This window comes from Lingula anatina, chromosome 3 (genome assembly GCF_051362555.1).
Source record: "Lingula anatina isolate TDL-2025a chromosome 3, LinAna3.0, whole genome shotgun sequence".
NCBI lineage: Eukaryota > Metazoa > Brachiopoda > Lingulata > Lingulida > Lingulidae > Lingula > Lingula anatina.
This window is the reverse complement of record NC_141769.1, coordinates 6,305,654-6,836,208: the sequence shown is the minus strand read 5'-3', so window position 1 is coordinate 6,836,208 and position 530,555 is coordinate 6,305,654. Positions and strand designations below refer to the sequence as shown.

Below are 530,555 nucleotides of genomic sequence, written 5' to 3'. Positions count from 1 at the left end.
CCTTGACACAAAATAAATCAGCAGAAGCCAGTAAAATATAAATTTGCAACAGTATTATAACAACTAGTTATTTATTTATTTTATCTATTTATTTATATTTTTATTATTTTTTGTGAGGCTTGCTATAACGGTTATGGTTTTAATTCTGAACCCGCCGTCGGATGAGAATGCTTTATGAAAAATACACGAAACACGGTCAGATTTCACAAAAGAAGTTGTGGTTTATATCTAAGCATACCGGTAGGCGTTAATCTTCATGAATCGCATGTTAATGAAACTCAGGGATAAAACGATATTGCTGTGGAAAATTGACAACAATACAACACTATCAGCTGATATCCTTCCATTTTGTACATGCACCAAGTCACCACAGTAGGGGTCTTCAAGTTGCACTGTAACAAGATCAGTTGATAATGAAATCGGTTCCTCTATTGCATTGACTGCACGCAACAAGACTAAGTTGTTATGTTATTTAAGTAAATGTTGCAATATTAGTTGACGTCTTTTTGAATTAGCCGCTTACTACTTTTTTTGAAACATTTGTATTTGATTTTCAGTGAAAAGGTATCAGAAGCTGCAACGGTATATGTGCATGTGTACAGTTTACATAACAGTTTACATAAATGCCCGACGTGAAGGAAAACAGACCTCAAGAAGATGAAGCGTTTTGATGGCTACCACGCAGCCGTCCGATGGCGTGCGTCACAAGATAAAACATAACCATACCGACTGCCTGTGGAACAAATTTCCCTGAAAAAAAAAAGATGTGAGATCAAATATGATATGCACTGTCACGAACCTGTGTGAGTTCAAAATGTCGCCCCAATTAATGATGCGTGCATTAAAGAAAATGGCTTTCTAACCTTCTTTCTTCACGCAAGGTTCTGAGAGCAAGGCCGTTTTTGCAGGCAGTCGCTTTGTTCTAAAATCAAGAGACCAAGGGATATAAGTAACGTATTTGAAATATTAAAAATCTCTGGACGAGTTGTAGATGCCGCATTAGTATTAGTACGGCACAAGATAATAATATACGTAAACAGTACATTGAAGTACATTGTGTTTGTTTTCTATGTACATTGTACTTACCGCGTGTGTCTCTCTGTGTGTGTGTGTGTGTGCGTGTATCTGTGTGTGTGTGTGTGCGTGCGTGTGTGTTATTCAACACAATTATTACATAGCGTTGTGTCTGTTTATATGTTATTTGAGTCATTTATATACTTCATGCATGACTTCACACCTTAAAAAATTATAATGCGTCACAATCTCCTTAAATTTTGTAAGGGTAGGTTTAAATGCAGTGCGTTAGGTCAAGGAAGAATTGAAATTCTTTCCAAATTAACGTTAGCCTAATATGCAAGAGATACAAAAGGCATATACTAGGTAAGTGCACTTAATGTCTTCTCGGCTGTACTTGTTTACACGCTGCACACCACAGCACATCATCTCTGTGCACAATACATATTCGATCTACAGAGCAAATTAATTGGACTAAAACAGACAATTTAGATTGTAAATCGTCCCTTACACACCTTCATGCCTCAAATTGTTCAAGTGTATCATATGTTGTGTGGGCACTAAGTGCACCGAAAGACAATCAGCACATGAACAGAGACTGGTTTCAAAGATATGAGTCAGCGTTGTTAAAAAGCTTAGATAAACGATCTATATAACAAATAGTTCCACGCATTAGCTCAATGCAATGCAACACGTTTCCGTTATTTCTTAATTCATTACATTTATGATAAATTGATTCAGATGCGCATGGCCGTGTCTCTTATATGGGTAATTAGTGCACACGTGTCTGTTTTTTACTTAGAAATATTACATGGCACAAACACATATAGCATAGATTGAAAGATCATTGATCATGGTTATACATGTATATTAAGTGTCACATTTGACTTAACCCATGCGCTGTTTGGTTTGTCGTAGCCGTCCGATATTTCACACCCTTCGTTCGTAATAAAATCCCTTGCTGCTTTGTCATGCAAATAAACAATACGTGTAAGCGCTTTTAGGTTTATTAAAATGCATAAAGAACACTGATTAGATCAGGGTTTCACATGAATAGATAATCCACCATATCCGTAGATTTGACATTTGTAGCACCAATACGGTGGCTAGGACAGTGCTACTGTACAAGTAGAAGAAGCTTCAGTGAACATTATAAGCAATGGTTGAAATGACATGAATTTATGGACATATGCAATCTGATTGTTTACCTAATGCCGTCCTCTCCCAACTCCAAATACAACAACATTAAAGCAATGTTTAAAACCCTGACTGCATTAGGTAAGGAATATTTCGGCTCCAAAACGCGCTTATTCTTCCAGACGCAACTGGATTTCTCCGTAATTGATTCTTCTTGATAACTTGTTTTAGGTTCAGTTTCGGTCTAAAGTGGACCTGATGGGAACACACCGAACGCGTTTTAATGTATGTGCATGTTAACTGAATTAAGTACATATTTACATAAACGTGATCTTATGATGACACAATGCACCTTTTCCTCTGTGTTTTACCTTAAGTCAAATACACAAATAGGGTTTCTATTAATCCGTCGTTTGCCGATTAAGTCTGATAACGCCACAAGGATTCACCTCGTTCCTTCTTAGCCGGATACGTGATTGAAAGACAGTTTTAAAAAATCCTCAAAGAGCTTACGATAAATACATCACACTAACATCTGACGTAAAAAGCTTATATATTTGCAGTATACGCATAACAAGACATTCCACTTGTTTTATCTTTTGACATTTACACACCGAGCAAAGTATCATGACTTCTATTGATGCAGATTTGATAAACCTAGAATGCTAATTTTACACACTGTTTTGGTTCCATGGCAACAGTTGTCTAAGAACACTTTGGACTATGCAACAAAATATTTTAAAAAGTAGAAAAAATTCAAAATATGTTAATTTCACCATAATTTCCCCAAATTGTGTATGTATTTTGCTTACAAGATGGGCTCCAATAACTTCTCCCATATATTACTGATATAAGAAGTGGCCAGACTTCATATGCTTAAATTCCACCAATATTTCACAAGTGATTTTGATGTGTTTTGCTTTACAAGGTGTATTTATTGTGATCTGTGTTTGTTTCAGCGCCATCTGACATAAGAACATGCACACTTTTTCTCGTGACAATCTTTTCCAATCTGTAAAGACACCTTTTATAAATATTAGTAACAAGACCGTTTTGATTTCCGTGCCAGAATCCCTGCAGATGAAACCCTTCAGATAAAAAGCTACTACCATTTGACTGGATACGTGCGTGAACTGTCCTCCCAACTGCAGCTTTCCTCGTTATCTTGTCATATGTCAGCATTATGAACGTCCTTTGTGGTTTTCTTAATTTGTACGGCTTTGTTCCAGAGTGATTCGTTGCCAGGAGCCGTTTGTATTAGAGGCAGAATATTTACAGGAGTTAATCGCAGGCCGATTTATATTTGATATTTTATTTTATAATTTCTTGTTTGTATTTGGCTGTTTTTTTCTAATGAATCACACTTTGAACCATATTTAAGAGAAGCAATAAAGTCTCCAGTATTTGGACAGGTTTTGAAAAGGTTTGAAAAAATCTCAGTCAGTAAAAATGCAAAAGTACGCTCAACTTCAAAGGTAAAAAATAGCACATTGCTTAGAACGTACTCGTTCCGATGAAATTTTTGCTTTGAAGAGCTAAACATGAATGAGTGTCACCAATGATATATCTCACAGTATTGCAAACCGTGACTTCGAATATGCCGCGGCAGTTATGTTATTTCTATTTTCAATCCACAAGGACATCTGCTCCGTGGAAACCAGCGGAAACAATTAGTCAAGTTGGAAAGACGGCAGTGTCACCGCCAACCAGCAAAGGTCGGGACTGATTCGATTTTCTGACATGGATTAAAAAGCTTCTGATTCTATTAATCGCCTGTCGTATTTATTTGAGTAAAAAGCATCCTACGTCAACGGGTGAATAAGTATGAGTAAGAGCGCAGCCCCCAAGGAATAGCCTCATTTAGATTTCGCGACCCGTTAGCACCGCGCTGTATCCGAGGTTCTTACGGGGGCACACCGAGTCACTAATATCTAGCTATTTGAGGGAGTTTGGTTATTCTTAATAATAGGGTTATTTATTTAAAAGTGGACATTTGACGAACACATTTTGTTTAATTTTTACACAACTGTTTTATATAACTTTTTCAATTGCTGTTGGTCTCTTGTCACATGGGAGCGTACTATGGTATAAAACTGCAAAAATGGCTAAAATGTTCACTTTTTTGTGGAATGAAACAATTTACAGTTCTTTAAAGTCACACTCCACATTCGTCATATTCCTGTAGATATAAAGATATGGGGTTAAAGCTAAGAATTCTAAAATATACCATCTTGGCCTGTAAATGTGCGATTTCTCTTTATCCTTATTTCTCCCTATGCCGTTACATATGCAGTTTAGATTCTCATCATTCCTTAACATCACTATATTCATATGTATATTTCAGTTGTTTTGTGTAATTACATATTATTACATACAAAACCAGTTATGGTGAAATTGGTTTTTCGTTGTCTCTTGTGTAATGTTGATAATAATGTATAAACCGAGTCTGATAAAACTCAACGCCTCGTATTGTCAGGATAAAAGCCCTTTTAGTAAACGCAATGTCTTACAGATAGTGAAACAAGTTTAGTTTCCCTAGAAACCACCAACTTTTTATTAGATATAGTTACATGTATGCAAACTACATGTACCTGTAATCGTATACTCAAATACATGATCTGTCTTCTGATAAACAACTTCCAATAGTTTCGATAGATACTGGTGAGTGCTTCTTCTTACAAATACAGATTTACAAATACACATTAGGTGAAGACAGCTAATGCTGTATCGCCATTTTATCTAAATGCTGTTTAAAAAAAAAACTTGACTTACCCTTGTATAATCACGGCTCCCCAGAACAATGGAACCAACCCGATATTACATTGGATTATTCAAGCTACATTCCGCCAGGTAAATGTCAAGTGAGAATTTTATTAACGATCTATATTTAATCACAATCTTGATAATTTATGGTGCTCTTTCTGGCAATTGCTTTATGCAGGGCGTCACTTTGCTCTTCAAGCATATCCTACAGTATAATGCTACGGAAATGACCGAAGACTTTGACATGTGCTTATGCTTAAGCTTTATAAAAGTGAGTGAAGCCTTCAGATATATGACTACATTGTTCGTGTCATAACAAAAGTACACTGGTAAAATGCAACCTTCATCTCTTTTAAACGAAAGGTAGAAGATTACTTTGATATTTGCATAGACATGTGTACCCATGCTTTTATCTGATTCATGGAATTAGAAAATGGAAAAGTACAACTCAGTGGAATTCCTTGTGGTATTCAACTACCAATATCCAAATCTAACCGCCATATTGACAGCAACCGAGAAATACTATAGTGCAAAGTACACTACATCTTTTTTCTCATTTAGAAGTCACGCGACATTTAATTGCTTCAGGAGGTTATACGAGATAGTTGTAGTTCCTTTATTCATATTCGGTAAATATGATATTCTACCATGAGGACCAATCCCCATACTATCCAAGAAGTAACAAATCATTTGGAGACGAGTAAAGTTAAATAAATTTGCAATTTACAGACAAGTTAAGTTTAATAAATTTGCAAACAGAAAGGTAAACTTAATAAAAATTACCACTTATTGCCTCTTTAACCAACGCTGGCTCAGATCCTGGAGGGGCCTCTGGCTTGGCGTTCTGCACTGCCACTCGCCTGAGTGCAGCATCCAGATTAATGTCAGTTAATTGTCATATAGCAGGCGCAATGAATTTCTTGGTTTGACAACTTGTGGGCAATGGCGGCGAGTATTTGAGTATTGCATGTGTATTTCATGCACTGCCTCAAAGGCTTCAAGACAGGAGAGCAATTAGGAACGAGTAATAGCGCCATGACAGGCAATACTGAAATAAGGCAAAGTGGAGTCATGCGGGTCTGCTTCTGTTTTGCAATCAAAATTTATCTGCAATTGTTTGGTGCTGTGTTAAAAGCCAAGAAATGGAGTTTCGCGGTTTGGTATCCATATGGCAATCAAAAACAAAGTGATTGCTTTTGTATCTTTTGTATTTGAAAATGCCATGTAGTTCTGTTTGTAAGTGTCAGACAATGCATACTGCTAAGGGGTTTGACCTGTACTAAAGCACATTTCAATTCCTGTCTATTTTGCCATTTCTCTAGAAGCTCAGTAGGCGAAACAGGACATTATAGTCTGACCTTCAGAATTGAGTTATTAATCAAGGGTATGCACAAAACCGATCCTAATTTGAAATGAATAATGAGCGGGCGTTGCGAAACACACATCATTTTAGGAATTGTCTAAAAAAATTGTGAAAATAAGGGTGAAAAGTGCAAACAATCACTTTCTATCATATCTGTAACAATCACTTTCTATCATATGTGTAAAGTGTTCCATGATTGCCAATTACAGAAACAACGCCTTATTTCAACTTAACATGAAACGAGTAGGCCTACATTGTTTCAGCTGTGGTTATTCCGTTCTTGCTTCTTCGCTTACAAGCCCTGCTTCGATGATGTGGTCAAGGTACTGGTGTTGTGAAAACGGTTTGATAAAGCACAAAAAACTACCGTGTGCTTGTTTAAGAGGTTAACCTTTTCGTTAAGGGTTTGTACATGAGGCTCGAAAAAATGAGAAGGAAACCTCAAGAGAGTATTAAAGGTTATACGATTTTCTACGCTTTGCTCTCTTTGAGTGATCAAATTTTGTTCTAAAAAAGGTCTTATTCATATTCCCTGGATACAAAAGACTAATCAGGGTATACATTTGCGCTGGAAAAGTACTAGTCTGATGAAAAATGGGTTATTTCGCCAAGCTTTGTATTTTCGTGCGTTCATACACACACACACACACGCACACACACACACACACACACACAGTCTTAACAACTTCGGGTTATAACCTATTGTTGATGTTACTTAACGCTGACTATATGGCTCATATCTTCGAATCAGAAGAATTCAAAATGGCACAGTTTGAAGCTGATATCCCAAGTCGTCCTAACATAAAAGAGACCGGAGATATTGGGTGGTTCACTTGACAATACTTGTCTATTGAGTTTAAACTTGACTAATTACCGGGAGAAGCTAGTAAGGCCAAATCTCCCTCGTGCATGCGACTTCATGGGATGAAACATGTTCGATAGAAGTGTTTTGTATCATTTTGGGTTTGTAAGCGAAATTCAACGTCTTTGTTGCAACATAATCGCAAAAAACACCCGGCTACCGGCTTTTAGAGTCATGTCCTGAAAAAATGTGAGATATTAAATGCATACATGCCATGATGAGAGTATTCCATGGTGGCCCAAAATGACCATTGAAATTTTTAGAAAAATCTCTCTTTAGATCATTTACCGTTTAATTGAAGTGTGGTCACGTATTAAAATGGTTTTGAAAGTTCTTTATGAACCACTGTTCCACTGGGTCATAGTGCCTAGGTGAAATATTATATTCAAGGAAATTTTTTTGAAAGTGTATAGCCATATTCAATAAAAAAACTGACAGATATTTAACCTTAGGATAGTAAGGGAGTCACATACTTATGCCCGTCAAAAGGCGTGAGAAATGCCCAAATTTCTTCACTTTTGTCTTCCTCAGAATAGTATGTAGTTGACGGTACGCAATAATACACGAACCAAAATCCCCCCTCCTGTAAGTTTTTTGTTAGAACGCCAATTCCCAATCGAACATCAATAAAAAACAACCCAATTTGATACTAGGAATATAATGACTGCACTGCGTTTTTTGATAGACCCAAATTCTCGAGGGTTGCTCATATTTTCATTCATTATCCTGACTCCATACGCTTTCATCCTATCTGTTTTCAGAGACTAAAAATCTAACCTGGAGTTTAACATTCAGTGTAATCGAGTAGCCAGGTCTGATATTTACCTTGCAAATTAGTATTAGAAAGACGAGTATCGAGCGGACACATGACTTATTCATAACAGTGGCTTTTAACATGGTAAAGAGCGTTTCGACTTACGTTCATCGCTTAACGGGTGACAGGCATTTAACTCTAAAGTCATAATATGCGCGTTAGACCTTTAGGCACCAAAACATGCATTTTCCTTGAAACTTCAGAAGTTTACCCTTTGTCGCAGGCTACACCATATCCAAAATCGTTAAGAAAATAAATAAATAAGAGATTTTTACTGAGGTTAGCAAGCACTGATTCCAGAATTTTTGCGAGAAAATGGAATTTATTTTGTTTCTGTGAGTTGTAAAAATGTATTTATTGTGGATTTTTGAATCTCATATGAAGAGTTCTTATCCCTTTAATAAAATCAATCAATATACCTTCAAGTATATAAGTGTGGCTTCCAAACCAGCTTCTGAGATCATTTCATCACGATGGGTAATGAAGTACAGTTTAGGTCGAAAGTATTTCTCTAACACACACATGATGCCGATGCGTTCTTAACAAACGCAATTGTAATGTTATTCATGTGATCAGTAGCGGGTTATTCTGAGGTGTTTTTAGTATCGAAACTTTAGATAGACGTTTAACAAGCAGCATTGGGAAGCAGGGTTGATTTCCCAGACGGTCAGTAATCTATGACATAAAAAGATTGGTTTACATTCAGGTATCCTGCCAAGAAGAGAAGGAACAAAGGCGTCGGCTCTTATCTGCCCAATGCAATGCGATGCGCCCGGCTATATTGTTAAGCTAATTTCACGGCGAAATTACTGACGCCGGTTCTTTCTTAAGATCTGCATCAGGATAACAGAATTTCTTGGCAGTCTGAAATCACACTCGATAAAGAAAACTCAAACTCATAAAGGCGGTTTTTTATATTATAACCGCGCCATACATTCTTAAACCTGTTTAAGGACCTGTTATTATAATCAGTGTTACCTTGAAGCTTTGTCATATCTTATAGGTCAATTATTTTACTTAAAAAACTGAAACGTAAAAAGACTAAAAGAAGACGCCAATCATCGAACCGTCTTCAGACGGGGGATTTCACCACTGTTTGTTCCATTCAACTGTCTTTGATGCGATTTTGCCGCAGAAATAAACGGGCTATCGATCCGGCTGAACGCATCTCTTGCAGACCTGAATCTCGATACCAACCCGTTATCAACCCTTATTGACCGATTGGTAAAATGTCAAAAACACGTTAAGCATAGGTTTTATTTCATCTTTTCTTCGTATTGATTCCGAATTAGCTAGTACAGACGGTGTCGGATTGACAAGAAGTGTCGGCCGGTGAATACACTTGACAGCATATATTTGAACAAAACGTTGAACGTACGATTCAATTGGGTTGCTTCAACGCTGACTCAACTGTGGAATGAAGGAATTTTGCCAAAAGTGAATCCTTCCGTCCATAACGGTCATCTTATTTCGGAATCGTTGAGAATTCACTGTAATACCTATACCTACGCCTTAACGCATGTGCTCCCACGACCTTTCCTTCTTGCTGAAGATGACCTTATATAAAGGTATTATGAATGGCAGTGCTAAGTACTTTATACTTTGTTCATAAACAGGTTTTGTCATTTTGTGGTCTCAACATTTAAAACACCCAGAATGTTTAATACATCATACAAACGCAAATATAAATGTATGTGTGCACTCAATATGTTTTGGATATAGTGCAAATAGTGCAACCAACCCTTTATATTCGTGCACTTGTAGCACCGCATAATTTCATAAGATTGATGGCCTATTGTTTAACGGACTTATTCTAGCCCATGTTCCACTGATAACTAAAAACGCGAAAAACAATAAACTGAAATCACCATGCAATGTCATGAAATGTATGCCATTCTGTATAACGTTCGTATGATGGAGCAATTTGATTAGACTGACATCAAAAATGATAAAAGTAAAAAGGAAGAGATTTTTATAAGAAGCAGCATTCAGACTTAATATGTAAAAAAACTGCAACTGCTGATTACGCAATGATCTGGTTTCATTAGAGCTCATGACAGTTTCAAAGATTTCCCCTTCCTCGCGTCTCAGAGGAAGGTTTTTACCGTAAACTTTGCCTCTTCGATGCCAGACAATTACATACAAAAATGATCCACACTAATAAGGTCAACATGGTGTTTGATGAGAAATCTCTGTGCAATTTGCCATCTTTATAATGGATGCTAACCCTGTCACTTGAGAACGGTATGGAACAGGAACCGCAGAAATACAGAGCGTGACTAAGCATTTGCGTTGTCACACTTGAGAATAAGGAATCATACTAAAACATAATATATTAAATTCTTTGCAGCATATTGCTCTTTCGCGAAAATATTCTCAACCAAACCAAATAAAACAAACGAGAATACCCATGGCCAGTGAATGACAATGCTAATTGACGGGTTAAAAAATTAAAGCAGATGGAAATCATCCCATGACAGTTTAATCTGGAAATTTAATAATGACACCATTACTTCCACCTGAACTTCAAATGTGATCAAGTCAGCAGTGAAGCTGGATAGACGTAACAATCATCTAGTAAAGGTTCCATGGATCCATTCAAAATAAACATCCCTTCGGTATTACTACAAGAAATCCAATGACGTTAGTTGGATTTCTAGGGTCTAAAACCAAATGATACAACCAAATGGTGATGTGAACAACAGCATTTTCGTCCAGCCAGAAAAAATAAAAGATAAACGGATAACTATAAATATAAGTAGTCAGGTGTATGAAACATGGCTTCCCTTTTAGACAACCTTTCAAAACTCGAAACCAACTTAAGCCAATGTAAGGTCAATTGACCATCTGGTCTCTGAGGCATCAAAACATCATACTGGCCGGACTCAAGAGGACATTGTACTTCCATGGGATTAAGACACTTGACTTGCAATCACGACAAAGTACCACATAGTTCGCCCGGGGTCATCGCCCACGGATCGATTAAGTAAACTGCATATACAGGGAAATCACAGCGCGCTGCTTGTATTATGCGACCTTTTATTTGACGTGATTGTCATTGCGTAAAGATTCAGTGAGAGAATCATTGAAATCAGTTTTCTTTTCTCTCACCTGGATTAAACATGCGTTTGAGGACAGAACAAAGTATCCCCGTTGTTCAAAGACGGCAAGACAACGAGATGAAGTTCCTCTTGTAGGGCTTTTCCGCAGTTGATTTTTAAGCAAACGGCAGCCCAGTACATTCTGTGTATTGGCGCAAAAAACATGCGGTGTTGCGAGAGATCTTTTTATGTCATTGTATGCTTGCAGTTATGTTTTAGAAAATGAATTATTTGAAGTTGTACGCCTCCAGCATAGCTACATCAATGGTATGAAATACCTCCAACTAGATCGTACATATAAAGGTTTCGAACACTTTAGAACTTGTAATTTCAATTGTCATGTTTACCATGTTTACGTGCCTTTGACAAACATGTTTTCTTGTTTGCATGGCTATGTACAAAGCGTTTCCATGGGTGTGTCAATAGCAGCTTTGTAAATCACTCAACAAACCACCTATAACAGACCCGCTCTTGTGTTAAGAATGCTGCTTAAGTGTTTAAAACATGTCTACATGTATAACCATACACTGCACAGGTGCACATAAGGTTATGACACGGTTCTAATAGAGTAGGACCGTTTGTTGCTGATCAAGTACGCCTACACACAAACTTTGTTACACTTGTGCTATCGAACATTTTAGTACCAGTTTTAAAAACCTTTTGAACTGTACAACAACAATTACCAGCTGGCACTTGTGTTTTCAAATGACTTAGCCATCCAGATCATGGATGTACATGCAGAACATACAATCCCTTAGGTTACGTCCAAGGATACAACACTTGTACTGAAGAACAGTGACGTTGTTGTTCACTTTTACAAGAAATAGACACCAAAAACTGGTAACACTTCAATGCCACTGACCAACGGTCTCTAATACTAAGGACTAACTAAATAGAGTGAAGCCGTTTACAAGGAAATTCAGTACGAAAATGTCTTTAAACATTTGGACCAAATATCACTGCATTGTCAATTCTTGATAGCCCACTTTTAAATATAGAAGGTATTGGTCTGAAGCATTAGCCGCGTCCTTTTTGTTATAAAACAAACGTTTTTTCAAATGATTTGACTAATACCGATACATCTCGGGAAAAGTAGATTTTGGGCCAAAAGTTTAGACCAATTTTCAGATTAAGACATTTTTGTAAAACCAGCACCTGCAAGCAAGCCATACACATACCACTTTCTTCATCAACTTAATGCCCGCTTTGCTTTTGGGTGCTTCTTTCGGTGGTCTGTTACGTAGATAGTGTAAACTTTAGTCTGAGTTCGACGGAAAAACAATTCTATGGTTCCAGAATGACAAATTATTGTATGTGGAGTTAGATAGCCTAAGCAACCTTATCTTTGTTCATAGCGATATAAATAAAAGTACTGGTATGCCTAGAGTCCAGTAGTTTTTTTTATTATTTTTGACAAACTTTTCAAGTAACATTTATCATTGCTCGTATGGGTCCAAATCATTTATCATTTCAAAGTTCGTAAATGGTAACTTTTCAAAATAAGACAATAGAATATGTGTAGGTTACATGTACTTTGCCGCTAAATTCTAGGATTTCTTGTTCTTTCTATTATAGCTTCATCTCGGGAAGAGAGAGAAGCGAGATCAATAAAAGTTTTCAATTTCATGCAGATAAACGAATAAAAAGCAATAACATTTTCATTATTCTGAGCTTGTTGGAAACAACTGACAGATGGGAGGATGGAATTGCATAGAAATAAGAAACAGACGCTCTAGGGAAAACATTTAAACAAATTTATCTCGCTTGCCTTAAGATAACTTACAAAGACTATCAAAGTTGTAGATGATTGAAACGACGTGTGCCTCGTAAAAAGGGGGATCGGAAGAAATGTGAAGTTTGATCCTATTATTACGACTTTCCAATACAAAAGATACGAATACATGTGTAAATGGTGAAAAAAAGCACCTACCTGTTTGAACACCATATACAAATTGACGTTTTGTAGTTGAATTGCTTTGAAGTCAAAGTGTTCGTGGCGCTAGCTTCATTCTGTGCTGGGCATCGAATGATTGCAAATTCTCACGCGTTTAGAAATCTTTGCCTTATCCAATGTTTCCGTGTCACCAAGGTAAACCCAGTAAATGCACTTGTCACAACCTCTGTTCAGTGCACCGCTGAAGGTTTCTCTGCCTCACTATCTGTGTTCAGAAAAAATCTGGATTGAGTCATCGCCACCGCCTTTCATACAAGTGGTCCGTTGATTGGGTCGTCTTGATATTGATGTCCTGCCGTTTACCTTTATTGGTTGCTAGTCCAAGGATCGTAAATTAATCTTAAAAGACATTTTTCTCACAAATTTACGAAGTAATTTCTTTGGCTGTTTCTATTAATTGTGTGAGTCATCGTGCCGTGTTTTATTCATTTTGCCGTTCTAAGAATGCAGTTAGAGAGTGCATCCGCAGTGGCTGGAACTTATGAAAAGCGTATTCCCTCTTGCGGGAAATGATCTTTATTTTCTTCCAACGACTGGGTTTTGCAGCTGTATTTTAGGCAAATTTCCCGCGTCTCTCGATCTCTTCATATTTCATTGTCGCATGATTTGTTTTATATTTACGTTTTTTTATCAAAACTTTAGTCCTTTTACATGATTGCAATAATACTGTCAATAACTTAAGTCATATTTATTGGAATTTTTTCTGCAATGCAATATTGTCCCTAAGGCGTGAGTATCTATCAAATGGTTTATCTAATATCAAGACCCTCTTTCTCAGTTTATTATATAAATACAACCGACTAACTCCTCGGAAAAGGCACGGTTGACTGGCTTTTATGCAAAATACACGAACTAACAGGACAGTGGTCGACCAACACGCGGTCTGTCAGTGATTTTTAAACTGAACTTATGTAACATCCAGAATTTGCAGGGCAAATATGACAATCATTATCATCATCATCCTTCGTTCTTGGGCGAAATGGGAACATCAGCACCAATATAACAAAACATACCACCGCGCCGCAGTATTATTTGGATATGAATATATGTATATATATTTACTCCTACATTTGTACTACTTTCTCACCTATAATCTAATGTGTATTCTATACGTTTACAGGCATGTTTTAAAAAGAACCTTTGCTTTCCCCGTACATGTATTAATTAGTATATGAGAACATGTATGTGTAATTTGGTCCGTCAGCGGTGTGACCATTCTGTTTACTTTGGTTCTATTGCATGTACATTACTTTTGATTATTACTAGAGAAAACCTTAAATCTATTCAGCGTAAAAGCGTTTCCCTGTTTTCAAGTTTCTTAATCTCTATCATGTTCTACGGAGCATCACTTAGAGAAATACCTACATGTATACATTTTTTCACTTTTGCATATAAAATACGTGAATTGGAATTGCGATAGAAGAGAAAAGGGTCTATTTTTTTTAATATTTCAGTTCGGTTAAAGTAAATACAGGTAGTTTGTTTTAACATGTAGGCCTAGTTTGTTTGTCTTAAAACAACGTTTTGGGTTTGAGTGTTCGGGCTTTGCATGTGCACCTGAGAAGAATAACAGATTAAATTCAATATTTCGAAAATTTAAGAAATGTCGAATATGTAACTGGTCCATCTGACTTAAATTTGCAAACGTTAAATGCCTTTGGGAGAAGAATTCTTAATGCCAAGCGAATTTCGTGCTTTTTTAGGCAAAGAAAAGGTGATTCTTACAGCCCCACCTCATACCTCATATAAATACACACCTATTTTAAAACGTACAGAAGTTGGTAAATATGTTATTATCAATACGATTTCCAAATAAAATGTACGAGAAGAATTCAATTCAAAAAGCAGCGCCTATAGTACAGAAATGCATTACCAATATGTCACACGGTAGAATATTTATAGCTTCCAGTTAAGAAAACCGCAGTGGTAGTTAATAGGGGGAAATGAACCCATATCCCTTCTGATGCAAACAACATGCAATTTCCAAGAATATGAACGATATGGCCAGAATACTGACTCACAGAGCAATAAAATTGTTAAACGTCATCAAGCAAAACGACACTGCCATTACGACTAACGCAGATACGACGTTCAGTTAGTTGTTAATGGTTGGATTAATGCCCCGCGTTATTAGTATGATAGGCTCGGGTAATGGTATTTAAATCGTGCTGGCGCCTCCGACCACTGATACAGAAGACATTGTCCACCCATGCACATGGGGTCAAATCACTCGGAATATGCGACAATTTATAACACCATCAAGTGAGTCGCTATATTTGATCTCCATCGTTCATAACATGTACCGGATGCGAAACGGACGAGGAGTAGGGGCCGTCTCGCAGTCAATTCTCATTTATATTGGTTATGTTGGTGTGGAACGACTTCACTTTAAAATCAGGTTAACAATATGATGTGTTTCGTTTTAACAACGATGCTTTTTGTTGCAACAAGCATCGAGGCTCGAAAGTAGCATATGCACATGTATATTATGTATATGTATATTCTGACAAGAAAAACCAGCGTCAAATATACCAATGTAGCAAATAAAGAGAGTTAAAAGAACTTTCAGCTTAGAACGTGTAGATACTTCTGGTGATATCATAAAATGACTAAGAAGATCCAATTTACGGCTGATTTTCTATGAATCGGTTGGGTCCTGTGAGAATCTTCACCAATTGGGTTATCTGAAACATAGTCCTTGCTTGCCAGAAAGAATCAGTTGGACGCAGTTGCATATTAGTATCATTCTCTATACAACTAAAATTATACAATTGTTCAGAGAAGCCCAAGCACGTGGACGTTCATGATATCGCACAGCAACAGCGATCAACGTTAATCTGTTGCGATCAACGTAAAAAAAATCCTGGTCACCAAATATATTGATTGATCAATAAACCTATTCTTCCTTTTTACTGCAACTTAATCGAAAGAATTGCCAATGGTCTTGTATATACATAAACGTGCTGACCAAACTATCGACCGATGACTGATCTGTTTCAAAACGGATCAAATTGCTAATCATTTAATGACAAAGCCGGTTGGTTTTGTATTTCATCTTGTACGTTTGTAGTCCAAAACTTAGTCTACATCTTGAAAGATATCTCAGTTGGAATAAAAATCACCTTCGATAAGTCCACAGATTACATTGTATGTTTAGATTTCCAGTGTGGAACTGCGTTTATTTTCCGTCGAATTGTTGGAACACTTGTAAACATGAAAAAAAAATATACAAGATATAACCGACGTTTCCTTTTTCTGCTACGAAATTGGAATTATACATGATAGTATAAACTTTTGATATGATGTTCAAATACTAAATCGCACCTACAGAGACTTTTAAGTTAAAACGTGTTTTTGTCTATGGTCTAGTCATAACGTCCAGATCCTTCCTCAATTTTAAAAACTATTTACTTTTATACCATTACATTATTATTAAAAAGGACATAATAAAAAACATCCCACCGGCTTCAGATGCGCTGTGAAGATTTGTCTTGAAACAGCAATGGTTCGTTGACCTATTTTGTATACAGCGGTCAAATGTAAAGTAAATCTGTCTCGAAGCTTCTAACCGTCTATCAACTTAACTGTATCAATCTAATCTAAAGACCCGTGCATTTCCATGCATATCAAATTAAGAGTATCCCCGTTTCGCATAAATGGTGTGTATTCTGTATCTAGTACTGATACGATCAGCTATTTCTGCGTGTGTATAAAAATAATGTAGTTAAGATACGGGTAGTAATCGTACAGAAAATCTCAAAAAGGGTAAGAAGACTCAATACCATAATCCCAGAGATTACCCGTGAATGCATTAGGTGTTCTTTTTAGTGCTGTTCCTTCTCTACACTAAAGGGTAACTTTGATGTAGTGGCTATAATTAGTTACCTCTCCGAAATCTGCATTAATGAGTTACATGAATTAGCAATCTACCTCCTGCTTTATAAAGGAAAAAAGCAAACATACATGTATGTGTGTGCACTTGTGTGGGTGCGTGCGAGCGCTCCAATTTTTTAAACACCGCTTCGTGTAGGTACACCATGCATTTGGTATTCAAATAAGGTTCTTCGGGGTGTGTTCCTCTAGAAATTTGGCACATTTTGAAATATTTGGCACACATTTTCCTTTGTTCCTCAGTGATCTCTAACTCATTAATTGCCTTCATACAGAACCGTAGATATCTTACCGCTTTATGTTGATAAGTAGAAATGGATGCGATCCCGAAATAAGAAATTATTTTAAGTGGTACGAATAGTGACACAAAGAAGAGTAATGCACCTATTTCACATCGACTACGAATTCCACGAACCGCCGAAATTTTAGAAATAAATTTTAAAAATTTTTGCACATTTCTAGTTGATATCTTAACCCTGTGGAATTCAGTTTCAAATTAGTTAAGATGGACAAAAGAATATTCGTGGGATTATGCTTGAATAACACGAATGTTGTCAAGCAACAGTTACGATTTGCAAGAATGACTTAGGAATGCTTTACGAATATTGGGATTCGGTTTATAGAAAGCTAAGCATCTACCGAATGCACTAACGATTCTGGCACGATTATAAATGTAATCTCGACTGTTCTTGGAATTTTGAGGAATGTTCCCCCAAGACGGTTATAAAAAGCCCATCACTCTGCTTTACAGAATCGTAGTCTAATCGTGGTCAAACAAATGTTTCACTATTCCAAGATTAAGGTAAGAAGACATAGGAATGACTACAAAATTACTAGGAATCAGTAACGATGTCTAAGAATGTAGGCCTGCTTCGGATTTGTTAAGAATTAACCAAGGATTTTTGCATTCGGGAGTTCGGAACCAAAAGTAAAGAGTTGCAGGAACTGACTGAGAATAAATAAGAATCAGTTAAAATCTTTAAAAGATTATCACGATTAAGTAAGAACCCTGGAATTTATCAATTCCTGGCGGAATTCGTAGTCTGTGTGGAATAGGGGTATAAGCAACATGTTGGCCATCAGATGTCAGTCTGATCACCAATGGAATTTGCGGAGGGAGAATTGATTTGCGTCCCCGCCCGTCATTTCTTGAATCCGCCACCGATTTATATCCTTGATTTAGACATGTATCCCACAAAATCTGTGGCGTTAACATGGAAAAGGGGACAGTTGGCAGCAAGTGTATATCTACACGTGTATTGTTACACCAAGTTCATCGCTTAGTCATGTCCTGATTGGGCTTTTACAGTAGGCACTTATCAACCAATTAGAGATTTTGACATTCTTCATGTCACTTTGAAAATTGCCTACAAAGGAGATCACTGTTCAGCTCTGAAAATATTGGCTATGTTCGACAATTTATGACATGAAATTTAATACAATCATAGAAATGTGATTACGTTGACATTTGGTCACAATTGGTTTCGGAGCGATACCTTTGGTCGTTGCCTGCGTAAATGTCGACTATTCACATTCCGCAACTTGTTTACATGCAAGACTATGCAATTCTAAAAAAAAAAAAAAAGAAAAAGAAAACGAGCCATCCACTAGGACAAAAAACACTGCACGCACTAAAAAGACACGCCATCTTGAGGAAGGCCTATTACTGCACTGGCGTGTTAACGTTCTGCACATGCTTTTTAACGTGCGCGTGCTTCAGTGTAAGTGCGCACTGTCTAGAAACTTTTTTTGTATTTTGCAAACGATATGCATATATTTGACTATACGCAAGTGAAGAAGATCGTCGCCTTTAAACGATTTATTATTGAAAAGCCCATGGAGATTGCGATAGACTCTGGCAGACACATTTCACATTAGGCTAACACATTTCCTCTAAATTATTTCATCTGTATCATAAATAAGATGTCTTACAGAAAATTAAGCACATTTCTATGTTCTAGCCTGAAGTCCTGGATTTGGATCATTACTTGTTATTTCCGATCCCGTCCAAATTGTGGGTTTTTCAAATACTATTTCGTTATCTCGGAGAAACAGCGCTAGTAATGGCATCATTATTCTTATTGGCAGACACTGCTGTGAATATAATGTCCTCGGTAACGTGGGGTTTTAATGATGACCGGAATCATGTTGCATCAATAAAATGACTTTTGTCGAACTTGTAGAGTCATTTTATTGATATTTTCATTCAGCGTACGTAACGTCATCATCGCGCCTTTACTTTACCACGATTTTGAGGATCTAAATAGTCCCCTTAGCATCTACCAGTAAAACAAGTCTTCATGCATGCATTTGTCCTCTACGCGACATTGGTTTACTTTTAGGCGGAAATCGGAAGGTTGGTAGAAAATAATCCTTGAAAACGGATTCTGACTCTATTTTCTGTTTTCTATCTTTTTGCCTTAAAATCCACGTCAATTATGGTTCTTTCTTTGTATAACTTCAAAAAGTTTTCAGCATCAAGTATTAGTCATAACAGACGTATCAATGACAAGTTTTGGTGGTACTTCTACATAAAATAAATTCTTCCACTTCAATTTCATTCATCTTCATTTACAAAAGATAAATATCTGAAAAAAAACTAGTTTTGGTATACAAATGACCATGGTCTGTCTCTTCAATTCCAAAAATAAAACTAGCCCTAGTCTAGGAGTCTGAAACCAAGAAAAAAATAGATAAATGGAGAGAAATGTCGATCATTTATTCAAAGACGCCTTTAGGAAAGCAGATATTCTTGGCAAATGTAATATATGGCCGCTAGTACGTCAAGCAAAAACATCGGCCCTTGTGAATACCAAAGATAAGGCATAATTAGATTGTGAAAATGATACCATTTGTAAAATAAAGTTACACATTAAACGGGAGTTCTTTATCTGCGAAATATCAACTGTCGAATTAGTCAGGCATGGGATATGATAGAAAGTGATCTGGTTTATCGGAATTTGTCCAGGATAAAAATTGAGGTAATGTGACGTATAATATTGGAGTCTCTCTCTCTCTCTCTCTCTCTCTCTCTCTCATTTTGATGAAACACTGATAATATAGGGGTGACGAGCAGTGAATTGAAAAACCTGAGGACATTCACCCCGCATCTCTCATTCTCTCTTTCTGCTGTCTTACAAAGACTAGTTTAAAGAGTTAGTCACTACAATCAATGTTCACTTTACATCCTCTCCATGGTGATAAAACGGCGTAAATGCTCATCCCACCCATCATGGTTCATTTGTCAAAGACAATGTGGAGACACTGATAGTGCAGTGAAGCTGAAACGCTTCGTAATTTCCTGATAGACGGCATCCAGTCAATATATGGGTGTATCTCTAAAAAGAAGTGACAAGAAATGGTTCACATTTCATGGCGAACGGTTACACATTCTCCTAGTTTTAGCAAAGTGTTGGGAAATATAGCGAGAATCAGAGGCATGAAAGTTTTCGTAGCTTTGAAGAAACTTTCTTTTCATGTCCGCAAAACCCCACCATAATCGGACAATATAGGACACAGCTTTGCAGGTTAATGGTGTGTATATTTCCTGTTTCTTAGAGGGACAAGTAACAGATAGACACATAAAGCTTTATTTGGATAAATGAAGAGGCAGTTAGAATGTAGCAAAACAAAAATAATGAAAACAAATTAGTCTTGTAGGCTTAATTTATACATGCACGTCATAAATCTACGAAAAAAATGAAGGTCACGACAAAAAAAAATCTATGCCGTAATTTCCTGTGAATATCTACATTAAATTTGTAATTAAAATGTACAGCATGTTTATAGAAAAACACAGCACTACATTTTTAAAATTATGGTATAAATAAATAATTCTAATTTCCTATCACTAATAGTGAACAAGAGGGAAGGAGGGGAAAAATTTGAAAGCACGGGATCCCAAATAATGCTCCGGTTTATTGCTCCACGCACGTTATATTTCTTCAACAACACAGCGGTATAATTTTCGACCAAAATACCTTTTTTCATGATAAAAGAAATTTTATATTGCGATTGCGTGTTATAGTAACAATACAATTACCTATCTTATCGAGGCAGGCGGAAATTGTGGCTCTGACTCACGGAATATCCTGTGTCTTTCTTATCAAGGGACTCCGGTTACCGGGATGCAGGTAATTTCCTTGCAATTTCTTCAGAGCCATTGTGGAATATTGGGTTGCAGACAAAACGGAGATCTGCAGAACACGCTTGGTTTCGGAAGTGTCCGTTCAATGATTGCGTTTGTTGAGACCAAGTGAATGCGTTGTTCATGCCGAGACGGGAGTCCCTGCAACCGCAACTTTACCTTCTCTCCGGATGAGGGATTCACTTGTGGTATGTGGCGCAAAAACTGGCTTCAATTTTTAGTCGAAGAGAGTGGTCAATATAAATGTTTAAGGTAAAATTTCAAAGAAATGCACTAACGTATTGGGCTTAAACATTGGCCACCAATCGTGTTACAATAAATTTGGTTTTATTCACTTGGGACAATTGATTAATATCGGGTCAAAGTCTAAAAGTTTGGACCAATTTTCGAGCTCATTTTTTCTTGTAAAACAGACCCCATGCAGAATTTGTCCTTGCACAGTTAGGCCCTTAATTTTATCATCATTGCTGTTGTGAAAAGCGCATGAAAAACGCACAATATTTTAATTCTATTAAACAATTTTTTTTTTACATTTTTTAAAGATATGTATTTGAATTCTCTCACACTTCCATATAACAGTTCATTTTATGTCAGCATTATACATATTATGCCTTAATTATAAGTATAATCATTTTAGTAGTTCAAATTTAATACTAAATATTATACTCTGGTAATGAATATAATTCATGTAAACATTACATCTTAATAAAACAGATAACACATGTTCTTTCTGATGCACCACTAATGTTAATTTTAATTTGATTAAAATCACAATGTGTACTCATTCAGACTTCTTCTGATTAATTGCACTGAACATTTCTAAATGCATTTTCTCATGAATTCCTCCTACAATAAATAAAATATAAACAAAAAAAGCATGACTAAAAATAAATAAATAAACATTTACTAAAAATACAATGATCACTGCTGTCTCATTATAAAAAATAGCATGCCAAAATATGACCATCTACCTTCAGCTTTTGTACTACACAATTTGTCCAAATACTGCTCTTGACCTTTGTGACCACTGTCTGAATTGCACATAGATGAAATGTAAGTATTGCCAATTCAGAGAATAAGATGTGTTCACAAAGACTAGAGATTGGTCCAATTTTTAACAAGTATAGATAACACAGATCCCTCTGTATTCACAACAGGGTTGAGATGATGCCTTCTAAGTTCTGCTGTGAAAGTGCCTTCCATCTATCTGCATATGTACATACTCACCAATTACCATAGCATGTGGGTATGTAATTTGCTTCATTATAATGTTACAAAATAAATAAATAAATAAATAATTAAAGATTCTGAAGACTTGCTAAAGAGTCAACAATGATGATATATCAACATATCTTCAATCCAATAAAAAACATCTTTCAACAACTTACTCAACGTGGTGTGGATTTTAAGTAGAGTAAACCATAAACCATTACACAGACCAGACATTTTATGACAACTTGATTGCAAGTTAAAGTTGTTGGAATTGCTACCAGTAGCTTTAAGTCATATAATGCAATCCATGTACGACTTTCTGATAACCCTGAATGACTAATGCTGTTGAAAGACAAGATCGGATCAAGAAGCCATGTTTGACACTGACCATCTGATGCGATTTTTGGCGATATTTTTTTAAAACTGACTTACGTATTGATCTTCATTACAGCAGGTGTCTTTCACCTTTTGTACAGAATATCATAATACAACTTATGACTTGTGAACTGCTTCTTCATAGTTCATCTTTGTTCTTTTGTTTTTCATCTTCTGTTTCTGTGCTCTCTAACAGCTCACTATTTAACTGCATTCTTTCATATTCCTCACCTTCTTCAGGATCTCTAATTGTTTCCACTTTTGGAATATAAGTCCTTGACTGTATTATCTTTCTCTTGTCTACATTTCTATTGTCTGAACTAGAGATATGGGTTTCATCATTTATGTCTTCATCTTTTTCTTTAGTCCTGTCAGAATTTTCAGTTTTTGTAGCATACTGATCTTCCTCCATTGCACTGGGATGTGGCTCATCTTGAAGGCTGGGCTCAGTGCTGCCCTCTTCTGACTGTTCAGATATTGCCTCCATTTCCTTATCGGCATTCCTCCTCCATTCATCTATCCCATCCAGCAACTGGTCATTTGGCACAAGTTTCTGAAGCACTTTATTAAAGTCATTCTCTGTGTTGATGTTTAAGGTCACTTTGCTAACATCATCCTGAGAAGAGTGAAGAGGTGGGAGTTTTGCTTTGCCTTCATCGGAGGAGTCTATTTTTATAAATATTGTTCCGGCATCGTTAACGTAAACCCCTTCTTCCACCTTCCTAAAACCAGCTGGTATACCCATGTGGGCATTGTCTGCTGGACTGTTTTTGTTTTCCTCGAAATCTTGAACTCCAGCATAATGTTCTTTACCACTGACTGAAGGGTCAATTTTTTGTGGGTCTGAAAGCACTTGGATTTCCTGGGCGAGATCTCCTATATCCTTCTCTGTGGCTTCATCCAACTGTTTTTCTCCTGATACAAAAACGCATTCTAAAAGCTTTGTTAATGCTTGTCTGTAATTTGCCTGCTTTTTCAACTGAGCAAAATTTGTGTGCGACTTCAAATTTTCAAAAAATGCTATATATGCTGTTCCTAGGTCCTCCTTGGCTAATTTTTCCTCCAAGGCGAGGCCATCAAAACGGAAAGATAGTGTACGAACGTTATTTGGATCATCCATAATTTCCATGAAAGGTTCAGTCTGGGTCTTATCTTGTGGAGTTTCTACGTATTCAATCTGGATGGCAACATTTTCTGTTTTTAGCTTCATGTAATATATTTCTCCAGGACTTAACGGTTTATTCACTTCTTCATAAAATGTATCTTTGTACTTGAAAGTGTTGACTTTACCTAAAAAAAATTTAAGACATGAAAAAAACATACATATGGCAAGTAAACTGCTGAGTAAAGTCAGGGAAATTCAACAGCAAAATAAGCAAAGTTAATTATAATATACTGTCTTTTCCTACCTAAGATGATTAATAGTTGTGACCATGGTCAGACTTACAGTAATGCACTTTTAAATTTAGAGGTTCAACAAATATATTGGATTCTGGTTATCCTTTATATCTGTGTTGAAATCCTTAAAAACTACTGCCCCTTCAGGCCACTGGGGTGTAAGAATCGACTAGTTAAAAGCAGAACTCCTGGCTATTAATTAAAGGGATAACAACTGTTCATTTTGGCAAAAAAATGAATTTTCCTGGGGTAAACAACAATTTTTCCCATACTTACGAATGGTTAGTGAATCCATTTCTACATTCAAATTTAGTCCCTGTTTTTTTTTTTCTAGAAAGTTTTGTTTTTTTGTAATAATATCTTACGAGATTATTACAGTGTATAGCCATCTATGGAGGTCAAGTGGTCGGATGACAAGCACAGAATTCGGAATAATTGCTTTAACTGCCATTTTTTAGGTGAAATAGAATATATTATACTTCCAAGGGTTGTTTACAATGCTTTTATTGTGAGATATATATCTCACACGAAGAGTTGTTAAACCTTTAACTGGACATTTATTAAATTTTTCAAGTTCCAAGTTTCTCATCTTTGAGCCTCTCTCCTTATGGAGATAAAGACTGGTGAATTTCACTTGGGATGGTAAAAGACAAATCAAAGAGCTGGATAATGGGTGTACAGATCAAAGATTTTTCAACAGTTTTAAAATTTACAGTTTATCTTGATCACGAGGGGAAATTGCTGAAATATCAAAATTTTCTTTCTGTTACATACGGGTCTTATACACTTTGTACACCTTTTATATTCTCTATGTCTTATATACTGACTCATGTCCTTAGCCTTGTGGCCAATGATGACATCCAGATCTTGGTGTTCAGCCAGGGCAGAAAGCAGATCTTGTCCTTCCTTCTGGAACAAGAACACCATGGGAATGTTCACATCCTGTTTCCCATCCCCTGACATGGCAAACAATGGAGCAGACTTGGCTGTGGAACCGGGGTTATGATCTAAAGGATGAAAAAAATGAGGTATATTAAATGCTGTTGTACGTTTTTTTTTAAACTTAAATTTTCTAAATCCTTTTTATCACCAGACACTGTTCATAATCTCTTTATAAATACATAAAGGAAAAATGATATCAAAATTTTTGTTCATTTTGTTTCAAGTTACATGGGACAAATGATATTTGTTAATTTTGTTCCTATTAAAATAGGAGAAATAATATTAGTTAATTATGTTCCAATTTAACATGGGAGAAATAACATTTGAAATTTTGGTCCTGAGCAATACCCATACCTATGACTATTCCCCCAGAAGCCCCCACAGCCTGCAGCAGCCTGGCCTTGTCAATGAACATACAATCTCCCCTTTCCATTATCACAATCTTCCCCTTCAACTGGGCTGCGTTGGTAGGTGATGTACATGCTTTAAAGGGGTCTGCCACTGCTACCTGGGCACGGAGCTAAAACAAAAGATGGATAGAAGCTTTGTCAAATCATGGTATTTCACAGCGTGGTATTTCACAGCAATTTGAAGGTGTAGCTAGAAATATGTTTTAAAGTTTGATGTCAACATTAACAGATGCATGAAGGTTTGTTTGATATTTTTACAACAAAGAGTACTTTTTTTAATCTAGAAGCTTTGTAAAGCCTCTTTTACAGGAAATGGGAGAAAATCCTCTTAGGAGAAAATTTTACATCCCTGTACCCTAAAACCTAACTCTTCCAAGCCCCCCCCCCCCCCCACCCCCCCACCCCCCAAGACACACACTTACCCCAGGTAAATTGGTAAGTTTCTTTCCAAACTGTGCTGGCCCTGCTGACAATACCACTTTGCCATTGTATGGTGGAGACATCAGCTGTACAACACGGGGCTCCTGTTGGACTGAAATAGAAAACAAATACATGGGTCTCTTCATTGTCTATAACTCAAGCTGCACAGTACAATATCAATGCAATACAACATAACTGTTACACCACATTATCATGAAAACAATCACAACTTACTGTCTGTCTGCTGAGCTTTTGAAAGTTCTATCATCTCCTGCATGAACAACATTCCTTCCTCGGCTTCCTCTGATGATGCAGCCTGAAAAAGAAATAAAAAATTCAATTGAAATTTCTGTAAATATTTCGGTGAGATTTACGTAACAAACATCTTAATTAAATTACTCAGTTGCCCAACAAATGAAATCTACTTATCAACCAAGAAGTGTGAGGATAACAAGTCGCATGGTTTTCCACTTATTAAGGGTAAAAAGTGCATAATGATAAAGACAGAGTGTGTCTGTCCATATAAAATCACAGTACCCAAGACACAGTATGCAACTTGATATAATAATCACCATCATTTTTATAATTAAAAAATCCTGGTACCTCAGAGGCAGTATGTAGCAGTTGTACTCTGCCATCTGACATGGTGGCCAGTCGTATTCCCATCCTCTTCAGAAGGTCCAGCTGGTCAGCGTTGCCTGCTATGAAGTCCGCTGCCCGCAATCGTGGAACTCTCCTGTTTTCAAGAGAGAAAAAGTGAAATATACTATTCATTGATCATTTTTTCAAAACTGAATTGCTATTGTATAATAACAGTATTTCTAATCTTCATTCATCTTCCTTCTAATACATCTGTTCAACAACCAAATTGATATCGCCAGTTACAATTAAGAATTGAAATCTTTTATGTGACTTCACTTAGTGAAAATAATTTATCAGTGACAACATTACTTCAAATATTTAATTGGACATACCCTATGGCTTGTAATATTATATTTCACAACATCAAAAAAAAAAAAAAAAAATTCTTTTTATCACTTTAATTAATATACTACCTTTAATCACCTTTTCCATGCTATTTTCATTTTGTAACAACGACCACATCTGAATTTAAGTATATTGGCAATAGTTTGATATATACTTTCATTACCTTTCTTTGGGCTTAGGGCAGGCACTGTTCACGACATCTCTTAGTGACTTGCGGAGGTCATGTGCAAAAGAACCACGATTACTTGTTGGATTTGGACATGAGCGCTCAAACCGTTCATCTTCAAAATCTGGAGCTCTAGCATCCTGAAGTGAAAACAATTTATTGTTAAAATAAAATAAAAATTTTAAAAATAAATCATTGAAAGAAAAAAAAGTTACCCCAATGAAAATCTACAGAACTAAGTTAAAAGACATGGAATAGTGATCTGGGACCAGTTCCAAAAATGAACTAACTTTAGACTAGCAGTTCACTCAGATAAAGTAAGAACTGGTTCCAAATATTCCACAATTTTTGGGCTTTATTTTACTACCATGGTTTCAATTTACCAGTTTTTGGAGTGAAGCAATGGTCAATTTTCTCTCTCTCTCTCTCTCTCTCTCTCACTCACTCACTCACTCACTCACTCACTCACTGACACACACACACACACACACACACACACACACACACACACACACACATACACACACACACAATTAACCAGATAACTCTGTATCCACTTACAGTGGTTGCCAATGGTATTTTCCCAGCCACAGGTTTAGTCCAGCTATAGTTCCCCACAGCCAGACTTAGTGGTAAGAGATGGGCCTCTGTAGTAAACACATACTCATCCACATCCAACACAAGATCTTCCTTCTCAGCAAATAATAGGTATAAATACTTAAATGTCTCGCTTAGCACATAGGAATCCAGTCTGGAAAGAAAAAACAAAATGTTAACATCAAATGTGGGTAAAAAGGAGACAACTTAAGTAGACTGATAAAACAGAGTTATTCTCGACTTGGATAAATGTACCAGAAAGTGAGAGTCATACTCAATCCCACGATCCACCACCTACAGAACACTATCACGTGAATGGTGTTTCTGTGCTTGTATGCAAATTATCTAGTAGTTGACTCTTGGCTGTTGACAATAATAAATCTGTCTCGCCATCTTATCATAGACCAATATATCATAAACATGTATGACACTCATTTTTTTTTTAATCTGAAGGTTAAGGTCAATTCCTCATACAGGTACAGTACAACATTTTGTAATGGTCAGTATACATTTTTACTGCACAGTGTTCCCTTAGTGGACTTCATGGGGCCCAGACGATGTCTCTGACAGCAGCAGATTTAGAATCACAATTAATCCATTATACCAAGTGGACATTGGTCAACCTGACTGAACACTGTCCATTACTGTGACAGACACTCTAAACTTACTGGTCTTCATGGACCCCAGACAGGAAGGGAATCTCTGATAGCCCGCAAAGCCACAATTACTTCATAATTTACTACAGTGGACAACCTGACTGAACTTTGTCCATAAGAGTGATGAAACTTACTGGTCTTCATGGACTCCAGATGTGACATCTCTAATGGCAGCAAAGCCACATGGCACCCTGGCGTACTTCTCCAAGTTATTCAACACTGTCTTCCCAACTTCCAGGTAGTATGGGTCATTTGTTGCCTGAAATGGTGTCCTTAAAACTGTCTCAAGTGTGTCAATTTCTAATGTTTCTAATTTCTATTTTTAAGACTGTAATATTAAACGCACAGCTTTGTTCAGAAAACAATAATATGGAATTGTATGTTTGAAAGCAGTAACTCTTGTCAATTATTTCACCTTATTACGAAAGTGAACATTGTTTACATATTTCACCTTTCAAGGAAAGCTCATATTAGTTATTTTACCTTATAATGAAAGCTTATGGCATTTTAATTTATTTTACCTTATGAAGAAAGTAAGTTGATTCCACAAACTCTGGTCGAAGAGGATGTTGGCCCCAGTGCACACGAAAGTCTGTAGTGAAAGCCTGAAATACGTATAGATAAATACTTGTGAGGTTAACATTAGAGGCCAGCTGAGACATCATCAACACAAATTTTTACATAATTTTTTTTGGTCATGAAAGCAAATGATCCTCAAATGCCTAATGTATATAAAGGGTTTTCTCTATAGTTCTAGATATATCCAAAGATTACAGGTATCCTATCTGAGATTTTCTCATAAAACCTATTTTTCCTTGGAAAAAAAAATTAATTAATTAATTGCTTCTAATCTTGATCCATTGCTTGACACTTCCCTCAACTTGAATTGGACGTTTTGTACCTCTTTTTAATAAATTAATTTTTCTTGACTCATTTAGACTGCCATGATTTTTTAAAGTTATTTTTACTTTTCAGAAAGAAATATTAGTATCAGGTGCTTTTACCTGGGGAATTTTGTCATTTGAAAGAACTAAATTGGGAAAAATATGCAGCTCTACAGGATACATAGAGATAAAAATCTGACTTTGTTCCTTGGGACTTTTTCAAATGAGTAAGGGATACCATTAAATAAGAGTCAAATACTATCATATATTTATAAGGTATTTCAGTAACATAACATACAACTTTGATGGACTTGCAAGGAATCACTATTACAGTTTTTGTTTATGTAGAAGTATTTGTTACTCTCTCTCTCTCTAATGTACATGTAACTCCATTATGACTCAATTAACAATAATAATAATTAATAATAAAGTATACTATCCACAGTCAGCCATGACCAGTAGAAGGCTTTCAATCACTGCTTACCTCTGGTAGGAAGTTATGTCTCTGTGTTATCTGATACAGAAGCTCATGGATTTCTATTGCTGGTTTGATGTCTCCTTTAAGTACCTAAAACACACAAAAATAGCACTGTGAACTAAACAACAAAAACAAACCTCTCTGATATGTACTACATAACCTTGACCTTGCCTGAAATAACTTTCACAGAAGCCTTGTTTTCAATTTTTATACCTTAGGAACAGATTTTAAGTGAAAAACAAGGCTACATTTTGCATGTTGCTGTGTCTTTGGAATGTTTTTACAGACTTGAAGTCACATTTTTTTAAAATGGCCTATTTTCTAATTCATTGATCTACTAAAGCCCATACAGCACAATGTTCAGTTAACTTACCTGCAACCCAGGCCAGAATGCAGTGAGAGCATCCATGAAATGGCGTGTATTACTGGTAGGTTTATGCATGTGCACGTCTAACATGAGAGGTCCCTGGTTCACGTACCTCATTATAGCATCATAATGCTGCAATGACAATGGAAAATCTATTACAACTGCAGCTCAGGATAATGGATTATTTCTGCTCAAATCACGTGTGAACACAGTCATTGGGGCAAAAAATATACACCTGGTATTGCTTATTCATGAAATGTGTTGTTTCTTCGTGATGGTACTTGTGATAAATAAGAGTGAATTTTAAATGTTCTGCAAAAATTATCATTCAGCAACAGGAGGGGGGGAGGGGTTATTCAAGAATTTAGCTGTGAGTGTTGGGTGTGGAAGAAAAGTTTGCTTAGCAAAGTGAGGCAAATATAAAACTGTAGATAAAGTTTTTATCATAATGTGCAGAGTGCAAGGCAGGAAAGTTATGTTATGTGCCCACCCCTAGATCTGCCACTGTTGTGACTAATAATGAAATCTGTACTAGTCTGGTATGTGCAAAAATGTTCACACAGGCAAACACACATCACTCTGAAAATATTAACTCATTCTATTGAATAACAGTGCAATTTGACAAAATATGCCTGATGCAATTACTCATAAATTGACTATGCTGGTTAATTAAGGAAGTTACAGCATTTGTAACAGATCCTGGTTTTGTAATTGTCTATAGGTCTCCCACCTGCATGTGGTTGCCACTGTATGTTAGTAGTGCCAAGCCACTGAGGCATATAGCTTACTTATAGTGGCTATAATAGTATGCTGGTTACAGTTCAGTTTTTAACTTGCTCATACACAGGCCGTCTTTACACTTTTTGGTTAAAATACCACATTGGCTGCAGTGCAGGTTTAACGTTTAATAAAATGCATTACTAGGCCAGAGTTACAAGTACTTATTCTACCGAATATAGTGTGTCTGTTGCAGTTCATGTTAAACTTTAAACATACATTTCTGGGCCAGTATTAAATACAGTGTAAATATTATTAAACATATCACAGCAGGTATAGGATTTTGCCATATATGTAAGTCTTTCCTCCTAAACAAAGAAACAGCAGTGTAAATAGTGAGCACTGATCTCTACAAATCATCATTAACAGACATGGCCTGGGGGAGGTTTTGAAAAAGAGAGATTACTGGTCAGATATCAGAATGTCCAGTACTTACCGTATTAAATCTGTTGAGGTAGGTTTCATCTCCAAGAAGAATGTAGCCTTTTAATAAATACTCGTAATAAGAGTCTATCCCTGCACCTATTCCACTATCTGCAAAACAAGGCACAATAAATAAATAAATAAATAATTAAATAAATACATTAATTAATTTTTAAAAGTCTAAACTTTTGAGATTTTTCTGATGCCAAATTTTTAAAATATGAAAGATAAGATACATACTGAAAACTGAAGATTTAGATTATTTTACATAATTTTTTCTGGGTGAATTCTTACTCACCTCTCCTCACCCAATCCCCATTATGTATATTTATCACAGTTCCAACAAGGTCACTTGAGCGATGTCTCTGCTTCCACAAGAACTCCATGGCCTTGTGCGCTTTTTCCTAACAAAGTTTAGAAGGTGACAGTTGGAAATATTTTCAGGTCATAGTTTAAAAAAAAAGAGTTCATAAAAGGTACTAATATCACATCAACAGGTTTAGATATCACTTTTGAATAGGAATTGTTTCACTAACATATTCAAATTTCAACGAAATATCTAAAATTTTAGACCTAATATGATATGATGTATAATGGTAACTCACTGTTAATCTGTCTAAAACCTACCTTAAAAAAAGACTGACAAAGACACAATAAAATTGTACCTACTTCAAATATTGGGTCCCCTGTAAGTCGACTGAGAGCAGCAAATTCTAGAATCATGGTTCCTGCACAGGCTGTGCAAGTGTCTTTCTCTACTCCTGTTCTAGAGTTCACTTTACATAAACCATACTTTAAATTGACCTGAATGAAAAAATTTAAAAAAATATTACTACTTATAAAAATAAATAACAAAATAAATATATATAGAAATGAGAAATAAAAATCTGCTCAGGTGTTATATCTCTTTTCCATTTTCTCATTAAAAAATACAATTTATTTCGGAACTTTCATTTTTTTATGATGAAATTTTTTTTAATTTGGACTTGTGAAGTCTTACCCTTGGGTATGGTATTCCTGTTGTGGTGTTAAATGCTGGAAGTAGTCGTTCTCCTATGTCTTTAGCTTTTACTAATAGTTCATTATTATACCATAACATCCCTTTCTTCACCCTCTTCAGATATGCTGCTACAACATGGCCTCCTAATAAACCCCTGAAATGATTCCAGTGAAATTATATCAATTTCACAGTCCCAGCATTTGGCCTTGTACCATCCCTCTCATAAAGAATCTTGTTTAAATGGATATATGCCTATACATTACATGCCCCTTATATGTTATGTATCTTAGGGAAAAATGAATTCATTTCGATTTATTTTGATGGCTAGACTTGAAATACATGTAAGTTGCATCTCCAGTGCTTTGCAAAATGATAAAATTATGATTTTGTGTAAAATAACCTGTTCATAGTGCTCATTATAATTTTGTTCACCAGCTAGGAAGGCAATTCTAATGCATAACTTCAATTAAGTCAGTAGCCTGGCTGAAAAACCTTTTGCTCTTCCCCTTTTATTACAGAATCATACAAGATATGGAAACGTAAGTAATCATAGGCAGTTTTTACCTTAACATATTAAAACACACACTCATGGTGCGACAAGTCCTAGGCTAAGAGATAGATAGGCAGTTAAAACATTTTAGAAACTCATTATTCCTGTATCTCTTTTGCCTGTTACTCTCTGAATAATTAGTATTTTTGTATCAGTACAGGTTTAATAAAGCATGGACTATTTTTTACTTACCCAAGTACCCTAATATTAGTTTCAAATACTGACACTACCACATCTGTGTCAAAGGTCACTTCCTGTATCACCAATTTCACCGCATCTTCAAAGTCATCAATTTGTCCCAAGACCTGAACCAAACAAACACAAGGCATTATTTCTAGAAAGTAAACAGAGCAGGGAAGGGGGCTTGTAATTTATACTTTTTATCAGACACACATTTTGTAATAGTGTGATAACAGGTGTTTTTTTTTTTAATTTTTATATCAGCTACAGATTTTTGAGGAAATAAAATTTTCAAAACATAAATTTCTGTAAGATATAATCTTGACATGTTTAAACACTCCCCTTTTTCCATAATCTGATATTTTAATCTCTTTTTTTCCTTCCAAAATAGTCTATCCTGAAATAAGCAATATCCAAAAAGCACCCCCTACATTCTCAATGGTTTATCTTTCCAAAAATAGTCAATCCTTGGGAAAAAGGTCTTACACTCCTATCATAATTATAAACATGGTTTAGGAACACAAAGATATCAGCACTTACCACTAAGGTGTCAAGGGTATCAATTAAAGTCAGAGAAAAGCTGGAAAAGGTTGGAAAAAAACACAATTACAATAATAACACACTGTGCATAGAGAGATGCCGGAGCCACCTATATGTAATACAAAAAACTGAACAAAACTAGGGTCACATTAAAATAGACAACATCAAAAAAGTTTGTATTTCATTTCTGTGAATAATATTATTATAAAATTGTGTAATGAATTGCCCAACATTCATTAATTAAATAATTTTGATATACAAAATGATAAACAAGCAAAAATTGTTAGTAATATCTAGATAAAATCTTATTAACAAGGAGCATACAAAGGAAAGGGAGTAAGGAAGCCAAAGTGAGTCTTCTGATATGTTTTCTTGATAAAAATGTGGCAGTCCAATACTTAATTATATTCTGAGAGTGCCTTAGAAGGAAAATATTTCTACAAGTACCAAAAACCCATTTTTGAACACAATATATAAAATTTCAGCAATTTCCTCAATATTCCCTCTCTAAGATTCACTTTATGAAGATAACCACCATTTCCATGATACATTCCTTACAATAAACCTTCTTTACAGACAAAATAATAATAACAAATAAATAAATAAATAAATAAATAAATAAATAAATAAATAAATAAATAAATAAAAATAATAAAATTTTTGCTAATTTGAAATTGATATGTCATGATCATTTCACTCACTTTCCCAGGGAATCATCCACATCTCCTCTGCTCTGCTCACTTCCTCTGTATCTGCCTTTACAACTGAGTGGCATTAGCTCATCAGCTGGGAAAGCATGGTCCTTAAATAAGAACGCAGAATGATTTTTGTATTTTCAGTTCCATAATCATATGGAAAATTAATTTTTCAAACTTTCAGATGGCTTAGGTTTTACCTGTGTTTAATTCTTAATTTTGTTGTGTTAGAACAGTAACTTTTGATCTCCCTCCCCTTTTTAAAAATATTTTGATATCTAATAGCATCTGTCTATATAAGTGCTACAAAATGACAGCATTTGTCTTTATCTAAACAATTCAGGGAACCCAGCCAGCAGTGGGAAAATGCTACATCAACTTGAGTGCACGAGTGATAATGCAAATATTGAGGAAATAAATTATATGCTAAGCAAGTAAACCTACCATATAAGAGCCATATGCATGGTTGAACATCTCCAGTACCTTTTCCCTAAAACAAGACACAATATTCTTATTCATTTTTGGTATTTAAGCATCCTTTCCCTCCCCAACGAAGAAATATTTACATCTTCGATTAGCAATGTTTTCCTTCTAAGTCTAGTGATTTGGTGACTTTGAACAATGTCTTTGCAAGTCATAGCTATTGAAATAATATGATACTTAGTAAACGATAGCTGACAAAATTTTACAAAATGCCTTTGTCGTTTGGTTAACACATTTTTTTACAAATTACTGTAACTCTCATCTTAATCCTTGCCACGCCTGGATCAGTCAATCCTCGATATCAAAACAAACTTAAAGTTGTTCAAAATGTTGACGCTAGAGAAACAGGAAAATAATACAATATTCCAAAGCAAAAACGAACACTGGAGATATAACTTGAAGTGTCTTATGAAATCAAGGCAGTAACTGACTATGAGTGAGCAATGTGTTCTACTGGTAATTTAGTAATAATCTACAAAATACAAATCACAATGTCAAACAACTTTGCAAGTTGAATGAGACGATAACATACTTGAGTTCTCTTTTCTCCGACGGTTGAATTCCACAAGAAATTGCATGGATAAGTAAAAGAATGAAAATTGTTTGCAGCATCCGTCTTGCTGCAACATCACTATCCATGATGAAAATGAAAAAGCTCCGAGAAAACTCGGATAGTTACTTTAGAGCTGTCAACGTCACCTCTTACCAGCCATCATTAGTGTGTCAGTCTCGCGAGATTGACCTTGACCTAAGTTTGACAGAACGCCGCACATGCGTACTTTGAATATCCGGTCAGAGCAGAAAAAATACAGAAGACTGAGCTTGGGTTGGGATGTTTTAAGTTGAAAAACCATGTCGTCAGGCTTTCGGCGCGTGTTGACAGTTCTTCGAAGTCCAAGATCATTAGTTATTTTACCCATGTCTTCACTAGTAAGTATGAATTTTTGAATATTTTTGTTGCTTTGCAATACTCCAATTTTTATCTGTAAATTTTAGAATTTCACTTTGAAAATTTGAATGTTTTCAATGTCATTGTTGACCTTTCGAGATTTGACCAAAAGCAGGAGGTCAAGGATTATTTGTATTTGAGGTTTGTAATCGCCTTAAAAGTTACGACCTTCAAAATGGGTTGAAATACAATATATATACTAGTCTAGTATGTTGCACCTTGGATGAATCGGCCTTCTGTACAGTACATATACCTGTACTAGTACTGTAGTAGTTGTACCACTGAGGTAGTATATTTTTGTAGCCTGTATGATAATATATATGTTTTGCAACACCCCAGCATGACGTTTGTAGTGTAACATGTATCACTCATACTGGGGTATTGAATTACGGTCTCTGATAGGTGTTATTTGTGCAAATGCAAGAAAGATGGAGGTGCATGTAACCACTAAACGACAGCCATGTACATGTAGTGCGTCCACTAGGCTGTATTCATTGGCTCTCTAATCTGTAGCTTATATTTACCTCTCACTTTCTTAATTTGCACACTCCTGAAAAGCCAGCCAGTTTGGCCTTGACAGTACTGTGATTATGAATAGGGTAAGATTCATATGCTCATGTACCAGTTTGGCTGCCAGGAAATTATACACCCATTGACAGTTCGCCCATCGATGGACAAATGAATGTGCAAGTATGTAGGCAATATTAATGTCCCATACACAGCATTGGTTCCTGCCAGGAAATAAGCTAATAATATTAATACACAGAGATCTTGTACATGTGCAATGACCCTTTTAATCATACGAGAGTTTGTTTCCAGGCAGTAAATCTTCAATTGGCATATAATTTCAAGCAGATTATACTGACATTCTAATCAGCTAATATACTGACTAATTCATTTTTAAAATATACTATCGACTATATATCCCATCTTATGTTAATTATTCCAGATATTTATGCACAGCAGACAAGTGGGTAGATGTAAGGGCCGTGCTCTAATCACTTACACCAACAAGAAGCAGGAGGAGTTGAATTTGGCACCCTACGTCAAGGAGTCACCCAAGGCTGTGCTCTGCATCAACTGCCAAGAGAGATTAAAGGGACAACTGCTTGTTGAAAACCGCCAGAGTTTAAAAGATGGCTCCAGGGAGATGTTAGATAAGGTCAGAAGTGACCTTGGGTCATTGTTGGACAAGGGCCGTGGACTGGACGCTGGAGGGTTAGAGGTGCTGCTGGCCTGTCTGGTTAGAATGAAGAAACAAGGTGGGGATATTTCAAGTGCAACATGGGCACTGTCTGGGTCTTCCCCAATCAATGGGCTTTCTCAGTCCTCCTTACTGGATGCTAGACATATTGGAACAGCTTGGGGTAAAAAGAAAAACGGTATACAACAGAGTTTAGATGGAAAGACGTCGAAATATTTGTCTCAAAATTTGAAAACTTTTGGTATAAAACATGGTGCTGTTCCTGCTGACCCAGGAGGGTGCTCACTATCTCTGTCCGGGAAGAGAAACGGTTGCGTCGTGCACACATTACTCAACTCTGTTCAGCTGGATGTTCACCAGCTAGGCTTGAATACACCACTCAGGTGTGATGGAAAAGAAGACTCTACATCTCCTGAAGAAGACCCAGACAAGACACCAGCTGATGTTTTATTTAAAGCACAGGAATATATCAATGAGAAGGTATTATTGCCAAATAGATTAAAAATTAAAAATACCAATAATTAACAGATGTTTTGAATTTATCAGTCAAGGGCCTTAGTTACAGACTTATAATTATACTGGTATACTCTCAACTACAGGTTCAGTGTCTGCCAGCTGCTAAAACTTTGTTTACAAAACTTCATATTTGCAGGTTATTCAGACTCATCGTCAGAGGCAAGTTAGTAAAATTTGAAGTTTATATTGCCAAGCACAGCCAGTTTTTGTCATCCCTTAAAGGCACATATTACATATTGGTAGTTAAAGGTACTCAATATATGTTTGAAAATGTCCTGACCAAGTCATATTTTTATTGTACATGAATGTCCAAGTATCTTGCTCTATTTCTCATCTTTTTCAATTCAGACTTTAAAACAATAAAAACCCTTTAAAAATTTATCTAAAGTGTATACGTACCTGATGTGGATACTATCTTGAAGTTATTAACCATAGAATTTGTTGGTGATACAGAACAGAATCATGATACAGAATCATGATCCATGTAGAACTAAGCTTTTTAATTAGAAATGTTAATAATGGAACAAAACGTTGAGCTCTTGTGCTGGGATGAAGCAAGTAATTACCAATTAAATTGTTGGGTCTGGTTAACCTAAACTTTGTCAGTCTGAATGAGAACTTCACTGTGCATCCAAAGTTTTCTCCAGGTCTATATATTTTCACCCCTGTTTGTTTGTCTGTCTGTCATCAACATAACTCAAAAAGTTATGGATCAATTTTGATGAAATTTTCAGGAACTGTCAGAAGTGGGCCAAGGAACAGATGATTAGTTTTTGGTGGTGATTCGGATCAATAATCATTCAATAATCAATAATAATAAAAAGTTGCTGCCTTGGCGGAGGTCTGCACTCTCGGAGTGCTTTTCTAGTTTTGAATGTTTTGTTAATATGGTGTGGGAAAAGTATTGAAAATATAAACAGCTGTCTTTGGTTATAGTTAAAACCAGTAAAAATGTTTCAGAATTGTTTGCACTTTTCTTGTTCCAGTTCTTATTGAGTTTTATTTTGAAATGATATTTTAATTAAGATAAAATATCAGGTTACTATTTTATTGAAAATGTTTCTTTATTGATTTATGCATTTTTCTTTTTCCAGATGCCAACAATTTTTTATCAAGAGATACAGTGGGATTTTTTTCGTGATGATATGGTTTTTGTGAACGCATATGATGAACCACACACCACCACATGGTAAGTTAAAGGCATGCAATGCACTTTAAACCTTTACAGCATGTATCAAAAAGTTAGTTTTCCAGGAAATTCAACAATTCTCCCTCAATCACAAAGATCTAAAAGCACTGAGAAAAAAATATTTATTACAAAAATTTAACATGTTCCTTTGATTAATTTTTTTCTAACTTTAATTTAAAAAGGAATCATAGATTTTTCCGGTTAGTTTAAATTAATATTTAAATTGTAGAAATTGGTTTTTTTTATGGCAATCTATTGAGCTACATAAAAAAGAAATATTATTTATTTAATATAGACTAATTTTGCCCTTTCTAGTGGTGTGTATGCTTTTAAAAAGTGGCTCAGGGCAAAGAAGTTAAAAGTAAAAGTTCTGCTGCACACACGCATTGAACTTTTGAGCTCAGTGGTGGACCCAGACTCGGGAAGCATAACTGTTCGCTGGAGGCTGGCGGGGGTCCCCTTCTGGAGATCCTGGACCAGTAGAAAGAGAAAAGAAGATTTGGAAAAGTAAGATTGTGAAAAGAGAGAGAGAGGGAGAGAGAGAGAGGGAGGGGGTCGATTCAAGGGGAGGGAGGGGTTATTTCACAAAGATAGGATTCAATAATGGGGTTATTTATAAATTACCCAGTACTTTAAATTACAAGTATGTTTATGTGAGGAACTAATGGCAGGCCTTGTTTTTCAGCAGAAAGAACGGTGTAAAGCTTTTATGATGGAGGTGTATTGGAGGGTATGTTACAGTTTACTTTTACTGGTACATAACTTTTTCCTTGTTTTTAGTTGGTACGATGGTGTTGCAATCTTCTATGTGGACAAAAATGGTTACATTTGGAGACTTAGGATAGACAAAGTAAGTTCTTTTTAAACTGATTAATCCTTTCTTCAGTTGAAACAAGAAAGAAATTGTACATTATGTCTAAGCTTGTAAATAACTGCCATTGACCATCTACATTTATTTTTACAGACCAAAAGAAACATAAAAATGAAAACCTTTAAAGTGTAGCTAGAGTCTGATCATGCAGTATTTCTGAATATTTTCATTTAACTCCCGATATGATAACCATATTAATTCTTCAAGATATTGTATGTACTGAACATTTTGATTAAGTTTTTGAGTTATTCATAACACAGCATCTTGTTTTATCCACCAATTTTTCTGTGGTTTTGCCATTTTATGTTTATTATTATTATTATTATTATTATTAATATTATCAGTAAAACTTTTATTATTATTATTATTATTATTATTATTATTATTACAGAGGGAGACTATGAGGAGAAGCACAAACGTGTTCAAATTCACCTTAGCCCGTCTTCGTCCAAAGCCTGCTTTTAGTCCAACATGATCTATAGAAAGTGTCTTTCTCAGTTCTGTAAAACACTATGGTCACTATAAATGTGTGCTGAAATCATGTCAATATAGCTGAAGACAGAGTGCTTTTCCATGTATAAGATAATGTTACAAATAATTTAAATTACATGACATGCAGTTATTTACACCTCTTCCTTTTTTTTTTTTGTTGTTATTCTAACTCAAGAATAGCAAAATGTTCAAAGTCAATTACCATAAATTAATAAATGTTTGTCTAAGAATTGCACCTAAGGTCAACAGACCTCATGCACTGTTCACAGCATGCGGTAATGCAGTCTACTTTAGACCAGTCATACAATTCATATTGAATTGTGTTTAAATTTAACCTTAAAATGTCTGCTAGCTGTGTTTATATAGCAATTACTTGTATTTATATGAAATACGGGACTATCGATATACAAACCAGTGTTGTTTAATATTTGTGAATGACTTACCAAAAGGAGTTACTTTTCAGTGGTGGATCCAAGTGCCCCCCCCCTTCCCACCAAATCACGCGCGCGCGCACACACACACACACACACACACATGCACAGATATTTGCTAACCAAAATACTGGATCCACCAGTGCAAAAATCCTTATGGAGACCCATCTAAACTAGTGTATGTTTCAAGCCAATTTATTAGTACACTAGTACGTGTATGTACCGGTAGCAGGGGCAGATTTACATGGACGGGTATCTAATTTTTTCTGCTGGAAGACGGTCAAAATTGGAGGATGAATCAACAAAGATAATTTGGAAGACTGCTGGTAAATAGCTCTGGATCCGCCCCTGGGTAGAACATATTTGTGTGGCTTAGAGGTACGAGCACAAGGTACACACCACCCCCCTTCCTTCCCACTTTTTCCACTTTTTTTGTTAAGATACAGTCATGACAAGGGAAGTTCAGCAAAATTTTGGATCAGCCAAAAGAGAGAGTTTTTTTTCTACAAGTTTTCAAAGTGTGATGTGTGCCTTGATCCTTATGGGCAAGAACTTGAAGCTGTGATATGGACTTTACAGAGGGAACTAAATGCTGGAAGAAAATTTTAGCACTCTGTATCAGATGACACCCCTCAGTGTAGCTATTGAACATTTAATTAAAGGTACTATATTTGTGATGCATGTATTAAATTTTTTTTCCGTATGTTGTTTATAGATTGGAAATTTTCTTTGACTTAAACAAAGTAATGAATAATTTACTCCAGATGACCAAGTTTCTTGGGATTTAATCATGTTGTGTATTATACTAACTTTGCCTAAAAGTTTATCTTTGTGATGGCCATAGAGTTGACAAGAGTGGATTACAAATTTTACCAGTGTACTTATGACCTGTGTTAAGGACGTGCTGCAATCATGATATGATTGAGGTGATTGCATCTTGTCAGTAGCATTTGAACCGCTTTTGAAAATTGGTTAATTTTATAACTTTTTGTGTACATTTTATGTTTCAAGGTCATAATTATTTGCATAATTCCCATAGTTTATTTTGGACTGATACATCACATATCTGCACTGTTGTAGTCAAGTTTTTAAAACGGAGTGAAATATGTCTGTGAAATTACAGTATATATCTGAAATAAATGTCCTGTGATTGCTTAAATATCAACCATTTGTTGTTTCTCTGTGATCGTTTGCTCTGAAAGGATAGTTATGGATACTCCGAGTTTCCATAGTTTCCATGTTTAATTCCCATAGTTTATTTTGGACTGATACATCACATATCTGCACTGTTGTAGTCAAGTTTTTAAAACGGAGTGAAATATGTCTGTGAAATTACAGTATATATCTGAAATAAATGTCCTGTGATTGCTTAAATATCAACCATTTGTTGTTTCTCTGTGATCGTTTGCTCTGAAAGGATAGTTATGGATACTCCGAGTTTCAAAAGATGAAAGTCTTCCAAATTTATCTTGATATTTTGGTGATGTATTCATGCCTTCCCTGGATCAATATTCAGATGTGCCTTTACAATACTTACAGCAGAGAGTTTTCACCTGTTTTGAAACTCGGGGGAGGGGGGGGGGGTATCTGTAGATGGAATGCTGAAAATTATTAAACCTACATGTATTAATAGCTCCTTTACACTGGAAGGCATCCTTTCTGCCTCCCACAGTACAGCAACTTTATGTGCCAACAACTGGGATCATTGAGCATTCATTTTGCAACCAAAGTGATGCTTGTGCTGCCTTTCTACAACCACAGTTTCTTGGTCGCACTGTCCATTGTAAAGGGGGCTTAAAGGATTTGCTTCATACCGTCAGAATGGCTTCAACGGAACATATTCTTCAGAAAACATGCCCAACTAACGATATCTTTATCCAAATACACAAATTAAAAGCTCATTTTGTAAATTTTTGGCTTTAAAAAAACGACCTATTTGCTCAGCCTGGGAGTTAATGAGCTACGTGGTCACGTGGTCCGATGACGACAATCGAGCCACTGGAGAACAGAGCGTGCTTAGCTGTCAAACTGAGCTGCATTGTCTACCTGTAAGATGACTTCTCTGGTTTCTGATAAAAGTTTATACTCATTCAAATCTCTTACCCGAGGGATCTAAATCCTCGTGAAGCTGTGTAAAACCATTTCCCGTCTAGTCATTTCTTTAACAAGCATTTCATTATGGTTATCCCAAGTTGTATAAAACACTGCATTTGAATGAGTTAAGGGAAATGTTGATTATTGCATATGAGGTCCATGTTATTTGTGAAATTCAATTTATTTTATTAAACCGCTGACACTCCGTCTTGCATACTTTTATTAAACTGATCGAGGTAAACAATGCCCGTTACCTTTACAAGTCCTATCTTAATCATCCATCTAACTGGAACTTCCTTTACCTCTTAATTAGAGGGTTAAATGGCATTCAATTTGTCTTGCTTGTATCGAACGCACTCTCTATCTAAGCTTTACTCCAGTTATCTCAGGTAAAAATCTACCTGTGCGTTAGTTACAAAGCGCAGCTCCCGTAGACCTGGGGGTACTAGATAAAATCTGAACACCAGGTTTATCGAGGAGCTAGAGAAAGAAAGGAAGAATTTTTCCTGCACAACTTCATAGGAATTTTAACACGGACTTGATCCAGCTTAGACCTCCAAACTAACAGGGTGACATGGGCAATTTTTACAAACAAATCATAAAACTATATTTCAGTTAACCGCCTTTAAAATAAATATACCGTTCTGGGTAAATTAAAATAGTTATTAAATCGCGAGAATATTTTTGACTTAAATGATGATTTTATTATTAATGGAAATTAAGCTACTACATGTATATGAGGTACATTTGCTGTGATTACGCTGTCCTTCATGTTTTGCGTAAGTCTACATTTTGCTGTATGTGCTTGTAATTTTTTTAAATATGTGCGTACAATTTTTGCAGGTCTGGTTACCCCCCTGTTATGTGATGAGAGTATAAATTTGGCAATTAGTTCCTTAGCTTATTTGAATAGAATTGCAGTGTAAAATTTTCAACAAGATGTTGGCGAAATAGCCCATTACTCTTTGTAGGTATTTCCCCCGTCCAAGTTTGTCTAAAATTATCTTTCAATCTTTACTCTTTCAAAGACAGTATAAAGTTACCTGACATATTTTCGTGTAAACTTAATGACAAGCCAAGTGTCTCCAGTTCATTCCGTACTCAATTTTACCCAAGCAAATTTTTTTCTTGAGAAGATCTTTATAGCACGGTGTTATAAGTCAACAAAAATGAAAAAAATAGTTAAGAATTAAGACCCAATTGTTGCATTTAACCAGGACGTCTGCTGTATTTAATATTTATTTATTTTTATTTGTCGCTTCGAAGTACGCGTCCCGCGTCAGATACTTCGAAGCGCATACTGATACACACATTGAAAACCGGTAACGTGATCCGATCTACATTGAATTCTGGATCCTTCCGTGACGCGTCTGGTAGTTGGGTAGGCCTGGCCCCTGTTTCAGAAAAAAACTAAAGTCGGTTTCCCTGACTAAGAGCTTGGTTACCAACGTAATTAAGTCGTTACGTCACTAAGAATTATGAAATCCCAAGAGGACCAAATGCTTATTGCATTAGCTCAGTCTCTCACCTTTGCTTAGTTTCTCCAAGGAGTTATAACAGAAGGAGATTACACGCAAGCCTCTCTATTGTCCGATGTCTGTTACGGTGGGCGGAGCTAGCTACGGGGGGGCTCCTGTCTCAAGGTTTCGTCTGGGTCGCTCTCCTCCGCTTGGAGATTGATTTTATATGCGTTAATTCGCGTTAGAATTCGAGATTAGTAGTGTCAAAGCGGCGCTGTATGCTGACGATTTTTTTCACAGGTAGTTATTTGGACGATGTGCTGGGAGGGAACGATATCATAGAAAGCGATTATAAGGTGGTGACTGAGGATGGTCGCCATGAGTTTTTTCGAGTCGGTGATAGATGGCTTTTCTTTTGCACAACACAGTGAAAAATCACCAAGGATAAGTCAAAAGAAAACGTCCCAACTGTGGTTTGTGAAAAGGACATTCAAGTGAACGTCTGTCCTCACTGCCAAAGGGCATAATGTTAATACATAAACGTTTGGACCCCCCTGCCCTTTGGTCCTATAAACATATACATTGAGACAGTGCCTAAGCTTTGTGACTGGTTTTTAATTTCTTTAAGTATTTTTTTCTCTCACTCGGTATAATTTTAATATCATAATGCATTAAAGTGAAATTTTAATCAAAGGTTGAGGCAATTCCACGACATGTCAGTTTACTAAATACTCGTTATAAATTTCTTTATCTTGGAAATCTCCCTTTTTATTTTCAGGATTATTTTGACACATACTAACACTTCTTATTTGTCGGTAAACAAGTGCACAGTGCTTAACATTAAGTATAATTTTTATTCATTCATAAATATATTTATATTCAAAATATATCAGAAATTTTAGTATTAACTGAGCTCTTTAAAGTGAAACAAATAAAGATGAGAATTTTGAATTTCAAACTATTATTTACTATATTAACTTAAAATATCTTTTAAGTCAACTCTATACTCAAGCATCATGATAGTAGCATCTGTGAGTAAAACCATTTTATTATATCAATAGAAGAACAAAAACAAAATTTTACACATAAGCAGTAATTAATGAAGTCATAAGAATGATTAAGTTGCTATAGTTTTCCAGTTTTATGCAGTCCGTGTTGGAATTTTTTTCAACCGTGCAAATAGAAATAATTATATTCTTTTTTATCTGACTTGCTGATACCAGTCTGTGCCAGATACTATTCCACTCACAGGCCAGCAAGGTCTGAGAATCTAATGGGCTAAATGAAAAAAAAAAAACCTAGAAGATAAAGTGGCTAATTCTTACAAATAGGATAAAAAACATAGGATTTTCAAAAGGTTATTATAAATCAAGAGAACACTAAGTAATTACATTTATAAAATGAACTGGAGTACATGTTACAGCTGAAAAAATTAACTGGGCCAGTAAGTGACTGCTTTAAAGAAATTTCACTGAAACAGTCCAAATTCTTTTTCGTAAGAAGAATTTCGTTGGTCTTAACTGAGATCCGGTTGCGCGCGCAGGGCACTTTAGGTTGCACGCTAGTTGAAGCAAGGAGTCTTGGTGCAATACTCCTTGGTTGAAGGGCGAATTTGTCTAGTGGCGCTGATCTTTTTCACCGAAACGTGGTTTTGGGTGATTTTTATTGTGCACGTGGTGCATGCTATATCGTTATAGACAGTGGTCTTGCCGTTTGCAACGGTACTTGGCGCAATTTCAGTCAGGTTTCGTCGTCTGCTTCTGGACACGTGGTGTCATGGCGGACGAAACTACATGTAGTACCATTACTAAAAATGGACCTGAACACGTGAGTGATGGCAGGAAGGGTAAAGGGAAGTCGGCTTCCAAAAACCCTAAGTCTGTGGAGAAATCCTCGTCAGAGGATAATATTATGTCATTACTGGTATCTTTAAAAGCCTCTGTGGACGCTCAGGACGGCAGGTTAGAGAACATCGTCAGCCGTATTGATAATATGGAGGCGCAATATTCTCAGTATGACGACGAAGTTTACGTCGATAATGAATGTGTTGAGCCGGAGGAGGCAGGCACATCGGGTGAAAAAAGGAAGTTGGACTCGTATCTTCCCGACACGGAAGACAACCTGTTTAAGCACATGGCCAAGAAGTTTAACATGTCGGAGGAAATGGCCGACAACGTGGATGATGTGCTGGCCAAAACTGTGAACGATCTTTTTATGAATGGCCTGGACGAACAACATTTAAACGAGTTGATAAAACAGAACCACAGGCCAGGTAACCGTGATTACCTGCAAGTCGTGAAAACCAACCAGTTGATATGGGACCAGGTCCCAGGTTGGACCAAAGCAAACGATAGGAAAATGCAAAACATAGCACATACTTTGGTTAAAGGTGCAAACATTTTAGTTAAAACTGTAAACCAGATGGCCTTATACGAAAGGAATCCAGAAAAGGACACGAGTGATCATATTGGCAGCATGATCGAAAACTGCAATGATGTCCTAGCACTCATGGGACATATGAACAGGCAGATAAATATGACAAGGAAAGATTTTTTGAAACCGCAATTGAGCGGAGAATATGCTCACCTCTGCAGTCATGAGCTGGCTTACAGCCAAAAATTTTTATTTGGAGACGATCTTCCCAAAATGGCAAGGGATATAGAGGATTGCTCAAAAATCAAACATAACTTGTTTGACAGATCTCTCAGAGGACGTAGAGGACGTGGTGCCAGAGGCCGTGGATCTGTGTACAGAGGTGTTAATCGACCTACTGGAGGGGGAAGACCCAGAGTGTGGCAGGATGATCCTGGAGCAGGGCCTTCTTTTGCAAAAAAGTATGTACGCAGGGGACAGAGGAATCTGCCCAAGCAATAAATGAGGTAAATAATTATTTTGAAGCAGGTAGATTGGCTGACTTTATTGATCAATGGAAACTGATTACAAGTGACCTATTTATTCTTGACATTGTAAAGCATTGTCATATTAATCTAGATTTCAACGGTGGGATTCCCGCCATTGTGAAATCAAATTGCAAGTTTAATAGGTTAGAAATGTCCATTATTGACATAGAAATTAAAAAATTATTGGACATGAAAGTGATTATTCCTGTGAATAGTGAAGCAGGCCAAATTTTATCACCGATTTTTTTGAGACAAAAAGAAAATGGTGAATACAGATTAATTCTGAATCTAAAGAAATTAAATCGGTTCATTCCATATCAGCATTTTAAGATGGAAACCTTTGAGAAAACCCTACCATTGATAACCAAAAATGTAAAAATGGGGTCTGTCGATATCCGTCATGCTTATTATTCAATTAAACTTGCAGATGAACAGCAAAAATTTTTTAGATTCCAGTGGAGAGATAAAATCTACCAATTGTAGGGGTCCATGTTCCACCCTACCCAGGTTCTTCTAATATTTTACTTGTCACTGATGCATGGGAGAGGGAATATAACTACAAACTCACATCTTCAGTTCTAAGTCTAAAAGTCCTTTATTAAGTCCAAGCATTCAGCCTTTATACACACTATCTCCAGAGAATCTATCTGCATGCCACAGTGGCAGCAACTCATTTAAATACTAATTGCAATGCAATAGATAACAATTGAGGGCTTCTACTTTAAAGTTATATCAGTTCTACATATCAGGTATACCTATACAGAGGATGATAAATATTCATTCAAGACTGAAGTAAGGTGAATGATAATATGCTGACTGATTACAAGTATAAACATAATATGTAAATGAGTGATTTCATCACATGCATTTAGTGGACCTTAACATATTCCTTCTTTTCCCACAAAAAAAAAATTATGGTTACATAATTTTTTGAAATAAAGATTCCACAGAATGCTCAAAGATAAAATTTAAACAGCGAAACACTTATTCAAAATATCTATGTCATGATTCAATTACAAAAAAATCCATATATTATTCTGTCAAATATCATTTCTTTAACTAACAATTGTAATTAATTCAGTTCATTGTCTATTCCATTGCTGTACAAAGACGTCATTATTCTAATGGAATTAAATTTGAATTTTTGTGCTGCCAAGATTTTTTTTTTTTTTTTTTTTTTTTTTTTTTTTCAGTTCCAAGTCTAAAAGTCCTTTATTAAGTCCAAGCATTCAGCCTTTATACACACTATCTCCAGAGAATCTATCTGCATGCCACAGTGGCAGCAACTCATTTAAATACTAATTGCAATGCAATAGATAACAATTGAGGGCTTCTACTTTAAAGTTATATCAGTTCTACATATCAGGTATACCTATACAGAGGATGATAAATATTCATTCAAGACTGAAGTAAGGTGAATGATAATATGCTGACTGATTACAAGTATAAACATAATATGTAAATGAGTGATTTCATCACATGCATTTAGTGGACCTTAACACAATATACCTGCTTACCCAATGGGGTCAGTGAAGGCCCGCGATTGTTTACAAAACTTCTTAAACCAGTTTTTGGGAAACTGAGAAGTTTAGGTTATGTTAGTTCAGGGTACATTGATGACAGTTTAATAATTGGCTGTGATGATTTAGAATGTACGGAGAACTTAAATGCAACAGTTACACTTCCGTCCAAATTGGGTTTCATCATAAATGAAGACAAATCAGTTTTGAGACCAACAAGCAAGTTAAAATTTTTGGGAAATGTTATTGATTCTGACAAAATGATAGTAACACTGCCACTTGACAGGCAGGAGAAAATAATTTCTGCATGCGAAGAGTTGTATTATGTTTCAAAGGCACCTATTAGACAAGTGGCGAGAGTCATTGGGTTGTTAGTAGCAAGTTTTTCAGCTGTGGATTATGGCAAACTGTACTATAGGAAGTTAGAAAGAGCAAAGATTAAGGCTTTACAAGAATCGAAGGGTAACTATGATGCACCCATGATAATATCAAACAGTATGAGGTCAGATTTAATTTGGTGGATTGTCAACTTGAAATCCCAGCATAGGGTTATTGCTAGACCAAACCCCTCAGAGACTTTACATACAGACGCATCCACTTTAGGTTGGGGTGCAAGTTATAAAAACAATAATATTGGAGGTAGATGGACGGATGTAGAGGGTAAATTGCCTATTAATGTATTAGAATTAATGGCCATTTTGAATGCACTCAAGTCCCTCAAACGTGATCTTAAGTCAAAGCATATTAAGGTGATGTCAGATAACACTACGGCAGTGTCATACATTAACAACATGGGAGGCACAGTTTCTGAAAACTGTAATAAAGTAGCATGTGACATATGGATTTGGTGTATATCACATGATGTCTGGTTAACATGTACACATATAGCTGGCAAAAATAATGAGGCAGCAGATAAGGCTTCCAGAGAATTCAAGGATGATCTTGAATGGAAATTAGACAGCAAGATTTTTCATAAGATATGTAATTTTTGGGGAATCCCAGATATAGACTGCTTTGCATCTAGAATAAATGCTCAAGTAGAAACATATTGTTCATGGAAGCCTGATCCAAACTGCTCTTTTGTTGATGCTTTTACCATTGACTGGGGAACTTTTAACTCAGTTTATTTGTTTCCACCTTTTAGCTTACTGGGAAACTGTGTGCAGAAAGTCAGACAGGACAGAGCCAAGGGAATCATTGTAGCACCAATGTGGCCCACACAAGCATGGTTTCCGAGACTGATGGAATTGTTGGTGGAGAAACCAGTCATAATACAGAAAAAGAAGAATCTTTTAAGACTTCCTCACCTGCAGTTGAAACACCCTTTGGAAGGGAAATTAAGACTGATTGCTTGCAAAGTGTCAGGAATAGTTTCAGAGAACGAGGATTTTCAGAGGACTCTACCAAAATACTTATGTTGTCTTGGAAAACAGGGACACAAAAACAATATAACACACACATTAACAGGTGGTTTCAGTACTGTAGTAAAAGGACGATTACTCCACTTTCGCCAACTTTGGAAGCAGTAATCGAGTTTTTAACTGAACAATTTAATAAAGGTTTGGGTTATGAGAGTTTGAACACTGCACGTGGAGCTCTCTCAGCTTTAGGAATAAACTTTGATGGATTCAGAATTGGAAATCACCCATTAATTATCAGATACATGAAGGGTGTGTTTGCAGCCAGACCATCACAACCCAGATACACAGAGGTGTGGGATGTTGAAAGAGTATTGACATATTTGAGGAAACTTTCTCCTGTTAAGCATATAACTCTCAAAGATTTGACATTAAAGCTAGTGATGCTAATGGCTCTGACTCAAGCTGCACGTACACAAACTTTGCAGTTGTTAAGTTTTCAAGGTTATAAAAAATTGAGAACTGAGTTTTTGTTCAAGTTAGATGGTTCTTTAAAACAAAATAGGCCAGGTTATAATGTTGTTTCAGTATCTTTTAAGGCCTACCCTCCAGACAGGAGGCTTTGTGTGTATACTGTATTGAAGGAATATTTGTTTCGCACGAAAGTCATGAGAAATGACAAGAACTGTGCACGTTTGTTAATAAGTTACATGAAACCACATCATAATGTCGCAAGAGACACAGTAGCAAGATGGATAAAAACTGTTATGAGTAGAGCTGGTATAGACACTTATACATTTAGCTCTCACAGTGTTAGAGCTGCAGCTACCTCTAAGGCAAAAGCCTCTGCAGTACCTATATCAGTCATTATTGACAAAGCTGGTTGGTCTAAGAAAAGTACTTTTGCGAAGTTCTATGACAAGCGCATTGTAAGTAATCAAGACAGATTCCAGGATGGAGTTCTGGGTAAATAAAGAATCTTTTGAAATGAATGAAATGTTTGTCACATTAAGCTTTAAAGTCTCAGTTAAGACCAACGAAATTCTTCTTACGAAAAAGAATTTAAAAAATTAAACGAGACTTACCTTGGTTAAGTCGAAGTTTGATTTCAATTCTTTGAGTAAAGAATTGAGGGAGGGATTAACTGCCACCCTCCCACCCAACTTTGGGTTACAGCTCATTGCTTGTATTATAGAGGAAGAGAGCTGTGGGGAATTAATGTAATTAATTCCATGTGGTTAATGTGACAAACACTTTGAAAAGTGCCCTGCGCGCGCAACCGGATCTCAGTTAAGCCCTCCCTCAATTCTTTACTCAAAGAATTGAAATCAAACTTCGACTTAACCAAGGTAAGTCTCGTTTAATTTTTTAAATTTTACTGGCAATCATGTAGACTGTTATACCATGGCACTCAACAAATTATATATAGGTTTTGATTTTTTTCCACGTGACAGTAACATAAAATTTATGTCAACTTTTGAAATGTATAGAGTCAGTTAGGTGACTGAAAATATTTTAAAATGTCATGAAGGAGCACTATTTATTTAATGCAATCTCTGTTGGCCAGTCTTATCCAGTTTCTTCTCCAAAAAGGAAAAACCAAGTGAGAATTTCTTCAGGGCCTTTTCTTCTACCTGCCAATGCCATGCCACTCAGAAAAGAGAGAAACCTGTAGGTTAGAAAAAAAAAACATAATAATAGCATTATGAACTACTAGTATCCATGTAGACATTATGGAATTACGCAGTGAAGTTTAATGTGTCTTGTTATGACTTGACTGAAATAATGTTCACCACATAAATGAACAATTTACAACTAAATTTATGTAGAATATCAAGATTCATGATCACAAGCTAATAACCCCAAGAAATTGAAAGAAATTGTACTGGTTGTGCTCATAATTCGCGCGACAATCCGTATGCGTATACTCCATGTACGTATTAACTCTGTACTCACGCCCCCTGAGAGACAATGGGTTGTTTTGATAAACTACAAAAGCCTGTGCGGGTAGCAAACAATAGCGACGTGGACTCATACAGGGCCTAAGCGCACAGGGGGAGGAGCACATATGTAAATTATTGTACGGGCGACCCTTGGAGACGGGAGTTCGTCCTCGACAAGCGCGATGGGAAGTAAATTGATGCGCGCTATAATCCGACTTAATTAACAGCTTTCAACTTGGCAGTATTGCACCTTGCTCTAGGCTGAATGTCGACCTGCCGTCTCGTTGTTTTGTTTGCTTCTTACAATCAGGGGGATGGGCCTCTGCTATTTAATACATTTGAAGGATTTTTTTTGTAGATTTGGTGAATTTCTCGAGCGATCAGTCTGTGGCCCATACCAATTAACTCTTCCGATCTTGGCAGAAGTCTCCCTAATTTTGGACGTATCTACCGATCTCCCTTTTGTCTCGATACATCACACTTTTCTCTTTGTCCTTACGTTTGGAAACTTCTCAGGTTAAGTGATAGGGGTATAGATAGCACTAAACAATAAAAAGAAAATACCAACGACAAAGCCGTGCCAGGTCTTCGTGTGAGTAACATCCAAAACACTGTACATGTATGTTGTTTTCGTGGAGACGAAGCTGGTTTCGAAAGGAACCTAAATAGCGATAATTAAAACCACAGCTGGGTAAGCTACCTGGACATTGTAATAAGTGATAGATACAATACAAGTCGCCGAGCCGAACTTGAAATATAACGAGCGTATTGTCGAGCCACAGGTTGAGTAATTTTCGGGTACAGCTCGGTGGCGAGTGTTGCATCTAGCTTAAACCACAGCCTCTCATCGGTTAGTGCAATGTCCTCGCGATATATTACTGAATGCCAGCTGAGCGGTGGAAAATTAATTCCATGCAAAAATTCTTGTTGGGCATTAGAAAAAATTATCAAAAATGACTTAGTGTGTCAATTTGCCTAACGGCAAGGGCTTAAGTGTTTGTGCAAGATCGGTCACATAACTGCATTCGTTTACTGCAACTCCTTGAATTATGAAATAGATTAATTAAAAGAAGATCTTTAACTGATACGTGTGCAAATGCTGTGGAGGAGAGTTCGCCCAAACAAATCATTAAGGGTTAATGGCATTTGATTAGCCTTTGTCGTGAACACAATAACATCATGTATGAAGTAAGTCCAAATTAACATAGTTTTAATTTTTTTCAATTTACTTCGTGCATTATAACAAGAATAGTTATCAATGTTGTTTTCATGTGTACATGTACGTCCTAGGGATCGATGGTGGAAGTAAAAGGACTGTCATACTTTTTTTGATAACCCGCTTGTCGGCGGTGGAAATTACAATACAACGCTTTGTTTGCTGGTTAATGATCGCATTAAGGGGTGGCCGATTTCGCACCTTTTACATTTCATTCAATGGCAGTTACAACTGCTAGTCGCCCCTTTGTTTCGTTGTCCAGTGTTACCTAATGACTGGGTTGTAAGTCAGGGGCAGATCCAGAGATATTTTCTGACAGTCTTCCAAATAATCTTTGTTGATCCACCCTCCATTTTTGACCGTCTTCCGACAGAAAAAATTAGATACCCGTCAATGTTAACTTAAAAATCTGACCGACTGCCAGAAGACCCAGAAGACGGCCTAAATCCGCCCCTGTAAGTGACCTTGATATTAAAAACTATTCCATTCTTTGACTAGGTCTACTAGTATACATCCCAAGAGCGTTCTCAGGCAGCAATTGTTAATCATTAAACAATAGCGATAAAGCATCGGTTTCGTCAAATTTCAATCTTTTGGGCCATCAACAGTGCCTAAATATTCAAGAGACACCAGTAAACTAAAGTACTTTTTCGTTGGCAGTGTCAGGGTGAACAAGAAGTTATAACTTCTTGGGGTGAATCAAAATTTTCTCAATAAGGTGCTGGTAGGCTAATAAAAGACTAGGAAATTATCGTTAATTGCATCGAGAATTTAATCCTGTGCAACCTTCTACAAAATGAATATTTTACACTACTGCATGGGTCGTTATTCACAAAGGATGTTTTAACATTTTATAAGGTTTTTGACAGATAAATAATTTCACCAAAGAATCTGCTCTCCGTTATTTGTTTTATTTAGATTTGATTAATTTTATTTAAGAGAAGTCAACAGATAAAAGTGCAGCGAAAAGAAATAGAGGAAAGAGGAAACTATCAAGAAAAAGTGATGGGAATCCTTAATATTAAAAACATTTACGGGAAATAAGATTGATGTCCTTATCTCCCCTCTTTTTCTACCAAGCCCGCTTGCTCAAACGATTCATTCTTACTTCGGGGAAAACAAATGATAAAATGCAGTAAATGTAGAAAAGAAGGACACGAACAAGGGAAGAGGGACGGGAGTCTTTAATATCAAAATATTTACGGGAAAAAAAGTATGTGAGAGTGATCTTTATCTTCCGTCTTTCTCTGCCAGGTCGTCTTCTCCAATGCAGGTGCTCTCCGCTAGTTTAAAAATATCTTTCTGCATAGACAGCTTGACGATTGGTGATCGAATAATTTCCAGTTTAAATATTTAAATACTGTGGCAAGAAAAGGAGACCCCCCCCCCCCCCCCCCCCCCCCGACACCAAAACGCATATATTTACAGACCTAGGTAACTTTCTACGCGCCCTTCATATCCGTGTAGCACACCAATTAGACTAAATCATCATCTGTGATAATTTATCAAATCGCATGATTAATAAAGATTTTCGTGCGCTAGATAAGACCCTACAAAGGAGGCAGCCTTTTGTAGACCTTAGTTGTATTTTCCATGTGGCCTTCTGGTTTCGGACCTTAAGTCCTCTCTGTGTCTGTCTGTAAGACAAGAAAAGTTAATGCGCACATTTCTAAAGAATCACATTTGAAAGAAAATGCTGTCAAACGCATATTATTTACACTCGTAAATACTGTACAGAATCATCTCTCAAAAATACGCTTACGGAAGGGCATTTTAAATTTTTATTCTCAATAAATTTACGTTTTTTTAATAAGTATTATTTTATCTAATTAATACTGTCCATATATTTAAATTCAAAACTAATGAAAGTGAATTATATTGTGTAGAATATTTACAAATTCCATCCATGTGTTCAAAGTCTAAAACAAAAAGGTTAAGCAAACAAAACATGATCGATGCAAACTTTTTGAAATATATATTTCGCATGCTGAAATAGGATTTTAATAGTATAACACTGGAACTATAATTGGCTTTTCATGCATGTTAGATTTTCAATGTCAAACTTGTTATTTGTATTTTATTAAAGAAAATTTAAAAAGTAGTTGTTGATCAATTTAAATAGACAGAACTACATTACCAGCCAATAGGCACAATCTAAGGATCGACCTGAAAAAAAAAAAATTAACACAGACCCATTTATAGATAACGAGCTGCTTCCTCTCAACTTAATAACATTATTTATTCATTTCATTATTCATTTGAAAAGAGCATCTTGCTTGTACAAAGAAGCAATGAATTAGAATGTTGTTATTACTGCAATTACAAAATTAGCCTATATTTCTACGATGAACCACTCCAGTACATAAACAGATCCCACTTATAAATAACTCAGTGCACAGCAGCTTGAGCGCTTTGTGGGGTATCAGCCTCCGACAAGCAAAGTTTAAATTTTTATGAATGTATTTTTTAATGATATCGTTTTTCAAAAAGGTATCACTTTCACTTCTCCGCGTGCACAGAGTCCTTTTTCGCATGGCTGTCGACCTGCCTCCCTCTACTTATAAAATTCAAGATGGCGCACGTGCAGTGACAGGCCCGTATGGCTTGACAGAATAAGTTGACCGAATAATACGCGAAAAACTTTCAAATGAGATCAGCATATAATTTCACGGTAAAAGACGTTAAAGAAGCGAATATACAGATAATCTTCACAACGTCTGAAGTAGTTTATTTTATTTTTGCTCATTACCTCAGACGGCACGCTCCGTGGTTTGTGACCGATACTGCATTACGTCATTTTCAAATTAACGTTGGCCCTTATGTGGGAAAATTGTGGATAGCAGGACAAAAACTTACAAGTAAAATAAATATTAAATCTTTCAAACAAAACTTTGCAAAGTGAAGAAAAACCCGTTAGCAAGGCAGGAGATAGGCCCTGTGTCAGCCTAGAAAAAGGAACAGTACCGGCAGATAAGCAACTATGTAATTACGTCGGCTTACAGCAAGCGGCAATTAACTCCCCGTCGAGCATAAACAGGGTGACAAGCCGCCACCGATGGTCAAGCGGGGTTGATTTGCATATTAGCGAACATAGGGCGGGCTTGACGTCTTCTCATTTTCATTGCCATTGTGTTTTGCCCTATAATTATCTCGTCACCATGTACGCATACAGACGTCAGAAAATGATCAATTAGTTGTCGCGGGAATTATAGGCATGACAGTACTTATTACAAGAAATTATTTAAATCCGCCCTGGTTCCTACTCTTCTGACAGGACAAAAAGGGGATTTCAGAGAGGCTGGTTGCTAAAAAGAAAATGCCCAAGGTTGTTGTATTTTGAAAAAAATTAAAAAGTGTACTGTTGTTAGTGAATGTTTAATGCATCTTAGGCATCATGACAAAAGTAACTTACCCCAGACATGCTGACCTCCTTTTTTCATTGACATTTTTAAATTTTTTCCAGCCTGACCATAATTCATATATTCAATGCAGCTTTCTCCCATATCTATAATAGAAGAAAAAAAACTTGAGTAGTGTTAAGATATGCATGTAAAATTCATTATCAATTTTGAGAGAATTTCTGTTTCAACACTGCAAGATGAAATATTTACTTTCAAGAAATGAATAAACCTTGAACAGAGTTCTATTCTTTTGTAACCACCAAGGCAAAGCTTCTTTCTTAAAATGAACTGAAACATCCAAGCTTGCCACCTAACATGCCAAAGTAGTGAAGTATAATTAAAGTAGAGAAGCAAGTACCCCTTAATTATAGAGGTGTCTTACACATTAAGGTGTGTCTTACACACCTTAACTCAAAGGGAGATGTGTAGTGAGATAACAGGTAAAGTAATTGGTGGAGCCTAGGTGAACTTAAGACTTTAAATTGAAAGCACCAGGATTCATGTGTGTTCTTTTTTCAAAGGTTTAATATGAATTAAAACATATATATGTAAAAAGAAGACTAAATAAGTTAAAAATAACAATGCCATGAAGTCAAACTTCCTGTTAGACCGCCATGATGGAAAATGCTGGGTGGAGGCAAAATTTTCCAGTCAAAAAAACTGAGCACTTTACTTTAACAACAAAGTTACCACTCCAAAGCCACCCACCATGGTGAGAAGAAAAATGATGACCAACTGTCATGATAAGTCTTTTTAGATTTAAACATGAAAAATGTAAAGGCCAAAATGGTACATTTACCCATAACACTTGAGTAAAAAATTGGTATTCTGAACAAATCAGGTTATTTTTTTCAAGAAATATTGGAGCAGTATCCATGCAATATATACCACGCCACGACCAAGATGTTCAAGAATCTAAACACACCAAATTTTTTTATAATCTTGCATTTGAAAAGTACAAAAAGCGGTAAGGCTTTTGGCCGTAACAAGCGTAACACTTTTTGATCGGAACTCATGAAAATTGTCAATTGTCGTATCCAAGCTAGGCCACATGTAAAATAGCAAAAAAAAAACAATACTGCTCAAGCAAGTGTGTTGCACACATAACAATTAGTTAAATTTTATGACTGTCATGTGACACAAGTTTCAAAAAGTAGGAGGAAAATGTCTTTTGGAGTAATTTTTTTTCGAAATATTAACAAGATGGCGGCTTAAGCATCTGCTTGTTATTCGGCTACTGAAAGTGCACCTAAGTTTTATTCTTTGCTATTGCCACAAATTACTAAACAATTGCAACTGTATAAAGACCAAACTTTCTTCATCTGATACTATATTTATAAGCACTTGTTATGAGTGGGAAATATTTTTCGTGCAATATTTATGCTCCACACACCACCTCGCGAGATCGACGTGGAGCTGGACACTTACACAGTGAGACCCCACGGCATAAAAGTTGCAATTTATCTTCATATTTCGAGTAGTTATGCATTTAAAAGCACTTACCTGTTTTTTGAAAACCTTGTCCAACGTAATATCATATAAATTCTGTATTTCTCTCATTTTTTAGAAACTTGGGACTCCGTTTCTGTTTCTGTCCTCAAAAATCAACAGACGAAGGCACAGATACTAACAAACGAGATTTAAACGAGAGTAACAATAAAGCGAAACAGAGATAGGCATCCATTGTTCTCTGGGTTCTATTCATTCCGACCAATGAGAGACCGTAATACGGGCTCCGCCCCCACGCGTGTAATCTCCTTCTGTTATAACTCCTTGGTTTCTCACTTAGGAAGACACTTGGGAGGGATCTTGAGGGCAGTGCTGCACCTTTCGGCGAGTAGTAATAAAAGTAACTTGGCTTAAACAATTATCTTTAGTAAGTTAGGAGTTGTCATAGACCCCCATTTCCATAGATTTTAGATCGATCTATCCCTGTGGGGAGTCTCACTAGATTACTGTCAGCTTAGCCGGCTTAAGCGTCTGTCCCGCCTACTGAAAGCTGTAAGGGGGTAATTAACTATGGTGCGCGCTCGGCTGACTGCAATTTAGCGTGAACCCCCAGGGAGTTAGGTCGATCTAAATCTTAATCCCTGGATCGATCTAAATCTCTGGGAATACACCCATACACGCTGTAATTATACCTCCGCCAAGGAGGTTATGTTTTCACCCCTGTTTGTTTGTCTGTCATGAACATAACTCAAAAAGTTATGGACCGATTTTGATGAAATTTTCAGGAGCTGTCAGAAGTGGGCCAAGGAAAAGATGATTTGTTTTTGGTGGTGATCTGGATCAATAAGCAATCAATAATAAAAAATATCGAAAATTTAGGGGTGAAACGGCACTGGGTGGAGACTTTGCTGCCTTGGCGGAGGTCTGCGCTCTGTGATTGGTTAATAGCATACTCGTTTAAAATTACATTTATGTGTTGTCATTTTCATCCACCCATATGGATGCATAAGCTACAATGAATTAACTATGCCCATATAAAAGGGTGTTCCGATAATTGGCTGGTTTTATTTCATCATAAAATATAACGACATATGCAGTGTTGAGTGTGTAGTTATGTAATGCCCCTATCACGCAATATTACCTCATAGGCAATTCCGCCGCATAGACATAAATTTGCTTGTTGATAAAAACGGGTTGGAAGACAGATGATGTTGATAATCTACGGTCAGCACTAGATCATAGACGGCAGAGGGACGGAAGTGAGAAATCCAACATGGCGGCCCCTTGCGACGAGATGCTAAGGCTGATAGTCGAATGTTGTAGTGCCGATCAAAACACAGTTCAATTGTTTTTTTTTTTTTTATCGTATAATAACTAGGAATATAGCATATAATTTTTATTCACTTTTTTATGTTTCTTTTTATTTTTTAATCGTATTATATATACCTAGGATTTTGTAAACTTTGCGATTTGAATAAAGTACATGTAGATGAGTTCCACCTCCTGCTAGAGTGCAAATTCAATACGTGATCCCTTCAGAGGGCAGCTGTCAGAGTTCCTACCCCTAGGCGACTTCAGCTTTAATGAACTGTTTAATTTTCTTATGGGTGCTCAAGATTTAAATATTCTTAGAATGGTTATGCGTTTTGTAAATAGGCCTAGATGCTTCCAACAAAGGGAACAAACCCTCTCTTAATACATTGTACTCTTTTCAGTGTATGTATTTAAATTCATCGCCTGTAGATTATCATTACACATTTTATATATATCACTTTATAAACTCATTTATTAGTATTATTATACATTTATCTAATTGGGTCTAAATGCGTTTCCATGTCCTGCAAATTTACGTATCTGTAGCTGGAGTTGTCTGTTTTACCTCTATGATTGTACATGTACTTCGGCCCTTTTTTAAACACGTATTCATCTATATCGCATCAAAATCATGTATATTTATTCATTAACTTGTTTGTACTCTGCTATATTTAGGTGTACTGTCTTTGATTGTACCTTATTTGTGAAGGTGTATCAATAAAGAATCCCTAGGGATATAGCATACATGTATATTTTCCTAGATACTTTGCTGTAAAACTACATCCTATAAATGTCTCGGCGGCGCCACTCGGAACTACTCGGATGTCTCCGCACTCGACAATAAGTATGGTTAGTATGGAGCTTGCGGAATGAGCCGAGGATTGCCGATTGCAGCGGCGCTGGGGTCCGCCATGTTGGATTACTCACTTCCGTCCCGCTGCCGTCTATGATCTAGTGCTATCTATTAACCTTTTTCATCTTTTGCGGAAATACGAAGTGCGCATGATAGGAACCGCGCGCCACAGGGGTCACGGTGGTCCTCTGCTGTTTCCAGCATGGCAATGCTAGGTGTAGATGATGTACAAGGTCCTCTGCTGTTTCCAGCATTGCAATGCTAGGTGTAGATGATGTACAAGGTGCGCATATAAAAAGGTCGTATGAAGCGTGCATTGCTTTCTGTCAAACTAAAAAGGTGGCTGAAGCACAAAAATGCGTAAACTTTAGGCAAGAAACAGCTATTTGGACGGAGAATCAAGCAATTAAATGTTTTCTTTCTCAGTTTAAATACGATGCGCTGTACAAGTAGACTTCACCTAAGCGTCCGAGCCTTGGCTGCACTTTCAAAAGTGATGACGAACTAAAGCTTCAGAGTTCTTTTAAATGCTTTCGATAATAAAGATATGCGAAAGAGACTCGTTATTTTTTATATATATAATCAAAATAGCCAGTAGACACGTACACAGCTTTCAAGAGTGTGGACAGGTGCGTAGGCCTACGTACGTCTTCACAATATTACATGTATATATGCAAGCTGTGGCGATATCACCTCATTTACCGGCAGTGTCAATTCTTTACGATTTTTATGTCGTGTTTGAAGGATGTCTTAAGAGATTTTTGAAGTGATAAAATGAAAAGATTCCCTGCATTGTTTGATTCGTACCTACTGTGTATACAGGTAAAACTGACACGCAGATCGTTCGTCGGTGAACTGATTAAATCGTTTGGTAGGCCTACCTGATAAGGCATTAGGTGTTACTTGTTCAATTGTTCGGTAAGGGGGGCGGCCATAACTACGACCTTTCCTCTGTAATTAAAACCTAATTTTAAGTGTTTAAGTGTTGAAGTGTTTAGGTGAGAAATTCTCGAGTCTTTCCCAGAAGATAATTAAAGTTTACCGTGTCTTACTCTAGTATATGTACAAAATTTACGACAGGTAAAAATGTCAGACTTTCGGTCTGACAAGTATGAAAATTTTGTCAAACTGAAACAAAACCGTCAGGCAAAAACAAAATTATAGCAAGAGGCCAATTATTTGATTTTTAAATGTTTTCATGCGTATTTTCATCGTTTTCAATCAAAGACAATAAAATCATTCAAATAAAGTGTTTTCCACACATTTCATACTTTTCAACTAACAGTTAAATATACGTAGGCCTACTTTAATACTAAGCACATTTGTATTACTTTACATGTACGTACATTTTTAGATTATTTTTATTATCCATTTTGTCTTTACCATACATGTATTATGTACGTGTAGCCTACAGAAAGGCTTTTTCTGCATTTTTTTGTAAATATTTGCCCATTGAATTTTCCAATTCTCTTGTCATTGAGTTCAGAAATAAATAACTTTTTATTTTGCCGATAACGCGTTCAACAAGAGCCGATGTACTTTCTTCTTCGTATGTCTCTGTTGATCTTGATGATATGAGTCCCGTTTGTACAAATCAGTAATACGTATACGGGACTGAATACATAATAATAAAAATTTTATTAACGTCTCACGTTAAAAAAAAATAGAACCCACCCTACTAAGGGTTATGAGAGACCAAAACCTGTGATAGGCCTACAACAATGATCACTTATCAATAAAACACACACAAAAAGGATACTACATACAAAACTTTTCAAACTTCTTTGTTGTTACACAAGAAGTCGTGAAAGTTCTTGATTTTTTTCTTGATCTTCATAACAGAGGAGACGAGCAGCAGAGTTCTGAATTAACCTTTTTCATCTTTTCCGGAAATGGAATTTGCATTGTGGGTAGGGGAGCCCTGCTACGCCGAAACACTTACAGCGGTGCTAAAAACCATGGCTGGGTTTACGTGCTTTTTGTCCCGCTGCTACAATAACAGTAAGCGAGATCGACACATTAGGTTTAATAAGTTCCCAACAAACCCGTTAGAATGAAAAATATGGTAGAAGGAAAGGAAAATAGGCCTATAGCAGGTTTGGATCAAAAGCAGGGCTCCGCGTTTGCGCTGAACATTTCGAAGGCGGGAAGAAAAACTATAATATTAGGAGATCAACGGTGCTTTAATAAAAAAACAGAAATGCTTAGTTAATCAACGGATATAATGAACTATCGGCAAATAGAACTCGGGTGTAAACAATGCGAGAAAAAAAAACATTATAAAAATCTGAAGAAAAAAATTGAAGAATAGGTCGGGGCCTAAAAAGAAAGAAAAGACTTCAAGCATGAGATTATGGGAAAAGAAAGTAAAAGATGTGAAGTTTTACACGGAGATTCTACTTACAAAAAATTCAAGAACTTTCACGACTTTTTGTGTAACAACAAAGAGAAGGTTTGAAAAGTTTTGTATGTAATATCCTTTTTGTGTGTGTTTTATTGGTAAGTGATCATTTCAAATGTAGTAGGCCTATCACAGGATATTGCCAGTAACAAAAGACGTACTAAACTAGCAACTAAACGCGCATGAACGCTGCCTTTTCCTCTAAACAGAGAATGGATATCCATTATAGTCTGACGAATTTTAAGGAGTCTGTAATCAGGAATGCATATAGTGCCTTTCGCTAAATTCAAATTATACCCTAAAAATAAAATCTCAGTACTAGGAAACCACGTTGATTTTTCAACTTTAGGAACAAACCCGCTGTTGATAAGATCTTGCCTAATTTCTAGAGCAATATTCTTACATTCGCTGTGCTGCGAATGACAACCAAAACCATCATCTAAATACATAACCACTTTATTGCCCTCTCCTCGCCACTTTTTAACCAGCAGCCTAGTCACTTTAGTAAAAATGTAGCATGTCGAACTGAGACCAAATGGCAAAAACTTTAAATCTAAAAAAGTTGGAAGTATTTCCAAATTTCCAAGAAAACCCTAAAAAATAAGTGTGAGACTCAAAAATATCAATGTGATGATATGCAGAATGTAAATCAAATTTGAAACAAACCTCTCCCTGTTTTAATAAAACATTACGAATATCTTCATATTTTACTGAAAATTTCCAAAGATGTTTATTAACATGCCTCAGATCTAAATTAACCGCTTTTTACCGCTATTGCTAATGGCCACTGTAAGCAAGTTAACTTCAACAGGTATATCTGAGCACTCACTAATAAGGCCTCTGACCAATAAATCTTGTACTGCCTGCTCAACAAATGCACTATGCAAAATAGCATATCTACAGGTATTGTTATCCAAATGAACTGGTGCGGGTACAGAGAAAAAAAGGAAGATTGTATCCATTTTCTAAAACATCAAGAATAAACTCATATGTGCCAATACTTTTCCAAAATGCTAATTTTACTTCTTAGCCTGCCTTTAACACAGATATCTACATTGCCTTGCTCGTGCTCAAAATAATCAATAGTAAAAATTGATTTATCATATTTCACATCAAAACAATACTCATCTTTAACAAAATCATGGACGATTGGTTTTTGAGAATCCTGGTGCACTTCCTGGTGCTTTAGTGTAGGGACAATCTCTCCTCCAATGGCCAAAGGACCCACACGACCCGCTCCTTCTTTGTCCGTAGGGGCTGACAGCAGAAGAAGTGGCTGGTGGCATGAAAGAACCTGGACTGACTGCTCCTGATGCAACACGGGGAAAACGCCCATAGTTGTCCACGAAAAAGAGGCTGGGCATAGTAAACAGGATAAGTACTACTAACGTTAGATTTCAGGGCCTTACCTGAGCAAAATGCCAGGGGGGGGGGGCAGTAAGCGGACACGAGGGGGCGAAGCCCCCGAGGGGGGAGTGGGTGGGAGGGGGTGTCCCCCTCCCACGGTGTGAAAAATTTTTAAAAACTCTATGTATAAAACTGCATTCTGGTGCATTTTAACTGTTATTTATTAATTGCTCAATCACAAGTCAGAAATTGTGGGTTCATTTTGCCATAAGTACAGTCATTTTTAACACAACATGCAAATTGGCCTGGGGGATAGCTCCCTAAGGGAGGATGAGCTTTTTGGCATGAACTGAGTTGGCTAAAAACTACACATTTGTAAACAGATTGTTGAATGATTGTCTTGTGGCCATGAGTGCATTTTCTCACAGAATTGATACCAACTTTGCAATTATTTTTTTTTTACCTTTGCGATTATTTTTTTTGCACCTCAAATCCCAGGGGGGGGGGGGGGCACCTGCCCCCCCCTGCCCCCCCCCCCCCCTTGAGTCATTAAAAAAGTATGCCACTGAGTAATAAAAACATCCAGTCTTCTGTTGTGAGATATTTTGGTCAATGATATCAAATCTGACAAAAGATGCCATTCAAAAGAAAGGAACACCCCCAGAAAACCATATCAACAGTTTAATGTCAGTATTAACTTTAAGCTAAGATATTTAAGTAAATGATAGCCTCCGGACAGTGATATGTTACACAGTCAAAGAACTCACTACAGTACATCATGAAAAGCCGGTAATTGCGGGTATGACCTCCAGCAGCCGCTTGCAGCGCCCTCATCCTACATGACATACCCTGTAACACGTTTTTTAGAGTTTGGATGGGGATATCATTCCACGCAGTGATTTTTGCCTGTCGCAGTTCATCACTATTTACCGGCCGATGACCATAGTTATTAATTCTGTGAGTTACTTTTGCCCAAAGATTTTCAATTGGGTTCATATCTGGAGAGTTTGCAGGCCAGGGCAGTTGCTGAACCCATTGGTTTTGAAGAAAAACAGTGATTCTGCGGCCTCGATGTGGGGGTGCGCAGTCGTCTTGGTACACAAAGTTGTTCCTGAAGATGGCTCTTACCAATCGAAGCATCGTTTGCTGTAGAATGTCTCGGTAGGAATCCTGGCTGAGGTTGCCTCTTAGAAAAACCAACTGGTTCTGGGCACCAACATGAAATTCTCCTCAAACAGAGACGTTACAACCCCCTGCTTGCACCCTAGGTAGTACACAATCATCGTTTTATGTCCCTCGTACACGTCGGTGGACACGGATTCGACCATCAACCCTAAAAGATCCATATGTGGCCTCATTACTGAAAACGACGTGATTCACGTGGTCCCCAGCCCATTGCAGACGTCGCTGTATATATTATACAATGTATATGACCTGCTGTTAACAGTGGTTTCCCTACTGGCCTTCGTGCAAAATAACCGGCTTGCAGTAATCTCTTGTTCACGATTGACCTTGAAACGGGCGTTTGAATGGCATTCTGCCTCTCTTTTCTGAGGACCCTGGTTGCCTTTGTACGACCAGCACGGCGTCCTCTAAGGAGCAGGCGATCCTGTCTTCTTGGTGTGATACGCGGACACCCTGATCGAGGTATTGGAGTAGGTGCCCTTGTTGCAGCATTTCTTTGGAGGACTTTACAAACGGTATAAATGTTGAATTACCTGGCAATGGCTGTCCGTTTCTGGACATTTTCTCTGAGAGCAAGAGTCCCAAAATGAGCTGCGTTGCTTAGCTGTCGAACCATATCTTCAATAAGGTACCTGTCAAGTTTCAGTGCGATCCCATTGTTGCTTCTCTAAACACATCAAAGATTGACCAAACCCATGCGTTTTTATACAAGGGCAGAAATTGCCGAAAAGACCACCCCTCACATTTCTGACCACAGAACATGCAACTGCATGCATCAATTGTTTCAAGAGTTGTGTGGTAATTAGGTAACACACCTGGCTACTCAGGGAGTGACACCTCAGATTTGGATGTAAAGTAGTTAGAGAGAAAATAAATATTTTGTAGAAAATTTACTCGCCAAAAAATAACATTCCATATTAAGTGGTAACCCTGTAGGTACGAGTCAAACAATGCAGGGAATCTTTTCATTTTATCACTTCAAAAATCTCTTAAGACATCCTTCAAACAAGACTTAAAAATCGTAAAGAATTGACACTGCCGGTAAAGAGGTGATATCGCCACAGCTTGCATATATACATGTAATATTGTGAAGACGTAGGCTTACGAACCTGTCCACACTCTTGAAAACTGTGTACGAGTCTACTGGCTATTTTGATTTTATATATAAGAAAATAACGAGTCCCTTTCGCATATCTTTATTATCGGAAGCATTTAAAAGAACTCTGAAGCTTTAGTTCGTCATCACTTCTGAAAGTGCAGCCAAGGCTCAGGCCCCGTATGCACAAAACATCTTAAGTGTATTTTTTAAAGAATTTCTGTAAGAATTTCCTTAAGTGATCATCCTTAACATAAGTGGTATGCATAAAGCATCTTAAGATGAGAATTTCCCCAAATATCTCCTTAACTTTAAGGTACCTCATTGGGTCTCTTAAGTGGAAATTTTGTCCTTAGATTCAGTGACTGTACAACACAGTGGCATTCATTTGTGATAGTCAAAGCTGTGCAGCAACATTATTTCTCTATGGCTCTTATTCCCAGCGGGCAAAATATGTTGTTTTAACATTAAAACAACGTTGAACCATAATGTCGATAAGACGTTGGATAAACATTGGATTTGAAAGTTGACTCAACCTCAGATAACAACGTTGTATCAACGTCAGATAACAACATTGTATCAACCCCAGTTATTAGACAACACTCTTGCATGAAAAGACATTGAAATGACCTGAGGGTAGGGTATAAAAGTATATGGCCTTTAAGTTAAAATTTCCAAGGCTTAGATTAATATATATATATATATATATATATATATATATATATATATATTTATATATATATATGTATAACAGGTTACCAAGAACTGTTAACATTATTAATTCACTCCATCGCATTTACAGCAACTTTTTTTTTTTTTTTTTTTATTGACACAATACTTCACAAATACAGCATATATGTAGTACAAAAAAGAAAACTACAGTCACTCCCACTCTCACACTTAAGAGAAAATATACTATGTTATATTAATTAAATTTTTTATGGTACGTTAAACATTCAGGTTGATAAGGAATTGATAACATTTGAAGTGTACCAGAGTGACTTATCTATTTTTATCACAATTTTTTAATTTTTATTTAAATAAAGGCTCCTGCACACACTCACACATACCCAACCTCACACACACTAGCACGCACACCCTATTTATATACAAACAAATATATACAGATTTATATACATGTATAATTAGAAGTAAACTAATAAGTAATAAAAAGTAAAAAAGACAAACTGAAACAATAACTATATGTTTTGATTTGCTATACTCATTAAAGTAGATTTAAGTTCCGGTTTAAGTAGCAATCTAGAATTTAATTTTGTACTTTTGAAAATAAAAAATTTAGAATGAAGAATTACAAGGTTTTTAACTTTATCGCTACTTCCAAAAATGAGATCAGATGGCAGTATTTTGAAGACATTTCCTGTAATTTGACTTAACCATAGTTCAACCTCTGTCCAGAAAAGCTTCACTAATTCACAGTCCATAAATAGATGCTTTATCGTTTCAGCCTGTTTGTTGGACAAACTACAAAGAGGATTCTCGATCATATGGTATTTAAACAGCAACTCTTTGGTACCCAAAATTCTGTGGATTATTCTGAAATTAAACCATTTCAATCTTATTTCTTTAACTTTAACCAGGGCATTGGTATACGTTAGTTGCCAGTCTATTTTGATACCTAACTCTTGTTCCCATTTTTCTTCACATTTTGGTCTCTGACTGAGACTTTTTATGCAAATGTCATATATGCTTCTACATCCTTTTTTATCGTTACATAATGTTTTAACTGGGTTAGAGATCTGCGGTAATGGCAACATAACGTTAGCATTCAGAAGTCTAAGCACAGGGTAGGCACCAAAGGTTGCTTGCCTTAATCCATAATACAGAGTAAAAGGAATCTGAATTTCAAACTCTTCTACAAAATAGTCAAATGATAGGAATTTCCCTTCGCTGTTAAATAAATCTTGGATAATATGGAAACCTTTGTCATACAAATTCTTATAAAAAATTCTTCTGCCATCTGATAATACAGCAGGATTATACCAGATTGGAGTTCTGAGAATGACATCGAGACTATTACTTGCCATTTTTTCTGAATATTCTGAAAAGTATATTAAGATTTCTCTCCAAAAAGAATTGCGAATTTTAGATATTTCCTTTGCATAAGTTGGTCCAAACTGAGTCAATCTCTGAACATCCGATCCAGTGGCTTCAGCAAAAAGTTTATTTGTTATTTTATCAGAGGTTATCAATCTGCGAATCCAGGAAATTTTTAGCGCCCTCACAAAGGATTCTAAATGTATCATACGGCAACCTCCCTGTTTATAGTCCTGAATAAGTGTTTTACGGGCAACTTTTTCTGTTTTACCGTGCCAAATAAATTTGAAAAGCATATTTTGTAAATTTTGCAGCCACTCTTTGGTAGGGCTCGGAAGAGAGAGCAGTAGGTGTGTTATTTTTGAAATAATTAAAGACTTCACTACAGTAATCTTACCTAAAGTAGGCCCTAGTAATATTTCTTTTTCCCCCACCGATACATTTCTAATTCTATTTGCTGAAGCTTGCTGGTATAATTCAACTCATTCATTTGTTCTAAATCAGCTGTGAAAACTATACCTAATATATTAAAAGGGTTGTTAGTCCATTTAAGATTGTTATCTTTACAGATAATTTCTCTACTGTTGGCCTTTGAACCAATCCATATGGCTTTAGTCTTACTAATATTGGGCTTAAGCCCCGAGTACTTGGAAAACTGAAACAGTAAGTCGAGTGCACTCTTTAAACTTTTCTCCGAGCCATCTAAAAAAAGCACTGTGTCATCTGCGTACTGAGATAGTTTTACTTCCACCCTCCCCAAGTTTATTCCTGTTATGTTATTGTTTTGTCTTATAAGAATAGCTAGGATCTCAACACATAAATTAAAAATGTAGGGTGATACAGGGTCTCCCTGTCTGCAGCCTCTGCCAATTTTAAAGAAATTAGAGAAAATACCATTTTGTATTACACATAATTCAGGATCATTATATAGAACATTTATCCATTTTTTAAAGTCATCACCAAAATTAAAAAACGAGAGAGTTTTTTTCATAAAATCCCAAGATATGCTATCAAATGCTTTAAGGAAATCTACTGAGAGTATCATTCCTGGGATTTTTTTATCTTTTGTAATTTGCAAAACATCATAAACAATTCTAGTATTCTCACCAATGAACCGTCCTTTCAAAAATCCCGTTTGATTTTCATGTATAAGCAAATGTAAAACTTTTTTTAATCTATTTGAAATACAAGCAGAGAGGATTTTATATGAGATGTTTAAGAGAGATATCGGCCTCCAATTTTCTAAAAATTCCCGTGGTTTATCCCCTTTGGGTAAAATTGAAATAACCCCTTGTTTCTGGGTAATGGACAAGTGACCTTTAGCAAACCCCTTATTATATGATCTCACAAGAAACGTTCCTATATCATTCCAGAAAAATTTAAAAAATTCGACAGAAAAACCGTCGGGGCCAGGTGATTTGTTGTTCTTCATACTTTTTAAGGCTATTAGAGCTTCCTGATAAGTAATTGTTCCCTCTAATTGCCTAGCCGTATTGTCATCTAATATGTTTATTTTGTCTTTATCGATTATATTATTCCAATCAAAAATTTCAGAGTAGTTATCTTGTTTCGAGTAAAGATGGTTATAGAAATCTCTTATTTCTTTCAAAATTTCTGCTTGATCGGTAATAATACGGCCTGTCTCCCTTATAATTTTCTTTACAGTTTTATTTACAAAATTTCTTTTTTCCAGGGATAAAAAATATTTAGTTGGTTTTTCCCCTTCCTCTGACCATTTTACTTTGGTTCTTATATAGACCCCTCTAATATGTTCATGTCTCATTTCTTCTTCCTCTAGTTTCAGAGTCTGGAGCTGGTTTTCTAAATTCGATGTGGGGTTATCTGTATACATGGAATATAATTTCTTAATTTTTTCAGCCAGGGTCTTCATTCTTATATTTTTCTCCTTTTTCTTTGCTGAACTATAGGCAATGGTATAGCCTCTAACCTGTAATAATATCTGTTCAAAAAATGCTTGCTCATCCACAAGAAAGTCCAGATCATTGTCACTAATTTTACATAACTCTGCTTTGTTATATGGACTGGCACAATATTGATATTTTAGATCCTCTATTATTTTCTTTACTCCTCTTATATACTCAAAATCTTTTAGAAGGCTGTTATTCATTTTCCAGAAACCTTTCCCTTTTTTCTGCTCAGAGAGATTAAGTTTCAGGTGTATCATTGCGTGGTCTGCTCGGTATCCATAAGTTATCTCAGTTTGATCAACAAGATTCATGAGTTCGTTAGAAATAAGGAAAAAGTCAAGCCTAGCTCTTTTTACAGGGTTATTAGAGGACCAAGTGAATTGTTTCCTCTGTTCATGTTGAGCTCTCCATGGGTCTATCAAATTGAATTTAGTTTTCAGCCGTAAGAGAGCATCTCTTGCTTGGGGATTATTAACACGTCTGTAATTATAATAATCTAAATCACTATCTTGAACTAGGTTATTGAACTAGGTTAAAGTCCCCCATCATTATCACAAAGTGACCCTCAAAATCTTCTATGATATTTCCGAGGTGAACAAAAAATTCCGGGTCATCTTTGTTTGGTCCATATAAATTAATAAGTAAAACAGAGTAATTATTTTCAACTTCAATTTCGATAATCAAATAATTTCCATCTTTTCCGAACAACGTTCTCATTATTTTAAATTCAAAGTTATTGTTGAAAAGGATTGCCGTACCTCTTGAATTTGATTTGCCAGGGCTCAGAAGGGTTTTATATCCCCACAAGGAATGTACTTTTGATTTGTCCCTCTCTGTAAAGTGGGTATCTTGGATACAATATATTGAGTATTTCTGTTGTTTCAAATAGTTCAGGACGTCTCTTCTCTTTTGAGTACCTCCAAGACCCCTACAATTCAAACTAACGATATGCAAACTCATAGATTAAATAACATTTTTGTGAATTATAATACTTTCAAGTAATCCAGTACGCAGATGACATCCATAGATTGTGTATATCTATGGAATATATGGCTCATTATATCGGTGTAAAATATTTTGTAGAGTAAGCAAGTCCACATCACAGTTATACATGCAGATATCATGATAATATATTCATTCATATCTGGTGTAGTGCTCCAATTATGCATCACTTCACAAACATACAACCCCATACATACATTAACCCACATGTCATTTGACCCTAAACATTGCTTGATCAGGATGCTCTCACCTATGAGGTTTGCATACATCACACATTCATACACATGACACACACTCACATAGACAAAAATTTTGTTCGTAAAACAAAAAACAAAGTAAGATAACATAAATACAATCATCCCACACATTTCAAGTATCAGTACTTGCAGCATGTTCTGAAAATTGAGGTACCTAATGATCCCACAGAATATCAAATTGTAACATTGATAATATTTTGCATAATGTTAAGGATGAGCACCAATTCAAAAAATATTTTTACAACATTAATATTTGAATGTTAGGGATCAGCACTCACCTTATCTTTATTGGTCTATGTAAAGGATATTCTGTACATACCAGTGAAAGCATTATGTGGGTTATTCTCCTTCCCAAAAACAAGGTTTATTGGAAGATAAGAAGAACCTTATGATTATTTCTCTATTAATCGTAAAGCATGAGAAGTAGTAACAATTGGGATCTACATGTGTACCTAGAAAATATGGAAGAAGAAAGTTTATAAACATAAAGTGATAAAGATAACCAAGCAATTACATTGCATTATATCTAGGCACTCTAGGCTTTACATGTTAGAAAACAAAACATTAGTCATTTTTTCTCCTAATTGGACCTTTTCTTTTGTTTCAGTTTCTCCTCCAAATTATCACATATGTCTACCTTTATTCTGTTTCCATTTTTTAACTGGCAGTATACATTGCAGTTAAAGAACCATGCACTTTCAACGTGCTCATGTTGTTTTAGTTTGTTCAAGAGAGTTAAGTTTTTTAATGTTATGTCATCATACAGACGTGCACCAGATTTCAGTTCTCTCTTTTTCCGCATGATTGTTCTCTTGATATCTGTGTTTCTAAGTTTTATGATCACTGGTCTTGGGGATCCTTGTTTACCGGGTATGCGATGTATTGCCTGGATATCAGTAGGCTCAATATTCAGTTTGGCTTCTTTTTGCAGCATATCAATAAAGATTTCTCTCAGGTTTTCCTCCTTTTTTTCTATTATGTTCAAGGCCCTTATATTAGTTTTCCTTGAGTACTGTTCATTATGATTGCAAGAGCGCATGGTTTCTTTACTGTAGTAATCATTTTGTTTTAGCAGTTCATTCATTTTTTTCATTTCTTGGTCTTTCTTTCTCATGACTTCTTTCAACTGCTCATTTTCCATCTGAAGACTATCCACCTGATCTTGCAGTTTTGCAGCATGGGTCTCAGATTCCATTTTTAGACAGTCGAATTTCTGCATAAATTTTGCATCCATTTCTGATACCATGTTATTAAGAAGTCTTTCAACCACCCTTGTTACTGTAATTTCCAAATCCTCTTTTCTAATAGTTTCTTTAATCTCATTTTTTATTTCAGACAGCTCATGCATGAGCATTTGTAATTCTTCTGCACTGGAGTTTGCCACCTCCGAATGAGGTCTTTTAGGTGCTGAAGTTATTGTTTGTGTTTTGCTCTTTGTATTGTTGCTTGTGAGAAACCTGGACATGGTCCTGTCATCAGCCTTGGTAGGTTTCTGGGCCATGATAGCTTTGTAATCAGTAGGAGCTAGTGAGATGTCACAATAGTGCACAGTGTATAGAAAGGCCCATTACCTATATGACTGTTACAGCTTCAGGGGGCCAATTATGTCTTTGACAATGACTATTGCTGAGTAGCACTCTTTTATATAGCTACACTAGAGAACTGCTCAACCACCTATTTTCATGCATATACTTGCGTAAGTCCAAGCCTCCAGATTTAAAGTTCTTAGAAAATGTCACTTGCCTTTCATGATCTATACCAGTGATGCCTACCACTACACATTCATGAACATGTCTGCAAGACCTTAAATCTCAGGCATCTACATTTCTCACAATATTAGACACCAATGTGAGAGACTCTTTTCTTTTGCATGTCAGGTGTTACCTCGACCTTGACCTTCCTCAGCAACTTATTTTATTCATCCTAGTGTTAGCTGACCTTGCAAGGAATTCTGAATAACAAGTTAAGAAAATTCACTAGTTCACTAAAGACGCAAAACAACTGTCACTTTTACTTTTAACACTTTTTTGATTATTTTGATAAAGTTAGTTACAGTATTGATAAACAAAGTATCACGTTTTCAACAATTAATATTTTAAAATATAATCCATGTCTGCAAGGTTGTGTCAATGACCAAAATACAACGTTGAGTCAACGTCACATTATGACGGTGTTTTGACGTGGCTGGATCAACGTTGATTTTACGTTGAATTTAGGTAGATCAACGGCAATTCAATGTATCAACCTGTTTTCAACGTTGATCCAATGCAACTATGCCTGCTGGGTTATTGCTGTTTATCGTGAAGGAGTGGATGAACTGGAAAGGGCAGTCACAAGACCAAGAATATTTCGGGACCGCGAAAATCCTTTGGATTTTTACCCAGATCATGAGATTTACCAGCGATTTCGTTTTGATAGAGCGGGGATACTTTTCATTACGGATCTTCTGGCAGTTACATTTGTAATTTGTCGTTCTGTTAAGGGATATCTAAAGTAAAAATTTTTGAGTGGGCACTTTTTATGACATGTTGCTTATGAAATCCCCGAAAACCACCTGATAACATGGAATCTCATGTATCAATGCTTATACAATTAATATAGGTATTTAATATGTGCATACGTGGGGTCAATAGTGAAATTAATGATTAAAATTAATATTAATATTATGAATTACATGTCACAATTTTTCATCACAGATAACACTTAAAATATGTAAGTCGATGACATGTAAATGGCCATAGTCATGAAATAAGTACATACTGGGCTTATTTCTTTTTTAGGGCCCATGAAAAAATGTTATTTTATCATCCCCGGCCGCATTACTTTTTCTGCTCATATAAAAAATTATAATGTAAATTTTCCCCATCAAATGTGCACCTCATGCACAAAAACAGACTCCCTCTGTACTAGGAGTGCCTCTCACTGCAATTTTATGTTACTACTAGCTTTGCTCATGGCACGTTCCATGTTAGGCTAATGACGGTCCGGAGGGCATCGTTGGTTAAGTTCAATGTGTTTTTGTATGAGCAAAAAATACGCCCTACTGAATCACTTCTTGTAGGTGACAATGATGGTAAACTAATATTTTTTATGGGGCCTTTTTACAGAATTGTCGCCGATAGGGGAGATGGGTGCACATGTATCAGCCAAGAGAGATAAAACCTTTTGATTAAAATGTAATTATGTCACTGGATTATTGTTATTAGTGTTGGGTCTGGGGATTGGATGACATGCCTCTTTTTCTGTCAGAGTATGAAGAATACTAGGCCTACACAAGAAGTAACAACTTCTTGGCCTACACGATTGATATCTCAACTCTTCTAATAATAACTGATAGGCCTATCTTATCCAAGTAAAGGATTCCTTCAAACATGGATTCCCCAGTGTGAGCTATTGTAACAGGTAATTCTATTGGTCAATGCACAGGCTAAACATAGCTCAACACATAAGAGAAATCCTAAAGAGTTGAGTAAATTCCTATTATTTGAGAAAATTCTTGGCTTAGGGAATTCTTAAGGTACTTTGTGCATACTACGTAAGGGGTTTCCTCAGCTAAGAATTTTCTTATGAAGTTAAGGAGAATTTTTCACTTAAGATAAGGATTTTTTGTGCATACGGGGCCAGACGCTTAGGTGAAGTCTAGTTGTTAAGGTTTGGCCCGTCTTAGCTGTTATGCAACATCGGCGGAGATAGCGTTTTACTTTTTTGACTAGAGAACACGTGTCACGGGTCTATCCTTGGATTCTCAAATATCATTGGACGACCGCATGAAGTGATGACGTCATGACACAATTACACTAAAACACCGGCACATCTAAAGCAATGCTGAAGGTACACGTACGTAATGTCAGTGTACAATTGTATCAATTATTTAGTATATAATTTTTTTTATTATTTCTTAAATATAAAAAATGAAAGTATTTTTAAACGTGCATATAAAAAAGTTTATTGCCGTTGTTATTTATTTATGTAATGAATTAAACATTAATGTAACATACTAAACACTGTGTTGTCAAAGAAAATGAAGCGTCTGATACAAAGTATCAAACGCGGCATTCACGTGCTTGCTTGCGGTGCGTTCAGTACACTTTGTTTACACTGACATGTTGAGGTCAGAAACGCACAATTTTTTCTGTATAATATTACGCAGTTTTAATTTTGATTATACAAAAGGAATCAACAAATGATGGCATAAAAACACCTGTGCTTTATTCTTATATTACACGGATTGCAATTGGATTTTATATGGGAGTGATATCAACCCACAATGTGAGCATCGTGATGAATAATATAGGCCTACAGACTAGGAATCAGTTATCCTAGCTTTTACACAAGATTTTTTTATATAGACAGAGAAAGGTTTTAATTCTAGGATTCACATTTTGCTTGGGTTACTTGAAAATGCTTATAAATCAAAGGTGTCTGTTGCAAATATGGAACATAAATACTGTAGGCCCTACAGATGGAAGGGCACTGCTCATATTCCTTTGTACTTCATTCTCACAGCGCATTCTTAATTTTAATTTTATCCAGAAATGTGCAAAAAATACATATAACTAATGCTATGACAAACAAAATGTGGAAGGCTTTAGATCATTGATTTCGGAAAAGCTCTGAAAGCAATTTTCAGACAAATTTCAATTGAATTTGCATGGTAATTATGTGGAGGGAGTAAATCATGTAAGTAAAACTCATTTCATAAGAAATGTAAACACCTTGCACACAAATGTATGTTACAATATATAAGCTTTCAAAGTTCAAATTAAAGTCTTACACAAGAGAAACACAGGAATATTTTTATAATCGAATAAGAGGGAACTATTGATCTTAAGATTTACAGTAGATTAGAAAATTAAGCTTGTAGCATTGTAGAACCTAAAAACCATACTGTAGGCCTACAATTATTTATTAAATTAATTAAAAAAACTGATTCCCTTGAACAAACAATGTTTAATTTCTGCTCATCGTTTTCTTAGCCAATATTGTGTTTATTTTCTAACACTTTCTTTCTTTTATTTGAAGTATTGTAGCACTGTTTTGCCAATTTAATATTTGAGCTTTAAGGTTAACCTGTAAGCGCGTTCAAAATTGTTCTAATCTATTACGTATTTCTTGATAATGTTTAGGGATATTTTTTTACAACAAATACGTCCATTTTGAACGTTGTTTGCCGCACTTTAGTCACGTGTAACAACATATGCATCAAAGGCAATTTTTCATCTAAGTGTTTTAAAATAATAAAAATTCAACATATAACATAATATGTTATATATATATTATATATATATAAAGAAAGCTTATTATAAGAATGGTCTTTTTTGGAAAATTAAAGTGCGTGCCCCGAAGAGCCTTATGAAAAATATTTATTTCGCTTGGGATAACAATTACGGAAAAAGCCGATCGAGATGGTAACTTTCTCAATTTCACTTCAGCATTGCTTTAGATGTGCCGGTGTTTTTGCGTAATTGTGTGATGACGTCATCACTTCATGCGGTCGTCCAATGATATTTGAGAATCCAAGGATAGACCCGTGACACACGCGCAATGAGGTAAGACTTTATGAATCATTTAGCAATTTAAACAGTTAATAAGAACTTTATAAGTTGTAATTGTAACATAATTTAAGGTTCTATTTCGTTTCTATACAAATGAGGTCATACGAGATTCCCGTTTTATGCGAGAGCATATGCACACTTGCGCACATCTTCAATTCCGGTTTTTTTTCGAGCGAGCACGGCACGTGTGGCAAAATAGTGGCACAAAAATTTCAAAAATATTATAATATTATGGCTGAAAAGGTCGAAAGTAGACCCAAAGTTAAGAAAAGTACGCACGGCCACAAGAAATCTTCCGACGGGAAGTCAAAAGAAAGTGGTGACTCACCACAATTTCTAACAGAGATTCAAACTCTGACGCAGAGTAGCGTTCATGTGGAAAATGAAAATGGCGCGTCCACTAGTGCCGATAATGCCACGACTGTGGATCATAAAATTAGTGCAGCACTTGACATTATAGCTGGCACAATGAAGAATATGCAAGATAATCTTCAAAAGCAAATGGAGGATTTTAAAAACGAAATAAGGTATGAATATCCTCAAGAGTATTATGAAGAGCCAGTTTATGACGACACGTCAGTTCTTAGTGAGGCTCGGGATTCAGACCAAGTGTTCGAAATGGCAGACACTGCCCATAATGAAAATCCCAGTACAAGTAAAAGACACATAGAGGAAGAACTTCTTCCGGAAAAGAAAATGAAAGTTTTGAAGAAAATGACTGAAACAGCTAAAAAATCTGAGCCCAAAGGGCCTGAAATTAACACAACCTTAGCTGACAACATTACAGCTTTCATGAGGTCTAAACCAATGGAAGAAGAGACCAAAGCTCTTTTTGAGAAAATTTTAGCTCCTTCCAACTGTGAAGGTTTGCAACCAATTATAATTAACGAGGAAATATGGCCTAGCATTAGTCATGATGCTAAAACACAAGATTTAAATCTTCAGAGAGTGCAAATTGCTTGATAAAGGGCATTTCCTCAATGGCAGTTGCAATGAACAACTCATTAGTAAATGGGATTCAGATACTAAAAATTTGGAAGAAGAAGATTTTGAAGAAATAATCAATGATGCTACGAATGCACTTCGAGCATTTGGTTGCACAAACTTTGAACTTTGCACAAGAAGGAAAGAGGCTTTAAGACCTCACATTGATAAGCAATATTCACATTTGTGTGCGAGTTCCATCCCATATACAAATAGGCTTTTTGGGGATGAAATAGTAAAAAGAATCCGTGACATGTCTGATGTCAACAAAATGAGTCACCAAGTGTTTAAAAACACTGGTCCATCATATTCTGGGACTCCCAGAGAAAGAGGAAGAAGAACCAACATGCGAGCTAGGGGAAGAAGTTTTCCTCCTAAGAGCATTAGAGGTGCAAGAAGTGGCACCAGTAGAGGTCATATTAGGACCTATCACAGGCAGCAAGATTTAAAAAACTGCCTTGCAACTCTGCATCATTAGATGTGGAAAAGTTGAAGAAAATTTTTGAGGTAAGTCCTCAACATAACATTGCTGGTAGAATATCAAAGTTTATTTCCCAATGGGAATTGCTGACATCTGATGCTTGGGTGTTACAGACTGTTAGAGGTTTAAGATTGGAAATTGTGGATAATAATTATCCTAAACAGACGACACCATTAAGAGAAATAAGATTCACAGAATCTGAAGAAAAATTGATTGATATTGAAGTTTCAAGATTATTATGTAAAGGTGTCATTGTTGAAACACAAAATGAAGAAGGACAATTTGTCAATACAATATTTACTAGGCCTTAAAAAGATGGCACAAGAAGAATGATATTAAATCTTAAACCTTTCAACAAATTTATGAAGTACCATAAGTTTAAAATGGATACTTTAAAGACAGTCTTGAATTTATTGTGTCATAAAGCATACATGGCACGCATAGATTTACGAGATGCATATTATATGGTTAGAATTTACAAAGAGCATCAGAAGTTTCTCAAATTTCAATGGAGAAATAAATAATATATGTATACTGCCCTTCCAAATGGCTATTCAGATGCTCCAAGAGCATTCACAAAATTATTAAAACCATTATGTGCATCCTTAAGAAGGAAAGGGATTATTATGATATCTTACATAGATGACATTTATATACAAGCTAGTTCAGAAAATGAATGTCAATGGGCAGTACAAGAAACGGTTAAGTTATTCAAAACTTGTGGATTTTTGATCCATGACGAAAAGTCAGCATTAATCCCAACTCAAGAAATTGTATTTTTGGGATTTAAAATAAACTCTAGAAATATGACTGTGCAACTGACCAATGAAAAGAAACGAGCTTATAAAGAAATGATTGATGATTCAATCAGAAGAGATGATGCATCTATTAGAGAAATTGCAAAAATATTAGGAATATTAATATCATGTTTGACTGGAGTCCAATACGGGTCATTGCATTATAGAAAACTAGAGAGAGCAAAAATTAATGCATTGAAACAAAATAAAGATGATTATGAAGCTGCAATGGATACTACAGATGACATGAAAGTAGATTTAGACTGGTGGTCTAGTAATATATTGTTTGCAACAAATAAAATTTATCATGGCAATGCACAGATTGAAATTCAATCAGATGCTACTCCTTTAGCATGGGGAGCTATATGTAGAGATACAAGAATTGGTGGATTCTTTACTGAAGAAAAAATTTTATTCTGTCATGATAATATCAATGCATTTGAATTGCTTGCTATAAAAATGGCTTTACATACCTTTATTCAAGAAATCAAAGGAAAGGTAGTTTTATTGAGATCTGATAATACTACAGCAGTTGCATACATTACACATATGGGAGGTTTGAAATCCCCAGTTTGTGATGAAATAGTATCAGACATATGGAATAAATGCATTGAAAATGACATATGGCTTACTGCTGAATATTTGCCTGGAATATTAAATGTAGAGGCAGATTGGGAATCAAGAAAGGTGAATATTAGAACTGAATGGTCACTAGATATTGATGTATTTAAAAAAGTGACAGATATATTTGGTATGCCATGTATAGATCTATTTGCATCAAGATTGAATAGCAAATTAGAAGTATTTGCTTCTTGGAAACCAGAACCTGGTGCTAAATACATTAATGCCTTTTCAATATCTTGGGAGAATATGTATTCATACATTTTTCCTCCTTTCAGCCTGATTCCCAGGATAATCAAGAAGATTCGGGAAGATCAGGCAGATGCTTTAGTTGTGATACCTTTTTGGTTGACACAAGCATGGTTCACTCCATTAATGGAAATGTTAGTAGACATCCCTATTCTGTTACCGCCAACAACAACAGTATTATCACTTCCACACCAGAAAGGGGTGACACACCCAATGGGAAATCACTTGAAACTGTTGGCATGCAAAGTATCCGGAAAACTCTCAAATCAGATAGAATTTCAGAGAGAGCTATCGAAATCATATTTCAATCATGGAGAAAATCCACTCAGAACCAATATTCAGTCTATATTAAAAAGTGGAGAATGTTTTCAAATCAAAGGAAGGTCAATTTTTATAGACCAACTGTAGCGAATGTGCTAGATTTTTTAGTACATCTCTATGAAGATGGCTCAAGTTACAGTGCTATAAACACTGCAAGATGTGCATTATCAACATTTATTACCATTGGTGCTTCAACAGTGGGGAGTCATCCTTTGATTGTAAGGTTTTTGAAAGGAGTTTTTAACACTCGACCTACTGCATCCAGATATCAACAAGTGTGGGATGTATCAATTGTTTTAAATTACATGAGGAAACTGTCACCAGCAAGGCAGTTATCACTGAAAGATCTAACAATGAAGTTGATCATGCTTATGTCTCTTACATCTGCACAGAGAGCACAAACGTTGCATTTACTGAAGTTCCAAGAGTTAGAACTTCACAAAAACTATGTTTTATTTAAAATAAAAGAAACTTTGAAACAAACACGACCAGGAATTGGTACAATATCTATACAATTTAAATCGTACCCTCCAGATAGGAGATTGTGTACATTGACATATGTTAAGGAATATTTAAAAAGGACAAAGCCATTGAGAAATGGACAAGAAAATTTTTTTATTAGTTATAGAAAACCTTTCTCATCCGTTTCAAAAGATACAATATCCAGATGGATTCGGATATTGATGCACCAAGCAGGTGTAGAGGAATCATTTAAGGCTCATTTAACCCGAGCTGCAGCAGTGTCGGCAGCAGAAAGAGCAAAAGTTCCCGTAGATGATATTTTGAAAGTAGCTGGATGGTCTTCAAGCAAGACTTTTGCAAAGTACTATAATAAACCAATTAAAGGGAAAGAGTTTGCTGACGCAGTTTTAAATAATTAGAAAAGGTATGTAGTACTATGTTCAGAGCCAAGTTGCTCTCGTGACCAGCAAGCTTCGAACTGTGAAGATGTGCGCAAGTGCGCATATGCTCTCGCATAAAACGGGAATCTCGTAAGACCTCATTTGTATAGAATCGAAATAGAATTCAAAAATTAAATGAGATTTATTGAAATTTAATTGAAATTCTATGAAGTTTCTAATAGTTAAATACAAATGAGAGGTCATACGCCCACCCACCTCCCCTATTCCACAGCAAAAAGGGGGGGGCAGTGCCTGGTTTACATAGAAACATGTAAAACCATATTTTGGGTTGGTATTTATAATGCACCTAAGATAATTATTTATATTATCTTCATTTAGTTAGCTGGATGAGAAGGATATACTTTATCTGAGAAGGATTTTACATGTATATTCCTTTTATTGTATAGTGGTATTACAATTGCATCAATTTTCTGGTATGCAGTGCTGGTCACTCGAGATAGTGACTTTCGTGCGCAAGTGCTCTCGCAAAAACGGAAATCTCGTATGACCTCTCATTTGTATTAGAAACTTCATAGAATTTCAATTAAATTTCAATAAATCTCATTTAATTTTTGAAATAATTTCTTAATTTGATGTATTTTGTTCATTTCAGTTTCTACGTGACAATTTCAATGACAAGCAAATGAAATAGATGTGAAAAAGACTAAAGAAGTTTGCTTATTCGTAACACTAGTTGTACAGCGCATCGTATTTAAACTGAGAAAGAAAACATTTAATTGCTTGATTCTCCGTCCAAATAGCTGTTTCTTGCCTACAGTTTACGTATTTTTGTGCTTCAGCCACCTTTTTAGTTTGACAGAAAGCAGTGCACGCTTCAAACGACCTTTTTATATGCGCACCTTGTACATCTATTATACACCTAGCATTGCCATGCTGGAAACAGCAGAGGACTACCATGACCACTGTGGCGCGCGGTTCCTGTCATGCGCACTTCGTATTTCCGCAAAAGATCAAAAAGGTTAATTCACTGAGACTACACGAACCTGCACAAACAGATAATAGAAATACTGATCAATTTATACACAGAGGCAGCACATAGAGAGGAGTGACTACACATGTCAACCGTACCATCAAGTTGACTATACAACCAGCAACGGCAAGGTAAATAGCAAACTTTTGCGACAGTAACGCAAGCGCAGACGTCCCTAGGTGGCGTTAGTTGTTCTATTTCGCGAAGCGCCATTAAACTGTCCCCAAGAGTATCAGATTTCAACCCGCTCTTACAATGCACGGCGTGTTTCAACTACTGCATCGGGAACAGCCCTACATTGACACGTGATAGAGAACAGCTGTTACTTCCTTTAGGGTAATGTTTTCGCGATGTACGAGAGGTCAGAAGTGGAAAATTTTAAGGGCAAACTTTTAAACTGATTTATTTTTTGAAGTCGGCAAAGGGCGGCAAGACAAAATATATGCCATGTAGAAGAACAGGACTAAGGTTTCTAACCAACATTTCAGATTTTTGGGCAAATTTGAGCAAATATTGTTTTTGTAATTTATTTCAACGTCCCCCCCCCCCCTTCGCACACGCTTGTTGTCCCCGCTGCCTGTCGAGGTCAATTTTTACTGCGTACGCTTAACAAAAATGTTACATCGTTTGCATATATCAGTTAGAAGTGATAATAACAGAGGAAATCCTGATTGTGATGAGTTTGTTGGGAATCATGGTGAAATGCACTAAAAAGTTAAACCCTGAGTGGACTTTGACATAATTATTTAACTCTGAGCAGGTGTTTTCATCCGTTTTGCGGTATATAATGTGATAAGGCCACCAATAAATTGAATAATCCTGACTCTTCTTCTTTTTTTTTATTCACGAAAATTAATACAGGACATTTACAACACAATAAGAGACAAATACACCTTCCACACACCATTCACACACTACAAACAAAAGTTCTTACAAATGATGATTAAAAATACATGTAGAATTTTTTTTAAATAAAAGAATCTTAGTAGGCCTAGGCTACGACAAATGTTCTTTTCTATTCATATCAATATTTTTATGTACAGACACAGATGTGTCTGTACATATTGCCATCACCTGCGTCTGTCGTCGCCGATGGCGATGCCGATGCCGGCGCCGTGCACTTTCCTTGTAAACACGATAAGTGGAGGGCAGTTTTACTTTTTGGCTTTATATTTACAGAGCTGATGAATATTCATAAAACGCAGGTCAAGTTCGAAAATCAGCATGATCGGGCCATTATTGTAGAAGTTATGCTGTTTTTTTCACTTTTCAGCATATTTTTCACATTTCCTCAGATTCAATTCTTAGGCATGTTAACAGTCTCATTATTAAACTAATAAGATACGTAAAAGTGTTTGTTTGACATTTCCTGCATCTTTACAACATTGTTAGTTGATTTTGTAAAAATGATGGTAAACTTGTTATCGTGCATTGTGTAATAAAGTTTCAAAAATGGAAATAAACTCATATCATTGCAGTTTGTCAGATTGAATCATACTATGTTCAGAATTTCAGAATGGAGGAAATTGGACATTTAACACTATTCTATTGATATTTTTCCCATCTCATCAATTTTCTTAGTTGATCATATAACAATGGCAGTAAACTGTTGATTTTGTTTTATGTTAAAAATTGTTAAAAATGGGAAAACACCCATTTCAGAACAGTGCTGTCTTGTTTACATTTTGGCATTTTCAAGGTGTGACTTTGAAGTTCCATGGGCCTGAATACCTTTGCTAGTCACCTTTTCTGAATATCCATGATACTAATACTTTATTATTAAGATTGATGGTCATTATGCTGTTAAACATTATGTAATATTGCATCAAAATTTGAAGAAACTCCTATTTTGGGCACTGCTTCCATGATGACCATTTAAGGAAAACCATGTCACTTACTGTTCTCAAACTTACAGGAAAGAAACACAGGACTAAAATACAGCTTCAGTAAGCAATGCAGTCTTTTTGGTAAATTTTTCTGGCAATTAAACAGTTTTTTTGTGAAAATTTAACTTTTCACATATTGGCATTTTCAAGGTGTGACTTAGAACCTCCACGGGCTTGAAGACCCATGCTAGTCATATTTTGTGAAAATCCATTATACACTTATTTTACTATTAAAAGTTGATGGTCATTATGCTGTTAAGCATTATGTAATATTGCATTAAAATAGAAGAAAACACAATTTTGGGTGCTGCTGCCATGATGACCATTATGGGAAAACCATGTTACTTATGGTTGTCAAACTTTCAAAAAAGAAACACAGGACTAAAATGCAGCCTGAGTTGGAAAAGCAGTCTAATTGGCTTCTTTTTCTGGAAGTTATAAATTTTAGTGAAATATTCATTTTTATCGTGTGGCATATTCATTGTGGGACTCAGAGCTCCCATGGACATGAAGCTGAATGGTATGGAAATTTTGTACATGTCCTTGCTATTTATAGTCAATAATCAAAAATTGGTGATAATTATTCTGTAATGTATTACGTAATGTTACATCAAAATGGACAGAAATCTTTTTGCACTGCTACTACAAACATTATGAAAAGAAAACTGTGTTACTTATTATTTTTAACTTACAAGTATGATTTTTAAGATTGGCATGCAGTTCAAATTAGAAAGCCAGCTCAATTGGGTTATCATTTATTATTGAATTTATGCAATTTTGTGTGAAATTTATATTTTTCTCATTCTGGCATTTTCAAAGTGTGAACTTGAACTCCCATGGGCCTGAAGCCTTATGCTTGTCACACATTTTACTTACATTGGTATTACCTGTTTAGCATAATTAAAATTTGATGTTGAATTTGTAGTTAAGCATAATGTATTTTTACATCAGAATTGACAGTAGCCTATTTTTTGCATTGTTATTTCCTGCTTTTTGTCTGTACATTTGACAGCTTTGCTGCCTTGTTTCTATACCGGCCCAATTTTTTTCTTAAATTATCTGCCTTTTGAGGACCCAGTAGGTATAAAGATTGAAAATCTATCTCCTTTTGCTTTTCCAAATACTTTTTGCAGGCATACCAAAGAGGTGTAATTTTATTCTGTCTACATAGAGTGAAATATATCTTTATATAGAGAAGTAGTAGATTAATACCTAAGAGAGGGCTGTCGTCCAGGGTTCCAAATATAAACAGGCATGGTTGTTGTTGTTATTCAACAGAGTACTGTGTACGTATGTTCTGAATGAGACAAGTCCAAATAGCTTGAACATATGTACAGTCCCAGAAAATATGCAATAAAGTTTCTTTTGGGTCATTACAGAAAGTGCATCGCTCATGTTCTAACATATTATATTTAAAAAGCATCGAATTCGTAAAATAAATTCTATGTAAAATTCTAAATTGCAATGTGAGAAGTTTATGATCATTTGTTTCTCGAAAGGGCAATGCATGAACTAGCTTCCACTTTTCACTTGGAAAATCAATGTTCAGCTTTTCCCTCTACTTATCATGGATGTTAAAAGGTATTGCTTCCTTATCTGAAATAAATTTCGGGTAAAAAAGTTTCGTTAATTTGTTTTTCGATTTAATAATACGAGATTTTTATTTGTTATTGCTGCAAGGTTCTTTTGATACCCTCTTATAACAGTTTTCCAGGCAGAAGGTAAAGCGCTGATGACGCCTTGATAGTCAAGGAAATTACTATCTATATTATATTCATCACAAAAAACGTCTAGACTTTTTACTGAACCAGTATTATCAATCAGGTCATTAACGTAAAGCACTCCTTTTCGAAACCAAGGTTTATAGAAGATTATCTTTTTATTGATCTTAATATGATCATTTCCCCATAAAGGTTGTGCTAGGATATCATCCGGAGAAGTAGTAGAAAATTGTTGCACAGAAGCCCATATTCCCAAAATCTCTTTGCATAAAGTAGGCCTATTTAGTATATTAATATTGCGTATAGACTGTAGGCCCTGCAATGGAAGTAGCAATACGTCAATTCCCCCGATTTCCGCAATCTCATCCATCAAAAGAGTTTTCCACGAAGAACAATTATGTGGATATACCAATTTCTTTAGCCATATCAATTTAAGAGCTTTACAGAAGGATTTCACCTCGGGGACCTTTAATCCACCGTTTTCATAAGAATTAATCATAACATTTCTCTTAACTTTATCTTTTTTACTGTTCCAGATAAAGCGATAAAAAACACGCTCCAATTCTTTAAAGAAATGATCAGCAGGCATAGGAAGGACAGTTAATATTTGGATGATGGTAGGGAGTGCCAAGGATTTTAAAACAGTTACTTTACCTAGGAGTGAAATATGACGGAACGACCAATCATTTAACAACGATTTGATGGAATGTAATTTTTCTCTAAATTTTCTTCTTAAATGTCATCCTTTGCTAGGTTATACCAAATACCCAGTGGTTTAAATTTTCCACTAAGATTCCAAAATATACTTTTAGAGGTTTGATGCTCCTCACCACAGCAGCGCTTTGCTCCAATCCAAACAGCCTGGCTTTTTTCAAAATTTATTTTCAATCCTCAAAATTGAGAGAACAATTCTAGCATATCCAGAGCTGCATTCAATGACCCTCTATCATCTGCTAGATGGAGCGTAGAGTCATCTGCGTATTGTGTAATGACGTATTCTGAGTTATTCAGTAAGATCCCTTTTATGTTTGGATCAAATTTGACCGCCGCGCTGAGCAATTCTATGCAGATAATAAATATGTAAGGGGACAGAGGATCACCCTGTCTAACACCCCGAGTGACATTAAAGAATTCTGTTAGATGTCCATTATTTTCCACTGCAGTGGAAACATTAGAGTAAAGGGTTTTGAACCAGATTTGAATATCTTCACTAAAATTAAAGAATTTAAGACACTGTAAAATATATGCCCACTCTACAATATCAAAAGCTAGATTTCGAAATCTAGCATTAATAAAATTCCTAAAATGTCATCTTTTTCTGTTTTATGGATGATATCTTGAATAGTTCTGGAACATTCGCCTATATAGCGACCTTTAACAAATCCAGCCTGTGTAAAAGAGATGATATCGTCAATGTGTAATTGGATTCTGGCTGCTATATATGCAAGCAGAAGCAAGTTTGTAATCAACATTCAGCAAAGTAATTGGACGCCAATTCTTAAGGAATACTTTCTCCTACCCCTCCTTTGGTATACACTTGATTATACCTTGGCGTTGAGATGTAGACATTGACTGTACAATGTACTTCAAAGGATTTATTCAGTGACCTAAGCAGAGGCTCTTTGAGATCAGTCCAAAAGAATTTATAAAATTCTACCGTATAGCCATCTAAACCAGGAGATTTTCCATTCTTCATTTTCTTAAGTACTTTGAGACATTCTGTTTGGGACAGAGAGCCATTCATAGTAATCTTTTTTCTACTGGAAATTTTAATAAATGGATTTTCGTCATTGAAAAAGGTATAACTATGGACGTTATCCATTAGAGTGTCTTTTGATTGGTATAAATCGCTATAGTAGCTTTTTTGTTCTTTTAAGATATCGTGGATATTTGTTATTTCTTTTCCGTTCTTCCTCCTCAATTTAGGTATCGATTTCTCACAATAATTCCTTTTTTCTAAATTAAGAAAATATTTTGAACTTTTTTCTCCTTCTACTTTCCATTTTGCTTTTGCCCTTAAAATAATCCCCTCAATTTTTTTGTCACGTATACTTTTTAATTCATCTTCTTTTCCCTGAATTGCCAACCGAATAGTCTCATCATCCCTGTTGTTTAGAGAGTCATATAATTTGTTCAATTCTTCACTTATTATTTTTTCTTCTTTTTCTGCTTCTCTCTTTTTAAAGGATGCGTACTTAATCGTTTCACCTCTAATACTAAATTTTAAGGTTTCCCATAGCAAACAATCGTCAATATTAAATTCTGCCATTTCCACGTTTTCATTATCGTCTGTCCTGTACTGCTTTATCACTTCTTTTATGTTTTTTTTTAATTAAGTCTACATAATTCCAATCACCTAACAGACTGTTGTTGAATTTCCACGTCCCCCTTCCTCTCTCAATTTGAATAAAATTAATCTCCATGTTTACTGGAGAGTGGTCTGATTTATAAGTAAAATCCATGCCAGCAGCAACAGCTATGTCTTGTAAATCAGAAGAAATAAAAAAAATAGTCAAGTCTGCTTTCTTTCTTATTTGGTCCAATCCACGTAAGTTTTCTACATTCCGCATTCATTTCTCGCAAGATATCAATTAAATCCAAACTATCCATTATGCGGACAATTTCTCGATTTGCCTTTGTGTTGTTGTTGTGTAGATAGTTATCGGTGTCAGTTATGTAATCAAGTGGGACGTTCCAGTCACCCCCAAGTATTATCGAGGTAGTTCCAATTACTTCAATTTTATTTTGGATCTCCTTAAAGAAAGACGGATCGTCATTGTTTGGTCCATAAATAGCGCCTAGCGTGAGTCTCGTACCCTGAATTTCAATGTCTAGTAATAGGTAACTACCTCTAGGATCTTTTAATCTCTTTGTGGATTTTAAAGTCAAAGGAAGATTTGAATAAGATGCCAACACCTCTTTTGTAACTAGTTAGTGAACAAAAAACCGCGTCCCCACCCCATTCATTTTTCCACAAGCTTTCGTTTGTCTTCTCACTGTGAGTATCAATCAATATAGCGATGCCATATTTGGACCTGCATTTATGAAAAAAATATCTCTCCTTTTCACAATATTGCTACTGAGTCCTCGACAATTCAGACTTACTATTTTAACCATTACTTAGAATCTAATAACAAACATTTAACCAAAAAAAAAGGACGATACTTCCGCAAGTAGTCTAGGCATTATCAACACGTAATTATAAACACATACATTCACCCATTCACACAAATCGACACCACAGACAAACATTAACGGTACAACACTGAGTGGTAAACACATATATCAGGAGGCCTCCTCTTCAGACAGCTGTTGTCTATCCTGCGAATTATAGCATGACTATATACAGTACAAACAGGAAAACCCCTCTGTCTCTGCAAAAAACAATGTTCATGTAATTATCCAATATTCACATAATCTCATTTCCGTATATGTAGATTAATTTCTTAAAAAATTGGCATAATGAGTTCAGGCTGCGGTAAAGCCATCCGTTACTCTTTTACATACATCCACTAAGTCTCATATATATCAGGTCTTTCAGAGAGGTATACGTAAAACACATATTTGTATAGAGGGAGAATGGAATGTTACTCATCATATATTCGTTTTAATCAAAATATGTTTGGTTTAATGTTTTATTTTCTTATTTTAACTTTCTTGTCAATGTCATCGTCAATAGAAAATCTCATTCTCTGGCCAGTGTGTTTCACTTTACCGTAGTAGTAGTAGTAGTAGTTTATTATCATCACTGTATGCGTATGATTACATAATAAATATCTAGCGAGCAGAACATTACATACAGGGATAAATGATCAATAAAGGCATTACAAGTATAATATGTAGCGCAATACAATACCATGACAAAAACTTATAGTTCGGTACACCGTTTTTAAAAGCTACGTTTCTGATATTTTCAAGACCTTGCATACATATGAAACGACTAAGTGCAAATTGTTCTTTGAAAATAGATCCCCTAAGGACGTATATACCAGTTCAGGGTAGGCTGAACGCATCGCTGATGTGAGCTCGCATTTGCTTATAACATGTAGCTCTGTTTGCATTTCACCACACTTGCAGACACGTTCGTTCCTCTCTTTACGACACCAACGACCCGTTTCGATTGCCAATCTATGAGAACTTAGCCTAAACCTAGTAGTAGCTATACGTAGATATTCCGGGATATCGAAGCGGTTTGCGTACATATCCCACACTTCCAGATTGGGGTTCATTTCTAAATAAGTCGTTGCTTTTGTTTGATTCGAATTTTTAAGTTGATCTTTTAGGTTTTCAATGTCCAAGTAAATATGATCGGATGTTGCTAACACTTTCTGATAGTACGTTGACGCTTTTGTCTTAGCATCTGCACAAGTTTTCCACATGAATATGAAAGGGTCGTCCTCCATGTCTTTGCGTTCTTGCAACAATTTCTCCAGAAAATTACGTTGAGCGTCCATTACGCGTGCCTTTAGTGTGGGCAAGCCCAATTCGAGGAGACAGGTGTCGTTTCTCGTTGATGCCCGTACACCTAATAACGCTTTTACACTGTTTATGTACATGGGGTTTGCCGTATCTATACTGTTTCCTATCCATGACTCGCATGCGTAAAGAATGGATGCAAACAATGCGGCGTCGAGCACCTTCCTCTTTATGCTGAAGGGGAAATCAACGTTCTTTGTAACAAATGCTGTATATTTCATAACATGACACTGCTTCATGTCCATTTGTTCCCTTACTGCTGTATCACTTTTTCCATCTTGAGTGAACATTGCTCCGAGATAACAATACTTGTCACAGGTCTTAATTGTTAGACCTTCCACCTCGAGGTCCTCCTTATCTTCAACGGTACCGTTTATAACCATTATATTGGTTTTGCTCTGATTCATCTCCATCCCTGACTGGGCACAGAATTTTTTTAGTATTTTTACTTTTTCTATGCATGCTTTTCGGGACGTTGCTAAGATAACAGTGTCATCCATTAACAATAAACAGTGCAACCACATAAGAAAACCGTCATCTTGGCACTTTCTTAACTCCCTCACTAGGTCATTGATATACAGAGTGAATAAAAAGCAGCTGGTTGGAGATCCTTGCCGCACACCTAACGAAGCTGATATATTGGCTGCACCCAGGGCCATGCTAGTGTTACTATAGATTGCGGCTAATATTTTTACCATAGAGTATCCACAACCGTAGCGGATCAAATTGCGGATGAGCGCCCCACGTGGGACTTTGTCGTATGCTTTAACAAAATCCACATAAACTATATACAGTTTTTCTTTTTTGGACATAGCATAATCAATAGCCAAGCGTAGAGATATATATGCTCTAGGCACCCTCTTCCCTTCTGAGAGCCCGCCTGCTCTCTTTCGGGTTTAAACCATCTTTCTAAACGTTTGCATAGTATAACATCAAACAGTTTAGAAAATGTGTCCATAACTGCAATGCCCCTGTAATTTCCAGTGTCCGTTCTAGGTCCTTTCTTATATAGTATAACTAAGCGGGACAACGCCCATTTCGCTGGGATCAATGTGGTGCTCAAAATCATAGAAAATGTAAGTACTAGAAAAGTTATCCACCGCTGTGGCAAGGTCTTAAGTATTCCGGGGGGGATGCCGGAGGGTCCTCCACTTTTATTCGGTTGAACTGCTTTAATGGCGTCCCGTACCTCATTCTCAGTAATTTGGTCATCAGTCATTGGTATATAAGGGCATTCCCCTGGGAGCGGCGTGAAAACGGGGTCAGCGTCGTTAGGTGAAAGCAGCTTTTCAAAATGCTCCTTGAAATCCTCGTCCGTCGGTCGCTTTTTTGCTGCGTCGTTTAATTCTAGCGTCCCACTCCAACCGATCGCCTGCCATATCTTGCGATGATCATTCATGCTGTGAAGCGCTTCCCAGCGGTTTGTTATTGGTCGTTGTTGCTCAATTTGGTTTGATTGGTGAATCTTTGCACGATCTAGACTTGATCTCATAATGCAGTCAGTTTCGTAGAAAACCTGGTCCAAGTTATCATATGAACGTAGGTTCGGCGGTTCGGCGTTTCCCAGAATCTCCTTAAATAAGGTAGAATCAATATCAGTCCATTTAACTTGCCGATTACTACATGATGATGGGTGTGTGTCCCTTGTCGGTGTATGATCATCTAGCTGTGATACGCGGTACAGTAGAGAGTTCAGGATGTCTGCGGTTGATGAGAGCTTTTCCTTAAAAAAAGTAATGCCTACTGGGGCGTGGTTCGATGGTAAATCCACGCTGTCATGAATTATCATGTTAGATGTTGCGGCTACGAGGCTCGGGGAGACAAAGCAATGGTCCAATTCTGAGACCCATCGATCCCTTTGTCTAAATGTTAGTTTTAGTGGTAATTGCACGTTGTTAAAACATAAACCGTTTAGTAATACTAACGGTTTTAGAATCCCGTTAACAAGTCGTGCATTTTCGTTAGGAATCCTTAATTTATCAGGCGATTCACTATACCGAACATCAGGAAACATTCCCTTTATGGAGTCTACAAATCTTTCTCTCAAATAAGAAAATCGACAGTTTGTGTCTCCCACTATTATAAAAGTATGGTTAGGTCTATTCATGAGGAGTGCACTCAAATCAGCTAACACCTCCATTGAAAAGTATGGTGAACTCTTTGGTGCAACATAAATAGCCACAAATATTACTTGTGGGTGTTCCTTAAGTCTGAAATAAATATAGTCGTCTTTACCACACACAAGTTCAATTATAGATCTGTTTAACCCATCTTTTATGAGAACACCGCAACCTCCTCGGTTTGCGTTTTCATTTTTACTCATATAAGTATGGTATCCTGGTAAGGAGAACTCAACATTTGACTTAATTTCATTTAAACAAATTATATCATATAAACTTAAAAGTTCTTGCACCTTTTTGTTTTCTAGTTTATTTTTTACAGAATTTATATTCCATGTAACTATAGTCAACTTTCTGTTCTGCTCGCTTATACAAAATTTGCACTCCAACGGTCGATTACCTCACCATCTTTGGTAATTACTCTTTTCTTTTTATCGAAAAAGATCTCATGGCCCATATTTTCTGGCTTTTGCTTTTCTGTGTCCAGTGCCCTGAACATGCGTCCCCACTCAGCTCTTATTGCTGGGTGTTGGTCACGTTTTATCCTCAGTGTGTCGTTAACATGCGGGATCTGAAGCTCTCCCTGCCCGCCGTTCCTTTGTGCCAATTTTTGGAGGATGTCCCTCCTCAGGGATTCGCTGCCGAGCGTTACGAGAATCGGGCGGGGTGTGCCATCCTGCCTTGGCTGACCCAAGCGTTTGCAAACAGGTTTATTTGCAAGTTGAGTGGCGGTGATCGCTTCTAAAACATATTTAACTTTTTCCGCATCCCCAACTACATCTCCATAATTCTCATTTTCCGACATACCGATCACAATGAGATTCTTTTCTCTTTGCTTTGAGTCAAGTTTTTCTAAATATAGTTGCTGGCCACTAATTATGTCGGTGACTTTATCAAGTGTGTTGTTTATTTTGATCACCTCTGCTTTCATCCTATTTTGCTCTTCTTTTTGCACGTTTATTTCCGTTAGGATTTCTGCAAATTGCATTTTCATTCCTTTCATTTCTTCTTCTAAGTGGTTTAGTTTTAAGTCAAATGATTTTCTCATCTGATCTTGGTTGTCCTTTAAATCTGTTACAGCTTTTAATAAAGTGTCCATTTTTTTAAACAGCGCTTGGTTAGGGGTTTCGGATACGCTAAAAACTGGAGGGTTATCGTGGATTTTTGAATCGTGTAGGACACTGTTTGCTTCCTGGAGTATCTCACTAGTCGCCTTCATATTTTCCTTTGGGCTTTCGACCTGGCACTCTTTCTTTGCGTTGTTTTCATTTACACTTTCCGTGCTTCCTCTGCTTCTCTTTTTCCTATTTGTTTTGGGCATTTGCAAATAATAAACCACCAGAAGTTAGTAGCTTATAATGTTATGCGGTAAATACATACAATGTCTTGAACACTTTTTTGGTTGATATTGTTCCCGTTTTGGTTGACGACGATGATTACTACAACACCCGCTCTCTGTGCTACCTGGCGTTTGCCCCTCATTATTTCCGTAATTGCTATGGGTTATATGCAACAATTGCTGTCACCAAAATGCATGGTAAAAGTGAGTAGATGTTGACCTATATCTGCCGTTATCTTACCAAGTCCGAATATATATATACGAATTTGTTTTTCAAATATCTCGTCGGCAATACTTCGAATAGTCACGCCGAAAACTGTGAACCGACCCCGACCAACTTACGAAGGTGTCTCCCACAAATCAATAGCCTGCATTGTCTTGAAGTTGCCAAAATAGCATCAAATTCCGAGAGCAACATACCCACGTCTCCTCCTCACATAGCATAACTAAGGTTACACGCTCCCATTATAAAACCACGACTGTTCAATTTGCTCGTTTTCCTTTAGGCGCTGCAGTAATTGAGCGTTTAGTTTGGTAATATCGTCAGCCAGCCGAACACCTTTGTCATGCCTTTTCAAGGTAGATCTACTCCGCATTATACGTACCTTGATTTCCGTGTTTTTAACATGCATGAGAATTGGCCGGGGAGACCCTTGCCGACCGGGAATTCTGTGCACCGCCATGATGTCATCAGCTGTACTTCTCCCTGTTCCTTAAGCACCTTGCACACAACATCCCGAGTGTTTTCATGTTCCTTCTCTATCACCCCGTAGATTTTTGTTATTTTTCCGGGAATATTTATTATAGTTCGCCATTTTGATAGCATTGTTTGACGCATAGTTTGCTTGCTCCACTGTTTCCGTGAGCTTTCTGAGAGACTTTTCTTTTCCCGCTAGCTGTTCTCGGAGAGCGTCATTTTTCTAATTCCAGTGAATCGATTCTTTCCCTTAGCTGTCCAATATCCAATTTATGCTTGTCTTCTAATTTTTCTAGATTTGTCCCGATTTCGTCTTTGAAATTAAGTAAAAGTTTAGTGACAGTTTCCGCGACCATTTCTTGCACAATGTCTTTTAGATCATTTGTTTTTACAGTATTTTTGATTTCAGATTCTATTTTGTCTAGCTTTATCAAGATTAAAGATGTTTCTTCTATGCTTGTGTTGGAAACTTCACTGTGGGATCTTTTTGCTGGCTGACTGGTGGATTTCTTGTCAGCTGTGGTTTTCATTCTGTCTGTCATAGAGCTCTTTGACTCTTTGTTCATGACAAAGTATTTTGATTTATTATTTGAGCTCATTGTGATATATATATATATATATATATATATATATATATATATATATATATATATAGAGAGAGAGAGAGAGAGAGAGAGAGAGAGATGTATTTTCGAGGCAATAAGGCTGACTTGAATCTATTGTTATCCGGTGAGCAGTACTCACCTATGCACCTGTACTGAAGCGCACTTGTCACGATCTATTGTCAGTTGTATAGTTATGGTATACGTTATGATGAATGTCAAATAAAGCTTGATGACAAAAACCAAGTCAGATAAGCAGCTTTCATTCGCAGGAGACAGTTAGTATTCACACATTTATTATCCATAGCTTTAATATTTCTACCGATTTTTTGAATTTGGAAGAAATTCTAGGAGCGCAACGGTCGTTGTCTCCTCCTTGGCCTCGTTCTCGTTGACCATCCTGACTCTTCTTCTTGGTTGTCTGGTTTAGCAAGGAGTTGTAACTCCTTGGGTTTAGCGTCTCAGACTGATTATAAAGGTCTTAATGGAGCTTTGACAGATTAATTATTTATTTATCAATTAATTAATTTATTTATTTATCTATTTATTTATTTATTTATTTTTTGGTGTGTGTGTGTGTGTGTGTGTGATTTATGTATTCTGTTTACACATCTTTGCCAAAGACTTCAAATGACCTTGAAGGTGTGAATATTGTCAAGTCCCTTTTGGAAATTTCTATGTATAGGTATTTGTGTGAAGAACTTTAGATGAAAGTATATGTATATAATTATATTTATATCTAGAACTTTAGGAGATGGACGTACATTGAAATAAAATTAAAAAAAAAAAACTTTTTGAGGAAGCCAACAAGAGAGAATAAGTTATCCATTTTTTTTCTTTGTGATTTAATGTTGTTTTTATATATCTTCGTGCCAAAGACTTCAAATAGCTAAAACTTACTGTCATTTGTATTGATATATTTACTTTTTATATATGCAGGTGGTGCAAGAATTCCCTATAACAATGGTTAAATCAGATTTGTGTATTCTTTACTTTAATTGGTAGACAAATGGGAAGCACAAATATTGTAGCAGATAATTCTTATACTTTTTCAATATAATCCTGGATCAGAAAACTCTGCTTAGTCACATGAATTATATAAATTAAGTCTATCATTCATACGTGGCGAGTTAATTTTCAATGATATTTAAGCTTTGGAACATTTATGCATTACTAGTAGGTTTAAATAGTAGTATCACAGGTGCTACATGTATATAGCTGGATTTATTTTCTTTCAAGCTCACCAGATATTGTTTTCTGACATGAAATATATAATTAAATTTTGATTTATACTAATATCAAGACAACTGCTGGAGAGAGAGAATTTTATTACAAACTGCCTTATCAGCATTTGTAAACAGCTAGCTAGCTGTTTACAAATGCTGATAAGGCAGTTTGTAATAAAATTCTCTCTCTCCAGCAGTTGTCACCCCTAGGGGTGATGGAAATATGCATGGGGGTAACATCCTCAGAAGTTGGGGCATTTTTATTTTTTGCGGGAAGTTTATCATAAAAGAAAATTGTGTGCCATGTACATACTATACATATGTGTTCGATACTAAGGAGTAAGAGTACATATGCAAGAATAACCCTATGATCCCCAGGGTGTGGGTTGTTCCTGAGTTTGAATGATTCTATTTTTTTCACAATGACAATTTGCCACTTATACTATTAATTTTGTACTAATACTCATATGTAAGACAACTATTCTACCAAGAGTTAGTCTTGTTGATGAATAAAACCTAAGAAATGTGTATTTTCTAGCATTTACCGTCAAAAAATTCCTTTATTTTGCTTAATTCACATGCACATAACTCTGCTTAGGAAAATTCTAGAACCAAAATTTAAACTATGGGTTAATGCCCAACCTCTATACTTAATGTGTGCTAAATTTTTGAAAATGGCGCCTGAAAAAAAGAACAAACATGGTGTTACTAAAACTTGAATAACTTTTGATCTAAATATGATAGATTAAAAATTTTAATTTATTATTCATACTCAAATGTATGGCTGTCTGTGTACCATATTTCAAGTCTCTAGCTCACTTAGAAAAATATCATGTGTGCACGCAAATATTATTTGCGTACCGTTGAATATCTATAATCATTTACGACTGAACTGGCATTCTACGTATTAATATAAAACGGTTTCCAATTAATTGCTTATACTACTGGTTTACAATTTTCTGCATTGAGCTCAAAACTTCACACCAAACGAGATAAATGTTACATATTGTTGATAAATCAAAGCAGAATTGATCATCTATTGGGTACACGCACATGTGTAAAAAAGAAAACGATAATGACCCACAATAACTGAATTGGGGACAAGCCTCAAAGCTACTATCTCAATATCCAATAACTTAAAATACTTTTCAAAACAAATTTGCGTGTTTTTCCTTTCGCAAGTGATTTTTTTGCTTTGTTTGATCTAAATATTTAGCAGTACTTTGCCTTACAGCTGAAAGAAAATCGACCAACAAACTACCTGCATGCAGATTAAATACAGGATGCAGCTACTCAGTCTTAAAGTTGTACTCCTTTGTGGTTTTGTGCAAGAGGTATATCTAGGTAATAGAATTCTATCCATCTATCTATCTGTCTATAAATCTATCTATGTGTGCGATTATTGCAGTTCTTTGGATTTTTCCATACGCGTTTGCATGTTTGATAAATAAGTTTTTTCATTGAATGGTTGATAAAAAAAGTCCTGCTACAGGCACCACTGGGTATCTGTGTCCTTCAAAGAGGACATTGGTGCCGCCTGACATTACGTTCATTTACCCCGCATACGCCATACCCTCTGACATCAGCGGCTGATTTCATAAAGGAAGTTTAAAGTTAAACCTGGTCTAAAGTGAGTTTACACCAGTTTTAGGGATTGCCTGCATTTCATAAAGGAGGTTTTAGTATTGGACCAGTGGTCTAGTAAAACCTGGCTTAACATCATTCTAAACCTGGTCTAGACAGGATTGTGTTTCATAATTGAGGTCTAAGTTTTTGATACCCGGATTATGGACTCATACCAAGTCTAAAAATAAACCTGGTCATATCCAGGTTTACCTCTGTAGCTTGGAAAAAAGATCTATCACTGCTTGATTTTCTTGACTTAATTCAACCTCTTTTGCCCCCCCTCCAGTCTTTTTTGCAGTTTTTTTAACATTTGCAAATTCTTTCTTAGCTTTCATTTTCGCTCGTTTCCAGAAGTCTTTCACCTGCCTTTCAGTTCTTTTCCCGGCTTGTGGAAAATGTGCTGACAATCTTGTTAGAATTTCTTTCCACGCCTCATTTTTTCTTTGACTTGATGTGACATCATTTTTTTATTCAGTGATGTTGGACTTCTCCTTTATTAGTTCTGAGATGTACCCCTTCTCTTCAGCAGAAAAATTCTCCGCTTTCTTTCGGCTCATTTTCACGTGCTCGTTACTTCCAAAGTTTTTTCTCATATGAGCTAAACAGCTTATCTGCTTCAACACTAGTGTGTTTCATCTATTCATTTACGCCTACCTGATTGACACAGTTCAGTGATTTCTTCGTCTATGTAATCCTGTTACATTCAACAGGAGGTCAAGGACAAGTTAAAACTGGTTTAGCTAAACCTGGTTTTCTGGCTTTCCTACACTGTTAGTGAAATGCAATTTAGGTCTTGAGTTAGACCAGGTTTTGCTAGCCTAGGTTTTAGCCTTAAACTAGGTTTAGTTAAACCTCCTTTATGAAATCGGCCGCAGAGGTCCATCAAAATACTGTGCAATATAATACTCTGGGACCCTGTGGGAAGAGTGCAATCCAACCGTCCGGGATAAGAGAGCTCCTCAAACTGTGGCTCAGCAGTAGATGAGACTTAGACTGGGTTCCCATACCTAGATCGACCTCACAGGATCGATCCTTCTCCAAGGAGTTTCTCGCTAAATTGCTTTCAACTTAAGCGGCTTAGATGTCTGGCACGCCTACTGAAGCTGTTAAACAATAATTAATTACCCCATAGCAGCTTCAGTAGGCGTGACAGATATTTACGCCGTTTAAGTTGATAGCAATTTAGAAGATAGATCGATCCAAAGTTAGTACGATAGGGTCTGGGAATGGTCCTTAAGACTGGGTTCCCTTGCCCAGATCGATCTAACAGGATCGATCAATCTCCATAATAACAAATTTTTTGTTTTGTGTCTAATACAATGTTTTTTATAACTCAGTGGTTTTGCCTCCTCCCGCTGGGTTTTGGCCACTCACCAAACAATATGAAGCCATGGACATCAGTGGGAACGGTAACAATGGCATAGCGCAAGAAGTTGATTTTAATGCAGGTATGTCCTTGTAGTCAACACTTATTGCCCAGTGACACTAATTAGTACCACCAGCGTATACGCTGGCGGTACTCATGGTTTTAGTCCCAACCCGTCTCGTACAGCTCCGCCGGCTCCGCAGTTGGGCGCCGGAAACAAGTCACCGTTACCGCTTCTCCTCCTAGACCGCCAGGACCTGTGTCCCCATCTCTTGGATTAAGGTCACATATAATCTCAACTTGAACACCCTGGTTTTTTTTGTTTTTGTCGGTGCATTGGCCTGGGCGTGACACTTGTTGAAACCCACCCTTGTCAAAATTTTTGAAAATTCAAGGCTAAATATCTCCCAAACCAAAGGAATTATGGGAAAAATTACTACAGAAGTCTGACCGAAAGTCATATGTGGAGATTCCAAATATGCCCTTGGATTTGACTTTTGACCTTTTTTTCAAGATCAAACAAGCCAAAATTTTCTAAAAATGGGAATTTTCTGCAAAAAAATATTCGTTTGTGCTATTTTTTGGAAACTACACAGATCTAAGCTCTCCTGTTGTAGTGAGGGGTTACAATTGGGGACTCCTTTCATCTTTGGGAGTTTGGGGTCAATTGGTGCATTTTCACGGGAGAAGCAGCCATTAGATACCGAAACTGAAAACTTGCTTTTATTCTGGAATGGTAAACGCCAGAGACCTTTTGTTCATCGCATTTTGTAGAACTTGACAAGTGCAATACTGGAGGTGGTGTCCAATTTTTTGTTTTCCATATTAGTCCGGTGGCTTAAGGAAAAAATCGTGACACGGCGGATAAAAGCACCAAATTTGGCATGTAGTTACCTTTTGACATTCTAAATCAAATTAGAGCCGTAGCCCTCTCAAACAGTTTACCGTTTGGTCAAAAAATCCAAAATGGCCGCCAATTTATGGAATTCTATAGAAATATGTATATACCTATGTTGATTTTTATCAAATAAATTATTTTCTCAGAGTTTTCCACACCCTTATTACCCATTTTATTCATGAATGTCAGATAGCAAACAAGTTCCCTTGGATTTTTTTAAAAAATCCAAGATGGCTGTCATATGCCATAGAAACAGCCATAGGAATACTAGTGCACAACTAATACCAGCTAGAAAGATACGTTGTCCACTATCAAATTAAGTCTGTTTCTCAGATTTTTGTTACTCACATAATATGTTTGAGGTAAGTAACTACGAAGTGTTCTTGGGCATTTTGGAAAATCCAAGATGGCTGCCACAAGAATTCTAGTATATGGGGGATTCAACTAATGGCAACTGAAAAGATAATTTTCCACTATCAAATTAAGTTTGTTTCTGAGTGTTTTCCACATCCTTTCCGCCCACACAATATGTATGTGGTGAGTAACTAACATGTATTCTTGGGCATTTTGAGAAAAATCCAAGATGGCGCCATATGTCATTGGAATACTTCTAGTATTATAAGGGTTGGAACTAATGCCAGCTAGGAAAAACATAATTCACTATCAAATTCAGTATATTTTTTCAGTGTTTTACACATTATAATTACACTGTGATACATATCTAGCAGGTAATAAATGCGCATATTTGATCATTTTGAGAAAATCCAAGATGGCCGTCATTGGCCATGCATAGGAATACTACTGGAATTACAACTGCACATCCATGGCTTTTCATCTACTACCAGGGTGAAATTGTGTTTGCTCATCATGTTTTGTCCATCCTTATTAGTCCTATGATATATATATATATATATATATATATATATATATATATATATATATATATATATATATATATGGTAGGTAAATAGTGTGCATCCTTGGATATTTTGAGAAAATCCAAGATGAGTTCAATTTGACATAGGAATACTAATGGGTGGGTTTCAATTGCTGCTAGAGAGGCATATGGTTCACAATACAATTACATTACCATGGGTTTGTTTTAAAAATAATATATTTTTTTCATTCCATTTATTATTACCCCTATGATGTATACCTGGTCTGTAGCATGTGTGTATCTTTGGGTATTCTGAAAAAATTTCAAGATGTCTGCCTTTTGTCATTAGAATATTCGTACACATAATCAAATAATGCCAGAGATACACTGAGTACAATTTAAATGTAGTTAACTTTAGATCGTTTTAAATGTTTTTCATATCCTGTTTATCCTTATGAAAGACTCTGTGTGTGTAGGAAGTGTATGTATCCTTGAGTACTATTCGAAGAAAACCCAAGATAGCTGCCAGTTGTCATAGGAATATATCATTCAAATGCACATACAGTAGGTGTCAATTATTGGAACAGTTCAGACAATGATTCCAACATGAAATAAAGCCGTTTGATGTTCAAACATGTTGACATCCTTATTAACCTTACTCTATATAAATCTGGTGTGAAGCAAGTGTGCATCTTGCGTATTTGAGAAAATTCAAGATTGCTGCAATTCACAATAGGATTAGTACAGTCAACTACTTTGGGTTCAATATAAAATGAATATTGTTTCTCGGTATTTCCCACATTCTTTTTGGACTTTGAGATATCTATCTGGTGGGTAACAAGTGTGTACCCTTTAGTATTTTGGCAAAATATCATGATTACCCTCATTTGCCTAAGAAGTGCCTGTAAAATCCAATGCACCAGTTTTCCTACGGGGAAAAGAAGGCCATCTTGGATTTACCCAAAATGATGAAATATGGACATTAATTACCTAACAAATATGTATCATGGGATAATAATAATAATAATAATAATAATAATAATATAATAATAATAATAATAATAAAAGACAGAATAACAACTGAATTCAGCTTCATTTTATATGGAAGCCTATCTCTCGCAGGTATTAACTGAACCCCTCCTTCTATGGCTAATGGCAGCCATTTTGCTTTGTTTTGTTTTCAAAAAGGATACATATAACATTCTCATCACCTATATTATGTGGATTAAAAAGATGTGGAAAATACTCAGAAACAAACCTACTTTATCAATTAATATTATATCTCCATGGCAGAAGAAGCCCTATGTGTATACTAGTATTGATATGGCGGCCATCTTGGATTTTCTCGAAATGCCTCAGAATAAACGTTAGTTACTCACCACAAATATATTATTTGTGTAATAAGGCACTCAGAAACAAAATAAATTAGATAGTGGGCAATGTATCTTGGAACCTATAGTTGGCATTAGTTGAAAACCCTTGTTCTAGTATTCCTATGCCATACGGCGGCCATCTTGGATTTTTCAAAAAGTCCAAGGACAGTCGTTTGTTATCTGACATGTATGCATAATATGGGTAATAAGGGTGTGGAAAACTCTGAGAAAATAATTTATTTGATAAAAATCAACATAGGTATGTTTATATTTCTATAGAATTTCACAAATTGGCGGCCATTTTGGATTTTTTGGCCAAACGGTAACTTTTTTCCGTGGGCTACGGCTCTAATTTGATTTAGTATGTCAAAAGGTACCCACATGCAAAATTTGGTGCTTTTATCCGCCGTGTAACGATTTGGCCATTTTTTTACCCTAAGCCACTGGACTATATGGTTTAGGCATTGCGCTATATCAAAAATTACAACATTGCAATATTCAGTGGGGAAAATATTAAATATTCCAAAATTAGCAGAGATATGCCCATAGTTACTATTGAACTTGAATAGGAAGTCATATACTGGTAATCTAACTGTGACCTTGAAATTGACCTTTGACCTACTTTTCATGATGAACTGCACTTTGAAGTTTTCTGATCTTTATATCTCCAAAACTGGCAAAGATACGCCCATAGTTACTATTGAACTTGAATAGGAAGTTATATACAAGTAATCTAACTGTGACCTTTAAATTGACCTTTGACCTACTTTTCACCATGAACTGAACTTTGCAAATTTTCTAGCCCTTATATCTCCAAAACTGGCAGAGATACACCCATAGTTACTATTGAACTTTAATAGGAAATTATATACTGGTAATCTAACTGTGACCTTTAAATTGACCTTTGACCTACTTTTCACCATGAACTGAACTTTGCAAATTTTCCAGCCCTTATATCTCCAAAACTGGCAGAGATACACCCATAGGTACTGTTAAACTTGAATAGGAAGTTATATACTGGCATTCTTATTGTGACCTTGAAATTGACCTTTGACCTACTTTTCACCATGAACTGAACTTTGCAAATTTTCCAGCCCTTTTATCTCCAAAACTGGCAGAGATACACCCATAGATACTGTTCAACTTGAATAGGAAGTCATATACTGGCAATCTTACTGTGACCTTGAAATTGACCTTTGACCTACTATTTATGATGAATTGCACTTTGCATGTTTCCTGGCCTTCATATCTCCAACATTGGCAAAGAAATGCCCATAGCTACTATTGAACTTATATAGCAAGTCATATACTGTGACCTTGAAATTGACCTTTGACCTACTTTTTAACCACAAACTGAACTCTGCATATTTTCTTGCCCTTCATATCTTCAAAACTAGCAGAGATCTGCCCAGTGTTGTCGCTAGGTTTTCTCTTTTGTCAGCATACCGGTATATGCAATACTGATAATGCATTTCAAGGAAAACCAATAGGCCTATTGTCCAGAAAATCACAGGAGTGATCAGTGTTAGGAAAATACAGGTCAATTTGAACATCTCCTTGATTGGACCATTTTAACTATTATGTTTTTTCAATTTTTTTTTTTCATATTTTGAGAACTCTTTTATTGCATTTATAGAACTTGTCAAGCACAAGACTGGTGGTGGTGTCCAATTTTTTTTTTTTTTTTTTTTGGGGGGGGGGGGGGTCCATACGAATGCGCTTACTCCAGCTGGTGGTACAATATCCAGAGGCGGTATCGCCTCTCTGATCCTCTAGTGAAAATTGGAGTTTTTTTTTTAAAAGTGTTCTACACGTATGTGTTATCCCATCTTGATTTATATTAAGCCCCCGTCACACTTATTCGGAATCAGCAGGAATCAAGCAGAACCAGCCGGAATGACTAAATTTAAAAATTCGTACTACATTCGGGAAGAAAACTCAAATTGACCTTGGAATACTCAGAATGCGCTTGAATCCGCCTGGAATGATTCCTGCACATTTAGTCTGTATTAGCTCTCAAATGCAGCTCGAATGTAGTTGGAAAACTAGGAATATCAATAATGCTGTCAGAATGCAGTCAGAATATTTAGAATACACTTCGAATGCCGCACGAGTGTAGTTCGATTGCTGGCTGAAATAGGATCGAGATGCATTCGAGTTGCATTCCGGCTCATTCTAGCAGGATTTGAAGTGTCTTGCCATTTCGGTTCTCCCTCGAATGTTTCGAATGCTGTCGGAATGCCGTGAGAATATTTAGAATGCAGTCATAGTGCAGTTAGAATACAATTCAAATGCCATTCGATAATTTTCCACTTGGAATGCACTTCGAAAGTTTTTAACATGAGCAAAACATTTGGGCCGGCCACAAGAATGGGTAAAAATATTTGGAATGCACTCGGAATTTTTAGAATGCTCTTCGAATATACAGGAACGCACAAAGAACTGTCTTTCCAACGGCATTCTTGCTCATTCCGCCTCTAGTGTGACGGGGGTATTAACCTTTGTTCGTTTACTTTCAAACCATGCATACTGGTATAACACATGAAGTAAGTTTACACATAGAAGTAGGTACTTATATGGTTTACATAATAAGGTAAGCTGACGAGAACTGATGCGTTCCCGATGCATATGTCAAGCGACAGATCGCTCGAGCTGATGCCATCAATGTGCATGTAGTACTGGTCAGACTAGTTAACCTTCAAATAAGCTCACGAACACTATTTTTGTAACTGTGAGTGTTTTTTTTTTTTTTAATTCATCTTGTGATTGCCCCCATTGTTAAAATTACAGCCATTACGAGCAACAATTATCCAGTTTATTTTCCGTGTTGATGAGATAATCTGTACTAACCCAATCGTATTCATTTTCTCTTCTTCCGTGGTGCATATAAAGTCAAATATCTAATTTGTTCTTCATGTTTTACAGTATCTGTTGCGTACCTGTTGCCATCACTTAACTGTAACAGGGACCATTCAGATTGAGAAGAGCCAAGCGCTAGTAAGGCCGCGATCTAAATATGGCGGAACTACATGAAAGGAAGACCGTTTCATCCTGTAAAGGTCTCTCCGCCTCTCACACGCCTCCCCACGCGTCTTAATCAGTTCGTGATTGATCAAGAATTGCAAGAACTGACTACGAATATATATTCGAATCTGTTAATAACTTCACGAACTGATTACGATTCAACCACGAATCCTGAAATTTGTCAATTCCTGGCGATTCGTGGGATTCGTGGTCTGTGTGAAATAGGGGCATTAGTAACTCAAATACAAAGACAGGAAACCTATGATATACCTTTCATATTTTTACATGTTTTTAAACTAGGCATTTACGGTATCGGCGAAGGCTCAGCTAAATTTGAAGGCTCAGTTACTTCCTTCATCGAAATTCCAAACAATGGAGCATTAAAGGCTGACTCTTTTACATGGCTGGCTGAGGTGCGCCTACAAGACTTGGCGAACCAGGGCCCACTTTTTCACTTTCGCCGGAGCGTGGACGATTATGATTACGGTACTCACATATGGTCTACAGGAAATGGGCAGTTATTTCTTCGTCTTGTACAAAAGGATCCGTACAGTTTTTCTTCAGCCCACTCTCTACCTGTACTTAGTGATACTGAATGGACGTATGTCGGCTTTACGTACGATTTCCAGACTGGGGTGGTTAGGTTGTGGAAGGACGGAATCGAGGTGGGTCAGTTTCAAGACACCCCTCAACTGAACCATATCACCGACACAGATGTCCGTATGGGAGCCAGGCGCAGCTCCACGGGAGATACGAGGTATTTCCCTGGTGCCATGAGATGTGTCCAATGGTACGTGACTGTTTTATCTGCAGAACAGATCCAACAGGCCGAAGAAATGTGTAGAGAGCCTGGTATGTGAACTGCATGGTTTAAATAGCACGTGCTGTGCTTCCATCTGCTTTTGACTTCGTTTTGAACATAATTACCTGCTCCACGTTCGGTTTTAATAAGAAAGCGCTATCCAGGTATGTCAGGTATCTGTGCACCCAAGCCCGAGCTCGGTGATCCGCTGAAATAGGCCTTTTGCAGCTAGATGACTAGATGTTGAATTATTTTGTTTACTAAAGAGTTTGCTCATTAACAGTGGGAGTCATCAACCAGTACTGATAGTCATTATAAGTAGCGGGGACAGGGCAATCCCTTTAAGTGACTTGAAAATTAAAACCAAAGCCGCAACGTGTAATCATTATTATTTATCCATTATCTTCGTTTTATTATTATTATCGATATAGCATTCTCTGCAATATTACCGAAATAAAAAAAATGAAGAAGCATGTTTTTTTTAAATCTCCCTCCAAGTTTCTTGGATATTTGAAAGAAAGATGCTGAAGTTAATTTTTTCATTTTTTTTTTCAACAGGAACAGGAGGCCCACCAGGTACAACAGGACCAGAAGGAACAGGAGGATCACCAGGCTCAGCAGGACCGATAGGAACAGGAGGACCACCCAGAACAGGAGGGCCACCAGGTATCGGAGGGCCACAAGGAAAAACTGGACCATTGGGTACAGTGGGATACCCTGGGACAAATGGTCCACCGGGAATAGGAGGCCCACCAGGGAGATTAGGGCCAAACGGGATAGGAGGCCCACCAGGAACAGCAGGGCCACCCGGAACAGTAGGGTCTCCTGGAAGAATAGGGTCTCCTGGAACAGTAGGGCCACCTGGAACAGGAGGGCCACCCGGAGCTGAAGGACTGCCAGGTACAGGAGAGCCACCAGGAACAAGTGGACCAATGGGTACAGCGGGGCCGCCTGGGAAAAGTGGTCCTCAAGGGACAGAAGGTCCACCAGGAACAACAGGGACAACCGGAACAGGTGGCCCCCCAGGAACAGTAGGGACACCCGCAACAGGAGGGCCACATGGAACAGGAGGGCCAACAGGTACAGGAGGGCCGCCAGGAATGGCAGGATCTCCGGGAACAGCAGGGCCACCGGGAACAGCAGGGCCATCTGGAATTGGAGGGCCAGCGGGTATAGGAGGGCCACAAGGAACAAGTGGACCAATGGGTACAGAGGGGCCGCCTGGGAGAAGTGGTCCTCCAGGAACAGGAGGCCAACCAGGAACAGGAGGCCCTCCGGGAACTGAAGGGTCACCTGGAACAGGAGGACCCCCAGGAACAGGAGGGCATCCTGGCACAGGAGGACCGCCTGGAACAGGAGGGCCATCAGGTGCAAGGGGGCCTTCTGGAACAGGAGGGCCACCAGGAAGAGGAGGTCCAAAAGGAATAAGCACTGGTGGGCCACCAGGGACAGCAGGACCCAAAGGTAAGAGAAACCCCATCTCCAATACTGTTATTTAGCTAGTTACCCGGTATATCTGAAATTTAAGATGCCCTATTTTCTTCAAAGAAGCAGAAAAACGTGCTCCTTTTTATATTTCTCGGGAAAAATATTCTTATGATCAAATATTGTTTAACCCTGTATCCTACGACGTCTCTTTCGTAACTGCTTTGATTGCATGGCATTATTTGATATATTGTATACACCCCTGTCAAAAAGGTGCCACTCCTACCGCAACTACCCCGGTATGTACATTTTTGTACAGTTATTACTACTAGGGTACCATAGGTTTAATTTTACTATTATATAACAAAGAGGCAAGTGGTTATCGTGTAAATTGGGGATGTGAGAAGTAGAAAATTGACGTACCTAGCGTAACCATTAAAATACACCAATACCAATTATTTTTAATATGCGACTCTTCAGTGAGAGGAATGCATTTTTTTAACCAAGCGGTCGACACCAGAGGTAATTTTGACCTGCCGATTGATACGCCTTCCTCGTAGAAAACGTTTCATGACATTTTGGAACTTGACTTCAACATTTCACAAAAGCAGAACACAAAGACGTGTGCACAATCGTCGTTATTTTGGTAGGGTTTCTGTGAGGAAACCAATGATCACTGCCAGAAACCGCCTAAGTTGAGTCAGATTGCATACTGGAACTCTGGAATGGACACCAGCCCAAAACTGGGCATTCATACTGTTCCCAGATGAAAGCAGGTGAAACATTGTCAGAAGGAGAGCAGGTGGTAAGACGTATGTTCCGAATTTTCTGCCTCTGGTTCTCCGCTAACCAAAACGATCTCATACTACTGTATTTTTGCACCGTAATGTGGAACGCCTAAACTGTGCAAACTTTTGACTCCACTCACAGACACAATAGGTGCGTCCTCCAATCCAGAAGATGCTACTGGTATACTAAGCACTAAAATGTCGCTTTGATTTTTTTCTGTGGAAATTTGAAAGAAGAACATTGGTTCGCGACATGATTTTTCTGTATCACTTTACGAATTGCCTTAGAGGTGACACTTTTTTGCTTGGGGAGTATGGTTAAACAATGTACAAATTAGGGTTTAAATTACAATTTGCACTTGTATGTGCAAGTCAGGAATAAAATTAATACATTTCAAACATTTCTTAAAATCTTCGTCATAACTATACTATTTATAAACTAGTTAAAGCCTAACAGAATGGAGAAAAAGATTAAAATCTTAAATTACATATCATAAAGATTCCTAGTGCTATTATTGTACCAGTATGTGCGGGACCTCGACTACGAAAAGAATGTGTTACCAATATAAGTAAAACTTAATTTACAGGGTTGGAAGGCGCAGTCGGTCAGCCTGGGGACGTCAAAGGCCAAAAAGGCCAGAAGGGCATGACGGGAAACGTGGGAAATTCTGGTGCGACAGGAGAAATGGGCTTGAAGGGGATGAAGGGCATTAAAGGGATGAAGGGGATGAGTGTGACTGGACAGAAAGGGCAGAAAGGTGACACCATGGCAATGGTGCAAGTGCGTCCTGGAAGACAGCCAAGTCCAACTAGTACCCAATCATTGGTTACAAAGGCCCCCTTTACTGATAGGATACAACACGTTACCATCGATTGGTTTTACCAGTTTAATGGGGAACAAATGGATGCAGAAAGTATAAATTCAGGTTTGTTTTGCTGCAAAGCATTTGTCAACCCCTCCCTTCTCTTTCTCTGTCTATCTCTTGGCAAAAAAAAAAAATCCATGCTTTTGCATTCCTGTAAACGGTTTCTGTTATGTACGGTTGTGCTAACAGTATGCATAGCCGGGGCCGTATATAAGAATTAATGTTAGTGCATGAATTTTCGTGCTGTTTCTTTCTACCATGGACAAAATGCAATTAATTAGGTTCATATTAATGATATACTTTGGGTTTGACATAACATTTGCATTACATATTACATTAGGTTTAACATGTATCTTTTAATTGAGGAACTATTTGAAGACAAACTTGAGTTCTTAGTTGATAAAGATATTTTATATTTCCTTATCTGTTCTGGTTTACACCCATGTCTTTCTATATTCTTCTTTTTTTCCCATCCACAGACCTGATGGCAAAATTAAATGCGGCTATAATACACCAAATCATTCTTGGGTGCATAATTGGAACGGTGCTCGTGGGAACAGTTGCCATATACGTCGTCTACTTCCGGGCTCGTCGCAGAGAAAAAGCTGCCATCACATTAATGCGACAGAAACTTTTACATTAAAGTTCACCAACCATTCACTGCAATGAAATGATTATCATTTTCTTATAAGAGGTTGTAACTGGGCTTTAAAAACAGACTTGCCAAAGAAAGAAGACGAGATACTGCGTTAAGATTGACATGATTTTAACATGTATATGTCAGAACAAGGCCGACATCCCGGTCCTACCGTATATACATACATTAATTATAATTATACATATATGTTTTACATTTATGTAGAAAAGTTTAGAATATTTAAAGAGCCACATTTTCTCAATCCAGCTTTCATAGCTTTCAAGAAAAAAGCTTTTTCTATATGTTGTTACATACATGTAATTTGATAACCAAAAAACATGAACTATTAAGGGGTATCGGTATCAAGGCCTATATTGGGGAAAATAGCTAATTTCCCGTTTTCTTTTACGTGAGATATGTATCGAGATATTGTGGCAATTAAATAAGAATTTTAATACATGAAACTTATTTTTTATTTATTTATTTATTTAATTTTTTTGTTCCTTTTCTCAGCACCTCACTCGATTCTGCGCATAGGGTGGTCACGCGTTAATAGCCAATTCCGCTTTGTAAATTGGTTTGAGATACTGATCGGTTTCCGATATAACTCTGTATCTTAGTAATTTATTATCATGAAAACTGGCACGTTAGACGACCAGGAACTTAACGACAATCTGGTTTCAGCGTTTAGCTATATCCCCGTACTAGTTTAGCAACGCAGATATCAGTATTAGTCCGAGAACTTTCATCTTTGCATTCTGAATGTTTCTGTACCTATAACCTCGCGATAAAACATGAACCAATGAAAATACTTCGTTAGCATGAATATTTTTGGTTTTGACATAACGATCGACATGCTATGCGGACGGATGGTTGAGGGTGGGGGTGGGTGGGGGTCAGTGGCGGATTTAGTGGGGGGTCAGGGGGGTCCTGACTCCCACTTCGGTTTCTGAAAAAAATCACACTGATTCCCCTCTAGAAATAAGAATTTTTACTAGATGATTTATAGTTCTTCACCGTTCCAAATGGCACCGCTTGACTTTCAAAACACCAAAATATACTGGGGCCCTTAAGCAGGCCCCGAACCCTACCACAAGGGGGACGAGGGTCGGCTTCGAATCCGAGGCCTGTCATTCGTAAAAAACAAACCCCCCTTCAAATCCTGTATCCGCCCCTGTCTTACCACCTGTATATCGCGATCTGCAGACGAGAACGGTATCTTCTCTACAAAATTATTTAACAAATGTGTTTTTCTTAAAATTCGTATCGTTGCAATTGCTTGTACACGTTTGAACGTTTTGAAATGATTCCTTCTTCTTATAGGGGCTTGCTTAAAGGGATAATAACTCTTCGTTTTGGCCAAAAAATGAATTTTCCTGGAGTAAACTAATTTTCCCATACTTACCAATGGTTAATGAGTCCATTTTTACATTCAAAGTTAGTCCCTGGAATTTTTTTCTAAAAAGTTTTTTATGGCCATCAATGGAGGTCACGTGGTCTAAAGACAACTTTAGATATCAGAATAATAGCTATAACTGCCGTTTTGTGGTAAAACAGAATATATTATATTTCTATGAGTTGTTCACAATATTTTTATTATGATATATAGATCTCATACGAAGAGTTATTATCCCTTTAAGCCAAAACCGGGCCGACTTTGATCCCATTGTGCTCTTTAACGTCTTAGGTGAACCCAAACTAAATCTCAGCACAAAACATAGTCACAGAAAAAAACGCTCCGTGTCGGTTTCTCAAACAAGGCCCTGTGAACATTGTGAACTTCGACGGTGATGATAAGACCATGTTCGGGGACTGGCGTATCACAAGATGAAATACATCTGTACGGCACCCGGGCTATCGATTGTAAATGCAGATGTAAACGTGTACAACCAAACTGGCCTTCTGCGTGACAAGGTAGGTTTCCATTTGGTCTAAGATCTACCATCGAAGCCTCTGCGACTTCTTGATAATTCCGCTGTTTTAAACACAGCTATACCCTTGTCCTCATGTTCGAATGCTAGAGTGTGTAATGCAGTAATTTTGCTCTATATGATTTCTGAAAATTGAATATATAACTATAAGAAGTATAACGTATATACGGTGGGCAGGTGGGTCAGGCACAGCGCTGTCGTTGGCGTGCGCAGCTGCGCTCAATTGCCCGGTTTCCAGAGCCGTTTTCGCCATGTTCATAAAGAAAGATATATAAAAGGGTTTTATCTCTGGTTTTCCTCCTGGACTAGCTTTAAAAATGTGCAATTTTAATAACGTACTTTACTCTTAATTTAGACTGAATGTCCCCAACGTGATTAAAGGAAAAACTTTTTTTGGGGTGGGTGGGGGTGGGGGGGGGGGGGGGGTAAAAAGGAAGGTGTGTTCAGTTCACAAAAATAACCCCCAGACTCGTATATTAACTTAATACAGTCGCTTGCTTGTGCATGCGACTCGTTTTATGGCCGTACATGTAATTATATAACGCAAATGAACGTGTTCAATTTGAACTTATGATTTGTATGCCCTACGCAGTAGTGCAGCATTGGATCCATTATATACTCACTAAAGTTTGTATGTTTGGTATCTTCACAAATTTTGTTAAAATTTCTCGATGATAATTATTAATTTACAGCTCAGGAAAAAACTTGTGTGACAGTAGATTATAAAGTTGAGTAAAGAAATATAGGTCTTCTCAAGCAACAGCAAATGTACATGTTAACATGAATGTTTTGAATTCCTAAATGAAGCCATCATGGTTGAATCAAAAGTGAAAGTAGAAAATGGTGAATGGCATAGAGAACTGTAAAATTAATGCACTTAATCACTGCTTCAGTGGATTATTTGTCTTTAATAATACATCTAATTCTTCTGTATTTTTACTCAGACTGTTTATTTAAATAAAAAATTAAAATCTTTATTCAAAATGCAGCGCAGTCTGTATCAAATTTTCATTCAGTGCCCAGTGGAATACAGGGCTTAAGTTAATGTTGTTTGATTAGCAGTAGTTCTACACTGAGGGGGCACTGTGACTGGTAGACTTCTAGGACTTGATTTGTCCACTTTCTGTATCTGAACATGGAAAGCAGGTGTGATCCAAGCTCCACATGGGCATCTCTCCCCTAAAATGTAAACAGGACATCAATTTGAGAATTCATGTTACAATGCAACCAGTAGTGTGATATCACATAAGAGGAAAAAAATAAGTGCTCTCTATACACAGAATTCTTAATATTACAAACCCTTATTTTACTCATCACCTTATACCCCTCATTGTATATCACATGCAAACCTTGTGGATTTTTTTCCTTTGCTATTTGCTGAGAGTGATTTTTAAAACATTGTCGAAGGAGAATCATTACATAGAATTTTGCAGAATACTGACCATTTGTAAGTACAGTGTACCTACCTGCCCAATTAAAAGACCCTAGTTTGGCATTGCACTTCGGACAAGAAAGCTGGAAGGGAAATATAACTGATCAATCTACAACATTTGTATTATGTATCATTCTGTGAGTCTGCATAGCAAATGGCTTATTATTATATGAAAGAAAAAACTAAGAAAGAAACATTTTATAAATTTTATAATTCGTCTGTGTGCCCCTTCCCCCCAATCTGCCAGTGAAGTATACTCACTTTCCCCTCTAGACTACTGATACAGTCAGACATCCATTGCACTGGTTCTATGAAGTAAGACTGTGAGCACATGGTCTCTTTTTCATCACTACTGCTATGGCTGCCATCATGTTTTATACTGTCTCGCCTCCAGTCAAATGCAGCTTCGCCTATACCCTCAGAATGAGACAAAAAGCTGGTCTGTTTGAAAAGAATGCGTCTGAAATGCAACAACATAATTTTAGCAGTGACAAAGAGAATTGTTTTTATAAGTTGATTGGACATTATTTTTTTTTCATATGTGGCATGACGTTTCAACCTTAACCAAAATTCCTGTATCTTAATATAAAATGTCTCAAATTGTCTCAAATCTCAGTTGTTAATCATTTTTCTTGGTTGGATAGTTATAAATTTCTCAAATAAGTCTTTTGATAATGTTAAACACAATAATCTTGGAATATCAACCACAGGACCATGGTCTAAACATTCATGCAGGCTGTAATGCTAATTCACATACAGTTAGCAGAAAAAGGTGAAAAATATGAAAAAGTTTGCCTTAAATGATGCTACAAGTGAGTTACCTTTTTCTACACCCATATGTGAACTACTTGCCTGCACTTTTTACATCTATACACTGTTTCGCCACCAGTTCCTCCCACAGAGGGATCAGGTTCTAATGTATCTGCATTAATGTCTTCTAAGGAACGTGCTGTGCCAAAAATGATTAGAAAAGCAAATCATTAAAAAATATACTGAATATTTTCATCGTTTTTCTCCATCGAGTCTTCATGAATGCCATGTAATCAAAGATGAGACTGCCTTTCAGTGAAGTCTAAAAATATGCAGTGGGATCTGACCTACTCTTACTATACTCTTAAAATACTAAGTTTTTAATTAAAAGAAAAGCAAAACAATAGCTTTTTGGTTTCATTTGCTTGGATATGATGTAAGAAAATTAAAAAAAAAAAGCAACTAAGAGGAAGCGTGTTTAGGAATCCACCTAGTTACCTGTTTGTACCCTGGCAGACAATTTATTCCAGAAATAAATTTTATACTTTGGATGTTTCTGGTCAAGTCTACTACCCATTTCTTCGAATAAGTGTAATTGTTGCATAAATCCTGGGTTTGGCCTAAAATAAATCAGATATTTACTAGTAAACTAACTAACAGTTCTGCCTTCCATATCCTGTTATGAATAAAATGTTGCACAATCTATATGATAAAAATATTTTTAAAAATTATTTGTTAATGATATTTTGTAAGAATCAAAACAGTACCCAACATGTCTCTTCTCTTCAATTTTGCCAAGAGCTTCCTCAACGCCTATATTGTGCTTTCTCATGAGATAAGCTGCTGTTATGGTGGCACTCCTAGACACCCCTGCTGCACTGAAGTGAAAATAAAAATTAATAAATAGTCTGAGTAATAATACAGAAGAATTAAATGTATTATTGAAGACAAATAATCCACTGAAGCAGTGATTAAATACATTAATTTTACAGTTCTGCCATTCACCTTATACTATTTCACTTTTAATTCAGCTATGATGGCTTCATTGAGGAATTCAAAACATTCATGTTAACATGTACATTTGCTGTTTCTTGGAAAGACCTATATTTCTTTACTCAACTTCATAATCTATGCAGTTACACGATAGGTTTTTTTCTGAGCTGTAAACAAATACTAATTATGCAATTATTATCCATTGTTATTTTAATTTGTGAAGATACCAAACATACCAATGCACCAGCACTCCTCCCATCTTCACTCCATCCTCAATAAACTGAATGCACTCTTCAAAATAACTCAGAAGGTCAGTCTCTGGGTCATCCAGAGCATGGATGAATTTACACTGAAATGTCATTTGTTGTGTAGTAGGCAGTGGCTTCACATCAATGGTCAGAATGTGTGTCACTGCTTTCTGTTGTAATGTCTCTGTGTCACTGGCATCGTCCCTGCTCCCTATGTACAGGTTGATGTCTACTCTAGCCAAGTCACCCATGATCTTGATTTCTGAAATTTGTCACTGTTCACATATGATAATTATAAAACACAAGCTGAAATATTTTAGTACTGTTAGCGTCCAGCCAAACTGGGTGTAGGTCTTCATCAGACCGATGTGAGTAGATGTTGTTACTCACTGACTGCTAGGTGGTATAGCTACTGCCTACTGGGTATAGCTACCAAGGCCCTCTTGTAGATGTCAGGTAGATCATCACTGTACATGTGTAACTGTTTAGTCTAAATTATCAGACTTCAATTAGGACTTCTCCTGCATAATTTTAATATTTGTTTAATTTTTATTTGTACTGGTACCTGCATGCTAAAATATGGAATGTATTAGATATATAAAACTTAAACTAAGTGTGCTAGACACAGGAAACTTTGACTACTGTATATATAAACATCATAAATAAAGTGGCAATTCATATAAAATGGAAATGATTGTGTCTGACTATAATATAATGGTAAGTATTGCACATTTCCTTACACACTGCATACATCACAAAAACATTACCCCCCCCCCCCCCCCCCACCACCACCACCACCACCACCATATGACATGGTAAATCTGTGATCAGCTATTCTGTATCAGTTTTCATTATATAAATATTACCTTGGCATATACCCAGTAGAGCCGACTGATATAAGGTTTACTAAATTAATGTACATACATTGTAATAGTACTGCAACTGGGGGGGGGGGGAGGTGGGAGGAGAGGTAATCACTAATGCATAAATCATCAATGATATCTCACCAAATGTACCAGTAGCCGTAGGGATTCCTCTCCCACTTCCAATCCAGCTAGCTTTAACTGTGGGTAAAAATAGACATTTGTACCCCCTACACACACACACACACACACACACACGGTTCTCATTACCATCATTACCATTACTAATATTGTAGTAATACATTGATGTAAACTTTGACTAGAGACTGAGTTGAGGCACACAGTCTTGAGTACGTACAGTAGGCCCTGTACATGTACTGTACTGGTAGCTCGAGTACATGTACAAGAACGTGTATCCAAACCGATCCTCTGCAAATCATTTCACTGATTTATCATATAAAAATTGAACATCATGCAATATATAATAAAACGCCTATAAGACATGCGTGAGAAGCTCAAGTGCATGCCTAAGTTTTTACCTTTTCACAAACATGCATGGAGTCGTAGCAGCGGTTGCACCATCAAGGAAGGTGATTTCCCATGACGTCATCACTGTGAATGTTTAAACCGAGGCTGGATTCTCCGCTGAAAATAGATCTAAGCACCTCATGAGAAGAGTACGGAGAAGTAGGCTAAGCGCAGATATAGATCGATGCCTGTTTAGACTAATTTAAATGCTGCTTCTTTGATTAACTTGTGTTTTTAGTTAATTATTTTTATATTAGTTTTTAATTTTTCTGTGTTGTTTAGGTTTTTATATAGGCCAGCACTGCTCAGACGCGCGGTTAAAAGAAATGAATTATTTTTTATTAATGTTGCTGCTATTCAAATAAATTACTTTGCAAATTTACTTACTTATTTTTAAATCTTTTTTAAAATAAACTTTCGAAAATTTTTTTACCAATGAGGTTACAGCAAATTTTCATCCCAGCGATAACCTCGGATCTTGTAATATTTGGAAGGCATAAAGTCTTTAGAGTTTCGTGTAAAAAACATCTTAAAATCAGTAAATGAATTACCAAACTAATTTCTTTGACTAGCGGAGACATTGTACAAAGTCACTGCACAAATTTATTAAAATAAGACATTGAAATATATCATGATCACGGAGTTATATGGGGTGGGAACTGCAAAAGTGCCTGCAAGTGAACCATAACACACACACACACACACACACACACACACATCCGCGGATGCAAAATCGTGAATTTAAGATAATGACCAGTTGTTGTCAAATCGATCAGTTATTCTAAACCATCCCCGCCTAAGCATCATTTTGAAGACAAAGTAGAGAAAAGAAATATAATTGAGAATGCAGACTTTATGTTAATGACGAGCAATAAATTGTTGTCAAAATTGATCACTAATTCTAAACTATACCGGATTATTATGCAAAAAGTAATTTTTCCGGACACACGAACGCCTGCATACGAGGCAAGCTCGTTCTTGTTGTGGTGAACTGACATCTGCGTCATCTAGGATTTGAACTCATGAGTTGGCGATAGGCCTACCATCTTTTTCTGTTGAATGCGGTTTACGGGTGATGTGATGTGGTTCTACTGTATACAGGGAAAGTTACTGAATCATATCAATTTCGGTCGCTTTCATTGATAAGCCTGCCTGTCATGTTCCTAGCTATATGATTTCAAGTGATTTTATTTTCATTTTGTGTTACACTGAGGTTACGTTCGACTTCGCCTGTGGCGTTATAGAGCACGTTGAGATCCAAAGCGGTTTACACCTTGACGATTTTAGTTTGGAGTAGTCTTTGCCATTTGAAATGCAGACTGTGGCATTTCCCCAGGGACTGTGTGACCATACGAACAGTCTTGATAGGCAAAGGACAAGGAAAAAAATGTATGAATGGGTAAAGCAATAGCGGCAACGCTATTTTTGAAAAAAATTGAGAACTTTTCTTGCAGATTATCCCAACGAGAAAATAGCACTTTTCGATGAAATGGCAGTCTTACATGCGTGGCGCCGTATCGGGTCAGCAATTGACTCGATTCAAGTTTGACATGTGACGTACCTGGAAAAAGATAGAGTTCAATGAGCTTACCCTCGTCAACACCATTTTGAGGTCTTTTAAGTGAAGAGAAAGGAAGTGTTATTGACGATGCAGTCTTGATGAGAATGACCAGCAAAAAGTCTATGTCAAGTCGATCACTTATTGTAAACTATGCCGTTTTTTATGCAAAAGGTTCATATCAAATCACCGTATTTATCTTTAAGTAATAAATCTACTAAAAAAGATGTAAGATCTTCATAGATGCACCACTGTGACAACAACTTTTTTTATTAATGGTGCAAATGGTAATTTGCGAGGACCCACGAGAGGCCGCATTCGTTCCTGTGGCTTCCCGCTCCCAGCGCCAGTTCGATGACGTTGTTGTGGTGAACTGACGTGCGTCTTCTGGGATTCGAACCCGTGACTCGACGTTTTTGCATTTGTTTTTTTGCAGCCGTGCACGCTACCGACTGCGCCGTGACAGACCCGCCCACCCTCCGTACTTACGAGTTTCCTTTTATAGTAATCGAACTCAATTTTTTGCAAATTATTTCTGGAATAAAAATATTTCGTCGCATCCTCGGATTCGAACCCGCGTACGTGGGTCTGCCTGTCTTCCAGTCGGCAAAGTTACCACGGAGCCAGACAAACTTGGTTAGATGACAGAAGATCAAATGGAAACTTTTTACCTTCTCACGGAGAGGGCCAGTTTGGATATACACGTATATATATCTCCAGTTACCATCGATAGCCAGGGTGCTGCGTTTCTTTCCCGAGCCACGCCAGGCCACGAACATGGTCTTCTCATGAACGTTGAAGTTTGTCACGTCCACTAGACCTTGTTTGACAACCTGAAACGGAGCCTTCCTACATATATGACTTTCTTTTACTTTCAGTCATTGAGAAAGTGTTTGCTTCAACTATGACGGTAAAAAGACGAAATGGTATCAAAGGCCGTTCACACCGGGACGGTTTTAGTTTAAGCAAGCCCCTATGAAAAGGGAATCGTTAAAAAAATTCAAATGTGTAAGTCTGGTGCGCTTTCCATTCTAGCAATTGGGAGGATACAAAATTTGAGAAAAGAAAACATATTTGGCATATAACTCCACCCACAAGATACCATCTTTTTCTGTTGAATGCGGTTTACGAGTGATGTGACGTCATTCTACTGTATACAGGGAAAGTTACTGAATCATATCAATTTCGGTCGCTTTTATTGATAAGCCTGCCTGTCAGGTTCCTAGCTATATGATTTCAAGTGATTTTATTTTCATTTTGTGTTACACTGAGGTTACGTTCGACTTCGCCTGTGGTGTTATAGAGCACGTTGAGATCCAAAGCGGTTTACACCTTGACGATTTTAGTTTGGAGTAGTCTTTGCCATTTGAAATGCAGACTGTGGAATTGCCCCGGGGACTGTGTGACCATACGAATAGTCTTGATAGGCAAAGGACATGAGAAAAAAATGTATGAATGGGCAAACCAATAGCGGCAACGCTACTTTCGAAAAAAAAAAAAATTGAGAACTTTTCTTGCAGATTATCCCACCGAGAAAAAAAGGACTTTTCGATGAAATGGCAGTCTTACATGCATGGCGCCGTATCGGGTCAGCAATTGACTCGATTCAAGTTTGACATGTGACGTACCTGGAAAAAGATAGAGTTCAATGAGCTTACCCTCGTCAACACCATTTTGAGGTCTTTTAAGTGAAGAGAAAGGAAGTGTTATTGACGATGCAGTCTTGATGAGAATGACCAGCAAAAAGTCTATGTCAAGTCGATCACTTATTGTAAACTATGCCGTTTTTTTATGCAAAAGGTTCATATCAAATCACCGTATTTATCTTTAAGTAATAAATCTACTAAAAAAGATGTAAGATCTTCATAGATGCACCACTGTGACAACAACTTTTTTTATTAATGGTGCAAAAGGTAATTTGCGAGGACCCACGAGAGGCCGCATTCGTTCCTGTGGCTTCCCGCTCCCAGCGCCAGTTCGATGACGTTGTTGTGGTGAACTGACGTGCGTCTTCTGGGATTCGAACCCGTGACTCGACGTTTTTGCATTTGTTTTTTTGCAGCCGTGCACGCTACCGACTGCGCCGTGACAGACCCGCCCACCCTCCGTACTTACGAGTTTCCTTTTATAGTAATCGAACTCAATTTTTTGCAAATTATTTCTGGAATAAAAATATTTCGTCGCATCCTCGGATTCGAACCCGCGTACGTGGGTCTGCCTGTCTTCCAGTCGGCAAAGTTACCGCGGAGCCAGACAAACTTGGTTAGATGACAGAAGATCAAATGGAAACTTTTTACCTTCTCACGGAGAGGGCCAGTTTGGATATACACGTATATATATCTCCAGTTACCATCGATAGCCAGGGTGCTGCGTTTCTTTCCCGAGCCACGCCAGGCCACGAACATGGTCTTCTCATGAACGTTGAAGTTTGTCACGTCCACTAGACCTTGTTTGACAACCTGGAACGGAGCCTTCCTACATATATGACTTTCTTTTACTTTCAGTCATTGAGAAAGTGTTTGCTTCAACTATGACGGTAAAAAGACGAAATGGTATCAAAGGCCGTTCACACCGGGACGGTTTTAGTTTAAGCAAGCCCCTATGAAAAGGGAATCGTTAAAAAAATTCAAATGTGTAAGTCTGGTGCGCTTTCCATTCTAGCAATTGGGAGGATACAAAATTTGAGAAAAGAAAACATATTTGGCATATAACTCCACCCACAAGATACCATCTTTTTCTGTTGAATGCGGTTTACGAGTGATGTGACGTCATTCTACTGTATACAGGGAAAGTTACTGAATCATATCAATTTCGGTCGCTTTTATTGATAAGCCTGCCTGTCAGGTTCCTAGCTATATGATTTCAAGTGATTTTATTTTCATTTTGTGTTACACTGAGGTTACGTTCGACTTCGCCTGTGGTGTTATAGAGCACGTTGAGATCCAAAGCGGTTTACACCTTGACGATTTTAGTTTGGAGTAGTCTTTGCCATTTGAAATGCAGACTGTGGAATTGCCCCGGGGACTGTGTGACCATACGAATAGTCTTGATAGGCAAAGGACATGAGAAAAAAATGTATGAATGGGCAAACCAATAGCGGCAACGCTACTTTCGAAAAAAAAAAAAATTGAGAACTTTTCTTGCAGATTATCCCACCGAGAAAAAAAGGACTTTTCGATGAAATGGCAGTCTTACATGCATGGCGCCGTATCGGGTCAGCAATTGACTCGATTCAAGTTTGACATGTGACGTACCTGGAAAAAGATAGAGTTCAATGAGCTTACCCTCGTCAACACCATTTTGAGGTCTTTTAAGTGAAGAGAAAGGAAGTGTTATTGACGATGCAGTCTTGATGAGAATGACCAGCAAAAAGTCTATGTCAAGTCGATCACTTATTGTAAACTATGCCGTTTTTTATGCAAAAGGTTCATATCAAATCACCGTATTTATCTTTAAGTAATAAATCTACTAAAAAAGATGTAAGATCTTCATAGATGCACCACTGTGACAACAACTTTTTTTATTAATGGTGCAAAAGGTAATTTGCGAGGACCCACGAGAGGCCGCATTCGTTCCTGTGGCTTCCCGCTCCCAGCGCCAGTTCGATGACGTTGTTGTGGTGAACTGACGTGCGTCTTCTGGGATTCGAACCCGTGACTCGACGTTTTTGCATTTGTTTTTTTGCAGCCGTGCACGCTACCGACTGCGCCGTGACAGACCCGCCCACCCTCCGTCCTTACGAGTTTCCTTTTATAGTAATCGAACTCAATTTTTTGCAAATTATTTCTGGAATAAAAATATTTCGTCGCATCCTCGGATTCGAACCCGCGTACGTGGGTCTGCCTGTCTTCCAGTCGGCAAAGTTACCACGGAGCCAGACAAACTTGGTTAGATGACAGAAGATCAAATGGAAACTTTTTACCTTCTCACGGAGAGGGCCAGTTTGGATATACACGTATATATATCTCCAGTTACCATCGATAGCCAGGGTGCTGCGTTTCTTTCCCGAGCCACGCCAGGCCACGAACATGGTCTTCTCATGAACGTTGAAGTTTGTCACGTCCACTAGACCTTGTTTGACAACCTGGAACGGAGCCTTCCTACATATATGACTTTCTTTTACTTTCAGTCATTGAGAAAGTGTTTGCTTCAACTATGACGGTAAAAAGACGAAATGGTATCAAAGGCCGTTCACACCGGGACGGTTTTAGTTTAAGCAAGCCCCTATGAAAAGGGAATCGTTAAAAAAATTCAAATGTGTAAGTCTGGTGCGCTTTCCATTCTAGCAATTGGGAGGATACAAAATTTGAGAAAAGAAAACATATTTGGCATATAACTCCACCCACAAGATACCATCTTTTTCTGTTGAATGCGGTTTACGAGTGATGTGACGTCATTCTACTGTATACAGGGAAAGTTACTGAATCATATCAATTTCGGTCGCTTTTATTGATAAGCCTGCCTGTCAGGTTCCTAGCTATATGATTTCAAGTGATTTTATTTTCATTTTGTGTTACACTGAGGTTACGTTCGACTTCGCCTGTGGTGTTATAGAGCACGTTGAGATCCAAAGCGGTTTACACCTTGACGATTTTAGTTTGGAGTAGTCTTTGCCATTTGAAATGCAGACTGTGGAATTGCCCCGGGGACTGTGTGACCATACGAATAGTCTTGATAGGCAAAGGACATGAGAAAAAAATGTATGAATGGGCAAACCAATAGCGGCAACGCTACTTTCGAAAAAAAAAAAAAAATTGAGAACTTTTCTTGCAGATTATCCCACCGAGAAAAAAAGGACTTTTCGATGAAATGGCAGTCTTACATGCATGGCGCCGTATCGGGTCAGCAATTGACTCGATTCAAGTTTGACATGTGACGTACCTGGAAAAAGATAGAGTTCAATGAGCTTACCCTCGTCAACACCATTTTGAGGTCTTTTAAGTGAAGAGAAAGGAAGTGTTATTGACGATGCAGTCTTGATGAGAATGACCAGCAAAAAGTCTATGTCAAGTCGATCACTTATTGTAAACTATGCCGTTTTTTTATGCAAAAGGTTCATATCAAATCACCGTATTTATCTTTAAGTAATAAATCTACTAAAAAAGATGTAAGATCTTCATAGATGCACCACTGTGACAACAACTTTTTTTATTAATGGTGCAAAAGGTAATTTGCGAGGACCCACGAGAGGCCGCATTCGTTCCTGTGGCTTCCCGCTCCCAGCGCCAGTTCGATGACGTTGTTGTGGTGAACTGACGTGCGTCTTCTGGGATTCGAACCCGTGACTCGACGTTTTTGCATTTGTTTTTTTGCAGCCGTGCACGCTACCGACTGCGCCGTGACAGACCCGCCCACCCTCCGTCCTTACGAGTTTCCTTTTATAGTAATCGAACTCAATTTTTTGCAAATTATTTCTGGAATAAAAATATTTCGTCGCATCCTCGGATTCGAACCCGCGTACGTGGGTCTGCCTGTCTTCCAGTCGGCAAAGTTACCGCGGAGCCAGACAAACTTGGTTAGATGACAGAAGATCAAATGGAAACTTTTTACCTTCTCACGGAGAGGGCCAGTTTGGATATACACGTATATATATCTCCAGTTACCATCGATAGCCAGGGTGCTGCGTTTCTTTCCCGAGCCACGCCAGGCCACGAACATGGTCTTCTCATGAACGTTGAAGTTTGTCACGTCCACTAGACCTTGTTTGACAACCTGGAACGGAGCCTTCCTACATATATGACTTTCTTTTACTTTCAGTCATTGAGAAAGTGTTTGCTTCAACTATGACGGTAAAAAGACGAAATGGTATCAAAGGCCGTTCACACCGGGACGGTTTTAGTTTAAGCAAGCCCCTATGAAAAGGGAATCGTTAAAAAAATTCAAATGTGTAAGTCTGGTGCGCTTTCCATTCTAGCAATTGGGAGGATACAAAATTTGAGAAAAGAAAACATATTTGGCATATAACTCCACCCACAAGATACCATCTTTTTCTGTTGAATGCGGTTTACGAGTGATGTGACGTCATTCTACTGTATACAGGGAAAGTTACTGAATCATATCAATTTCGGTCGCTTTTATTGATAAGCCTGCCTGTCAGGTTCCTAGCTATATGATTTCAAGTGATTTTATTTTCATTTTGTGTTACACTGAGGTTACGTTCGACTTCGCCTGTGGTGTTATAGAGCACGTTGAGATCCAAAGCGGTTTACACCTTGACGATTTTAGTTTGGAGTAGTCTTTGCCATTTGAAATGCAGACTGTGGAATTGCCCCGGGGACTGTGTGACCATACGAATAGTCTTGATAGGCAAAGGACATGAGAAAAAAATGTATGAATGGGCAAACCAATAGCGGCAACGCTACTTTCGAAAAAAAAAAAAATTGAGAACTTTTCTTGCAGATTATCCCACCGAGAAAAAAAGGACTTTTCGATGAAATGGCAGTCTTACATGCATGGCGCCGTATCGGGTCAGCAATTGACTCGATTCAAGTTTGACATGTGACGTACCTGGAAAAAGATAGAGTTCAATGAGCTTACCCTCGTCAACACCATTTTGAGGTCTTTTAAGTGAAGAGAAAGGAAGTGTTATTGACGATGCAGTCTTGATGAGAATGACCAGCAAAAAGTCTATGTCAAGTCGATCACTTATTGTAAACTATGCCGTTTTTTTATGCAAAAGGTTCATATCAAATCACCGTATTTATCTTTAAGTAATAAATCTACTAAAAAAGATGTAAGATCTTCATAGATGCACCACTGTGACAACAACTTTTTTTATTAATGGTGCAAAAGGTAATTTGCGAGGACCCACGAGAGGCCGCATTCGTTCCTGTGGCTTCCCGCTCCCAGCGCCAGTTCGATGACGTTGTTGTGGTGAACTGACGTGCGTCTTCTGGGATTCGAACCCGTGACTCGACGTTTTTGCATTTGTTTTTTTGCAGCCGTGCACGCTACCGACTGCGCCGTGACAGACCCGCCCACCCTCCGTCCTTACGAGTTTCCTTTTATAGTAATCGAACTCAATTTTTTGCAAATTATTTCTGGAATAAAAATATTTCGTCGCATCCTCGGATTCGAACCCGCGTACGTGGGTCTGCCTGTCTTCCAGTCGGCAAAGTTACCGCGGAGCCAGACAAACTTGGTTAGATGACAGAAGATCAAATGGAAACTTTTTACCTTCTCACGGAGAGGGCCAGTTTGGATATACACGTATATATATCTCCAGTTACCATCGATAGCCAGGGTGCTGCGTTTCTTTCCCGAGCCACGCCAGGCCACGAACATGGTCTTCTCATGAACGTTGAAGTTTGTCACGTCCACTAGACCTTGTTTGACAACCTGGAACGGAGCCTTCCTACATATATGACTTTCTTTTACTTTCAGTCATTGAGAAAGTGTTTGCTTCAACTATGACGGTAAAAAGACGAAATGGTATCAAAGGCCGTTCACACCGGGACGGTTTTAGTTTAAGCAAGCCCCTATGAAAAGGGAATCGTTAAAAAAATTCAAATGTGTAAGTCTGGTGCGCTTTCCATTCTAGCAATTGGGAGGATACAAAATTTGAGAAAAGAAAACATATTTGGCATATAACTCCACCCACAAGATACCATCTTTTTCTGTTGAATGCGGTTTACGAGTGATGTGACGTCATTCTACTGTATACAGGGAAAGTTACTGAATCATATCAATTTCGGTCGCTTTTATTGATAAGCCTGCCTGTCAGGTTCCTAGCTATATGATTTCAAGTGATTTTATTTTCATTTTGTGTTACACTGAGGTTACGTTCGACTTCGCCTGTGGTGTTATAGAGCACGTTGAGATCCAAAGCGGTTTACACCTTGACGATTTTAGTTTGGAGTAGTCTTTGCCATTTGAAATGCAGACTGTGGAATTGCCCGGGGACTGTGTGACCATACGAATAGTCTTGATAGGCAAAGGACATGAGAAAAAAATGTATGAATGGGCAAACCAATAGCGGCAACGCTACTTTCGAAAAAAAAAAAAATTGAGAACTTTTCTTGCAGATTATCCCACCGAGAAAAAAAGGACTTTTCGATGAAATGGCAGTCTTACATGCATGGCGCCGTATCGGGTCAGCAATTGACTCGATTCAAGTTTGACATGTGACGTACCTGGAAAAAGATAGAGTTCAATGAGCTTACCCTCGTCAACACCATTTTGAGGTCTTTTAAGTGAAGAGAAAGGAAGTGTTATTGACGATGCAGTCTTGATGAGAATGACCAGCAAAAAGTCTATGTCAAGTCGATCACTTATTGTAAACTATGCCGTTTTTTATGCAAAAGGTTCATATCAAATCACCGTATTTATCTTTAAGTAATAAATCTACTAAAAAAGATGTAAGATCTTCATAGATGCACCACTGTGACAACAACTTTTTTTATTAATGGTGCAAAAGGTAATTTGCGAGGACCCACGAGAGGCCGCATTCGTTCCTGTGGCTTCCCGCTCCCAGCGCCAGTTCGATGACGTTGTTGTGGTGAACTGACGTGCGTCTTCTGGGATTCGAACCCGTGACTCGACGTTTTTGCATTTGTTTTTTTGCAGCCGTGCACGCTACCGACTGCGCCGTGACAGACCCGCCCACCCTCCGTACTTACGAGTTTCCTTTTATAGTAATCGAACTCAATTTTTTGCAAATTATTTCTGGAATAAAAATATTTCGTCGCATCCTCGGATTCGAACCCGCGTACGTGGGTCTGCCTGTCTTCCAGTCGGCAAAGTTACCACGGAGCCAGACAAACTTGGTTAGATGACAGAAGATCAAATGGAAACTTTTTACCTTCTCACGGAGAGGGCCAGTTTGGATATACACGTATATATATCTCCAGTTACCATCGATAGCCAGGGTGCTGCGTTTCTTTCCCGAGCCACGCCAGGCCACGAACATGGTCTTCTCATGAACGTTGAAGTTTGTCACGTCCACTAGACCTTGTTTGACAACCTGGAACGGAGCCTTCCTACATATATGACTTTCTTTTACTTTCAGTCATTGAGAAAGTGTTTGCTTCAACTATGACGGTAAAAAGACGAAATGGTATCAAAGGCCGTTCACACCGGGACGGTTTTAGTTTAAGCAAGCCCCTATGAAAAGGGAATCGTTAAAAAAATTCAAATGTGTAAGTCTGGTGCGCTTTCCATTCTAGCAATTGGGAGGATACAAAATTTGAGAAAAGAAAACATATTTGGCATATAACTCCACCCACAAGATACCATCTTTTTCTGTTGAATGCGGTTTACGAGTGATGTGACGTCATTCTACTGTATACAGGGAAAGTTACTGAATCATATCAATTTCGGTCGCTTTTATTGATAAGCCTGCCTGTCAGGTTCCTAGCTATATGATTTCAAGTGATTTTATTTTCATTTTGTGTTACACTGAGGTTACGTTCGACTTCGCCTGTGGTGTTATAGAGCACGTTGAGATCCAAAGCGGTTTACACCTTGACGATTTTAGTTTGGAGTAGTCTTTGCCATTTGAAATGCAGACTGTGGAATTGCCCCGGGGACTGTGTGACCATACGAATAGTCTTGATAGGCAAAGGACATGAGAAAAAAATGTATGAATGGGCAAACCAATAGCGGCAACGCTACTTTCGAAAAAAAAAAAAAAAATTGAGAACTTTTCTTGCAGATTATCCCACCGAGAAAAAAAGGACTTTTCGATGAAATGGCAGTCTTACATGCATGGCGCCGTATCGGGTCAGCAATTGACTCGATTCAAGTTTGACATGTGACGTACCTGGAAAAAGATAGAGTTCAATGAGCTTACCCTCGTCAACACCATTTTGAGGTCTTTTAAGTGAAGAGAAAGGAAGTGTTATTGACGATGCAGTCTTGATGAGAATGACCAGCAAAAAGTCTATGTCAAGTCGATCACTTATTGTAAACTATGCCGTTTTTTTATGCAAAAGGTTCATATCAAATCACCGTATTTATCTTTAAGTAATAAATCTACTAAAAAAGATGTAAGATCTTCATAGATGCACCACTGTGACAACAACTTTTTTTATTAATGGTGCAAAAGGTAATTTGCGAGGACCCACGAGAGGCCGCATTCGTTCCTGTGGCTTCCCGCTCCCAGCGCCAGTTCGATGACGTTGTTGTGGTGAACTGACGTGCGTCTTCTGGGATTCGAACCCGTGACTCGACGTTTTTGCATTTGTTTTTTTGCAGCCGTGCACGCTACCGACTGCGCCGTGACAGACCCGCCCACCCTCCGTCCTTACGAGTTTCCTTTTATAGTAATCGAACTCAATTTTTTGCAAATTATTTCTGGAATAAAAATATTTCGTCGCATCCTCGGATTCGAACCCGCGTACGTGGGTCTGCCTGTCTTCCAGTCGGCAAAGTTACCGCGGAGCCAGACAAACTTGGTTAGATGACAGAAGATCAAATGGAAACTTTTTACCTTCTCACGGAGAGGGCCAGTTTGGATATACACGTATATATATCTCCAGTTACCATCGATAGCCAGGGTGCTGCGTTTCTTTCCCGAGCCACGCCAGGCCACGAACATGGTCTTCTCATGAACGTTGAAGTTTGTCACGTCCACTAGACCTTGTTTGACAACCTGGAACGGAGCCTTCCTACATATATGACTTTCTTTTACTTTCAGTCATTGAGAAAGTGTTTGCTTCAACTATGACGGTAAAAAGACGAAATGGTATCAAAGGCCGTTCACACCGGGACGGTTTTAGTTTAAGCAAGCCCCTATGAAAAGGGAATCGTTAAAAAAATTCAAATGTGTAAGTCTGGTGCGCTTTCCATTCTAGCAATTGGGAGGATACAAAATTTGAGAAAAGAAAACATATTTGGCATATAACTCCACCCACAAGATACCATCTTTTTCTGTTGAATGCGGTTTACGAGTGATGTGACGTCATTCTACTGTATACAGGGAAAGTTACTGAATCATATCAATTTCGGTCGCTTTTATTGATAAGCCTGCCTGTCAGGTTCCTAGCTATATGATTTCAAGTGATTTTATTTTCATTTTGTGTTACACTGAGGTTACGTTCGACTTCGCCTGTGGTGTTATAGAGCACGTTGAGATCCAAAGCGGTTTACACCTTGACGATTTTAGTTTGGAGTAGTCTTTGCCATTTGAAATGCAGACTGTGGAATTGCCCCGGGGACTGTGTGACCATACGAATAGTCTTGATAGGCAAAGGACATGAGAAAAAAATGTATGAATGGGCAAACCAATAGCGGCAACGCTACTTTCGAAAAAAAAAAAAATTGAGAACTTTTCTTGCAGATTATCCCACCGAGAAAAAAAGGACTTTTCGATGAAATGGCAGTCTTACATGCATGGCGCCGTATCGGGTCAGCAATTGACTCGATTCAAGTTTGACATGTGACGTACCTGGAAAAAGATAGAGTTCAATGAGCTTACCCTCGTCAACACCATTTTGAGGTCTTTTAAGTGAAGAGAAAGGAAGTGTTATTGACGATGCAGTCTTGATGAGAATGACCAGCAAAAAGTCTATGTCAAGTCGATCACTTATTGTAAACTATGCCGTTTTTTTATGCAAAAGGTTCATATCAAATCACCGTATTTATCTTTAAGTAATAAATCTACTAAAAAAGATGTAAGATCTTCATAGATGCACCACTGTGACAACAACTTTTTTTATTAATGGTGCAAAAGGTAATTTGCGAGGACCCACGAGAGGCCGCATTCGTTCCTGTGGCTTCCCGCTCCCAGCGCCAGTTCGATGACGTTGTTGTGGTGAACTGACGTGCGTCTTCTGGGATTCGAACCCGTGACTCGACGTTTTTGCATTTGTTTTTTTGCAGCCGTGCACGCTACCGACTGCGCCGTGACAGACCCGCCCACCCTCCGTCCTTACGAGTTTCCTTTTATAGTAATCGAACTCAATTTTTTGCAAATTATTTCTGGAATAAAAATATTTCGTCGCATCCTCGGATTCGAACCCGCGTACGTGGGTCTGCCTGTCTTCCAGTCGGCAAAGTTACCGCGGAGCCAGACAAACTTGGTTAGATGACAGAAGATCAAATGGAAACTTTTTACCTTCTCACGGAGAGGGCCAGTTTGGATATACACGTATATATATCTCCAGTTACCATCGATAGCCAGGGTGCTGCGTTTCTTTCCCGAGCCACGCCAGGCCACGAACATGGTCTTCTCATGAACGTTGAAGTTTGTCACGTCCACTAGACCTTGTTTGACAACCTGGAACGGAGCCTTCCTACATATATGACTTTCTTTTACTTTCAGTCATTGAGAAAGTGTTTGCTTCAACTATGACGGTAAAAAGACGAAATGGTATCAAAGGCCGTTCACACCGGGACGGTTTTAGTTTAAGCAAGCCCCTATGAAAAGGGAATCGTTAAAAAAATTCAAATGTGTAAGTCTGGTGCGCTTTCCATTCTAGCAATTGGGAGGATACAAAATTTGAGAAAAGAAAACATATTTGGCATATAACTCCACCCACAAGATACCATCTTTTTCTGTTGAATGCGGTTTACGAGTGATGTGACGTCATTCTACTGTATACAGGGAAAGTTACTGAATCATATCAATTTCGGTCGCTTTTATTGATAAGCCTGCCTGTCAGGTTCCTAGCTATATGATTTCAAGTGATTTTATTTTCATTTTGTGTTACACTGAGGTTACGTTCGACTTCGCCTGTGGTGTTATAGAGCACGTTGAGATCCAAAGCGGTTTACACCTTGACGATTTTAGTTTGGAGTAGTCTTTGCCATTTGAAATGCAGACTGTGGAATTGCCCGGGGACTGTGTGACCATACGAATAGTCTTGATAGGCAAAGGACATGAGAAAAAAATGTATGAATGGGCAAACCAATAGCGGCAACGCTACTTTCGAAAAAAAAAAATTGAGAACTTTTCTTGCAGATTATCCCACCGAGAAAAAAAGGACTTTTCGATGAAATGGCAGTCTTACATGCATGGCGCCGTATCGGGTCAGCAATTGACTCGATTCAAGTTTGACATGTGACGTACCTGGAAAAAGATAGAGTTCAATGAGCTTACCCTCGTCAACACCATTTTGAGGTCTTTTAAGTGAAGAGAAAGGAAGTGTTATTGACGATGCAGTCTTGATGAGAATGACCAGCAAAAAGTCTATGTCAAGTCGATCACTTATTGTAAACTATGCCGTTTTTTATGCAAAAGGTTCATATCAAATCACCGTATTTATCTTTAAGTAATAAATCTACTAAAAAAGATGTAAGATCTTCATAGATGCACCACTGTGACAACAACTTTTTTTATTAATGGTGCAAAAGGTAATTTGCGAGGACCCACGAGAGGCCGCATTCGTTCCTGTGGCTTCCCGCTCCCAGCGCCAGTTCGATGACGTTGTTGTGGTGAACTGACGTGCGTCTTCTGGGATTCGAACCCGTGACTCGACGTTTTTGCATTTGTTTTTTTGCAGCCGTGCACGCTACCGACTGCGCCGTGACAGACCCGCCCACCCTCCGTACTTACGAGTTTCCTTTTATAGTAATCGAACTCAATTTTTTGCAAATTATTTCTGGAATAAAAATATTTCGTCGCATCCTCGGATTCGAACCCGCGTACGTGGGTCTGCCTGTCTTCCAGTCGGCAAAGTTACCACGGAGCCAGACAAACTTGGTTAGATGACAGAAGATCAAATGGAAACTTTTTACCTTCTCACGGAGAGGGCCAGTTTGGATATACACGTATATATATCTCCAGTTACCATCGATAGCCAGGGTGCTGCGTTTCTTTCCCGAGCCACGCCAGGCCACGAACATGGTCTTCTCATGAACGTTGAAGTTTGTCACGTCCACTAGACCTTGTTTGACAACCTGGAACGGAGCCTTCCTACATATATGACTTTCTTTTACTTTCAGTCATTGAGAAAGTGTTTGCTTCAACTATGACGGTAAAAAGACGAAATGGTATCAAAGGCCGTTCACACCGGGACGGTTTTAGTTTAAGCAAGCCCCTATGAAAAGGGAATCGTTAAAAAAATTCAAATGTGTAAGTCTGGTGCGCTTTCCATTCTAGCAATTGGGAGGATACAAAATTTGAGAAAAGAAAACATATTTGGCATATAACTCCACCCACAAGATACCATCTTTTTCTGTTGAATGCGGTTTACGAGTGATGTGACGTCATTCTACTGTATACAGGGAAAGTTACTGAATCATATCAATTTCGGTCGCTTTTATTGATAAGCCTGCCTGTCAGGTTCCTAGCTATATGATTTCAAGTGATTTTATTTTCATTTTGTGTTACACTGAGGTTACGTTCGACTTCGCCTGTGGTGTTATAGAGCACGTTGAGATCCAAAGCGGTTTACACCTTGACGATTTTAGTTTGGAGTAGTCTTTGCCATTTGAAATGCAGACTGTGGAATTGCCCCGGGGACTGTGTGACCATACGAATAGTCTTGATAGGCAAAGGACATGAGAAAAAAATGTATGAATGGGCAAACCAATAGCGGCAACGCTACTTTCGAAAAAAAAAAAAATTGAGAACTTTTCTTGCAGATTATCCCACCGAGAAAAAAAGGACTTTTCGATGAAATGGCAGTCTTACATGCATGGCGCCGTATCGGGTCAGCAATTGACTCGATTCAAGTTTGACATGTGACGTACCTGGAAAAAGATAGAGTTCAATGAGCTTACCCTCGTCAACACCATTTTGAGGTCTTTTAAGTGATGAGAAAGGAAGTGTTATTGACGATGCAGTCTTGATGAGAATGACCAGCAAAAAGTCTATGTCAAGTCGATCACTTATTGTAAACTATGCCGTTTTTTTATGCAAAAGGTTCATATCAAATCACCGTATTTATCTTTAAGTAATAAATCTACTAAAAAAGATGTAAGATCTTCATAGATGCACCACTGTGACAACAACTTTTTTTATTAATGGTGCAAAAGGTAATTTGCGAGGACCCACGAGAGGCCGCATTCGTTCCTGTGGCTTCCCGCTCCCAGCGCCAGTTCGATGACGTTGTTGTGGTGAACTGACGTGCGTCTTCTGGGATTCGAACCCGTGACTCGACGTTTTTGCATTTGTTTTTTTGCAGCCGTGCACGCTACCGACTGCGCCGTGACAGACCCGCCCACCCTCCGTACTTACGAGTTTCCTTTTATAGTAATCGAACTCAATTTTTTGCAAATTATTTCTGGAATAAAAATATTTCGTCGCATCCTCGGATTCGAACCCGCGTACGTGGGTCTGCCTGTCTTCCAGTCGGCAAAGTTACCACGGAGCCAGACAAACTTGGTTAGATGACGGAAGATCAAATGGAAACTTTTTACCTTCTCACGGAGAGGGCCAGTTTGGATATACACGTATATATATCTCCAGTTACCATCGATAGCCAGGGTGCTGCGTTTCTTTCCCGAGCCACGCCAGGCCACGAACATGGTCTTCTCATGAACGTTGAAGTTTGTCACGTCCACTAGACCTTGTTTGACAACCTGGAACGGAACCTTCCTACATATATGACTTTCTTTTACTTTCAGTCATTGAGAAAGTGTTTGCTTCAACTATGACGGTAAAAAGACGAAATGGTATCAAAGGCCGTTCACACCGGGACGGTTTTAGTTTAAGCAAGCCCCTATGAAAAGGGAATCGTTAAAAAAATTCAAATGTGTAAGTCTGGTGCGCTTTCCATTCTAGCAATTGGGAGGATACAAAATTTGAGAAAAGAAAACATATTTGGCATATAACTCCACCCACAAGGTACCATCTTTTTCTGTTGAATGCGGTTTACGAGTGATGTGACGTCATTCTACTGTATACAGGGAAAGTTACTGAATCATATCAATTTCGGTCGCTTTTATTGATAAGCCTGCCTGTCAGGTTCCTAGCTATATGATTTCAAGTGATTTTATTTTCATTTTGTGTTACACTGAGGTTACGTTCGACTTCGCCTGTGGCGTTACAGAGCACGTTGAGATCCAAAGCGGTTTACACCTTGACGATTTTAGTTTGGAGTAGTCTTTGCCATTTGAAATGCAGACTGTGGAATTGCCCCGGGGACTGTGTGACCATACGAATAGTCTTGATAGGCAAAGGACATGAGAAAAAAATGTATGAATGGGCAAACCAATAGCGGCAACGCTACTTTCGAAAAAAAAAAATTGAGAACTTTTCTTGCAGATTATCCCACCGAGAAAAAAAGGACTTTTCGATGAAATGGCAGTCTTACATGCATGGCGCCGTATCGGGTCAGCAATTGACTCGATTCAAGTTTGACATGTGACGTACCTGGAAAAAGATAGAGTTCAATGAGCTTACCCTCGTCAACACCATTTTGAGGTCTTTTAAGTGAAGAGAAAGGAAGTGTTATTGACGATGCAGTCTTGATGAGAATGACCAGCAAAAAGTCTATGTCAAGTCGATCACTTATTGTAAACTATGCCGTTTTTTTATGCGAAAGGTTCATATCAAATCACCGTATTTATCTTTAAGTAATAAATCTACTAAAAAAAGATGTAAGATCTTCATAGATGCACCACTGTGACAACAACTTTTTTTATTAATGGTGCAAAAGATAATTTGCGAGGACCCACAAGAGGCTGCGCATTCGTTCCTGTGGCTTCCCGCTCCCAGCGCCAGTTCGATGACGTTGTTGTGGTGAACTGACGTGCGTCTTCTGGGATTCGAACCCGTGACTCGACGTTTTTGCATTTGTTTTTTTGCAGCCGTGCACGCTACCGACTGCGCCGTGACAGACCCGCCCACCATCCTTACTTACGAGTTTCCTTTTATAGTAATCGAACTCAATTTTTGCAAATTATTTCTGGAATACAAAAAATTTCGTCGCATCCTGGGATTCGAACCCGCGTACGTGGATCTGTCTGTTTTCCAGTCGGCAAAGTTACCACGGAGCCAGACAAGATTGGTTAGTTGACGGGAGATCAAATGGAAACCTTTTACCTTCTCACGGAGAGGACCAGTTTGGATATACACGTATATATATCTCCAGTTACGATCGATAGCCAGGGTGATGCATTTCTTTCCGGAGCCACGCCAGGCCACGAACATGGTCTTCTCATGAACGTTGAAGTTTGTCACGTCCACTATACCTTGTTTGACAACCTGGAACGGAGCCTTCCTACATAGATGACTTTCTTTTACTTTCAGTCATTGAGAAACTGTTTGCTTCAACTATGACGGTAAAAAGACGCAATGGTATCAAAGGCCGTTTACACCGGGACGGTTTTAGTTTAAGCAAGCCCCTATGAAAAGGGAATCTTTAAAAAAGTTCAAATGTTCAAAGACTGGTGCGCTTTCCATTCTAGCAATTGCGATGATGCAAAATTTGAGGAAAAAACATATTCGACAAATAACTGCACCTACTAGGTAGGCCTACTCATGGTTTGCTTATGGCTTGCTGTTTTTTTTGGAAGCAAACACGCTAGCGACTCCGCTGTGTCAGACCGCCCAACCACCATACGTACAAGTTTCCTCTTATAGTAATCTAACGCAAATTTTTGAAATTATTTCGAGCAAACACTGCAAAAAAGCCACACTGAAATTCTCAGGATTCTTTTGAACCCGCGTATAAATGTCTAGCTGTGTCCAGGACGGCGGAGTTACCACGGAGCCAAGGAAGCTTCGTCGGTGGAGTTTGGATCAAATGTGAAACTTTCAACTTTCTCACAGAGAAGGGCCAGTTTGGCTGTACATGTATATATCTGCCATAACAATCAGCAGGCCGTGAGCTGTACATATGTATTTCATCCTGCACATCGCGGGTCTTCGAACAGGGAATTATCATCAACGTTGTTATTAAAGTTCATCATGTACACGAGCACTTATTTGAGAAGTCGACACGGAGCGTTCCTAGATAGATTACCTTTTTTTTACCATGACTTTGTTGTATGCTGAACTTTAGGTTGGCTTCACCAGTGACGCTGAAGAGCACAATGGGACGGTTTAAGTTTTAGCAACCCCACTAGAAGAGGGAACCGTTAAAAAACTTCAAATATATGTATAAGCTGATGCGCTTTCCATTCAAGCAATTGCGATGAAGGCAATTTTGAAAATATATATATTTGGCAAATAATTTCGGCGGGAAGATCCCAATTTTTTCTGCTGGCCGCAGAAAGCTACTGAATCAATTCAAGTGACGTAGCTTTTTTATAAGCCTGCCAGGAACGTTCCTATTTAGATTACTTCAGATGCTGTTATTTTCATTTTGAATGCGGTTTACGGGTGAAGTGACGTGATTCTACTGTATACAGGGAAAGTTACTGAAACATTTCAATTTCGGCCCCTTTTATTGCTTAGCCTGCCTGCCTTGTTCCTAGCTATATGACTTCAAGTGCTTTTAATTTCATTTTGTGTTACACTGAGTTTACGTTTGACTTCACCTGTGACGTAATATTTAGAGCACGATGAGAGCCAAAGGCGGTTCAGAAATTGGCGGTTTTAGTTGTGAGTAGTCTTTGCCATTTCAAACGTCTACTGGGGAGTTGCCCGGGTGCTGTATGAATATATGTATAGTTTTGATAAGCAAGACCAAATGGGGAGGGGGGGGAGAGGATGAAAAAACAAATGTATGATTAGGTAAAGCAAAGCAAAGAGAAAAGAAATGTAACTGACGTCGCAGACTTTATGATAATGACGAGCAATAATTTGTTGTCAAAATCGATCATTAATTTTAAACTAAAACGCATTTTTATGCAAAAGGTAATTTGCTGGGACACATGAGAGGTTGCATTTGTTTTCGATTGCAGGGCCAGGTCGTTGTTATGGTGAACATGCGTCACCTGGGATTTGAACTCGTGACTTGCTGTTACCATGCTTTTCTGATGGCTAAGTATTTTTTGCAACCAAGCACGAAACCGACTGCGCCGTGAGTGAACCGCCCACCGTCCGCACGTACGAGTTTCCTCTTATAGTAATCTAACGCAAATTTTTGAAATCATTTCGAGCAAAAAAGTCACACTGAAAATCTTAGGATTCGAACCCGCGTATAAATGTCTAGCTGTGTCCAGGACGGCGGGGTTACCACGGAGACAAGGCAGCTTTGTTAGTTGTATTCGGATCAAATAGTAATTTGTGATTTTTTCAGAAACCGAAGGGGGGGGGGGGGGGGCAGGACCATTAAGTCCGCTACTGGGGTGGACAGGTAGTTTACCCAAGTCTGCAACAACAACGTTATTATTATTATTATTATTATTATTATTATTATTATTATTATTATTATTCAGATAGAAATGGGCATAAAACAGTTTTGTGTATAAATTCAATTGCAAACAGCTTTTACGTACCTTATTTAAATTACACTACATTTTCTGCTTTGTTTTAAAAATGTTACAAAAATATGCACCACAAAGAATGACACTAAAACCTGCATAAGCTCGTTTCTTAGTTGCATCAAAATATCTTGCAAAAAAAAAAAAAAAAAAAAAAAAAAAATAGACCTGCAAATCTAAAGGTAACCCGAACCTTCATAACTACATGTACATGTAAAATAATCGCCAAACACCAGTACCCTTGGTCGCTTCATAATGAACTGACCACGCTACAAAACAGTTATTTATATATATGTACTACAGTCAACTCGGTAGCCCAGACTGCTCTGACAGTTCAATCCCCATACCCCTGTACGTGTGCGTGTGTAAAGACAGATAAACGAAGATTAAAACATGATACGGTACACCGAAACCATATTGGACTGAACAGGCTCAATGAAAACTAAACCCATTACTGTACATGTCTTTAAAATATCAACTATAATATTTAAGGGTTGATTAAAATTTGCTTACAAAAGAGTAGCAAGAAAAATTTACACACAAATCTACTGGTAATTTCAGTAAGTGAAACACCAAGCCCTGAGTGCGTGTCATCGCTTTGTTCAACCAACTGCGAGTTTCGTTCTATCGTTTTACACTGAAGCGAACAGTAAATTTCGTTGCGGCGCAAATTAATTTCCTAGATGGCTTTAGAGTTTGTCTTATCTTGTAGCATGATTTCATCCTTAAGATCTCCTGGTGGCTGTTCTGTCATGAGGGATATGCCGTGTGCTGGATCTGGTAAACTGGACCCGCTGCTGAAAAAATTTGAAAATTCTGACATTATGACATAACAGCAACTATCCTTAATAAGTTATGATATACGTAAAATACAGTTTGTTCATTTAGCATGGGCAGCTTTGTCACGAGAGAGAGAGAGAGAGAGAGAGAGAAAGAAGGAGAAAGAGAAGAGAAATGCTTTGAAATCCTTACGTTGGTTTCACACCAACATCATTAGCATCCATCAATGTTTCTGGGAGTTGCTTGTTACGAGTCTCTGGCAGAAAAAGGGAGCTTATTCCGGCAAGCAACGCCATCACGCCAAATATTATCCATGGTATTGTGTTCCCAAGTTGGGCGTTTTTTTCAAATGCTTCCTGAAAAAAGAGAGTTGTTAATTTATTCGTCTCTGTTGAACGGTTTAATGGTTAAAATACTGCATACAGATTTAAATAAAAATATACAAAATACCATAAAAAAATTATCAAAGTACATGTGTAGTGACATACTTTTATGTTTCAGATATAGCAAAAAATCGTCAGAAAATTTTCAAATTTTTTTGCTGGATCTAAAGCGCATTGTACATTTACAAATTACTTTGTACTACTTCAACCTTTATTTGTTGTGGTTTTAATTAAATCATAATTATCATAGTGTTATGAATTACCATGAAAATTAAAAAAAGTGAAAAAAAAAACGTACCACTATCAGCGGTGCAAACACGGCGCCCACCCTACCACTCACGTTGCACATGCCTACCACGAAATTTCTCAGGGGCGTCGGGGAAAATTCCCCACTCCACATAAAGAAAATGGCGAAGGCTGTGGTGATTCCAGTTTTGCCAAGCATAAAGAGAGAGGTTTGAGCAACGTCCGTTGACAGTATCCCTGATATATGAAGCATGGAGAGAATATGTAAATCATAATTTGGTACCAGGTAACGTTTTCATTGCCCTCAAAACAATGTGAAAGAGGAAGAGCATTTTCTGTAACTATTACGAAATTGTATATTTATCAAAAATTTGCACGTTCAAGTTTACATATATTTCAAATTACTATTCTTTTCTATGAGATTGCCCAAGAATACTTATCCAATTACTGACAATTTGTTTATAGAAACAAAGGTCTCAATATTATGCTAATAAATGATGTTCTTTTTCCATTATATATCTGATACAGCTTTCGTATACTTGTAGACGCTGCGCATATCAAAAACATTTACTGGTATTACCTTTCTGAGCATAGAGCTCGACAAATATAGTGGAGATCATAGCAACTCCGGCGACCATCATGCTAATAGCATGTGGCCATCTTCTTCCCAATTTATTGATGACGAAACAAATGCAGTAAGCCGGGTATTCAGTTATGGCCATAAGGAAATAATTCACGAAGAGATCACCGGCAAGAGTGCCCGGGTTTAGGGCGAGACCATACCATACCAAAGCTATGACAAAACTGAAAAATACATGTAAGAATGGCATCCTCATAGTTCAATAAATAAATTAATAAATCACACCAGCAGCCGACAGGGAGAGAGAGTGTCCGAATTGAAGCCCCTAGGCATTTTCAAAAAGAAGATAACGAATAGGGGCCTACATAGATTCCCGATTTCTTCTATCCATTTTGCCTTAAACTCCGATTGTTCATGACTGTTATTTATTTAGAGAATGAAGCCCACGGCACAAACAATCACATTACTTAAGTAATGCATGTGGGGGATTAAAACGCTGCCAACCCTGTTACTGATCACGGAGGTAAATGTATGTTACAATGCATGCACCTTTCATGTTTCATGTTTTCTCTATGCTAAACCTACAAGACAAACATCCCAATCAAGGTTCGTAGAAGGAGCCTTGGAGTCTTGCGCATCTCCAGCGGGCTCACATATTCCGTTTTCTCGAGTGTTTTCTCGTCAAAGATATTGGCAGGAAGGGTTTTCTTGTTGACCTTGGCGGCCCAGCGTAGGATTTTCTCTGCCCTCTCTGTGTGACCCCTTGTAAGTAACCAACGAGGGGATTCTGGTATGAGCCTAGACGAAATGAATCTGAAAAGGCCTTAAGGTCGTAAAACAAGACGACTAACTAAAGCAATATATTCCGATTCAGTATTTAGTGTTCACAACACCAGAGAGTACAATTGCAAGTAAATTGGTAAGAAGTGCACAAGGCAAATATGGCTTCTATTGAAGTAATCCTATATACCGGGTAATATACTTCATATAATTTTACCTTAAGTTTTCCAATGACTTCCGGGCGCGTTTTGTCCTTCCTGTAACTGGTCAAATTAAGATGATTATTTTACGAGATCATACTCACCACCATAAAGAAATATACAGGAAAGAAGGGACAGATACAGCGAGCTGAAGATATCGCCAGTCCCTTATGAGATATGCAAGAGGTGTCAGAAGAACCAAGCCTGTACACCAAGCAAATTCCGGAGCTAAACCTGCCACCATACGTCTGCTGGGACCCACAAGTTCCAAGGCTGAAAAAATAACTAAATTTATCAATTTATTAATTTTCAAAGACCTCCAGGCCGAAGAGCTAGCTCTAGGATTGGAATTTTAACTTCATTAATTGATACTCTTTAAAATGGTATTGGAAATGTTAAAACAATATACAATATACACAGTGTCCTTTTTACGAAGGATGATCACAGTTAAAGCATCGATTAATATAAGACAAAATACTCTTCATTTAAAAGATAAAAAACATATTATTTATTTTATTTACCGAGCACCATGGCCGACGCGAATATGTTCGGACTGGCCAATCCAACCAAAAACCTAAAGATTGCAAAGGCAGTGTAATTGGGAGAGAAAGCAGCAGCCACTCCGGCACTTCCATGGAGAAGACAGGCTACAATAAATACAGGCTTACGACCACAGCTGAAATGAATGAAGATTATAATGCATCAGAGTATGAAGGTAATAACAATATTCAGTATATGTAAACAATTTTTGTCGCCTCACACATTTTATGTTTTGAATATGGTGTGGTGATTCTTAATGCAACGATTTGCCCCATCGATTTTATATAATTAGTCAATTATTTAAATGTCAAACATTAAGTACTGGAACATGTCATTGCACTAAGGTGGGAACTCAAAATTAAATAGATAAGAGTGATAGATCAGCTTACTAGTCAGCTAGAATTCCTCCAATGATGGATCCTACGAGTACGGCACTCAAAAAGATGACTTGGATACTTCGGACCTTGGATGAGTCTTTGCAAACTAACTGAAACTATAAAGGTAACCATTGGAACACGAGTAAAGAAGAGGGGTAAAGATGGACAAAGAGCTGGGAGAGACAGAATAATAAAATTGGCACAGCAGAGATTGAGTAACGAACTACCTACATGTATAGTTGGACAAAACCGCAGATCAGTCTTAAATAATCTTCCTCGGGTGTCATATTTTTGTCTAAATGTTGTACATGTACATTTTTCCTAATGTATTAAACTCTTAAAATGTTATACTCCAAAAAAAAAAAAAAATGATTCGTGGGTAGCGTGGGTAGCTTTTTTTTCAAGGAAAATTCAATTGGGAGGGAAATATGGATAGGGCACGTGAATTACAGAACAATTTGGTGTATTCTGAGCACATACTCACGTCCATTGGGAAAGTCTTCGAGAAAACTGAAGTGTCATACACCCAGGTATCGCATTCAGCTTCAGTTTTATTTCCGTAGTCGGTTTGCCGGTAGTAGCTACATTTGTCGTAGCCGCCATCTTTGTCATTGACTGGGATAGTTAGGTTCACCAGAGCCTCGTGCCAAGAATTTTGAAATAAGAAAGTATCATTCACCAAAGCTGGAAGACTGCATCTAAAAGAGAATATGTCTGTGGTATATAATTTGATTGAAATTGCACTTTTTATTCGTCTATACTCTTGATCAAAACAGTTGTCCCGCCTTTACACCTATGTGATTTTGTTTAAAAATGATCACATGTCGGTTCTCTTCTGTGGATTGATTTGTTGCAAAAACGGAATATTCTGAGGAAGAAACGACCGTTTTGAGCTCGAATATTAATCCTAATGAGTACTAGTACCTGCACGATGCAGAGAAGAATCAACCACAGGTAACTAAAAAACACTCTGTCAAGCTATTCAGGAAGGATCGGATAATATCCTATAAAAACAGACATGTAACCGTTGTTGGAGGAATACCGTGTCGCCTGTATATATTTATAGGAGATAATTAAAATACACCGTACATAGTGTCACGCCCTTATAGAGGGCATTCAGGACAAGTTAATCCTCGGACTAAATATGGCCGACTAATACACTCATGGCCTTCCCGCCTCCACCCTCGCCGTCGCTGCGGGGGCCTTGCAATTAAACCTCAGAGCCGAGATTTAATCCGTTTAATGGATATCTTCACCGGTATTTTGGACTTTCTTAACCCCAAGCCACGTTAAAAATGATATTATGAATTAAAAAAAAAACAATTCAGAATGGATAACGACTGTCATGTCTTCAATTGTATTAAAAGCACACAGGAATGAAGGTGATACAACCTACATGTATTTGACCAAGAGTGTATAGGCCTATGCTAATTTCAACAAAAGTCATAACTGACCATCACCGCTGAAAACATTTCATTGTATCTACGTACACTCTAATTTCAGGGGCATCCTAACATAATAGTATAGGCGATACAATAATGTACTAGCGCACTCTGTGGTCAGAGTTTACATTTAGCATCTGAGCTGCTTTCTTTAACGATGCAGTAGAGAAGATTTAAGCATTTAAAAATGTCGCATGAGATAAAGAGCGACCGATACTCCTGATCTGCTAGATCTATAATTCTATGTAGCTAAAGAGCAAATGTATTTGACTCTGGCCATTTTTAATTAAAAGATTGAAGTAAAATACTACTGTATCTTGTTATACTCCCCCCATCGTTATAAATTACACGTGCAATTACAATAGATGTTCTCAATACAGTTCTCAAAAGCTTAACGTGACGAGTGTATATCGGTAGCCTTCGTACCTACACGGCTAGACTTATATTTTGCTGAATTACACATCTACATATAACTGGCCATTTTTATGATATATATGCTGAAAAGAACGCATTACAGGCGGTGATGGATTCCTGATGTCTACAGATGTGGTGGCAGGGTAAATAAATAGTCTTATTCTAGTACACCACCTGTTCAAGCTTATACGGCTTATACAAGTCTGCGGTATCAGAATAATTAATCACCTTGTTAACCTGTTTTGCACAAAATTAAATAACTCTCTCTCCCCAGAGGACAAGTCCGTTTTACTCATTTATTTATTCATTTATTATAAATTTTTTTATCTTTTTTTTAATAATCATAGTCAGCGGCAAAAATTATGCATTTATTATGTTATATGCTGTAATTGTACTGTTAATATACTAGCAAGAACTTGTACATGCACTTCACGGAAATGTGTCATAAACCTGAATTTAACTTTAAGCACATTATTTTGGGGTTTCAATTAAAATTCTGTTGGTCTTTGGCCGCGATGAAGGTTCTTTTTGTCCGGTTACTGCTGTTGATGGTTTAACCACCTCGGGACTGCTAAGAAATTAGAAACCTCTGATTGGACCAAATCAAAAGATATCTTTAGGATTATTTAAAAAATTGGGCATGTGTATGTTTAACAGTGCATGTAGATGGCCCTTTTTGATATAACATCGTGTTCGTCTGTTTAAATATGTGCCATAGAGGCCAGCACTAAAGACCTTATTCTTTATTTTCAGACAAATACGTATTTTTATGACTTGGTAATAACGATTGACATGTATGCAAAGACAAACAACGCGAGCCTTGTTTGGTGTTTATGCAGTACATGTGTGAAAAGGCGACATGTAAGCATTGCCGAGGAATGCATAGTTTTCTGTTCTGTGTCCCAATAGCCTAAACTAACGTACACCTCTCTCTCTCTCTCCCTCTCTCTCTCTCTCTCTCTTAATGTTTCAGAAAACACGCCTTTTAAGACCATCACACACCTTAGCGTCGTAGCAACCTGGCTGTCACGCGGTTCCAAAATTTACCGAGACTTAAGTGTCTGTGCACCATGTAGCTGCCAGAGCCAGTGTGCTTCAGCACGAGTGTATTTATACACTAATTTCATTTAATTATCTCACCTGTGGTCTGGGGTCTCCTGCAGAAACACCACCACTACGATCTGCCAGGCACAACTTATTTGTGGGATACAAAGCAGGCACAAAATCCAAGCCTGACTTCTGCCAAATTCTCCAATGTGCTCCAGTATCTCGTCGAACTTCATTTTTTGTTTTCCTCGACTGTTAGTTTCTTCTCCTTATACCAGAGCGATGATACGGACCATTGGTTTAATGTTGTGCGTTATATGTACCAGGTAGGTACTAGAAGTATGTAATAAATAATGCACTGCCCACAAGACAGATATACACGATAGCATGCCGAACTATACCCTGTCAACCCCCACAGCCAGGGAAAATCACATTACACCAGTTTAAAAACACAAAGACTGACTCTCTGTTACAGCACAGTTATCTTACGACGTGCAAAACATCGTTTGGTGTTTTTTTGAAGTCAGATTTTTGTTTAACGACAGGGGCAATATTTTGTAGATTGGTAAGTGGTCTAGGTTGAAGCCTATTGATTTTCATAAGGATCAAGTTTATTTTCTACATGTAAAAAATCAAAGTTTTAGAATAAACCTGGTAAAGCCCACTGACAGTTTTTGAAAAATTCTTCATTTTTCAATTTTTGATGTAATCACATCAAATTGCCGGAACTCACCGTCTACATTCCGTTCATAAAGAAAAAAAAACAGTTTCCATAAAATCGTGTTGTTTCTAAGTGAGTGTGCACAATAAAGTCATCCTATCAGCAGGATCGATCTATCTCTGACGGATTAAAGTGCAGTCAGTGTAATCAGCTTAATTGCCTGACACGCGCCCTCGAGAAGCTAATGGGTAATTAACGTTCGTGCGTGAAGATAGAGCGACCACACATCCTCTATTCCAAAAATGTAATTATAGCGTCTATTTCTTTAGCTGTACGTCGTTTCGCTCAACTGTTACAATGAAGGGCGTCGTCGCAACCGAAGCATCTGTACTCAGGCGTGTACTCGTACCTGCTTGTGCGGACAAAGGTATCCATGGCAAGTCACTGGCCTGCCCGAACCCCTTTCTGCTTAACATGTCGATTGCTATGTCAAGGTCAAAAATATACGCTTATGGAGATTTTCATTGGCTTATGTTCTATTGCGAGGTTAAGTAGGGAAACGTTCGGTATTCAAAGTTGGAAGTCCCTGCGTTTACACTGGTCCGAAGTGCCCAAGCCATAGTACGGTGATATAGCAATACAAATCAATGACAACATCAATGTGAGGGAGGGCTTGCTGACAGTGTTTTACACAGTTTTACAGGGAGACACAAATGATTTTTATCCCACCCCGAACTACTAATCTTGGGCAATTTTTACAGTGCAGTGGCGGATTTAGAGAGGGGTGGGTGGGTCAGGGGGGGGTCCTGGCCCCCCTTTCGGTTTCCGAAAAATTTATCACAGCAATATACCCCTCTTGAAATTAGAATTTTGACTAGCTAAATCATAGTTCTAAACCGTACCAAAGGGCACTGTTTGCTCTCCAAAACCCCACAAAATTTTCGGGGCCCTTGAGCAGGCCCTGAACGCCACACCAAGGGGGCGACGGTTGGCTTCGATCCCGAGGCCTGTAGTTCCAAACCCTCCTTCAAATAACCCTGGATCCGCCCCTGCGGTATCCCCCAACCTGTAACTCTCTATTTTAAAAAGCAGAATTTCGCTCTTAAACAATAAACCTTACGTCCGATATGATTTTACATGAGGAGGCAATTGGCATATTCACCACTATATTGTATTGAACAGGTACACATGAGAGAGAGAGAGAGAGAGAGAGAGAGAGAGAGAGGCCAAAGTTAAGACTTGAGAACAATATATACACGCCTGATTCCTGACTACTTAAGCACTACTTTTTGCCTGTCGAAAAGATGTGCGTAACATGTATTGTTAATGAAGGGCATAAATATGATCAGATATTAAATATCAAATAAATCACAAAACTGAAAGAGGTTACATTTAACCTAAAACAATTTGACATGTATCAGTATCAACACCTGCACAGCAGATCTTAGCACATTGCACTTTTGATTAAAAATCGATGCCACACCTCTAATTTCAGGTGTTTTTGTTACCACATGACAGCTCCAAGGAGTGTTAAATGATACTTTTTATTCCAGATAATATCTCTTACATGATTTATGGTACAGAAAAATAAAATAATGGTGTAGATATCCATTTTTCAATCATTTGCTCAAATTTAGAGCAAGAACACCCGCAAACCTGTTGTTCTTCATTGATTCTATAGAGAAAAATATGTCCATGAAATTGGTATGACAGCAAATGTCACCAAATATATAAACAATTCAGCTTCAGGATGTGTTACTTAAGTGTCACTTGCTGAATAGCGTGTATATATATATATATATATATATATATATATATATATATATATATCAGGTGTTTTTACCCCATTCATCCCGGAGAGCTTGAAAGAGTTAGTCCACGTTATTAGAGGGTTGATACTCTATCAGGGCTCAAAGATGGTAGCTACTGCAAAAAAATCTTCATCTGAAGAGAATTGTAAGAAAATGCATTGTCATTAGGATCCTGCAGTTACCTCTGAAGCCACCTCTTGTAAGTGGAATGAGATACCACTTGATATTGTCACCAGCGTGATATAGACGCGCTGATAAAACACGTGCTGCAAGATAAAATGCTTATTGACATGGAGGGATTCTGCCTGTTTTTCTTGGTTACAGGAATCGTCCTGGGGGCTCAGCAGTATCGACGGATCTTGACAATTAAATAAAGAGACCATAGAGACATCGTTTTCAATGAGATATATAAAGAAAAATGCATATAACAGGGTTTGACATCATGCGATTTATTTAACAGCGACTACAAGATGACTGAGACAGAGTAATGGCGGAGTCTGAGATCAATACGTCAAAGTCAAATTGTTTAATTGGATTGTCAAGATGATGGGACTAATTATTCTTGTCATTAGAGGGAGTTGAACGAGAGTCATCAATTTTAACAAAAATAACAAAACTCGGTTTCAGTGAAAACGGCCAATCGGCAAACTGCCTGTTTTCATTATGTGGAACGGTTCAACTTAGATGTAAAATGACCTTCATCACATAGCAATTGTTTCCATTTATATCTTAACCTTTACGTGGAATTTTTCATAATACGAACCTCTGTTCTTACGTCAATTTGACCAAATGACTAGAAACTAAATAGTTTTCTAACCAGTTTACATATAAATAGATATATGATTCGATAAATGGATAAATCACGCTATAATACTTATATATTTTTCTAAGATATAGATATTTTCTTTTCCCGCGATCAATATATCTACATGGTGAGGGTCATGTCACGACCACTAGAAAGTTCAAAGCTTTTTGAAGGATAAAAGCTTTTTTGAAGATAGCAACATTAATGCCCCATAGGTAATTTAAATCAACAGTCTCCGTATAAAGCTTACGTCGGCTCCTGCTAATGGAATCGATCAGACACAAGTATTTGTGACAATTAGATCGCATGGGAATCAATATCCGCATTAAAACTCTGTCTTTTATTTCAGAAACCGTGGAGAAATAAAGGTTGTATAATTATTCTTTAAAAAAAAGGGGGGGGGGGTGCTCTTTAAAGTATCGACGAATTTTTGACGAATTTAGTGATACGATGTGCTCAAGCTCGCATGGTACTGAATAGGTTCCCCTTCTTTTCATCTTTTATTTTTCTTAAATTATTTTGTCTTCATGCATTTCCAATTTATATTTTAGGGGGCTCTGTCCTGATAAATATCTTGGGAAATATTGATTATACATTTCCACGGGCTAAATTGAAATACATTGTACATTGCCTTGATTGTATGATCTCTGTACCATCAAGTGTATTGCATTTCTCTGTTGTCAGAAATATGAGATGTATTTCTTTCTTGAATCATATGGTCATATCACGGAATACGATAAATGCGATAAATGAGATAAGCTATACTGAAACACCGAGAACTGTGGCTATTTCCAGAAAGAAATGTCAGTTTATACTCAGAATGATGTTGGAGTTGTTTCTGAGCATAAGGCAGTTTTTTTTTTAATAACCTGTTTCTCAAGCTCCGCCGACATCAAAATGGCCAAAATAGAAAAAAAATAAAATTGAAATCAAAAATATTTTTATTTTTTCCCCGACTTCCGACTGATCGTACTGTTCGATCGTAAACATGAAACTTAACAAGTTTCACTGGACTCCCGCGTCACATGACTGCCTACAAGTTCAAAACGAAGGGTATTTAAGCCAAAGTAAACGATTGGTTCATTTCCCCCAGCTTCCGGTTTTTAAGCCAATCAATGCTTCGCTGATATTTTACACTGCATTTGTCAAATTAATGCAACATGGCGGGAGACGCATACTGGAGTAGCTTTCTCTACTTAAGCAGGAAATTGACCACTGTTGTGTGGCTCAGTGTTATAGTGAAGGAAGGACCAAAGATATTATGCAAAAAGGTCTGTCCGGCCAGTGTTACAGACGTTTTAGGCCATTTTATTGACTGCTTTCTGTCAGAAATGAAAATATCAACTGCAACACTTGTCACGTGTGGAAGGTTTCAACAGGGAGCAAAAATAGGTTCTGAACTGAATGTAAGAATGCCGGTCACTACGGTGGTAGATATTGACATTAAGTGCATTCAGAAAACAGTTGGCAGTGAACATCAAAAGATGCAGGCTCAACTAAACTCTCCGAGAACATCAGATACAGAGCGCATTGGATTTTTAATGCAGCACTCGTGTAGGCCTACCGGTACTTCTGAAAGTCTCCAGAAATGATGTGAGTATTTTTTTTTCGTTTTATCAGTCTAGAGTGTCATAGTTTTTTAAGGTGAATGTATTTTAGGCATTGATATGTTGGTAAATAAATGTCCTTTTTTGCACTTTCACAAAAACGTATGTTAAATGCTAATTGCTCGCTCACAACAGCAGATGTTTCTATACTGAAGCAACGTGTCTTCAATTTTGATCCAGAGCAGACCTTTTCCTGATAAAAAGGGTGGATCATTCAATAAAATTGAATAAGTTAAGTTGTTGCTGCCATTTAGATTTAATAAAAATTAAGACCAAAGTTCCATAACAGGCCATATTACCCTTGCTGGTTTTTGTATTTTCAACAATCTGGCTAAGCAATTGTTTGCTGTCTTTTGAATTATACAATTCCTATGCAGCTAAGAGAAGGCACACATCCAACTCAGTTAACTTATCTGAAATATTTTTTTTAGTGAATCCCCAAGTAATGCAAGGCAGGCAATGTATAATTCCACCTCGCAAGTAGTGGAAGACTTCAATCTTTGTCTTCGGGCTGGACAGGCCAAAAATCTTGGAAAAAGCATAGCAGAGACACTGACAGAGGAGCTATGGTATAGAAGCCCATATGCAGAGTGAGACTGGCTAGTTTAGTGCAGCTGCCATAGTGACCATTTAAGGAAGGCCATTTAATAAGATGATTCTCAAACTTATTGAAAGATTCAAAGGTCTGAAATATAGCCTGATTGGATTCTTTTTATGGAAGTTATGCTGTTTTTATGAAATGGTCATTTTTCATATACATGTATTGGTATTTTCAGTGTGGGACTTATGTGGGCATGAAGCCATATTGTTTCTGGATGACCATGTTACATGAAGTAGATAATTTAAATTTGATGATTTTCCACTTAATCATTAAATCATACATAATATTGCATCAAGATTGACAAAAAACTGTTTTGTGCACTGCCATCGTGAATGCATAGAAAGGCAAACTGTGTTTTTTTTGTAATTTACAAGAATGATTTGTTGAATTGACATTCATTTAGTTAAATAAAACATTGAAAAGGAATTGCTGTTTTTATCCAAAAATTGCTATACTGTGTTAAAACCAGTATTTACCATTGTCTAATGTAGTTTTGAAAATGAGTGACCAAAAAGTCATTATTTTGAAAAATATTTTTTATTTTTTTCCCCCCTCCGACCTCTGACAAAAATAAAAATCGTTCGAGAAACAGGTAATTAAAAAAAAACTGCCTAACAGTTAACTATGGCTGCTTGTTCAGTAACTGTCCATTTTATACGGTAAAATTGCACCAAGATGACTCTGTTCTCTAACTGCGATATACCAAGTATTTGTTGTCTTAAGGGCAGTTGGCAGGGGTAATGAGATCGATTTTTAAAAAAATGTAATTTGCATATTTAAAATTATTAAATGCATTTGAGGCTACCAACATGCACTATCAATTTTCGAAATCTAAATTAAGTTAGACATTGAGCCGTCCAGCATGTGCTGTCTACCCTAAGTCAGTTAGGCACTTGCGCCATGTTGCGTCTTTAAGCGGAACTACCTAAAACAAGGGGACAGGAATGGCAGGATTGACAATACTCTAGGAATCATAGTCCGTTTTTATCCCTTAGTACTGGTGACATTCGTCATATATACCGGTACATGTACTAAACTCAATACATGTACTTCAGCTTACCCTGAGCTTAATACGATGTGGTATCCAGGAATTGCATTCCTAGGACTACAATTCCTGTCACACTGGCTTGGTGTAATAAGTAGAACGTTCAATAATCTGTAAGTTCTTCTTGTAGCCCTACAACGACGAACCCGGTAATGAGTTACAAAACGCTGCCAGTAATTACAATATCATTTCTCATCATACACGTCAATTCCATCGGTCATAGTCGCTGGCATTTGTAGATCAAACCAATGGCGTTAGATCACAATCACGTCATCTTCACCCGATGTGTTTCCTGTCATTATCAATTCATTAAGGAATAAGACAGCAACACAACGACTTGCGTACACAACATTGAAGTCGTCCCGCATGCGCAACTGTTCGTGTTTTGCACTGACACAACGATTCTACGGGTGCAAGTACAATTACAGTATACAGTCGGACTTCCATTCTAGCTGTGGTCAATAATTATAGAAGGGTTTTAACACTAAGAGTAGTTGCAGGTATACTGCTGATATCGGCGACTGACGTCCATGATTTTGCTTTGTGGGCTCTCGTGAAGACAGACGGAGCGATTGTCGTTTCGTTTGCTGGACGCATTAACAAGCTCAGTCTAAAAAGGAGAGAGGAAAAGAGTCGACAGGCAGTTGCTTTCTTTCTTATTGAAAATTAACCAGTTTACGGCTGTGGTGGAAGGTTTAAAATCACATTCAATCAAAAATTCCCAGCACAGTCAATGTGACAGGGGTTGTTCATTAAAAAGACGTGAATACGATTTAATAGCATTTACGCACAGGCGTTACGCCTCACGTCTTTTGCAACTTTACATAAACACATATAAAGCGCGCTTAACAGAGAGATTACAAAAATGGCAAAACGCAACGCGATCCGGTCAACCTATGGATCCTACCTTACTCCGTGTATCCCACGAGCCGGATCGTTCGGCGATTACCGGACCCTCCACACCATCTTCAGGGAGTCCAGGTACCTGGCATGGCCGCTGTCCATGAGTTTGTCCGATGACAGTTGGGGCCGGGACACCATAAGGCCGGAGAGGGACAGGTACCCGTCCAGCGAGACTTTAACACCATCGGGTGCCAAGAGTGGACGCCGGTAAGTCTTTACGTTGATGTGATACAAATGTATATTTTAACATCTTGAGATGATTTTGTCATTGTATTGATGACATGATAGCAAAAATGCCGGAGATGACAAGTATTCTCGGCTCCAGCTAAGGTTTGGAAGTGACTGTGCTCTGGCAGAAACGGAGATCAGAATCTTTAAGATGTTCCACCCTAGCGTTCCGGGAAAAGAAAGATGGTATTATTAAATTCGCCAAAATGTGTTTAAATCAAGATAGACTAGGTACTAGTACTTGAATTCATCGATTTCATAAGTCACTTTATTTATTCCAACTTCAATCTCAATTGCGAGCTTATATAGTATAAACGATAAATTCCCATGATGCATGGATATCATTCGTGTTGCTTAGCTATATCTTATATCGCTATAAGGTCAAAGCAAGGAAAATGAATGGAAATAGATATCGTCTCTAGGCACACGGATTGCATGTCGCTTCATTATGCAAGGAGCGGGTATTGAAAACAAACTTACAAAACAATAAATTCGGCTCTGGGTATCCCTGGTAAAGTGAGTGGCTAGAGATTTGACAGCCAGCTGATGCAGTGTCACTTTATGCGTTCCGAACAACGTGTATTTCATATACGATAGACCGGTGCTTAAAGACATTATTGATTGGTGTTTCTAATTACGTGGGTCAGGTCGTCTTACTGGTCTATCTGTACAATCAGAGAGGGGGTAATTTCACAAAAAAATGTCATGTAAATTACGAACACATATAGTTTTGTAATTGCTGATGGTTTCTTTACATATTGAAAACAATAGGACAAGACAGAACTGAGAGAGAGAGAGAGAGCGAGAGAGAGACTTTAATTTATAAATATGTTTTCATGACTAAGATATAGTATGCGTACAATCACTCAAGTAAGGAACAGAATATGCCCACCTCTTTCATTTATTTTACTTCATGTATTGCACTGCAATGATTTATGTTCATAACTAACACATCATTGTATCATTGTTACTGCATTTGGCTATATTCATGGTCATGATGAAAGGATTAATTTCCATTAATTATCAAGGACATACTAGTAGCAGACCATCCTATAAGATACGTCGTAAGATACATTAACGTTTTGGGCAACACGTCTCCTCGTACATGCAGCTCAGCCTCCAAGCTTATTATATTAACTATCGCAGTTAGGTTGCCACTGCTCTGGTTTCTATATTATACGTGGTTAGAGCTGTCTATCCCCCCCCCCTTCACCCCCTTTTTTCTATGAATGTGCAGGATAATCATTCACAATTCGACTATATTTTGTCAAGTAGCACAACAGTCATTAATTCTCCCGGGGAAGCAAATAAACCCATACATCACCATTACTGGCGGTAATGTTAGCAATAAGAAAAGCAAGCAAGTATATGCATGTGTATATGACATTCATTTATGTCACGGATAAGTCGAAATAACGCCATTTTTGTCATTAGTACAAAAATAAAATTTTCTTAAAAAGCAAAGAAATAGTAGAATTCATCAAATTTAGTTTTGTAGAAAATTGCATTGCGACTTTGCGTGTGTAACATAAAAAAATGGATTTCTTTGCAGAAGTTTATGATTGTTTTTATAACAGCAATGATCACTAATAAAAATGGCAAGCGGGTCGATATCGGCAAATAACGCCGATGATCTAAAGTACTGCAATATCGTAGTGGTGTCACGGTGTATTTATTTATTTATTTACTTTTATTTATTTATTTGTTTATTTATTTATTTATTTTCATCACGGTTATGTGTTGATCACATTACGCGCCTTCCCAGCGACCACCACGTGTTTTAGGAAAATGCCAGGGATTGACTGGCTGTCACAACCAGGTTGCCTGCAGAGTCCATGTCCGATAACACATTTACAAACCACTACATGTCTGTACCCGAACTGTCGAACTGTGTAACTGTATCATTTAATACTACGATGCAAGACAACGTCTTTTTTTCCAGTCACAAAATATAAATAAAGAAATAAAAAAATGGTCGTTACTGCTGAGCTCATTTTATCCACTGAAAGCATGCATTTGGAGATGCGTAAGTCACGGAATTAACTAATAGTTTAGTGTAGTGTGGAGTATGTACATGTGCCAGTAGAATCCTATTTAGTCCCTTTAAACTTGCTGTGATAGGCCAGTACCCGACACGCCGCCATGATATTGTATATAGAGATGTGTACGGCTAGTGAAGCCATAATTTTCATACACTGAAACCCTTTTTTGTTCAGTCAGTCGGACACACACGTGTATGGCTGCAGGCACGTCGGTTTCTCCCTCATAGTGTTGCATCACGGAGAAATGACCGCGCTCAATTGTTCTGCAGTGTTGATCTATTGGTTGAATTATTTCTGTCTTCATGATGTTGGGGATAAGTGCATGTTCATCCTATCTCTTTCACTGATCTGTTTACCAGTTGAACCCTTTTAACGATATACCATGAGTGGCGGCAAAAATAGTAACGCTACATGGTCACTCAATGTGTGAATGGCACAGTCTCGTGAGTTCATACTGTCACGCGTACGTACTTTAGACACATGCGACATTCATATCAACGCAGATGTGTGTCATTCGCAATATCGTTACAATAAATTAATCTGGGAAACTGCCGCGATATCAATAAATAAATAATAGCCTAATCGAATGGTACACTGTATCTTGACGATATCTAGAAAAAGAGAAAAACGTGCTATTTCTGCTGGAATCGGAGTGTTTCATAGAAGACATCGAGCGACGGACGTTGTAAAGAGACCTAATACATGTGCATGTGCACGTGTGTGTATGTTTGTGTGGATGTGTGCGTGGATGTACGTTCGCATTGGTAAGGGTTTTGCTTGGTTTCGTGAATCAACACTGTCTTAACACTGACGGTGCGTTTATGTGTATGCAGGCGTGCATGTGTGCGCGTGTACGTGTATGCGTGATTGTACAGTGTGTGTACGTGCTAGTGCCCGGGTACATGTATGTATGTATGTGTATGTGCATATCCGTATACCGGTACGCGTTTTTTTTTTTGCGTGTCTTTAATGAAGTATTTTTCTAGCTGTGTTTATGCATGCCACCATAAAATCACGAGATGGCCTCACTGAAATGTGCACCTACAAACCTGACGACCCTTTTCTGTTTAGTTCTTCATTATCGATGACCGTTCCTCCTCACCAGTTAGCAGGACACGATTATAGCTTGACAGTCGCTCTCTCTTGGTAAATTAGCTTCCATTATAATGCCTGTAAGTAAATTAAGTTCGGGCTCACTAACGCCTCAATTGAATTAAGATAAATCCTATTAAATGCTTCGTTTCCCTTAACTGTGTCTTGTAAGGCGTAGCAACCCACAGGTGTTTAGCCGCGATAAGGACATTCTTAGGGCCTTCAACTCACTTTGTGTCATACAGATTTGTTCATATGCACACCCTATACAAATCAGTATGATGAAAACGAACCTATTCGTAATTGTTATAGACCATGCAGTGTGAAGAGGGTTGTCATTGATATGGTGGAAGGAATAATTTGCAGCCATTTGTAGGCAGAATTTCATGTTACATGTCATTTTAAAATCTTGCAAAACATTTTCATTGATATGGCTCCAAAATAGAAAATACCTATATCTGTTTGGCTTCCCAAATAAGCGATTATTTCTGTAAAGAGCACGAGAGACACGTGTACAAAAACAATAACGCACAGGGATTTTAAAGCTCTTTTTAGAGCTCTTGTCTTGATTATTGAACTTGAAAAGGAAAAGCGGGTGTCACCTTCCTTTACGGATGCATCGATTTGCGAAAGTGTTTAGCAAGCGTTGACGTCATTTTTTATCATATTTGTCTTTGCCAATTTCCAACTAAAATTTAATCGTTTAGATCGCCAGCAAAGTCCGGATGTGCACCAAGAACATGTCAAATTGGCCTTGTAATTCTAATCGGGACAACCATTAAGTGTATTTCGAACACTGGGATTGTGACAAAAAGGCAACTAAATCAATTGCTGTAAGGTTTTCGGATATGTTACAACTATCAGTCCTGCTTAACATGTAAGTTCATAAGTGCCATATACCGCTGTAGATCCTTTTATGAAAACCTTGATCGTTATTCTTGTAAAATTTATAACCCCTTGCAGTATTTATTATTGTCTCTTCCCATACAAGTGAATTTCCACTGAATGGTATTTCTGTTACTTAAAAAGATGCATTGCCCTTACTACTGTATAAGAAAATGGTCACCTATAGGACATTCCATTCAGGCTTAACGAGAACTTGGTTATAATTGGTAATTCAATGGCAGCTGTGCTTCATTTCACATGAGACGGTCTGGGCTACAGTTGGGAAAAAAACAAGAGCATGGATAAGTTAATTCTGGTTCGAACCTTAGACGGTTGTTGTTGTTTTTGAAGGTTAATCACATTGATTACTTTCCCTGATGCATACGGATCTTGGTTAAGTAGTCCGTGGACCATGGGGATCCGAGGCTGTTTGACGACTGGTTATCATCTGTAAGGCTATATACATATAGCTTTGGGATATGTATCTCACCGGGTGATAATTTAATTTGCGATGCCTACCTCACACGCATAACAAGTGTCCATAAGTTGTTGAAAAAAGTGCGTTTAAATGAAAAACTGGCAGCCAGAATACGTAGCAAAATTTCACCGTTGTTGTTTGTTGGAGTCCATTCCTGCATGAGCATGGCGATAGTGTGACAACACAATAACAGATGATCCACTGTAAATAAACATATGCATGGTCATTGCCAAAACAAAGTACCATCGGTTAATACTATTAAAACTAACCCCGCTTCATACCGATTGCCATCTGAAAAGTTTACGGAATGATATTGCCGTACAGAGTTTCTATATGAATTTCGTAAATGCAGACTGGAAATTGATATGGTAAATCCATCTGAATATACATAGACGTAGGGAAAAGATTGATGGTGTATGAAATGCGAACAGAATGCGTTCTTTGAGGCAGGTCTGAGGGGGGATGGTAATACTTGTACCGAGAAATCTGATTCAGTGTGTAATGTCTGGAGGTAATGCCTGTAAGAAAACCGGCCATTGGAGCCAATGTAAACCACCTGGGCCCTGGTTCAATTTCGATTCAACGCAAATGCCAAATCTATTGTAGATTCCCAAAGCATAATCCGCTAATAGACGAATGTTCGGTAAATTGAACAACATTTGCCGTTCCTACGTTTGCTTAACGTTTTTGGTTTCAAGAGACCAAACCTTAAAATGTTAAAAAAATCTAGTAATTCACTTTGATCATACGCATGGCTCACATATACTATTCAACCAATTCATGAAATCGTCATTATAAGTTCCGACAGTAAGATACCAAAAGATGTATATTGATTCCGTGTCCTGATTTTTCTCTCTCTTGGTTAATTGTAATGGTAAGCAAATGTCACATCGACCCGGCAGCGACTATTGCAACAGATGTTTTTGCTCTTAAATTTTTTGCTCATTATCTCTGAACTTTGCCAATAACGCAAAACCAGTACATTATGGTTTCTTGATCACCGTTAGGCATCGATCACATCCAAAATAATTAACATGGGCAAATTTCACCTTACTAGAAGCTAGAATAGGCCCCTTTAACTCGAGGTCTGTTTCATAAAAAGTCAAAAGGTCCTACACAAAGGTTAGGCAACTTACATCAGATAGACAACTAAGTAAAGTCGACTTTGCGATATTGGTCTAAAAGCTTTTAAGAATATTAATAATTGACCCACATATCACACGGGGTTACTGTCACTGCTGGAAGCTACCGTCACTATATATATATATATATATATATATATATATATATATATATATATATATATATATATATATATATATATAGCCTTTGAAGTTCAATGTTTTACAACAATAAAAGTAAATTTTAACTCCTCATGGAAAATACAAACACATTTTAAGCTACATTTTATTTATGTATAAAGTTGGAGAAATGTTGCAGTGATGGACGCTAGCTTGCTATCACGACAATGCACGTGTCCGCAAACAAGTATGGACGGGTAAACTGTGAATAGGTCCATTAGTTAGCGGTAACTCAATACTCTTAGCTTTGAACATGGACAAGGAAATGACATTAATAAAGATTATCGCCGCTGTGATCTGTCATTTTATGTGATCTGTCATTGTACGTGATCTGGCATTGGCGCACAGAGTTCAGATTAGGTTAGGTCTCTCTCGTAGAACCTACCATGATACAAAAGATTTTAATTTTTTAAGCACACCTGTCGATTCATAATCAAAACCTCCTCTGTACAGTTAAGAAATATCTTTTAAGAAATTCGGTCCAACCTCGGGTGGCTCCAGTTGACCAACTAGAGGCGCCATTTTTTATTAGTAATTAAGCTTCACAAATGTCTACCTCATGCCTCTCGTCCGTTATCTCTCAATTAAGATCTTGGAAATCCACAAAGAGACTAGACCTCTGAGAATTCAAGTGTTCTGGTATTGCAAGAAATATGGAGGTGCATTTACATGTACAACAGAAAAATAACTTAAAACAATTATTTTTCCATTAAACCAAATCGTCGAATGTTGCAAGGACAATTGCTGCCAGATCCCAAAAAACCAAAACCGACACACGTGCGTGTAATGGATTAAGGTGAATTTTTTATTAAACGGAATGTTTTTATCAATTAGAGGACGAGAAGCAAAAGAAAAGCACATTATTCATGCTTTGTAGAACGCATAAATGTATCTGCATGCAATAACTCAAGATATTCAAAAGAAGACATTCATGTTAGGAATTGCGGCAGAATCATTCTCTCTGTTTCTCTCGTTCTTTCTCTTTTGCATGAATGATCGCATGGAAAGCAGACCCACTGATTTTAATCAATGAAGCAAAATTAACAGAGCTACATTTGATTTAAAGCATTCTGAAAAATTACAACATCAAGCACATTTGATATAATTGTATAAGTAATATTGAAGTATCGATATATCAATTGCAACAGATGGGCTTTACATACTGTCGTCGCTTAAACTAGAAAGAAAAAGCCATTATCTTATCGGAATCCGTGGTCATTCGGGTTTTAACAGGCAACTCGAGTATGCATAAAGTGTAATGTGAGAAATGTTATTGAGGGTTGGTTTCATCTCCGCGGCAAGCAGTGACTGTTGATTGCTGTTTCTTTTTGAATGCCACTGGTTGCACCCCACTCATTTTGATTCGAATCGATTTAATCAGAGTTAATTCCGTTCGGAATCGCCGATAAGGAGCTCCCAAAAAAAGGTCTTCGCACCGCATATACGAAGCGTGTACGTTGTCCAGCGACAGAACTTGTAATTCAAAACGTATTTATTGCAAGTGACAGTTATCTTGATTTGGAAAAAAAAAAAGAGAATACAATCTCGGTGCAAAATGCTCCCTAGCCAGGTTTTTACAGAAAAACGCCGAGGAAGCAAGACGGTCTGGATTTATTCCTCACGTTGTAAAATAATGGAGGGCATAACGTTTGCCTCTGATATGCTGAGATAAATATATCTATATATTATATACATGTATGCATACATATTTTATTTAAAATTCATAACAATGCACCCTGTACTCAGAATTATTGCATTATGGGCTGATGAAAATGTATAGATACGGTTCTTATTTCAATTATTTTCAAGAAAAAGAAGTAATTTCTTAGCGGGAGAGGTTTGTTTACACTTGAGTGGTTTCCAATATTGAGGCGCGCGGGTTTAGTTTGAATAAAGGCATTGCAAGTCAGAATCAGAGAAAGGACAGTAAAGATAATTAGACAGAAGAGCTGTACGGAGAAAAGAGTCAGAACTGAGTCAGTCTCGTATGAATTCATGAACTGGATACCCGTACATACATTTTCAATCCCAGTAGACTTATCAATTTATTAGTACACGCTATTACTTGCGTTATTACTGTCACTACTTTTTGACAGTGATGTTCTCATTCATAATGATATACACATACATAATGATGTATCATACTTGCATTCTGATATATAACTGTAAAATGGTCGTCTAATAACGCCAGTTGGACCTATTCTCGGTCTGATTCTGGTGCTTTATGATTCGTGTAGTTAAAGATTTAGGTTCTGAGAATCTGCTGCACTTAACGACATCAATTTTTCAACGGATGCCTTAATCATTTGACAACCTGGTGTATTCTGAAAAAAACAGACGCCTACACAACGCATCTAGAAATAACAACGTAGGCTCCGCTTACAGCAATTATTTAGAAAGCCTTTCTGGAGGGTGAAATATTTCATAAAGTATTAAAAAAGCACGAACTGCGTGCGTAGGCAACAATGAAGTTTTTTTAGAACTCGAGTTATTACACATTTTCATTTATCTATTCAGTTCTATCACAGTTCTATCAGGGTCCTGTTCCAAAAAAGTCGACTGATGCTCTGGGACTAAAATAGTTGCCTCCTGTCTCTCAGACGACTCGGCCGTACATTTCTTTTTGAGAAGACTGTTAAGTGCGTACCTGATCCCCAAGGACTTATTGGAATTGTCTTAATGGAGGTTTTTACTCTCAGTGGTGACAATGGCCCATTTAGGTGCGTCAAATTATGTCCACTTTTTGCTGGCCAATCATTTTTGAAAGCTCTTAGACAATATGGCAATGTGGACTTGGCTTTGTCGGCTATCCGACTTTAGCTTCCTATAAACTAAGTCCAAGAATTTAAGACATAATGTGAAAAAGCCCCTGGTTGACATTGAAGCTGAAACCTACTTAAAAGCTTCTCAAGAGATACTAAAACCTGTATGTATTCAAGTATGGTGATAAATGAAAGCCATACAAGGTCCAGGTACAGCTTAAGTCACCCTGCGAAGGAAATAGCTGTTTTTTACGATGCCCACGCGAAATTGTATACAGGTTTCTTTTAATCAAAACGACTGTCAGTGTGGCGAATAAAAGCCATCAAAGTTTCGGATTATTATAACGAAGCAGATGACTGTTAAACGTTTCAAATATGAAGTTATTGCTATTAAGCTTGGACTGTTTCTGTTCAAACTAATTTTGTTTAAACTAAACAGAGGATCACGGAGAATTCACGGAGAATTACATAACGTACTACTTGAAAGTTGAATAATTATTTTACGGCCTCAAAGGTGCGTACTGTTTTTCGTATCATGCACTTAGCGAAAATACAAACGTCCCATGTAAACTCTTTACGTAACTCGAAATAAGCGACCATAAATGAGCTGTTGTTGCCTTAGTATTGTACAAACTAATTGCTTTTCTTGATTTGTAAACAAAATATGTCTACCTCTGTCACTGGAGGCTTGCTCAGTGATCGATGCAGTGATTCCAAGTATACATGTAGTACAAAGGCGTGGCGTACATGGACGCTGCTCAAACATCGTGAACAGTGCGTGAACATGTACTTCTCATACTGGCGCTTGTAACTCTAATTCCTCTTTATACATTAGTTATGAGTTGAACGATAATTGTCGTTTCACCATCTTAGACGAAATCCGCGTTTCATAAAGTTTCACCTAAACGTTAACCGTCCTTATCGCATCTTCGTCTACTTTTTCTTGTTTTTGGTTAATGTCCAATCTAAATCTATTTCGTAAAAGCAGCAATGTTAGGACATCTAGCATTATGTGGCACCAATCAATTAAGCATAACGGTCCCGTATTGATATATAGCGTGAGTACATATTTTTCAACTAACTTACATAAAGATGAAATGCAGTTTCTTTTACAGACCGAGTGGGGAGAATTTTCCAATTTCTCCTTTCCAAATTAAAACTCCCGTTTCTAGTAGTCTAGATGACTGGTGCAAAAATTGCTCAGAATGTGGAAAAAGCATGAAACTTGGCACAAATGTTCTATGGACTATGCTGATCATTTTCAAGGGCAGTGCCCAAAATTTCTAAGCGTTGCTTAGCAACCGTTGCTAAGGAAGTGATTTACCTTAGTAACAAGCTAATTGGACCTTTCTTGTTCAGTTTAAATGATTTAAAAAGGCTTTTAATAATGTTTCAAACCATCAGAACTATCACTATACTATTTGAAGACATTAAAAAACCAAGTAAACCATTGCAACAGTTGCTAGGCAGCATATTACCCTAGCAACAAGTATTTAACATTATATATATAATAATATATATTTAATAATATATATATACAGATATCTCTGTAGCATTTTACATACCCTCCAGTCCCTTCCCATCTTTCTGTTCCCATTCTACATATACTTACATGTTTCTTAATTATTAAGATAGGTACATAAATAGTGTATGCTTGCACAAACCCAAATACAAATATCTCCGGAGATCTATCAATGACCACACCTAAATTATCTTTAGCGGGGCAAATGATGCACATCCAAACATTTTTTTACATGTGGACAATCCCAAAAAACGTACAGAATATTTTCCCTAGCAATATTGCAAAATTCTCAAATTCATGAGATAAGCATAAGTATTGAATATTCTATGATTAATTCTGAATTGGAGCAACTTCATTTTCTTGTGATCCGTTTCTTAAATGTTAGTTCCCAATTATCAGTACTCAAGGTTTTTTTAAATATGTCTGCCATTCACCTACATCTTTATCTGGTGATATTATATGGCTTGGAAGATTTTATGCAAAAAAAATATCTGGATGGTTTGGTAACTTGTTTAATTGAGTCAATTATTTCTTGGAATGCTATGAGTAATTTCCTTCCATGGGAAGAGATAGCCACTCAGATGGTAAGCTCTTTAGGATGCTGAATGAGCCCAGAAAGTTAGTATTAAGGTTGATTTTTTGTTGATTTCCTCTAGACAGAGGGGATTTCAAATGTCATTTATAATATCACTGATGTAAAAAAATAAACATTTTTACACCATCTTTTATGGAAAATAGTTTTTCAATTTCTTTCAATTTTTGAGTTTTGACATAATGGTTGTGATAGGATTTCATCTGGGGTTAAATTGAAATCTTCCTGAATTTCACTCAAAGAACCAATAATCTTTGCCAAAAGGGATAAGAAGTTGCTTTTAGTATTTTTAATCCACCTTTTGTTACTACCGATTCCTGGCATTTCGCCGAGAAAAACGCTCTCCACTTACTCTTATTTTCTTCATAAAGAAGTCTTTTAAGCCATGTAAAGTTTAGGGCCTTGGTAAAATTTTCATTTGCGGTACCTTTTACCGTCCATTTTTGTAATCAGACGCCATCCTTGCTCATTTTATTTTGTATCTTTTCCATTCCTGATAAAGTTAAATATGATATGCATATTTTTAAGTATTGAGGGAGGGCTGGTAGGAGAGTTTATACATGCACTACGTAAGATGAGAAATACTAAAGGTTGAACCACTGTTGACTTTCCTATTATTGAAAGGTTTCTCAGAGACCAGCTTTCCAAGATATTTTTCATTTTGTTCAATATTTTCTAAAAGTTTTGTCAGATTGTATCTTGTCAGTTTCTATTCTCTACCAAGTAACTTAAATACACCTGCATGGTTCTATTTTAATTCTTTTTGTTAATCAATGAAGTTCAAAAGTTTCTGTTCACACCCAAAGGCCGTTAGATGCCATATCTTACTTCCACCAAGGCTGCTCTACAACAATATAAGAGTATTCTTGCGAGATGAAGATATCTGAATCAGCACTACGGTGCCGTGTCATCAGATAACATGTGCTCACTCTGGTTGGACTTGTGCGTGGACCCTTGTGGACACATTTGCCAGAAGCTATTGACCTGCCCAGAGTTGCTCCAGTATGCATGTAGGTGCAGATGTAGAGGCTGACAATGTGCAAGGGCAAAATGCACTGTATATTGCACATACAAGGGAGAATTTAACATCTTAACTATTACAAAGTTTTATAAAGAGTCGTAAGGTGATAAAAGCATGGAAATGGCTGGTTACGAACTTTGAACATGCTGCTTTAAGTATCTGCACTGGCAATGTATTTGATCGGATGTGTGTAAACACACAAATGTTTCAACTTACTGGATTAAAAGTATGAACATCTTGCTCAAAAGTGTAGTTCTTAGCTAGTATTATAGATTTGCCTTACTTAATAGACTAACGCAACTTTAAATGCTTGTTGCTAGGGTAATATGCTGCCTAGCAATCGTGGCTAAGGTTAATTTGAGTTTTAATTGCCTTAAAATAGTCTAGTGATAGTTCTGATGCCTGAAACATAGTTATTAGCATTTCTAAACCATTTAAACTGGACAAGAAAGGTCTAATTAGCTTGTTACTAAGGAAATCCACTTCCATAGCAATGGTTGCTAAGCAACGCTTTGAAATTTTGGGCACTGCCCTTGAAAATGATCAGCATAGACCAAAGAACATTTGTGCCAAGTTTCATGCTTTTTCCACATTTTGAGCAATTTGGCCAAAATATAGCACCAGTCATCCAGACTATAGGACTGTACCCTCTGCCAGGGCCGCATATTGATTTTTCACTAGATATTAACAGATATGTCTCTGGTTAAATAGATGGCTTATCTCTACCCTCTACCAGGGCAGCAGTTATTATTCTGTGGATATTTTTGCTGAGGCCCTGGTTGAGGGTATTAGGACTGTAGGATCTAACTAAAATGTGTTGTTTAAAATAAACGAATCCAACCATCTAGTTAGTCCTTTAATCCAACCTGACACATTCTCATCCTTCTCAAGTCGACTCATAATGAAAACACCCCTTTTACATAAGAGAGAGTACTTTTAAGAAATTCGGTCCATTCTCGGGTAGTCGAATAAAGGCCCCATTTTCATATACTCACGGTCAAATCCGGGGATTGTTTATTCCGCGCTTAGAACTCATTATAATGCGAATTACACATTTATCTACGAGAGTATCATTTTAGAGCTTGGATTGAGAGTGCACCAAGTTTTTTGGTGTTGAGTTTTTGTTTAAAGCGCAACGTTGCCTCCGTTTGGTCATGTTTGATGTGTCTATTTCCGTGCCTGTTTATCTATAACTGTTTTTAACCAATTCATCTTGCAATAAAAGAATTGAAAAATCTCGGTTTTTAAAAAGAGATGCGTGTGATCATTTGGACTGTTATTGTAATATTCTGTGTGTATTTTTTCGTAATGTTTGCACTTTGTAAGAGGTATGAATCTGATGAAAAAACAAGGATCTGATAAGTAATTCTAATAATAATGATAATATAGTAATGATAAGTATATTGCAATAAATCAGTATGATAAAAGTTATAAAGCTAGCACAGAATGCGTAAATAATATACTTTTAAGTATTAAATATGTGAACAATCAAGTGAATGCTACTTTTGCATAGTGTGTGATATGTAAATTCTACTATGAGGATGTTATAACAGAATTTAACAGAATGTAATAATCTAAATAATCTTGGGTCATTTGACTTATTACTTAGTTAATTACCCATATGTCTGTACAGTTCTTGTCTGCTGCATAACGCAATGAAATCTGTTATCGCCAATTAACCATGTAATGTCACTGGATATGAAATAGTTAGTAGACTTTCCCCTGACAGCTACAGCAAGACAAATGATTTATTACTACGCCGACACATTTACAATTTACATTACCAGGAGTTGACATCCATAGCTACACTGATTATATTGCAAGGATGATTTGTTACGCCCCCTTACCGCCTTGGAGATGCATCGGCTTGTCACAACCAGCGCATTCTCCATTTGTCTCATCTATCGCATTCTTTGGTGCATTCACCTCGTATGTGCTCCACACCACAATAAAAAAAAATTAATCCCGATTATTGCTATAAAGTTTAAGGGCAAGGTTTGGTCTACTGCCCTTCAGGATAAATCCACAGTATCCACTTCACTTAAGTATGTCCTGTTCTGTTTTATTATATATTTCATTTATTCCTGGCTTATTGTAGAACAAATAGACTAAAATATTGGTCTTAAAGTTAATATCAACTATTGGAATTAAATTCACATTTGAAACCGGCCCCTAGGCTCGTTTAGCCTCAGTTCACTTTGACAACTATCACAAAAAAGATCCCTAAGATCACTAAGCCTAATGTGTTGTTTTCAACCACACATTAGGAATACCTGTAACTTCACAGGGCAACTTTGCCAATTATAGTGTCAACTATATTTAGTTCGTTGACGTAATTTTTGTAGTAATGGATAGGGGCCGATTCACGAGAACGTAATGAGTAGCTGTTCGGTTAATGTTAAAGTACTTAGTTGAGACAGTGCCAACTCTCCATGGATACTGTATATACATTAATATTTATCTCTACTTACATTACTCACCTTATGAAATATTCATAACTGACGGAAATCCTAGAAAGTAAACAATCTTTTTGTACGTAGAAAAATAACAAAGTAAAACACAACAAAACATTACACTATCGTCACAATAATAACAATAATTCAATTGCTGAAAAAAGAAGTTGTGTCATCACAAAATATGCATTCTAAAATTATAACAGATCTCTTAAACAGGAATCCCGCCTTTTTAGTGACAAGCAACCAAAAGTATTGCTTGCTTCACTTGCGGTTAAAATTCCCACGAGCGTGAGAGTCGATGAGGTATTCGGAAATGCTATGGCGGGTGACTAATGTAATTTATAGTCAAAAATAGTACGAGTCTATTTGTTACCCCTGCATTAACATGGGAGAGTAAGTGATTAACATTCTGGTGGTATCCTTGTTTTTAATATTTTCTATTCTGGAATACTATCTAATAGCACTCTGTAGAAAACGAGATACGCTTCCTCTTTATATTGCTTCGTGAAAACTTTCATTTCTGTTAAGATGTATATATTCAATGGTAGATGTTCAGTTTATATGCGAAATCACGAAAAATGCAAATTATTGTACTTTTCTAGTCTGTCTGCACCTACAAGATAGGGTAAACAAACCGTTTGATATTTAGAAAACATCATGGATTAGTAATACATAATACTATAGATATAGCCTTGTTGACGAATAAGAGTTGTCAGTCTAAGATGGTTTGCGTGTACGTCATTCTTGTTTTGAGTGACGTAGTAGAATAAAAGGGCACATGTACTGGTATGTCCCCAAGCGGTAAACGTCAGGTGACCAGGTAAATTTTCAAATTTCTAAATTAAGCTTTTTCTAAAATCAGCATCAAGCTAGCCCTTGTCTCTCTCTCTCTCTCTCTCTCTCTCTCTCTCTCTCTTGTTCATACAATGGCGAAATGCATTATTTGTTATCTGTTTGACCCAGTAAAAATGACAAAAACATCTTTGTCCAATACAAACATAATCAGATTTATAAAGTGACTATGACCGGGCCGACATATACAGCGTAGTCCCTAAAATAAGTTCCAGTCTAGATTAATAAGATTTTATCAATGGAACTTAATAGGAGTTTTAAGCCCACTGCGTTCCGTTGTTTACACGGTCGAAAGTAGTCTTAATTGACTTTAACGCGAACCGCAACTTCGCACCATGGAATTTCCTCTTCTCACCGAAAAAATGATATACTTGAGTGCTTTTAAATGAAAATTACTTTTGATAAGTTAATCGATATATATGAAACTAAAACTAATGACGGGTGGGTCTATTGAAAGATTGTACATGTAATGCACGGGTACTTGCTTGTGACTAGTTATTTTTTAAATATGTCACGATCCCGGTCACGTTTCTGTCATTTTCCATTCATATTTTTATGTCTTGTGCCTTTGTATATGAAGCACCTTCAATTTGCTACATGTACCACCAGTACGTTATAATATCACCAAGTAAAAACACGATTTTACTGGTTGCTTTGATAAAGTCGTGCAAATACAGTGGATTCGCACGCGCGCATACTCGCATCTCTAAGTGCTGGCATATACTCCAACGCTCACGTTCTTGCACGCGCTCGCAGATAAGTTTCATTCCAAAACTAATCAATTTAAATCATTCACAGACAATTCTGTCCCGTTACGTGCCGGTCAGATAAGGACTGGACATATTGAATGAACTTCTAACCGTTATCAGATCCGTCATCAAACTCGTCCTGATTACCGTAGTAGTAGTCCCTTATTTTATTCACTGTTGTCACGCCACAGTTTTTATACATCTTCATATATACCACACCTGAATGTAAATAAGTGTGTAAGCGGTGAGGGATCGGACCAATAGAGCGGCGATTTAATTCTAAACGATTACTAAACTTCACAGTGGTCAGTGACACGGAAGACAGAGGCACAAGAAGAGGAATATACATTGTACAGTACGAAGCTAGACCTTGATACCTGAATAAGCTATATACAGTGCACTAGCATATAGGCACCGGTATATGTACCTGTCGATCGGTACTGTTTTAAGTGAATACAGCCAAAATGGACCGGATAAAACAATTAAAAAGAGGATTAATGAAAAGAGCCGCCGTGTATTTTGGCAGCACGGACAATGTGACTGTCGTTGACTCCCAAATGTCGCCGAATAAGGTAAACATACGAGTGAAGCCGGTAAGGGTCTCAAGACGCCGTAGTCAGAGCCAGTTTGGTCGACGACCGTCGTTTAAGGTGGCCTTAAAGACGCTCGGCAGAGCCAGGGAGAGCATGACGGTCGTATTAAGGGGATACAGAAAGCTGTCAGCTCCTCAGCACAGAGACTGGAAGTCTGAACAAAATCTCTTATGTTCGAGTGACGATGATGACAGTGATGAGGATACATGTACAAATGCCGGCTTTGACAGTGAAGAGACCTGGTGAGTTTTTAAAAGTTTTGGCAGAGAGAGAGAGAGAGAGAGAGAGAGAAGGAGTCATTATAAAAGTTACAGATACATAAACTTGTAGTACTTATAGACACATCAGTTTATTTATAGGCCAACTTAACGCATGGTATCATGGCAATGTAACTTCATGAATACGAAGTACATAGTCGGTTCACCGATCAAGTAAAAACAAACAATAAAGGTTGTCACGTACTGTAAAGTGTACTGCACCAGTATCTTCACACGAGCAAACGACTTATAGTCAAAAACTTGACACATGTAATATCACAATGACCCGTTTTGTATTGCTTGTTTACATGCATTGCGTATGACACGCACGTGTGACAGACCTCCCATGATAATGGTACACAAAAGGGTCATAACTGATAAGCTACAATAGTGATATATATATATATATATATATATATATATATATATATATATATATATATATATATATATCAGGGAAATTATAAAAAAGCACGCTGGTCCTAAGCATCTTAGAATGAGTGAAGCATGCAATTAAATTTATGACTAATCCCGCCGATTGTGCACAGTCTAAACTTCGTCATATATTTAACTGGTAGATTCTGCACTCATTCTCTGCTCGCATAAGTTGCCTGTGCCTAAATATTCACCTGTGTTTCTGATAATATCGAATCTTCTTCAGATTACATTTCTTATAGTGGCCTTGAACAACTATTAAGTGTATAAAAACAAGTATAGTTATCAATAGAATGGCGTACAGGTAACAGTGGACGATATTGGTAGGCCCTATACTTGTACAGTACTGGCAAAAAAGAGCTTATAATTCTATCGAAATTACAAGCTGGGTGGAATTTTCAGCACACACACGTACTATCATCGTTCATTATACGTAAATTAAAATAGTGGATTCATTTATGTATTTTCATTGCATTATTTCAATATAACAGTTGTTGTAAGCTATTATTATATTTACAAAATCTAGCCTTTAACCGATTTCCATCAAATATCAACAGATTTTAAAGCCAATGCGCGTCTAACACAAGTATTAAGGTCCCACGGAGAGACATTTATTGGTCTCCCACAATGAGGCCATTCAGTGTAGGCTCATAAAGCATGAAAAGTGCATCGCTCTCAACCATACTAGTAAGTTGAGCAGGAGAGTCCCGTATAAAGATTGTACACTCGATTCCATGATAGTATGACATTTCTGATACAATATTTGGACCACGTATGGAAATTACTGTACTTTAATTAATGTTTATTTTACTGTCAGTAGGATGTATTTTCCTCCCTTTTTTAAAATTCAGTGACAAGCAAACTAAAGTTGGCCAAAAACAATTAACTGCTCTATACAGAAGATTATCATAATTTTAAAACGTTATACCGTGTACCTGTGGGAGATAAATCAAAGAACAAAAGCAGTGATTGAATTTTCAAAGTTAGTAAAACGTTTCCACAGCTGGACGGTTTGCATTTGTGACAGTAACGTTTGTCCCTTTTTGGGGTTAGACGACGAATAATTTTGTTTATTATTCATAGTTCAGGAGAGTGAAACTTTGATAAAAACTTCTTCTTAAAGGACCCTAAAATAATCAAACATAGTTTATAATTTGTGCACTCAATATTTTTGAGAGCATGCCTGTGACCTTATTTGCACCTCTATGTTGGTTTTAGGTGAGAACAATCGTCTCATTTGGGAATGAGCCCTAAATTTGTTAAATGCTTAGGGTCCCTGATTCGCTGTCACTATGTTTTCTTGTTTAAACTCATTTTGAAGTTGAGAATCCCCTGCACAGTTTGAGGTTAACAGTCATGCTAGTAATTGCGATAGGCGTTCATTTAGAAAAGGAATTCTCATCTCTCAGCTGTCTCAACTAACGCATCGAAGAAGACGCAGAATCGTTCATGTATGGCTAATTACTTTAATAATGTATGGTTGCATAATATTGTCCATTCAGATTTCATCACCTGTACAGTTGGCACGAAAAGCAATTGCATATTCTTTTCTGTTTTTGTTTTGGTGATGCATGTTGCGAGTTGTTAATAACTAATTTTTCTTTTTGGTGTTACGCTGTGTGTCTTTTGATCAGTATTTTATGACCGCGTAGAGGCAATACATACCAGGTTGAACTCAGGTGGAAAAGTTTGTCTCTGAATGTATCTGTCATTTAAGGCTGAATGGCACGGGTAAACGGAAAATTACCCTTGAGTCGAATATTTTAACGCAGTTCGTCTAAGATGATGTTGGCCTTTATGGAGGTAGGCACCATAATTTTTCATTAGGAGTTTTGATTTCCGAGGCTTCTGCTTGGCTAGGCAGCATATTAATAACACTTCGTCGGGCAACGATGAAGACTGATGGGGATTTATAGCGGCAATAAATAATGTGCCAAGTTTGCTTGGTCTTAGGAAAAAAATAACAAAGTCTCTCTTTGTGCAAAATCCTTATAATATATACTTTTTTTAATGTTTGTTCATAGCTGACCGAGTACATTCTTGACATTTGACAATTTCTATGTGACATTTTAAGAATTTTGAAAAATAAAAATGTTAAATCAACATCTTGCTTTAGAACGTGGTGCTGAGCTCTGTTCTCGAGAATTATCGAGAGATATCATTCAACTGTCTGTGTTAAGAATATTCTTTGTAAGTACCAATGTGAAAAGAGGCTTTGCCGCATCCATTCTTTCATTTTTTCACGTTCTCCCTACAACCCGATACGACTTCAATCCAATGGTTCCAGGGTACAAAAGAATAATGTTTTTCAAGATATTAACTAAGACGAAACTCTATACCCCTTGGCGAATAAGAGCTGTTTTCTTGGCCTGATTGATCGGGTGCTTAAAGTGCTGGAGCTCATTTGACTGGAGGTAAATGGGGTGATCTGTAATCTTAGTCGCTAGGTGTGAAAAGTAAATTGATATTGTTCTTGGTTCCTCTTCAAACTGGCCAATGCTCTAGCGGTTTTATGTTAGTATTTGCTTGAAAATCAACCGAAGAAGACAAAACGGATGACAGTCGATCTGTATCAGAAGGGCAACATGTTGTCTGGACCATTAGAGAATAGATAACATATTAATTTCACATCTGACTTGGCATAAATGTGAACAAATATACCCAATTTTACCTTTGTTTCTGTTCTTAAAAGATAGGCACATCTTTGAAGACATATCAAGATTTTGTTGGCCTTTTGCATACCAATTGGTAAGCGAACATGCGAAAGTCGAAATAACAAAAATCAACACTGATTTTTTGTAGAATTAGAGCAAATAACTAAAGTGTCTAATTTCATTTTGCTGAGAGATAACATAAACACAATGTCGACATAGCAGGGTTGTTGTTGACAGGAAATCACGCAGTCAAGCAGGTCAAGTCAAGTGTACATTGTATTATTAGTAAACCGACACCTTGCTCTACTTTTGAATATTCTGTCAGTAGTGATCTTTAATAACAAGTCGATAAGTCAATTATGATATTCTTTGCAAAAGTTTTGTAGTTTTTTTAATCCGATCCCAGCTTCTCTTTTTTAAATGTAATGTCTCGGCGGATGTCTTCAAGAAACGTGCAGTAAAGGTAAATGTGTACTTGTTTTTTTAATGATGCAGTTTTAAATTACATAAGTAGAAGGCTAATACTCAAATGGCTAATGTAACGAGGTCGATATGTTTGAACTCTTTAATGTTTTATCTGATTAATTTCTGAAATAAAATTGGCTTATGTCGCAAAAGAGAGTAACAAACACACTCCACTGAATGATTAATCAGTTTCTGAAACACAATTGGGAAAGATGCCAAGTCCGTCATCAAAATATACAACATCTTAATGCTTGGTTTTACCGTGTTTGCCAATGGGGATTTGTATTTCGTCACATGTCAACTTCGGGTCATTCTGTCTTCCTTATTTCATTTGGTCACATTGACACTGCTCACGGAAAATTTCAGCATGAGTCTGACATAATTAGTTCCTCGAACGATTGTCATTGGATCCTCTCGGAAGCACTACGGGCACAATGTAGCTTCAAGATCTTTCTAATCAGTTTCTAATTTCCTGCGCCAGCTAAAATTGCAGCGCAGACCCAGACTTTAAAATGCACGTATGTCGATGAAAGGCTTTCTTTCAGTTACGATATTGAGAGCTGCATCCGCTTGTAAAAAGTATATTTTTGCAGTCTTCAGATGGTGGTACGTTTATATTAATTGCGTTACAGGAAGTATGAACCATATTATACATTCCAAATGATTATTTCAATCTATATGCGTTTTATTAAGTTGTATGAATGCACATAAAAGCTTACGGTACAAAGAATCTCAGATGATTTGTGTGTGACATGTAACCATCAGATCATAAGAAATCATATAAAGGATGTCAAACATATAAAGCTACGTAGATGAATCTTTTGCTTAAACCACAATTTTAATGCCTTATAATTAAGTCAGGTGTCAAGTAAATGAAATAGCCCTATAACTGGTTATCTTGACATCGTGTTTACGTTTGGCCTTGAAATCAGTGTGGAAATATGAGCCAATTACAGTTACATGACTCGGTTTTGATCAAGTTTTACCTTAATCTGGGTTTTCAACTTTGGCCAATTTCAGAAATATGTTTTGCTCATGTAATCTAGTTTTACCCAAAGCCTGATTTGGACTAGAACAAAGCTAATTGGACTAGTTTCACATGCACGGGTCGGTTTTGATCTCGGTTTACCCTATTTCTGGTTCAGACTATAATAAAACCAAATCAAGTTGATCTAAGTAATTGCTTTGCTGATCATTCCACATCGTTGGTACTCAATGTAGGCCTATGTTTCATAAAGTCTGGATCAAAACAGAACTACGTTTGCGGTTAACTTTTTTTCTCCTTAATCCCATACGCTAGGATAATACTTTAGTTTCAGACATGTGTTTTGGATTTATCTGCATGTGCAAAAGATGGCATAACATGTTCTGCTTGACTTTGTCTTGCAGCCTCTCCCGAATATTTTTAGATAGGTACACAATTCTCTTTAAACGAACACCTTAACAAATCGAAACCTAGGCAAAATTCTATCTGCCAAATTATTTTATGTTATATAAAGAGTTTGTTAATTTTTATCTCTTGATTTACATAAAAATAGTTTTTCTGCTAGTGGGAATTGTGTTTATTGTATCTTCATAAATTGTTAAATGAAATGCAGTTATATGTATAATGAGTGTTCTAGGCAAGAAATAGTACGGGAACTATCGAAGCAAAAAAATCGTTGTAAATGTCATGAAAGCAAGCTGATTCCATTGTTTGCGTGAGTCTATATTGGATGCTAAGAAGCCCAGCTTTGCTGCAGCTATATATACATCTATAGCTTTTGGTGTAATGTGACGCCATTTAAAACCTTGGTAAAGACATGCTTTGTGCGCCAGGCCTTTATATAGCAAATGTGTTTTTTGTGGAGATTCCAGGAATTTGCCCAAGGTTTGTTCTATTAAAAACCCCTGAGAAAAGTACGATATACACACCCATTTCGAGTATACAAAATGTATTTTAGTAAGGCTCACAACATGTGGTATTGTCCACACGGGTAGCCTGCAGTTCATTTTTATCGATGACTATCTTGAAATCATGATAAATGAAGCTAAAATAACCACTTATTGGCAAATAAAGTGTCTAAGTAGCAAAAGGACATTGCAATACAGATAAATTTATCAACATATATATGTTTTAAAATTGCTTATCATTATATTTGATGTTTTTCAACATTGTTTGTTTTGAATCCAGAAATTGGCAGCCATTTTGGATTTTTCAAAGTCTCAAAAGTGTTTAAATTATTCAGTCATACATTTCATCACAACTTGTGACATAAATCCTTCATTAAATAGTCTGATATGTTTATAGTAAGAAGGTCTTGTTGACACACCAAAAGAAAAAGTCAATTTCATGTGGTGGCCATCTTTGATAAGAGACATCTATATTCAAATATACAATTTTAAGATAAAGTAACTGGTATTAATTGAAAATAAAGAGTTCCACTAATTAAAATCCATCAAAACGGGTACAAACGGACACTTTTTCAAACCGGAAACGAGCAGAAATGAAAAATACAGGTTATTAACTACCATAATCAATCATAAAGCCTTTGCCTGACGGTGGGTGCAGCCAAATTGGATTTTTTGGCCTTTGGCTCAGATTATAAATGTATCTATTACCTTTCGTATTCAACATCAGGCCTTTGAAATGAAACCCATATTACAAAGTGAGCTCTATGTTATGTTTTTCATTTTCAAATTGTCCCAAAAGAAAAAATGCCTTAGCCAATCTATTAACAAGACTATAGTGGAAATTCTCTTTCAACAAGCTTCAATTCTTAACTTTATTTACTCTTTACTTCTCCACGATTATCTAGAATATCCCCAATAACTTTTATCATTATCGTGTGCCGATGATAGATATAGACTTATTGTTAATCTTTACGGCAGAATTATACCACAGTGGTATACGGTATCTGAGTTTTGCGTAGTATCCTTTACCTTTGGATTTTTCATAAAATTTGCCCGAGACACGAAGTGTTAAACCAAAGATACACTCTTGCCCAAAATGGTTGTTTCTCCTTGACTTAACCAATCCTCCAGCTTCACATATTTAACAATATAAACAGTTTTAATTTGGTACTATCAATAATAATGAAAGAAACAGGGCGATATGCATCCCAAAATGTCCGTGTACCAACCATTTTGGGCAAGAGTGTATATTTGATTCGGTCTGCCATGTCAACGACATCACCAACTTTAAGCGAGTTACGTATATTTTTGCATCTAAAGTGGTCTGTTGGTTCATGTTTAATATCCACTAATCAATCTTTTCAGCCACGAGATTTTCATGGTGTAATATAACATAATTTATCATCTTAAGCCCCCCTCCCCTGAAATGTAATCTTAAGTAACCATTCTATCAAGGTTTGATCCCCATACGAATTTGTAAAATTCAATCTCAATCAATTTAACTTACTCGTTAACTCGGTTATGTAAGGCTATAAATATGTGGCTACCGGTAGTTAACTTGTTGAGGCTAATATACATGTATTCTATACTACCGTAACCTTAGGGCTAAGGGTGCGCCTATTCCATTGTTCTATTTGTTTTGTTTTTTTTTTTTGTTTTTGTTTTTGTTTTTTTTTTCTTACTTAATTCTACAATTTAATCTTGAAAGTTTGAATCGTTATAGTCTTTCAGCTTTACTGAAAAAGTACATGTGCCATCTAAGAGGTCAAATTGCCCCGTTCAAGTTGCTGTCTAGTGTGGCGTTGAATAGACCAATGCAGAATATCTTAGATCCACTGCACTCTGATTTGTTAAGCAGTATTAATACGTAATTCAGATATTAGAACACAGAATGCAAGGGCTTCAAGTAAGGGAGTTAAATGAAGTCTTACATTTTAACCAGTCGAGAGTTATGGGGCTGTTGTGATAATATAAACAATAATGTATGATGTATTATTGATGTTACAACCTAATTGATATTGGTGCATCAAATCAGGAAAAGCAGATTGGAAAATGATTGCGTACATAAATAGCTGTTCGAAATGTCTGCTTCATCCAATTCTATTATTTATTTAATCAGGTATAGTTTACTTTCATGAATATATTGGTGCACTAGAAGCAAATTATTCTCTTATATTGCCTTAGAGCCAATTGGTAGCAATTTGTCGATTGCCATTCACCGTGGTGCGGAAAAAAATCACAGTTTCACATTGAAACTAATCGAGTGCCTTGCTCGAGCATCTTTGTGGAAGTTATAGTATTCAACTCGTGAGGTGGTCTTCAATTCCAGCGTAGATAAATGTATCAACACGAATGAAACAATATGTCATCTCTGCAGGCTACCAGAAGTCAACAAGCAGGAGTTTCTAATAGCTACATTAAATTAGCTGTGACCCCATTGTAGAACAGCGGCCTAAAATGTGTCAATTATGTCAGAACCTCGTACACCGATATTTGCAAGGGGATTTATCCGATTCCTGTTTATGCGTATCCCATAGTGTGTGTGTGTGTGTGTGTGTGTGTGTGTGGAGGGGGGTGATGCAAGCTCAATGAATATGTCAAGTTAACTCATTGACTTATAGTAGCTTTTATCTCCAATGGTTGAAAGCTCAGCACGTAGATTACAGCGAGCTTTATTCCTGGTCTCTTTTTTGATACATCATTCATCTAAGCACAGCCGTAAGGAAAAAAAAGAGTCGGCGTGATGCATCAATGTAGAATAACCCAGTGCGAAGACATATGGACCATCATGTATGGAATTAATATAATTTGGATTTCTATCCGCTCTGAGGTTGAAATTGAATCTAATTTGATCAGGATAGGCCTACCTATCAAGAACATGCGAACCTTTGTTTCAATCTCACGCGTGTATTTTCCGGGTGCATCTTCGTAATAGTACCTGCCTTGATTAATTAATTAATATACCCATGGATAATCTGCGGTTGGAAAAACGCCATGCTTTTTGCAATAAAAATTAATCGTAGAACTGAAATTAGATTAGTGATTGTGATGTAAATTAGTGATTTGAACTGGCGATCTTTTTTGTTTGTTTGCCATCACTCGATGTAAATAAAGTGGGCTAATTTGACCTACATGTAGAATGATGACGATTTGGGAAGATATATATCTTCAGACCGTCTGATTTATCATGAAGCCAGTCCGTGTCTGGTCTATTGTAGCAAAAGTACTTTTCAACTTTTCTGTTGTTGTTGTATAAGATTCTGCATGATAGAGCGCAAAGACAATGTCTTGTACGTACAACACTGCGCTGGCAGAGCGTGTAGTTTTTTGTATAACCCACAAATAAAGGGCTGTAACGTTACGTGTAACGAAAAGTATACATTGGCGTGTCCATGTCAATTCCGCACAAATGTAATTAACGAGCTTCCAGTCGAGGTAGCGAGACAAGGGATGGAGAGAGAGGATTCCAGGTAAATGATTGATAGGTTACGCAGAAAAATCGATAGATTTTAAGTAAAATTACATTAGCTACGTTTCGTGCAATTGGTTACCTTTATGCGATCACATTATGGGCTCGTTATGATAGAAAATCGTCAAGGTCGAGTTTGTTTCTTGTTTCTTGTTCATGCAGGTTTTCATAGATTTTGTCTTTCTTGTAATAAAACAAAGCCGTTTTTTGACCGTTAGTTGACATCTTCTGCGCATGCTTCGCAAAAGAAGTATTCTGCTCCGCGTTCTGTCTTGAATATATAAACTCATCTCTATGCAAAGGAAAATCTTTCCTCCCTTTCGAAAATACTTCCATCTCATAAGTGAATCACTCAGGAAAAATTTTATTATTTCTCGGAAATAAAGCCTAAAAGCATGCTTCAATCCAGCATTGAATATGTTTATGAATAAATCATAGATTTATTATCTCCTCTAAAATTACAGGGGAAATTATTAGATCTTGTTAATAGCATTTTCATGCCATATGCCGTTACGTCAGAAGAAAAAATAACCTCATATTTGTTTCATGATTTTTGTGTCTTACGTGCCGAGAAATATGTTTTTTAATGTAACGTACTTTAATTTAATGTAACGCACATTTTAACTGGCTTCTTGTATGCAGAATTTCAAAATCATCTGTGGAGGCGTTACCGAAACATTTTAACAGAACTATGCTCTCTCATAGTCATACAAGGACCAACTCAAAAGAGTGCTACTCAACGAAATTATGGCACATTACGTAATTTAGGAGATTTACAAACAAGGCAGTCCACTAACTTATAGGTTCTGACAATTCTGATTACACATTTTCTATTAACGTACCCTATATGAGATAAAATAAAAAAAGTACGTTTTATCCCTAGGCATGTATGTACCTTTAAAACTGATACAATATTCCACATTAAATGTCAAGTCTGTATATATCTACAGTATATGTGCGAAGTGAGTGAATCTGGCTGGTTTGTCAGCACTTTACTCAGATTTTGGTGATTTCATTTGTCTTGATAATCTTTTTGATTGAATAAGCTGAAGGCGGAAACCTGACCGTCAAATAAATTTTGTGAGACCAGTGACTCCTCTGACGGTATTAGCAGGATTTAAAAGGTGCACATGACATTGCAAAATGCGACTGAATCAGCACTTTTTAAATGGTTTTAGCGTGCATTTTCTTTCCCCAGTAACGTCTCTGTGAATATCATGTCAACTGCACATATTACAGCTTGACATAACATGTGGATTATGTAAAAAAAAGAAGAATCTGAAAATCCTTTTTGCTTTTAGGATGCAAAATGTTTTAAATATATGTTTTAATTTACAGACTATAAGTGAGCATGCAAAGAATACGATACGTTTTCGCACCTCAGTTTGCTGATTGTGGAAAGAAAGAAACCATGTTCTTGTCTTGTAAAAAATGTCAGAAACAATGACAGTGAATTTGGTTTCTTAACGTTTTCACGATCGAGCATGACAAAAAAAACCGCACATTAGCTCAGACAATGATACAATGCAAATGTCAGGGTTTTTGCAGTAGCCCACGAACTAGGCATGTTCTTAATACATCGCTTTTTTATTTCAAATTTCACCAGTGTCAGTCGAACCAAAACGCAACCAAATTAAATGCACTTTAGCCAAACATGTCCTACGTGCTTCAATACACCAAGGCCTAATAATAATATGAAATGAACATTATTTGCTACTTCCAAACTTCGTTGCCACCATGAAAAATGTATCAAAAGCGTATGCTTCGATGAAGAGTTGCCCATATGGGTGTTGTACAGGAGATTGCTTGCCTTAATTTGTCTTTGGTCGGGGAAACCTTTGGAAAAGGACTCTATTCATTCTCTGTAACGCTGAAGTAAACCAAGGGAAATACATTTTAACGAAGCTTACCAGTAAATGTATATCGCAATGAGTTATTATTATTATTATTATTCAGTACGTTTCACCGCTACCTTTAAGTCAGTTCGAAGGAAACAAATCACCTTTTTTTTCCTCAAATTTGTCAGAAATTAAGACGAAGAATGCGTTCAAAACATCTATAAGAGTTCCTGGAAGTGCGTTAGGCCTGATATATATTATCTCATGTATCTTAGCAACGCATATTTGTCGGCATCCAGTGTTTCATGTATGTATTGTACATAATGTACTCGTCAAAATCACCTGGCTTTGTTCCTAAAGGGCAAAGTCACCATCATGTACTTAGGTGACCCCAGTGACTAGAATATATCCTTTTCTCAAGCAATTTGCAGCAGTGGCCTATGCATCACATACGCAATCATCACATACGCAGTCAAACCATTTCATTGAAACTCGGCTACGAAACGACTGGGCAAAAAAAGCAGATGCTTATAGGGCGCGAATCGCTGTTGTCGTTGTCGAGTGATGAGATTTCGGGCCATCTGTAATGAGATTGTGTACGTTTGCTGATATTAGACTCGGGAACTTCATTTTGATTTTTGAGAAAATTGTCGGTACTTGGACGCTGCGTACATTAGAGTTTGGTCCTTATCTCTGTTCACTTACTAGAAAAAACAAGAAGGTGCGAGGAACATGTAATATGGACAGGACAAATTTAATGTGTTTTTGATAGGTCCTGTTCAATCAAAAGGCCGTTGACGTTTAAGCGTGAGTTTTCGCCTTCTTGGGAATATTAAACCACCAGTTTACCCCAAATGGACCCAAAAATGCCATCAAATGAGTTTATTTATCATTACCATCATTTTTCTCTTAGAGACATGCTTATGATCCTGTAAGTCCCCATTGGAAAGTGTGAGTGAGAAGAAGAAAAAGAAAAAGAAGTAGTAGTAGTCAAACACGTGTTGTCATATGAGAGCTGTCAGTTAGCGTCACACCACATCGATCTTGTCTTGTCCATAGGACGATCGAAACGCCCAAGGTATCCTGCCTCGTGTTACAGCGGCTGTTTAAATAGACTGGTGAACTCGTATCAGAAACAGAAGCCGTCTTCGACAGCTCGTGTTAGGTAGCATGTTGTGACACTGTGTCCTACCTGCACGCACTGCAGATAATTGCAGGAACTGGTGCTGTCACTTGGTGGCTGTTTCCTTTTACCCAGCTCGCTTGCTGAAATAGTCTTAATCACCTCAAGTCGCTGTGAAGCTGTGGGGTATGAGTAAGATGGTCCAGTCCGAGGGAAGAAAAGTGTAACCAAATTTCATTGTTTTCTTTACGGGGATATATCTTTGATTTAACGACAAAATGAGCAAGTTCATGTTGAAGCGCACGTCTCTGCAACCGAAGACTAAGCGACATTGGAGGTACGAAATTAAGAGCTCGAGTTTGGAGGAGGCTCCGAGGACCATTAGACCTTGGACGAGGTAAGTGAAGACGACTTTCACTACTAGAGTATACAATATAAGTGCATGACTACATCGATAACAAACCCACGGGTCCAGTGCCTTTATTTTGGATGCTGTGTAATTCCACATACACTAAAAAGGTGTATAGGATTTCCAGGAACCCCCCCCCCCCCCCCCCTTCGTGTTTTAATTGCAGAATCATGTATTGCTATTGCACACATGAGTGTGTAGATGCATGTTTATAAGTAGGACTTTGCGTGGCGCATGCTGGATGCTATAAGTTAACACGAGTAGGTTTTGCAGGCAAGACGACTGGTTTCTAAGAAGACTGTTTTTTTTGTGAATCATAACTATATGTCATTAACGCATGCTTAAGCATCCGCTCTGCGGTCCGTGCAAGCACTCTGGAGACCAATCGGTCGCGATGGATTGATTCATGTTTTCCTGTGAGCTTATTAGAATGACACAGAACACTGATAATGCATAAGAGTTTTATTTTGTCGTAAGAGAGAACTGAATGTCACGTTTAACCGAGCTGGAATATGGCATACAGTTCACTGCTGCTCAATATGACAAAGTGCGTTTGATCTTATTCTTGTTAAGTGCATAATAATGTACTTGTTTGCGTCTCTTGGGAACCGTCCAATTTTATTCTTTTCTGTTGCGATATAGACTGAAACGTTTTTGAACATGACACGACGCGTTCAATGCCTCAAAGTGCAGAGTTATCTGGACCGTGGAGGATATTATATTTAGATATCGCTGGTAATATATCCGACTATTAGCATCTGCGACATGGCTAAATAATTTCGTAGTTTCACGTAATAAGCCAATGGACGAGGGTAGTCTTTGGCTCTGCTGCCATAAACGAGTCACCGACGACCAGGGACAATTCTGCATGCTTCTGTAAGTTTGTCTTATTCAGACATTGCCTCTTTCAACACTCTTTTAGCGAGCACTTTCAAATGGCAATCGCTCTCTCTAACATTACGGCCATTAGCGGCAAAATGCAAGGTAATAAAAGGTTAATCCTGCCTTATCTGGTGTCGACATAACCATTCAGAATCCGATCACATATATTCTTGATGGGGTTTTGTGTATGCTGTACTAAGTCACGATATAGCAGCGATTGATTTATTACTTTTACCATGGGGGAAAATAGCCATAGATTCTTCTAAAACTGGGGCAATTCTAAACAGTGAATGCTGTTGATTTTGTTGTCATTGGCAGCAGTGAGGGGTGGAGATTGCAATCCCACCTCACCCTCCCCTAGAGCGCACAATAAGGTATAGAGGAACCGCAGCGCAAAAGGCATAAAATGGAACCGTATCGTGGTATTTGCTCCACCGTCACATAGCGTTCATGTTGCATTCATACTGGTACTGCACAGGCGCATTTACCCACATGCACCATTTCATATTTCAAACTTTTCGCATTATCTATACATGTGCTATTTTGTTTTTTGATAATTTCAAAATTAATTTTTTCACGCTAACTGCTATAATTCCCCATTACTTTGCAGTAACACATTTGCTTGGCGTAATGCATGTTTACATATACACGTATACATGCCTAGAGATAAGATGTTATTTGGCTGTGGCGATATTCGCTTTATTCGGTTTTAAAGGCGTTTTTCGGCGAAATGCGAGTGCTTTCAGCATGTACATCTGCATAAATACTGGTGGTGTCTAGTTGTTTGTGCAAATTAATTATTTCATACACAGAAACTCACACGTGTTGGGGAGGCTGGCTGCTTTGTAAATAATAGCCAGTAGGAGAGTGGGGTGCTCTGAGCAAATTTTTCAGTCTTGGCTAATTCAGAAACAAGTCTCAATAGAATGTTAGACTTTTATCATAGAATGAGAATTATCGGGTTCCGGTCACTTCGCTTATGGCGTAGTCAACACGTACATTGTAGCTTGGTTTGATTAAACTTATTTTCCTCTGACTCCTATTTCAAGAGTTCAGATTAGTGTCTGATTGAATAATAGAGACTGACAGTGATTGTAGCCTATCATTCCAGCAGCTTACTTATTATAACTGTTAAGTGGTGAAGTCTGAGGAACAGTGGGTTTGGTATAGTCGATAGGCCAAGTGGACATAGGTCTACATGTAATTCTTATTTTGGTTAACCGTGCTTTTCAAAATTTCTGTCATCTGTTTAAATATGTGTGCACAAACAATTGCAATCTGCCTATGTTGGTGCCTGGTGCCAAACCTGAAAGCAATGTGTAGGGCCTTCACCCTCAAGATGCACATGCACACATAAAACATACAATACATGTATATTTATTAATATGGAGAATAAAAAGCTACAGTATTCAGGGTATTACAGTATTAGAAGCAAAAGGTGTTATGCTCTATGAACACCAAAGTTCAAATCTGTTTAAAACTAGGTAGAAATACCAGGGCACAGTGTGATCTCATGGTACTCTTCTCAAAGTGGAGGCAGCTTCTGTGCTCACCCTTGGAAGAGCAATCCAAGTCTGTGCTGTGACAGCGCAAGGGCCAGGACAGCCAATTTCATTAATCTTCTCTAGAAAAATAGTATATAAAAATGTTCCCTCACAGCCTCAGTGATTGCTTCCCCTTTGAATAACTAGCAGGCCCGTAGCTAGGTGGAATTCTGAGAACCCCCATTTCGGCCGAGAAAAATCTCTCTGGGTAAAATTTTATCTAGGTACACGAAGGTTTAATGGTAAAAGCTCCACTTTTTCAAAAAAAGAACCGCCCTTTTGAATTGTCACGGGAACGGTTTACACCATCGTTGTAGAAGAGACAACGAGCGACTCACTTGGAAATAATAATGGATTGCATCTTATTGTTTGATTACACTTCATCTGTTATATCATATTCGTGCCAAGATATTGGTAATTTGAGAAAGGACTGTCACACCCGGTGTAATAACGTTTGTCTCATGATTGTAACACGCATTGCGTCGTTGGTTCCTTGCTGTTAGTGCGGAAATATGCAGAGTATACTCGTAGGTAGATCGGTAAGACTTATGTAATAACCTCATTTATACTATTTATAGGTTATGCAATCCTTCCTATATATATTATTACACATACAGTTTAATTGAGTGCGCTTTATTGATACTGTTTATTTATTGGGGACACCTTTGAGTTATTCTGCAATGTCGAAGCCAGTGTAAACTGTGAAGAATCATGGTCATAACACAATCTTTGCCGCTATATAACAAGCACTTGTTTCATAAAAAACATCCCGAGACAATAGAATATTAAACTTTGGAGCAGGAAATTATGCCTTATCTAAACAAAAAGTACATCTGCGTTTGTCCAATGAAATGAAGCAAAGCGGCCCTTTTCGCTAAAAACAACAGTGAATATGTGCTCGCAAATGAGGTTTCATATCTTAATTACAGAACTATGAGGCAGGCTTCATACATTGTTCTATCATTCGAACTGCAAATAAAGCTGCTGATGGAACAGGCAATAACATTAATGACTACTTGAGAGAGACGCAATATTGTACATTTCACATACCAAACTAAATGAAAACAGTCCACGTACGCGTTCCGATGTCTCCCACTTTGAAAATACCGTTATCTTTGTACGCAGATGCCATTACTAACCCGAAGCGTTTATGGTGTGGTGCCAAAACCGCAACATGAGAGCCGATTGGAGTCAATTGAAATACACGTTTATTGGCAGGATATTGTTGTTTATTATACTCTTACCATGCAATGTATTTTAGATGTAATCCACATTATGCATAGAATACAGTAAGGATAAAACACGAAACATCGCGGAGTCTGTGTGGACTAAATGGGTCTTCGATGTCTGTTAATTACTCTAGGAAGAGATCTATTAAACCATTCTATCCCCAGTGACAGAATCAATGACAGTTGACGGTGTGACGGTCGTTCACCTTCCAAGTTAAATAAGTTTTTTGTGAATCGGTGTCATCCATACAAAAGAGCCGCTCAAGACAAATCTGAATCTTCATCAATTTGTACTTATTCAGGGTTTACTAATGCGTTTTTGTGCTTTGTTTGTTGCGCTGTTTCTTCATCACTAACGAGGAAATACCTCACTTACAGGATGTATGTTGTCTGCAAGAAGCCGCATTGAGTTAGTAATATCAATTTGAGCGCAACTTTTTTTTCTACAAGTGGTATGCACAAACAACATGAAGATATGACACTGAATGTTATAGCAGCTTTGCGAGATTTGATGTTTGAAACGTTCATTTTTAGTTATGGCTTTTAAATTCACTGGCGAATGCCTGATTTTGCTAAGGTGCCTTTTGGGGGGAGGAGCAGACTCGAAACCACGGGATCCCCTGTCTCAGAGGACTTAAAGGTCATACGTACAAATGTACTAGAGGGTTGCGTGAGGTGAATCTTAATCATCAGTGTGTGTTTGTATCTACATGTAGGTCCACTAATGTGTTGTTCTGCACTTAACGATGTTCGATTACCCCTGATAAAAATAACCCTCACAGACTGACACACCCGTGGCACAGAGCCACAAAAGACTTGTACAGTATAATTATTTTGATGACAACAAAATTCGATTTCTGCACGAATCACAGAGGACATGTAGAGGACATAATTAGTTTAAAGATATGCCAATTTGTTGTTGTTGTGTACATTTTTTAATCATATTTGCTTTTCATTTCACTTAAATGCTACATGCGAATACACCAAAAATATGAGAACATTTCTGGTTTTCAGCCCACGAGGCCCCCTCCCTACTCACCTCTCTCTCTCTCTCTCTCTCTCATCTTAAACCATTTAATGGATTTGGAAGGTTTTTATTTCAACTCTTTGGGATAACTACAATTCCCGAGTCCTGCTCAACCCCCCCCCCCCCCCCCCCCCCCCCCCCCCCCCCGTATCATGCACTGTACTATACACTGCACACTAACTAAAACATTTTAATAGTAACTTCGCTACATACCTATGATAAAGCTACGTCTCAAATCTATAAAAAACAATCACTGCACATTTTTCTGTTTTCTGGTTCCGCAGTAGGTATGTCTTCACTGGATGGGCGTCAGCCTCGTGTTCACATACCTTGATACGGTGTGCGAGCACTGAAGCCTCGCATCTTGCGTAATTAAAGCAAAAACACAATTCGCTCCCTCGGCAATTTAATTATTCTAGGAAACGGACACCAGGTAATTCACTAAGTAGAAAACAAATCGATGTTGGTTGCACAGAGCCTATCAATTGTTTTTCATTTGTTCTACACGCGTACCACAACAGTGAAGGTGAACTAATTAGTACATGAAAGGCGGAAATTGTGCGACATCGGATCCCTCGACGAGACAGCCCAATTAGTCACTTTGTCTAAATCCATATTTTTTGAGTAAGCGACACGAGCGTGTGTAGTGTATACATCCGTGGCATCATCTGGGCAGTGAAATACGGTTAATCCGTAACCAGAGTCTACCATATTATGCTGTGTTCTTTTTTCTTTTTTTCTTTTTTTTTTTTTTTTTTTTTTGCATATTAAAGATTTATATATAGTCTTATATATAGTCTTATACGGTGGAGAAAGATGCTGAAAGACTATAAGGAAAGTGCATTCGATTCGGAGCACGGCAAAAAGTGATCAAAAATCAGTTTCTTTGAGTATTTTGTGCAAATAATTTGACCCTTTTACCTATAGGGTATATTGCAAATGCAAATAAATGAATAAATAAATAGATAGATAAAAAAAAATAAAGACGACATATACAGTAATGTAACAGTTACTTCAAAACTGAATTCATATTTAAGACATGGAGAAGTCGGACGATTATTTCCCACGGAGATTTACACGAGATTACATTGCAGCTGTGGTGCAAAAAGGGCACAGTTGTACCGCTACATGGTTCATTAAATTGTACTGGTATCCAAGGCTGTATTCCCAGAGCTTTTAGATCGATCTATCCCCGCGGGGAGTCTCACAAGATTACTGTCAGATAATCCGGCTTAAATGTCCGTCCCGCCTACTACAAGCTGTAAAGGGGTAATTAACTTTCGTGTCCGCCCGGCTGACAGCTATTTAGCGTGAACCCCCAGGGAGTTAGGTCGATCTAAAGTAGATCGATCTAATCTCTGGAAATGGGGTCCAAGTATAAAGAGTATACGGTATGATACAGTGGGTGCAAGTTCAAGGTGCTCGTTACATTTCTACAGAACTACCGGGCTTTATCCATTCAGTTTGCTAAAAATAATATTTCCAATTACTCCTTAATTGGTCAACCCATTATCATAACCTGTATTTTAAGAAGGTAACATTAACGAGAAGACGACAGGGATTATTTATCTGGAACAATCATGACTATTAATTATGTCTTAGGGCCCGCTTGTTTCCTGTCCTAACATTTCTCTAATGAGTCCATTAATTACTGCTGTGGCCTTTATCAACTCCCGCCTACTCCCACCCCCATCAGCGCCAGCAGCACCCCTAGCCTATGCTTTATCTTTCCATTTTTCCTGTGTATATTCATTCTTTTATATTTATTGTGTGTGTGTGCGCGCCTGTTTGTATATTTCAGTAAACACGACTGCAAATCGCCAATGCAACAAACATTCTGATCATGCGCGCACATACATGTATGCTCTGTGTCCTATGGTCATTTATTTCTGTCTTTTGTGAATAACACTTATCGTGCCACGAATAAAAAAACAGTTCATAATTGTTAACATTTCACAGATGGTTCTTTGAAATAAAAAATAAGTGTTTCTGGGACCTTCCGTTGTCATTTATCCTTTATTGATCTAAAATGATGGAAAACCCGAGCCTTTGTATATATTGCTTTGTAACTGAGTATTAATTATTACGCTTCTACGGAATTCAAATATACTGTAGATCTCTCGCCTAACTTACATTAATGATGTCCTGAAACTTGTCAAAGACGATGTAATGACGTTATGCAGGAAAAGTTCATAGTAAATGCTTCATTTAAAGATGATGTTGTATACATTTGATTTACGTTTGCCCTTTGTCTTAATAGTATGCTTGCTGGGATCTCATTCGCTTCATTTAAGGTCAACCGTTTATACAATATTAGATCATGACATCATATTTAATTGAAAAGACTATATTGTCAACATATTGTATCCTTGACCTTGTGTTTACCAGGAACGAATGCATCACAATGGAATATGAATTACTAGTATTATCTGATAGTGTGAATTCTTTCTCCAGTCTCATATGAACAAACAATGAGCTCTGCCGTTGAGATGACTCTATTTGCGTCCTAATCACCGAACTGTAATGGAGTTTAGTGATCTTCATTCTGTGTTAGCTAAATGATAAGTCAGACACTGCGACCCTGTCTGCAGGATGAGAACGCTAGCTAATGTTTCATAAATTTGATAAGTGTTAAAACACTACATTGCATTTTTATTAAATTGTTTTATCCTTATGTTGACTGGTAACAAGGCAGATGTTTTTCCAAATACATGTAGTTCTCGTACCAGAGAGGATTAGATAACGTCCAACAAGTGTAATAACTACTGGTATATGGTTTCTTATCCATGCAGGAAGTGCACATGCATATAGATATGTTTCAGTAACACGTGCTCATAACTAAGACCCGTAATTTTTTATCACCTTAATTTGCAAATATCTAAATAATAATGACAGTGAGCCTGTGAATTCATAAACCAACGAATAGCGTGGGAAAGTTTTCCAGATGATCAAGTTAATGGAGGACTTTACTTGCTATCGAGATAAATCTCTCGAAGCCAAATTAGAGTTAAGTTGGCTAAATCATGGAGGTACAAGATTTCCTTGGCTTAATGTAGTGAAGATTTGCATAAAGCTACAAGAGCACCCTTTTCAAGATAACAAAAAATATGATGTTAGATGATATTGTATGTTTCATTCTGAGTTTTACTGAGGGATTTCCATAAAACGATTTCAAGCAAAATTAAAACGGACGTCCACATATTCTCTTCCATACATAACGAAGACGGATCTCAGCTGCTCGTGAGGAAATTACCTTCAAGATTTTCACAAAACATCCATGGTTGCTGTCTGCCAGTCATTCGATAATCGAGCGACAAATGCTTGCGGCGGTCGTCATGAAAGAAATGAAAAAATCTATTAGGAATATGGCCTCGCATAAACGGAAGCCCTCGGTTGTCATAATAGTGCAAAAAACAAGGGGTCGTCAAACTAAGGGGATTGTGAAAAACATAATGACCTTTAACTGTCTAGAAAATGAAACGAACGTACTGAGAGGGGCATTATTCACATTGGCCTCGCTTGATTTCCTCATGAAATCCTGCTTGATGCATCATTTCTATATTTTCTGACATTTATTTTTCGCTCGGCTTGTTCGGTACATGTAACAAGAATGCACTCTCAATTGCAAACCTTAATATGGTTTATTGTTCTGTATCTAAGCAACATTTTCCCTGGTTTATAATTAGGCGAAGTCTTGTTTTAAAATTACAGTTCTCAATTTCATGGACAGGTGATAGGCAGCGTCAGTCTTAATCAAGTAAGTGAGGAATATGCGGTTAACTAAACGAAAGTATGTCACATGACTGTGAGCACCAGGGAGGTTATAAAAAGGTGAGGTCTAGATTTTTGGTTTGATTTTCTACGTGTGTTAATGTGTCTGTTAAGTTTAAAATATTGGGTCTAATCGTTTACTGGAACTAGTTCAGTATAGGCCTACTAGTAGCAGTTGGAATCATCGAATGTTTACACATTGTGTTGTTCTAATAGATTTATATCAGTCATACCTATATCTATCAGTCTAATAGATTTATATCAGTCATACCTGGGTGACACACTTTACCTCAGTTTTAAAATTCATAAATATAAAAATACGACAGTGGTATTAGAAAAAAAAGGGCCAAGTTTTTTTTTCTGAAAATAAAAAATGACGCCTCAGCTGAAATTCGTCACAACAATACAAACCACTTGCATCAATATGTGATAGTGTGATTGTGATAGCTGTTGACCCGGATTTTATACATGTATATTATGTTAAAAGCACAATCAGCAGTGGCCGGGCCGGTTGAGATACAATGTTTATGAAGAAAATGTGTTATTTGTAGCACACCAATCACATTGGTGTATTGGGGGGGGGGGGGGGGGGATTGGTGTGACGCGGCGAGATTTGCTAGTATAAAATATGTAAGCAACTTTCTCTAACTTCCACGCTAATGCCGTACGAATTCAGTGGCTTCATAAGTGCCGAACTCAATATTTCAAAAAAGATGCCAGTGCCTTGTGCGTATAAAGCACAGGTCAGTAACTTTCAGTTCTGGATTTTTATGTCACATATTTTCGTCTTTCTAATGTCACATGAAGTAACGCTCCACCAAGCTTTAACCACAAACACACTGGGCAAACAGGACCCGGATAGTAACCATAAAGTTATGGTCATGCATGCATGTAAGATGAGACCCGTAAGGATTGTTAGGTTTGATAAGCGTGAAGTGGGGTCCTATTTTACGTATTGAAATACTGAGCATTTTATGCTTTTGATGAGGATGAAGATGAGAGATACTGGAACACTTAAACAATAGAGTCTATTAGACATACTGTAAATAAGTAATGCAATTGCTAGTACACTCTCGTCCACTCTCTCTCTCTCTCTCTCTCTCTCTCTCTCTCGGGACGATGCACGATGATCATGACATTTTTTAGAATAGCAAAATAACCAAAGTAGTGTACACACACGTGACTGGCTGTCAAAATATAAAATAAAATAATTAGAAGATGCCACGAATCAAAAATGAGAAAAATCTGGAAAAAGTGCCACAAACAACCTTAACTGCCAACAGATGCTGTTGTCCAGTCGTCGTTTGTGCTCTGTTGTGTATTTGTGCACTTGTGTGTGTTCGTGTGTGTGTGTGTGTGTGTGATGTTTTGATACTTGTTGATTTTTGTTTAAGCCTGGTCATATTTCCAACAGTTTAAAAGTAATACACACATGTAGCTTCACTGAAGCAATTAACACACTTGAAAACGGACACTGAACACATATGACCTTGCATTGTGTTTTGGAGCCTTGTTTTGTTCGTTCGTTCTTCGGATTTTTTTACTAAAAGGCTTATTTGCGCCTCTTGAATGACTCCCCTGATTCAATTAAACAGGAAATTAACGGACACGATAATCGCATCCTAACCCTTTGTTCCTTTGCCATTGGGACCTGGCGATACATCATTAGATTATAATGGATGACTCTTTGACTCTTTAAAAGGGGAATTCTCATTTTGCATGCTCAGTGAAGATCCAATTGAAGTTGCTCTTTTGAAATTAAAGACGAGTCGTGCTACACTGTACGGTAGCAATAAGTCAAACCTTAGCAAACAGAAGGCGTATACCCCCGGGTGTTTACTTATAGGTCTCTATATATATATTTCAAACTGCAGGCCCGTAGCTGGGTGGGGGTGGGGTGGGGGGGGGGAGGGGGGGTTCGAAAGGACCGCCCCTTTTGCTGGGAAAAGGTCCACCACTTTTTCAGAAAAAGAACCCCCCTTTTGAAATTGCTGGCTACGGGCCTGCACTGTATACCTACGTGTGGCAAATTTTATACTTAAATTAATAATCTAAACCAGCTTCCTCAATGCTTTAGGATTTTGAAGCCCTTTATATACGTACAGTAATGTGTTATTCGTATCGTATTGTAACAAGTCTTTATTACTTAAAACGTGTTATTTATTTTTAATAGATTTTCGTTCCTCCAGCCTCCCCCTTCCTTCCTATCCTTTCTTCGCAGCCAGGGTAGTAATAAAATGTGGTAAATATGAATCCTAGTCAGTGAGAAAATAACTGGATTGCACAGTTTTCCGTCCGATTCCCAGGGATTTGTGCTTTATAAAAGTTAACGACTCTCGTGAATTATTTTAATAAAGACAAATAAAATAAACAACAGAGTGTGCTGCTCAAGCGAACAGAAGTGACTTATCATAATGGGAAGGGCAATCATTTTACTATTTTACTGATTTTATTAGAGAAGCTAGTCCGAGTATGTGGACGTAGTTACACGTGTGTGCGTGTGTGTGCACGTGCGTATGTTGCTACACGAGAGCAAATATGTGTTTAATACAGGCACAAAGTAGTACAGATAAATCCGTCCTTGGTCACGTGACATCCATCCCATATTTTACACCATTTCTTAGAAGGAATGTAATGGGTTTCAAATATGAGTTCCATCGATATCATTTCGTCCAAGCACGGCTTCAATTTCATCTCATCGACATAGCTGATAGAATTAATGTTCATTAGTCGTCCGTATACGTGTCACGCAATCACTCTAGCAAATGTGATTTGCAATTTTCGTGGGGAATGTTATTGTATCATATATCAAAATTTTATTTGGCCGGACTTTTGCGTTTTCATCACAATCCATGCATGAGCACAGCCAATTTTGTGAAAGTGATACAGTATTTTTTTTTCAAACAAAAAAATTAACGTTCTCTGTTGTAAGTTTAAATTTTGTACTGGAACATGCATTCTGGTCGTGACCATGTAAAATTTTGGAGCAGAACGTACTTATACCGAAATATTATTTTAAGATAAAATAGGTATTCAGTGATAGTGGTGGATATAATGATAAATAAAATCCTAAGATGTTATGACAGATTTGTAAAGTGTACAATATTTGCTATCTATTTCCTTCGAATGTTCCGAACATATATCCAGTTAAGTTGCTGTAGGCTTGTGGATACATAACGGGATCTAAGAGTATTTGCGGCTGGCTGCATTGGTATCCGTTTGGGAAATGTTGGAAGAATAAAAATAAGGATTAAGTGGATAATCTGTACTTAATAGTTCTATACATACCTGCATGCCTACATGCGCTACTGGTAAAAAATCTGCAAGAACTAAAACTGTGTTTTTTGGGGACCAAACTACAAAAGATATCTACCATATGGTTGGAAAAGGGTATTGTTCCAGATAACCAAACACAGTAGAATTTTATATGAAGATATAATTCAAATATAAGGCTCCTATGGACTTTGCAAAATGTTGCCTTTATCATGAAAAGAAGAGACTAGAGAATCTATATCTTTTTTCATTTAGACCAGACACCATAAGCAACGTAATCGGACAGTTATTTATATAATGATTTGGGGAAGCAGATGTTATTGTTGCACCATAATTGAAATTACATGTTCGGCGCATGAGTAGTGTACATAAAAGGATACTTAGCCGGAAAAGGATGCGTTTTCGTTGATTAGACCAGGAATTGATACTATTTACCGATCTAATGAAGACTCCGAAGCAGTCATAAAGCAGACATATACAACGGGACGAAATTACCATGAAAAGAAATTTGCTGAACTGTGTTCCCGGATAATGGAACGCTGAAAGAGGTTATATTAAAAGTATCCTAGCTATCCGGGAATTTTTCACCAAATATAATTTTCTTTGTGAAAAAAAGCAATTTTCTTCTGCTCACGAATAATTACTCGACCAGTTCCTGCATTTGGACTCGATTTCTAATAAGATAATTTAGCTCTTAATGACTGGCCAGACGCTTCAACGCCATGGCGTCCCGTACTTTTCAGAAGGAAATGCCGACATTAAGTACTTTTATTTGAGGCGTTTAATCTTATTTGAAACCTGAATTTGCACAAAAATAAGTATCTATGAGGGATAGGTAGCCCAGAAAATATTCCATTGGGGTGTTTTTAAACGCGCATAGCACCGGGGTATATATATAATACGTTAAAAACAGGGCACCGTTCGTGTACGCAGGTGTTTATATATTGCATATTAGGCGCCACGACAGAGTGAGCACAACGTGCCTAAAATATATATTAAGTTCATAGAAATGGGTTTTTATTCGAAACGGCATGTTTGCCACATCTGCCTTTTCTGGTACTGTGGCACCAGATGCTTGGAGAGCTTAGGGCACCAAGGGACCGAAATCCTGCCCTATTTAAATGTATGGTTTGCTTTGATAACAACCTATTCCACGCATATCGCTTGTACCCGTATTTACACTTTATATACGGTATTAACATGAGAACGAGATATGAACATCAACTTCAGTAAGCTACATAGTAAAGAAACTGAAACAATAGTACATGGAAATGTACTGTACCCAAAATTAAGCACATACAGTACTCATAGAAAACGATTGCCTATTAGAAATATGCAGCAGAGGCGGATTTAAGGGAACTGTCAGGGGGGTCCTGACCCCTCCCCTCAATTTCTGAAAAAAATCACACCAATGGTCCCCTCTTGAAATTAGAATTTTGACTAGCTGAATCTTAGTTCCAAACCGTACCAAATGGCACCGCCCCACCCCCCTTCAAATAGTCCTGGATCCGCTGGATCCCCTGTGCATTATGATGGTCCAAACGCACAGTCCGGAATTAACCGTTTTGGCGTCTTTAGAAAGGTGGCCGTTTTGCAGGCTTACATTGCTTTTTTGTCGTTTCCTTGAACTTTGACTAAAATTTTTATATTAGAAGTCACGTGGACGCATAATGTAAAAGATACAGTTAGTCAATATTTTATATGCTGAAAGCACGCGTGGAGTAGCAGAATGTGAAGAAACATTCGACCTAATGATATTGGACAGCTTTTACATTATAATTATTGAAATCTGAAGCTCGGGGCTTTTTAACCCCCAAATCAAGAAGTACGCACATGTTAATTGCATGATATATTCATAGCATGACATTTCTATTGAAAAATTCTTTGTCAGTCTATATTAGATAGCTAAAAAAATACCACATTGCATATAAATTTCCCCGCAGTGGTGAGCCACAATTTTGTCGGGATAACTGGGTCTTCCAAAAAATAAGGCTACTTCTGATACTGTTTTCATTGTACACATGCGTATCCGTTTTCAGTGTACATACTGTATACCCATTACCGCAACGGCAACAGAAAAAGGTTGCCATCTTCATTTTCATGGCATTTTATGACCAACGCGCATGCAAACACCACAAGTGCGAGAAAAAAAAAAGGCATGACGGTCTTCAGTTCAAATCGAATATATATTTAACCATGATTTTAAAAATCAGATTTAAGAAGTTCCCTCATATTTACAGCTGATTGATTCCAGCAAAATAGGCGTCCTTTGACTTTCTCATCAAAGCAATTGGACGCTATCCAGAGGTCAGGTCGTGCTTCTGTTACTTAGTGAAAAGGGGGCCTTGTTGGTAACCAATGATAATTCACAGGGTAAAGGTTTATATTTGGCAAGAAATATATCTAAATAAATAAGTACAACAGGTAAATGATCAAGCGTGTTGGCTTTAAATTAGTAGCTGGTTTTGTTGCAACGAATACATTTCCTTTAAAATTTTCAACAGTTACATTTTATTGATACTCGCCTCTCTTTGTGTGTCTTAAATCTTCATAGCAAAGTTCACTTTGAATAAAACATATCCTATTAATGTCGTATTTTATTTTTGCATACGACATCCTGAAACAAGTACTACACCATGACGAGACTGGCCCCCGGCGCAGCCACCATTTGTATTAATTCTTTCTCAAAATACACAAATGTATAACCACCAAAATAACAGCGATTATTCCAAGTAAATGATGCTTACTGTATTTTATTCAAAACATAATTTTAGCAACAGCCACCATGAATTATTGATAGGATCCGGCCGTGAAATGGCATTACAATAGACACTGATTAGGTTTTATATGACAGGAGAACTGGAACCGTGAATAAAATGTAAAACTTCAATGAAACGGAAGTAATCCGTGTCGTGACGAAAAAGATTATTACTCCATAACGAGAGCAGTCTTTTCCAGGTTAATAATTATAGTACGTTTGTAAATAATTGTATAGCTTAATGATTATTAAACACAAAGAATTGAAAGACCTCTAATAGGCCAGGCCGTATTAGGAGCCCGCGAAGTGCCAAAAATTGGAAGGGTCATTAGAAACAACACATTAGCATTATCTTTAACTACCAACCAACCATAAAACCAAAAGAGCTCAAAGAACAAATTTCATCAAAGACACGATTTCTTATGGCAAATAAAATAACGAAACAAAAACATGACAGAAATGACATTTACTTAAAATTTCTCTTTATTACCAAAGTAACATTTTTCTAAACAGCTGAGAAAATGTACATCTGTTAACCCATTTGTGAGCTTTTCATTGCCATTTTATTTTTACTGGTGAAGAAAGTGTCTCAAAATAAGAAACCAAGAACTAACGAAATTGGTTTGTACTGTAGATCGTAATTCCGAGAAAGTTTGTGGATACGGAATAACTTGGCAAATAAGTAAAAGGTGTTGCAATTTCCAGGAAACCATTGCTAAATTAAGGTCCAATCTTATCGTATCGTGTGTGATTTAAATTTAGCTCAAGTTAATTGGCACATGCGTTAATTAGGCCTATATTTTCCCTTCCAGTTTTTCATAAGGGTCCGTAATAATTCATGTACAAGTAGATTCAGTACCAAGAATGAGATATTTTTCAAAAAGAAATAGCTAGACTTAGAATTAAATCAAAAGAGAAAAAACAATGCTTCATTTAAGTCTTTTCCTTTTGAATAAAATTAGACCTATATGTTGCTGCCAATAAAATATCTGCATCATTTTAGCCCGAGAAGAGGGACATATTTAACTAAGGGGCGTATTAGGTTATGTAAGTTTTTTTAGGAAATGACTCTAAGTCTATAGATACCATAGTCATTTGAGAGGGCCATGCGGAAGATAAAATAAAGATTCACCATGCCACTACCCTCATTGAATAAAGTTTAATAAATAGATAGATAAATATTATTTAAGATGTGTTAGTTCCAGCTTGGGTTAATTATTTTTGATGTTTAATGGACAAATACACATGTTAAATGGACAAATAGTGGAATATACACCTGTAAATATGAAATATTATTCAAAGTCCTGGTACATGTAGAACGCACACGAAATTAATAGGTACTATACGTATGAAGTTTATTGAGCGCAATGTGCAAAGTTTCTACAATGTTGGCATCACATAGTAAACATTGTCTATTAAAATATAATTTCGACTTCTTTTGGAGGTCTATCAAGAAAATGATATAAGAAAGGAGGTTCCTGAAACTAACTTCCATTCCTGAGAATATCCTGGATGAGCTGCTCAATATGTTTCTGTCCCCTTTCAGGGACATTTTATCAAACTATGTACATGTACGTAAGATGCATGTCGACTAATATATAAAGTTATTCGGTCAGTGACAGAAAGGGATTGGTTTCTCCCTGAAACACGGACGCACCCTTTTAAGTGCGAAAACTCCCAGTAATACAGTTAAGAACAGCAATCTCATATACTCAAGCGTGTTAATGGAAGTTTGCTATGTAAAGCAAAGATAAAGTCCAGTTAATTTTAGAAAAAAAAGACTTTGATTTGATGAATTGTTTACCATAAAAAACAAAAGTAATTATATATAACCGTAAAATCCGCGGTGATATAAATAAATTCATTAATTGCCTTACAACACCCAATACAGAAGACCCAAGAAAAGGAAGAAAGCGGATACGCCTTCATGCGTACTGTGTTCAGTCTCATTTAGAAAGTACCTCGTTAGAAATTGCAGAACGAAATTCAAAACTAAGCATTAGGACTACCATGACATGCACGTGTATTTTAAACTACGTCTCAGCGCCTATAAAATGTGCCATCGATGCTATAGCTCAGACCACACATCCGGTAAAATGTTTTTCAATTACCTCAATGACGGGGTATTGTTGTATCTTGGTTATTAACTTCATCATGATCAGCTTTGTTGTTCATACTTCAAGTGGTCGATACATAATCAGAACAGTTTGCCTACCAGTAAGCCTGGCGCACTCATTCAACCATCAGCTGAGCAATGGGCGGTCAATACACACACACACACACACAATTAAAAAATAAAATAAAAATAAATTAAAAATAAAAAATAAAATAAATAAATAAATAAATAAATCCAAGACATGAGTTTCACTGGCATACCCATAGGCTATGTCGGATCGTCAGGAGGTGTTTATTCAAATGATATTCTAACCGGATATATACCTGTTTATCTGTAACGTTTGTATAATTTGCAACAGGATACTGTTTAAACCTGCGCTCTATACGCAACATGTGCTTTGACTTACTGTACATTTTTTTATTCGTGAAAAATACTGTACGCCTTAATTCAGTGCGCTAGTTATACAGGAGAAGGAACAACTGTATGTATTTTAATAAGTTGAGTCTTCAAACTTATGAAACTATTTCTTTTGAGTATAATATCGAACAATTGTGACAGATAGCAACGTTATTAAATAGAAGACTAGAACAACTAAGTACAGTAGGCTAAGTGTTTTAAAGTCCCGATATGCTGATTGTTTCTCAAAGCAGTAAAACACATGACACTACCTTTGACTAGTAAAGACAAAATTTAACATATTTGAATGATTCTGCAGCATTTATCCATTACTTAAATTTACATGCCTTTTGTTGACATTCCCACATGTGAATTCTATTTGTATACAATTCAATATTTATGGTATAGTATGTGTCTTAATCATTCTGACTAATATGGGCTTATTTTTTCTTTATTTATTTATTTCTTCCTTTCTTTCTTGCCATTTGATTGAGATTTAAGTTGTAGTGTGGATGGTTATGCTGGTTCAAAAGCAGTAGTTGCTGTCACTTTCTTTAAATGGGAAACGCCACGAGCGGAACTGATTTCCTTTATCTTTGTATTCCCATTAGATCTCACGCAGTTCTTAATAGGCCGAGTTTAGCAATATTGCAACCTCCTGACTGTGCTGTAATTCAGTTAGTTGGACATGCTGTCACGGGAAATACGTCGATCTGATTACGATATCGTCACCAGGGACTTGCCAGTCCCCTGGTTACTTCATGCCATTTAAAGCAATGCAGAGAGCCGCACCGGGCTTGTTGGGACGGTGGATTTTGATTGGTCTAATTATCAGGCGGCCTCTGTCTTTTGATTCAAGGTGAGATAGTCGATGGCACCAATAGGGAATAAACGTTTGTCATCCCTCATAAGATTGAGGGACAGAACCAAATGACGGTGTCTGTATATTCCACCAAGACCACATCACCCGCTGTTTCACCATTGCAGGAGAAAAGCTGAGGGGAAGGTTTCAGACAGACAGTTTGCTGTCATTATATACTAGGAAATTATTTTGCAATTGCTCTCGTGACAACCAACGTCCTTACCACCGTGTTGGGTTGTTAATTAATATCATTGAATCGGATAGTTTCTTACGCATGGAAGGCAGAAACACATTAGCCGAAGGGGTAATTTGAGCGTCACGTCAACGATTCGCTGTGTACAGTTACACTGATGGATTATTATGCAGATACCAGTAGTTATTGTATATATTGTACATTGTATATCGTTTAAAAAGCGAGGGCGTGACTGTGGTTTTTATTGTTGATACCAGGAGCCCATGCGTTTGTTCCTTGTTCAATCAAACCGGTAGTCGTTGCACTAGAATGGGATTGCTGTACCAGTAGTTTGCCCAACCCAGACTTGCGGTGGCTGTTCAGAAACTACCTGGAACAGCTGAATCGAAGCCTCGGTCATCACCATAGCTAGAAGTCACCACCTCGAATAGGTCACGGCTTGGAAAACAGACTATACCCGCTTTTATGTCACAATTCAGCGTTGCGAAACGTAGAGCTAGCGGTATAACGATTAAGTGCATGAGTGAACCGGATATTCCATATGTAACCGATATATGACCACTCCGGGCAAACAAAGCTTTGAAATCCCCGGAGAGCTACTGAACCGTGTTGGCTGCTGCTGGAGTTAAAGACTACATTTACTGGGAAAGGATATATGTTTTGCATCCAGAAACGCATCACTGAGACTTTTGAAGTGACATCCGCGGTAACATTGCGTGGACCGTGCTGAGCCTAGTCAACCACCAGCACATAAGACGACACCAGACACATATTGGTATAATGTGTTTCTAATTTCTGCTGTCTACAATTCATAGGCTGTATAGGAGAAAGAGCTCCGGTGATCAAAACACACACAAAATGGCGGTGAGATTCAAATGCCTGAATTGCCTTCTGAATTAGGATTCATTTATTTTATTGAGACTGAATGTACTGTGGGATTAATACAGAGCGCAGGTGCTGTATTTACCTTGGTATCAGGCGGAAAGTGGTTTCCTGGAGTGATAAGTAAATTGCTTATTTCTTATCTAAATAGCGAGTACCTTCAGTGAGTATAACTGTCTAAGCTGTATATGTTGAGCGGTTGGAGGAAGTTACCATGTGAACGAGCACGTGTGATTGGTACGCCTAACTAGTAGTGGTTCTTAGCGACGGAGAATCAATTTGCGATTTTGACGAGATCTTTCCGATTTGTTAATTAATGGGATAGCTCTGTCCGATAATGGCTGGACCATAAGAGAATTGCTTTCCTTTTCGATATTTCGCCTACCGACTGGCAACTACCTGTTGCGTAACTAAGATCACCACTAGATCCGTAAGTTTTATGAATTTTTGGACTTATGCCAATAGTAAAAACCTGGCGTTAATTGGATTCCTGAAATTACTTGTCCAACTGGTCTATAAGAGCGAATAGCATGACGCAGTGACAATCAAATGTGAATGGACAGTATTTTAAATGGCGCTTATATTTTCGTTTGATTATAGGCTTAGTCCTTGTTAACACTTCAAGTTAACACTAAGTGAAACATATTACAATCCGACTTTATTTTGGGTCTGTGTTCGTTGCGTACACATAGCAGTAGTGAACGGACAGTTAAGATCATATATTTATTTATAACCTCGCACTCAGCTGGGCTGGTTACGGGGTTAAGTCACTAATATTGTGACAGTCGTTTGTTGTGTACAGGCGTTTTGTATAGCGAGTGTCAGCGTCATAAGCGCTTCCTTTATTGGGCCGCAGCCAGGAAAAAAACGAGGTGGCCCGCTCGAAAGTCAACGTTCAAAAGGTGGCGTTACAAGATAAGATTCCTCAACCACAAAACGATCACAAAAGACACCCGATCCTGCGTAAGCCCACGCAAGAGTTGTTGAATGGAATGAACGCTTCTTCACCAGCACAGAGAAGGTCACCGCCCTCAACACACTGCGCACGTTTTAATAGCCTCCGCTTCGACGAAAACCGCGGAAGTCCTCAGGGCGTCTGCAACAGTTCATTGCAAGAGCAAGTACACACCGTACGACATCATGGCAGACGAAAATTCTTTGTGCCCGCCGAATCTCTCCATGATGCCGAGGGAGAGTCGATCCATGGTGGAAATTCAGCTCATTGAGGAGTCAAACGACACGGATCCGTTTGTGGAAAAGCCGGGCTTGCTGCGCCGGGCGTTCTCGTCGATCAAGAAACGACGGCGCCGCGAGGCAACGCGCAGCGTGAATATTGGCGCCGATGGCAAGTGGCTGCAAGTCCCTCCTGGGCAACAGAGATGTACTTGTTTCTTTGAGGGCGGGGACGAGGGGTAAGTTAATTGGAATTATTGGTATTATGTTCATTTGTTCAAATGTTCAAATATATATTAAAATAGCCAAGTTTTGAGGAAACATATCGTTTAAGACAATGCACGGTACAAGTTCATGCAGGATTAAGCCCCTGTTACACCGGGCTTGCCACCTGATAGGAAACGAATTTTGCCCACTCTAACCCCTTCAAAGTTGTGAGTCTGACAATATATGATAGTCTGTATCACCTTCGTACATCTGTTTTAATGCACTTTTATCAAATATTGCAGGATTTCATTTTGTGCAAATTTGTAAAGTGGACAAAAACTCATTGTCCGCAAGCCCTGCAAAGCTGAGGCTTAATATATTATTCAACGTTCTTCGATGTTACATATAAGAGCTTATGTGTTTTCTCCTTGTTAACCTTAAGTCAGCCAAACGTTACACGGTACACAAAGTCAGACTAGCTGAGGGCTACTGGCAAAGTATTGAGGCACATTGTACAGTGCATTTGAGTTCATTGGTACACTATAGCTAGAAAATGAGGTACGTGTAAAATATCGGAACGCTTTTCAAATGAAGGAAATACATGTTATGTGATCGAACTAGCATGACAAGTTTTCCCTCTCTCTCTCTCTCTCTCTCTCTCTCTCTCTTTCTCTCTTATGCCTATTTGTTTTTATTTAGGAAATAGTTACGATATATCTCCGCCAATTGATCAAACATATTCTTCCTGTCACACTGAGTTTACACTACGAAGTTTGCGTGGACTTTGTAATTAGTACATTCTGACATATGTCCTCATTTACAGGCCATAGATATTGAATAACTTGTTTTAATTTAAATCAGCCTAGTTTTACTACTCCTTATTCCTAGCAAATTTTCACGTGGTGCATGGTCTTATTGATGTTTTATACACGAACAGGTTGGAATTATTTAACACGGACGGTAAAAAGAATAGCCACGTTGACGTTCGTCAGGGTGATTTAAATGAGTTTACCACCTGTACACTCTCCGGAACGCCAGTCAATCTTGGAAGCTACGGATGATAAAACTGTCGATAAACGTGCATGTTGCATTAGATCGGATCACGCAAGCCTTCCCAAAACCGATTCATTTGTGCCGCACAAGGGTATTAGGTTTTAATCGAAGCGAAAAGTATATCGATCAGATTAAACACCAGTCGTTCCTCAGCATGGTCTGTCAATTACCTTGGATTAATTGCAATCAGTTTATGAAGCTAAGCTCGACAACATGCTGTGAACCTAGAATGATGACGCATAATTATGTTGCCACACGGCGTGTGTACAAAATGAACCGTTTTTGACTCGATTATGTCCGGAGATTTATTGATAGTTATGGCACAAAAAATCGTTTAGCTGTCCTCGACCCTTGTAACATACACAGATACAAACACATGAGTATGTCTGTATATGGTGTACATGAATTTATGGAAGAGGTTTATTTGGAGATATTTACTGAATCAATTTACTGAGAAGAATTTAAATGCTTTGTGTTGAAGAAGTTGTAAGTTAGGCTAGGCGTCACGGTAGAAGTATCAGCTGCTCCGAGGTCGTGGCCCGGGAATCGATATGAAGTCAAGTCAGGAATTAGCTCTCCGTAGCACATGAAGCATGCTGCCAATACGGAATATGCATGTGTGTGTATGTTTGTGTGTATGTATGTGTGCGTGCGTGCCTGTGCCATATACATATATATACATGATGTAGGTGATGTTTATGTTGTTATTGCGTGTTGTTTGATAATTGTGTGTGCTGTTTATATTTGTGTCCAGGTGGATGTGTATATTAAATATGTATATGTCAAAACAGATTTTTATTTGAAAAAATGTTGTAAAGAAAGCACACTTATGTAAATATATATATATATATATATATATATATATATATATATATATATATATATATATATATGCATATCCTCACATCATTATTACATCTATACCATTCTTGCTTGTTTGTACTGCTGTATCTTGGATTATATATTCAGTGAAGTTGGTTAGGCAATTAGCAAAAATGAGTAGGTTAAAGCAGTAGATGAAAAAACATGCACTTGGTGGGGTCGTGGGAAATAAAAATAACTTTAAGCCTATCCTCCGTGGCTTTCCGGTCCCTTTGTGGTACTGAGGTGCTAAACTGAAATTCCTGGAAATTCGTCCTCATTTATGGAATAATAAGAAAAGCTTTCCTTTCCTTCGTAAAACAGTGATTTTTATCCCATAATTGATTTCGTGATTTACGTTTACTTTTTTATCCGTAGTGCTGAGGGAAACATATCTTCTGAGTGACTATTTCATCGTGCTAAAAATTGTATTCAAGTAAAACATGACTTACTGATTTTATGCACAACATACGTATTGAACGGTCTTTTCTGCCATAACGGTTTCGTGTGACTCAGCAGTAGTTAAAACAGGTTTGAATTTTTTGAGTCACACGGCCTGTGTGGAAACAGCTGCATCGAAGGTCAAGTACACGAATTTAAACGACCAGCCATTACTGAAATACCACCCCCTCTGCACAACACCAACATCTCACTCTTCGAAAAGGTGTTTATGTTTAAGATATTATAAAGTATGTAGCAAAAGGCATCCCTCTTCTCTAGAAACTGTTATTGCTTATGGTGTCATCTGAGGTACTAATTTAATGGTATTGATAAACCGCAGGCTAATGTGACAAGTTGTCATCTTAATTGAAACGTGAGTCTGTTACTTTTTTCTCCAAATCAAGAATTGTAGTTGACGTGTATACAAACGTCAATCCTGATACTTAATTGTGTGACGGACTGAATAAATAACGTCTTGTGCCTGCTTTCTGAACAAAAGATATGGAAAAGATCACTTTGCTCTTGCATGAACCTGTTCATGAAATTGCTATATTCATTATCTCTTATGCAGAAAGCAAGGCTTCTTGGAGTCTCTATTGGATCTTACTTTTGGATACAGTTATTTAATTCCCTGTAAAAAGAAATTTGATTAACCTGCTCTTATTTTTGTGAATGGAAAAATATTTAAAATGTTGAAGGAATACAAGTGCGATTTGAAAAAGTCAATAAATAATAATATAGCATATATTTCCACTCAATTATAATATATTACCCCAAATGTCAGAAAATATACATATTCTTTTGTAATTGGATTCAATATCTCAAGCCAGTAAAATCTACGTTTATTGTTATCATGTACGTCTGGTTTCCTCTAAAATTACTTTAATTTTTAGAGAATATGATTGTAGCTAATGTAAAGTACTTTGTCATAGGTTGTATGTAAATGTGTGACTCAATCCTTTGAAAATTTACCGACGCGCTAGCATGCAAATGCAACATTTCAGCCCACTAAAAGCTATGGTGAAAAAAAGTCATTGCCAAGGAGCAGTGAACCCTTCTTTTTTATCAAACATTTGGTTAAGTCATTGGGGAAATGTACACACATTAACCTTAGAGAGATGAACATACGGCACTGCACTTCCTCTTTGTTAATGCGGTCTTTCTGTGTGGAGTTCAATTTTTATCTGTCCGAAAACAAAAGCCTGGAGAAACCAACGACTTTGGCTGCTTTTTAAAGTTTTGTGGTTAAAGGTCCAGGAAGACGCAGTATAATTTAAACCCGAACCGGCTAGGTCGCACTGACGTCACATGAATACCAAATCAGTTTATTTGTAACTTCACAGCCTGTGTTCTGTGGCAGGGGCGGATTCAGAGATGTTTTCTGACAGCCTTCCAAATTATCTTTGTTGATCCATCCACCATTTTTGACCGTCTTCCGACAGAAAAAAAATTAGATACCCGTCAATGTAAACTTGATAATCTGACCGTCTTCCGGAAGACCCAGAAGACGGCCTAAATCCGCCCCTGTGTGGTGCATGCAGCACCGCTACAACCCAGTGGGTTATTAGACCAGATGTGATTGTTTTTATTCTCTTAAATAGCCCGTTGATTGGTTAATTAGTTGTTGATTTAAGCAATCCCCTATCATTAGCACCTAATTGGCGGTTACTTTAGATATTGGTTATTCTTAATATGACATATGACAAATTTCTTTATTAATATTATTTGTGAAGTGCATGTAGTTTGGTCATAAGTTGTGTATATTTCTATATAAATAATTCTAGATATCCAGCAAGTGCCTTGGTTTCTACTTATTTAAAAACGCAAAATCTTCAACTGACTGTTCTCTATTGACGGTTAGGGTTATCGAGGTAAACAAGCTAACCTTCGATCAGCTGGAACGACACTCGGGGTATATACTAACCGCAAAAAACGTAATAAAAGCTTCGCAGCTTATCAATCTTAGCAATCGACTATACACAGGTGGCCTACACAAATAAAATCCTCCTTTTGTGATGCTGTCATATCGGCGTCGCGCTTCAGTCATCAAATCTTTAGAATATGGTGTTGAGGAATTGTGAAATGGAAGCAGAGCGTGAGTGTGAGACAAGATGCATGAGCTGCCTATGAGATAGCAGAGAAAACAAAGCAGTGATTGTTTTTCTTCAATTTACAGCTCGCATTGAAATATTTTTCAAACTAAACACTAGAGGTAAACAGCATTGTCAATACAAGCTCTTGACAGAATACAAAATTTAATTAGAAACGATATAAAACGTCAAACCCCTCTGAAATAGGTCGAGTAAAAATTTGTGATAAAATTGTGATAAAATTTTTCTAGGAAAACCTTTGGCTCGAAATTTTGTGACGGAATATGTAAAATGACATTTTTAGCTTTCCCTTTCCTTGAAAATTTGATGTATTTGCCCTGTACATGTAGAGGTCTAAATGAATCCCGTCATGTATGTGTTTTTTCAATATACTGTATAAGACGGCATTTGATATTTTGGACCGGTCAAAAGCCGGCGCAGATATATACAGAGAGAGAGAGAGAGAGAGAGAGAGGCGGGCTCAAATATCATATTTATATGTACATGTATATTTACCCAAAGAAATTTAAGGTGCAATTTAGTCAACCAGCCACAATGAAACTAACACTGAGAAAGTCCTACATGTAGCCTTTGGCCAAATTGTTTAAAATTAGTGTTAATTTACCTATTTCTTTCCCCAGTAGCAGGCTTTTCTTTACTTTATCAGACACATATTGCATCATATTCTAATATAACTTTTGAGGTAGCCCTTATGTTATTTCGGCTATCACAAATGCTTTTATCTTTTAGCGACATAAAAAGTTCAGTCTTGATGAATTAAAGTGTATATTGATTGCCAGTAATGATAGATGTCGTCCTACATATCGTACAGTGCATCACTCAGTTTGTCGTGGTAAAACAATTACCGAAGAGAAAATGAATTACTCACCGCGGACGCGAAATGTAATATCTAATTATGGGACGTTTAACGTTCTAATCTATATAAAACGAGCATTGCACGTTCGTTTACGATGGTAATTAATGTCACTCTGTTCATAAAATGGGGGCACATGGAGTTTTCAGTGTCGATGACGTTTGGCCCCACGGGTGGTGTCGGTGGAAAAAGAGAGGAATATACATATACCAGTGCATGTGCAATTATGATGTATTCTAATATGTTGAAATATATGATTGATTAATTAATTGATTGAAAGGCCATTCGTTCAACCTATTGTAGGCCCTAGCTGTTGGCCAGTCAGTCATTCAGTAAGTCAGTGAACCAGTCAGTCAGGGTACTAATCATTCCCTAAACCAGTCAATCAGTAATGGTACTGGTCAGTCCATAAAACAGTCAATCAGTCATGGTACTGGTCAGTCCATAAAACAGTCAATCAGTCATGGAACTGGTCAGTCCATAAACCAGTCAATCAGTCATGGAACTGGGGCCGGTTTCACAAAGCAGTAGTTAGTTAGCGATCGGTAGTTAGCCTCTCGCTAGTTATAGTGCCGTTTCACGAAGCAGTCGCTAGTTCTCTCGCTCGTTATTGTCTCGTTGTTACCTTGGATATTTAACGACTGGTCAGAGCAGTCGCTAACTCTAGAGTTTCATCGTACGCATGCGTAATGAGTGAAATAAAAAGGTTGCTTAGTTACCGTTGTCTGTCGTTTGTCTTTGTATCCAATATGGCGGCTACCTTTCTTGCTATCCGTACCGCCAGACGGCAACGTAGACTACGGCGTTTTCATGAAAGGCAGAATCTATTAGAATATACACACGATGATGCAATTTACGAGAGGTTATGCCTAGCTGTGACAAAAAGAGCGGCAAAAAGGTGGTGGAGATTCTTTACGACGACCTCAAAGCAGACGTTCTTATGCATTTCCAGTCACCAAAAATTGGAGAGTTAGTGCTTTCGTGACACTTTTACGCAAGAGTTCCACTTCCGGCAGACGGTTTCGAGACTACGGTGAGTAACGAGAGAACTAGCGACCGAACTTTACGACTGAACTTAGCGATAAGTTAACTACTGCTTCGTGAAACACCCCTCGAAAATCGCTAAGTTTGCTCGTTAGCGAGGTAGTTCAGTAGTTAGTTGTTCTAACTAACTACTGCTTTGTGAAACCGGCCCCTGGTCAGTCCATAAACTAGTCAATCAGTAATGGAACTGGTCAGTCCATAAACTAGTCAATCAGTCATGGAACTGGTCAGTCCATAAACTAGTCGGGCAGCCAAATATTTATACTTCATTCTGTTGCCAGTAGTCGCCTAATATGCGACAGAAAGGAGGTGCCTGAGAGCGAGGCTTTATTAGAGGTAGCGATAGTCCGAAGGTTCAATAGTCCGAAGGTTCATTGGTCCGAATGTTCACTATAGAACCTTCGGACCAATGGACCCTTGATTAAAAAATCGATGAAAGTGTTACCACTTTTCGGACCAATGAACCTTCGGACCAATGAACCTTCGGACTATCGAGACGCCCCCTTATTGGAGACCCGCTTACTTCTTGACTATTATTCCTTCGATTGTAAATAAGACACATAGAGTCCTCTCTCGTATCATCTTTTGATAAACACCATCCTTGTGTTACGCACTAAACAATGATCCTTTGAAGAATGAATCAACCAAATACAATTATCTAAAACTCTTCCGTAAAATTGCCGGCTGCTACTAGAAAACCCCATGGCTAATACATTTTAATCAACCCGAATTTTTCGATTTTTTTTAAGTAGGAGCGCGCATTCGTGCGCTTCGAGTGCCGTTTTATAATTGTGGCAAATATAAATGGTGTTGCAAATACGCTTTCAATAGATGTAAAAAGTGAACTATTGAATAATGAAAAACGTGTACTTAGAATTGAATGATTCCAGGTAACTGCTTAGAAAGGTGTATGGTGAGTGCAGTGAACTGACAATACGGATGAATGAATAAAGAGTTGTATTATCTTCCAGCAATATAAATAATTGATCAACTGAGGGGAAATAATGCATGAAATGCACTTATAACACTTGGAAAAATACATCTAGCAATATTTCACGTGTACCTTAGCTGATTGCCTTGTATTAAAAAAAGAAAGAAAAGAAAAAAAGGACCCAGAAAAGACTATAATCAGGCTATAGTCACCCGTGAATGTTTGTCGCGGTTTCCTCACAGAAAAACGCTTACGCACAACACTTAACAGTGGCATTTTTAAGTGCACATGCTCCTAAGTGTTTTGTATCTCTCCGTGTAACACTTAAACTGTCGCTAAGTAGGGTATATTATGTCTAATTTTATACTTTGTTTTTCCCTATGTTCTCAATTTACCCTAACCAAAGGACCGTAAACCTGAGAAAAAAGAAGAAATTACGCAATTCAGTGTAGAGAGTGCTAACTTCTCTAGGGATTGTCTTGTAAAAGGTCAATGTTCATATAGCGTGCGCCATAAAATGGTGCGTTGCGACTTAACTTACTTGATTACCTCGAAAAAAAACAACACAGAATCGCCATGAGTGTCGGGTATAATCGTAAAAACATAAAGACTGCTTGTGGGAGTTGGGCGCAAAAAGTGCATAATTTCCTGGCGGCATTGGTAGTTTTCGTGCACTGTCTGAACATTACTCCAGTCTGTCATGCACTCTGAATAGTCTCGTGGCTGTAAATGTTCGTTTTGAAGACCGATTTTCAAATGGATTGTGTAATGCATATCTTGCGTGCAATCGTACTTCCTGAACAGAGGCAAAATGTTTTTGTCTGCACAGGACATGTACAGGCCATTTAAAGAGATGTTTTGAAGCGGTGAAATAACAAAATGGCCAAGCACAGCCACATTTACCGACTGTTTTATTTCGCCAATGCACAATGATTTATTGCACTAGTTATGTTCACGCAGAAATTCATTGAGATGGTCATGTATAACACAGAGCAGTAATTAATCATTAAACCATTATTTCTAGCAAATGATGTCAAGTCCTCTGGCTGCAATGCCAGACACTATCCGAGAGCTGTAATCGATTTGAGATTACTTAGTTATGATTCCTTCAGTGTGTTATTGGCCACATGACGTTGCCCAATGTTTCAGATAAAAAAAAAAAGCTTCCACTATCCGGATGCTGTTTCGTTTCCAGTTACTGGTAGGTAGTAAGGTTCCTGAAACCTCTGAACCTCGCAAGGTGCATAATTGTCTTCCTCCGCCAATGAAGAGTTGCATTATCGGTACATTGTCGTTATATTCTTGCAACAAATTTGTGTTTTGGTGAGAAAAAAACACATCGTATGAAGTGAATTTGTTTTTATGTCAAAGAAGAAGAAAAGTACTCCCTTCTTTTATTCTGCGGCTTGATTCCAATTCGGTTAAGAAACCAACGCCCTTATTTGCAATGGAAATGAACAGAATCGTTTTGTTTCAATGTCCCAGATATGCATCATGTTTTTTTGTATTACTGTAGGCAGAATAATGCGTTTTAATCAACCGTTGCATTGTGGTAATATCGACTGCTACCAGGAGCTAATAATACCGCATTAAATGTTTAAAGCGGGGAATTGATTAACAAAAATAAGCATAATAGTCTCCAAACCCTTAATAACAATAGATCAGAGGTGAGAGTCGAGGTGTTTAACCGAATCTAATTCACCTCAAGGAAATAGCAGTTAGGAAGCGGCGTGTTTGTAGCCAACTTAGGGGTGTGTAGATAGATCAATCTTCATTAAAGATGGGATGATATGTTATTTCAAGGCATACAATGTGCGTTAAACCTTTATAAAGCAACAACAAAAGATTTGCATGGAAATTTCAGCAGTTTTTACTTTTATCAAAAATGCTTACATGTAAACAACCAGGGCTGTTTTAAGAAAATCACGATCTATAGAATTGTTTTTATAAGTATTTAAGTGCTAATTCTTGCCCTTATGAGTGAAATTCGCAGGTTCTCGTCAACATTCTGAGTGAGCCATGAAGATAAGACATTTAGAGCTTAAAATGGGTTAACTTCTGTGAACGGTTTTGGACAACGTATGTAAAGCCTCTCTTCTGGTCCTCAAATCAAGTTCGGTCCCTTGGTTCTAAACTGTTTACCAGAGGCTCTGTTCTGGTCCTACACCTGTAAATGTCAATCATTACGAGTTCAAACGTGTTCCCCAAACGTGTACTTGGCTGACTCTCTTTTGGGCCCCAAACTTTTTCTGCGGTATAGTCTTCATTTGGAAACCTGCCAGTTTGACGTTCGGGGGGAGGGGAGGGGATTAATTACTTGCAGTTAAGCAACTCAACTAACGGTCATTTGTTTGATTCGCCAGATCAACGGACTAGCTGGCTATTATTTCACAGCATAAATTGAAAGATATAAATTGCAGAGTAACCTTCTGTCACAAGGATACCACATATAATTATTTATTCCCTTCATGCCCCCCCCCCCCCCCGGGGGTCACTTGTAATTGATACTCCGTATCTTGATTAATGTGGAAGAATCAAAAGATGAAAAGAGTGCGCGGACGTGCTTTTGACAGGTCAGGTCACGAAGTAACGGATACGGCATCTCAGGCCACAAAATATGGCTTCACAGGGCAGTGAACAAACTGGAGAAATTTCCCTCTCCGACAATATTCCGAGCATATATGGTCACCCTGCTTCCTTCATGTCTTTACAACAATTCAGTATCATTATGCTGAATTCTATTACTGTTCTATTACTGATGTTGTATTCAACCATCTAATAAAATTTGATATTTGAAGAAGGGGTTATATATCTTCTTAACCGACTAAGCTAGATAGGCACGAAACACGATAAAGTATATCAGTAGAAAGGCTCAACTTGACTTATTTCATAACATAATAGTTGCTATGCCCTTATGCTCCTCTTCCCACCCTGAACTCTTGTAATAAATAATCATTTTTCTTTTCATATGAAAGATGAGAGCGTAAATTAACTTATCACAACCGCTCACGTTTTGCATAACGTTTTTATTAATGTTTCATATTACTTTTAATAACTGCTGACTGCTTTCCCAGTTAGAGGGAACAATGGCATAAACCAGTGAAAGTAATGGAACGTGCCATATATTTATTCCGATATTAAATATATGTGGCTCACATTTTCACTTTTTGTTGAAAGTTTTCTCACATCGAACTCAATTAATTGGGTTGGAGTGTCTACATCTGTAGCGGTGTTTTAAAGGGTCATAAATGGACCAATTTTGAGATAGCGTTATGCGAGACTTAGGTAACTTTTATAAAACGGAAAATAATATACTGTAGATTGATTCACAACTCTGCCTCCGGTCGAATACAAGCCCTTTACGGACCAACCAAAATTAAATGCCCGTGTCTGGTGCGGGTGCTCTATTTTCGTGGTTCTCTTACATAATTGCGCGGTGCTTCGTTAAGCTGGCAACAAATGGTTCGCTACAGATGAGATGCAAATAAAACGGTATAATGATCGACGCGAAAATGCCTTTAATCTGTTTTGATGCTTTCCATGTACGCATATGTACTATAATGTATAGGATTCGAAATTATCAACATCGGATTACTTAAAATAACCATCCAAAGATCATGTACATTACGGCGCGTACACACAATTCCTTTGATTTGTGGTTTTTAATGAACTTAAATAAAGATGCTGCGATAAAGACCATTCAACTTAATAAGATATATATATAGGGCGAAAAAGAAATTGAGACGTCCCTGGAGTCGAGACAAAATCTATGATAAAGAATCCCGATTCTGTAATAACAGCTAAGTTTGTCTCTTTTAAATTAATTTGAATTGTGCTCTATAACAAGAGAGGCAGTCAATGTGAGGGTCGGTGGGACATTTAATGGTGGGGATCGAGTATTTAAAATCACAGATTTCGGGCATGAAAGAAAATTTTGTGGTTTCTGAGGTCAGTTTGTAAGATCAAAATTCAGGCCAGGGCGCTGTTCTGAATCTTTCCCTTGAAGTGGTAAATTGAAACGGGGATTTTAGCCTTTAATTTTGCCCAAGGGAGAACGGCGTTGTGTAACAATAAACTGCACTGGTATGCATAGGCTAGGCCTACTTATACTACGTAGTTATACTGGATCTCTACGTCTTTGGTCAGATCACTGGGTTTTCATGATATTCCCTTCACTGTACGCTCCTAAAGTAATACAATTGGGATGCTAAGTTGTCATCATGTAGCAAAACAACACTTGAACATTATCTGAATGATATGGGATATACAGCTTGTGAAAGCCTAGGTATAAATACCAACAAGGTATGCAGCACGTACATCTCTAAACCAGCCCCGTCAATCAAACACACATTATGGTCAGTTGCGTCTTAGTTTAAATGCAGTCAAACAGGCAAATAGGCTTTAATTACGAAAATATTGCGCGTTTATTAATAAACTTTGTTTATTTTAGATCTGCTGATTCGAAAAAAAAATATAATCCATTTCTACTACTTGCACAAAACGCGTGACCATACCAGTCCAGTGGACATTTAAGAAATTCACGGGAATAAACGCGTCCATATGAAAATAAGAGCTTATACTAACTTGAAACGGAATGAAAAGCGCACAATCATGGCAGTGAGTGAGCACCCCCCCCCCCCCAACACCACCACATGCACAATCACCCACGAATGTAACTGTCTTGAAAACATGAGGCAGAGAACGCCATAAATATTGTAGTATTATTCTTAAGCATCCTAAAGGTAGTCACGCAGCAAAACTTTTGTGTTCTTTAAAAAATCTGAGAATATATTATAGCAAATATAATACAATTTTAAATAATTGAAATGCATTTCTTTCTAACATTCAGTTTACGTACGTTTTTTGGTAGCCTCTCAAAGTTTTAAACCTCAAATATTGGAGACCATAATAGAGTCAGCCAAGGACACGTTTAGGGAACACGTTTGAACTCGTAATGATGGACATTTACAGGTGTAGGTCCAGTATAGAGCTTCTTGTAAACAGTTTAGAACCAAGGGACCGAACTTGATTTGAGGACCAGAAGAGAGGCTTTACAAACGTATACCTCAGTGATAAAGGAAAAAGTTGAAATTTCCAAGAAAATTAATCCCCCCCCCCCCCCCCCCCCCCCCCCCCCCCCCCCCCCGGTTAGGGAAATTGGAATCGGCCGTGAACCGATAATCGCTCAAATCCGGCAATGAACTTAACGCAACGTCAACATATCCTGTTTATCATTACTCACTATACGTATCGCAGTCTCCACCTTGAAAATGGTTTTACAGAAAATGTTTCATGGCGTAAGTCATGCTCTCTGATCATAATCGGTTTCAAAGCGAACATAAAATGCTTCACGAAAGTGCACCAGAAAAAGCACTACTGCGCATCCTTGTGGTAAGGCTTTGTGGTACACACAAAGAGCAATTAGACTGAAGGTTTAGTTGGTGGATTGAAAGCTTAGGCAGTCGACATTTTTGTAGTAAAGTGCATTTCGAACGCGATCAACCCCCCCCCCCCCTCTTTATCTCTCAAGCCACAGGACTACCAGTAAAACAATATAAAAAGGCCAAATCTCACACGGATGCTCGTTATGGCAGCAGATCGCAAAACAATCCCATCGTGCCAACCAAAATCGGTTATTCAAAAGCTAATAAAACAAATTTCCCGACAATAATTGCCTACTTTGTCTTATAAAAGGAAACCATGTTTCCAGAAATGAAGAACAGATCAAGGAACATTTAACCACGGGGAAATAAAATCACATTCTTGTTTCTATATTTTATTGTGAATGTTGGTAAATGCCAAATGGACATTATGTACACAAAATGCATTTGTATGATAGATTGGAACGTATGGATTTGTTCCAGAGGTCTCCACAATAATCAAGTTTCCCTTTACTTTTTTCTCCAGAGCAACTACCTCTCTGCATATTCGAGTATGCAACATATTTTTAACCATCGATTTGTTATTAAAATGCTTCTATTTATTGTTGCAAACGCAATGAGCCGTAGATGCATTCAGGTTGAGAATAAAGCGAGAGCAAGCCTGGCTACCAAAGAACAAACTAAAATGTCTGCATTTCTTAATTTTTTAATCTACTAACGGCATGTATTAGTGAATGGTTTTGCCAAGGAGATTCTAAACGTGTCTGCGCATAAGCCATATACAAAAGGCCTGAAATGAAAGAAATAAACTTATGTTTTAGAAAGTTACATGACACACATTCAGTTTTAGTTTTGGAGGTTTTGAAAGACGGGAATAAAGGGGCGAGTTTTTTTTTTTTTTTTCCTTAACAATCTTCTGTAATTATTTTTTTTTTTATTTCTAAGTATTCACCCTAATCATTCACTATCCTCTTTATTTATTTATTCCCAATATCTTTACTTATTTACCATATTGGCAGCTCTAATTATGAACAAAGTAATGAACCATTGAATTATGTATTTCACATAATGAAATATTCCGTTTGAACTGATGTTTTGAAGCAATGAGACATGTCCTTATAATGCCTGCACGTGCGGCTGCATGAAAATGGGGCTGTCCATCACAGTATTATCTCCAGGACACCGGGTCAACGCTTGTGTAATTCGTTATTTCAGTTCTTCCAAGAAAATATTATTTTCGTGTCTAGGGCTATTAGTTACATTGTCAATTGTTGAAAATTAACAAAACAAGTGCCGCCTTCTCAGAAATTCGTGCAATTGATACATGTGCTCGTGTCACTTTTCATGAAATTGATCATTATGGTTTCCTTTTATTCCTCCGTTTACTGTTAAAGATAAGGTTATGTGTGACAGTTACAGATAAGTACCTGTGTACTCTTACCATACTCACGCTAGAGCACGTGCACGTTTGTAAGCACACAGGCACGACAACATCAAAAAGCGGGTGCGTATTCGCAAACACGCTAAAGGCAGGAGCAAGCACAAGATATCGTAAAGAAATTACGCGCGCCTACATATATACACACACAAACACACACACACACTCAGGATCGCATTCACTAACTGTACAACGTGCACACGCGCACGAACACGTCCACACGCACACACGTGCGCAGAAAAACAAACCGCACATCGCCATTGTTATAGTGTTTTTCTTCGTTTATGAGATGATTCATATTTCTTATTACATATGTTACACAGACCAGTCATCAGCAGGTTTTGGCATACTACCAAACCATCAAGAGATAACATCGAATTTGCGCGAAGATTTATGAAAAGCAAGTGCGACCAAAAGGGGACATTTTTGAACAAAACAAAGGCCGATACTTGTTACCAAACAGAGACGTTGGTGATTATTTTCTCTATCACATCTCCTCTAGCGTATGTTAATGATTTCAATAAGGAATGGGATTTGCTTGTAAATCAAGAGCGCTGACAAGGCACTGGTACATTGCACGGCCATGAATATATGTATCCAGATTACAAATAAAAAAAAAAAAAAGATGCTGGAATAAAATGGTAAATTCAGAAAAGACAGCAATTTTAGCGATGTATATTTTATTTCAAATATCTGATCCACCATATCTCATATTCCATTCTACATGAAGTGTGAGGAGTCGAACGTAGGGTGCTTACAGTCTGCCCTCTGGATGCCTGGATACAAAACAGAACCTTTGAATGAAAGTTGGTCTTCACTGTTAGACGAGAAAATAAGTCCACTTCTGTTCAGGTTAAGCACATGGTAGTCCCCCGAAATCTTCTAACTATTGGTCTAAACCATTAGTCATTTCTGGTCCCAGTTTCACAAAAAAAAAAAAAAAAAAAAAAAAAAAAAAAAAAAAAAAAAAAAAAAAACTTGAGTCAGTTCCAGTGGCTAACAGCTTTGTTACCAACGTTACATGGACACATGCACACATCCTATAGCCAGGGAACTAACTTTTAAAAGTTTTTTTTTGTGTGTGTGTGTGTGTGTGTGTGTGTGCAGACGGGATCTGATCTAAACCATTAAGGAAATACGTCTTTTCAATTTTCTCTATAACCTGGATTGGCTTATATCGGAAAAAAATCCAATGTGGACAGTGCATCAGTAATAGGCCTACAACTTTTTTTTCTTTTTTCTAAAGCAGGGTCGATTTCACTCGGTTCATATTAGGCTAAGATTTCGGATCTAAATGTTTAGACTAATTTTGGTGTTAAGTTTTTTTTTTTTTTTTTTGAAATCAAACCTTATAAAATTCCCGCAAAGTCGTGATTTTTAGTCGACTAAAGTCACGATCAACCTACAAGTAAGCCTACGACTTTCTATTTCTATCCAGCTCGTGTTATTCAAAATTAAGGATGACCTGTTAGAATTTGATTGATTCTAAGAATAGTCACTGATTGATTCTAAGAATAGTGCTGACCATGGTTCAAAAGTCCCTTTTATTACGTCTCACCTTTCATCGACCACTTAACATGTCAATTACTGTAGCATATGGTAATTTAGCCATTATTGTCTGTTATAAAATATTACACTGTCTGTAATCCGGCGGTGATGGGTAAAATTGAATGAAATCTATTGCTTGGTGGGTACATGTATTAATTAGGACAAGCTTAAGTGGCGTGTAATTCAATCGAAAGGCGTTTGAACGTAATAAGCTTGTGACCGAAAGCGCATTAATTAATGTATTTTATCGGAATGGCGATAAAATGCAATATCGGGAAGTTTGCAGCGATGCCGCCATCACCATCATCATATGTTTGGCTGCAAGGCACACAAAGTCATTAGATGATAATTTGCTTTGATTGATGTAAAATGTCTTTCTGTAATACGAGTACAAATAGAAAGTTGTCATCAGTTCTGCTAGGTTTAATCAAGTTTGTGGATATTTTCTTTTCAAGTGCGTCTGCTCATCAAAAAAGTGTTTTTGATTCGTTTGAAATGATTTTATTTGGACTGAATCAAGAGGGGATTCTCAATTAATTGAGCTTCATAAGTTTGAGACAGGGTGAGCGTATTAATGGGAATGTGATGAAATGAGAATTGTCCTCACCTTAGTCGTTATAGGTATTGCTCCAATTATATAGCGTACATCATCGTTAGAAACTGATTTACTTTGATCGATGTTCTAAATTAAAATGTCATTGTGTAATATGGCTACGAAGAGAACGACTCTTTCAGTTTTGCATTGCACAGTCACTGGTGTACTGAGAGGTATGATATATTTACCTTTAAGAAAATTCTATTCATTCGAAATTGAGGAATGTTTTAGGTTGAACCAAGAGGGTTGTCATTCTTTATTTATCTATTTTGTAAGAATCCAAGGCCCGAGGAAGGAATAAGTAAAATTGAGCCAAATTATTCACATAATACGGAAATATTTCTCAGTTTTGTAGATAGTTGTACTCAAGACCCAACACCACTCTCAGCCACTTTATATTTGCTGGGCTACTGCAGATTTGTAAGTTTAGTATTCTGATAAGCCGTAGGGCTTAAAGGTTAATAAATTGAATTAGTAAGCTGCACATTTACAGTGAACGATGATTCTGCATGTTGGCAATAAATACTCAGTTATAATGATCTTTTCACGTCTTGCGGTAAAATATTCTGTCGCACAGTTTTGACAGGTACTAACATGTGATGACGCTACGAGAGGGATTAGGGGGGGTTACTCCCTTTCTCAAATTTTTCCCGACAGTTTGGATCCAATGTAAATTAATCCAATTGACTTTGTTTCGTGGGGGGCTCCGTTTATTAGGTTGATAAGCTAGTGTGCACTCGTTTTATATACTTTTTGAGTTATTACAGAATGCAAAAACAACGCGAAAGTTCTTAATGCATCCTATGCATCACATATACATCGGGAAAGGTTTTTGTTTGCACCATTGTGGTTGAATTTCATCAACTCTATTAAGGGAAAGAACGATTACCCCACGCGACCTTATGTGAATTTAATCTATTTAAAAGGTTGATAGTTTATTATACTTACAGCCTTGGGGAGCAATTATATTAGATGAAACGCAGCTCATTCAATTTCCGATTCCGTATTGATTGGCAATATAATAGGCATTAGCTTTTCTTATCTAAAATGCGTGATCCGATTTTTTTTTCACGAGGCAGTAAGGCTATGTGTGTGTGTGTGTGTGTGTGTGTGTGCGTGCGCGCTAGTCCATGATTGTGTTGGGTGTCACTGCAACGCCTACAATAACAAGTCAGTCGAAGAGAGAAGCGATAAGCAGCCTAAATACGAGAGCTCTCCCAAAACCGCAATTTTACATGAGATACATTGAATCCGCCCTACCGGAAATATATATTTTTAATTTTTAAGATAGATAAGAACAAAACAATATGTGCAAAGCAAATAGGTTCATATTTCTTTTATCAGTGGATGTGCAATAGAAAGGAGCCTGCAACGAAAGTTTTACATGGACATACATGTTTCGTCCAGCTCACTGGTTGTGTAAAATTGCATTAGTTGTGACAGAGGCGATCGTGTCGTCTCACCTACAGCAATTATACAATGGCACACAATCAAGCACAATATTTGATGTACCAAGTGTACAGATAGGCGCAAAAGTTCGTGCACTTGTATGCCAAGTTAACTTCAGCTGTGGGAGGATTCGATTTTTTTAACTTTTAAAAATGAACTAAAGAAGCCTGCATAGAAAATAAGTAAAGCGAGACAGGAGCATAAAGAAATTATTCCCGCGACATTAAGAAAAGAGAAAAAGGGTTATTGATTTTGTTTCATTTATCACTGCATATCGTATATGTATTCAGTGATGGTCTACTGCTGTGGCAAAGTGAACTATGTTTAAAACTTCAAGTTTACTTGCATATTTCTTTAAGTGTACAGGCATATTTATAAAGCTAGTCGCAATTATTCAGAAAGCAAATATATATACTGCATAACTTATAAAACAACATGCATGAAACGGCAACATTTCGTGTTTCGTGTCAGAAACAGTTATAGTTTGCTTCTCATATCTGACAGGTCATATCTTTTCATGACAACATAGTTGAACTGTTTATTTTTCACGTTGGCTCTTCTGGGATCTCTTCCATTAGAGATATAGAGAAAATGGTTCAGAGAGAGAGAGAGAGAGATGATTCTGTATCTGAAATCAAGTTTTCATATTTAAGGATATAATTCCGGTTTTTGCCGAACCTTTGGGTCCTATCATTTATCCGCTACCACACCAAACGCTATAACAGATTAGGACGCTCACCATTAATTTATCCCAACAAAACATTGGGGAAATCGCAGAATTCTTTCCGTAGTAATCACAGAAAATACACTTCTGTTAATATCAGTCATTCAGGCACGGGTAGACATTGGAATAATACAGACCTACAAAGGCCTCCACTCGGACCACTGACGTATTGATTCGAGCTCTTCTCTCTGGCTGAAATGGACGTCCCATCCATCTTCTCTGCTGCGAGATGCACCTACTTTATTACGTGTGATTTCTCAATCGAAACGCTTCTAAGTAACTCCCTCCATTTTTACATGTCTCTCGGCGTGCAGGGAAAGCGATTTATGTGTAAGAAGAAATTGCCTGGCTTCGTATGGTATCTCCACGTACAGGAGAGAGTGATAGGGCAAACGATGTCTCTTCTGAATACGGAGAAAGTATAATACTTCAGATCGAGTGATTTTCATTGTAACGGTGTCGATCGTGTGATAAAACATTTATCTTGTTGAGTTGGGAGCATTTTAAGCTGATGTGTGTGTGTGTGTGTGTGTGTGTGTGTGTGCGTGTGCTTGTGTGCGTGTGTCCTCTTGTGTGTATTTGTGCATGTGTGTGTGGGGGGGGGGGGAGTGACCAGACAGTATTTCAAGGGTAAGCAAAATCTCTGTGGTTAGTGCATACATGGACATAATATTATGTCCATGGTGCATATTATGTTTGCCTTGGGTTTCAATTACTTCAAACATAAAATAAAACCGCCAAGCTGATGCTACAATGGTAAGAAATTAAGGAATGTTTCCAACTTAATTGCCTTTGCTAAAGTGAATGCATTAATCATGAATATTTTTTATTATTTTTTATTTTTATTTAATTCGTTTCTTTTTATTTATTTTCTTAAAGCTTGCCCTCGATCTTTGTCTCGCACAGTGCTTTTAGTAATTTTCAGTGATTTCATCGATTTCTCCCCTCAATATAATCAGTGCGCGTAATGCACAGTCCTTACGTATTCAGACCTGTTCTAATAGACCACCAGTTAATCCAATCATATTGCCGCTGAAAAACGTCTCTTCGTGTAAACTTAATATACACTAACAGACTGTGGAGTTGATTGCGTTTCAGAATTGATTGTTTCCTTTTTCCCTTTTTTTTTCATTTTTTCTTCTCAGTCAAGAAGCCAGTACATATTTGTCAACCAAGAAGTGTAATTTACTTTTTGGTCGCTGCGACTCATTTTTAAACGCCTTTTCATTCCTAGGCGATCTATTGTGGCGCTCAGATTCCACCTAGCGCTTCTGGATCAAGTAAGGACTCTGCTTCCTGATCTTCATCGCAACCTCTGCAGGGCCGTAGCCTGAGCAAAATGCCAGGGGGGGCAGTAGGCGGACGAAGCTACCGAGGAGGGGGGGAGGGGGGCAAAGCTACCGAGGAGGGTGGGTGTGGTGTGTAAAATTCCAAATTCCAGGGGGGGCAGCTGCCCCCCCTGCCCCCCCGGAGGCTACGGCCCTGCTCTGTGTTATATGGCACCAAAAATATTTTATCTTGGTGGTTTACCTTCAAGGTTTAGAAGAATTTTCAACAAAATATCGAAGAGACTGAATCTTTGCATGACTTTTTCTTTTTTTTCTCTTTTTTTACATTTCCGCCTTATTCTCTTCTTATGTTGCAAGTTGACTCCGGTTAGTTACTAGTTCACAGCCGCGGAGAAAAGTGATTTCGTACGAATAAAATAGTAGATGGGTGAGCTTATTAAGCATGTATGATATACAGTCTAGAACACTATCAGAGTGATTTGGGTATGTTCCATTTATACTTGCATATAGTATGTAGACTTAATATGAATTCGTTCATAAGTGTGATTAGTTCTATCACCCCTGAATCTTTAGCGAGAGAATTATACGTAATCAATATCGGTAGAGATAGCAGTTATTTATTTTTTTCAAAATTACCCGTCAAGTCTTTCAGAAACGCACTTCCAGGACCCTCAGAATTATTACAATATTCGGCAAAGCGCAGGCACTTAACAAAAAATCTTTACAAAAAATACGCGCGTGCTTCTTAAAACATCGTAAAATACCAGGCAGATAAATGCCGTTTCGGTGAATAATGGCAAAGCTGTCTCTAACTTCTGCTGAACTGTAGTCTAATTTCTACTCTCTTGGGCCGACACCTCAGTAATATCACTGACGTTTATGTGACTAATCACAATGTATTTGCGGCAATATCTATGAAACCAAGAGGAATCCACTTTTAAGGACAAATATAGATCTTCGCAATAATCAGAAACAGAGGCCAGCATTAAGATTCTTGGAAATTCAGTAAAGTTAGAGATGAGGCCTGTACTGATATATACATGTTACATAGGTGGAATAATAATAATAATAATAATAATAATAATAATAATAATAATAATAATAGCCCAGGTAGAGCAAACATTCCATGATAAAAAGATTATACATAATCTTTAAAATAAATGGACAGCATTTTAATAGCCAGTAAAAACATAAAATAAAGAGATAAGAGCTGTGAACATCAAACGCGTTCAAATATTAAATTGCCACACAATTGTGGGAAGCACTATGTAGATTAACCTCGACACCTCAGTAAACAGTTAATTCCTTCTGCAAATACAGTGTTCGTTTCACCAGCACTATATAAGAGTACCGTTGCCAATATAGATGAAGCTGGGGTCATTTCGTTGCCACTGTCTGTGTCATTTTTATAATGGCTCTTATTTACACCATAACGGCTATATGATTGCAATATCGCTTATTGGTAGTGCAATTCGTCCCAACCGCGGCGCGCCTCATCCCTGCAATCGTATTCGGAGAAGCCCTTCGCTGCGGTTGCTATGACATTGTGCAGTATATGTACAAATACTGGTAGGAGAGTGTACACATTGCCTCTGATCTGCTAGAATCTGCGGCAATGAGTTGCCTTGGCCTGTAATGCGAGAGCATGTTGTAAACGGGCCTTGTTAACATTGCTGCAGCGTTATTATTTAACCAAATGTGAGATACATTATTGCGTTTTTCACGCTTGTTGACCCCAAGGTGACCTTTGATTCAGCTGTTAGTCGTGGTTTGTCGATGCTGATGCTGGTATATTATGGCAAACATCGTGCCTCGAATTGGTGCTGCTTCGACGTACATGTAAATTAAGAATAAGGAATAAGCCGCCGGCGTCGATTAAATCCACATATCCAATAGGAAAATCGGGTGGTTTTGCTTATCCACCTGTCGATTATAGAACAAAACACATTGGCTTCAAAGGGAAGTGCGACTGTATACAAAACACCTGGGCTTTTTTTATACGTGAGTGTAAATCTACGGCGAAACAGTATGCTAAGAGTACAGACGGAGCAACACTGTCGTATTTAAGGACACCTGTGTATAATTTCATCAGTGATGTCGGATTCAAGAAGCAGAGCGTTCACGTACGAAGGGGCCACCTTCAACGTTATCAAGTACCGCGATAAACGCTCCGAGCAGAGGAAGAAAGCTTGCGGTTCACACATAGCGGCGCGAACCACCGCCTCCCTTCCGGCAAATCTCCAAACGCGAGGTATGAGCCATCCAGTCCATCAAACTGTCCGCTTGACTCGGAGGTAGGGTTCTTTTGGCTGCACATACACATCTATATACCTTATATTTAGTCTTATGCGGGTTTATACAGTGTCATGTTGTATAAGCTCACTCATTTCTATGATTTAATCTTGAAACATGTCTACCATTCCATTGTTCAACTGAATTCATATTTTATGACGAGCATGGTTATCAGAGATGATTGCACAGGTTTCATTTTGTGCAGTTAAAATATGCAGTGTGTGTGTGTGTGTGTGTGTGTGTGTGTGTGTGTGTGTGTTTGTGTGCGCGCGGCGCGCGCGTGCGTGTGTGTTTGTACCTGTAGTATTTGTGCAGTATGTGTGTGTGCGTGCGTGTTCTGCGTGTGTGTGAGCTTGCACACATGTTCGTATGTGACTGTGTGTGCTTACATGCAAACTTGCATGAAAGCCTGCCTGAGTTCGCATTTGTTAACTGCAGATCTTTCATAGACAAGATGCAACAAGTAAAGCAGAAATCCCACACGATCATTACCATAACGCCTCTAGAATGCGGCACGCGTCGCTGATCAGTCACAAAATCTTCCGGGGTACCTTTATGAATTATACCCTAATCTCATCTACATGTATCTAATTGCCAGTTACTACATATAAGCTAAAATTGAATAGCTGTGTCAATATGTTGACTACCCAAGCTTAAAACAAACCCAACGAACATCTAAGCTTACAAATCCAATTATGTCTACCTGAATCCGATACTCTGTAATAAGTCAGGTAATTGGCGGAGCCTTTGTTTAAAGTGCTGAAGTAATTTGACTCTGCTTTAGCAAATAGCAATTAGTGTCCGCTACATACACACGCAAGCTGGCCATATTGAAGTTTGTGTGAATAAGTGTTCTATTACTGGAGTTAGTCGGGATCTGTGTACCATGTAAATTGTGTTTAAAAAAGAAACGCAGTTAAAACAAATTAATCAATTTACTGAAAATGGGACTGCGGGTTTATTATGTTGTTTTGAATGCACGCATGCCCGAAAAGTGTTCTCTTTGTATCTAGTTGTGAGGTCAAGTCTCCTTTGGTCAGTAGCTTCACAAATGCATCTCCTTCCCCCCCCCCTCCCCCTCCCCCCCACACACATGCACACCCACACATTCTTGCTATTTTTGATCCTACTCCTTTCTAGCTAACTCAACCTCCTCGTGTTGCACGTTTACACCAACATTTGATTTAATCTGGTAAAACTCAAATTGATGTACTGGTAAAATTCTTTATGCTGGTTTTTGTAAAAAAAAAGATCTAAATGTAATTGACAAATGCCACTGAGGAGAGGTTTATTTTATAACTACATAGTGTAGTGGGTTTCCCTTGAGCCACTTGAATCGTCTACCATGTTGAAAAGTAAATTGGGACTGTTTGGTCGATGCCAAGAACATTTTTTCTGTGAGTGTACTTTATCCTTTTTACACTGATTCATTTATAGGTACGCCGTTATTCTGTTTTTCTTTCACTCTGACAATGGCCGTTTGTAATGGCAATTTGATATGTTGTTTGAGAAAGGATAATGACGCCTTATTCCGATGACACTTGTGATGTTAATGTGATTATTTCAAAGGAAATTACTTTGAATTTTGTGAAGTGCAAATGTAGGTCACCCCGCATAAACCAGAAGAATAGGAAACACTATAGCTTTACTGCATTAGTCTGGTTTAGTGGTTTAGCATGCAGTCAGATGCACCGGTGTTAAAATGTTTATTCACAGTTGTATTTACGTGCATCGACAAAGTGCCAGAACTCATTTCAACCTTGACTGTAAGCTGGTTGAACTGATTTGTTGTTAGCCGGGGTGTCCATCGATTAACTCCAGCATTGGTCTCGACGCCTGTGTATGTCTTACCAGCAAAACAATATTTAAAATAATTGTGCTTCTCTGTAAAGCGACGGGTTGTTTATTGATTGAAAGCTACAAACAAAATGTTTTATCCATAACTTTACAAATCCAGCGACGAAACAATATCCAAAGGGTCGCGACACATTTCAACTGCTTTGTATTGCGGTTAGTTCCTTTTATCGATAAAAAGGCGGTGTCATAACCTCTCGCTATTTGCGTCGTACTGTGATACGCATGTACATCACGTTGCGGCTTCTTTCATTGTTGCCTTTTATTGATGGGCATTGTTCTTTCGAGGGCGTTCGATTTTACTTTTAAGCAAAATGACTTTTGATCTTTATTTACATAGTTATGTACCTAGCTTGGTAGCAATAGCAAAGGAAGATTTGTCGAGGATTAAGCTGTTGAAATTTGTATTGGCTAATTTGCAAACCAGCAGGTGTGTTTGTTTCTCAGTAGGCAAGTAATATATGCACGTCGATAGAGATATTATTGTCTGTTTGAATGGCTTTTTGCTTATGTCTATTTGTACTGGTAGGCTACTGGTACTCGGGTAGAATACTCGCTCGCACACACACACACACACACACACACACACACACACACCTTCACGCAAGCACACAAGTACCGGTAGATAAAATAATTTCTTCTGTTATAAAATGTTGTATTTTATGTCAAATATTCTGAACCGTTCCACTTTACTGAAAACCTCGTCAGAATTGCTCCAAACGTTTCCACAAATAGAATGCACCCTAATAGAGAAAATAGCCTTGGACGTTGATGCCATGTTATGGCAATATAGCCTCAGAGAAGTTATGTATCGAGAAAGCAGCATAGAAAATAGAATAACAGCCATAACAATAATAAGTAGTCCAAAGACAAATAAGTGAATACTGAATAAATGAAGTCTCGGAGAGCATTATTTCAAAACTAATTAAAGCTAGGCGACTCGTCCCTGAATGTATTTTAATGAAACCCGTTCCCTTCTGAGTACCTATTGTAAAGCGCCTTTATTAATGTACTGGTACTTGGTATACAAGCAAGCCAAAATACGATCTCAGCGGCAGAAATGCAATAATATTAAACAAAACCTATCTCATACGCAATAACGAGTGCAAAGCACATACTTAGCCATCGTAGGCTATAAGGTTTGACGAGAAAGACCGCCGTTAATTAAATATACATGATATATCGGTGGTGAGTTTATATACATGTAGGTACTTATGCACTGTGGAGTAAGGGCTTTTGTAAGTGGTGGCAAGAAAACCGCGGATCGGGAGTGCTGCGGTTGTGGTGGCATCGTTAGCCCGATATACCGCGGTTATAAGGTCAACATCGGTGCAAACGTTCACATTCTAGGTAATCTAAGAACTTAATGGTAAGATCAGTTTACAGCACGGACGTCCTGAATTTTAGGTCACATTTCACTTCGTTTTACCTCGTTAAATCCCGAATAGTGTTCTATGTTGGCTTGAATTTAAAGAATATCTTTATCATTTACGATTTAAATTTACACATTTTAAAAAATATTTCAAACATTCATTTTTTCCTGGATCTACTTGACTATGAGATAGTTGCTAGTAATATCAAAGGAAATCAGGAAATTCTAAAGACGATAGCCTTCTCTTCTTTTTATATACACAAACAAATATATACCTGTATATGGCAAATTGTTTGCCCTGCTTTCTGGAGTAGTTTTGAAGGTGACTTTTCTTTCGATCAAATCCCAAACCATTGTCTTGACCTTCTGTAGTCAGGGTGGTATTCACATCACTGGCTACCGGAAGGTTAAAAGTACAAAATTAATGGAAGAAAAATAACACGTTCTATTCAGAACTAACCAGCTTAATCGAGTCTCTCTATACATTAGTGAGGAACGCCTGGCAGTTCTATGAAAACAGAGTGCTTTGAACACATATTCTATTTCCTCATGCGTTTGGGTGCAGGTGTCTTCACTGCCGTACTTTATCTTATGTGTGCTTTAATTTTTTTAAATATTATTTAATGAAATAGTATTATTTAACTATATCGCCGACATTGACTATACACATAGTATTTATAAATTGAGCTTAGCTCTATTCAAAAACATCGGAATGTCAGAAGCGATATGTAGACTATGCATTTCTCTTTCATCAGTTTTATTCTATATTTATGTTTTCTTTGGATCGAGAGTTCTGGGGTACATGGCACCTGGTCCCAGTTTTACAAAAAAAAAAAAAAACTTAAGTCAGTTTCCTGGCTTAGCTGCCTACGATTTCAATGAGAGTGCTGTAACACTGTGGGTGATAGGGTGGGATGTGCCCATGTGACCATGTTACCTTGGTAATTAAGTTCTTAGACAGGAAACCTGACTTAAGATTTTTTTATTTTATTTTATTATTATTATTTTTTTTTTTTTTGTGAAAACGGGACCTGGCTTAAAATGCAGCCCAGGCCTTTCAACACATTTCTTCCTCCTCCTTTCAAATGACCATCCAATAACATTAATCAGAGGTGCACTTAAAGAGATTAACAAATTGAGACAGGCATAAATAATTCATTTTAAATGCAAGAAATTAATATTGAAATCAACACAGTTATGCTGAAATTGAATACGATTTTTGTGTTTTTATTTTGCGAGCTTTTGCTACCTTATCAAATGCTAACACAGTGTAGTTTTCAATACACGTGTTATCCATTGTTTGTTATGGGATGGGACGGTGCTTTTTGTTTAGTCTAGTAGAGCGGATGATGCCAGTAATTGTTTTTCGCAGATCAAAAGATGGATAGCTTTTGCTTCACTTTACGTCATTGATCTGCCGCAATCTTTTTTCTGTTGCAATATTTAGCGCCTTGTGAGCGTAGTGATCCGCATGGATAAAAATGAAGTGATTAGAGACTGAAAAATTGCTTGTAGAAGATGGAAAATTGGCACTCTGTTGTATTAGATACAGATTGCTACAAATATTACCGTGTTGTAACCATATAGAGCGTTTTTATGACTACTGTTTCATGCGATTATTAGAGTTTTTTTAGTGGGAACTGTTACAATAATGGCGGTTTGTACGGGCTTTGTGAAAGGTGTCAACCAAGTTGCTATGCAGTACTGCGGTTAACCATTGAGATGACACTCCAGGGAAAAGCCGATTATTCTTCCTTTGATTCTGCTGATAGAATTTTTTTTTTTTTTTTTTTTTTTTTTTTTTTTTTTTTTTTTTGTACAATTCTATGGACATCAACGTCGATAAGAGTTCTTCTGACAAGTATTTATTCCGCATACCTAATTCCTGTTCTGTGTTGTTGGTTTTAATGGTATAACACATTGAATGGTAGATGCGACTGTTTCCAGTGCACATAATTTAACCTTGAAAAGAAAAACATTTATGTGGCGCTTCAAGTTTTACCCGCATTTCATAATGGCATATGCTGTGCAATTATAGACAAGTGCCTAAAATTGAGTTTCACCAGGATGAAATGGCTTCCCTGTCATCTCTTTAATTGGTCATGAAGTGGAAGGCTGCACTGTTGATTTGTGCAGAGAGGTGTCCCTAAAATGCTCAATGATGTTTCCGTTTGAGACGTAGTGTACTGATTTCACTCAAACACATTTTCATGTCAAAAATCTCGATTAGCAACTGAAAATAATTGCATTCTCTAAAAATCACTGTACCCATCTCTCTCTCCCCCCTTCTCTCTCTCTCTCTCTCTCTCTCTCTCTCTCTCTCTCCCCCCTCATTCTCTCTCTCTCTCTCTCTCTCTCTCTCTTTCTTTAATCCTTGTGGCAGCTTGAATTCGCGAACATGCAAAATTACATATTAAAGAAAAATCACCTTTCTTTCCTTTTTTCAAGAAATTGGCCTGTGATCTAAGTCATCGTTTAAACCAAACGCAACAACGACCGCAAATACGCTAAGGTGAAAGTAGAAATGTGACCCGTAGTTGTGTACATGAGGAAATGCTGTTAGAAAGTGAGAAGCAGGGAGGGGGTTAGGATATATTATGTCGTTCGTTTTTCAACAGGGATCAGTCGAGGTTACTTATGAGGACAGGGATTCCGGCTTTTTATCGCGTCAACATTAAATGCCATAACGACCAGAATAAAGATTCTGTGTTTAATTTAATCTAACACTCGTAATTTGTCTTTGTAAACCATAACGTGGTTACAAGAGTAATAACAATACGAAATCAATTTACACCAGATATTCGTGGAAATTGGAGATTACAGCCAGGCATCACTTTCTTCCTTTAACCCTAAAAGTCGATACCAGTCGCCGATCATCATTCAACGCATAAAAAGGAAATGCTGTGGATGCACCAGCTTCATCGGCGATTCTCAGAATATTCATATCGTCTTGGGTAGCGGTTCCCAGAGGAGCGATTTAAGACTGAATCATGATTGCTTATCGCAATTTTGTCTCAATAAACCTCCCAGAGCTTTTTTTTATTCTCACTGGTATTTTTCCTGTGCGTCTTTAAGAGAGATCCATCATGTGGAACTATTGGCAATAACAGATAAGAGATGAAGAATCATTCACTGACTCAATAGCTAATGTATTATCATGTACGAATACAAATGATATGTAAATTTGCATGTAGTTAAAAGTTACCAAAACCTTTTTACAAATCATTTTGCTGTTTTGTCTTTTGCTTAAAGCAGACAATGCCACTAGCACGTTTTGTAAAAAAAAAAAAGAAAGAAAAAACGCACATGCTTATAAGCGTGCACCAAAAAAGAGATCTCTCTAATTTCTCCTACAAACACCCATTCTTTACTGTAAGTGGATGTTAACCGGAGTTTTATGATAATTTTTCATGGAGGACACGTGTGAGGTTTTATGTTTGAAAGCACATTGTCCAACAATGCAAGTGCGTGTTGAAAATATAGTGATACTCAATAGATGTACTAAACCGCGACCGTGAGCTGCCGATTTCTTTGTACAAATCGTGACATTTTGACATTGAAATAAATCACCATATATCGCTATATTGGCGACGTGATTTATCGCCTATGAAATTGCCCTTTGCTGCACCGAGAAAGATTGTTTTGTTTAATGAGAAGCATGTAATGCTGTGAAACTGTAATACAAAATATCGCATTGGCCCTAATGCATTCCTCCAATGTCGCCTGCTAAATATGTGAACGCCGCGATTTCTCATTTTCTTAAACGTTCAAAATGTTTTGAGCGGATGTCCTTGAAACAGCGGTTAATTCAAAATGTTTACTTTTCTTGCTCTTGCCAAATTCACAAATGTAATTCTCGCTTGTATTGTGTTTCTCTTGTTGTATGTGGTTCACTAAATTGTGCATAATTCAAAACCACTGTTGCCTTGTTTTGTTGCGCCAAAGTTAAATTGGGTTTTCTGCAGTTGGTTAAAGGCCTGCAATTTTGTTTATTTTCATTTCGATTCAAGCCAAATATTGTTTACAGTTTCTCCTGTCCTTGCTTGTTATTGTGTAAATAAAAGCACATCGAAGGAACCTCGCCTTCAGTGCATTTGGCCTCGTATTTCGAGGTTCGGAGAAGATTCACAGAATCATTAATTATGATGAAGTTAGACAAATGGGACGGTTTAGACTATGAAATATGCTTCTCAATCTACTGTGATCTGTTATAGGACAGTCGACAGTTCATTACGGTCGATAACAAGAATCCATTACCAATTCATTACCAATCAATGAGAATCCCTGGTTATGAGAACCATGACACATGAATGAAACCGCATTGCGGTTGTTGAGGTGCACATAGCAAATGTGCCGATTGAGACAAACGTTGTTCATCAGTGGCAACGAATGCTTTTCTTCTCTGATGCACCGACTTTTATCAAAGTTTTACACCATTCAAAAGGGGCACTTGTCCAGGGTCTTTAGTTGGGAACAGAGGTGCTTTTATTTTCATTATTTTCTTTCATCAGCATTGGCTATTTGTTTGTCATTCGGCAGTAAAATCAGTACAATAGACAGTGCAATTCCAGTGTTCGACAGCAGGCCCGTAGCCGGGGGGGGGGGGGGGGGGTGAGAGGGTTCGAAAGAACCCCCCTTTTTGCTAGAAAAAGGTCCACTCTGGGTAAAATTTGACCTAGGTACATGGGGATTATATGGTAAAAGGTCCACTTTTTCAGAAAAAGCCCCCCCCCCCTTTGAAATTGCTGGCTACGGGCCTGGACAGAAAAATCAAACTGAGCACTGTATACAACATGGCGTGCCACGGCTCGTGAGCGGATGAATTGCAAAGAATGCATTTTATCGTTTTTTCAATAATGTAGACATTCCATGCTTCCAGCAGGGCCTACATATTTATACATGGAATATCTTTTATACATGTAATATCTTTTTTTTGGTACTTTTCATTCCGTATCCGTATTTCACCTGTACCCTGCTTGAATATAACTTTTGTGGACTACACTTGTACATGTACACTTGTACTTGTACATGTACTTGTACATGTTATTTTTGCCAGCTTTGCACTCCCACCAAAAACACATCTTACGGGCGTTTTTTCGTGTAGTAAACCTGATTCATCCAGTTTTCTGTGACTTCGTACTAGGACCTTGGCTGTTGTTGCTCTTATGTTTAAGTTAATCAGAAGAGAAACATGTAAAAGAACTCCGATAACAGACATTTCTCTCTTTTCTCCCCCTTTTTCTTTACAAGTTAATTTGTTTTTCTGAGAATTTCCAATAAGTCTAAGCGGTTGAACGAAGGAAATGTATCTTGATGCGTGCTGCATTTCAATTTTCTAATTATTTCTGCTGCTTAAATACGTTTGGAGGTGAGAAAATAAAAGAGGTAAAGAGTGACTTTGCATGGTGTCAATCGATAATAATCATATTTGAGCGTGTTCTGAAATCTTTTTGCAATCTTTACAAAATGAGAGAAAATGTACATCCAAAGCACAGAATTTAGCATTTGGACCTGTACTTTTTTTCCCCAAGGTGACGCTTTAACTTGGTGCTTCGATACAATAAACACTATGGTAAAAGCCAATTTTGGTTTCAAGTCACTCTAAACTGAAATGTGTTTGAATCCAAAACCGCAACCAAAACCGGCTATAACAGTACAGTGTATGGGAATTAACGTATTCTTTACTTAGAGCACAGATAGTTTGGCCGAACTCGTGTCATTCAAAAAAAATTGTCCCCTTCCCTCCCCGCAAATTTATATCTTTTTGTAGTCTCTGTACAATTCAAAAGATATCCGAAGACGATTTCTTCACGGTGCTTAATCTAACAAAATTACTGCAATGAGCTCTGTGCTGTTTGACTCCACGTCACCTATCATTAACAGTCCATCGTTGTTCAATATCGAGATACAAGGAAATTACAAAATCGCTTGGGAGTTGAACAGGAACCGCATCGTACATTACTTTTCATTGAAGCAACTTGATTAACCTGTTACACAAGTGAAGCCCCAGTGGACCTGTGATTGAGCAGTCTGTATTCGCAGGATAAATGAATGAAAAACGTAATTGTAGACAAATGCCCTTTGTTTACCGATAATCGTTTTCCGCAGTGCGATACTCGGCGTGATGAGCAATTGTGTGTTATGTAACAGCGCGGGAATTGGTTGGAAAGGCAGCCATGTCAAGCGTATTCAAAACACATTAATGATTTTCAATTGGGACGATTCCAAGTGTTTTTCCTGGCAATGAGTTTAATTCACATGAGGTTAAGAGTTTTAGACAAGGGTCAAACTCCGCTTGCAGTGTGATTGTCTAAAAAGTCCACATGCCTTCAAAAACAAATCATGTACAAGGGTCTTTTGTTATTTGCCTCTTGCATTGTTAAAAACATTCAGAAGAAACTATACGCACTTTGATATCCTTTTTTATAGGAAATCAATGCCGCGAGGCATGTATCTAATTATATTGAGTGTTTGGGTTTTCGTCAGTGTGTTTCGCAATGTGCGGCCGTTTGCTATGAAGGCATAGTTCCAGTGCGTATAACACAAGAAGAAGACGTCAGCTCGTTCGTTTTAATTTCCTTAACCTTTCTCCGAGATAACGAAGTTAAGATTAAAATCAGCTTTACGTTGGTTCCTGACAAATGAGATTAGCGACAATCGTACGATGTTATTTCGTTTTGCTTAAGATATGCACATGTAATCCGCTGCTTCATTATAAAGAATTCACGCTATTTCGTGTTCTGTAAATCGCCCACCTACCGGGGTACACATGTACCCCGTAGTTTCTGCCACGAACACGGTCTTACCCTGTAGTTATATACAGAAATGGGGTGGGGGCATAGAAAGAGTTCATGTCAATATTGATAAATGCCTTTCTATATATGGCTTATGGTTTTATTTGACAGATATTTGAACAATTCTATCCCAACATTGTGCTACTTTACTTTGAAGACATCTTCCATAGACCCGTTTTTCCTGTTCATCGAAGCAAGGAGTAACTCCTTGATCGAAGGGGTCAAGGCCTGCTACAATTAGTTTCAAAAGATATACAGTATTGTGTCAACTATTTCCGAGTAATCGTTTTAACGGTTTTCGTTTATGTGAAAAAAATATAAAATCCCAACGTTGAATTTGGCTGCTCTTTCTCAGAAACCGATCCCCAGAACGCTAATGAAGATAATTTTTCAATTTCTGGGAACCCGTGAGATCAGTTCGTCTCACATCAGGGGAAATGACAAATTAGGGTGTTCATTTCACCTCACTCCACATACGGCTTTAGTAAAACAATTATTCAAACCGTATAGGTTGCCTATAACTTAATTTCCAAGGACCCCAAGGTGATGTTCTATAACATTTTGCATGTCGTGGAAAACATTTCATGCTGTTAATATTCCTGCGAAGCTATTCTCTGTCAGTTTCCATTATTATTTTTATCAGTGATTGTTTGGTTTCTAAGTGAGAGAAAATCATCTAATTACAGGACGGAGTTCAAAATTACCTTATATTGATATTGGACAGAATTAGCATGTGTTAATTTGTCCCATTTGGTTGTATCGAAAATATTTGTCAGGTTTATTTATAATTGTACACTAGTATTTTTATCATCAAAGGCGTATTATCCGCGTTTGTAAATACCACAAAGTCGTATTTTCTGAGTATTTCTTGCAAAATACCTCTCTTTCACAATTCAGGCCTTAAAATGATAAACCCCCTCAAATAAAAATACATGTACCTGATTCCGATATTTCCTTTTGAAATGTACATGTGGTCCAAGTGACTCGCCAGTATTTAGAAGTTATTCAGTTGTAAATTTAGAGTAAATCCAAGAGCAGGGACTAGCGATGATTCGAAACCTGTTTATTTTTCGGGGGAAATTATGTTTGGCTGGAAAATATGGATAGGATACCTTTAAGTTATGCAGAATCAGTTGAGTCTTGATTGAGCTATGTACTGGTGAATCTCAACAAACACCCACCTTCAGTATAGTGGCTTTGAGTGACTTGACTCCATCTAAATGATAGTGAATCAGAGAATAATTAACGCTACCCCGACAATTGGCGTAAAGCAACGTAATACCGACGACTAATTAACGCTATCAATCTGCCGCTACATTAGACAAAAGGATGATGACTGGAAAATAGGGGAAAATTAATCCCAGGCGTTACGCATCGAGCATTCATATTGTGCTTATTGTAATGTATCCGCTGAAAGACCGACTGCATGGTGTCATTTATTGCGTTCATAATTGTGGTCAAAGACGGTACAACACTCGTGTGTGTGTCTTTTATGTGTGTGTGTGTGTGTGTGTGTGTGTGTGTGTGCATGTCTATTGTGTGTGTGTGTGTGTGTGTGTGTGTGTGTAGAGAGAGAGAGAGAGAGAGAGAGAGAGAGAGAGAGAGAGCACGAGTCGGTATTCATGACTTGGAGACACAATATGCTGGACACGATGTTCTGGTGACAGTTGTTGTTATTGTTCTTGTTGTTGTTGTTGTTGTTGTTGTTGTTGTTTTAAAAAACCTGCCATGTGTTGTTACAGATAGCAGAAGAAAAAAAGACCGCTTGTCTAAACGTGAAAATATTGTTATGTCGTGTTTGTTGAACATAAAATATTTTGTACACATTGCCAGATTGAATGTTGTCTAAATTGGTATTTTAGTGTAAAATAAGCAATTGCAGCAAAGTATTCAGGTGCACATTTTCTGGTGCCAGATTACAAACCAGGTTTACTACGCATTCAGCTTTTGATATTGTCCTTGTAGTTCATTACTTTAGAAATGTCTCTGAGCCTGTCAAGGCAAATGCTAGTCGGCGTGCAATTTCATGATCAAAAGTGTTCTCGATTAAATTAGTGCTTCGCTTGATTGAAATTATGCTTTAAGTAAAAACCAATTCCAATCTCTTTGATGTCTTAGTATGCAAAAAATGATTTCCTATTTTGCTCCGATGATATTTGGCCGCTTTTGAATACCCTGATACGGAACATTTCCCTTGTCCTCGGCGAACCTAAACATATCACTCTATTTGTAATTTTGATATCGTTTTTTTTTTTTTTGGGGGGGGGAGGGGGGAAGGTGGTTATCAGTCAATTTTAAAATTCATCAAATCTGAATGCTAATTGAACGATAAGATAAGATATTCGTTCCCTGAAATTTAGTTTTGAACAGTGAGCAGTAATAACATTACTGTAACAGTATGCAGCGTGTAATTGGGCATACGGACAGGATATTTAAAAAAGATATAAAAACACATAGCGCTATGACGGTCTCGTATGATGTCCGTTTAACATTCTATCTTTACGTCTTTTACTTTAATTGTCACATTCTCCTGCCACCGTTTAAGCTGCATTAAAATGACTACACACAGTTTATGGGGAGCATCTACTTCCAACAGTAACCGGCGACAGGATTGACGTCAGATTGAACCGTACGTCATAAACAATGGGTTAACTTGATTCTGTCCTACTTGTACTGAAGAAATCGACATTGAAAATGCATGCCATATCTCTTAGTAATCTCTCGGAACATATTTGTCGAACTTTAGCCAAAATCCCACTGGAGTGGAAATAAATGATAATGGTTATTTAATGCGGTTTGATATTACCTTTTAAAAAACACTACCGAGCTCTTAAGCTTCCGACGTTTGGTTTCTGAAAGACGCTGCGTTGGTTCTGCTACATGTACCTCCCCAAGTTCTTCTAAACAACAGGAGGCCGGGGTGAATGTATATAAGTTATCCTGAACTGAATCCGTCTATTGCCATGGGGTTTCGTTATGATAAATTATGCGATCATGAGCATGTTTACTTTTTGATGATTTCTTCTAATGGCACAAATGGCGGTTGACTGTACACGGTATATTCACAACACTGGTACAGTACCGGCTGAAGGCTGTTGAATGGTGTTTAGTATATTATTAACTATGATATTACTTTGTCAAAATATGACGCATGTGGCGGTGGTTATGTTTGATTCTGAAAGCTTCTGAGGAGACACTACCGACAGGGATGGTCGCCAAAGAGAGTTAAGATAAACTTGATATTGAGATTTTGATTATACATGTAATTGATATTGTAACGTCCTGACATTCGTGCTCTCCAATTGAAATTGCCATCACCAAATGAGGACGACACATCAGTGTCTCCAACCGGTCTAGTCGTAGTACGCCATCGGGTTTTCATCTGAACTAAATGTATGCCTGTTGCCAAAGTCACGATTGAAATTATTTCAACGCTGTGACAAGCGTGTCTCACCAGTTAAGAAATTTGTGTATAGTCGTGAATATACATGTAGACATAGGGTTTGACATGTCATTGCAAAAACCATGACGGCTTTCAATAATTCTGAAGTAATCCATGTAATGTTCTGTCGGTACCAATTTGGGGATATCGAAAGATAAGCCATTTCCGCTTTCCTGCAGTGTTGCCAAGAAGTTCTTCGGGGGAAAGAAAAATATCCATACTATAAGTCTATCGATGTGTTATTTCCGCTGATTCAGGAAAAAGATACGTCTATTGCCTTTATATAAGATTGAACATTCACAGGGGTTCATGACAACATGATTTGAAGGTTATAATTTCGCGATCCGACAAAACGCAAAGATTAATTTTGTTTCTGTATTGTACCTGTTCCCACAATTCGGTTCGCTCTCATAAATGACGCTTGGAAGGATATATCTGATGGTAATTTATCTAGTTATTAACAATATTTCGTCAAATCACAGGCAGCGTGTGTCCGTTTGAGTAGCTTATTTGTAACGCCAGCCAAATTCATTTAGTGTATCCTAAGAAATCGTTTGACTAGTGCATCTAAGCCAATGATCTCCTAGAAAAAGATAATACATCCTGTGACCCACATCTAAGGAAATAAGAATGGATTGAGAACATAATCAATCCTAGCGGAAATAGAGAACACATTAATGACCAACTGTCGAGGAAACGGTCGTGGAAACGAATCGCCGATTCTGCGAAACTCACCCCCCAACATCTGTAACAAATTGAGCATGGCTTTCCAAAATGGAACAAAATGGATATTTAATGGTGATGAATAAGCCTATTTTGTTTTCTACGAGGATAATATGTATACCGTAACTTAGATATAGGTACTCGGACAATACATAAGGGTATTCAATTGAAATGTACCACCTGGTAATTAAACTCCGATTATGGTAATTTTATTGTATGGCCATTAGAAACAGTCTGAGCTATATAAGTTACATAAGCATTATGGAGTGTAGAAAAATTTTTGGGCGATCTTTATAAAGTGTTAGCCCTTTTCTTTCTCCCAGTACACAAGAGCCTCTTTTTCTCTTCTAGTCAAGAGTAGGTCTTCCACGGGCGGCACAATTAAATAACATGCTTGCATAGTATATTGTAGGCGTGTGTGTGTGTGTTTGTGCGGGTGCGTTTGTGTGGGGGTTAACATGACAAAGAGATGCATGACATTTTTTTGCCTAAAATGAACGTTATTTTCCGACCACGCAACCACCTTTATTTGGGCCAGACAAGAGGAACTATTAGAGCACTCTAAAAATAGTGACAGACCATGTTATTGTGGTAAGAATTTTTTCTTGAAATGATGCTTTGTGTGGACTTCGTGCTCATTGGGAGACATGTTGGTTTACCAAAAGGCTAGGAGATCTGCGGTGAGACAGTAAATAGGGTTCGAAGCATGTAACATATATAATCACATAATGGGTTAGCAAAATCGATAAAAACGCTTTATTCAATTCAAATCAGCTTCTATTCTCATTGTCGTGATTGAAAAAGATATCACGCTCTGGCATGAGGATTCATGGCGGCATTCTATGCAATTAATTAAAATGAAAGTCTTCTTTTCACCTTAAAGAAGAAATCTTGGAAGAGACACTTGTTCGATTTCGTATTGACCAACGGAAAGAATAGGCTGCTTAAAGAAATTAATGGAGTAACAGCCGTATCAATTGACGTCTCAAACCGCACATTTCCTTCAAAATTTCAAGTGCATTTTACCTTTATTTGCAGACTATAGTTCTTTTTTTCGTGGAGAGTTCTGTCGGGATTACTATTATTTTAAAATCCCAGTAAAAGTCTGTTACGCATTTGAAATAGAACTGCAATGTCATATACACACATTACCTTGAAAATATCTGTCCTACGTTTGCATTCACCTCAGTGGTTTGGCATCATATATCAACACAGGAGTTGTCCCTTCTCTGGTCATCACAGGGGAATATTATAGTGTGATACAGAAAACAGAAGAGAGGAAAAAATTACAGGTAGGTACAGGTCGACATAATTGTTGCGTGCTCAAAAAATAATTACAATGGTATTCTCATATTTCATCAATCGCCAAAATGACGGTTGCTGGGGAGATGGGTGTGATTTTTTACGAGCTCCTAATTAAAAGTTGTTGTTTGGCGCCTGCGTGTCGGCGTTGTTTTGATTAACTTGGTTTTATCGTGGTTGTTCTTATTATCTCCTGCCTTATACACTGTACAGTGCTGGGTGATTCCCTTTAAGGTACCGTTGCACAGGTCTACAATGTACGCTGTTAGCTTCCGCCCTCGCTAAGTTGAGCGACCAGATTGCAGGGCGTTTTTGGTTTTTATCTCATTTTCTGAGCAGAAAAAAATCATACAAGTGCACAATTTTACACGATTATTTTTGATGTACAGAGACACGTACTCAGTACATGGTAAATCACTGTGCACTGCTCCAACAATCTCAAAACGCGGTATGGCAGTTTCCAGATTTATTAACAACACTGTGTCTGATCATTAAACTCGTGGAAAGCTACGTGTGGGCGTGCTCTGCACTTTGCACTGTGTTGGCTGGTCATTATAAAATAAAAATATGTGAATACACAACAAGTGAGTTAGCGAACAGATCGTTACCATGGACTCGTTGGACACAAAGGTGAATTTTATGTCCTGCCATCCTCTGTAAACGAGCCTACTTTACCATGTACGCCTGGTATTAATGGGTCAATTCTACTCTGAAACGATCCCATTCGGTCAGTACGGTATTACTAATATGCTAAAAGCCCCACAGAAATATTGTACACACCATGTATGCGCGCTACACTGTACAAGGAGTCGAAATTTTGACCCACCTCCAAATTTCACAATCGCCACCTTCAGCTTTTGATATCTGGGGCCTCTAAAATAGCATGCAAAATAAAGTATAGGCGATACAATAGTTCTGTAACAGACTAGCAGCGCACCCTGCGGTCAGAGAATAGTTCAGCGCCGAAATTAGCACAATGTATGAGAGGAAGACCCCTTAAGGTAGAGAATTGAATAAATATCGGAAGCCAAGATCGATGAAATGTTGAACCTAGAACCGGTAAGCACACCCGATGACATACGACTTCCGACTTCCAGGGCTGAGAACCGTGCATAACACACGCACTCACAAATGTAAAAACTGTCAATAAGGGACCAGCTGTGGTTTATCACATACACATAAATCAAGCCACTCGTGTTTTAAGAACAAATTTTATCTTGGGTCAAGGATTAGACACAGTGGTAATGTATACATTAGCGGTTAAGACAAGAGCCATTTAATGGCTGTCAAACTGCCTGAAGTGCGCTGTGTTAGAACATCTGTTGAGTAGCCTTTTTCAGCCAACTGCTGGCGCACAGTGTAGGTGCGTCGTGCATCAGACATAATAATGAGACACACAAGGCGTTGGCAGATGGAAATACTGAAAGGGCAAACTAGGGCAACATAGCACAGTTTGCGATCTCGAAATAGCCGTGTCTAACTCCGAGGCTGGTAAAATCACACTGAACCCGATCGGAAATCTTGTCAGTAGTATTTTCGTCAGTGGGAGAGGTAACCTCGGTGTAATTGCAAGAAGTGGATGACCCTGCAAGACGCAGGAGTGTCTGGCAGAATGCCCTCTGATTACCAGGAACTCGTACCAGGAAAACGCTGTTAATCCATCTTTTCCTCAGCAAGAAGATTCATCCTGCTATCTATTGGTGACACTAATTACAATCTCCCGAACCCCGGATGCCAACCTAGCGGTTTTCTTAATAATTTTATCTTAATGTTTTTCAACCCTTATTAAAAAAGGATAAGCGTATAAGAACTGAGCAACACCGACGTCACCAGTCCAGTAATGACCAATTCTTACCTGACGCACAGAAGATTTATTTGTGTATCTGGACTGATTTCAAATCGTAATCTGTTGAATCAATATAACGGAAAGCTGCCGTTGCTTACAAATGACAGTGTAACATTTTGACTTGTATCAGTCCAACGCTTTCTGTTTAGTTAATCTATCAGCGGAGTACGCATCAATGTGTTTCGCGAATCTTAAACGACTCCGAGACATATCCGCGTGCTCATCCGTATTGAACAGCTAGACAAATAGATGGCCAAATGGCAATCAGCGATATTACGGGCGCTTCTCACTTAGGGTAAACATCAATACACGAGCTTAGATTTTTGCTACTAGCTTTGGCATGACAGCACGTACGGTTTAGGACTTTATTCCTCCGATTTGACACCGAGAGAAGAAAAACATGGCCGCTTTTAGGGAGAAACTTCAATTTCGGTCTGAGAATTCTCTGTCGCCTCGCCGAGCAGCTAGTCGTTCACCAGTGGCGTCAGGGCTGGCTAATATTGGGATGTTCGCGGTGGAAACAAGTGACTATTACAGGAAAAGAGCGTACAGGTAATATTGTTGGTATAGGTTACATATGACCACATTTTTAACAAGCAATATCTTAATCATCATTACCTCAAGAAGTCAGATATTTCTTTAATCGTCATCTTAAACTAGTGAAAGCTACATAAATAGACCAGTGCATTGCAGATGAAATGCGGGGAGAAATCTAGAGTCTTAACTTTTTTACAGGGCCTAAATTTTTTCAACGGTTAAGTTCATTGCAAATGTGATACACCAACTATATTGGTACGGTTATATTTCACATATAAACAATGTGTTTTATGTACACATTCTTATGCGTGTGATGAGTATAACACCTGTCTCAGCTGGTTTAGTTCAGATATGTAGGCCTATTTATCTTATTCGAATCCCTGCTGTCACATACTAGTACGTTAAATGCAAATAGGCTAATATATTTGCAGTGCCATCCTATATGAAAGAATAACTATATAGACAGGGTCGACATGAATTATTTCTTGAAATACCACAGGTTCGGTATTCAATAGACGAAAATGCAACGGTGACTGCGTTGCGCCTACCAGTGTTTTGTCACATGTAACCAGAGTAAAAGCACGTGATAAAACTACTGATGATTTTCTTGTTGATTTAAAAAAGCGGGTGTGTCACGCTATTAGTCTATCTTTTGTGTGCTTAAAAATAGAGTTTGAATGAGCTTGTAACTTTACACCAAATTAAAAAAAAATAGTAGCGTCAGTGCTTTTAAGTTTTTCCGTCTTCCTTTGCGTCTTAGAAATACGAGAATGTGGCTATAATGATTTTATCACGCAAAGCAGTGTTTACTTTACTCACGCCGAAATGCTATAGATTGCCTTTCATTGTATGGTTAATTTGAAACTCCAGAGGCTAATGTATTCATTTCAATTTTTCTAAACGATTAAACATCTTCTAGATGTATGCGTTTGTGTCTCGATATGTTTGGCATGATATCATGTGTTCTTCTCTGCCCATTTATTACCCGAAGTGCAGTCAAGCAGGTAGATTGGTCGTAGAATTTTTAGAATTTTTTTCTGAATATCTTAATCTTCTAACAGTGTCAGGAGCACAGTTTTAAAGAGGCAGAGAGGAGGAAGTGCTGGTAGCATTTAACGAACCCATTATATATGTCTTTTTAAATGACTCAGAAAAATCGTTTAAAATGATTCAAACTTTACCTTTCGCCCCCACAAGCAACTATTTTTATCCATTCCAAACACCTGTTTACGTGTACTCGGTTGCATTCTATCATAGGGGATAAATGAACATGATGAACCCATCTGTGTACTCGAACGAAAGTGAGCGGTGAGACGTAAACTACGAACATTTGTATTAGGAACTCATCCGTCCATATTTTGTGTATTGATTCCCTATAGGATTTATATTGAGATAGCGGCTTTGACAGTAACACACTGATTACGAAGCTGTTTCTGTACTATTCCAGACATGTCTGCGCGGTTTAAAATCAAATATCTGTCGTATAATTGTGTCTGAGCGACAGTGGATAATATATTAATGGTACTTGCCTGGAGTTTGCCAGTGAATTAGGGGAAGAGGGTATAAGTGCTCGGTTCTCACGACTCTCTTTTCTTGGGTTATTGGCATGGAAAACGTTAAGGTCAGACGGTCAATAAAAATGGGCAGTTAAACTGTATTTATGTAACGTATCAAGTGAATAATCGTTATTTTAGTTTAGCTGTATGAAGTTAGCACTGGTATTGGCGTTTTTATATTTTCACGATTTCTTTTGCCTGTATATTATTTTCTTACAGTATTCAAAATGATATGCTCCTTCATACGCAGGTCAAACTATGACCTAATTAGGCGTCTTAATCTTTTATGTATACTATTTTCCTTATACCATTACTACAAAACGTGTCACGACATAACATGTGCGCCTTGTCATTTCCATTAACTGAATTAGAATGTTTATTTCTGTGGCGATAGCAAGCGTTTTTTTTTTTTTTTTTTTTACGTTGCCTTGTTACGCAATGGAAGGCGTTTTAATTCAATTTCCTGATTCTACGAACCGTACAGATAAATTTGCGACAGAGAGCAAATCACCATGCCAGTTAGATAAAAGCGATTATTAAGTCGCCTGACGCAATATAAAAATTATTGCTGGTAAAAGCACGCATCGTTTCGTAATAAGTGTAATGAAATGTGAATTGTTGTTTAAACTCCCCATCCTTTATAGTCAGTGACAGTGTAAAAGTTTTTAGGCCAGGTGTGGGAGAGAGATAGCTTTAAAGCAATTTAGTGTTCCCTACGTCCAGAATTGCTACATTGTAGTGTATTTTAGGTTATTCCAAAGGTGTTTGGGGAAAAATGGCTTTCATATTTGAATGAAAAAAAGTAAGTTAGCGGGATAAAAGGGGAATTATGATGAGGATGTGTGATAGAAGAGAAAAAATGTCCTTGTACCGTATATGAATATACAGGCACTTATATGTCTGCAGGCGCGCGCTCGCACGCACGAACACCCGTACATGCAAACATGGCACACCTGCACACCCCCCCCCCCCCACACACACACACACACATACACGCCTACGCATAATCGAATTAACATTGCAGGAGATCATTTGAAAACAAACAACATATTTGCATGCACACAAATATGTTCAAGGCTGCACAGTTGTGTTTTTTAATGAATATATGTACCGTATGCCGATATAACGCCATGGGCTATGTACATGCATAGGCGCAGGTGACTTCGTGTCATTGTATATTTCCTGGAATCAGAAAATCACTACTATGATTATAAAATCGGCGTGTAGTTATCAGTCAGAAAAGATTGTTGACAAAGAACATCGTTTGTAAAACATGATACACATTTTAGTTGTCATAGAAACACATCTCGTTATACTCTCTGACACGGTTTCATGGCACTGAACGATTTATGGTGCTGCTGCCTGAGCAGAATTATCACAGTTACAAATACTGGAGCTAGCCACAAATCCGTCTATATATTAACGTAGCCAATATTTTTCTTGTATCCTGAGAATATTTACCTCATCAAATACTTATGGTCTCCTTCTTTCTCCTGTTAATGATTAACTACAGTATTGACGCAGTTAGATTGCGAATTTAATGGCTGTGTAACTCGGAATAAATACATATTAACTGGTATCAGGCTGCCATGCATAGTATTTATAGCTCGATATCTATGTTGAAAATAAGACAAAACTCGAATCTGTAACACTTGTCTTTAAATTGGAGTTAGCGTTAACCGGCAATAATTTGACTCTACAGTGCTCCCTACTGTATTGGTGGCGTCTTGTTTTTCTCTTTGTGCAGTTTATCTTGTTAGGCTGATTTACGTTGAATACCTCGTATTTGATTTCTAAAAATGTATAATACATGTGTACGCCTTGATGTAAGTCTAGGTGTACCAAACCCATCTTTTTCTAACAAAAAAAAAAAAAAAAAAAAAAAAAAACGCGAAACCTTCTTGTGTACCTCTTCAGGTGTGTCGTGGCAAATACTATAACCCTCCTGTCTTCCCGAGCTTCCAATTGTTTTTCCTTAACGCCCAAGCTAACTCTGGCTAGGAAAATATTAAAGGCAAATAATTCCGATCCATTTCAAATGACAAATGGATACGGGTAATGGTATGGAAAATCTGATTCATCAACCAACTAAGATCTGACAATAGGCAATTCCATATATTACACGAAATATGGTGGTGAATAATGAATAAGTTGACTAGCAGGAAGAGTTAGCAGACACACTCGAAGGCCCGAATTTGAAAAAAAAAAACAATAGAATACCATTTCTAATGAAAATGTTCAACATATGCTTATCACATTGGTACAACTCAAATGAAAAATGGCAAAAAGTGAAGCAGGAACATTACTGTTTCTATCAGACCCATTTAAATTCCCACTAGATGTCTTTACAAGATTTTATACACTACCGATGTAAATATAAAGCGACCGCTTTTGTCTCTTAACAGTAACAATGCTCGCGTTATTTCTTATGGTATAGTACATTGTGTCATGAAGAGCTGCCGTTTAAGCTCTATGGAATTGTACAGTTTACCATTGGAGGCGTAACGCTAATCACGCATTTGCTTGTGTAATGTACATTACGTTGTAAAGAGTTGCTGTTTTATTTTATGGAACTCTGTCATTGGAGGCGTGATGTCCTATAGGGATACCGCGTAATGTATTTTATATAGCCATAGGCTAAGAAGCTCACCGAATCTATGTTTTGTTCTAAAAGGAGAGGAGACTCAAATCTAAGTATGAGATTATTTTTGTCGTGTGTGTGTGTGTGTGTGTGTGTGTGTGTGTGTGTGTTTATTGAGAATTCATATACATACATATACTTACTTTTTATAAAACACATACCTTTTTGTTCTGTGACGGCGGTATCGATATAGCCCAATATGAAGGACAGTCCAGGTAATATTTTCTGAATTCGTCAACATCACACGGTTGGTAGCATATTTGGAAATTAACATTAATACTCAAAAAGACTGGGCATAATTGTACCATGTATACAGCTGTTCACGATAAACAATTGAGTGTTAAAACCAAATCAAATGTCTTTTAGGATCACCCAAAACAGTGTATCCCATAAGATTCATTTTGAGGAAATTGCAGTAGAATCTCCCTAAAGCTTATGCTCTGGTAAGACTGGGTCGAAAGATCACCTGCTACAAAACATATCATTAAAAGTACTAGTTCGTCTATTGCAAACATCAAGATCGATTCTTTGTTCCTTTCTCCCGTTATGTTTTCTGGCAGGCAAGGGCCTGTTAGATTGATCACCAACCAGCGTTGAGTAGTGACCAAAATTGAAACGTACGAAGCAATGAACACAATTGATTATCGCAATGTCTGCGTGATCACGATGTTGTAAAAAATGGGGGGAAATGATAATGACTTGAAGCATCATTATAACCACCACTTCATTCTTAAATATCTCTCTCTCTCTCTCTCTCAGAAAGCATAGTAACATACAATGGCAACAATTGTATCTGTTTAAGCGAAACTTACTAGACCCTATTATTATAGTACCTTTAATTTTCGGTACATAAGAGATTTCAAAAATAATTACTTGGATATAGAGCAGATTTACATATACTTAGTGTAAATCTATCCATGCCATCGCTCCTCAATTATTTTCATGCCAGACACCGGATACTCTAGACTAAAATTAACGGGCAACAATGAGGGATAAAATGGTAATTTTTCCCCCAAAGAAACATCTTTATTTCACGCCAAAATAGATAAGATTAGCTTACAAAGAAAGTCCGAAGACAAGCAGGAATATAAAAAAATCGATACACCTATTTAAACTAGCAATGCACTGCCCAGTGAAACATTCCCAAATGGCAATCTTTGGGCCTTTTGTGGGTGTTAATGGCCTTTTATTTGTAACGTGGTGCTTGGCAATTTGCTGTTTTTATATTTGAATTTCCAAGTATTATGTGTAACTGTGTGCAATACCGCAGTTTTCCTAGGAGCGACGTGCAGACTGCCCGTTAGTAAGGTCTAGTATAAAAACGGGAATGATGCAAAGCTTGTCTTGGGGCTTTTTTGTAAAAGAGACGAGGGAACGATACATCACAATGGCGGAAAGTGATTTTCAGTCTTTTAAAAATCCTCCCTTGTGTTTTTGTTTTTGTTTTTATTATCATTATTTTATTTATTTATTCATTTATTTATCTATTTATTTATTTTTTAGATGTACGTTTTTGTAGCTATTACATTTAAGGCACGAAAACAAAGTCGCGCCCTGCCACACTGGGGTACTGGTGGCAGTAGCACAACTGCCTCGTGAGAAACGTGAAATGTGTCATGGATTCTTTCTTGATAAGGCTGTATTCACCTGATCTACGCAGAGCTAATTGAGTCACGGTTCTTGCTAACTAGTTTTGTATTTCCCTCTAGTTGTCCGGGCACACCAGGACTGTACTGTAGCCTGGGTTCTTGTAACACTGGCTTCTTGGAATGAACATACGCCTTCTTAACCTGCTTAGACGTGAGACGGGGTTAGAATAAAAACATGAATATCAATTGGATTTTAGTAATGAGAAGGAGGCGGCATTAATCGTCCTAACAATATGCAGTGACTGCATGTTCTGCTCGCGTCTTGTGGATTGTACTGCTGTTATATGTGGCATTCGTGGTGTGTGCACATTCTCTCTCTCTCTCTCTCTCTCTCTCTCTCTCTGTGTGTGTGTCTGTGTGCGTGTGTGTGTTTGAGAGAGAGAAAAAGAGAGTGGGGTAGCACATACGATGACATTCGAGAACATCTCAACAGTAACATTTTCCCGAAGGCACACTTTCTTTTTTCTGTCTTATTTTTCCCTAAGGATTAATTTGATATAATATATACCTCCTGCTGTAGTCTGGCTCCTTTCCTTTGTACTTTATCGTTCACCCCCAAAAGATGCCATTTTTACTGAGTTTTCGATAATTGAAGCCGTGCTACGTAGAACCAGACACATTTCGTCTTTATTAACATCACTGAATGTGCTAGGGCAAGTGTAGCAGTTTGATAGCGAGTGTTCAATAAAAGAATCTCTCTTGAGACTGAGAAGAACTCTTCTACGTCTCATTACCATCTTAACTCAATTGAATTTCTTTACCAGCGTTTATACTGTGGAGAGAACAAAACCTTTAATGCGCATTTTAATTAGAAAATGCTTTTCTTTATTCCGTTGTCCTTTCGTGTTGACCTTGATCATTTACGTGTACATTTACGCATTGCAACTGAAATGTCGTATAGTTTCAGTATGTAAACTTTATTAATGTTAAGACTCCCTCACGGAGATGTCACTGAAAATGTCATACCATTAATATCTGTTTTGTCACTGTTGATAACGCGACCTCAACCCCCCCCCCCCAGTTCCCCTACAGATGAATTGCACACAATAAAAGCGGAAATTACTTGAAGATAAGTCCTGTTTTAAATGTCCTACTTCTACCACTAACGAAGGACAGAGCCCTGTACTAAGTCTTATCTTTTACGCGCCTGCACGAGTCGAAGCAACAACGAATTTAGCATTGCGTGTCTGTCACTAGTCAGTTTATCTTGTGTTATCGGCAGTGTGCGCCATCTATCGACTTCCTGTGAGTTTCTTTTCTCTATTTCATCGTTCTATTGGAGCAGTTAGCTGGCCTTGATGTTGAATTAAAGAAATGGGTTGTCTTTTTCATTTCATAGTTTTACGTCTTCACACGTACCCTGATGTAAATCACTCTTTTATTGATTTTTTTTTTCTGATTACTGTATTTTAGATTTATTTGCAACAGTAATAGTTTTTTTTTATTATTTTGTATTATATATTTATTATTGTTGTGGAAAACAATTTGCTACATGTGTGAATATGCTTGATAAGTAGCATTGCAAGAAATGTGACAAATACCAATGACTTTCAATGACTTAGAAAACGCAAAGAAAAAGCAGTAGGCTTAAGGAAAATATCCTAAGTACGAATATAATTTTTATGAAATGTATTAGTGGAATATTACATTCAACATTGCGTTTGCTGAGAGTAATTAACTCGGCTTAAGGGATTCATATCAAAGCTATGTCACGGTAGATGCTATTTTCTTCTAAAAAATTGGGTGTCATTTATGGGGATCTTGACCCGAAATGTAATGTCCGTAATGACTTATTTAAGTATTATCCTGCAAAACTCATTGCTTCCTTTTAATGGAGACTACCCATCTAGGGGGCAATTGAGCATGTGCAGAATGCACATGTGCGTAAATAAGCTCTGGAGATTGTTGTCGCCATAAAATGTCGTTTGACTACGCCAAACTTGCCTTTATTTTGTGAACGACACTTTCTGTCAGGAAATTGGCTCCACGCACTGTGGACACCGATATATTCTTCAAAACTGATTTGTTTTACCGCAGAATCCCTATGTGCAGCACCTAGTAGTAGTTTACGCTGGAAGTTGCAGCATGGAAATGATAAAATTGATAAAATCAATCTCAGCAAGGCAATCCCTCTCGCGCTTGAGATCAAACACACGATCCGTTCATTTTGAGGATTATGACTAGTAGATCAAAAGGCACAGATCAACCGTATTGAGATGCGGTAAAATGAAATGATGTTGTCACTCAATAAAGTATATATTGTTTCATATACATGTACTATTTTCCCGCCTGTATAGGCCTACTGCATGTACTTTTATTACAAATGTGGTCGACTTTTTCTGAAGTCATATGATGAAAGAAAAATATTACCAGTACTGGGTATCGTTGCTTGAAAGAGAAATATTGTTGAATGGGTCTCTCTCTCTCTCTCTCTCTCTCTCTTTTACACAGACACACAATTGAATTCCATAAACACATCAGTAGGTTTCGAGGCCAAACCTCGCAGAAGCTGTTATGAGTAATGGACATGTCAGTCGATTCCATCGGGAAGATGCTATCGTTTTGATCTAGTGCTCACACAACAATATTGAGAAAAGTAGAAAAAAGACTTCGTGTCTCTGGGAAATTTTTGCAATGTTTCTTGATTTTCTTCGTAGAAATATGTGATTTCAGAGCTTCAGTGATAAAGCACTACATTATGGTACATATGCTAGAACACAGCTCTCTCTCTCTCTCTCTCTCTCTCTCTCTCTCATTGCTATTGAAGGTCACATAAGTTGTATGACCATTGGATCCGTGCGTATAGCAAGTATTAAAAAGAGCAGTCTAAGAGTAGTTAAAACTAACTACTACACTTTTTATATAAGATCTTGGATCTGTTCTGGAACAATTTATCACCTCGGCGTTAATGGTCCACGATGAATCAAAACCGTTCTAGCAATTTATTTGCAGATACTCTCAATGGCCGCCATCGTTTCTGGACAGGATGCTCAAGACGCCTTGTGGCTAAAAAAGGACGTAAAGGCCACCAGCAATTTTTCATTCCTACGCAACAGTACCGCCATTCATAACTATTAGCTGAACCGTTATAGGCCACAATTTTTGTTTTGTATTAGTATTATGATCTTTTATACCATTTGTGTTTGTCTTACACGCTTGCTTTGACTTTAAAACGAAATAGTTTCAATACCAATCGTCGAATGCATTGCTTTGATTCCGAAAATCTTCATGAATGTGATAAAATGCGAAATGTGAATGTTGAAATTTCCTGTAACAAAATAGCAGTTATTGTGTGAAAGGGGCGCGATTTATGATTCAATTAGGCAGTGTGAGATGTCAAGGTCATGCTGCCACCGAGGTCGAAAGCCGTTTTAATGACGAACGCGAAAGGGTACTTTGAGTTAAGTTAGTCTACAGATGTTAATTACCGGCTAATTGATTGTATTGAAATCTAATTTCTGGTATGATTATACAAAACATGTTTGATTTGATTAACCCCTAAGCTCTAAAACAGACTCGGGCACGGACAGGTATAAATTGACTGTTTGGGTGAGGTTTTTTATTATTTGCATCGTTTCAAACATCACATCAAAATTCACATTAAATCACCGTATATGGCTTTAAGAAATTATTCAGTTACCATAATGATGCATCTTTGAATACCTACTATAAAGATATTTCATCTTGAAATTAGATCTTCATAGATGCATCGTTATGATAATTTATTTATATATAAACATCACCAAACAAAAGCTTGCATCGTCAGTTGTACAATGTTTGGTACAGAGGTTTCGGAATATAGGCCTACATGTACATTTATTTAGATGCATACCATAGCATGGCAATAATAATCTAAACAAGAATGTCATGCCAATAAGGAATTTAATTATAATGAATGATGGTAATTTGCGGGTATCAATTAGTTTAGTCGATCTCATTCCATAACAAGTGAACGCATAATTTGCAATTGCGCCTTGACGTATGCATAAATGTAATTTACTGTCCTCGTTCCAGAAAAAAATCCCCATTGTCCTTATTTCCCCCTGAAATAATCGATCGCCACAGCGGGTCAACCCCGTTAGATACGTACATGAATCAATCCACTCGCCATAGTTCCTTGAGCAATACAATCATTTTGCTAAGATTGAGATTTGATTCCCTTTTGATACAGTGTATTATTGAAAAATAAAAAGAAATAAGGGAGACATTCAATTCGTCAAAGACACTGTCAGAAAAACCGAGCAATAACAGCGTCAGTATCTGCGGTAAGAAAATGCGATAAGTTAGTGCTGCTTAAGTGATCGTGTTTGTTTGAAATCATTTATAGGTGTCATCCCCAGGATTTTCGTTTTAAATCGGATTTTAGTCCAAAAAAAAAAGCAATTTTCTCCTACTTGCGAATCATTACTCGACCTTTACGTCCTTGCATTTGGATTTGATTGATTTTATACCATCTAAAGTTGAATGATTTAGTTCTAAATGACCGACCAGCTACTTAGATCGCCATTTCTGTTTGTACATTTTTAAAGAAAATATCGACATCCGGCACTTTTATATTGTGGAATTTTATCGTTTTTTAAGGTCGGAATTGTGGAATGATAAGTGCATGTAGCTTTGTATTTTGACATAAAAATATGATTTTGAAACGGGGACAATATACCTTTGATTGTTGTAGACATGGAAGAACAACACAGTGTAGTCCGAAGGGTCTGTTTTCTATATACCTCAATTTGCCCAATGGTTATTTCTGATTCACACAGTGGAGACACTCCGCACAGTCTCTTGAGAATGAAAAAAAAATCTGAGGCGGCGTCCTTAACTAATGATGTTTTAAAGGGCTTAATCCATAATTGATATTTGGAGACAGCACGAGGATGTAATAGCCACGCTCGGGAGTCGCAGGAGATGGAAGTTCGCCGGAAATTACAGAGAATTGAGAAAAAATTACTTAAGGTTTCGTGTTTGCTTGTGTGTCTTTGTGTGTGAGGCATAAGTCTTTATACACAAATTTATACATCTCATTTTAATTTATGCACATTTTGCATCAGCTATGTATTCCATGGATTATTCGTTGTCTGTATTGTTGTCATGCCAGGTCCCTCCCATGTTTCAATTTTCACCGTACAATCCCTATAAGACATGCCTGTAGCCATAAAGCGATCATTAAAGACGAAAAAGAAGAAAAAAGCTCCTTGTTTTTGTTGCAGTGCCATTTCTTACAAGGTATTGCGTATCTTTACCTGGAAGCCTTTTTAAGATCTGCTAAAGTAGGTGTCTTTATAGTTATATATGGAGGTGCTGATTGAGGTAGATTCTTATGGAATTAAGAGACGTTGCCAAGGAGACAGCCGTGGCAGAATGTTAAGGCTACGGTGAGCAGAGTCACTTACTTGTGAACAAGGAATCGATAAGAAGTATATACCTGCAGCATTGGTCAAGGTGGGAAGGAACTAGTTATCGAGTGAGGACGAAAAGGTGATCGCTTTCACCCTATTGACCACTTACGCGAACACTGGTGTGGGGGACGTGGGTTGGGAACTCCTACACCGTTCGCCATTCATGACGTTATTAGATTAAAATAAGAAAACGGTATTATCTAACGGATTATAAACATGGTCTGTGTACCTTCGTTGATGCCATTTCAAATACCAAGGCGCACGAGTGTTCTTATTCTACGTGGATGAACATAGAGCAAACATGGAACCGATTCGAAGGACGTTTTCTGTGTCTACGCCGGTCAATGTAACGGCGAGGAGATTACTTTTTCACAGGTCAAAGCACAATTCTTTGGAAAAGAACTTGCTCGGAAATACGAAGTACCCACTATTGCGAACACAAAGGTAGCCAAACCGTTCGCAGAATGTTGCTGTATTTTTGCTAAGTTTGGCTCTGTGATAGTAACGTAATATATTTCTACGATGAGATAACAGTTCGGTGTGTTTTGTGTAAATACATGTATGTTGAATGGAATACCTTGTGAGTGAGAAAGATTTAATCTCTTAAGGAACGATCTACTTTTTCGCCATATATGTGTTTCGTGTTGTTATTTAGCATTTGTGAATTTGTTACGTGATCTAGCCAAGCATAGGGAGAAGAAAAAGATTATTGTGTTCTGATGTAGGAAAAAAACTTAACTTATATAACCAGATACGACATAATGTAAATTAGGTCTACATGGCCTTCGCAAAATTATCCCACATAGGTATAACTTTCATCTAAATGTCTTCCTGAGCATTCTCACATTATGATGAATATTAATTAGAGGCGGGTTGTTTGAGTACTTAATATTTGGATATTTCAATTGTTAAGTAGCATAAATTAAATTATATTTGCAGTTTAATAATAATAATAATAATAATAATATTTATTTCTTAAAACCGCACTACACTAGCGTCTCAGTGCTGTTTACAGGTAAAACTATTAGGATTACAACTTATTATATATATAATAAAAGCTAAGGTAAAAAAAAAAAAAAAAAAAAAAAAAAAAAAAAAAAAAAAAATTAAAACTGGTTAAAATAGTAATGGTCTGAACAATAAAACTTTTTTTTTTGATAAAATGAGAAAATATTAATTAAAATACTGTGCAAATAAGAATGTTTTTAAATCTTTTTTAAAAACCTCAACACTGTCAATAGTCCGAATGTGTGAGGGTAATTGATTCCATAAAATTGGTGCTGAAATTGAAAATGCCCTGTGGCCGTAGGTTTTGGTTGTTTTTTTATTATCATTTCTGATAAAACAAGGAGTGGAGGTGGATCTGGTAGACCTGGTGAGACTGGGTGTACTTGGATGTAGCATCGAGTTAAAATATGAGGGGCATTCACCTCTAGTGAATTTAAAAACAAACAACAGTAATTTAAAAACAATTCTCTGTCGTACAGGAAGCCAATGTAGTTCGAATAAAATGGGTGAAATGTTTGATCTGAGAGGGATTTTGGTCAGTAGTCGTGCTGCAGCATTTTGGACAGATTGCAATTTTTCAATTTGATAGGTAGGAAGACCATACAGTAGACTGTTTCCGTAGTCAAGATGTGAAGTTATAAAGGCATGGACAAGCCTCTCCATTTGACTTTTATCAAGGATGTGGGATAGTTTGGAAATTTTTTTAAGACCATAGAAAGCGGCTTTGCATTTTTTGCTGATGTCGGCAGCCATATCGCACCTATTATCAAAAATTACTCCAAGGTTCTTAACCTCATCTTTTAATGTTTACCTTTGTTGATTCAACGGTAATGGGCTAAAGTACTTGAGTGCGTTTTAAGTTGCACTATATTTATTATACAGATAAATACAAATATATGTATATCAGACAGGTGATGTGCGTTTGAAGTATTCTTTGTGAATATTGTTACATGTGTTAGATCGTAAGTAAGTGATTTATTTTCATTTCAGTTCTCCTGCTTCGGATTTGGCCGCCAGGCGGGGCATGTTCAGTAGAAAACATTATGGATCAGTAGAACTAGTAAGTCTCTCGCTTTCTCTCTCTCTTTCTCTCTCTCTCGTATAAACACTTGCAGTTTTTTTTTCTAAGACAGCTAAGGTATTGCCTTCATTTCTGTAAGTAAGTAAGTATCTCTCTCTCAACTTTATCCTTAGAACGGTTCCATTAAGCCTCTGGCGTTGTCTTAGACAATAATCACACGGATCAAGTCAATCTTAGCACCACACGTAACGATGCACCGCTGCGAAATGACTTATACATTTACTTGTTTACATTCTCTCAATAATCGTTCTGAATCCCCATTCCCAAAGAAAGTACATATAAGTTTTGTTCATAATTTTAGCTCACCTCAAGTGAAAGTGAAGGGACCATCCACACTGCCGCGGGAAGATTCAGAATTGAGACTGGGGAGTTTGAACACGATGAGGTAAGCTTTAGATTAGAAAATAATTGACGTCATGTGTAAGCGCTGTTGTTCGTTTATACTACATGTTGTAGATATCAGACTTCTATAACAGTTCCTGTATTATAATTATAAATAGGTTGTATTATAATTATTACAATTCTATAGTATGTAGTGGCATGGGTGCTTCTGTTTGCTTGTGTATGTAAAACTGTTTAGAGAAGAACTCGGTTATTTCCATGTTAACTCCGCAACCAGCCAAACCCATTCTTTCTACATATATGAAAGAAACACAAGACCGAAATCGATAATACTCACATACGTACGTCTTCTGTGCAATTAAAAGGTACTAGAACATGTACAGATCCACTCACATAAAACACATCATAAACATACTTAATAGTCGATATATCGTTGCTATGCAGTATATGGAAGCAACTCTTGATTCGGTGATTTGTATGTATATAATGGAAGTATATGTGGGATACTTGCATTGCATTGTGTCGCTTATTCCGGCTAACCTGACATGGACATACGAATATGACGTTAGTACATTCATATAATATACATTTTTTGCGATAGTTTCAAGGCCAAAAAGAAGTGCTTTTTTCAATCTCAGACCAAAATTTTGTCTTTGTATATGTATAATCTCCACTCTGCATCGAAATACACAATGGTACTTACCCTATTTTACTCTAATACCAGAATTCCATTTTAAGTTTGGTGAATTATGGACTGTTGTCTAAATACGTTGAACCTATCTGTACGGTGTGACTTACGTGGGTTGAATAAACCGTCTCATCGTACATTGGCACGTCTTTGAAAAAAAGGCCAATGACGTCACGCGTGCGCCCACCTGCGGACTCTCTCGATTGTGTGAAAATAAAACGCCAAGTGTGTAATCATCGGTAAAAAAGATTACATGGGCAATTTACATGTACCGTTTTAACCTTTTTGTGCTTCCTTTGCAGTCGGTGTCTTACTTAAGATCTTACTTAAGAAGCCTTTTAGAGAGTGCGTGGCGTCCAAACTGTGGTTTAATTGTGTTTTCAATTATCACGTCGTGACTACACGGACCGCATTATGTCTCCCACCGTTTTTCACAGGAATTTGTCTCATTACCAGCCCAACTCTATATACCATGATCTTATTCTAAGACACATCATGCTTTATTTTAAAAACCTTTCACACTGTTTTGGTAACTATGCTCACCTGGTTCTTTGGGAGATACATTGCACATAAACTGTTTTTAGTCTTCAAGCAGGTTGATCATGTTTTTTTTTAATCTTTCAATTGTATTCATTTTGTATACCCAATATTATGATTGTTCATTCAATAAAGTATCAGTTTTGACAGGTTTCAAATGAACTGTTGTTTTGCTTTTTAATTTTGAAAAAAAAACAGTCTTCTTAAAAATTAGTTTATTTTACTTTATTTTATCTTATTTTATTTTAATTATTGCCAGTTTCCGAGCCCGCTTGGGAGTCCTGTCCATGTGGAAAACCCAGAATACCAGACCAGATGGTACTTCAAGTATTTTCTTGGGAAAAGTAAGTGAAAGAAACCCTTTTAAAATATTAACGTCTGAAAGGAACCAATAGAAATGGAACCAAGACATGCAACAGGACAGAATACAACAGTATGACAATTGAGATAAGTAGATTAAAATTTATCAACATACGATATAAATCCTATAATGTAATATAAAAAACATGTCGCTTGTTAACATGTTATATTTATGTACAGTGACTTTATATCACACCAATAGAAATAGTTATACTGCGGTCGTCTGCGCATACTCAGTTTCCTTCCTAATGAATGGATATAATTCCTTAATCACTAAAGTGCTGTAACGTATGACGCTATAATAAACAAATGAATGAAATAAAGCTAGTTATTCATGGTTGAGCGTGACATTAGCACGACTCTTAAACGGGTTAATAGACCACTTAAGAGACACTTCAAGCCCTTGTGTATTTCCTTAAGTGAGCGGATACACGTTTACGCGATATGGCTAATGTCGCTGCTGAAACTCAGAAAGCTAAACTTTTAAGTTTTAAAAATACAGCAGGTTTAATTTTGAAAAAGGTATCAATTTATTTATTTTATGTTGCTATCTAGTTATCTGTCGATCTGTCTGTCTGTCTGTCTATCAATGTTTTGATTGATTGTTTAATTACACAATTTGCTTATTGTATTTTAGTGCATCAAAACTATGTAGGTCTTGACGCAGACAAAGAACCGTTCATTCTCTCAGTAGTGGTGACGGATGCAAACAACCACAATGTGCCGCAATACAGAGCAATACTGTGGAGGAAACAGGTACAGTATCATGATATTGTCCAAAATATATATTTATCCATGATAAACAAGCATTAATTGATCTAGTGTGTGTGCGCGCGCGCCTGCAAAATAACATTTCGAAACAGTCCCCTTCCTTTCCAAACCAACATGTCGTATACCTGTATGAAATGAATATAATTTTATAATTGTCACATATATGTATCTGAATGTATTGTTCGTAATAGAGGTTATTCACCGCTCTTTCAATTTGATCCACATTTCAGTCTTATATAATGTCAGCAACATTCTCAACATTCAGTGACTCTGACAAAGACAGCGACTCGACGATAATTTTTCACTTGGATTGGTTCACTTTTGTCCTCTCACGCTGCTGAACATGACACTCTACCTTCCCCATTCGTGCTATTCTCCATTCCTTCCCATCCGAGATTCCAGCATTAGCAATGGGAGTTGATGTTACGATATCGATTTTTCTTTTTTTCCTGTAGGGCGCGCGGAAGATTTGCCTTCCATACGACCCTACAAAACCAAAGACTGTCAAGGGTATTTTAGGGTTAGTACCAAACGATTTAACAAACTTTTGTATTTGACAAAGTATCATATGCACTTTTAATTAAGGAGATGTTTGCCTTTTAAACATATTGACTTTGTGTCAAATGCCATTTCTTGAGATAAAACAGAACCCATGGAAAAATTTATGCGGACGTATTCTTTATTGGATACAAATAAACAAACTAAAAAAGGACACACACATACACACACAATATATATATATATATATATATATATATATATATATATATATATATATATATATATATATATATATATATTATAACCAGATTTCAAGTATTAAATTATACAAAGTCTTGTTGCAAGAAAATTAAATTGACTGATTTGTATAAAAGACAAAGAGTTTTTATTCATTTAGAGAAAAAATGGTCTAAACTAAAGGTTCGTTTTTTTTTTTCGTCATTCAGACATTTTGACATGCCGAAGGTAGAAAAAGGACCCAGGGAAATATATAATGCAGAAGTGCAGAAAGAACTCCTGGTACTTGAGGAACAAGAGGTACGCGAATATTTAATTTAGCCTCCCTTACAGGCTAACATTACATACAGTTAATATACATCGCCTGTGATTTACAAACGATTATTTTGCATATATTGTATCTGGGAACCAGGACCAACAAACCACAATTCTAAACGGCATTTCTACTTGTGATGCATTGTTTCTTATACACATAAAATGAACTGGCTACTAGAGAGCAAGCGCACTAGTCAAAGTACCAATATGCACATGGTCTCGCAACAGTTAAAGTAAAATACACCTTTGGAGTTTTAACTTAAGAGTACCGGGGTGTACACAGTCCCTTATCAATGGACTGCCAAAGTGTACTTGTAGTAATTGTGTTAGAGTTAACGTGAAGTTCAAAACTAACACGCGCCTAGGTTTGGGAAATATAATTTAAGGTACCGGTGTTTATACCAAAGTTAGCGGAATACCCTTCTCTAACTTCATTGCAAAAAGAATCGGATATGTTTTAATCAAAAGGCGGCTTTGGGTGAATCAAGGATTCGAGTTTGTCCATGGGAATATTAAATTGAAATTGTTAGACTACAGCTTCCAAACATGAAAGTAACCTGACTTGCATTTGGGGTATTAGTAGCATTAGTTTTTACCATTTAGAACTAATGTGCATGTACCCGGTAGCCTTCTTTGATGATACATATACATGTACATTGCGCATGTAGGCCTATATGTATATCACAATAGCTCCTAGTTGCCGTTTCGTTATAAGACTCAACTTTCACTCACAATATGGAAAAAAATTTGAACATTTCACGTGTTTTTATTCCAGGGGTCTGTGAATTTCAAGTTTGGAGTAACGTACTGTATAGAAGGGCAGATATCGGACGATGAGATGTACGGAAATGGTAAGTTATATATTGAAGTTACATGAAGTACGGATCGTAGGCTGAGAAAAGTGTTTTGGAGCTAGGCTGTTAAAGACTTATACTGTAGACGCGAGCAGGTTATTTTACCCTTTGTGGTATTCTCTTAGACGTCTAGACGCTAACTGGAGGGAAAGTACAATGAACTTCTGAGAGACCTCTGTTCAACTGGGAGAAAAATAGGCTAATTCCTAGTAACGATCCCTTGAAATTATTTCTCAGAATTCTAGGGGTGAAGCCCCGGCAGTCAATGTCCCTGGATTAATGGTGCAGCTGTCATCAGCGCCTAACCTCAGTCTGCGTGATCCTTTGTAGTTCTAAAAAGCACACAGAATACCATCGGATCCGCTTTCAGTGATGCGTGTGAAAACTCCGGCTTTCGCAGCGAACACAATGCAGATCCATTATACTTTACTTGGTACAAGGACTGGTTTAGCTAAATTATATAAGTCCAAAGTTAGCGTCAACCTTAACCGTGGCACCCCTGGGTAAAATGAAAAGTTTGCAGCAAAAATGCATTAAGTTTGCTGAAAGCTAAAAGTTCGCAGCAAGGGTTTGACGGAGTTTGCGAGAAAATATGTGTTGCAGCTAGTTTGCTACAAGTTTGCATGAACATCTACAGTATATTTTGCGGCAGGTTTGCACGAGAGTCTTTATATGAATTCTTGCAAATCTACAGCAAATTTGCAAGAAAATGAAATTCCTTCTTGCAAATTTGCATAAAATTTGCGGGAGAGTGATGTTTTGATAAGGAATGTAGATGTTGATAAGGCCTGATATTTTGCTTACAAATGTTAGTTTGTGTTGAACCAAGATAAATCTACGGTAGCCGACTAATGCCATGTTAAACAATTATCTCGAAATTTCAAAATAATAATTTTTTGTCCAAATTTCGCGCTACTACCTCGAAATTTCGAGTAAATATATATTTTTTGTCCAAATTTCAAAATAATACCTCGAAATTTCGAGATAATAACTTTTTTAACATGGCACCAGTCGGCTTTACTGGGATTTGAAAATACATTTAGCCCGATTTACATAAAGTGGTTGATGTCGGCACACAGTTACTGCGCTCTATTGTGCATTTTTCCTGAATTTGGGTAATTTAACGTAATTGTGCGTAGGGGTTTGAGGCTGGTTGGTTATTAACTATTGACTGAGTGATCTGTACAATCACTTTCAAAGTTGCTGGATGTTTATAAAAGGTGACATTTCTGATCAACGCTCACCGGAAGCCGTTCGTATTTTTGTGGGCTCACACTTCTATCTTACGCCTTACTGTGGCTAACACGTAACGCCCTCTGTGACCACTGACGCACGAACAAGAAGAAATAAATTTGATTAATAACCGTGTTGAATGTGGGGTTTCCGTAAAGATGTATCCTTTACAACACGAACAATGGAGTTTAGTGTACTGTGTGGAAGAAAGACAAAGTACCAGAATTATCAATCGTCTGAACGTATACATGTACTTCTGTCTAGGAAGTTGAACCCCCTTGTACTTTTGGTCAGGCTTTTAAACTGCCAATCTCTCAACACGTACCGATCGCTGAATTTCGGCACTCATTGTGAAAAGGTGTCTAAAATTGTCTCTATTAATCTTTAGAATCGATATGTTGTGCACGGTCTTAAAATTATGTGGCTTGGATTTACTAAGTGCATTCGTCCTTAATAGTAGGGCAGCATTAAATGCCATACAGGTGAGTGTCAAGTGAAATATACGTTTTGCTATATTTTTATTTTGTTCTGCTTTATTTTATTTTCAGAAAAGGGCAGCTCCTCTTTTGACAAGTTCATCCATCTTCTAGGAGATAGAATAAAACTGAAAGGCTGGGATCGCTTCAAAGGAGGACTGGATGTGAAAAGTAACCTTAAAGTTTTGTATACTCCATGAAAATATATTCTCATATTCTAGACTGGTGTGTGTGTGTGTGTGTATGTGTGTGTGTGTGTGTGTTTGAGAGAGAGAGAGAGAGAGAGAGAGAGAGAGAGGGGAAACCATTACTGTACAGATAATTACCTTGTATATGTACATATATATGGGAACAAAACAAAAATAAAACCTAAAGATGAGTGAATATTGTTAGTCATCCTGTAGAAAAGGAATGATAAATATCAGAGTTATTCATATTTATCAAGCCTTCAGATCCTCAGTAAAACGAGTACTGACACCTATCACAGACATCATTATCCATTTTTAAATATAAATTTTTTTAATTTAAAAATACTGGTACAAATGGCCTACCGTACTCTCGATTTACAAGATCGACTAATTGGAGTCCGTTTATTTAGCATCACAGACGAGTAATATCTGGGGTTCAGAGTACAAGGATTACAAATCTATTTACAAAACCAAATAAGCATGTATATATAATATACTTGTATCACATTACGTGCTGTATGTTATACAATTTTGATTGATGTATTCCAGGTAATAGCACAGGTGATGATTCCGTCTATACCGTGTACGAGGGACACGAAATAATGTTCCATGTCTCCTCTCTGTTACCATACTCCACGGACAATAAACAACAGGTACGTACAGATGATTGTTGGGAGGTGGCTGATCTTGAACAAAGTTATACTCCCAGCCACTATAACCCACAAGTGGGCCTCAGCTCTCTTGCTTAAAACACATCACGGCACACTACATGTATAACCGATTGACCAGCTTCAGCCACCACCAACAAGAATGCTTGCTTTCTTTTCAGGTGGAGAGAAAACGCCATATAGGCAATGACATAGTCAATATAATCTATGTGGAAATGAACTCGGACCAGCAACCGTCATTTAGGCCTTCTATGATGAAGACACACTTCACTCGTATCCTTTAAATTACACGATAAAACAACACCTTAAAAAGTTTAATTTGTTATGTGCCTTGGTGTCTGTCAGTTGGCTAAGTATTCTTGCAATGTCTTCGACAGTTAAACCCATAGGGGAGACCGGGACTAATGGACCCCGGGGTAAGGACCCCCCCCCCCCCCCAATCAATTTATGACGAAGTAACTATGGGCTTTGGGGTATAATAATTGATCACATTCTGGAATATTGTTATTGGGCAATGAAAATATATTCCATTTAAACAATACATAGATTTGTTGAGTGTTTCAGAAGATAAACGATTGTCGTGTTTGAATAATATTTATAATTCAGTGTAGAAATAATGGAATAATGGGACTTAGGTGTACCGGTAGGTCATTTATACAGCCCAGAAAAATAGATCTCTAGTTTCGGAATGCATATTTCTCAGTATTTTAAAGCATTTACAAGATTTTCGAAAATGTAGCCATTCGAATATTGAATACATCCAAAAGATGTGAAAAATACTTTACTAGTGAAATTTTCTTAACTGCTGCCTCAGATATATACGCATTGGTAGTTTATGAGAAGGATACAGATAAATACAGGTAAGTTAACAATACGAATGCACATATATTTCCTAAAAAAAATAATATTTCCTAAAAAAAATGATATTTCCTAAAAAAAATTGATATAAGTATATTGTGATCGCCTAAAGAGATGCAACAATTGGCACGTAAGCATAAACAGGAGGGACAAAAATTATCTTCCAGAACATAAAAGAGATTACATTTTGTGATAACTGTTATAATTCCTTTCAGGTTAAACGTGTATTCCGCCGAAAGCGTCCCGTTATTTGGCCCTCCTCTACCCACGCCCGCCGTTTTTGCCGACCACGCAGAATTCAGGGACTTTTTGCTAGTGAAATGTAAGATAAAGTCCTTCAGTCCCGATTATCAACACTTTAAATATTTTATTATTTTGAAATTATTCGAATCATTAAAGATTTTGAATCCAAAGCAGCGCTTAAGACATTGATACACGTTCGTTTCCTTAAACGTCTTGTTCATGTGTTTACACGTCCATATGCACTTAATGGAGAGACTGCTAGCTCTTGCTAAATACTTATGGACGTTTTTTCTAGGTATAAATGGAGAAAAGGCCGCCCTATGTACGCCGGTGTTCGCCCAGAAGAGAGTGCGTACCCTGGACATGTTGATCAGAAATACCTACGACAATCACATGGTGGAGGTCAACAAGGTATGAAATGTTGACCTGACTGGCACAGGTTTTGTTGAAAAAAAGAAAAGAAAAAAGAAAAGAAAAGAAAAACGAAAGAGAGCTGGGAACACACATCGATATCAAATCGCATTTTGTGAGATCGTTCCATACATGGGTAATCTCTCCAACTAATGGCAAAAAAACAGACATAGCTGTTTTTAGGCCTTTATCCTAAGTGATAAGATTAACTCTGTCCTTTTAAGCAATAATGTATCAGCACCGTGGCAATTATTGTGTCTCAGAGTTCCATATTCCCCCAGCGCTCTGGGGCTATATATTGAAGTTTAGCGTGTCACTTCTCTTTACCTGAATACTGCGCACTCCTATAAGCCATGCAATAATATGGCGATCGATGGAATGCAAGAGCCATTATGGCTTGCACTGAATTAGCCTATAAATGTTAATTGTGAGTGCCTGGTTGTGTTCTTTCGGTTAGCCGCAGACAAACGGAGGGAGATTTGCGCCCACGTACAGTGCAGTAGCACTAACGTCCGCCATGACGCATTATAAGTTGTGTCCCCAAATAACCATACCGTATTACGCGTTTAAAAATTGATTGACTGTGTAGTCAGTGATTGCAGAGACTCAGATGAATCAGTGCCATAAGCGCTCCTCGGTATGAGACTTAGAATACGAACTTTGCCAAAATTTACGTATATATTTGAAATTAATAAAGTTTACATGTTATATATAATTTGAACTACATGTACTTTGTACTCGATGCGACAGTATCATTTATACACATCTTTTGAAAAGTAAGATATCAAGCCATCGTTATGCTGATTAATAATCACCATGGGTGATTATTTAATAGGAGGGTGGTTAACGCACGTGGATAATATTATATTAAAATACAGAGTAATCAGTTAATGTTGCCAGTTCCCACATAAAAAGAGCGCTCTACTTTAAATATCAAAGATAAGGTGTTTTATAGTATCTTTTAAATAAGGTACAACTGGCGTACATTTTGTGTACATGTACAGCCGCTGAGTAAAAAAGATGAGTAGCAAATACATGTGCCAATACAAGTACATTGCTCGTTCAATACCTTCGAAGGCGTAAATTGGATGTTCGTAAGTTGGATCCGAGTCAGTACGCATTTTTTTCTTTTAAGCAACCTGATTTCTATATTCCGTGCACTGTAATTTCAGAACACGATGTTGAACCGCAGAGCATTCAGTGACGTCATACCGGATTACCAGCATGGGTCACGGCGGAAAGAAGAGGCGCGGAAATTGGAGTTCGTTCGTGTTGGTCAGGCCCTCAAACTGAATATTATACTGAAAGGAGACGCCCCCACCAGCCTCATCACAACCGGGATGTTGAAAAGAGAGGTATTTTTTGTCATCTTTTATCTTTGAAGGATCTTTCCCTCTCTCCCTTCTCTCTCTTTCTCTCGATCTCTCATATGTAAGAGAGTTTATTACTGGCAGGTTGGAGCCTCATTAAAGTAACACGTACCTGCGAATAACAGACTCTTATTACTGTTTGCAGTGGAGTTTTTGTTTGTTTCGGATCCTTTCAAAACAGTTATCTTCTCCAATCAATTTGGCCGCCTAATACAAATGTGCGATTTACACCAAATGGCTGAAGGTAAAGCCACAGTGCCAGAACATTCACTTTTGTATGATTTAGTCCTCGCCGTTAGAGTATTGAAAATGCGCCCCCCGCCCCCCCCCCCCCCCCCCCCCCAACACAAGCACTTTTTATTCCCACAAATCATCTCAACACTGACTCATTTTGTTTGTCTCTGCCATTTGATACAATGCCTTTAAATATGCCTGTATTCTGTATCCAAATCCTTTGTTTGGCTGGAAAATCTTTTTTATTTTGTCATGTTATTATTCTTTCTTTGCAGCCATGGGAGCCGCAGTGTTTTTACCACAGCTTTCCAAATGAGATCATATGTGGGGATTCGTGGGGTTAGTAAACACGAACACTTAGCAATCAGTCTGCCACTTAAAGGACACAAACATTCTTCATTTTACACGCGAACACATGAAAATGATTCCAATAGTCGATTACGTAAAGCTTGTGCTTCATCGTATTTCTCTTCGAATTCAAACAAGGTAGCTTTGAATTAATGTGAATCATGTCCCTACAAAACAAAGTTGTGGTTAAAATTCACTAGACTTGGTTATATATTTGAATGAAATGGGAATTTTGACTGTTATACATGGTGTTACTTCATTTTTGTCAGTGTTCTTCATATGATAGGACCATTTTGTTGCAGGTGACAAACTCATCATTGTAACGGAAGTGGGAACAATGGTTATTGAAGGTAAGTTGAACCAAAAAGTTTAGCAATCCTTAATTATTTGTTTTGGCATATCTTATCGCAAAATAGGTTAATGTAGAGAAGTTTGGATTCGTTAAATGGATGTGGTTGTTGCGACGTTCGTTGCTGACGGACTAAAAATCAATTTTCCGTTATCAAGCCTCATAAACAAAACTGCTGTTTTTGAGCCGGAGCACGTTTTTTTTATTGCGATCACCGACTAAACGACTAAAATTGCGATTTTATGACGCGATCGTAAGAACGGTGGTTGCAAATCAAATCCTTAATAAAGACACTCAGAAAGAGTGTAACCCGCTGGAGTATTCCTGTAATTTTGACATCGCTTAATTTTTAAATAGATTGGGGGATATAACTGGTATGTTGTCAACAAATGATTTTTTATGCATTAAGGGAGATTGTACATCAATAATAATAGTATTTGGAAATGTAATTTCAGATATATAAAGCTACACGCTTTTGTTTTATTCTTGATTTTAAAACTTGACTTGATTTAACATCATTGTCTAATTTTTTTATAGAGGGCTGTATTCCAAGGCTTATATTTGATCGAACGGTCAGCATTAAGCAAATTGATGTCGTAGAGCCTCATGGGTTAATCATTTTCCGGCCAGAGAAAGGTACGTTCTTTTTTAAAGCTAATACTCTAAATTTTACAAGTTTCAGGTCATTTCTTAAAAGGGTTTCAGCATCTGTGTTATTAACTCAATTGAACGCTAGGGCGCGTGCACGCACACACACTTAGTCTATATACTGTTGTGTTTTACAGGAAAAGATTCCAAGATACACGTCTTTCGCCTAGCAGACTTTGAAGGTCGAACCAACAGTATTGTCAGAACCAAACTCGATTCACGTGATCACAAAATTGAGAGATCAAAAGGTAAGTCATGTCATGTAATTTATGGTGAGATAAATGGTGACATGCATCGAAACATTTTGTTTGAAACACACAGCTATCGCCCAACATGTTCCAATCTTTCATTTTTGAGAGAAGCATGAAACATTACCAGATTTATTAAAATGCTGATGCTGGCCTCTTTTTGGTATAGAGCCATCACAGTGTGATCCCGGTGACGCCCCTTTTCCACGATGACAGGCAAAAAATACTCATATGGCCACAGCAAACATTGGTCAAAAATGTTTTCAATACTGCACATTATTAGGTGGGATAAAAGTGAAATACCATAATATTGAAGCAACATTCCCGCACGAAAATGCAGTAGTAACGAAGTAGCAAAAAAGCATTAACGCAGTAGTGGTGTGGAGCATATTTGCAGTAGAAATGCAGTATAGCCTACTGCAATTCTACTCCAAAAAGTACATAGGTTTGTACAGAGAGGAGCATTAATGCAGTAGATTAGCAGCATGATACAAGCATGTTTCAAATACGCTAATTAGCTCCCAAATCGAAGCAGATTTGAAGCATGTTTGCAGTATGATTGCAGTAGTCTACTGCGCTGGAGTATCTACTGCGTTTTCTTGCGGGTTATGTCGGATATACTAGGTAGTGCAATGTATAGCTAGTACTCAATGTGGACCTAACCGGAAAAAATATGAATAAGTAATTTGCTTTGTATGAAAATTCCCATATGCATCATGTGATATCTGCTTAATTATTTGCTGTCATGATCCATCATGCAAAACGTTCCTTGCCAAACGGAGGGGAAATCTGTGCGGAATAGTAAATAGTGGGTCTAAAAATAACGGAATACACGCCAAATAATACAATGTCAACGTACTCAAACATTTTTTCCCTTCAGGGTGCCATCTGTACGCCTTAAGCCGGCCTGGGGGCAGTCATCTCCGGATGGTTATAGCCATAGGCAAGCGTCTGTTGGTGATGTCATGGAAGCATTCCGCCGCCTGGTCTGCATGGTGTGTGAGCAATGATACGGAGACCGTGGACGGATTTCAGTTTCTCAGGGTACGAATGGTTTTAAACCTTTGTTATTGCTTCTGTTTCGATTGCTGTACACTGCCGACAGAAAGTTAGTTTTCATTGGTAACCGTCAAGGGATTACATGCTAAATTTATCAACCTCTTTGTCCATGCGCTATATTTGAACTGTTAGAACTGTCTTTAATTTCGTCTAGATCATAAAAAGGTTTTTCAATTCCAGTTTGCTTTCTGTTGTTCATAGTAATTTTACTGGATACCGTTTCTTCTTTTTCTTCTTCTTATTGTGATTATTATTATCTAGGAATTGCAGTCATACGAGACGCCGGAACTTATCACGTTGATAGACGGACCTAGGGGAGACAACCAGATATGTGTTGGTTACAAGCATCAATATGATCTCATCAATGAAAAAAATGGTGACACACTGCATTTGCATCATGTGGACGCAAGCAAGGTAAGAACTAAGCATTTGGAGTTTTTTTTATAATAATAATTATTATTTTTAGTTACCTCAAGCACAGAAATCTGAAAGTTAAGGCTCGATTACCACGCCGTGGAGGCGAAAGTCACACAAATGAGGGTTGAGTCATGTCAGCCAGTTTCGATATTTCATTATTTACGATAACGTCTAGCGTCCCTGAGCCAAAGAACTTTTAAATATCAGGACATGCAGATTGTGGCGAGATTGTGTAAACACGTGTTTTTCATTCAAGGCGGGTTTTTAGTGACAAGTTCGTAACTGGATATCGAAAATGATAAAAAACGAGTATTTTATTTCCAGGTGAAACTCGTGTCAGCAATAGACATATATGAGGATTCCGAGGCAGAGCTTCTGCTCTGTTACAATCGTAAGTTTTTTTTTTTTTTTTTTTTTTTTTTTTGTTCTGCACATCATACATGTAACCAAATTAGACAGCCATGTAATCGGGCACATAATGCATCATTATTATTCATATGATGGGACCTCATGTGAAGATGTATTTAATTCAAAGCAATATCCAATACAATCCAATAAGCCAAACCAGATATACATACATTATAAACTTATTCTTATTACACCACTTTAAGCAGTAAAAATATACACGATTAATATTGGAGGTATATGAGTACATGTTATATGTTATATTATATTACTCTACGGTGTAATTAGAATCACATTACAAAATGATTTCATGTTATGTTTGCCAGAGAAATGTTATGTCTTATTATGTTTAAAAACACACTGACAGACAGTGTTTTAGTGTCTCTTACCTGTTGAATTTTTTTCCCAGATGTCTGTCATTTTCAAAAGCTGACGGAGGATAACTCCAATGAGTTTGATTTTCTGTGGAATTCTCAGCCGTGCTCAATAGGTAACCACTTGATATATATTTCCATTAAACTACTTGTTCCTAACTTATTAAATCAAACTAAACTAACTTATTATAGTTTTCCATATATACAGGCCCTCACGTAACATTACTATATATTTTATGTATGTGCATTCCCATACATACTGGCAATCTCAGAACATTTCCATATATTTTCAGTATGTGCATTCCCATACATTCTGGCCCTCACTTAACATTACTATATATTTTCAGTATGTGCATTCCCATACATACTGGCCCTCACATAACATTACTATATATTTTCAGTATGTGCATTCCATACATACTGGCCCTCACATAACATTACTATATATTTTCAGTATGTGCATTCCCATACATTCTGACCCTCACATAACATTACTATATATTTTCAGTATGTGCATTCCCATACATACTGGCCCTCACATAACATTACTATATATTTTCAGTATGTGCATTCCCATACATTCTGGCCCTCATATAACATTACTATATATTTTCAGTATGTGCATTCCCATATATTCTGGCCCTCACATAACATTACTATATATTTTCAGTATGTGCATTCCCATACATTCTGGCCCTCACATAACATTACTATATATTTTCAGTATGTGCATTCCCATACATTCTGGCCCTCACATAACATTACTATATATTTTCAGTATGTGCATTCCCATACATTCTGGCCCTCACATAACATTACTATATATTTTCAGTATGTGCATTCCCATACATTCTGGCCCTCATATAACATTACTATATATTTTCAGTATGTGCATTCCCATACATTCTGGCCCTCACATAACATTACTATATATTTTCAGTATGTGCATTCCCATACATTCTGGCCCTCACATAACATTACTATATATTTTCAGTATGTGCATTCCCATACATTCTGGCCCTCACCCCAGACACAATGGAGATCCGTCTCATTATCAATGGCAGTCTAGTTCAGACGGTCACGTACCCAAGACTAGGACTGATTACTTCTAAAGTAAGTGCAATTATTCCTGCTTAACTTGATCATTTAAAGTTACGATCATTAATCCTACTTTTTACGTTGTTCATTGTGCTGTGTCTTTAACATCTTTGTAAGGGGTTCAAATTTAATATCATTTTGCTGTCTTAATCCTAATAAATCCTCTTAAACTAACATAGATTTTATATATTACTTTCAAGAGGACGAGTTTTCCCTTTACACTGTTATTTTCATATTATGTAATATACTTATTTCTGTCCCTTTCAGTGTGATATTTACTTTGCCTCGACAGCAATGGGCTATCATTCCTCTGATAAATGCAAGGAAAAGGAGAGCGACAACAATACCCCGCCAGTTTCCCCGGGAATAGGTAATCCCAGCTTAGACTTGATTTCTTTGAATTCGACCAGGAACGGTGCAGCAAAAATATGTACATGTATAATTGGTCAAATCCTGTCATAGTATCTATGAAAATATAAAAGCACAACGTTGTCAGTATTCGGAAACTTGAATGAAGCGTTATACTCTTCATGTACGCAGTAATTATAAGTTTGCTTAAATCATTTCATCAAAACTTATTCATGTAGAAGCTAGACAATATTGCTTTCAGAAAACATTGCAATGAGTTATGCAACGTATGTTTATTTCTTTTAAAAGTCCATTCAATTTGATCAGAGTAAATTTTTCCATCTGTTCCACCAGGTCGCGTGTACAACATCTTTAAGATACCTATCACCTCATTGGTGGGGAACCTGGCACCTCAAGATTGTACTACGCCCTCTCCCAATCCCACGCCGCCTCTCTTAGCTCCCGTCGTCCCAACAGAAGATGACCAGCCGCCTGTGCATCCCAGAAGTCCAAGAATTAAGAGGAGCCCGCTCTTGAGAACACGGAGGCTGGATTCGTTATCACAGATGCACGTGCTAGATGTTAGTATATTATGCCAAATGCCATGTTTGCCATGTTTGCTTAGAGGATATTACCGTGCATGTGGTTAAACAGATATTTTTGTCCTTGATATTATTAGTTCCTGTCATTTTTCCTTCCCCTCTCTCTCTCTCTCTCTCTCTCTCTCTCTCTCTCTCTCGCGTGCGGGCGCGCTCGCGCACGGGTTCAAATGTATTAATGCGCCTTTTCTTATCGAAATATTCGTTTGTTTTTATTGTTTTATTTTGTTCTGTTTTAGCCCAAAGAACGGCATTACTCCTCTGGGTCAGATTCTGGAATTGTTTCCCATTCCCCGCCTCCGCATAGCCCGATGAAGGTCTCAATATCAGTAGACTCAGAAGATAGTGAGTTTGTATGACCCTAGACAACATCCTGACAGCCTTAACCATGACGTGCAATCAATACGAGCTGTTGTTGAAGCCACATTTTGGTGCATGAATATGCACGGACATGCTCACTCATTGAAGAACAAGCCGAAGAAAGATCCCTCTCTTCAGAAATTAAAGAAAGTTACCAGCACTAAAGAAAAAAACTTACTCGCAGCAAGAAATCCACCTTTATGTTTTTTTAAGAATGCACGGTCAAACACCGATGCCCACGCGCAAATGCAACAAACTGCATGATTTTTATGACGGACGAAGCCCCAGATCTAAGGCACAGAACATGCACATTCACCAAACAAATGCACTGTAGACCACTGTTGTTGTAGTCCATACTCGTATATCACAGGAACGTTGCCTTTGTAAAAAAAGACAAATGTTTTGAATAGCCGCTCTTTTAAGAGTGTCGGATATACCAATTAAGGGGTTTGTCTGGAGCATATTAACAAAAATTCCATATATCAAAGGCCTGCACACAATTATCTGAGAATATACATTTTGGAATTAGAATGTTTGCATTGTGGCTAACCTGTATTACATAACAGCAGCCAGTCAATCAAACGCAGAGGTAAAATCCAACGGAAAAGAACAAACAAAAATAAATAAATAGCAATGTCCGTTTGGAATAACAACAAGCATCGGAGTTAGACGTGAGGTTGGTTAAGTAACGAGCAGAGGTAGAGCATCCCATACGTGTACATTGATGTATACAAGAATCACGAGCCACGAGGTCGCCGAGTGTGTGTCTGGTATTGAAGACGGCACGCGTGGGAGTTTTCTTAGATGGTGCATCTATTTGATCTCACGAGTTTTTATACGCTGCCATATAAGCCCCTATGGAGTAGCTTTTGTCTGCAGTATTCGAGGGTTTAGTTTAGCCATTTGTATGGTCCGTTAGAAATTTGACAACTTCATACTTGACATGAAACTACAGTATCCAAAATTCGCATTATTTGTTATTGTATTAGATATCTGACAATGCACAGTCGACGGACATCTGGAACATTAATTTAACGTTTCAGTACACAATTCTGACAGTAATAAAGAATAGTTTGTAACTCGAGCGCGAGATTGGAGAAAGGCTAACTCATTTGATCTATTTATACTGCCTGACCTAGGCAACCGGAAGTGCATAGAACAATTCAACATCACATTTGGAACAATGTAAGATAGTTTACGTGATTGAGGAGTGTTGGTGAGGATTTTGGAACCAGGCTCCTACATGTACCCAGAGGTAAGGTGACCATGCACTAGGTTTGCAGTTCGTCTCAAGCACTAATGCAACGGATGGATAATTTAGTATGTCTCAATTCTAAATCAATTGTAATACGCTTCTCATTTGCAATAATTAACTCACGATTTGGGCAAGGCTGGGGACAGTGAAATATCAGACAGTTTTCCACTGCTAACGTTGATGATTGGATTGAAAATCCTGAGTTCTAGCTTCATTGGACATCTGCAACAGTAACAGCAAACGCACGGTGGATATTAGAGATTCGCCATTGGGCATGCAAAAGCTAGAATGCGAAAACTCATCGACGCGCTTAGAAAAAAAAACGTCACTTGTAAGCAATTGCGAAACGGACTGTTTCGCCCCATTGTGGAATAATCTTGGTTATACCGTAGAGAATCAATCATTTGGAACGCACAGCAGCGTGTCAAGGCGCCTGTCATTTTTTCACTTTTTATCTAATGGAATATATATCTTTATTATTCATGCGTCTGCTTCAAGTGACGTGATGTGTCAATCCGCAGTATATGATATCACTGTAGTGCCAGAGTCCCATGCCTAATACACATACAGTGGCAATTTTGAAGAAGTATCGTGGTGTCGATTAATTGATACGAACGTTTTTGTACACTCTTGTTACATGTGGTTATTTATTGTAATATTATTTTAAACTATTTTCTTACGTATGGTGCTAATGTTTTGCGGTTTTTTGCCATCTAATAAACATTCAGCTGAATATGAGTAAATTCTGCTTGTTGATGAGTTTTCCATCAATTCCATTCGTATTGTTAAGGCCGTTTGTCCGCTAAGAAATTTCACTCTGGTCTTAGGCTTTAGTGAACCATTTCTTGAGTAAACATCATGGCCTACTTGAATCTTTGGGGATTAATAAACATATCGTTAGGGGTTTGAAACGGCTCCTCCGAATTTTAGTGCAACTTGTGGTGTGGCCGTCCCTGAGGGGTATTCTAATCTTTAAATCGTTTTTTATGTATCTGCCCCTATATCAATAGAGGTAGGAACTTGAACGGTCGGGTATTAATAAGCCTATTGTTATGGATCTATGTGGGTCCTTCGGAATTTTTAGTGTACCTTGGGGTGTGGACGTACCTGGGTGTGATTTTGCTATTTTTAACATCGAGATGTCTGCCATGTACCCTCATATGTGCACATGTGTGCACCTGGATGGAAAAGTTACTGGCTTTTATCTAATTTTTGTTCGTTGGGTCGCGGTTGCCTAGGAAGCTAAGCGAGGTGATCGTTCCCCTTGATCAGCCACCGTTGTATAAACATCAGCTTTGTCGGAGTTTTAATCATTTAAAAAGAAATCAAATGCAGGAAAAAGACATCTTAAGTCAAAAGTGCTTTATTTTTTAATTTCGTGCCGCCGTTATATGAAGTCTGATTTTTGCCTCACTAAAAAGGTAATTGTTTAACCGTCCTAAACCGGATCAATTAAACAAATAATGGTCTGTAGACATGATAACAAAGTTTTAAAATTAAGGATGGGTAAAAGATAATACACCTGTTTCCTTTTATTTTTGTGTGTTTTACTGTCATTCTGATTCCCAACAAAATGTTAGCGAAATACGAGGAAACACTTGACGTCTTTGTAAGCGAGAACATTGATTTCGGCTAGCAATTGTCCTTAAGGCCCTATTTCACACAGACCACGAATCCCACGAATCGCCAGGAATTGACAAATTTTAGGATTCGTGAGGATTCGTGAGATTTTGCCAATTTTCTGGTCTTATTCGACACGCTCACGATTCACTTACAATACAGGTACGATAGCGTTACGAATATTCGTGGGATTCGGCTGGAATCGTGAGATTTTGCCAATTTTCTGGTCTAATTCGACACGCTCTACGATTCAGTTACGATACAGGTGCGATAGTGTTACGAATATTCGTGGGATTCGGCTGGAATCGCACGAATATTGTCCAGAAATTCACTACGATTTTTTGGAATCGGGAGTTCGTGGCCAAAACTATGAACAGCTCAAAATTTTTGCCACGAATTCCCGATTGATCAAGAATTGCAAGAACTTACTACGATTATATACGAATCTGTTAAGAACTTCACGAACTGATTACGATTCAACCAAATTTTCAATTCCTGGCGATTCGTGGGATTCGTGGTCTGTGTGAAATAGGGGCATCAAAGTTTTTGCCACCCATTCCTATTGGTCAAGAAGTGCAAGAACTGACTACGAATAGATACGAATCTGTTAAGAACTTCACGAACTGATTACGATTCAACCACGAATGGTGAAATTTGTCAATTCATGGCCATTCGTGGTCTGTGTGAAATAGGGCCTTTAGGCCCCTATTTCACACAGACCACGAATCCCACGAATCGCCAGGAATTGACAAATTTCAGGATTCGTGAGGATTCGTGAGATTTTGCCAATTTTCTGGTCTAATTCGACACGCTCTACGATTCAGTTACGATATAGGTGCGATAGTGTTACGAATATTCGTGGGATTCGGCTGGAATCGCACGAATATTGTCCAGAAATTCACTACGATTATTTGGAATCGTGAGTTCGTGGCCAAAACTTTGAACAGCTCAAATTTTTGAATTTTTGCCACGAATTCCCGATTGATCAAGAATTGCAAGAACTGACTACGATTATATACGAATCTGTTAAGAACTTCACGAACTGATTACGATTCAACCACGAATCCTGAAATTTTCAATTCATGGCCATTCGTGGGATTCGTGGTCTGTGTGAAATAGGGGCATCAAAGTTTTTGTCACCAATTCCTGTTGGTCAAAAGTGCAAGAACTGACCACGAATATGTACGAATCTGTTCAGAACTTCACGAACTGATTACGATTCAACCTCGAATCGTAAAATTTGTCAATTCATGGCCATTCGTGGGATTCGTGGTCTGTGTGAAATAGGGGCATTAGCCAGACAGTGATAATCATAAGGTTAGAACAGTATACCCTCTCCATAAATGACAAAAAGGTGCAATGTTAACATGTAAGAAAGCACGTCACGGTACGGCGAACGGACATACATGTTAAATATTAATTTTGTTTTGACACATTGACAAGGTAAGGTTATACAAAACTGGTAAGTTGGTCATTGAGCGGCGAATCTCTGTAAACATAAGCAGAAGAAATCTATTTTTTCTTTTATGTTCTTTTTTAACATATTATCTTAAACGTGGCAGGAAATGTCAAAGGGACAGTACAGGTATGAGTTATTTAAGCTCTAACATAAAGACATCTTCGAAATCAATAACATGCCTGTTTCTGTTCAGCAGTTCGGATAAGCAATTCGCCCAGAGTATATTTGTGCCGCCAGCATTATCTCATATCATGGCAATGTTTACTTCCACATTATCTAAGCAGATAAGGAAATAGATTCAAATGCGGCGAATCCCGTTCATTTTCAGTTAAATAAAGCAGCATTTTCACAACAGCCTGTTTAGTTCTACATGTGGTGACTATTTATTCAAGTAAACTGGCCATTCCATTTTGTCCTGGTTGCGTGAAAAGTTACAATGTGGTTCTATTATCCGTGAAATGTTTCTTCTATCATAAGTGAAGTCTTCGTTCCCCATGATGTTAACGTCTCTTGTGCTAAATAGTTAGTACAAGAACCAACTTTCAAAGCAACAGTGACGTCACCGGCTGATATCCCCTCGCAAGTGCCTTGAACTGAAATTTAAAATTCGCCTATAGAAGTACCAGTATACATGTATGAAACAACATGTATACGTTCGATATAAACCTATAGCGACGTCTTTATGGACATTAAGTCAACGCTGAAGGTTTGAGATTCTGTGAAACAATTTCTTTAAGTCAACAAATCTGTGTCAGTGCCAATAATGTGAAGGATATCAGCACGCGTATAATTGCCTGTGCTAAAACAAACGAAAAACTGAATAACGGCTTTAACGAGAAATTATCAAACTATACCTGTAAATGGGCTGTTATAGTATACGACCTTATCGCTTTCATAGTATCTATTGAACTTAATACTCTCAATTTCCCCTGGGTTGCTGCATTCGTTATCGTTGAAGGTGAAGTACCATCGTGAACAGCCGTTAATGGCTTTTATTTCTTGGGCATTCCCAGACCAGAGTACCTTTAACCCACTGGCGCCGGACTTCTTACTGTACATCACAGTCTAAAATATATATCAAACAAATAGAGCACACTCCCTCGTGAACTATGAAGAAGAGGGTCCAAGAAGAAGATGCTCTATCCTGTCCATATATTATATTATATCTCATCGTTCTTTACATATTATAAGGAAGACGTGCTCAACTACTGTTTCATTTTTTTTTTCAACCCCCCCCCTTATCGTAACCATGGATCCAAAGTCCTTAATCAAACAATATGATCAAAGATCTTTCATGTAATACAAATACACCTTCTGTTTTGTGATTTAATGTGGCAAATATGAATAAGAAAAGGTCTTATACTATGTAAATTAACAAATAGATTATATTGACATGTATTGAATTAAATTTAATTCTGTATCCATTGTTATAAAATACATAAATTATACCATTATTTCACTCAACAGGTGGTCATTTAATCTTTTCAAGGAGAAACATAGAAATTAATACGTAGTTATGTTACAGTAGGCCATACCAGTATTTTTATCATCCAGGTATTTTGCAAACCATTTGTGGTTAACGTTACATTACAGCAATGAGGATCCATGTTGATTCACCGTATAGATCTTGATAAAATGGGAAGTTTTACGTAATTTTAACTAATTTACATTATTTAATGCTATATAATATCTAACACCATTCTTTACTACAGGGACCTTTCAATAAAAGCTGCCGCTACCAGCCAAATTTCGAACACTATACATGTATATCTGTGTTTGTCATTTACTTATCCTTTGCCTTGGGTTAATAAGGAGACATAAACAGAAGTATATATATTGATGCACCCTGAAAGATCTACATTATAGTTGTTAAACAACAATTGTTATCTAACAACTATAATGTAGATCTTTCAAGGTGCATCAATATATATACTTCTATTACAGCACTGACGTTATTCTGTTATCGCATGTTGATTATTTTAAGGCCCTACAGCCGTTTCGGCCCGGATGCCTCATCAGTTATTATTAATAATAATTAATACAGTGACTTACGTAAAGTGTTCCAACGTCCATAATAATGTTTTGAGCTGGCCACCACCAATATTGCCGGTTAAAGATTGGGATTCGAGTAGCTGTTTTTCCCGTATGGTCTGAGACTAAGAAATATGAGTCTATGTGAAATATTCTATAACTGGTTTAATTTGCAGAATATTTATTTATTTTAATATTTTTTTATCAATGCGGGACGTTTGTATCTTTATCAGCCGTAATTGTTATTTGGCAGAAAAAGGTAAGATAAATGTGGCAAGGTACATGTAACACCATCAAATCTAAATAAAATGTACAGGTGCAAATTCATGCTAACAGCGGTAGATCGAACGTGTGCTACACCGTATTATATCCTCTTTCGTCTCTTTCAATCTAATAAACATACTAAAGCGACAGAAACTAGGCAAAAACACTGTCCCACTCCTTTTCCTTAAACAAGCCCTTTATTAGTAAAACAACTGTTTACTGTTTCATTCAATGAACCCCTGTTATACCCACTTTATTCGTTCGTCTATTTTTAGAGTTTAAGTTCCCCCCCCCCTTATTTCCCTCGCCAAAATCCAATCCTGGAACTGTTGGTACATGAAAGTGCGTTAATTCAACTGTCGAAATACTAGTAGTACAGAATTCCTATAAACCGACCATCATGGGGAAACCGCAACAAAACTAATACTGTATGTAATAATGTGTCACTCACGTGCACTTATATCCAAACCCAGCCGGGTTTCTTCCACCCTTATTCTTGATGGTGCATACCAGCCAGTCAACGGGTTACCATTGGTTGTGTTCCAGGGGCAGTTTCCGCAGTGGAACGATATATTAACCACCCCTGCGGGGATTCCTTTGCAAACACCAGAAACTACAAACAAATACAATATCGTGAAATGTAAATTCATATAAAAAAGGTAACGTCATACCTTTATTTTCTGTGGGATTCGGAGATGAGAATATTATTCAGTTTATTGATGTCACTTGCTGAAATAAATATTTGCATAGTCCAATACTTTTGTTTTCTAAAGTGTCTAGGTTTGCCACTTACACTCAAAAGTCTTGAAAATGATATTATGCAAGTCATTTGCCATGTACAAAGCGCCATCTATTGTACCGGGATCGGAGCACTCCGCACCATTGAACGTGAAGTACCATCTGGCACATTTTGATCCGTCTTCACGTAGACTTCCCGTCCAGTAGACTGCCAGGGCCGTGTTCGAGCTCCGTTTTAAGTATGTACTACTCTGAAATGTACGAGACAAAAAGAAATAGTCTTTATTATAGAGGCGTTTTTTTTTCTTGTGTGCTTGGTATACTAAAATGAGAATTTCCATATTTAAAATATAAAAGGAACGCAAGAAATTACAACACTGCATAAAAAAGGCATCGAATTAAAAGACATATTTTTAATTTACTTTGACATTTTTTTCTGACTTAATCATCATATACTCATGTCCTGGTAAACGCAAACTTCATCACATTCGGAAAACGCCGCATGTTGCTATGCAAATCTTTATTTCAGAAAATTAAAAGTGACTTTGATCATTTGAAACAACGTTTAATCTTACGTTAGGGATAAAACACTAAGTAATTTTGTTTTATAGTGCTTAACATTACATGTAAAACTGAAAGTTTCTGCAACACATAGTAATTATGTTTACTTTACTAGTTTCAGAGACCAGTGCTTATAATACATTATGAGCTCAACGTTTTTAAATAATATTTAGTAGAAGTATACATGTATGTGTATATATGGTTGTTATGATTTCAATAAGCGTATTATTATTATTATTATTATTATTATTATTATTATTACCGATGTTGCTGATGTATACAGGGAGAAGTAATGAATAATGATTACCATGTAGATGTTTTCATCTTTTATGAAAATAGCCTTTACCACCACAAATTCCTTAATGTTGAAAAGTGTCAGGGTCTCACATTGCGCTGAAAAGCAGAATAGCACATGGAATTGATTGCAATTGATGGATGATACTATATATCTTATAAAAGTGAAAATTTGCAATTGGGGTATTATAGAAGTCTCCAATTAACTACGAAATAAACTTTATAATTCTTTGAGGCATTTCAACACAGGAAGAGCAACAAAATAATGAATTATACACAACTGCAACATGTGGTCACTAGAACGCAGACAATGTTATACTCCATCCTCCAAACACTTTACAGGTACACCACTAACTAAATTAATTATTTCGCAAAAATAAAAATAAATAAACTGTAAATAATTCCCCTGTAGTCTGTAAAATTCTCTATGTTAGAATAAGGAATGAGTCTGCAAAAGTAACTATGTGGTTTCTAATTTAAATGCCGTTTACATGCTTTGGGAAACTAACGTCCTCCCACAAAATCTAAAATTGACAAAACTACATGACCGAAAGTCATATACCCGACTTTGCAACATGCACATAACCACCATACTGGCATTGGGTAAAGAGAAAATAACTCTTCGTATGAGATCTACATGTATATTACACAATAAAAACATTGTAGACAACCCATAGAAATATAATATACTCTATTTTACCACAAAAACGGCAGTTATAGATATTATTCTGATATCTGAGTTTGTCATCAGACCACGTAACCTCCATAGATGGCTATACTTTGTAATAATCTCTTAAGAGATTATAACATAAAACCAAACTTTTTAGAAAAAACAGGGACTAACTTTGAATGTAGAAATGGATTCGTAAACCATTGGTAAGTATGGGAAAATTGTTGTTTACTCCGGGAAAATGCATTTTTTGGTCCAAACGAACAGTTGTTATCCCTTTAATAGTGACTGTCAACTAAACACATGTAGTCTTCAAATTATGTCTTACTTATGGCAGCAGACCCCGAAATGAAGTGCAATAAACAACACCTTTCATATTAAGGTAAGAATCATAAAATTGCAATATTAGACTTATACGGTTGATGGACGGGTCTAACAACCGTTAATCTTGCTGTATCCTTTCCTATATGCATCTTAGTAAATAACATATAATACATTTATGTATTTTTTATTAACTGATTGATTGATTTTAGAGAGATATTGCACAGGTGATTTATCTCTATAATTATGCCCCTAAACAACGAATCTGTTTGTTCAAATACCATGATAACTCAGATACTAACATTGTCCAGGATTTGCTTCTATTTCCTCGAATTTGAAGTAGGAGAATGCTTTCCAACCGAGGTATGCTTCTGACTCCCCGCTTATGTTCCTTACATATATCTGAATGGTGACAATGCCAGCTGGAACATCCCAACAGATGCCAGACACTAGAAACAAAAGTTGGTCAAAAACAATTTAGCTAAAACACGTATTAGCAAACGTATAGCATTTTGCTGGTTATAGGTGTGTGTGTGTGTGTGTGTGTGTGTGTGTGTGTGTTATTGTATGATGACGAGAGGCATTGTTTCTATTCTGATCACTTATAAAGGTTAATGAATAAAATGGAACAAATGAAACTATAATGATTAATTAAAAATGGAACGAGTCAAAAAAAGTTATACTGTAGCCAAATATAATTCATACGCAGAACATTTTAATTAATTGTATGTTCAAAAACACAACAGTTTTTTTTTTTCAAAATCTTCCAGATAAAATAAATTCAACGGCTGACGACAATGAATCTGATTTTTAGACAAATGAATATTTATCTATGAATGTTTTATGACTGAGCTATAGATTTAATTGAGTAGACAAAGACTAAATTTCAAAATTCTAACTTAAATTATCCTCACTGATGTTTCAAAAAATATATATATATCCAAGGGTTGGTATTTAATCTGAGCGACCTTTATCTGTTGCAAAACACTGGTATCAAATGTATCAATTTAAAATGAATCAGAAACGACGTGAGTTATTCTTTACAATGTTACTGAAATATACTAAATATTTTAAAATATTATAGCTTATTTTGACTCTGGCGCATACGTTATCATGACAGTATGAACATAACATTTATAATTTAATGTGGCATGACAAAACCTAAATGAAGATTAGTGCAATATAGAATGACATTAAAATGCATGAACTAGTGTTAGATGTAAATTACATAACAAATGCATAACAAAATAACATTCACAATGGCAAGAAACGATAATATAATTAATTTACATTAACATTGCATTATGATGGCACAAAAATGCCCTCACACTTACGTGATCCATGTTCGATTCTGTTGCGTCTCGTAGTGTGACGTTCCGTAAATGCTATATTGTAAGGACTTGTGCAACTTGCACCGTTTATAAGAAAGTAAACCATAGAACCACAATTTTTGCAAGCAAAAGCGGTTCGTATTGATCCGCTAAATTCGACTCTCAATCCGGTACTGTCCTGTAGCTTGTTGTAAGTGAAATTCTGTAATTATATACCGGTAAGTCCACGCATGCATGTAATCATTTTGGTTAATTTTTGGTTAATTTTACTATAACACACGTAATGGTATAAAAGCGCAATTTCATCATATATGTGGTTAATACATGTAAGTTAATTTCATCTACAGATCAAATTTAAAAAAAACTTGTCAATGAAAATCTCCTAAAAATTACATACAGCTGAGGAAAATGTAATCATACAGAAAATAGCAGTTTGGATGGGAGCCTGGTGCTGTTTCAAATATTTCCAATACTGAAATTTTGAGGTTGTCCCTTAGTGGGAAAATGTCCCTGTGTTTACTCACTGGTCCGCCTCCCGTCACCGCACCAAACCCTCCACCCCAACCAGCGTAAACGATATTGGAAACTGGAGTCTCATCACAGAAAGCTGAACTCCCTATTACAAAAAGTATTATGGTTATAATTTTGCATAAAACACTCGCCGGTTCAGTTCGCAAGGAGCTTTATTTTACATGCGTATGTAAACGACTGCTGTCTACCAAAAGGTAGCGGTATATATCTAGTTGGTTCCCAGCAGGCATACATTGTGTGTGTGTGTGTGTGTGTGTGTGTGTGTGTGTGTGTACAATACTTCATCAAATTTAACTTCTACTTATTTATCTTGAGTGATATTAGACTAAACCTTTTATAATTTGGTCTGAAGTTAAGATTAAGTTCCAGATTTACATTACTTTACTTAGTCGAGTGTTTTATAGCCGTTATACAAACCTACGCAGACCGGCTCTCCTGTAGTGCAATCTACCCGACATCGAGACCCCGCACTGCACTTCACAGTAGAACATACTTCTTCATATCCATTTCTGGGCTGCAGAGACGAGAGTAGTAAGAGAAGAGTTTTTCTAACTGCAACCTTGAAGGTACTTTTAATGCAATTTTAAGTGACCCCTGAAGCGTAAATGAGGGACGTGATGCTTTGCAAGCAAATTTTAATGACAACTATTTTATTACATAAAACGTAGCATAAAGGAGGAGGTTTTTGGTATGGCTTTTCTTATGTTATTGTATAGTGAGCAAAAAAGCATAAGTGAGGGACATGATTAAAAGTACCGGTATATCGTCCCTCCAAGGTTGTAGGTCGAAAAACTCCTCTCTTACTACTGATGAGCGTACATATGAGTTATTGACTATTTTCAATGAGTTTTAGGTGATTGTTTTAAATCTGTACCTTGCTAGGGCTACAGGTTGATTTCCAAATAGCTACTCACTAATATCCCTCTGACTAAATCTATACGCGTTTTTAAACTGTGCCCAGCGAGAAATTATGAAGGAAACTTTGTCTTACCTCGATTGGTCCCTGGTATAAAATATACAACATCCCATATTAAACTGATAAAAATTGCTATTCGCCTGGCTCAAAAGACGACGGATACTTATTTGAATATGTATAGTCAATTATTGAAAAGCGAAGAAAACAGAAAGTTGATGTAGAAGTATGCAAAAACACGTTTATGTCATTCAACTAATGAGTTAAGCCAAAGTAATACATTCCCTGTGGGATGTTACGCTTTTTGGTTTCGAAGATTGCCAGACAAGGGACTGAAGCAGACAGAATATATCCACGGATATTTTCCTGGTTGCTTTCTTTTTAAAGTTTTTAAAAATTACATTTATGCTGGCTTTGGGTGAGATTTTTAAAAAGGGAGACCACTACGATGGTCCACTATGTTGGCTTTAAATGAAAGTAAGCCTTAGTTGATATGGTTTACATCAAGGTTCAAGGCAAATAGGAAAAAATTGCACCATTTTCATAGGAGGCGTTCTTATAAAACCATCTACATGTAGTTCTGTAAAAGATCTGGGAGTTACCCTCGATGAAAATGGGAAAGGTGTATCTGAAGTGTGTAAATCAGCATCTTATGCACTATGGCGCATTGGAAAAATAAGGAAAGTGTTAAATAACAAAACCACTGAAAAATTAGTACATGTATTTATATCATCAATATTAGAATACTGCAAAAGTCTCCTCTTTGGTATAAGTGACTATCAGATTAAAAAATTGCAAGTTATTCAGTTATTCAAATTATTTACCACTTTTATGCAGATGATACCCAGTTGTGCACAGCTTGCAACATCCATGATCCAGCCTTGTCTGTGAACACCATTGTTGACTGCATATCAGATCACAGAGGTTGGTTCATTTCAAACAAATTGAAGATAAATGATGGAAAAATAATGTTTTAAGTCATTTCTCAACCCCACAACAAGGGCCTTGCTCACAACCTGCAACTTAAAATTGGAGCTAGTATGGCATTATCCTCCCCCCATGTAAAAAATTTAGGAGTATATTTTGATTCTACACTTCCAATAGACAAACAGATCTCCAACATTACAAGGTCTTGTTTACTCGGCATTCGGAATATTGGCACCATAAGGAAATATCTGAATCAATCATCTGCTACTACTGTTATACACTCATTGGTAACTTCCAGGCTGGACTATTACAATTCTGTATTATATGGATGTCCAGATGGTAAGATCAAAAGATTACAACGGCTCAGGAATATCTCAGCACTCACACATATAGCTCACACATATAACTCCAATTTTAAAGCAGTTACACTGGTTAACAGTTAGGGTCAGATTTTTATTTAAGGTTTTAGTTTTTACACATGCTGCTTTTTATAACCTAGCTCCACCATAATCTCCACCATGATCTGGTCAAACATTATAGTCCTCAAAGATCCCTGAGGTCTGGTGACAAACTTTTACTGAAAGTTCCCAAATCAAAGTTAAAAACATATGGTGACATAGCATTTTGTGCAGCTGCACCGGTTGAATGGAATAAGCTACCAATTTTTATTAGATGAATAGAAGCACAAGAATCTTTAGAAAGGAATTGAAAACTCACATTTTTAAGACATTTTATTCATGAATTTTTAAATTTTGCATTAAAGAAACCTTGGATTTTTTACTTTTAATTACTGTTTAGTACAATTCAGTCTAGCTCTGATTTATATAATATATATCTTAATCATTTTGATCTATAAACGTCTTTGTATTTTATGATGTACAGTCTATTGAACATTTTATGGATTTTAGACTCGAAATAAATATATTATTATTATTATTATTATCATTATTATTATTATTATTAAAACTCAGCTGCAAGACTGGTTTGTCAAATAAAGTGCAATAAGCACACACCATATCATTCCCATTCTGAAAGGATTACACTGGTTGCCAGTGAAGCAGAGGATTGATAATAAAGCACTTTGTATTATTTTTAAGGCGATCCATACACAGAGACAAAATTCATTTATTTATCGTTGCAGAATTTATTTATCTTATCTGTTTTGACTCACCAAGGCGGTCCCCACGTTTTCATGCTGAGAATGACCTTATTTTAGAACATTCTATTTGGAAAAGCCCTATCAAAAGTTATGGTGATAGGGCTTTTCCAATCTACGTGTGGAATGCGTTACCAAATTCTATTAGTACAGCAGAATACTTTGACAGTTTTAAATCCCTTCTAAAGACCCATATGTCTATTGCTCTTAGATTTTTTTTATATATTTTAATAAGATCGAGTTTTCAGTAGTGTTAATTTTAAATGGTTTCTGATGAGTCCTTTAGATTTTAATATTGTAGTAATATTAGTGATTTTAGTAATATTATCCATTATTTTAAAACGCCTTGAGGTAATATGTAAGGCGCCCTATAAGAAGCTTATCACTAAATATTATAGTACGACTGAGCTGGTGAAAAACAGGCCGATTTATTATCGATATTAAAGTGTTATCAAATATCATATTAAGCAATAAGTCAATGCAGCAACCAATGCATAACTTAAGTAACATTGCAGAATAACAGAATTCTGATACATAACAGTGGCTGATTTAGAGGGGGGGCAGGGGGGTCCTGACCCCCCCCCCCCCCCCCCTCCTTTTTGGTTTCTGAATAAATCGCACTAATATTCCACTTTTGAAATTAGATTTTAACTAGCTGTTTTATAGTTCTTAACCGTTCCAAATGGCACCGTTTGACCTTCAAAACTCTAAAATATGTTGGGACCCTTTAGCAGGCCCCAAACCCCACCACAAAGGGGCCGAGGGGCGGCTTTGAATCCGAGGCCGATCATTCGTAAAAACACTGTCCCCCCCCCCTTCCCCTTCAAATCCTGAATCTGCCCCTGTATATCACGTTCTGCAGAAAAAAATGTGTCTGCTTTGCAGAATTATTTGTCAAATATGTTTTCTCAAAATGGCTTATACACGTAAGAACGTTTTAAAATGATTCCTTCTTCTTACAGGGGCTTGCTCAAACCAAAACCGTCCCAGTGTTGGCCGCCTCTGATCCAGTTGTGCTGTTTAACGTCCCAAACTAAACCTCAGCACGAAACGAGGGCTCGTGTACATCGTGAACTTCAACGCTGATGATAAGACCATGTTCGGGGACCTGCTTTGCGTGAGATGAAATGCATCTGTACGGCACCCGGGCTATCGATTGTAAGTGCAGAGCATGTACAACCTAACTGGCCCTCTGCGTGACAAGGTAGAAGGTTTCCATATTTGATCTAAGATCTACCAACGACGCTTCTGCGACTCCTTGGTAATTCCACTGTCTTAAACACAGCTATACCCTTGTACGTGTGTTCGAATGCTAGAGTTTTTAATGCAGTGTTATTGCTAGATATGATTTATAAAATGTGCACCTTATTACTATAAGAAGTAAAACGCAATTGGCCGGAGGATGGCTAAGGCACAGCACTGTCGTTGGCGTGCGCAACTGCAAAAAAATTATAATAATAAAAATAAAAATATTAAAAAAGTTGTCATCAACCATGGTAGCGGAGAGTCACGAGTGCGAGTCCCGGATAACACGTCAGTTCGTTACAGCAACAACCTGGCCCCGCACTCGGGAAGTCACGGGGGAAAAGCCGGTATAGGTAAGAATAAGTGATCGATTTGACAACAACTTATATCTGGTCATTATCTTAAAGTCTTCCTTTCTCTTCACTATTGAAGTCTTTAAAATGATCCTTAGGCGGGGTGGTCATAGTTCTCTATCCTTTACCGTCTACGCCACAGATCAAACTTGAATGGAATCAATAGCTAATCTGGCATGGTGACATGCATGTCATACTGCACTTTCAACAAGGGTTTTTTGTTTCACAAGTCACGTCGCCTCTATTGCTTTACCCAAACATGTTGTTTTTTTTTCACGCCCACCCCCCTTGGGTCCCTGCTTATCGAGACTGTTCACATGAGCATACAGTGCTTGGGGCAACCCTACAGTCGATATTTCAAATGGCAAAGACTACTCAAAACTTAGAAGGTTTGAATCGCTTTGGCTCTCATCGTGCTCTATTTGTATAACGTCACGGGTGAAGCCAAAATCAGTGTAGTCTCAGTAATCGCAGTGTGAAACAAATGAAAGTAGTCATCTAACTAGGAACGTTCCGGGCAGACTTATCAATAAAAGCGACCAATCTGAGCTTTCCCGCCTTAACACCACACCATACAGTGGCGGATTTAGAGGGTTCTGAAGAAAATATCACATTAATTTTCTTCCCTTGAAATTAGAATTTTGACTAGCTGAATCATAGTTCTCACCCGTTCCAAGTGGCGCCGTTCGCCCTCTAAAATACCTTCTTTTTTTTCGTCACTTCAGCGGGTCCTGGACCCCACGCCAATGGGGGAGGGGGGTCGACTTCGCATCCGCGGACGCCCCCCACCCCACCCTCCCCCACTCCCTTCAAAAAATCCTGGTCCCGCCCTGCCATAGTAAAAAAGGGGGATCCATCTATCTAGGAACGCTCCGTGTCGGCTTCCCAAATAAGTGCTCGTGTACATAATGAACTTTAACAACGTTGATGATAATACCATGTTCGCAGACTGGCGATGCGATGGATGAAATGCATATGTTCAGGTCACGGCCTATTGATTGTTATGGCAGATATATGCATGTACAGCCAAACTGGCCATCTCTGTGAGAAAGGAAAAAGTTTTCATTTGATCCATGTCTGTCCAACGAAGCTTCTATTGCTCTGTGGTAACTCCGTTGTCTACCATCTAAACACCTGTAGGCGGGTTCGACTCTCAAAATTTTCGGTGTGATTTTTTTTCAAAATAATTTCTAAAATTGAGTTTGATTACTATAAGAGGAAACTCGTATGCACGGAGGGCGGGCGGACAGTCACGGCGCAGGCGGTAGCGTGCTTGGTTGCACAAAAAATACCAAAAAAAAAAATACCAAAAAAATACTAAGCCATCAACAATCCATGGTAACGGCGAGTCACGAGTTAAAATCCCAGATGACGCATGTCAGTTCACCACAACAACGAGCTGGCCCCGCAATCGCAAAAGGCATGCAACCTCCCGTGTATCCGAGCAAATTACCTTCTGCATTAAAATCCGGTATAGTTTAGAATTAGTGATCGATTTTGACAACAATTTATTGCTCGTCATTATCATAAAGTCTGCGTCGTCGATTATATTTCTTTTGTCTTTGCTTTAACGTCTTTAGAATGATACTTAGGCGGGGAAGGTCAGTGATCGCTATTCTTTACCAACTACGCAACAGATCAAAATTGAATTGAGTCAACACCTTACTCGTCATGGCGTCATGAATGTCATACGGCCTTTTCATAAAAAAAAAGCTATCTGCTCGTTGGGATTATCAGCAAGAAAAGTTTTTCTTTTCAAAAGTTGCATTGCCGCTATTATTGCTTTACCTAATCATACATTTTGCCGCTTTGGCTCTCACCGTGCTTTATAAAGTCGTAGGCAGTGACAGATTTAGAGGGGGTGTCGGGGGGGGGAGGGGTCCTGACCCCCCACCCTTAGGTTTCTGAAAAAACACACTAATATTCCCCTCTTGGAAGTAGTATTTTTACTAGCTGATTTATAGTACTAAACCGTACCAAATGGCACCGTTCGCCCTCTAAAATACCAACAATTTTCGGGGCCCTTTAGCAAGCCCCGAACCCGACGCCAACCGGGGAGGGGGTGGGGATCGGTTGGCGTCGCATCAGCGGACATCCCCTTTCAAGAAATCCTTGATCCGCCCCTGCATAAGAATATATAATCAGAATCATATATATAATATTTTATATAATTAAACCTGTACCACAAATTAAACAATAAGCGGGGTGAACTATGGTACCGTCCCAGCAGGCATAGTCACGTTGGATCAACGTTGAAAACAGGTTGATACGTTGAATTGCCGTTGATCTACCTAAATTCAACGTAAAATCACCGTTGATCCAGCCACGTGAATACACCGTCATAATATGTGACGTTGACTCAACGTTGTATTTTGGTCATTGACACAACCTTGCAAACATGGATTGTAATTTAAAATATTAATTATTAAAAACGTGACACTTTGTTTATCAATACTGTAACTAACTTTATCAAAATAATAAAAAAGTGTTTTAAAGTAAAAGTGACAGTTGTTTTGTGTCTTTAGTGAACTAGTGACTTTTCTTAATTTGTTATTCAGAAATACATTCCAATAAACTTCCTTGCAAGGTCAGCTAACACTAGGATGAATAAGTTGCTGTAAATATGATGGCGTGAAGTTAATAAAGTTGACAGTTCTCGGTGCCCTGTTGAGGTGACTATGGCTTTGTTATATATATATATATATATATAGAGAGAGAGAGAGAGAGAGAGAGAGAGAGAGAGAGAGTTATGTTCTTATATATATATATATAAGAAAATAACTATATATATATATATTAATCTAAACCTTGGAAATTTTAACTTAAAGGCCATACATATATACCCTACATATATTTAGCCATCAAACATGTCCTACTGCTAAACACATCCAGGCTAAAAGGGTGTACCATGCTTAGGTGCAATACATGCTTAGGAGCGTTGGAAAAATCAGACAAAGCAGGCACTTGGATGTTTTTACAATGTACGTTATAATTGTGTACCTGTGTTTTGTACCAAAAATAAAACATTTCAGGTCATTTTAATGTCTTTTCGTGCAAGAATGTTGTCTAACAACTGGGGTTGATACAATGTTGTTATCTGACGTTGAGTCAACTTTCAAATCCAATGTTTATCAAACGTATTATCAACGTTATGGTTCACTGTTGTTTCAACGTTAAAACAACATAATTTGCCCGCTGGGGTGTTTTTCATGTGTCGTTCAAAATGGTACTCATTATAGACAGGGAGTTAATAACAAGGGCATTGGTTTCTCTTCATCCCTTTGAACATAATCGCAGGCTGCAATTTTATCCACCGTTTGGAGTCGACTAACTTGTAGATTTGCCATGGGTCTAGTATTAAACTTTTTTTACAAATTTCCCAGTCCTCTTGGACTAGTTAGACTTATAACGATGTCAATTATCTCCATAGAAACTGTTTTTATAAAATAAAGACAAAAAACAGCAGGCGCTTTTGAAAAATACCTAATATGATATACATCGCTAAAATACATTTTCTCATTTTTTCGCTTTTGAAAAATTAAATTGAGATTAATGAGACATAAAGTGCACTGCGTATCATACTGTGGATTTGCCAGAGTGATATGGATTTTTAAAAAGGTGCTGATAGATTTTCTCGCATCAAATAATATTTTTTTGATAATAATATGCATACAAAATCTGTGTCATATACAATTTATAAAATCTGCTCTGTATGACAATGGACATCAGCCATAGATGATAGGGTGATGGAAAATGAACTGGTTTTAAATCGCAATTTGTTGTTGTTGTTGGGGGGGAGAGGGTGCGCCTAAAAAGCTAACTGCGCGTGTACTCCGTTTTCCCTTATATTAGTCACTATTGTATAAACATGATGTGCATCTGAGTTTTTAACATTAAAAAGAAGCAAAAAACAAAACTACTCACCGAGATGTCCCTAACATTGGCCATCCATATCCCAGTTGGGGAAGTGGAGGAAAACTGCGAGACATTTTGGGGTTCAGGGAGCATATGGCACATGTGATCTTGGTTCTTGAATACAACTGCCGCGCAACCTTCAGTTTCTCCACATTTTCCGGTACATTCCAACTTGGTGCTCGCTTCTACAGTGTCCAGTATAAGGGTAGCGGTATAGTTAGTAAAAACTTGTTGAAAATTGGCGCATCTGAGTTCACGGGAGGGGCCGCCACACAGATCAACAGTGACAGCGCAGACATTTTTTATGCAGGACCCTAACGCTGTGTACCACAGGGATAAGTAAAAGCCCCGCATGGTGTATTTTCCAAAGGTTTTAAATGATAGTCAGTTCATAAGATCTGCCTAGCGCTTTACCACATGTGCCTTAGATCAGACACGAATACAGTGCATCAACGTTTTGGTCGTGGCTCACTATAAGAAAATATTAGATTGAGAACAAAATTACGCCACAATGTGTATCATGGCATCTTTTATAGGCAACATGCATCCTTATTTTGATCACATTAATAATTCAGGAATTGTCGGGAAGCTTTACACAAGTCGATAAAAATTGAATTGGTTTCAAAGCATTTGCAATTGTTTTTGTTGGAACTTGAGTGAAGTAAATGTGTGCAGTAATTTGTTGTGAGAGTGTTAGTTTTGGTTATTTCAAGTCGCCCGCTATACTTAGTTAAAGCGTTATGCGTAATTTTATACCACATTTCTTTTTAAATCGTCATAAACCCGGCCGATTGAACAAACCATCATCTCGCCACATCAAAATATAACCTGTGAAGTAAGGTCAGGTAGTAAATCATACACCTGTTTTTTTTTTTTGTTTGTTTTTTTTGTTTTTTTTTTTACTGTGATTCCAATATCTAACAATGCGTTATGGAATACAAAAAACACTTGACGTCCTGAAAGCTGGAACACTGATTTTGGACAGCAATTGTCCTTGAGCACACACAAAACAGACAAAGAGAAATTCAAAGTCAGGAAAGTATATAGAAATGACAAAGGAGTGCAATGTAAACAGGTAAGAAAGCATGTTGCAGTGCGGTTTACGAACACAAGTGTTAAAAAATTCAAAACTAAAATATTTTCTTCGTTGGCACAAGGTAAGGCCAGACAAAATTGATACGTAGCTTTATAAGGGCCGATTCTCTGCAAACACAGTCAGATAAATAATTCTATTTTTATTTTTCCCTTTGAAAATGAGAAGAATATATATAAATTTACATACCATTGAAATAATTAATATTAATGTCGTTTTTTTTATTTTTCTTAAATAGGGGTAAGTAACAAATACAAAGTATGTACAATGTTAGAGCACAGATAAACCACAAAGTATGATCCTAAATTTATAGATTTCCTTTGGAAAGATAGGTAAAAAAGTCCTGATTTCCTCAAATTTACATTTGGTCGTTGCAAATGCAAATTTGTACATGTATGCCGATGAAAATAAAATAAAAAAAGAAATTCAAAGAAAATGTATTATGATGTCCAGGCAAGTTGAATGGTGAAAAATTTTTAAATTTCTTTCAGAAATTAAAACAAAAAATATTCCAGGAATTTTTACCTTTAAATCGGTAAGTTTCAACTAAATTACGTATGTAGGCGTACCTAACCCAGTGGCAAATACGTAAAATCAGAACCAATATTCAACACGGGTGTCAATTAGCCGTACCATAACATAATTTCTTGTGTGTTTACAATGTGCCTACTTGTCTCTTCTGGAGACTTAAAATTCTCTTTGTCTGTTATGTTATGTTATGTTATGAACAATTGCTGTCCAAATCAATGTTCTCACTTTGAAAGAAGCCAAGTCTTTTTCATATTTGCTAGGAACCACACAAAAAAAAGCAAAAACAAAAGAAAACAGATGTGTCATCTTTTGCCCATTCTTATTTCACAGGTTATTGTATGAAGTCATAAGACGATGGTTTGCTTAATTGACCCGGTTTAGGACGAAAAGAATTAGTGTGGTATAAAAACCAGATGTTGCATCACGATTTTACTAAGTTTAGCGGACGGCATGAAATATTTAAAAAAAAGATGCAAAATGATCCAATGCAAACACTTTGTTCAACAAAAGCAAATGTTTTGAAAGCAATTCAAGTCAAATAGACATAACAGGGGCGGATCCAGAGACATTTTCTGACAGTCTTCCTAATTATCTTTGTTCATCCATCCTCCATTTTGACCGTCTTCCAACAGAAAACATTATATACCCGTCAATATTTATGTAAACCTGAAAATTTGACAGTCTTCCGGAAGACCCAGAAGACGGCCTCAGTCCCCCTTTTCTTTGTAGTTTCTTGTCAGTCTCAGAGTTCCATATTCCCCCAGCGCTCTGGGGCTATATATTGAAGTTTAGCGTGGCGAATGATAAGTTGTGTCCCCACATAAACTTACGAGTTTAAAAATTGATTGTGTAGTCAGTGAGCAGAGACTCATATGAATCAGTGCCACAAGCGCTTTTCGCTATGAGATTTAGAATACGAACCTTGTCAAAATTAACGGATATATTTGAAAATTAATAAAGTTCACATGTTATGCGAATGCACACACTTAAAAATGATTTGAACTACTTTGTGCTCTATGCCACAGTATCATTTTAATGATTAAAATTTTAATTATTTAAATACACATCTTTTGAAAAGTAAGATATCGAGCCATCGTTATGCTAACTAATAATCACCATGGGTGATTATTTAGTTGGCGGGTTGTTAATATTCCATCAAAATACAGAGTAATCAGTTAATGTTAAAGCATACTTTTTAAATAAGGTACGACTGGCGTACATTTATGTGTACATGTACAGCCGCTGAGTGAAAAAGATGAGTTGCATATACATGTACCAGTACAAGTGCATGTACCGTTACATTGCTCGTGCAATACCTTCGAAGGCGTAATTCAGATGTTCGTAAGTTGGATCCGAGCCAGTACGTGTTTTTTCTTTTAAGCAACCTGATTTCTATATGCCATGCATTGTAATTTCAGAACACGATGTTGAACCGCAGAGCATTCAGTGACGTCATACCGGATTACCAGCATGGGTGACGACGCTGGCCAGGCCCTCAAACTAAATATTATACTAAAGGGGGACGCCCCCACCAGCCTCATCACCACCGGGATGTTGAAAAGAGAGGTATTTTTTGTCATATTTTATCTTTGAGGATCTATGTGAGACAGTTTATAATGGACAGATTGGAGCCTCATTGAAGTAATAACACATACCTGCAAATAACAGACCTTTATCACTGTTTGCAATAGAGTTTTTTATTTGTTTCGGATCCTTTAAAAAACAGTTATCTTCTCCGATCAATCTAATACAGATGTGCGATTTACACCAAATGCCTGAAGTCACAGTGCCAGAACATTCACTTACATGTACATTTAATTTAGTTTAAAAAGTCCTCGCCATAGCTGTGTTGTAAATGCCCCCCCCCCCCCCCCCCACTAAAAAAACTTTTTATTCCCACAAATCATCTCATCACTGACGTATTTAATTTCTCTCTGTTATTTGATATAATGCTTTTAAATATGCATGCGTTCTGTATCCAAATCCTTTGTCTCATTGTGAATATCGTTTTTATTTTGTTATGTTATTTTCTTTCTTTGCAGCCATGGGAACCGCAGTGTTTTTACCACAGCTTTCCAAATGAGATCATATGCGGGGATTCATGGGGTTAGTAAACACGAACACCTTTGCAGTCAGTCTGCCACTTAAATGACACATTCTTCATTTCACACGCGAACACATAAAAATAATCCCATTAGTCTATTACATAAAGCTGTGCTCCATCGTATTTCTACCCATTCTCTTCGAATTCAAACAACGTAGCTTTGAATTAAGTGAATCACGTCGACGTCCATGCATATCAAACGCGTGGTTGAAATTCACTGATCTTGGTTATACATGTATATTTAACGGAATGGAAATTTTGACCTTAACTGTTACACACTGTGTTACTTCATTTTTGTCGGTGTTCTTCATATGATAGGGCCATTTTGTTGCAGGTGACAAACTCATCATTGTAACGGAAGTGGGAACAATGGTTATTGAAGGTAAGTTGAACCAAAAAGTTTAGTATTCGTTACTTATTTGTTTTAGCATATCTCATCGCAAAATAGGTTAATGTAGAGAAGTTTGGATTCGTTAAATGGATGTGGTTGTTGCGACGTTCGTTGCTGACGGACTAAAATCAATTTTTCCTTATCAAGCCTTATAAACGAAACAGCTGTTTTTGAGCTGAAGCACGGTTTTTTATTGCCATCACCGAATTTGGGAGTAAAATTCCGATTTCATGACGCAATCGTAAGAACGGTTGTTGCAAATCGCATTCTTAATAAAGGCACTCATAAAGAATGTAACCCGCTGGAACATACCTGTAATTTTGATATCGGCATGACATAACATTTAGTAAAACAAAGTGAAAAATAGATTGTTTAAGAGCGGGGGAGGGGGTAAATGTTACTGATATGTTGACAACTAATTGTTTTTTTATGCATTAAGGGGGATTGCACATCAATAATAATAATAGTATTTGGAAATATAATTTTAGATATAAAGCTACACGCTTTTGCGTTATTCTTGATTTTAAGATATGATTTGATTTAACATCATTGTCTAACTTTTTTATAGAGGGCTGTATCCCAAGGCTAATATTTGATCGAACGGTCAGCATTAAGCAAATTGATGTCGTGGAGCCCCATGGGTTAATCATTTTCCGGTCAGAGAAAGGTACGTTCTTTTTTTTAAATGAAAGCTGATACTCTAAATTTTAAAAGTTTCAAGTCAGTTTAATGGTTTCAAAAGCTGTGTTATTGACTTAATTGAAAGCTGGCGTTCGTGCAAGCACACAGACTTAGTCTATATACTGTTGTGTTTTACAGGAAAAGATTCCAAGATACACGTCTTTCGCCTAGCAGACCTTGACGGTCGAACCAACAGTATTGTCTGAGCCAGACTCGATTCACGTGATCATTAAATTGAGAGATCGAAAGGTAAGCCATTTTATTTAAAGTCTTAAGTTATGTTGTGATAAATGGGGACGTGCATGTTAACATTTTGTTTGAAACACAGTTATCGTCCAACATGTTCCAATTTTTCATTTTTGAGAGAAACCTTACCAGATTACTTAATTGCAGATACTAGCATTTGTTGGACGTAGTTGAACATGCACATTCACCAGAAAAACGCACTGTATACCACTACTGTTGTAGTCCATACTTGTATATCACACTCATCGGGAAAATTGTCTTTGTAAAAAAGAGAAATGTTTTGAATAGCCGCTCTTTTAAGATTGTTGGATATAGCAATAAAGGGATTTGTTTGGAGCAAATATACAAAACTCCCGTATATTAAAGGCCTGCACACAATTCAGTTTAATCATTATAAGACAAAATATATTGGAATTCGGGTTTTTGCACTGTGGCCGACCCGTATTACATAACACCGGTCAGTCAATCAAACGCAGAGGTAAAATCCAACAGAGAAAAAAAAGAAAAATTAATGGCGATGGCCGTTTGGAATAACAACACGCAGCGGAGTTAGACACGAGGTTGTTAATTGATGAACAGAGGTAGAACATCCCATACGTGTACATTGATTTATCAAAGAATCACAAGCCACGAGATCGCCGAATCTGGTATTGAAGACGGCAGGGGTGGGAGCTTTCTTAGATGGTGCATCTATTTGATCTCACGAGTTTTTATACGCTACCATATAAACCCCTATGCAGTTGCTTTTGTCTGCAGTTTTCGAGGGTTTAGTTTAGCCATTTGTATGGTCCGTTAGAAGTTTGACAACTTCATACTTGACATGATACTACAGTATCCAAAATTCGCATTATTTGTTATTGTATTAGTTATCTAGCAATGCAAAGTCGACGGAACAACTGTAGTGAAGAATAGTTATTAACTCAAGCGCGTATTCGCAGAAAGGCTGGCTCTTTGATCTATTCATATTCCCTGACTGAGGCGACCAGCCTTGACCAACCACCGATGTATAAACATCAGCTGCGTCTGAGTTTTAATAATTTAGAAAGAAAAAAATGCAGGAAAAAAATCTTAAAAGTGCTTTAGTTTTTTAATTCAGCACCACATTTGGAACAATATAAGATTACATGATTAAGTTTACGTGATTAAGGAGTGTTGGTGAGGATTTGGGAACCAGGCTCCTACATGTACCCAGAAGTAAGGTGACCATGCAATTGGTTTGCAGTTCGTCTGACAGATGAGCCATTTAGTATGTCTCAATTCTAATTCAATTGCAATACGCTTCTCATTTGCAATAGAAATATCAGACAGTTTTCCACTGCTTATGTTGATGATTGGATTGAAAATCCTGAGCTCTAGCTTCATTGGATATCTGCAACAGTAACAGCAGACGCACGGTGGATATTAGAGAATCGCCATTGGGCATGCAAAAGCTAGAATGCGAAAACTCATCGACGCACTTAGAAAAAAACGTCACTTGTAAGCAATTGCGAAATTGATACGAACGTTTTTGTACACTCTTGTTACATGTGGTAATTTATTGTAATATTATTTTTAACTATTTTCTTACATATGGTGCTAATGTTTTGCGGTTTTTTGGCCATCTAATAAACATTCAGCTGAATATGAGTAAATTCTGATGAGTTTTCCATCAATTCCATTCGTATTGTTAAGGCCGTTTGTCCGCTAAGAAATTTCACTCTGGTCTTAGGCTTTAGTGAACCATTTCTTGAGTAAACATCATGGCCTACTTGAAACTTTGGGGATTAATAAACATATGGTTAGGGGTTTGAAAAGGCTCCTCCGAATTTTAGTGCAACTTGGGGTGTGGCCGTCCCTGCGGGGGTATTCTAATCTTTACATCGTATTTTCTGTATCTACCCCTATATCAATAGAGGTAGGGACTTGAACAGTCGAGTAATAATAAGCCTATTTTTAGGGATCTTGTGGGTCCTTCGGAATTTTAGTGTACCTTGGGATGTGGACGTTCCTGGGTGTGACTTTGCTATTTTTAACATCGAGATGTCTGTCATCTACCCTCATATGTGCACATGTGTGCACCTGGATGGAAAAGTTACTGGCTTTTATCTAATTTTTGTTCGTTGGGTCGCGGTTGCCTAGGAAGCTAAGTGAGGTGATCGTTCCCCTTGACCAGCCACCGTTGTATAAACATCAGCTTTGTCGGAGTTTTAATCATTTAAAAAGAAAACAAATGCAGGAAAAAGACATCTTAAGTCAAAAGTGCTTTATTTTTTAATTTCGTGCCGCCGTTATATGAAGTCTGATTTTTGCCTCACTAAAAAAGGTAATTGTTTAACCGTCCTAAACCGGATCAATTAAACAAATAATGGTCTGTAGACATGATAACAAAGTTTTAAAATTAAGGATGGGTAAAAGATAATACACCTGTTTCCTTTTATTTGTGTGTGTTTTTCTGTCATTCTGATTCCCAACAAAACGTTAGCGAAATACGAGGAAACACTTGACGTCTTTGTAAGCGAGAACATTGATTTCGGCTAGCAATTGTCCTTAGGCCCCTATTTCACACACATGAGTTTTCCATCAATTCCATTCGTATTGTTAAGACCGTTTGTTCGCTAAGAAATTTCACTCTGGTCTTAGGCTTTAGTGAACCATTTCTTGAGTAAACATCATGGCCTACTTGAAACTTTGGGGATTAATAAACATATGGTTAGGGGTTTGAAAAGGCTCCTCCGAATTTTAGTGCAACTTGGGGTGTGGCCGTCCCTGCGGGGGTATTCTAATCTTTACATCGTATTTTCTGTATCTACCCCTATATCAATAGAGGTAGGGACTTGAACAGTCGAGTAATAATAAGCCTATTTTTAGGGATCTTGTGGGTCCTTCGGAATTTTAGTGTACCTTGGGATGTGGACGTTCCTGGTGTGATTTTGCTATTTTTAACATCGAGATGTCTGTCATCTACCCTCGTATGTGCATTTGTGTGCACCTGGATGGAAAAGTTACTGGCTTTTATCTAATTTTTGTTCGTTGGGTCGCGGTTGCCTAGGAAGCTAAGTGAGGTGATCTTTCCCCTTGACCAGCCACCGATGTATATACATCAGCTGCGTCTGAGTTTTAATCATTTAAAAAGAAAAAAATGCAGGAAAAACATCTTAAGAGTGATTTATTTTTTACTTCGTGCCGCCGTTATATGAAGTCCGATTTTTGACTCACTAAAAAAAGTAATTGTTTAACCGTCCTAAAGCGGATCAAATAAGCAAATAATGGTCTGTAGTCCGTAGACATCATAACAAAGTATTTAAGGTAAGGATGGGTAAAAGATAAGACACCTGTTTCCTTTTATATGTGTGTGTTTTACTGCCATTCTGATTCCCAACAAAACGTTAGTGAAATACGAGGAAACACTGGACGTCTTTGTGAGCGAGAACATTAATTTCGGCTAGCAATTGTTCTTAGCACACACACATAGCCAGACAGCGAGAATTATAAGGTCAGAACAGATTACCCTGTACACAAATGACAGAGAGGTGCAATGTTAACATGTACGAAAGTATGTCACGGTACGGCTAACGGACACACATGTTAAATATTAATTTTGTTTTGACACAAGGTAAGGTTATACAAAACTGCTAAGTTGGTCATTGAGCGGTGAATCTCTGTAAACTTAAGCAGAAGAAACCTATTTTTTCTTTTATGTTCTTTTTTATCATATTATGTTAAACGTGGGAGGAAATGTCAAAGAGACAGTACAGGTATGATTTATTTAAGCTCTAACATAAAGACATCTTCGATATCAATACCTTTAACATCCCTGTTTCTGTTCAGCAGTTCGGATAAGCAATTTGCCCAGATTAATTTTGTGTCGCCAGCATTATCTCATAACATGGCAATGTTTACTTCCACATTATCTAAGCAGATAAGGAAATAGATTCAAATGCGCCGAACCTAGTTCATTTTCAGTTTAATAAATCAGCATTTTCACAACAGCCTGTTTAGTTCTACACGTGGTGACTATTTATTCTAGTAAACTGGCCATTCCATTTTGTCCGGGTTGCGTGGAAAGTTACAATGGGGTTCTATTAACCGTGAAATGTTTCTTCTATCATAAGTGAAGTCTTTGTTCCCCAGGATGTTAACGTCTCTTGTGCTGAATAGTTAGCACAAGAACCAACTTTCAAAGCAACAGTGACGTCCCCGGCTGATATCCCCTGGCAAGTGCCTTGAACTGAAATTAAAATTCGCCTATAGAAGTACCATAAAACATGTATGAACAACGTGTACGTTCAATATAAACCTATAGAGTCTTTAAGGACATTAAGTCAACGCTGAAGGTTTGAGATTCTGTGAAACGATTTCTTTAAGTCAACAAATCTGTGTCAGTGCCAATTATGTGAAGGATATTAGCAGGCGTATAATTGACTGTACCTAACAAACAAACGAGAAACTGAATAACGGCTTTAACGAGAAATTATCAAACAATACCTGTAAACGGGCTGTTATAATATACAACCTTATTGCTTTCATAGTATCTATTTAACTTGATACTCTCAATTTTCCCTGGGTTGCTACATTCGCTATCGTTGAAGGTGAAGTACCATCGTGAGCACCCGTAGGGAGCATACATTTCTTGGGCACTCCCTGACCAGAGCACATTTAACCCGCTGGCGCCGAACTTCTTGCTGTACGTCACAGTCTAAAATATATGTAAAACAAATAGAGCATAGTCCCGCGATCGTGCACTATGAAGAAGAGGATCCACGAAAAAGAAAGATGCTCTAACTTGTTCATCTATATTATATCTCATCGTTCCCTACATATTATAAGAAAACTGTGCTCAACTACCCCTGTACCGTTTCCTTTTTTAAACCCCCCCCCCCTTATCGTAACCATGGATCCGCAGTCCTTAATCAAACAATATGATCAAAGTTCTTTCATGTAACGGAAGAACGTGTTTACTTGTCTGAAATATATATATTGTGACTTACATAAAGTGTTCCAACGTCCATACTAATGTTTTGAGCTGGCCACCACCAATATTCCCGGTTGAAGATTGGGATTCGAGTAGCAGTTTTTCTCGTGTGGTCTGAGACTAAGAAATAAGAGTTTATGTGAAATATTCTATAACTGGTTTAATATTCAGGATATATACTTTCTTTAATAAATGCGGGACGTTTGTATCCTTATCAGCCGTATTTAGTAATCAAGAGTTCTTATTTGGCAGAAAAAGGCAAGTTTTAAATGTAGCAAGGTACACGTAACACCATCAAACCTTAATAAAATGTACAGGTGTACACGTAAATTCATGCTAACAGCGGTCAGATGTGTTCTACGCCGTACTTCTCTTTCGTCTCTTTTAATCTTATTAAACGTATTTAAGCGAGAGAAACTAGGCAAAACCACTGTCCCACTCATTTTCCTTAAACTAGCCCTTTATTAATAAAACAATTGTTTGCTGGTTTATGCAATAAACCCCTGTCATACATGTACCAGTATGCCCCAATTAAATCACTAGTGTATTTTTAGAGTTTAAGTCCCCCTTATTTCCCTCTCCAAAATCCAATCTGGGAGCTGTTGGTAAATAAAAGTCCGTTAATTCAATTGTCGAAATATTGGTAATACAGAATATCTATAAACCGACCATTATGGGGAAAGTGCAGCAAAACTAATACCGTATGTAATAATGTGTCACTCACGTGCATTTATATCCAAACCCAGCCGGGTTTCTTCCACCCTTAACCTTGATGCTACATACCACCCAGTGGACGGGTTACCATTGCTTATATTCCAAGGGCAGTTTCCGCAGTGGAACGATATATTAACCGCCCCTGCGGGGATTCCTTTGCAAACACCAGAAACTACAAACAAATACAATTTCGTGAAATGTAAATTCGCACGGGTAAGATCGAAAATCACATTTACACAAATGATCAAATCATTCGCCGTTTTGCCTCATTCAATTTTATTTATATAACAAAAATAATTCCATTTTAATCATAGCGACCAAAAGATTATACAAATATATGAAGTGCAAATAAGAATAAAAAAAGAAAAGGACTTAGCTCGGAGACTTTAGAATACGGATGGTTACATAACAAGACTGAAAACAGTATTCTCAGGAGACCGGCTGATGTCTCCAACAGGGAGAGGAAACGTCGTAATAAGGACACATTATTCAGTTTATCGATGTCACTTACTTGCTAAGATAAATATTTGTGTTGTCCTATACCACTGTTTCCTAAAGTGTGAAGGTTTCCTACTTACACTCAAAAGTCTTGAAAATGGCATTATGCAAGTCATTTGCCATGTACAAAGCGCCATCTATCGTACCGGGATCGGAGCACTCTTCACCATTGAACGTGAAGTACCATCTGGCACAGTTTGCTCCGACTTCACGTAGACTTCCCGTCCAGTAGACTGCCAGGGCCGTGTTCGAGCTTCGTTTTAAGTATGTTTTACTCTGAAATGCGGTACATGATAAAAATAAGAGGTCTTCATTACAGAGGCGTTTTTTGTTTGCTTAGTATACTACACTGAGTGTTTTCATATTAAAATATAAAAGGAACGCAAGAAATTGCAACACTGCATAAAAAAGACAAAATTAAAAGACTCTCATTTCTTGATTTACTTTGATTTTTTCTGACTTAATCACCATATAGGCATACCCCGGTAAACGCAAACTGAGTCACATTCGGAAAACGCCGCATGGATAAGCACTAATCAATATTGTTTCATAGTGCTAATATAACCATTAAAACTGAAAGTTTCTGCAACACAAAGTAATTCCGTTTATTTTTCTAGTTTCAGAGACCAGTGCTTATACGTTATGAGCTCAACGTTTTAAGATAATTTTAAATAGAATTTTGTATATATATGGTTGCTATGATTTCAATAAGTGTATTATTATTATTATTATTAATGTTGCTGATGAAGACAGGGAGAGGTTATGAATAATGATTACCAAGTAGATGTTTTCATCTTTTACGAAAATATCCTGCACCACCACAAATTCCTTAATGTTGAAAAGTGTCAGGGTCTCACACTGTGCTGAAAAGCAGAATTGTACAAAACATTGCGTGCGATGATACTATATATCTAATTAAAGTGATAATTTGCAATTAGGGTACCATAGAAGTCTCCAGTAAAATACGAAATAAAATTTTATCGTTCTTTGAGACATTCAACACAAAAAGTGCCACAAAATAACGAATTATACACAACTGCTACATGTGGTCACTAGAACACAAACATTCTCTAGTTCGACAATGTTATATGGCATCCTGCAAACGCTTTACAGGTACACCACTGTTTAAAGATTTACCATTTTTAAAGGCTTACTAAATGAATTATGCGGGAAAAAACACTGTAAATAATTCCCTTGTACTCTGTCAAATTCGCTATGTTAGAATAAGGAATGAGTCTGCAGAAGTAACCATGTGGTTTCTAATTGTTACGCCACCTGCAAGTGCTACGTTTCCAGAACTCTTTGGGAAACGTCCTCCCACAAAATCTAAAATTGACAAAGGTACATACCCCGACTTTGCAACATGCATATAACCCCTATACTGGCATTGGGGTAATAGTGGCTGTTAACTAATTGCATGTAGTCTTCAAATTATATCTTACATGTACTAATGGTAGCGGACCCCGAAATGAAGTGCAACAAACAACATCTTTTATATTAAGGTAAGAATCATAAAATTGCTATATAAGGCAGTGCCTGCAGACTTAAACGGTTGAAGGACGGGTCTAACAACCGGTAATCTTGTTGTATCCTTTATTACCTTGTATATGCATCTTATTTGATTACACAATACATTTATTTATTTATTTACTTTAGTGAGAAATTGCACAGGCGATTTACCTCTATAATTATGCGCCTAAACAACGAATCCGTTTGTTTAAATAGCATGATAACTAAGATACTAACATTGTCCAGGATTTGCTTCTATTTCCTCGAATTTGAAGTAGGAGAATGATCTCCAACCGATCCTTGCTTTTGACTCCCCGCTTATGTTCCTTACATATATCTGAATGGTGACAATGCCAGCAGGAATATTCCAACAGACGCCAGACACTAGAAACAGATGTGTCAAAAACAATTTAGATTAAACACGTAGTAACAAACGTATAACATTTTGCTGGTTATAGGTGTGTGTGTGTGTGTGTATGTGCGTGCGTGCGTGCGTGCGTGCGTGTGTGTGTATGCGTGTGTATTGTGTGATGACGAGAGGCATTGTTTCTATTCTGATCGCTTATAAAAGTTAATGAGCAAAATGGAAAAAATAAAACTGTACTGATTAATTAAAAATGGAACGAGTCAAAACAGATATATTGTAGCCAAATATACTTAATATGCAGCACCTTTTAATAAACTTTCTTTTAATAAACGTTTTTTTTTTTTCAAAATCTTTAAGATACAATAAATTCAACGGCTGTAGTCAATCAATCTGTTTTTTTTTTTTTTTTTTTTTTTTTTGACGAATGAAAATATATATATATATATATATATAGTTCAAGGGGTGGTATTTAATTTGAGCGACTTTTATCTGTTGCAAAACACTGGAATCAAATGTATCAATTTAAAATTTAACAGAAGCGACGTGAGGTATTCGTTACAATATCACTGAAATATATGAAATATTTTAGAATATTACAGCTTATTTCGACTCCGCTCCATACGTTGTCATGACAGTATGAACACATAATATATAATTTAACGTAATATGACAAAACATAAATGCAAATTAGTGTAATATAGAATGACATTAAAATACATGAACTAGTGGTACATTTAAATTACATAGCAAATGCATAACAAAATACCATTCAAAATGGCACGAACCGATAATATAATAAAATCTACATTAAAGGGATAATAACTCTTCGTATGAGATCTATATTTCACAATCAAAACATTGTGAACAACTCATAGAAATACAATATATTCTGTTGTACAAGAAAAACGGCAGTTATAGCTATTATTCTGATATCTGAGCTTGTCTTTAGACCACATGACCTCCACTGATCGCTATACTCTGTTATAATCTCTTAAGAGATTATTTAAAAAACGAACTTTTAAGAAAAAAAACAGGGACTAACTCTGAATGTAAAAATGGATTCATTAACCATTGGTAAGTACGGGAAAATTGTTGTTTACTCCAGGGAAATTTCATTTTTTGCCATTTTTTGGCCCTTTAACATTTCACTATGATGGCACAAAAATGTCCGCACACTTACGTGATCCATGTTCCATTCTGTTGCGTCTCGTAGTGTGTTGTTCCGTAAACGCTATATTGTAAGGACTTGTGCAACTTGTACCGTTTATAAGGAAGTAGACCATAGAGCCACAACTATTGCAATCTAAGGCGGTTCGAATTGATCCGCTAAATTCGACTCTCAATCCGGTACTGTCCTGTAGCTTGTTGTAAGTGAAACTCTGTAATTATATTTCGGTAAGTCCATGCGTGCATGTACTCATGTAAGGAACATTTTACTATTACACGTAGCTTTTGAAAAAAGCTAAGCCTCCCTTTGGGGGGGGGCGTAATGGGATAAAAGCGCAAATTCGTCATATATATGGTTAGTTACATGTTAGGTATTTTCATCTACAGATAAAAAAATTGCGTTGCACAAAGCTGAGGAAAACGTAATCATATTGGCTATAGATTCCATACAGAAAATAGCAGTTTGAATGGACGCCTGGCGCTGTTTCAAAGATTTTCAGTAGTAAAGATTTTATGTTGTTCCTTAGTGGGAAAATGTTTTTGAGTTTACTTACTGGTCCGCCTCCCTTCACCGCACCAATCCCTCCACCCCAACCAGCGTAGACGATATTGGAAACTGGAGTCTCATCACAGTACGCTGAACTCCCTATTACACAAAGTATTATGGTTATAACTTTACATAAAACACTCGTCGGTTCAGTTCTCAAGGGGCTTTTTTTACATGTCTATGTGAACATCTGGGCCCGGTTGCACCAACCGGTCGTAAGTGAGGCGTAGCAGTTGCGCCGGCGTAAACCGGGCGCAAATTGCTACGCCCGAGTAAAGCCAGTTGCACCAAACTAGAATAGTGTTTACGTCGGTCTTAACTTAGTCGTAAATTTACGCCTGCCAGCTAGGTGGTGTAAGTCGGTCGTAGCTCGTTTTCCACTATGGCTAGACAAGCACAGAGAGAGTTTGATGACAATTATCGTAGTTAACGTAGAAAATGTGGGTTGTTATTTGTTAGTTTCTTATTCAAATCTTCCGTCTGTATAGCTTGGTTTAAAAAAAAATATGGCTACACATATAATGTATTTAGTAATCATATGATATATCAAGGAGTTATAACTCCTTGGATATATATATATATATATAATTACTAAATACATTATATGTGTAGCCATGTACATGTATATGCATATGTTCAAATTAAATCTTACCACACATGTAGGTACGTCTTGGCTCTCAGCAGTACGGTTTCTTTAATTCTTTTTCTTTTCACAATTTTTGACAAATCATAACTAACTATAGTCATTCTTTCTTCACATTTTATATCATTTATATTTGACTATATATAAATATAGAGAAGAAAGCTTAAAATATCAAACTTTTAAGGCTCCTATATAATGTGTATTAGGTCTCTTGTATTTCTTAATCTCCAAGATGTAAGCTCGATTGAATTAAATGATCTCTCACGGTGTAACCATAGATAAGAAGGTCATGAAATTGTCGGCACTGTTGTAAAAATATAAAAAGAGAGCAATGTTGGCGTTTTTGCATTATTTTCAGATTCAAAAGTTTCAATAACAAATGTGAAGGTGTTCAAATCCATTAATAGAAATACGTACTGCCTCCAACGCGATTTTCTCATTTACAGCAGCATACTATAATAGCATATTATAATAATATTTTGATTCGGAATATATTTACGATTGTATTGCTATATATCCAAGGCCACAGCAAAGTTAACGTATTTTAACGTTCTTATTACTAAATCAAAATGGAATAATGTAGCTTATGAATTTCTACGTCTCTGAAATGCTCCTTTTGTGTTTATTTATGTCATCATTCCATAATGACTGCAGCTGAGATCACCTCATTTGCCCAATTATACCATTCACGTATTGTTGGCCAGTGACGCAACGGAGCGTTACTTGGGCGTAGTTACATGTACGACGAACAGTTTTTGTCTTGGTGCAACGGGCGTAAGCAGGGAGAGTAAACCTGGCGCACGGACGCCAGGCGTTGCGGTTTACGACAGTCGTAGCCGAGTAGATTTACGCCCCGTTGGTGCAACCGGGCCCTGCTGTCTACCGAAAGGTAGCGATATATATATATATATATATATATATATATATATATATATATATATATATATATATATATATGAGTGATATTAGACCAAATCTTTTATACTTTTGTCTGAAGATAAGACAAAATTCCAGATTTACATGTACTTTGCTTAGTCAAGTGTGTTATATCCGTTATACAAACCTACGCAGACCGGCTCTCCTGTGGTGCAATCTACACGACATCGAGACCCCGCACTGCACTTCACAGTAGAGCATGCTTCTTCAAATCCATTCCTGGGCTGCAGTGACGAGCGAACATATGGGTTATGGACAATTTTCAATGAGTTTTAGGTGAGATTTAGCTGATTTTTTTAAATGTATACCTTGTTAGGCTACAGGTTGGTTTCTAACTAGCTATTCGCAAATATCCCTCTGGCTAAATCTATACGCGTTTCTGTGCTGTGCCCAGCGAAAAATGATGACGGAAACTGTCTAAGTTCGGCTGGTTTCTGATATAGAATATAGAAAATCCATATAAATCTTACTAGACAGCAAAGTTGGCAAATATACAGACACCATACAGGAAACAAGGCAACAAAGCTGACGGATGTTCAGACATTACGCAGAAAAAGTGCACCAAACAACGTTTTGGCCAATTTTGATGCACCGTTACATAATGCTTTAAACAGCATAATCACTCCTGCCCTCTTACATTATGTACTACAACTAACATGGACACTGGAAAACTAGCAAGTGATTCAGCTTCATGGGATATAAAAGCCACTGAAAATGCTAATGTGTGAAAAATAAAAAATTCACACAAAAAAACAGAATGATTACGGTAAATGTTAATCGATCATGCCGATTTTCAAAAGCAACCTGCCTTTTACCAAACAAAGCCACTCAGTAAATTTAAGTTGGCCTAAAACAAAAATACGGTTTGGCAGTTATGAGGTGAACGTCAAATTTGTTCAAAAAAAAAGAATGATTACCGTAAACGTAAAAGCAACCCGCCTCTTAACCAAACAAAGCCACTCAGTAAATTTAAAGTACAAAAGTACGGTGTGGAAATTATGGGGCGAAAAACATGTGTCGGACAGCGACAGCGACGGCGACAGCGACCACACGGACAAACAAACTAATCAGAATATATACAGACACTGTAATAAATTTTGCAAGTCGACAAGATCGAAAGACGACGGATACTAATTTCAATATGTACAGTCAATTATTGAATAGGTCAATGTAGAAACATACAAAAAAATACGTTTCTGTCAACAAATGGGTTAAACCAGAGTAATACATTTCCTGTGGGATGTTACGCTTTAAAGAAATGTAAATGCCCTCAATCATGCAATGTTAAGATAGGATAAAAGCCGACAGGATCGATTTTGAATCACTTAATTTTGCTTAAAATAATATTTTTGATAATAATACGCATAATGCAAATTTTGTCTGATATACTAATTAGACTATCTGCTCTGTATGACAAGGGCCTCAGCAAAAATAGCCAAAAGTTTCGCTAACTGCCGTAAAATCAAGCGAAATCCCGCTGGTTTCAAAAAGCGCCCGACAAGCGACTGAAGCTGACAGAATTTATCCAAGGACATTTTCCTGGTTGTGTTCTCTTTTAAAGTTCTGTAAAAAATAACATTAATGCTGGCTTATGACGAGATTATAAATAAGGAAGACTACTGTTACTGAGCTGATGAAAAATAGGCCGCTTGTATCAAATATTATAATAAGCAATAAGTGAATGTAGCAACCAGTGCATAACTTAAGTAACATTGCAGAATAACAGAATTCTGATACATATAATAAGGATATATTATCATAATCATATCTATCACGTTTTTTATGGTTAAATCTATACCACAAATTAAACAATAAGTGGGGTGAACTATGGTACCGTGTTTTTCATCTGACTCTCCCAATGGTTTTCATTGTGGACAGGGAGTTGATAACAACGGCGTTTCCCTTCATACTCTTGAACATAATCGCAGGCTTCAATTTTATTCACCGTTTGAAGTCTACTAACTTGTAGATTCGGCTTGGGTCTAGTATTTTTTTACAATTTTTCCAGTCTTCTTGCACTAGTTAGACTTTTAACGGTGGTCAATTATCTCTATAGAAATTGTTTTTCACAAAATAAAGATAATAACACCAAGCGCTATTGAAAAATGCCTATTTTTATATTCATAGCTAATACATTTTCTTCAAATTTTTTTCAATTTTGAAAAAATGAAATTGAGATTAATGTACTGTCGAGCACTGTGTATCATAGATTTGCCAGAGGTTTAAAAAATGAGCCGATAGATTTTCTTTTTCTTCATATGTAGGAATGAACTGGATTTATATCGCTTTTTGTCCGTTTGTTTTTTCGCTGGGGGGAAAGTGTGCCTGAAAAGCTAACAACGGCGTGCTTGTGCGTTCTCCCTTATATCAGCCACTACTGTATAAACACGATGTGCAAACATGTATAAACATGATGAGTTTTTAACTTTAAAAAGAAGCAAAAGCAAAACTACTCACGGAGACGTCTCTAACATTGGCCATCCATATCCCAGTTGGGGAACTAGAGGAAAACTGCGAAACATCTTGGGGTTCAGGGAGCATACTGCACGTGTGATCTTGGTTCTTGAATACAACTGCTGCGCAACCTTCAGTTTCTCCACATTCCCCAGTACATTCCAACTTGGTGCTGGCTTCTACAGTGTCCAGTATAAGGGTGGTGGTATAATTGGTAAAAACTTGTTGAAAAATGGCACATCTGAGTTCACTGGAGAGGCCGCCACACAGATCAACAGTGGCCGCACAGACATATTTTATACAGAACCCTAGGGATAGAAACCGCAGGTATAAGTATAAGCCCCGCATGGTGGATTTTCCAAAGGTTTAAAAGGAAAAAGTCAGTTCACAGCGTCTTCCTAGCGCTTTACCACATGTGCCTGAGATCAGACACGAATACAGTATATCAACGTTTTTGTGGTGGCTCACTCTTAGAAAATATGAATTAGAGAACCTAATTGCACCACAATGTATATCTCGTCCATCTTTTATAGGCGACATCCTTCTTTTGAACACATCAATAATTCAGGAATTGTCGGGAAGCTATACATTTTTCTAGTTTAATTGGTTTCAAAATATTTGCAGTTGCTTTTGTCAGAACTTGAGTGTAGTAAATGTGTGCAGTAAATTGATGGGAGAGTGTCAGTTTTGGTTATTTCATGTCGTCCGCTATACTTAGTAAAAATGTTATAAGTGATTTTATAACACACCTCTTTTCAAATCATCATAAACCCGGCCATCAAACAAACCATCATCTCGCGACATCACACTGTAACCTGATAATTGAGGTCGAGTAGTAGATAATAAACCTGTTTTCTTTTGTTTTCCTTGTTTTTACTGTGATTCCAATATCTAACAATGCGTTACGAAAACACTTGAAGTCTTGAAAGCGAGAACATTGATTTTGGACAGCAATTGTCCTTGAGCACACACAAAACTGACAAAGAGAATTTCAAAGTCGGAACAGTTTATAGAAATGACAAAGAAGTGCAATGTAAACATGTAAGAAAGCATGTTGCGGTGCGGCTTACGAACACAAGTGGTAAAAAATTCAAAACTAAAATATTTTTTCGTTGACAGTAGGTAAGGCCAGACAAAATTGATACGTAGCTTTATAAGCGGCAACTCTCTGTAAACAGAGTCAGTAAAATATATTTTTACCCTTTGAAATTGTGAAGATAAACGTACAAAACGTTTAAATAATTAATGTTAAAGTTGCTTTTATTCATTTTTCTTAAATAGGGGGAGGTAACAAATGCACAGTATATAGGTAATTTAAAGCAAAGATACACCACAAAGTATGATTCCTTTGCAAAGATAGGTGAAAATTTTTGTTTTCGTCAAAATTAAGTTGTCGTTAAGAATGCAAACTTGTACATGTGCAATGATAAAAAGAAAATAAAAAAGAAATTCAACGAAAAGGTATAATTGATGTCCAGGCACGTTGAATGGTGAAAGATTTCAAAATCCTTTCAAGAATAAAAAAAATTAAAGATGCCAGCAATTTTCACCTTAAAACAGGAAAGATTCAACTAAATTACATACGTTCAGTTGTAGGTGTACTTTACCCAGCGGCAAATACTTGAAATCAAAATCAATATTTGACACGGGTGTCAATTAGCCGTGTCATAACACGATTTCCTGTGTGTTTACAATGTACTTTTTTGTCTCTTCTAGTGACTTAGAAATTCTCTTTGTCTGTTATGTGAGCACTTAAGGACAACTGCTGTCCAAAATCAATGTTCTCACTTTGAAAGAAGCCAAGTCTTTTTCGTATGTGCTAGGAACCACAGAAAAAAGAAGCAAAACAAAACAAACGTTTTATCTTTTGACCCTTTTTTCGTCACAGGTGAAGTCAAAAGACGATTGTTAGCTTAATTGACCCGGTTTAGAACAAAAAAATTATTGTGGTAAAAAAACAGATGTTGCTTCACGATTTTATTAAGTTTAGCATGAAATATTTAAAAAATATACTTTCAAAATAATGCAATGCAAACATTTTGTTCAATAAAACCAAATGTTTTGAAAGCAATTCAAGTCAAATGGACGTATATATACATCATGGTTCCATGGCAGTCCTTAAATTATTTATACACTCGAAGTAATGATGCTGCGTATGAAAATCGGCGTGATAGTAAGACAGAGGGGCGCATTTTTCTTTTCAAACTTTATCTTTTTCTTAAAGAAATGCACGACCGGAAACCTGATACGGTGTAGTCGTTTCTGATCTCAGACACTTGCACAAGCCAATCATTCGATAGGAACTGTGCACTGATTTAATACTTTAAACCTTTGGAAAATTCACCATGCGGGGATTTTACTTATCCCTATGGTACACAGTGTTAGGGTTCTTTATAAAATATATCTGTGCGGCCACTGTTGATCTGTGTGGCGGCCTCTCCCGTGAACTCAGATGTGCCAATTTTCAGCAAGTTTTCACCAACTATACCGCCACCCTTATACTGGACACTGTAGAAGCGAGCACCAAGTTGGAGTGTACCGAGAAATGTGGAGAAACTGACGGTTGCGCGGCAGTTGTATTCAAAAACCATGATCACACGTGCCATATGCTCCCTCAACTCCAAAATGTCTCGCAGTTTTCTTCCACTTCCCCAACTGGGATATGGATGGCCAATGTTAAAGACATCTCCGTAAGTAGTTTCCCCTTTTTGATTTTTTTTAATTTTAACTGTTTTCAGATGCACATCATTTTAATGCATATCGAGGCTTAAGACAGGTGTGTATAGCCTCGGTCACAACCGGCCGTACGGGCTCTTACGGACTGTTTGCGTCCAAACGTTGCACAGAATCTCACGTCCCACGCAAGTCCTTCTTACGAATTTTCGAGTTCGCAGACAGCCCGTAAGCACGTACAGATTCTACGAATAACCTGCGGACAGCAAGGCCGCAAGCGTAACATGCTCCCCTCGCAGAGTTCGCAAGTATGTCGTGCGTGGTCCAAGACGCAAGCAATGAAGGAGCAAGCACCCTTTGCGTGTTGAGTAAGGCGCACACCCATCCAGGTAACGAACGAAGTCGAAAGCACGCCGGGAATGCGTCGCACGTACGTCACCCCCAAGCCTGGTGTATAAAAGGCGTGCTCACGACGCACGCTCATGTCTTGACAATGAAAGTCGATTGTGCAACGTGTACAACAATTTTCAAAAAATTCAAATTTTGCTAAATTTAGCTTCTAGTATCCCTGTATGCCTCCCTTGGAAGAGAAAGAAACTTACAGAGCAGAAAAGAAGGGGGGAGGAAGAAGAAAGACGGGGTGAAGAGGAGGCAAATTTGACGTACGTCGTCGTACGTCATCATAAGTGTGTGAGGCAAGTGCAAAGCAAAAGTGAAGCGAAAGGGAACTACTTTCGCTGTGCGTTGCATTCTCTTCATTAGCGGGAGTGCGTGCCACGAACGCAGGTAGCAAGACAAACCCAAGAAATGAGTACAATTTCCGCGGCCATCGCACCTTGCAGTTAGCGTCCCTGCTTCAAAGGACATCTCACGTGGCCCCTACGACTCGCAAAGCAGACTTGCGCCTTTCCATTGAAACCTTTCTTCTACTTCTTCGAATTCCACGGCCTCCACTGCACCCAAAAATCGTAGGGGACGCACGGTCCTTATATTCGTGCGTCCGGTTGTGACCGAGGCTTTAGTTTCGCAGCTAGGTACCCCCTTGTTCCCAGTCTCTCCATTAAAGAAAAAGTAAAAAGGCATAATGACTTGCAATTAACGAAAAAAACTTGGATTTACATCCTTGTGCCGTACATGCTTGCATTATTTTTTTCCATTTGCCCCCTGCACGCATGCAGTGCTTTACCTTTTTTACTTGAGACTTATTTCACGTTATTTACAAGTTTTTAAAAAAGATAGTGATAATGTTTTTAAAGCTAGCTATGAATGTGTTCCCGGATAGATTTTTTTTTCAATTCAATTTCAATTTATTTCTGTACTGGTACATAAATAATCAAGATCTTGTACAATGTAATATGATTTTAAAAAAACAATACAAGTAGTGCATTGCCAGTCTCTAATTGGTAATTGGATTGCCAGTTTGTGAGTGAACAAGTATATATCTTTATATAATGAACAGATGTACTAGTTTAGTTTCTAATAAAATATTCCAGCTAGGCAGTGAGATTTAACGTCTTAGTGTAATTCAAGATTTACCATAGACACAAACCTTGAAGCATATTGCTACAATCATAAGTTACACAATACGAAGCGTTTCAAATTTACAAGGAAGGGAGAACTACACATATAAACTAACAGATAAGTAAATAACAAAGCTAAACTGATATAAGCATTGTTACCCTTGACCATGCGGCTGGTTGAGTCCCACTGCCGAGTCACTTCTCACAACAGTGAGACCATACACTGACATTTTTTCAAGGAATATGCTAAGAGTTACCAAGGAGAGCAATCACTTCATTTCTTTTGAATGATTTTGCTATAAAAATGGAGAGATAGACTAAATTCTCTTTGTTGACACTGTTAAATATTTTGCATAATATAATTCATTAATATACGGCCTATCAGGGGACCACGAGAGATAAATGAATTATGCTTACCTTTGTAGTCGCTAAATAAAGCAGTTTTTTTTTTTTTTTCAATTATGCAGGTAGCAACGTTATTGAAGGGTTGGTTTTTTGCATGATAAAATATCTGTTTCAGACCTTAACGTAAAAAAATAACGAAGACCTCTAATTTTCAAGTTAACGCCACAACATTTATGACGAATAAATAGACTGATATAAATTTATTCCAGACGCAATGAATTTATGTTTCAAAAATGGACAAAGCAATTACATCAAGTATACATAGAATTCAGACGAAGTGATGGCGAAAAACATGTGTAAAAATGAACGCCACGATTATTTATGAACACTAGCGTTTTTCGTATAACATTTACCCTGGCCTATGGCGTAATGGCGAGAAGAGATAGAGAGAGAGAGAGAGACCACTTCGGTAAAATTTTGCCAGTTTTTATGAACAATTTCCTATACACCAATGTGAGCAGCAACCAGCTCATGGCATTCCGCTCAGTAACATATTCAAAATATGGTCATTGTTAAATCTGACATGGGTGCAGATAAGTATAAAATCTGTATTTCCATATAATATTTTACGCATTTACACACACTGGACAATAGAAATGTCACCCCTACTGAACCAATACTTTGGGGGAGATAATGACTGTGGAATGATATGCTCCTGGTATCATTTTATTAACATCAAATTTCACAAAAGAAACAGTTCTGACTGAACAATTCAACTGTATCGAAATCCTGACATTGCTTATATTCCTCCTCTTCAAGTTAATAACTTTGATTACTCTGATTCAGGGGGTGACACTTCTATTGTCCAGTGTGTGTAAAAGCTTCCTGTATAGTGAGAAATAAAAAACACCAATAGTTCATTGAAAATTGTCAATAGCTCATATCCATACTCGTTATTGCAGCCCAGGGATGAATTTGAAGGAGTATGCTCTACTGTGAAGTGCAGTGAGGGGTCTCGATGTCGTGTAGATTGCATCACTCAAGAGCCAGTCTGCGTAGGTTTGTACAACATTTAAAAGCATGATCCCTCAACTGAGTTGAAACCCGTTTGAGGGATTTCTATACCTTAATATACAAAGGACTATATTTAGGGAAATAGCAAATTTGCTTTGTGGAACTGATCCCAGGAGTGATTCTATACTATTCTGGGCATATTTCGTCTATTTTTTTAAAAAAAATATCTTTGTGGTTTATGGAACAGACCCTTTAACCAGGAGAAACATTTCATTCGAAGCTAGTTGCCGCGTACTATTGACTTAATTCGAGTTTGTTTTCGGATATTTGAGACAATTTTTAAGAATCGAATTAAACAGTTGCTGAAAATGACTGAGAATGTTCCAATTATATTGTTTGGCAAAAGCAAGAACAACCCCGGCAGCAGTGCTTGTATTTACCTCGATGAAGATGTAAATGTTCGTGCAACATCCTTAACGAAACATAATTTGCAAGATGTATCTTTGCATAGACAAAACGTCATTACATAGCAGTACATGTAGTGGTTCTTCTTCGCATTTTATCTAGGGAGTATTCTAATATTACTTGTTAGTAATTTTGAGTGTCCTTTTTGTAACCTTTTTATCATATATATATATATATACTCAATAATTGCCTACAAGTTAATGGCGAAAAGACTACGTGTATCATCCTCCACGTATTAATTCATTGTACCGGTACATCTGATCCCTATTTTCTGCCCTCTAGTGGGAAATAAAAGTTAAAAGTTAAGCCCCTTGGAGTCTGAACTGACGAGAGTTTCAATACCAGGCTGTAGATACGTAGTTTTATGTACTTAATATTACAGGGAGTTCAGCTTATTGTGATGAGACTCCAGTTTCCAATGTCGTCTACTCTGGTTGGGATGGTCAGTTGGGTACGGTGAAGGGAAGCGGACCAGTGAGTAAACACAGAGACATTGTCCCTATAACATACCACTTTCTAGTAAATAAACCATCCAATCCCTTATGTTTAATAATAAGGGATAACTGATATTACATATTTGTGTCGTTTGAGGTGATTTGGTTTCAGTATTTAGTCAGTTGTTATTTTTTATCAGTAGATGCAATTAAAATCAAGCCCACAAAACATGTAGTTAAGTTTAAGTGGATTTTACTATTATACTGCTTAGTTTGATATTTTCAGATGCTACATCTATTAGTAAAATTTAAAAATAAACGCTATCTGCATACACCGACGTGTACTAATACAAGTGCAAACAAGTCTTAGAGGAAACATTTTGGTGGATGCTCTTGTGAGCAGGTTTATTATTATTATTATTATTATTATTATTATTATTATTATTCCTAATCCACACTGCTCATATTAATTATTAATATCATATGCATTATATAAATATGGTATATAGTAATTTGGTGTATAATTACAGAGTTTCACTTACAACAAGATACAGGACAGTACCGGATTGAGAATCGAATTTAGTGGAACAATACGCGCCGCCTTTCAATGCGTAAGATGTGGATCTCTATTCTTCTTTCACATAAACGGAATACGTTGTAGGAACCCCCAGTCGATTAATTTTTTTGAATATCACACTACAAGTCGCAACAGAATGGAACATGGTTCAGGTAACTATATATATATATATATATATATATATATATATATATATATATATATATGCCTATCTAATTATCAGCAATGTTTATGTATTATGTTTCATTACAAATAGTGTTGTTTTTGTTATGCTGGTACATGTGACTTAATATTTTTTTTATAATTTTATTCTTATTTGTGTTATGCCATATACCTTGTGTAACGTTGTATTATTTTATGCTGTACTGCCAAAATATCGAATTCGAAGGGCCGTGTGTGTTATGTTGTCATCATGTTTTTTTATTTGTTATTTTGTGTTTTATTTCTATTCATTAATATACAGACTTGACATTTAATATGGAGTATTTTTCCAAATCATTTTTTCTTTGATATTTTTCCTTCTTTGATTTTGGCAAGTTCTGGCTACATGAATACTGTCCATAGGTTTTTTTAATTTGGCAATCTTGATTGTCGCGGTAGCTGCATAGACCCTTGGTTCTGTGAGTAATTTGCAATACAGGTGCCTCGTTTAATTCATCTTGTAATGTAAAAGAGTTCCTGAGGTGCCCTCTGGCTAATTTAAGGCAGTTGGTTTCAAAAATATTCTTGTATCTGGTCTGGTTCAGGTTTCTATAGATGACTATCAATGAGGTTTTGACACCAACGTGAATCTGTCCCAAATGCAGATGCTCCCACCGCCCCAAGTTGCCCTGGGAGCGACAAACGTGTAGTCGTAGGCCTTGTCGGAAAGTCTATAAACACTTATTTGACCACCTTGGCGGTACAGATGATATCTTGTCTCATAAGTGTAACCCAAATGTTTCAAGTGCTGTTCCCAGAAACGTTAATGGCTCCCAACTCATTGCAGAAATGAAAGATGATGATTCGCTGCTTAAACCAGTCTGCAACTTCCCAAGAAAATCACCACACATTACGCAATACAACAGTGCTTCCTTCAGACAAGGCAGTCAGTTGTTTGTTACTTACACACCTTACTTCAAATTTATTCAGCCTCAAAATTCACATGAAATGCGCGTTTTAGAAATAAATAATACATTTAACCTAGTCATAGAAATTAAAATATTTCATGTTAAATGTCAAGTCTCTCCATATATTTATTTGACATGTTATTGCTTTTGTGATACACTTTGCATTACAGCCAACACCATAAAGCCTTATGAAATATCACTGATGATACTTTAGTTTTGAAAATTGGTTCATTAACTTAATAGATACATCAGCATATATACTATAGATATGAAAGAAACGGACACGCATTCATCATAATTACCAACCTGCCACGAGCTCAACAGAAACTTTGTAACACATTTATTTCTAGTGTCTGGCATCTGTTGGGGTGTTCCTGCTGGCATTACCACCATTAAAATTTATGCAAAGAACACAAGCGGGGATGGAGAAGCATATCTTGGTTGGAACGCGTACTCCTACTTCAAATTTGAGGAAATAGAAGCTAATCCTGGACAATGTTAGTATCTTTGTTTTTAATATTTTCTGATTAACGGTAATTGTTTTAGAACTTGATTATAAAAAGAAAACTCCTCGTTTAATTTTCTTAAAATTGTACCATCTATTGCAGTAGGATAGCCTGATATAACAAGTATAACAGTGATAAGAACCCCTCCCTCCGAATGTTTTAGTATGAATTGATCTAGGTAATGAAACATTAAAGCTTATACTTCAGCACACCTTCAGGGTTTCAAGTTTTTGTTTTGTGTCATATTTGGAATAATTTCAACACAAAAGTTCCAACTGATTCATTCCATCCTTTGGTCCCCAACATACATGTAAGAATTCAATGTGAAGACTATATATACTCTGCGCAATTATTCCCCGATGCCACACCCAAACTACGAGGAGTATGTGAATCATCCCCGGAAATGCACTGCATGACGTCACGCCTAGCCCACTGCGCATGCGTGCATTTTTAATGAGTTGCTAGATTGCCATAGGAAAATAAATGGGTTCGCGATTCGTGGGTAATTCGTGAGAATTGACAAACTAACGGCCTGATGACGATAGACAGCAACGCTGTGCTATGCTTCAAGCAACTCCTGCCCAAATATCGCTAGGGTTTTTTAAAAAATTCTGTTGTACACACGTACTAACAAGTATGCCGTATATTGCCTAGACTACCCTCAGCAAAACGCAAATATTTTCAGTTATAGTGATTTTAGACGGTAGATTCACTCAGAAACAAAGGGAAATTCATTCGTTGCCGATAGCACCAGCTGATAGCAGAAATATACAGAGTCTAATAAAAAAATTTCATGGCAATTGAAGATGTTTTACCACTGTACAATGGAGTCCAAAAAGAGCACTTGGCACAAATGTAAAACTGCCCAGTGCAAGGCCAAGAATTCAATCAGTATTTTCAATCATATTATCAGATTCTACATAAATTGACTGACCATATCACTTCTCAGTATTTAACTAATCTCTTAATCCAAAATTCCTATCATCATTTAATAATTATGCAAAATTCTTCTTTCAGATTGCTATTTATTTAAATTTTTAATGCTGCAACTGTTCCAAAATAATCTTGTAGTAAAGGAAAAATGCAAATAAGAAGTGGAAGACCAATTTTACCCACAGTATTCAATTATTTGAATATAAAAAGAATAAGATCACGATTTAACAAATTAAAATTATCTTTCATGAACTCTTTCATGAATAACATATAAAACAAAAATGAAAGTTATAAATCAGTGGTAATGGCTTATTCTGGAATATATGACCTCTGTACATCATCAGTACCTGACTTGGTACAGTATAGTTACTACTTGGATACAGAGTTAGATTTAATTATGTAACAATAAGAACAATATATATTATAATTATAAACTTCTCTGCACATATCAGACGCTTGTTACCATGAACTAACACTACTTGACAATGGGCTGAGCACTTATCACAGAGTCTGTGTGCGATGCCATTCTTGTGCTGTGATTGGTTAGTTGAGTCACGTGAAGCCCTACTGTTGCGCCCTCGCGTATCCCGTAAATGCTGCACATTTCTGGTCATGACGTCACCAAGTCAGGGTATGAAGACTCGTTTGCCTTTGGTCAATTTTGGCTGGATTTTGAGCAAATACCAGTTAACCAAAGTATTCTGTTTTGTATACCACGCACTAGTGACATCAGGCGATTATCTATGCAGATTCAGGCACTTTAATAAGTGTATTCATTCATGTATCATATACGTTACCAGGTCATTTAACCATTTATCCTACTTTCCAGCGCAGTGTGAGAGTCTGACTGTTTTTAACATCATGGATTTTGCGTCACTAGACAACATTCGCGTAAAAGATGAAAACATTTATATGGTAATTGATGTGAATTATTTTCCCTCTCTCTCCCACATTTCCGCTTTCTCTCTCTCTCTCTCTCTCTCCTGCTTTCTCTTTCTAGACGAGGAAGAATCCAAAGAATACAAATTCGCTGTTGAGTTCTAAATTTTTTATTTATGAGTCGCCAGATGAATGTATATTAAAATGGGGGAATTTCACTGGTGACGGTGAAAAGTAGATACTGTATTTTGTCAATGGAATGGACAACAAAGAGAAGATGGTAATTTTTCCAGAAAAATATTTTATATAAAGGCCTAACTTGCAATTTGTGCATTTGAGTAAAGGACGAGGAGTGGGACCCTATTGCATTTTAAACTGTGAATAGCGCATCTTTTTTCAGTTTGATAATTCAAATACAATGTAAAGGGTTAATCATAAAAGCGTTTTTTATATCATGACTTTTATTTCGCGTTGCAATTTCTCAGATGTTCAGTTTTATAAGACCGTTTCTGTTTGGCATATTTCAGAGTGGCTCATACTTAAAACGAAGCTCGAACACGGCACTGGCAGTCTACTGGACGGGGAATCTTCATGAAATCGGAGCAAATTGTGCCAGATGGTATTTCAAATTTAATGGCGCCGAGTGCGCCGATCCCGGTACGATAGATGGCGCTGTGTACATGGCAAACGACTTGAGATCTGACACATACAGGACTTTTGAGTGTGAGTAGAATAGAATTAGACAGAAAGCATTCATATATTATTTAATTCAAGTGTGTGTACAAATTCAAAAAAGAACGACCGGTCATAGAGACAATAGTTTCATTTTTCGATCTCACCGTGCGGAATTGCATTTGCGTTTATTTTCAGTTTCTGGTGTTTGTAAAGGAATTTCCGCAGGGGTGGTAAATATATCACTTCACTGCGGAGTGTGCCCCTGGAAAATCACGACAAGCGGCAACCCGTCCACTGGATGGTATTCAGCATCAAGAATAAGGGTGGAAGAAACTCGGCTGGGTTTGGATACAAGTGCACGTGAGCAGACGCATTTACTATATTGGTTCTTCTTTGCTTTACAGATTTTTACTGGTTTAAGAGAAGCCTGAATCATCAGGTTTTTGATAGCTTAATTAATGCATTTAACACATTGGTTGAGCAAGGAGCTTTGTAAATGAAATGGGATGGCCACAAAAAAGTTAACACAATTGTTTTACTGTGATAAGAAAGGCAAAAGGGTGGGAAAGCTTCTTTTTTTCCGAAATGATGTAAATTAGGAGGTACATGTAGAAATAGAAAAAATTGGTGACTCCAAAACAAGAGGGGTATGTACTAGTATCTGCTGTGCCTCACCCTGGATGTGCAATATTGTTCATGTGAATTTGCACCCGTGTATTTTATTAAAGGTTTGGTGGCGTCATATGGTCCTCGTCATGATGTTGCTTCTCCCACCAAATACCAACTTTTGATTAATAGTTTACGCCTCTTAAACCAGTGTTAAAATATCAACTTTTGATTAATAGTTTACGCCTCTTAAACCAGTGTTAAAATATTGTACATTATACATGTGTTTTTTTTTATCTTTTAGTATTAGACCATACTGGAAAAACAGCTACTCGAATCCCAATCTTCAACCGGCAATATTGGTGGTGGCCAGCTCAAAACATTATTATGAACGTTGGAACACTTTACGTAAGATCATTTTTATATTACCGACGTCAGTGTAGTGATAGTTTGTGGTATACCGCCTCATGCACAGTGCTGTATTTTCAGCCAACGTAATAAAATGTATGATATAATATAATCTTAAGAGATTCATTTTTTCATCCAAAAGAGAACTAGACAAAAGGTGTTAAATTACCTGTATGTGCAGAAATTTTCAACTGCTGTTTGCTGCCGTCTTCTTCAGTGCCCATTTCCTCAACAAAGAGCAGTTAAAAATCTCTGCACATACAGGTAATTTAACATATTTTGCCCTGTTCCCTTTTGGGTGAAAAAAAATGAATCTCTTAAGAATATATTATACATAATACATCCAGATGAACTTATTTTCTAGAGTATGATATACATGTAGTTTTAAAGTAGCCTTCAGTCACATAGCTACTTTTGTACTTCTGAGTCTCATTTTTTTCCTTTTTAGACAGTGACATACAATAAGAAGTCCAGCATCAGTGGGTTAAAAGTGCTCTGGTCAGGGAATGCCCAAGAATTAGGTGTTCCCTACGGGTGTTCACGATGGTATTTCACCTTCAACGATAACGAATGTAGCAACCCGGGAAAAATTGAGAGCATCAAGTTCAATGTTTACTATGAGGCTCTCAATGAGGTCGTCTACTTTAACAACCCATTTACAGGTATGCTTTGGTAATTTCTGTGTTCATATTATTGCTTCGTCTACCTCTGCCAGCTCAGACGTTTCTTAATCGGACAGTATTTGAAAGCAATTTACATTACTGCCTTCACAATTTTGACATTAACCATTTTTAACTCTCAGAAAACTTCTCACAGAAGCCTCAACCTCCAATGTTGACTCAAGTTTCTAGTCCTGTATTTATTAAACGTGTAAATACCACATATACCTCTCCATACGAATTTTAAATTTCAGTTCAAGGTACTTGCCAGGGGATATCAGCCGGTGACGTCACTGTAACTTTAAAAGTCGGTCTTTGCGGCCTTAACTATGTGGGGCAGGAGACGTTAACATCCTGGGGAACGAAGACTTCACTTATGATAGAGGAAACATTTCACGGATAATAACATCATATTTCGACTTTCACGCATCCTGGACAAAAAAGAATGACGAGAGTATGAACAGTCATGTAGAACAAACGCATGTAGAACAGGCCGTTGTGAAATACTACTGTATTAATCTTAAAATCAACGACTGTTTATCATAGATGTTATAATAAATTTATGTAATGTATAATATTGTCGACACTTGAGAGTTTTGAGGCTTTATCGTTAATTTGATATTGCAAAGGAATACAGCTGTACCTACCAATCTGCATTTCTTTCTGATGATCGTACATAAACATAGAATGAGAGACTTACAGGTAGAATGGCAATTTACCTTTTAGTGGTTAGTGCAATCCGTAAAATCATGTACTCTCCATGTGATATTTTTCTATCTGTCTTCGAGTTACCTGTATGACGTACAAAGAGGGAAAATAGTTTTTCGAAATATGCTTGTTATTTGAAGTAAATCAGAACAAGATTTTGTAAAAAAAACAACAACAACAATTTAGTAAGATTTCTATTGAAATCATGTCCACTAATGAGTTTGTTCATTCTTGACAACTGGTATTTGTAACTGTACGTGTTTAAAAAAAACACAGTCGCATTAACACAATGCCACACTTCCTTATGGAATAAATACATGTATACAACGCAACTATTTAAATACCTCAATACTCGAACTCCACGCACTTTAACGTCAAAGCTGTATTCGTAACTACTAATATTACAGGGTGACCCCCTCCCCCTAAAAGCCGGAACCTATAAAAATTTAATTCATTCCTACGAAGGTCCGTTCTTTTGTCAATTACTCGAACACATTCCTCCTTTTGGGATTTCTCGGATTTTTGCAGTGATTGCTGCCTTCAGTTCATCAATTGTTTTGGGGTTGTTCTGGTACACATTATTTTTGAGATATCCCCACATAAAATTATGGGGGGGTCAAGTCTGGTGAATGCGATGCCCACTCAACGTCACAATTCTTGCTGCTCAGACTGTACTGAAACATGATATGTATAAACATATCTGTCCCAGGTGTTTGTCTGTCCCATCTGTTTAAATATCCACCATTCCCATGAATATCAGAGACGCCCATGTCTACCGTCTCACACGGCAAAACCTAGAAACTTTTTACTTGCGATTGTTCTCAAATTACCGATATCTCCGACTAGCATTTAATGAAGAAAATGCCATTTTGTAATAAAACTGATCTTTTATGCATGTCAAATAAGTAGAGCACGTACCCCTACCAAGCAATTTATTCCGTGTGAGACTTTTTTTATGTGGTAAACCTAAATTTAACGTACCATTAAGTGTAATGTTTGTGTCATGCTGATGTACGGCAATAACTTTTCTTAACTCGTGTCAGCCAGGATCTGCTTTTGTGTCGCCACCTGTTATCGGGTCAGTGATACTTAACATATACGGGTAGCCCAGATTGTTTTGGTCTTTCCACCAGAAACGATATCGTTGTGTTTTCAAATCCTAGCTGCACCAGGGTTTCACGACCTCCAAAATGGGGAACAAGCATGGCACGTCCCTCCCTACTCACATTCTCCACGTTAAAACCGGCGACAAAAAGGGCGCTGGAACCGACGCCAATGTTTTGGTAGTGCTTCACGATGATCAAGGGAAGAAATCGGCCCCCATGAAGCTGGAGCGCCCTTTGAGAGACAGCTTAGAACGAGGTTCGATGGACGCACACCCTGTCTCTGATACCTCCGGCCTTGGTAAAATTCGGAAAATGGAAATTACAATGGACGCGTTTGGTTTAGCGCCTAATTGGTTTGTGGAATCGGTTCGCATTGAGCACCAACAGGACAAATCCATCCGTTTGTTTCCAATACACCGTTGGATCAGGCCCAAACGACACTACGTGTTTGATCACCTTGATTGCAAGCTGCCGCAAGACGATGAGCAAAAAGAACAGAGGAAAAGCGAGTTAGAAGAGAGAAGAAAACTTTATGAATTTGCGCCAAAAGCATCGGGCCTCCCAGTACAGGTAAAGTCATCACTGACGTGGTGAAGAAAATAACCCTTTTTGTAAACAGCATGAAATCTATAGATAAACGCCAATATTGTTCGCGACTATACCATGAAATCGCGGTTAGAGTCATTAATTCGGAGATCAAAATCACTAATTGGCGGTTATTATTCGCAACCGGCAATCGTCGCATAATACTAAGGGCAGACGATTCGTGTACAGGCCTCATGTAACGATTGAACTGAGCATTAACGTTTACAAGCCCTGCCTCCTGAGAAAAATATAAAAGGCATCGTCACCTAGATGATATCATCTTCCTTTTTTATTATATATCTCAGTACATATTTTTCTCTGTTGATCCGAGACGCGGATTTTATCACGTGTTTAATGATACGCTCCCCGTTGGCATGGCCGTAGTAACAGAAATAGAAATACTTTAACGACTTTTTTATAACTCCATTTAAACTTTAGAATTATGTTATGACATGTATGGTTTTTATGCATTGCACACCACAGTTTTATAGTTGTAACATAGCAAGCTGCCTGTTGACAGACTGCAGGTGAACGAATTCACTCTGTAGATATTTTTTAACATTTTGTCTTACTTTATAATTTCATTATCTACCAATACACTATCAGTTTTAATATTGTTTATTTCTATGCTTTCTTTCATAATTCCATTTACTCTTTTGAATAACTTCTCAATGTTCAGGTGAACCAGTTGCCAGCTGATGAGGCAATGTCGGATGCTTACAAGGCAAGTGCGTGCCCCCTTAAATATATATAACTTATATATATTTTGTCAAGATAGAAAGAGGAGAAACCGTGTTTTGATCGTGCCTCCAATTTCATTTCAGATAGAAAAAAAAGGAATTATAACCTTCTTGGTTATTATCATTTGCATATAAACAATTTAATTTAACTCTCAAACACGCACGTGGTGTGAGTATCACACCACCCTTACCAGCAAAAAAGGAAAAATCTTCATGGGGAAAACCAGAATCCACCTGCTGCGGTTGAGCTGTTTCACAAAAGGACTTTAGTCCAAAAAATTGGTCTAAATTTTGGAAACAAAATTTTAGTCTACTTTGTCCTAAGATCCGCTGCGGTTGAGCTATTTCCCCAGCAGTTTGGCGGACATGTCGGTTTTGCCTGGTGGTCACTCGGTGCTTGAGAAAGTGCTGGAAGTCCAAAAGGACCCCTCGGACGACCACAAGATCCAGGTCGAGATACACATGGCTTAACAAGGAGACAAACATGACTGATTATATGTTACTTACGGTTGACGGAGCAAAAAGTACATGTAATTGTGATGGAGACGAACATGTTATTTTGATGTCCGATTAATTACTGATTAAACCAATTGGGAAAAATTGTGCTTTTTATAGTACTCAGTTGAATCTATATTTGTGTTAATGTTATATTATATTTGTTTGTTTGTATTTCAATCCATTTGTTTGTCTTTTAGCTTGTTTATCTATTTATGGAAGGGATGTGTGCTCTTGATGGTATAATTTCTCGATTGCAGTGGGACATAGAATCCCGGAAGAAAACATTGAGTCGTCAGGCAGGTTTAACCGGTCTGATGACGCTGTCTGGAGAATGGGACAGTTTTGACGATATCTATGCCTTGTACTCCGACACCATTGGAAAACCGAGTGTAAGTCACATACCGCAGACTGCCACAAAATCGGACACTCCGGGACAGAAAAACATGTTCTACATTTGCGAAAGTTTTAGACTATACCTAGGAAAAGACATTTCACAAGATTTTTTTTTTTTTTGAGAGAGAGAGAGAGAAATGATAATTCAAGTGACAAAGATCTTTTTGCCTGCAATACGGCATTTGACTCTTCCATTTTCGTCTCATCATATTAATATCTTAACCATAATTAAATCATTTTAAGTTGGACTTATTTTATGTTTTGTATCCCATTTTTTTTTATTTTGGAGATAACTATCAAGTAATATACATGCATAAACACATTTGTCTATTATAATTAGATATTTTATTATGACTTAACTTGTACCATATGAGGCATCACAAAAAGTTCACACTGTGTCATGCAAAATTATTCTTTCATCTTTATGAAAATTTACGCCCCATTCTATATACATGTAACCGTGGATTATCACACGAGTAACACGAGTAACATGTAGTGCAGTACATATTGTAAGTACTTGGCTGTATCGTAGCATTAAAATGAATGCCGATTTATGTTCCGTCTCTGTTGATTACTACAGGAACAAATTTTGCACTGGCGAGATGACGAGTGGTTCGGTGCCCAACGTTTGGCTGGCGTTAACACAATACTTATTGCTCTATGCTCCTTCATTCCAGAGAAGTAAGTATGACTGAGGGAGAGAGTGTATAGCTGTTTAATTTCAACAACCTGTTTGCATTTTTATCAAATATTTAATTATTATTATTATTATCATTAAACTTACTATCATAATATGCTCTGTGTTAATGAGCATGAACGTGTGTGTGTGTGTGTGTGTGTGGGTGGGTGGGTGAGAGAGAGAGAGAGAGAGAGAGAGAGATAATTTGATATGATGTATGTGTATTTGAGTACGAAACTTATCACTCCAATCAATTTATAACATAATCAACTAGAAAAGCACTTAGAGAGCGCAGACCTCCGCCAAGGCAGCAAAGTCTCCATCCAGTGCCGTTTCACCCCTAAATTTTCGATATTTTTGATTATTGATTGATTATTGGCCCACTTCTGACAGTTCCTGAAAATTTCATCAAAATCGGTCCATAACTTTTTGAGTTATGTTGATGACAGACAAACAAACAAACAGGGGTGAAAACATAACCTTCTTGGCGGAGGTAATAAAACACTACTGGTCAATTCAATCCTTATCTATTTTAATATTTAAATAAATCAACTACTCATCGTTAATACCTAAGGTTTGGCGTGACTGCAGAAATGGTGGAACCATTCCTTGAGGGCCTCACTCTAAAACAGGCCTTGGATGCCAAAAGGCTTTTCATAATAGATCTTAAGATTCTGGAAGGCATACGTCACAATCCAGAAACTGAGGTAAAGTGGATATCACATTTCTTGTACTTCATGGTATTAGGCTTGTGTGGGTCACTGATTGGGTGCAATTTTGGAATAGTCACAGTTCAAAGAGGGTTGGCATTATTGAACCTATTCAAATGGATTGTCCAAATTGACCCTCCACAAATGGGTAGGTCTTATTGAACTTCCACAAATAGTTTTATTTAAATGAAAAAATGGGTTGGTCCAATTAAACCTCTACAAATGGTTTGGCCTGATTGAACTTTAAAAATATAGGTGAATATTTGGTGTAACAGAACCTTCACAAATGAGTTGGCCATATTTAACCAAGACGGAAGTACATGTACGTCGAGTGAATTGATACCGGTAATTGCAGCATTTTGTTTCTCTTACACACAGTACACTTGAAATAATACGTGCACGGAGTAACTACATATCTTGCCTTTTTCATACCTACGATACACACTAAGATTGGAGTGCAGGTAAGTTCAGTGCTATAATTTATGGGCATATCTGGGACAAAGAAAGCCCAGATACACTGTATGTAGTTATACTCCTTGCACTTCTTATTTTAAGCGCAAAAGGGACAAAATGTATGGCACAATTATTAATATTTCCAACGCATTTCCGTCTTGGGAGTTCAACCCATTCGAAGTTGTACCCAGTACCTCCAGAAACATACCAGTCCAGTCTAACCAGGCCCTGCGTTATCAACATGCTTGATATGTGGCAATGCTTCAAATACCTTAACCTAGTAAAGGCCACGACCTCACTGCAGTGATGATTTTTATCTTGATGTTGGCATGTTAACCACAATACTTTACGATGAATTTGATCGTGTAATCAGAGAAGAGTTACATCAGCTGCGTTACGTTAAAAGAAGAAAGTATATGTATTAACAGAAATGACGAGACCTCCCATGCCCATGCACCCGTCTTTCTTAAAGCCTTCCAAGCCACGATTTTCAACGCAATCTAAGCATGAATTGTTTCTTGTTGAACTTATCTGAGGACAATTAAATATTTGAAAACGAATATAAACGGTCTTAAATAATACTGCCCCCTGTCCAACCTCGGTAGTCGGCCAACTTGATACAGTGTGAAAATAACGCGGGTCACGACCCGAGAGTCTCGAAAGTCGTATCATGGAATGAATTGCATATCTGGAAAACATGTGCTTCTAATCTTTTGCTATTTACTCAGAATTGTAACAGAGTGTGATGTTCTTTAAGATGTTCTTAGATTCAAACCAACAAGACACCAAGTCTGATTTCCCAGCACCATACTTTATTTTCAAGTCTCCAGTATTCTCCCGAGATCGATCTCAACACTCACAACACTGATATTCTCTAACACAATACTGAGCTATTGCACATTTACTACATCTCTCCCTCTTGAGATATGCACCACAATGACTTTAAATGTGCAATTTTTTTTCTTTTTACTTTTATAATGACAAAACTAAATAAACTAAAATGTTACAAATACTCAGAGGCACTCTAAATAATCACTTCAGAGTGTAAACAGATCAACAGTTCTCATTAATCCTTTAACAGTCCTTGGTCATCTTACATGTAAGACAATATGTCTCTAGAAAATTTTAATGACAGTAATATTTCTCAGTCAAGTGTAAGTTAGTCTCTCAGGTGCTTTGCGCTCCCTTTGAGGATATCTGCGAACTGGTTGTTTATCAACAGTAGGACTAGCCTCAACATCATCAGATACAAATGTACTGCTAGCTTCAGATTTGTCAGGTAATTTTGCATCACTATTGTCCATTGTATCACCTGATTCATGCTCAATTTGAACAGGTTCTGAATAAAACCTTGGCTCAGGTTGCTCAAATTCAGTCTTTGTTTGATTATCAGATTCAACATTTTCTCTTGAAGGTAGTGTCACATTAACTTCATCAGAAAATGGCATTTCATTTGAAACAGTGGGACCAATTATATGATCAATATGCACAAAGCGTTTCGATCTGCCAATTTGTACAACATATGTCTGAGGTCCACAAACTTTCACAATGCAACCAGAAACCCATTTCTCTTGCCCCCCTCTGAAATTGCGAACTCTGACCTTATCATACAGGTTAAAGTGACGCGACTTGGGACGTTTGTCATGATACTGACATTGCTTTTCCTGTTTTGTTTCAACAGACATAGAAAGGCTGGGTTTCAAAAGAGAAAATTTTGACCTAATCTGACGCTTCATGAACAATTCAGATGGACTGACACCAGTTGTTGAATGCGGAGTTATTCTATACAGCATCATTAACTGGGATAATCTCGGACTGCGGGAACCTTCCCTATTCTCTAACATATGTTTTGTTAGCCCTTGTTTGATAACTTGCACTGAACGCTCAGCGGCACCATTCGTGCTTGCATGGTACGGAGGTATAAGTTTGTGATTTATTCCATTCATTTCACAGAATTTACGAAACTCCCCTGAGGTAAACTGTGGTCCATTATCTGACACAATAATCTCAGGCAAAACTGCTCTTGCAAACCACGAACGTAAAACATCAATTGTTTTCGAAGCAGTAGTAGATTGCATTTCTTCTACTTCTATCCACTTCGAATATGCATCAATCAGTATCAAATAAGAACGATTGTCTTTCTCAAAGAAATCAACATGGACCCTCTCCCACACACGTGAAGGGAAAGACCATGGGATCAGTGGTGCAACAGCTGGCAAGGCTCTGTTTGATTGACATTCATCACATCCAGAGACCAAAGACTCAATTCCAGAATCTAGTCCAGGCCACCACAAGTACCCTCTAGCTAAGGACTTCATTCTAACAATCCCATGATGTTCTTCGTGTAATTCACGAAGTAAACGGTCACGATAACAAGGTGGTATGATGACACGTAATCCCCAAAGTATGCAACCTTGGTCAACAGTAAGTTCATTTCTGCGTCTAAAGTAAGGCATCAAAGAATCATCTTTGACATAGCTTGGCCAACCATTAAGAGTGAAATCATACACTCTGGACAAGACTGGGTCCTTCATAGTGGCTTTGCTAATATCACTCGCTTTCACAGGTAATTCTTCTGTGAAAGACACACAATGGACAACAAACTCGTTATCCTCACTAGGCTCAGAATTTTTATTTGGTAACCGTGAAAAGCAATCTGCACTTGCATTGTCAGCAGACTTTCTATATTTTATCTTGTAATTGTAAGCTGACAGAATCAAACTCCAGCGTTGCATTCTAGCTGCAGCTAATGACGGTATACCAGTATGTGAATTGAATATTTTCACAAGAGGCAGATGGTCTGTAATAAGAGTAAACTCTCTTCCATATAAATACATGTGGAATTTCTTCACACCAAATATGATGGCTAAAGCCTCTTTCTCAATTTGAGCATAATTCTTTTCTGCTTTAGAAAGAGTACGAGAGGCTGTTTCAATGGGGCGTTCAGAACCATCTTCCATAATATGACTTATGACTGCACCAATCCCCACTGATGATGCATCACAAGCTAATACGATTGGCCGTTTTGGATCATAGGGTGTGAGACATGACTCTGCAGAAATAGCAGACTTGGCAGCATTAAATGCAGCATCACACTCCTTTGTCCAGTTCCACTCTACATTTTTGCTTAAGAGCCTGTTTAGTGTGGACACCTGAGTAGACATGTTCTTTATGAATTTCCCATAAAAGTTTAACATTCCCAGGAATGACTTGAGCTCTGAAACATTTTCAGGCTTGGGCATATTCATGATATTTTCTATGTTCTTGGCACTTGGATGTATACCACTTTCATCCAGTGTATGACCAAGAATATCAATACGTTTCTGAATGAAACTACACTTTGACAAACGCGCACGGATATTGTACTGACGGAGTCTCTGCAGCACACGTTGTAGTGCTATGTAATGTTCTTCTACTGTGTCAGTAGTGATGAGTATATCATCAATAGAACAAGCAGCCTCCTCAAAACCATCCAACACTTGATCCATAACGCGTTGAAACTGCTGCGGAGCAGTCGTAATACCATACGGCATTCGCTCTGGGCGTAACAAACCAATCAAAGTGTTAATCGTGAGATATTGTTTTGACTTCTCACTCAATTTTAACTGGGAAAATGCTTCGCGCAAATCTATTTTAGATCTGAATTTCCCTTTTGCATGTTTGGCTAGTACTGACTGAATAGTTGGGAGTGGATATGGGTCTTTGTCTAGTACTGTATTAACTGTGACCTTATAGTCACCACATAACCTCAGATCCCCTGATGGTTTTACAACAGTGACTTGTGGACTCGCCCACTTACATGTACTACTTTCTACTTTGGTATAATGACCCTTCTCAACTGCCTCCAACAGCTGAGATTTGACCTTATCTTGCAGAGGGTAGGGTACACTATAAGCTTTCTTGAATATGGGAGTTGTACCTTCAGGAATGTAAACATCTGCTTCAAAACCTTTGATTGACCCTTGACTTGGAGCAAATACATCTTTGTATTGTGACAGAAGTGACTTTAACTTTGGGTCACTCTGTACAGAAAAGACATTGGACCAATCTAACTTTATTTTCTCTAACCAGTTTTGCCCCAACAATGCAGGTTTAGATCCCTCCACCACTACTAATGGTAGGTCTACAGACTGGTCATTGTAACTCACTGTGACTGTTATTTCCCCCAATAAATTAAGAGGATTGCCGCAATAAGATGTGAGATGCAAATCTGATTGACGTAAAGGGTGATCTTTGAACTTTGATTCATGCAAATCTTGACCAATCAACGTGACAGACGCACCAGTATCTAGCTCAAAGTCAATAGACTGTGAGCTAACCTGTAAAGCAATAATATACTTGCTACATTTATTTTCATTTACAGTACTGATAGGAGCATGATCAGGTTTTGTTTTGTTCTCTTTACTTCTGCATTTGATTTGGAAATGGTTCAACTTGTTACATTTTCTGCAGATTTTACCCTTGGCAGGACAAACTCCTTTGTGTGGGTACTCTCCACCGCAGAACCAACACTCACTGAAACCCTGTTTTGGCTGTGTTTTGGACTTGTTATGACTTGGCTTGTGTGGTTTAGGTGCTTGGGCTTGTGCTGATTTTTTCACGGCATAGACTGTGGTAGGACTGGTATCGCCCTCCATAATATGGGACCTTTGCTCAGACAGCTCTAAAGCTCTAGCATGTGTAAGCAAGTTATTCAGTGTGAGAGTCTGGTCACTAAGAGCTTTTCTTCTCAACTTATGGGATGTACATCCTTGTATAATTTGTGACTTAACCTCTCTGTCCAAATTTTCAAATCCACAGTTGGCTCCTATTTGTCTTAGTTTGATATGGTATGAATCAATGGTTTCACTAGGTTCTTGCTTACAGCTTCGAAATTTGTAAATTTCAAACTCAGGATTATGATGAGGTCTTACGTAAACGTACTGTCCAAAAGAAGCTACCGCATCTTCATATCAGTCCCCTCTGTCTGGCAGATTCTCAAAAATGTCTAAAAATTCCTCACCAGCTAAATGTAAAAGCATGGCTCTCTTCTGTTGCGAATTTTTGATGTTCAATGCAACCATGAGGTTTTCAAATCTTTCCTTCCATTTTCCCCATCTTTTAAAGACGGTGTTCGGTTCCTGTCTGATGATGAAAGGTGGAAAAGTTGGTATATGCGTCAAGTTTACTGCTTGGGGTTCTTCCTCCTCCATAATTCCTTGTCGCCAATGTGTTCTTTAAGATGTTCTTAGATTCAAACCAACAAGACACCAAGTCTGATTTCCCAGCACCATACTTTATTTTCAAGTCTCCAGTATTCTCCCGAGATCTCAACACTCACAACACTGATATTCTCTAACACAATACTGAGCTATTGCACATTTACTACACAGAGTTACATAAAATGAAGATTAAAGGTTGTAAAGGCGGGAAAATGCCGTTTACCCCGGGCAAAATCGTTAAAAATTTAGTTTTGGGAGGGAAAATCCTGGCTTGGAAGGCCTTAGGGCCGTAGGTGGGGGCAAGTATATCTCCTGAAAAGCCGTGATGGAAATGTTCTGCGCAGAAAACGAAACATTTGAGGTAAGTAATTTGAATTTTAGAAAAATTAATTTTAAGATTAATTGAAATTCTGACCATTTAGCGGTTTGAACGACCTCCCATTGATTTTGCAAGCACTTTCTTGTTTCTAGATCGGTGCACCTCTGGTACTGTTCTTTCAAAAAGGAAATCAGCGTTTGGTGCCCGTTGCCATTCAACTCCAACAGGATAAGGGACCTAATAATCCGGTGAGTTTTCTAACTGTCAGCTCTACTTCACCTTTCTTGTTGCAATCTTACAATCTTTCTCTGCATCTTTTTGGTACATTACATGAATGAAACATTTCGTGTATATATGTATACTTTAAGGTCGCATCTTCAAGACATATGCATCGCCGTTACATGTTTTACCTTGTACATAAAATCGATACAAGCATTTGTTCAGGGGAAAATTTCACAGGGACTGAAATCATCACAGAGCGCTGATCATTTCATCAATAATTATGAAATGAAATAAGCTCGAAGAGCTAATACGATTTTCTGGTAAGGGTCTTTTCTCTTGTTGGTAGTATCTCAAAGTTAAATTCCAATTGTATTGTTACTGTTTGTATTGTTTTAATCCATTTATTCTGACTTACAATTGAAAGCACTAACTGCATTCAAGTCTTATTTCTAGTAAGGTTTATATTTGTATTTATATAGTCAAATGTTCACAAGCAAAACGAAGCTCTGTTTTTGCTCAAAAGTAAATAAGATAAGTCCATATGACTGAAAATTGTTATTTATTAATGACGAAAACTAATAAGATACAAAGTAACTGGGGGGATAATATAACATCCCCCAAACTATATAACTGCAATATCATAAAATTAATAAAGTAGGTTATTAAGTGCATCAAGATTAAGTAAGAAAAATATGAGAAACCACAAAAGCTATTGGACCAAAAAGTTGGCTCAAATGAAAAATCTCATTCCCGCCAACCTTATTACCAGTAAGGTTTATATTTGTATTCAAGTTCAATGTGAAAACCATTTTTCAGTGTAAAAACACGGCGAGCATTTCACTAAACTTTCGGTTTCAAGAAAGATTCAATCGGCTTCAGGCGCCTTTTGTTCTCTTCCATACTGAACTTCTTATGAAGATACAGCACATTGGTGAGCTGGAAAATCTTGTCAATGTTTTCAAATAAAGCAAGCGCCGTAGTTTTGATAGGAGCGTCTCCCCAGCGGTTGTAAAAGATGCCGCCAGCGTGATCGATATAATTTAGGTACGCCCTCACATCCGGGCGACGCCAGAAACTGAACCGTGATATTTCAAAGTTGTTATACAGACTCAAGTTTTCTGGCAAGCGCTCAAGGAATGTTGGTGTTAGTTGATGTTGGTGAACATACTTTGTGGCATTTCCTCTCAAGCCAGCTATACAGTCCGGTTTGATCTCAAATATGAGCCTGATATATGCATAAGTCAGATCACGATCCCGCATAAACTGAAATACGTCATACGTGACGTCATTTAGGAGTTTCGAGTCATCATCAAGGCGCCAATACCATTCTATTGGTTGTAAAATTGGTTGCTGGGAGACGAGAACGCTTTGAAATCTACACATGTGGCGGTACCCCATTCTGGCAAACCCACACGTGTGCAACCAGTCCTCTGCTGGCATTCTGATCCACTCCGGTATGATAAATTCCACGATTTGGAAAAATACATTTGACGTCGTCCATGATTTTATGTCTTGCTTGTGATTTTCTAACAGATCGGGCTCATGAAATATCACAATGGGATACTGGAAACGATTATTGAAAAATTTATCGATGCTCTGTATTGCACCACGGAATCTACTTATGCGTTGTGTGTTCAGAAGGTAATAGATCGTCGCCTTGGGTTTGTCGCTCGGCCATTTTTCCAACATCTCCATAAAGCGTTCATATTCTCCGTTGCTGAACTCTGCCTGCTTGGCGGTAATTTGTGACGTTGCGGAGGTTTGAACAGGGGCGGGTTGTTGCTGTTGCTGATACACTGGCTGCTGCTGTTGCTGCGGTTGCAGTTGCTGATAAACGTGTTGTGGAACATGCTGTTGCTGTTGTTGGAGTTGTTGTCGATCAGGATTCGCACGATCCATTGGCACGACTCGAAGTTCGGTCTGGGGAGGCTGGTATACCGAGTTGACCTGGCCCTCTGACTGTTGCTGGCCCTCATCCCCCATTACCGGCACTCCTGCAGGGTCGTCTTGATTGACTGCACCCTGCGGGGATTCTCGGTGACCAGTGTCCATGTCCACTCCATCTTTTGGTGGCGGCCACGTGGGGGGCTCTTCTTGTTCCACGTTGTAATCGTCGTTCTCGGCTGTCTGGCGCTCCAGGAAGCTTGCTCTTTCAGCCTCTAAAAATTCTATTCTGTGCATCATTTGGTTCGTCATCCTGATTTGGTGGATGACAAACGCGAGCGCAGTTATGAAGAAGAAAATGGAGACGATGATGAACCATCTGTACCGCATAAGACAGCGCATGCGGGGTATCTGAAGCAAAAAATAATTATAATTTTACTTCCGGGTTCAACTGTTACAATATAATTACCAAACTAAAATCTTTTTTCATATTTGTTTTCACTAGGAACAAAGGCAGAAGTGAAGGCCTGTGTGAAAAATTAAAGGTCGCTAGAATAAACGGGTGTGAAAAGAAAATTTGATAACAGGGTTTTGTCTCTTAATACATTTGGGCTGTTTTAAAATTAAGACAAAAATAATCGAATAACAAAATGTTAACGAAACAATGTACATGTATGCATGGAAAACTCGGGATACGTACAGATAGTAAACAAACGACTTAGGTTTGAAAAAAATGTTAACAAAGGTTTCTCAACAGTTTTGGGCCAATAAAACCCAGATTATTTCCCACCGGAATCAAATCATGCCAAAAAATCCTAAATGGCTGCCAATGCATAGAGGAGGGTGTTTACGTGGGCATATGATGGAAACTGGGTAACTTACAAACTTGTGGGAGATATCATTTCTAATGTTCATGGCCATTCATTTGAAAAAAGTTTGGACGTCATCAGAGGTCAAGGTCATGCCTAAATGTCAAGGCCAATTTCGAAAAAGGACCAAAATAGTTTAAAATACAACATCAACTTTCTTTATTCTTTCAAAAATGAACTTTCTTGTTTTTTTATACCTCTTATTGAGAACTGCACACATGACGCCACCTTTGTGAATGTTGCATTTAATTGACTAAGGATAAAATAATGTATGTCAATGTCAAATTTGCATCTTAAAAGATACAAAAGTAAGCTTGATGGTCCCCAAATTACATGCCAAACTAATCAAATATATCGTTAAATGGCCAAATTTCCTAATGATATTTAAAAAGTTGAAATTATGAAGTAAAAGGACAATACTTTGTTAGCGAAGAGAGGCCAAGGTCATGTACGTATGTCAAGGTCAAACTCAACAATGACTTGAAATGTAACTATATTTTTGCTGAACTTTGTAGAAATGTTTACTTAAAAACATATTTAAATGTCATTTTTAGTTACAAAATGTCACAAACACAAGGCAACATTATGAAAAACGCGTATATTGATGCAGCTTTGAGACAATGTTTACAGTCAGGCATACAAAATGTGCCTATGAGCAGAAACACAAGCACACGGACTTTCAAATGCACATTTGAAATTGTGCTTGTGGATGCAACGTGACGGACAGAAATGGAAGGACATATGAAAATGGCTCACGCTGTCAGTCAGTTATTCCAGAGGCAATTACAAGGTAACATACGGGACCCTGCAGTCATCTACACTGGTGGCACCGTTAAAGTAACAGCACCATAGATGTTCGTATACCCTACCAGATATGTAGTTAGGACAGTGCATTGTCAGCAACTTTTATTATTAAGTGACAACAACCTGTCAAAAACCTGGTTTTACCTAGAATCAGTGAACGGCCGTCTCCTCAATGATGACCTAAGATAAAGCACAGAACATCAGAAATCTCTTATGACACAACAAAGAATGGATCCATCAGCTTGTTTACAGGCAATTGCTTCATTCGTGTGTCAGAATTTCTGATAAACTGAGATTCCTTGTTGAAGTTTGTTGTTCTGATGGCTAACTCCGTGTTCATAGTCATGTTTGTGCGACATTTTCTTGAAACTGTGATGAAAACAATTGTTCATGGCGGCGATTCAGCCCATTTGTGACTTGCCTTATTTACCATAGGGCAATGCTGGGGTACTCTAAACTGGGCTGTATGAAAAAGAGAGGTCCAGAAAACTATTGGACAAACTGAAATAGACTCTTATTTAGGAACGGGTCGATGGTAACCAGAGATTTATCTACAAACTTCAAGAACACGCGGACTTTCACGACATCCTAATAAGAGGAGAATAACAGGATGACACTGGCATTTTGTACAATTGCTTTTTTTTTTTTTTTTTTTTTTTTTTTTTTTTTTTTTTTTTTTTTTTTTGAGAAATTTGTGAAATGAACAATCGATCAGCAAAAGGAGTTAAAATGGAAATGAAATAACAATAAGTATGATAAATATTCTAATGATCTTGTTGAATGTTGTATTTGTCTTACTTATTGAAGTCATATTGAGACCTTATTGAAACCACGGATGAAATGTTCTGTTGAAATATTCCATCATTGTATCAAGAGTATATATTTTTGTAGAAACATGGTGTGATGTGTATTTCATGCCATTTTAGGTTTGACCTTGTTTTAAGTTTAACTTTGAGACATTATCTAATCCTGCGCCATGCAATCCGTAAATTTGATCTCACATATTATTAAGAGGCCTCATCATCCGTGAATGTGGGTGCGTAAAATTTGAGAGAAATAACAATACAGGTATTTTTTATTTAACTGTTTTAATTACGTTTGTGCCCATTTGACTTAAACACTTATTTCCTTTACCTTTGTTCAGTTGAATCCCACAGTAAAATGATTGCCTTTTGACCAAATTGCTTAATAAATAATTTTTTCTATGAAAATTATAGTTGGACGTATTTTAGACCATTTTGATCCCGTTTCGAGACTAACTTTGACACACAAACATGACCTTGACCTCTAATGATCAACAAATTGCTGTCCTTTTTATTTCATGACTTTAATCTTGTACATTTTGAGAGATTTGACCATCAGTGAATTTATTTAGTTCGACTGTTATAGGATTAGAAATGCCACTTTTGTATGTGTTTGGCTGCAAATTTGGCCTTGACATACATTATTTTACCCTTGGTCAGTTAAATACAACATCCACAAAGGTGGTTTCTTGTATGCAGTTCTCAATAGGAGCGATAGGAATCATAAAAAGTTCATTTTTGAAAGAATTAAGAAAGTTGATGCTATATTTTAAGCTATTCTGGTCCATTCTCGAGATTGACCTTGACATTTAGGCACGACCTTGACCTCTGACGAATTCCAAAATTTTTGACAATGAATGGCCATGCCTTTGAACATTATAAATGATACCTCTCACAAGTTTGTAAGTTACCCAGTTTTCATGATATGCCCACTTAAACACCCTCTCCCATGCATTTTGGTACTTTGCCATGGGTGGATTCCGGTGGGAAATTATCTGGGTTATATTGGCCCAAAACTGGACCGGATTCAGTTAACATTTCTCCAACCTCACTGGGAGAATTTTGTTGGTTCACTGGACTAAGATATTAACAAGCTCATAAAGCCATTTTAGTTTCAGTCGTTCCAAACATCATTTCGCAAAGGATGTTTGACAACACGAAAGCAGCGTTTTACTTTAATGAATAAGACATGAAGCAGTAAACCACAACTTGCATGTAAAACGGGAAATCTTACAAGGCATCAGGATAATTGATTTATCACCATCTGATTATATGAAGCCTCCCGCGCATTACATCTATGAACGTTCGTACAGACGTTTATTCATTAAAAAATGATAGACATATAAAATGATACTTCAGTGTTAACAGGTGTGACTATTCATAAACTACCAATACCCTCCGTGGGCGACGAACGTAAATAAGTACCACATGAATCAACTAAGAATGTCCACTCCCCTGAATAGGTTGTTACACTACGGTCACTCCCCGATACAAGAGAGAAGGACCCTGGGTTAATAGAGGCTGGGGAGGGGGTAGGGGTAAATGTCCATCGTGTATAATGCTCGATACCACAAAATCTATGCTCCCCAGTGCATTTCGAACTTCTGACGTCCATTTCCACGCATTCATTTCACCAAGATTCAAGATTCAAGATATTTTATTTCAGGCTCACCCATATGTTAAGAAATACGAAATTAGAAGCAGTAAAACATGACAGTTCAATATAGTACTACATGTATGAAAGAATCAATATCATTTTAAAAATAAAGCATTATTTAAAAAATCGGCAGCAAGTCTTGGCAACTACATGTAAATTAATTATGTCATCATTACTAATCAAAATAAAAAACTTGCTCTGAACATTTAAAAGATCAAAATATTGTTTTAAAAATCGTCTCGCAATATCAAAAAGTTAAGCAAGTTCATCAATAAAAAAGGACAGTTTAGTAAGAAGTGGATACACTCAGATTCACATAATGGGTAGTTTTTTTTCACAATAGCTAATTTTTCGTATAGATCGGTTTCTATTCGAAGTTGGGCCACGTACCCCACACCTTACTTTAGCAAGTGCCTTTTGTTGTTTAATTGACAAGGATGTTTTTCGACGTAACTTATAACTTCTTAGCTTTGTTTTAATAATTTAAACAATCTGAGTTTGTCGCCACCACCGTTGTCGTCCAATATCTTTGCAAACCAGTCAGAGCGGCGTTCTGCTGCGGCACACTTTAATCTAGCCAAGTGATTAACTTGATTAGCAGTCAAGTGATATTAGCTCCAAGGTCATTACAATTACTTGTCACTCTAGTTATCTAATTTTTATCATAATTAGGTACTTTTTAAATCCATAAAGACTATTTTGGTCTTCTTTTATCCTTGTTAACTAGTTTGCACCGTAGGCTTGTTACGTTGGCTAATTGTTTTTTTCTAGTTGTGTGACCTACCCCATTTTAAAACGGTTGGCAATAGGCGACTCATATCTACCAACACCAAGAAATTACTAACATGTTCTGTTACCGCACCAAGATTTACCACAATGGACACTCCTGTCATAATTTTATGACGTTGATAGTGATGATACGTGTAATCAAGTGACTACACATGACTACTCAAGCACGCCACCCCTCTCTATCTCTTTCACACAGACACACACACACACACGCACACACGCATGCACACACGCGACCATATGTACACACACTCTCTCACAAACGCGCACACACACACATACACACTCTCCATCTCCCCTCTATTTCTCTCTCACACACACACTCACACACACACACATGCACACACGCACACACATTTACACACTCTCTCACACGCACGCGCACATCCTCTCTCTCTATCTCTCTCTCTCTCTCTCTCAACATGATATATCTAACTGGTCTCAAAGATAATTAACTGTTAGGCAAACCCTGCCATCTGCCTCTACCATAGTCATCTATCTGGCTGCATGCAGGCAAAGAAAATAACTGAATAAACAAAGACATCAATTATGACATACCTCTAACGCGGTCCACATGGCTCCATGAACTTTCTCCATGAGCTGCTTCTATTTTGGACCACAGGTTCTCCGAATAAAAGAGGTCAAATATAGTAATGTGGCAATTTGAAAGTTATCTATCATTCAAGGACCAGAATGAAGTAGTTGAGTTATACCTGATACGGGTTTTGCATGCCTGACAGAGGTTACGCAGCAATATGACTGATGAATATTCCAAATAATTTCTCATATACAGGAACGGAATACATGTACAAAACCTTTTGCTTGTAGTTTAGCCTCAGCCGTCATGAAGAATATTCATGTACAATGTACGTGTTCCAAGTTCGTATAATTTACACACGTTTTTCTACTTGACGGACTTCATTTACATGCATGCTTGATATACATGCTTCTAATATATATATATATATATATATATATATATATATATATATATATATATATATATATATATATATATATATATATATATATATATATAATTACAAAATAAATTAGAATAACAAAATCTATATACTAAATTAAGTGCATTCATTTTAATTTGTGTCTCTTACATGTTTTTATAATGCTTGTTAGAAGACTGGTCCATGCACAAGCCAAGTAAATGTAATATTAGTCAGAATGTTTTCATTTATGATAGATCCAGATATCTGATTCACCTGTTGACTGGTTCGTCTGTTCCCTCTGGCAGACTTGGTCACAACTGAATTACCTGTTCAGGTAAAGGTGAACAGGTAATTTCCTGGTAAATATCTGGATCTATCCCGCAAGAAAACGCAGTAGATACTCCAGCGCAGTAGACTACTGCAATCATACTGCAAACCGCAGCAGACTACTGCAATCATACTGCAAACATGCTTCAAATCTGCTTCGATTTGGGAGCTAATTAGCATATTTGAAACATGCTTCTATCATGCTGCTAATCTACTGCATTAATGCTCCTCTCTGTACAAACCTATGTACTTTTTGGAGTAGAATTGCAGTAGGCTATGCTGCATTTCTACTGCAGATATGCTCCACACCACTACTGCGTTAATGCTTTTTTGCTACTTCGATACTACTGCATTTTCGTGCATTTTCCTGGTTAGTATCTGGATCTATCAAATTTTTGAACAAAGGTGTTCTGCTCCAATGGATATAGATTTTCTTTGGTGATTCAGTTGTACGTATGCTTACATTTTCTTAATTTCTGACTAATCAACGCCTACCGTTTTCATATTCTTATTTCGCTTTTGCAATTTTTAAAAACTGTTGGATTTAAGAATTATCTGGGTGGAGGTATTTGAAGTAAAACATGATATAATTCATTTGTTAATCTTAAGTTTAAAAAAGGGGAAAGTATCTCTTAATTTCCAACACCTTGAATGCTGGTAGATTCTCAAAGTTAAATTCCAATTGTATTGTTACTGTTTGTATTGTTTTTATCCTTTTATTCGGACTTTCGATTGAAAAAACCAACTATATTCAAGTCTTATTTGTATGTATATGTCCATTATATATCATGTATTTGTATTTATATACCCAATATTCACAAGCACAACGAAGCTCTGTTTTTGCTCAAAAGTAAATAAGATAAGTCCATATAGGACTGAAAATTTTCATTTATTAATGACGAAAATAAGATACAAAGTTACAAAACTGGGGGGATAATATAACATCCCCCAAACTATATAACTGCCACAACATAAAATTAATAAATTAGGTTAATAAGTGCAAACAAGATTATTTAAGAAAAATATGAGAAACCACAACAGCTATTGGAACAAAAAATTGGCTCAAATGAAAACAAAGGCCAAAAGATGTGAGAGCTCACATTCCCGCCAACCTTATTACCAGTAAGGTTTGTATTTGTATTCAAGTTCAATGTGAAAACCCATCTTCAGTGTAAAAAAACACGGCAAGCATTTCACTAAACTTTCGGTTTCAAGTAAGATTCAATCGGCTTCAGGCGCCTTTTGTTCTCCTTCATTCTGAACTTATCATGTTGATACAGCACATTGGTGAGCTGGAAAATCTTGTCAAGGTTTTCAAATATAGCAAGAGCGATAGTTTTGATAGGAGCGTCTCCCCAGCGGTTGTAAAAGATGCCGCCAGCGTGATCGATATAATTTAGGTACGCCTTCACATCCTGGCGACGCCAGAAACTGAACCGTGATATTTCAAAGTTGTTAAACAGACTCAACTTTTCTGGCAAGCGCTCAAGGAATGTTGGTGTTAGTTGATGTTGGTGAACATACTTTGTGGCATTTCCTCTCAGGCCAGCTATACAGTCCGGTTCGGACTCATATACGAGCCTGATGTATGCATAAGTCAGATCACGATCCCGCATAAACTGAAATACGTCATACGTGACGTCATTTAGGAGTTTCGAGTCATCATCAAGGCGCCAATACCATTCTATTGGTTGTAAAATTGGTTGCTGGGAGACGAGAACGCTTTGAAATCTACACATGTGGCGGTACCCCATTCTGGCAAAAACACACGTGTGCAACCAGTCCTCTGCTGGCATTCTGATCCACTCCGGTATGATAAATTCCACAATTTGGAAAAATACATTCGACGTCGTCCATGATTTAATGTCTTGCTTATGACTTTCTAACAGATCGGGCTCATGAAACAACACAATGGGATACTGGAAGCGATTATTGAAAAATTTATCGACGCTCTGTATTGCACCACGGAATCTATGTATACGTTGTGTGTTCAGAAGATAATAGACGTTGCCTTGGGTTTGTCGCTCGGCCATTCTTCCAACATCTCCATAAAGCGTGCATATTCTCTGTTGCTGAACTCTGCCTGCTTGGCGGTAATTTGTGACGTTGCGGAGGTTTGAACTGGGGCGGGTTCTTGCTGTTGCTGATACACTGGCTGCTGCTGTTGCTGCAGTTGCAGTTGCTGATAAACGTGTTGTGGAACCTGCTGTAGCATCGGCTGCCGCTGTTGTTGCACAAGATGTTGGTGTTGTTGTCGATCAGGATTCGCACGATCCATTGGCGGAACTCGAAGTTCGGGCTGGAGAGGCTGGCGGACCGGGTTAAACTGGCCCTCTGACTGTTGCTGGCCCTCATCCCCCATTATCGGCACTCCTGTAGGGTCCCCTTGGTTGATTATAGCCAGCGGGGACTCTCGGTGACCAGCGTCCATGTCAACTCTATCTTTTGGTGGCGGCCGCGTGGAGGGCTCTTCTTGTTCCACGTTGTTATCGTCGTTCTCGGCTGCCTGGCGCTCCAGGAGGCTTTCTCTTTCAGCCTCTAAGTATTCTGTTCTGTGCATCTTTTGGTTCATCGTCCTGATTTTGTGGATGACAAACGCGAGCTGAAGCAAAAAAAATAATTATAATTTTAATTCCGGATTGAACTATTGCAATCGAATCACAAAGCAAACTTATATATTTTTTCTTATATGTTTTTACTAGGAACACATAGCGGAAAAGGCAGAAGGGGCCTGTGTGAAAAATTTAAAGTTGCAAGAATAAAGCGCGTGTAAAACGAAAATGTGATAACAGGGTTATGTCTCTTAATACATTTGGGCAGTTTCAGAATTCACCCCCAGATCTTACTTAATAGGCATATATTCAGATCCATGAGAAATCCGACATCAGAAATATGCAAAATGTAACAAAAAAATCGGTGCAAATCATAAGACTAGAATCAATATTTAATTCATGAATCACTGGCATATATGTTATAAAATATTTTGCAGGTCGAGTATTCGTTTAATGACATCAAGCACCCGTAAGTAAGCGGCGCAGTACAATGTAAATCATTTTGCTGTATGATTTAGTGGAACAGAATTTGACTGTCAACATCCTTTGTTAGCTATTCAGGTTGTATAATGGTTTCAACTTGTTTACAGTGAATTGCTTCATTCGTGTCTCCGAATTTCTGATAAATTGATGTTCCTACTTTAAATTTGTTCTTATGATGGCTTACTCCGTGATCTTAGTAATGTTTGTGCGACATTTTCTTGAAACTGTGTGATAAAAACAACATCCTAAAAACAATTCTTCATGGCAGCGGTTCAGCCCATTTGTGACTTGCCTTATTTACGATAGGGCAATGTTGGGGTATTCTAAACTGGGCTGTATGAAATAGAGAGGTCCAGAAAACTATTGGACAAACTGAGATAGACTCTTATTTAGGAACAGGTCGATGGTAACCAGGGATTTATGTACAAACTTCAAGAACACGCGGACTTTCACGACATCCTTACTCTGTATCGGAGAATAACAGGATGACACTGGCACTTTGTACAATTGCTTTTTTTTTCTTTTTGAGAAATTTGTGAAATGAACAATTGATCAGCAAAAGATGTTCAAATGTAAAGGGTTCAACAAAAATACTTTTACTTGAAGTTAGAACATGAAGTAACAATAATTATGATAAATACACTAATGATCTGGTTGAATGTTGTATTTGTTTTACATATTGAAGTCATATTGAGACCTTATTGAAACCACGGATTCAGTACAGAAACCTTTGTTAACATTTCTCCAACTCAATGGGAAAATATCGTTGGTTCACTGGACAAAGATATTAACAAACTCATAAAGCCGTTTTAATTAAAGGATTTGTTTCAGTCGTTCCCAAACGTCATTTAGCAAAGGATTTCGCAAAGCAGCGTTTTACATTAATGAATAAGACATGAAGCAGTAAACCACCACTTGCATGTAAAATGGGAAATCTTGCAAGGCATCAGGATAATTGATTCATCACCATCTGATTATATGAAGCTTTCTATGGACGTTCGTACAGACGTTTATTCATTAAAAAATGATAGACATATATAATGATACTTCAATGTTAACAGGTGAGACTATTCATAAACTACCAATACCCTCCGTTGGCGACAAACGTAAATAAGTACCACATGAATCAACTAAGAATGTCCACTCCCCCTGAATAGGTTGCTACTCTACGGTCACTCCCGATACAATAGAGCAGGACCCTGGGTTAACAGATGTTGGGGAGGGGGTGGGGGTAAATGTCCATCGTGTATAATGATCGATACCACAAAACCATTTCCACTGTCCATTTCCATGCATTCATTTCACCAAGATTCAAGATTCAAGATATTTTATTTCAGGCTCACCCATATGTTAAGAAATACGAAATTAGAAGCAGTAAAACGTGATAATTCAATATAGAACTACTTGTATGAAAGACTCAATATCATTTAAAAATTACGTTTAAGTTTCATTTTTAAAAATCGGCAACAGGTCTTGGCAAATACATGTAAATTTATCATGTCATCATTACGAATCAAAATAAAAACTTGTTCTGATTATTTAAAAGATCAAAATATTGTTAAAACGTCTAGCAATAGCAAAAAGAAGTGGATACACTCAGATTCACATAATGGGCAGTTTTTTTCACAATAGATATTTTTTCATATCGATCGATTTCTATTCGATGTGGGGCCTTCCCACACCTTACTTAAGCAAGTGCCCTTTGTTGTTTAATTGACAAGGATGTTTTTCGGCATAACTTATAACTTCTGAGCTTAAAGGGATAATAACTCTGTATATGAAATCTGTATTTCACAATAAAAACATTGTGAATGACTCATAAAAATATAATATATTCTGTTTTCCCACAAAAACGGCTGTTATAGCTATTATTCTGATATCTGAGCTTGTCTTTAGACCACGTGACCTCCATTGATGGCTATACTCTGTTAAAATCTCTTAAGAGATTTTAACAAAAAACCAAACTTTTTAGAAAAAAACCAGGGACTAACTTTGAATGTAAAAATGGATTCATTAACCATTGGTAAGTATGGGAAAATTGTTGTTTACTCCAAGAAAATTCATTTTTTGGCCAAAACGAAGAGTTATTATCACTTTAATAATTTAAACAATCTGAGTTTGTCGCCACCACCGTTGTCGTCCCATAGCTTTGCAAACCAGTCAGAGCGGCGTTCTGCTGCAGCACACTTTAAATTAGTCAAGTGATTAACTTTATTAGCAGTCAAGTGATATTAGCTCCAAGGTCATTACAATTACTTGTCACTCTAGTTATCCAATTTTTATCATAATTAGGTAATTTCAAAATCCATAAAGACTATTTTGGTCTTCTTTTATCCTTGTTAACTAGTATGTACCGTAGGTTTGTTACGTTGGCTAATTGTATTTTTCTAGTTGTGTGTCCTACCCCATATTAAAACGGTTGGCAATAGCCGACTCATATCTACCAACACCAAGAAAATACTAACAAGTTCTGTTACCACACCAAGATTTACCACAAGGGACACTCCAGCCATAATTTTATGACGTTTATAGTGATGATACGTGTAATCAAGAGACTACGCATGACTGCTCAAGCACGCTACCTCTCTCTATCTCTTTCACACAGACACACACGCACGCACGCACGCATGCACACACGCGACCATATGTGCACACACTCTCTCACAAACGCGCACACACACACATACACACTCTCCATCTCCCCTCTATTTCTCTCTCACACACACACTCACACACACACACACACACACACACACACGTACACACTCTCTCACACGCACGCGCACATACTCTCTCCCTATCTCTCTCTCTCTCTTTCTCTCTCAACATGATATATCTAACTGGTCTCAAAGATAATTAACTGTTAGGCAAACCCTGCCAACTGCCTCTACCATAGTCATCTATCTGGCTGCACACAGGCAAAGAAAATAACTGAATAAACAACGACATCAATTATGACATACCTCTAACGCGGTCCGCAAGGCTCTACGAACTTTCTCCATGATCTGCTACTATTTTGGACTACAGGTTCTCCGAATAAAAGGGGTCAAATATAGTAATGTGGCAATTTAAAAGTTATCTATTATTCAAGGACCAGAATGAAGTAGTTTAGTTATACTTGATACGGGTTTTGCATGCCTGACAGAGGCTACGCAGCAATATGACTGATGAATATTCCAAATAAATTCTCATATACAGGAACGGAATACAAAACCTTTTGTTTGTAGTTTAGCCTCAGCCATCATGAAGAATATTCATGTACAATGTACGTGTTTCAAGTTCGTATAATTTACACACGTTTTTCTACTTGACGGACTTCATTTACATGCATGCTTGATATACATGCTTCTAATATATATATATATATATATATATATATATATATATATATATATATATATATATATATAATTACAAAATAAATTAGAATAACAAAATCTAAATACTAAATTAAGTGTATTCATTTTAGCTTGTGGCTCTTACATGTTTTTATTATGCTTGGTAGAACACTGGTCCATGCACAAGCCAAGTAAATGTAATATTAGTCAGAATGTTTTCATTTATGAGAGATCCAGATATTTGATTTACCTGTTGACTGGTTCGTCTGTTCATTCCGCCAGACTTGGTCACAACTGAATTACCTGTGCAGGTGTAGGTGAACAGGTAATTTCCTGGCTAGTATCTGGATCTATCAAAATTTTGAACAAAGGTGTTCTGCTCCAATGGATATAGATTTTCTTTGGTGATTCAGTACGTATGCTTACATTTTCTTAATTTCTGACTAATCAACGCCTACCGTTTTCAAATTCTTATTTCGCATTTGCAATTTTTAAAAACTGTTGGATTTAAGAATTATCTGGGTGGAGGTATTTGAAATAAAACATGATATAATTAATTTGTTAATCTTAGGTTTAAAAAAGGGGAAAGTATCTCTTAATTTCCAACACCTTGAATGCTGGTAGTTTCTCAAAGTTGAATTCCAATTGTATTGTTACTGTTTATATTGTTTTTATCCATTTATTCTGACTTTCGATTGAAAAAACCAACTATATTCAAGTCTTATTTGTATGTATATGTCCATTATATATATCATGCATTTGTATTTATATACCCAATATTCAAAAGCACAACGAAGCTCTGTTTTTGCTCAAAAGTAAATAAGATAAGTCCATATAGGACTGAAAATTTTCATTTATTAATGACGAAAATAAGATACAAAGTTACAAAACTGGGGGGATAATATAACATCCCCCAAACTATATAACTGCCATAACATAAAATTAATAAATTAGGTTAATAAGTGCAAACAAGATTATTTAAGAAAAATATGAGAAACCACAACAGCTATTGGAACAAAAAATTGGCTCAAATGAAAACAAAGGCCAAAAGATGTGAGAGCTCACATTCCCGCCAACCTTATTACCAGTAAGGTTTGTATTTGTATTCAAGTTCAATGTGAAAACCCATCTTCAGTGTAAAAAACACGGCGAGCATTTCACTAAACTTTCGGTTTCAAGTAAGATTCAATCGGCTTCAGGCGCCTTTTGTTCTCTTCCATACTGAACTTCTTATGTTGATACAGCACATTGGTGAGCTGGAAAATCTTGTCAATGTTTTCAAATATAGCAAGAGCCGTAGTTTTGATAGGAGCGTCTCCCCAGCGGTTGTAAAAGATGCCGCCAGCGTGATCGATATAATTTAGGTACGCCTTCACATCCTGGCGACGCCAGAAACTGAACCGTGATATTTCAAAGTTGTTAAACAGACTCCAGTTTTCTGGCAAGCGCTCAAGGAATGTTGGTGTTAGTTGGTGTTGGTGAACATACTTTGTGGAATTTCCTCTTAGGCCAGCTATACAGTCCGGTTTGAACTCAAATACGAGCCTGATGTATGCATAAGTCAGATCACGATCCCGCATAAACTGAAATACGTCATACGTGACGTCATTTAGGAGTTTCGAGTCATCATCAAGGCGCCAATACCATTCTATTGGTTGTAAAATTGGTTGCTGGGAGACGAGAACGCTTTGAAATCTACACATGTGGCGGTACCCCATTCTGGCAAAAACACACGTGTGCAACCAGTCCTCTGCTGGCATTCTGATCCACTCCGGTATGATAAATTCCACGATTTGGAAAAATACATTTGACGTCGTCCATGATTTTATGTCTTGTTTATGACTTTCTAACAGGTCGGGCTCATGAAATATCACAATGGGATACTGGAAGCGATTATTGAAAAATTTATCGACGCTCTGTATTGCACCACGGAATCTACGTATATGTATGCGTTGTGTGTTCAGAAGATAATAGATCGTTGCCTTGGGTTTGTCGCTCGGCCATTCTTCCAACATCTCCATAAAGCGTTCATATTCTCTGTTGCTGAACTCTGCCTGCTTGGCGGTAATTTGTAACGCCGTGGAGGTTTGAACAGGGGCGGGTTGTTGCTGTTGCTGATACACTGGCTGCAGCAGTTGCTGCGGTTGCGTTTGCTGATAACCGTGTTGTGGAACTTGCAGTTGCATCACGTGCGGATGCTGTAGCATCGGCTGCTGCTGTTGTTGCGCAAGATGTTGCTGTTGTTGGTGTTGTCGTCGAACTGGAAGTTCGGGCTGGAGAGGCTGGTAGACCGGGTTGAACTGGCCCTCTGACTGTTGCTGGCCCTCATCCCCCATTATCGGCACTCCTGCAGGGTCCCCTTGGTTGACTTTACCCAGCGGGGATTCTCGGTGACCAGCGTCCATGTCAACTCCATCTTTTGGTGGCGGCCGCGTGGAGGGCTCTTCTTGTTCCACGTTGTAATCGTCGTTCTCGGCTGCCTGGCGCTCCAGGAGGCTTTCTCTTTCAGCCTCTAAGTATTCTGTTCTGTGCATCTTTTGGTTCATCGTCCTGATTTTGTGGATGACAAACGCGAGCGCAGTTATGAAGAAGAAAATGAAGACGATGGTGTACCATCTATACCGCATAAGACTGCGCATGCGGGGTATCTGAAGCAAAAAAATAATTATAATTCCGGGTTGAACTATTGCAATGGAATCACAAAGCAAGCTTATATTTTTTCTTATATGTTTTCACTAGGAACACATAGCGGAAAAGGCAGAAGGGGTCTGTGTGAAAAATTTAAAGTTGCAAGAATAAAGCGCGTGTAAAACGAAAATTTGATCACAGGGTTATGTCTCTTAATACATTTGGGCAGTTTCATAATTCACCCCCAGGTCTTATTTAATAGGCCTATATTCAGATCCATGAGAAATCAGACATCAGAAATATGCAAAATGTAACAAAAAAATCGGTGCAAATCATAAGACTCAAATCAATATTTAATTCATGAATCACTGGCATATATGTTATGAAATATTTTGCAGGTCGAGTATTCGTTCAATTACATCAAGCACCCGTGAGTAAGCGGGGCCATACAATGTAAATCATTTTGCTGTATGATTTAGTGGAACAGAATTTGACTGTCAACATCCTTTGTTAACTATTCAGGTTGTAATGGTTTCAACTTGTTTGCAGTAAATTGAATTGAATTTCTGATAAATTGATATTCCTTCTTTAAATTTGTTGTTATGATGGCTTACTCCGTGATCTTAGTAATGTTTGTGCGACATTTTCTTGAAAAAGTGTGATAAAAACAACATCTTTATATAATTGTTCATGGCGGCGGTTCAGCCCATTTGTGACTTGCCTTATTTACCATAGGGCAATGTTGGGGTACTCTAAACTGGGCTTTATGAAAAAGAGAGGTCCAGCAAACTATTGGAAAAACTGAGATAGATTTACAGGATGACACTGGCATTTTGAACAATTGCTTTTTTTTTTTTTTTTTTTTTTTTTTTTTTTTTGAGAAATTTGTGAAATGAACAATTGATTAGCAAAAGGAGTTCAAATACTTTTACTTGAAGTTAGAACATGAAGTAACAATAATTATGATAAATACACTAATGATCTGGTTGAATGTTGTATTTGTCTTACTTATTGAAGTTATATTGAGACATGCCATTTTAGGTTTGACCTTGTTTTAAGTTTAACCTTAAGACATTATCTAATTCTGCGCCATGCAATCCGTAAATCTGATCACATATATTATTAAGAGGCCTCATCATCTGTACGTAAAATTTGAGAGAAATGACATTTCAGGTATTTTTTATTTAACTGTTTTAATTACGTTCGTGCCCATTTGACTTAAACACTTAGTTCCTTTACCTTTGTTCAGTTGAATCCCACTTTAAAATGATTGCCTTTTGACCAAATTGCTTAATAAATAATTTCTTTCTATGAAAATTATAGTTGGACGTATTTAAGACCATTTTGATCCCAGTTCGAGACTAACTTTGACCGCATTCTCAACGAATTGAGCCAGGCTGCGGGGTACAGTAATTAAATCTCGGCTCCGTTCGCCATGCGGAAGCTACCTGAGAAATATTAAGTGCGCATGCTCATCAGTTAAACTCGTGGTGAAGAAAGCATGCCGGCTGAAGGCGATCGAAAGAAAAAAAGCTCTTCTGTTCTATTATCTTTCAAAACAGAGACGAAAAAAGAATGAATTGGCCCGTAGAGCAGCAATAAATCGACTACCTACGGAGATAATATCACCAGAGATATTCACGGAGATATTCATGTTCGGAGCCGAGATTTAATTACTGTACCCCGCAGGGACGACGTGTGGGGAGGCGTGTGAGAGGCGGAGAGACTATTAAAAGATTAGGCGGTTTTTCTTTCATGTACGTCCGCCATTTTTAGTTCTCGGGATTTGTAAAGCCTGGCTCAATTCGTTGAGAATGCGGTCTTTGACACACAAACATGACCTTGGCCTCTTATGATCAACAAATTACTCTCGTTTTTATTTCACGACTTTAATCTTGTACATTTTGATTTCTTTAGTTCGACTGTTATAGGATCAGAAATGCCACTTTTGTAGGTGTTTGGCTGCAAATTTGACCTTGACATACATTATTTTACCCTTGGTCAGTTAAATGCAACATTCACAAAGGTGGTCTCTGGTATGCAGTTCTCAGTAGGAGCTATAGAAATCATAAAAAGTTCATTTTTGAAAGAATTAAGAAAGTTGATGCTATATTTTAAGCTATTTTGGTCCCTTCTCGAGAATGACCTTGGCATTTAGGCACGACCTTGACCTCTGACGACTTCCAACCTTTTTGCCAATGAATGGCCTTGCCTTTGAACATTATAAATGATACCTCTCACAAGTTTCTAAGTTACCCAGTTTTCATGATATGCCAACTTAAACACCCTCTCCTATGCATTTTGGTACTTTGTCATGGTCAAGCAGTCAAGTGATATTAGCTCCAAGGTCATTACAATTACTTGTCACTCTAGTTATCTAATTTTTATCATAATTAGGTACTTTTTAAATCCATAAAGACTATTTTGGTCTTCTTTTATCCTTGTTAACTAGTTTGCACCGTAGGCTTGTTACGTTGGCTAATTGTTTTTTTTTTTCTAGTTGTGTGACCTACCCCATTTTAAAACGGTTGGCAATAGGCGACTCATATCTACCAACACCAAGAAATTACTAACATGTTCTGTTACCACACCAAGATTTACCACAATGGACACTCCTGTCATAATTTTATGACGTTGATAGTGATGATACGTGTAATTAAGTGACTACACATGAGTACTCAAGCACGCCACCCCTCTCTATCTCTTTCACACAGACACACACACACACACACGCACACACGCATGCACACACGCGACCATATGTACACACACTCTCTCACAAACGCGCACACACACACATACACACTCTCCATCTCCCCTCTATTTCTCTCTCACACACACACTCACACACACACACACATGCACACACGCACACACATTTACACACTCTCTCACACGCACGCGCACATACTCTCTCTCTATCTCTATCTCTCTCTCTCTCTCTCTCTCAACATGATATATCTAACTGGTCTCAAAGATAATTAACTGTTAGGCAAACCCTGCCATCTGCCTCTACCATAGTCATCTATCTGGCTGCATACAGGCAAAGAAAATAACTGAATAAACAAAGACATCAATTATGACATACCTCTAACGCGGTCCACATGGCTCTATGAACTTTCTCCATGAGCTGCTACTATTTTGGGCCACAGGTTCTCCGAATAAAAGGGGTCAAATATAGTAACGTGGCAGTTTGAAAGTTATCTATCATTCAAGAACCAGAATGAAGTAGTTGAGTTATACCTGATACGGGTTTTGCATGCCTGACAGAGGCTACGCAGCAATATGACTGATGAATATTCCAAATAATTTCTCATAAACAGGAACGGAATACATGTACAAAACCTTTTGCTTGTAGTCTAGCCTCAGCCATCATGAAGAATATTCATGTACAATGTACGTGTTCCAAGTTCGTATAATTTACACACGTTTTTCTACTTGACGGACTTCATTTACATGCATGGTTGATATACGTGCTTCTAATATATATATATATATATATATATATATATATATATATATATATATATATATATATATATAAAATTACAAAAGAAATTAGAACAACAAAATCTAAATACTAAATTAAGTGTATTCATTTTAACTTGTGGCTCTTACATGTTTTTATTATGCTTGGTAGAACACTGGTCCATGCACAAGCCAAGTAAATGTAATATTAGTCAGAATGTTTTCATTTATGATAGATCCAGATATCTGATTTACCTGTTGACTGTTTCGTCTGTTCACTCTGACAGACTTGGTCACAACTGAATTACCTGTGCAGGTGAAGGTGAACAGGTAATAACCTGGTAAATATCTGGATCTATCAAATTTCTTAACAAAGGTGTTCTGTTTAAATGGATTTAAATCTCGCCTACTGGTAGGTGGGGGCGGGGGGTGTTGGGCAATAATTTTTATAATCGATCTTATTGCAGCCACGGTTTTTTTCAATGCAGGTGTTCTTGCCCAGTGACCACCCTATGACCTGGCTGTACGCTAAGATGTACTACAACAATGCTGACGCCACCTTCCATCAGGTTGTTACTCACCTGGGTGGGTGAACATTTGAATATTGGCGGTCACACATCGCAATGGCGGATCCAGGTGGTTCTTTGGGCCACTCATTTTAACACCCTCCCCTTAGTTTTGAAGGTGCCCCCTGCTCTCTCCAACCCCCCCCCCCCCCCTGCCAAAAAAAATCAGAACAAGCTAAAAGAGACAAAACCAAGTAATTTTCCATCCTCGTAGCCTGCATGTAGAAAATTTTGTTTTCCTCCCAATCCCAGACCTCTGGATCCGTCAGTACATCCAAAGCCAAACACAACTTTACCCACCACGAAAAGTCTCACAAACGTTTAAGCACATTCGAATAAACCTTAATGTAGAAATACGTTTAACTTCTTGAAAGTATATCGGCGGTGATTTGAGAGTCTCAATGCTTGAATTAGGAAACAGCTGTTTAATAACGTTTCTGTAATATAACGTTAAGCTTTTATTTTAAGTCGATTCAATGTGTCAGTTCGATTTGTTTTTTGTCTGAATTTAGGGTTCACGCATCTTTTGATCGAAGGCGTTGCCTTGGCGACCCACAGGAACCTTTCTCCTTCTCACCCGATCTTCAGACTGCTGGCACCGCACTTTCTCTATCTTATCGCCATCAACGAGTAAGGAAATTGATTGATTGATTTTGGATTCATAATTTCGCATCACTGAATATGCAGTTTACCTTTATATTCGGAAGTTTGCTCCCTTTCATTTCGTTCTTCTGTATTTTTGACTATTAAAGGATATATTGTTTATGCCAAATGTATAGTATAGTATAGTATAGTATAGTATAGTATAGTATAGTATAGTATAGTATAGTATAGTATAGTATAGTACATGTATTTCCATTCACAATTGCCATGCCTTCACCTTGGGTCCTACCTCCTCTCACTGTATGTGTCCTATTTTTTTTTTTTTTTTTTTTTTTTTTTTTTGCAGTATATAATAAATGCGATTGCTTTGTGACCTAAACAGCGAGTGCTCCTATTATTTTTCAGCCTTGCAGTTAGTTCGTTGGTCAGCGAGAACGGCTGGGTGGATAAAACTATGAGCAGTGGGCGATTGGGCATGTTTGATGTCGTCGCAAAAGCGTAAGTTGCAATATGAGAGAGACAGAGAGAGAGAGAGAGAGCACAGCTCAGTTCCCTGAAAAAGTCCAGGAGAGATAGGCGCTGGCGAATCAACGTTCATACCACCTTTGCGTCAGTGTTCAGGGCTCCGTAACTCGAAAGCATCGCAAATTGCGACCGAGTGCAAGCGCCTCTATCCCATAACTCAGGATTTACTCGCTCCATATAATAGCTTCGAAATAAAAGGTGATATCGCTATCGCAATTCGCGATGCTTTCGAGTTACGGAGCCCAGTATGTGATTATAATTTTTCATTCTTAAATTTGTTTTAAACAACATCTGGATGTATTTACATAAACAATTGCATTATTATACATGTATACTGTGCAATCATTTTACAGGATTGTGGACTGGCGACTGGACATCGATGGCACTCTGCCGAAACATTTGGAGGCACGAGGAGTAAGTGACGAGGAATTTTTCCCAACAAGAAAATTGTTTTTCCCGCCGTGTGTTTGTTTGTTCTTTTTTAAATGTATTTATTTATTTATTTATTTATTTATTTATTTATTTATTTATTCACTGTAGCTAGCCTAACTCAAAAAGTTTGGTTAACTTTTTCTGAGTAAGACAGAAATGGGCTTTAATGTGACAAGATTTTCTGGATCCAAGAATTCTTAAAGAATTCTTCACCATTGCAAGATAAGACTAATGACCAGAACCGTGTGCAATGGATGTCCCTCAACTACCACAATATATCAGTTCTCCAAGGGTTTTCCCAGTTGCTAGATTAAATTGAATAGATAAAAAACGTCCACGCCTCAAAGTTTAAGTTCCCTAACACTTTTCATCGGGACTTTAATTTGACTGAACACGACAGATAAGTAATGCCTTAATGGTTTTGAAGTTGAAATTCAGTAGCTTTAATTAATTACTACATGTACCAGTAGGCCATGGGCTTCTGTGTTCCCCAGAATGCACTGTTAGCGTGAAACGCTCCTTTTATTACTTTCACCCTCCTTCAGAATGTTAACAGTGCAGGGCTCCCCGTTTTCATTTACACATAACACTAAACTGTTTTTTTTTTTTTTTTTTTTTTTTTTTTTTTTTTTTTTTTCATTTCTCCGTTAATCAAATGTATCGGTAATTTAGCCCACAATATTCAACAATGCAATAGTACACTAAGAATTTGTAGATTACTGTGTTCCTGTCAACCCGATATTCATAACATTTCTTATTCTGTCTGACAGCTACTGGATGAAAATGTGCTTCCAAACTTTTACTACCGCGAGGATGCCCTGCCTTTGTATTGGATTATCAAGAAGTATGTCGGCCAGATCATAAACCATTTCTATGGTAAGTTCCTGACGTGTGTACAACGCATTGTAAAGGAAGGTACAGATATACTTAATATGATAGTTTCTAATTTGTTTCTCAAATCAAACTTTATCTTCTTCTCATCTACTCATCTACTTACCCCCTGTATATGCACGCGCGCACTTTCAAATTCCTTGTGTGGTAGTTCAACTGTCGTGACTGAAATTGCATTCACATAAGTCTTTTATACTCGAGATTTTTTTTTTTTTTTTTTTTTTTTTTTTGTTAAATATGAATTTAGCAAATGATTGTCATTTATTTGTTTTGTCTTTTTTAAAATTGCTGTTGTTCAATCACATTCATTTCTCTTTTGTAATCTTAACATCCACTAGTAGCCTGATGGTAATTTAAAACTTCCCATCGATAGCCCCCTGTTTCATATTGTATTCAGATTCACCAGAGAAAATGTTGGAGGATTACGAACTGAAGAGCTGGCGGCAGGAGCTGGAACTGGAGCGAGAGAAAGGAGGAATAGGAATCAAGGTGGGTTGTTGATGAGTGATTAATTGAAATTGATATGTCTTATCACAGTTTAACGTCGCACCAACCAAGTAATATACACTGAGCTAAGAGTAGAAAGCACTCCAAGAGCGCAGACCCTTTACCAAGGAAAAAAAGAAAAACGGGATGATTTACTTGAAATTAATATGCTTCTTTTCTCTCCTGAATAACTGTCTGGAAATTTCCGTCGAAATTTAAAAACATATCTTGACCACAAACAAACAGACGAACCAACATCGTACCCACGACGAAAGATTGTGAATGCTTTTGGACATCACTCATCGCCTTGATCACTCTGGAGAGTGCTGCTGATGGCGTTATTTTATTTTCCAGAATTTCAAATACGTCATCAACATCATCTGGTATCGTTTTTATTTTAGGGGATACCTGGAAGTGGGACATTCAGCAGTAATGAAGAACTGATAGTGACCTGTACTTCTGTCGTTTTCTTGGCTAGTGTGGGACATGCCGCAGCTAACTTCCCACAGTATGCAGAGTACGCATTTCCGCCCAACTACCCGCCATTCATCAAGGGCCAAGTGCCAACAAATAAGGTACCTTTAACGCTTCTTAGTGATTCATGCTTTCAATGTAGATTAAGATATTAATGCTTGATCACTTAGATCGAACAAGGGCCTCTTCTTCAGTTCTGTAACAGTGATCCAATGTATCAGAGGGCAAGAAAACATGTTTTCACAATCAGTTTCAGCTTGCGTTAACATACATATAGTTGTAACAAATAATTTACAGTTGTAATTATCAGGTTTGAACTGAAGACGAAACACTTTGTCGCAAATCAAGTACATTTGCTGTGTTAATGACGAGATTATTGGTGCACATCTATGGATCCACTTTCTTTTTTTTTTCTCAGAACCCTCTGTCGGAAGAAGACATCCTGCAGAGCCTGTCTTCCAAGAGACAGACGTTAGACGTTATGGTGGTCACCAAGATTTTGAGTGAGAAGGGCACAAACAGCCTTGGCGATTTTGAAGTGCAATACCTTTATGATCCCGTCTCGGTTAAAGCTGCAGAGACGTACGTATACTGTATAAGGCGGTGTAGTTAATGAAAGGACAATACTACCAATATTTTGCTTCCTTCAAACGTTTGTATAAAATACTGTTATAATATTAGAAATATAAAGCCCATATTATGTGATAAATGTTTGTGATTACCAACATGAGATGGTGAAAAATGTAACTTATTCAAGGGTACATAGAACTTCTGGTTACCTGTCTTATATTTGTTATTCTTCTGTTTATTATTGGTTTTTACTTGCGTTATAAATGAAATTACTGATAGTCAGATATATAATGTCTGTCTTTTTTCTTCACAGATTTAGGCAAGAATTGGCTGAGCTGAGCCAGCAAATTAAAGATAAGAATAAGAGGCGGTATCCCTCCTACCCTTACTTGGATCCCGAGCACATTCCAAACTCTATCAGCATTTAAAAATGGACTTCACTGCATGGAAAATGTATAGTCTTTCATAAGTATTTTTATTAAAAGTGTGTATTTGCCTGAGATCTTCTTGTAAATAGGTGAAGTATGCTACAGTATTATTTTGCATGTAAAAGCATACCTGTGCACTGTGAACAATATCACTAGGCATGCCCGTATATTTAAGTCAAAAATCATTTTATATTTATGGGTATATCTATACGCTAAGCCAGTATGATATCATTTATTATTTTGAAACACAATATATGACCTATTCATTTGTCAAAGTTTAAAAACATGATAAATTCATCAGTTTATGATAATGAAAATTGTATTGTATAACTGAATTTGAATGAGCGTTTTACACTTATCCGGCACTTGGCTTATATTTGTCATGTTTTTGGGTTTCCATTTTGAATGTTGTTACCATTTCGAAAATTCATTATTCTCAAAAATATTGCAAGGCTTCCAGTGTGAGCGATTGCGGTAGAGGAGCTATTAAAAGGGATGCGACACACAGAATGGCTTCAACGGTGCAGATTTAATCCTTCTGAAAACGTGCCTAACTAATGTTTTACTTAATAAAATATACAAATCGAAGTGCGTTCTGTAAATATCGAGCGTAATTTCTAGATGTGGAGAACTAGAATCTTTGATGGTGGTATAAAAAAGTCTCACGGAACAAGTTAACTTGCTTCTTTACACTTGTTTTCTGCAAGTTACACGAAGACGCATTTTCTACAAACTTATGCCTTTATGCCTCTTTTATGCCATAACACTTTTGTGTGTAAAGTTTTACAGTAATTGCCAGTAAGAATAATAACCACACTTAGCTTTGGTGTTCTCTAAAAGGCTAAATCTCGGCGGCCAATGTCTTTATTTTTTTTTTCTTTCTTTTTTCTTTTTTTTAATCCGTATCCTTATACACCACAGGTCTGATAGGCTTGTTTTTTTGTTTTTTTTCTTCTTTTTTTTTTCAAACCCGAATGCTAATTATCAGAAGTTACTTTAGTTCACGGTCTCAATGCTGGCGATTAAACAAAAAAAGTAAAAGATATATTTTTTAAAAACTGTAGACACTGTGTAAAACATAGCTACGCCGTTTGACTTACCATTATTTTCATCATTATTTAATCATCTGAAATCATTATGTGTAAAATAGTAATTGAAAATTTATATTTGGGTTTTCCATAGTTCATATTTAATTTCACATAATTTCTGAGTTCATCTCTTATTGTGCGTAACCGTTTCTAAGCTTACTATACATAAAGGTAAAACAGAATACAAAACATAACAGAACAAAAAAATGAATTGAAATTGGCACAATAGTTTTTGCAAATTTAATTATCATTTATTGAATACAACTGAGGGAGACGCAGGAAGCAAGAATCGGAATAAACAGAGCACATCAAAGGCAACGTCTTTATTGGCGTTTGCGGATAAGCCTCCACCCGTTCACCGGACTAGTGTGTCTGGCTTTTCATAAGATTTGCCAAATGTTTGGCTGTCCATTCAAACCCAGAGTTGGAACATTTGATGAAAGCCAGTCAAAAGCGTGATGCCCGTGTACGTCCATGCACAGTTTTGCCACTGGTGATGATAAACAGCGATATAAGTCTGCGATAAGGTAATTCTAGTGGTACCCTGTAATCCCTGAAATAAAAAATAATAGCCTACTTTAAAAACTGCTGTAAGAAACATTTAAGACATTAATTGTAGACAATGCGCGAAAGCTCTTTTTTAACAAATTATAATCATTTCCTGGGAATTTTTCTTTATCATCAAATTTTACCCTACTTTTAACCCTTGAGAAAATTGCTATAAATAATCCCATTTTAGAATTCGAAATTTAAAGACCGTAATTCTGTGAAACTTTTTTGAGGATGGGACACCGTTTTGATAGAGGGAAAACGGTCTGATTTCCAAGAAAATTTGATTTTTGCTGTACAATGTAATTGCATGCCCTTAACAGCGCAAACTAGCGCGAACTAGTGCGAACAACAATTTTGTAAATTAACTAACATATCTCGTCAGTTGATTGGTAAGTCGCCAAATTTTGCTCCATATGTTTTAATGTAATATTCACCATTTCTCATATATTTGATGAGGAAAAGCGTTTAATACTTTAAATCTTAACTTCTCAAAAATTCACGTACAAGATATTCTTCATTCAAAGCAGTTTCGGTTTACACTACTCCGTGGCGTTAAAAACAATAATTGAGGTTGAAAACAACATGCAAAATGAGTAGATCGCTGTCTTAAATATGATTATCTTTTCTGCCGAGTGTCACTGCTTTTTCCATAAATACATACGTCTAAAAAACTATTTTACTTACCTCAGTAAACTGCTATGATAAGGCACTATCCAAAGTAGTAGTAACGCTTCACATCGTCTCCTGAACCTTCAAAAGGCTTGTAATAACGCCGCTTGTACCCATTGCCATTAGAAGACCCTCTACGACGGCGGTAGCCTCTGTAGCCTGCACCGACAGCGGCAATGATAACAATGAAAACCAAAAGGTATTTCAGCAAATTCATCGTGGTCAGTGGTGGTGGACGACACAGATGTCTTTTATTTCTGCCGTAGAATAGGCGCCTACAGTACCTCTTTATATAGAGACGGGCTGGCGTCCCGTCAGCGTTTTTTTTTTTTTTTTTTTTTTTTTCGTGACAAGATCTGTCTTGACAGAAAAAAAGATAAAATCATGAAGAATTGAAGCATGCAATAACCCCATGTCAGGTCAAGGTGATGTCATCATTTGGAGTTATCTAGCTGTTTCTTCCCATTAAGGAAAATGTTACTGTTACACTGAGCTCCAATCTATTTTTATGATGATGATGTAAACCGATATTGACATAGCCTACTTTTTATGATAAGCGGACATAAGACGGTGGATTTGAAATCAAGAAGAAGCTCAAACTTACTTTTGTAATTTGAAGATAGTACTCTGGCATAAGCATTTCATTTGAAAATTATTTGGTTACATTTAATTGAAGCAATCTTTGGTCTAAGCTATTCGACAGAAACCAAGGTGACAAAGACGGCCTTCTCCTGTCACCGAGGGTAACATGGATACCTTACTTTTAAACTCTTAGCAAAAATGAGTCGCCGTGTTTCTGTCGTTTCTTCTATCTTATCATTTCAATCTGACGCTGTGTCCCTTATCAAACGTTACCATTTGGTATGGTCGGATGAAGAATTACAGAAAACACGTTCGATCAGGATGAGACAAAAATAAATGGCGTGTCGTTAGTGTTATCAATATCTTTATACATGAATCGTATTAGTCGAGCGGCTCCGTTGTCAGTCAAAAGTTGAAAGCAAGACTAACAAGAAGCGCGTTTTTACCGTGGTCCATAAGAACATGCCACACTTACATAAGCATCCCTTAATTCATTTCTAATTTTCTAAAATGTTCTAAAATTATTTCATTTCTAATTTTAGGCTTGTTTCCTGGCCACGTATACGAACGGTTTGGAATTAAATAAACATTTTAGCAAAATATAAGTATTTGATCGCCAAGCACTATGCCTTTTCATGTAGTCACGCTAAAATACCCCGGCATTAGAATTTTTTCTAGGATTAAAAATTAAAGTTGTTTTGATTAAATTTTTATCGTTTATTTTCCTATTTCTATTTTTGCGTGATAATTATACATGTATTTAATCCACTATATTGCTCACTGGGATGCCGTTTCTATGTCTCTTGAATAAAAACAAAGAAAGAAAGCATGCTACAATACTCTTGAGATAGAAAAAGGGCCTCCTTTCGATAGAAGCATCGAAACAGAATTTGTTTCATAGCATTATTACCACAAGTGAATATAGTAATCAGAAACATTTTCTCCTAGTTCAATGGCGCCGTACTATATGGTCGTTCCTTTAAGATTGTAAGCGTTTTTTATCTAACATGTGCGTGTATCCCTTTGTGCAGCAAAATCTCTAAACTCCAAACACCCTAACAGTTATCATTGTCTTCTCTCAAACGATTGTATTTTGCGAATTAAAAATAATGCAGACATATTCATACAAGATTTAAAAAAGCGAGAAAAAAAATATGTTTTTGAAAAGTTTTTTTTAATCTTAACAACCAAAAAGTTGAAGTTGTAAAAATGATAAAAAATATTCCATATTTCATAACCAATAATACATTACTGACCTGAGAAACTATACTTCAGTAAGTAAATCAAAAAGCACGCAATCTTAAATACATACAGTGCGCGCTAGCTGTACCCTAGGCAAATACATTGAGAAGAGTAAGACCTTTAGACCCCTTCCTGAGTTCAAAAGTTCGTGGCGGTAGGAGTGAGATTTTACACTCGCTGTGTGACTTGAATATCTGAATATTGACCACTTTTTACATATTGTGACAAACATCACAAAATGTACATATATACTTTAATACTACGACTATATCATGTTGAATCATTCAATAGCCTTAATGAATTACAGTTTTGCTGGCATGTTTGATTTTTCTGCCCTCTTGGATCTATTTGTGCTTAAACTAGTTTCAAGGTGAGCATGTTTTTATTTCTGCAATATTCAGATCTTTTATGACTTATCAAAGATGGCAAATGGAATTGTTAATGAATAAGTAATCCACCAGCGAACTGATAACTATAGCCTATGAATTGCAATATGGACAGGCTTAACAATACTCGTACGTGCTCAACAATATCTAATTTTAGCTGTATTCTCTTCTGGTTCACTTTCGTTTGGGTCACGCTGACCTGCGGCTTGCGAACAAAAACTACATCTTGTTATAAAAATAGTCATACTTACAAAGTGCGTGTCTTGAATTATAACCATATAACGAACGGTACGCTAAGAAACAAACAGCCATCGGGAAGACATGTTTCGAATTCAATCTCATGATTTGAATTGCAATAAATGGCAATGACGAGGCACAATGAAATCACTGTTGTAGAGATGGAGGGCATGATGGTCATTAACCATGGGGGTAGAGAAGGTATCTCAGGTAACATATCAACACTCGATGGTGCCCTTAGAGAACACTTAGTTCAAATATCATTTCCGAACGACACATATCAGCAGCAACACTAAGCTGGGGGCGTACCCAGCAGCCTAGACGTCTCCTAAGATATGTAAACGATATTTGTGACGTTCTATTTTTTTTTTTTTTTTTTTTTTTTTTTTTTTTTTTTTTTTTTTTTACAGAAGAATGAATCCATTAGACGAATTAATTACTTAATATTTCAGTCAAAGTCTAGTATGGTTTGCAAAACTCATATAATCTGTCAAGAAAATTTCTTTAAAAATGGTGTACATTCAGTATTCCATGTCATAATGCAGTCATCAAAGGTGGTGTAAACTACGCCCGGGGTGGATCAAGACTCATAGACATACCGTCTGACAAAATTCGTAAAATGACATAAGGCATACTACGATGAGTGGCATGTTTACTAAGATCTAACTATACCTACACATATCTGTTTTCATCTGTATTAGATCATATTATTTATTAAGTATTATTAAGTATTTAACTATTAGGTAATCAATATATCGTTGTTGACACATATTTTAAATGACACAGTACCTATATATATATTGCAAATGACTGAGTGTCCCTTTGTGAGTGAGTGAGTGAGTGAGTGAGTGAGTGAGAGAGTGAGTGTGATTTTTATTTAGTTATTTATCAATTTTGTATTTTTTGTTGAGATCTGTACTTTTTTGAGATATGCAATAAAAAAAAATCTAACTATACGCCAGGGGGCGGCAACAACAACCTTGGCTGACAAACTTCTGAGGCACCTCTCACGCATAAATCAAAACTACCTATTTTCAGACATAATGCCGTTATTGTTCAATAGGTTAGGGAGCGGGTAAGACATTGGTAGGCCTATTTCTGATGAATATGCACACTATCTAATTGCAAAATTATGCATTTATCATAAGCTGAAGTAGACCAATGTTTTCATCTAACAGCCGGGGCAATCTTTTGCGCGGCAGGTCCAGGGAGAGCGTATTGAACAGGCGTTCTCAGGGTTTCCTCAGCTTTGGTAATACAATGCACGCTTTCAATACTTTTTCAATGGATTTGTTTATTGAAGTTTTAATTTATCATGCTTTTCTCTCCCCCCTGTTCATGTAAGGGTGCATTCCCAATATAACTATCGGTCTACATATATATCGATCAAACTCCGCAGGATCCCTCGCTGAATGCAATCAAATTAACAGATTATCAAGCTTTCTGGGGTTGAGTAGAATACACAAAAGCTGGTTATTATGCGAGTATGTTGGAAACAAGAGGAGGCGTGTTGATCCGGTAAGCTGATTGCATTTAGTGAGAGTCCCCTCAGAGTTGGATCGATCTACGTAGACAAATAGTTTCATTGGGAATGAACCCTGTGAGGCGGAACAGCTCCTCCCCAGTGATACCGCTTGGTATGCCACAGACACAGTTCAACAGCATTAGTCACGATCAAAGTCAGTTATACAATTAAGGTCATCCCCCAAATCCCGTTTTAAGAATGCAACTGATAATATCGGAAGAAAAAAGCTTTTAAATTGATTTGAATTATGATGAACTTAATGGTATTAGACATTACATGCTAAAATGACTAATGACAGAAACCATCATAAAAAACTGACAGGCCTGGGCCTCTTTCACAAAAGAACTGTATCTCAAAAATCAGTCTAAACTTTTTGACAAAAAAGTTAATCGACTATACGGCCAGAAAAACCCATAAGAGTCCACTTAGATTAAGTATTGGTCTGAAGCATTATAAAGTATAAAGTGATGTGCGCATTGCATAACTTAAGTAACTTTTAATTTTGACTTGAGGAGGATAAATAGCCTCTGATCATTCCGCCAATTTAAATTCGTATCTCTGTACTTGATGAATTTAGCATGCTGGCTACTTTTAATATTTTGCCACTGGTGAGGAATAAGTGTTTCTCATTCTCATTTTCTACTCGATAATACATGCAATTTCCTTCCTGGAGGCAGGAGTTGATGTGCCTGCCTTTTCCAATCGCCAGTTCATGATCACATATAACGAATTAAGCAATCAAATTTATTGTGAACTTGCGGTATTAATTTTTTTGCATGTGTTTTGATCACAGGTCTTTTAAGCAATTTGCATGCACGCAATTTTGCTTTTTCCATACTGAATTCTTCCCATAACAGGCGTTCAATTCATAAATTAATAAGTGAATTAGTAAGTGAAACTTTCATCTCATTTTTGTCTACATGTCGCCGCTGGAGCAGTAATTCGATTTCACGAGTTTCTTTTGGCCGAATTTTTGTTTAAAATTAAATCCTGTCATCTGCTAGATCCCTAAATCTGACACGTTATTTTTGCACCGATTTAATGATGTTAGTGAAGATCAGGCGTCCATAATAATATTAACAATAATAATAATTTTTATTATTTTTTATTTATAATAATATTATTTATTTATAAAAGTTGGATGGTACATATTGAATTATGGTAAAATGGTAATTCTAAGAAATAAATATCAGAGGTTAAAACATTTTAAAATACATTTTATAAAAATTTTAAAGACATTTTCATTTTCAAGAAGAGCATTAAAAGTGAATCTTTGGATGTATTTGGTTAAATCATTACTGAAAAGTTGACAATGGCCAGGGTATAAAAGTCCTTACGGTGATATGGTATTGGTAGCTTGGTGTGTTCCTTGGTCTATCCAAATCTCCTTTACAAACTTTATTACTTCAGGTTTTTCGTCCCCATAGACCCCTTTACACGTCTTTATTATAACGGTAATAGAAATATAGCTTACCGAAGTCTACAGTGGAATCTAAGTTACAATTTGCTGCTAGCGAATCAATTGAATATGCACAGTTACCACTGAGTATAGGTCATTTTCACATTATTCCAAGCCATAGGTTTATAGCCAACTTCATAAATCCCAATGACACAACATAAACATACAAAAACGGATAATAGGAGTTGCAGATGGCAATCTTCTGGTATTTGAAAATTGCAGATATAGATATAATGCTGTACATTTGCAGTATATATATATATATATATATATATATATATATATATATATATATATATGCTTCGCATTATTCAAATTATTGTTTATCTAGCACAAATACTATGAGGCGAGTTTTTTCTTAGGCGTTAATAGTAATTAACATGAGCATTCTTTAATCCCAATTTTGTTGCACTTGAATAATGTGGCTCTTCACAGTAGGACACAAACTGTCGGTACGTCATGATTGTCCTTTTGCTTCGTTCGCGGATAATCATGGAATATTAACCTAAAATGAGAAAATCAAATCTTCGAACAATGCAAAATTAAATCATTTTTGTACATAAAAACATAAAAACGAACAACTATTAAATGAATTTCGATTCATCATTATCACCGATTCGATTCATTATTATCATTATTTATACAAAATACATAAAATAATCATAACGCTTGACTTTTCATTTTTTAACAAAAATTTTTTTGCGAATGCCTCTTTTTACAAATAATATTCAGGATAGGCAAAAGGCAAGCACATACCATTATAACGCTCCAGAAAAGTGCTTTTCATACAGCAAGTGACTTCATAGCCGATGTTGACCAGGCGGATATCTCTCAAACGCATGGTCTGGTTGGATTCCATGGAATATTCAATGATAGCCTCAAAGAAAGCACGGCACACCTGGTCTAATGGAACCCCGAAAATTCCTACAAAGACGAGATCGACAAGATAATGCTCGGAGTGATTTGTTTACCATATTATCTTCAAATATCTGTTAATTTTTCAAATCGCATACAACTTGTGGCAAAACATCAAAATTAGTAAATCATACAATATTGCTTTGATAAACAGTTCGCTCAATATAAAAATGTGCCGTTAATATTATGAATATTGTGCTATTAATCGACTGTTTTCTTCGGATATTCACAATTAAAATACAGCTGCTTAAAAGCCGATAGAACCGTATCCAAACACAAATGATGAACCGCTGTACTTAACAAATATTTTTTCAAAACCTTGAATCTATTGAATGTGAGACATCTTACCTGAGCTTACAGCAGGAATGGCAACTGACCGCGCTTTCAGAGTTTTATTAGACACCATCAGCACATTAACCACTGCCTGTTTCAAGGCACTGAAACATTTGGTGGCGTCTTTGTAATCAGATTTTCGCGGTCCCACCACATGGACGACAAATGTACACGGCAGTCGACCGCCCTTTGTAGCCACTGCATCAGCAACATTCAGCTGCCTGCGTTGTTTTATGATGTTCTTGCACTCCTCTTCAAGTTTGGGGCCGGCTGCTTTGGCGATGACCTCTGCTATTCCTCCGCCGTGATTAAGGGCCTCATTGGCAGCGTTGACAATGACATCGGTTTGTTCTTTCACTATGTCTCCCTGGTATATCTTTATGGTAATGCCTTGGTGTGTCACAAATACCATGCGACCATAGACACCTTCATGTTTATACTTAAAGTAGGGCGATGTCTTTTTTGGGGACGCATCTGGCGATTCTGGGGTCTTAAACACAGCATGGGCGTTCGCCATGTGCTCCTGGCACATTTTCTTGGCCTCACAGACTTGATCGGATGCACCAACCAGCGTGACAGCTTGGGCTCCTGGAATGGCTATGGCAAGAACGTCCTTCTCTTTCATGGCCTCTTGTATCAACGCGATAAGAACGTTTAGTTCTTCATCTTGCAACTTCAACGGAATCTCTTCCACACAAGCTGACGAGCAGATTTTGTCATAAAGGGCCAAAAATTCACACTTAGCAGAATTGCATTTGTCAATGTCATCGCCTTGAAACCTTAGGTTTACTATACCAGCAAATATGTCCTTGCTCAGGATGCTGACGGCGTACTTGTCTTGCAGATCCTGAAGCCAGCTCCTACGAGCTGTTTTGATGTATTGGTACAGGATACCAACGACTTGTACACAAGGCAAATTGGGATTTTGGATCGGTTTCATGTCATCATGCTGGCGTGGGGTATGCGCGTGTTTTTCAGGAGGTTTGGTTTTTGTTGAGGCCCCTTCGGCTGCGACGGCGTCCTTTACGCCATTCTGTTCCTTTGGTTTCAATAACTGCCCCTTAAAAACCACGGTGTGGTCGTACAAACTTTCAAGCTCGGCAAGGAGAGATTGAACTCTGTAGAAATTACCACGAACTCTGTACATTGAAACTCTGGTTTTCCGGTCCGCGTTCTTTTCAAATTTCACGTCACAGTTGGCCGCTTTCTCAGTGATTGTTTCCAAGTGGCTGCTCATCTGTTTCATCCATTTGTCATTCAAAGTCACAGTACAGTCCTGAGATACCTAGAATAAATCATGAATAATGAAATGAGGCCACCTTCTTTCAGCTTGACCTATTTCCAATGGACCAATACTTAAAAGTTCATACTCGCACTAACAGCAACAATGTCATTGAGAAGCAGAAAGGAAAACACCAATACTCACTTCAATTTCGGGTATCAAGATCAAGGTCTGTCCATTTATCACTTGCTCTTTATTCTTCAGTGCTTGACCGGCCGCTGTTAACAAGAAAAAAATGAAAAGCTTATTATGCACATTGCAGCGTCATTTTCCTGTTCCAGATTTAGCCTCATTTTTATCATTTTGATTTTTTCATTGTTGTTATCTCGCATTGATAAAGTTCTGTAGATTTAATTGCAAGTCTACGCTAAATCCAAATGCAAGGCATGAAAGGAGTATTGATTCTGAAAAAATTGTTATTTTAAATTTTGGCAGTCTCTCTGGACAAAAACCTCAATAAAGGCTCTACTGATAGTCAGAGAATGAAACCCTGCAATTCCCTACGAAACGAGAATGAGCCAAATGTGACATATAACGAAAGCGAAAGTGGCGCACAAATGAAATTGTTGTTAGGGTTACACGTAAAAGATATGTTCAGGTCGAAGAAAACCTAGATTTTATCCATATAAAGTTGCAAGCAAACTAATTTTTTATATTTTAATTTAAAATATATATTTTTTTAAAAAATAGCGTTACCTGTGGCATCTTTAAATGTTATTTTTGCTTTGTTGTTCTGCCGCCTGTATGGAAAGGCTATTCCCTTTACCTCCCCTTGTTCTTCAAAGTGTCGGGAAAGGTCGTCTTTTGTGATGCCAGGAGGTATGTTATATACGCAAATTGTGTTCGTCTCATTGGAATCCTATTTAAAAAAAGGAAAAACATAATGCTACACAGGTTTAGTTAGACTCGGTTAACCAGCCGTCGTTCTTATACAGTTACCTATAAAGAATAATAATAATAATAACTGCATTGTGGGGAAATGTTTGCTTCCAAATGAATTAAAGTGAGGGGAAATGAATGCAAAGTGTGGCTACCGAATCGAAATCCTTTAAGTACTTCACGTTTTTCCTTATCGTTATGGTTCCAAGGTATTTCTCTCTCTCTCTCTCTCTTTTTTTTTTTTTTTTTTTTTTTTTGGTACGTTCTCAACTTAACTATGCCACTGTTGCACATGGCAGTCTGATCCCTCCACTGACTGTCCTGACAAAATTTTCATCTGCTACCAATGCGCTACTTATGTTGCTTTATCATAATTTGATAACTTAAATAAACACTGAAGTATTTATTTATCAGCAAACTTGATAATCATTAATCGGCAACGGCCAGAAAATGTGATTTCAGTTGTTATCACAGTAAATACTACGTGATATCTGAAGTACTGAGTATTCGTCCTACAGATACATTTGTATAACAATAATGTGACCGAGAACTTCGTATCAAGTACGGCCAACTCAATAATAATTATTAATATCATAAGAACATCGGGAAAAATCGGTACGTCACTCGGCAGTTTCCGGTGTTTTATAGTGGTTTCTGTTTGATCGATGACCCCGAATTCCCAAAAAGAACTCAAATATTTCTCTCCAGAATCAGCCTTGTGTCAAGTCAGACAAATAATAACAGTAAAAGTACTGCTACAGAAACCAAATGTTACAACACAGTGATAGCACTGATTAGTCTATTCACAACATATTTAACTTAAAAATTGTCACCTGGTTACTTTCACTTTGGGCTGCCTGATCTACGTATAGCCTACTTGTAAACTGGACGCGTCCACGCGTCCACAAAGATTGAAACTTTTCACTCACCATGAATACCGTTGGTGGACAATTTACACTATAACATCTACTGTCGGACAGCTTGATTTTTGTACAATCTGAATCGAATATGCAGGAGAAATACCTCGCAACTGATGCCACCCTCTGAAAAAATACAGGTTACATGTATAAAGTCCCGTTTCTAAAATTAGACGTGACGGCACGGCACGTGACTCTATTCAGTCGCCTGGCATTGTTATGCGTCGATCATTCCAGCGCCAAGTGGTCTTTCAATCAGATAACAAAACTAGTGTTATTCATGCCACGAGGGCTGAGCGCAGGTGCGTACATACATGTTCAGGTGCCCCAGAACCCGCGTCAGTACCTGGAGTGTGCACCGGAAGATATCGAAATAGCTCAGAACCTGGGTCATATTTTATGGGAGTATTTAGGACGAAAGCAAAGATATGTAGTTACTCCGTGTACATACTATCGTTTGTTTGTTTGTTTGTTTTTGGTCGCCCATTTATCTTACCGATATGAAAGGTAGAAATAATTTTTTAAAATAAAAAAGTTTGCTACTTGAAAAGACGATAATATACATCGTTTGATATTTTTATTGAATTTACAGTAATATAATCTAAGCTACATTTTATCCGCATAAGGTTGCAAGCAACCAAATATTTGGCAATTAATTTTTCTAAATATGTTACAAGTTTCAATTTCCATATGTCATAATATATGACACAATATATGATCTCGGGGCGACTTAACCCGCACCGACATAAGAAAATGAAACAATGTAAATGAGAAAATAATGTGAAAATACAGAGCTGCAAACACTATGCATGCTCTTCCTATTATTTGGGATGGACTCCCTCTGCTTATAGCTGTTGTTCTATTGTTAATACAACTATGCAATCGTTGTACACATTTTGAATAGGCGTACTGTCAATTTGGCAACTCTGAAAATATAAATAACGTTTATAACATACATTCTATGGTTACAACAACATACTTGAAAAATCCCTTTAATTCAAATAATTGATTGAAGAGAGCATAAATCTGTACAAATTTTATATCAATTGTGCAAAATAAAATGAATCTACCCCATTTCTGCTAAAAGTTATCAAATTATCAGCCAAAATAAATTGTTCATTCAATGCCTTTTGGTCTTATACGAGGTTTACATAAAGTTGGGTTTTATTGTAAAATTCCACTTTTCTATAACTAATATAGACTACCACCTCTGAAGATGTTCTATCATTGTGGAAAATGATTCGTAGATGACCATAGATCAAACAAGGAACTTCATCAGTCATGTCAAACATAAAATAAAAATACTCTTTAAACAGCAGCTTTACCATTCTTACCATTCCAATATTTCATAACTAAATCCTCATCTCTGGATGGATGTGTCTTGTGAGACGGTGAAATATTGAAATGGAATCTCTTTATCTTTCAGCTCTACCAGGTGTTTACTATAAATTACATTTCACTGACATCACACAGAGATGTACAATGTACACATCTTCATCTAGCATTCTTTAAAAATATTATCTTGTTAAAAGGAAAATATATATGAAAATAAACAACAGATCCAAACATTTTGAGAGCTTTACTTTTGCAACCATAACCTTAATTTCTCCACTATGGTCTCACATAGGTATAATCATAAATGTGGAAGATTTTGCTTTTATTGCACATGCATATAAACATATTCAAACAATTTCTGTTTCTATATTTGGCATCATATTGAGTTTTTCATTAGTAAGATTCTTCTCCACAGGAGTTCTAGCTCTTCTGACATGGATTAAAAATCCTTATTGATCATCATCATCTTGTTATCTGTTATAGTGTTTTACAGAGGAAAAGGGGAACTTTGTATATTTAAGACAGAGAGACCATATAGAAAAATGGCACAATAGATGATGATGTAAATTGTAGTAGTATGCCTTGATGTAGCTAACAGATCCCTTAAACCAAGGGTACTCGCCATCCTTGGATATTTGGGGCCTTTATTTCTCAAAGAATCTCAAGTTGATTTAGGGGCTAAAGGCTAAGCTTTCCAATATATAGGTGACTAAGTTGCACTTCATAAAGAGTGTCTCTTTGTGTTCTTTTAACTAACCCTTTTGGTCAAATTGTGATTGTCTTAAGAAATATCCTTCTTCCCAGAGCTGTTAGTCATCCACATGTGCCCATTACATTCACTATTGGAAAAATCATTCTAAAAAGCCCTTAGGAAGCTTTCAAAGTCATATTTGTTTAGTGGGCTATCTAAAGCCTAGGTCCCAACCGAATGTACGGGTTGCTATGTGTGGTCTACGGCCAAAAAAAATGGGGAAAACGTGGGAGTTCGTGCGTGAGGAGCATGTCCATCGTGCAACTTTTGGAGGACGCAAACAGCACGTAGAAACTCTTCACCAATTACTTGATTTCTTCCCTGCGATCTAGCTACGTCCTAGCCGGAAGCAAGGTTTGGCCACTTAAGCTTAGCCCAAGAGTTTCAGACTTTAAAAAAATACCACAGTCCTAGTATGCACAAATATCTGTCCAAATGTCCGTGACATCATACTCTCTGACATTTTTCCAGGTCCTGTGCACAGTCACACATACACATCAGACACAGGTGTGCCTGATGTATCGCACATGTCCACATAAACGGATAAGGTGTATTCGTGTATCTTTATTCCTGCCTCAGCTGCTTCTGACATTGCGTGTGCGACATTGTCGTATTTGGGTATGGTCGTTAGAGCATCCTGATCCTTCTTATATACATGCCCAGCAGCCACGGGATCATATATCCCACCTGGAGCACAGAAACAAAACCATACAACAAGTACAGTTAACTTTTTTTTAACAGTTTTAGCCATACTGAGCTCTTTTAAAAACAAGACCACTAAAGCTGGCAAATGTACAAACAACCTTAATCAGTTGGCAAATGCACAGACATCTTAATCAGTTTACGCATGGAAACCGGCAAATATATACAGCTATGTAAACCTTTGCAGCTGTGACAGTCCAAACTCAAATTTCTACTGTAAAGACCCTATTTTAACTAAAAAATATATAGTTTTTGTTGTGTTTTTACTGTATAGAATAGATGTATAAGGTAGCCTGCTTTGTCAATTTTGTTGCTACTACCCAATAGGCATGTACTTAATATTTTAAGAATTTATGCCTTAGAAATACAGGATATGTAAAATTTCACAACTTCCTCATAACTAATGGCCTTGGACTGTTGGCTTATACCACAGACTGTGTATCTATGGAGATGTCTTACCTCTGTGTCCAGAAGGCGGAACTTTCAGTGCCTCTTCCACCAGAGCAGGGAACCACACCAAGTCAGTGAGGTACTCATAATCAGCACCATTAGAAAGATGACCTACAAGTAGTTTTAATACTAATAATTATAAACAAACTGGGACAAACAATTTTATATGTCACAAAATTTTGAGAGTAAGTGTAGCAATATTGATAAAATGAGCACGACAAAAAAGAAAAATTATTCAAAAAGGCCATTGAAAGAAAGAGCCTAGACAAAATTCTGCAAAATAAACTTTCTTTATCCTCAAGCCAAAGTTCATGCAGATTTTAAAGTTGCACTAATTCATGACTTAAATGCAATAGAGAGAGAGAGAGCGAGAGAGAGAGGCTGGCTTACCATGTGACCTGTAGAGCTGTCTACCAAAAGGGTATGGACACTTTTTCTTGTTCTGTCCTTCCTTGTCTGCTATTAGATTATAGTCTTTGGCCTCACTTCAAATAAAAAAGAAAAAGAAGATCAACTGTTAATCCCTTCACTTCCTCATTGGGAAAAGGGCATTGGAATAAGGAATAGTGATAATATTTTGTATTTTTCTACACAGTGTATTTGGACAAGTAGTAAACTGACAACCACGTGTAACTCTACTGTAGTATTACTCACACTCGCATGTCATTTAGGACTTCCGTGTACTGCAGCAAGCGTGTTCTGTTATACTGAGAGGTCTCTGGCTCTGGGCTGTGGTCCTCCACTAGGATGAAATTGTAGTTCTGGTTGGTCATCAAGATCTTCTCCATTTCAATTGGATCATACTGCAACAAGTGATTAAAATAATTAAATACAATTAATCAATTAATAGTTATAAGTATTTATTTAAAGAAAAAAAGTCACGGAAATTTTTATATACCTACAAAATAAACCAAAAACTTAACCTCTCTGGTGGTAATAACAAAATCTCCCTCAAGATAACAAGTTTGTCATATTTTTTTTAAAATCTATTTTCTAACAAAATAAAAAAGATTTTTGTTTAAACTTAACAAACAACTCTACATAACTCAGACACTTTGGAACCATGAACTTGCTTCCAATTATAATACACTGATTCTAGTTAGGTAATGTTCATCTTCATTTCAGCTTATACAAAATTAAATCTGTGCCATATGATTGTTTTGAGATAAAACATTTTTAACTGGAGTTACAAAATGACAAGGTATGTCGAGTCTATTACACCACCTTCACAAGAAAGATAACCCACCTCCACCATTGGCCTGATAAAGACTGTCCGGTGGTCTTCAGGGGTAATGTTGGACACCTCAGTCACCAGGTTTTTGTGGTTCAGTTTCTTACACTGAGCAAACTTCACTTGTTTGAGGCAAGGTGCTTTCTGAATGGTCACATTCTTCAGGACACGGCATGCTGATCCTGGAAATTAAATTGAAAAAAATTCTTTTCATTGGATCTGCAAATAGCGAGTTTTTCACTGAAAAATATTTACGATTGCTGTGACAAGTCTTGATGAGATCTAGATGAAACTGTAAACAGGATTTTAAAAAGTGCTTCCCCTTTACTTGAGCTTATCTCAAACTTGAGTGGTATTTAATTATAAGCACACATTATTTGCATTTTTAAAGCAAATTATAACTTCAAATCCAGTTTCCTTTCAATATAATTCAAATAGTCAATAAATAATGGAAAAAGACAAAATATTCTCATATGGAATCTCTATAATGAAACAAAAATAATTTTCAATTTTTTTTGTTTGTTTGTTTTTGATATTGTTTATTAACTTACCATTAAGAGAGCTGAGAGAGGGACAGTCAGCCACATGCAGGTCAGTTATTCCCACTTTGTGCAGGTTCAAGTTTATCAATGTGGCAGACCTTATAGTGAAGATCTATAAATAGGGAAAAAAAATAATTTTAAACATTGTCAAACATGTTACAGCTTCATTTCTATTTTATTTCTTTATCCAGTTTATCGTTTGTTCATTTTTTGCTATGCACACTCACCTTCAGTAGTGTGTGTGTGTGTGTGTGTGTGTGTGTTTGTGTGTTTGTGTGTGAGCCAAACATTAATTTAGGGTTATGGATTGCAACAAATTAATTTTGTCCAAATCCACTGAAAAGGTACTATACACAAGAAAGACAGTCAAATTTTTTAAGGTTAAATTGACGGGTATCTAATTTTTTCTTTTGGAAGTCAAAAATGGAGGGTGGTTCAACAAAGATTATCTGGAAGACTGTCAGAAAATATCTCTGGATCTGCCCCAGATACAAGTTGCCCTACCTGGACATGGTCATCCTCCTGCACGGGGTCACTGGTGCTGGTGGACTGATCCACCATCATGGTTTTCCTGGACCCAGCTTTAGCCAGGTAAGAGATATTAGTCTGACTGCCCCGGCTGCACAGTGGCGTCCTCAAATGGGCAGCGGCTGACCTGGTCAAGGGACCATTACGGACCAGTAGAGGCAGGGCGGGCTCTGGGCAGTCAGCTGATATGCTTGGACTGATGTCAGTGTTGTTGTTGGCACTGGATTGGTCCTCCTGTTTATGTGGCGAGGAAGAGCCATCAAATGTTGCCAAAGGCAGAGAGGTCTGTGTGCCAAAATTGCAGTTGATCAGTCGACCTGATCTCAATACACGGAAACCTGGGGATTCACCTGGAGATGACTGAGAAGAAGATGTTTTGTTTTGGAAAGAAGACTGCCTACATTTCTGAGCACTGCTGCTGCCACCTATTGGAGTGTTCGTAGTACCATTTAAACTGCTTTTCCCCACAGTAGAACCAGTTGTGGAATGTCCACCTTGCTTCTTTGCCTCCTCACGTATCTCACTCATGGTAGCCTGACACGACTGACTGACTTGATCAGAATCTGTTTCAATTTCTCTATCACCTTTCTCAGCTAACCCCTTCTCCACATTTTCACCTGAATCTGAATAAACATCCTGACTGGAATTTAGAGAATGATCTCTTTCATAATTAACATCACAAGACAAACTGTTCTGAGAGCCTGAACTAGATGAATCTCCACCTCTAGAAGAAGCAGATTTTTTAACCAATCCCTTTTTTCTGCCCATGAGACTTTTTCCTTTTCTGCTTGGAGTACTTGCCTCTTTCTCAGACAAAGACCCGTGTGTTTCTTTGGTTTTAACCGAGGTAGGAGATCCGCAGGAAGCACAATATACATGAGCAGGGAGATCCTCTCCACTATCTTTTTGGTCATTTCCCATACTGGATTCTGTTGAATCAACATCACAAGCACCACTGGTTAAGTCTTGACTATTGCACATTCTAACATTCTGTGTCACCGTATCATTCCCATTTCTACTTGCTGGCATGTCACTGCAACTTCCTTCATGTCTATTACTATCACTGCATGATGATGATGATGATGATGATGATAAAGATATTTTTTGGCAGGGATTTATATTTAAATGTTCAGAATCTTCAGCACTGTTTGGTTGCTCTTTGTTCACTCTGACATCAGCATGTGTTTCACTATTTTCAACTGTGACATCGTCACCTTTATATTCGGGCGTTTTAAGGGTCTCTACACTCAAAGGAGTCCTACCCGAAGACAACGTAGCAACAGATCTCTCACCATATCCCCCACTATGTTTGACATCACTGTGCTTGAATTTCTTTGGTGGTGGTTCATTATCATGTGTGGGATTCTCCCCATTAGTTTCAGTTGTAATAGACTCCCACTTTGTTTCTTTGTTAACAAGACATGTAGAACTCAGAGCACTGACAGCAGATTTGGACTTAACAAGTCTCTGTGCTTGCAGTGGAGAAGCTCCACCATTCTGGATCATGTCTGTATCCCCTTCCGGGTAAAGTACATCAGAATCTGCCCTTACATTTCCTGTGCAAGTGGACTCTGTGTCAATACTGTCTTTACTGTCCATCTCAGGTTTTGAGATACTGGATTTATTACTGCTTTGCGAGCAAATGCACTTGGAGCAACCGTCAGAAGTGTTTCTGACAGGTCCGCTTTCAGTTTGGATATGTAAATCACTGGACAGTGACTCATCAGTTTCATAACTGAAACTTTCACTGTGCAGTCCCCCAATGCCAGAACACCCTTTACCTGCCACAGGCTGTGAGATTTTTGTCCTCAATTCACCAGTGCCCACATTAACACCATCGATGCCCCTTTGCCTAGTTGCATCTACTGGTTCTTGCTCTAGATCCTCACTTCCCTCTCTGGGATCAAACTCGCAATTCTCAGTTTCACTCAACTGTGACGAAGATGCTGCTGAAAAACTAGGAGGTGGTGACAAAATTTCATCACCAACATCATCGCCATCATCATCGTCATGAAAAACAACATTGTTCTCATCATTACTTGACACTGATAGTCCTCCATTTGCTTGAACACCATGATCAACGTGACAACTGGATGCAGAAGGTTGGGTGGCCAGCTGAGAACTAGACTGACTAGAAGAAGACTGACTGGTGGAAGGTGGACCAGATGACGGATCAACAGGCTGGCTCACAGGATGACTGGCAGGTTGAGCAAGATCAGGATTGGCTGACTGACCAGAAGGCTGAGCACCAGATTGATTGGCAGGTTGAGCAGGAGCTGGATTGGCTGGAGGAGGAGGGTTGGGAGGTACCATTGGCACAGCAACATTCTGATTGGCTGCATTGTGTGGAACAACTGGGTCATGATTAGACACAAGGGCTGCAGAAACACCCAATCCTGTGCCTGCTGTCAATCCAACCCTGAAACAAAATTACACATTCAAACACAGATTCAGACTTTAACATCTGATTATTCATCTGATGAAATCATTTTGGTCTCGATTCATTTTGTGAAACTTGCAAACTGCCCTTTAACTGTAGTCTAGTGATCTTCAGTTATTTAGTCATTAGTAAATTAATTTCATTGTTTGGTGACATGTTTTATACTTAAACCAGGTAGGATTTATCTTTGCTCCACATGCTGACCTTGAGCATCCCTTGGGTGGCTCCCTGAACATCATCTCCAGTGTGACACTCTCAATGGACTGCAGCAAGGGGAGCAGTTTACAGAAACTGTCCAGCTTCACAGAGTGACAGCGCCGCAGGTACAGCTCTCTCAGATTGTTCCATGGCACCAAGGCTGCAATATGCAAAGAATAGAGAAATCAAGGAACTTTTTTAAAAAGGGAAGAAAATTAACTTAAAGGGAACTTGAAGCTAAGGAAAGAAAGAACACTTTTCCTAAACAACTTTAAACATGGATGAAGGTGTTACAATTTCATTACTGTTGTCCTTTTTTTATATTATTTTTATCTCTTATTTTTATATTTTTTTAAACTTTATTTGTTGAGGGTAGAGGCATGGTAAATTTAAAATCTGTCTCCCCATTGCCCTTATTTATTCATCTATTTATTATTCATCTATTCCTTTTTTTATTTATGATATTATCATGATCTGTTCTTGTTGTTGGTGGTTTTATTATTTTGCTAGAATAACAAATGAAAATAAAGAAAATACTTGTTAAGAAAACAGAAGAACAGAATAGTAGCAAAACAACCCCACAAACCCAAGTCAAACCAAGCCAGAGCATTCTGTAGCAGTGGACAGTTGTATATAGTGAGGAATTGCATAGAGGGGAAAACCCTCCCCGCTGTCCGGAGGCCAAGGTCTGTGATGTTTGGCGGGTTTTCTGTAATATCCGCCAGCCCGTGAGCCACCAGTTGCCCATTGGTCCATTTCCCTGGGGAATGAAAGATGGAAATTATTTTGCAGTTGTTATTTCAGTTAATGGTTTCTTTCTGTAATAATCATTTCATTACTTTGACATTTATCATTCTTTCACTTTTTTTTTTTTTTTTTTTTTTCAGTATCCATCAATCAGTAGCATTGAATCAGTAGCCATCAATGAATTTATTTTATGCAGCTGGTTAAAGAACGTTTTGATCTCTATATATTTATGACCCTAATAGAAAAACATCCTCGAAAAAATTGAAGCAGGCGATATAACAGCAGATATTACATTCAAACAATTACAAAACACTTTCATACTATTTATCAAAATAAAGATCCTGAAATAATTATCAGACCAAAAATTATTTTTAATTATTAATATGCACATAACATTTTATTAAGTAGTGTATAGTATGTGGAACTTTGTACCTGGCTCTGGAAAGTCATCTACAAATCCTAAATGCAGAGTCTTGAAGTTTGGGAAGACCACATCTGCTAAGCTCAATGCTGCAAACACACTATCCTTTGTCAGAGAGGGTTGCAAAAGGAGTTCTTCTAAACTAAAAAATAAATACTGACATATTCAAAAAATGACACGTTCATGTTCTTTTATACAATGAGTATGCATCATTTAACAGATAAAATATGAACAAAAAATCTCACTACAAGATTTTACTTAATTCTTTTTTTCAATTTTTTATTAATGTTTTTAAATACATACATATATATATATATATATATATATATATATATATATATATATATATATATATATATATATATATTTTTTTTTTTTTTTTTTTTTTTTTTTTTTCAAAATTTTGTCTTTTTTCTTCTTATTACTTAAGTATCCAAAACATACTTTTCTGAACAAGTTATCACTAGATGTCCCAAGTCTCCCTCTAAAGCATGTTTGCATGTGCCAAAAGCAATCTTCTTCAGGTTACTGAAACCATAGGAACGCCAACTGTCTTCCACCACATGCTGAATTAGGCCACCTGATAATATTACAAAGTGGTTACACATAAATTTTTCAGACATAGATATATTATGTCATGCAATGCAATAAAATATGATTTAATAAATAAATTATAATGACTTATTATCCTCATCTGTAACAGCAAAATATAAACTCAATCGATAATGAAATAAATGCATGTTCTTGTTTATGTCTATCTTCAATATAATGCATAAAATTACAGCAATGGCAGCACCTGTTTGTTTTTTTTTCTACCTGGATTAAGTCAATTATTTTATTTCACTTGAAATTACTTCAGAATTGCATGAGATGTCCTGCAGGTAGAATTTAAAATAAAAACCTTGATGTTCACAATATAGTGAAGTCATATTCTTACAATGTTTGTTTTCATCACAGCAATCTGCTCAAAAATCTAAAACTGACACTTTTCTGGTGCTCATTTATGCTACATATTGCAAAAGTCAAAACAAAGAATGTTTAAAAATTATGCAAGATTCATCATTACCACAAAATGTATTCCTGCAATTCATATACTCACCAAGGTAAGGCACCCTCACCAGCTCCAGTCTCTGCAATTGATGAGCGGCCGCCAAACTCGTTACCATAGGAACATACTTTAAGGCATTGCGTGGCCCAGCGCAGTTACGCATGACAAATACCCTCAGAGATGGTGCCACAAAGTCCTTGAATGGGTGTGGATTGGTCAGACGTACCCACTGCAGATAGAGGGACTGAAGGCACTCCATACTGGGCAGCTCTGGGAGGATCACCCCACTCAGGTGCAACGAGGTAATGGAGGGGTTCGTGGGCAGTGAAAGGCGATTAAATGAAGGGATAGGGTAGCACCCATCGCGATTTTTGAAATTTTCAATAATAACACCAGGGATGGATTCCACAACAGCTTCAAGTAGGCGAATATCACACGTTTCGAGGTACATGAGATTTGGGCAGTTATCAAGAACACTGATAATGCCCGGCACAGACAGGACATCGACACCCATCTGCCGTCTTCTTGCCAAGAGCTTGGGGTGTAGACCATTAATCGTTATCAACTCGGGACACCGCGCTAAAAGTTTGCCGAGCTTTGAATCGGTCAACTTCTCTGGCAGCCACCCTTGGTCCTCCCCTTCAGTAAAATCGATAAAAGTTGTGAGTCTCAAGTTCATTGACACAGCTTTATACAGCTTCCTGCTCAGCACCTGTAGTTTCATCATATCATAGAAAGGAAGGTAGTTAAGGATTTGGCACAATATTTCCAAAGAAAGTTTGTTCAGGTTATCTTCACCATCATAATTTTCAAGCTCTAGAGGGATAGACTCACTGTCATTTTTAAATCTTTTACTCTGCCTTCTTGCTGGGGTTGTTTCATCTTCCTGATCTCCATTTCCTGCGTTATGTGTACCCATGTCTGCACTCCTCCTCCTTCCCAGCTCTACTGTCTTCCTCTTTGAAGAACCTATCTTACGCCTGCCTCTTGCCATCTTTATTCACACAAGATAACTAACTACTAAGACATTGTGGTTTGCCTCTTATATCACCAAATGTGATAGTGGTAATTGTCTAAAAAAAAGAAAAGAAAAAAATGTGATAATAATACAATCATCATTTTTCTTGAATAAAATCATAATTCTAGTGGATTTATATTCTTTCAATTGTGAGAAAAGTGAGGTAAGAAAAGAAAAAAAGTAATATGCACTAATTTGGAACTTTTCTTCTCTATAATCAATGCCCACTTAACATAAGTGACAATTTGAGTAATTGAAATTTGAATTCAGAACTGCCTTAGCCTTCAGCTTATACACACAAGGCCTTATAATTGCCTGTGTTAAAAACTATATAGGATATTTCTGATGAATGATATGTATGAGCACTGCTACACAGCTGTGAACAAGACACTAAAACATAATCAAACTGGTGTGTGAACTACTGAAAGAGAAATTCAATTGCAAATGATTTATCAGGGGCATTACAAGGTGCAGCAGAGGTCTCAGTTTTCCCAGGATGTGGACCGTATTTCTAGCATCGGAATTTTTAGCACGAAATTCATGCCTTAGCACTCCTATATACAGCTTCATATCAGGGACCGTGAACAGGAGTGCTAACCATGCATGAATTTTGTGCTACAAGATAATGTAACGCAGGGTGCTACCGGGTCTTAGCTGCCATAAGTTCCTGGCAATTAATAGCATGTATACATATAAGCCACTGAGCAAAATACAGGACAACCTCGTTACGACTCGTAAGGTCCAAGCTAAAGTAAACTAAAGTTGCAGCCAGATTAGGCAGATTCTTTATTGATAAACACCTTCACATATAAGGTAAAATCAGTGACAGCACAGGTATCTATAACATAGCACAAACAAATAAATAAATATGTATAGATTATCATAATGTTGATATAAATGGCCAGAACTTCAATCAAAAGGTGAACCACTACAAATGATACGTATGACCATATCCTTGTCGTGGTAGGCAATCCATTAGTTCTTCGGGATCAACAACAGAATTTGCAATGCTCAGTCATATTTACTAAAATTTGCACCGAAGATGAACTCAAAACGTCATAATACATACACCCAAAACTGATAGTAGATACATAAAATGATATCAGAACTGAACATCAGATATAAACCTCAGTGGAATAAAAAAAGCCATTGACATCAATTAGAAATTGTTTTAAAAACTGACCTTACCAGTAACTTGTTCACGTAACGGTAGCGACAATTTTTTCGTATGTTTTATACAGGAAACAGACAAATAACTAGAACGCACACAATTAATAGCTCCGCGAACTGAAAAATCTAAATATAGAGTTGTGTTTTGAGTTTCTTTTTCTTTCGTGCATCTGTAGAAATAACATCTATTTATTTATTATATATATTACCATTATAGATATTACTAAACATTTTATAATATTGATGATATTAAGCAGCATAACGTGAGAATGCATTACCGTATAACGATAGTCGCAAAACATGCTCTTGATTGAAATGGAAATGTTTTAGGTTTTTACTGACTCTGCAGAGATATGTAAGATTTCATACGCAATGTCATAACGCACATTTTGCCAAAACAGTTATTTTAGAGCTAAGATATCCCTGGACTAATTTGACAAGTACTTTATGGTATTGTCGTAAGTGCAGGTAACCTTCCCGACAAGATGTGACCATGAACTGGTTTTCTTTTACCAAATTTACACAAACTTATTAGACTGATGTATATGTTGTTTACAAAATGACTTCTGTAATATCACGAATTCGTCCAGCGACATCGTTATTTTCGAGACACTTGGCACTAAGCAGGTGAGAAATCGATCGTCAGGTTTAAAAAGTTCTTTTGAATATTGGAATATTTTATTGTACGGGGAATACAACCTTTGAAGTAAAATTCACTTTAAATTTAACAACACGCATCTGATTTCACATTCAGTTACTTTTAAACAAGAAGTGTTAACTTCTTGCAGTGTTTGAAAGTTTGATTGGAAAAGGACTGACTGATCAGTGATTTTTGTATATTGTTTAATAATTGAAGTTGAATTATATATATTATTGAAATTTCCTCAGTGAATGACCACTCTTTGTTTTCAAACCAGAGTATTTTTAGGAACTAAGGGCCAGCAGGCTTTTTGAAACAGACTGGCTTTATATAAATTTACTGCTTTCTTACAGATCAGCAGCAGCTGGGAATTCAGTTTTACAAACCAGTTATTTCCACACAAGCAACCAGCAACATGCAAAAATGAAGACTATTATGAAGCAAGCAAAAGATCCACCATACTATAAGCGAATGAATGAAATTGTCTACCCACCTCAAAAAGAAGGAGAACTGAGAAGACCAGCTGTGAGCATGATATGTCAATAGATTAAAAAAATATATTATTTATTGCCTTGATATATATCACAATTTCCCTTTAAAAAAGAGTGGAATAAACTATTTTGCACAATATATGTCTCAACAGCATATTGAACCCCTTTGTGTATGCAACAGTATGTTGACAGTTCCCTTTTCATGCTCAACACTACATTAGCAGTACTTACCTTAAACTGTGTATATTACAGGAAATTAACCACTGGCGTATGAGGATCAAATATAGCCCTGATAAGATGTGGTATATAGCCTGTTTGGTGAGTTGGATTTTCTTTATTATGTTATTTTATTTATGCAAAATCTATAGATAGATTTATTCTTCGTTTTTGCAGTTATTTAAATCTTGAAAAAATACTAGAGTGGTAGTTCATATAGATTCAAATTAAGCATGTTTAATACACTACGGTAATGTGCCAAGCATTTCGACGGGCCCAGTCAATCCGACCATAAAAATTATTTTATAAAATTAATTTTTCTGGGCTCAAACATTTAGTCCATACGTCAAAATCATGCGACAGAATTTTTTACTTGTTCCGATTGTTCGACCACATCGTCGGCAAGACTCGGTAAATTTTCAAGCCAGTCATATAGATGCTGCATGCCGGGCCCTTTGTCAATTGTTGTCCTTTCAATAGCTCTCGTCAATGAGGAAGAAACTATTAAGTGAAGATCTAATCTGGAAGCATGACGTACCTGTCATTTCCTTTGTCCCAGATGACAAAATAGTGTTATAGACATACAGTTTGTGCTAATTAAGCAGACTTGCCCTCGCTGACTGATTCATCACGCCTGTAACTGGGGAAGGTGGGGGGGGGGGTTAAAAAAGGTCCATTCTGGATGAAACCAAATATCGACAGTGGGTAGAATACGTCAAAAACACCTTCATATAGACCATATGTAGCGTTTGCTAGCAATAAAAAGTTTGGAAAGAATAAGCAATTTATTTTCAAGTTTGATTGAAATATATATGCAGATGGAGAAACATTCTTGAAGTCAACACCGCAAGATCTTACATTTACTTCAATCGACCGAAAGATCAGCGGGATCGACCGCCCAGACTTCTTGGCGCCAAATACCACGCGCTGTCAAAATCTGACGAACACGTGTAGCTGTTCACCTACATGGGTAACTGATTTGTCAACAATAAAAATGACGTCTTCCTTAACTCCATGAGAGCTTCATAGAGAGTTCCACTGGATATTTACGTTACCTGTGAGTCACTTTTTATTTCCCCAGATGCATGAAATGTTGATGATATTTAGCGTAATCCACGAAGAACTCCATTCCTGTGACCCCCCTCCCCCAAAATGGGACCGTCTTCATTAACATGTGGTTTGCGCTATGCTGGACCAGACCAGTAAAGACCTGTCTCATTTCTGCATGTGCTCAATTCTCGCGTCAAATTATAAATGCACTTGTTTTGTGAAAATTATGGCAATTAAATGCTTATTTTACGTTCGGGTTGTATCAGTGGGGTTTTCAATATGCACCGTGGTTTGTGCACAGCGAGAGTATATAAGTAAGAAAATCGGAAGAGTGCCAGCAAGATAGGCCTACTGTATGTCTATCGGCACAGGTAGGCTCCGTATTTTGCCTTTTCTCAATATGTTTTAATATGACATGCTTTTTAAATAAAATACTTATAAGTAATTTGAAGTTACACTGAATTCCGTTTGAGTGCCAGTTGGTATTCTTTGATACGGGTGATTGAATTTTCTTCAGAAGTACGTCTATGCCTCGACGCTGAGCAAGCCTTGCGGGTTGAAAACAACTGATCTCAGACTGGTAAAAAATTTCAATTCGGTTGATTTCAGTTGTCATATTTAAATTCAAATAGGGCGAACGTAGATCACATAACTAGTTTAAGTCTACTAAAGCTACCGGTTTCAAATATAAGTGACCGGCCTTTGTTTACAACACCCGTCTCTGGGGAAATACCCGTCCCACTCTTGAAGCGCATCATGAAAATGATCGTAGGTGAGGGAAATATATAATTAGAAATTATCATTGTCGTCTTTTTTAATGTTAAGTAATGTTAGCACATATTGTACACAGCAAAATAAGATTTTAAAAGGAGGATAAAACAAGCCTGAAACACGTGTTAGGCGAAAATTGCGGCTTATCTTGCGTAACACTTCCGGTAAAATGCAATACTTCCGGAAAGATGGACGTTTTGGCAGATACCCCTAACAATCCGACGATATCAAAGGTTTCCATTTGCTGTATTTTAATCAATTCGACCAAACTGACATTTCCATGAAATTAATTAATTAATCTTGGTCGAATTGTTTGGCATATTACCGCAATATATTCAGACCATTATGCCAGACAAATTTGACCAAATGATTGCGATCAACCATAATTTTGAGTGAATTTTTTTTTCTTTTTTCAAATGGAAAAAGTGCTTTGGACATTGGAGGTGGAGAAATTTATGATTGAAATAAGAAAAAGATATCATGGCACTGTTCTTATGCTCAGAAATTGGCCACACTCTGGATTTGAATTTTCCACCCATCAAATTTAAATTGAAAGAAAAAGCACACACACACACACACACACACACACACACACACACACACACACACACACACCAACCCTGAAATTTAGTTTTTTTTTTTTTTTTTTTTTTTTTTTTATGTTTCAACATCATATGTTGAAAGAACAATATCTGTCTACTGACCCTTTTTGCAGAGACACTGCTGGGTTACCAGCTTAACAATTTGCCTTTCCTGTATTTTGTTTTTTATTTTATTTTTATTTATTTATTTTTATTATTTATTTTATTATTATTATTATTATTATTATTATTATTATTATTATTATTATTATTATTATTATTATTATTATTATTATTTTGAATCTTCAGATGAAATTGAATCAATCAACTGTTGCTTATTAAAGTCTCAGCTGGGCAAAAATTTTAATTCATATACTGCAATATTTATTATTTTAGATTCGCGGGATGAGTATTGATGATGCCTTGAAGCAGTTAACATTTTACAAAAGGGAAGGTGGTCAGATTGTGAAAGATGTGAGTTTTTTATGGTCATATTTTTTTAGATATGCTAGATTGGAAAAAGAGACTTCACCCCAAAATAAACTGTTTATTTGTGTCATTCAGCAGGCCTTAAACAAAGTTTCTGTAGTGTCATTTGCCTTCTGTAGTGTCATTCACCAGATAATGACATGCATGCACCAACTTTGTTATGCATGTTGCATTCTGGTGTAGATTGTTGCACTGCCATTTCCAGTCAATTAGTCATCAGGCAACCACGACCAGCAGAAATGGGTTAACCGTGCATGTGCATCATTATCTATGGAAAGGTGAATCGAGTAACCACAAAACAAAGATTCTAGTGCTTCACCTGGTAGAAAAAAAAGATTGTGTTGTGTCACCAGAACATACAACAAAGATTCAGTTGTTCAGGAATGTGGTGATATAATTTTTCACCTGATATACGACGTGGATAAGCGTAAACATCTTCATTTAATGCAAACTGGAATTTGTTTCAATGTATAAAGTGATAATAAATGATTATTCAAATTATTGTAGGTGCTTCTTGAAGCCCAAGAAAAGGCAGTAAAAGAACATAATGTGGAGTATAAGTCCAATCTCTGGGTTGGTAAGTACACTGAGGAGAGGTGTGACTTTCAGGTGTTTGCAGTTACCCTCTTAGTTCTTGCCCAATAATAAGTTACTAAAAACAAAATATATACTTTGCTCCAGCAATGAAGGAGGTTACTTTTTCATCAGCATTGGTTTGTAAGTGTTGAGATGGCTGAAAAAAAATTCACAGATGTTTATAAAATTTTATGGACCAACATTTTAGCGAAGGGAAAGAAGTTATAGCAATCGCAAGTGAATCCAACTCTTTTAGTATTTTTTTGGTAATTATCATTATTATTATTTAAATTTTACCTTGGGAGATGTCTGCATTTTTGGAGTGTTCACTACTTTGCCCATTTTTTTTACCTCAACTAAAAGCATTATTACAGAATATTGGTAAATATTTTAAATTCTATGGAACGAAGATTAATCAGTATTTAGTTATGTATTGAACTTGTCTGGTTTAGCTTTTCTTGGAAGATGTGTAGGTCCACAAATGGACCTCAGCCAGGAGCCCTGAAAAGGGCTGTTTGTTGACACATTGTGCTTAGCACACTCAACTTCAAGTTCTACCATTGGCATTGGGAAGTAGTCCAGAGGAAGAAAAGAGCTCTGTGCTGTCATTCTCAGAGAATGGAATATAACTGAGCTCATCTTCTTTTCTCGTGGTATACTCCTGGAACATCTTCCATACCCCGTCAGTGATCAGGAGTCTGTTTCGTAACTGATACATAGTCTTGCGATTCTGTTGCTTCACAGCTTTGGCATAGCATTTCTTCAGACGAGAAACCTGCATCTCCAATCTGGTTGCCTCTCTGCTTCCCATGTACATCTTCAGATAGGCTGTGCAGAAATCAGGCTCTGGCTCATCTGACACAAACACAGGAGGGATGGATGTCTCTTCCATGTTGCTTCCTCAAGAAGATACTGTTACTTATCCCAAGGGCAGTTGAGAACTGATGGGTTAAGCATGGTTTGGCTGGACTTATATACATCTGTTAATTGGCTGTCAGCTTGGGTGTCTTATCAGACAGAAACTAGTTTGTGACACTTCACAGGCTGAGGTGACAAACAGGTCATTGTGAGGCATTGTCCAGTGACAGGTCATTTGGTTAACCATTTATCAAACCTGCCAGGTGATTGACTGGCTTTAAGTCAGGTAAATCACTACACCTGTCTAGTGGCATGTTTGAATAAGTAACTTATAGTAACTGGCTCGCGCTGCCAGTAATTACGCCGCGGGATATTAAGGGCACAGACCGTGATCATAAGGCATACCGCGAATAGAAAATAGAATTTAGAAAATAGACATTGCATGTGAATGAAGCCTTAGTATGTGAGATTTTCAACTTTAATTTGAGACTAACCTTTTTTTTTTATGTGGTCAGCCTGTTCCCTGTCAGGCCTGCATTGACCTGTTTGGTCATTTTTAGTGTCATGGTCATTCTGTTGACCAAGGGGACATTTACTCTAGAGTCCATTCTCTTTGCATGAACAATATGTCATCTGTGGGGCAGGAGAGATTTGCTTGCATGGTCAGTTTAGTGACATTGTCACCTGAGAGTTGTTTTTTTTCTTGTGTGTATGTGTGTCACCTGTCAAGCATGCTGTGCCACCTTTCAACTAAGACATTCAGTCTTAGGTTCTTATGTGAACCATGTCCCTGTACAGCCAGAGTCCAGTATCCTGGAAATGACCCAAATCCTACCTGAAGCCTTTGAAGAGCCTGAGACTTGATTCTGCACATAAGTATGAAGTTGATCTGAGGTTTCATCAGGATACGGTAGCAAGGCAAAGGAATTAGTTTTCCCTCCAACTATCAAGGTTGTTTAAAAGCCCAAAAAGTCCCCTTTAGCACAACTGAGGAAGTCTTTGCACAGACCTTGAAAAATCTCAAAAAATGCTGATAGTGATGTGTCATTCTGAATATTCTGCACATAAGTATGAAGTTGATCTGAGGTTTCATCAGGATACAGTAGCAAGGCAAAGAAATTAGTTTTCCCCTCCAACTATCAAGGTTGTTTAAAAGCCCAAAAAGTCCCTTTTAGCACAACTGAGGAAGTATTTGCACAGACCTTGAAAAATCTCAAAAAATGCTGATAGTGATGTGTCATTCGAATATTTTCAAAACTGCAAACTTTATTTTTTACCAGAAAATTGCTAGTATTTGTATGCAATTTAAATAATTTTCTGATAAGGAATTTTAGATTTCAGTTAAATTTTTCTGTTAATTGTTTACAGTTTCGAGATCTCCAGCTTCAACTCTTCTAGTATTTTTTTGGTATTTATTATTATAATTTACATTTTACCTTGGCAGATGTCTGCATTCTTGGAGTGCTCACTACTTTGCCCATTTTTTTTTTACCTCAACTAAAAGTATTATTACAGAATATTGATAAATATTTTAATTTCTATGGAATGAAGATTAATCAGTATTAAGTTATGTATTGAACTTGTCTGGTTTAGCTTTTCTTGGAAGATGTGTAGGTCCACAAATGGACCTCAGCCAGGAGCCCTGAAAAGGGCTGTTTGTTGACACATTTTGCTTAGCACACTCAACTTCTACCATTGGCATTGGGAAGTAGTCCAGAGGAAGAAAAGAGCTCTGTGCTGTCATTCTCAGAGAATGGAATATAACTGAGCTCATCTTCTTTTCTTGTGGTATACTCCTGGAACATCTTCCATACCCCGTCAGTGATCAGGAGTCTGTTTCGTAACTGGTACAGAGCCTTGCGATTCTGTTGCTTCACAGCCTTGGCATAGCGTTTCTTCAGACGAGAAACCTGCATCTCCAATCTGGTGGCCTCTCTGCTTCCCATGTACATCTTCAGATAGGCTGTGCGGAAATCAGGCTCTGGCTCATCTGACACAAACACAGGAGGGATGGATGTCTCTTCCATGTTGCTTCCTCAAGAAAATTTCTCAGAAGATACTGTTACTTATCTCAAGAGCAGTTGAGAAGTGATGGGTTGAGCATGATTTGGCTGGACTTAAATACAGCTGTTAATTGGCTGTCAGTTTGGTTGTCTAATCAGACAGAAACTAGTTTGTGACACTTCACAGGCTGAGGCGACAAACAGCTCATTGTGTGGCATTGTCCAGTGACAGGTCATTTGGTTAACCATTTATCTAACCTGCCAGGTGATTGACTAGCTTTATTTAAGCCAGGTAAATCACTACACCTGTCTAGTGGCATGTTTGAATAAGTTGATGTGACAGTTTTATCACCTGGTGAAAAACAATTCATAATACAAAAATGAAGCAGTACATTTTTTGGTCAGTTTGTGATTGCAGTGATATTTCTCTTATGAAAGAAAAACTTAATGATTACAGTTTTAAAGAAAACATAAGCAAAATTGTTTTTATTTATTTATTTATTTATTTATTTATTTATTTATTTATTCAGTGTCAATTTTTTATTAATGACCAAAAAACTGAAGTCTTGACACATGCATGCTAAAATTTTTGATAAATGCAAGCAATTTTCTTCTTTCTTTAAGTTGTTTATATTTTTAGTATGTGAGATTTTCAACTTTAATTTGAGACTAACCTTTTTTTTTTATGTGGTCAGCCTGTTCCCTGTCAGGCCTGCATTGACCTGTTTAGTCATTTTTAGTGTCATGGTCATTCTGTTGACCAAGGGGACATTTACTCTAGAGTCCATTCTCTTTGCATGAACAATATGTCATCTGTGGGGCAGGAGAGATTTGCTTGCGTGGTCAGTTTAGTGACATTGTCACCTGAGAGTTTTTTTTTTTTTCTTGTGTGTATGTGTGTCACCTGTCAAGCATGCCGTGTCATATGTCGTATATGATATTTCAACTAAGACATTCAGTCTTAGGTTCTTATGTGAACCATGTCCCTGTACAGCCAGAGTCCAGTATCCTGGAAATGACCCAAATCCTACCTGAAGCCTTTGAAGAGCCTGAGACTTGATTCTGCACATAAGTATGAAGTTGATCTGAGGTTTCATCAGGATACGGTAGCAAGGCAAAGGAATTAGTTTTCCCTCCAACTATCAATGTTGTTTAAAAGCCCAAAAAGTCCCTTTTAGCACAACTGAGGAAGTCTTTGCACAGACCTTGAAAAATATCAAAAAATGCTGATAGTGATGTGTCATTCGGAATATTTTCAAAACTGCAAACTTTACTTTTTTACCAGAAAATTGCTAGTATTTGTATTCAATTTAAATAATTTTCCGATAAGGATTTTTAGATTTCAGTTAAAGTTTCTGTTAATTGTACCACCAGCGTTAGCGCTGGCGGTACACATGGTTTTAGTCCCGTCCAGATTGTTCCGCCGGTTCCTGCAGCTCCGCCGACAAGTTACCGTTACCGCTTCTCCTCCTAGACGGTAATGGCCCCCATACCCATCTCTTGGATTTAGGTCACCTATAATCTCAACTCGTTTCACGTAAAATTTGGGCTTTGTCGGTATTGGGGTCTAGGTGTGGCACTCATTGCAATGCACCCTTGTCCAAAAATGGCAAAATTAAATGCTAATTATCTACCCTACGGAAGGAATTATGGGAAAAATTTCTACAGACAGCTTTCCAAAAGTCATGTGTAGATTTCAAATATGCCCTTGGATTTGACCTTTGACCTTTATTTCAAGGCCAAACGGGCCAAAATTTTCAAAAAAACGAATTTTTTTACAAAAAAAAATTATTTGCGATGTTATTCAGACACCACACAGACTTAACCAATAATATTACTGGAAAGTGTTACCCTTCGGGTCATCTTTCATCTCCGTGAATTTGGGGTCAATCGGTGCATTTTCACGGGAGTAGCGGCCATAAGATACCAAAATGAAAACTGTCTCTAATTCGGGAACCGTTAATGCTAGAGACCCATTCTTTTTTGCATTTTGTAGAGCATGTAAAGCCCAACACTGGAGGTGGTCTCCGTTTTTCGTATTCCATACGGTTTTCGAGTTACGCTGTATCAAAAAGTACATATTGGTGGTGAAAGCAAAATGTGCAGTACGGTAATGGATAATAAATTTTGAACTCCGGAAAAATAAAACATAATGCTTGGCGAGGCAGACAACTTGTGGTCAAAAATGACATAATTTCATCACATTTGAACATCTGGAACTTCAGAGCACCTCCCATTTCAAGAATTTTTGACCAAAATGACCTTTTCTTTATTTTAATTAATTTTTTCTGTACGAAATTTATGGCACATTATTGTAACTCCAAAATTATAACATTTAGTCCCTTTTCATCATGAATTGAACTTTGCAAATTTTGTTTCCCTTTTATCTCCAAAACTGGCAGAGATAGGTCCATAGTTATTATTGTACCACCAGCGTTAGCGCTGGCGGTACACATGGTTTCGGTCCCGTCCGGATCGTTCCGCCGGCTCCGCCGGACGGCTACCGTTACCGCTTCTCCTCCTAGACGGTAAGGGCCCCCGTACCCATCTCATGGATTTAGGTCACCTATAATCTCAACTCGTTCCACGTAAAATTTGGGCTTTGTCGGTATTGGGGTCTGGGTGTGGCACTCATTGCAATGCACCCTTGTCTAAAAATGGCAAAATTAAATGCTAATTATCTACCCTACGGAAGGAGTTATGGGAAAAATTTCTATAGACAGCTTTCCAAAAGTCATATGTGTAGATTTCAAATATACCCTTGGATTTGACCTTTGACCTTTACTTCAAGGTCAAATGGGCCAAAATTTTCAAAAAAATGAAATTTTTTACGAAAAAAATTTTTTTTGCCCTGTTATTCAGACACCACACAGACTTAACCAATAATATTATTGGAAAGTGTTACCCTTCAGGTCATCTTTCATCTCCATGAATTTGGGGTCAATCGGTGCATTTTCACGGGAGTAGCGGCCATAAGATACCGAAACTGAAAACTGTCTCTAATTCGGGAACCGTTAATGCTAGAGACCCATTCTTTTTTGCATTTTGTAGAGCATGTAAAGCCCAACACTGGGGGTGGTCTCGGTTTTTTTGTATTCCATACGGTTTTCGAGTTACGCTGTATCAAAAAGTACATATTGGTGGTAAAAGCAAAATGTGCAGTACGGTAATGGATAATAAATTTTGAACTCTGGAAAAATAAAACATAAGGCTTGGCAAAGCAGACAACTTGTGTTCAAAAATGACATTATTTCATCAAATTTGAACTTCTGAAACTTCAGAGCACCTCCTATTTCAAGAATTTTGACCAAAATGACATTTTCTTTATTTTAATTAATTTTTTCTGTACGAAATGTAAGGCACATTATGGTAACTCCAAAATTATAACATTTGGTCCCTTATATCTCCAAAACTGGCAGAGATAGGTCCATAGTTACTATTGAAGTTGAATAGGAAGTCATATACTGGCAATCTTACTATGACCTTGAAAGTGACCTTTGACCTACTTTTCACCATGAACTGAACTTTGCAAATTTTTCTTCCCTTTTATCTCCAAAACTGGCAGAGATAGGTCCATAGTTACTATTGAACTTGAATAGGAAGTCATATACTGGCAATCTAAATGTGACCTTAAAATTGACCTTTGACCTACTTTTCACCATAAACTGAACTTTGCAAAATTTGCTTCCCTTTTATCTCCAAAACTGGCAGAGATAGGTCCATAGTTACTATTGAACTTGAATAGGAAGTCATATACTGGCAATCTAAATGTGACCTTAAAATTGACCTTTGACCTACTTTACACCATGAACTGAATTTTGCAAATTTTGCTTTCCTTTTATCTCCAAAACTGGCAGAGATAGGTCCATAGTTACTATTGAACTTGAATAGGAAGTCATATACTGGCAATCTAAATGTGACCTTGAAATTGACCTTTGACCTACTTTTCACCATGAACTGAACTTTGCAAATTTTGCTTTCCTTTTATCTCCAAAACTGGCAGAGATAGGTCCATAGTTACTATTGAACTTGAAAAGGAAGTCATATACTGGCAATCTAAATGTGACCTTAAAATTGACCTTTGACCTACTTTACACCATGAACTGAATTTTGCTTCCCTTTTATCTCCAAAACTGGCAGAGATAGGTCCATAGTTACTATTGAACTTGAATAGGAAGTCATATACTGGCAATCTAAATGTGACCTTGAAATTGACCTTTGACCTACTTTTCACCATGAACTGAACTTTGCAAATTTTGCTTTCCTTTTATCTCCAAAACTGGCAGAGATAGGTCCATAGTTACTATTGAACTTGAATAGGAAGTCATATACTGGCAATCTAAATGTGACCTTAAAATTGACCTTTGACCTACTTTACACCATGAACTGAATTTTGCATATTTTGCTTTCCTTTTATCTCCAAAACTGGCAGAGATAGGTCCATAGTTACTATTGAACTTGAATAGGAAGTCATATACTAGCATTATAAATGTGACATTAAAATTGACCTTTGTCCTACTTTTCACCATAAACTGAACTTTGCAAATTTTGCTTCCCTTTTATCTCCAAAACTGGCAGAGATAGGTCCATAGTTACTATTGAACTTGAATAGAAAGTCATATACTGGCAATCTAAATGTGACCTTGAAATTGACCTTTGACCTACTTTTTATCATGAACTGAACTCTGCTAATTTCTTTCTCTTTTAACTTCAAACTTGACAGAGATAGGTCCATAGTTACTCTTGAACTTGAATAGGAAGTCATATACTGGCAATTTACTGTGACCTTGAAATTGACCCTTGACCTACCTTACGAAGAACTTAAATTTGATTGTACCATATATATTTTTTGCAATAGTTTAAAAATTCTTGTTGATTGCATTTTTACAGCTTGTCAAGCACAAAACTGGTGGCTGTGTCCCTTATTTTGTGTATGTGGGGGTCTATACGAATGCGCTTGCTCCAGCTGGTGGTACAATATTCGGAGGCGGTATCGCCTCTCTGATCCTCTAGTTGAACTTGAATAGGAAGTCATATACTGGCAATCTAAATGTGACCTTGAAATTGACCTTTGACGTACTTTACACCATAAACTGAACTTTGCAACTTTTTAATACTTTTATTTTCAAAACTGGCAGAGATACGCCCATAGTTACTTTTGAATTTGAATAGGAAGTCATTAAAGTCAATTTACTGTGACCTTAAAATTGACCTTTGACCTACTTTTTACCATGAACTTAACATTGCAAATTTTGGTTCCCTTTTATCTCCAAAACTAGCAGAGATAGGTCTGTGGTTACTATTGAACTTGAATAGGAAGTCATATACTGGCAATCTAAATGTGACCTTGAAATTGACCTTTGACCTACTTTACACCATAAACTGAACTTTGCAATTTTTTAATGCTTTTATTTTCAAAACTGGCAGAGATACGCCCATAGTTACCATTGAACTTGAATAGAAAGTCATTAAAGTCAATTTACTGTGACCTTAAAATTGACCTTTGACCTACTTTTTACCATGAACTTAACATTGCAAATTTTGGTTCCCTTTTATCTCCAAAACTGGCAAAAATATGCCCATAGTAACTATTGAACTTGAATAGAAGTCATTAGGGGCAATCTAAGTGTGACCTTGAAATTGACCTTTGACCTACTTTTCATCATGAATTAAAGTTTACAAATTTTGGTTCCCTTTTATCTCCAAAACTGGCAGAGATGTGTCCATAGTTGCTATTGAACTTGAATAGGAAGTCATATACTGGAAATTTACTGTGACCTTGAAATTGACCTTTGACCTACCTTACTACTAACTGAACTTTGATTGTACCATTTTTGTTATATACTATTTTTGCATATTTTGAGAATTCTTGTTGATTGCATTTTTTACAGCTTGTCAAGCACAAGACTGATGGTGGTGGTGTCCCTTTTTTGTGTGTGGGGGGGGTCTATACGATCGCGCTTACTCCAGCTGGTGGTACAATATTCGGAGGCGGTATCACCTCTCTGATCCTCTAGTTGTTTACAGTTTCGAGATCTCAAGCTTCAACTCTTCTAGTATTTTTTTGGTATTTATTATTATTATTATTATTATTATTATTAACATTTTACCTTGGCAGATGTCTGCATTCTTGGAGTACTCACTACTTTGCCCATTTTTTTTTGTGTTTTACCTCAACTAAAAGTATTATTATAAAATATTGGTAAATATTTTAAATTCTATGGAACGAAGATAAATCAGTATTTAGTTATGTATTGAACTTGTCTGGTTTAGCTTTTCTTGGAAGATGTGCAGGTCCACAAATGGACCTCAGCCAGGAGCCCTGAAAAGGGCTGTTTGTTGACACATTGTGCTTAGCACACTCAACTTCTACCATTGGCATTGGGAAGTAGTCCAGAGGAAGAAAAGAGCTCTGTGCTGTCATTCTCAGAGAATGGAATATAACTGAGCTCATCTTCTTTTCTCGTGGTATACTCCTGGAACATCTTCCATACCCCGTCAGTGATCAGGAGTCTGTTTCGTAACTGATACAGAGCCTTGCGATTCTGTTGCTTCACAGCCTTGGCATAGCGTTTCTTCAGACGAGAAACCTGCATCTCCAATCTGGTGGCCTCTCTGCTTCCCATGTACATCTTCAGATAGGCTGTGCAGAAATCAGGCTCTGGCTCATCTGACACAAACACAGGAGGGATGGATGTCTCTTCCATGTTGCTTCCTCAAGAAAATTTCTCAGAAGATACTGTTACTTATCTCAAGAGCAGTTGAGAAGTGATGGGTTGAGCATGATTTGGCTGGACTTAAATACAGCTGTTAATTGGCTGTCAGTTTGGTTGTCTAATCAGACAGAAACTAGTTTGTGACACTTCACAGGCTGAGGCGACAAACAGCTCATTGTGTGGCATTGTCCAGTGACAGGTCATTTGGTTAACCATTTATCTAACCTGCCAGGTGATTGACTAGCTTTATTTAAGCCAGGTAAATCACTACACCTGTCTAGTGGCATGTTTGAATAAGTTGATGTGACAGTTTTATCACCTGGTGAAAAACAATTCATAATACAAAAATGAAGCAGTACATTTTTTGGTCAGTTTGTGATTGCAGTGATATTTCTCTTATGAAAGAAAAACTTAATGATTACAGTTTTAAAGAAAACATAAGCAAAATTGTTTTTATTTATTTATTTATTTATTTATTTATTTATTTATTTATTCAGTGTCAATTTTTTATTAATGACCAAAAAACTGAAGTCTTGACACATGCATGCTAAAATTTTTTGATAAATGCAAGCAATTTTCTTCTTTCTTTAAGTTGTTTATATTTTTAGTATGTGAGATTTTCAACTTTAATTTGAGACTAACCTTTTTTTTTTATGTGGTCAGCCTGTTCCCTGTCAGGCCTGCATTGACCTGTTTAGTCATTTTTAGTGTCATGGTCATTCTGTTGACCAAGGGGACATTTACTCTAGAGTCCATTCTCTTTGCATGAACAATATGTCATCTGTGGGGCAGGAGAGATTTGCTTGCGTGGTCAGTTTAGTGACATTGTCACCTGAGAGTTTTTTTTATGTACAGACACAGATGTGTCTGTACATATTGCCATCACCTGCGTCTGTCGTCGCCGTCGCCGATGCCGATGGCGATGGCGATGCCGGCGCCGTGCACTTTCCTTGTAAACACGATAAGTGGAGGGCAGTTTTACTTTTTGGCTTTATATTTACAGAGCTGATGAATATTCATAAAACGCAGGTCAAGTTCGAAAATCAGCATGATCGGGCCATTATTGTAGAAGTTATGCTGTTTTTTCACTTTTCAGCATATTTTTCACATTTCCTCAGATTCAATTCTTAGGCATGTTAACAGTCTCATTATTAAACTAATAAGATACGTAAAAGTGTTTGTTTGACATTTCCTGCATCTTTACAACATTGTTAGTTGATTTTGTAAAAATGATGGTAAACTTGTTATCGTGTATTGTGTAATAAAGTTTCAAAAATGGAAATAAACTCATATCATTGCAGTTTGTCAGATTCAATCATTCATTATGTTCAGAATCTCAGAATGGAAGAAATTGGACATTTAACACTGCTCTGTTGATATTTTTCCCATCTCGTCAATTTTCTTAGTTGATAATATAAAAATGGCAGTAAACTGTTAATTTTGTTTTATGTTAAAAATTGTTAAAAATGAAAAAAAAAAACATTTCAGAACAGTGCTGTCTTGTTTACATTTTGGCATTTTCAAGTTGTGACTTTGAAGTTCCATGGGCCTGAAGACCTTTGCTAGTCACATTTTCTGAATATCCATGATACTAATATTTTATTCTTAACAATTGATGGTCATCATGCTGTTAAACATTATGTAATATTGCATCAAAATTTGAAAAAAACCTATTTTGGGCACTGCTCCCATGATGACCATTTAAGAAAAACCATGTTCTCAAACAGTACAGTAAATATATATAGATGTGTCTGTACATATTGCCATCACCTGCGACTGTCGTTGCCGTCGCCGTCGTTGCCGTGCACTTTCCTTGTAAACACGATAAGTGGAAGGCAGTTTTACTTTTTGGCTTTATATTAACAAAGCTGATGAATATTCATAAAATGCAGGTCAAGTTCGAAAATCAGCATGATCGGGCCATTATTGTAGAAGTTATGCTGTTTTTTCACTTTTCAGCATATATGCAACACTGTAAACACATTTCAACAAAAACCGATAGGCCTGTTGTCATGAAACTCACAGGAAAAATTGATCTTACTAAAACGCAGGTCAAGTTCGAAAATTGGCATGATCGGGCCACTATTTTAGTAGTTATGCTTTTTTTTCTTTTTTCAGCATATATGCAACACTGTAAACACAATATAAGAAAAACAGATAGGCCAATTGTCATGAAAGTCACAGGAGTGGTCAATTTTACTAAAATGCAGGTTGAGTACGGTAAAGTCTTGAAAATTTCGTCGGCAGACGATTTTCCGCCGAGGTAATTTTTTTCCCCTTGAAAACTTCGTCGACCTTGAAAATGAGGTACTCAATAATTTTTGAAAAGTTCGTCACCAAATATGGTCGCGTTGTCCAGCTCAAACATGAAGGTAATGCGTCAGTTGATTCAAGACAATGATACGATCAGGATATCATTGCCGATAACACTCTCAATGGGAGATAGGAACAATAGTGCGCCCCTGCGAGCGGTTACTCACAATATAAGTGGTTAAGATGTGAATCCCCGTTCTTAATTGCGGGAACATCGGCCTTTTGTCTAAATAGTTTCATTACTATTACCTGGCTCAAGGTGCGTTATCAAGCCGGCAAATAAAAGTCATTTGTAACGCCGTTATTGTTATCGGCGGCTGTCCTAAATGAGGAAGACACAATGAAAAATCAAGATATTATCTCGAAGGGAAATGTACCCGTCACTTCTATTCATGTCCATGTTCAATTTAGGACCACTTAACAATTACCTGGCTCATCCATGGAGATCGTTCGCAATGCGAATGGGACGAGATGGCAATTTTCATAGCTTCAGCAGAGAATCTTTCGCGTAATATTGTCAACAGATCGTTCGCGATCCAAACGAGACAAGAAGAAAATTTTCATATTTATAGCAGACTCCGTTCGCGTAAGATCATCAGCGGGAGATCGTTTGCGATCCGAGCAAGACGAAAAGGCAATTTTCATGTCATCATCGGGAGATCGTTCGCGATGTAAGCAAGAATGAAATGCAATTTTCAAATTATTGCAAGGAACTTAGTTTGCAAAAGATCGTCAGCGGGAGATCACTATTCTAACCCCCCCCCCTTTGAATTTAATAAATAATATATATATTTTCATTTTATCTTAAACCCCCCCCCCCTTCCCTGCTCATGGCATATCTTCGGCGGAGAATCGTTCGCGTAAGATAATCATCGCGGGATCGTTTGCGATGTAAGCAAGAATGAAATGCAATTTTTATATTAGTTCAAGGGATTTAGGGAACTTCGTTAACGGAAGATCGTCAGCGAGAGATCATTATTTCACTCCCCCCCCCCCCAGACCCCAGACACACACACTTTGGATTTAAAAAATATCTTTTTCATTTTATCTTTAAACAGCCCCCCTCCCCCGCTCATGGTATATATTCGGCGGAGAATCGTTCGCGTAATATCCTCAGGACTTTGTTCGCGTAAGATCATATCAGAGGGAGATCGTTCGCGATCCTAGCTTGACGTAAAGGCAATTTTCATATCATCGTCGGGAGATTGTTCGCGATGTAAGCAATAATAAAATGCAGTTTTCATATTAGTTCAAGGAACTTAGTTTGCAAACGATCGTCAGCGGGAGATCATTATTTTAACCCCCCCCCTCCCCTTTGAATATTATAAATAATATATATTTTTAATTTCATCTTTATCCCCCCCCCCCCCCTTCCCCGCTCACGGCATACATGTATCTTCGGCGAAGAATCGTTTGCGTAATATATCGCCAGGACTTTGTTCGCGTAAGATCGTCAGAGGGAGATCGTTCGCGATCCGAGCGAGACGAAAAGGCAATTTTCATATCATCATCGGGAGATCGTTCAGTTTTCATATAAGTTCAAGAAACTTAAATTGCGGAAGATCGTCTGCGGGAGCAATTATTTTAACTCCCTGTAAATTTTTAGGAAGTTACAGATGGTACTTTTAGAAGGCCTGACATTCAATCCTGGGAAAAGCCCTGCATGCAACAAACGTTGCCAAGTGCATAATTTTTTTAAATATGTCGCGGCCAGGTTATAATGCAAGGAGGCAATTAAGCTTATCTTGATCCTTCTCCTCTATCAGGAGGTATGTTTCTTACCGAGAAGATAATTCTCAACACATTTTCGGGTACAGTAAGTTAAATTTAACTTAATCGAGATGCAATAAATATATTATTATTAACCACCAGAAAACGACTTAGGAAGTAGTTTTAAATATCCCACAATATAGGAGGGTCAAAGATAAAAGCCCAAAGGCCGGATTTTTGAAAATTTCGTCATACCCAGGAGTCGGGGGGAGGTAATTTTGAAAAATTAGTCGGATTTACACAATTAAAAATATTAATTAATTTTTAAGCGACGAAATTTTCAAGACTTTACCGTACGTAAATCAGCATAATCGTGCCATTATTTTAGAAGGTGTGCTGTTTTTTTACATTTCCTCAGATTCAATTCTTAGGCATGTTAACAGTCTCATTATTAAACTAATAAGATACGTAAAAGTGATTGTTTGACATTTCCTGCATCTTTACAACATTGTTAGTTGATTATGTAAAAATGATGGTAAACTTTTTATCGTGTATTGTGTAATAAAGTGTCAAAAATGGAAATAAACTCATATCATTGCAGTTTGTCAGATTCAATCATCCACTATGTTCAGAATCTCAGAATGGAGGAAATTGGACATTTAACACTGTTATATTGATATTTTTCCAATCTCATCAATTTTCTTAGTTGATCATATAAAAATGGCAGTAAACTGTTCATTTTGTTTTATGTTAAAAATTGTTAAAAATGGAAATAAACCCATTTCAGAACAGTGCTGTCTTGTTTACATTTTGGCATTTTCAAGTTGTGGCTTTGAAGTTCCATGGGCCTGAAGACCTTTGCTAGTCACATTTTCTGAATATCCATGATACTAATATTTTATTCTTAAAAATTGATGGTCATTATGCTGTTAAACATTATGTAATATTGCGTCAAAATTTGAAAAAAAACTATTTTGGGCACTGCTCCCATGATGACCATTTAAGAAAAACCATGTCACTTACTGTTCTCAAACAGTACAGTAAATATGTACAGATGTACCTTGCACTTTTATTGTAAACACAATAAGTGGAAGGCAGTTTTACTTTTGGGCTTTATATTTAAAGAGCTGATGAATATTCATAAAACCCAGGTCAAGTTCAAAAAACAGGATGATCGGGCCATTATTGTAGAAGTTATGCTTTTTTCTTTCACTTTTCAACATATATGCAACACTGTAAACACATTTCAAGGAAAACCGATAGGCCTGTTGTCGTGAAACTCTCAGGAGTAATCGATCTTACTAAAACGGAGGTCAAGTTCGAAAATCGGCATGCAGCCTGAGTTGGAAAAGCAGTCTAATTGGCTTCTTTTTCTGGAAGTTATACATTTTCAAAGTGTGAACTTGAACTCTCATGGGCCTGAAGCCTTATGCTTGTTACACATTTTACTTTCATTGGTATTTCCTGTTGAGCATAATTAAAAATTGATGTTGAATTTACAGTTTAACATAATGTACTTTTGCATCAGAATTGACAGTAGCCTATTTTGTGCATAGTTATTTCCTGCTTTTTGTCTGTACATTTGACAGCTTTGCTGCCTTGTTTTTTCTTGTGTGTATGTGTGTCACCTGTCAAGCATGCCGTGTCATATGTCGTATATGATATTTCAACTAAGACATTCAGTCTTAGGTTCTTATGTGAACCATGTCCCTGTACAGCCAGAGTCCAGTATCCTGGAAATGACCCAAATCCTACCTGAAGCCTTTGAAGAGCCTGAGACTTGATTCTGCACATAAGTATGAAGTTGATCTGAGGTTTCATCAGGATACAGCAGCAAGGCAAAGGAATTAGTTTTCCCTCCAACTATCAATGTTGTTTAAAAGCCCAAAAAGTCCCTTTTAGCACAACTGAGGAAGTCTTTGCACAGACCTTGAAAAATCTCAAAAAATGCTGATAGTGATGTGTCATTCGGAATATTTTCAAAACTGCAAACTTTACTTTTTTACCAGAAAATTGCTAGTATTTGTATTCAATTTAAATAATTTTCCGATAAGGATTTTTAGATTTCAGTTAAATTTTTTCTGTTAATTGTACCACCAGCGTTAGCGCTGGCGGTACACATGGTTTTAGTCCCGTCCAGATTGTTCCGCCGGTTCCTTGCAGCTCCGCCGACAAGTTACCGTTACCGCTTCTCCTCCTAGACGGTAATGGCCCCCATACCCATCTCTTGGATTTAGGTCACCTATAATCTCAACTCGTTTCACGTAAAATTTGGGCTTTGTCGGTATTGGGGTCTAGGTGTGGCACTCATTGCAATGCACCCTTGTCCAAAAATGGCAAAATTAAATGCTAATTATCTACCCTACGGAAGGAATTATGGGAAAAATTTCTACAGACAGCTTTCCAAAAGTCATATGTGTAGATTTCAAATATGCCCTTGGATTTGACCTTTGACCTTTATTTCAAGGCCAAACGGGCCAAAATTTTCAAAAAAACGAATTTTTTTACAAAAAAAAATTATTTGCGATGTTATTCAGACACCACACAGACTTAACCAATAATATTACTGGAAAGTGTTACCCTTCGGGTCATCTTTCATCTCCGTGAATTTGGGGTCAATCGGTGCATTTTCACGGGAGTAGCGGCCATAAGATACCAAAATGAAAACTGTCTCTAATTCGGGAACCGTTAATGCTAGAGACCCATTCTTTTTTGCATTTTGTAGAGCATGTAAAGCCCAACACTGGAGGTGGTCTCCGTTTTTCGTATTCCATACGGTTTTCGAGTTACGCTGTATCAAAAAGTACATATTGGTGGTGAAAGCAAAATGTGCAGTACGGTAATGGATAATAAATTTTGAACTCCGGAAAAATAAAACATAATGCTTGGCGAGGCAGACAACTTGTGGTCAAAAATGACATAATTTCATCACATTTGAACATCTGGAACTTCAGAGCACCTCCCATTTCAAGAATTTTTGACCAAAATGACCTTTTCTTTATTTTAATTAATTTTTTCTGTACGAAATTTATGGCACATTATTGTAACTCCAAAATTATAACATTTAGTCCCTTTTCATCATGAATTGAACTTTGCAAATTTTGTTTCCCTTTTATCTCCAAAACTGGCAGAGATAGGTCCATAGTTACTATTGAACTTGAATAGGAAGTCATATACTGGCAATCTAAACATGACCTTGAAATTGACCTTTGACCTACTTTACACCATAAACTGAACTTTGCAACTTTTTAATGCTTTTATTTTCAAAACTGGCAGAGATACGCCCATAGTTACTTTTGAATTTGAATAGGAAGTCATTAAAGTCAATTTACTGTGACCTTAAAATTGACCTTTGACCTACTTTTTACCATGAACTTAACATTGCAAATTTTGGTTCCCTTTTATCTCCAAAACTAGCAGAGATAGGTCTGTGGTTACTATTGAACTTGAATAGGAAGTCATATACTGGCAATCTAAATGTGACCTTGAAATTGACCTTTGACCTACTTTACACCATAAACTGAACTTTGCAATTTTTTAATGCTTTTATTTTCAAAACTGGCAGAGATACGCCCATAGTTACCATTGAACTTGAATAGAAAGTCATTAAAGTCAATTTACTGTGACCTTAAAATTGACCTTTGACCTACTTTTTACCATGAACTTAACATTGCAAATTTTGGTTCCCTTTTATCTCCAAAACTGGCAAAAATATGCCCATAGTAACTATTGAACTTGAATAGAAGTCATTAGGGGCAATCTAAGTGTGACCTTGAAATTGACCTTTGACCTACTTTTCATCATGAATTGAAGTTTACAAATTTTGGTTCCCTTTTATCTCCAAAACTGGCAGAGATGTGTCCATAGTTGCTATTGAACTTGAATAGGAAGTCATATACTGGAAATTTACTGTGACCTTGAAATTGACCTTTGACCTACCTTACTACTAACTGAACTTTGATTGTACCATTTTTAGTTATATACTATTTTTGCATATTTTGAGAATTCTTGTTGATTGCATTTTTTACAGCTTGTCAAGCACAAGACTGATGGTGGTGGTGTCCCTTTTTTGTGTGTGGGGGGGGTCTATACGATCGCGCTTACTCCAGCTGGTGGTACAATATTCGGAGGCGGTATCGCCTCTCTGATCCTCTAGTTGTTTACAGTTTCAAGATCTCAAGCTTCAACTCTTCTAGTATTTTTTTGGTATTTATTATTATTATTATTATTATTAACATTTTACCTTGGCAGATGTCTGCATTCTTGGAGTACTCACTACTTTGCCCATTTTTTTTTGTGTTTTACCTCAACTAAAAGTATTATTATAAAATATTGGTAAATATTTTAAATTCTATGGAACGAAGATAAATCAGTATTTAGTTATGTATTGAACTTGTCTGGTTTAGCTTTTCTTGGAAGATGTGCAGGTCCACAAATGGACCTCAGCCAGGAGCCCTGAAAAGGGCTGTTTGTTGACACATTGTGCTTAGCACACTCAACTTCTACCATTGGCATTGGGAAGTAGTCCAGAGGAAGAAAAGAGCTCTGTGCTGTCATTCTCAGAGAATGGAATATAACTGAGCTCATCTTCTTTTCTCGTGGTATACTCTTGGAACATCTTCCATACCCCGTCAGTGATCAGGAGTCTGTTTCGTAACTGATACAGAGCCTTGCGATTCTGTTGCTTCACAGCCTTGGCATAGCGTTTCTTCAGACGAGAAACCTGCATCTCCAGTCTGGTGGCCTCTCTCCTTCCCATGTACATCTTCAGATAGGCTGTGCAGAAATCAGGCTCTGGCTCATCTGACACAAACACAGGAGGGATGGATGTCTCTTCCATGTTGCTTCCTCAAGAAAATTTCTCAGAAGATACTGTTACTTATCTCAAGAGCAGTTGAGAAGTGATGGGTTAAGCATGATTTGGCTGGACTTAAATACAGCTGTTAATTGGCTGTCAGCTTGGTTGTCTAATCAGACAGAAACTAGTTTGTGACACTTCACAGGCTGAGGCGACAAACAGCTCATTGTGTGGCATTGTCCAGTGACAGGTCATTTGGTTAACCATTTATCAAACCTGCCTTGTGATTGACTGGCTTTAAGTCGGGTAAATCACGACACCTGTCTAGTGGCATGTTTGAATAAGTTGATGTGACAGTTTTATCACCTGGTGAAATACAATTCATAATACAAAAATGAAGCAGCACATTTTTTGGTCGGTTTGTGATTGCAATGATATTTCTCTTATGAAAGAAAAACTTAATGATTACAGTTTTAAAGAAAACATAAACAAAATTGTTTTTATTTATTTATTTATTTATTCAGTGTCAATTTTTTATTAATGACCAAAAAACTGAAGTCTTGACACATGCATACTAAAATTTTTTGATAAATGCAAGCAGTTTTCTTCTTTCTATAAGTTGTTAATATTTTTAGTATGTGAGATTTTCAACTTTAATTTAAGACTAACCATTTCTTTTATGTGGTCAGCCCGTTCCCTGTCAGGCCTGCATTGACCTGTATGGTCATTTTCAATGTCATGGTCAGTCAGTTGTCCAAGGGGACATTTACTCTAGAGTCCATTCTCTTTGCATGAACAATATGTCATCTGTGGGGCAGGAGAGATTTGCTTGCATGGTCAGTTTAGTTTAGTTTAAAAGCCCAAAAAGTCCCTTTTAGCACAACTGAGGAAGTATTTGCACAGGCCTTGAAAAATCTCACCAAATGCTGATAGTGATGTGTCAGTCTGAATATTTTTAAAACTGCAAATTTTACTTTTTTACCAGGAAATTGGCAGTATTTGTATGCAATTAAAATGATTTTGCGATAGATTTCAGTTTAATTTTTTCTGTTAATTGTTTACAGTTTCGAGATCTCAAGCTTTCTGTGTCTTTGTTAAAAGTAATGGCCAAACATTATGAATTTAACTATGGATTTATGATAAGGTTAAGAGTACCTTTTGACATATTCCATTTGACATATTCTGTATTAAAGAGTAGAATTTAGATAATTTTGATAAAAATGTCTGCACAAAATATTATACGATATTCGTCGCATATAATGAAAATATAAATAGTGCAACTGATGTCATTTCTTTACAGCCGAGTCCGTAATGAAGCGCCAATCGTCGATTAAGGGCGTCTGTAAAACGAAGCGGGGGCCCACCAAGTTAAACTTCAGATTCTGTAGCTATCACGTGCGTCTGATGGAGGGACCACCACCCAAAGAATACTACACAAAGGATCCTGATGGCTGGTATAAGATGCAGGAATATATAGAAGAGATGCGTGGTAGAACCATACAGCGGGGATTATGAGTGCCAGGATGTTGCTGTTTCGGAGAACCAAAAAATGCATCTTGAAATTACTATATCAGGGAAATTGAATATTTGAGAGGACTAGAAATGAGTTTTCTTTTATCCAAATAACACTTATGACAGAAAGCGTTTGATCATTTCAGTGGATTGGAATTTGTTAAGTCGGGTTTTCTTCTGATATAGACTCTTCTTGAAATTTATGAATGAAAAGGTAATCAGAAAGGGAACTGATGTGCCACAATGCGAAAGGAAAGTCAGATTGTCTTCAGAATAATTTCCATCACCAAAATTTGATGAGGCATTTTTATCCAACTTACGATGCCTTTCAAGAAGTTCGTTTAGTTCGAACTCTGTGCTTTATCAATCAAAATCCCCAGGCTATATTTAGAACATTGTTTGACATAAAAATCCCTGAGGCCATCAAGTCCGACAACTTATGAATAGAAAAGGAATTTGAGTAAAACGCATAATGCATTTTAAAACACCACATTTTAGAGTGAAACACTTAGATTTTATTTTCACTTACAATAGAAATGCGAAAGTTCAGCATCAACGCTTCTTTTCCACTTAATAGGCATGTAATAACCTAATAGCATGTAATAGACCATTTGAAGGGGATTAACCTGTATAGAATTATGTGTCATAAAAGATAAGTACAATAAAGATAGAAAAAATCTTTAATGGCGAGTACCATTAAAAACTCGAAGCCCTAAATATCAAAGCCCCTTTTTACATCGATCGGTGCAGTTTTCTATATTATTTTGGTTGAGAAATTGGCAAAATTTTTTATTAAAAATATTAAAAGAAAACTCGGTTTTAACGTAAGAAATTCGCTTAAAAGGAGTACGCGCTCGGCATTCCCAGACAACTAGTTTATTTACTTGTTACATTGGAGCTTGTGAAAAAAAAAGTACCGCTAGATGAGAAAAGGGGCTAAGATTATTTAAAGCACCGTTTAATACTTTCTGTAACACAAAATTTTTACCCAGTAATAATACAGCATACTAGTTTAAAATGATTAAGCGCCTATTCTGTACTAATCCTGGCGCGTTCATACCCCTTCATACTACTTCATTCTGAGGTGACCAATGCAACTGGCCTACACAGCCGACTTGACGGACTCCGGCTCTGTCCTCGCTAAAAATACTAGCAAAATACGCCAATCTAAAATAAATGAGAGGTATTTATATCACAGTAATCCGTATAGAAGATGCACCAAAAAGTGATAAAACTTATGTTAGACACTCAGTTGAGAGGTAATGTCGAAATGCTGGAAGTTGTGCGCGAAAAAGAAACATTACAGGAAGCCCCCTTTTTTATCAGAAGTATCTACTCTCCAACAAGTATGACAAAGTATAAAGAAACGTTCGATGATTGTGATAATAAAATTGTGCTCGAACACTTAGCCAACACACTAGACTGATAGCTAGAACATGTGAATAAAAGAGCTCCAAAGAGCATAAAAAAGTCCAAAAACAAATCAAAACTATTCGACCAGTACTTATGTCCAATTTGACACAAGATAAATTGGAAGGAATTCAATGAAATGAAATACTGTGTTCGTTTTGAACAGGACAGACCTGCCTAATGCTTCAGGTGTCTACTTTATGAAAGTGAACTACAATGGGTTTTTCTTAAAGTTAATTAAACTTATAATTAGTTTCGAGTCTAAAGGTTTAAACCAATTATAGGGCGATAGCCAATTTATGATACCACCCCCCACGAGTACAATTAACTTTGCGATTTGGGTTTAAGGCCGTTTTAAGAACGACTGACTCAGAATAACTTTTAAAAAAACGAGGTAGTCTGCCTTTTAGATTCTTTGTGAAACTCAACTTCCTGGCTAACATTCTAAGCAGTCTTTGCTATGACCTATTTTAAACTAAAGTCGTTTTGTGAAACGTCCCTCGATCACAGGCACTCGAAGGCATGGGTAAGATATAATGGGAACCATCCGATATAGCCTGGCCCCAGTTTAATCACTGCATCCGACAGGGTAAGATGTGCCCATGTGATCATGTAACCTTGGTAATTTTTAAAGTTCTTAGCCAGGGAACCTGACTTAAGTTGTTGTTTTTTTCTTTGTGTGTGAAACTGGGGCCTGAAATGATCCGTTTGTGGTAGGGTTAATTTTTTAGTGATAATTATTACATGAAAGGCGAAACTTTATTATGAACCGGGCATGTCACCTTAGAAGCCAATACGAAAGTGACACAAAATGATGAATTCGCACTAATGTTTAGTGATTTTACAGAATAAATGGATATATTTTATAAACCCTCTCAGCTTTTTTTCTGTTGCCGTACTGTACTTGCCAGTTTTCCATTATTTCTGACCCCACTCTCCTCCAAATACCACATAATCTTGCATAACTTTTGAACTATTCCAGATGATTCCCATTTAACAAACTATGTGGTCAAGCTTCGAAACGCGGTGCCTATAGCTTTTAGCTTAAGCTGGGTGTTTACTGTAAAATTAATCTTTCTTCACAAACGCATTTTTCCAACTTATTGCTAAAACGGCTGCTGAATGGAAACGGAAAAAAATCACGACTGGGACGGTCAGGTTATACAAAATCATCCAAGGTAAAGTGCCGTAGAAGTCGTTAAATATCGTTATCTTTTCGACTCTTTTCACCGCCAGCGTGTTCACGGCCCAGATGCAAAGATTACAGGCCATGAGAAACACAATAAGGCCACGCCCACGCCGATGCGCCGCGTGCGTACTGTACGGCGTTTTCACGTCCGGGACGCGACGGCTACTGTCTGTGATGAACACGAACTGTGCCGTGGCCTGTGTCATTCCCATGACACACAAGAACAGTATTGGGATCACGGTGGACGTTTCTGCTTCCCCAATGGATGACACAACAGACAGAAGAAGAAAGAGACCGTTGACAAAAACTCCAGCAGTCGACACCAACAAGAGGTTGTCGTCCAAAGTGTCTATCTCCATACCCATGTATTTCAAATCCTTCATCCAAACGAACCCTATGATCACTGATATCCCTGCTAACGCCAGCAACAAGATATCCAAAGATGCGATAATATCAACACCAATGACGTCATTTCCCGTATCGCTGTCCTCGAACACCACCATGTATATTGTGATCATAATGACTGTGACAAGGCCAACGCCAAGCCCTAATATCCCCCCAATCACAGATGGCACGTGGTCCTTTAGAGCCCGAGATTTGAGCTGCTTATCCCTCTCCCTCTCCTGCCGCTCGAACTCGTCCTCGGGTGGTTCGCCGATGCTCTTGTAGATGGTGTACATAAGGGCCGCACCGATGATGCTGTACTCGAGAACACAGGGGTACAAAAATGGCGACGCCCGGTCGAAGAGGGACTGTAGACGACTGCATTCATTTGGGGTGGAGTTGTCGGCAGTCTCTTCTATAATATAATGATGGTATAACAATAATATTTTAATATGGGAGAAAAAAAAAAACGGGGAAAGGGAAAGGAATCAAGACCGAACAACTTTTGATATCAAGACCATCAAGACTCGAATTTCCTTCAAGTAACTTAAAATAAACAGAAAAAATTAAGATTGATATTCAAACAGTATATTTCCCTGGGGAGCATTACTTTGCGATGGCTTTAGAAAAACTTAATGGCATTTCACAAAAACATTGATCTTCATTAATTGACTATTACGGCGTATTTCAGGGATTGAGGATAGGGTCTTACTTAAGCTCTCCCGGAAGTCATCTTCGGTGTCCAGAATAGAGTACGCCACAAACACGCATGCGTTGGTCGCAGCCACGTGGCTAAAGCCAAAATTGGCTAAACCCTTTTTCTTTGTCACAACTATCTATTATGAGGGGGAAAACAAAAATAGGTCATTATATCAGTTTAGTATTCATGATGTTATCATTTGACAGTAAAATCAATCACGATGTTGTAGGCGCAATTACTTAAAGGCATATGGGTGCATTCCCAGAGATTTAGATCGACCCAGAGATTTAGATTTAGAGCGACCTAACTCCCTGGGGGTTCACGCAAAATTGCAGTAAGCCGAGCGCGCACCATAGTTAATTACCCCCTTACAGCTTTTAGTAGGCGGGACAGACACTTAAGCCGGCTAAGCTGACAGTAATCTAGTGAGACTCCCCACAGGGATAGACCGATCTAAAATCTGAGGGAATAGGGTCTATAATAAGCGTTAGACATTACACAACGTTTTAATTTCCTTGAAAATGTCAACAGGCACAGTAGGCCTATTTTGGCAGTGATTTTGCACACTAAGAATTCTGCACACTAACAATTAATGGAAAAATGCCAATGCTTTTAGTTTCTTTTTATCCTCAAAAACCCATTCTACAGGAGTCACGTCATTCACGTCAGGTTTATCTTAGATCCTCTCTGTTTTTTTTAATATGACAAACTGGTCTAAATTTAACCTGATGTGAACGTAACTTCTTTCATTCCTCACCTTGTGAAATCGGAAAATGAAATAAGTTTGAACAATGACGAAGATAGGGTTGATGACGGTCGACACGATGTTGGTGGAGGGTTTGCAACCTCGTGACACTTCCGTCCCGAATTCTATTATTTTTAATATATCATACAGGAACCCGCCAAATCCGAAAACTGGAACAGTGAAGTGATATATTCTCATAAGTTTTCATTTATTACAAACACCCTTAGTTTCAGAGGTCTTTAGAAACTCACTTGTCTAGTATCAGTATGCCTCGCTCGTTACTGGAATTTCCAGGAAGCTTTACTTTAAAACTCAAGGTGCTTAAAATAGCAGTGGCAACAACCTGTCTTGCAAATATCTAATTTTCGATATTTGTCAGGTTTTTACGAAAGGCTTATAAACCGAGTAGTACGCAAAATTATTCTTTTTTTTTTTAATATAATGAAAGTTGTACTTAAAAAAAGTGATATAAAGCAGTTATCCGAATATAACTCAAAATGTTTTAACAAAGTAAATTAGTTTTGAAAAAGTACACTGATAAACCGCATACTTATGGCGCCTATCCGTAGATACAAAGTGAGACCCTCTCCGCCGTAGTGAACAGCCGGAAGTTCTTCCTCCCCGCTGGCGACTGATTTCTTCGGGGACTCCTTGGATGACGTGGCTCCGTTGCTGAATCCATCTTCATCTTTGTCAGCGTGGTCCAAGTGCACTTTGTTTTCGTGGTAGGCTACCTGCCTTGGTTTTTCGGGATCTTTTACATGCAGGTAGTGCAGAAAAACGTAGATCAGATAACCAATGGAGACCAAGTACTGGTAGCCCTGGAAAACCTGCAACGAATGTTGAGAATATTTCAGTCAAGGAACAGAAATTGCAAAGAACTGCATCACCTTCTTTTTGCCCTCAACGTTATATTAAAAGTTTCCCTCAAACAACATCTTAACTCAGTTATTTCCACTCGAGTATATCAGTGACATCTTATCCAGGGGATGACGTACAGGTGTTGTCGCCCCTACCTGAAGAGTGGAGATACCCCCAACACACACACACACACACACACACACACACACACACCCATTTCCCTCCCCCTTCCCTACTTTCGCAAAAACGACAAACAGAAATACTGGGAGTGGCAACGAATCCGATTTAGTATGAAGTTGGCTGAAAAATCTTTTATGGTAACTTTAAAGGATGTGATCGTTTTCCCTATTCTGAGACTTGCTCTCAAAAGATGAAGTCGGCCCAATTAGTTTATGAAACTTGGTCGACGAGTTTTCAATAAAAATCATTTTGAAAAGACTGAAACCTGAATACATCTATATAGCTTTTGAAGCGGATTATATGTAAGTTTAACTATGAGGCAAATAAAGAATATCTGGCGAAAACCCGTGTCATTTTAATATAGCAAAGAATGTTGACGGGGCCACAGGATATGATAACATTTGTAAAAATAAACATGCTTTAAATTTGTGACTTTTTTCATCCTGCATCGTCATCTGTTATATGGGTCTACAGAAGGGCTCTAGCACACACACACACACACACACACACACACACACACACACAAGCAAATACACAGAGAGAGAGAGAGAGAGACTATACCTCCAAACACACAGCAGTGATATGCCTAGAGCTGGAGAAAGCCAATGCCAGGGGAAACACCAGTCCTGCACTGATGGTGAATACCGAGTATAGGCCGCAGAAATCACGAGACTTGTACCTGTAATATGAAAGAAAAGAATAATAACGTAACGGGCTCCAATTCCGCTTAGTTAATAGTCGTGATTGTCAACTCTGCAAATTTACAACCATTCATTTTTATTCTGTCAATGAATTGCGCTCGTTTTTGATTTGTTTTTCACCTTGAGGTTCAGAGATTCCGTTACTGGAAACGGCAGATATTAGAGGGGCGAGTATACAACAGACACAGGAGTTGCCAGAGACCTCTGAAACTCGGGTGGGGGAGGGGGGGTATTTCATCACGTAAATGCAAAACAATCACCTGAAACACACAGTCTGTCTATGGCTTTTTGTCAAGCCAGAAGCTGAACTAAATGTAATTTGGAATAATACCAAAAGGGTCTGCTCAGCTCTCAGTTTGGTCTATCACAGCCACAGGATCACACAATCGATATGCAATACACTAGTGGCTGCAAAGGAAATTCTTACCACTACTCTAGCGGCATTATCACTACAAATGCTCCTAAATATTGACGAAATGTATATCGTTTATCTAATGGAGTTCATCATCATCATCATCATCATCATTGTTGTCGTTGTTGTTGTTGCTGTTGTTAAACACTGTACAAAAGTCAAAGTAATCGAAAACCTTCCAAATTTCTTACAACTGCGTATTGAAAATAATCCACAGGGAACTTACAAGGACTTGATATATGTAAACGCAAAAGAGTATATGGACTTGGGAGAACTCCATTATCACGTCTTATTTACCTCAGGGAGTCAGCAGACACTGACAGCCAATTCAGCCAAGTGTTAATTGAAACTGCTTTATTCTCATGGTAATAATATAAGCCACGTCAAGTACCAGGACATGGAGCAGGGTAGTCTATCATGTGAACGTTTTGTTACTATACCAATGTAAATGTTTTGTGTCCTGCCAAAATAGGTACATACGTCTATAGTGTGTGTTCTACTGATAACTGCCAAGTGTTTTTTTTTTTTTTTCAAAATTGTTTTCAAAGGCTCCATTAAAATGCTAATTTAAATTTCAAACCACACATTTGGGAGATAAATCGACTTATTTAAGAAGGTATAATTTTGATGAATTTTTTTCGGTGTACGTGGATCAAGCTCTCAAGCGTCACATTAAAAATATTCTCATCACTGCCTCGTGCCATCGCCTCGTTTTTTTTTTTTTTTACTATCCCATTACGGTTAATATATATGTTTTGAAATGAAATTGTGATGCTGAGCAAACTCAAATTTTGCTGCCTTTCATTCTTGTTAATCACCTAACGTACCTATCAAATAATTTTGGCAAAAAGCGTGTACACAAAGTACCTTATATATCCAGAACTCGACATACAATGACACGCCAATCTTTCTTTCGTTCTTTTTTCTTTTTCTTTTTGTCTTTCCTTTTTTCCCGGGTCCATCACATGAAGTGGTGGGGAAAATTAAACATTGTCGCATTTTTTTTTTAAATCTAAAAATGCGTTTCACGAAGGATTGAACAACTGTTGTCAACATAGTCGACAAACCATATAACGCTTATCTTATTAAAATTGTAACCAGTAACCCATGCCTAGACAACCGTAATTTTCTTCAGGGGCGGGGGGGGGGGCAAAAAAAAATAACGAGTATTTATAAAGCGCATTTTAGTCGGCTAAGAACATAGCCGTCTTGATTAAGATCGAACGTCGACTTGTTATCACAGGCCCGGGGCGTACCAAGGAAGGATGAATTTTTACTACAATTTAAAATTCCCTTTACTTAAAGATAACGGTTTCCTAAACATAGCAATAAATAAACCTCTGGCGTACTTCAAACCAACATCTGTTTGTATATCTACAGCTTACCTGAATATGACAAACGCCAGCTGTGAATTCATAGTGAACCCGCATCAAATACAGAGCTGAATGCGTGGTGAACTGGTAATGTGCAAAATATATATATATCATTTCTATTCGAGCTCCTGACACAAACACAGGAAACACCTTCTGATAATCCAGACGGCTTATTTAAAACATCACTGCAAAGTTCGGGTCAGTGGTAAATATGCTTAATGCCAGCCATTTGCCGTCCCATTTAATGCTGAAATCGTTTTCGAAAAGGTTCAATGCTGCCGAGGTGGCGTGACTCAAACGTTCCGTTATCAGACCGCCGTGCTCCCACTGTTCTCAGATCATTTTATATTATGTTTCCCCATTAGATCTTTTGGTGTGCTTGCTGTATTCGATATGATATACATATAGAAAAAAAGAAGTATAGAAAAACTACGACGGTCGAGGCACAACCTCGGTGGATGCTAGCATACAGTGGCGCGTCAAGTCGTGTCCAGAGAAGTTTTCTGTTATTTAGAATTTAATGATATTGATTACGTGTTCAATGGATTGATTATCGCCATATCTTACGATAGAGGTGAGAAAGTTTTACACTACGACATTAAGATTACTTTAAACTACAATTTAATTTTCTTGTAACGGTCTCAGCACGAGGTCACTCTGAGAGCGTGACACTAGCACTTCAGGTAGTGCGCACTGAAATATAAATGGGACGCGACTTTTTTTTATTATTTTGGCTACAATCCTTGCTGAACTACAGGGCAATAAAGTTTGTTGATTTAATGGAAGCTTGGGAATAATCAAGATGACGATACAAACACAAGAAGATTAGTTATTAAATTGATCGCAGGAAAGAGAGTCGGGAGGAAAATGGAAAGAGGATCAAGCGCTGCTTAAGGTACCCCATGCCCCTCTTAAACTGAAGCGATTATATTAGCCTAAAGCAGTCAGTCGACCTGGTTTTTCAGCGTGGTCCAAATAAACAGAATTAAGGCGCAGAGCAGTTGGATTTGAGTGTATGCACCATTGTGTAAACACGTATATGCATGTGAATGGTGGCGTGGCCAGTGATCTCAATATATTGAACAAAGATTTCTATTAACGCTATATCAGATATTGAATCATACTCAGGGATACAGACAATGCCCTCCTGCTGTACCCCACCACCCCTCTATACCCCACCCTACCATCACACTTTACAGCTAGTCGATCACAAACACGCCTTCCCACCTTCTCAAGCTTGTAGAAATACAAAAAAGTCAAAGACCAAATCATATTATTTATTTAACTCACTTATATTATCGAAATTATTTTGAAGTGATAATTTCATGGGCGGATAAGGAATTCACCGAAGTACCCTGGGTTTAACAATAATGCCAGTGACCCTTCGCGACACAGCATGCGATTTCTGTCCAACTTTCAGATATTACTTAAGTTAGTGAAATAAGGGAGAGCTTCCCAAGCTTCTGTTGGTTAAGGACACATTCTACACGTCGTATGAGTCCTAGCGAGAGCAGGTATGTGAGATTGAAACATACTGATATCACATAACCCGGAGAAGGTCAAATCACAGCTGAGTACAGGGACTTGCTTTTCGGAGCTGTGAGGTCAGATATGTATCACAGCATAGTACACTGTTCACTCTTATCTTTGTTGAAATTGCTCCCAGCTACCGTAAAGATTAATATTTTATCAATATTGACCCTAAATTATAAACTAAGCGCACATATTTTTATAGTTACATAAGAACGAGTAGATAAGCGAAGTTAGTGTCACAAAGGAGCATGCGGTACTTACCGACGACTAGGGGCTTTTGCAGACGCCATGTTCCCAGCTTGTGTGACCTGACGTCAGCAGTAATGCGGATCGCTGACCAAGCCGAGAAAGACCTGAAAGGTAAATAGATGAAGACGCGTTTGTTTTCGTTCGGGTCTACTCAACATAGAACAAGTCCGAGGTGTGACAATGACTTTTCACTGATTGCATTATAATTAAGTAACTACTTCTCGATTATAAGAAAAGAGAATACCTTTCTTTTGGCCCTATAGGCAGCACACTGCATGGTAAAGTTTAGAGGGAGTTTTTCTAAACTTTATTAGACATGTCAGATGAAAGGGATGCTTATTGTAAATTTTCAGGTTATAATTATTATTATTTAATTTTTTTTTGTACTACTAAGTCGTCTTTATTTTCTTACTGTCATTCTTTTTTCAATAAAATTGTGACCACTTGGCAGTCTACAGGCCAACTGGCTAGAGGATATCTAAAAAGGTGTTTTGTTCTTTTTCCATTGCCGCGGCGACCTACTACTAGTAAGAAACAATTTATTTTCGGTTCAAAAAGGGCTCAATTTGAGCTCGGTCAGAGTTGAGACGGGAGTTAAAATTAGACAAATACACAAGAAGTTGGAGAACAGGAAAGTGTTTATGGTCGCTAAAGAAAAAAATGCCTTGTTAAGATGCTTCGCAAACTAGTATATCGTTATTAGATTGATTTCAACTTTTTTTGATAAAAGTCGTACCACAGTATCCGAGTGCATATGACAATGCAAAAAGTTGAGAAAAAAATCAGCGATCAAAACAAAGTCACTGTCAAATGTCTTAAAAACAGCTCCATTTTACTTTTGCATGCTCTCGTTATTCACGATTTGAGGGTAGCCCAATCACAAATCCTCGCCAAAACAATAGAGACTGTGCACGACTTTTGAAAAACAACCAGAGAAATTTCTTGCGAATGTCACGTGAAAAGTTTTCCCTGTTTTTTTTTTCCTGATAGAGAATACTTTTGCACAGACTGCATTACAATGACAATTGTGTTAATTCTTCGGTACTTACTGTCTACTTTAGTTCGACATAACGCCCTGGCGAGAGAAAACGATGTTATACATCACTCCGCGTAGACAGTATGTGTCCTATTGTAAATGGGGATATCGACTGCAAATATTCGCCGTTATTTTACGTTATGCGGAATAATAGAGATGTATTTCAGGTGAAATGCATCAAATCACGATACATTTCCGTTTCATGGTATTTTCCCCACCTTTGTCTTTATCGGTTACTGTAACAATCAATATAATTCCATTAGCCTAGTTACTAGCGTCTCGACAAATTGATCAAATATATTTTGCGTGGATAAAAAACGCATCGCAGTATTAACTATGGCTCTAAAAGAATCATATTGATAGTGCCGACCATACGCCACCCCTACCGGTTTACAGAGCTCTGCTGTTTTTCATACATCAACTTCAAACTAGTAAACATTTCGGTAAAATTGCTTTTAACGTAGTCTTACAAACTACGAAGTTAACAAATACATATACAAAATACAAAAATTATACTCAAAATACGCGATGTCAAAATTGAGCGTTCTTGAATGATAACCATCATATAGACTGTAGAAGTTTCTATGATGATAATGATTTATTAAAAAATAATAACCAATAAGTTAATAATATTAACGTGTTCGATCAGGACGAGGCAATACATGTACTTCATACCGTTAATGTCACGTCAATATATTTCAATACGTCCGTACTGGCAAAAAAGACTGTACATTTAATGTAGGTATATCCCCATGGGAGATCGGGGCACGTATTATAAAATAAAATTCAACAAGACAAAGTCAGAGACAAGGGCATACAAAACATACGAGTCATAACTGTAATCTCCTTTCCTATATGATACACCTTGTGCAGGATATCCAGCTAAACAGAGATTTTGCCAGACAGAATAAATAAAAGTCTAGGGCACTTGAGGTTAAAACTTCCTCTTCGACGGTTCAGCTCACCAGGTTCTTCTACAGGTATATCCAACCCGAAACCGTTGAAAAATTCATGGCCTGTACACCAGTTTTTGCGTTTAAAATTCTGATTTTTACCGACACGAATGCAATTTTTATTTATTTAATATTATTATTATTATTTATTTATTTTATTTTATTATTATTATTATTATTATTATTATTATTATATATATATATATATATATATATATATATTTTTTTTTTTTTTTTTTTTGCTAAAACGACCAGTTATTATCTCTTTAATATTCCGTGTACTTTTATGATAAAAAGGTATTTCGGTACGAGTCCCCAACATAAAGATTTGTAGATTTGTGTTTGGCTTCGTTTTTCATACATCAGCTTCAAGCTACAGAGTACACTTAATTTCTCAAGAGACCAATCCAGTTGAGAACATTAACGTTTTCGTCCATCACATTAACGCTGACACATCGATTAAATGCCTGTTTACCATATGAAAAAATGTGATGTTTCGAACTTAAAAACTATAAAAGCGATTGGAAGGAATACTAGGCTTCTTAGCAAAAGCATTTTGTGTGCACAGAAGGGTCCTATGCCGACAGATTTTACTCAATAGCTGATATGATAAGCACTCTTTCCAGTTTTTGACGCCCAACCGGATTTTTTCTTTAAAAAAGTAATTTTCTGCACCTCCCGAATCGATGTTCTACGCCTTTTTAAATTGAATTTATTTTCTAAATGCCGTTACGTTTGGAACGCCATGACTTCCTGTATATTTCTAGCGGAAATATGGACTTCGGGTAGTTTCATCAGAGGGCTTTCATCGTTTCTAAGGTCTAAATTGAGAAAGAAAAGTAGCCTTGCATGAAATGCAGAGATAAAACAAGGCAGCAAAGCTGTCAAATGTACAGACAAAAAAAAAAACAGAAAATAAAGATGCAGAAAATAGGCCATTTTGTCAATTTTGATGCAATAATAAATAATGCTTATAATAGCACAGTCAATCAACACTGAATTTTAATTACGCACAACAGGTAACATGGTCAATAACAGGAGCAGATCCAGAGATATTTTTTGACAGTATTCCAAATTATCTTTGTTAATCCATCCTCCATTTTTGATGGTCTTCCAACAGAAAAAATAGATACCCGTCAATGTAAACTTCAAAATCTGACCGTCTTCCGGAAGACCCAGAAGACGGTCTCAATCCTACCCTGCAATAAGATTACAGTTTCAGGACCATGAGAGTTCCAATTCATATAATGAAAATACCAATATTTGAAAAATGATGACAATGCGTAAAATAATAATACATTATGTTTAAAGACATAAATTCCAATACAACTACTTATGTTGAAATACAGAAAATGTGCAGAGCTTCAGGTGGATGGGAGTTAAAAGTCACATCTTGAAAATGCCAGTGTTTGAAAAAAATTAAAAAGAAAACAACAAAAATAATTCCAATTGCTATTCAAACTTTTAATCTTGTTGTATTAACATGATATGAATAACCCCATTGTGTTTGAGGATAATAAAGCACTGTTATCCATCTAAAGGAGTAATGTTGGCATTAGACAAAATGATTTTTTGAAAACTTATTTGCAATATTAAACAACATTTACCTGCATAATTATCACTGCTTCCTTATTATGGACACTGTTATCTGGCAGAGAGCTTAACCTATGGGATTTTAAAGGGAAATCTCAACATGTGTGTTTTATGTTATCTCATTTAATGGCCACTTGAAACTTAATAAGGCAAGCTCTGAACTAACATAATGAATACATAATGTATAATTACCAACAATTTTTAATTATGCTGAAAAAAGTGAAAAAAACAGCTTAACTTTGATAAAAATGGCCCGATCAGGCTAAATTTTGAAATTAACCTTTTTTCAGGAATATTTATCAGTTCTCTAATTTTAAAGCTGAAAGGTTAAACCATTTTCCACTTATCCTCTTATCGGTGTTGCACATATGCTGAAAAAAGCAAAAAAAACAGCATAACTATTAAGAAAAAGGTCCGATCAGGCTGATTTTTTAAACTTAAACTGGGTTTTATGAATATTCATCAGTTCTGTAAGTTTCAAGCCAAATGGGAAAATGGTTTTCCACTTAATCGTTTTATCAGTGAAAGTGCACGGTGACAGCGACAACAGATGCAGGTGACGGCTACATGTATATGTACAGACACATCTGTGTCTGTACATAAAAATAATAAGTAACACAGTTTTCTTTTAATTACGTTTGTGTTGGTAGCAAGCACAAAGATTTTTTGTCAATTTTCAAGCAATATTTCATAATGATTAACATCATAATTACTACCAAATTTTAATTATGTACTATAAATTACATGGAGATTTAGTACATTTGATTACCATTCAGCTTCATGCCCCTGGGAACTCCAAGTCCCACTTTGAAAATGCCAATATTTGAAAAAAGGAAAATCTCACAAAATGTATAACTTCCAGAAAAAGAAGCCAATCTGACTGCTTTTCCAACTCGGGCAGCATTTAAGTCATATGTTTCTTTTCTGTAAGTAGAGTAAGTGACATGGTTTTCCTTTTATGGTCACTTTGGAGGCAGTGCCCAAAAAAGGGTTTTCTTCAATTTTGATGCAATATTACAGAATGCTTTCTAGCATAATGGCCATCAATTTTCAATAATAAAGTATAAGTGTCATGGATATTTAGACGATGTGACTAGTAAAGGTCTTCAGAGAGGTTTAATAGCCACACCTTGAAAATGTCAAGATGTGAAAAAATGAAGTTTTCACACACAAAAAAAGTAAAACTTCCAGAAATATCAAATAATCAGATTTGTTTTCTAATTGAAGCTGATTCCTTTGTGTCTTTTCTATAAGTTTGAAAAGAGTTAGTGATGTGGTTTTCCTTTAATGGTAACTATGGCAGCAGTGCCCAAAATAGGTTTTTCTTCAATTTTGATGCAAAATTACATAAAACTGAACAGCATAATCATCACCAATCGTTAATAATGCACTGCAGGTAACACATATATTTAGAAAATGTAGCTAGCAAAGGTCTTCAGGCCCATGACATTTCTAATTCAAACCTTGAAAATGCCAATATGTACACAAGAGATAACTGTACTGAGACTATTTCCTGTTTCAACAATTTTTTTTTTTACATAAAATGATCAATATACTAATATACTAACTTTTATATGATCAACTAAGAAAATTGTTGAGATGCGGAAGATACCAATAGAATATTTTTAAATGTCCAATTTGTTCTATTCTGAAATTCTGAATATAGTGAATGATTGAATCTGACAAACTGCAATGATATGAGATTATTTCAATTTTTGACACTATATTACACAATACATGATAACAGGTTTACCATCATTTTTAAATTTTCAACTAACAATATTGTTATGATGCACAAAATGTCAATAGAACACAGAAAATGTCAAATAACACCTACTTACCTAATTAGTTTAATAATAAGACTGTTAACATGCCTAAGAATTAAATATTATGAAGAAACATTTATATACAAAAAAAGGCATAACAAGCTGATTTTCAGACTCAACTTGTATTTTAGTAACATTGATTGCTCCAGTGATTTTCAAGACAGTATAGACCTATCGGTTTTCCTGGAAATGTGTTGTCAGTGTTGCATATATAGTGAGAAAAGCAAAAAGCAAAAGAAAAATAAATAATAAAAAATAAAAAATAATAATAAATAAATAAATAAAAAATAAAAAACAGCATAGAAAGAATGATTTTTAGAAAGAATGATCACTCCTGTGAATTTCAAGACAATAAGCCAATCGGTTTTCCATGAAATGTGTTATCAGTATTGCACATGCTGAAAAAAGCGAAAAAAAAACATAACTTATTAAATAAAGGCCCGATCATGCTGATTTTCAAACTTGACCTTCGTATTATGAATATTCATCAGTTCTGTAAGTTTCAAGCCAAAAGGTAATAGTGTTTTCTACTTATTGTGTTACTGGTGTTGCATATATGCTGAAAAAAAAAAGAGTAAAAAACCAGTATAACTTTTGAAAAAATGTCCTTATCATGCTCATTTTCAAACTGGACCTGCCTTTTTAGAATATGCATCAGTTCTGTAAGTTAAAAGCCAAAAAATGTCCCTAATCATGTTTTTGGTGAAATAGCACTGCGGTGACATCAAAAACAGATGTTGGTGAAAGCTATATGTACAGACACATTTGTGTCTGTACATACAATTTATCCTTTTTTCACTGAAACTACATGGGGTCATAAAAAATTATATAGCCATTTACATTGATTTTATAGGCATTGGTCACAGAGGGAAATATGATTATTCATGAAGACAGACTGTGGTCAAATTACTTTTCCAGGCGGCTTCAAATGTTGTTTTCTATTGTCAACACAAGAATGAATGTACAGATACGTATTACAGAACAGCGTACTTGTGGGTTACTTCAATATATTTTTTACTGCAAAGTTTTACTGATTGTTGCTGTTGTATTTTGTATGATTTTTCTGGCAGAACAAAAGTATGCCTTACTACCTATAAATTTCAATAAACCAGAGGACAGATTCATGGAAGAGCCCATACGTTTTGGTTCAACAGAAATGTTGCAACTTTACCATTACTGGACCATAGCAAACTCCACAAAAGAACCAGATATAACAAGTTCTCCCTTGGATTATTCCAAGTACAAGTCTGATGCCAAGCAGTACCACCATCAAGTGCAGTTATTCCGAAAACTACCCATTCCAAATTCTGTCATCTTTAGGATAACTGAATTTGTTCAGAATGGCCAAAGTACAATGTCCACTGGGGGGAGTGGATTCAGAATCACAATAATGGGTGGTGAGAGGATGTGGTGTCCTGTCCAAGACTACTTCAAGGGCACCTACACTGCTCACTGTCCAAGGATACATACATGTGTCAACATCACTGTCTTCTTGGAGTCTGTTAACTTTGAGGGCTAAAGGCATCATTACAATATTAACATCCCATGGCCAGGAAGATTAAAGAAAAAAATAAGTATATACGTATAGCAATATATGTCCAAGATCCAAGGAGAGACTGAACATTAAGGCTGACACATATAGTAGGAATATAACAGAGTACCTCCAGGGTCGCTGGTGGAAAGTTAATGGTACCTGGCAATGGGGGTCCCAAACAGGCCTTTTGCTGCCTTTTTTGACTCCAACTGAACTGCTACATTGTCAAAAAAAATAAATCCAGCATCTCTTTTGTTGGGGACTCCCACATAAGAGCAATAAGTTACTATTTAATGCATTTACTCAACATGAAACATCCACATCTCTTCGATGGCACTACAGATACACTATTTTTCTACAATAAGAACATTGCAGCAATGTGGGGGAATTATCCACATGTTGCTGCTACAAATCTCCAAAAGCACCTGAAGTAAAGATCTACATGGTCTGCATCTGATGTCATAGTTCTAGGTTTCGGTCAATGGGATGTGACTCGAAGAAATGCAAGACACCTCATTTTAAATCAAAGCAGAATTATCTTTGATGTCATTAGAAGTATAAGAAGAAATCCCAAGCAGGCAAAACTTCGCTTGATCTACCTGAACATACAGGCAGGTGGAATGTGGAAAAAAGATAGCAATTATTTTATGAAATCAGCAACCAATGAAATACTGGGAACAGAAATGAAGAAACTGGATGTGGAAGTTTTTGATGCATTCCACATTGTATATCCTATGACTGATACAATGTGTGATCTTGTCCACTACCTGTGTCCAAAACAGAAGAGGTATAGTCCTGCAACATTTGTTGGTGATACAGGTAAAGTCATTGCCCAATTACTTTACAGAAAAATCTGTATGAATTAACTTCTACCAGAAAACAATTTATACACACTTGTCATACATGTATACCAGCTGTTTATTATCTACAATGTACAATGGCAATATCCCATTACTACATCCTAAATATTGTTTGAAAGCAAATTGAACAGACAAGTGCCTAAAAAGAATTTGAGTTGGTCAGCACCTGAAATGACTTATTAAGCATAATACTTTCATTTAATTCACACATCTTCAGGGCACACCAAGAATAAAAAAATTTACTTATTGTCTTATCAGCAAAGAAAGATGGATGATTGAACTTAAATGTCCATTTTCTGCACCTTTCACCAACTCGAGTGAACTCTGAGAATGGTATCATCCAGTGGTTTTCAAATTATTAGGAACCAAATACAGGTAGATGAGAAAACTGGATAAGCCAGGTTCTCTTCTTCTGTTCTAATAGTGTAATGACTCAATATTTTCAGTTGGGAAAAAGGACCAATCCCTCAGCAACATTATTTTGAGGTCATAAAAATCTTTTTATAAAGCATTTGCAGTGATTTTATTCAGTAGAATAAAACTAAAGGGTAGCCTGCTTTCCAATTTTGTTATTAACACTCAATTAGAATGTTCTTAAAATTTATTACAATAAAAAATACAGTACCTGTAAAATTCACAATTTTCTCCATTGGAAAGATAAAGTCATATCCATACATAAATAACAAATAAATAATATGATACTGGTAACACAGGGAAATATGAATATTCTGGGTGACTTCAAATGTTGTTTTCTTTTATCAAGTCTTGATGGTAAGATAAAGATGAATATACAGATACCTATTGGTTGCACAATAGCGTATTCATAGGTTACTTCAATATATTTTTTACTCATCCTGTTATCACTGAAACTACATGGGGTCATAAAAATTATAGCCATTTACATTGATTTTATAGGCGTTGGTCACAGAGGGAAATATGATTATTCATGAAGACAGACTGTGGTCAAATTACTTTTCCAGGTGGCTTCAAATGTTGTTTTCCATTGTCAACACAAGAATGAATGTACAGATACGTATTACAGAACAGCGTACACGTGGGTTACTTGAATATTTTTTACTGCAAAGTTTTACTGATTGTGGCTGTTGTATTTTGTATGATTTTTCTGGCAGAACAAAAGTATGCCTTATTACCTATCAATTTCAATAAACCAGAGGACAGATTCATGGAAGAGCCCATACGTTTTGGTCCAACAGAAATGTTGCAACTTTACCATTACTAGACCATAGCAAACTCCACAAAAGAACCAGATATCACAAGTTCTCCCTTGGATTATTCCAAGTACAAGCCTGATGCCAAGCAGTACCATTATCAAGTTCAGTTAATCCAAAAACAACCCAATCCAGATTCTGTCATCTTTAAGATCACTGAATTTGTTCAGAATGGCCAAAGTACAATGTCCACTGGGGGGAGTGGATTCAGAATCACAATAATGGGTGGTGAGAGGATGTGGTGTCCTGTCCAAGACTACTTCAACGGCACCTACACTGCTCACTGTCTAAGGATACACTCATGTGTCAACATCACTGTCTTCTTGGAGTTTGTTAACTTTGAGGGCTACAGGCATCATGACAATATTAACATCCCATGGCCAGGAAGATTAAAGAAAAAAATAAGTATATATAGCAATATATGTCCAAGATCCAAGGAGAGACTGAACATTAAGGCTGACATATATAGTAGGAATATAACAGAGTACCTCAGGGACGCTGGTGGAAAGTTAATGGTACCTGGCCTGGCGATGGGGGTCCCAAACAGGCCTTTTGCTGCCCTTTTTGACTCCAACTGAACTGCAACGTTGTCAAAAAAATAAATCCAGCATCTCTTTCATTGGGGACTCCCACATAAGAGCAATAAGTTACTATTTAATGCATTTACTCAACATGAAAAATTTACATCTCTTCGATGGCACTACAGATACACTATTTTTCTACAATAAGAACATTGCGGCAATGTGGGGGAATTATCCACATGTTGCTGCTGCAAATCTCCAAAAGCACCTGAAGTCAAGATCTACATGGTCTGCATCTGATGTCATAGTTCTAGGTTTCGGTCAATGGGATGTGACTCAAAGAAATGCAAGACACCTCACTTTAAATCAAAGCAGAATTATCTTTGATGTCATTAGAGGTATAAGACGAAATCCCAAGCAGGCAACACTTCGCTTGATCTACCTGAACATACAGGCAGGTGGAATGTGGAAAAAAGATAGCAATTATTTTATGAAATCAGCAATCAATGAAATACTGGGAACAGAAATGAAGAAACTGGATGTGGAAGTTTTTGATGCATTCCACATTGTACATCCTATGACTGATACAATGTGTGATCTTGTTCACTACTTGTGTCCAAAACAGAAGAGGTATAGTCATGCTACATTTGTTGGTGATACAGGTAAAGTCATTGCCCAGTTACTTTACAGAAAAATCTGTATGAATTAACTTCTACCAGAAAACAATTTATACACACTTGTCATATACCAGCTGTTTATTATCTACAATGGCAATATCCCATTACTACATCCTAAATATTGTGTGAAGGCAAATTAAAGAGACAAGTGCCTAAAAAGAATTTGTGTCGGTCAGCGCCTGAAATGACTCATTAAGCATAATACTTTTATTTAATTCACACATCTTCAGGGCACACCAAGAATAAAAAAATATTTACTTATTGTCTTATCAGCAAAGAAAAATGGATGATTGAACTTAAATGTCCATTTTCTGCACCTTTCACCAACTCGAGTGAACTCTGAGAATGGTATCATCCAGTGGTTTTCAAATTATTAGGAACCAAATACAGGTAGATGAGAAAACTGGATAAGCCAGGTTCTCTTCTTCTATTCTAATAGTGTAATGACTCAATATTTTCAGTTGGGGGAAAAAGGACCAATCCCTCAGCAACATTATTTTGAGGTCATAAAAATTATATCTTTATAAAGCATTTGCGGTGATTTTATTCAGTAGAATAAAACTAAAGGGTAGCCTGCTTTCCAGTTTTGTTATTAACACTCAATTAAAATTTTATTACAATAAAAAATACAGTATGTGCAAAATTCACAATTTTCTCCATTGGAAAGATAAAGTCATATCCAAACATAAATAACAAAAAAAATGATATGATACTGGTAACACAGGGAAATGTGAATACCCTGGCTGATTTCAAATGTTGTTTTCTGTTATCAAGTCTTGATGGTAAGATAAAGATGAATATACAGATACCTACAGCAGAACAGCGTACACATAGGTTACTTCAATATATTTTTTACTCATCCTGTTATCACTGAAACTACATGGGGTCATAAAAATTATACAGCCATTAATATTGATTTTATAGCCGTTGGTCACAGAGGGAAATATGAATATTCATGAAGACAGACTGTGGTCAAATTACTTTTCCAGGTGGCTTCAAATGTTGTTTTCTATTGTCAACACAAGAATGAATGTACAGATACGTATTACAGAACAGCGTACTCGTGGGTTACTTCAATATATTTTTTACTGCAAAGTTTTACTGATTGTTGCTGTTGTATTTTGTATGATTTTTCTGGCAGAACAAAAGTATGCCTTACTACCTATCAATTTCAATAAACCAGAGGACAGATTCATGGAAGAGCCCATACGTTTTGGTCCAACAGAAATGTTGCAACTTTACCATTACTGGACCATAGCAAACTCCACAAAAGAACCAGATATAACAAGTTCTCCCTTGGATTATTCCAAGTACAAGTCTGATGCCAAGCAGTACCATCATCAAGTGCAGTTATTCCGAAAACTACCCATTCTAGATTCTGTCATCTTTAGGATAACTGAATTTGTTCAGAATGGCCAAAGTACAATGTCCACTGGGGGGAGTGGATTCAGAATCACAATAATGGGTGGAGAGAGGATGTGGTGTCCTGTCCAAGATTACTTCAACGGCACCTACACTGCTCACTGTCCAAGGATACATACATGTGTCAACATCACTGTCTTCTTGGAGTTTGTTAACTTTGAGGGCTACAGGCATCATGACAATATTAACATCCCATGGCCAGGAAGATTAAAGAAAAAAATAAATATATATAGCAATATATGTCCAAGATCCAAGGAGAGACTGAACATTAAGGCTGACACATATAGTGGGAATATAACAGAGTACCTCCAGGGACGCTGGTGGAAAGTTAATGGTACCTGGCAATGGGGGTCCCAAACAGGCCTTTTGCTGCCTTTCTTGACTCCAACTGAACTGCTACGTTGTCAAAAAAATAAATCCAGCATCTCTTTCATTGGGGACTCCCACATAAGAGCAATAAGTTATTATTTAATGCATTTACTCAACATGAAAAATTTACATCTCTTCGATGGCACTACAGATACACTATTTTTCTACAATAAGAACATTGCGGCAATGTGGGGGAATTATCCACATGTTGCTGCTGCAAATCTCCAAAAGCACCTGAAGTCAAGATCTACATGGTCTGCATCTGATGTCATAGTTCTAGGTTTTGGTCAATGGGATGTGACTCGAAGAAATGCAAGACACCTCATTTTAAATCAAAGCAGAATTATCTTTGATGTCATTAGAGGTATAAGAAGAAATCCCAAGCAGGCAACACTTCGCTTGATCTACCTGAACATACAGGCAGGTGGAATGTGGAAAAAAGATAGCAATTATTTTATGAAATCAGCAACCAATGAAATACTGGGAACAGAAATGAAGAAACTGGATGTGGAAGTTTTTGATGCATTCCACATTGTACATCCTATGACTGATACAATGTGTGATCTTGTTCACTACTTGTGTCCAAAACAGAAGAGGTATAGTCATGCTACATTTGTTGGTGATACAGGTAAAGTCATTGCCCAGTTACTTTACAGAAAAATCTGTATGAATTAACTTCTACCAGAAAACAATTTATACACACTTGTCATATACCAGCTGTTTATTATCTACAATGGCAATATCCCATTACTACATCCTAAATATTGTTTGAATGCAAATTAAACAGACAAGTGCCTGAAAAGAATTTATGTCGGTCAGTGCCTGAAATGACTTATTAAGCATAATACTTTTATTTAATTCACACATCCTCAGGGCACACCAAGAATAAAAAAATATTTACTTATTGTCTTATCAGCAAAGAAAAATGGATGATTGAACTTAAATGTCCATTTTCTGCACCTTTCACCAACTCGAGTGAACTCTGAGAATGGTATCATCCAGTGGTTTCAAATTATTAGGAACCAAATACAGGTAGATGAGAAAACTGGATAAGCCAGGTTCTCTTCTTCTATTCTAATAGTGTAATGACTCAATATTTTCAGTTGGGGAAAAAGGACCAATCCCTCAGCAACATTATTTTGGGGTCATAAAAATTATATCTCTATAAAGCATTTGCGGTGATTTTATTCAGGAGAATAAGACTAAAGGGTAGCCTGCTTTCCAATTTTGTTATTAACACTCAATTAGAATGTTCTAAAAATTTATTACAATAAAAAATACAGTACGTGTAAAATTCACATTTTCTCCATTGGAAAGATAAAGTCATATCCATACATAAATAACAAAAAAATGATATGATACTGGTAACACAGGGAAATGTGAATACCCTGGCTGACTTCAAATGTTGTTTTCTGTTATCAAGTCTTGATGGTAAGATAAAGATGAATATACAGATACCTACTGCAGAATAGCGTACTCATAGGTTACTTCAATATATTTTTTACTCATCCTGTTATCACTGAAACTACATGGGTCATAAAAATTATATTGCCATTGGGCATTTACAGTGATTAGATAGGTGTTGGTAACAGAGGGAAATATGAATATTCATGAAGACAGACTGTGGTTAAATTAATTTTCCAGGTGGCTTCAAATGTTGTTTTCTATTGTCAACACAAGAATGAATATAGAGAAAGGTATTGCAGAACAGCGTACTCGTGGGTTACTTCAATATATTTTTTACTGCAAAGTTTTACTGATTGTTGCTGTTGTATTTTGTATGATGTTTCTGGCAGAACAAAAGTATGCCTTACTACCTATAAATTTCAATAAACCAGAGGACAGATTCATGGAAGAGCCCATACGTTTTGGTCCAACAGAAATGTTGCAACTTTACCATTACTGGACCATAGCAAACTCCACAAAAGAACCAGATATAACAACTTCTCCTCTGAATTATTCCAAGTACAAGTCTGATGCCGAAATCTACCTAATCCAGATTCTGTCATCTTTAGGATAACTGAATTTGTTCAGAATGGCCAAAGGACAATGTCCACTGGGGGGAGTGGATTCAGAATCACAATAATGGGTGGAGAGAGGATGTGGTGTCCTGTCCAAGATTACTTCAAGGGCACCTACACTGCTCACTGTCCAAGGATACATACATGTGTCAACATCACCGTCTTCTTGGAGTTTGTTAACTTTGAGGGCTACAGGCATCATGACAATATTAACATCCCATGGCCAGGAAGATTAAAGAAAAAAACAAGTAGATATAGCAATATATGTCCAAGATCCAAGGAGAGACTGAACATTAAGGCTGACACATATAGTAGGAATATAACAGAGTACCTCCAGGGACGCTGGTGGAAAGTTAATGGTACCTGGCGATGTGGGTCCCAAACAGGCCTTTTGCTGCCTTTCTTGACTCCAACTACTAAGACCCCATTTCCATAGATTTTAGATCGAAATATCCCTGTTGGGAGTCTCACTAGATTACTGTCAGCTTAGCTGGCTTAAGTTTCTGTCTCGCCTACTAAAAGCTGTAAAGGGGTAATTAACTATGGTGCGCGCTCGGCTGACTGCAATTTAGCGTGAACCCCCAGGGAGTTAGGTTGATCTAAATCTTAATCTCTGGATCGATCTAAATCTTTGGGAATGCACCCTAAGTTTTCAGAAAAAAAAATCCAGCATCTCTTTGATTGGATTCCCTACTTTTCTACAATAAAGTTTCAAGCCAAAAGGTAAAATAGTTTTCTACTTAATGTGTTACTGGCGTTACATATATGCTGAAAAAAACTTGAACTGCATATTATGACTATTTATCAGTTCTGTAAGTTTCAATGCAAAAGGTAAAATGGTTTTCCACTTATAGACTTATTGGTGAAAGTGCATGACAGCGACGACAGAAGCAGGTGATGACTATGTACAGACACATCTGTGTCTGTACATAAAACTATGGCTTTGAGAAAATTTCAAAAACAGGGATAGTATCCCTTAATAATGCCTTTGGACTTTTCACATTAGCTTTTTGCCCTTGACTCTTCTCCAAAGAAATAAAAATAAATCATGTTAGTTACATGATTTATTTCTTCTCCAAAGGAATAAGTCATGTAACTAACATATTTGGATGTGGTTTGCGCAGTATTGAAGCAGTAAGTTTTCGAGCGAGTATGCCGTGTTTATTGCCCGAAGGCCCCCCCCCCCCCCCCCGGTTTAACAGACAACGCCTCATCACATGACTTATTAAACAAGTATGACCAAGTATGACACGTCGCCTTTTTATCGTACTTTGATTGAACAGCCAGCATTTGGGTTGAGTTATTTTTTAAGGATAACCCTTAGCTATTGAGAACTGGCTTCTAGTGTGAATGGACACATTTATATTCCTACTAATGGCATACGTTATTGAAGACTTCAGCTAATTGGATTTTCATGTTAAATTTGACCTCGTCCATCAAAATACAGACCAGCTCAATCAAAACAGCCGTAAAATAGGATGGCTGGGTTGGGTCACTGTTACAATGGCAGTAATAATATAATAAGGGCATGGGGAAGGAAAATCGCTTGATATACCTTATCCCACTGGTTTGTGCGCGCGAGAGGGTGTGCACGTACCCACTGTGTCTACCTAAATCAGACACTGTACGAGGGAACCTATTATTATACTTATAATACTCGCTGAACCCACTACTGGTACATACTGGTCATTTCATGATTAAAATCCTGGGCTCTGTTTAATAAAGGACGTTTAGCACTAAGCAGTGTATAAGCCTAACCAGTGGATAAATTCTCCTAACACCCATTAACTAAAAGATGGTTGAAATTTTGTTTCATAAACAGTGTTCAAACAGCCAATTAACACTGGCCAGTGTTTAACTGAATAAATTATTTAAAGGTCAGTTAACTAACCAGCTGTTTAAACACTGTTTATGAAACACAATTTCAACCGTCGTTTAGTTAATGGGTGTTAGGAGAATTTATCCACTGGTTAGACTTAAACACTGGTTTCTGCTAAACACCCTTTACAAAACTGGGCCCTGGCAGGTAAGATTTAACATTCAAATGAATACAACTTGTTTACAAATAATAATAAAAATATCTTTTAACTTTCAAGAAATGAAAATAAGAAAAAAGTCTTTTTCGGAAGGTTTAAAAACAAAAAACAATAAATAAAATAAAAAACATCAACAACAGCAGCATAGTTTGCATGAACATTTAATTTGGTTCACTACATGTTGCAAATTCAAAACGAGACATTTTCATCCTAACACATTTTAATTTCATATTCTTCATTGAATGAATAACCCAAGAATTCTTCAGTTAAAGTACATTATACTTTATGCCATTATACACGGTTTGATCTTTATTCTTGTGTGTTGTTTTCAGTGTCCTTTTCTCTCTGTCCTTCTATAATAGCATTTATGGCAGACTGTCCAAGAACAAGAGCTTCACCTTCACGTAGTACTACAGGTGTTAATATTTCCTTAGTTGAAGGAACTAAAATAATTTGGCCTTGACCTCCAGTGCAATCACCTTGACCCACATTGCTCTGACCACTGCTTTCCAGAATTTCTGGTTGCTGACAAGAGTTTTCTATTAATGCCTCTTCTCTGGCCTTCTCTTCTCGCAATCTCTCAACAGCTTTCACAAATGAGTCCACCCTTGCGCCTGAGCTGGATATTCTTGATTGTGATTGCCGCTTTGGTAGAGTCTGCAAAGTACAATGTAAAGAAAAACTCTGAAAAACACACAATAACGAGTTTGAAAAAATTGTATGTACATACTGCTTATGATACCATTTCACTTAAAATGAATTAAATAGAATTAATGAACTAGAGGATCAGAGAGGTGATACCGCCTCCGAATATTGTACCACCAGCTGGAGTAAGCGCGATCGTATAGACCCCCCACACACAAAAAAAGGGACACCACCACTAGTCTTGTGCTTGACAAGCTGTAAAAAATGCAATCAACAAGAATTCTCAAAATATGCAAAAAAAAATATATAACCAAAAATGGTACAATCAAAGTTCAGTTAGTAGTAAGGTAGGTCAAAGGTCAATTTCAAGGTCACAGTAAATTTCCAGTATATGACTTCCTATTCAAGTTCAATAGTAACTATGGACACATCTCTGCCAGTTTTGGAGATAAAAGGGAACCAAAATTTGTAAACTTCAATTCATGATGAAAAGTAGGTCAAAGGACAATTTCAAGGTCACACTTAGATTGCCTCTAATGACTTCTATTCAAGTTCAATAGTTACTATTGCCAGTTTTGGAGATAAAAGGGAACCAAAATTTGCAATGTAGAGTTCATGGTAAAAAGAAGGTCAAAGGTCAATTTTAAGGTCACAGTAAATTGCCTCGTATGACTTTCTTTTCAAATTTTATAGTAACTACGGGCGTATCTCTGCCAGTTTTGAAAATAAAAGCATTAAAAAGTTGCAAAGTTCAGTTTATGGTGTAAAGTAGGTCAAAGGTCAATTTCAAGGTCACGTTTAGATTGCCAGTATATGACTTCCTATTCAAGTTCAATAGTAACCATAGACCTATCTCTGCCAGTTTTGGAGATACAAGGGAACCAAAATTTGCAAAGTTCAATTCATGATGAAAAGTAGGTCAAAGGTCAATTTCAAGGTCACATTTTGATTGCCAGTATATGATTTCCTATTCAACTTCAATAGTAACTATGGACCTATCTCTGCCAGTTTTGGAGATATAAGGGACTAAATGTTATAATTTTGGAGTTACAATAATGTGCCATAAATTTCATACAGAAAAAATTAATTAAAATAAAGAAAAGGTCATTTTGGTCAAATATTCTTGAAATGGGAGGTGCTCTGAAGTTCCAGATGTTCAAATTTGATGAAATAATGTCATTTTTGACCACAAGTTGTCTGCCTCGCCAAGCCTTATGTTTTATTTTTCAAAATTCAAAATTTATAATCCATTACCGTACTGCACATTTTGCTTTCACCACCCATATGTACTTTTTGATACATATGTACTACTGTCTGTAGAAATTTTTCCCATAATTCCTTCCGTAGGGTAGATAATTAGCATTTAATTTTGCCATTTTTAGACAAGGGTGCATTGCAATGAGTGCCACACCTAGACCCCAATACTGACAAAGCCCAAATTTTACGTGGAACGAGTTGAGATTATAGGTGACCTAAATCCAAGAGATGGGTACGGAGGCCCTTACTGTCTAGGAGGAGAAGCGGTAACGGTAGCCGTCCGGCGGAGCCGCAGGAGCTGGCGGAACGATCCGGACGGGACTAAAACCATGTGTACCGCCAGCGCTAATGCTGGTGGTACAATTAATTGATTTATTACCAAACCATCTGTGAAAGCAATCACTAATGGATAACAGGCATTATCTCTAAAGCGCAATTATCAAAATTACATGAAGGGGAGGCATGAACACAACACTCAAATATCCTGACAACTCCCATCTCCACACTTACTATATCAATTTCCATGTCCTTGAAACTTTCCAAAGCGACTTCTTTGGAGGTGCGGCGGCTATTTGTTCTTGTATTCTTCTCCCCTGGTTTGAACCAGACTCTTTTGATCCAAGGCCCTCTTGGACGCCCTGGTCGCTTCTTCACAGATACTGAAAACGGTAAATTTTGTGAAGACCATGAAAAGAAGTTGTTATATGTCAAGATTATTTTCAAACAAGCTGGATATTTTCAATTTCAATGAGCAGTACTTAGTGTAAAAATTATTCAGGGCAGCACTTTAAATTTTGAAATTCCCGACTATGTATCTGTGACATTTACAATTTTGACCTTTTTTTTTTTAGATAACAACCTGCTTTTTGAGCATCTTCATTTGTGATAGCCATGCCACCATCTACAGACGCTGAAGTCCCTGCTTCAGAAGGACCATGTTCACCATCATTTTTTCCCTGGCCACTTGACTTAACTGGCAGTGTTTGGACGGAATGTTCTAGACTCTCTCCTTGGCTGATATGACTCTGGGCGTTTGATTGGTTGTTTTGCTCTAAAGTCCTTGTCTGGTTAGGATCTTCCAAGACAACCAATTGGGTAGGCCCTTTCTGTGCATCTGATTGGTTAGTTCCATTTGGCTGCTGCTGTTCACACGACGTGGCAGATATTTCAGAGCAGTTGTTGCGATTTGATAGGAACTGTTTCAGCTTTCTCTGAGTTTCACTTCTCTGCTTCATTGCAGCTTCCGTTTTGATCCTCATCTTTTCCTTCTCCTCTTTGAGTTTCACCAAACCCTTGCGAAAACGTATCCCTTTGGTACATGCGTATCTGAAAAATACATGCGTGTACATAATGGTAACATTGACAGAAACTGTGATTGCACTGGAAGGGCTCCTTTTGTTGAAAAAAAAAATATGTATAAGAAAGAAGGAAATGGAAAAAGGATAGGTTTACAAGTCTGATGAAAAAAAAATAAACAAAAAGAAACCTTGTCTTGAACCAAAATGAAAACTGCAGGAGAGTAAGGTATTGCAAAATTTCTTAATGCTCAAATGCTAATTATATAACTTACTTTTTCTTCGTCTTTCTTTTATTTGAATCCGTCTTCTTGGATTCCACAAAATCCTGAAAGAGCAATATTTGCAAAATAGCAAAAATTAGACAGTAGCTGTTGTTAGGTTAAGTAAAATTGTAGTATAATCATTACTGATTTTTTTGGCTTTCTTAAAATAATTTTGGGAGGTAAAAGTCAATTTCTACATCACTTAAATTTTGCATCCTTATTCATGTAATATAATTGTTTGAGGAGCCTTTTTGAAGAGAGTGGCAAAAACTCTAGCCCACAGAGAAAGAGATTAATAACTGTGCTTACAGCATTCCATTCATTGCCTTCATTTGGCAGTAATTCTGGTGTACGGATCGTAGATAGAAGAGCTGGCCACAGGAACAGAGAAATGAAACGTGCCTTGAAGATTAAAAATAATTATATTAATCATTATCCATTACATTTGTTAAATTCATCTCAATCTTTAAAGTGGCATTCACATTCTAAGCACAGGTCTTTTTTTTTCAACCATATTTTTTCTTAAGTAAAAAATAGGAGCAAAATTGACTTTATTTTTACCAGCAATAAACAATAATATTATTGATAACCCATTTAATATCAATAATCCACAATAAAAAACTAATTACTTATTAACTTGCAAAAACGTAATATACCTTTAACATTTTATAATCATGGGTTTCACGAATATTTGTCAATGGGTTTTCCTCATACACCACAAAATTCAAGTTATTAGTCTCACTATCTTTTTTAGATTTTTTGGCTTTAGGAGTGACACTTGATGATTTTTTCTTCCTCTTCTTTTTCCCCTCAGTCACAGTGGTGTCTGACGAGTTTCTGTCGTTGCCTTTTGCTGTGGCCTGGCATTCGGACAGATGGACCCTGACCATAGGGGAATTGTTGCAGTATTGCCCTCCAACTGACATGAGCTTTCTCCGATCTAATAGGACAGATTTAAACCCATTTATGGTAGAACAAGTTGGAGGAAAGGGAGGTAGATCGTAGTTTTTACATACTGTCCCAGGCGCTTCCTGGATATGCAATTCTTTTGTCCTTGGGTTTTGGGTATTCTCATTGGTCATTTGCTCTTCCAAATTTTCCTCCATATCACTGCTTTGTATTATCATTGGTGTGTTTTGGTAAGGGGCTGGTGTTTTAACAGAACAGTTGCTCGTCTTTTCTCTGCTTTGTAATGTCACTGTTGGGGTTTCCTTTTCTGCTGGCAATGCATCAACAGAAGAGTCACTTGATTTCTCTTTCCCCTCATCTGGATTGACACCATCTTTCTCACTACTCTGTTCCATAATTCCTTGACCCTGCTCTTGTTCTGGGTTTTTACTCTGTTCAGCAGTGCTTGGGGGGCTTTTATTAGATTTCACAGTTTGTAAAAATTGCCTCAATTGTGGCTGTGCCTCGAGCACGCGTACCAACGTCTGCATATCCTGCTCCAGGTTTACAGCCTTCAAATCAGGCTCCTGGCACACTGCCTCCATCTCTGCCTTTCTTTTACGCAAGGGACGACCACTTGCTGTGGTTCTTTCAGCATTGTTCCGGGCTTCAGCAGCTTTCTCTTTTCTCTCTTCCTCTGCTTCTTTTTGCTCTTTTAATTGCTGCTGTACCTTTAGATTATGCTCTGCTCCCAGTACGTCTATGGCTTCAGTCTGAAATAAGTCCATAAATTAATTAATGAAATACATAAATAACACAACTATTCATCTCGGGAACAGTTCAGGACTGAATTTTTTCAAAAGAAAGAACAGTCAAACCCTTGTTACGAAATTGCATAAACAATATATATGTTAATACCACAAGACTTTAAGCTCAAATTTAATAGGCACAGTTATTATGGGAAATTATGTGAAAAAAAAATCATCACAAATAAAAATTTTTATGATAAATCTGTAAAAGACAAACCTTACCTTGAACAAAAGTGGCAGAATCAAGTCGGTCCTTTCATCTTCATCCATATTTCCTGCTGACAAATACTGCACCTTGGTTTGTTCTGGTGTGGTAAATATAACATTGGCATTTTCAGCAAGTTATCAAAAAACAATATAATCTTAACAAAGGTGATATATTCATATTGAAACCTAACCTCATCATCCATCTGGTTATTATTCAGACAAAATTGGTTAAAATTACCAATGAGTGCTACTCACATCACATTGTAACATATGGTCATATGAACAAAGAAAAGGCCCCTTAAGCAGGCACAAATTCAGAAACTTCTTTTTCCCATAATCAAATGTATTTAATGAATGTCATTTAGGTTTAGATGAATATAGCAAATAAAGAGAACCACAGGACCACATACTTGAAACTCACAAACACATGGTATATACTTTGATCTCCTAGGAGTGCAGATGATAGATATTATATTACCTGATTCACTTATTTCATCTGTTCACATTCTTATCAAGACAGTCTACTCTCTCACTTACTTCTTTTTCTATCCATAACAAAAAAATCCTCACATGGATGACATCAAACTTACTTAAGTACTTTCTGGGTCTTCCTGGCTTAACTCGAAAAGTCACTCTGCGACGAAGAGCCATGTCGAGCAAATTGTCAAGACGCCTACTTTCCAGCTTGGTATGTTTTTTGCCTCGCTTAGACAGCCCTGTCAACTGTTTCTTAATCTCTTGGGACACACTTAGCACTTCCTTCACCGTCGTCTCTGGGGACAGCAAGTGGATGCGGAAACGCAGCTCGGGTGTCTGGAACAGAGAAGAAAACTGAGTTATAAGTTAAATGTTCTTAAGAATATATAATTAGTATAAAAAGCGGATACAGAAACACAACTTGTGTGTTTGGAACAAGATTCGGCAGGTGTTCTAAAGTAACACTTAGAAAAAAGGTATCAAAAAGCACATGCGTTTGGAAAAGTGAGAACCAAACCCAATTATAAAATAACAGGATCAGAAAAAATAAAGTATGAAATGTGGAAATGCAGCTAAGGTGAACGGATGAAGGGGAAAACTCATACCAATGCCTTTGAACTCTTCAGCCTCCGAAGCCTCGCAACAGCAGCTGCAGTGGTGCTGCCAAACTCTTTGTCCATCTTGTCTGGTTCTACCTTCTCTTTGATAAGTTTTGACATTTTCTTCTGAAGGTACCCATCCATAGCATCCAACAACATATCCCACCTCTGCACTCTGTCTTGCTTAAAGTGCTGTCTATTAAGGGGGCGTGGTATAAACAATCCTAGAGTGATACAAAATTTAGTACAGGAAAGAATTCCTTTATTTTTTTCCAGCTGTAAAATTATGTCAAACAGAAGAAAGAGGTTGAGAACAAAACACCTGAAATCTCAAAACTGTTGTTAATAAACACAGTCCCGGGTAAAAGTGGAAGATTTATTTGGGTCAAAACAGGGAATAATTTTCTTTAAAACCAAATATTATCTTGAAATATGTTTAGAAACAATGAAAATATTGAAATAACAGGAAATACACTTGAGCTTTTTGACGATGAGAAATATTCCTCTTCTTCCTTTTCCATGTTAAACAAAAAGGGCACATTTTGGGGTATGTTTCACCAAAATCATGAGTCAGTTTTGGGACTAAACTTAAAATTTCACGTGGAATCCAATAGGCTGCTTACTTCATTTTTTCCCTGTCATAAAACTAACCAAACAGTTTTACCCTCAGTGGTAGCAATACCTTATTTTGGTTTGTCAAATACATTTACTATGAGCCAATTCTCAAAACCTCTTACTCCAATAAAGCAAAGTTGGCTTTGCTCGGGTAGCTGTCACTTAAGCATTCTCATTTGTCCAAAAAAGCCAGCCTTCTTTGTAACAAAGGCCACATGGTTTTGTCCAGTAGCGGAGGTCAAAAGGCTCAATTGAGAACTCACCATTTTCCATATCCTTAAGCTGCATGTTAATCTGTCTCTCCTCCTCTTCTTTTTCCTTCATTAGTTTTGTATACAAAAGCTGCAGCTCCGTTCCCCTTTTATTATCTAGTTCAAACTCTTTGCTTCTATTTTCCGCAGTGATCAAAGTTAGTGATTTATTTGGGGCAGTGGCCAGCTAGAAAATATGACAATTGAATACATTAAATCATTTATAAATGCAACAAAGATTGCATTTTGCAACCCTTAAATTACATTTTTGCTATGTTTTTATCTTTTCTCAAGTTCAATATATCTCAAGATCCAGTAGAGAAAGGAAATGGCATTAATTTGTTCCAAGAAAAAAGAAAACTAGCATTCACCTATTTATCAGGGTCAAGACAAGGCACCTGCCACCTAAGCAGCGTTCCTGTCCTCGACAGAACCTAGACAAACCCACTCTTCAAATATAACTTCCTCTCTATTTTACTTAATTTTATTGCTTTAACACCCATTCTCCATACACTAAGAAAGTGACATAATTTCTTTCTTTACTTCTGCAAAAACTTTTTTTTTTCTTTTTTTTTTTGGGGGGGGGGGGGGGGGTATAAATTGGCCAATACCTCCTGGATCATATTTGCCTGCATCATTTCTCTCATCTTCTCCTTATCTCTGTCGTATCTTTCTTGGATATCAAACAACTGTTCTTGCAGCTTTTTTTGCAGCTCCTCCCCTTCCAAGGCCCATGACTGCCCCCCTTGCTGTAAATAATAATGATGATAATGAGAATTAGAAGAAAAAGAACAAATATTTAATACTATATGGGTTGTGTGCTCTCAGACAACACACAAAACATCAAAAAATGATGCCTTTTATTTATTTATTTATTTTTATTTTTTTGCATTTTATTATTACATCATTCACAAGCAGTCACCAGTTTGAACTGTTCATTCTTGGGGTTAGTTTTAAACTGATCATACACACATCAAAAATCAGAAAGTGTTACAATTCCTGAACATGTAACAATCCACAATGATTTTGTGTACCTGTTTAGCATGTGCCATTTGCTGCTTCAACTTCATTAAGCCAAGATATCTGTCCCTGACCATGCGATCATGTCTGCCAGGGATGCCAGCAGCAATCTGGGACCATTTGCCTGAAATGGGTGAAAGCAAACTGTACAGTCATATTGTATTAAATCATTTTATATATCTTGTCACTATGTTACAATATTTTTCTTTTTTATTTACCATTTGCCCCAAGGGCCAATTTTGCTGTAAATTATGTTCACCATACAACATGTTCCATATCATTTTCTGCACCAATAAAAACTTCATCCACTGGACCTCAATTTATTCAATAACCCAAATTCTAAAAGAACTTTGTAAAAATTATTTTTTATGTTTGTAACAATTATAAAACATGATATTAGTGACAAGCACTTCAAAAGATGAGAAAGGTCCTTCTTCCCTTCCTACAGAAATTAACCCCTTATTTGAATTTTCACGCCAATGCAACTGCTCACATTTCTATACTTTTTTCTTTTTACATTTTCGGAAGCTAAAGAACTGGATCTAATAAATCCTGTGGCAAAAATGACATGATATAAGTTTGCAAAATGGTAGAAATAAGATTAAAATGATTAAATATACCTCCCTCAGACATGCTTGATTGCACTGCTAGCAAAAAAGTAGTTAGGTTTCAAGCTCTATTTAATGTACAGAGGACAATTTTCAATATTTTTGTGCAAGAAAAAATACAAGTACCTCTCCCATATTTCCCGACTAATTCAAGCAGCTTTCTGTCTTCTTCGTATGTCCATGGATCAAATCTCAGATCTGAACTTAAGACATTGCGCCACCTTTTAAAATATCAAAAAGGAAAATAATATTATCTACATGATTTTGAAACAATGTTTAAGCACCAAACATACTTTTTCCTACACAGTTCATTTAACGTAATACGCATGCTCTAGCATACACACACTGCAGTATGCCAATAACAAACTGATATTGTCTAATTACAAAAAAAAAAAAAAAATCATACATATCTATCCATCCATCTATACTCAGAACTGACTGGTTCTAATCACTTTATTTCTCTATTTAGAATCAAGTCATTAACAGCCATTTCCACAGTAAAATTTGTGAAAGGGACCCCAGAGCAAGATGACCCACCTCTCCCTACACTGGGGTGCACTCCTGCCAGGCACCATTCTGGCAATTTTGACAAAATCACCTTCTCCATATTTGTCTATTGCACTCTTGAGTGCCTGGAACATAGACAGCAAAGCTTGCAAATGTACAAACATTAAACAGAAAATAAAAATTCAACAATATTTACAAAATAATAAAAAAAATCCCTACCAATGAAGTACATACTTTTTTTTTTAATTGATTAACTTAAATACTTTATTCTATCAATTTTCTAAATTGATTACAATGTCATATCTAAATAATAAATGAACACCAGGCCAGTAGCCAGCAATTTCAAAGGGGGGGTTCTTTTTCTGAAAAAGTGGACCTTTTACCATATAATCCCCATGTACCTAGGTCAAATTTTACCCAGAGTGGACCTTTTTCCAGCAAAAAGGGGGGTTCTTACGAACCCCCCGAATCCCCCCTGGCTACGGGCCTGAACACTGTACTATAGTATTTAAATTATCTACTTTGGCTTCAGAAATTATAAAATACTTGGATCTTTTATTTCATTTTTTGACAATTTAGACATGACTTTAGAGACATTTTACTTTAGAGATATTACAAAAAATTTACTGACTAGGTTGAAATCAAAATACACCATTGATTATTTAAACAAATTTATATAAATGAGGGAAAGTTGAAAAAGAAACATAATCCTAAATCCATACATAATCTTCATCTGTAGACCATCTTCCCATATTATATCCTCCCTCAAGTTGCTCCCATCTTTTCTTACACTGGTATACACTACGCCCTTCCATGTAGTAGACCACTGGAATAAAATGGCACAGATTCATGTGTTTAAAGGGAATGTTCATAATGAATCTTGTCGACCTAGCTAATACCCACTAATTCCATCAATGCTATTCTTGAATACAATCAGATGAACAGACTAACACGCCTCCTCCTGGTGTTCAGTAGTATACAGAGAAGATGGTGGTTATACGACTATGTTGGAAACAATAGAAAGTGTGTTAGTCTGTTAATCTGATTGCATTCAGTGGAGTTACTGCGCATAAGCTTGGTCCCAAAAACAACTGCCAATACAAATTGTCATTTTTTAATGTTAATAGCACCTATCTTCCTCCCAGATAAATCCTATTCCCATATAAATATGTTGGACACCCTGTAGGTATTTCAGACCCCCCAAAAGCTCACCTTGTACCCAGTGGACCATATTCCCAACCTGAGAGTAGGCCACCACCTCCCTGAGCAGTTCATCTTCCTCTGGGGTGAATGGCCTTAACAAGAAAATTTAGGTTTCATTAGACATTAAGGAAGCTACAATACACTTTTAAAATCTATATCCTTGAAACAAGTTTGACCTCATGAAGTATAGGGATATTACTATCATAATCAAAGCTTCAAGGGCATATAGATAAGTAGTTATCTGTTATTCCACGATAACACAACTCCTATTTGTCTCAGTATTGGTAAATATTGCTTTCAGCTAAGATGCTTGCTAATTTCAGACAAAATAATAACAAATTTAAGAATATTAATATATTTGGAAGAAGCTAAAAAAAAATTCAAGATTCTGCTTGTACATTACTCAAATAAAAATTTAATTGGTATTTATCTAAAATTTAGTAGGTGGGACCAACATCTTTTTCATTTCATATAAAAATATAATAATGAAAATACCATCTAACACATATCTAATGAACTAATACAGCCAAAGGTAAATAAGGTAACCCATTACAATTTTAAAAGTCAAAGCAAATCTCACCCTCCACGCATTAAAGGATTTAGCTTTTGCTGGTATCTTTGTAGACACATAAAGGAACTTCTTCCAGTCTGAAAGGAAAAATAGACGTTTCAATTATAGAATGCTGTAAAGTTACGCATCTGTGCGGACAACCCATTTCACTACTCTTGCATTTAAAGATGCATACAAAGTCAATTTTTTTGTCACAAAAACCAACCAAATGCCAGCATATAGTTTCAAGTAGTATAACTAAGAGAATTACCAAAGGGCACTGTTTTATTTTACCCGAAAATGATGTTTGTACAGATTTTTCTGCTGGCATTCTAAGCTGTATGTCAATGGGGCAGGAAAGTAGGTCACGGAAGTAGGTTAAATTTACAACCATAAATTTAAAGAAAGGAGCAGTCTAAAGGTTTTTTATGGCTGATCGAGTGATCTATTCAGTTTATCCCTTGTCATGTCAAATTTATTTGAGTCATTTAAGAATCTAGTAGAAGTGGTTTACATGTGTTACTCGGAATCCACACTCCACCGATGCTCGGTTCGTATGTACCTTTAAAGAAAAAACTCTGAACATTTATCATGGGACCCAACACCTAACCTTGACAAATCTCAGGAAGAAATCAGAATTGAATTAAAAAACCAGGAATTCCGCTTTTCCGTGGAAAAAGCTCATGTCTGGTATGATGAAGGTTGTGAAAAACTTACCCCCAATGCCTCTGCTATGTGCCCCCAGTTTCTCTCTTCAAAGGACTCCACAATTTCCTTCAGTTTTTTATCTTCGTCAGCAGTCCACTTTTTCTTGTTGATGTCAGGATGCAGGACGTTCTTCCAGGCATTGAGGCAGTCACTGGCTGTTCTGTTCCCTTCAAACTAAAACAGATACATTAGATATATAAAATAGGTGTTAGACTCTAGCCACTGAAACTGATTTTAGATTTTTTGTAAAACTGACCCCAGCGTACAATTTTATCAGCTGTTCTATGCATTTAAAGTTACAATTATAGTTTCTCATTAATCATTTGTTAATCAGTCGTTGGAAGCAACTTTCATAATTGTAATAAGCAGTACAAAGATGGCAGCACAACTGGCAGAACTATATCATACTGTCAATGATGCTGCCATCTATCAGCCATAAAAACCAACATTTTAGGGATCAACACTGACCAATGGGAGCTGTTACTAGAAATCTTTAATAAATCAAAAATGTTTGCCAGGCAAAGTAAATTCACTTTTATACTTCAATAAAATCATCTTTAAGTTACTTTAAAAAGATATAAAATACACAGATAAAACAACAAACAATTAAAAATACATGACACCAAGAAACTAACATGTATATTGGCAATCTTCATCCAATCTATCGTCTCACAGTTCTCCAGGCTTCCAAAAATCTTTTTATCAGAAGTCTTCCTGCAGTAGAAAAAAATACACTGACACACGAAAGGTGCTTCACTGGCTTCTTGAAAACATATTTCTATAGATGATTACAAAGTATGGGTATTTAAAGCAATATTTCTAAAGCTATTGTTGCTGCTAAATAACAGTTTTTGTTTGTGCTCTTTTTCTGCAGTGTCATTTTGTGTTTTTCATAACTTCACATATTCTGTAAAGTGCACTGTCCTTTTTTTTTTTTTCTTTTGAATACACCATAAAATAATTTGTTACAATTATTTACTTTACATACTTTCCTGTCATAAATATCAATGCAACACATTTGGTCAGGGGGATACAAATTCAAAATTAACATCAGACAGACATCCATATTAATTGTGCACTTACAGATGAATGTAGATCCCATTCCAATAGACACCACTAGTCTACATAGACCAATCAATCTTTTGAGGGGACTATCACTGAGTGCAATCAGCTAAACTTGTATACTCACCGGCTTAAGCTGATTGCACCCAGCGAGAGTCCAGGCTAAGCTGGATGATCTATGTAGACTGGTGGTGTCTGAAATATGTGCAATACTTACTGTATATCACTTATTTTCTGATCAATATCTTTTATCCTGCTTTGTATTTCCTTTTCCTCATTTATAGATTTAGCTTCAGGAAGTTTCTCTAGCTCTAGCTCTTTTCTACCAAAACACGAAAAAAATATTATCAATTTTAATGAATGTATTTTTCAATTTAATCATGAAGACATTCTTCTTACCAACATTCTTAATTTCAACCTCTAAATTTTTCAATTAACATTTACAAGCTACCTGAATTAGGTTAAGACTACACAGGGGCAGTTAGTCAACACAGGAAACTTCATTATAAATGATATTGTTAATTGTTCCAAGGAACTGTATTTACTAATAATTCTAGAGATAACAATTACTTACTTTGGAACAAAAATTGAAGTGAAACAGCTACTTTTCGCTTGTCTCAAGAGTATCATGTAGTTGGTTTTGGCAGTTGGTAGTTGGTTTTGGCAGGCCTGTGAGCTCAGTCTATCTATTACTTCTCCACTAGAGAATAGTTCACGTCTACCAACACTGAGGGACCTGTTGGCATTCACAGCTTGATGATGCTCTCGAGACAACAGCTGTTTCACTTTAATTCTGTTTAGAAGTGATTATCACCAGAATCATTTGTAGGAAATTTCACATTTTCAAAATAGAAGCATGCCAGCTGAGACCCTTTCACTTCCCTTATTAGTCTAAATGTACAGAATTAGCCTTTTTGTACACAAAGAAATTTATCACTAGGTAAAAATGTGGGGGCCTTCACCTGTTCATATGTGGCTGTAAAAGCTGCTTCAAATTATCCTCTTTCACAGCTTTTTGCAACTTCTTCTTTTCTTCTGCAGTCCCTGCAATAAATACGAACTGGACATAATTTATAGACCAGAATTAACACTTTGTCAGAGGAAAAATGAAAGTTACCAGATAAGAAATGGCTTTCAAAACAATATGTTTTGTGCAGATAACCTTCAAATTTTGGGTGACAAAAGAAAAAGTTCAACATTTTATTCATCAACAACACTTTCTCCTCAATTTCACTTAATATTTCACTGTTAAGTAGTGATCATAATGCCAAAAATGTAAAACCCAATCATAATGTGGTGTATATTAATTGATCAGTTACATGTTTTTGGTGGTTTGGTAAGATGGTGGTCCATGGGTTCCCCCGCCCGCTTGATCTTGGTATCTTCATTGACTGGGGCAGGCTGGAACAACAACAAAAATTTGTTATAAAAATTAAATAAATAGATAAAATAAAGTGGTAAATTGGTAATGCTATTTTGCACATTAAACTTTCTGAAAACTTATTTTTATCCGACTTATGTTAAATTTTTCTCATTTTTTTAATTAAAAACTCTCACTTCAGGAAGCAAACATTTCAAATCTTGCCTCTTAGCATATTTATATAATAAATTACAATAAATAGTCCAGGTAATTTCATCATTTGAAATCATACTTACTTAAAGCCTTTTACTCACCAATCCGTCCTCATCTTTAAAGTAAGGTATGGCATAGTCACTTTTACAAATGGCTTTTGGTTTTTTAACTTTTGTCCCAACCTTGCCATCTATTTCTGCCTCAATCATTTTCTAAAAGAAAGATAAAGCTGCAGTGACACAACCAAATGAAGCATTAAGAGTTTATTACAATAGTCAGAAAACAAACAAGCAGTGTCTAAGTATTGTGTATGCGTGCGTGCATGTTTGCGCATCAGTGCCTGTGAGTGAGTGAGTGAATGAAATACACCTGATTGACTAAAAGATTGAGCATGTCTAGGAAACACCAATTCTATTCTTCACATCCACTCTGAAACTAGACCCAACCTGCTTCTCTCTGTTCTCAATCAGAGCCTCTTCCAGCTGTTTGATATTTTCAAAGACAATCTCCTGATAGGCACGGTTTATGGCCAGTGCTGCCTCCAAGCTGGTGGGGAGGTTTCCAGACTCATCCAGCTGAAGATGATCGAAGCTGACATCTTGGTCTTGATGCACGCTGAAAGCACTGTCACTGTGAGCCTCTTGCAGTGGCTGAAGGAAGAAAAATAATGTGTTTTTGAACTGTGAGCCTCTTGCACTTGCTAAAGGAAGAAGTATCTGGGGTAGCGCTAACACTCGCCAATTTAGCCAAATGCCAATACTGACTTAAACTGGCTAAAGAAAAAGGGCTTCATTTGACGTTTTAGCCAATTTATAATCATTTTTATAACAAATTGACAAAAATGAGGTGATGTGGCTGAGCGTAAAAAAATTGCTAGCGCTACCCCAGAATATGATTTAAATTAAAACTGTGAGCCTCATGCACTGGCAGGATGAATGAATAAACATTATATGAATTTGAACTATTCATGAGCCTCTTGCACTAGCTGAAGGGAGTAATATGATATAAATATGAACTGCGCTCATAATCGTATGCAATGGTTAGGAATACCCTGGGAGGTCTAGGGACATAAGAAGCCTGCTCTAGAGGGTTATTTTTTTTATCAACTCTGCCACCAGTATGCATCATGTGCACCACTCTAAGAAACTTTTATGTGGCATCCACTCCTGCTTTGTACCTGTCACTTCTGTATATAGCTAAAAACAAAATCTTGTTTGAGTTGTTAGCACTAACACCACCCGAAAAAGGGCAGAAATCTGCCAGTAGTCGGAAACTTCTTACCCTGTGTATATCTCATCTTTTTACAAACATCATACATATTTTATAAAGTCATAATTCTATCACCTGAAAGCTGCAGCTGTCCAGATTTATACTGGCTGGAGTTGAACGAACAGTGCTTCCTTGACCGCTGGGGCCGGCTTCTGAAAACACAGGGAGAACAGCAACAAATATCACTATATGAAATATAAGTAACCGTAAATTGAAAAAAAGATTGAGAAAATGTTGCTCAACGCTCAAGAAGGCACAGGTTACTGACAGGAATTTTACATTTTGGACTCGGGAGTTCTAAATTCAAAAATTTATTCAACTTTGAAGTTCACGTTTCATATTCACAATTTGAGGCAAGGGGAGAGGTAAAATAGAAGCTTCTGAAACACGCTGCAATTTTACTTGTATAAAGTGTTGCATAAGGTGTAGGACAGTGATATTGAGAACGTTAAAATATGTCAACAAGAAAGCAAGCCTTAAGGTTGAAATACCATCTTCACGGTCACTCCCCGTCACCTCTCCGGCGACGTCATTTTCTTCGACTTCATCATCGCTCTCAACGTCATCTGTCGCTTGGAGAGCCTGGCGAATCTGTAATATCTCCTGCTGGAGACGCTCCCTTTCTTGGAGGCTTTGAGATGGTTCCATGTCAATGCAAAAACGCAAAGTGTGTGAAACAAAATAAACCGAAACGAAACCAATGCGAATTTCACATGGCCGCCTTCGATCTGAAATCTCGTAAAACCACGCGTGATGTAACATGGACGGTCACGAGTGAAGATTTTGCAGGTGAGCAGACTTTTTGTTAAAATTTACCTTATTTGAGCAATGCTGTAAATTGTAGGATATGACAGTCATGAAATCAGTCGAATTGTTACACATGTTGAGTTTCTTCAATTGAAATATTTTCGGTAGCATGCAGAAAAGAAATATAACCTACAGTACAGTCGTTCGTCGGGCCGTAATGTGTCAGCGACAGCATTTTGTTTAACTTCACGATTTACACCGGCTAATTTGTGTTTTCCATGCTCACATGCCCATGCATAGCGCGTATTAGCTTAACATTTGTACTGCCTATACTTTGTCTACGTTACTGAATTGTTATGCGTTGGCAGATGTCCTATATCTGACACTCAGACGTCGTCTTTACTCTTACATCAATCTTGCTGAAAATCGATGCGTGTGTATAATTGGGGGATCGGTGCGTGGTGGTGGTATTAATGGGGTGGGGTGGGGGGTGGGGGAGGATGTGGCCCACAAGTTTTGGGGCTAACCCTTGTCAACGTTCTCCCCCCCTCCCCCCAAAAAAATGAAAGAAAACATGGTAAAGCAGCACAAACCAAATGTTTTTTATTCCTTTTCCCTACTTACATATTTATTCCTTAGTACATACATTGTATTATATACCCAACTTATACTTGTCCCCGTTCTTTTCCTTCTAGGAATGTAATGGCCGCCCAGCAGCCCAGTGGCGCTGACACAGAGCAATATGTCAGGTTTGATCTGCTGGACTCCTCCAGCCTGGACGCTAGGAAGGAGATCAGGGATGTCATTGTTGACACACTGAAACATAGCACAAGTGAGTAGTACGGTGACTATTGTGCTAATTGTTTAGCTAAGCTCACTTTATAATCACTTGCCTGGATTTAATAAGCTCTTGGATTTTTATCTATTTATTTATTTATTTTTAAATATTACAAAAAAATGAAATATATATTATATATTGTATATCAGTCTATGCCTTTAATTTGCCTACCTCTGGTATTTTGGAGTAGTGAGCAACGGAAACTGTTGGTCTAGTAAAAGAAGGTGTGGATAACATGAAGATTGAATATATGAAATAGAAAAATAACTTAAAACAATTAGAGCTAGAATTTTTGTTCCATGATGTCTTTTCTGCACACAACTTTTCCACTTAAGTTTCTGAGAATGCACTTTGTCAGATTTTAGATGAAACACACTGGTTTATTCCTATAATTTTGTAAAATTTAAAAAGTGAACAAAATTTATGATGGGAAAATACTTTCTCAAGGTGGAAAGTACTGTAAAATGGCAAATGTTGCAGTATTCATAGTGTGCGATTTTACTTTTACATAAATCTTAACAGTATAATAGTGGGAACAGATACTATAAGTCAACATAATGCCAAAGAAAAAAAAACTACATAGCCTTTAGGAGAGTGGATGTGGGAAGATGCTTAGGGTGGGTAACCTGAATTGCCTTCAAGCATTTTAGAAAATAAAAATAACTCCAGATCTCATGATAGAACCACTGTCTAGACAGGTCTGGCAGTTATCACATTTCTCCTGTCAGCCTGGAGATGCAAACAGAGGCAAAGGTTGACTTCATCATACGTAATACATGTTTGTATCAGTTCATTTTATTACTTTTGGGTGAAAATTACTAGAAATGTAGATTTTGATTTTGAAAAAAAAAAAAGAGAAGTACGTGAAAGAATTTTCAGTGAACGTAAGAATATACCTGACTTAATAAAAAGAAGGCATTGAATATGTGTGGGCCTGTTTACTAAAAAATGTTATTGACTTAGCAAAGAACTTATCTGTCTTAAGTAGGCTGTTACTTATCTTTCATCCTTGGCCTCTTTTCTTTGTCTATAACAACAACTTCGCAAGCACTGCACTTCTGAGAAAAATATTAATAGTTTTATTTAATTTTACAAAATTGTTCCTCCCCCCCCCCCAAAAAAAAAATAGTACATTTGCACACATTCACGCACGCATGCACACACACACACGCACACGCACACCCACAAATGATATATTTAGTGATGGTTTGTCAGACATTTCCCTCAAGGAAACCAATGCAAAAACCAACTGTGAAAAAGATACTAGTAGGTGCTGTAAATTTAAAAAAAAAAGAGTTTTTTCAGTGAAGCAATATTTTTAACTGTAATATATCTATATGCATCTTGTTGGAGAATGGCCAAGATTTATTGACTGTCTGTTACTTTCACAGTTGTGTTATCGATTATAAATACATCAGAGGTTATTTATTTAACCCCCAAGCCTAGATAATTTAGTGGCTTGCTGACATATTATGCCCTTTAGATGCAAAATGATTTATTTTGTGTGGAGATGATAAAAGGCACTTGGTTGGACAGTGTGAACTTGGTAAAAAGCAGTTATAATTAATTGTCTCACAGAAGAAAAATTATTTAAATTGCCTTAGTTGGTGTGTTAAACAAACATATTGCTCTGTTTTCTCTTGAATTGTTCCCAGTGGTCTGTTTAACAAATTGATTTTGATTGAAAAATGAGTCCACTTTGAAAACAAAATAGTAGTGCAATTAAAGTAAATATTGTGCAAGAAAGACATTGCTAATGTGGACTTCAAAGGACTTATCTTGAACTGAAGTAGACTAAATATTTGGACTAAATGTTAAGACCGATTTGGGGGCTACAGTACTTTTATGATCCTGACCCCAGGTCACCGGAATTGTGTCAAGATTTCACTTATCTATACACAAACTTGACCCTGGCCTATCTTCACATGTTGCTGGATGTCTGCCAAGGTGATAACTTCAACTCACATGCCAAATGTCAACAGATTAGGCCCTTCTAAACAAGTCTTGATGTATAGGACATTACCCTCAAGAGTAACATGGGATATGTTTTTGTTTTTAATATTTTTACATTTTCCATTTTAATTATTTACAACTATCTGAAATATGTTATTGAATAATGATAAGATCATTGTGATTTTGTTTGGTGATTTGGAACTCCTACTGAATGGATGGATAGTGAAAAGATAAGATGATGATAAATGATATTGCCCCTTAGGTGTATACAGATATATATGATACATACTGTACAGTATATGTGTAGAATAATTATGGAGTCAGGACATCTTTTTAACCATCACCGTAGATCAGAATATATCATTCATCATAACAATATTAAATTGTCAATCTATAACTTTTGTTTAAAAATTTGCAGGAACTTATTATTATTTTTTTTAATTGAATTGCCTTCTTTTATTTTTTTCTTGTAGATAAAGACAAGGAGAAGTACCAATGGCTTCTCAATGGACTGGTGGACTATTACATGACCACAAACTCAGAGCAGACATTGGACATCTTGACCAATATCGGGGATGCTCATGCTGTAGTAAGTACACATATACATCGGAGTGCATGCTCACACATGCAGACACACACAAACATATTCACACATTTTTAATCAAATGCATATGCACTTCAACTACAATCATATACATATGCAAATATACACACACATTTTTGCTTAATTGCTCACATTTGTATGAAAGAGAAATTTTGGGGGTGGGCATAAACATTTTGAGCAGACTTAATACCATGCACTTATTTTGTTATTGATAATATTTTATATCTCATATTATATATTTTATTATATTTTTTTAATTTAAGAAGAGAAGCATCTTTATCCCTGAGTCATTGAAGAAATTCACCACATGCATAATTCAAGAAAATAGAATGTTAACACTTCCCTTTTTAAATTCTAAAGTATTTTTATAACGAAACATCTTCAACACAATTTCATTAGAGCATCTTTCCTTCAGCATCTGTTTGAGAAGTTGAATGACTGTATGAAGGCTATCCAGACTCGCCTGCCCACCCTGACCCTGCTGGGGCATATCATTATAAAACAACCTGCCTGGCTCCCTGTGATTATCAAACAACCCATCTTAGGGGCAGTCATCAAGTGTCTTAAGGTGAGAACTGATTTAAATAATGTTGTTGTTTTTTTTTCATTTGTTTTTTTTTTTTTTCCTTTCACTTTTCGTTTTCCTTTCTTTCTCTGTTGTAATGAGTAATAACAATTTTAAAGATTGAAAAGAAATGAAATAAAAATCTAAAGTTTTAAATATCTGTGTTCTAAATGGGGATGAAATTCATCAGTAGAAAAAACATGGAATTAAATATGCAAATTTGAGTACAGGCACTTAGCAACCTGGTGTATATTTGTTTTTTAATGTAGTGCTTTACATATTGATATATCTGTTTACTTCAGACGGACACTGATGTTCCCATCTTGATGTCTGCCCTGTTAGCCATTGTCTCTCTCCTCCCCATGGAGCCAGTGAGAATTCACCCGTATTTGCCGTCAATATTCGATGCCTTCAGCAGGCTGGCTTCTTTCAACAACAAAAAACCTGGCAAGTTCTCTTTATGAGTTTGGATATTGATTTAAGTGTTTCTCTAATTCATTTATAATACGTTGACCACATGTTGATCACGCACATGCATCCAGGCACACGCACACACAATCCAAGGTAACTATCCAGGTCATTGACCTGATAAACTCTGCTTTGGAAATTAGGTTGTCTCATGACCCAGTTTAATTTTGTTTCTTCACAGGAAATGTACCAGATATCTATCTTCTTCATCTGAATGTTGGGGTGTATGCTCTCTTCCACCGGTTATATGGAATGTACCCTGTCAACTTTGTGGAATATCTACGTATTTTCTACACCAGGTCGGAGAATCAAGAGGTCTTCAAATCCACAGTCCAGGTTAATAACTATGTGTTCCTTGCCCTACTCTAATGTTTATTTTGGCCTTCTTTTAATTATTTTGGTTCTATGAAGAAAATAAAGAGTAGAGTGGATATTTTACTTATTTTGGGAAATTTAATGTAGGCACTGCCGCACTCTCCCATTTTAACACAATTCTCTTGAACTACATATCACCTTAATAGCCATGCTATGATGAAAGGTGCATTTGAAATTCTATAAGAAAAATGTGTGCTCAGTTTAAAGTATGGTTTATTTGATTTTTATTTTTAAATCTTCAGCCCATGCTAGAAAAGGTTAGAATTCACCCTCTCTTGATTCTGGGGAACAAGGATTATGAGTTGAGCTTAGAAAGGTAAAATTAATTAGGTTTAAGGAAATGATTTGCAGTTTTGTTGACGGAACAGATGGCAGTGATAGAACTATGCATTAGTGAAATGTCTGGAGGAAGGAGAGTAATTATCATTTAAACTTTCAAAGTATTCGTTAGCCAATTTTCAATAAAGAAAAGTCAGTTGGCAATAAATTGAACATTTTTTCATGAGTAATGCAAAATAAGTCGATAGCAACAGTTACACAAGCTGGTATACACTGAAAATATACAAAATTTCTTTTCCATACTGATAAAAGTTCTGAGGGTCTTTTTTTGCTTGGATTGCAATCAAATATTGGACCCAGTGAAATTATCTAAAATTGTGCCAACATATTACTAGAGTTCACTGAATGAAACTCCTTTAGCTTTCACTTCCATTTTCAGATGGAAGACCATGGAGACCCATGACATCATAATTGACTGTGCTAAGATGTCCCTGGATCCCATAGAGGGGACAAAGGAAGATGTCAGCTGTCCAATCTGGGGACCTCTGTGTGGACAGGACACCATTTCTCCACTGGATCACAATATATACAGGGAGGGCAGTATCAGTAGGATGTCCATATCTTCTCAAGGTACAACCAGTCCATAACTTATTTCTTTAACTTCACAGATACTCATTTGACTTGCCCCCCTCCCCCTTCCCATTCAATAAATAGTGTAACAACTGAAGTGAGACAAAATCGAGAGGCATTAGCCATCTCTATGCATTATTATAATAATTATTGTAATTATTGACTGTCTAAATTTTTAATTTTGCAAGTGAAATTTATCAATGTGTGCCCCCATCCTTTCCTGCTTGTTTTACTAAATCTACCAGTGCACAGGTAGGAAGAAATTTATGTCTATAGAAGAGACTGAGGCATGCTAGTCTGACTGCCAATGCACTGGTCATGCAATGAAGAGAAATTTTTTATACACAATATAGCCAGTATTGTTAATTGGATACTTCTCATCTTCCAGCTGAGCTGCCTAGCCAACAGGTCCCTAGCTTTGTAGTGCTGCACCCGGCTCACCAGACCCCACCCTCACAGCTCCAGGGGCTCCTGTCAATCCCCCCTCCCTCTGCTGGTGGTGCAGAGACCCTACTGTGGTCCCCAGCCATGACATGTGGACTGTCAACTCCCCCACCTTCTTCCAAGGATGTGACACCTTCTCACAGCCATTCTGACATGATGGGGTCATATCAGGGTGGGTTAACCACAAGTACTGTTGTTGTTGATGATGTTGTTGGTGTTGTTGTTTTTGTTGTTTTTTCTTCTTGTTTCACCTTAATTGCTATTTATAAAGTATTCTGAATACACAAGAATTAAGTAATAGCTGATGTCTATTTGATAAATAATTGTGTAAAATGTATTAAACCTTGCATTTTATACTGCGAGAACCAAAATACTAAATATAAACTCACTTGTTCTTTTGTTAATCTCTAGGCACTCCTACCACCCCTGCTGCCACGCCCGTAGACACCCCCAGGGGTACTACACCTCCCAGTGAGGAGAGGGGTTCGGAGTCCAGGAGGACCCACAGTAGGACCACCCAGCACCCCCTGTCTGGAGACTCCAAGACCAATAAGCTAGGACTGAAGCTGTTCCATCCTAAGACCCCCACCCCCACGCAGGACAAGCCTCTATCTGACAGCAGTATCCCAGCATCCCCCATGAAGAGAGACTTCACCACAAAGCCACCTGTCACTGCAAAGAGAACTTTAGCCTTCAGGGAAGATGCCCCACTGGAGAGGGCTGAAGATACTTTGGAGTGTTTTAACTCTGAGACTGCTGCAACAGCGCAGGCTTTGGCAGCGAATAAGACAGCTGTGTCTGCCTCAGCCTCAGCTGGAGTTCCCATCAAGAAGGATCTGGTTTCCCAACTGAGGACAACAACTGCGTCATCATCAGGACTTATAGCCTCCAGTCCACCAAGTAAACCTTACATACCAACTTCCTGTCCTGAAGTAACACAGACGCCATCTGAAACTGAGACAATCAGGGTAGTATCAAAACTTACAGAAACACAGCCGATCCAGTCAGGTTTCAGTGTTCACCATGACAAAGCCTCTGACATTAATGGTGAGAAAACCAATATCCCACCTGCACATCAGAGGGAGGGATCTTTACCTCATGCAGAGAGTTCAGAGGTCAAGTTGACCCTAAATTTATCATCTGTGTCAGATGGTGTGAAGGAAACGGCTGAGGAGGAGCTGATGAAGAAGTCATGTGACAGCATGTCAAACCTTTCTGTAAAGTCCTTGCCACATGTAATTGAGAAGTTATCAGATCATGGTTCTGCTGTGGAAATGCATGATGCTGAAGGTGCTTAGCTATTTATGATTAATTTAGTGACTAATTTATTAATTTATTTATTATTCATTTTATTACCTACAATATTTATTTTGATTTAAGATATAATCTTTGCTACTTCCCTCACTGTTTAGCTCACGAATTATCCACAGGCAATGCTGTTTTATTGATTCATCTTCAACCTGAAAACTGTTTTTTTACCTTTAATTTTTGTTATTGATGAGTATTGATAGAAAAAATATGGAAAATTTATATCAAAGTTAGAACTTTTCCAGATCAAGAGATATGTGACATCAACAAGATTGAGTTTGACTTGGAATCTGAAAGCAAAGAAGAAATGAGTGATGCTGAGGCACAAAATGGTGACAGCCCAAATGGCAGTGAGGAACTTACAGCTCAATCCGTGGCACAGTTCATGAAAACAGTCAACAGAATACGCTTCAACAGCATGAGTATTGACCGTGAAAAGCTCAAAGAATCCATGTCAATCCAAAGAGGCTCCAGGTCACTTTCCTGTCCTGAGATGGCTGATGAAGAGAGGACGGGTCAGTTTGACGAGGCAGCCATCCCTGGGAAAAAGACCAGTGCCATGATGATGGTTGATGAACAGACAGAGACTGAGCTTGGGGATATATATGCAGGAGGCGCCCAACAGCCTGTCTTGGTAGTCACTCAGACTAAGCCTATCAGTTCTGGTTTAGTTACTCTGACAACGACCAGTGTTCCCATGGATGCTAGAAAGGGAAGTTTATCCTCTTCAGGCTCAATTAATTTGCCAGGCATGGATATAGGAATTCCCGTCACATCTGCACAGTCTGTTCCTGGCTCTTTGCCAAATGTTGCCATGACGACAACAGGCATGCTGGGATCTCTCTCACAAGACACCCTGGCTAACTATTACCTACTGCAGCATGCTGCCTCAAGAACGAGTCTCAGTACCACCGATGGGGATGCGGCAGTTCCGTACCAACACCTGTGGCCGACTGCGTTGCCCTACACCCCCCTGGTGCCGTGTCAGTCGTGTATGGAGAGAGTGTATTTAACTGCTGACAGCACACTGGTGCAGCCTACAGCACACAGCAGAACCACCCCTAGTCTACCAGGTGTGTATGGTCAGGTGTCTAATCGTATCCGTTTTTTTTGCCATGAAAAGATTGTTACAGTTACTGTATTGTATTATGTAGCTTGTAGTCTTTAGGTCAAGTTTTAAAGATGTTAAACAAGAATTTTCAGCTTTTTTTTTTAGGTACATTAATTTTATCTCAGAGCCTTACCACTATGATTAATGAACATGCTGAATTTGGAATGAAGTGAATTGCAAAAGTAGCTTAGAATCCAAGATAGCTGCCACCAAAATTACTGAGAGAATGTTTGAACTTTTAAAATGTAATGCTCAAAAGCTTCATTCCTTTTCCATTAGGTGCCACTTTCTCTATAGCAGAGATTCTTGAAAATTAAGAAGGTCATAGAATTTCAAATAAATGCACCACATGCATGTTTTAAACCTGCATTCCTTTCCTACGGATAGTCTAGAAAATATGAAACTTTGATATTATAGATAATGTAAAAATTTTGATATGAAATGAATCTGTTCAAATTCACTATTTTTTTTTTTAGGCACAGAGCTTCCTATGTATGCCAGTTTCTCTCCAGCTGAGATTTTAGACCGCCACCTCCAGCTAGGAGGTGAGACGCATGCTAAAGAAGTGAGAAATCTCTCCCTCATCAACCTGGAGCATGTGAACTGGACACATTTTGGAGGTACACGGGGGCTTCTTGTGCTCACAGCATGACCGACTGCTTTTTTTAGACTTATTTATATAAGGCTTGGATGCCTGAAGTCAGTAATTTTAAAGGGGGAAGGTGTTCTTTTTAATTTTAAGTAAACCTTTTTACCATACTGACTTATAATGGCAAGGAACTTATATTAAAAATTTGATTCTGACCATTTCACCACCCAGTTTTTTTCTGCCAGGTGCTTTTTATTTTAAAAGTTTTTTTCTTAGGATTCAGTATTTGATTTTTGTCCCAATAATTTCTTATATTTTTGACCTAAGTAAATTTTTTGCTAACATTAACTTATTTAAAGCTTTATGTTATGATTTATTTATTTAGGAATGGATGTTGGTCTTAAGATCTCTTTTTTTACACATTAATAGCATGTTTTAATATCATAATTCAACTTAAGGATGATTATTTTCTACCAACCACTCATTATTGTTGCACAATTTGGATTTTATTTCTTGACAAACTTTTATGTTGAACCTTATTTTGCAGAATGTCTTTCACTCTGTTTTATTTTTGACTTGGTTTTGAAATTGATATAAATATTTTGTTTCTTTGTTGAATCAATAATAGTTGTGTTAAATTTTTCTTCTCTTTGCCGTATTTTATTTTGCATTTCTTTGTTTATTTTACAGATGCACGTAAAGGTATTCTGTCTGTCAGTCATTTGAAATTATTCTTTGTGTTGTTATGGTTTGGTAGAAAATATCCTTAACAACTCGCCAGGCAATTTGCAGTACTTTACAATCAAAAAAATATTAATAATTTTTCAAATTAGTTGGAGGTTTGCATATAGTTAAAAGGTGCTAGCTATCAGTAACTTAATTTTAGTTAGAAGGGTCTTCCACTTTTATCATCATTTTCACAAGTCTACTGCCCTCTGTACACTTGAAAAATAAGGAAAATGATTATCCATCATGCTGTCAAAGGTTATCATTTTTTGCTTTTGGCCTTGTACACTCTGAAAGGGGGGGGGAGGAGGGGGTCTGGTAAAGGAACACTCTTGAAAATGATGAAAAAAAGTGGATAACCCCTAACGTGTATTCCAAGTAAAATATGAAATGTTGGTTGGAAGTCTGGTTATGGTAGGTTAGATTGCAAATTCTTATAGTAGTTAGCAAATGGGTCATGGTGGAGGAAAATTGGTCTGATTTATTCCTCATAGAATGGAAAAATCAGTGACAACTGGCAAAGAATTTCATCAGCTGTGTTATGCATTCAGATTCACAATAATAGCACTTCACACAGCTAAAAATCATAATTATTATCACTATAATACTTAATGTATTTCAGTGTGAAGGTGTATTGGTAATGATCTTTAGCTGTTGTTTGAATGGGCTTTTACATTTCAAGTAACCATGTTCATGTTAGAATTGAACATTATTTTGTAGTTATTTGGTTTATAGAATTCACTTAGCATGAGTTTCAGTAGTTCTTAAGCAGATGGGTTATAGCATATCATTTATCTAGAGTTGATATGATGATGTAAGAGATATGTAAACAAAGTGGTCGAATATAATTTGAAAGCATCCCAAGGAATCAAATGCTGTGTATTGCGTATTGTCAGTCAATTTATGGTAATGTTCATAAATAAGATTTTTATTTTTAAGAAGTTTAATTTTCATTAAAAGTTTTACAAATACAATCGACAATGTATAACTCAAACACTTAAGGACAATTATGCAAGCAATGTCCATAGCTAATGTGAAAAAAAGTCCATTTCACAAGGTTTTATTGGAGATTTACAATAATGATTATTCCAGTTATAAGATGAGTTATGTAGATTCTATTGTATAAACAAATGAATTTTGGGGGTCCTTAGTTCTAGTTTTTAAAATGAGTGTTTCATTCTAGGATTGCCACCTCCAGATGAGATCAACATCTTGAAAGGCCGCACGCTCCTGCTTCACAACCAGCTGATGTACGAACGCCACAAGCGTGAGATGCATGCACGCAGGAACAGGAGGCTACTGGGGAAAGTTGTGAAAATGGCTAAGATAGAAGAACAGAATGTAGCAAGGGTAAGTGAAGAATGTTTTTTGTTTCATAATGAATTCAGAATTTAAAATATGGAGCATCATAATTAGCTTGGATGTACAATATTTGTATAAGGTTCCATTTTTATCCACCAGAAAGGTTAAATATTCAAAACATGGTAATCATGAAAATTCAAGCTTAGAATCTTCTGATAAAAAGGATATAATTAGGATATAAAGCTATACATTAAAAATGTGAGAGATGTTGATTGCTTTATGCACTAGGCATTCCAACAAATCCCTCACACACTCCGGCATAAACTCACATAAGTATACGCACATAATCATCTACATTATCATCATCATCACTAGACACACAGAGGGCAGAACTTCTTGAGTTCCTAAATGAAAATTATCAAACACAAGCTGAAAAATTACACCATCACTGTCATGTATCAGAGTGATCAAGGCCAAGGGTAACAGATGAAAGCTTCCAAAGAAGATTTCACTTTTATCAGGCAAAAAGTAGACCATTTCTGCCATTAGTTCTATGAGGACCACACCTTGGGCTTGTTTTTGTTTTCTTTTTCAGGGAGATCAGCTCAAGCTTCAGGAAGATGAGATCCAGCACCTGACCAGAACTCTGAACTCCAAGGGGCAGGAGAACAGGAACCTCATGGAAGCCTTGGACAATCTGAAGAAAGGAGGAGAACAGAAACTGAAGTATTGGAAAAATTGTATACATTAATTAATTAATCAGTGAAAAATGGACTACATTAGATCCCCCCCCCCCCCCCCCATACATATTTGATTTAATTTTTGTTATTATGACAAATTCAAAAAGATTCTAATAAATGTGCTGGAATATATTCTCTAAGATTTGAATTATTTATTCAGTACTGTAATTAGATACCTGATTAATACAGGTCAAGAATGAGAAATTATATTTATTTATTTATTTATTTATTTATTTATTTATTTATTTATTTATTTAATTTGAACTCATGGCAGTCAGTTTGGTAGTCATCTGTTAGTTGTTAGGATTAATTCATATCTTTCTACATTTTCAGATCACTCACTCAAGATAATGAAACGCTGAAATACAATAATAAAGAACTACAGAACATGTTAGTCGTTAACAGGCAGGAAAATGATAATTTGCAAGAGGTAAGCTATGTGTGGATGAAGTTTCCATCAATTTATTTTGTTACAATTCAAATTTAGAGGGCAGATTTAATAATAATGTGTTAAGGCTTAGAGCCTATGGGTTTTAACCCTGGTTTGAATACCCAGGGGTGTATGATATAGATTGTAGGCTTTGGACTAAGCCCTTTTGAATGTAACCAGGCTACTAGCAACTTTTTACTGTTAATTTGAAGACTGCTTGTAATATTGAAAAAAATGATAGGGGGAAAAAACTGCTGCATGGTCATTAAGCTCAGAGGAGTATTCATGCTTTTCAATAGCACATAACTTAAAATTTGTTTTGCTTGTTCTAGTAAGAAACATGTAAAAACTACACATGTAAATGCAATATGGCTATAGAAAATGTTAAGTATTTTGTTCAAACAGTGACATTGGTATTTTCAAGGAAATCTCCAACCTGAAAGCCCAGATATTTCAGCTGGAAACCCAGTTGGGTTTGACCCAGGAAAAAGCAGATATGACTCAGGAACTTCAAGAACAGGTAAAAAAAACTTTGAGAAGTTTCTTTGTCCTAAAATGGGGTCAATATTGTAAGGTGATGGAAAGTTTGTTTTTTTTTTTGTTCTACCTGTGTACCTAATTTTGTTGATTTCCTTTAATAAATGAATATTAAAAATTAAGCTTAAAACACAAAGTATTGAATTCAAAGTTGTGCCCTTCAACTAACTGTTCTTTATTTTTTTTCATTCTACAAAATCTCTTCATTAATCATTATAATCACAGGGAAAAATTGAATATTAATATGAATGCCAGAATTAGAGAAACCTGCTTTGGAGGATTTAGGAACATTAAAGATATTTTGAACCCTTATATAGATAAGAAATGGGTATATTTGATATTGATTTTACAATATATAGTCTTGGTAGACTGACATTACTTATGTCTTTTTTTTGTCAGGTCAATCATCTAAATAAAGAAATTTTATTAATGGGAGAGCTTCAACAGCAGTATAAGGAGCGTCAAGAGGCTATGATTCTGCAGAAGGAAGTTCGCCCGCAGACTCTTTATTTGATAGACACATACAAGGCAGAGAATAACAGTAAGTGTACTGCGTTTGGTCAATAAGGGGGTCATGATTCAAATGTCTAAGAAGTAATGACTAAAATTTTGTCCAGTGGGCATGTAAAATGTACAGGTATACTCTGAAAGCTCCCTTTACACTGGATGGTGTCCTTTCTGTGTCCTGTAGTACGGCCCTGTTTGACTTTCTCTCTGTATGTATGCAAATAATACACTCTCATGATGTATGCCTTGAACACTTCTATTTATGGTTTCGGTGACAGTGTATATCCCACACTTAATATCTGAATCTATTTTACTATAAAACATCATGTTGATCTCTGTTTTTCTGATGGATATCAAATTTCTAAATTGATCATCATTGAGTGTCATACTGCCACCCTCTGGTTATATATATCACAGACCCTTGACGTGTACCGCCATATATTGCACAGGTAACAGTGTATTATCCCAAACTTGTCAAACTTGTCTGTTCTACCTCAGATATCAGGCTAAGTCTGGACCAGAAGACAGTGGAGGTGGAGGGCTACAGGAGTCATCTGGCCGAGGTGGAGGAACTGTTGAAAAGTAAAGAAATGGCCATGGCTGAGGAAAAGAAAACTTTGGAAAGAGTCAAAAACAGGCATAAAGACCAAATCAAGGTGTGTACAGTAGAGATTCTCTGTTAAGAGCCCTATGCTGGGATGAATCTGTCCAGCATAGGCCTGTGCTAGCATATCATTTAAGATGTTTTATGTCCAGTATAGGCCTATGCTACAGACAGATTGTCACAAAGTTAACTTATCATAGACAAAATAGTATAGTGAAGAATTGTAGAATACCTTTATCCTCTTACATAAAATGTTTAATTGCAGCTTGTGGGCTTTAACTATCATGTACTCTGATTGAAAAACCCTCATTTCACAAAGGAAAAATGAGTTTATGGATTATAATTTTCTCAGGAGTTTTTGATAGGTCATATCTTAGGTGATGAGTTTTTTATTTTCTTTTTGGTGTATAAGGTAAAATGATCTCTGTATGCATTAAAGACTCTTTTGTATGCCAAAGTCCTCCTATAAAATATATCATATTTCCTCAGGCGATGGAGGAAAGATACCAGGTTATGAAAAAAATCAACAGGAGACAGGAGTCCCATATTTTAGAACTGAGTGATAAGATCGACAGGTTAAAAGTACAGGACAAAGCTCAGCATGGTATGTAAATTAAATTCATCAAACACTGAGTAGCATTAGAGAATCTTAGTGCATAAACATTTTTGAAAAAGTAGAAGCAAGGCTACTGTTTATAAGGCATTATTACTTTAATGTTTGACCAAATACTATATCTGTGTTCAGTTAAAGCTGTGCTGTCTGCATTTATTGGCTTGATTTTTATTTAAATCTCAGATGCTGGCAACAGCAGCAACAACAGTCGCACAGCGAGCCCAGCGACATCTTCCCTGAGGTATGACAGTCCCTATGGCAACACACCTCCAGAGAGCTCCACTCACTCTCCACACAGTCCACAAAGTCTTGGCAAACACGAAGGTTCGGCTTTCTCTCCTTACCAGGCTGGCATCTACCCAAGTACTCTACCCATGGCAGCAGCATCAAGCTTTGGACCACGCCATTCTCCACTCATCACCCCCACAATTGTCCAATCAAAACCAGCACTGGGGTCACATGTTTGTCATGTGACTTCCTCCCAGCATGCAGTGGGGTCTGCTCAAGTTGGTGTCAATAATCAGTACATGCATAGGACTGGGCATGTAGTTGGTGGTGCTGTAGGTAACAATAACATGAAAACGGTGAGCAAAGTCCAGCAGGTGGACCATGAGGTCCAGACTGACCTGACTGGAGATGATCTGGAAGGGGTCTGTGGTCATTTGGCACCACTTGGTCACCCTTCCTTGGTGACCTCCACCAGTTTGCTTCACCAGCGGATGTTGGACTCTGCCAGTGTGGACGGCTCACGGCAGTCCTCCAAACATAGCGCCATGCTGGACAGTGGCTTCGCATCAGAGAAACTGAATTTTTAGTTTATTCATTTTCTGAACAGCTGCATTTTGTATTAGTGTTTCGCTGGCATCCAATTTTTACATAATGTATTGAAAGAAAGTGTTCTGAGGGGTGTCATATAGGGTATTACAATTAAACCTTAATTAAATGTACCAAGTTTTTGTATAACTGCATGTTGGAACAGCTTCATGATTTAGTATTCTGGAAATTTTTGTCCAGAATAATTATTGTACCGATTTTTACACCATTTCACCAAAAAATGGCATGGAATGCATTTCCACCTCAGATTATCCTTCAAGTATATATATTGTGACTCAATAGTTTTACTCACTTTTTCAAGATTTACATTTTTTCTGGTAGGGTTAGTAAAGTACCATGCAAAGAGAAGTGAAAATGTGACAAAACCAGAGCCAAAATTCATAAGCTTTGTTTTGACAAAATTTAAAACAGAAGCTTGCAAATCTACAATGACATTGTCAAATGGGCAATTTGATAAGATTTTTTTTTTTTTTTTTAATGAATAGGTCAGTTTCAGTCTGCAAAATGTGAGCTTTTTTGTTGAATTTTTTTCAGCTTCATTTTTAGTTACAAACCTGTTCTGTTAATAAAAATTGTTCAGGCTACCAAGAGGCTTCTTTGTCCTCTGACGTACTGTGACAATTGTCTTATTTTTACATTACCTTCCAATAAGTAATCCAATAAAGGGTGCACTTCTTTCTACTGTAACATATGGTATAAAACTGGGTATTAAATGTACCTCATATGGTCATGTTAGGCCAAGTTTTGGAACCGAAGCAGCCCAGCATCTTCATTTTCAAATATCCATAGAAACCCAATTTGAATTGAGTTCACCATGCCAATCACAAATTTCAGATGGGTCTACTAGTATTAAGGATGTTTGCAGGGGCAGATCCAGAGATATTTTCTTACAGACTTCCTAATTATTTTTGTTGGTCAATCCTCCTTTTCTGACCGTCTTCCGACAGAAAAGTTAGACACCCGTCAATGTAAAGTTTAAAATCCGTCTTCTGGAAGACCTGAAAGACAGCCTAAATCCACCCCTGTGTCACATACTCTTCTACTGTACCACATATCTAGATGATTATCTGAGGGTTGAAATGAAGACTGGCCTCCATCAGATGTGAAGTTCATGGTATAGCTAACAGTACATTAAACATTGATATGTAACAAATGCAGTCAAGCTGCAATTGTAGTCGGTGTGTTTCGCTCAGAAGTTTATCAGCATTACTAGTATTATTCATTTGTTTTATTTATGTTGCACCTCTTAGCTGATGGGGAGTAGGATAAGTTAAGGGGCATTCTACCATATTTTCTCTCTTATAGTTACATTCTCTCTTCCTTAAAACATCTTGCTGCTGCTGTACATTTTAAGTGTTGAAATGCATTTGGGATTTCTCTCTCTTTGAATTCATACAGTGCAAAGTTATGAAGAAGTTTTACCAAATGAGACAGCATGAAGAATTATAAAATGTAATGGACATAAATTATTGAAACACTGGGGCCAGGTCCACAAAACAGCTGAAACCCAAAAGTTGATATTAATTCTCCAAACCAAAATTTCGGCCTATTTTGAACCACAAGAAACTGCTTATTCCCCCAGTTTAGTAGGATGAAGACTGGTAAAAAATTGCAGCATTTTTTTCATCTTAGTAGCAACTGGGTTGAATATATTAAAGTACCCTCAAATTGTGGTCTTAAAGTTTATACCAACTTTTAGTTTAAAAAGTTAATACCAATTTTAGGTCAAAATTAAGTTCTTTTGTGAACCAGGCCACCAGAAGAGCAGTAAAACTAACACTTGATGCCAGTCATTACAAAGTTTATTCCACAATATGGCAGTGATACAGCTTAAATACACTGGCAGTGGGAAACCCAACAGCAGTTCAGAGGCCAGGCTGAAACATGATAAAAATACTAGGCAGCAAAGCTGGCAAATATACAGATGCTAAACAAAAATATTTGGAAGAAGGCTCTATGGCCATGCCAGGAGTCGAGTTCAGACTGAATGTGTAGATCAGTCCTCATATTTTGGATTCAATATTTGAACCAAAACCTGTTCTGAAAGAAATGCAAAAAAATATTTATGTTGCTGTTTCTTTGAGAAACTAACTTTTACTCAGAATGTGTTTAATCAAAAATTAATTTTGCGTCCATAGTACAATAAAAGTTTACAATATATTACAATTAGTTTTCAATTCAACCTGTATTTTGTTCAATTAAACCTTAGTGGATAATTATAACAATTGTCACAATAAATGTAAATGGTGCTTGGATAGAGATGGGATCCAACCATTCCTCTTTTCAAAATGTGCATGCATTTTTATCAAACAAAACCTTCCAATAAACCTATAGTAAAAAAAAAAGACATTTGGGATCTTTCAGGTCAATGAATGTATTGGTTGACAACAACATGTATACACAGAAGCGCTCACATTACTCAAACACTGCAAGTGTCGGTATATAATTACTGATAAAAATAAAGGGCTTCATAATAGCTATGATTAGTATCTAAAGAGTAAAACTGCTGTGACTTAATGAACACAAACAAGGTGGAATTGATAATATTAGTGGTATCACCTCTGCTTATGAAAGCCCACTGGACAGAGTACCCTGGCATAGTACCCAAAGCAATTCTTGAAATTATAACTACAAGTGTTCACTGAAAAAATGCAGCGATTAAAAATAAAACAAAAAACGGTGTTATCTTGTTTTCCAGCCTGGCCTTTAACCAATCTGACTACTGTGCCCCTCCTCCAAAACAGTGGGCCCAATTTCTTAGGTGTTTCACAAGAAATTCTGCTTTAAAAAGGGGCAAACTAGCAATCCCTTCTCTTGTTGGGTGAGAACTTTCGTCGCATCAAAGACGGATACGACCCCAAATTGTTCAGATTACAGATAATTGCATTTGGTGAGACCTGATTGTCACTTTTACTTGTGCCTTAACTACTGCAATGCTCTACAAAATCATTTGAGCTGGGTGGATTCCTACTTGTTCTCATTCCTTGCAGATTTCAATATGGAAGACTGGGCAATCTGCGAAACTAAAAGACAATTTGGAGTTTATTATTCCAGATGTTAGCAGAATGGAGTTTACACATTTGTTTACCACCCGTGAATTTTTCTCTTTTTTGTTCAACACACACTTGGAGCTTTGTGCTGAGCTACTTGCCATGTAAGGTCTGAGCCATAAGGTCTGCATGCGCCCCAACTTGAGATATATAGCAAGTACGTGTTTCTGGGTATCAGATCTCCTGAGGCAAAAATAAAACTCACCAAAACGTGAGCAATGAGTTGACATTGTTGGGCTCATGAGGTTGGAAGCTCAGCAGAGAGCTCGCCATGTGTGCTGGCCTTAGCCATCATTGCCTGCCCTTCATATTGGAAACCACAGGGAAAAGCCCTAGCTGGGGCCAGTTTCATAAAAGAAGGCATGTTGTAAGTTCGCTCCAACTAAAAAGCCTATAAAATTTTTATCTATCTTGACCCAAAATACACCAGAGATAGTCCATTTAAATAGGGATATCGGCTCTGCCTTACTATAGGTAAGACACTAATGATGTTATAGACCAATAGCTATTTCATTTTAGTGGACTAATACAGACATATCCAAGGACAACACAGATATAAAATTTTCAGAACTGAAGTTGCATTGAACTTTTGAGCTACTTTCTTTTGTGAAACTGTGTCCCATTGACAATAACTGAATGCAAGTTCTCTGCAGAATCTAAAAATCACAGATATACTGTATAGCACCATTTGAAATCTCCAATACACCATCATTGCTAATAGTGAAGTTATTATTATATAATGTGATTAACTGAACTCTGTTTTGCAGATTAGTCTCTAGGCTACACTTTACACTATATCAAAAACGGTGTAAAAGTTAATAAGTTTATTGCATCAAACCAATAAAGCTTAGCTCGTCTATATGGTACACATAATATAAGCCAGTAGGTGCCTGTTTGGTCAGAAGCAAGAGCCATACGAATGTACTCACTGTACTCTATCTAATGTTCAAAATAAAAAGTGGAATCTTATCGAAATTGTCAGTGAAAAGAATGCACATGAACATTGGACATTAAACACTAAAATTGAGAATTTATGGAATGGAACATCTAAAATTAAATAAAAACATAAATACCTATATGCATTTTTAATTGGATGGAACTTTGAAATTACAAGTTTCAGGGTCAAATAAAATATTATTTTTCATGTAATGTATTTGACTCAAGTCTGGCCAATCATGTACCTACCATATACAATGCACATTGCAACTTTGTCTTGCTCATCTTTTTTTTTCCCCCTTTAAAGTCAGTTCGATCTTGGGATAAAAATAACCAGATTTTAGTTAGCTTTCTATGTCCAAAACCTTTCATTAAATATACACAATGCAATTAATTCTTGCAACCAAAGGCAAGCAAGGCAAAGTTGTCATATGCAATGGTTGAGACACCTTAAAGCTTACCTCACCAAGATAACGGTACGCTTCTGTCAGATTTAAGAGTGTGGCTTGTCTTGGTTCACATGACTTTTTCAACCAAGACAAGCCACGCTTAGTGGAGGAACAGATGAGAGAGATAAAACAGAGAGAGTTTTTATTGGCAAACAGAGTGTTTAGGGAATGGCCTTATTTCTCCATAGTAATTTATATATTAGTAAACTATCAAATTCTATATTCACAGCCATGTCTGACTGGTTGAAAAAGTTGCTGAAAAAATTGCAGTAATCCAACTATTTTATGTTTTGCAGTGTTTTCAATGTAGTTCTAGTATAATAGTCCACTCACTTTATATGGACATCCCTCAAAAGATGCTATGATGGCCATTAATTAGTCAAGAACACGATTTATGGGCGCAATTACCTTGGCCAGGCAAGCTAGAAGGCTGAAAGCCCAGCTGTTCATCTCTACACATATCATACATCACTTTGTTGCTCCCCCATGCCCTTAAACAAAGAACTCATCAACAAGCTGTTCCTTCTATTAGAGAATGTACAAGAACAGAAATAATTTGCTTCCTGCATTTGTGATTTCAATGTGGCAAGAACAGATAAGATGTGAAACATTTCTCTTTGCCTATGTAGATGACATAAGCAAACTGGAAATGAAAGGTGGATCTTTTTATCTCAGAGCCTTTATAGTCCACTTATTCACTCAAAAAAATTTAATGAAACAATATCTAATATATTGATGAATATTTTCGCTCATTATTTCACTTCTTATCAAATATCCATACCATATAACTTACTTCTCAAAAAAGATCATTTGCTGACCATAAATCAATGCCATATTTACAACTTTTTTCCTCAATTGGCACTCGGATTGAAATCACAAAGCAGGAAACAAGTCCTTCCTTGCCTTTATCAACCCCTGTCAGATTCTAGGATTCAGCTATCAAGAGTCACTCCATGTGAGCAGGGATAGGGCAACATTAGTGCTTATCGGAAACAAATTGGCCCCACTTCAAATCCAAACTGTTGCCATGGTTGCCCATAGTCCTTTGGCATAAAGTCAACTATTGGCAATTGGTTTAGTTTACTGGTCTTTAGTTGGAAAACTGTATAGCTATTTGATCGGCCATTCTGAAAGTGAAAAAAATGTCAGCAAATTACATACAAAATTGAAATGTTATTCCAAAGAAAGTAAGCCATGTCATTATCTAAAAATGGTAGATATTTTTTCTAGCATGATATCCAAGTAAAAGGATGGGTACTAGTAGATCACTTGCTGAAATGATAGTTTTATGGATGGAAGTTTAAAAAAAAAAACTGGCAGCAAAAGAAAAAGTTATTGAATGTATTAAATGCAAAACAAAATGTTCTGATACTCATACCGAACAGCCATCAAATATAACTTCTTTCGGTGTCAGCTTGCTCGTATTCCACTCATAGTCATTGGCGCCCTCTAGCATAATGGCACTGTCGTAGTTCTGTTTCTCCTGGTCGTACCAACCCCCAGAGTTGGTGCAGAAATAAGTAAACTTCTGTGTGGCTTGGAAATACAGCAGTCGAAGGAACACCAACTGGATATCATTGGCATAACTTATCTGGAGGATGGAAATGATGCTTTCAGCTTCCAAGGTCTAAGAGTCCATTGGTCCAAAGCAGACCACAGTGGTTAATGACTAATTTTGTAATTTCATAATTTTAACATTTGGTGGTGGTGGTGGTGGTGGGAAGAGGGGCTGGGGTGGGGGGAATGTTAAACTGGTAGAATGGATATGCAGAACGATGTCTTTAAAGTGTCATTTTTTAGGTATCCTCAACTATTCTGTTTCATATGTAGAAAAGCAAGGAAAGCATTACGCACCTTGAAACCACCCACTAACTCACTGAACCACTTGTCTGGGTTGTCAACGTCTTTGGCTTTCTCCCAGAATTTGGGAATCATCTGAAAAAATGGACATTATCAATAACCACTAATCCACTATTATATTGTATGCCATTTGGTATAAACTCATTCCTTTTCTCTTGCTTTCTTTTAACCCCCCTTTTTCCAAAACCCAATATTAACAACAAGCTTGCTTTACCTTTTTCTTTTCTCTGTCTGGATGGACAAACATCTTCCCAAATCAAAATCTAACAACATTCAAATTAAAATTCTCTTTACATCAAACATACATCAAAGGGGGAAATAATCCAAACGGATAAAAAGTGTATCATCTCTAATTTTCCAATGGGAAATTTTATTCAGATGCCAGCACCCTTACCATTCTCTTTTCTCTGTCAGGATAGACACATGTCTCTCCATGAGCTGTCAAGTTACACCAGACCTGGATAGCATCATTGGCCACACCCAAATTAGGATCTATATAGTACCAGCCTGTGAAGAACAACAGTGGTCATCAAAAATATGTTGTCTTAAGACAGCAAAATAACCCCTTATACACCAGAGGTTTGTTTCTCAAAACATTATTAATCAAAAATGGGTCTGGGAAAAGAGTCCTAAGGATAGTAGAACAGAATAGTTTCAAAAATTATTCAAAAGGCCTTTTGTCTAGTTCCTAAATCATTCAGTTCCAATTGTTTCAACCCACAATGTATACACAGTGTGAATGCAACTTCAGGTACCATGCCACATAAAGCACTAAACCATCCAATTCTAACTGTTTCAACATATATGCTGTGGAAATCCCACTTCAAGCACCATGTCATTCAATTCTAATTGTCTGACCTCACATTGTAACTCAAGGTACCACTGTCAAAAACCTGGACAATTTAATTCCAACTCTTTCTTTTCGACATACCGTCCTTGAACTCCGGATGACCTAGGTATATGTCTCTGCATGTACGGGCTGGGTTGTCTCGGCTGCCCTTGGGGAACTTCATCCCTTCTATATCTTCTGTAAGCTGGTCAATGTGTTGGAAGATGGACTCCACTATTCTCGTCAGTGTTGGAGACATTGGATTTGGACCAGTGTCTTGCTTTTTATTTATCTGTATGAAGACAAACATGGAATAGATATAATGTGTTGCAATTCATCAAGTTGTATGTGAAAGACACATGTGGGTGCTTTGTATGAGTGGATTTAAGAGACAATATGATAACAATGTAAAGGCCATAAAAGGAACATATAGTGCTATGCAACCTGGAGTGGAGTGTCTTGAAACAAGTGACTGGTGTGTACACCAATTACAGACAACCTGGGCTGTTTCTTTACAGTGTCAGAGTGACGCCTTCCTAGCGTATGCAGTAAAAGGAGATGTTAAAGAAGTACATCCTTAATTTTTAATCATTTTTTCATTTTTTTATCATCTAATCACTGTTTTGGTGCTAATGTACACATTTTCCCTGTTTTCAAGTATTTGACTAAATCAAAATATACCACAAGTTAAACTTACCTCTTCTTTTACTGTAGGGGACTGATCGTACATGGCCAAATCTGGTCCTGCTGCCCTCTTTTTTCTCTCTTTGGTGCTTCTCCTCAGTCTGTAGCTGAGGTATTCAGATGGAATGATGGTACTCTCACTTACAGGACCAGGTGGACCTGGTGGACCCTGAAAAAGACACATCCAAATGTACGCATTAAAACAACATGCAACAGACAACACATGCATGAACTAATAAATGAAATGTACGACAGCTACAAATACAGCATCTAATACAAATACAGTGAATTTGTGTTGGTTCAAAATTCATATTTCCCTAACAAAATAAAAATTAAATCAATTTTAGAAGAAAAGTTTGATATTATCTGCTGATTAAATTAAATATGTCTACCTACTGTGTTGCATGAGAGAGAGAGAGAGAGAGAGAGAGAGAGAGAGAGAGAGAGAGGATAAAGGTATGAAAAGTTTTACTTACAGGTGGGCCTGCTGGACCAGGAGGACCTGCAACACCCTGTTATGCAAACAAATAGATCTATACTGCCTGTATGGGCAATATTTTTAGGGATCACCTCTTAAGAAATTGATGATTTATTAATTAAAAAGTTTTAAAACACTTTTGTAACTAGTAGAAAATCTGAGTAACCAACAACAATTTGTACAGTATAAATTAGCTATAAGCAATCTTAAATTATAAAAATATTCAATGAGATAAAAGTGATAAATTAATCAATATAAACATTAGCATATAAATAGTGCAATGTTGTTCTTATTTTATATGGCATTCATATTTCTATATACAATGAAACGATGTAACTTACAGGTTCACCCTTTGGTCCAACTCTTCCTTCTTGACCCTTAAAAAAGTACAGATTAACAGATTATGAATTTTATTTACTTTCCTGGTACCAAATCTTCTACTTCATATTGGCTTGTTAATCGGAAGTTTTAAAATCTAAAAAATCAAGTTATTTTTCTAAGAAGTTGCTTAAAATCAATTGAAAAATACATCTTTTTAAAATATAACTACACAGCCAATCCAGCAGATTTGGAAACACTCTATGAAGACTACTTCACTCGGAATCCAACAAGAAATTCTGATATTTTATACGAAAGTACAGTCAATCTGGCAAAAAAAGAAGAGAGATAAAATGTATGGAAGGAAGTTAGCTTACTATTGGACCTGCAGGTCCATCACTACCAATCTGTCCTGTTGGTCCATCTGGGCCCTACAACACACACAGACATATCAAATGAAACATGATGTGGAAATAATAATTAGTTTCATAATAATATCAGATAATACATGTTCTTTTGTCACAAACAAAAGATTCTTCACACTCACAAATGTGTTCTGATGTCAATCTGACACCTTCTACTTAGTAACTTACATCTACTACAACAATCACATAATTATTAAAAATAAATTAATTTTATTATGGAATATTAATTAAAAAAACAAAATAGAATATTATATATGAGGGAAAATACACCTGACACTGGACTTACAAGGAAATCACACCATGATCCAGTGCTGTAATTGGTACCATTGAGCTTTAACAGGGAAATGGGCATCAGTGGCCCAACAGACTGGTCCATGGGTGGTACCCATTAAAATGTTGGATCATTGTTTTACCTTGTAAGAAGTATTATATATATTTGTCTTCTTATGTGATGTCACTCATGGATTAATCACACCATTCACTCTCTTGAAATGGATGATGGTTATTGTATTGGTGGTGGTGAGGGGGGGGGGGTTAACTTACAGTGTCCCCCTTGGGTCCAACTGCTCCTGGTGGTCCCCGTTTTCCTGGGTCACCCTTAGGTCCTGTCTCTCCTATCTCTCCCATGTTGCCAATGTTACCTTGGTGCCCCTGAAGAATAAAATTGAGGAATAAAACATTAGTATGTAGAGTATTCTATACAGGAGTTTGACAGGAAATACAATTAAAGGCACACAACAAGCATAAGACATATATTATGTCTAAAAATTAATTTCCTATAAATTTCTACACATTTCACTCATCTCTAAATTATACCATTATATCCAAAACCATTCGCAAAGTTATGGTCCACAACCCCATTTCTGAGCTCCAAGTTTCTAGTATTTGAGTATTGTGCTATGTCTTTCCTGTTCCTTACATACATCTGGTTTAAGTTCAGAGACGGTTACCTGTTACAAGTCATTGGGGTACCTACCTTCTCTCCCTTGACTCCTGGGTCTCCAACTGGTCCTGGCAGTCCCCTGGGGCCCTTAGGGGGGGAAAAAGAGACCAATTAAACAAAATGACTATAATACTAGGAACTGCCAAGGAAAAAAAACATTTTTTCCTAGAAATAAATTCCATTTCTTTGGTTGGACAAAGAATTGTATGAAATGACCTGAATGATACATTGAAAATATATTCAATTTCATAAATATTTATTAAATGGTACAGTCAACTAATAGCCACTTAATTATAAACCAAAAAATTTCAGCAGCAGATTAAAAAATTGGCATCAAGACCACAATTTCAAGTCTTCAAGTTATAAGTATGATCATTTGTCCAATTAAAACTCACAGTGGCGCCATCTTTGCCTGGTGGTCCGGGTGGTCCAGAGGAACCTGCTTCACCCTAAGATAATAAATACGAGTATGATTTAGTCTTCTACATACATGTACATTAACTTTGCAGCTCACTGGTCATTCTGCCTAGTGGACCTCAGAAAACTACATCAAAGTTTAATAGTCAAGTTCAATACTACTTCAATAAAGAAAATGCCAAATCAGTCTGAAGCAAATGACCAAAATTGGCTGGGCTGGTTACTTTGAAAAACATAAAACACTGATCAACTCATATGCTTACTGCACATCACTACACTATTTGCAGTCATTTTTCTACTTAGAAAATAGACTGATTCAGCAATTAATAAAGATTTATCAGGAGGTACATGTATACAAGCTCCCTAAACAGTGACCTGGACAGGGGGCAGTCAGTTAGGTATATATGTACAGTGCTTGGAAGAAAGGAGACAGACATGGTCAATAAATCCTCTGAGTACTGGAGAAATGGCATAAATCTAGATTTCAACAAGATTTATATTCAGTGTCATTTTTCCATATGCAATAAACTTACCGCTGGTCCTGGAAGTCCTCTGACACCAGTGGGTCCTGGCGGTCCTTGGTGACCCTGGGGATAAAATTGGTATGGTAATTACTTTAAATTTTCAAATACTTAATTTTTTCTAATATGTTCATTTTCAGTAATGATTATTTTCATATACTAGTTACCTGTATCAGATTCTGTCAAACCTCAGTGCAACAAAACAATACGGGTACTACCCAAACAAAAGTTATTTCATGAACAGGTGATATTCAAAAACGCACACAGTATGACATAAATAAATGACACACAGACAGGAAGATAGGCAGAAGGAAAGACAAACAGACACACATCTAGACACCCAATGGGCAAACATCCTTGCAGACACTCAGACAGACAGACAGTCGGACAGACTCACTGGTGGTCCTGGTGGCCCCTGCAGTCCCTGTCCTCCGGGGAAACCCCTGTCCCCCTTCTCTCCTGGCTCCCCTGGGGCTCCAGGCTGCCCTGGGATACCATTGGCACCAGGTTTACCTCTGGAACCTTGGGGACCTAGTGTGCCCGCTGGACCCGGAGGACCCTAGAGTTGAAACACCAAATATAATAATAATGATTATAAGTGAATGAATATCATGTTTTACTTATCTATCCAGTTATTCATTTATGATGAAATAAATCAGACCCAAATATTAATTTTTCATTTGAAAAAAATGTGACACATACATGTATATTTCAAATCATGAGAACAGATGACCAGACACCATATCTTACCATTGGCCCAGGTATCCCGTTCTTGCCATCATCTCCCCTAAGACCAGGTTCTCCCTTAGGTCCCATGCCGCCAGGCTCTCCTGGGGGTCCTGGGAATCCAATGGGACCCTGAAATTATTATTATTATTATTATTATTATTATTATTATTATTATTATTATTATTATTATTATTATTATGACATGTATGCATAAGTGTATGGGAAAAAATCCATGAATAAATTGAAAAAGGAAAGTCTAACTGGGGATGTTTATTATGAAAGTATATATAAAACAGAAGTATATAGAAAAAGAAGCAAATTTTAACTAAACAGTATTAAATAAAATATAAAATATTGCCAATCAAGTTATACATGTATTTTTATTAATACTGAGGTAAACATATTTTACTATAAGTGAGAATACATATATATTTTTAATTAAAAAAGCTGACAGAACATATTTTTTCACAAATCAAAACAGCAAACTGATAGCTAAAATAAGACCCTACATATTTCCACCCACCGTTTCCCCCTTGTTTCCAGGCTCTCCCCTGGGTCCTGCTGGCCCTGGCTGGCCCTGTGCACCAGGCATACCTGGGTCTCCTTTACCACCATTGGCACCTCGAGAACCCTGTAGTCAGGACAGAAAATTATTTAAAAAGCTGTCATAATGGTGTTTCCAAGTCTTCAATTACCATGTATTTGTTATCTTGATATTTAGAAAATGTATTTATCTCAAATTTTTTTAATCTTAAAAATGAAATATTCTTAGGCAAGTAATGCAACAATATATAGTCCAATATCCAGTCCTCATAAGCAATTTCAAAATTATGGAAATATTAGATTTAACTCTCTACCTCTTACATCCAAATTAACCTCATAACTTCAGTGAATTGTATGCTTTGATTGGATATATTGAACCTTCAAACTTCACACATTAATCACTTTTTCACAGATGACTCTCAGACTCTTATCATTAGACATATACCATAAAATATAACATCTACCAAGCATTAAAATAAGAAAGGGAAAATCATTCCTCACAAAAAGACAAATAAAGCTCTCTACACTACTCAAGCTATCAGGGCTAATATGTTTCCCCACTTACAGGAGCGCCATCTCTGCCTGGTGTTCCAGGTGGTCCTGGCGTCCCTGGATCACCTTTAGATCCTGGGGGTCCCGTCTGGCCCTCTGGCCCCATACCACCTGGGGCACCTGCAATACCTGGAGGTCCCGTCTCACCCATTGGCCCTGGGTTACCAATGTTGCCCTTGAAACACAATGATATATATAGATACATATTGGTACACATTGATTTATATTGATACATATCCATACATATGGATTCATACTGATTCATATTGATACTCAATGATATTGATACATATTGATACAGATCAAACACAAGGATAAAAAAGTTTGCTTTCCCTTAAGAAGACTAAAGATAAATGTATTTATCCAATTCATTTCTTATTTGGTTAAAACAGAATGGCTAATTATAAATAGATTAATATGCTTTTAAAGAAAATCTTTTAAATGCTATTTCTGCTTATTTGCCCTCTGAAATGTAAAAGTTGTAAGATTCTAAATTTGTAACTTTCTGATGGACTTTTTAGTAATATAGGAAATATCTATGCTGAAATTATGAATTTTGGACAGTATGTTACATTTTTGTTTTTCATTTTTCCCCCACTACCTACCTGTCTGCCTGGATCCCCAGCTTCTCCCTTCTGACCAGTGGCACCTGGTGGGCCCTGCTTGCCCTCTGGCCCTGGGGCACCTGGCTGGCCAGTTAAGCCTTGTGACCCCTTGGGGCCTGCCGGACCCTGAAGACCTCTCAAACCCATATCACCAGGCACTCCCTGGGGGAAGAAAGTAAATGTTAACTTGACTGTGAAAATTCACTGTTATTATCTCTGCCAACTAATGAAGCTATCCTTAAATAATTAGGAGTTGGTTTACCTGTGTGTTAGTATACAAGAAAGCTCAAAATGTTTTCCAACAATTTCGATGAAATTTCAAGAAGAAAAGTAATTCAAAAGGGAAGAGATGGATGCGATTACTATTTCAACTGAATCCAAGTTCCCCAACATTGAAAATAATTTCATTTCCTTTAATCTTGGATGAGGTTTGTGATATTGGAGAACTCTCTTGCTTCAGTGTGCAATTCTGTGTTAAGTTTTCTTACTGGTGTTCCAGGAGAGCCTCTTGGTCCCTGGGGTCCTTGTGGTCCCGGTGGGCCCTGAAAGTGCACCATAGCAACACTATATTACTGTACTGTTGACAAAAAATAGCATCAATCTGCTTCTTTTTTTGTTTGTGATCTTGGTTTCTATCATTTTGGGTTGAATACTTTCTAATCTCACTGCTCAATATCCTAGTAATAGCAACACTATATTACTGTACTGTTGACAAAAAATAGCATCAATCTGCTGCTTTTTTTGTTTGTGATCTTGGTTTCTATCATTTTGGGTTGAATACTTTCTAATCTCACTGCTCAATATCCTAGTTCATCAACCTTTTAATGTTTTATCTTCTCATAACACTCTTCTTTTTAATTAATTAATCAATTAAATTAAATTACCATGGCCCCAGCATCTCCCTTTGCTCCCTGTGCTCCTGGGGTTCCAGGGAAACCCTTATCACCATCCTCACCAGGTGGCCCCACTGGGCCTGGAGATCCTGGAAAACCCTGGAATATAGAAATACAAATGACAGATGATGCAATATAATAATAACTCTGGAATATATAGGCCTATACATATAAACAATCAGAACATTATTCACATTTTATTTGAAATTTTAATGGATTTGTAGCAAACAGGCTCAAGGAGTTGCTAGAAATATGTTGCCACAAATTTGCAGGAACACCTCAAGTTTGCTAGAAAGTATATACAATAGACCTCATTTGCAACGTAAAATTCCTGCTTGCAAATTCATAACAGGTTTACAACAGAGTTAACAGAGGGCCGGAATTATAAAATGCTATGAAGTATTAGCTAGTCCTTACCCTTGGTCCAGGTCTACCCATGGGGCCTCCCACTCCCTGCACACCATCAATACCCATGTTTCCTTTTGGTCCCTGTGGTCCTTGTGTCCCTGGAGGACCTGGACGTCCCTGCAAGGTCAATGTATAACCTTAAATACGTCTGAATATAATGCACTGGTTATGAAGCAATAACATACACATTTATTGTAGGAAAAAATTATACAAATTTCATTGTTAAATTTTATAAATCAAGAGTCAAGTGTAGTCTTTAATATAATATATCTGAATATTGATGAGGTCAATGCATTGGTGATGTACGTATTACATAATTTTTTCAAAATTTCTTTGGGCAATGGAAATAAACTTAAATGAGGCAAGACAATCTGACCGTTCATAAATTGAAAAAGAATTAACAATATTCAAAATTGGCTCTCAGGGAACACTGCATTTCCCTAATCAAATTTTTTCAATAAAAGAAAATCTGAAAAGTTTACCATAACACCTGGGATCCCCTGCTCTCCACCCTCCCCACGCTCTCCTTTGGCACCCTAAAAAATAAGAATTAAATTTGAGGCAATATTCTAACTAGAACTGTAAATAATGATACAGAAGTACATACTGTTTCTGATGAAGATGACCATACCGATAGCAGAGGTGAGTTTCTAACAATCTCTGTACATCAGGGTGAACAAGAATCTACTAGTATATGAAGATTTGCTTACAGATGGTCCTGGTGGCCCAGGGGGTCCAGAATCTCCTTTAGGTCCCATCAAACCCTAAAAGATTAATACAGAGCATCATAATACTGTAGGATGTACAATACAGTTACATATAAGCAGCTGCAAGTATGAGCCCACAGATGACACTATAAAGAGAACACTATAACAAACATTTGCAACTTCAATAATGAATCACTAAAATGATCCTACAGACTAGGAGACAGTGTTCAAAGTATTTCTATAATAAGATAAAATACAAAACAAACTAAACAGTACAAAATTTAGTATTACATAAATTATAGTGCTTCTTATCTAAGAAATATCACCAAGCAGTACTGTTTCCACTGCAAAGTCAGCAAAACAATTAATAAATCGATTAATGACAAAAATACTTTCGCTTGATATCATCATATACTGACAGTTGAATTATTATGAGTACTTACTGCTGGTCCTGTGTACCCTCTGTCCCCTGGGTAACCAGGGGGTCCAGGGGCACCAACTTCCGTCCCTGCTGGCCCTGGGTTGCCTATTGGACCCTAGAGACAAATGCATTGTATATTTATCTTTAACATAGTTTTAACTAAAATGTCTTAATTTTAAGGCAGAGTCAATTTCTAATGCATATTTTTATATTTTAAGGTGAATAAATTATAATTATTTTAATTATTATTATTATTTGTTTATTTATTTTTACTTACTGGAGGTCCAACCTTCCCTGGTTCTCCTGAGGGTCCTGGGTTACCTGGCTGACCCTAAAAACAAAACATCCAATATTAGTTTGAAGAAAACATAAAAGAAAATTGCCATGGAAGGTTCTATGGGCTTCCCCAGTATGTACATGCATGCACATGTCCCTAAGTGTAGGTTTTTACCACAAGTCAAAAAAACTTTACCTACTCAACTCTTTGAGATTGTTCAGTGTGGCAGTAGAGGCAAAGGAATACTTACTGGAATGCCTGGTGAACCTCTCTCCCCATCTGCTCCCGGGTCTCCACGGGGTCCCTAGAGAATAAAAGTCAACTTTTTCAAAATTCCCCAAAATATTAAGCACATTACAATGCAGGGACTAGAAAAATCCAGGAAAACCTCACCCCTACTCTGAATTTCTTTAATGTTAATATTTCATATAAATCACCTTAACTTTCTAAAATCTCTTTTAACAATTAAAAAGCTGGGAGGAAATCTTCCACAAAGATGAAACTCTAAATCTCTTTATTGACATAATATTTTGTGTAAGTTTTCAGAAAACTGCTATAACTGTTCCTTGATAGCCCTAAAAATTTATAGTTGGCTTCATTACACTCTTTCAATCTTTAAAATTAGCACTATATTTTCTCATTCTGGCAAGTAAAAATCTAAATCCTAATCAATTACCTGTCTTCCTACAGGTCCTGCTGGACCTGATGCCCCAGGATTGCCAGGGATACCCTACAATAAATACCAGAAAAATATATATCAGAAATCACCCTGGTGGTGAAATAATACCAGTCTGTGTAATGATGGAGCTGTTCTTTTATTGCATTTTTATTTATAACTACTTGCACAGACGAGATGAGTTCACAGACTATACTTGAGGAGGATATTTTTATATTATATCATGTTCTACATAGGAGGACATATTCTAATGGAGTAATTTTGGAAACATATCATATTCCATAGAGGAGGACATATTCTAATGGTGTAACTTATTCAAGAGTACACAACTACTTCAGTAATAAAACAAAGACTTCAAAGATTGTGTTCAAGGACATTTTTACTGCCACACTTACTGATGGTCCACGCTCTCCTGGTAATCCTGGCATGCCATCCTTTCCTGGGAATCCCTTCAATCACAAAAGAGAGAATTTACTCTAAGAAAAGCCTTAATTTTACTTTATTCTTATACTATGACAGAGGTTCTTCATGGCCTCTAGACAGTATTTATTCTTATGATGTAAAACCTAACTTAAACCACTCAAATCTGAATAAATTCACTTTTAGTTTTATCCTGATGAAAAACTAAACATAAACCATTGGCAATTAAAATAAAATATACACAACATTTTTACAATTTAAAGATCAAGTTATGCAAGTCCCTGTTAATATTCGTATTCTTATAACAAATGAAGCCAATATATGTATATTATACATAATATAAAAACTTTTAATCATATTTTATCTTATTTTATAACTCCAGGTATTTCTCACCTGTGATCCTGGTGGTCCCATATAACCCTGAATTCCCTGGGGTCCTGGCAGTCCTCTCTCACCCTGAGGACCAGGGGGTCCTGGTGGCCCCTGCTCTCCTTTCAACCCTGAGGGTCCAGGTGCACCAATGTTACCACGCTCTCCTCTTTGGCCCTATGGATATATAATTTGATGATCATACAAATTATGTGTATGATAAGGTCTCTTCTGATACTAAATATCATGTGATGAAACTGCTTCCAATGATTCATCTCATTACAAATTATTAAATTATTGAAAAGAAAAATTGAAGAAAGTCTGATGAAATTATAAGTTTCTTACAGCTGTTGGTTATACTTCTGTTTATAATGACTACACAAGTGCTGGATTTGTCAGTTTTCACTTTCTCTACAATAATTCAATTAAAGTAAATAAAAAAGTGAATAACTCATGTTACTGATGAAATAAAAATTATACCTTACAGCCATTACAAGTGACTTTTTAGATAAATACCTACAACTTCATTTTCACAGTTGTCAAGTTGAAATTGAAAAGAAAAATTGAAGAAAATCTATCATTCTCACCCTTGGTCCTCTTTCTCCCATATCACCTTGTGGTCCTGGCATTCCCATTACTCCTTTATCTCCATCACGACCCCTTTTACCTGAGGGACCATGGTTACCCTAAAATAAAAAATAAAAACAATTTTTTTAAAATAAGTGGAACTCATCACTAAATTGGAAAGGATATTACTATTTTTATGTTATAGACAACACTGAAAGATGTAAATAATGCATAAATACTGAAATAAGATCCAAAATAAACTGATATTTCATAGATTTAAAATATAATCTTTCATCCCAGATTTGCATGCATACCTTCTCTCCTGGTGGTCCGACATAGCCTGGGTAGCCAGGAATACCCATCTGACCCTTCTCTCCTATTGGTCCTGGTGGTCCAACCTCACCCAAAGGTCCCTGGTCACCCTGCAGGACAAGTGGTCAGAAAAAACTTTTTTTAAATATAAATTGAAGCAAAAGCAGGTCACAAATGGTATTATTCCGTATCTTTGTTTTAATTTTTATATTGTGAAGAAATGATTCTTTTATATCAGTAAAATAATCAATCTAGTAAAGTCTCAACCAAAGGACATGTTTAAGCATACTTTTGGTCCCACAGGGCCCTCCTCTCCTCTAGATCCAGGAGGTCCTTTCTCTCCCTTGTCACCTTTCAGACCAGGATCTCCCTTGTAGCCATCCAGGCCAGTGATACCCTGAGAGGAAAACAAAACTTTGTCTGAGGTCTGAGATAAATAAATATAAACTAAGACACCAAAAATACTTAACATTTGGAAAAAGACTTCCTGAATTTTCTAAATATTATTTTTTCTCATTTTCTCATGTTTGAAAATAATCAACTAACAAATAAAAATTTATAAAAATGAAAATGAATCAATAAACACTGCACTTCATAACCAAAGTAACAAAGAGCGTTCTTCAAAAAACTTCAAAACCTACCCTCTCTCCTTTCTCGCCAACTGGCCCCCTGGTCCCTGGCATTCCTTTGATACCCCTGGGGCCTGGGTATCCTGAGTTTCCTGGGGTACCCTTCTCTCCCTTAAATACACATTTAGAAAATGATATAAAATTATGAGATTATTCAGTATGATTATTTGTTCTTTTATCATTTGGGTGCCAATCTTGTGTATATCAGCTTTATTTACTGTTCAAATTAACTTAAATTTGTGGTATTTCATTGTCATAATTATAAGAAAAATACTTGACATTTTATATTTCAAAAAACTTACTCTCTCCCCCTTATCTCCTGTTGCTCCTTCAGGTCCTGGCAGTCCCTGGAGTCAAATAAATATTTTATCATTTTCCAGACTTACTTACAAAAACCTTGTTAATAAATACTTTTAAGAATATTTTTACCTACAAACAGAAAATATTGGTAAATTAACACTTTGAAGAATATGTATACATTTTAGATGAATTCAGCATATAAATAAATACTTTGCACATGACTTTTAAGCACACACCCCCTCCAAAAAAAAAAGAAAAAAAAGAAAGAAAACTATTTATTTCCTACCATCTCTCCATCCACTCCAGGCATTCCAGGTAATCCAGGCTTCCCACTGGGTCCAGAAATTCCAGGAGGTCCGAGAGGACCCACTGGACCTGGAGATCCCTGGAATATCAGTCAAATAACAGGCTTTAACATATTAACTAAAATGTCTCATACAGCTTATACATTATAGACATCTGGTGAAATTGTAGGCTATAAACTCAAATACTGTTTATTCTAAAATAATTAGAAGTACAACCAAGAAGTACAATACCAAACAATGAGTGGCACTAAAGCAATAGTATAACATCTATTTGTTTTTTTCTCTCTTTTTGACAAACGTACACTATAAAATATGCCATATTCATTTGCAACTATAAACCAACAAAATTTAGAGTCAATGTTGTAAAATAACAAATAATTCGAGTTTTTATTCCTTCAATAAAATTAAGATTACAATAGTTACAAATCCATGATGGAATTAGTATCAGGGCTGTAGTCCACAGTTAACTCACCCTGGCTCCTGGTGGTCCTGTAGAACCTGGAGGCCCTGGCTGACCAACTGGACCCTAGTATTAGAAAAATCAGATAAATCTTTAGTTGAAAGACATATACATATATTTGCCTCATAGATGGTTGCAAAAAAACAAGAAACAAGTAAATTCGCCAATTGGAATTTTCATTTTTCCCTTTTTAATTAATACCCAAAAATAAAGTAAAAATGAACATCATATCAAATATATGTAATGTCACCTTTTGAACATATTTGGTGAGATTCTGTTGTTATTTTATTTCAATCTACTTACTGCATTTCCTTTTTGACCTTCTGGCCCTTCCACCCCAGGGATACCCTATAAAGGGAAATAAAAAAAAATTATTGCATAAAATTAAATCTACATGTTTTTCATTTTGATGGTCTTTTCAGGGATGACCCTTTGTGGCTCCCAAAAAGTCAGAAATCTGCAGATGGTCGGAAAAATTAAGCACCAACACCACCTAAAAAGTAGGAAATTCATCAATAGTCGGAAAAATCTCATCCATGTCTTTTATTCAATCATGCAATTAAACTGTATATAGTTGCTATGGTAACAACAAATCATAAACCATTTACTTACAGGGTTTCCTATTGGTCCTGGTGGTCCCCTTGGTCCTAGGAACCCTCTTGGTCCCATGTCTCCTGGGTCTCCAGGGGGGCCTGGTAGACCAGGTACACCCTACAGAAAGAAATTCAATATCAGTGCTAAAGCAGAGAGAGAGAGATGGAAAGAGGGAGAGAGATAGAAGAACATGCAGTAAAACACACAATGAGACAAACCATTAATGCCACATTTTATTGAAAAGATAAAAAATTGTTAATAAATAAGTGCACATCATTAAATCCAAGAGTTTGGCACTGGAGCTCAGTTTCACTTTACAATGCTGATTGCTCTAACATATATATTAACTGAATCAATTTATATCACTTGCCCTTGATCCATCATGACCAGGTGGTCCTCTCTCACCAGTGACACCTATCATACCCTGAAATAAATAAATAAATAAATAAATAAATAAATAAATAAATAAATGTTAATTTATTTATGTCTCAGTTAATCAACGGAAGATTGTCAAGAATAATTTCTTTTTATTAGGTACATTTAATTATCATAAGTAGTTTGCAGACGTATTATCTCCACATGAAAGTACAGATATTCAATGAATAGTTTACAATCATCTTCTTTCACAAATCTTTAGTGCAAAACAGTTTGCCAAAAATTCATCATTAGTGAAGTTTAAAAAAAAGAAAAAAAGGTGCTCGCCCTGTCTCCCTTCTCTCCTGGTAAACCTGGTCGTCCCGGAAAACCAATACCGCCCTGAAGATAAATAGCAGGGTGAAAATTATTTTTAAAAAACACCAATGATTGTAACTTCATATTTTAAACAACAAAAACTAAATAAAAGCACCTATAGATTAGGTGCATTTGGCAGTCTATATTGAGAATTAATAACCCGAGAACCATTTTTGTGGAATTAAATTGAAAATAATGCATTTACTTTTATTTTCTTTATAACTTCCTTATGTTCATATTTTACAACTGACATGTAAGTTGTTGGCTAAATTGGTCAATTACAATTAGGCACATGGGTATTTATTGGTGCAAAATAAACCATGAGGCAAATTAACATCTATGATTTCATCTAGGTCAATTGGTGTTTGATCAGTTAAGGTTGCTTTAATTTTTGTCAAAACCCTAAAATGACATTTTAAGATTTTACTTATTATCCAAGATGTAATTTATAATTTGTATTATTTACTTTGTTTCCTGGAGGTCCTGTCTGCCCCCTCTCCCCATCATAACCTGGTCGACCCTAAGGAGAGAAATATTACTGGTACAGTATCATTTGTTAAATTCGAAGAAAATAAAATTCATGAATTCATGGAAAATAACACATTTTCGTATGCAACATTTTAAATGTTGATTATAAAATCTAGCATCTCGTTAGAAAGTGCACTTTTTATACTGACATTTGAGTAACTATATATGATAATAAAATCATAAAAAAAGTAAGATTCTAGTTTTACAATATGTACTGAGTTTGGAAATTTTAATAGCTATGATATGTTTTTATATTCCTTTCCATAGAAACACATGAAGATCTCACCCTTCTTCCTCTCTTTCCAGCCTGGCCCAGGTACCCTCTTGGGCCTTGTAATCCCTGAAATTAAGTTCAAGATTATCGATGACGATGATGTCTATTATGTAATCCATGTCCTCTATCAACAACACAATATCACTGTTCTTCTAATACATATACAATAGAGATATATGAAAATGTATACTTATGCATTTCTCAATGAGACCATGCCATCAGTTCCAGTCTCAAATATGACCAATACTTCAAATAATCCTTTGGTTATAATAATTCATTTCAAGTGTTGCTAGAAAAACAATTAAATACAACCCAGTGATAGCTAGTGCCACTAAATTTAAAAATTAGAGGTATGATTTCAGGTTCACCTGAGATTAAACATAATACTGGGTATTCTATCACTTTTTCTATAGAAAAAAAAAGATATACACATTTTTCAAATAGGAAATGAATTTTTAACCAATTTGGACCAAACATTTTACATAAAACAAACAAGATGAGACATGAATATTTCTCCTTTCTTTACATTTGTATCTTATAATCAAATTCATTTTTGCTGAAAACAGGAGAATTCTAATACACTCACCGGCTCCCCTGGATCACCCATATCACCCTTTGGGCCATTTTCACCAGATGGACCCTACAAATGATAAATATAATGAAATATCAATATTAAATACTATGATTCACAACTCCCACCAAGGACATACATTATAACATAAATTATACTTCAATTGAATCCATTATCAAATCTACAATAATAATTCCAGGTTTAGTTCCTTTAATGTATCAAAGAAAAAAAAGAATGTCCATTATAATATTTACATATTCTTGTTAGTGCTGTTGCTGTTGTTTTTGTTGTGTAACTTACGGGTGGTCCTGGCAGTCCAGTGAATCCCATAGCTCCTGGTGGACCTCTCATTGCAAGCTGAAAAATAAAAGTATGGTTCACCTTAATATATGGAATTAACAGAACTTAATTATCTTGTTGACATTGCAAATTCCTTTTGTTTGCCTCAAATATTATGCCTGCATATCTACATCTGTATAAGTAGAATTTTACACCTATGGCTCCACCAACCAAAACATGAATTTTAAATTTATATTTTGTTTAATATAAATACTCTACTAGCTACAGTGAAAAAGTCATTTTGCAATATTACTCTTTTCTTATTTTTCATTGCTTTTCTTTACAAAATAGCAAAGTAATTAATGTCAAAAAGTGACCCAGATGAGCAAAACTTGAAAGATTGTATTATAATCTTATCTTTGTATTCTGTATTCACAGAGATGTATTCATTTCTTGTAAATAAACTTTGTTTAAAAAACTGTATGATGGCCAGCAAATTTAAGATGACTATAGCATTTCTCCTGTTCACTTACCATGTGTTGACTAAGCATCTGTCTGTAGGTTTCGACTTCATTATTGGGGCCTTTTTGTCCTGGGTTTCTTAGCTAGAAATAAAGGCAATATAAACATTACATCAAATAAACATAAACACATTTTGTAGATTACACTCAAAGATTTATGTCATCTGTCTTTATAGATTAATTGTCTTTTTTTTGCATACCTGTCTTAACACAATTTAATAAAAACCACCACACACACACACACAACACACACACACACACACACACACACACACACACACAATTCAATTTTTTTAATAATTTTTGCCTTGCCATTTTGGAAAAGTTTTGATGTGTAAAGTGGAATTTATGGAGGAAAAAACAGTGCAGAATATCCCTTTACTGAAAGAAAAAATAATCATGTACTTACAGGAATGATGAAGACATGACCTGGAGGACCTGGTAATCCATTAGCTCCTGGAATGCCATCACGGCCAGGATAACCCTAAAATATAAAACCAGTCATGAAAAAATAATATGAAAAAAAAACAATTATTTTGTGTTACAATTTTCATTAAAAAAATTTTTTAAAAAAAGGTTATGGCTATGTTTTATAGCTTGATTTCTTACAAAATTGATTTACAATTTATCCCTGGCCTTAAAGGATCCGTTTAATCCCTAAATGATTTCACCTCCCTGGGGCACTAACTGTGACATGTGGCATGCTCAGAATTAAGTACCATCCACAATAACCAGCACTACAGCCATATCAATAGCAAATTTGGTGTAAAAATTTCAAAACATATCAGTCTAGCTACAAAAAAAACTTTACAATACATATAAATTAACTCCAGTTGTAATGCAAAGTTTAAATTACTTAATAAATAACATCAGGTGTATGAAAGTAGCATCTCTTTTTTGTGCTTTTGTGTTACTTGTACTTTTGTATTTTTTTGTTCATTTATTTATTTATAGTCAAAATATAAATAAATAAATTAATAAATAAATAAATAAATAAATAACAGCACAACTATAGGATTACATACAGCTTCTCCCTTTGGTCCTGTATACCCAGGTGGTCCTGGTGGTCCTGGGGGTCCTGCATAACCATAGGCACCCTGACAGGAATAAACAACACAGGTTAACCTATACTAGAACCTATTTTTTTAACTTTTACTGACAATAAGCCACATCTCTGTTTTTACTGTTATTTATATTGTTTGGTGTCACAAAAGTCAGAAATTCTCATGTTTTTTATTTATAGTTATTGACTGCATATATAGGATCTTAAGAAAAAAATATTTAAAAATGTCAAAACTTTTGGATAACAAGTATTGGTAAAAGTATGGAAAAATGCTTAGAACTGTCATAAGCCTTGCTTTACTGATACTGAAAAATATATGGAATATGAGATTTCAGAAGTTTTTGACTTACAGATATTGATCCATAACCTCCATCAGGGCCATAAACACCAGCTCCGACACCATAGGTTGGTTCCAAGTCTCCCGTGCCAGCAGCCAACTCCCCAGACCCATAGGACCCCGCTACATCCTCATCCAGGTCATACTGAAATCAAATAACAATGGACGTGTATCAGCTTGCTAATTGTTTTCAATATTAATTCAGAGATGTAAAAATCCTGAAAATGCAAGCGGCCAAAGGTGCACAGCCCCATGTAGCAGAGTTTAGGGGGCATAAATACAACACCCAAATACCTGGATTTACAGATAAATAGGGATAAGTTGGGGAGTTTCATCTCTTCATATATATATAAATATAATGTATACATAAATCAAAGTAATGATCACAGTTCACATACACACACATGAGAAATATGAGACCTTATGAGTAGTGTCACTGTACACTTTGTGGATTTTTAACTCTAAACGGATTATGTTCTTGTTATCATCATCATCATCATCATCATCATCATCATCATCATCATTATTATTATTAACTTACAGATGAGTAATATGAGTCATTATTTTTTGACTCTCCAACAGAGTAAGTGTCGTCATATTCTTTTTTCACATATCCAAAGAAGTCTTCTGTACATTCAGGAGTGTAGATCTCACAATGCTCATAGGCTGCCTGGGGATCGTTAATGATGATGAGATCCTGGACATCACCCTATAAAAACAGAACAATAGAATGCACTTTGCATGAATAAAATTTCTGTCAGTTTATATGACCTGAAGTTTAAATGTCCTCAATTTTTTATTTTTTGGTTTTGTCATACATATAAAAACATTTCATTGAATTTTAAATCATTACCAAAAAGACAAGTTTAAAAACAGGGTTTCACATTCAAGCTTTAAAAGTTTTATTTCAAACATATTATACACAAAATTTAGGGCTTACAATTTTTTCTGATTACAACTTCTAAGAGAAAGAAAGTTGGCCAAATGGAAAAGGAAAATATAGAGAAATCACGTGAAGAATTCTATCATTTATGTTATATACTCAGTAACTGGAAAACGGTGACTTTACAGACAATGGCAGTACCCACTGCCCACCAATAACAGAATAATAAGCATAACTAAGACACAAGGTATGGTAGTACTACTCACCTCAAATGTCACATCTTCCATTTCCATAAGTTGCCGTCCAATGAAAATGACACCTTCGTTGTCCACATTTGCCGGAATTGACCTGTTTAGTTTTTTGGTTTCTATAAGATTACAGTCCATGTATAGCGTAACCGAGTCTCCTTTTACACTGTAGGCTATCCTGTGCCACCTGAAAAATGGCAGAATAATTGATTGAAAAGGAGCCCTTATGTTATTATTATTATTATTATTATTATTATTATTATTATTATTATTAGGTTATTAAGGTTATATTCAGGCACTTCTGTTTAGGATTTCCAGTTTAAACTTCAATTTTTGTAATTTTCTTGAATTAATTTCTGACTACAGATTTAAATGCATGCCCCTTCCCCTTGCGAAGAAAACAGTAAAGGTATAAAAAATCAATCCTTTTCTATCATTCATTCTACATTTCAAAATATGCCATCATAAGATAAAAAGATACCTGCAATATTTCCAATAACTTACTTTCCATCAGAAAAATTGACTCCTTTGAATACTGGTGAATTTTTCTCTCCCGGGGTTCCAGTGCTATCCTCATATACAAACTTGGGGTCTTCACCCATCTGGACTGCCAATGTTTCATGGGCTGTTCTGCCACTGTATATTGTGAATAAATAACCACGGTTTCCCTGTTTTGGGCGTATTGTCAAGAGGACTGAGAAATCCTCTGGGAATCCGTCTGGAAGGAAATTTTCATCACTTATCTAAAATGAACATGTTAAATACATTTTGTAAATTTTCAATAAAATTCCCATTCTCTTCAGCACTACAGAACAGTTTTGTGCCATAAATAACATTTATAAATTGGTTCCTTAAATAAATACTGACATGCCAGTGTTCAGTCAAGTAGCACTGGGCCCTGACCATTTCACAAAAGAACTTCAGGCTAAAGCTGGTCTAAACTTTAAAACTACCATTTGTATCTTCTGTGACCCTAAATAAATAAGTAGCTATCTACTGATATTAAATATTGCACCTTTTTTATAGTAAGAGAGACACCTCTCTTTGTTTAGACGTACAGTGACTGCAGTTTTTCAAGGAATGAAACATTTGTTGCTCATTGGCTTCAGGCTTTCCAAACGATATAACATTCCTTGCACATTGCCTTCAGGCTTTCCAAGAGATATAACGTTCCTTGCACATCTGGTTCAGACTTTCCAAGAGATATGACATTCCTTGCACTTTGGCTTCAAGATTACCAAGGGACATAACATTCCTTACACAATTGTTTCATGCTACACCAAGAGGTATAACATTCCTTACACCACTGCTTCATGTTACACCAAGGGGTATAACATTCCTTACACCATTGCTTTATGCTACACCAGGGGGTATAACATTCCTTACACCACTGCTTCATGCTACACCAAGGGGTATAACATTCTTTACACAACTGCTGCATGCTACACCAAGGGGTATAACATTCCTTACACCACTGCTTCATGTTACACCAAGGGGTATAACATTCCTTACACCATTGCTTTATGCTATACCAGGGGGTATAACATTCCTTACACCACTTCTTCATGCTACACCAAGGGGTATAACATTCTTTACACAGCTGCTGCATGCTACACCAAGGGGTATAACATTCCTTTCCCCACTGCTACATGCTACACCAAGGGGTATATAACATTCTTTGCATGTTCAGTTCACGATTTCCATGAGGTATAACATTCCTTATAGGTTGGCTTGCAAAGGACATGAAATTCCTTGCTCAGTGGCCTCAAGCTAGTCCTGGGATATGACATTCCTTGCAGTGGTCTCGTCTTTTGTTTCAGGGGGTATTACATCCCTTCAAGATAGGGGTTTCGAGCTTTCCCAAATAGTATATCAAATCTTGTACAACAGCTGCCAGCTGTTCCAAGTGAAGAAAGGTTCCTTGCGCAAATGAAAACAGTTGCAGTAGTTTTTTCTACAATTTCAAATAAATAAATAAAACTTTGTAACAGTATCTGTGAGAAATTTCCATTTAACTCCTTCACACAAACATGAATGAATGAATGAATGCGAACAGACCTTGTGTTTAAAATACTGCAAAATACCATAGTGTCTAGGTTAGTACATGCAGCTTGTCAATGAACTCAGATGAATGAGTCCATAATCACCTATCATGCCAAACACCTAATGACCCGTTGCGTGTGTTTCTGGATTGCGTGACCTAGAGTTGCAAAGGATTGTGTACAAGGCCCAGAGTCGCAATGAAATAACACATGTTACTGCACTGCCAGGGAGTTTTTGAGAAGTTAATGGCCACATTAAGATTATTGTGAAGAATGTGATACAGGATATTATGTTCAGACATATCTGAACAACTAAGGCTGGCCATTTTATCTCAAAAATGAAAATGCTGAGCCAATATAGAGACAAGAATGACTGGACTGCCCTTGAGAGCAGAATATTGAGTATTGCTGTAAAAGTGTCATATCTTTAAACATTTTACAAGGGTTATATTGAGTCATTAATGGGCCTATTGAGGGATATTTTGAATAATATAATTCATTGGATGACAGTGACTGGCCTGGGTTACCATTATCATTATTAATTGATGATTTAAGCAGAAATTGGTTAAAATAAAAACCTTGAGGTCTGCTGTGAAAGTTTGATATTTCAAAACTTTTAATAGGTTTATCCTGATATGCATGCTAGATGATACGCATGCTGCACTTTAATCAAATTAAATGCCACTTTTAGTCAAGAAAGGAATACATGATGGAAAAAACACTTCTTAAAACCTTTTACCCAAATATGTCATGTTAGTCTAAATTGAATCAAATTGTTTTAACTTATATGTTTAACACATCAACTCATACTTCCCACTCAATTAGATTTACAATGTGCAATGGTACTGGAGTTAATATTTTGCAACTTTCCGCGTTTCTCATTCAAATCAATTAATATCACTGGTCAAATTGGTCAATAATAATAATTTACAAACAAAATCAAGGTTTATAATTTAAGTTTTTCATCAGCCAACACATTTAAGGTCATCAAGTCAACTGCAATCCTGGTCATTGGACTTCCTGTCTCGAGTCTTGTTTAACATTAGTTTTGCTTCCAGTTCCTGGATATTGTTAGCAGCAATTTGTAATACTACCCATTTCCATGATTGGGATTTCCTGGATTTTCCATTACTTCCCGTGGTCTATGAAAGGCAACAGGTGTTTGAATTATAGTCAAATGGCCTCAATCATGTCAGAAATGCCCAGAAAAAAGTGAATCCTGCTACTGTTTTTTTTTTTTACAGAATCAGCCAACTTCTGATTTACCTCCTTTTCTTTAGTCTGTTCACATTTTATTATCAGCAAGCTTATTATTTCCCTTTTATTTCATTGGTCTGTACAAACTGTGACCACAACCTGATTCTATGTCTTGTCCTCAAAATATCTTCTATAAGTTCGAGGTAAACTGGTCGTGTATAAAATATCCAAGGTTGCTTTGGAAACCGGTCTTGCTGACAGTGAATACTGGCTGATGTTGATTTGGTGGAAATGTGTGCCTTGCCCTCAAAGTAGTTTTCTTCAATTGAGTGAAAGGAGCTTGTAAGAATCAAGACCCTTTGATGTGGACTCATGTTCCGCAGGTTGCCATTTAAGCAATTGGAATTGCTTTCCAGCAGTATACCCACAGTGTAAATGATTCATGGTGTTGTTTTACAAGTTTTTACAATGTCAAACTGTACATTCTCAGTGAACTACCATCACTTAAGTTCTCATCTTCCCATGTTTCCAACAAGGTCAGCTTGGCTAGTTTTTATGCCTTTATACAAATTTACCACTTCCATGTCCAGGTAAACTACAAAGGTTCTATAGCAGCTCTCAAGTTTTCAAATATATTTTACATATACAGTGTTGCGTTATAAGTAATTCAAATAGCATTAACCGACAACAAATTAACATGATACCATGGAGAAATATACTAGTACAGTAACTCCATCTAGTGTTTACTGACAACAACTCAACAGGCTACCATGGAGATATAGGCAGTACCCCCATCTAGCTACTAAGTATGTGTGCAATCAAATATATGCACACATATTTGATAGCTACATGTGAATGCTGGAACACATAAGCAAATGTCAGCTTCGTAGGCATCTTGTTTGGCTGGACACCACTAAAGGATTCCCTGTTTGCTGTACCGGTAGTGCATTTGCTTTTAGTCATCACCTTTTCACTAAGGCTGCATCAAGTATGACATTGATGTTACAGCATGACTATTCATTATCTAGTTCACGTGTCCTTGATTGTCAGTTTTAGAGGTTTTACTGCAGGCGAAGAGCAAAGAGGCATCCTTTTCTGTATCGCTAAAACTTTTAATTTTCTGACTGAGAAACATTTTCTGGGACATGATTATTGTTGCTTGTTCATTTTTCTGCTATAAGTTTGTTGTTTTAAATAGTATTGGAATTGAACATTTGGCACTGTCTTAAATTATCCCTAGAATCTATATATGAGTGTAACAGAGATGCACATTGTGGTCAATTAACCACAGAGATAGAAATCCAATTACTGAAAAAACTTCTTACAATATTTACTGATAATACACAATTATGAAAAACAGAATATTCTAAGCCATTAATGGCAAATATCAGGTTTCAAACTTGTACCAATACATGATTAGCACTATAACACACTTAGTTTAATTATTCACTCATTCAATTTAATTATAGTTAAAGGAATGTACTTACCTGGAAATACCTGATTTGTTGTTACACTTAGCTGAGATTCATTGTTGAGTTTATATGCTCGGTCTGGAAGCCTGGACTCTCCCCTTGAGTCACAAAATCCAGAATCTGCTTTATCTACTCCTAATGGAAGTCCAAAAGAGGACTCCATGTCTAGATTCACAGCAGTAAGGAGATCTACAGCACCTGGAAATAGATACAAAATTATTATACTTTTTCTATCTAGTAATACCATCTATCAACAAATAAAGTGACTATACCTGAAAATCCAATACTTCACAAATGATTAAAATAAAGAATTTAAATAGTGATGTAGTGATGGCTGTTTTACCTAGATTTTATTTATGATATTTTATGTAGTATTATTTATGATATTTTATGTAAAGTCTACTGAGCATTTTAAATGGATTTTAGACTTAAAATAAATTTATTATTATTATTATTTATTATGTATCAGTTTGCATCAACGCAAAAGATATTCAAATATTCTATTCCGATCTTCTGTTGAAATTAAATTTTCATTTTTAAAAAAATATGAAACACTTCACAAATATTATATGCCTTCATTGTCCTTTTCAAAGCTTTCAAGCTTTAAAACTAGCTACATAAAAATTAGAGTTGTTGTTAAAATATGTTTATGATCAGGGGACATCAAAAAAGTGAATCAACAGTAATGGCATACAGAACATTATGAACAAAGCAACATTGTTGGCAGAAGGTACAGCTGGTAATTGGAGCCTGTTAATTGTATATACTGGTTGTAACATGAAGAACCAGTTTCATTGGTAAATCTATCTCTTTTTTGAAGCATTTCACAGCATGCCTTAAACTTTTCAGTAAGACTTTGAAACTTTGAAATTAATCTTTTGAAGTAATCACTGTCAGATATTCATAGAAGTTTAAGTTATATATGCTACATATTCTTTTATCTATGTATTTTGCAATCACAATCACTGCATACAAGACATCCATTGTACTCCTGCATAAACAAACAAAAACTGTGAAAACGGACATCAAAAGTACACCAAACCCCATAACGATTAAGTTCATAGTAAACAGTAGCTAAATATTCTCACCAAGTCAAACTTTCATTGCAAATTAATCTGCTGGTAGCCACTAAGAAAGCTTAGATTGCCTGCATGGGTCAGTGACAGAGAAAATAGGGTCAAGTGTCTGTATGAAAGTTGTGTGATCGTGATGAAAGCTGGAACTGCTTGTATGGTAATGATGAAAGTTGGAATTGCTTGTACAAAAACAAAAGTTAGTTCAACCAATGGAAATGTATGTTATCAGATATGTTTCATTAACTGGGCCAAATAAACACCACCCTTTATCAACTATTAATGGCTTTGGTATGTTGAAAACCATCCCCATTACATATGAAATGCAATGTTATTTAGAAAATCTTTATGTTACAAAAATCAGCAGAGAATGAAAATAGAAAAGCAAGAATGGAGAACTGTCCTCTGGAAATTACAACCACCAAGTCCTGATACAATCAATGGAATAAGTGTAAGCTTGTTACTGTAATCAAACAGACAAAAAAATAAATTGCATTTTAATTTAAATAAATGAGTGCATGATACCGGCCATGTAAAAAAATGTTTCAACTGAAACTAAATGTAAGAGCAGATGTATTAACTCCCACTTAGATTACTTCAGTCTGGTGACAGGTCATATGACAGGTGACAGGTCAAATAGTTTATGTCCGGGAGGTCCAGGGGTACAGTGCCCCTAGTTCAGGTCAGGCAGTTAAATTCTACTTCCAAAATTAAATCTTTATATCAGACAGTTACATGTACATGGTTCTTCTAAAAGTACCTTTTTATGTCTTCAAACAGGGTCAAATTTGTGGTATTTTCAAGACAACAATCACATGGACTTACAAAAAGCATCCAGAAACTTTGACTAGCATTAGAACAACATGTTTGTCTATACACTGATGCACTATTGAAAGAAATTTTGTAGTGAATGATGGAACTGGTTAGCATCGTAAAACTCTGGCACTTCTGTTTGCAAAGTAATGATACTTTAACACTTCTTCAAGTGTTTTAAAAAAAGGCTTAAAATTCACCAAATAGCAGAACTTCATGAGGTCAGCTAAGGACACTTGAAAAGTTAACAAAGATGACCTGCTACTAATTTTCACCCATAATTGAATTTTGAATGCACTCTCTTCTTTTTACTCAATTACTGAACAAGAGTATAAAAAGGACCACAAACATTCTCTCTGTTGCCTTAAATGTTTTTTATTTTCTTAGCAGAAAACCTGTACTATTATGAAAAGGGAGTGTTACACTTTTTTAAAATAATGAAATTAATACGTCTGCACAAAAATCACTATTTCATTTGAAGTGGAAATGCAAGGAATGTATGGAGCCACTTATTCAGGAAAGAAAACATATTAAATGGTATTTCAAAGTAATGACCTCAAAAAAGTTGGCTGTATTGTACGAGAAAGTTACTGAGAATGTTAGGATAACTTGCTAATTGTGTTTCTCTTTTTGGACTTAATATTATACCTAGTTTTATTCATTTCATTGATTCATATTTTCCTTATGAGATAATGTTATTATCTATTATTGCAAAATGACTTTTACAAAACCATTGGAAGGAGAACTTGCAGACATTTGTTATGAAGCAAATTATGCTTGTTTAATTTTCCTTTCCAATGTCTGTTCAAGATTCATATCATTCTGGCCATAGACCTCATTCTTGTAGACAAACTTTCTTGTCTTTGAAAAATCAGTAGTAGTCCAATATAATGAAACATCAAACCTATTTTATACAAAAAATGTTGACCTTTTAGATCAATAACTGCTTATTTTAGTACTTCATCATAAATTCAACCTGAACTAAAGTAAACGATCATTTATAGTTAATAAACTCTATAATTAAAGACCAACTTTGATCTCGAGTTCTTCTTTGAAACTGGCAAAGTAGTAACAATGTAGAACCAAAGCCATGTAGCTCAGTCAACAATGTGCAGAAGACTTAAGGGAAACACATGCCAATTAACAGAATGAACCCCCATCAACCACAGCCTCTCTTAGGTTGCTAAGGAATCAAACTTCCTGCTTCTTTGGGCCCCATATTTTCACTAGTACCATGTGTTATGACTTGCAGCACAGATGTCTATGGCTGGGTTCCCATACCTAGATCGATCTAACAGGATCAATCCATCTCCAACGGGTAACCTGCTAAATTGTTTTCAGATTAAGCGGGTTAGATGTCTGGCACACCAACTGAAGCTGCTGAACGATAGTTAATTACCCTCTAGCAGCTTCAGTAGGTGTGACAGACATCTAAGCTGCTTAAGTTGATTGCAATTTAGCAAGAATCCCCTCAGAGATAGATCCGATTCCCATTTAGTACAATAGGGTTTCTAGAGACTAGTTAACCCATTCAGTCTACAAGACTGTATCAAGTTTAAAACATGTCATCTTACATGGGGTTTTGTTTATGAGGAAGTATTTCAGTTGGTCTCTTGAAATTTTTGATCAAAGGAAATAACAAGTGCTCTGATACACAGTAAACTGACATGTTACACTTAAGGGGTGAGAATGTGACACATTAGGCATCTTGACATTAAAACTGCTTACAATTTTGATCCTCCGCCATTTCACAAATGGAATCTGGACTGATTCCAACAAGTAAAATAAAAACATTTATTTTGAGAGGGAGACAGAGCACACAACATACAGCGATTTCCCTTTTCGTGATTTAGCAAGTTTTACAACCTTCCTGGCCACCTGCTGGGAGTTAATGGGCCAAGTAATTAGAACCCACTTAGAAATGTCAATATAAACACCAGCAGGGTTATCTCCTCTCTTAATTATCCAGTCCCTTGTGGGCCATGTGGTATATGCAAAATTTGGGTATTTTCTCAAAAGTTACAAAAGGAAAGATAACTTATTCAATATGCCAAAGCAATGTTTAATATGTAATATCGAAAAGCTGAAAATTCTTAAGCTCTGACAAATGAGCTCAGTCCATTAGAAAGATTTTGTTTTTTAACTAACCTGTTGTTTACTTGTTTGTTTGTTTATTTATTCATTTATTTATTTGGAAACTGAAATGTGAAATCATAAAAATATGAAGTATGGGAATAAAAAAAGGTGTTTGAATTTCGTCAGCAATTACATTTGATCAGTATAATCCCCTTTTTTTCTTTTTTTTTTTTTTTTTTTTTTGAAGAAGAAGAAGAAAATCATCTTATTTTCCTGTACCTTTTTCTTAAATAGTGAAGTTCAAACACATAAAAGACTCATTCTCCCCTCAAAAACAAAGTGGTAGCAAACATCAGCACAACATCTGGAGAGGGCAGACTGTGGCAGTGTACCGAGCAGTAAACCCTTCAACCCACGCTTAACAATTCTTTTTTTCTTTCAAGTGACACCATGGCATGTCCCTTCAACTGCAATTACGTCCCCATTTTAAGGTCCGAGGTTGCAAACTGTTCATAAATTTTAACTTTAAAAGCACTTCCCACCGGCCAAAAGTCTCCAGGCTGTGCTGCCTAGTCGCTTATCCAAACTGGTTAATTTTTAAAACATTTTCTCATGCTGAAAAGTCACATCGGGCAAATTAAGACCAAACTTAAGGTCGACTTTTCCCAGACCTTAGGGATTCTAAAATAATTATGTTGTCCCGCTCTCCTGTAAAACACATTGGTCGGTTTTGCTAATAAACACCGAGGTTGCCGCTGGCAATGACCCCAGACGGAGCAGAAGCTTTGATATATGTCCAAACGTTCTGTACAACATGCAGTCTTTCCACCTCTGAAGTACTTTACCTTATAAACAGTAGATTAACATTATGAAAGTTGAAAAAAGTTTTTTACAAACATTCTTTGGCATTTATCATTAAGACTATAATTTGTGTCGAATTTACTACATTATCTTCCCACTTCATTTTCTCTGAACTTAGATTTTTTTCCAAGAGGACCAAAAAATCATGCACTTTATATTTGAATCATATATGAATATCCAAGAGTATTTATCCAACCTTACAAAACATCAAAATATGCATATGATATGTTAATATTTCATTTTGAATAATCTTCAGTTCTAGTATGCAACCAGTGTTGCACTTTATCAAATAAAATAGGCACTTTGTCACCTGAACTTTTCTCCAACACTTAGCCACACCTCCACTTGACAAAGCCACACCATCTTATACTATGTCTACAACAATAACATGCCACATAACAACACAGAATGGGCCACCATGAAAGCAACATTTGCACCTTCTGGTTAAAGATTAAAAAAAGGTACACCAAACTTGTTAACTTATACTTGACTCTGTACACAAACATTTCTCAAATATCCATAAGAGAAACACACATCTTTGCATGAATCTCAGTTTGTATTTGTCATCCCCGCTGGAAACTGACAACGAAAATACAGCAGTCGGGGAACTACTTTGCTTCACCAAGCTAAACCTTACAGGCTGGGTGCATTGCTCCAGCAGGGATATCCTCTAAAGGTTATGTGAAAATGTTATTAATATCAGCATGAGGAGAGACGCCATGGGATGCTATTAATTTACTGCAAGTTTTCATTCATAATTCAAGACAGTAAGCAATACAAATATTGACCAATCATAGGCATGTATCAACATCCATTTTCGATTTCAACACCAGATGGCACCAGTCTGCAGTCATCAGGACACAGAGGTTAACCTACAAACTATTCAGACTCAAGTGAAAGTTAAACCTGAAAACTTCAACAAAATAAAACATGTAAGCTAAATCTGTGGAAAAGTTGAAAATATGACAAGATTTTGACAATAATCAACAGAAAAAAATTCTCCATTCTAGCCCAGACAGTACAGCAAAATTAGACACAAGACTGATGTCTTTTTGATACTTGCTTTTTTATACTTGCTTCTAGAATGAGGAAGATAAAATACTTCAGCAAACAGAAGATTCAGATTGAATTGGCTGCCTTCCTAAACATACACACAGTGCAACTGATGTAATCATTCTCATGAATGACTTAAAGACCTCCAACTAAAAGAAAACGAAAAATACTTTACATTGATTTCCAAAAACCCAGCCCGAGTCCTCTCACTTTAGAAAGGTTTATCACAGTTGACAGAAAATTACCCAAAATAAGGCCTACATTACTTGAACATCTTGTAAAACCACAAAAAAAATATATATACAGCAACAGTAATCATTTTCTTTTATTCAAAATCAACTCACAAACTAACTAGCTAAATCTCTCTCAGACTCCTAAAAACTTTCAAACTGCGTTGTATTTTCACTTTTTCTTCTAAACACTAAAACAACACAAAAACTCTATCAATCAACAATACAAGCAACAAGCCTAGGGAATGTTACCTCATTGGTTCTGGAAGCAATCTTTTAAACAAAAAAATTAAGTCTGTTTTCTGAATCTTCTGTAATTAGTACAAATGACACCCTGGACCTGCTGTCTGATGTCATTAGTTCAAATGTAGCAGGTTGGCAATAAGATGCTATCTATTGCCTTATCTCTAAAACCCACACAGTAACACGCCAAATATAGACTGCTTATCTGTAAACTTGAACTTTACTTTTCTGGAAAAAATTTGACTTTCTGGCACTGAACTTGCCCTTTTTACAAAGAGGTAGTTTGTTGTATCCAGTCAATCTGGTTCAAGAAGCTGCTTTTTAAATCTTGGCAGGTTTTGTTTCTTTGGGAGATGGAAGACACCCTTGTGAGTGTTACTATTCTGTTGCTATTCTGTCGGCACCTTATTACAGGCAGGAGATAGAATTTTGGGCAAAATGTCTGAAAACATTTGAAACCATAAACTGAACCACTTTGCAACAATTGTTCTTATAGTGAAAAAAATACGAATCCAGCCAAAGATTTTAAAAATCTCACACTTCTAAAAACAGACCCCCCAGGCAATTATCTTTCTTGCATTCTTCTCCCAGGGTCTTGTAATTAAATGCAATAAGCTAAAATCATATTACTTTAAAATCTAATGTGCACACGGTAGTTTCCAATCAACATTCTCATTACTGTGCAATATTATAGTGAATTAAACAGTTGCACCCCAAGTTTCAAAGTAGTGATACACAGTATATACAATCCTCTATCCACTTCCACTTTGCATATGCTTGCTGACACCCAGTATAGAGGAGCCTCCTTCGAAACCTCGTAACATGGGGTAAATGATTGTAGAGCAGAAGCAGTCCATGTTTATATAGAACAAAATTGGATTAACTGACTAGAGATCACACTAAACTTCATGAAACTGAAAAAAATGACTAAGGGGTCAATACAGCTTTCAACCAACCTGAAGCAGACAGATAATGATATCAACATAATCATTAAATGAGTGTCAGGTTTTGACAGACAGTAAAAAAACTCTTGGAGCCAAAGAGACACAATGTGCTTGGCAGCAAACACAGATACCATGCTGTTTTACTTGATGGAAAACCAACTTGGAAATAATTCTTATAAATCACATTTAGCAGTTCTGTAACCTGCAGCTGAGCCCTCCGAACATTCATTAAGTATTTAAAAACAATGGAAAGTGAGTAACCCAAACAATGTGAAACCTGAAAGGCAAACCACTTGCAAGTCCCACAGGTCTGTAAAAACAGAATAAAGCAATACACACACATTTGCAAAGAAAAATCTAGAAAAATAAATCATTAATTGTTCCAAGAAATCAGAAAAACACATCACTGTAGAAGAAACCTTCTTCCAGACAATAGGCATCAAAGTGTATTTTTGCCAGGAGGCTAGCTGTTGCAGTTTTATAATTGAATCACTCTTGGAGAAGCCATTATCTATATACAAACCCCAGGCTGTTATACTCACTCACTAATATCATTTTCTATGATAATGTTGTTTCACCTGTTTCAGACCTACAAATTGCTGCACATTAATGATGGTTCAAAATTTTCAAAGAAAAAAGGAATTTCAACCTTCTGAAGTTTCAACTATTGGACTTGCTTTTATAAAATCAATGATGAAACTTTTTTCATGAATTAGAATATAAAAGCTGAAGACAGGTTCATGAATATGCAGTTTGACTTAAAACTATGAAGCATGCCACCAGTATGTTTGTCTTTGGATGCATCTTCTAATGAAACAGATTCATTTATGCCACTGTTTTCTATAACCAGCAAACTATAGAACCTATCAAACTTGTCACAAAAGCATTCAAGAAAAACAAGATGAAAGCAAAGGAAATATGTCCTGAAGTTTGCCAGCAAAGACCATGACCTGAAAAAGACTCCTAACATCACTTGAACTCAACTCTCATTATCAGCAAATCTCTTCACTTTTTACTGGAAGTCATATCCTCAATCTTTTTCTGTAAAACTTTTGTAATTTTTTTTTATTTTTTAAAAATTATGCATGCTTTTAAAAGGTATTAACTTCAAATACAAAAGTCTATACATTTCTATGTCTGAAAATGCTGTGTGTGATCATGCATGAGAGAGAGAGTGTAAGGCTATGTTCAGATAAAAACTTATCGATCCAGCAAGATCAATATCTCAGCAAGGATTCTTAATAAGGCACAGTCAATGTGATCAGCTTAATTGTCTGGCATGCACACTCATAAGTGAAATACTTTGGGTAAAGTCAGGAAAACTTTGTGGTCCATGATGTTGTTCATGTTGCTTAGTGCAGGAGCATTCCAGCGAGAATCCCTATTGGTCCAAGAGCTTTTAATCTGAACACAGCCTTATTCAAAATGGAATGCCATTTTTCTAAAAAAAATTTTAACAAAACAGAGTTTTTACCCCCTTAGTTGACCCAACTTCAGGAATAGATACATTGTGAAGATATTCTGTTTAAGAATGAAAGAAGACTTTTTTCAGCCAAAGGGGGGGGGGGGGGGGGGTGCTCGATTGAAACTCCCAACCAACCCATCTCCAGCTATTGGCCTGGAGACAAAAGGTAGAGAAACAAAAAGAGAGAAAAGTAGAAAAAAGAGAAAAGATGAGACACCTAGGTGGCAGCACTTTGTATTCACTGCTTAACAAAATTTGTGATGACTCAGCCCTGCAAAATAAAGACAATAATAGGAAAGCAACATCAGCAACAAGCAGTCAGGTAGTCTAGAAATATATATATATATATATATTTTTTTTTTTAACAAAACTGATGTAGGTTCATTCATATAGTGTCCACTACTAGCAAAACTTGCAGATATATTTCTCCTTTTTACTATGAATGTAACAGTATGGACCAGTAATTGTCTTAGACCCTATTCCCAGAGATTAAAGCGATCCAACTAGATCGACCTAACTCCCTGGGGGTTCACGCTAAATAGCTGTCAGCCGATTACCCCCTTACAGCTTGTAGTAGGTGGGACGGACATTTAAGACAGATTATCTGACAGTAATCTAGTGAGACTCCCCAAGGGGATAGATCGATCTAAAATCTATGGGAATGGGCCCTTAGATGGCAAGATGTTAAACTTTAGAGCTGGATTTACATGACTGATTCCTGTCATTCTGAACTTTATAAATTGTTCTCCCTATTCAATCAAAAAGTCTAAAAATGCAATAAAGAAAACGGCCCCACTAAAAGCTGAAATGAAACATTCTTTCTTTATTCACTGTAGCAAATAAAGCTAAGCTTAACTTCTGTTTTGTCCATTTTTTGTCTCTGTACCGTAACTACTTTGGTGGGAATCAATCAGAAACTCACCGTTTGTGTACCTTAAACAAATGACATCTCCTTAAAATAACACGTCCCACTGTGTGACACTGTGGTTTGACACTGTCTGCCCATACTTCACCACAGAGGCAAGGTCCCGTCAAAACAAATTACAAAAAGGAAATTATGCTGGTCCTGTTGAATGTGTTTGAACCCTGCCAGACCAGTCTACCAGGGGTACAATTCAAAAGACAATAGGACATTACTCTAAATTTGAGATTCTAGAAATCCTGTGACAGTTGAAATATGATTTCTTTGTTTGTTCATTTTTTTTTTTTGTGTGTGTGTGTGTGTGTGTGTGTGTGTGTGTGTGTGTGTGAGTGAGTGAGTGTGTTTGTGTGCATGCATGTGTACAGTTGTGGCTGAGTAACTCATTTTATATTAAATTATTCTAAAATAAATCAAGCATGAAACATGACAATATTCTGTATTTTAACTTGAAGCCTGTATTTTGTGGAGCTGCCACATGGTAACATAATCATAATCGGCAATTTTTTGTATGGCAAGAATCCAGTGCAACATATCCTTTGTTAATGTTATTTTTCTTTCTCAAAGACCTTTGGTTATATCAGTTCTCTCATGTTCATGTGTACATAACATTACATACAAAACTGATTTCACACCCTTGGAGGCAACACAATCTTTGTTGCTTTACTGACAAATAATTTCCAGTTCTCATATCCTTTTTATTTCTTAAGGACCAATCCACATTCTATACAACATAGGACTTTATATTATAAAAAAAAGTTGGCACTTTTTCTACATAGGTGATAATAATATATAGATATCCAGATTCCATGTACTCTTAATTTCTTTGCTGTTGTCAATTCTTATGATCATTTGTCTAAGATCAATGCATATCTTCAAATCTGTAAGACCTGTTACAGACCAATGCAGGCAACTTTCAAGGAAGGCTAAAAGATTTCAAGAAATTAGAGGGAAGCAGTACGTTAAATGGTACACATACACCTTACAATTCCAATTGAAAATAGCAATAATTTTTAATCAATCAACAGCTAAAAATTGGGGGCAAGTGTATCTCCTGGTTGAAGTTATGCACCTGGATTGCACCCTACAGAAGATGTTCTAGACAGACAACAAAACATTGAAGGTAAACAACATTTTCAATGTCAGCGGTTGACTGAAGAAAAAACACCTCTTTATTCTTAGGGCAAAACACAGCTGACGAAATTCTTCTCCTAATGTTGTTTTCAGAATCTGGAAGCTGTAAACCTATTACAGTATATCTTTAGTTTACTAGACAAGGTTAGGTGTCTCTGTGATCTTTTCTCTTTGGTAGTTGTCCGCATGATGTAACACCACCAATCTCAAACAACACCATGCTGCTAATTATAACATCACCATCATATGCATGCCTGGTTGCAATTATAAACATCCTTTCGCTACTGATCAACAGCACATCTTACAATCTTGTTTAAAAAAACAGGCCTAAACCAGACTACACAGGATGCCTCACAATATAGTTTTCCTCATGTCTAGCTCTGTTGTAATATCATATTACTTATAACAGAATCACACAATCCAGTACATGAATAGAATTGACACCTAAGTCTGGTCTCTTTACACAGTTACCTTAATTAACCATAAAAGATTTACATCTTTAACTTCAACAGATAATGTTTTCAAACATTTAAAAATGACTGTTTGTTTTTACTCTAAATCTTGTGAGGACAAAAACACTCATTCCACACAAATATCCATATGCTCTAAATGTAACATGGACATTAATTAATGTACTTAGGTTTTTTTTTCCTTATACACCCCTAAACACCAAGTCACCAACTACAACATAAACAGTTACAACGTACAATGCTTGAAGTCATCTTGTATGACAAAAAAGCAATAAATCACAAAAGGGTTGGAAAGTGTAGAAAAATTATTCATTACACAAGTTTCCTACAGGGTTTCTTAATGTATGAGCAATACAGGGCCATACTGTTGTGTAGGTGACACTTGCCTTTACTTTTTCTCATACTTTGACTTATTTGTTTTTCCAAAAGAAGTTAACTGTGTAATGCATATTTCATCAATCTTCACACTCGTTTATCAAACGACATAATTATTTTCCATTATTGCTATGCAATCTCCGTATTGGCCATACCAATGGTGTTCCTGCTGCGTCATTTGTAATCTTTCAAATGTTCCAGCTCCATCAAAATTGTGCAGCGATATAATGTATAGTTTAGTGCGACCTCTTCTCCATGGGATTAACATTAATCACTAGCCCTTTACTTCCATAATCCATTAAACTTAGTCTTAAACTAAAAATTATCTTTGGAAAAAATCCCCATAAACCATGTAAGGAAGGCAAGTGGAGGCTCTGTGCCACCTTTCTTATGTATATGTTTTATGAAAGGGTGACCTGACCCGACCTGGCGTGACACCATACTTCAACCACCGTGCCACTGTTAGTAACTCTGCCCATGCTAAAACACCCTGCACTTCATTAAACAGTCCAAATTCCCAATGTCTTTGTTTTTGATTTTCCTTGCCCTAAAAAAATGCCCTTTCCATCTGCTTAAACACCACATCTAGCATAAAATCACCCTTACGGACCCCACATCATGTTGGAACACTTATCAATGAATTGTAACAAAGTTTATTTTACTCAGAGCCTGTTGTTTCTCAAGAGTTGTAACACTTGATTTAACAACTTTGCCTCAGCTGAGTTTTCATGAATTTTTTTTAGACAGTGGAGTATTCCACCACCTAAATTTCAAGTATTTCTACTATGTCAAAACATAAATCAAGTCAACCAATGTTTCTTAAAACTTACTTAACTAAACTACTAAAATATGGTTTACAAGAGATATGCAAACTGATGAAATATATCATGTTTAACCTAACATGTATGGAAAAAAAGGGCATTACCAGAATAAGGGTTATATAAAAATGCATTGATACAAAATCCATAGTTTTTTTTTTTTTTCCTAATATCTGATAAATTAGACAAACTGTTCCAGGGATGTCAAATAACCATGTGACAATGAACACTGGCAGTTTCAAAGTGTTCTGTTCATGCAATTGGTCAGCTTTTTTAAGATATGTTCTTTGATCTTATGTTATTTGCGTTCAAAATTTAAATACTACTAAGAAGTATTTTATGGGTAAATTTAATACTTCCTGCATATGTGCACTTTTCAATCTTCACATCAATGTCACTTTTATTTTTTAACATGACTCCTTTCATTTTGTGCGCTTGCACATCTTTTTCATGATCAACAATTTACAAAAACACTCAAATGTGGTGAAATAACCTTAGTTTAATTCAGTTCCTGTTTGAATGTACCAATTAAAATAACAGTTCACTTTAATTGCCATATCAGATCACAGTGATGAGAAGACTGACTGAGTTTTCACACCAAATTACTCAGCTAAGTATGAAAAGGTTGTGAGAACATGACACATAACAATGTTCAAAAGATTTTTGAGAACTTGCTCCAGTTACTGCTATACAAATAAAGCTGGCAATTAAATCAAGAAAAAGTCCTGTGGCAGAATTTCATCCTTGTAATGACAAAGTAACCATCCAAAATATGCAGCAGGTAGTACAAAGAACACTCCGATCAAATCCCCTCGTATTTTCGCAAGACAAGTTTCTACACACCATCTTCCACCTATCCACAGGGTTTTGACCCAGAATCAGAAAAAGGCCAATGTGTTTGCACTACACAACACATAAATAAGACAGCTACGTTCTTGTTTATTTTGTTAACCTGGATTCTAAGTAACCATCCTTTTGATCAAAAGCCAAAATCAGAAATTTTGCAACTTTCAAGTTTGCCAAATCGGCTGGTCACTATTGACCCACCATTGGCTGGGAGAGCTTGTTCCCAGTATTTCAATTAAAGAGAGAGGAATGACTGGGGGAGGGAAGGGGAGGATATGTCAGTTTGATCTTAGATATCCTCTTGTAAAGATCTGTATTACTCTCGGCCTTTCTAAGGTAATCTGACAGGAAGTCCAAAGAGAAAAAAAACAGCCTCAAGTAACAGCTGACTATACAAGTTCCAAATTGACCAACTGGCTACGCCCACTTAATCTACTCTCCTGAACAAAGTAATCGAGTCCAATGACATTTGGTAAAACTTGGAGCAAGATAAATGCAAGAAGACATAAAAAGTACCTGCAGCTAATTCTATAACTTAAGTGCATTTTTTGTAATTATTAAGTAAAGTTAATATAAATTTGCACTAAAGATAATTCAATTGACATCATTCTATAAGTAACATAGAACTATATCCAAAGATTTTTCCATCTATTTTATCTGAAAAACATGCAATTAAGACAACTGGATGTTTTTATATACTTAAAAAAAAAAGGATTCCCAGACACCAAATCCACCAGACACATTGATCAGGACAAGCATTAGAATGCAGAGAGTGAACAAAAAAACTGCTGAAAGTTCATTGTACTGGAATGTTATAAAGAAGCAGTGTAAGTGCTACAATAAATGTTTTCTGTTTTTTATGGGTTCTATATATAAACGAGACACAAGCTGCAAGCTGTATTTTTAAAGCCCACGCCCGTTCTTGACTTAATCCTTGACTGGGCCAAAGATATGTGGCATTTGACAACTAATCAAGTTTGCCCACCTAATATTTTAGAGGGCAGATTTAAAAATCACAAATACTGTGCTTAATGTGTATTCACATGTAACATCAGCATGTAAACTATGCTTTCCATCCACTTTTCAAACAAAGGACACCATGGGAATTTTGCTTTTTTTTCCTCAGAAACCCCTTTGAATTTTCTTCTTTGAGACCTTTTCAATCTCTATTTAGAAGTTTACAACTCAATCCAATTTAAATTGCACTTGGTCATTGCAAATGTGAGAGGAAAAAATTCTACTACAAAAGAAACATGAAACATGAAAGGTATGAAAAACAATAATTAACTTTCAATTTATTATAGTCTCAGTTAAAAACAACCAATAAGGCTCACAGCTGTTATGTGCATTCTGTTTCAAAACTAAGAAACCACTTTCCTGCTTGCCTCTTCTCAAGTTTTTCGTTAAAATGAAATCAAAGCTCAAATGTTCACTGGCCAAAATATCCCTCCATCTGTAATGCTCATTGTTCACATGGAAAAATATGTAGCTTTGAAAACTTTTCATCCAATTTTTAAAATCTGCGTCAACAGATGCTGTTCACTGGCAAATACTTATCCTTTGTGACAAGCTACTCTTGTCCATCTTCACTATGCAGGAGGAAATTTCATTCACTCACCCAACAGTGCAAGACTAAAGCAAATCTATATCACAGAACCATGTATTTGGAATGTCATTTGAACCAGAAGTGATTTTGTAATGTAATTCACCCAATAATTTTCTTAAAGAAGATGCAAACCATCAACATATAACTTCAACTGAATACTGTACCAAACAGAGGGGCTCTGATTAGGTGACTCTCTTACTCAATAATCTGGCTATTTTGTTGTCAGATTCTCTAGTATTGCAATGCGGATATGTGTAACACCCACCCTCTTCTGGCCTTTCCTGTGCCCTCCTTGCATTTCTAACCAGGGCCCTATTTCATTAAACAACCTGAGAATGTGTGTCTCAACTTTCACACTGAATTATTTGCCCATTTCAACACAAATCCTGAGTAAGGGTTTAAAACATTAGCTATTTTCTTTTTTTTATATATATATATATATAAAACAAGCACAATATATCATTTAGGTGAACTGGTGCTGATTTATCATGGTTTATCATAGACAAAAATTTGGGTCTTAAAGTTTAGACCAAATTGCGATCTGAAATTATCTTGTGAAACTAGCTCCTGAGGGTAGTTGATCTGCACCAATTACTGACCAGAACGGAACTTGAATTTAATGCCCTTACTGTAAATTTGTCCATATAAATCAATACATAGAATGTGGTTGCACATAAAACACCAAACTTGGGAGTCTTTTTTTTTTAATGGAACATTTTAGGAACCAAATTGCCCACACTGTGCTTAGACCCCCTGACCTTGCTTTTATTCAGCTCTTCATCATGCACCTTTAAACTTTTGATAAGAATAACAGCTTATATAGATCCAATTGAAAAAAAAGTGTTCCTTCATTTGCTAAAATAATATCACTCAGGCAGACGTAAATACGCACCACCTCAAATAGGGCTGAGCAGAATAGTCCGGAAATTCTTCAAGTTCCCAAGATGCAATTTCATGTGGAGCGACTGAATGTTGCCAATTTTGTAAGAAAGTAACCCCAGCTTTTCCCTGTAGACTCAAAACCAAGTGAACACAGTCCCATTCTCAGCAGGAAGGTTGGTAATTGGCCCTTGGCTGAAGGCAGGTCACCCTATCCAAACACTTCAAGTATCAACTGGCCCTCACATGGGTGCTTTGCACAGATCCAGTGCAAGACCTGATCCATGTTTTCAGACATTTCTGCTTTTCTTTACTTACTTTACTTGTTTCATTTCTTTTATCAACATGTAGTTTTTTTTGTCAGTGAGAAAAAAGAAGTAACCCTAAATGCGGTTTGCACTTGACCCAAGCTTGGACATTTCAAGTCAGTGAAAATTAATTTTATTTCTGACACTTGCAGGAAATTTTTTGAAAAAATAATAATGTTTTACAAGATCTGAATACCTAGAACCATTATATACACAACAGCGCAAAAGTGTTAACACATGGACACAATGATATTTCCCTACAATGGCACCTAAATAAAAACTTCTAACTAATCACCTCACATTATGTAGGAAATCCTGCCTCTGAAACCCTACAAGTCTCCTTGTTCACTCAAGCCCAAATCCAGTTCAAACTCGGGTGAAGAAAGGCCAGGAATCAGGAAATATCTTTACTTAACGGAATTTAACCTTGTAATCTTCCAACAATGAAGGGCTGCTAGACAGCCTTAGCACAGCCATGTGTATTGTGTCTACGAACCTTCTGGAAAACAAAACTTCTACATTCACCAAGAGCATAAAACAGTATCTGTTTAAAAAGTTTTAAAAATGACAGTTTGTAGACAAGGGAGGGTGTTTGCACACAAATGGTATTATAACTTTTGGCCAATTTTATCAATCTTTTTTTAAGTTTCAGCTTTTAAGATCAACATGGTTTGATATGTATACAATAAATATATATATTCAGAAACCCATATACAAGCAACTAAGTGAGAATTACAACAGTGGACCACAGTGAAGTTAATTAATAGAGTTTCGATACAAAAATGAAACTCAAAATCAAATAACTTTCACATATACAAATGTACTTCATGTTGATCACCCTGCATTGTCCTCAAAACTGAGAGTGCCGAGTGTCACCAAGAACCTGAAAGAGGCCCTCCATGCATCAAGGGTTACATTTAACTGGACTGGTCCACTGTGAGATATTGACAGCTTAATAGCCAGCCATAATCACCAATTTGGCAAAGAGAGTCACCTAGCTAAACAGGCCAACCCCCTCTCCTCCCCTTCAAGCTCTTGGCATGGATAATAAATTAATTAAGTTGAACAGCAAACAGCAGGGTGGGAACTTGTGGAGAACTTGTAAAATGAAGGGAAAAAATCCCCTGTGACGAAAGTGCCTCTTCTGTAACATTAGACCTCTTAAACTGAATTGGTCCAGTAATATATATATACCAATCCATGTGAAAAGGACCTTGGATGTAGAACATGAGTAAATAAATCTATCAATCTATTAAATTTTATTTCAATTTTATTCAATTTTAATTGCATACCAATACATGTATGACATATGTATGACTATGTGCAATTATTGGTGACTGAATGACAAAATACATGTACCTGTTAACACTCAATGAATATATATTTGAATTAAATTGTCTGAAACCAACACCGTCACAAAAAATGATTGATTAAGATGCACTAAATTATAGAGCAGCTGCTAGACAGGAAGAGGAGGCGGTGGAGTCTACATCTACTGTGGCTGTTGGGTTAAAGACTATTTCATTTGTGGTTAATGACTTTATCATTTAATCTACACCTACACTGGTCTGAACCTAACTTCAAGTGTCTAGCCACTATCAAATGACTAAGAACCAAATCTCCCACTGTTACATGTACAAGATGGACTTCAAAGATGATTTCCAAATTCATTTATGCAGCTAGACAGTCTTTAGATAATATTTTCCTGGTACAATTATAGGTCTAATCTCTATCTCATTATATCCTGATCCTCTGAAGCCCCATTCCCTCCTTTTCAACCCTCAATATAGGTCTGTTGGATGGAGAGAAAGAATGAAAGGTAAAGGAGATCTGGATTTTTCTAAGTCTACAAAAACTAATTGAATGTGGGCAAAATGACCAGATATTTTGAACTGAAAAGTATTTACTGATCAAACATGAAGCTACACTAGAGGAGACTGCACACCTGAGTATTGATTATCTACAAATGGTCAGAGCTCTAGGAAAACAATAAAAAACTTTTCAAAGGGCAAATGATGACCTAGTAGGCCAGAGTTACCTTAAGCTTCTTTGAAAGAACAAACCCTTTTTTTCTAATTTTCAACTGCTTTAGGAGATCTGTTTTAATTAAGATATTATCTCAACATGCTCTAAAATAAGACCACTAAAACAGAGTTTTGAGTGCTTTTTTTACATGCCTGAAGCCAAATTGCACAGCCACAGCTTCTCAGTGCAATATGGTAGAAATTGTCGGTGAGACAAGCAGACAATCTAATTTTGCTGCCGTGGCAACTAGGCTTAAATGTTAAACTTGCTGCAATTTATTTCGTACATGTGCCACAAACCTCTTTTCATTAAACAGCAGCAAGGAGAATAAGCATGGAACCGGCCTTTTGTAAAACCAATTCCATGTGCACAGATCAAAATTATACATGTCTAGGGGCCCTAATATATTGTATATGACACAGTACATGGCTAGGTAATAGGCAACCCATTCTAAAAAGAATGTTTCGCCTATTAGTCCAACACTGAGCTTTAAGAAAGGGTGATCAAAATCCCAGCATCCAATGCAAATGAACTTCCAGAAACTTCTAGACCAAAAACAACCTGAGTAACCATCTGCGAATTTCCACATAAACATGCATGCCTGACAATCCTTGAACAATTCTAACTAATAAATATTGGTTCCACTATGTAATAATTAAATGACTTGACAAAAATTTTCCATTCCATGATTTATACACTAGTTTTCATTCATACAAACCTTTTGTTACTTAATGCTATAGTTCTATGTAATTCTAAAGACACATGAGAACCTGGTGAAAAATACTGAATCAGATTTCTCTCCACAATGACAACTTTGTTTCAGTAAAAAACATCTTTCTCCTTTATTCATTTTTTCAGCAAATACTATTTTCCTAATTTTTCTGTCAGTGACACATGGTATATACAGTGACACATGCATGGGGGATACGTACTCTAGTACTTAAGGCATCGTTCACATGAAAAATCAAAATTCCAAAATTCCATTGGCGGTATCTAGTGATCACGGTCTGTGCCCTGAATACCCTGCAGCGTAATTAACTAGCAGAGCAAGCGAGGTACTTCCAAAGCTATAATTAAATCTCGATTGCGCTCAGAGGAGATTCTGACACCTGGAAGCATGCGCAGCCGAGAATTAATTACAGCTTTGGAAATGACTTGCTCGCGCTGCTAGTTAATTACGCTGCGGGATATTCAGGGCACAGACCGTGATCACTAGATACCGCCAATGGATTTTTGGAATTTGGATTTTTCATGTGAACGATGCCTATATAAGGCAGGAAGCAGCACTTATCAGAACACTATACACTAATAATGGCACATTCAGAACAAGCTATTCAGTGTCTATTAGGGGATAATGCGGCAATCTTTCAAGTGGGTGGGCCATATTTGATCTGTGGATCTCTTAGTAAGCAGATCAAATTGGTTGTGAATGCGGCCTTAGAGCTTCTATCCATATATTAGTTGCTTATCATCAAATAAAACCCTCTCAAATGATCTTCTCCTATACTTTCTTAATACTTCAAATATTGCTAAGTTCATAGACTTCATTAACTCACTGGCATTGTGCATCATAAAATTGACCTGATTATATACTCAATGAACCAAATCTGTGCTTGGACTTACAGATTTCCTGGAGTACCAACCTCTCTCTCTATAAGATATGGTATTATCATAACAGCAGCATAATTTGAGTACATTATTACTGTATTTCAGGGTGCTCCAGATTTGAGCTTTTGGTTGGAGACAGGTGACCCTGTGTATGTTATCATGATGGAAAGTTCAAAATTGTAAACTTTTATGAAGAGACAGATATATTGTATACTGGCATAGTCTTTGCTAATACTTAATTTTAAGAGGAATTTCAAACTTTTATTAATTGCCATATTTTCTATCTTTCTATCTATCTATCTATCTATCTATCTATTGCAGACCTATGTCAAAATGACATAACTTGCTAATTGAGAAAGTGGTATTAAGTAAAAGTGCACAACAAACTCCCTCAGACCTGTTGAAGAATGCTGAAAAGCAGACTAGTATTTGGCACTGGCCACCTATTAATCTTTAAACGGGTCACAGTTGCCATCCATGTATTTCAATAAAGGGCACATTAAAGTCAACATCAACTCGGTGTTCTAGCTGATAACCCACTCACAAGTGTGTACACACAAGGGACTTTTCACATTATTTAATTTAAATATGGAAAATGTCTGACATTTGACAAACCATGGCCTTATATACTAGTAGTAGCTGGTGAAAAGAACCGTGCTCAAACTGGACTGGTTTGGACTGAGAATCATCCAAACTTGTATCACCACAGGACTTGATAACAGACATGCATGGTACAATATTTAGCCTTACAGTAGTCAAGAATTTGGTCTTTTTGCTTCGGTCTGAGACCAGAAATGTGAGAGTATCCTATAAGACTTCATGCAACACTGCCTAATTCCAAATTTTAAAAAGCATATTATGACAGCACTACAAGTATATAACTTTAAATGAAGAGCAGAGGGCTTGAGCTGAAGAATATATAATTAAGCAAGAGCTTTGAGAATAAGGTTCCAGTTTTGCCATAGGCCAAACCTAACCAAAAACTACATTTACTCTACCTGCCCTTGGTACTGTGCACATTCCAGACACAGTGATGTATTGTGTTTCACTAGCTGTGTGACTGAATTATGGGAGGCTGCTATAAATTTCTTTTTTATGTTTAAAAAAGGCACCATTCCAAAGAAAATACTACAATAGCATCATCATTCCCAAATAAATTGTCCAAATGCAAATTGAGTTTAGAGCAACAGGCTGCTTATATGCTTATTCCATTCATAATTGTAGCATCAGCACAAATGCAAATTAATTTGAAAGATGGTGTACTTTTTCGGTTTACGCGAGTTTCAACTGTTTAACTGTGGGCATAATGGGTTCTATTACCTCTTGCTGCATAAACTAAACTGTGCTGCATTACTGTATGTTACAGAAATTGCATTTGTCCCTGCTGGTTTCTGTCTGAGCGGAAATGCATCAAGTAACAGGCCAAGCCACAGTCGCACCACAGATTATAATGGTTTGAAATGAATTTACCAAGCTGAATTTCTCTCTTAACAGTTGTCAGGGACTCCTAGCAAAACTGAAAGACCAAGATCAACTTTGGCAATTGCTTTAAGGACTGGTCTTTGAAAGAGTATTACTAGAAATGTACCGCCGACAGTTTATTTAACTACAAAAAGAGTGCCAATTTTTAAAAGCGTTTCTCCTGAAATACTGGAAGTGTATAAATTCTAAGCAGCTAAGGTCTAATGTTCAAATAAATATGAAAGTTTCTTCCGAATATACACTATTTATTACTTTCCATACATCTGATGGATTAATTTTCTTATGTCAGCTATATATGTATAAAATAGGAAATACAGATGATATCTTTTCAATTATTTCTTTTTTTCTTGCAAAATCAATGACCCACATCTTTATAATTATAATAACCTTAATTATATTTGAACTTTTAAAAAGTTATTTCCTTTCCCCTCCACATTAACTTCATGTGCCATGTACCACTACATTCATAAATAAATCTGCAATGTGTCTGCAGATACTAGAGTGCTTCTGAAACTACAGTGGAACAGAATAAATGTTATTTCAGGAAGAGCAAAAGTAATCCGATTTATATCTTATAGGACATCAAAATAGATGTATGTTTGGTTTTTTGTAACACTTTCTGCAGACTGGCCTTTAGACAAGGAATCTGTGGCATTATTTTACACAAACTCCACATAACCACTTGCTGTCCTATTGACAGTAAAGCCAAGGTAATCAACTTGGAGGCAAGGCCAGAGGTCTTCTGCCTATCATCTTTCACTATAACACAAAGTCTTCATTCAGCCATCTGCTATAGGTAGAGGCAATTCCGAAATTCATCTTCTTAAAAAGTTGCACTTTGAAACAAAGTCTTCATTTAAGCTACAGGTGATTCTAGAGTTCTAAATCTAAACATATTACACCCTGAATGAAGTTATAATTCACTTTTTATACCTAGTTTGTCCACCTGTTTGATAAACAAAGTCTTTTACATTGAAGGGGTGTTTCTTATTCTTGTGCAAACATTATTTAGACTTGAAACAATAAACATTGACATCTACTAAATATTTACCAAAGATACCTTACAAAACTTAAGCCAATGTAACTACAGGTTATTATCTTTTAGATCTTTTCGATTACGGGAGAAACCATTAACACTCCATCTTGGCATTATCAAAAGAGTCAGAGACATTTCGTAGTTAATATAAAGAAAACTTGACTAAGTGGGGACAAATTAGGTAACATAAGAAAATTTAAGAGAAAAAACAACTCTTTCGTGCAAATGTTTTCAGTCTGAGGTTAAATTCTAATCTGATAGGCTTTTTTTTTCGAGAGTTTTATTCACGGAGGGGGTCGATTAGGTGAAGTGAATCCAGGTGTCACTTTCAGCAACCTCAATTTCATTACCCTAATAATGTGCCATTCATTCATAACTCCAGTCAAAAAAGACCCCAGTAAAGAGTGCCAGAAACCTGATCCTGATTATTTGAATGAGACAAGAGTGCTCTAAATAAATAGTGAACAAGTACAGGACATACTTTCCAACCAAAGGCAACTTGAGGAATTTCAAGCATGCCAGTTTTGAATTAAAATGCAACCGAGAAATGATTATCAGACTGTGGGCTGTATAATGTATGTCACGGACTAATGTTCTGCCAGACTCACAGTGTAATATTGTGTGGATTTTTATGTTCCTTGCCTCACTTCACAACAGGACCATACATTGTCCTAAATGGCGACTACTTCACAGATCTGCAAACATTACAATTTCTGTTCTACTTCAGTCCTAGGAATAAATGTCTAACTCATTACATTTTAAAATTACCCTTGCAAAAGGAACTGTTTCTTGTTATTTGTTGAAGGGCCCAAAGGATCTGAATGAAAAGAGACATTTGTAAAGTGATTGTATGCCTGTGTTTTAAAACATTACACAACAAGTTTCCAGTCTCTCATGACTTAATCACTTTGGTTTTTCATAGCCCAATGACTTTTCACTCAGAGCGATATAATAAGAACTGTATAATACAAAACACAATTAGCAATCTTAAGCTTTAAGAAAATGTAAAACAACACTGTTTAAACAATCAATAAATGATCTGGAAAACAGAAACACAGTAGTTCTTTACAGTAACCACTGAACCATAATATCACTTCCGAATTCAATAAGGGAAATGGTAAATCCTTGAAATTTTCAAAAATGACTTTTTCTAAAATTGAACTTTTTTGTATATTTTATCATTTTTAATTACTCACAGAATGTACTTTCCAACCAAAGTCGACAACTTTTCAAAACTTCAGAATCATCATTAAATAATTTACCAACAAAAATTACTGGTGGTTAAATTTTTTTCATTTTATTTTTCAAATTTCATTTATAATTACCGTATTTTATGAAATTTTTCAAGACCACAGAATCACTAAACTGTACTTCCAGTGGCACACAATGGTCTTTCATTGACAGTGCTCTTGGCAAATAAATTATGAATTCAGACTTTATGCCTGACTCTTACTCAAACATACCCAAAAAAGAAACCTACATTGTACCAGTATTGTCCTTACAGACACAATCTTTATTGAACTAGCTTGAACTTACAACAACTTGGAACATAAAAGCATATTATTCTAATTATAAGAATATCTGGTCAAAATATTTTGGCAAAGCATCTGGACATTTCAAAGTAGAACAATGCTTCACCATGAATTATCCCTAATAGGTCCAGACACCTTAGATAAAAGAATGCAGTGCCCAAAGATTCCTTGCCCTTTTTTATCAGGTCATGCACTTTCCTCCAATAGGAAAAGTCTTATCTTGAATTGTATCAAAGTCTGTTGAGAGAATGGCTAATACAGACCAGGTATCCTACCAATTTGGGTCAGCAGGACTTGTTCAGATAAGGACTAATTTAGGCCAGGTATCAAACCAACTTAGCTCATCATGGTCTTTTCAGAGGGTGACTAATATACACCAGAAGACATTAAACTGGTTGGTTGAAGTTACAAGTTTGATCAATTTCCGGTCCACGGAAGTTCTTGTCTGAGCAGGACTACATAATTAAGTGTCAAAACATTATCTGCAATACAAGTAACTTCTTAAAACATGGAAAAGGCAATCAAACTGTCAACATTAAACATTAATGTAACACACATGCAATGTGACAAAAAAACATTAATTGGACAGTGGGGAAACGGAAACTGTAACATACCATGAAGTAACACAGCATCCTTCGGTATTAAAATTACATTTTGTGTCAAATAACTTTCTGCAATTTTATCACAACACAGATCTTAGTCAGGGCAAAGGAAAAATGTACATTCTTTGCAGGTCAGCATATAATTTGAACTGAAACTTTTAAATGATGTCTGACAAAGAATGTTTAGAGTCAGATGAGACACAACAAAAATGCAATAATAACAAATAGGATAAGCATAAAAAACAATGGAGCTTGTCAGAGGGTGGTTAAGGGTGTGTGTGAACAGGGTGACAACAAAAGGGGCGGGTGTTATCTTACCTTGAGGTAAGGGAACATTGGCTGCTTGTGAGCTGTAAAAAGTAGCTATAAGGCATATAATCACAAAGCATAGCTGATGGCTTAAAGTCGTCATCTTCATAAAGCTAGAGGTCGGCCTTGAATTCAAGCTCTCTCTACGAGACCGCAGCATATTGGCGCACAAAACTTGTCTTCTCTCAGTATTTCTTTTCAACGTCCAGTTTCCTGTCCAAGCTGGTCACTCAGGTCAACAACAACTGCAGCTTAATATGCCTCTTCTTCCCCAGTGTCCAAAACAAGTGGTCAGTATCCTGACATGGTGGTCAGTTCTCTGTCGTGAAGAAGTGACCTGCTTCCAGTGCCAGGACTCTACCAAGACTTGTCCAGACGCTTGGCTCACTGCTGTCTTGCTGGCTGGCGTAAGCTTCTGCAGCGTGAGACTGGAGAAGTGGCCTGCTTGTTGCTGCTTCACAGTCTGAGCCCTTGCCGCCACCACCGCTTACCTCTGATGTGCTGGCAACCGCACACATGTAACCAATCAGCATGCACAATTCCTCTAAATGAATTTGGGCAGCGGGACCAGACATAGCCTCTTCCACAGAGCTGCATTCTGAGCCTGGGAATTGCAAAGAAAACAAATGACTAAACTGAAAACAGCTGTATACATTTGTATGCTCAAGTAACTACTAGGAAGCATTCCTGTGAAATTAAATTCTGGTATGGGAACCCCAGGTCTCCTGTTGCCTTTATCCATCAACCTTGGACAAAGTAATCATCCCTATATTATTACAATGACCAAGAGCCTTTTATGCTAATTCTACCCCTCTCTAAGAAATTAATTTAATGGTACATATCAGTAGCAAAACCTCACTGAGAGCAGTGAAATTTGAGGACCGTTATTAAAAACAGGCTAGAAGCCACTGTTTGGTGGGTCCTAGACATAAAATAGCATTCAAAAATAAAACTTAAACTGTTTCTATATAACTGCCACTGCAAGCCTTGGTCAGTGCATGGTGTCCACTGTATTGTAATTCTACAGAGCCTCCTGCACAGAAGAACTTTAAGACAGAGTGGTCATTTTTGAGTCTTGTGAAAGAAATAGCATAAGGATTTCAGTGGTCTATTTTTTCAAAAGTTACTATTTGCATAAGTTTTCTTTCAGGAGTTGCTTTTAAAGACAAAACCACTTTGATACATAAACAAACCATAAAGTTTAAATGATTATATCTAAATATGGGTCACCATACCATTATCATTTGGACTGACTTGAAATATTTTACTAACAATAACTTGGCACAAAATTTTTCTTGAATATGTTAAATGATACTGAAAGGCAACGATTTCAAAATGCACAGTAAAATTAATCAGAATAGGTAATCTTTAACTATTTCTTTTTTAACATTTAACTTAATTGTTCCCCTTGCATTTTATTTTAAGTGATGCTTATGATATTTTAGCCAGAACAAGTTAACCTCTCTCAATTTCAGACACATGTCAATGCTTTATATATGTGATAATAAGGAAGTAAAAACTAAAAAATCAGCTCTCAAGACACACTTATGATATGTACACTCTCATTCCAACTGCAATACCTCTATTTCAGCTATTTCAGTTACAATTTCAGTTTACCAGCCAATCACATTCCACCTTTCATTTGCTAACACCATTATGCCATTATAGAAATTAGCATCATTGTGTAACATATATTCTGATGGGTTGGTGGCAAACAGTCCATTGCATTAGATTGAAAACCATTGCAATTGCAATGGGTTATTTTGCAATGTGAAACAGTCATGTACAATAATTAAAATATTAATTTCAGATCTAAAATATATTGCTAGACAACCAGATTAATTTAAGAAACAGTGATTTAATTGTCTGAGAAGCAGCGTGATACCTTTGTGAGACAGAAGGTCAGAGTCTTGTAACATGTTTTAAACCCAAACCAGTTTTAGCCGAAGTCTGACTTAGAATGACCTATAATGCAAAACTTCTTCAATTCATTTGATTCGTACACTTAAAATAACTAAAATGTAACTTCTCTAAACCTGCATAGGATAATGAATTCAACCTGCTTTCTGTCCATTAATGGAACACACTAGTTGATTTGAAAAAAAAAAACTGTAATGTTACACTTGTGAAAAGTTCTAAAAATCTAAACTTTTAAATCAAAATCCTCTCAACATGTTTATGCAAAATGATCGATAACATGTTCAATATACTGTTAAAAAACATAGATCAACATGCTAAATCTAAAATAAGTACATAAAATTTTAACCCTAAATGCAAGAGAATGCAATTATTACAAAAAAAAGTATGGCACAGGGCAAATGGTCTTATTTCACGCAATATAACAAGCAGCTCGATGATAAAAACATTTTCTACTGGGTGACACAGTTTATTCCTGGAAAGTTAAGTTCAGAAGGTTCCTCCACCACAACATAAACAAAATGAGACATTAGCCTACTAAAGGCACCACACAACTAAAAATGTATACAACACATTTCACACTCTGCTTGACTGCTAAATCAGTCTGGAAAATTGAAGTTTTAAAATGCTAAATCAGTCTGGAAAATTGAAGTTTTAAAATACTTCCTTCGTTTGGGTAATTTTTCGCCAGGTTATAAACTGCATGCAATCTGTATATGGCCTATATCTGGCATATATTCAAATTTCAAATTAGCAGTATAATTTATACTTTGTGTAGTCTGAGAAATGGTAAGAAATAACACTGAATATTTAATAGGTACCAAGTTCCTGGGAAAAATTCAACAGGAAGAGGTATTTTTCCTGGAATAGTGAACGTTTTTACAATAATGGAGCAGAAACTTGATCAAATTTTGATTTTGATTCAGAATAGATCTTTTGCTGGTCAAAAAGGGCAACCTCCCGCCTACAGGCCTGATCATGGACATTAGAATTGCATGATCTCAAAGTTGGTGCTTTTTTACAACTGATGCCATTCCAATGTTGAAACGTGGTGTATTCAAATCATATGATGCTAATCATTCACAAAACCCTGTTTAATTTGACACAAAAAATATGTGCCCTCTATGCCTTCACAAAATTCATTCTGGCTTGCAAAAATAAAAAATATTTAACCTCCATTTTTTATTTGACTTGAGTCAGCAAAAAACATATTTGTTTGATAATTGTGAAGCAAAATTGAAAATACCAAGTTTGAAATTTATATGAGCAAAAGCTTGTGATTTTCTTACTTTTTTATTTTAAATTAGTCAAAAAGTTGTGCATGTACAGGGGAGTAAGGGTTTATACACATGTATGACCAATTCAGTAAAAACATATGGTCATTGGGGCCTGCCCTTAACTTGGTACAAAAAAAAAACCAGATCATATTTCAAAGGACTAAAGTGCAGTACTCCACACCTACATCATAAGTGAACTAACAGTTATCTCTAAGCATTCTGGGTCAAGTACTTCATTTGAAGATGCAGTCTGCTACTATACGTATTCCAGTTCAATATACAAAACAGGAGTGGAATTATGGTATTTTTGTTGGGGGGGGGGGGGGGGGGGGCAGGAGAGAGAGACAAAAAGAACAACAGATCAGTTCAAGATCAATATAATAGTCTTATGCCCACAGTATGTGGTTTGCATATTGCCAAGGCAGTTTCTGTCCCTGTTTTCATCTCTTTGCCATCGGTATAAAAATCTGGTTTGCCATCATGAGCTATGAACTCTACGTAATCACATTTTAATGGTAACCTGGTGCTATGACAGTTCAAATATATGTTTTCTTCTTTGTCATGAGCAGCTTCTAAAGCATAATCATACATTACAAGCACCTCTTTTGATGTGGCATAATCAACTGTGCTGATCAAACAGGCTTTCTGCTTCGACTATTCAACATATGTCTTCACTTTCTTATAGTTGGGTGTTGGTTCTCTTGGCTGATTGAATTAAACTGACTTCCCAGCTACTGCTAACAAAATATCCAAAAGATATAAGACTCCTCCAACTCAAACAAGCAGTGTGAGAGGTCAGTGTTGTTGGAGTCATTGAAAAACTGGCCAGTGACAACACCTCATCAGCTCTTCTTTCATGGAATCCTATGACCAGAGAGGATACATTTGTTTTTAGAAACCCTGTAGCAGTTTACTGGTCAGTTCCCTGTCAGGGCCAATTTTTCAAACCTGCTAAATGGTCTGCCATGGCGGCTTTCATGTTGTTTGGAAACATTTGCATGGACAGAATTCTAGCCAAAACAAAGCAGTTTTTTTAATTCTTCATTACTGTTTATATGTATGCTCAAGTTATATTATTCTATATCATTTCAGATAAATTATAAAACTGAAGTATATATTTACAATTATAAAAGAATTAAAAAATCTTCTTTCTTACAAATGTCACTGTTCCTGAAACCTGATATTTTCCTTTAATTTTTACACCTTATTTGTGTCACGTAACAGCAAAATCACACAAGGAAAGTTAGAGTGAAGAACACACATCTCTAACAAAATTACAAGAACACAACAGTAGGCCACTGAAGGAGGCCATTGTATCAATTAAGTTTTGACTACAAGTCAACATGTTTGGGAACACATCAAGTCAGTGAGGTTCAAGTCCAAGACAAGTCACAACCTCGTTTTCTTCAACTTGCCACATCAAGAATATACACTGAATACCTCCAACTTCTCCTTAAGTTTTTTTTATGCTGTGGAATAAAACTGTAAACCCCTGTAAACTAAAAACACTGCATCGTATGATGCATACAATATATGTTACATTCATGTAAACACTTTTGAAACTTCATTACAATAAATAAAAGTAATGGTGCCTCATATATACAAAAATATATATATCACTACCCTAAACAGTACCAACTTTTGGCACTTAATTTAATCAAATTTAATAGCAAAATCCAGTGCAAGATTCCGTCAAAGAGGGTAGACATATTTTGAAAGATCAAGACCCCAAATTTAACTGTGTCACAATTTCCTACCATAAAGAGTGGTTGTCAGCCTTCATTTCCCTTCTCATTAGTCAGTGTATTTTTCCATGATCTTGTTAGCTTCTATGTGGCACTAAAATTTAATCTATAAATTGTTTCTTAATATAGTTTCATGCCATTTTTAAAGTTTGAATAAAAAAGATTCCTGCCAGCACTGTAATTTAATACAGACACACATTTCTTACCAACTATTTTCAAACTTACCTGTGCATGCATTTTGTATCATTTCCTCAATTCTAAAAATATAAGTGGAGTAAGACTGCATTCCCACAGATTTAGATCAATCCATCTGGATCGACCTAACTCCCTGGGGGTTCACGCTAAATTGCTGTCAGCCGAGCACGCACGGATGTTAATTACCCCCTTACAGCTTTCAGTAGGTGGGACAGACATTTAAGCCGGCTAAGCTGACAGAAATCTAGTGAGACTCCCCAGGGGGATAGATCGATCTAAAATCTGTGGGAATTTAGTCTAAGAAATCAAATAAACTGCCTTTATTCATCCACAAAGAACTTTCTGAACAGGGCATCTTTTATGTAAAAGTATTCACATTCAGGACAAGGGAATTCATAGACTTAGATTCTGGTTTAACAAACACCATCCAGAAGCTGCTTTGTGGGAAAACTCAACTGTGATTGTGACAGCATTATTTTTTTTCTTCTTGGTGCAAGTAGAATCTCATCTGCAGTTGTTGCGCCAGTATTGTGTTTTTGTGCTCAACTGTCTCAACTACCACAGTGTTCGGGACTAAAAAGCCTTCCAAGAACTGGACACCTATTGGAGATTTAATCTCAGAGTTCCATTCATACCTAACTAAATAGCTTTTTATACTTAGTGATGCTTTGTACTTAGTATTACTCACTTAATGTAATTTGTAAGAGAAAAACATCAGTTAATCAAGCTATAATTTCATATATCACAAAGTTGCTTTCTGGATTAGAAGACGTTTAAGTAAATATATTCAACTTAAATTTTCTAGTTTGTTTTAACCAAGCAAATGTCAGAGGATGCAGGGTAAAAAAAAAAAAAAAAAAACATTTGTGATCGTGATAGCGTTTTGTTTTATCTTGGTACAAATGCATTCAGAACAAGTTGATTTGCAGGTTAACAGATGCAGGGGCCTAGCAATTAAACCTTGGAGCTGAGATTTAATCCACTAAATGGTGCGTGTTGAGGCGGAGAGATCACCAAAAGTTAAGTGGGGTTAGCCATATTTATAGTCCGTGGTTCAGATAGACCGCGAATCATCTGTTCTGAATGCGACCTTAGTCTCATCCTCTGAAGTTGCTGCTCTGATTGTGTTTTTTTCTTGGATTTCAACTACCACAATGGGCAGGATTAAACAGCAAAACAAGGTCTGTCTTATAAAAGGCCTGTAGCCATAAACTCGTTTAAGTTTTTAGACCAAAACTGTTATCAATTTTGACACAAAAAAAATCTGCAGTAGTACAACTCCATTTAAAATAAATTAAATACTGTTCCTGGTTTATAACAGGGCAGGCACGACTAATGTTTCTGATCGATACTTATTTTATTTATATGGGCTGCCAGGTACTATGGATTTACTTGCATACTGAACAGCGGTAGACTAAAGTTTACATCTAGAAGTTAACTTATTTTAAATCTATATATGTTTTGTAAAACTGGCCTCTGATGATGATAAGAATGGCCTGGACTAGTTAAATACTGCAGACCATGCTTTAACTTTACCACTGAAGTACATACGTACCTTTTTAAAGGGGAAGTTCTGGTGTAACTGAAAATTGAAATACAAGTCGGGAAAGGTTGCCACTAAAATATTAAGTAGTAGCTGTCCTGATACTGGAATTTAATTTGCATTTTTAATACCAGGTTGTTAGAGTTTTCACAAAAACCATTGATTCTAATAATAATAATAAAAAAATATTATTTTGAAAATACATTCCAAATATGCCTACAGTAATTCAGCTCAGAAACATTTTTACATGTATCTACTGTGACTTAATAATATCAAAGCTTGATCATCCATACAACAGTAATGCACATACAGCTGTAATTTCATTTAACATTTTGCAATATCACTTTGGTATTTTTTCTTTTAATAATGGCTTTTTGATTCATCTGTTTATCTTTAGAACTAAAGAGATTCCAACTAAGTAGGGCTTAAACTGCCATACTCTTACATCAAGCAGGTCAAGTTTCTCAAATCGATTCCACCATGATGATGATGATGAATATTTCAGTTGCTAGTATTTTACCCATGCACAGTAGCGTTGGCAAATACACCTGCAGGAGCACATCTTACATAGTTGATTTCTTCAAACCCTTGCAACACACTGTTGTGTACTTGAGCTTAATCAGTAACAAACTGTTCTTTCAAGTATCATACATCAAGACACATTAAGGGGGCAACCATAAGCTGCACAAGTATGTATACTCCGTGACTTTACTGTGTCTAAATAAAGCGCAGCATCCTAAAGCTTCTTCTTATACTATTAGAATGCAATTCTGGAGATACATATGGTTAAAATAATTGAAATGACTCGTTTCCAATTAATTTAATTAACAACAATTAGAAAACCAGGTGTAAGCTATCAATTACTTGTCTTTACAAATACCTTCAATGCCTGACTTAATCAGGATTTTCCTTTAAGATTATATACCTACATGTATTCCTAGCTTCCATCCATCAATATGGTACTTGTTCAGACATTTCAAACGACGCACTGAAAATAAAACATTTTATAATTTCTACAGGTGCATGATATTAAGCTACTCACAATAAAAAAAGAGAAAAAATCTGATGTGAACCAATCTCAATCTGAGTCTCCAAATCTATTTTTTACAATATGATGCATGAACAAAATGCTGTTTGTGAATAAATTTTATTCAACTTCAGTAAAAAAAATGACCACATTCACTTTGCCTAGAGCTTCCTTTTACAGCTGATAGCAGTCCCTGATGTTTTCCAGCTTGAATAGTAAAGAATCATCTTGACATTTAAAAGAGGGTATTTGTAAGGCTGGATTTCATTAGCAACAAATTTACTGCTTCCCAACACAAGGTCATAAAACTTAAATTAGTATAGCAGAAAGTGTCTAAGTAATCTCTTTGAGAAAAATATACCTTTCTTTATCACCTTTTAAAACACAATGAAATAATTTGGAAACATTTTCAAGGAGTATTTTTCTGCAACTTATACCTTCATCATTTAAGACACCAAAATCAAAAGTTTCACCAAAAACCAAAGCTTAAAATATGTGTTGTATGCCACTTACCATTTTTTTAAGTTGAAAGACCTTGCAATCATACTCACTAAGAAGTCCCCCTTAGCTTAATTAATCCATGCAAGAACTGTAAACATTTTGTGAACCTGGTACTGTACCTCTCCTACGATATACTGATAATATTAAACAGTAGTGAACTGACAAAAGGATGTTAGACAGCAATCACAGTCATCTGGAACTGCTTCATTTGACAAAGGAGATAGGTGTCAAGGCAATGACAATGGCAGTTAACTTAACTGCTACAGGTAGATACTAATACAGGTAGTAACAGCTAGGGGGCTGTAATGTAACACACCCTTTACAAGTAATTATAACTGTCCCTGTTTTCATGAATATAATTCTTGTAAGAGATTTGTAGCATTGGGTACCAGTGCATGGGCGTAATCAAAAATAAATTTTCTATCTATTTTATAAATATCTTATTGTATTATTACTTGAAGTTCACTTATAAAATTCTGGTGCAAATTACTGTTGAAGTGATTCTGTTTTAAAGGTAGTGTGACATTGGACTCAAGTTACCCTAGATCTATTATGGGGGCATTCACTATCTTTTTTAACAAATAAGATCAAAACTCCAAGCAACCACATAAACTCCAAAAGAAAATACAATCATGATAA

General features: G+C 37.0%; 19 protein-coding genes and 1 long non-coding RNA gene across 33 annotated transcripts; 9 read left to right on the top strand and 11 right to left on the bottom strand.

Moving 5' to 3' along the window:
- Nucleotides 1-21,612: 21,612 nt before the first annotated feature.
- Nucleotides 21,613-35,325, bottom strand: LOC106173659 (ER degradation-enhancing alpha-mannosidase-like protein 3). Its single transcript, XM_087008614.1, has 21 exons — nucleotides 35,119-35,325; nucleotides 34,548-34,593; nucleotides 34,110-34,210; nucleotides 33,409-33,448; nucleotides 32,881-32,993; nucleotides 32,139-32,292; nucleotides 31,808-31,942; nucleotides 31,437-31,542; nucleotides 31,152-31,249; nucleotides 29,945-30,070; nucleotides 29,578-29,661; nucleotides 28,731-28,814; nucleotides 28,344-28,468; nucleotides 27,518-27,707; nucleotides 26,954-27,096; nucleotides 26,407-26,539; nucleotides 26,038-26,119; nucleotides 25,806-25,915; nucleotides 25,328-25,493; nucleotides 24,859-25,038; nucleotides 21,613-23,923 (listed from the first exon to the last, which is right to left on the bottom strand). Exons 1-21 carry the CDS (start codon nucleotides 35,223-35,225, stop codon nucleotides 22,773-22,775), a joined length of 3,474 nt encoding a protein of 1,157 aa, XP_086864740.1. The 5' UTR covers nucleotides 35,226-35,325; the 3' UTR covers nucleotides 21,613-22,772.
- A 28-nt stretch (nucleotides 35,326-35,353) lies between these two features.
- On the top strand, nucleotides 35,354-41,623 carry LOC106173658 (uncharacterized). Its single transcript, XM_013554855.2, has 6 exons — nucleotides 35,354-35,516; nucleotides 36,485-37,219; nucleotides 38,350-38,444; nucleotides 38,760-38,951; nucleotides 39,225-39,294; nucleotides 39,707-41,623. Exons 1-6 carry the CDS (start codon nucleotides 35,439-35,441, stop codon nucleotides 39,788-39,790), a joined length of 1,254 nt encoding a protein of 417 aa, XP_013410309.2. The 5' UTR covers nucleotides 35,354-35,438; the 3' UTR covers nucleotides 39,791-41,623.
- A 3,945-nt stretch (nucleotides 41,624-45,568) lies between these two features.
- On the top strand, nucleotides 45,569-50,661 carry LOC147762839 (uncharacterized). The gene is made up of 3 exons (XM_087007890.1): nucleotides 45,569-46,505; nucleotides 46,628-46,671; nucleotides 49,357-50,661. The coding sequence occupies exons 1-3, from the start codon at nucleotides 45,569-45,571 to the stop codon at nucleotides 50,542-50,544; spliced, it is 2,169 nt and encodes a 722-aa protein (XP_086864016.1). The 3' UTR covers nucleotides 50,545-50,661.
- A 59-nt stretch (nucleotides 50,662-50,720) lies between these two features.
- On the bottom strand, nucleotides 50,721-57,887 carry LOC147762838 (uncharacterized). 3 transcript variants are annotated; one of them, XR_015333445.1, is made up of 4 exons: nucleotides 57,634-57,887; nucleotides 56,142-56,234; nucleotides 55,961-56,034; nucleotides 50,721-51,239 (listed from the first exon to the last, which is right to left on the bottom strand). It is a non-coding gene; the product is annotated as an uncharacterized LOC147762838 (long non-coding RNA). The 3 variants fall into 3 exon arrangements; XR_015333447.1 differs by having other exon boundaries at nucleotides 55,954-56,034; nucleotides 57,634-57,878; XR_015333446.1 differs by lacking the exon at nucleotides 55,961-56,034 and having other exon boundaries at nucleotides 57,634-57,803.
- A 23,691-nt stretch (nucleotides 57,888-81,578) lies between these two features.
- Nucleotides 81,579-110,125, top strand: LOC106173651 (uncharacterized). Of its 3 annotated transcripts, XM_087009123.1 has the most exons (7): nucleotides 81,579-82,049; nucleotides 97,220-97,329; nucleotides 98,949-99,059; nucleotides 105,450-106,001; nucleotides 106,510-107,415; nucleotides 108,752-109,090; nucleotides 109,510-110,125. In XM_087009123.1, the coding sequence occupies exons 2-7, from the start codon at nucleotides 97,251-97,253 to the stop codon at nucleotides 109,671-109,673; spliced, it is 2,151 nt and encodes a 716-aa protein (XP_086865249.1). In that variant the 5' UTR covers nucleotides 81,579-82,049; nucleotides 97,220-97,250; the 3' UTR covers nucleotides 109,674-110,125. The 3 variants fall into 3 exon arrangements, with proteins under 3 accessions (XP_086865249.1, XP_086865250.1, XP_086865251.1); XM_087009124.1 differs by lacking the exon at nucleotides 97,220-97,329; XM_087009125.1 differs by lacking the exon at nucleotides 105,450-106,001.
- Nucleotides 110,126-112,074: 1,949 nt separating this feature from the next.
- LOC106173653 (dual specificity protein phosphatase 12) lies at nucleotides 112,075-116,540 on the bottom strand. 2 transcript variants are annotated; one of them, XM_013554849.2, is made up of 8 exons: nucleotides 116,424-116,540; nucleotides 115,010-115,283; nucleotides 114,548-114,658; nucleotides 114,279-114,400; nucleotides 113,883-113,979; nucleotides 113,292-113,490; nucleotides 113,065-113,113; nucleotides 112,075-112,777 (listed from the first exon to the last, which is right to left on the bottom strand). In XM_013554849.2, exons 2-8 carry the CDS (start codon nucleotides 115,270-115,272, stop codon nucleotides 112,635-112,637), a joined length of 984 nt encoding a protein of 327 aa, XP_013410303.2. In that variant the 5' UTR covers nucleotides 115,273-115,283; nucleotides 116,424-116,540; the 3' UTR covers nucleotides 112,075-112,634. The 2 variants fall into 2 exon arrangements, with proteins under 2 accessions (XP_013410303.2, XP_086865913.1); XM_087009787.1 differs by lacking the exon at nucleotides 116,424-116,540 and having other exon boundaries at nucleotides 115,010-115,296.
- Nucleotides 116,541-137,183: 20,643 nt separating this feature from the next.
- On the bottom strand, nucleotides 137,184-144,445 carry LOC106152568 (organic cation transporter protein). Of its 2 annotated transcripts, none has more exons than XM_087010081.1 (10): nucleotides 144,110-144,445; nucleotides 141,598-141,811; nucleotides 141,126-141,229; nucleotides 140,718-140,872; nucleotides 140,301-140,469; nucleotides 139,802-140,014; nucleotides 139,217-139,440; nucleotides 138,689-138,873; nucleotides 138,200-138,363; nucleotides 137,184-138,021 (listed from the first exon to the last, which is right to left on the bottom strand). In XM_087010081.1, exons 1-10 carry the CDS (start codon nucleotides 144,250-144,252, stop codon nucleotides 137,907-137,909), a joined length of 1,686 nt encoding a protein of 561 aa, XP_086866207.1. In that variant the 5' UTR covers nucleotides 144,253-144,445; the 3' UTR covers nucleotides 137,184-137,906. The 2 variants fall into 2 exon arrangements, with proteins under 2 accessions (XP_086866207.1, XP_086866206.1); XM_087010080.1 differs by having other exon boundaries at nucleotides 137,184-138,024; nucleotides 144,110-144,443.
- A 23,150-nt stretch (nucleotides 144,446-167,595) lies between these two features.
- LOC106178946 (GTPase-activating Rap/Ran-GAP domain-like protein 3) lies at nucleotides 167,596-272,626 on the top strand. 6 transcript variants are annotated; one of them, XM_087008060.1, is made up of 27 exons: nucleotides 167,596-168,264; nucleotides 253,999-254,068; nucleotides 254,391-254,474; nucleotides 255,916-256,000; nucleotides 256,654-256,772; nucleotides 257,243-257,307; nucleotides 257,735-257,825; nucleotides 258,616-258,691; nucleotides 260,476-260,574; nucleotides 261,141-261,244; nucleotides 261,421-261,532; nucleotides 262,074-262,119; nucleotides 262,333-262,439; nucleotides 262,656-262,771; nucleotides 263,944-264,126; nucleotides 264,651-264,714; nucleotides 265,026-265,073; nucleotides 265,610-265,708; nucleotides 265,858-265,968; nucleotides 266,849-267,012; nucleotides 267,289-267,441; nucleotides 267,769-267,835; nucleotides 268,259-268,339; nucleotides 269,218-269,336; nucleotides 269,589-269,691; nucleotides 270,024-270,250; nucleotides 270,508-272,626. In XM_087008060.1, the coding sequence occupies exons 1-27, from the start codon at nucleotides 167,894-167,896 to the stop codon at nucleotides 270,625-270,627; spliced, it is 3,084 nt and encodes a 1,027-aa protein (XP_086864186.1). In that variant the 5' UTR covers nucleotides 167,596-167,893; the 3' UTR covers nucleotides 270,628-272,626. The 6 variants fall into 6 exon arrangements, with proteins under 6 accessions (XP_086864186.1, XP_086864188.1, XP_013417805.1 ...); XM_087008062.1 differs by lacking the exon at nucleotides 167,596-168,264 and adding an exon at nucleotides 180,411-180,553; XM_013562351.2 differs by lacking the exon at nucleotides 167,596-168,264 and adding an exon at nucleotides 198,448-200,910.
- Nucleotides 272,627-274,199: 1,573 nt separating this feature from the next.
- LOC106178942 (uncharacterized) lies at nucleotides 274,200-290,732 on the bottom strand. The gene is made up of 11 exons (XM_013562347.2): nucleotides 290,222-290,732; nucleotides 282,121-282,217; nucleotides 281,697-281,788; nucleotides 281,176-281,374; nucleotides 280,144-280,290; nucleotides 278,864-278,949; nucleotides 278,051-278,246; nucleotides 277,709-277,870; nucleotides 277,015-277,118; nucleotides 275,817-276,027; nucleotides 274,200-275,555 (listed from the first exon to the last, which is right to left on the bottom strand). The coding sequence occupies exons 1-11, from the start codon at nucleotides 290,564-290,566 to the stop codon at nucleotides 275,410-275,412; spliced, it is 1,785 nt and encodes a 594-aa protein (XP_013417801.2). The 5' UTR covers nucleotides 290,567-290,732; the 3' UTR covers nucleotides 274,200-275,409.
- A 2,476-nt stretch (nucleotides 290,733-293,208) lies between these two features.
- Nucleotides 293,209-295,538, top strand: LOC147762837 (GTPase-activating Rap/Ran-GAP domain-like protein 3). The gene is made up of 5 exons (XM_087008059.1): nucleotides 293,209-293,402; nucleotides 293,879-293,942; nucleotides 294,275-294,322; nucleotides 294,900-294,998; nucleotides 295,151-295,538. Exons 1-5 carry the CDS (start codon nucleotides 293,307-293,309, stop codon nucleotides 295,216-295,218), a joined length of 375 nt encoding a protein of 124 aa, XP_086864185.1. The 5' UTR covers nucleotides 293,209-293,306; the 3' UTR covers nucleotides 295,219-295,538.
- A 2,751-nt stretch (nucleotides 295,539-298,289) lies between these two features.
- LOC106178947 (uncharacterized) lies at nucleotides 298,290-309,567 on the bottom strand. The gene is made up of 11 exons (XM_013562354.2): nucleotides 309,048-309,567; nucleotides 306,718-306,814; nucleotides 305,019-305,110; nucleotides 304,478-304,676; nucleotides 303,168-303,314; nucleotides 302,199-302,284; nucleotides 301,502-301,697; nucleotides 300,934-301,095; nucleotides 300,226-300,329; nucleotides 299,723-299,933; nucleotides 298,290-299,465 (listed from the first exon to the last, which is right to left on the bottom strand). Exons 1-11 carry the CDS (start codon nucleotides 309,390-309,392, stop codon nucleotides 299,320-299,322), a joined length of 1,785 nt encoding a protein of 594 aa, XP_013417808.2. The 5' UTR covers nucleotides 309,393-309,567; the 3' UTR covers nucleotides 298,290-299,319.
- A 1,485-nt stretch (nucleotides 309,568-311,052) lies between these two features.
- Nucleotides 311,053-322,807, top strand: LOC106178941 (uncharacterized). Its single transcript, XM_087008056.1, has 11 exons — nucleotides 311,053-311,734; nucleotides 314,545-314,641; nucleotides 315,444-315,535; nucleotides 316,026-316,224; nucleotides 317,532-317,678; nucleotides 319,450-319,535; nucleotides 320,027-320,222; nucleotides 320,370-320,534; nucleotides 321,085-321,188; nucleotides 321,637-321,850; nucleotides 322,102-322,807. The coding sequence occupies exons 1-11, from the start codon at nucleotides 311,390-311,392 to the stop codon at nucleotides 322,248-322,250; spliced, it is 1,794 nt and encodes a 597-aa protein (XP_086864182.1). The 5' UTR covers nucleotides 311,053-311,389; the 3' UTR covers nucleotides 322,251-322,807.
- Nucleotides 322,808-323,620: 813 nt separating this feature from the next.
- Nucleotides 323,621-359,588, top strand: LOC106170509 (allene oxide synthase-lipoxygenase protein). The gene is made up of 15 exons (XM_087008055.1): nucleotides 323,621-324,231; nucleotides 324,926-324,970; nucleotides 325,742-325,873; nucleotides 326,458-326,558; nucleotides 327,131-327,263; nucleotides 333,392-333,487; nucleotides 354,496-354,592; nucleotides 355,086-355,203; nucleotides 355,582-355,674; nucleotides 356,055-356,115; nucleotides 356,904-357,009; nucleotides 357,422-357,513; nucleotides 357,912-358,085; nucleotides 358,403-358,566; nucleotides 358,868-359,588. Exons 1-15 carry the CDS (start codon nucleotides 323,746-323,748, stop codon nucleotides 358,980-358,982), a joined length of 2,013 nt encoding a protein of 670 aa, XP_086864181.1. The 5' UTR covers nucleotides 323,621-323,745; the 3' UTR covers nucleotides 358,983-359,588.
- A 6,764-nt stretch (nucleotides 359,589-366,352) lies between these two features.
- On the bottom strand, nucleotides 366,353-371,431 carry LOC106170494 (uncharacterized). The gene is made up of 6 exons (XM_013550379.2): nucleotides 371,061-371,431; nucleotides 369,949-370,111; nucleotides 369,397-369,470; nucleotides 367,986-369,255; nucleotides 367,479-367,646; nucleotides 366,353-367,227 (listed from the first exon to the last, which is right to left on the bottom strand). Exons 1-6 carry the CDS (start codon nucleotides 371,061-371,063, stop codon nucleotides 367,223-367,225), a joined length of 1,683 nt encoding a protein of 560 aa, XP_013405833.2. The 5' UTR covers nucleotides 371,064-371,431; the 3' UTR covers nucleotides 366,353-367,222.
- A 177-nt stretch (nucleotides 371,432-371,608) lies between these two features.
- Nucleotides 371,609-383,757, bottom strand: LOC106170514 (uncharacterized). 2 transcript variants are annotated; one of them, XM_013550398.2, is made up of 13 exons: nucleotides 383,648-383,757; nucleotides 381,493-382,514; nucleotides 380,838-380,973; nucleotides 380,405-380,535; nucleotides 379,812-379,985; nucleotides 379,232-379,385; nucleotides 376,564-379,006; nucleotides 376,069-376,171; nucleotides 375,533-375,699; nucleotides 374,941-375,089; nucleotides 374,677-374,771; nucleotides 374,296-374,397; nucleotides 371,609-373,821 (listed from the first exon to the last, which is right to left on the bottom strand). In XM_013550398.2, the coding sequence occupies exons 2-13, from the start codon at nucleotides 382,433-382,435 to the stop codon at nucleotides 373,619-373,621; spliced, it is 4,800 nt and encodes a 1,599-aa protein (XP_013405852.2). In that variant the 5' UTR covers nucleotides 382,436-382,514; nucleotides 383,648-383,757; the 3' UTR covers nucleotides 371,609-373,618. The 2 variants fall into 2 exon arrangements, with proteins under 2 accessions (XP_013405852.2, XP_013405853.2); XM_013550399.2 differs by having other exon boundaries at nucleotides 383,643-383,753.
- Nucleotides 383,758-384,065: 308 nt separating this feature from the next.
- Nucleotides 384,066-409,037, top strand: LOC106170512 (large ribosomal subunit protein uL22m). Its single transcript, XM_087008057.1, has 6 exons — nucleotides 384,066-384,256; nucleotides 384,623-384,794; nucleotides 385,013-385,078; nucleotides 387,775-387,852; nucleotides 388,375-388,444; nucleotides 408,142-409,037. Exons 1-6 carry the CDS (start codon nucleotides 384,189-384,191, stop codon nucleotides 408,354-408,356), a joined length of 669 nt encoding a protein of 222 aa, XP_086864183.1. The 5' UTR covers nucleotides 384,066-384,188; the 3' UTR covers nucleotides 408,357-409,037.
- On the bottom strand, nucleotides 408,846-418,245 carry LOC106178945 (proton channel OtopLc). The gene is made up of 6 exons (XM_013562350.2): nucleotides 418,103-418,245; nucleotides 414,384-414,501; nucleotides 413,332-413,611; nucleotides 412,794-412,951; nucleotides 412,049-412,172; nucleotides 408,846-411,751 (listed from the first exon to the last, which is right to left on the bottom strand). Exons 1-6 carry the CDS (start codon nucleotides 418,129-418,131, stop codon nucleotides 410,832-410,834), a joined length of 1,629 nt encoding a protein of 542 aa, XP_013417804.2. The 5' UTR covers nucleotides 418,132-418,245; the 3' UTR covers nucleotides 408,846-410,831.
- Nucleotides 418,246-434,312: 16,067 nt separating this feature from the next.
- Nucleotides 434,313-450,734, bottom strand: LOC106177515 (uncharacterized). The gene is made up of 26 exons (XM_013560309.2): nucleotides 450,468-450,734; nucleotides 450,052-450,128; nucleotides 449,154-449,357; nucleotides 448,809-448,919; nucleotides 448,454-448,535; nucleotides 448,097-448,178; nucleotides 447,352-447,456; nucleotides 446,708-446,786; nucleotides 446,082-446,246; nucleotides 445,395-445,462; nucleotides 444,824-444,906; nucleotides 444,334-444,437; nucleotides 443,642-443,736; nucleotides 443,231-443,325; nucleotides 442,511-442,620; nucleotides 442,088-442,225; nucleotides 441,489-441,663; nucleotides 440,617-440,834; nucleotides 440,125-440,347; nucleotides 439,550-439,632; nucleotides 438,287-439,291; nucleotides 437,940-438,032; nucleotides 437,640-437,692; nucleotides 436,929-437,395; nucleotides 436,580-436,728; nucleotides 434,313-434,824 (listed from the first exon to the last, which is right to left on the bottom strand). The coding sequence occupies exons 1-26, from the start codon at nucleotides 450,622-450,624 to the stop codon at nucleotides 434,477-434,479; spliced, it is 4,569 nt and encodes a 1,522-aa protein (XP_013415763.2). The 5' UTR covers nucleotides 450,625-450,734; the 3' UTR covers nucleotides 434,313-434,476.
- Nucleotides 450,698-468,340, top strand: LOC106177516 (uncharacterized). Its single transcript, XM_087008054.1, has 20 exons — nucleotides 450,698-450,765; nucleotides 451,419-451,555; nucleotides 453,988-454,103; nucleotides 454,534-454,686; nucleotides 454,986-455,130; nucleotides 455,333-455,487; nucleotides 455,769-455,842; nucleotides 456,245-456,435; nucleotides 456,824-457,051; nucleotides 457,291-458,169; nucleotides 458,433-459,260; nucleotides 459,775-459,918; nucleotides 461,797-461,963; nucleotides 462,511-462,641; nucleotides 462,989-463,085; nucleotides 463,510-463,605; nucleotides 464,022-464,163; nucleotides 464,628-464,785; nucleotides 465,223-465,337; nucleotides 465,530-468,340. The coding sequence occupies exons 2-20, from the start codon at nucleotides 451,426-451,428 to the stop codon at nucleotides 466,159-466,161; spliced, it is 4,581 nt and encodes a 1,526-aa protein (XP_086864180.1). The 5' UTR covers nucleotides 450,698-450,765; nucleotides 451,419-451,425; the 3' UTR covers nucleotides 466,162-468,340.
- LOC106177514 (uncharacterized) lies at nucleotides 467,965-530,095 on the bottom strand. Of its 2 annotated transcripts, XM_087008051.1 has the most exons (55): nucleotides 529,929-530,050; nucleotides 529,318-529,376; nucleotides 521,721-522,315; nucleotides 497,020-497,202; nucleotides 492,798-493,011; nucleotides 492,312-492,480; nucleotides 491,704-491,871; nucleotides 491,176-491,307; nucleotides 490,788-490,859; nucleotides 490,172-490,246; nucleotides 489,775-489,846; nucleotides 489,263-489,319; nucleotides 488,978-489,031; nucleotides 488,404-488,457; nucleotides 488,056-488,109; nucleotides 487,560-487,613; nucleotides 487,228-487,281; nucleotides 486,876-486,974; nucleotides 486,567-486,611; nucleotides 486,276-486,329; nucleotides 485,785-485,883; nucleotides 485,501-485,545; nucleotides 485,211-485,309; nucleotides 484,859-484,966; nucleotides 484,572-484,679; nucleotides 484,278-484,376; nucleotides 483,715-483,867; nucleotides 483,297-483,350; nucleotides 482,902-482,955; nucleotides 482,476-482,529; nucleotides 482,226-482,279; nucleotides 481,971-482,063; nucleotides 481,531-481,584; nucleotides 481,303-481,356; nucleotides 480,830-480,937; nucleotides 480,404-480,511; nucleotides 480,008-480,061; nucleotides 479,520-479,681; nucleotides 478,928-479,089; nucleotides 478,343-478,450; nucleotides 477,841-477,948; nucleotides 477,488-477,649; nucleotides 477,103-477,156; nucleotides 476,548-476,601; nucleotides 476,186-476,239; nucleotides 475,753-475,860; nucleotides 475,162-475,215; nucleotides 474,808-474,843; nucleotides 474,465-474,500; nucleotides 474,002-474,157; nucleotides 473,407-473,596; nucleotides 472,870-472,982; nucleotides 472,470-472,550; nucleotides 471,994-472,206; nucleotides 467,965-471,742 (listed from the first exon to the last, which is right to left on the bottom strand). In XM_087008051.1, the coding sequence occupies exons 3-55, from the start codon at nucleotides 521,869-521,871 to the stop codon at nucleotides 471,599-471,601; spliced, it is 5,154 nt and encodes a 1,717-aa protein (XP_086864177.1). In that variant the 5' UTR covers nucleotides 521,872-522,315; nucleotides 529,318-529,376; nucleotides 529,929-530,050; the 3' UTR covers nucleotides 467,965-471,598. The 2 variants fall into 2 exon arrangements, with proteins under 2 accessions (XP_086864177.1, XP_013415761.2); XM_013560307.3 differs by lacking the exon at nucleotides 521,721-522,315 and having other exon boundaries at nucleotides 529,929-530,095.
- Between the last annotated feature and the right edge of the window lie 460 nt (nucleotides 530,096-530,555).

Coding starts and splice junctions, on each gene's coding strand:
- LOC106173659 (XM_087008614.1), bottom strand. CDS start 35,225: ATGGATAGTGATGTTGCAGCAAGACGGATGCTGCAAACAATTTTCATT. Junction 32,293..32,880: donor ACTAATATTAGGGTACTTGG/GTAAGTAAAAAA, acceptor GAATCATTTCAG/GGGTTTATTAGGAGGCCATG. Junction 28,815..29,577: donor GACATAACTTCCTACCAGAG/GTAAGCAGTGAT, acceptor TACGTATTTCAG/GCTTTCACTACAGACTTTCG.
- LOC106173658 (XM_013554855.2), top strand. CDS start 35,439: ATGTCGTCAGGCTTTCGGCGCGTGTTGACAGTTCTTCGAAGTCCAAGA. Junction 38,445..38,759: donor GAACCACACACCACCACATG/GTAAGTTAAAGG, acceptor TGCCCTTTCTAG/TGGTGTGTATGCTTTTAAAA. Junction 39,295..39,706: donor GGAGACTTAGGATAGACAAA/GTAAGTTCTTTT, acceptor TTATTATTACAG/AGGGAGACTATGAGGAGAAG.
- LOC147762839 (XM_087007890.1), top strand. CDS start 45,569: ATGGCGGACGAAACTACATGTAGTACCATTACTAAAAATGGACCTGAA. Junction 46,506..46,627: donor TGACAGATCTCTCAGAGGAC/GTAGAGGACGTG, acceptor TTTGCAAAAAAG/TATGTACGCAGGGGACAGAG. Junction 46,672..49,356: donor CTGCCCAAGCAATAAATGAG/GTAAATAATTAT, acceptor TCCACCTTTTAG/CTTACTGGGAAACTGTGTGC.
- LOC106173651 (XM_087009123.1), top strand. CDS start 97,251: ATGCAGATTAAATACAGGATGCAGCTACTCAGTCTTAAAGTTGTACTC. Junction 99,060..105,449: donor AGAAGTTGATTTTAATGCAG/GTATGTCCTTGT, acceptor TTTTTAAACTAG/GCATTTACGGTATCGGCGAA. Junction 109,091..109,509: donor TGCAGAAAGTATAAATTCAG/GTTTGTTTTGCT, acceptor TCCCATCCACAG/ACCTGATGGCAAAATTAAAT.
- LOC106173653 (XM_013554849.2), bottom strand. CDS start 115,272: ATGGGTGACTTGGCTAGAGTAGACATCAACCTGTACATAGGGAGCAGG. Junction 114,401..114,547: donor GAAGAGAAGAGACATGTTGG/GTACTGTTTTGA, acceptor GATTTATTTTAG/GCCAAACCCAGGATTTATGC. Junction 113,114..113,291: donor TCAGTAGTCTAGAGGGGAAA/GTGAGTATACTT, acceptor TTTCCCTTCCAG/CTTTCTTGTCCGAAGTGCAA.
- LOC106152568 (XM_087010080.1), bottom strand. CDS start 144,252: ATGAAGTTCGACGAGATACTGGAGCACATTGGAGAATTTGGCAGAAGT. Junction 141,812..144,109: donor CAGGAGACCCCAGACCACAG/GTGAGATAATTA, acceptor ATTCTCTTTTAG/ATGCAGTCTTCCAGCTTTGG. Junction 138,025..138,199: donor GATGTTGGTGTGAAACCAAC/GTAAGGATTTCA, acceptor AAATTTTTTCAG/CAGCGGGTCCAGTTTACCAG.
- LOC106178946 (XM_087008060.1), top strand. CDS start 167,894: ATGGACCGGATAAAACAATTAAAAAGAGGATTAATGAAAAGAGCCGCC. Junction 256,001..256,653: donor CAAGTATTTTCTTGGGAAAA/GTAAGTGAAAGA, acceptor ATTGTATTTTAG/TGCATCAAAACTATGTAGGT. Junction 258,692..260,475: donor CGATGAGATGTACGGAAATG/GTAAGTTATATA, acceptor TTTTATTTTCAG/AAAAGGGCAGCTCCTCTTTT.
- LOC106178942 (XM_013562347.2), bottom strand. CDS start 290,566: ATGCGGGGCTTTTACTTATCCCTGTGGTACACAGCGTTAGGGTCCTGC. Junction 281,375..281,696: donor CGGTGACGGGAGGCGGACCA/GTGAGTAAACAC, acceptor ATATAATTACAG/AATTTCACTTACAACAAGCT. Junction 278,950..280,143: donor AGAAGCAAATCCTGGACAAT/GTTAGTATCTGA, acceptor TCTGCTTTTCAG/CGCAATGTGAGACCCTGACA.
- LOC147762837 (XM_087008059.1), top strand. CDS start 293,307: ATGGGTGACGACGCTGGCCAGGCCCTCAAACTAAATATTATACTAAAG. Junction 293,403..293,878: donor CCGGGATGTTGAAAAGAGAG/GTATTTTTTGTC, acceptor CTTTCTTTGCAG/CCATGGGAACCGCAGTGTTT. Junction 293,943..294,274: donor CATATGCGGGGATTCATGGG/GTTAGTAAACAC, acceptor ATTTTGTTGCAG/GTGACAAACTCATCATTGTA.
- LOC106178947 (XM_013562354.2), bottom strand. CDS start 309,392: ATGCGGGGCTTATACTTATACCTGCGGTTTCTATCCCTAGGGTTCTGT. Junction 305,111..306,717: donor AGGAGAGCCGGTCTGCGTAG/GTTTGTATAACG, acceptor TTTGTGTAATAG/GGAGTTCAGCGTACTGTGAT. Junction 299,934..300,225: donor TGGACGTTGGAACACTTTAT/GTAAGTCACAAT, acceptor CATATATTTTAG/ACTGTGACGTACAGCAAGAA.
- LOC106178941 (XM_087008056.1), top strand. CDS start 311,390: ATGCGGGGATTTTACTTATCCCTATGGTACACAGTGTTAGGGTTCTTT. Junction 319,536..320,026: donor AAGATGAAAACATTTATATG/GTAATTGATGTG, acceptor GGCATATTTCAG/AGTGGCTCATACTTAAAACG. Junction 320,223..320,369: donor CACATACAGGACTTTTGAGT/GTGAGTAGAATA, acceptor GTTTATTTTCAG/TTTCTGGTGTTTGTAAAGGA.
- LOC106170509 (XM_087008055.1), top strand. CDS start 323,746: ATGGGGAACAAGCATGGCACGTCCCTCCCTACTCACATTCTCCACGTT. Junction 326,559..327,130: donor TGCTCCTTCATTCCAGAGAA/GTAAGTATGACT, acceptor TTAATACCTAAG/GTTTGGCGTGACTGCAGAAA. Junction 327,264..333,391: donor GTCACAATCCAGAAACTGAG/GTAAAGTGGATA, acceptor TCTTGTTTCTAG/ATCGGTGCACCTCTGGTACT.
- LOC106170494 (XM_013550379.2), bottom strand. Junction 369,256..369,396: donor TCTTGATACCCGAAATTGAA/GTGAGTATTGGT, acceptor GATTTATTCTAG/GTATCTCAGGACTGTACTGT. Junction 367,647..367,985: donor CATTCCTGCTGTAAGCTCAG/GTAAGATGTCTC, acceptor TCGTCTTTGTAG/GAATTTTCGGGGTTCCATTA.
- LOC106170514 (XM_013550398.2), bottom strand. CDS start 382,435: ATGGCAAGAGGCAGGCGTAAGATAGGTTCTTCAAAGAGGAAGACAGTA. Junction 379,386..379,811: donor TCTGGCTTGGTTTGACTTGG/GTTTGTGGGGTT, acceptor TGCATATTGCAG/CCTTGGTGCCATGGAACAAT. Junction 376,172..376,563: donor AGGAGGATGACCATGTCCAG/GTAGGGCAACTT, acceptor CCCTATTTATAG/ATCTTCACTATAAGGTCTGC.
- LOC106170512 (XM_087008057.1), top strand. CDS start 384,189: ATGACTTCTGTAATATCACGAATTCGTCCAGCGACATCGTTATTTTCG. Junction 385,079..387,774: donor TGTGGTATATAGCCTGTTTG/GTGAGTTGGATT, acceptor TTATTATTTTAG/ATTCGCGGGATGAGTATTGA. Junction 387,853..388,374: donor GTGGTCAGATTGTGAAAGAT/GTGAGTTTTTTA, acceptor AAATTATTGTAG/GTGCTTCTTGAAGCCCAAGA.
- LOC106178945 (XM_013562350.2), bottom strand. CDS start 418,131: ATGGCGTCTGCAAAAGCCCCTAGTCGTCG. Junction 412,952..413,331: donor TCTACGGATAGGCGCCATAA/GTATGCGGTTTA, acceptor TCACTGTTCCAG/TTTTCGGATTTGGCGGGTTC. Junction 412,173..412,793: donor TCATTTTCCGATTTCACAAG/GTGAGGAATGAA, acceptor CCCTCATAATAG/ATAGTTGTGACAAAGAAAAA.
- LOC106177515 (XM_013560309.2), bottom strand. CDS start 450,624: ATGGAACCATCTCAAAGCCTCCAAGAAAGGGAGCGTCTCCAGCAGGAG. Junction 448,920..449,153: donor TTGAGAACAGAGAGAAGCAG/GTTGGGTCTAGT, acceptor TCTTTCTTTTAG/AAAATGATTGAGGCAGAAAT. Junction 437,693..437,939: donor AAGGCAATGAATGGAATGCT/GTAAGCACAGTT, acceptor TTGCTCTTTCAG/GATTTTGTGGAATCCAAGAA.
- LOC106177516 (XM_087008054.1), top strand. CDS start 451,426: ATGGCCGCCCAGCAGCCCAGTGGCGCTGACACAGAGCAATATGTCAGG. Junction 456,436..456,823: donor GATGTCCATATCTTCTCAAG/GTACAACCAGTC, acceptor CTCATCTTCCAG/CTGAGCTGCCTAGCCAACAG. Junction 458,170..458,432: donor GGAAATGCATGATGCTGAAG/GTGCTTAGCTAT, acceptor GAACTTTTCCAG/ATCAAGAGATATGTGACATC.
- LOC106177514 (XM_087008051.1), bottom strand. CDS start 521,871: ATGCTGCGGTCTCGTAGAGAGAGCTTGAATTCAAGGCCGACCTCTAGC. Junction 491,872..492,311: donor TGGAAGATGTGACATTTGAG/GTGAGTAGTACT, acceptor CTGTTTTTATAG/GGTGATGTCCAGGATCTCAT. Junction 473,597..474,001: donor CCCCTACAGTAAAAGAAGAG/GTAAGTTTAACT, acceptor GTCTTCATACAG/ATAAATAAAAAGCAAGACAC.